Genomic DNA, 542,730 nt, shown 5'->3' with positions numbered 1-542,730 from the left:
TCTTCCTTGGTTCTGTATCGTTGCGCTAACTGTAGTGTAGGGTTGCAGCTACCTAGCCGACAGGGACCTCCATGAGTTTGCCCAAAGTACAGGCTAAGTCCTTGGCTTTCCAAAGGGTCCAGGTGCTCATGGGACGTCCCCCTCATGGTAATTAATCCACGTTCCTCTGTGGAAGGGTTCCTGGCTGTATTACCTGGAATCTTCGGCTTCAGATCTCCTAAACCTCTGTTCCTTGCTGAAGCCAGGGCCTCCAAGGAGCCTACATCCTGGGAGGCCATGAGATGTCTGAGGAATGTCACACTGAAGGCCGTCTTTCGGATGTAGACCAGAAGCTTCTCAGTAATACGATGGCTGTGAAGTCTCTCCAAGAGAGGACAACCGGCTCCTCGGGTAGATGAACAGTGCTATTTATTTTATGTGTCGCACACCCACCCCTAAACACCCAAGTCACTTAGCCATCGCCTCTGAGTTCTCCTGTACAGACAGGTCCCGAGGAGCAAGTGCACATGAGGAGTATGGGGTTAAGGGCAGTTCTGGAATCTATCCATCGGAACCAGCGCCATGTTTCGACCCATCCACAGCCTACACGACCTCTGTGGAAGGGGCCGACCCTTCTCCAGGGTCATTAAGCTGTAGCCTCTGCACCTACCTTTCTGTCCTAATCTGAATTCCCCTGCCCAGGGAGACATTATAATAGAGAAGTTAATAATGCGTGAGATAAGAAAGTGGTTTATTTGGGAGGGGATTCTAGGAAGCACAGTTGGGAAGGGAGTCAGAGAAGAGAGGAAAGATAGTAAAATATGTATTAGTAAACAGGTAACCACCAAGGGCGACGGGGGCTCAAGCTGACTGAGGACCCTCTGAGACACTGTGCCTCAGGACACCTGAGGACTGTTGCACTCAGGCACAAGGAAACTGGGATACCCAGCCACCAACTAGCACCCCTTACTCGTTAAGAGTCAGGGCCTTTCTGGCCAGCCCTGCCTGTGGCACAGCACTCTGCTGCCATGAGAGGACGCCCCACACAGAGAGAGGGGAGGAGCCCTTGGTATGCGAGGAGAAATTTGCAGGTGTATTCCAGAAGGGCTGAGGGGATTTGGGTGGGGCACGGAGAGTGTCCTCTTCTCCTTGCAAGAATACTGCACCCAGTGTCTGCAGCCTTCGCACTGTCCCTGCCTCTTCTCTGGAGTGTCCGGCAAATCGTCTTATCGAGAAGGGCGGAGTGAAACGCACTGGCATCTACTTGATCCCTCCCAGGGAAGCCCCACCACGTTCAGAACAGGAATCTGCAGATAGGAAGTGGGGGCAGACAATACGAAACACCAGAGGGCTGGTCTTGCCTGGAGGTCCCGGGCGGGCCCTTTGTAAACCCTTCCCTTCCAGTCGCTGACTGAGGAGGCGGCCTGGGGCATCAGCGATTCCCGAGAAGGGGGCCACGTGTTGCCCACAGCGGCCGGAAGATGGCGCCCTGGCAGATAAAAGGGGCCAGAGTGGGAAATGACACCGTCCGGGACACTCTTCTTCTCCATCAACGATTCTAGGACTTCATAGCTATTTAAAATTTTTCGTTGATTGTGGTTTAGCGCACTGAAGACACATCTCGTGTAATGTTGGGAGTATCTGACAACGACTAGATGTTATCGGTGTTGCCCATCCTCGCCCTCCCTCTCAACATGATTTCAATTAAGCCGACGACCGTGCAAGTCAGAGAGATGGAACATTTCAGGTAGCTGCGTCACCTGTGGGGGTGCTGACCTGAGGACGTGCAGTGTGGCATTTTGTCTGCCCCCATGTGCTGCAATGGAATCAGTAGTATCTTGTTCACCTCGTCCCGAGAGGGTGTCATGATAGGTTCCCAAGCGGATGGTAGCTGCTTTACACGAAGAATCTGAGCAACCTTCTTGGTATTAAATAGTTGCGGATGTAGAGATAGATCCAGAAGTTGGGATGGAATAGATAACCAGGGGAGTTTATTGTCTCCTTCTGAGCAGAGAAGCAAAGCGTCCACCCAGGAGAATAATCTTCTAATGGCTGGGAAGACGTTCTGGGATGGCTGGGATGGAGACGAAGGTTTTCATAATAGGGGGAGTGGGGTGGCGTGGCAATCTGCCCGAGCCAGAAACAGAATTTACTACGTGCTTGTGCTTGACCTTCAGGCTGACACAAATTGAAATGGCAGAATTGATCTCCTCCCTAATTTATGACATGGCAAAGAGGGACAACAGACGCTTGTTTTCCTGCGTCTCAGAGAATCCTTGCCTCTATTCTCTTCAGAGAAGCATTTTTGTACCCGGAAGAAAACTCCCTTGAACTGTAGCATTAATGCCAGAAATCTTGCTTATCTTTCTAAAAGTATCACTACTTTTGTTAATTTGCAGAAGAAAAAAAAGCAAGGCTCACCGCAAAACAAAAAATCTATAAAAGTTGTCTTACTCCTTGGATTTATAGTGGTTAAGGGAGGGTTTAGGAGCTTCAGGGAGAAAGAATTTTTCCCAGATTGGGCTTTGAGTCACCATTCCTGAAGTTAGAAAGAAAAAATGAGGCAGTTATAAAAGATGCCCACGTGAACTGCTGGTAGCCAGCAAGGTGACTTCGTGCTCAAAAGCCTTTTACTCCTTACCAATGGCACCTCGGTGAATGTCTAAACCCAAGCTTCAGTTCCTTCTGTTATTTTTTACTTTTGGCCTAAAGGGAGTGATATGAGGAGGGGATTGTTTTCCAAATGTACTAATACACCAAGAAAATGTTTATTTTGGAAGTCAGGAATGTGAAGCGCTTGTAAAACAGAAAATCGCTGTACCAGTGAGAAGCATCATTATGGTTATTGGAGACAGACTCTGGAACATGCAGAGGTTGGAATGTGTCATCACAGTGCTGGTCCCTGCAGGGACCTTGCAAGTCCTTGATCATCTGCTCTCACTGGCTCATTTGGAGTCAAGGGTGGACCCCTCGTGCAGGAACTAGCCCTGATTGGACTCCATTCTATAAAGGAGGCTTCCAGATAATCTGCCCACCCAGATTCAGACTTTTTTTTTAAAGTTTATTTATTTGTTTCTGAGAGAGACAGAGAGAGAGAGAGAAAGAGAGAGAGAGAGAGCATGTGAGCACATGCACACACGAGGGAGGGGCAGAGAGAGAGAAAAATCCCAAACAGGCTTCAGCACAGAGCCAGACTCAGGGCTAGAATACACAAACTGTGAGATCCTGACTTGAGCTGAAATCAGGAGTCTGGCGTTTAACCAAATGAGCTGCCCAGGCGCCCCTAGACTCAGACTCCTGATCACAAATTTAGTCAGATCCATCTGATAGAATACCCTTTTAAAAGTACATTTTATATATTAAATATAAATTTATATTTATATAAATTTATTTAATAGTTACATATTTATGTTAAATATAAATATAATTATATTAAAATATAAATATATTTATATAAATTTATTTAATAGTTACATATTTATGTTCTATTTATGTTAAATATTTATGTTAAACATATTTATGTTAAATATGTAAGTATTAAATAAATTTATATAAATACATTTATATTTTAATATATTTAATATATAGCAGAAGAAATACTTGGTAATGGCTGAATATGATAAACTCACACCATGCACATATTTAACTAATATAAAATCAACCGCTCCAGTTAGCAACATGGGAAAATATTTCCATTGTTTGCTCTGAAAGAAAGAATTACCCCCAATCAAATTACATCTCCTTCTTCATATTCCCAGAGGAAGGAAAGCCACAGACAAAAGGCAAAAGGAAACAATATAACTTACTTCTTGGTTTTTGAACACCAGTGGCTCTGTGTCCTGGTGAGTTCAACTCTGTTGAACCCATTTGCAGGCCACAATTTCTAGAGTCCAACCTCTGTGAAATGCACATTATGGGAAAAACTATTTATAGCAACTAGGGTTTATTTAAGTGGAAATGTATGCACATCAGCTACCAACTTTGTAGCTCTCTCATTGGATTTAGTTACATTTGCAGCTCCGCCCTCAAAGTAAACCTCAGGGAATCTGTTTTCACTGCATCCTAAGGGACAAGAGCAAGGAGTTAACCACCAACCTTGCCTCACAGAGCCTTGGGGAGCCTTGGGGAACCCCCCCCCCAAGCAGGTCCTGGTGTGGTCTGATTCCTCCTCCTCTTTGGGTTTCCGGTTGGTTCTGTGTTGGCTGAAGAGATCCATGCCCCCACAGTAAAATTGTAACACTGCTCGCTTCCTCCTGCTTCCACGAATCCTAAGGCATTCTTGATCTTTTTAATCTGCAGCAACTCATGTTCAGCCTTAAAATGCAGCCTCATCTTTCATAAGTCTTTTCTTCTTTTAATTTTTTTTTAATGTGTATTTATTTCTGAGAGAGAGGGAGGGACAGAGAGAAAGAGAGACAGAATCCAAAACAGGCTCCAGGCTGTCAGCACAGAGCCCGACGCGGGGCTCGAACAGATGAACCGCGAGATCGTGGCCTCAGCTGAAGTCAAGACACTCAACTGACTGAGCCATCCAGGTGCCCCTTTCACAGGTCTTTTATGTTGAGTGATTTCTAATTTTGCCATGTGTAAATCCATAAAGTGCTTGAAAGGTGACACTTCTCAGATGGAATCTTCTCTGCAAATGCCTCCCGTGAATGCTGGTGAAGTTTTACAGTGCTGACTCATAGTGGAAAGAGAGTAACTCTTGTGCTGAGTGATACCTGAGGACTTCCAGCCCATACTGGGGAGAAGCCTTCTACTTTCTGGTAGTTTCCCATTTGTTCTGTCATCCCTCAGGCAGCTCAGTGGTGATAAAAAATAAATCTATTTGTATTGCTCTGGGGATAGGAGGGTTCTGTTTAATTGCTGTGGCAGTGAAAATAAATGCTCCCCCCCACCCCCAGCCAAATGTCCACAATTCCTGGAGCCTGTGAATGTGTCAGGTGACAGGACAAAGGGAAATAAAGCTTGTTTTTATTTATTGCTTCCATGAAGATGGAAGTAAGGTTGCCAGTCAGCTGACCTTAAAATAGGGAGATTATCCTGAATTGTTCGGATGAGCCCAAAGCAATCTCAAAGGTTCTGAAAAGTGGAAGAGGGAGGCCAGAGAGGAGGTCAGGGTGATGCCATGAGAGGAATCTCAGCCCTCCGTTGATGGCTTGGAGATGGAGGAAGGGATCTAAGAGCCAAGGAACATGGGCAGCTTCTAGAAACTGGAAAAGGCAAAGAAATGAATTCTTCCCGAGTTTTCAGCAAGAAACACGGCTGACACCTGGATTTCAGCCAGGGAGACCTCGGTTAGATTTCTAAATGCAAAGAATTGTCAGGTAATAAATTTTTATTGGTTCAAGTCACTAAGTTGGTGATCCTTTGTTACAGCAGCCATAGAAAACCGAGACAATTGTGTAATTTCAAATTATATGTGGGGTTCCTTGGATTTGGGCAATTGGTACTATAATTTTGCTGTTGTTACTTGAGAGTGGCTACCGTTTACAGAGTGCTTACTGCAGGCATAGACGGATTTTACAAGCAGGTTAGGTTCAATGCCTCTCTGCTATACCGTCGCCTTGCTTTGCCACGTGGGAAAGCAAGCCGATTTTGTAGGTGGGAAACTCTAAGCCCTGAATTGCCTGATGAGATGTTACCGGAGCCAGAGCAAGCCCCCTCTGGGCATGTGGTCCCCAGGATTGGGCTTTTTAGTCAATAGTGGTGCTTTCTGAGAAGCATGAATGCTCCCCCATCTAGATGGAGACAACTGTTCAGCTTGCATATCATAGAAGGGGCAGCAGGGGGAGGTGGGAGCGGGATGGGAAGAAGGGAAGGCATGGGATGTCAGGACAGAAGTTGTAGGCAGCCAACTGTGAATGGTCTGTGGTCTCCTGTTCTGTGACCTCTTTTAAAGTCTGATATGACACACAGATTTTTTAATTAATTAATTAGTTAATTTTGAGAGGGAGGGAGAGCATGAGCAGGGGAGGGTCAGAGGGGGGTGGAGAGAGGATCCCAAGCAGGCTCTGTGCTCTCAGCAAAGAGCTTGTGCGGACTCATTCTCATGAACCATGCAATCATGACCTGACCTGAAATCAAGAGTTGGACGCTCAACCAGCTGAACCACCCAGACTCCCTCTGTGATCTCTTTTAGTAAGTGTGATGTCTTCATCTTCTGGGGCCAAGAGTACGGCTTGAGAGTCCATCAAAAACTAATGAATGTGGCATGACAGTGGGGTGGCAACCTGAAAGGGTAGGTCTCACGACCACAGTTCTTCTACTTTTGTGGGCCATTCACAGGGTGCAGCCACCCCTTAACCCACCTGCTTCCACTTGGCCAACTAATTAAAAAAAAATCAGATGACCACACTGAAATCAGCACAACAAATCTCACCGCTCTGGATGAGAGAGGGACCAGGTGTCTTCCTGGCTTTTATTTAAGACTACAAAGTGAAAGTATTCAAACATGCACCCCCCAAATATATAACCGTTGTCACAGAAAGATAAAAAAAAAAATAGGATCTTCCAGCCCCGCATCAACCTTTCCATGACACTTTAAGGGCCTTGCTTAGGACATCTGCACACCACTGATTTGTGGCATGAGTGTGGGAGTACAAAAACATATTTTCCATTGTCTCAGGTCACATAACGTTTATTTTTCAGCATGCTGGGCTGATTTTTTTTTTTTTTTTGTCTTTACTCTCTAGTTGTTCCAAGCTTTAGGATTGTCCAACCAAATTAAAATTCATCTCAATAATTTAGATTAATGTAAGTCTTTTCAGTGGAGACTGGTATAAGTTGCATAAAAAAAAAATGAGACCATTAAAAGACTCCTCTGGCAGCGTTACATAGAAACACAAGCACGGACTATAATAGTAATATTAATAATATATTGTTTTATGTGGTTTTCATCCCAAAGGGTTTCAAAGAGCTTTACCAACTTTGCAAATAATGCTTGTGTATACAAGTAATGCATGTATGCATTAACCTTGTGGATATTCCCTAATATTATCAGCACCTACTCCCCCCATTTGAGCCTTAATATCTTTATTAGGATTCTCCATATTTTCATATTATATACTTTATCTTCTTATTTTTTAAACGCAGTGAGCACCCTGACTTTTTTGCTTGAGTACTCCCATCAGTAAAAATGCTCAGGTCTGTACCCCTATTACACATATATGTAATTACATACCAATTGTTCCCCCATACTATGGTATTGATATATACTGTGTATTATAAAACATACCTAGAAAAATATTTTTAAAATAAAACATACCTAGAAATATAGAAATTAAAGATGATGATATAAAGATGAAATATACAAAGTTTTGAAATGTTAACTACCTCTGAAGCCTTCGCACTTTCAGTAGCTTATATCTCGAGACCCAAGAAACACCTAGAGAGAAATTTAGTAATGATACTGGATGTATACCTAAATTTCAAAATAGCATCCTTGATAATTTCTTCCTCCCTTTAGCCAACTTAAAAATTTCTTTAAACATTTAATTGTGAAAAAAAAATTAAGTACATAAATGTAGAAAGAATAGTATAATGAAACTCCACATTTTTATCATTCACCTTCAACAATTATTTTTTTAACCTTTTTGTTTTTAGAGTTTATTACTTATTTTTGAGAGAGACAGACAGAGCATGAGGCAGGGAAGGGCAGAGAGAGAGGGAGACACAGAATCTGAAGCAGGCTCCAGGCTCTGAGCTGTCAGCACAGAGCCCGACAAGGGGCTCGAACTCACGAACCATGAGATCATGACCTGCGCCGAAGTTGGATGCTTAACCAACTGAGCCACCCAGGGGCCCCTCGCCTTCAACAATTATTAACGATGATCATCATGATTAGATCATCAACTGGTGATATGGTTAATAAACACTTTATAATGGAAGCAAGGTCACAACTCTGTTGTTTTATTTTTGTTCATTGTTCTTGCATTGTTTTGGTAAAGATACAGTAAATAAGCAAGCCAGCCTGTGTGTGTGCGTGTACATGTGTGTGCACGTGAGTATGCATGAGTGCATGTGTGGGCCATTAGCTTCACCTTGATCACTGTCACAAGGTAGATGTCACAAGGTTCATCCTCTCTTTAATACTCTTTTGGTATGGGAGGAAGGAAATGCAGGCAGAGAGAGTCCATACACAAAAAGCAGTCAGCAACTGCAGTAAATACTGGAAAGAGCAGAATCTCTGCAAATTGATTCTCAGAGAGCAAAGGACGAAAAAAAAAAAAAAACTTTTCATATGCCAAAGGATAATTTTCAAAAATGTAAAGACATGACTCATTCAAATACAGAATGAACAAGTGTCAAAATGTATTAGCTCATTACTAAGGGAACCAGGAAGTTGATAAAGCTACGGAGGGCATTTAGAGAATTGGAATTTACTAAGTCTGTTAGGGGAGACACACATGGAAATGTGCACGTGTGCATGTGCTTGTGTGTGTCTGTGTGTTTGTGCACATGTGTGTATAAGTTAGGGGAAAATCTGGTTATTATCCTACAGGACAATGTAACCATAACCTTTGGGGCATCTCTTCTACTGAACAGAAGTAATTTGCATTTCTACCAGACACAAATGCACAAGTTAACATTTAACTTCACAGTGTCTGGGCTCTAATCAATAGTAAATAGAAATGTCAACAGAGGTACAGTCTCCAAGAGAATTAAATAACCCCTCCAGGGCCAGGAGCAGTATTTCAGAATGGCATTGTAACTGTGCAGTCATCCTGCCGGCCTGGTTGCCAAATCTGGATCCATTTTCTTAACACAGGCAATTGCTTTAATCCAGTTTCCCCATGTAGGGGAACTACTTCAGCAACCCAATACCTGTCTTGCACAAAGACTGATCAGGAGTTCCAGACTGCATCAGCAAAACATGACCAAGGCTGGGGCGGGCGTTTGTCAGGATGGCCCGCAGTCAATCCTTCCAGAGAAACAGATGCTGGAGGCCCATCCAGTCAAGCCCTTATTTTAAGGGTGAGGATTCTGAGGCCCAGAGAAGCAAAGTGACTTGCCTGGCATGCCCTTTCTTGCTTTGTTTTTTAACACCCAACCCCAAAGCTATCTTTTTTCTAATACCCAAATCCTACTCGCGTTGGTAGAAGCTATGTCTTCCCTGCCACTGTGATCTCATGGTATTTTATTCCCATGTTTACCGTAAGGTGTACCATATTGTTTAATACCCATTGGTTTGCTTGCTTATCTCCCTGGCGGGGCTTTGGGTATTCAAATGTACGAAGAGTGACAAATTCATCTTCCTCCCTTAGTGTTGAACTCTGTGCCTGACATGTAATAAACACCCTGTAAAGGTCTATTGACTTGAACTGCAACTGACATCCAGCCAGGTTGTGGCAGAGCCCAGCTCTCCCAGATCCTAGACAACAACTCAGAACTGCACTCCTATATTATCATAAACGGTAGCCCATTATCATGAATCACGTGTGTAACAAATGGTATACGCAGGAGTTCAAACACATGGAATCTTTTCTTCCTTAGACTTCCTTTTGTTTCAGTCCTTAGGTGAGCAGCATGAATGCTAATCCATGCGACCTCCCGGCTCTGGCTACAGAGCTAACAGTCTTCATAGGTTAGCAGCTTTTCAGTCTCTCCTAAAATTCCCTATTTCTATAACAATTTTACATATTATAGTTATCTGATAACTATATATAGTTATGATCAATAATTATATATATAATGATATATATGATAAATAATTATATACAATTACTTTTTAAGTAACTTTTATGAGATGATATGTAAAAAATAGTAAAGAAGAAAATGAAAAATTTAAATCATCTACAATTTCATCATTCAAAGGCAACTGCTGGTAACAAATTGTGTGTACATCCTTCCAGTCATTTTTCTGCACATATATATCTGAATATGCATAACATATTTAGATGAATTGTGACCATACTGTCTACACTTTTTATAGTCTTCTTTTTTTTTTTTTTTGATCTGTACTTTTAAATTACCTATATGGTATGAATGTCCTGCTCTGTCAATAAGTATATATATTTAAAAAAATTTTTTTAGTGTTTACTTTTATTTTTGAGAGAGAGAGAGAGCGTGAGTCAGTTACGGGAAGACAGAGAGGGAGACACAGAATCTGAAGCAGGCTCCAGGCTCCAAGCTGTCAGCACAGAGCTTGACACAGGGCTTGAACCCATGAGCCACGAGATCATGACCTGAGCTGAAATCAGATGCTTAACCGACTGGGTCACCCAAGTGCCCCACAATAAGTATATTTGTATCTATAATTTCTAATAGCTACATATCTTGCCATTGTTTTGATGACCATAATTTATTTAACTATTTAAAAAGGTTTTTCTTGGCCACTTTGGTTGTTTCTAATTTGTTGCAATTATAAACAATTGCGAGATAAATATCATGGAGACTAAATCTCAGCACATAACCTTTGAAAATCATATTTATTACATGAAGGTTTTGTTTTTCTATTTACAAAATTTAGGTTCTTTATTGGTGGTAATTTTCTAAACCTTCTTTCTTGCTTCAATTCTTTCTACCTCAGTGTTTCATCATTTTTTTCCCCTGGGTGCTTTGAGCTAATGGTGTGCCTGTCTCTGCCTCTTCTCCTCCCCATTTGCTAATTCTTTTTTTTTTTAATGTTTATTTATTTATTTTGAGAGAGAGAGAGAGTGTATGTGTGTGTGTGCATGAGTGGGAGAGGGACAGAGAGAGAGGAGGAGAGAGAATCCTAAGCAGGCTCCATGCTGCCAGTGGAGAGCCCAACGTGGGGCTCAATCTCACGAACCGTGAGAACATGACCTGAGCCGAAATCAAGACTTGGACACTTAACAGGCTGAGCCACCCAGCAGGCCGGTGGCCTGCTAATTCTTTCTTTTTTTTTGAAAAGAGGTAGTGCCAGAATGAATGAACAGAGAGTCTCTGCCACCATTGTTTGTTCTTTCTTATTTTTTTCAAATTCTCTTTACTTCCTTGCCTTTTCTTCAGTACATTTCAGGGATGCTTCTCATGGCCAGCCACTTGGAGAACCAGACAAGCAATATGGTAACCACAGCCAGTGGACAGGTCAAACAACACCTTTGATTACTATTACCAAGATGTTTCATCTCCATTGATGTCATCTATGCTTCTTAAAGAAAAAAAAAAAGCTAACCAATCCAGTTGCCTAAGAAAGAGCCATATGCTTTTAACTATTAACGAATCATCGAAAATTATCATTTCAACAATCTTCGGGGAGTGAAATGTTTTCCACGTGTGAGATGGCCCAGTCATCTTGGTAGCACCTGCCATCTGGAATAGCTGTTTGGTGTCTCCATCTACATGAGTTTTCTAACTCTTTCCTAACATCCCCATAAGATACTCAAGTCTTGAAATGCTTATTTTTTTTCTGAATTTTAATGAACAATGTGGCAGCTGAGGGCACAGTTGGTTGGAGAAATGATTTAATAAAAGCTCTGCCCTGCCTGGATGTGCTGGAGTTGAGCATGATTGCAAGGTTGCCTTCTTGCCCTCTTTTCTCTTCTTTTGGTTCTTTGTCTTGCATGAAGACCCTCTCCCTTCCAGAGAGCATTGATCTTACTTCATCACGTATGGGAATGGCAACATGAAGTTAATGCAGCTGTGAAAGATTATAAGTGAGAGAACGGTGGGGTGGGGGAAGGTGGGGAGACCATCACACATGGTTAATAGTTTCCTCTTAAATATTTCAGTAAACTATGAGATGATTGTCTTCTCTGCTCTCCCTTTCTGCTGACCTTACTCAGAAGATGAAAAAAAGTGTGTGTGTGTGTGTGTGTGTGTGTGTGTGCAGTGATGGGATTCTGTCTGAAAATTGGCTGAAGCCCCACAACAATTATTATCTCACATTCCAAAGTCAGGGGTCCTCTCTGCCTCCTAAGATGACATTTAAGTACTGACTTAGAGACCATAGCTGACCATCCATTCCTGGTTTACGAGGGGTTGAGAGCCTACAGAAGAAGCTGAAGATTAGGTCGAGGATTTCTTCGGAGGGATCTATGCTCTGGGTCCTACTCCTACTCCTCACAGAGGGGGAATGAGGGTGTTTCTCTCTTTTCTCATAAGCTGAGCTTCCAGAGACCTTTGGAGTCCTTTGATATGTGACCCCTCGAGTCTGAAGGATGGTGCAGGGTCCCTACTACAGAAATCTGAAGGATTTCAGGCTGGCTGATGTAGTCTGTATCACAGAACCAAAGGAAGCCTGCAGTTAAGAGCTGGGGCTTTCACAGGGAGAGAGAGGGTGGAGGTCCCAGGCAGGGAAGACATGTCAGGACTGTGCTGGGGACCTGCAGGTTGGAGGGGATGCCCATGAAGGTGTATCGGCCAAGATTCCAGCAAAGCACCCCATGACAGGACATCTCCCACCGCGAGAAAACACCACTGTAAAATCAATGTCAGTGAAGTTAGAGTTTTCCGCTCTACCTCTCTCTTTCTCACCCCTTCCCCCAACATGGGCGGGAGGGTCCGGGAAATTCCAAGTGAGGGAAATAAGCCAATCATGCCTCTCTTCCTCACTGTGACATTCCTGCCTGAAAGGGCCTGGCCTGGCCAACTGTGAAGCTTAACTTTTAAACGAAGTTTCGAGTTTGATTATTACCTTGGACTGGATACACTGATAATACTGAAGTGAGACAAATTGAGAGATTAAAGAGAACAGAGGTGGTTTATTACCTGATGATCTGCAGACAAGCATCCATGCCTGCTGGGAATTGTCTCTAGGGCAAGGGAAGAACTAACCATGGACCAATCACATCATTGGACCAAACAAAATCCCTTGTGATTTGCTTACACGAGTGTTACTGTTTCAACATACAGGTTACCTTACATATTCAAAAGCAAACTTGGACCTTAAATAGACACTAAAATGCTTCTTTTTTAATTATGAGAGAGGTGTAAGCTCTATATCTAGTATGTAACTTCTATAATGACTCAAAGAATTCTACAAACTGTAATAAATGTAATAAATCTTGTCAAAGTATTATATCAGTCATGGCACTATATAAACCAGTAAGAAGATACTGGTTTTGATTACTGGGGACATTCCCCCCAGTTTAAAATTAAAGTCCACCCACGGCTGGGTGGTTGGTCTAGGCCCAACTTGACCTTTTATCATCAAAGTGTTCTTTCTCTCTGTGAGGAAATGACCCAAAACATTCATTGTTGTGTGCGGCAGTGGATCAGGTCATTATCTTTGCCTGACAAACTCAGTGACGTGAGACGATAACCTTTAATTATCACTCTTGCAACCACAGGTCAGCCAGGGGTCAGTGGATCTAGCCTGGGCTTGACTGGGCAGCTCGTTCCTCTGCCCTGGGCTGGCTCACGTATCTATGGGTTGGTCAGCTCTGTTCTAGTGTCCTGTCCTCCTCCTGGGACCAGCAAACTGGCTGGGATGTGTTCTCACAGTGACAGCAAAGGCCGTAGAGGACAAGAGGCAATGTGTGAGGCCTCTTTAAAACTGAGCCCGGCTTGAAACTGGCACATCATCACTTCTGGCACATGCCCTGGGTCACATGTCTAAGTCCAAAGTCAAGATGCAGAGATGAACACTTCATCTGTAAAGGGACCATGGCAAGGGTACGGAGGCAGGAAGTGATAAAGAATTGGAGCCCCAAATAGCATCTACCATAGATGGACCTCTCGGAAATGTTGAAGGTCCAATAAAAACATCACATCCTGGAGGAAGTGGGTACCTACTGTTTCTGCAATGTTTGGGCCTTTAGTCCAGATCCGTCTTGGGTGTAGGAGGTCATACAAGGAGCTGGGGAGGGAGAATCGGTAGTGAGTCCACCCAGGGCTGAAAGTTCAATGTTCTTTCCTTTTGCCAATTCGCAAGGCAATTGGGACCAAGAAGCTGGCGGAAGCTATTATTTACTGAGTACCGACTACATTCCAGGAACTAGGCTAGATGATTTTGTAGAGCGTCTGGTTTCATCTTCACCAAAATGATGCTGTGTGGTGGTCCATAACCTCCCCATTTAATAAATGCGAGAACCGACAGTGAGCAGTGAGTCGCTTGTCCCAAGCCAGCACACTGGTGCCTGGATGAAGTGAGTGGACCAGGTGGTCCGTGTCGCATCTGCCACTGCCGTCACGCCCAAGACGAGGACTTCGCTCCAGAAAGAGTTGCTCACAATCCCCAGAGCTCCAGGCTTACACACTTCTGCCACTTTGCACACTCTCACTGAGACTCAGGCAAGTGCCCGGTGGGAGCAGGGGAGGTGCCTTCTCTAGACGAGGCGCGTGATGGGGGGTGATTGGACTATTTGACTGAGCCCCGTATGTAACACTTCCAGAAATACCGAGCTTCCCCATCATTATGAAATCTTGCCTTGTCTCTGAAACTGAGGCGCCCTGTTTCCCAGAATGGAAAAAGTCGAATCCATATCTGGTTTATCTTTCAGCAAGAGAGGGACTCTACCTTCCTGAGGTCCCGGACAATCTCTGCACGTGCATCCTGCCCGTGGCAGGCCCGGAGGTATGCTCCCCTCGGGCCCCAGCCTTCACTAGTTTCCAAGAAACAAAAACACAGGCTCCGCATCTCACTGTCATCTTTTCCTGGGCCAAATGCAGGAGAGGGTTGTCATGGCAACGGCGGCCGAATTTAGGACACGGAGGATGTTTGGGCCCTGCTGCATCGTTGACCGAAAGTTGTGCCGTGTGACTGTGACAGCATCGCGACTGCCCATTCGGGGCTCTGGGTGCATGCCTCCCTCTCAAAGTTGTGAGCATTTTGGTGCGTTATTTTCTGTTCTCATAGGCTCAACTCTTGCTCTTGGTACCCTGCTTCCCCTCCAACTCGCCAGTCAGGATACATTTTCTGTAATCAGATGGACTCTGGCCGGGCTGGCAGTGGAGGAAAGCATACATGCGTGTTCTGTTGAGCTCCGTTTTCCCATCCTCTTAGCCTTAGTAAAGTCTCGCCCCTTGCTTCCTCTCCAACACACCTTGAAACATCATTCCCAGATGGCCCTCCGATGCCAGTGATTGAGTCGGGGTCATCTTTGAAGGACTTCTTAAAATGACTTTTAAAATTCATATCACGGTTCTCTTTGGGGACAATTGGAGGAAGTTTGAATGTGGATTGGATATTTGACGTGATGAAAATTCACTGACAAAGTGGCAATCGCGAACAGACCTGATAGTTACACTAAGATGTTAGTGAGATTAATCTCTGACTTATGGGAAGATGATGTATTTACTTTCTTTTTTGCTTAATTTTTTAAAAATGTGTTTATTTTTTTGAGGGGGGGGTGGCTAGAGAGAGAGGGAGAAAGAGAATCTCAAGCAGGCTCCACACGCAATGCAGAGCCTGACTCGGGGCTCTGTCTCATGACCACGAGATCATGACCTGAGCCGATATCAAGAGTTGGATGCTCAACCAACTGAGCCATCCAGGTGCCCCATTTTTGCATGATTTTTTGCAATGCACATATACTGCTTTTGTAATAATAAAAATTTGTCTTCACTATTAAAATAAGAAATCAATGTCTTTCTTTAATACATTAAAATTCCCAAACTGGTTAAAGTTTGTGACTAAAACCAAATCAAAGAAGAAGATATAGTTTCTGCTTTCTTTTCATGCTGCACACAGTCTCAGAAATTCTGATTTGTAACCCTCGCAGAATCACTTTTGAGTATATAAAAGTAGAAACTGAATGAGATGATAGAAATGGGTACTTCTTAACCTATTATTATCATTTCCTCCCTCCAAGAGCCCAAGAGCCTAAGATACTCTAAGTCCACGATGAGAAATTCAATGGTGAATCTATTCTTCCTCTAAAGCATCTTACCTTCCACCAGTCTGGCTTATCACATAGCCAGGACCCTTTGCAAAGGGAGATGTCCTACCACCTTGCCCCTTATGGTGTCATCTGGGAGTCACCAGCATCGGCAACATGTGGGAACTTGTTAGGAAAGCAGAGACTCAGCCCCCACCCTAGATCTACAAAATCAAAACTTGCATTTTGGTAAGATCGCCATGAGATTCAAATAACATTAAAATTTGAGAAACACTGCCCTGTATACTACCTCTGGGCCTGAAGAGTATGCTTACCTTTCAGACGATGGGACCTTGGCCTCAGCTCATACCCCTGTCAGACACACGGCACACCCTATGAATGGGCAGCTTTTCGATCAAATCCAGAACAGGAAAAAATAGATGTGGACCAACATTTGGCTCTTTTGGTGCATCTCCCAGAGCTGTTCCTCTTTAACTCTGCCTTGCTCTGTTACTTCCATTACATATGCCCCTTTGTGATAGTTATCTCTGCTGCAGACCAAATTACTCCAAAACATAGTGACTGAAAACAACAGGTACCTGTTATCTCGCAGTTTCTGTCTGTCAGGAAAAACGAATACAGTAGTGATGGTTGATGCCTCCCCATCAAGTTGCCAGATTTAGCAAATAAAAATATAAGGTGTCTAATTAAATTGGAATTTCAGATGAACAATCAGGTATTTTTTAGTACAAGTCCCATTCAATATTTGGGACATACATAAAATAGAAAAGTTATTTTTTGCAACACTGTCCACACCTCTTTGGAGGTTGTGATCAAGCTGTTGACGAGGACTGTTATCATCCCCAAACATGACAAGGATTAGCGGGGTGGTTAGTTTTGTGTGCTCACAATACTTGGTACTTGGTCAATTATGATCTTGGATGTGTCTGTGAAGGCATTTTTAGATGAGATTAACATCTGAATAGGTAAACTGAGTAGTCTAATATGGGTGGGCCTCATCCAATCAGTTGACGGCCCGAATAGAACAAAAAGGATGACCCTCTCATAAGCAAATTGGAACTCCGCCTGCCTGACTGCCTTGAGCTGGTTCAGCTGTGTTTTCCTGTCTTTAGATTTGAATGGAAACATTGGCTCTTCTTGGGTCAGGCTGCCAGATTTTGGACTAGTACTCAGCATCACCAGCTCTCCTGGTTCTCAAGTCTTTGAACTTGGACTAGAACTACACTATAGTCTCTCCTAGGTCTCTGGCTTATTAATTGCAGATCTTGGGATTTCTCAGCCTCCATAATCACATGAGCCAATTCCTTACCATAAATCACATCACACATGTGCGCACACACACATATGTGAACACACACACACACACACACACACACACAAATCCTATTGGTTCTGTGTTTCTGGAGACTAATACAATCTGCTTCTGATCAGTGTCACATGGCTGTTTGGTTGTGAGCAGGCTTTGGGCCCTTACCACGCATGTCTGTCTACAGGGCTGCCTCATGACATGGCTCCCCGGTGAGCCATCCATGAAAGAGCAAGAGAGAGTACAACCAGGGTGAGAGCCAGTCTTCTTATAACCGAATCTTGGAAGTCACATTCCAATACTTCTGCCACGTTGTATTTGCGAATCACTATGTCCAGCCCACATGCAAAAGGGGGATTTACACAACGATGTGAACACCAGGAGGCAGGAATTACTGGGCCATGTTAGGGGAGGTCCACCATACTCTTGCTTCTTTCCGCCAACCTGGAAATAGGGGTTAGAAGGGGACATAGATACTAACTTGCAATTTATATTCTGGAAGACTATAAAAGTCACAGGAAGGTAGTGAAGTCTGAGCCTTACTCGCGAAGACGTCTGGTGGTCATTCCAACGATATGAAGATGGTACAAAGAACTGTGGGAAAACGAATCTGGAAATTAAAGTGGCAGGAGGGCCCTGTAGGGTCTGAAGGTTCCTAGCTGGGGATGCCCTGCGCAGAAGCTCAGTTCCTGGATCCACCACCAGGAGTTTTGTTGGGTTTCACGTGGCGATTCTTATATAGACACCCTGATTTTCTCAGATTTGCCACAATTACATGCTAGGATTGAAAGAGAAATGTCCCAACAACATTTTTTTTAGCATTTTAAACACAAAGTGTCTTTAGAAGACTGAGAAAGTAGGTTCAGGGATAGGAAGGAGAGGATGTATGCTAGAAAAATCATCCAGAGAGGATTCTTGTTTCCAATTGCATTCCCAGAGCTCATTCCCAAAGGCAGAAAAGTGACTCCTCCCCTTCCATTCTGCCTTTCCCCTCCTTGCTTACAGAGAGAGGAGTCGCAGATGTGTCTGCACCGTAGGCCAGCCCAATTCTGAATCCAATCGTGCTCAGAGCATTTTATGGTAGAGGAAAATGGGATCAAATATAAAGGGAAATAAAATGGTAGTAATGAAAGGCTTTGAGCCAAAAGCGCCATTAAAATAAGAACATGAAATAAAATACATTTAACTATCTTAAGGTCTTTTTGTTTTTATTGTTGGTGGGTTTTTTTTTTTTTAACCATGCTATGCAAACATTACAAAAATGATTTTTACAGAACTCAGCTTTGTTTGAGGCAGCCATGTAGAGCCAGTTTCTAGTAACTATAAGGCAATCTCACAAAAATAAAGCTAATTCCATGGCAGCCTATCAGTTCAAATTCTCACAAAACAAAACGTCTTTCCAAAGTTTCCATTAAGCATGGGGTGGGCTTGCAAGCATGTATGTATTTAAAAAGAATAGGGTAGAAACAATTGAAGTAAGTGATTTTTACATTGAGTTCCCAGAGCATTTTGCACACAATATAACATCAACTGTATCCCAAAAGTAGTCTGTACATTTAAGTTTAATAAGATACAATTGAAACCAGGTTCAATATGGAGATATCCCCAGTAACCTGGGAATTTTCCTTTTACTTATGTTACAAAATTTGGATCACATCCTTTGTTTAAATTTATTGCAGAAACAAAGCTTGTTGAAGGCTTCTCTTCTAATCCTTCCAATCCCTGTCAGAAAGAAGGAATTTCTTGGTGGGTCTAAGTGCTGTCACAGAGTTGGTTAGGCTAAACATACTAGCATTGGTATTTTCGAAAGGGGCTTTGGTCTTAAAAGGCAAGAAACAAAACTGGATTCGTTTTTTTTTTTTTTTTTTTTTCACAGAGCTGTGTGCAGCTTATGTTTTCTCAGTATGTCTCTGTTTCAGCCCCCAGCCAGTATGGCAGTTTTTAAAACATTCATTAAGCATTCAAGTCAAAATATACTTATTTTGTTAAAGGCCGTGTCCTAACAGCAGAAGAAAAAGGTGGATATGAAGAAACTTCTGCCCTCTAGAACCTTCCATCTGTTAGTGGGGTCCAGGCAAGTGTGCCAGGCATGGCCATTGTTAACTTTGTTGATGCATACATTTACATTCTAGGCATTGCTCCCGGTGCTTTACGGGAATTAACTCATTTCATTCCTACCACAGCCATATGAAGGAAGTTCCATTATCATCCTCGTATTATGGATGAAGTAACCAAGGCTAACAGAGACGTTAAGAACTTTCTCCAAGGTAAAACAGCTAGGTTGTAGTATAGACCATGTATGAGATGGAGTTGTATCCCTCCAAAATTCATGTTAAAGCTCTGACCCCCTAAGACCTCAGAATGGGAGTGTTTGGAGATGGGGCCTTTTAACAAGTAATTAAGCTAACATGAAGCCACTTGGGGGAGGGGGTGCCTAATCTCGTATGACTGGTGTCCTTATAAGAAGATGAAATGCGAACATAGAGAGGTACAAAAGGAAGACCATGTGAAGCTATAGAGAGAAGACGGCCATCTGTAATCCAAGAATTCAATGCCATAGACACCCTGCTCTTGGATTTGTAGTTTCCAGTACTGTGAGGAAACACATTTCTGTTTTTGAGCCACCCAGTCTGTGGTCCTTTGTTGTGGCAGACCGAGCAAACAAATGCAGACAGGATTCAGACCCAGACTGGCTGATGTAAGTGTCTGTGCTCTTTACCATGCAGAGCTTGGTTATGTCACCTCTTTTAATTTGAAGAGGAACAGAAGAGAGGTGCAAGCATGTGGCAGTGGAGACTCAAAAATGGGGCAATCACCTCTCTGATGGTTGTGGGAGGGGCGTGGAGAGGCTTCTATTTGAAGAGGCACTTGAGATGATCCTTGAAGGTGGGAAGGATTTGGACAAATTCCGACAGTAGGGAGAAGGCATTTCAAGTGGAACAAGCAGATGGGACAAGAGTGCTATAGTCAGAAAGCATGGAGTAAATTTATCAAACCAGGAGCTGTCCCGGCCTGGATGGAGCCCTGGGTATGATAGGTTAAGATGAAGAGGTTCTTAACCCTTTATTACTATTATTTTGGTCCCATATACTTCTTTGATGTTATGGCCAACTCTATGGATGTCTGCAGATTAATGTTTTAATTGCATAAAAAATACCAAAAAAAAGTTTAAATACAGTCCCCAAAATAAATATTAAAAAGTCAAGGTAAGGGGCGCCTGGGTGGCTCAGTCGGTTGAGCGTCCGACTTCAGCTCAGGTCATGATCTCACGGTCTGTGAGTTCGAGCCCCGCGTCGGGCTCTGGGCTGATGGCTCAGAGCCTGGAGCATGCTTCCGATTCTGTGTCTCCCTCTCTCTCTGCCCCTCCCCCGTTCATGCTCTGTCTCTGTCTCAAAAATAAATAAACGTTAAAAAAAAATTAAAAAAAATAAAATAAAATAAAAATAAAAAGTCAAGGTAAGTAATTAAAAAACACATGTGCATCTTTGTTAATGAATTTGATGAGTAGATCTATTGGAAGGTCTAAGAACCACCATAGTTTTGAAATAACGCACATGTGTGGTATTTTGAGATGTCTGCTCTACACGCAGCATAATAGGAAAGGGCTTATAATTTCTGCTGAGAAAAACATATGTGTTGCAGTTACTTACTGTGCTTTGTCGCCTCATCCACAATCAAAATAAATGCTAAATTTCAGTTCGAGATTAGTAAAAATAAAGATCTACTTTTTTTTTTTCCATCCAAATTGATAGACCCCTGGCTTCGAGCAATAATTTTTTTATCTCTCTGGGTTTCTTCACTCCTTCTAGAACCTGATGCAAATTGTAGATCTTCCTGTGTCTCCCACTTCTGACAAATAATAGTAATAAAAAAGTCCATATACATGAAACCCAATTTTGCATGCAATTTGAGAAGATAAGTGGACTGCTAGCCTAGAAGCGTACCAGACTGGAAAGACAGGTTCAGACTATATTATGGAGAATCATGAATAATAATGAGACTTTCTACTGAAATTGATAGCTAATGATAGATAATTGGAAGGTTTTCAGCAGCAAAATAATGCAATTGGAGATGTGCTCTCAGAAGACTTATCATAAACTATTTCTTGAGAAGTCGCATAATCTCATCTTGATTGTCCCTTAATTTCGATTTTACAAATGTATGCATCATTTACTTTTAAATACCTGCAGGCTCCTGATAATGCATTTTTCATGTAATTTCTTAGTAATGCAGTCTTCTTGCTTACCAACTTCGTGGAGAATCAATAGTATAAGGAGCTCCAGCAGAGCCTGCCTCAAAAGCATCGGTGACGACCATATCTCAGGTGTTGTGTTCATGGTCATGGCTGAGTACTGAGCCATTGATCATCTGCCAAGTATTCAATCCAATTTATTTGTTAAAATGGCTGGAACAACTAGGCAAGTACCACTACAAATGCTTAACCACAGAGCTGGCTTAACCACTCATCCATCAATTGATTTTTTTAGCCCATATGACAGCTGAGAAACCCAAGAATAATCTCCCAACAGTCCATTCACTGGCACTGCACAGACGCAGCTGCTCAGGTGAGAGAGTGCCCTTCCCTTTCTCCCTAGTGTCATATGCAACGGTTGTGCAGGATCCATCCCGCCACTCCTGGGGGAGGGAATGAGTCACAGTCTCTGAGGCTGAGCGAGGGTCTGTGAGAACCTTTCCAAACTCCGTGCCCTGGGGCTCAACCTTAGAGAGGACTAAGGGTCAAAGAATACAGTCCTGTGTAAATCAGCCAAATCCTTGACTTGCACTTTGCAAAAGCCACGTGGGGATCCACAGCAACTCCCAGGAGAAGCCTCTGACTTCTGTCTACTTCCATCACTCCCGGAAGGTATTCTTGAATAGTGTCCCCACAATCCTTTGCCAAACCTCTCTCAACTTCTAGGCTGGGCCCTGCTTCATCTCCAGCTTCTCTTTTGCATTTCCTCCACCTCTTTATTATGTAGATTGGCTAAACCTTTCTAGCTGGGAGGAATTCTTCCTGTTTCAAAGGAAGGTGGAAGGAGGGGAGACAGAATCTGTGCTGGCAGGTGAAGGGCTGTCTTTGAAGGGTTGGATCATGAGGGGGCTATGGACAATCCACATTAACCATTTTTTTCAAAAGTTCTTTTTTTTAAAAAAATTATTTATTTATTTTGAGATAGAAAAAGAGAGAGTGAGCGGGGAAGGGGCAGAGAGACAAGGAGAGAGGGAGAATCCCAAGCAGGCTCAGCACTGCCAGTGCGGACCCCAGTTGGGGGCTCGAACCCATGAATCATGAGAACATGACCTGAGCCGAAACCAAGAGTCAGATGCTTAACCAACTGAGCCACCCAGGTGCCCCTCCCCACCACCCCCCCCCCGCCCCCCATTAATCATTTTTGTCTTTGCCTCACAGGCAAAGTCTGAAGACTGCTCAAGGTAAAGGCAGCCTTGGAAACCATGAATTAACAGATGAAAAGAGAGATGGTTTCAGAGAGGTGAAGTCACTTCCCTCACTCTTTTGGTTAAAGTGACAGAAAAACTTAAACTGGCTTGAGTCAGAAAAGGGAATATGTTGACTTCTGTAACTGAAAAGCCCTGGAATAGTCTTCAGGAGCAGCTGGATCCAGGTGTAAACATGAATTTACCAAAATATGTTGTTTCATCTTTTTGTTCTCTGTTGAACTTATTCCTGGGAACTACTTCCTAAGTGATAGCACCGTTGGTCTGCAACAGCTCCAAGTTACAACTCAGTGAAAGAATGTGCTTCCCCGCTCATTGTTCCAGGAAACATTCCAGGAACAGTGGTTCAAAGTCGACCATGTGCCCATCCCTAAAGCAACCTCTCTGAATGTGATTGGCTGTGCCTAATTCTTGTTCTTGTCCATGGAACGAGGATGCACTGAGAATGTGTGTATTGGGCAGAGATAGACATTTGACCAAAGAAAACAAAATGCTATTAGTAAATAAAGGGTTGAAAGGATATTTGGCAGTAAAAAAAAAATGGTCAAAGCCCTGCAGCCTAGTTGCTGGCAGAGGGTTGCTGTCTGAACAAGATGCTGCAGGTACCCTGTGGTATGGTTAATCACTGTTCTATGATGGCTCCTGGCAAGATGGCTGAAGTAGTGAGGACTTCAGTAGAATTGTCAGGACTAATGCTTCCAAATGCTGAACCTCTGTGTGACTCAGTTTGCAGCCTGGCTTCTTCTTTCTGGGTTAGTTGGGAACCTGGGCTCCTCTGTCCTCAAGTGCAAGACATTGCTAGACCATCTATCGGAGACCTATTTCCTGTCTTATTCTTTCCCGGATAGTCTCCCAGGTATTGGGTTTCACTTTGCTGTTTTCTTGGACCTGATGCTTGCTTTGTTTGGCACTCCAGGCTGTGGTTCCAAAAACGATGTCTCCGGTTGTGCGTGAGTTGGTTCTCCTTGCATTTCAGTATCTCCTTGGAATTGGACTAGTTTTGTGGTACCTTTATTTAGACTTAGGTTTGATTTGTCAAGATCTCATTGTGGTTACCATTTATAGGCCCCTATCTGCCTACATAAAACTCTGTGCTCCTTGACCTTGATTCCTATACACCTTAAATGTTCAGTAGAATTCACCAGTGAACCCTTCTGAGCCTGGTGTTTTCTGTCTTGGAAGGTTATTAATTATCAATTCAATTTCTTTCATGGATATCTGCCTATTTAGATTGTCTATTCAAATCATATTTATTTTTTTAATTTATTTTGAGAGAGACAGAGACAGAGACAGTGTGCGTGGGGGAGGGGCAGAGAGAGAGGGAGATAGAGAATGACAGTGCGGAGCCCGATGTGAGGCTCAGACTCATGACCTGTGAGATTATGACCTGAGTTGAAGTCAGATGCTTAACCAACTGAGCCACCCAAGAGCCCCTCAAATCATACTTCTTAGTCAAAGAATCCCATACAATCCAAATCAGGTTAGAAAAACTCATGCTACAAGACAATTGCCTGCATTGGTGGAGTTCCTACTTTGTGCCCAACACTAGTCTAAGCACCATGGATACAGCAGTAAACTAGGAAGATCACAGTACTGGACCCAGGAATTTTAAAGTGTATTGAAAATATGTGTAAGAAAATATTTATATTTAACTAATTAATTATAGTTCTGACAGTATAATAGCACAATAGAAGAGCACAGAGTGCCAAGAGAGAAGATTGAAATTAGACCAAATTAAAGAAGGGCTTTAAGAAGAATTTCCAACCTGCTTGATGGGCCCCGTTGAGTCAGCCAGATTTACACCAGAAACTCTGAGCACCTAGCACCATGGTTTCCCAAAGTACCTGTGAAATCTTCTCTGCTAGCACTTCCTCTCCCTTAATTACATTTGAATTTCCAGAATAAAGTAGTTGGTAAAACAACGTATGTCCAGACTTCTCTAATTCTGCTCTGTAACCTTGAGTTGGGGAGAAAGGGTGGTTCCTTTTCCAAACTTCTCAGTTTTGAACATCCTGTCCCTTTCTTTTGTCCCCTCAATTCTAAGGGTGATAACTGTTTCCTGATGTTTCTAATATCTGGCTACTCCACAAACGTCTTTTTGTTTTTGGTTCTTTCAACGATTTTATAATCTCTTCTTTGCATTAAATTCACTCTAGTTCAAATACCCAACATGGTTTCTGCTTTTCCAATCTGATCCTGACTGATAACAAACGTCAAATATATGTTTCAATCTCAACTGAACTTGATCTCTGTATGTGAAGCAGCTTTTGTATAAAGATATTGTTTGGGGAGGGGGGGGGGAATGGATTCTGGTTAGAGCTCAGCCACTATTTCATAATTTGACCTTAAGCCAACCACTTTGCCTCTGTGGGTCTCTATTTGTTCATCCACAAAATGAGGAGTTGAACTTCATCACCTCTACTTGAACTTCATCCACCTTAACATTCCATGGTTCTGTAGTTTAATCATTTTAGCTTCATCTCAGATTTCATGTGAGCAGTTCACTAGATCTTCCAATTCTCTCTTTAGTGTATATCTTTATATCTTCTAATAATTTTAGAAAATTCTTCACACTTACAGGTGTTGTTCTTCCTTCTGAGAGCAACCTCCCTAGCCTACATGTGGTTAAATCATCTCTTGGCTAGACTGTTTTCTCAAGCAGAATTTAGCCATCCTAGACAAAATTACTCCTTTTTCTCTAAGACAGCTTAAGGATTGAACATCTTGGTTCAATGAACTCTTAAACTCTTCTCCAACCCTCTGAATTTTGTGCTAAACCATTTTCTCTCTTAGTATGAAGCTGCACGTCTCAGCAATTATTGCTGGCATGTCAGTATTCTGTCTACACACTCTTCTTGACATGGAGCAATAATAACAGTCATAAAAAGAGTAGACCAAATGTGTAACAGATGCCAAGTGCAAATTGAGGTGAATGATTGTGGATAGAGAACTGTCATCACCTACATCACAAACATATCCAGCTGGTATCTGAGACATAATTTACATGGAAATGTGGAATACACCCTCAACCTCTAGCACTAAAGTAAAATAAATATTGTATTATAATGTTGATGAAACTAATAATACACTCAGGATATCCCCCACCAGTTTCAAACATGTATGCCTTTTCGAAATTGGTTCACCTCTATGCCAAATTAGCCCAATTCTTATGCTTGGGAGCAATACCAAAATCTGGGGCCAAAATGGCTGAGACAGTTCTGTGGTCCTCATCAATGGACAACATCCTTCCATTGGGCAACATGTGACTTTCACTGGTGCCATAACAACAAAATTAGAGATCGAAGAGGATGGCAAAGAAAAGAAACAGAATTTAGTCTTAGATTACATGGGTATTTTTTTTTTCTATTTCCAGGCACTCTGTAGTCATATTTTTTCTTTGATTAGTAACTCTAATTTCCAGGAAATAACAATGGAAGAATGTCAATTTTTCAGTGTCCAGTTTCGGTCTCTCAAAGTGTTTTGGTTGGACTTTATCCATTGTCCTGAGAGGCAGTAGATGAGGAAATGCACATACCCACTGAGAAGGCTAATCTTTCTCATCTGTGGGTTGAGTACAAACATCACCAATAGTCTTTTAGGGGATTCTTTAAGAGCCACTTAATTCCTTTGACAGCTTACCATTAATTGGGAAAAGTGTCAAAAGGAAGAAGGACTTGAGTTTGGATGCCAAAAACTGAGAGCTCTTTTCCAGCTTTAGATCCATGAGGTAGGACAATGCTTTATGTTATAATATTTACTCTCATTTTGGGGCCAGAGATCTTGATTTCTTCTGTTTAAATTTTCATCTTCCAATTATTTTCCTTTCAAACCTCTCAGGGACTCTTCTGTCTACCCAACAAGTCCTTCCATGAGATACTCTATCGTGAAAGAGTTTAGAGTTTATTGACCTTAAATACTATGAACAGCATTAATGGCATCGGTGTTCTTGGTCTTATTAAATGGTGTTTATATGAGTGTTTGGGGTCACTGGTGATCCACGGGGGGTCATAGCACCCTTCAGGAAGAAAGAGACACAGTATTAAGCATTGGATCCCATTTGCAGGTCCAGACAATATTGTTCAGCAAATAAAGTTTTTCTTCTGTCTATTGGTCTTCTTTTTTTCTTTTCCCTTTAGGGATCTCTGATCTCTTTTCCTTTTCTCTCAGCCTGGTATCCTCATTTTCACTCTCCCTTTAAAAATCTCCTCTCAATAATGGATCTATTAAACTCATTTACACTGAGTTATGTAGGGCAGATGGGACTTAATGTGTCCATTATCATAATCGGTTGGAATAAAAGATAAGAAAGCATGATAGGGCAAGTGCCCAGAGTAGTTCGCATTTAAAAGGAAATATACTCATGAGTGGAAGGAGTAAGTGTCTAATTAGAAAATGGAATACATCAGTGCATTGGTAGAAATGTTTTAAAACCCCAGAATCATTCTACCTCCATGACCATCTACTCATGGTTCATCTTGCTCAGTTCTGAAAATCTCCAACTGCAGACAGCAAAACTGACATCTCCAATTCCAGAAGTTTGGTATTTTGGATGTCCTTCACTCTGAATTGACATTGTGACAATTTGTATCTCTCTGGGTGGAGATGATCCAATTTTACATGGGAAAGTCACTGGTATCATTGTATACGTCACTGATATGCTAAAAAAGCACATAATCAAACACATTTGATTTTTTCTTCCACCTCACCTTTATTTTATTTTTAATTTTCAAAAATGTTTAGTTATTTTTGAGAGAGAGACAGACAGAGTGCGAGCAGGGGAGGGAAAGAGAGACACAGAATTTGAAGCAGGCTCCAGGCTCTGAGCTGTAAGCACAGAACCTGAGCTGTAAGCACAGAGCCTCACATGGGATTCGAACTCACGAACTGTGAGATCATGACCTAAGCTGAAGTCAGATGCTTAACTGACTGAGCCACCCAGGCACCCCTGCCTTTAAAGTATATTGTATGGTGAATCGTTTATAATACCTCTTGATGAAAACTTTTCAGGTCCCTGGACTTTTTTAGTCATTCTTTTGTAATAGACATCCTTAAAATAACTTTAAGTCATGGGGACATTCTCTCCTAATAATCAGAATGTCTAGAAGACATTGATCAAACTTATGGAGCTGATTTAAAGTGAAATTATCTCTGTATTTGCAACTCTTGAGAAAAAGTAGGTTTCTCAAGCTCTCAAAGTGGTCCCATGAAACCCCCTTCCTTGGGCTTTAGGTAAAGAAGGTAATATCCCTTCCCTCACTCCCTTGGGAAATTAGAAACTTGGAATGGCAACAGTTCTTTTTTAAGGAAACAATTACATCTCTTCACAACATGTCCAATTTTTCTAGCCTTGGCATTGCTGAAGAGTCAAGAGTATGCCACTAGTTCTCTACCATTTCTTTGAAACTTATGTATTTGAACATTTGTCCTGCATTCACTTTGATAAGTGGAATTTATCTTAGAGATATTTTAGTTGAAATTAAGACAGGAATAGTTCCGCTCTAACACCTTCTTTTATCAGTTAACTGTTCTTTCTCTTAGTGGTTTCAGTTTGTGAGTTGGAGTTGGGTAGGGTCCCATGGATCAGAAATATTGATTACTTTCTATTCTGTAGCTGCAAGCACAGAATTGGTATTTTATGTCCAAACAATGGCTACACGGATTAAGAAAGGCGGCCATTGATTAGACATCTGTTAGATATCATAGGGACTTGCATTTGCTGCTAATTTAAAATTTTCCTTTCTGCATTTAAGTTCCATGGGACAGTTTGTAGTCTTTATAATCATGGATCATGTTTCTGTAAGTGTTGTTCTTAATCTCTGGAAAAGAAAATATAAGAACTATTTTAGTTATGATTTTACAGCCATGTGAGTGAGTCATCTTGGATACAGATCCTCCGGTTCCAGTCAAGCCTTCAGATTATTGCAGCCCCAGCTAATATCTTGACTACGATGTCACAAGACACTCAGAATCAGAACAATTCAACTAAACCTTCTTTTGAATTCCTGACTCATAGAATCTCTGTGATGATAAAGGGTAAAAGCCTCTAAGATATGAGGGCAATTTGTTATGCAGCAGTAGATAACTAATACACCTCTGAGCCAAGCAATATTTTTTGCATGTCTCTGAAGAGGAGACTCATTGAAGTTGAACTGAGCTGAAGAATCATCAGAGTCTAGTGATGGTTTGATCACATTAGGAGAAGAATTGGTTGGCGTAGGAATAGAGTCTGGGAAAGCCACAAACAGCAGTAAAAAGTATTGGAGAATTTTCCAGTGAAGGTCACTGAAATTATTGAAGGAGGCTACTGGTAACAGGAGGTTTTTTGGGGTTGATAGAAAAGAAGAAAATAGAACATATTTTCATAAGGGCATTTTCATTTACCAAAAATGGAATCTTAGGGGCATTCACATACTAGATTTGGCAGTGAATGTATTCAAAATAGAAAAGCTTAATTCAAACCCAGTTTGAATGTTCTAGCAGATTTGAGGAATCCCTATACTTGCTCTAAGAAGATTATACTTCTCTAGTGCCCCAGGGTCTTGCACGATCCCTTGCACTTCCCTTATACCCTGCTTACATCTAAGTGATAATGAAGGACCTAAATAGGGTCTTTATTAATCTTTCCTTGAGCTTCTTAATTTGAGAATATCATCTCTTTCTTGCCGGTGGAGTCCTTAGAGATTTTCTTAAAACCCACAATATTGTCTCTTTGTCTACAGGCAAGCATCAGGCCTTATCAAAGGCAGGATCACACTACTTTTATTTGAGTGTCAAGCCCACAGTATGGAGTTAATACAAGTTTAATAAATGTGTAAACAAACTCAGAGGAGGTAGAATCAAAACACATAACAAGAAGGAAGGGAGGGAGAGAAAGCATGTTCATCACAGAAGCGTATTCTATATGAATCTAAGAAGTAATACACCCCATCTCCAATATTATGGAACTTGGGAATAATATAGAAAGCTGCATATTTTTCAATTCTTTTCAGATAAAACTTGACCTATAAGGTAAGCTTTGGGTTTAAGAGCCGTGCTTGGAAATCAGGCAGATATCTCTGAGTCCTTTTCTCTTTCCAGTTTTATAAACTTGAGAAAGGCATTTAAACTTTGGACCCTCACTTCCTTCATCTACAAAATGGGGATAACAATACCTACATCTAAGTGTTGTTATAAGGGTTTGATGAGGTTATGTTTGTAAATCATTTAGTGTAGGGTCAGACACTTGGGAGAGTGTAATAAATGAAAATGTTGGGGGTTTGTGGGTTTTTGTCAAGGCCTTATGATTTCCCCAGAGACATAGTAAGTTGAAAATTAACTCAACATAAAAGCTTAAGACAATGTATGCAGTGGATAATCTTTCCTCCTTTATCCCACATTATAAATATTGTACTCAAAACATGTAAGTCATGCCTGAGTCCCATACACTTGTCCTGATCACGCAATCAATTATTATGCATTGGGCATTTCTATCCTGTCCCTTTTCCTGTGTCAGCTACGCTTCTACCTTAGGGCCTTTGTACTTCCTGTTTTCTCTGCCTCAAAAGCTCTTCTCCCAGATATTAACATGTGTCCATGATTCACTTTGCTCAGATTAATATACAGACATAACCTGTTCCCACAGGTCTTCCCCTTACCTGGCATTACTTTTTTAAATAACCCTTATTACTATCTGGTATGTAGGCATACTTACTTCTTGGGGTATTATCTGTCTCTCTAATCCCAATGTTAGACCGAGGAGAGCAGATATTTGCTGTGTTCTCTACTGAGGCCCAGTTTATAGAACAGTGCCTAGTACCTAATGGGTACACAATAAATACTTGAGGAATGAATGACTGAATAAAATTCTAAGAGTTATAAAGATAGCAGTGTGTGACATGACACCCGAATGACAGCTTACAGACTATCTCCCTGCATTTGTCAACTTGTTTCTTCCCACCTGGAATATCCTCACTCCAAATTATTACATCCATATTTTAAAACTCCATATGTTTAAAGTTAATCTTCCACTCCCAGCCCCAACTCTCAACTTTTCCCAGAAAGACTTGTCCATTCCATGCAATTTATATCTCTGACATTCCTTAGGACAGATCTCGATCTTGATCAATGAGAAATAATTAAACAAGAGAAACTTTGTGGCTGATTACCTATATTTAGGAAGGATACTCTGTATTTTGGTGGAAGCAATGTCTATTAAATGTCTTCAACCCAATAGTTTTGTGAATAATTTTGTGAATAGTTTTGCAAAGAGCAATTATCTGTAAACTCACCTGGTGTTTGCAAATTTGTCTTCCTCTGAGACCCTCCTGTGCTGGCCCCATAGGTGAGGGGAGACATATAAACTGGCCGACTCAATTTCCAATACATTCACTTTCTATTTAGATAAGAGAGAGAGTATATGTGCTGTCAAAATTCTATTTCAGACCAAGGAGACCTAGAGTATCACTCAGTCATCATGCAAAGAGAGGTGATGGGAACATGAGGCATTTCCCAAGAGCCATAATTAATGAGTTAATACATCTTTGACACCAGTCAAAATGCACAAATCTGCAACAGAAAGATATGCTCAAGCCACATCCCAATTTTTATAGTGGGTGGTTCATTTCCACTAGGGCTGCTTAATGTTCTGACATTTGCTGGATGAAGACACTGGTATTTCTTCTGTTGACAATATTTCTACCTCTTCTTTCCCTTTCACTCCTGCCCTTGTCAAAACCTCTTTGGGTCAATGCTCAACACTCCTTTACTCAACGTGAGAAAAAGCAACAGAGGAGGGAGAGGGAAAGTTTTGTTTAATACATGCTCCAGAATGTTTAGTAAACTTTTGAGGATGTGAGGGTGATCTGGCTGCTACATCTGTGACCCCTTGATTGTCAGGGTTGATTCGGCTGATCTGGCTGGCTAGGCAGCTGTCCATTTCCTCTCTCACTGTTCCATGTGCGTCTCTCCCAAAGCTGCGTGCTCAGTAGAAGAAAATGACCTTCCCTGATACAGGAGGACTGTTCTTTGGTCAAGGGTATATGAGTAGCTGACTAGCTGCACTCCCCTACTAGAACGTCCAAACAGGCTCTCAAGGCCCATTTTTAGGAGAACATAGGGTAGTCAAACTTCCAAGACTCCGAACACATTCAAATAAGGCATTGCAAGTGGTAGTCTGCCTTTCGAAGAAGAAGAAGAAGAAGAAGAAGAAGAAGAAGAAGAAGAAAAAGAAGAAGAAGAAGAAGAAGAAGAAGAAGAAGAAAAGAAGAAGAAGAAGAAGAAGAAGAGGAGGAGGAGGAGGAAGAGGAAGAGGAAGAGGAAGGAGGAGGAGTTGAAGAAAACTTTTGAGTAGAAAGTACAGGTTTCCCCTGCTATCTGAAAGTACAGTGTCCCTACGAACCCTTTCACTAACTGAAATGGTGTAAAGCTAAGAAGCAATTACCATTAATTTATATGGAAATCTTTTGAGCGTTCCCAGACCCCAAAAATAACCTCTCCTAGGCTTTTCTGATACCCTAGGACACATCTTGCTAACGGATGCACAAAATAAATTAAGATAAAGCACAGATGCTCACAAACGCATTCAAAGCTCTGGCAGCTCAATGCTGAGTGCTGAGTGTGGTTTCCCGGAAGGAATGGGTGGGGCTGCTCTCTGCTTGGGGTGCATTGCTGTCTTTGTAACGGTGCACTGCCAAACAAAAGCTAAATGCTATTTTTGCTTCTGCCCTTTTTTCAAAAAAGCAAAAATCCTCTTGGGATTTCTTTCTGTTAGCGAAAGCCAGTACTGATGTGATCTTTCGTAAAAGTGAAATGGCGTTAACATGAACTTTCAAAAAGCAGGGGGTACCTGTGGAGTGAAATGTCTTCTAATTGTACTGTATACTTGCCACGCAGTGAATGTTAATTTCTGGGCAGTTGGTGCTTTGCATAAAGGCGGGATATGAGCTCTTACTGGTTGAAAACCCAGAAAAGTTACCAACCCGGGCGCTATGTCTTTGGAAATTCATTCCCTCTAGAACTTTTTTCCAGAATCCCTGAACATGCAGCTTTCTGCTTTTTCAAAGACCTAACCAAAGGATTTTGATCATGAAGAGAGAGGGCAGGTTCTCCCTTTCACTGAAATTACAACTTCTTTTTCAAGCTCCCAAATCGGGCATTGCTGTGTGCATTGCCAGGTTTTGGTTATGTAAGGGGATGTTAAAATGGAAGCTTTGGTAGAGACCCATAGGCACTAAATATCAGATATTGAAGTGAGTTGTAACACATCAGATTGTAGGATTTCAAAGAAGAGAATCAAAAGTCAATTGCTCCCCTAACCTCATCAGGACTATAAAAGGGTCTAGATAGGTAGAGATAAAGGGAAGATTTGTGACAAGATGTCTTTGAAGGGAGATGTGCTGACACCCAACACCCCTTCCCCAAGAGAAGGGGCAGGGGAGCCTCCCTCTTTAGAGAGTGGCTGTAACGAAACGACTCTGAGAGCACATCTTACATCCTCTGAACTCAAGAGCACACCGTGGTTCTTAGATATGGAATTTTGGCTTACTATTAAAAAATAGTCCTAGGGTGCCTGGGTGGCTCAGCTGGTTAAGTGTCTCACTCTTGATTTTGGCTCAGGTCATGATCTCTCGGTTGGTGGGTTCGAGACCCATGTCGGGTTCTGCATTGACATCGCAGAGCTTGCTTGGGATTCTCTGTCTCCCTCTCTATCTCTGTGTCTGTCTCTGTCTCTCTCTCTCAAAAATAACTAAGTAAACTCAAAAAATAATCTTTCCATTTCATCTCCATGGCTGGAGTATACCTCACCTGCCCTGCGATTTGTTACTCTACCATGTGATTTGATTTGTAATGGGACATTAACAGATGTGATTTGAGCAGGGTGTGGAATATGCTTGCATGGTTGGGCATGCACTCCTAGCCCCTCTGTTTTTGTCTTGATAGGAGCAACATGCCTGGCTAGCCCCCTGGTCCACAAAGAGTGAAAGACACAGGGAACAGGTCTTCCGCTCCAACCAATCTATAGGTACAAGAACAAATTTTGTACCCCCCAAATCGGGGGTAGTTCACTATGCGGCATCATCGGGGTTATTGCTGGCTAATATGTTTGACTAACTGTTTGATGGTAGAGAGAAGGGGAGCTGCCACCTGCGATGTCGGAATTAACCCCCATGCTAAGCTTATCTGAAGACACGTCCCAGTGTTTCTGTGGATCGGATGTGTGCTGCGTGCCGGAAGGAGACTTAGCATGGGGATGGTGTCAAGCAAGGCTGATGGATTTTGGCTGGTAAAGAAACAATGGTCCCTTATTCGATTCAAACTCTTTGCTACCCACATTGCAAAAGCAGGAGCAGCAAATGCGCTAGTTTTCTGTGTCCCTTGTTCTGTCGGACGACACCAGAGCAAAAGGGGCTGGATGATTACACGAACGATAAAGCATTCTTGGTGCTGACGAGCCCGCACCCTGCTGTAGCTAAGCCGTTTTATGGCCTGCGGCTGTACCCTAAGTGGGAGTGAGACAGAACGCTTCATACCTTGTGGGAATCCAGGAGGCAATGAGGAATTGTCTAGTGACAGCCTCCCGGGAAGATCAGGAGGCAAGTGGAAGATGGTTCTTGCAGCAGCAGCTTCCACACCACGTATTATCATTAGTCTTTCAGCTTAAAAAAAGTGTTTGAATGGACGGATCCCAGAAGTATTTTCAGATTCCAAAATTGCAAGCAAATTTTTGAGTGCCAAAACGAGATCTGCTGTAATAATAAAAAATGAACTAGCTCCTTTTATAATTATAGAGATGATCAGAGATCTTTTTAAAGGCATAGCCATGGATAGACGTAATCACGATGCAAAAAAAAAAAAAAAAAAAAGTTTCCCTCTGCTTGTCCAATGTATGTATTTTTCTCACAAAAAGACTTGCTTATAGGCTCCTGTGAATACAAGTTCTTCTAGATAAAAGTTCAAAAATAATAGCGAATTTTTGCAGAGACTCCATGGTTGAGTTGGACTTTATGAAAAAAAATAGGGGAGATAATGCAAATACGAATTTCAGTAAATATTTGCATAAAAGTGTGAACAGAGTTGAAGCAAAGCATAGACAATTCTATAGGAGATTTGGATGTCCTATCCATATTTTGCAAAATGTTACTCAGACAGCATCTGATATCTTTGCTATTGACATCAAAGTTAGGAAATTTTTCTTGTATTTCAGGCATTTATATTGTGTGAATTGAGCAATTAAAGGATCTTTGTGATCCTGTTGGTATTTAGTATTCTTCAAATACTCTCATGTTCAAAAAGCCTATTGGTTTCTCTTTAACAAATGTAATTGTGAGAATCTCCAGTTTTATTTGAAGCTCCGAAAGCAGATTTTAATTCTGCAGGATAGGTCCTCCAAATTCTTGTTGACTTTTTAAGTAATCTATTGAATGAAGTCGACTTATTTTTTTCTTACAGTCTCCAATATCTCTTTAGCAATAGGATTATGCAAATTGAAAGAAAAGCAAATAGTATTATTGAAGACTCCTGGCTTACAGAAACTCATTGAATGTGTTAAAGAAAGAAATGACAGAAAAATTTATCTCTTTAAGTGTCTAGGCTGTTCTTAAAAAGACAAACTTACTTATGCACAGGAAAAGAAATTCTGACTTGAAATGGATAATTATCACAGCCATGACTTGCCATGACTATCTTTTGAAATGGGTTTTATCCCCTGAAGAATTCAATGGTGTTATATGGATGTTACTAAATACTCTTATAGCATGTGTAGTGTTGAAGAAGAAGGGATTAAAAATTGATGACCGTGCTCTTTTTTTGTTTTTGTTTTTGGTCACTGGACACTTAAAATATTGCTGAAAAGATTCAATGTAATTGTGAAGAATTGAAAAGCAAGTTATGCCAGGAAAGATGGCATTATATGTTGCAGGAAATCACATTTGAGGAGCATTTCTTAGAGTTGTTACCTTTCTATAAGCGCATGGTTAGTATCCTGGCCCATAATGTTAAAGTTGAGCATGGCTTCTCGTTAATGAATGTTCAGTGGACGAAAGAACAAAGCAAATTGGACGTGACCTCCATAGAAGCTAGATCACAGGGACAGAGCCGAAAGCGGCAAGAAATTTTATCAGCAGATTCTGCTGAACAGGTAACTGCTCAGGCAAACCAAATCATCAGAGAAATACAATTCAAGGAAAAAAGTATGCAATTTAGATCCCCGTCAGCTTTATCAGATAAGTGACAAGTAATTTTTAAGTGTAATATATACCAGGCAATACATCTTTTAATTGCAATCTACAATGCATGGGCAGCTCAAAATAATTAAAATGTACTTGGGCATTACATGCTTTTATTTGCTTAATCTGACAACTATAAGGAGGGGTCAGACGGAGGGTGACTCGGGGCTCTCCTAAGCTATCTAATTTACTTAGGAGCCAATCTCTGGCATAAGCAGAACATCAGATGAAGAGGTAACCCCTAGAAACTAGAGGTAGCCTAGTCCCACAACAGGAGGAATCCCATCATTAAAGATGGCCTTACAGCCCTGCCTCACAGCCTGACTCTGGAAAAAGCCAAGTAGACTGTCAATGCACTTGTTGTCAACATTTCTCAACACCTTGCAAGCTTTTCTTAAAGTCACAATTTACATAAAAGTCATTTCTGGCTCTTGCTGACTGAAGACAAAGTTAGCATTGAACTCTGGAAGATGCTTCCCTCAAAGGAGTTTGCTTTGAGCACCAAGGAGGAGTGTGTAATCCATCCGCCCAAGGCTCGCCCATCCCCGGGGGCAGTGGAGGACTCTGGGTTGCATTTTTAGTGTTTCTTAAGAAGCAGCAGTACTTCCATTAACATATTTCCTAGTTAGAAGGTAAACTTCATTCATGGAAATGTTCTGTAGGGTTTCCTTTTTTTCTAAAATGCTTCTCCTACTGGTCTCTCAAAAAAATTACATTTTCTGTTCCTGTTTTAATTGTACACCAAGAAGCCTGTTTCTGTGTCCTGGCATGAGCATGGGGTTTAGCCAAATCCTAAAAGCATTCTTTTGCCTGCATGTTACCATTAGGAAAGGTGATAAGGAACAGCAAGAATGGCAGCAGGTGGGAGTCACAGCAGAAGTAGGACAGCACTTCTGTATCAGATTCTTCAACAAGGGAAGATGCCTGGTGGCACTAACCGGGCGCCTAGAAGGTGCCTTGGAGGCAACTCACCAACCTGAGTTGAGCCTTAAGGAGTGGAAGTGAAATTCATGACACACTGGTATAAGGAAGAAAAGAAAGAAAGAAAGAAAGAAAGAAAGAAAGAAAGAAAGAAAGAAAGAAAAAGAGAGGAAGTCAGGAAGGCAGGGAAGCAGGAGGAAGGAAGGAAGGAAGAGAGAGGGGGAGAGAGTAAGAAAAGAAAGAAGGAAAGAAAGAGAGAAAGAAAGAATGAAAGAAAAGAAGGAAGGAAGGAAAGGAGAGGAGAGGAGAAGAAAGGAAAGGAGAGGAGAGGAAAGGAGAGGAGAGGAGAGAAGAGGAGAGGGGAGGGGAGGGGAGGGGATGGGGAGGGGAGGGAAGGGAAGGGAAGGGAGGGTGGGGAGGGAAGGGAAGGGAAGGGGTGGGGAGGAAAGGGAAGGGAAGGGAAGGGAAGGGAAGGGAAGGGAAGGGAAGGGAAGAGAAGGGAAGGGAAGGGAAGGGAAGGGAGGGAGAGAGAGAGAGAAAGAAAGGCAGACAGGCATGCAGTCTTTGGTGGAAAAAGCAGTGGATTGATGCTCTTACAAATTTTTGTTATGACTGGTCTGAGTTCAAGTGTTTGCCAGAAAAATATCAGCCCCTTCAAATGTGTTTCTTCTTTTGAAAAAGAGGCGTAAGGAAGGGATGCCCTTTTCACAAAATTATGTGAGGATTAAATGCACAAGGCCCTCAGTAAATGTTATGTGTCTTTCCTTCCATTTACTCATGTCTGTATAAAGTCATTCAATCTACAAACACTTATTGAACACCTACTTTACACCAGCCAATGAAAAACAAAACTGCAAGCTTCAAAATAAAATATGTGTGTTTATTTGGGGTCTTTGAGATTGCAATCTGTTAGATACACTTTTGACCTAAATGGAAAGCGAGCTCCCAAGAGACAAAGGAGGTTAGAGTTTTTGCAGAGGAACACAGAATTTACATAAGTTGTTTTGAACAAAATGTGATTGGTGCTGGTGTAGCTCCAGTTACACTAAACTCTATGTGATTGGTTGCTAGGCCTGGCTTTGGATGGAAAGCCTGCTTATGTCCATTTCAACATATAGCCCATGTCCTGGGCAGAGGTCAGCAAAAATGCCAAGAATTTGAGACAGATGAAGATTTGAGACAGATGAGACAGATGATGTGCATGAGCCCCACTTCTTAATGCCCTCCCAGCTCCATTTTAAATAACCCTCTTAGCAATGCTTACCCCATTTTATTTACTCCTTTATCATATGTGATGGCACTCTTATAGGTACTAGACATACAATGAGGACCAAACTCTACCCCCTCCAAGCAGTAACCCCCAAACCCATGATTGTCACTTTCTATGGCATTTACACTGGCAAATGAGACAGGCATGAATTAGATCTTAGACTTCAGAATATAACTGGGATGCTGGACATGAAGGGAGATTATGATGCTGTTAGAATATTAGAGGCCTCAGGTAAGCTTTCCCTGAGGAAGTTAAGACCGAGTGCAGATTCACAGGATAAGTAGGAGATAGCTATGCTAACAGGGGCTAGTGTGTGCAATGTTGGGAGGGAGCCGGGGGGCACCCCAGGAAGGGAAAAAGGCCAGCAAGGATGAAGCAAATTGGAAAGCGTAAAGTGCGGCGGGTGAGCAAATGGGTTGTTCTTATTTGCAAAGCTGAAGTAGCTGATATCGGAACGCTCTGATCAGCCCTCAAATTGAATGTGTACAGCTTCATGCTCAACTACACCGACCCTTTGTGGACTGACTCAGTGCACAGCAATGGATTAGATTTTCTTTAATGGTCACTCAATTCAATTATTCATTGACCAAAGTAACCAGATCATAAACAATTATTTCAGTCTTCTTAATAACACATTAGCTTGATTACAGCAATAATTGGGAAAGATGACCCAGTTAATTTGTTTAGGGGAAAATGGGTTTTCCCATATATGTAGGACTTAATGTAACCTAATACGGTTTGGTTAGAACCTAGTTGGAAATGGAAAGATGTGTTCATGACAAGCTAGTTTAGGTTTTAAAATTATGTCTTTGTTTATGATCTTGCAGTACTGATCTCATATTGACCTGACGTGACCTGATATATTATGCATGGCTTTCAGGGTCCAAGGATATGTCCATATATCTGTCAGAGAACCTTCAGCCGAAGTACTAACCCTGAGTGTTTAACAGAGCAAGATGCTATGTTACAGTGTGAGAAGGCTACGATTGTTTCCAAACTGTGTACCTCCAGAGATAGTTGGATAGATCCAGCCTGAGATTTGGAATCACCCAAAGTGGGGTTTTGAATCTAACCTTGGCCGTGAGCTGTGTGACTTTGGACAGATGACTTAAGCTGTATGGTGCCTTAGGTTCCTCATCTGTACAATGGGGATATAATTCCTATTTCTCAAGATTAGATGAGACCAAATACGCAAGAGCAGATACCTAGTAAGTATTTACTGCTCTATCTCCTTCTTTTGTAAGATGAGCCAAGGATCCTGAACATGCATGGTGAAGAAGGAGATGACCCGAAATGAGAGTTCTCCAGGGGAGAGAATGTCAAGTCAGGGACTCAAGGAGAGAGGACAAACTCTGGGCTCAAAGGACTACGTCACCCAGCGATGGGGACATCCATAGCGATTGCTATTACACCCATTGGACCTGTCTGCAAAGGGGCTGGCATGCCTGAGAATCAAGGAATAAATCAGGAATATGTGTGGCTGAAAAGACCCAATATGCAAACAGCTGTCCTTTGCTCTGGACAAAAAGCAGGGCTCTGAATGTTGCTGTTTCCTCAGCCCCAAAGACACCAGACTCAGAAGGCCCGAGGAGCACTGATTTGCCAGAAATGGTGTGAAGTTATTCTTGTGCTCAAGAAGTCTACCCGGGGGAACTGGCTGTCCCTACTGCCATCAGCTGAGAAAGAAACAGAACTCACATTCTGAGGAGACCAGTGTCAGTTTTCCAAGATCCTACAGACTCCTCGGGCCGCCAGAGAATTCTGTCGGCGCTCGTTCGGAGCTGGCTGCAATCTCTTGTTAAAATCATGATCCCATTAGCCGTGGAACTATTAATCTTCTTATAGACTGTTAGACAGAAAACCACAGGCAGTGAAATAACAGCTGGTTGGGGGTGACGAAACTTTAAAAGGGCACAGTTGAGAGGCCCGGAGCGAAACCACACACCAAAGCCCAGCCTTCAGGCAACAAACCCGATTACTATCCCCCATAGGCTGGCTGAAACTCGTCCAGAACTGGGAAGATCCACAAGGTGGGTGTGAGAAGCCTGAAATGCCCTGTTACTCATGCCACTCACTGCTCAAGCCCTGGAGGAGTCAGCCAAAAACTAAAATCTCTGAGTTCACAAAAATTCTGACCAGCTTACCACACATCTCTCTCCCTTCACTTCCCACACTTATCCTTGTCAGTAACAGCACGGGCACTGGCGAATTGCCTGGCGAAAGGTCTGGGTGCAGGTTGCAGAATTTCTTTTCTATTGGGACTCATATTTGCTCTCAGGGCAATTTTCTCTGTACCTAGCCTGGGCTTTAGCTCTATGCTGGCATAAACAGTTACATTATTTAAGCAGAATTTAGTCCTGTGAGTCCCGGCACTTAAACTGAGGATAACAGTAGCCAATCGGGTCAGCCACAGGGGGATTATAGCTTGAAGGACAGGACCTCTGCCAAATTTCTGAGCTCCCAATGGCTCCCAGTAGTCTCTAGGCCTGGATATGTAAGTTGGATTTGATACAGATGTAAAGTTACTCAGCCTTCTTCCACGAGCCAGGCAGAATATCAACGAGAAAAAGGAAATTCCAATATTCAGCTGCAAACTGTCACACCACAGGGCCGCAGAGTATAGGGGCAAGAGTATTCATTGAGAAACAGCCGGTAGAGCCTAACATCTTTGGTGCCCGGCGGCATTTTCCTAGGTGCCTGTGAGAGCTGTATCATGGTAACGACTCAAGGGTTACCTTATCTATTTCCCAGGGCTTTGCTTTCTCAGATATTTTCCTTTTATGATTTGCCAAAAGAAATCTCCTGCGTGAGGATGTGGAACAAGCCTTCTACATTGCCGATAGGGCATGCACTTTGCAAAAAAAGTCTGGTAGTTCCTCAAAAAGTTAAACACAGGGGCGCGTGGGTGGCTCAGTCGGTTAAGCGGCCGACTTCCACTCAGGTCATGATCTCGCGGTCCGTGAGTTCGAGCCCCGCGTCGGGCTCTGTGCTGACAGCTCAGAGCCTGGAGCCTGTTTCAGATTCTGTGTCTCCCTCTCTCTGACCCTCCCCTGTTCATGCTCTGTCTCTCTCTGTCTCAAAAAAATAAATAAACGTTAAAAAAAAAATTAAAAAAAAAAAGTTAAACACAGAGTTATCATATGACCCAGCAATTTCACTCCTAGGTATATACTCAGGGGAACTGAAAGCATGCCTACAAAAAATGTGTATATGAGTGTCCCTCACAACATGACTCATAATAACAACCCGAGTGTCCATCAATGGATAAATGGGTAAAGGAAATGTGCTATATCCATAAAACGGAATATTGTTCAGCCATAAAGAGGGATGAAGTACTGACACATGCTGTGACATGGGTGAAATGTGAAAACATGCTAAAGGATAGAAACTAGACAAGAAAGGCTACATACTGTATGACTCTATTTAAATGAAATGTTTAGGTGAAGCAAATACATAGAGGGCAGAAAGTAGATTTGTGGTTGCCTAGAATTGGGGTAAGTGGGGTGGGGAGTGACTGCTAATGGATATAGGGTTTCTTTTTGGGTGAGAAAACTGATCTGGAATTGGTGGTGATGACTGCATGTACTAGAACCCACCAGATTGCATGCTTTAGGATGGTGAATTTTATAGTATGTGAATACTATCTCAATTAAAAAAAAGAAATCTTTGCCAAAATGAAATGACACTCTAGTAGGAATTTATAGCTAAGGGACAGATTCTGGATTTGTACTTGAAGATTCACATGCTTATTTTGACTGTGGATGGACATATTTTGAGCATTTTATGATGTCTATAAGAAGTACTGTTTATAAAAGGGTAAAATCATGACTCTCATACAAATGTAAAATAAACCCATATCAGAGGCTTTATTTAATTCATGAATTAATGAAGGAATGAGTAACATTAACAACAGGTTCAAAGGAGAATTCGAAGAATGAAAAATATATGGGCATAAGGGATAATGGAATGAAACTTCAAATAATTATACAACTGGTCTACCCACAAGGCAATAATCAATTGTGTTCCACAGGACATAATTCATTTCCATTTGTATAGAGAAGAATCATTTGCATTCCTGTCGATTTTCTCCAACTTACAAAAATCGTAAAATAGCTCAAATCAATAAAAGGCAGAGGAAAAACCCCAGAAGAATGCGCTAGAGAGGAGACCCAGTAATCAAAGCTGTTTGTCCATTTCCAAGGTCATCATTTTTCTTGCCTAAGATATTGTAGGTGCTTTGTTGGTTGAGTGGTGGAATGAATGAATACTATTGTTTTCATTATGAGTATCGTAGATGACATAATAAATGACAGCCATGTCAATCACCATCCATTTGATAAACATATATTTAATAGTTATGTGTAGTTGAGGAGAGCTGGGTGGGAGGCACAAATTATATTGAATATGAAAGTGATTAGCCTCTTAATGAGAAACACTGGCAGTGTAAGAGAGAGTTCCAGAGGAAGGAGGGATCTCTGTGGGTTGGAGCAATCTTTGCAAGGAGGTGATACTTGGAGCTAAAACTTCAACACGACAAATATTTGATAATCCATCACTAAAGGCAATAGACTAACCTACATGCCTGGATTCAGGAGACACCCAACCTGGGCTGAATCCCAACTTTGCTATTTGTGTAATCTTGGACAAGTTACATAACCTTCCTGCACCGGGGTTTTCTCATTTTCAAAACAAGGCTAATAAATGGAACCTATCTCATGGATTTCTTGTGAGGATTAAGTGAGATAGGAAATGCAAAGTGTTACAAATGGCAACTTGCACACAGTAAACCCTCAGTAAATGATAGATATGTCCACCAAACTTTCCTGAGGTCCATTCCTTGCCCTGTAATAGTTCAAAGTTCAGGGATGATAGCCGTGCATAGGGAAAGGCACTGATTTCTTAACATGTCTATAAAGTGGAGGCCCACCTGACACTTTTATATACAGCATCTCCTCTAATTCTTACAATTAACTTGTGAGTTAAATAGCATCAGACCCTTCTTAGAGGTTAGGAAAAGCAAGCCCACTTTGGGGTGAGAATCAGGGTTTGGTATATGTACGCGCCGTGCTTAGAGCAGGCGTATATGTGCATGGTGCTCAGAGAAGGCAGAAGAGAAATCTTTCCCTCTCAGGAGAAATACCATGGCAGGGGGACAGCCTTCTGTGTTAGGAAATGGCTGAACAGAGGCACAAAAGCAAATGGAAAATAGGAAATGGGTTCTAGAGACAATGACGAAGGATACACATGACAAGGACAAGTGGAAAGACTAAAAATACCTTTACATTTGGATGCAAATGCACAAAAAGGGTGGAAGCCTGAGAATGGCACCATCAGGAGGAGCCAGTAGAAAACCTTTAACTCCTTTCCTCCTGGCCATTATCCCTGGTCCAGCCTTGTCAAGCATTTCATGGTCGCATAAGGGTCCTTTTGTTCAAACATAACCCCAAACAGATCAGTTAAAAATGGGTCCGTGATTGAGGCGGAAGCTGGGTGCAGACCTGCAAATTGTGAATGTCTTTGCATACAGTGGTTTGTATAATATTTGCTAAGGGTTATTTGAATCTGATAAGCTCCTTTGTTGCTTATGAACAAGCCATGCATGCCGAGAGTAACAATCTAGTTATCCAAACTGCTGGTATCCAAGATACTGTCTCTCAAGATAAATGTGTTTGCGTTATGAGTTTGCCTCTGAGTGAGAGACAGTGGTCCTAAATAAATTGCATTGAATCGCTGTAACAAACAATAAAAATAAATCAACTTCTTGTGTCAATTCTAGACTGGGGTGATTTCCACTGTGGATAGAGCAAGGCCAGTCTTGGGCGCTAGAATTAAAACAAAGTAATTTTGTGGATCATGAAGAACCATGACAATCCTTCTTGGCTAACGAACTTCCTTGTTGTCCTTCTGGAAGCACTGTCACCCACAATTGTCCTTTTTTATTATTCTTTCCTGCAGATGTTTATTTCACCCAGTGGCTTTCGACCCTGTCCAGATGTGTTCACCTAGTCCTGGGGGTGTCGTGCCCGAGGCAGAGATGTTTCAAACATTGGGTTGGCTCTAATTTAGTGATTAAAAAGTGACCCTGGAGCCACATTGCTCGGGTTCAAATGCCAACTTCTAGATTTACTGTGCACCTTGGCAAGGGGCTTAACCATCTTGTGCTTCTGTTTCTTTATTTGTAAATGAGGATGATATTACAAAGATACTATTTTATTTTATTTTATTTTATTTTATTTTTTATTTATTTAAAAAAATTTTTTTTAATGTTTATTTTTGACAGAAAGAGAGACAGAGCATGAGCGGGGGAGGAGCAGAGAGAGAGGGAGACACAGAATCCAAAGCAGGCTCCAGGCTCTGAGCTGTCAGCACAGAACCCGATGCGGGGCTCGAACTCAGAAAACTGTGAGATCATGACCTGAGCCGAAGTTGGACGCTCAACCGACTGAGCCACCAGGCGCCCCTATTTTATTTTATTTTATTTTTATGAGGATAAAATGAGTTCTTCACGTAGGTCTTTAATAATGCTGGTTATCATGATCTTCGCTATTACTATGTAGTATGATGGATAGGGTCCTGGATGTGGAATCAAAATAGCTGGGCCCAAATCTTAGTTCCACTGTTTGGAATTCCAGATCTATGAATTTGGGAAATGTTATTTGAACTCTGAAGTCTGTTTTCCGTCCATAAAAGGCAGTAGCATCTACTTTGTGGGGTTTCTGAGAGGCTTAAGCAGGAAAGCATGCGGAAGCAGGGGTAAAATTACATAGTGGTCTAGGGCGGATGTCTATTATGGAGCTGCAATGACCTGGGCCCAAATCTCTGCCAGCTATGTGGCCTCAGGTAAGTTATTTTTTTCCTTTCTGAATCTTAAATTTATTGTTTGTAAAATGGGAACAGCAATGCTACTTATTGCTATGGGGATTAAATGGTTCAGCACAGTCTCTGGTCAGTGTTCCATTGAGCAGCCAATAAGCAGTGGTGAGGGGTATTGTCACTAAAGCACTCAAACAATGTTTGGCTCCCAATGGGCACTCAGAGCACCCATTTTCCACCTCCTCTTTCTCTTCCCCCACCTCCTCTTTGGGAGCAGCCAGCAGCTTCCTCTCCGTGCGTCTAGTTAGGATCTGCTGCTTAGGGTGGTCAGCATTCCAAGATCCTTTCTCCCTAACATAAATCACACCTCCCCCCTCCCAGAAGGAATTGGCTATGAGATCCCAGCAAACAGGATCCCGTCCTGGACCTCTTAGGAGGGAAGGTCCAGAGCAAGGCAGGGAGAGATGTGTGCCATCGTGGGTCTGATCCGAGTTTAGGTTTCTTTCTGTGGCTGCTATTTCTCCTCCTGGCAAGACAGCAGACATTCTTCTGAATGGCTCTCAGCAAAAGCAATTCTCCATGCCTTTGGTGACAGAAAGCTTACCAAATACTGACACGGATTATTATTTCAAAGGCCTCAGCTCATGAAAGTTACTATTTCTTCTCCTACTCATACCAACTCAGGGAACAGCACTTCACGTTTTTTTGTAATGCTCTGTGCTTTCCAAAGGGTTTGTATGACAATAAAATTCTATGGGATAAGGGGGTTTCTTAGCATTAGATCAAGGGAGTATGGGTAATAAGTCTCATTTACTGAGGGTCAAGGATGTGTCAGACATTCATGAAACAGATTTCATAGCCCAGTTTTGTAGTTCCAGAAGCTGGAGCACAGAGCGATTGATGGCCTTGCTCGCCGTAACACAGATCCAGATCCGGAGATGATTGCTATTCACCCAAGGGTCTGTTTGATTTCCAAACCTTGAGGCTTAAATACAGGTCACAAAAAGAATCAGGGCCTTGCCACAGATGTATTATTACTAAAATTTGGCAGAGAGGAGTTATTTGAAGCAACGTTTGTGTTTGGCTTTCTTCATTAAAGAAGAAATAGTGAGACAATGGAGCACCTAGGTGGTTCAGTTGGTTGAGTGTCCAACTTCAGCTTAGGTCATGATCTTGCGGTTTGTGAGTTCAAACCCCACATCACGCTCACTACTGTCAGCCTATCGGCACAGAGCCTGCTTTGGATCCTCTGTCCCCCTCTCTCTGCTCCTACCCTTCTTGTGCTCTCTCAAAAATAAATAAATATGTTTTTTTAAAAAAAGAAAAAAATTATGAGTTAACTGGGGTAGTTCAAGAATCTGCCCCTGAGAAACTCACAGTCGATGAAATTCACTTGTCTCTCAGAGGGAAATGTCCACGTGACTCTAGCATGCAGTAATTCTGAAATAAACTTTTAGTAAAATCTAAACCTGCATTGCACAATATGGTAGCTACTGGCCATATGTGAATATTCACATTTAAGCTTAAATCAACTAAAATTAAATACGGCTAATGCAATTAATGCTATGTTGTCCGGGTCTCCTGCCTCTCCTGTCTAGTCAAGAGCTGGGAAGAGCTGTGCCCTGTAGGCACCTAGCACTGGAGAGCCTGCACTGGTCTAGCAAGTGAAAAAAAAAAAAAAAAAAAAGCAAGCTCTCCAAGAGACTAAAGACAAACTACCCTAGAACCAAGAAGGAAAGCATTTTGTCTTCCAGCATGTTTTCTAGAAAATTCAGAAGGGGCATGAGGTAACTTTTGGGATATAGAAACATTTTCCGTGTTTGTTGTGGCAGTGGTTTTACGATGCACATATCATCGAATGGTGTAATTTAGATGGGTACCTTTTTAATATTAAATTATCCTTCAATGAAATTGTTTTAAGAAGAAACACACGATAAACACTAAACAGACACATACACCTACCTCACCTCAGAACAGCTGAAATGAAAAAGACAGAAAATGCCAAGTTTTGGTGAAGACGTGAAGTAATTGGAACTTCCCTGGTCCTGTTGCTGGTAAGATAAAATGTACAAGATTGAAAATAATTCTTCTTTTCAGGGACTATTAAAACTGAACTTATGAATACCTTGGATCCAAGAATCCCAGGAATTAAGAGAGGTGCAAACATAGGTTCACCAAAAAGATGTTCAGTAGAATATTCAGAGTAGCACCGAAATGTTTCTGGTTTCAAACTGGAAAACATCCAAGTGGTCATAATGGAAGAAGGGGTTAATCAACTGTCATATGTTAATACAGTGGGATATTAAATATCGACGGAAATGAACAAACTATAACCACATAACACTATGGGTGAAGTTCACAAATACTGTGTTGAATGTAAGACAAACAAAAGAGCAGAGCATGATTCCATTTATTTCAAAATTTAAAACAGGATGAGGCACCTAGGTGGCTCAGTCGGTTAAGCATCTGACTCTTGATTTGGGCTCAGGTCACGATCTCGTGGTTCGTGGGTTTGAGCCCTGCCTCGGACTCCGTGCTGACGGTGCAGAGCCTGCTTGGGATTCTCTGCCTCCCTCTTTCTGTCCTTCTCCGCTCATGGTCTCTCTCTTCCTCTCTCTCAAAATAAATAAATAAATGAACATTTAAAACATTTAAAATAGGCAAAAAATTGTGGTCAGAAGTCAGGGCAGTGGTTAGTCTTTTGGGGACAGTGACAAGAAAGGAGAATGTGAAGAGTGTTGGTACCACATTCCTTCTTGGTGTGGGTGACAGTTACGTGGGGCATCCAGTTTGTGAAGGCTCCCTGTACTGTGCCCTTATGGTTGATGCCCTATTTGATATGTAGATCATACTTCAGTTTAAAGTATACAAAACTCTCAGCACTGCTTGGTACAACTCAGAGCCCACAACCCGTTGGGTTTGAATCTGTTTTAGGGGAGCTTGTGCTTCTTCAGAAGGAATGGGCTATTCCCATTTTAGTATCTTGTGAATCTGTTCACCTTGACTCTATATATCCCAGGTACTATTTGCAAGAACATATGGGGCCATCACAGGCTGTGGGGCACTATAAGTGCTCTTCAAGTCTGTTGCCAGGTGGAAGAGGTGCCAGGTTGTGTAGAAAGAACATTCTGGTCCAAGGTGGTGAAGCCCTGGGATGGAAGCAGGTGAGCCTCCTTCGGTTGGTAGAAGTTTCAAGGAAAAGGCCTTGAGCTCTTTGGTTTGTTTTCATTCTACGGGGTTAGCTTGGCTCTTTCCTGTTTGTGCTTCTAGGCAAGAGGAGAATTGAAGATAGGCCAATACCATTGGTGTGCTTCTGGATGTTGAATGATAGAAAGGCATCCTGTGTAACAGAGGGAGCTCGGGGCTTGCAGTTAGGCTGTGGACTTGAGCTCTGAGTTGCCACTTAGTATATTAAGATGAACTTGAGCAAGTTATGAAACCATGTAAAACAGAAGAGATACACCACATTTGGGGTAATATAAGCATTATTGTCATAATTGTATATATTTATTTTGATCACGATCTGCATTAAGATAAACATTCTACACACACACACCCACACACACTACAAAATAATACTCTTATTATGTGGGATAAACTGATATTTTCAATTCCATTTTTTTTTTAAATAAGTGCCGATTGCAACCATCTAAATCGACTTCATCATCTACCAATAAGCCACTGCCCACAGTCTGACAAAAAACTAGCACAAGGCACATAGTTGTCAGGCATGAATGAGACCACCGTAAAGGTTGGATCAAATCACTTCTTTAAAATTCCATCAGACTAAAGTCTGCTGTTCACTAGCAAAACTGGGTCTTCCCAAAGCAAAAATGCCTGAAAAGAGTGGTTCTTGGTGGGACTTCTAACTTTAGTAAATGGTTCTCAACCTTGGCTCTATATTAGAATCACCTCTTGTGCTCTAAAAACTCTCTAGGCCCAGGCCATGCCCCAGGCCAATTAAATCAGAATTCTTGAAGGTGAGACGCACATCCTGAAGCTCCCCCATTGATGTCAATGTGCATCCAAGGCTGTGAACCACTGGTCTAATGGGCCACATGAACAGTCCGTCCCTATTCCAACCCACTCTTCTTCCTCAGGGATCAGAGACAACTGGACATTCAGCCCTCCCTTTTGTGCAGGCCTCAAATGCCCATCAGAAGCATTAGCAATGCCCCAGTGGTAATACCTTGACACCCATTGATGGGAGATGGGCAGAGAAGAACTCACTCTCTCTGGCTCTGAAGCGGTGACTAAATCTGCAGTTATCTGAGAATTCACCTGCAGTGACATGAACGGGAGCCTGCCAACCTCCTCAGGCCGTTGTTGGGATTAGCAGGCTAGTGTTGCTAAAGCAAGTGGAGGTCCCTGGATCAAGTGACCGAGAGATCATACAAGAAAAGCTGTGACTTTTATGTTTCACTATGGAGCAGATATAAAAATAAGGCAGTTATCTCCCTTTGGGATATGCCCAAATCACACACCCTGCAAGTTTACTCCGGCTTGCAGAATGTCTCATCGTGGGATGTGCAGGTATTTGGCTAACTGGGAGACCGGAACTTTCCCTTTTTACCTGCATTCTGAAAGATGGTCTGGACCGTGGGGCACCAGGGTGGCTCTGTCCGTAAAGTGTCCGACTTCGGCTCAGGTCATGATCTCACAGTCTGTGAGTTTGAGCCCCGCGTCATGTTCTGTGCTGACAGCTCAGCTGATTCGGATTCTGTGTCTCAGTTTCTCTGCCCCTCCCCTGCTTGCACTCTGTCTCTCTCAAAAATAAATAAATGCTAAAAAAAAAATTGTTTTTGAAAGATGCTCTGGACCAAAACACGTCATGGCCCAGAAGTTTCCAATCACATCAGAACATAACTGTAAAGATGCCCTACTTTTCTAATCTAATTGTAGGACTTCACCTTACCAGGAATCTCCCCCCATTAAAGAAAATCTGACCGAAAAATGACGCAACAGAAATGCTCACTGAGCTTTCTTCTCTTGATTTTTATAGGCCACCAGAGTCTAACCTCTTGCAAATAAACATTGAAAAACAGAGATTTATTTGCTTGTTTACTTCTTGTATAAAGATATATTTCCATTTAACATTTTCATTAGGGAGGAGGGAAAGAGGATTGAGAAGAGAGAACATCCATCTCTCGTGTGCAATTCCGATCAATCACTACATTTATCACATGATACCAGGCACACGGGTTATTGCATTATGGGGCTTATCGAGCTCAGATCTCTGAGACCCCATTTACTCTTCCAGATGTATGTGCTCTGATTAATAATAGATGGTTAGCCACATAGTTAAGTAGAATGACTGGCACCTTTTATTGGTTGTCTTTAAAACTAATTTAATGAAGCTGGCTGACCAGAGAGGGGAGGTTTGTTGCTGGCCGGCTAACAAATAAATGCCTTCCTGCTTATAAACTAAGAAAGCCCTCTTTCTGAAAATTGAGCTCTCGATACCCTCTGGACATTTGCTACATTGTATGGGGTGCTCAAATCCTTTTGGAGACTATGCCCTGAGTCTTCCCTTCTTTTTAGTATAAGGATATTTCACCATTTTGGTAATCGGCAAAAGTTTGTGCTGATACACGCACCCCTCTGAGCCGGCAACATCATTAGAAATTAACCACTGATTTGCTGAGACTATATCCCATGAGGCTGGTAAACTTCGCAAGGACAGTTTTGCTGAAGTTTAGTTGCTAAAAACACCACTAAAGAACGGGCAGTGCATCAGGGTGCCTCGGTGGCTCAGTCCGTTGAGCGTCCGACTTCGGCTCAGGTCATGATCTCACAGCTCGTGAGTTCGAGCCCTGCATCGGGCTATGTGCTGACATCCCAGAGCCTGGAATCCGCTTCTGCTTCTGTGACTCCCTCTCTCTCTGCCCCTAACCCACTCACATTCTGTCTCTGTCTCTCTCAAAAATAAATAAACATTAAAAAAAAAAAAAAAGAATGGGCAGTGCAGTGAATAAACACTTTAAGCCAAACCCTAAAATTTAAAAACACAAAAATAGTGGGGTGGGGGACAGAGGAAAATGGGTGATGGGCATTGAGGAGGGTACTTGTTGGGATGAGCACTGGGTGTTGTATGTAAGTGATGAACCACAGGAATCTACCCCAAAAACCAAGAGCATACTTTGCACGCTGTATGTTAACCAACCTGACAATGAATTATATTAAAAAAAAAAAAAAACATGAAAATAGAAAGCTTGAGTTAGCTTGAGTTGCAGTGAACATTATGTGCGTGTGTGAGTGTGTATGTTGAGATCTCTACTGAGCATAGGGCAGACACTAGGGCAGAGTCATGGGTTTCTCTGTGAGTGCTGGGGGCTGGGGCGATCCGGGACATGGAGGTTCACTGCTCTCCCTCCATGTGCCGGGCAGTGACACGGACTTTACAGGCTGACTTGTTCCATGCTTAGACTGACGTTTGTTGGGTTTCTTCTGCTTCAGCTCCCACCTCCCAACCCAGACCCGCTCTTACCTAGTTCTGGGCCCCCAGGAAGCTGGTCTGCATTAAATGCATCAACGGGCTCCCTGTTCTGGGACTTCCACTTGAGTGTGACCAATAGTTTAGTACTGGCAGAAAGGAAGCAGGAGAAAAGCAGTTACTCTTCTGGTCCATTCCTGTGAGCTTGCCAAGGGTTGGCTGCAACTCTCAACCAAAGGCCACAGCACTTGTCAGATGTCTCTGGCTGCAAAGTTACCCCTCTGGGTTCTCATAACCATTTCTCTCCCAGCCCTTCGGATCTAAGACTGCTCATGCAGTCTCCGTACCACCCTTGCTGGTTTCCCCAAACCCTACCTGCACCCCATAAATAATCCCTTAATTCAGTTGTACCATCACCCAGCTCGAAAGGCCCACCTGATTCTTGCCTGGGCCGTGGCTGGGACCACATCCCCAGTGCTGTCGGTAGAGATGGGGCATCTGAAGGTCAGATCACATAAGTAACTTGGCTCAGCTCCTACAAAGAAGAACTGGTGAGATTTTGTTGGGTCTTTTATGAACACAAAGCAAAGTATCCTCAGATATGGCAGCAATGGAGACCACAGCTGGAGCTGAGTTTTCTCAAAGGGGACTGATGGCGACTCAGGCAGGCATATGAAACCGGGTGAGGAGGGCAGGTGCACTGGCAGGCTCTTCCGATGCTTCTCAGTGCCAGTCACCCCTTGGGCGGCAACACGATAATAAACAGGGGAACACAGGCATCAGCACATGTCTGCGTTATAGGGTAATGTGGATCCTGGGACCATCTAGAGGCCAAACGGAACTCCTCGGGGACAGGAAACCACCGTCTGATGTTTGCTCTTGTTCTGTCAGCTGACAACTCACCAAGGGCTTCTTACTTTCTTCTAGCACTTTCTTAAACTTTTGCAGTCCAGTGGAAATTAAAGGTTAACAGGAATGCTGTGTAGCAAATACGTTATGCTGGGAGAGTTGCTTAACCCATTAAAAAACAATAATACAATGAATATTTCCCGAGTGGTTATTGGGCATTAAACACTGTGATCATAACTGTATACACAAATGTACTCAATTCTGCCAAAAAATCCACGAGGGAGCTTCTGATAATGTTCCCATCTTATAGATGAGACTGTGGGTTGTAGAGAGACTCAGAAACTTGAGTTATGTCTTACAGCTAGTCAATGGTAGAACCAGCACTTCAATCCATGTTTGTCTGATATGAATATTCTTGCTTTAAACCTTTGCTTTAAATTCTTGCATAAAATATGCTATATGAGTATATTGGTAGTTATATGGGTGTTCTTCTTTTCCTTGTCATTTCTTCTCTAAAACTGGCAAGACGGTGGCAATTATCTACCGAATTTCCTGCCCCTCTCCACCTTCCCGTTAATACATGCTTTCTTGCATTTCTTCCCATGGCCTTTCCATGATCAGAGAGCTCCTTTCTCCTTGTTTAGGCAAGACACTGACTTTGACCTGCCTTAACTTTGAAATTATTGAACCTAGGTATTGTCCAAAGTCTCTCATCCATTCTTGAAATGGAGAGAGCAAGTTTGTACTAAATGTTAAAAGGAATGGACCAATATTGAAAGAGCACTAAGAGGTCTTCCAACTCAATGTTTCCCCAGAACATAGAAGTATTTCCAATTGCACTGCTTTTCTTCAAACCTAGAATCAACAAATGAATAACAGATGTCAACTTCCATGGAAGGAATACTCACTGAATGCTGGCTGTTCTTGCTTAGTAGAAACCCTTTAGCCTGGGTTCTTTGTGTTTCTGTTACCATGACAATATCTGGCCCCTTCCTATGCTTTCTTTTTCCAGATCTGAGGCACACTTCACACGAGTGAACTTATCATTACAAGCATTATTTTGCCCCCTACAATGGCGGTCTTAAGTGGATTTTGTTTATCGTCCTCATCAGGTTTGTGTTGCACATATGATTATGTCGGTTTGTCAAGCTATGGCATTTAGTGCAATTGATATTTATCCCATTTGTGCTTCAGCTTTCAGCTCAAAGGTCATTTACTACGAACTGCTCTCCTGACTCTGCCAGACTGTGCTAGACTGTTAAGTTCCCTGCATAACCTCCTTCGTTGCATTTTCCACAATCAGTGTAGCTTTCCTTTAAAAAAAAAAAAAGTTATTTTTTTAAAGCAATTTCAAGTTCACAGAAAAATTGAACAGAAGACATAGAGAATTTCTGTATACCTGCTGTTCCTACACATGCACAACCTCCCCCACTATCACATCCCACCCTGAAGTGACACGTTTGTTATAATCGATGAACCTATGTTAGCACATCGCTCCCCCCAACCCACCCCCAAGTCCAAGTTTACATGAGGATCCATTCTGAGTGTGGTACATTCTATGGATTTTGACAAATGTAAAATGGCCGTTACAGTATCACACAGAGTAGTTTCACCCCCCTAAAATTCCTCCATGCCCCACCTATTCAGCCCTCCCTCCCCACCAAAAAAAATTGCTGGAAACCACTGATGTTTTTACTGTCTTTATAGTTTTGCCTTTTCCAAAATGTCACAGGATTGAAATAATACACTATGTAGGCTTTTCAAATTGGCTTCTTTGACTTTGTAATATGCATTTAAATTTCCTTCACATCTTTTCATGGCTTAAGAGCTCATTCCTTTTTATTGTTAAATAATAGTCCTTTGGATGGGTGTAACAGTTTATTTATCCGTTTATCTAATGAAGGGCATCTTGGCTGCTTCCGGGTTTGGGCAATTACGAATAAATAATGTTCTAAACATCTTCATGCAGATTTTTGTGTGGATAGAAGTTTTCAATTTATTTGAATAAACACAAAGGAACACGATCATTTGAGCATATGGTAAGAATATGTATATTTTTGTAAGAAACCACCAAATTATCTTCCAAAGCGGCTGTACCATTTTACCTTCCACCAGCTTCAGAGAGTTCCTGTTGCTTCACATTCTTGCCAGAATTTGGTGCTTTCAGTGTTTTGGATTCTAAAAAAAAAAAATTGTTCTTAATGTTTATTTATTTTGAAGACAGACAGAGCACAAGCTGGGGAGGGGAGGGGCAGAGAGAGCTGGAGACAGAATCTGAAGCAGGCTGCAGGCTCTGAGCTGTCAGCACAGAGCCGACATGAGGCTCGAACCCACGAACCATGAGATCAGGACCTGAGCCCTAAGCAGGACGCTTAACCAACTGAGCCACCCAGGCACCCCAGGTCTTGGCAAATCTAATAGGTGTATAGTGGTATCTTATTTTAACTTGCAATTCCCTAATGACATCTCATGTTGACGATCTTTGCCCATTTTGTAAAATAATGTTTATTTTCCAGTGTAATTGTTTAATGCCTGTGTTCCCTGAAGGAAGATGAAGCCCTTGGATGCTGGGCCTGGGACTTTTTGTTACAGCTGTATTCTCAGCCCCTAGTCCAGAGCCTGTAGGAGTACAATAAGTGTTAGTTTAAGTAAAGAGTGAGGGTGTGCATGAATTTGACCTCTGCTCCCGTAATTAACAAAGCAGTCAACCTGGCATCGTGGATTCACCATATTGACCAATGTGCTTACTTAGCAGCCACAGGTAATTTAGTCTGTTTCCTCATCTGTAAAGTAAAGATAATCATAAAACCAAACTTTGTGACAGTTGTGAAAATGATATGGGATAATAAATGTGAAAACACTTTGTGAGCTAATTTTTTATATTTATGAGCTATTACTTATGATAAAGTCAAGCAAACTGGGCCTTAGGTAAACATTTCAGGAGAACTTTTGGCACAGGATAATTGTTAACAACTTCTACCATCTGCAGTCTGGGTACAGAGGAGCACCTGTTAAATGAGCATGTTCTATATGCCAAGTGTTTGCCACAACTGACTTTTAACCATTACAACCACGCTGCCCTGAAAGTTTCATTTTCTCTCTTTCACAGATGATAAATCTGAAGCTCAAAAAATTTCAGCAACTTGTGCAAGGTCGCAGTGACTGAGCACAAACTCAAACCCCGTCGGGTTTGATAGCAAACACGAAGCACTTTCTCCTTGCCCTGAGTGGTCTCTGACAACGAACCTAAATGTCTAGTCTGCATATTTTTAGAATTTTCTGGAAGAATACGCAGTCCATGCAAGAAGAAATTGAGACACTAGAGAATCTCTTTGCTCTCTTTGGGTAGTTGTTGTGAAAGTGTCCTCCCCTCTGCTCCCTTCCTTTGAGCTGCGTGTGTTGGGTCCATGGGAGACTGAGGCTCCGAGCCCTCATGCACAGATGGGAGACAGGGGCCCAAGAAGGGACTGCGCCTTGGCCTTGCTGTGAAAGCAGCTCATTCAGGCCAGAAGGACAGCAGTGCTTTCCCAAATGGAATAGCATGTTTGAGCCTGAGGCCCAGATAGAAAGGCGGGAACATGTTTGTCCCTTACCCGTGGGCCCAGCATAAATCCAAAGATCAGACTGCACTTGATGCAATGCTCTTTATTACCTATGCAGGATTGTCCATTCATATGTTTCCAGTGACTAAGATACTGGATTACTGAGAGTTGCTCTCATGGTGACTATCCCCTCCATCTTGCTACAACCACAAAACGCTGGCACAGAAAGATTAGGAGGTTACCTGGAAACAGAACACCTCAAGAAGAGAGTTTGGAGCTGCACACAGAAATACAGAAATAGACATTCCCGTATACTCAGCCACAACACAACAGATGCAGATCTAAAGGAGTCTGTTAGAACCAGTCCTGGGCACATTTTAGGAGCTTGACAATTGCTAGGGTTTCTATTTCAGTCTAGAGTCTGAAAATGTGTTTAGTGCTAATTCTACTGCCTAGGTACAGTATTCTCTCAAAGAATGCTGGTTCGTGCCCTACTTTTTCTTTTCTGAAAAGCTCTCCAAGGAAGAAATATTTCTCTTCTCTACGCTGCTGCAGATTTCTTCTTCTAGCACTTCGACCATGATCACACCAGTAGACGGTAAGTGCTCTGTCGTTACTGAAGGGCCAGAAACAGAAGTGACCTTTCTTTCCCACTCTCCGCCCCTGGCCCGGCCATCATCCCCATGTGAAGACATTTGACAAGGTCTTTCAGGACCGCCAGTGGGAAAGGGTGTCCCCACCACTGAGTCTGACTTCTGCCCTGCATCAGTGCCTCAGTGCATTTTATTACCCTTATCTGCTTATTGGATTACCATTAGCTACTTATTTGGCAAATGCACAACCATAAATATAATTTACTGGATTTTGAAACTGCAAGCCATGGCTTGTTTATATCATTCTTTGTTTCCAGGCAGGAGTTAGTAGTACATACGTTTTATTAAGGAATCTTTCCTCTGCTCTACTCCAAGCAAGGGACTGTATTACCCAGATCCTTTATTTCCTTGCCAAAGAGGCCCAAATAGAAACTGCTGCTTGGTTTATATCCCTTAAAATTTCTTTTTTTTTCCTGGAATAGAAGAATATGGCGTTTGAGCAAAATATGGCACTTCCTTCACAGAAATTTGTATGTTCGTGATGATCATGAGCCAAAGAAGGATTCAAAACTATTCCTGACACCTATGTCTCATATATGTGCCAGTGAAGTTTTAGACAGGGATTCATGAAATAAAGAATCTTCTCATATTTTACCCTTAATGAGCACATGTCTTTCTTCATCTGAGCAGCATATATTTTATTGAGCCCTCAGAGACAAAGTACCTACAAACTGGGTCCCAGCTGCCAGACATGGGATTGGCAAAAGACTATTCTGCCTCAGCGTCAGCTCTGGAAGTTCTTTGAAATGCCTCTCTTACTTGTTCTAAAACCACTCACAACACCTTACCTTTTGCGTGTGAATGCTGTCCCCCTAGTTAGCTGATATTTCTACCTGAAACACTTTTCTGGAATCTGGCATGGGAAACTCAGGGGCAGGACATGAACACGTGGGTTGAACATTTTTCCTTGGAGTTGAAGGCAAATCCAGAAATAGAATTCAGTGGTGTGGGCGTGGAAAAATTTCAAGAGTCTGCAGACTCTGCTAATGGACTCAGCAGTCACCGCTTTTTAAGCCTCTTATCAAGCTATTCATAAATAAGCAGGGAAGACCTGGCCTTTGTGCACTCAACAGATGCTCTCCTTATGTCAGGTCTCAGAGCCCCCAAAGGGGACCCCAAGGCTGCCTTCTGCCCTCTAAAGCCCCTGGGTTGTCACGATATACCCTTGAGAGCTGGGAGCAAATATAGCTCATTCATTCACACAGGCAGATGCAAATAAAGAACAGTTGTAGGGGCACCTGGGTGGCTCAGTAGGTTGAGCATCTGACTCTTGATTTTGACTCAGGTCATGATTGCAGGGTCATGGGATCCAGCCTCGCGTTGGGCTCTGTGCTGAGTGTGGAGTCTACTTGGGACTCTCTCTGCCCCCCTGCCCCTCTCCCCAACTCGTGCTCTCTCTCTCTCTGTCAAATAATAATAATAATAAAGAGAATTTGTAACTGACTTTTAAAAAATTTTAAGTTTATTTATTTTGAGAAAGAGCACAAGTTGGGGAGGAAGAGAGAGAGAGAAAGAGAGAGAGAGAGAGAGAGAGAGAGAAAGAGAGAAAGAGAGAATCCTAAGCAGGTTCCACATTGTCAGCACAGAGTCTGATGTGGGATTCGAACCCATGAACCATGAGATCATGACCTGAGCTGAAATCAAGAGTTGATGCTTAACTGACTGAACCACTTGCACACCCCTGTAAGTGACTTTTATTATTTTTACTAAGTGCACTTGTGAAAACAAAATACTCTCTTCAAAAGACCCCAGAATTCACCATGCAAATGTCTCAACCTTCTGGGGTTGCCCTTTATCTTGGTATGATCCAAGAAGAGAATGCAAATCCCCATCCTACCCTCCATGGGCTACTTCTCCCAACATCCCAGGAGACTTCAGGGATGCTCTTGGTCTTCTGGTAAGTCCACAGAGCATCCAGTTTGGTATTATGGATTTACGTCTTGTCTTGTTGGTTTTCTTCACCCCACACTGGAAATTACTGCAAAATCTTTCTTCCTTCAAAGCACTACTAAGTCTTTTGTGTACAGTGAACTTTACAGAATGTTTAAAACAACAAAAGGAGATTACTGTAGGCAACTTCATCTTAGATATTAGACATCACTCTCCAAAGATTCTTTCCGCCATTCCTTATCCCAGGCAATTTATCAGTAGCCAGGCTCTCTTGGGTGCCATCTTAGTTTGACCTTTTGGAGCCTCTTTCTCTTTCAATAGCCACTCTTCCTCCATGCTTCCTATCTCCAAAACATAAATGTCGTATGTGCCATTCCAGCTCTTACTTTCTCCCCCACATTAATTTACAAAGCTACCTCTACATAGCCAAGAACTTGCTGAGGTGTTCTTAAAAGCAAAGAATGATCTACTGCAACCAGGTATCCACATTTTATTGGTACAAAACCAGGGAGAATATTAAAATCTTCAACAACTGGTATAGCATGGCCATTGTCAATCAAGGGCCACCCATAAACTTCTACATGGCCATACTATGTGTACCATTAACAAAAAATTCAACTAGAAGTATGAACAGAAACTATGAAATTATGGTTTTTCTCAGCAGGATACCCTCCTTCATCAAATTCTGCAAGCATAAAAGGAGTAGTTGAAAGAGGTACTCTCCCACTGGCCAGGGCAAGTCCCTTGTTTTTTTTTCTCCTTCAAATTGCATTGATACTGTTTATTAGTACATGGAATATCTAGAAATAGGAAGTGAACATTCACCAGCTCCTGTTGTGGGGTTGGTGCCAAACACATATTATTTAAACTTCCTATACTGATGCTTGGAGACAGGTAACATAATCCACACTTAATGAGGGAAGAATGGGAGTTCCAGAGGCTTGAGGATGGTAGGTAACTTACCCAAGGTCAAGGTAAATGGTAGAGATGGGATTTGATCTAAGGTCTGGCTGATTTTTTGGTCTATGCCTTTCCCTACATACACAAGAGTGAGTTCCCTCTGTCTTCTAGTTCCACTTCTTTGCCTTTTCAGTAGACAGGGAACATAATCTAGGCAGTCTAATAACCTAGGAAGCTTAGATCCTGTCTTCTGTCCTCTAAACATACACTGAACTCCTTAGAGAAAAACCTTCAGTTCGCCAAAGCTTCATGTCTGTGTGGAGCATATGCTACCTTCCTCTACAAGTATTGTTACAGAACATTCACTCTGCAGAAAGGCTTGGGCTTCATCTACAGATATTCTTTGTTTTATCTCAAATACCCATCGACACTAGTCATTCATATACCCCCTTGTTGTTAATATTCTAGGAGAGAAATATAATAAATGAAATGAGCTAGAATGTAGAAATGTTCCCCTTGTTCCACTCAAGTGGAAGCTTGAGAATCTTTTTCCTCATGTTCTCCCATTTCCTATACTGATCCTCCCAAGGTCAGTGTCTTGTCCACTCATTTGGGATAATGACAATGTTATGGCAATATTGGGGAGATGGAGGTCAGAGATGGTTAGGAGGGACTCAGGCTTTTCCCTGTTTCTGAGCTCTTCAGATTACAACTGTATCTGCTGATGGATGCAGACCTGCTGGCTCACAACAACAGAGAAATGAGAAATCTTTGTATTTTTTCTTGGCATCTTAGACTAACCAAGTTTCCTAAGACCTTCTTCCCTGGGGGAAGAGCAGAAAGGATTCACTGACAGATCAGACCAGAATTAGCCATTTAATAAAGACAGCCTGGATTATGTCAATTGCCATTGATGAAAGGTATCCTTCTCCTGCCAATGAGCTTCAAAAGTTTCAACAGAAATCCCCAGGGTATTGCTGAGACAAAATCGTGATGGGCAAGCCACTATCACCTTTCACATAGATTAGAGGCTCAACTCACCTGGTCTCAACGGCTTCCACCATGTATTGGGGGCCCCAAGACCACTCTCAGGCTCAGTGATTTGCTAGAAGGACTCACAGGACTTGGAAAAGCTGTTGTTTTCATACTATGGCTTATTACAGCAAGGGCATGCAAATGGAAATCAGCACAGGCAAGAGGCAATGGGACAGAGTCCAGGAGAAACCAGGCACAGGTGTGTCCTCCCAGTGGACTTGCAGAGGACACACTTAATGTGTTGGCAATGATGTGTGACAACACGTGTGAAGGATTTCACACAGGGAAGGCTCGGTGTCCAAGCCTATTGGGGGTCAGTCATGTAGGCATGGAACATCTGCACGACTCACCCCACCGACTCAGACTCCAGCCCTCTTACCTGGTCCAAGGCCTGTGGGCAACAACACTCTTATCACACAGAGTGCTCCAAGGGCTCAGAGACTATCTCCCAGAAGCCTCTCCCCAGCCAGGCTTTGTTGCTGTTGTTGAATGAGAAGGGTTTGAATAATCTAGGCCTGCTGAATTAACCCTTTCCCGCTCACACCCTCACTTGCCTTGAGTCAGTTCTCTGCAGAGCCAGAGAGATGCTGTTGAAAACTCTTCCCTTGGCGATAACCTTCATGACACCACGTGATCCAGATCCTCATCGCGACTTGGTTCACCTCGCTGCACTCCACCCACACTGGCCTCCTCCCTGCTCCTCATGACCCCAGGCACATTCCTACTTTCAGGCCTTTGTTCCCTCTGCCCAGAAAGCTCTTCCTTCAGCTATACACACAGCTTCTTTTCCTGGCCACACCGTCTAACATTTGGCCTCACTCTCAGGACATTATACATCTTATTCTTGCCTATTTTTTCCTCCTTGTCACTCACCACTAATGATCATACTCTATAACTTCTTTATTGTCCGTTGCTCCTAGAATTGCTTCTTTATTGTTCATGTCTCCTAGAATGTAAACTCCTTAAATGTTTTATCTATTTGATCACTGCAGTATCAGTGCCTGGCATCTTCAATAAAATTGTTGAATGAATCCATAAAGGAGGCAAATATGGTTGCACCTGTCCCTATTCTCAGTAGGTAGGAAGCGATCATCAATGCCACCATCATCAAGAAAGCCTTACTCTTTTTTGGCCATTTACAGATTACACGGAGTTCTCACACCTGTTAACCACCTGAGCCTCTCCACCTGTACAAGACCGGTGTAAGTGTGGGCACCTCTTCTGTTCTGCTGTGGGTTGTGACCAAGTGGAAGAAAAGCAGGGACAGGCAGAGGAAAGGTTAGAGTCAATGTCTTCCACACTTTGGGTCCTCACAGATTTTCATTCTGTGGGGCTTGTGTGAGTCAGTTTATCATGTATGGCTTGTTTCACTTTGTCTGTAAACTACAGAAGTTGAACTTGTATCTTATCATTTTAAGTCATTCATCTTGCAGAAGCTGGTTGTAAAATCCCAGTTTTATGAGCTCCAGTGAGGTATTTTTTTCTGTTTTCTCTTTTTTGTTTTTTGTTTTTCCAACTAAAACCATCTACCTCTCCTTCTGAGGAATGACAGCTTGGGCCAACAGTCTTCTTAAGCTCCCATGATTGTAGCTGGGCCCCTGGACCTGTCTAGAGATTCACCTAAAGCTTTCTGTACCAATCCTTGCTATTGCAACCACGATAGGTCATTTTACCCCTTCTAGGGTTACCCCTTTAGTCTAACCAGGAGTCTTTTGTGATCTAAAATATGTAACAAAGTTTTAATATCCTGGAAAAACGCTTATGCCATCTACTAAGTGTAAAGAGCAGCATCTAAAAGTAAATGTGAAGTATGATCTTAATTACAGAAAACCATGTAGAGCAAGACCACTGGGTGGAAATATGCAAAATGTCGACTGTCATTTCCTTTGCGCAGTTAACTTATGGTTTTCCCAGCCTAGCTATTTGTTCATTTCTGTATTTTTTTTCAAATATTCTAAAACAAATATGTATTGTTAAATAACGTTATTTATTTAATTTGAAATTTTAAGACAAAACCCCAAAATAATAAGAACAAAACATAAAATATAGAGAGACATAACTTATAGCAATAATTTTTATTCTCCCAGATAATATCATGAGACTCTGAACATAGCCAACAACAAAACTTTAATGTTTGCCTTTCCTCTCCTTGAGTTTCATGTCAACACTTAAATAATCCCAACTGGTAGCCAAGCTCTCCTTTTGGGGTTATAAATTACAAAACCAGGAACTTATTTGAGGAGGGTAGACATTGGAATTACAAGTATTTTTATTTTTAGTTTATTTTTTATTTATTTTGAGAGAGAGAGCAGGGGGGTGGGTATAGAGAAAGGGAGAGAGAGAATCCCAAGCAGGCTCCACGCTCAGTGCAGAGTCTGATGCGGGACTCAATCCTACCACCATGAGATCATCATGTGAACTGATATCAAGAGTCAGATGTTTAACCAACTGAGCAACCCAGATGCCCCTGGAATCACAAGTCTTCATGCAACTTCAGTTGCTTCCAGAGTTAACTTTTGTTCCAGCCTAACTGAGTTTCTACTCACCACAATTCACTGAGAAGAAACTCAGACTGAGAAGGCTTTGCTCTTTCTCAGTTCTGGGACAGACAGACCCAAGCAGGAGCAAGTTCATGTTCAAATGGACCAATGCAATGATGTTTACAGTGGTTCAAATTAATTTAGGACAATTCCAGAGCAAAAGCGTGTGTGTTTGTGTGCATGTGTACATGTGAGAGAGAGAGAGAGAGAGAGAGAGGTTCTTGCATTCTCTTAAACTGAGTCATGTTTCAGTACTCCCTCATTGCCCATGCATGACTGTCCCTCATTTTCGGGGAGCCACCACATACAATAACAACAAAAACAAAACCCTAAGTGAGCCATTTCTGTGCTTCATTTACACACCATCATTTATGTGCTGAGGTACTTGAATTGACATCTTCTCTCTTTCTAAGTGTGCCAAAACCGATTGCAGATTCTTTTACATGAAAAGTAAACTCTGTTTTCCCAGGCATCAGGTTTTATAGGTGGCAGCTGCATAGATGTATTTGTGTGTGTGGGGGGGTAAACATTTTGACCTCCATTATGGATGAAATTTACCCAGTTTATACCCCTGCCTGCCAGCCTCTGCCTAAATATCCAAAGGATTGGGACCCAATTGAGCTTTTGATAACACTAACTGCCCAATTGTGTTTGTATCCATGTATGTCAGTGCACGCACTTCCTCTCCTTATAAAAAATTACAAGCTTTTAAAGATTAGGGCTGAATCTACTTTTAAAAAATTCCCGTATCCCATCACACAGTGTCTTTGTAACAAGAGGTGACAGGTTGTCACTGAGACTACCTATAACTGGGCACTAAGTGGCCAATGGTTAATGGAACGGGGTGGGGGGGGGCAAGAGCAGGCAAAGAACTAAATGCACTGAGCACCAGGTCTTGACAGTTACTGTATTATGTACATTACAAAAGCTCATTTATTCCCCATAATATATTTAAGGTGTGTGTTATTAGGCTCACTTTACAGATGAGGAACAGGAGACAGGAAAGCCATGCCATTTGTAAGTGGAAACATTAGGGTTCAAAATCAGTTCGGTCTGGGGTGCCAGGGTGGCTCAGTCGATTAAGCATCTGACTCTTGATCTCGGCTCAGGTCATGATCTCACGGTTCATGAGTTCGAGCCCTGCGTCCAGCTCTTTGCTGACAGTGCAGAGCCTGCAAAGAATTCTCTATCTCCCTCTCTGCCCTTCCCCTGTTCACATGTGTGGGCTTTCTCTCTCTCCCTCCCTCTCTCCCCAAAATAAATAAATACACATTTTTTAAAAATCCAAGATCAGTTTAGTCTAAGACTTCAATTCTGTCTTGGATTGTTGTTCCATGACCCCATAATGTCCTTGTCTTTGAAATGTCCTTCTGATTATCTGACAGGCATGAAGACTATATTTAGGACAGCAAGCACTGGACCACCTCTCTCTTGCATTTCTGTAGTGTCCACTTCCCTATTTGTGAGGGGCATCCAGAGCCTGGGGAGAACTTGCATTTACTTTGAAACTTGGCTTTGAAAAGTAGACCCACTTATTGGAAAAGCCCTCGGGGGCTGATAGCTCTAGCATTTGCAGGTTGACTCCTGTCCAAATCGAGATCACCTTTCACAGAGTAACAGCTCAAGGCAATGGTCTGTCTTTATCTCTGCTTTCTTGTATTGCTCTCGGCAGATAACTCAGCCATCAACAGCACGTCAATGGTAAATCTTAATTTCTAATTATTTAAACCTCAGGAGGGACATTTTCAAATGGACACATAGTATGACACGCCCCTGAATGTGTTTGCTGGAAACATATGCATTCAGTCCAATCCTTCACTGACTCCAGAAATGGAACATACCAGAACAGTTTAAAAGAAAGTACATGCTGTGCTTTATTGATCACTCTAATGAGCCAGCCTCTCTCCCTCCTCCCACACCATTATAAGCAGCCCATGATCTTGGGGACACAACTTACATATTTAGGAACAGTGGGACTGAGAAGTTGTTGGAAATTATAGGAATGAGGCACGGTATGAGCTCTATGCAGCCAAATACTGCTCAAGCAGGTAAAGGTGAGGTTGGAAATTTAGAGGGGAAGAGTCAGGAATAAACAAAATGACTACCTCATTAAGGAGCCCTTCACTCTTCAGGGTGTCCGGGGCTCCTTCCTAACCTTTCCTTACCCCCCAGCTTCTACCAAAGTTGTCTGTGTTTGCAGAAGGCTTGGTAAGAACCTCTGCTCATTTGAACATTTACTTACACAAAACCTGTGCATTAAGAGCTCACCCTGAGATTCCACTAAGCCCTTGACATTATCCAAAAAGAGCATTGGGAAACGGGGCAAGTGTGAGTGTGTCTGCCCACGTGCAATGGAGACTTCAGGAAAAGAGCTACTTTGGGCATAAATGGATGGCCAAGTGTCATGAACTCAGCCCAAATATACTCTGTGCTTTTCCCAAACAGGAACTCACCATGGAACTCTGTGCCCATGGTTACTCTCAAGTTCTTCCCTCTGAAGATTTTATTTTCCTTATGCTTTTCTTAGGAGAAAAGCATGGGGGGAGGGGTTGTTAATCAAAAACACAATACAGGTCACTATTTTCTTAAAATTAGAATTTCATCCCTTCATACTGAGAGACCACATGAAACGAGATACCCTTCTGCAGACAAGGCACAGGATGTTGCATAACCTTGTTCACCTGCTTCATTTTCCCCTAATGCAAAGCCTCTGGCTTTATGGGCATGGGTAGAGTCTGGGAAAGACTCATGGCCGTGGTGCCCCCGAAGGAACAGGCTGGTAAAATCCCTCCTCTATGAGCTGTTTCTCTTTCCCTCACTCCCCACCCTCTAAGTTCTTCCTTCATTACTTAACAGAAGAGGAACTATTTGGGGTAAAAAATAAACTTAAAAGGGACTTTGACCTGTCCCTTATGTTAGCACCTTCTCCCAACTTGAGCTTCTATGTACCATACATCTGTGTTTTCCCATATTGTTGTAGACATTTGCCTACTTCCGTGAGCAGACACCCTCAAACGTGTCATGACTATGTTCCTAAGTCACTTACCAGTTTGTGTGAGAATTAAGAATGGGTTGTGGTTAGAGGGTAGATTCCAAGGCCAGCTCACAAGGGCCTGGGGTTCACTGTGGTCATAACTGACCCTGACCACGGAGGCTGAGTATTGTTATGTGAATCAACATTCTGATTCCACCTTGCTAAGGCAAGAATGTGGCTGAAGTTTTGTAGAAAGATGGGGAGGTCAGGGGAAGCTGCCTGTGGGGGATGGAGGAGGGTCTGGACGGAGGAGCTGAGGTGGGGCAGAAGGACATTGGACCCAAGCTCATTCCCTCTCTCTGTCCTTTATCAAGTGCTGAACAGAAGAAACAAACATAAAACAAATCAATTCGTCTATGCTCTTTCAGACAAGTGTACATTTAAGTGACTTTCTCCTTCACCAATTTTATTTTTCTCCCCATGTTTCTCACCCTCTTCGGCTGGCACCTCAAAACACAAGGCATAAGTCTCCTCTGGCCAGAAATTTAGGCAATGTGGCTGTCAAGGGAATATAAGGAAGGGACAGCCCCTCCTAGATCATATCAGTTCTTATCATCAAGGTGCCTGCTGACTGTCCATGTGAAGGCCAGCTTAGCCTGCCCTCACCAACCCCGAGGTGGGCCAGCCATTCCAGAAGACAGTTGCTCCACTGTCCTCTAGGCAGGTATGTCACTGGTCAGAAAAGAAACCGTAAAGAGAAGGGTTTCCTTTGACAGTGGGCATTCATGCCCTGTTTCACCAGTGCTTGCTCCTTGGAAGGGCAGCCCAAGCCCTGGCACTAGCCCATAAAGCCCTGGAGCTACACTTTGGGATGGCTTGGCATCTCATCAATGTGCACATCTGGGATGTGCAGCTGGATTCCGAAGTTTCCAGTGGACTCTGGCGCTCGGCAGAGTGTTAGGCTTGTTAGCATTGACTCAGCTTGGAGGGGTTACAGCACATCTTTCTTGGGAAGGCCCTTCTTGCTCCATCCACACCTGCAGACCAAGGTAGGGAAAGGAGCCTGTGCTCCACTCAGGCCAAGACAGTGAACGCATGATCAAGTTCAATGAATGAGCACGGCAAGTCCAGATGTCTGTCAGCCATGGGATGATGTTTTCCATCCAGAGGAGAGTGGTGAGCCACAGAGTGTGACTAGGGGTTCACAGAACTGACTGGCTGCTTCCCATCCCCCTAGCAGTCCCTGGCCACCTCATGGCACTCACGGGTCACCAAGTTGCCAAAGTAAGGCAAGCTGATGAAACCATTCTTACCCTTTCTCCTGCCAACCTACTTCTACCGTGTCTCTGACTCTTGAAAGGCAGCAACAGCTATTTATTGAATATTTATTGGGTGCCAAGAACTTTACATACATTGGCTCACTTAGCTTTTGCAATAATCCAAAGATGTCTTATTCTTATTCAAATTTGAAGCAAAGGAAACTAAACTCAGAGATATTAATTATTTTGGTCCTAGAGATAGGAAGCGGCCACATGAGATTCTGTGTCGCTTCTTTGTGACTTGAAAATCCATAACCGTCATGGCTATGTCATGCTACGTCCTGAACTCTTGAAACTCTACTTCCTAAAAGTTTCGACAGGAGTTACAGCTGTAGACATAGCATTGGAATGTCTGGCTTATCCAGCCTATGCTGTGACTGCTATGACAAAGACCCATGGTGAGAGTAGCTTCTACAAATTAGAAGTTTCATATCTCTCAGTCCAGACAAAAGCAATCCACCACTGATGTGGCAGCTCCACAGGGTCAGGTAGATACTAGCACTTCGTCCTCATCCATGGTTCTTCTCCATGTCTGCTTCCAACTGGCAGGATGAAGAAGAACAAGGCAAGAGAGGGAACACCCCCAAAATGGCCACACCCGATTGACCAAAACTTAGACACAGAGCCATGCATGGTAATAAGGACAGCTTGAAACTTAGCCTTTATTCTGAACATTTGTGTGGATAACTAAAACTTCCTTCCAAAGAATTATAGAAGAAAGGAAAAATGGATGTTGGGGCACAATTCTTAGCCTTTGCCATATATTCTAAAGGTCAATCTGGATTTCAGAAGGGAAAAAAGTATTATACTTCTAATGTGAAGACACCTGGGATATCTTGGAGGACAATAAGATTCTGAGGTACAATCAGGTCATTTTTTGAAAGAGAGAGAGAGAGAAATAGAAGAGGGGGAGGAGGACAGACATTTATAGTCACTGTGGGTAAAACTTATTTCTGTTCACAGACCACTGAACAAAATTGGTCACATGGCTCTAACCAAACTGCAATGGAGGCAAGAAAGTATAGGGGATCTCAGGGATTTGGGGTAAGCACTGGCTATCTCTACCATGGATATTTCCACATAAAAACAGGGATTTCCAACTTTTCTTGGAAAAATCAGATGTTGTAAACTCAGCTCAACTTTTACTGGGCAAGATCCACTGGAGCTCCTCAGCTGCCCCTTTAATCAGAAAAATTGGTTTCCAGTGTGTCTTACTAACCATTGTCCAGCCCCACTGTAAGGACTGATATTGTCAGAATACGTTTCACAATGATTTCAGGAGCCTTTTCTTAAGTTGGTCTTGATAAGCCAGGGCAATTTGTCTTATAACCAGGGTTAGAATCATTTCTCCCTAAATGTATTACCTTGCATTTTCCTCAATGACTCTCTACACTTCCTCACAGTTTGCCTTGTGAGAATGACCTTAATGTAAACCTGTGGAATTGATATTTTATTACTCAAGTATTACAGAAGCCATCTAGTATGAGCTGTGTTAAGTAAGTATAAGAAATAATATCATTTTGCATACTTTAATCAAAGCTTCGCAGATGGCCATGCTTCCCCTTTTAGTTCTATTCATGGATGTTAGGTGGAATTTTCAATCTAAAGACATAGGTTGGAGATGTGGTCCTAAGACTTGGTGGCTATCTGCCAATGGGTATATCTCTGAATCTCTCGGAGCCCTCATAAACTATTCAGTACAAAGGTGGTCATGAGGGTTGTAAAATGCAATACCAATTCAGTTTCCAATCTAGTTATCTGCCAAGTTTTGTTGTTTTCCATTTCTTTTCCATTTTCAGTGATTCATTCTCCTCTACATTTTACTATTTTATTTCACTTCAGAAAAAGAATGCAGGAACTAAGAAACAGTTCTAACTCTCTAGAAGGGACATTCCGCATTTGTGAATTTGTCTAGTGGCCAAAGTGTATTGGTAATTCCAAAAGCAACACTCCTGGAACTTTGCTGTCATTTGCAGACATGGGCAGAGCAGTGAAAGATTTGAGTCACCCAACATGTATGTTCCTAGCTGAGCTTGACAAAAGGCCTGCTTGCTTTCTTGTTTCAGTCTCAAACTTGTTTCAAGTGGCCTTTTTTGCATGCTTTTAAGTTTTTGTGCTTTTTGATGGTGCTTTCACTGTTTAAAATGGCCCCCAAACACAGTGCTTCAGTGTTGTCTAGTGTTCCTACATGCCAAACTGTGATGTGCCTTATGGAGAAAGTATGTGTGTTAGATAAGCTTCATTCAGGCATGAGTTATATTGCTATTGGCCAAGAATTCAATGTTAATGAATCATAGATATCATATATACACACACATACATGTACGGTATCTTTAAACAGAAACACATAAAACAAGATCATGTACTGATTTGTTGACAAAAATGTTGTAACCAGAGTCTCATAGGAACTTAACTTTACGTTTCCATTAGGAGCAATGGTTCAGTATAGCTAATTCTATGTTTGAGGCAACTTTAGAGAATGTAATTACTATGAATAATGAAAATCAACTGTACATTGTCAAATGTGAACCCTTCATCATAATTAAGAAGCTTTAAAAATATTGCTTTCATTTCAAGCCCTCTTCACGTAAAATGATGGAACCAATGAAAAGCTCTGTGTCTTGGTGGGGCATCCTTGACACGCCATTGACGTTATCGTTAATTTTGGAAATACATGGCCAAACTTTTGTTTCCATATGAGTGGAGGTATGATCCTAAACTCAAGATTTAGTTTCTAAACTCAGAAATGAGTAAACTTCATTCTTTTTGACTCCACACAATCAAAATGAGCTAAAAGTTGAGGAATTTGTAGGTTTGGTTAGTGCAACAGTAAATGAAACGTTCAGATTCGTCTCTCCTCTTGAAATGGTTATGTGATCCAATCTTTTTGCCTTTCTTCTGTCCTTGCCTTTCTTTTCTTTTTTCTCTCTTTTTTCCCCCTATTTTCACCCCGTTTTCCTCTCATACTCCTCCCTCATTTCTCCTTTCTGATGTCATTACATTTTCCTGTAGACTTAATAATTATTCACTTAATTCTAGGAATACAGAGAGCTCACATCAAGTCCACCTTGAGAACTCTCAAAATGCAAAGACCAAAAGGCAAACTGAAAGGAGCTGTGTTGTGAGATAACCTTTAAGATTCCAGTTTGTTCTCCTAGTTCAGGGCAAAGGAATGAAAAATAATGGGAATCCATTTTAAAGAAATTCTTAAAAGTAGCCCTGCCTTCATAGGTAACTTAGATACCAAGAGTGACATTAAAAAACATAATTAGATGTTAACTGCATTGAAGAAAGCCTGGTAATGAAATAAAGAAGTGATTTCACTTGGAGATTTAGATAGGAATTAAGTAAAGCTGGACCCTCCCATTGCCCTTCATGAAATATCCCCACGGTTTGCATTTTGAGACATTAACGTACTAACTGGTCTAGCTTTGTAACGATGTGTGCACATCAGAGGTAATGTGCTTGAGCTGGATTAGACTTGCTTGGTTTCTGTCTCTTTTCCCCCTTAGATGCAGGAGTTTCAGTCCTGATCCTTCATCCCAAGAGAAGAACCAGAGAGCTTTTAGTTGAAGAAGAGCCATTTAGTGCATCTGAAGGAAGTCTCAGGGCTGCTTCTCCGTTTGTCCGGAGTCACTTTAATGATGCAAGGGAGCACATAATGCACTTTATCATGACATTTCATTACTTTAGGCACTAACCCATTGTCAGATCCACCATCAATATCTTATTAAATTCGTCATTATGTCCTTGACATTATTTTAATAGCACTGGCAACTGCATGACAGAAATAAATAAATCACGAGCCTGAATTTTCTTTTATGTGACTTCCTGACTCAATCTACCACTCACTTTTCCTTAGCTCTAAAAACACTTAGGCAACCAGTCGCTCTTATTCATTTGGTGGAGACCGAAGATGGGCACTTCTCATGGTTGCTTTCTGTAGCAACGACTTCAACAGTGCAGATTTATACATGGAACCAAACCCTAGAACATCAAAAAACTAAATGTGTTTGGTCGACCGTGATAAGTAAGAATTTGGCCACAGCATTCTTCAGTTCAGGCACGAATTCCAGCTACCTGGCAAAAATGTGTTCTCGTGGTTCCTTCACGTAGGGAAAGTGTGGACCGAAACGTTTCCTTCAATCTTTGCTACATGGGAGCATCATGACTATTTCAAGCTTAACAAGCAGTCTGGTTTTCTATATTTCACAACTTGAATAAACCAAACATCTCATTCTGAGAAGTTCTCTGCCCTTTTCTTTATTTCTTTCTTGTTTTTTTCCCCCCTAGCAACATATGAGCCTTTACACCATTTACTGATGCTAACTGTGGATTTTTTTTTTAGAACTATGCTGTGGCTAGCTTCTTTATGCTATAAATACTCTAGCTTGACTGTTTTACAGACAGATAAATTATGAATTTTGCGGAAAACCAGGGTAAGATCAGGGTCCCGTTAGATACTATTATGGCCAACAGGGCACAATTCCCCAAATCACACCCTTAGAACACTCACCCTTCCCTGGACTGTGCCTGAGAAGCAGACACAATAACAGGGTGATAGACTGCAAATAGAAGACAAAGTAACATCCCCCATCCTAATGAAAAACTCCAGTGAGGTGGGTTGAGTCACAGGAAAACAACTTCTTCTTCAAGTTAGACACATGGTTCTCAAACTTGAGCACATACCAGAATCAACTGTAATCCTGGTTAAAATACAGATCACCAGGCTCTGCCTCCGTAGTTGCTGAGGCAGTGATTCTGGGAGGGGGAGGGGGCTGAGAATTTGCATTTTCCCAGGTGACATTACTGCTATTGCTCCGGGAACCCCTCACTTTGAGAACCACTAAGTTAGACCTTTATTGCCTCAAAAACAAAACAAAACAAACAAACAAAAAAGCAAAACATATGGTCTACTTACCTATTCCCCTCAAAGTCCACACCTAAATTTTTGATCTTACTGTTGTGGGTGTTGGGAAAGCTCCTTCAGTTTCTGGGCATCTAATGACATTTCAGCAGTTCTAGGATCGCCTAATGGGTGAGAGAAACTTAACTACTGGGGCCCCATGGGTGGAAGAGGACAATGAAGACAGTGCCTCTTGCTCATCCACTGCCCTGATCAACTTTCAGAAGCCCTGCCCTCCACCCTAAGCCCTGCCCCCTACGCTAATCTGTATGCTGGGAACTGACCAATCAGCTCACCCCACCCCTCCCTGTGTGTCCAGAATTATTAAAAGGGGGAATCGAATCTCTGTTTCTTTCTCTAGTAGCAAGCTGCCTTCCGCAAACCACAGCCTGTGGTAATTTACGAATCTCATCGCCCCCCTGTACCAGTGTGTCTTTGTAGGTATGCCTCTATCTGGACTGCTGAGATCTGGACTGCTGAGGTCCGCTGTAAAATTGCACAAGTATGTTTGAAAACAGATTCAAAATGCTAAATGTGTTAGCAGAGAATATCACTGAACACAATCCTCTAATGAGTATTTCTGTAAATTATGTCCTTTCTCCTTAACTCAGCCATTTTATGTCCCGCCCTCCCTCCCCCACTCCTTGTGCACACATACGGTCTGCTCTGAGTGAGGCATGCACATTCACACCTATTTGCCCACTGCTTCGTGTGCACATTTCATTGTGGAAAATTGCAAACATGCTTTTGTTTTTCAATTAAAAAATTCTTCACCTTAAAAAAATGTTTTACCCAACTTTTCTATTGTTCCAGCTTTATCTGGTGCTGAGGGAACATAAATAAAACTCTCTAAGGAATTTACTCTAAAGATAGTATACTTCTTGTCACATAGTATTTCCTTCAGGAAGCCTCAGTGTTAGGACAAACTATGCTTTCCTTAAGGAACAGGTACGTTTGTATTTGACAATGTGACTCGTTTTGATCATGTTTCCCTTAACTTCAGCTTGAAGACACTTAGACTAAATGTGCCATCAACTTCTAGCAGCTGTGCAGAATCTTGGGCACTCATGTAAGAATACTAAGGTTGCCCTTACTTTCTTTTCCTTGTCTCTCTTTTTTTAAATTAAATTATTTAATTTAATTTAATTTAATTTAACAATTTTATTTTACTTTTATTGTTTTTTAATGTTTATTTATTTATTTTGAAAGAGAGAGAGAGAGAGAGAGCTCATGTGCACGGGTGCCAAGCGGGGGAGGGGCAGAGAGAAGGGGAAAAAGAGAATCCCAAGCAGGCTCTGAGCTGTCAAGGAAGAGTCTGATGTCGGGCTCAATCCCACAAAGCATGAGATCATGACCTGAACCAATATCAAGAGTCGGACTCTTAATGGACTGAGGCACCCAGGCGCTCCTTCCTTACTTGTCTCTTTTTGAATTCTATTTTATTTAAAACACTTTTGTAAACTCTTTCTAAGCATCATTGAAAAAAGAGGGTGAAAACAAATGGATGATTTTTTCATAGAAAGGTACTTTCTTTCTATCCTGAATATACACCATGGCATGGAATCTGGGTGTTATGTAGAAAAAGTGTTTGTTCTCAAAAGAAAAGTTGTGCCCAGAAGCCAACTGGCAAACTAATCTCATGAACGTCATACGGCCATCATAAGAATGAATTCTTGTGGCAAGCTCTCATGCCTTTTTCCACTGGGCATGGTGGAAAGCTTCCATTACCATCATGTGGACCTTATTTACTTGACCGAACTCCAGTGAATAAACAGCCTTTCCAATTTGGCCCCTTCCCACCTTCAAGAGGCCGTGATCTCATCACGGCTTTTGGTTGTGGAAATATTTTATATGAAGGTAAAATACATGAACAAGGTAATTTATAATATATAAAGAGCTCTCACAAATATATAAAGAGCCCTTACAAAATGACAAACAACTCATTAGAAAAATGGCATTGGGGCAAACAATTCACATAACTAAAAATGACCACACACGGCTGAGAAAATTCTTGGCAACTTCATTCATAATGGAGGACAGTCAAATTATACAACCAATCAAGTAACGTCTTTGGCCCGCCAGACTGGCAGTATTTTAGAAAAAGTAAGAACAAGTGTGAGAAACAAATACTGTTGATTAGATTATAAATTGTCCTACACTAGAGGGCAAGTTGCAAAGAATTATCAAAGTTGAAATGTAGAGACTGCATCAGGAATTCTTTTAGGAATTTATCCTACAAATAGTGGCACACGTGCACAGAAGCATACATACATGTGTCATTGCCATGTTAATTATAATATTGAAAAAGGAGATAAACCGCTAATAGCATTTATTTATTTATTTACTTACTTACTTATTTATTTAAATAAACTGTGGCGTAGCCGTACAATGGCGTACTACGCAGCATTTTAGAGTGTGATAGCTCTCCATGTGCCAGCATGGGAAAGTCTTCAAAGCATATGGTTAAAAGGATGAAAGCAAGACACAGAACAATATGAAGAGGGTATGAGTCCACATATGTAGTGAACAAACTATGGCAGACAATATGTTTGTGTGTGTGTATATATAAAACACATAGAGAAAACACATAGAGAAAGGACTTGTTTTATAGCTTTCCTTGGTTACGGAGTAGGATGGAAAGGGGGTGGAGAATGAGAGTAAAGGGGGACTTTTATTGTTCTATCCTATATAGTCCTATCCTATATAGTTTGTCATATGGAGCCTATCCTATACAGTTTATCCTGTATAGTATATCTGTATAGTTCTATCCTATATAGTTCTATCCTCCATAGTTTATCCTATATGGCCTACTTTATATACCCTATCCTATATAGTTTATCCTATATAGTTCTACCCTGTATAGTTTTCCCTCTATAGCCTACCCTATACAATTTGAACTTCTGCACCTGTGAATCCCTCTGTTGTGCAATTACAAAAAATTCCTTTAACAGAATGTGAAAACTGGGGGCACTTGGGTGGCTCAGTTGTTTGGGCGTCCGACTCTTGATTTTAGCTCTGGTCACGATCTCACACTTCGGTTGGTGGGATGGAACCCCGTGTGGGGCTCTGCACGGACAGCGTGGAGCTTGCTTGGGATTCTCTCTCTCTCTCTCTCTCTCTCTCTTTCTCTGCCCCCCTCATGCTCTCTCTCTGTAAAAAATAAGATAAAATGTAAGAAATTAAAAATAAAATGATGTGAAAAATGAAAATTAAAGGACTAAATAGCTACATACTAAACTATAATCTAGGTAATGAGATTGTGGATAAATTTTATTTTCTTTGAGCTCTTGCTCCAAATTTTTTATTTTATTTTATTTTACAGAGAGAGTGTGAGAGCACAAGTGAGGGAGAGGGGCAGAGGGAGAGAGAGAGAGAGAGAGAGAGAGAGAATCTTAAGCAGGCCTCACACTGGGATCATGACCTGAACTGAAATCAAGAGTTGGACACTCAACTGACTGAGCCACCCAGGTGGCCCCTCCCCAGTTTTTTACAATGGATATTATGTTAGCAGACTAAAACGTTTTCAGCTGGATAACGTATCCTCCCCCCCCCCCCCCCCGCCCAGTATGGATCCTTTATTTTTTTTATAGAACACTTACTTGGAAATGTACATATATTTAATGACTTGGTTATACTCTAGATGGAATACAATCCTGAATAGCTCTTTTACAGTCCCAAAATGTTGTCCTGCTTCCTCTCACCCCAGATAAATCTGCTAGTACCACTTGTATGCATATTTCTGTATCGAATGTTCACACAGGAGACAAAGGACCCCCCAATGAGCAGAGAGCCCCCATCCCCAGCCATGTGAGCCTGCTGGCCTCCCCACCTGAGTCCTAACTGGGTCTTTCCTTTCCAAACACATAGGGAAAGGATATGACACACTGTATTTTAATCTCTAGGTTTTCCCTTCTCACTCTTTTACCCACTAACATCGTTAGAGGACATCTCCTATTTCTCCCGTTACTGTACTTCCCGTCTCTGTGACAGAGGTGGCTGGGCCAGGCTCTTGGTGACCGCTCCAAACACCCAGAGTAAGGTTCAGCCTGGCTAGCATCATGTGGGTAGAAATGCCTGCCTCCCTCCAGGAGGTTGTTAGGGGAAGATGCTGAACGTTTGACAAATTTGTCTTTTCTGTCGGTACAACATTAGGCAACCCTGAGTCTCCATTTCCTGTGGATTCACCTGGATACCTGGAAATTTCTTTTTTAAAGGAAACATATTTTCTTCCAGCTGTGCCCTCATGGGCAACTCCCATCTCCATTTGGTCTGGAGCTTTCACAAGCTGAATTCCTGCCAGTCTCCCTTGGATGGGCTCACAGTCGTATTTTTCCTGAACATGCCATATGGACTACTTGTGGATGATTTCCCAAGGCCTGCTCACCTTTCATTATATGTGCGACAGGTGTTTTTGAGAGGTAAAGAGTATTTCACAGAAATAGATACTTGAGTGAGCTTCCCTTTTCCAGGGTCACCTTGCTTTAACCCCCGCACCCACCCCCCCCCCCAATGGTACCTCTGAAGCATTCAAAATGTTTCCATGGGGGCAGACTTCTCAATCAGTAACCTACTTGCAAATCACCTGGGGATCTTGTTGAAATGCAGATTCTGATTCAGAAGGTCTGGGGTGGGACTCAAGACTTTGCATTTCCATCAAACCTTGAGGTGAGGCTGATTCTTTTGAACTGCAGGCAACATTTTGAGTGGTAATGTTCTCAGGGACTTGGGAATGAGTGAGTAAGTCCCATCAAAGTCCTGCAAGGGTGAGATGGAGTTTAATTGGAAAAAGGAAGCCATCCATATAATAGTGAAATAAAATGAAATTAACATTAAAAAAGGAGAACCAGAGATGTGGCTGAATGTATGGATGGATGTAGGTTTCATTTAGAGTTCCCTTCTTAAGTACAAACCAAGAGGCCCCCAGTTTTACAGAAAGATCTGGCTGTGAACGGTGCATCCTGGAATCACAGGAACGGAAGGGCAGCCCAGAAGGTGTGTATCGGGACTTTTTGAAGGTGGCTGAGAAGGCTGCTTTTTTTCTGTGGTCTAAGCGAGAGTAGTTTGCAGTGCGCTAGGTTGTGAATTGCAGGAGAGGTGTGCCCAGGCGGTGTGCCCGTTCAAATGTGGCATCAGAAAGACAAACATATAGTCCCAGCTCTGTGGACCTTTGATATGTCATTCTGAAATTTTTTTCCTTTGTTTTTTCCTGCTCAAACAATTTTTTAAAACTTACTTATTCGGATAGTTAAATAATTCACACATTTCAAGCATCAAAAGTACAAAAAAGATACAAGTAGATAAAGGCTTCCTATCTGCTCAGTTTCCAGCCTCCCAGCCAGGTGAACAATTATTAGTTCTTTGTTTACCCTTCTAGAGGATTTTATGCTTATACAATTTAATATAGATAAATATTATTTATCCATGTCCCTTTTTAATGCAAATGGGAGCATACTGTGTGTATTTTAGTCGCTTGCCCTTTTCACTTAAAATATATCTTGGAGGACTTTTTTCTTTTTTCTTTTTTTTTAAATACCAATGCCTTTTTTTTTAAGTTTATTCATTTATTTTGAGAGAGAGAGAGTGCTATGTGTAAGGGAGCTCTTGCTCCTGGGGAAGGGGCAGAGAGAGAGAGGGAGACAAGGCTCCTCATTGGCAGGGCAGAGCCAGACTCAGGTTGGAACCCAGGAACCCTGAGATCATGACCTGAGCTAAAATCCAGAGTGGAACACTTAACCACCCAGATTCCCCTGGCTTGACCTTTCTAAACAAAACAGAAGCCATAATTATTGCATTTAAGTTATGAATGCTTTCAATTTCTAGATTAACTTGGGGAGCTTGACATCTTTATAGTGTTGTGTCTTTCTTCCTAAAAATATGGTAATATCTCAATTTTTTATGGGTTTTTTCGGTCCCTTAAGAGTGTTTAAAATTTCCTTAAACATCTCCTGTATATTTGATCTTTTTTATTTATTTACCCCCACATATTTATCCCCACATATTTGAACTTTTTTATTTCTATTATAAATTGGCTTTTTCTTCAGTTTTAATTTACAACTGATTATTGGGTATATGTATGAAATCCACTAATGTCTGTATAATCCATCTGTGGTCCACTGGTTTACTGAATTATTTGTATTGTTTATTATCATTGTTGATAATCTTGTGTTATCCAGATATACAATCTTTACCTCTGTAAATGTCAATAGTTTCTTTCCTCTTTCCAATTTTTTTCTCTTGTCTAATTACATGGCTAGTACTGCTAATAATACAGTGAAAAATGCCATTGGTAACAGTGGGTGTAACAGCTATTTATCGACATAATAATACCACAGAACAAATTCCTTCAAAATTTACTGGCTTAAAATAGTAATTGTTTATGCATGAGCAGGAGGCTACAAATTGGCTAAGTAGTTACTCGGGTCTCATCTGGGCTTCCTAGGACATCTGTCATTTACTGTGGTTTGACTGGTTGCCAGATGGTCTAAGAGAGCCTCATCTGGGAGACCATGGGTAATTCGGATGTCTTTGTGATCTCTCTTCTTCCAGCAAGGGATGGCAAGGGATGGAAGAGAACAGAGGCATCTCTTGACAACTGTAGGCTTGGAATTGCCATAGGACCACTTAAATCACATTCCGTTGGCCAAAGTAAGCCACAGGTCAGCTTAGAAAAATTACATTGAGAAGGGTGTGTGTAGAAAGAGGGATGAGCCACTTGTAACAGAGGGGATATTCTTGCCTTATTCCTGACTTCAGGAATTCAACAAGAATGCTTCTAATACTGTCCCATTAAGAATGATGTTAGCTGGGGGATGAAGGAGCAATTTTAGTATCATTTTAAAGAAGTATTCATTGAGTATGTCTTATTCGTTATGTTGAATATTGTTAAATGCCTTTTCACTTGGTATGGAAAATTGTATGTGTGTGTGTTTCCCTTAGACCAATTAATGTCCTGAATCTAATTAACTGACCTCTTAATAGTAACCATCTTTTAAATCTTGTAATAATTCTCATGTAGCCATATATATTCTTCTGTTGTGCTACTGACTTCTGTCTGTGAATATTTTCTTTTTATAGTTTTTGTTGTTGTTGAAATTGATTTTTTTCTGTCTTGTCAGTTTTGAAATCAGTATGCTTGCTTCATAAAAAGAATTTAAAAATTTTTATACGCCCTGGAGTATTTTAAATACTACTAAATTATTTGCTCTTACAGATTTGGCTGGTTTGCTGTGAGACTATTTGGATATAGCACTTTTTTTTTTTTAGTTTATGTTATTTTGTGGAAATCAGTCTGTTCAGATTTTTCTGTCTCTTCTGAGGTCAATTTTGTTAAAAGTTTTTCCTGAAAGAGCCCATTTACCCAGGTGTTGTTAATTTTTGCATTGAATTGAACAAAATTTCTCTTAGCATTTTCTTTAATTTCCCAGTTTATCTGCCTATTTCCTCTTTACTTATTTTGTGTGTTTGTATCTTTTTTTTTTCTTATTTTGATTCTCTTGTGACTTCTCTGTTCTAGTCTTTTTTCCAAAGTACTAGCTTTAAAATTCTTTAATTAATTTTAATAGTTTTCTATTTCAATGTACTTTTTATTAATTTTTACTTCTATTTTCTTTTGGCTTATATTTTTTATTTGTTTTTTCAAAAATTTTGAGCCAATCATTTCATTCTTGTCTGTCGATGTCATTCTTGAAGGCACTTTTTTTTTTTTTCTGAGCAGATTTAGCTGTATCTAATTATTCTGATAAATTATATTTGAATTATAAAACATTTTGATTGGCATTCCCATTTTGTAGTTTCTAGGAGAAAAAGAATTTGTCATGTTGCTGTTCATTTTTAGTTTTGTTACATTATAATTAGAGACTTACCAGTGCTATTTCACATTTCGGTATATATTGATGTTTTTTTCTATGGTCTCAATTTTTTTTCAATGTTTATTTATTTTTGAGAGAGAGAGAGACGGAGAGAGAGACAGAGACAGAGCATGAGCAGAGGAGGGGCAGAGAGGGAGACACAGACTCTGAAGGAGGCTCCAGGCTCTGTGGTGACAGCTCAGAACCCACGAACCACAAGATCATGACCTGAGCCGAAGTCAAAGGCTTAACCCACTGAGCCGCCCAGGCTCCCCTGAATTCTTTACAATTTTGACAAGTCTTTTTCTTTTGCTTTTTTTAAAGTTTTATTTATTTATTTTGAGAGACAGAAAGACAGACGGAGAGAGAGAGAGAGAGAGAGAGAGAGAGAGCATGACCAGGGAAGGGGAGGAGAGAGAGGGAGACACAGAATCTGAAGCAGGCTCCAGGCTCTGAGCTGCCAGCACAGAGCCTGACACGGGGCTCAAACCCAAGAACCATGAGAGCATGACCGGAGCTGAAAAGCATGACCTGAGCCAAAGATGGACACTTAACCAACTGATTGAGCCACCCAGGCACGCCTCTATGGTCTCAATTTTTATTGGCAATTGTTACAGCTGTGGTATGGGCACTAGGAAATAAATTTTAGCTCTATTTCCAGAGTACATAATTTGAAATATAAGAATGTAATTGTATTACCCAATTCTTCCACATGTTTGGTTATTTTTTTGTCCTTGATCTTCAACTGGCAAAGGCAAGATAGTCGCAAACTACATGTGCATTACTTTTTGTCTTGTGTCTTTTGACTTTTTTTTTAATTAATAGATGTTGATGTTACGTAGAGAATACATGTTCATAATTGTCATGGCAGCGTTACGAGATGCCCCTTTTAGCATAATAAATTGTTATTCCTAATTTTGTGACCTGAATTCCACCTTGTCTAATTCTCAGTTTTTTTGATATCACCTTAAACTGAGGCACTGGAAGAAAGGACCCACACACCTCACCTTGATCCCTTCTCATTGTCCATTTGTGCCTGCAAACTAGCTCATCCTCATATTCACTAACAAAACCAGGTTGGAAACTAGATGAAAGGAACAAAAAAAACCCAGATGATTCCTAAAAGTAAACTAAATTGAGTTAAAAATTTAGTGAAAGTCTTGAAATATAAAGTCTGGATAAACTTCAAGAAGATAAAACCAAAGCCAATGACAGTAATTTGAGAGGACATTTTAAAAAATGAGATAATCAGGGGCTCTTGGGTGGCTCAGTTGGGTGAATGTCTGACTCTTGATTTGGGCTCAGGTCCTGAACCCAAGGTTGTGCGATCTACTCCCATGTCAGGCTCCACGTTGAGCATGGAGCTGCTTAAGATTCTCTCTTTTTCCCTCCCCTTCTCCCCCACTCATGTAGTCTCTCTCTCTCTCTCTCTCTCAAAATAATTAAAAAAAAATTAGACAACCTGGTCAGAAAATCTAGTATCAGACTATTAGGAATTACAGAAATCAAAAAACAAACAAACAAACAACCCCGCCCCCCCCCCCAAAAAAAAATCCCAAAAAACAAAAAAACAAAACCAGGAACAAAGGGGAAGCATTTAGAAATACTTCCTGTAAATTTCTCTGACCTCAAAGACACACGTCCCAAATGCCCAACAGACACTGGCCCTAATGAATGACAAAAGATTCAAACTCAGCAACGTCATTGTGAAATTTCAACACATCAAGGATAAAATCCTATGGGGGGAAAAAAGGAGAAATAAATTATGGGTGAAGGAATGAGTGTCAGAATGGCATCAAGTTCTGCACAGAGCACTTTAAGCACAGCCCGGGGAAGTTTGCCCCTCCGAGATGCTGTGCCCCGTATTAGCTGCCTGGTTGGACTCATGGTGAATGACAGTATTATATCTGAAAATAAAAATGCCATAACAGTTAATGATGCTTGTTGGCAATGTTACAGACATAGAGCTGAACCAGGTGGTCCCCAATCACCATTGCAGTCAAGAGTCTGAAATACCCACAGCAGGTGGAAGGCGAGCAACCATCCTTAGAATGGGGTGTCCATTCATTTGTTTGGCACATTGTACAATCAATACTACTATATAGACTCTGCGGGATTGGGACCTGCTCTCTCTGTTCACTAAAGCACTTTGGGCATCTGAAAACTTAGGTGGCATAAACAGGTCCTCCATAAAAACATTAAATAAATAAATGAAAGGACATTTTATCTCTGAAGCTCTTCACTTCTCCTATGAGGAAGGCAGATTCTATGTAAACAAATGTCCATAGATCAGCCTCCTGGTGTGGGCAACAGGAGCCTCCTGGTGTGGGCATGAATCAGAGTTGGGAAGGAACCTCCTGGTGTGGAAACAGGAGCCTCGTGGTGTGGGCATGAATCAGAGCTGGGAAGGAACACAGGGGGATCCAACCTTTTCAGGTGCATATTTAGAATTCGGATGTTCCCCTTTGGCCTACTTCATGGTACATACTTAGCTTTCATTGATAACAGAGATGTTAATCAAACATTTGGAAATGCAGAGGTATTTAATAATAACACAAGAATGCTTGTTATTAGAAGCCCTAGTTTCTAACACAGGCCCCCTTATTACTTTAGGTTTGGTTTTCCAACTATATTCCAACTATATAGGTTTTCCAACCTATTACTTTTGGTTTAGGTTTTCCAACAGTTTCAAACACATGTTTCTTCAAGAAGTTGGCACGTCTATTTTCAGAGTTTGAAGAAAACATATTTTTGGCATTGATAGAGTTTTTGTCTTATTTGGTGGTCTAGTTTCTTCTTTTCTGGCATTTGTCTTTTCTTCTTATTTCTCACTCCTGTAATGCATTTAATCTCTTCACTTGTATATGCCCAATACAGTGTTATGAACCCTGGAAGCTCTCGGCTAAATACTTTTCAGTTAATGTGCTGCCATTTCTATCCAGTTTCATTTGGATTAAAAAAAAGTCCTCCCGTCTCTAGCAGATGCCTAAGGTGCCCCACAGCACACTGCTGTGAGATACGTCAGCAAACTTGCCAAGAAGACTGAAGGTTACTCCCTTTTACCTTGAAGAAATGTCCCCAATTTAAAAGCCAGCCCCAGACACATCTCTTCCTCACCCCCAGGAAGAGGGAGCAAGGAAAGCCACATCATATTTCCACTTAAAATCTTGTTAATCTGATTTTCAATTACTTTTTAAAGTTTTCCTCTGCTAAATGTAGCACATAAGTGCATGTGATTCACTGCAGGGGCCAAGGCAGGCCTGCATCAGAAACAGGCCAAACCTGTAAGTGATTAGAAAGTGTCCTACAGGACTATTTCGTGCAAATTGGACTTAGCACAAGATCTGCCTTCAAAGGGCAAAACTGATGGCTAAGTGGAGAAAAAGTATTCCCTTATGATTAAAAAAGAAAATGGTATATTTGGTGCAGACTCGCAGCATCGTTCTGATGTTAAAACTTTCTCCCGTCCTGTCTCTGCCTTCTGTGAGGAAGCAGGGAAAGAGAAAACTAATCACGCCCTTTGCGTTCCTTCTCCCTAGGGAAGTTCTAGACCAGTGCTACTCTCAGTGAGGTCTGCTGACAGGCTGCGGTTCCTCACACTGGTGGTGAACAAGACAAAGAACGTGCCAGGGGATATAAATCCATTCCATTGCGAAGCACACTTTTTGGCTCAGCTGAAATTCATAATGAGACGTTCTTGATGGAGCAATGCCTTGATTCACATCTTGGTGTAAGCTTCTTGTCTCAATGGGACTGTCACCTCAGGTAGAACTGCTCTAGTCCATGGTAGAAGGAAAATGCTGAGCTGACTCTGGAAGAAGCTGCAAAACTACTTTGGGTTTGCAAACGGCAGCAACACATTGGAGGCAGCACAAGAAAAGCATTTATGTTAGGGAGACAGAAGTGGAACCTCGTGGAAACTCCAGAGCTAATATAGAGATGAAAATACCGGAAGCAAGTGCCAGAGACCAGCTCCAGATCCCAAGTGGGCTCACCAAGGCGGCTGCCAAGCTTGTGGACTTACATACCTATACTGTTAAATGGACAGGTTTTGGAAACGGTTCACGCCTTTGCTTTTGCTCACAGTTCCTTCTCCCTCTTGACCAGGTCTCTCGCAATATCCTGCACTTAATAAATGGAATCTAAGACTGCCTTTGAGGTCACTCTTCTCTCAATGAAGGCATTAAAGGTAAAGAAAATCTGGAGTTATTAAGCCTTTGCATGGGGATTTGGGGAAACACAAAGCCTTAAGTAGTGTTTTGGCAAAATCTTTTACCTTCCGTTGGCAGGGATTCAAAAATCGATTTGAGGAAGATGTAGAAGACAGTGCCAGTTACCGTAGGTGAGAGAAGATAAATAACACTGTTTAAACCAGACACGAACTAATTGTCTGAGGGACAGATCTGCCTTGCAGATAGGTTTTATTTGGCCTGCACGTTGCTTTCATATAGATACACACACACGAACACACACACACATGTAGATACACATATATGTGTATGTATATAATTTGAATTAATCCATGTGCATCAATCCATATCCTATTTTCCACCCAGAGGTATTGGTCTCCTGTGGCTGCTGTAACAAATGGCTAGAAACTTGGTGGCGTAAAACAACGCCTTAATGCTCTTACAGTTCTGAAGGCTAGAAGTCCAAAATCAATTTCACTGGGCTAAAAGCAAGATGTCGGCAAGACGGTGCTCTGGTGGGGGGAAGGCTTGTCCCTAGAATGTTCCAGCTGCTGGTGGCTGCCTGTGTTCCTCGACTGGCCACATCACCTTCTCTTCTGTGTGAAATCACCCTTTCCTCACTCAGAAGGACACTGATGATTGCATTTAGGGCCCACTCAGATAATGCAGGACAATACCCCATCTCAATATCCTTAACTCAATCACATTTGCAAAGGCCCTTTTTCCATAGAAGGTAGTATTTACAGGTTCCAGGGGTATCTTGGGGCCTTTACTCAGTACACCACACCACATGAAACTATTGGTTGGCTACTTTTGATCTGTAAAAGTGATTTTCATATGGTGAAGTCTAATAGCTGCCAGCAAGTAAATCAGATTTCACACAAATACAGATCTCTCTCTCTCTCTCTCTGAAAATGGGAAGATCTGGATATGCTGGCCAAATCCTGAATAGGAACATGGCTGGATGTCTGTGGCATCTACCCCTGTTCAGGACTCACCTATGACCCCTGACTCATTGCCACACCCATTGATAGTACTTACTTGGATTCTGAATGGATCTGAGTTTATAACCTATGACTTTAAATCTAGACAGAGTTGCCACATTCACACACACACACACACACACACACACACACCCCATACAAAGCACCAAGGGCTCCCTCATGGAAAAAGGACATTTGAGCTGACTCTCATGGGTAAGTCAGGCAGAGTTTGAAGTAGGGTGGAGATGATGGAATGGTAAGTAGGTGAGCAGAATTTGGAGGTTGGAAAGTATTGGGTGCTAAGTCACTTTAGGGCAGCTGAATGTTTCTTCCCGTATTCCTGAAGGCAAGACGGCTCTTATATGATGTTGCTGAACGTGGACCTGGAATCAGGAAAAGCTAAGAAAATCTCCAAATCCCACCTGTGATCTTCACCCTATTAACCCTGTAACAGAATCAACTGAATAGAACAGCTGGCCCATTCTACAAGGCCCTGGAAGGCACAGAACATGTGTCCTTCCAACAACTTGCACACACAAATGATATACAAAATTAGAATGACACTCACTGAGAATGAAAAAAAATGTAGTTTGACTTGCTTTCATCATGGTTCCTAAAATGCTTTGTGAAGAGGTATTCGTAGCTAGTTTGGGTTTGTTTTTTGGCACTCAATCGTAATAGTGTTAAATTCTATTATTTTCTGAACTTGTAAATTATACCTTTCTCAAAATCTGTGGAGGACGACATGTATTGCATTACAAAAAAGTAATATACTTTTAAAATGTGTATATTGTGTCAATCACTAAAAAATGAATATAGCTGAGGTCAAGTTGACATTTTTGTAGCTTTTTTACCGAATCAGAGAGAGGAGGTGGGAGCAGAGATGTGTGGTTGGTACTCCTCTGTGACTTGGTGTTTTTGAGAAAAGTAAAATTTTGTAAATTCCTTCTTTCTTTCTCCTCTCTCCTCCCTCTCCTTCCTGCTATGCTTTTTTTTCTTCTCGTGTCGGAAACAAATCTATTCCATGATGTTTTTGGGGGGGAAAAAGGCTTGATGTCTTGAATGAAACTATAACGATTGAGTTTGAGTAGTCAAAGCTCTGATGAGACAAGATGAGCTTCTCCTCCAACTCACAATGCCGGGAGTTGGGGGGAACTCAACAGCTAGAGGTCCAGCTATAGTCAACCATTTTCTCTTGATAACAATAATGTGGGTGGTAAGAGTCAGGTTTGTAGGCTCTTCTCCGGAGGAGAATAAGTGAAGAGTAAAAATAGACCGTTCGTCAAAATCGTGACTGTGCAAACATGTGGGTTTTGTCTTCACCTTCTCTTCCATCGCATCCTTAAGTTAGTACCTTTTAATCTTTTGTTCGCTAATTCAGAAATATTTCATGAGTATCTACACATGCTTGGCACTATATAAGTTGATGGGAATATTTTAGTGAAAAGAATAAACAAAATCCCTGAATCCTGAAGATCACATTCTAGTGGGAGAGCAAATAACAATAAACCCAACAAATAAGGGAATGAGCTCATACATTAGAAACTGATAAGATGTCTCCGGGACTCAAAGGAGACTAATAAGGAGCAAGGGGGCTGGGGAATGAGTTGCAATTTTAAATGGGGCAGTAAGATGGGCCTCATTTTGCTCAAAGACTTGGAGGAGGAGAGGGAGGGAGCCACGTGGATAGCTGGAGAAAGAGGAAGAGCATATCATGCAGAGGACAGCCAGGACAAAGGTCCCGAGGTGGGACACACCCGGTGTGTTCTGGGAGCAGTTAGGAGGCCAGTGAAGGAGGAATCAGGAAAGCAGTAATCAGGTTGAACAAGAGGGTCTTGCAGGCTATGAAGGGATTTTGATTTTTACTCTGAGAGGGGATATTACAAGGAGATTTTGAGCACAGGAGTAATATGATCTGATTTGTGTTTACCAGGCTCGCTCTGGCTGTTCTCTGGGGGTTAGATTATAGTTAGTCCAGAGTGGCCACAGAGGGATCGGAGAGGAAGCTTCTGCAAAGAACCACACGAGAGAAGACAGTGGCTACTCTGGTAGGAGAGTGGAGGTAGACATATTTTTTGAAGGTAGAGTCAAAAGAATGTCCTCACAAAGACATTATGCTAATTAGAACCTAGACCATCGAAATGCCATGGTGTCCCAACTTAAGATAACGTAAGAAGGCTTCAGGGGAAGGACTGTGACATAGAACACAGCTAAAACTCCACATCATGCCTAAAGTGTAGTAAAGTGGCCAGAACAGAAATTTAAAAAAAGAATGAGACAATACGGAATGGTGCTGAAACTGCATAGCTCCTATGTGGTGGCCTCATCGTTCACAGTGTCTTCTCATCCTCCCTCAGATAAAGGTTATAGTGCCATCTGCATCTGTAAATTTTACTGAAAATTCCATAGGAAAACAAGAAAAAGTATTTACGTCACGTGCAAAATTCTAGGAAATTTCCTAAGACATTCTTGGTTTTTTGTTTTTTTTTTCCCATTGATTACTCCCCAGATACAATCTTCTTCATCCTCATACTCTGTCCCCCTGACCCTCAAGCTGGGTCTCTTTGCTGCCCAAAGACATTGAACTCTGGCTCTCAGTTCAGAATCCCCTCGACAAAACACAAACCGACTAGTGGGCTATTCCCTCACTCTTCAGCGGCAGCAACCAGCTAAGCTATCGGTACGCAGCATGATTGCAAGTACTAATGCTCCGCTCCAAGCACTTTATTAAAATATTAGCCCAGCAGATACAGATCCTTTCTTGGATTAAGGATGCTTCTGCCAAAAACTGTAATTTCTCTACACATTGTTACAAAAAGAAGTTTGCAGTTCATCTCATAACCATAGAACATCAGGTGCTTTGGAGGGTTTCTTTCAGAAACAGAGAAATACAGGAGCACATAAGGTTGCACACAGCTAGCCGTGTCTTGGAACCAGCTCCTACGGGTTCCTGACAGCCATTCGTCTACACCCTTCCAACTTCTACATTCGGCGACTTCATGTTGTATGGTAGTATGTATACCATAGGAATTACAGCACGGCGAGTCAAGGTTTTAGTTTGTCCCATAGAATTGATTTACCAGATACCCCTGCATACAGGTCTTACTAGAAAAGATGGCAGCCAAAATTATAAAAACCTCACTTTCAGTTGCCAATTTGGAACAAAGCAGATTGAGAAGTCTAAATTAAAAGTTTTCGTAAAGATAGAAGAGAGATCAAATATGAAAAAGCTACCGTTTATTCTCTCTAAATACAGACTGAAAATGGAACAATGTGGGACTTATGGTGCAGTAGTCCCTTCCTTGGTCCTCCCCCTCATAACTAAAAAATGGACACTGTACAACAAACAAGGATACAGAATTTCTGAAACGTGGAGAGAAGAAGGCGGGCTTCCGGGGATCCTTGGGATTTAAGGAACAATGTGGTGGCGCATTCCCTGAGTTTCCTTATTATGTCCCATGTATGCCTGATAGGACACTACAGAAGTCCTCAGCCCAGCACCTCCAACAGACAGACAAAAACATGCTCCTCCCGCCCCGCAGCCAAAGGACTGGGGAAAGGATAATCCATCAACAGAAAACCTTCCTGACAATACCCTCTATGTGCTAGCCAAACACAAATGGAAAACATGCAGCCCTCTCTGAAGTTTCCAGTTCAGTTTATCTTGCACGACCCCACCCCTCACAGAAGCAGGTGGCATCCTCTGATTTCCCCTGCCAGGTGGTGTCTGTGGGGCTGAGTATGAACCTACTCTGTCACCCCTCACCTGGCAGAGGGAATTAATGGCAATCTGGTCGGACCACTGGGTAGCGTTGGGGGAACCAAGCAGGCAGCTGATCTTCCCTCTCTGCTTGAAGGAAGCAGGCCATGCCCTAAATCCCCCATCTGGATGTCGTCCATGGGGTCCAGTGAAGAGCCGAACTTCTACCCCCACCCAGCGGCAAAGGGATATGGGGAGGAGGCGGCAGGCAGGGGCAATCACCACGTAGATTCACCACCTCCCCTCTGATGTCAGCAGGGTCCTGTGGTGAGGCTTTACCCCAAGCTGGCAGAAGTGATATAAACAAGGTAGGCAAAGCAGGGCTAGTCAGAACATCTATTCATCCCTTTGAATGAAAGCCTTTGTCCCACCCAGCATCAACAAGTCAGAACAATGTGGTACAAGGTAGGGGAGTCAAGACACTGTTTCCACACCCTCCCACCTCCCACCCCATGTCAGCATGGCCCAGTGGGGAGCCGCCTCCACCTAGAATCAGCAAAGCTGAAGGAGCTTACCAAAGGCAGGACTAGCTGGCACTGGGCTCCCTGCCCCCCTCCTCTGGTGTCAGTGGGGAGCTGGGATTCAACACTCACTTTTCGGTCACAAAGCAGTGTGAGTCAGCCTTCTGCTTCTGCCCTCCCCTGATGTCAGGGAGACCTGGTGGAGAGCTGATCTTACACCTCCATTCGAAGATAATGAGCTTGTGTAAGGTGGTGCCTACTCCCCCCCCCCACCCAGAAGGTGTTGGGGGTGCTGAATTCTCACTGAATGTCTTCACTGAGGCAATGTGAGCCAGTGTCCCACTTTTGCTGGGATGGTGTGAGCACTGCCCTGCAGGAACCTGAACATATTTACCTACACCTCAACAGCAGGGGTGCCTGCTAAGTTAGATTATGTAGAATCCTGAGTCTAAAATGTAATATTCAAAACATCCAGAATACAATGAAAAAAAGTTACTAGTTAATCCAAGAACCAAGAAAAATGACAAAACCCAATGAGGAAATACAGATGTCAGTAATGGGATGAATCCAATGTTGGGATTGTCTGGAAAGGATTTTAAAGGACTTATGATAAACGCGCTTCAAAAAGCAATGACAAAGTATCTTGAATTAATGAACCAATAGGAAGTATCAGCAAAGAAATAGAAGTTAGAAAAACAAAAAAAGAACCCAAGGCAGGTGTAAAGACGAGCAATAAAATAACTGAACAAGCCCAGTGCATGAGTGTGTTCTAGAGCGGAGATGACAGAGGACAGAATTAGTGACCTTGAGGACAGATCAATAGAACTGTTCAATCTGAACATACAGAAAAGTAAGACGGATAAAAAAAGGACAAAACCTCAGGTACCTGTGGGACAATAACAAGAGTTAGTATTTGTCTCGTTGGAGTTACCAGAAGAGAGAGAGAGAGAGAGAGAGAGAAAGAGACAGCAGGATTGAACAAGCATTCAAAGAAATACGGTTGGAAACACCTCAAATTTGGCGACACAATCTACAGGTTCAAGAATCTCTGAGGATCACAAACATGATAAACCCAAAGAAGTCCACATCAAGACGCATCAAAATTAAAGTGAAAACTAAAGATAAAGAAAAAAATTTGAAGGACATATTACTTTTAGAGGAACACGGATTTGAATGATAACAGATTTCTCTTCTGAAAAAAAGAGACCAAAATCTTATGGTAAACATCATGGTTAAGTGTATCACAATAAAGATTTTAGAAAAATGTCCTCATGAATATGGGCAAGGATTTCTTAAACGTGGTACAAAAAATACTAGTAATGAAGGGCAAAAAAATTGATAGATTGCATCCCATTAATATGACAAATTTCTGTGTAGTGTTAAGGGAGTGAAGAGGCAAGCTGTGGAATGGAGTTATATTATTTGCAATACATATATCCAATTCATGTCCATAATAGAATATACATATTTTATTTATTTGATGTGTGTTAATATGTTATAAATTGTATATAATATATACACAAATATATAATGTAATAATATTATGTATAAATATGTAAATTCTATTAAGCAATAAAAAAGCAAGAAAACCAAAAGAAAGAAGAACAAAAGACTTGAACAGACTCTTGCAAGAAGAAGGCATCACTATGGTGAATAATGAAAAGATCAAGGCCATCAGTCATCAGGGAAATGCAAAAATAAAATAAAACCACAATGAATCACTTCCACACACCTAATGATTGCAATGAAAAGGCAAAAAAGATCTAGTGTTTGTGGGACAACCGTGATCTCTTGCACGCTGCGGGCGGGAGCGTAAATGAGTAAACCACAGTGGAAAACAGTGTGGCAGTATCTGCTAAATCGGGACATAAGCAGACCCTAGTTTCACTTTTAGGTATACGCGCGACAGAAGGGCAAACATATGTTCACCACGAGCACATATGAGGCGGTTCCTAGAAGTGCTTCTTGTAATAGCTCAATATTGGAAGCGATCAGATTGTCCATCAAAAGCTGGCTGACCTGAAGGAGAGTCATGGTCACAAGCAGGAGCCCTACAGCAGAAACCGGCAGAGACCCTGTAGCACGGGACCTTCAGGGATCTGAGAGTCTGGAGGGGTGGGATCATTGGATGCCTGCAGAGATGCCCCAAACTAATAGTTTAGCACAGACCAGGTCCTGCTTCGCCGCTTCCCCATCTCCCCATGATGTCAAATGAGACCAATGACGAGAGACAAAAAGCTCTCTGTTGCCTGAACTTAAATCTAAAAAGCCCAAGAGTAACATTTAAGTGACTGAATTTCTTTTTTCTAATTTTTTTAGCTTTTTAAAATGCTTATTTATTTTTGAGAGAGTGAGCGAGCGAGCGAGTTAGCGCACGCGCGTGTGCACAAGCAGGGGAGGGGCAGAGAGAGAGAGAGAGAGAGAGAGACAGAGACAGAGACAGAGACAGAGGGAAAGGGAAAGAGAGGGAGAGAGAAAATCCCAAGCAGGCTCCACACTGGAGCCCCTCTGGGGTAGAGGGGGTAGAGGAGGGAGGAAGGGACGGAGAGAGGGTGGTGCTTGATCTCACAAACCGTGAGATCATGACTTGAGCCCAGCTGAAATCAAGAGCCCAGGGCTCAACCGACTGAGCCACCCAGGAACTCCAAGTGACTGAATTTCTTTAGAATATTTTAGATTAACCTTCCTTTTTTAAAAAAAAAAAAAAAAATTACTTTCTTGCTTCTTGCTACTTTTTAAAAAAAAGTGTGGTAAAATACACATAATATTTACCATCTTAAACATTTAAAAAATATTTTTTTAGACAGAGAGAGAGAGAGCATGAAAAGGGGAGAGGGGCAGAGGAAGAGAGAATCTCAAGCAGGCTCCATGCTCGCATGGATCCCAGTGCAGGTCTTGATTCTGGGCTTGATCCCACAACCCTGGGATCATGACCTGAGCTGAAATCCAGTCAGAAGTTCAACCAACCGAGTCGCCCGGGTGCCCTGTATCATCTTAACCATTCAAAAGTGTACAGCTTATGGGGCACCTGGGTGGCTCAGTCAGTTAAGCATCCAACTTCTGCTCAGGTCATGATCTCACTGTTAGTGAATTTGAGCTCGGCATCGGCCTCTGTGCTGACAGCTCAGAGCCTGCAGCCTGCTTCAGATTCTGTGTCTCCCTCTCTCTCTACCCCTCCTCTGCTCTCTCTCTCTCTCTCAAATATAAATAAAAATTAAAAAAAATAAAAAATGTATAGCTCAGTAGTATTAAATCCATGCGTGTTGTGCTACCATCACCGTAAGGACTCTTTTCATCTTATAAAATGGAAACTGTACTCATTAAATGCGAACTCCCAATCCCTCTTCCCTCCAGCCCCTCGTAAACGCCATTCTACTTTCTGTCTCCATGAATTTCACTACTCTTGGAATCTCATATGAAGCATACAGTAGTAATCCTTTTGCATCTGGCTCATTTCACTAGGCATAATGTCATCAGGCTTCATCCATGTTGTAGCATGTGTCAGGATTTTCTTCCTTTTTAAGGCAGAATAATTTTCTTCCGTATGGATGTACCATATTTTGTTCATTCACTCATCCGTTGACGGACAGTTGGGTTTCTTCCGCCTTGTGGTTATCGTGAATAATGCTGCTTTACGTATGGGGTGCAACTGTGTCTTTGAGCTTTTGCTTTCAATTCTTTGGGCTATCTACCTGGAAGTGAAATTGCTGGGTCCCATGATGACTTTATGTTTAAATTTTTAAATTAATTATGATAAAGACCACCATATTGTTTTCCATAGCAGCTGCACCATTTTACATGGAATGTTTTGGATAAGTTTTTAAATAAAAAGGAAACTCAAGACTGAAGCAAAATTCAATTGTAGGAAAATAAAGAAAATTACATTTATTTTCCACACCAGTGTTTGTCGACTACAGAAATGGATACCTGCTGTACTAGTTTGAATTAAGAATTCTGTTTTCTGCCTCCTGAAGTTTGAATTCATTAACTTGCTCTTTATTTTTTTTTCTAGTTTGCAGATTGCCTACAAAGATGATTTGCATGAATTTTTGCCTTGGCCTTCTGTGTCTCAGTATCATGGAAACAGCCTTTTCCCTAACTTTTCATAGTGTCGAGAAGTAAGCAGCAGCTTTAACGAATGGTCTTTCCTCCAGACATCCTCCTCCTTGACATCTCTATTGGACTGGAGATTGTGGACCAGCCTCTTTTAAACGTTGGCAGTCCCTGGTTTCTGTTCCTATTTTCTTTTGCACTCCTCTGACCGCTCTCTACCTCCTCCTGTTCCCAAAACGTCCATGAGGATATGCCCTTTGCCTTCCTTGCCTCTTGACACTAGCAGTGACCTCTGTGGCCTGTGATCTGGGGGAACCCTGGGAAAGCAGAGCAGAGGCTGAGAATAAGAAGCCTCTTGACATTGATACAGCTATCTATGGCCAAGTGCACGGAGTAGCTGAGTGAATGGGAAAGCCAGGGTTGGGATGACTCAGAGGTTCCCGCCTGGGCAATTGAGTTGTTTCACCATTTGTGGAGGAAGACAGAAGGAACGACAGGCTCTGGGGGAGATAATAACTTCAGTTCTAGACATGTTGAGTTTGAGCTGCCTGTAAGACATTCAGGTGGCATCTGCTGAGGTCCTATCATCTCTCATATCTACCTCTGTACGTTCCCCTCCTGCCAGTGCCCTTGTCACCCTTCACCCGCCCCCCCCAAACAGCCTCTGACAGGCCTCTCTGTCTCCTGGTGTCTCCTTTCCATTCCAAACTGCCCTGTGCTGCGAGATTCATCTTCCCAGAGCACGACCCATGCTATCACGTTTGCATGTCACGCAGCACACGCTGCTACATGGTCACATTCCGTGGTAGCCTAGACCACGTGTCACACAATACACACCGCTGCAGCCCAGATCGCATACTCCCCGACACCGCATGTCATACAATACACGTCGCACACGGTCACATCATATATTCTGATCACGTAGCCCATGCCACATAGTACACACTGTCATATCACATGCACACATCACATGATGCATCACATCCCATACTTTCATACGTCACACCACTCCACAGAGTACACACTATCACATAATCGTATTGCATGTGAAAACTCACCCCTCAACAACCTTGAAGACACCGCCCATCCTCCTATACTAAGGGTAAATTTCTTACCCTGGAATTCCATACAAGTTGGGAGGTTTTTGGCTGAAAGACACAAACCTTGACTTCAAATGTCTTAAGCCACAAGGACGCTTAATATTTTTATGTATGCCCAGTTAGGTGGATAGCATTGACTCCAGCTTAGAGAAGAAACTGAGACCCCAGATTCTTCACTGACTTACCCAGCACAAAACAGCTAATGCCTGTTAGAGTCAAGAATTAACCCCACCTTCACCATCTCCAAAGCTCTACTCTATACCCTCCTTATAGGGCCTGATTTGAGTTTGCCTTTGCTTATCCATTGCTTCTTCTAAGACGTTAGGGACAAGGAGATGTCACTGGATGTCAGGACCAACATTTTTTCAATTTGAGCCAGTGAATTGAAAAGTCCTTTTGGGGTATCAGCTGTGTCCCAGAACATTGGGACACATTAAACATTGCTTGGCCCAGGGTTGCCTGGGTGGCTCAGTAGGTTAAATGTCTGACTCTTGATTTCGTCTCAGTCACGATCTCATGATTTGTGAGTTTGATCCCCTGGTCAGGCTCTGCACTGACGGTGTGGAGCCTGCTTGGTACTCTCTCTCTGTCTCTCTCTGCCTCTCTCTGTCTTTCTATCTCTGTCTCTGTCTCTGTCTCTCTCTCTCAGAATTAAAAAAACCAAACAATTGCTTGGCCTAGTTCTTGCCCTCAAGGAGCATCCAACCTGGTAGGACAAAGAAGGCATAAAAGCATCAGTAACCTCTAGACATCAATAAAAAGGGTCAAGTCTGAACTTGTTTAGAGCAGAAGAGAAGCTGATCGCTTCCTGCCTGGACCTTGTAAGTGGGTAGGATTTTCCTAAAGTGAGTGGGAGGAGTATTCCAGGTGAAATCAACAGTGTGAGTAAGGACACAGCAGAAGGAATTCATTAGTGGTCATAAAGCCAAGAAATCCTCTGCCTGCTACCTTTTCTGCCACCTGTCCCCCTCTCTGCTCTGTTATAAGGGAAGAGGAAGGCATGGCTTGGCTGCGTTCCTCCCTATCCTAAACCCCCCCTTCTTCTTGGGACTTCCCTCTGACCTGTCTACCATCCATTTTCTCTACAGTCACAATCTCTCCCTCTCTATGGCCTCCTCTGTAACTGCATCTACACATCATTAAGAAAGAAGTACTTCAGCAAACACATCTGCTTCCATCTCTCTTCTTTTCACGGTCTGCTTTCTATTCTTTTTTTTTTTTTTTTTTTTAAAGTTTTTACTTATTTTTGAGACAGAGAGAGACAGAGAGTGAGTGGGGGGAGGTAGAGAGAGAGAGAGAGAGAGAGAGAGAGGAAGACACAGAATCTGAAGCAGGTTCTGGGCTTTGAGTTGTCAGCAGGCTCCAGGCTCTGAGCTGTCAGCATAGGGCCCGATGCAGGGCTTGAACTCATGACCTGAGCCAAAGTCAGACACTTAACCAACTGAGCCACCCAGGCGGCCCTTCACAGTCTGCTTTCTTAGGAGAAATATATGCCCTCACTCTCCTTCTTGGCCATCATGATCTGCATTTCATTCACCATTATGCCTCTTCATGTTTGCACCAAGATCCCCAAAGGCATCCTTGCTGCTAAAGGCAATGGCCATTTCCAGTCATTTATGTCCTTGATCAAGCAGCAGTATTTGGCACTGGTCATGCTCCCCCTGGAGGGCTTTTCTCCCCCACCCATCCCTCATTTCCCTCCTGGTCACTCACACTGATGTCATTTGGAAGGTTCTCTTTCTCTGCCCTGACCCCATCCCCTTAAATGCTGGTGTTCCACATGGGGTCACCTAGACCTGCGTATACTGTCACTACACACTCTGACCCAGTATCGCCGGCTCCTGCCTTGACCTCTACTAACATGAGTTCCATTTTATGCCTATGGGCCAGAGCTTTCTCCTGAGCTGCAGACTCAAATGGACATATCACAGTGATGTCCCCAAGAACTTCAAAGTCAACATGTTCAAAACCAAACTCATCATCGCCTCCTCCCTAGCCCTGTGTCTACCCCTCTACCTATTAGTCTTACCTCCATAAACTGCCACCCACCCAGAACCAGAAACTTGGGCCTCACCCTCAATACCTCCTACCTCACACCCCACCATGGCCAATCTATGACCACCTCTTATGGATTCTAAGTTTCAAACATACGTCTCTCCAGCTTTTCTCCCCATCCCTCCTGCAACACCCTGCTAAGCTCATCGTATCTCCCTTATGTGAGTAACTGGTGCAGCATACCCAACATAACTCCCCACTTCCAACCTTCTTTCCTTACAGGTTGATCTTAGCATGGCAGCCCAGACTAACTTCCTAAAATTCAATTCCTCAAAACATTTCAATAGGCTATTGCTTGTCATTCTGGATGATCCAGGTCACCTCTCCTACCTCACCTGGGACCATATTCCCCTCACCCTGGAACTTCTTTTGTTTTCTAGAATGTGCCATTCTCTCCTCTGCCTCTGGGTCTTTGTAGGTGCTTCTCCCCTTTGCCTGACACATCCCCAGCTCTGCTTCCCAAAGGCTTTCCTTGGTATAGGAGACTCCCAGCTTCTCCACGGCATCCTCTACCTCCCTTTCATGGTATGGATCTTATGATTGTTTGCCTGTCTGATTCAGGCTAGACTGTGGGCAACATGAGGAAAAGGTCTGTGACTAATTCATCGGTTGCTGAGTCCCTTGGGTCTAGCACTAGGCTTGGCACACAGCAGACCTTCAACTTTGTGTTAAATAAATAAAACGATTGTATAAAATGACTCTGGCAGATTCACTTTCTTTCCACGTGAGCTGCCAGAAAAAGACAACCAAAGATGGTGAGTTGACAGAATAAGAAGAAGATGCAACCAAGACCTAGGCCTGGAGTTGGAAAGTCTCCATCAGTGTCAGAGACTCGCAGAAAATTTGAGCTGAAGAAGCCATCCGGACGTCAGCGCTGCTCAACCCCCTCACTTGACAGATGAGGAAATGCGCGTGTCACTTGCCTAAACCTGCAGTGGAGCTCACCGAGAACCAAACTCTTCGGTGCTTGGTGATGGTTGCAGGCCACGAAGCCACACAGCTCCTAAGGATTTCATGGCTCTTCCTACAGCTGTGGCTAGCACCGGCCCCAGTCCCAGACAGGGAGCTGGCCCAGACACAGAGCCACATGTGCGTCGTGGTTCCTACAGCCTCCGCCACCAACCGCATCTCATTTCCCTCGGCAGACCTGCCAGGAACCAAGAGTACCTAGGAGGCCGCTCTACTCTGAAGCAGCCCTCATGCAACCCAGGTAAAATAAGTGAACCCCCCTCTCTATTTCCTGTCATCTTTTGCCACAATGACAACATGCTCATCTATCAGACTTCGAAGTCTCCCGTCTTTTTGTGCCAGAGGCTGACACTAAAACCCTTCCTCCCCTGATCCAGTGCTGCTGCCAGATTTTTTAAAAATGTTCTTTCCTGGTATCTGTCTGTCATCATCAGACAATTCTTCCATAAAGTGTCCATGTGCACTCATTTGTCTTTCAAAGCAAATAGGACATACGTAGTCAGTGCTGCTTTAAGAACAGTACTTCTAGAACTCACATGAAAACTCGCCTACTGGAAGCCAGATGCACACAAGGAAGGTCTGCTCAGGCTGGAGCCAGGACTGGGAGATTTTGGTTGACCTTCCCAGCAGACGGAAAGTTCTGGAGGGTCCATAAGGAAAGGAAGAGAGAGCCTGAAGCTACTTCTCAGAGTGAGGAATGAAGTCAGTTCTGTCTCCCTCTTATAAGAGACAGAGAGGGGAGACCTTCCCCGGAAGGCAGACAGAGCCTGTCTGTGGGAGTGGGCTGGGTGAAGTGAGAGATGGGAGACAGAGGGGCTGGGAGGCACTTTCACAAGAAGATTGAGAACTCAGACCCTGACTTAAGATTCCACTTCTGGGGAACCTGAATGGCTCAGTCGGTTGAGTGTCCGTCTCTTGATTTTGGCTCAGGTCGTGATCTCATGGTTCGTGACTTCAAGCCCCACATTGGGCTCCACGCTGCCTACACAGTGCCTGCTTGGGATTCTCTCTCTCTCTCTCTCTCTCTCTCTCTCGTTTTCTCTTTGGCCCTCCCCCACTTGCTCTCTTTGTCTCTCTCTCTCTCTCTCTCTCTCTCTCTCTCAAAATAAATAAATAAACTTAAAAAAAAAAGATTCCACTTCCTGTACCGGGAATGTAGCAGGTGGGAGGAGCAGAGGCATCAGTCGTGGGGGGCGGGACAGACTGCTCATCTGCGGATGGGAGGGGAGTCACAAACCCGCTGCCTTGCTGTGGGGTGGCTGGCACATTGCTGTCTGCTGGTGGACAGCAGAGGCCAGTGAGCAACAGTCAGCCTAAAACATTTACTTTCTGGCCCTTTACGGAAGAAGTTTGCTGACCCTGGCATAGAGAGTCTTCTGGCCATCTGGATGACTCAGAGGAGTATTGCATTGAGGGTATTTCCACTTACAGAATGGACTTCATGGCCCTGGGTGCAGGTTCTGTAAAAGCCCAGGAGAGACCAGACCCCCCCCCCCCCTGAGGTTGAGGTGGGACCCTCTATGGGAATCTATGTCCTAGCCTCACCCTCATGGGAACTCAGAAGTCATTCTAGTGTTCACAATTAGCCTTGTAAGTACTCGACATTCTCAGGGTGAGTTTTTTTTTAAATTTTATTTTTAATGTTTATTTATTTTGAGAGGGAAAGAAAGAGCACACAAGCAGGAGAGGGGCACAGAGAGAGGGAGAATGAGAATCCCAAGTAGGATCTGCACTACTAGCATAGAGCCCGACATGGGGCTTGAACTCATGAACCGTCTGATCACGACCTGAGCTGAAACAAAGAGTCGAAACCTTAACCGATTGAGCCACCCAGGTGCCCCATCAGGGGGTGTTTTTTAATGAACCATATTTTCCAACTGAAAGACTAATATGCACATGTGAGTTTTTTGAAAGAAGTTCAAAAGAATGAATGAGAAGAGTCTTCCTTCTACCCTAGACTCCCAATTCAAAATGACTGCTATTGAGAGTTTCTTGTGTATCCTTGTGTGTGTGTGTGTGTGTGTGTGTGTGACCTTTTACTTTATACAAGTGGAAACAAGTTGACACCATTATTCAGGCTCTTGCTATCTAGCCCCACCCCCCCTTTTTTTTTTCACTTAGTAATATAATGAGAAGTTCCTTCCACATCAACAAATACAAATCTGGCTCCTTTTTAATCACAGCATTGTATTCCTTTGATGGAATCTAACCCATCTGAACGAACTGATCGCTTATTAAAAAAAGAAAAAAGAGTTGTCTCTAGTGTTTGTCTATTGTAAACAATTCTAAATTTAAAATCCTTTTACAACTCCTTTGTACAAAGAGTGAATGTAATTGGAGCATGACTTCCTGGCTGTGGAATTGCCAAGGTAAAGGGCAAGTGAATTTGAGATTTTTATACGTTCTGACAAACAGCCCCCCCAGAAAAGTTGCACTGATGCATGTTCTCACCAACAATGAATAGGAGACCTTTCTCCCTAACATCTTCCTTAACATTAAGCCTATCATTACCAATTTGGTGGGTGAAAATGACATTCCATTGTACATCATTGAATACCATTGTATAAACTGTCATCTTTTATATTTATTTTTATAGGATCTGCCAGTTCATGCTTTTGTTCATTGAGATGTTAGAGTTTCCCTTTTTAACACCTCCCACACCTCATTACACACACCCCCAGAATACAGGGACTTTATCTGTCTCATTTGCCCACTGTTTATCCCCAGAAGAAAGCCTTGAGCTGTACCTGATATGTAGTAGACAGATAATAAGTATTTGTTAAATGAATGAACAATTAAAAAAAATCACTAATACAATTAAGTCCTTTGACTGTCACTATGTGTTGCAAATCACTTTTTTCACTGTGTTGTATTTCCTTGGTTTTGTCATTTAATATTTTGCAATGTAAAAAGTTCATGCAACATTTCCATGATTAAGGACATCATTCTTCAATTTGTTTAAAATATATTTTGCCATAAGTTATGTGGAAGGGCTCCAACTTAAACTTTTCTGCCTTAATGTGTTTTTAAAGACACTTACATGGGCCTCTTCCTAGAATGCCTTCTGCACATTGGTCAATCCACTAAACTTCATCGTAAGCACACCGTGCCTTTATCTCAAGGCTCTGGTTCACATTCCTGAGAAGTAGTCTTAACATTGCAGGCTTTTATACTTGGACACAAACAAATTCATAAGCTATTCCCACAGTAGGCTTCACTATGATGGAATGACGGGAATGGGACATTGTGATCAATCTGGGATGCTGGTTGGGGTAGAGAGAGAAGGTTGGTGTAGAGAGCCAAATGTACAGGAAGAGAACATTAGAAAACCCAAGGATTCCTTTGTTTATTTCACAATAGTTCTGGCACTGGCTTAATTAGGATATCTTCTAAGGTATGTGCAATTTTATTTTGGATTTCTCTATCTATGCAACGCAGAGATATCAATTCTGAGCCTCTTTGCCCTTGAGATCTAGGGGGGATTGGGCAGTGAGAACCCTAACATTTTTGAGAATTCCTGGAAGTCTTTAGTTCTCCTGCTTTCTCAGCCTCTTCCACTCCAACTTATTCACCATTTTCTGTGGGATGCCTCGTATGAACCCCAGTGGAAACACAGATCCTCCTCCACTGTCATTACCCACAATCACAACAGAAATCCCCAAGCCAAATCTTTGTGCATCTAATGGAGTTTACTGAAGACATTTTTGGGTAAAAGTTTCTGTCATGATGGCGTCACCATCCTTCTCTTCACCCTAACCCTCTATCTCTGCTTCTCATCCCCCCCACCGGATTGGCTTGCAAGTTTTCTCCCTCTGTTAAGACAAGTAGCACACCTCCACCTGCTGAAGTTTCGTCTAGCGGGAAAAGGAGCGTGGGTCACCTTCAACACAAAATGTAACACAGGACACCATTAGTACAGAATTTTTCCAACAAAGACAGGTTTGTCCCCAAATGGAAGCCTGGCACCACAGATCATAAAATGTTCTCCACTTGTTGCACGTATGTTACGTTTTTACCGGCCCACTACTGCTTTCTCCCATCATGCTCCACCTACCACCGCAGACAAGCATCTGTGGGCACACACTTCTCTCTTTGCTTCTCCTTATCCACTAAAAAGCAACTTATCAACCCATATGAAAACCAAGTGAATCAAAGTGATTGATAGGCTTTGGGGAAATGGCTGAGTTTTTTCTGGTTTCTTGCAGTGCAGTAAGATTGGACAGATGAGGTCTAGGCCTGATCCAGAAATTAGAACTTCTCACCTAGTGGAGCAGACACTTAGTGGGCTAAGTGGTCACTTGATGATTGAGGTCTCAGGAGAAAGTCCGGACTGGCAGACAAAAGGCAACAGATAGAAAGGGATGGTCTAATACTTCCTCTGACACTGGGGGGATCTACATAGACTCGGACACACAAAGTCCAGACAGGTGGACAGGAGTCAATGACAGTGAACCCAGCAGCTAATCACACATGAGTGGATTCACCTGGTGCCTTCCATTGTGGGTAATTGTATATCTACACTGCCAGCAGGGGGCGGGGGGCACCAATGAACTCTGACCCCAGGGAGCAGAGCCCTGCTATATTCTATATTCTAATAGGCAGAACTGTTGGCTTGGAAAACAGGATGAAGGAGTCTGAAAAAGTGAATCGGGTGTGTCGTAGTCTCCTAAAACTGAAAATGGAAAAGAGAAACCCAATGGGAAGCTAAACTTCATCATGAATCTCTGGAAGAGGGGTCAGCAGACTATGGCCCATGGACCAATCCGAGCCACTGCCTATCTTTGTAAATAAAGTTATATTGAAACGCAGCCACACCCAATCACTTACTTGCATATTGTCTACGTCTGCTTCTTTACTCTGACATCAGTAGTTGAAACAGAGATCACAAGGCCTGTGAAGCCTACAATATGCACTATCTGGCTCTTCACAGAAGAAAGTTTGCCTACGCCTGCTTTTGAATATGAGCTCCCAAGAGCAGCAAGATTTTATTTTATTTTTTAACGTGTATTTATTTTTGAGAGACAGAGAGAGACAGAGCATGAGCACAAGCAGAGGAGGGGCAGAAAGGGAGGGAGACAAAGATTCTGGAGCAGGCTCCAGGCTCTGAGCTGTCAGCACAGAGCCTGGCATGGGGCTTAAACCCACGAACCACAAGATCACGACCTGAGCCGAAGTCGGACGCTTAACGAACTGAGCCACCCAGGCACCCCCTGAGAGCAGCAAGTTTTGTTCATCTTGTCTACATCTCTGCTTCCAGCATCTACAAAAGTGCCTGGCACATATTAGGTACTCAGTCAGTATTTGCTAAATGCACAAATAGGCAAATAAACACACGAAGTCCTGAATGTCAGCAATCTCCTACTTTCCAAGCTCCTTTCTCCAGACGGCAGGACTAGTCTTGGAGACTACAATCAGGTCACTCCCAACGGTGGAGAGAGCAAGGTCTGTGGAGAACATACCAGAACCTAAAGACCCGTAGGCAAAGGGAGGTTTTCAGACGTCCGTAACTGCTTTACCAGCAGAAACTTCCCCTGTGTGTCTATTTCTAGAAATTCAGCCTAATTTTAAATCTGCAGAAGTAGCTAAACACCCTGATAGTCACTAATGAATTCTAATGGTTAATTATGCTTAGTCTCTTAATGGTTTTCTCCCTCCATCAGGGCCCTCTGCGCTGGCTCTGCTCAGAGGGCACAAAATGATACCTACTGATTGCATTTCTTAAAAAAAAAAAAAAAAGGTTTGAGTTCACCGCACTGTGGAGGTTTCTTTTCTTTTTCTTATTGATCTTCTTCGTTTTTGCTGATAACTAAGAGCTGATAGGAAGAAAAATAAAAGAATGGCAACCAGCTAGTCAGGGTCAACTTTCAGCTTTTAAGTGACTGCAGCTGACATTTTTTAGACCTTGGGCTTGGGTGAAGGTTGGCGTTAAGTGACCACCCCTCTTCCTCAACCACCAAAGTTTCCAAAGAAGTGAAATAAAGTCCTCATGTTTAGAAGCAGAACGTGACGAAGATATGAAATCCTGCTTAAGGCACCAAACTGCTAAACAAGAGGTACCCCACTTTCTTTTTTAAAAAAAAATTTATTTATTTATTTATTTTTGAGAGAGAGACAGAGAGCGAGCAGGGCGCAGGCAGAGGGAGAGAGGGAGACACAGAATCCGAAACAGGCTCCAGGCTCTGAGCTGTCAGCACAGAGCCCGACGTGGGGCTTGAACCCATGAACCATGAGATCATGACCTGAGCCAAAGTCGGATGCTTAACCAACTGAGCCAACTAGGCACCCCAAGAGGTACCCCACTTTCTTAAGCCTCTTGCATAGCATGTATCAAAGGACCCTATAATCCTTTTATTGGTAATTTCCTTCAAGTTCTTCTTTCCTAAGGACCAAGGGAGATTATGCTATGGTTGACAAGTCTTTAAGCCCTGTAGGCGTGATCAGCCCTTGCCTGAGTCCGTTTTGGCTGTTACAACAAAACCACAGATGGGGTAGCTTAAACAATAGCAATTTATTTTTCACAGTTCTCGAGGCTGGGAATTTCAAGATCAAGGTGCCAGCAGATTCAGTGACTGGTGAGGACTCACTTCCTGGTTTGCAGATGGCCATTTTCTTGCCGAGTCCTCATGTGGCAAAGAAAGAGATCATTTCTCTCGTGTCTCCTATAAAGGCACTGATCCCATTCACGAAAGATCTTCCCTCAGGCCTAATCACCTCCCAAAGACCCCACCTCCAGATGCAATCAGACTTCAACATATGAATTTTGAGAGGATACAAACATTCGGTCCATAGCACCATTAAAGCACTAACATTAGTAAATGAAATCCCCACTTTCCCAGCTTTTCTGTCACTGTGATTGCTTTACATCCTCTGAGGTTTTCAGTGAGGAGGTAGGATGTTGGTTCCAATTATCACATACCCACTCTCCTTACTTCTGCACTCGATGTGCACTGTTTATAGTGAAAACTTAGTCGCCAGAACCCAATTGTAAACCTGGGGGGAAAGAAAAAAAGGAAGATCATAGGAGTGGGCAAGAGGCGTGCAACCAGACCCTCTACATCTGTGAATCTGCACATCCATTTGACAATTAGGTTTCAGCAAGTTCAGATCTGGAGCCATGTGAACTTGGAGCGACTTCGGTCAGTGGCTTTCCCCGAGGCATGCTGGAAAGCATCCAAAGAGTTAGCAGAGAAAGTGTTAACATAATTAAAACAAGACCAGATAACATCCTCGAGGAGTTTCTGTATCTGCCCCCTCCCTCAGTTTGCCTCCCTGTGATGATATATATTCAGACCATGACTTGTAGGTATTCAGTAACTGTCCACCTAAGCCCCTTTGTACACATGTTACACATGTGTGATGAATAACCTCACTGTAGGGCTATCATTGCCCTGCTGAAAAGTAGAGTTTGAAGAGTAAAGCACCCTTTTGTGGTTAAGGTGTGTTTGAGATATGTGTTGGTATATGCCAAATGAATTTTAGCTTTTAAGACATATAAGAATGCCCCCCTCCCCACTACAAAAAAAATACAAAAAAAAAAAAAAAACCCCAAAAAACAAAACCCAAAAAACTCACAAATAATATACACCATTTAGTCAGCTTCAAACCCTGGACCCTGGAGTAGCAATGGTGGCACAGAGAGATGGCCTCCCTTGACTTTGGGACTGATCCAGAGACAAGAGGGGTTTGGAAGTTGCTGAGGGCCTTGATAGGTATAGGAAGGAGGAGAAGATGCACAAGGACCGGATGTTTGAGGCCACAGAGGCACCCCGTTACTTCTGAAGATGCTGGAGTGCTGAACTGGGATCCGGGACATGTGGGGGGCGGGGTCAGTGAGCACCAGACACAGTCCCCCGTCTGGATGCTACAAACTTCTAGCAGAAGCTTCTGTGCTAAATAAGGAGTCTGGACAGGCAGATGTCACCCTGGGAGAAAAGAGAGAGGGGGAGGATTCTGAACTGACTGGGGATTCACCTGAAGGGGACTCGGTAGACCTAAAAGTTACCGCATCTAATCCAGAAGTGAATGTCAAGGTTATGTTTCTTTTTTTGCCATTAGCAGAAATAGGGATTTGGAGCTACTTATAGTTTTATCGCAGACAAATAGAGCGTGTTCTGTTTTTGCACTCTGAGTTATCCAGTTCCTGGCTGACAGCAGTAACATCCAGCCAGGGAATGGTTAGGAGCAAGGGCTCTGGGTGAGGACTGGGCTTCATTTTATGAGCACCTCCACCCTACCCTTTACTAACCAGAAGCGCTGGAGTAAGTCATGCACCCATTCTGTGCTTTGGTTTCTTGGTTGGGAAAACCTGGGTAAAAAAAGCACCTCCCTCGTCACTGTGACAGTTCAGTGAGCTCCTCCGTGGACAGCACACGGAAGGCGGCTGCCTCACCTAACTCGGGCTGCACATTTACGTGGCGCTCTGCGTGAGCCCGCCTGTGCTGGTGGTCCTGATGCAGTGGCTGGTGGACAGCCTTAATAATGACAGCCATTATTATTCTGAATATTACTACTGGATTCATATTTCATCACCTTTTCTGGACAGTTCTCCCTGCCAGTCTCCTTCCTTCCCTCTCACCCTGGGTGAAGGACTTAGAAGCACCTGTGGGATCCCCTACAGTCCTGCCCTTTGCTTACCTGTCTTACCACCTAAACTGAGCCCCTTGTAGGGGATCGTGGCTCTTGTTTGTTTCTCTGTCCTCAGGCCAGATACAATTTAGGAACCTTATACAAGTGGCTGAGTGAACACAGCTCTTGCATGAGGCATGGACAGATGAGTCCAGGGCTTCTGATAGTAGATCTAGTGACCTTCTTACCATGCTTTTGGGGGCTTCCAAAATGATAGAGAAATAGGTTACAGAGATGCAGCAGCCAGCTGGGAGAAGGGCCAAAATAGGTTAGTAGGTTCATTTCCTGTTGCTGCTATAACAAATTACCACAAACTTGGTGTCTTAAAACCAAGGAAATTTACTTCCTCACAGTTCTAGAAGCCACAGTCCAAAATTAGTAGCATTGGGTTGAAATCAAGGTGTGGGCAGACCACGCTCCTTCTGGAGAGAAGGAGGGAATCCATCCTTCGTGTCTTCTGGGTCTGGTGATGGAAAGGCTGGTGGTGGTAATCCTTGGCCCAAGCACCCATCATCCCAATTTTCCAGGCCAACATCTCCAAACTTCTCCATCGTCACATGGCCTTCTCCTCCATGTGTGTCAAAGTCCCCTCTGCTTTTCTAAGGAAAGTTATGATGGTATTTGGGGCCCACCAGATAATCCAGGATAATCTCCTCATCTCAAAGCCTTTAATTTAATGATACCTGCAAAGACCCTTCTCCCCCAAAAAGATAACAGTTACTGGTTTCAGGGATTAGGACCTGGCTACCTTTGGCGTTTATTATTCAGCCTACTACAGGCAGTAATAGGCATTTTCTATAGAATCACCTGCACTTATTTTTCCTGATTTTTTGTGTGGGGGGGAAAGCAGTGACAGCCCAATTTCCCAGGACATTGACTGGCCTCATGACATCCTGGGGTCCTTGGGCAGAAAGCACGTGACAGTGACCTTCTTCCCCGAGAAGCAGTGCCGCTTAACTGGAGTCTGTTCAGTAATAAGCATTTCTTGTGTGTCTTGCATGGATATGCCATTCACAGGGATGTGTGCTGGAGATACGAAGAATGATAAGACAAAAGGAGGGTGCGTTTTGAGGAAGAGTGAAGGGGAAGCGAAAACGCAGAGGCACACGTGTAGTTACGATTCAACAAGTACTTCATTAAAATCCCGGGATTATCTTAAAGAGCAACCAAGTAGGAATTTAATTGAAACACGGAACCTGGTCTAATTGCAAATACCACCCGAGTGTTCCAGCTCTCCCAGGTGGGGCTGCCGAGTCCTTTTGACAAGGCAGTTAAGGTCGCCTTCAGTGACCCTCTGCAGAAAATGTATGTAACAGATCTCATTTCTTCTAGACCCTGTCTTTTTGTTTGTTTTGGCTTTTTGTGTGTGTGTGTGGCTAAACTACAGCTCAAAATAATATCTATAATATCTGCACAGGACTGTGGAGACGCATCAGTTTATGAATCCTCTGGAAAGCTGTCAGGATCGATGCTGAATTAGAAAAGACCACTGACATCTTGGGGCACCTGAGTGGCTCAGTCGGTTAAGTGTCCAACTTCAGCTCAGGTCATGATCTCATGGTTCATGAGTTCAAGTCCTGCACTGGGCTCTGAGCTGACTGCTCAGCAGAGCTTGGAGCCTGCTTCAGACTCCCCCTCTCTCTGCCCCTCCTCCACTCTCACTCTGTCTCTCTTTCTCTCTCTCTCTCTCTGAAAAATAAATAAACATTAAAAAAAAATTTTTTTAAAGAAAAGACCAGTCACTGATTTGAGGGTGAGTATTTATATATTTTCAACATCTCATTTGTAACTTTCCCTGTAGTTTTCCCGAAATGTATTTTCAAAGTGAATTTAGAATGGGTTTCAAAAGTTATGAAAACCGTGCTAGCATAAGTTTTGCGGATTTAATGGAACTCCTTAAAATGATTATTACATGGAAGTTTCAAACATGAAAGTAAACTCCCGAATGAGCCCCTGATAGTATACTAGAATACCATTATATATATAGTATATATAATAGAATGCTAATTCACGGTGGAGACTTTATATATATATAATATATAAAGATATAATATATCTATAGATATATTATATAATAGAATACTAATATATATATATTAGAATACTAATATACATATATATATATTAGAATACTAATTCACGGTGTGGAGACTTTAGTACTAGATGGGTGTGTTTGGGTCATAATCATAGAATTTTAGCTTCCAAAAATAATACTATGGGACAATCTCTTCTCTTATGTAAAGATCTCTATCTGTCCCTGCTTCTCCTTACTGAATTTCATGACTCAAGCACTGAGCCAACAGAAGCTACCCTTCACTCTGTGATGCCCCTTCTCACCTCCTCAATAGCTTTCTCGGATCGATCCTTGTGTCTAAGCGGGAGGCCACAGCGGTGCCTTTCAATGTGAAAAATCTGCCTTCTGAGTCTTAGGTTTGCTAGGAAACAACTATCCATCGTGCAAGAATAGTTTCCGATTTGGAGTTTGATCCAACTGACTGCTCTTGGTGGAGGTGAATGTCAGACCTTGGGATGCTGCCGGCGGGGAGAGGGGCAGGTGGGTTATTTGCCCTGGCCTCCCAGGCACAAAGGACAACCTGTCACGGAAGCAGAGTGATAGGACTGAAAGCAGATGTCCATCACACAGCTTCCAACTTGTATCCTGCTCGAAAAAATGATCCATGTCTCAGAAACAAGGCAAAAGAATGGCTTGGCCCTCTTCAGTGTCATCTCCTTCATCTCTGGGGCGGGGGTGGGGGGGGTAACGTGGTTTGCACAGGTGATTAAGGTCCAGACATTTGCAGTTCTGTGAAACTGAGGTGTAATGAATTTCTTTTCTGACTTTCAAGCAAGATAGCCAAAGGTTACAATTTCATTGCGGTGGGAATACATTCACCAGTTAGTGATGAGGGAGCATAAAGCAAGTTGACACCCCATAACTCTGCCGCACCCCCCCCCACTCCCCCAGGTGGGATGTGTGTGACTTTCCTCAGGCACTCCTGGCTGCCCAAGAACAAAGGAAAGGGAAGAACAAATGGTTAACAGATAGAGGTCACAGTCATCCAGGACAGGAGTCTCTATCAGTTTACAAATGTCTTAGTAAATGATAAGAAAAAGGCAATCTTATCAATAGCCTAACCTCCAGAAACCCATAGACTCAGTTTCCTGGAGCCCCAACAGCACCCTCCCCTCCATAGTGATGTGGGGAACAAAGGCAAGAAGGAAATGGCAGGTAAAATTAAATTTCCTTATAACTGCAGCCCACTGACAAATACTTGAGGCAAATAAGGAATGTAAAGTTTCTGGAGGAACCCCTTCCTGTCTCAATGTTAATGCCTTACCAGAGGGAAAACAACCTTAGCTTGACAATAGCTACACCTCAGGTATCTTAGGAGTCTTCTTTAGCATATGAAAGTCCTTCTGAAGACCTCACTTTGCCTTTACCTCCATCAACTCCATGGTATATTATCAGTCACTTTTCACAAACCCCAGCGCAGCTCTTTCTGACCCTGGGTCCTGTCCCTGTGCTTCAATAAAACCACCTTTTTGCACCAAAGATATCCCTCTTCTTTCTTGGCTATCAGTTCCAGACCCCTACCACTCCAAAACCCCATCAGATAGTATTTAATTTAGTAATCTTATTTTAACATTCCTGTATCTCCCATTGACCACAAAAATCCCACGTTTTCATATTTTCCTTATGAACTGGTAATGTCATCCTTCTCTTTTCCCATTAATAAGTCAAATAAAACTCTGGCACGTGTTCACTATATATTGTGCAAAAGTGTTTTTAAGGGTTTTTTAAAATTAGATTTTTATACTTGTTACCAGACCACCCACACTACCTATACAGAACTATGACACAGTACTGCTTATAAGTCTCTGGATACCCTTCTGAATGGCTCATTCATATGGCATTATGTGTTTGTTAAGGGCATTAGATTCTTCAGTGTAAACATTTAAAACATAATACAACTTTTGTATCTCTGATTTGGCATTGTCTTATTTTTAGTACAGCAAGTGTCTCAAAAAATAAGTGTCTCTTGACTTCTGAGAAGCCTTGGTTGATCACCACCTTCTGAAATGTGCCAAGAGATGTGAGAAAGTCTCTCCTTGTTACCAAATTGTCGATAGAATTTTAAAGATCTATTGAGCATTGAGAAACATTAACACATATCCCCTCCGACCCTTTTCTTTCTTGAAATAAGAACTTAAGGATGTCCCAAGGGGACAGAAACCTTTCCCTTTGATTTTGTTTTTTATGTCTCCCTCACAGTCTGGGTACCATTAACACCTGACATCAAAGTCACAAGCTAAAAGCATGACCTTCCTCAAAGGAATTCTAGAGAAAATTACTTTTCAAAAATGGCCAGTTAGGATCATGGAATTTTGGGAACCCGGAGGTAGAGACCAGAGATTAAGGACCATCTTCTAGGGCTGCCCTTGACAATACTGAACTGTGTGCTGTTAGCAGCAGCCCCTAGATCCATGCAGTGCCTCACTATCTATATGGCAACTCTGGATGGGGTCCCGCAAGAATCGCAAACTAAGCATGTCCAAAGCTGAACTCATGATGCCCACTTTCTTATCTTCCCCATCTCAGTCAATAGTACTTATTTTTTCTCATGACTAACCTTGGAATCAATCTTAAAATGCCATTCTCTTCTCTCCTCTCCTCTCCTCTCCTCTCCTCTCCTCTCCTCTCCTCTTCTCTTCTCTTCTTCTCTTCTCTTCTCTCCCTTCCCTTGCCTTCCCTTCCCTTCCCTTCCCTTCCCTTCCCTTCCCTTCCCTTCCCTTCCCTTCCCTTCCTTTCCCTTCCCTTCCCTTCCCTTCTTCTCTTCCCTCCTCTTCTCTTCTCTTCTCTTCTCTTCTCTTCTCTTCCCTTCCCTTCCCTTCCCTTCCCTTCCCTTCCCTTCCCTTCTCTTCTCTTCTCTTCTCTTCTCTTCTCTTCTCTTCTCTCCTCTCTCTTCTGATTCAAGCCAATCCAGCCCCAGTGAGGCTACCATCTAAATCTCTTGGATTCATTCACAACTCCCCATGTCCTTTGCCAACAGCTAATGTGAGACGCCATTATTTCTCCCCTGAATGGCTTGATAGTTTCCTAACTCACCTACCCACATCAGTCTTTACCTTTCTCTAATTTTGATAAATACAAATTCATACCTGTTCATCAGCCTACTGCTCCCTTAGAATGAAGCCAGTCTCGACATGGCTTACAAGGCCCTGAACGACTTATGTGACCACTCACCTCTCCAAGCTCATTCTAGTTCTTCTCTCCTTCCTTCTCTTGTGTCTCTTATCCACCTGCAATGGCTTTCCTTCAGTTCCTTGACTCTGCCAGGTCCTATCTGCCCCAGGGCCTTTTTACATGCCATTTCCTCTGCTGAGAACACTCTTTTTTCCTCCTTGCCCTCTTAGGGATGACATCCTCACACCACTGGGCTGGGTCAGGATGTCCTGTTACAAGTTTCACCTCACTTCGTATTTCTCTATCAAACCAGTTACCAGAATAGAAATTGTAGCAGTATCTTAAGTGCTTAAATATCCAATGTAATGCTGATATGTTGAAATATTTTTTTCTTTTCTTCCTTTTTGTGTGTGTTTGTTGTAAAAAGTGTCTTTTTGCCCATCCTTGATGCAAAGGTGACTCTTTCCAGGTCACGATGAAAATGTACCTCCTTCCCTCTACTTTCTCTCCACTGCATGCAGGCCAGGCAAATCTTTCCAAAGACTAAGAACATCCTACCCTTGACACAGAGGAACCATGTTTTCTGTTGGAAACGGTTTGGGAGCAGGTCTAATAGGGACCCAACCTTTTCCTTATGGGCCAAGTTCTATTGGAAGAGACACAGGGGCTTTGAGCTAAAACATTGAGGCTGAGGCGGGGAATTTAGGACAGCCGGGGCGGGGGCAGATTTGTGATACGAAGGAGAGGATTCTGGGCCTGAGGACTCCATGTGCCCTCCATGTGTGGGATGTGATCCTGACCAGCTCTCTGTGAGTGGATCTGCTGCTAGGAGGCATCTGGCAAATGGACAGACTGGAAAGACCACTGGGAGAGCAGCAAGCCTACCTAGCAGCCTTCATACGAGTGGCAATTCCAAGACACCTGCATTTGAGCTACTCCCCAGCCCCCATCTGAGGACAGCTCCAGGGCATCTGTACATCTAAGGGGATCTCTGGAACCCTAATGGAGACTAATGAAGAGTTAACGTTCTAAAAAGTCTATCCAAGCATTCTGGAGCATTTTAAGCTTTTCTAGAGCTCAACCTATTGTATAATTTAGTAATGCTGCCTTTAATGGCTGCATGTCTTTCAATTCCACCCCAGTGGATTGTAACTTCCAAGAAAGCTAGACTGTCTGCATCCTGATTTCTACTGTATACCCACACTGGACACAGTAACTGCACGCAACCTTGTTGAATGCTTCCACAATGAAAATGGGGAAACTGGATCACATATGGTTTTTTTTTTTTGGTGATGTTAGCCCTCAGAAGTGACCCTGATTGTAAAAGAATCAGACTTAGGACCCCATATGAACAACAGTTAAAATGAGAGTTCTCTGGCTGAGTCAGGAACAGGCACGTGGTCCTCAGCGTCTCAGAAGACCTTTACTTTCCCTGCTCCTTCCCTGATGCATCCCCCACCTGGAATCCCTGGGACATCATCCAACACCCCCAGGACTGGATCATCTATTAACAAGCCTGCTTTGCAGTTGCATAAAGCTTTCCAGTTACAACATGCTTTCTAATATATTATTCTTACTAAATTGTTGACCTCAAAATACATCCTGTTCTAAGACTCTGGAATTAGTGTGGCAGTGAGCTAAGAAACTTGTAAGCTCTAAGAATCTTCAGGATGAGCCAATTTTCTTGATGCCTGAGGCTAGAATTCCTGGCCCCCAAAACAGCTTCCTTAGTACACTGCCATGAGCTGATTCTGGTATTTCAATGAAGCAAGGAAAAGTTGCCCAGGGCTGTGGCCTGTCTCACACCAGGTGGTCAGAAAAGGTTGACTTAGCCAATTCCTGCTTTGGACAGGGAAGTTCGCCTGGCTTCCTTGATTAGTGATTGCATTTGACAGCCTAGCCTTATCTTAATTCCCCAGCCCTCTCTTACTTAAATCTTAGGAATAGGAGCAGGAACCCCATTCTGCCAAGTCTGGGCTCTGTCTGCACTTTTCTCCACTGCCTTAATCATACTACTGTCTGTCACATTTTCCAGACCCCAAGCAAATCTCCCTGACGCCAGCAAGACCAAAATCTTCTGCTTTCCCTGCTCCTGCATTTATTCTTCATCACTGGCCTTCAGACTCAGGGGACTGTCCCCACTGTGTGAAGACGGCATGGTTTAGATTGCATTTCCTAACATGCTGGGACCAGATCTTCAGCATCATGCCAGCCCCTTATGACAGACGTGTGAATTAGCTTCTATCCAAGGGGCCGTGATCTGTAAGAAATTAAGGGGGATAAGAGCTAATCATGTGACGTAGGAGAACACATTTTATGTTGCAAATAGGACTCCTGGCTCTAAGAGTGGACCAACCTCTTCTCCCCCCTCTCCGCTGACTGAGAGCAGCACCCAGAGCCTCGGTTCTAAAATACGTAGATGCTTAGAAAGGGACCTAAAGTCCCCACACTGTAAGAAAAACCGACATCCACATCATTGTAAGCAAAGATGGTTATGATTTGAGACCTCAGTTTAGCTTCTGATGGACCTGAAAAGTATCACCTGTGCTTTCTTAATGAAAACCATTTATGTTGCCCTCTGTGCTCTGAAAATATGTCTGTCTGACAACAGATATAATGTGATTGATGTCCATGAGAACATTCTATAGGCCCTAATTGCTCTGATTGAAAACAATGACTTTCAAAGTCTTTGAGTGAGGGAAATATTGTCTCCATCAACCACAAGAGCCTTTCCCGACAAATTGCCTGCCCTTTTCCTCCCCACTCACACCTTTTCTCCAGATGAATTACCCCATTACACCGACAGGAAATTCAAGCTTATGGCTGGCAAGTTGTGAAACCAGCAACTTAACTCACATCTGCTGGCTTCCAAAGGATATGGCTTTTTGCAATCTCCTGGAAAGGATTGTCTATATAATCCTTTTTCCACCAAGCTTCCACCAAGTTTTATTTTTTTCTTCTCCATTTGTTTCAGCCTCCCCACTTACTTCCCAAACACCTTCCCCCTATCACCTCAACAGTAGGCCACCTTTCCCCCTCCGTCGTTCCTATTTTGCAATGGCAGAAATAGCCATAGAAAAAGGAAAATTGATTAGAGAGGGTTGGAATGTGCACATGATGGTCTTTATTCTCTATCAACTGCACTAAATATTCAACGATACCAGGGGTTTTTCAGACAAGTACCCTCATCTAAATTTGTTCATCATAAAACAATTTCCTAATTTCCTGGGGGAACGTTACTCTTTGGGGGACTAATACTCCACGTTAGGTTTCTTTTACAATAAAATCTCATTAAATTTGGCTCAAGCCACTGGGAAAGTGTCGTAATGTTCCTGCATTGGGAGAAATGGAGAAATGACTTTTTAAAAAGCATCTATGAAGAGCTAATATGCTAAGCCAGTAATAGTGTAAACAAGGGACCTGTTTGACCTACTTTAAGGAACAAATATTTAAAGAACCATGGTATAATGCATCGTTTAGGTGTTAAACACAGTGCTTCTCAGGCAGGTATCATTCAAATTAAGATACTCAAAGTTTTGCCAGATCTTGAACCACATATACTGTTTTATTAATATTTTTCTTTATATCTACTCTCTCCTTTTCACATACATGAATATATCTCTAAAAGAAACTTTGTATCCCCAGATAAATAGAAAACAAGACTCAGCCCATAAGTAAAAGCTACCAGTCAACATTAACTCAAAGGAGACAGTACAAGCTACCAAGTTCTGGCTAATACTGGCTGCAGAGGCTCTCTGCCTGAGACTGGCTAGGGCTGCACAGTGTTGATCAAATAATAATCTTGCGTTGGGTCTTCCTCCTTTAGGGAATCAGAATGTTATCTATTATATTCTGATATTCATATTCTGATACTATCATTCTCTCCTTTAGGGAGTTGCAAATGGAATTTGCTATGTGATTTTGCTATGTGATTTTGTATCATTTAGCACACTCCGCCCTTCTAACCTTAAATAATCTTTCCACCACGAGGGGTATGCTTCTATCACCCTGAGAAATCCAGCGAGTCTCCCTCCCTCATTTATTCCTCACACTCTCTCTATAAGCAGGATCATCAAATCTTCACGTAAATAGTTTCTATCTAGTAAATTTGTAGATTTGAGTGTCACAAAATTCCATTCCTTTAATGACCTCCCTAATCCAGATTCTTACTACTTTGCGGTGACCTTCTGAGACTTCCCCCTTCTGGTCAGCCCATTAGTTCTGTGCTTCACTATAAACAACCTGAAGCCAAAAAGTTTTGGGGGATTCCCAGACTCAATTCTGAATTGGGCTGCTCCTCTCAGAAACAAAGCAGGTCAGCTCACCATGCAACTGCTCCGTGCCGTCACTCAATACATAAATCTCTAACCACTGGGGTCCTTGCAATAAGAACTGAAATCTTGAGTGATTTCCTCATTCTGGAAACCTCTTACTCATTAAAAAAAAAATTTTTTTTTACATTTATTCATTTTTTGAGAGACAGAGACAGAGCATAAGCAGGGGAGGTGCAGAGAAAGAGAGAGGGAGACACAGAATCCGAAGCAGGCTCCAGGCCCTGAGCTGTCAGCACAGAGCCCGACAAGGGGCTCGAACACATAAACGGTGAGATCATGACCTGAGCCACCTAGGCACCCCGCCTCTTACTCATTTTAAAGGAGCCTAGGACCCCTTCTGCCAGTGAGGCTGGATTTCTTTCTTACCCACTTACACCTGCAAATGATGTAAACTCCTGTAGTGATGTAACAGGAACTGGTTGCTGGGCAGAATTTCCAGGGTGGCATGGAGAACAAGGAATGACAAGGCAGGGAGGGAAGTGCATGGATAGGATCTCATTTTCACAAAGCAACACCCAAAATCAGTCTTCACCTATGTGTGAAATAATGGCGAACTTGTAAGTAGTTACTTAGATATGCTTATTTCTGTATTTAACTGAATCATCCTTTTGAATCTCTAAATGTGGAGGGTAGAAAACTGAAAACTTTCCAGTCAATGGACTATTTTGATATCCAGTCTCTCCGGTGTATAAACACCCCCACCCTAATTTAGCATGGTCTCTTTGGGAGTAACTAGACTGTGAATTCAGTCTGTCCTCCTCCCCATCTCCTTCCAAGATGGTGTCCGGTGAGGCTGCCCCTGGAGGCTCTGGCTCACAAGGGACACTGAGCACAGGTAGCCCATCCGGGTCCTTCTCCACGGGGCTCTGGCTGAGAAGTTTTGCCCCACTTGTTACTGGACACAAGCTTGTTCTCTGCTGAAGTCCCTGCTTGAAGGGAAGCTCCATGATGGCAGGGATTTGGGTCTATTTGTCTCATGGTTCCCTCTCCAAGACCCAGAGCTGCGTCAGGCACACAACTGGTGCATGAGAATCCCTTCTTGAATGAACTAATGACTATGATTGGTTCCTCCTGTCCTTCTGGCCCTGAGCCACACTGTTGCCATTGAGGCCCCAGCCATGGTGCCCTACCTGCCCAGTCCCAGGCCTGTGCTAGCCCACAGGCCTTTCGGTATGTCACATCTCCTTGGGGGCCCACACAGAAATTTTCCTCTTCCAGAAGACCTAGACCCAGAACCATATACAGAAAGGATCTGTGAAGAATGTTATTTCCCGGCTCTCTTTCTATAAAGCAAAGAAGAGCTTCCAAGCGCTGAGTGGTATCGTTGAGTCAGTAAGTGAAAAGCCGCAAACCCTGCTTAACTGTTTAGGAAGATGTGTCTCTCTTGCCAAAGACTATTGTCTTTCTGCAGGTTCAGAGATCCTTTTTTTGTATGTCATAACAGAACATTCGTCTGGCTCTTCCAGTTCTTTCTGTAGGGAACATAATTCTTTCCCTGTTAGAAGGGATGTTAGCAAAGGGATGCTTCTGACGGAAAAGGAGATTGGTTGTGCTCAAGGCAATGCAAGAAAGAAAGACATTATTTTCCCAAATGAATTAGCCAACAGCTTGTGTATCTGTGGACGTATCGTTTTCATGAATATACAGCAAGGTCTGAGAGAATAAGCACCACATTATTAACATTTTTCCTGTGTCGGGGGCCGAGTAGGGTGGGCTTAGCATACAGAACAGTAATTGTTCTGCACATCTTTGTTGTGTGAACGGCTAAAATGAACATTGCTACTTTCTTTAATTTTTTAAAAAATATTTATTTATTTTTGAGTGAGAGAGAGAGAGAGCAAGACAGAGGATCTGAAGCAGGCTCCGCGCTGAGAGCAGAGAGCCTGACACAGGGCTTGAACCTCACAAACCGAGAGAGCATGACCTGAGCTGAGGTCGGACCCTTAACCAACTGAGCCACCCAGGCTCCCTAAACACTGTTACCTTCAAACTCGAGATCTTGATACGTTGGAAAAGTGTGACAAGAATGACAATGATAAAATAAGCTGCTTGAATCTTCAGAGTTTTACATGTCTGTGTGTTTATGTGTTTGCTCTGCAGCAGTACTTAGAGCTCTGAGGTGCAGGAAGATCACTGGGGGACTGAAAAAACCCCAGAGAACTGACACCAATTGTCCTGGGTGGGGACCGGGTGGTCCTCACGCACCGTGGACACTGAGAACCACATCCAGCATGGATGGCAGTCACAGTGACGTCTTGACAAGAAGTCCTCCTGTGGAGGCAAGCTTGAGGGAGAGACTCTGAGATTGAGGCTTATGACCTTATCTGTCCCACCCCGCACCCCCAAAGAGAGGCTGCAAACACCCGCTTTGCGCCAACAATAAGCAACACATTGCCAGGGCTGCCTGCTTTCAGTGAAAGTGACTGATTGTTCCTTGCACAAACCTTTCTTAGATACCTACATGCTGTGTGGGGCACCCCCATAGCGTGGATCCTGTGGGAATGTGCATAGCAGGGTGCAGGTGGGGGTGGTGGGGGTGGGGGGGTGAGGGCGTGTGTGCTGATGTCTTCGAAGAAGCTGGAGTAATTTGCAATACGCCCCAAGGAGCCTTCTGGGATGAGTTTTCAGGCATACAGATTTGGAGCATGAGCTAGAGAGTTGGGGTGATTACAGCACAGTTCTGTCACTTGATGTCCACCTGGAGGGGTATGCAAGGAAGAGGGAGCCCAGAACTGAGCAGCCGTTTGATCAGAATCTCAGCGCGATCTTAATATTGCAAGGTCTTGGCAACGCCAACAACACCAGCATGGTCAGTGATAAAAGGAAATAGGGACAGTGACTTTGAAACCATAAACACACAGATTTGGGAGAGGTTATGTGACAGGGGCCACCTAGAACAGCCCCTTGGAGGAAATCAGGGACCGTGCTGTTGAGGATTCAGCGGCGTGTGCCCTCACTGTTGGCTTCCTCGTCTGTGCATCGGCAGCTTGGTACATCCCAGGGACAGGGAGCGGGGGCACGCCCACCTGCATCGGGCAGAGCTGGTCTGTGGAACTCATGTGAGACGCTACCAGGGAAACTTCTAGAAGTCATTGTTGGGAATATGAGGTGAGAACAGAGCTAGAAAAACGGTGCTTGTTTCATCATTAGTCTGATTTAGTCTTGGGCACCCCCATCCAAAAAAAAAAAATTGCACAAAATGCCAGTCACCCCGGATTAGCATAGCGCTCTGAGCGTTAACGTGGCCACAACTTGAGGGCCTAGGAGAGCAGGCCAGGCAGGCTGAGAGTGGCTTCACAGAGGAAGTGTCAGGAAGTTTGCCCCCTCCCCCAGGGGGTGGGGCACAACACAATGCAGGGTTTTGGTGGAAATTGGCTTGTCTTTGTCACAACCCAGCATTCCCCAAGGATGTCAAGGACCCTCAGACAGGGCCTGATCTCTTGGAATTCACCAGCTAGTCTGCATGTCTGCATGCGCCTTCGGGAGGTGGGGAATCTCTGGTTAGTGTGTTGTCTGAGAATGTATCTGTGGTTTCATCGGAGTAGAATTTCCAGTTACCAACTTGCATCAACAAGAAAGGAATTTGTCACCAGCTATTCTCCAAACATGAAGTTCAAACCCCCAAATACTCGTGAAAAAAAAATCTGAGATTTCTCCTATCTTGCTTTTTGTTTCGTTTTGTTTTGTTTTTTCTCTTCTCTCTCTCTCTCTGTTTTTCCCAATGTCACTGTTTGAGTCCTTGGTGTTTTCTTACTTGTGATGGACGGTTTCCCTTCAGCTCTGTGTTCTCTGTCAGCGAGGCCCAGGCCAACTTATGGGGTTTATGGCGTAGCTCCTTTCTTTGTTGGAAAACAAAAGAAGTAAATGTGATGATGTTCAGAAGACCAAGGAATCGCTCTGCTGCCCTCCTTTTTGTGAGTTTTGCAATTTTACGTTTCAAACCCCTTTGAAAGAAAATTCAGAGCTAAAAGTAAAAACCAAAGATATCAACTTACCTTTCATCTCGGCTTCTGCACATTTGGTGATCCTTACAGCTAAGAAACCAGGGCACCATTTTGCCAAAACATGTTTTTGAATTATAAACGTATTTCAATAAAACTTAAGTATATTTAAAACACATAAACTATGTATTTTTGAGGTGTATTTAAAAGTGAGTAAATATTAAACAAGGTTGTAAAAACTGAAGTCTATTTTACACATGCCATTCAATAAATAAATGTTTTACTGTGACAATGATGGAATCATTACACTATTCACAAAAACTTTACAGAATTTACCAAAATATTAATTTATCGTGATAACAGAAAAGAGGTCTGGGAATGAGACCTAAAATTGGAATTGTATGATGGGTATCTCCTTTTATTTCTTTCTTTGCTTTTTTGAGACTCTTAGTATAATTTCGTTTGCTGTGCCTTGGGGTCATGAAACATCATCCAAATAGCCCTCTGGTCCCCCCATCTAAGACTTGCACCTGGGTAGCTTCGTCTTGCTTTGCCAGTGGGGCCAGTTTTGTGCACATGGCAATGGCCAAGAGAAAAGACTTCTGCCTTCTACTCAGCTTGCTTTTCCTTCGTGAAATGGCTTTGACATGGCTGGACCACAAATCATGCCCATGACACAAGAGAACCTGCCCCATTCTGGCCTCCTGCTGTGGAGCCCATGGGCCTCACTCAAGCTCTCTGCAGGTTCTACTCATTTTCTTTTAGACTACACATGCTCTTCTCCTCAAGACTCTATACAAAATGGCAAAGGGAAGCAAGACACATAGACTCACCCTGGCATGGAAAGATCGTACAATTGGCTTGGGGCCCTAGCCTGAAAAAAATAAAAAAATAAATAAAACCCAAAAAACAAAATGGGGAGGTATAAATATTACCTAAGGTTGAAAAACAACCTCTAGCACTCCCCCATCTACGACTTTATCAGATACAGGTCTGGGGTCATCCTTGAAGAAAGACATGGTAACATTTTGGTGGGTTGATAGGAATGTTTGTAGATTAACAAATAGACCCAATAACTGTACCCTACCCATGAAATTTTCTTGAGCAAAATTCTAATAGAAATGAATCTTTTCTAGTGAAGTTTTCTGATGAAATTCCAATATGGACATCCATTCACTTGGGAATATTTATTAAAGGGGAAAATGGAACAGAGATAAGGAGGAAGATCATGTCAAAACAATGTAGGGATTTTTCAACAAAAGAGCATGAGAGGGATGCCTGGGTGGCTCAGTCCATTGAGTGTCCGGCTTGGGCTCAGGTCATGATCTCACGGTTCGTGGGTTTGAGCTTGACATCAGGTTCTGTGTTGACAGTGAGGAGTCTGCTTGAGATCCTCTCTTTCTCCCTCTCTCTCTGCCCTTCCCTCACTCACACTTTCTCTTTCTCTCAAAATAAATGAATAAACTTGAAAAAAAAAGTACGAGGACAGGTAAGGGAAGACGAACTCAGTTGTTCCTTGGCCGTGGGTTGAATGTTCACTATAGTTGGGGAAATGAAGACGGGTATGGAGCTGGTAGGAGATGGTGCCCTGTTCTGAGGTGTGGTGACAGGCCATTGCCATATGCCAGAGCCACAGCTACATACATCATGGATTAGGGAAGGAGAGGCAAGGAAATCCCTAAGATAGATGAGGGATTGGTACCCCAACTTTTTCCATCCAGGAGCCAAGTTACTTTGTGTCTCTAGGGTACACATGGGACAGAAAGATAAGCATCAAAAACTTTGGGTTAAGAGGGGCGCCTGGGTGGCTCAGTTGGTTAAGTGTCCGACTTCAGCTCAGGTCATGATCTCACAGTCCGTGAGTTCGAGCCCCGGATCAGGCTCTGTGCTGACAGCTCAGAGCCTGGAGCCTGCTTCGGATTCTGTGTCTCCCTCTCTCTCTGCCCCTCCCCTGCTTATGCTCTGTCTCTCTCTGTCTCAAAAAAAAACTAAAAACAAAAAACTTTGGGTTAAGAGACCAGAAAGTCACCAGAACATAAAAAAGAAGAGGCATTAATACTTCTATGAATTATCATCAGTAAAAAAGCAAACTGAACTTTCCAGATCCACTTTGAAACTTAATGGGAGGGAGAACAAAAAGCTTAGGGTAGAAATTCACTGTACAGTATGCATGAGTATTGATGTGATATATGTAGAATGGTGTCGAAAATGCCTTTTTTCGGGTACCGTTTTTGTCTTGTTTTGTGTACCTGAAATAATACACATGGAGGTTTATTTGTGTGTTCATAAACTTGTTGCCATAATCCTGCCAGTTCCATGGAATCCCACAATCTGCAATCTTTTCTTTTTTTAATGTTTATTTATTTATTTTGAGAGAGAGAGAGAGAGAGAGAGAATCCTAAGAGGGCTCCATACTCAGTGCAGAGCTCGGCACAGGGCTCGATCCCATGACCATGAGATCATGACCCGAGTCAAAAATCAGGAGTCGAACGTGTAACTAAGCCCCCCAGGCATCCCTGAATCCTGTGATCTTTAACTGTGTTCTCCTACTTTGAAAATCTCAAGGACTTGAAACTTTAAAATTCCTTACAAGTCTGGATGTCTTGATAGCCAAACCCAGGCTTGCCAAGGCTGGTCCGACTTTTCTGGGGACTGGGAGTAAACATGTGGGCAAGTTCGGATGACCTTGCGTATGAATGCCTCACAATCTCTCTAGGGCAGGAAAACAAAAGCCTTAGAAATACTGCTTACGCTGGCCGGCCCGTGCTTCAAGAGCATCCTGTCTGCCTGGACTCGATCAGAAGCCTTTTCTCCATACATTCTCTGCGGGGCTCAACTGTGGTGCATCTAATGACGGTGCTGCTCACGTGTATGTTCAGTTTCCTCCCTGCAAGAGGGAAAAAGGAACCAGACCAAACGCAATTAAAAAGAGCACTGTAAAACTTTTGGCGTGGGACCTGAAAATCTGGAATCTAATCACAGCTTTGCTGCCACCTGACTGTGCACCCTGAGGCAAATTACTTCACTTCTCTGGGCCTGAGGTTGCTTACGTTTAGAATGGAGAGGTGGGGTTAGTGCTAGAGGATTCCTCCAGCTCTCACATGTTAAGATCCTTTTTAAATAACATACGTTTTCATTTTTAGCTGGTGGACACCTTTCTAAAACATCAAAAATCACTGATATGCCTCTGTATCAAATTTCTCTGCATCGTCTTTCCTGATTTAAACCCTCCTCTCCCTTCTCAGAGGGACTGGCTCTTCTAAATATAGTGTTTATTATTCTTTGCATTTCTTTTTATACTTTAATGATATATGTTTGTACCGGTAAGCAATATATGTTGCTGTTATGCATCTTTTAAACTAGATGTATATAACCATAATCTAGTCTATTTTTTTGCAGATGGAATTATTTGTTTGAAATTCTGTATTTGAGGGTCATATATGCTGGCAGAATTTTACTAATTTTCTTTGTTGTAAAATAGCATATTAAGAATATATTGAGGGGTGCCTGGGTGGCTCAGTCGGTTAAGCTCAGGTCATGATCTCACAGTTTGCGGGTTTGAGCCCCATGTCGGGCCCTGTGCTGACAGCTCAGAGCCTGGAGCCTGCTTCAGATTCTGTATCTCCCTCTCTGTGCCACTCCTCTGCTCATTCTCTCTCTCTCTCTCAAAAATAAGTAAACATAAAATTTTTTTTAAAAGAATATATTGAATACACGTATTGATCACTCAGCTGCTCAGCATTTAAATTGCTTTCCCTTGTTTGTATTACAAACATTAATGTTTTGGTATGTGTGGTCTTGTATGAAAAGCTATATTCTTAGAGGTATATACCTAGGGATGGAACTCTGGTCAAGGTGCATGCATGTTCAGCTTCAGTAGTCCACTTTCCCGAATTCTTCTCTCAAGTGGTTGTGTCCAGTTACACCCCCACTAGGAAGATATCAGAGTGCATGTGTATAACATCAGGTCCTGCTGGGTTCTCCTGATAAGGCAATGTAGTCCTCCCTGCATACAGGTGAACATCTTGTCTAGTGTATAGGGCGACAGTGATAAGAAATGGAAAAGAATGAATATGATTCATTCGTTCAACAAATCTTGAGTACCTACTGTGCACCAGGCATGAGGAGGTGCTGGGGCTCCAGAGAGACCTGCCCTCGTGGAACTAACCGGGCACATGTTTAGTGACGGTCTCCTCTGTACAGGGAATCCATCGCCTATTATGCTCACGTCATTACTGCAAAAGCCATTTGAAGGAGCTGTTGGCAACTGTGTTTTACAAATGAGTAAACTGAGCCATGGAAAGGGCACATAACTAGGAGTCCAGGATGGATCAGAACCCAAGTGCGACTGCAAACGCCCCGTCTATTCTTCTATTTGGTCCTTCCCCACTGTTTGTCTGAAAGCCAGTGTGCAGGCTAGACTCACCCTGGAATCCAGTGTGAACAGGAAATATAAAGCTTTGTGCCTGCCTTTCAGATTGAGAAGGCTGGAAATCCCCGAAGAGGAAATTGTTCTTCAAAGCTCTCATATCTGGAAATATTTTGAAACTCTGGGGAAGAGTTCTTATGTCTACTCCCTTCTTCTTTTTTGTATCTTTTGAGAGGACTCATGTTTGATTATGGATGGCTGGGTTATGGTCTCTGAGAAACACTAGATACCCCTAGCCCACAGAGATATGAAGCTATACAGGTGCTGAATAATATTGACTTCTAAAGAGCTGGAGCCTTGCCCCCGCACCCCCCCCCCCCGACATCTTGAAAGTATTTTCTCTGTGTCAACTACATTTCTAATCCTAAAAGAAAGATCTTGGTATTTGGAATATACAATGTGCCTTTTTCTCACAGCAAGGTGTACAATTAATTCCTTATGTTCTTGAATAAAATAGTGGAACAGAAAGTATCTCCAGGATCCCCAGAGCTTTCAGGCACACAATAACCATGTTTATCTTTCCATTTTCAAAAGTGACCACTGCACACCCCTGCCTGCAGGAGAATGAGTAGCTAGAATTTTTTCAATTGTTTTCCCAAAGAAAAAGAGTAAATGAAGTCATCAAGCCATCTGGTCGACCTTCAGCAATCATTCACTATATTCATTTATTATATCTATGGGTAAACTGTAATAACAAAGAGCTAGCCACAGAAATACGAACCCTGGGAAAAGTTTAAGTGTGAAATGTTAAAATTTATAAAAGGAGGACACGGGAAAAGGGAATATAGCCTCCTCGTACCTCTTGCTGTCCTCGTTCTTCCTGTGTTTCTCCATCTGTCCTTTAGTCTTGGCTGTTCTGACTTTTCATGGTGACAAGTATTTTCCTACTTCCCCACTCTGGGGGAAGGAGTACAGGGGAATAAAATTTGGGGGGACCGCCTTCTCTCTAAAATCAGGCTTCTGCCTCTCAGAGGCCGAGCAACTGCCCCAAATAATAGAATTTCAGACAGACAACTGGAATTCAAACCATCAGGCTGCCACACTCCTAAATCTCCATCCCTCTACATCCACTTCCCATCATGGGGACCTAACTGGTTAATTGAAAACACAAATCTTTATCAGATTAAAGCAGAGCACACAAAACCTACAAACTGACTTGTGGGAACTAGGGCGAATTTTTATAAAGTGACCCAACATGTCCTCATCTCCTCTGAAGCTACACAGTGTCCGCATCTTCAAAGGAAACCTTATTTGGAAGCTATTAGGTAAGAAATGACCTGTGATTAGCTGGTGTCACAGTAATTCTGGATGTGGACTTCTGGTCTTTTACAAAGCGATTCTCACGTCCTCAGGGGAAGGACAGAAAGATCTGAGACCCAGGTCCAGGAATTATTCTCCAGAGTAGCCCAGCTCCAAGCCAGGTCAACTCCCAACCCATACACTGGATAGTTATGGATATGGTGAATGGAACACAGCATGTTCATGGGATAAAACAGATGGGTGGCTAACAAGGATATTCTCAATTTGTAATATTAAGAATGTCAAGGATGGATGATCAGAAGTGACATCCCATCACATTTGCCATCATCTATTGGTTAAAAGCAAGTCACAGGTCTTGCCTACACTCGAGGAAAAGAGATTGCATACAGAGCATGAACATGGGGCACCTTAGGGTCTATTTCCCACACTGGGTGATATGAAAGGTTGCCAGCTTTCAGTATCCATAACAGGAAAGGGCTTTGCAGCCAGTCTGTGGTCAGTGAAAACAGCACTGCTGTTTGGACCATAGAGTCTGGGACCCCCTGAGGTAATAGGATATTAGAGGTAAAGTGCTGAGAAGAAAGGCCATGTGGATTTAACTTATTAATTAATTAATTAATTAATTAATATTTTAGGTATCAGAATCATAATTTTATATAATACAGTAAATAATAATGCTTTATGAATGTGCTATCTTGATTGGTCATATGATTTTTCTGGCCCACTTTCCTACAAATTCATCAAAATGTGGCAAGTTCATTTTCAATGAGTTGAAAGCAATGTCAGTAGCTCTTGGCAAATGTAAGAACCACAGTAATTTTTAATTTTGAGAAGTCTCTTTCAGCCGATGCAACCGTAATTGGAGTTGAGTGTTTTACAGGTTGCAACAACATGAGGACAAATTTCTGATAAATTACTTCAAAGTAAGTTTTTAGTACATCTAGAGTATGATTCTAAATCTTTTTTTCTGAAAAGACTTAACCCTTTATATAAATCATTTTTGTTTAAGTCTGAGTTTAATTTTAAACATAAATTTATACAGTGGCATTTTAATGCTTCCTCTGACATTTCCTGTAACTTGTGGAGTTTGTACAAGAAACCAAGAGGGACTTTGTGATTTTTATATAATTTAAAACGCCCATTATGTAGTCTGTTGCTATATATTCAATGACAAGAAAACATTAATTTAAAAATTGCCTTTGTTGTTAGTAGGAATTTGTTCATTGAAAAATTCATAGGAAACTACTGTTTCTTTTGAATGGATGCAACAATTTTTAACTACAATTTCTATTTCTAAATTTGCTTTCCAATCTTGCAGCAAGTTTCAAAGCCAGAGATTCTAAATTCTTTGAAGAATTCTAGTAACTCCCTGATATGTTTTATTGCAATGTCTATTGTGTATGCTTTCTGAGTTCTGATCCCAATTTCAATGTGTGTGTAGTAATGGCGGGGGGTGGGGTGGGGGGGAGTAGTTTCCCCACACATTCAAGCAGTTCGGGGACACCAGCTGGGGGTCCCACAATTCAACTCAGTTCTGACACTATCTCCAGGTAGATAGTGTCTTCAGATGCTACTTGCAAGTCTTGGTCATTACTCATGCTTCTGGTGACTAGCTATAGGCTGGAGGGTCCAATGACCCCCTCTTTGGTAGCCATTAATTTGCTAGAGTGGCTCACAGATGCTGAGAAACATTTTATTTACTAGGTAACCGATTTATTATAAAAGGATACATCTCAGGAACAGCCAGATGGAAGGATGCATAAGATAAGGTGTGAGGGGAAAGGGTGCAGAACGTCCATACCCCCTCCAAGTGTGCCATTCTCCCCAAACTTCCATATTTGTGTCAATGGTAAACTCTCTGAACCATTCCGCCCACACTGTTTTTGGGTATTTATGGAGGCTTCATTACATAGACCTGATTGATCAAGTCACTGGCCATTGGTGTTGATTCAACCTACCTAGAGGTCAGGTAGGTAGTAGGGAAATTTCAACCCTTGGATCACAGGGTTGGTTCTTCTGGCAACCAGCCCTCACCCTTAGGTACTTTCCAAAGTTGGTTGATGTTTCTTGCTGTCATTGATATTTATTGATGTTTATTGCTCTCCTCAGGAAATTCCAAGGGACTTTGGAGCTCTGTGCCTGAAATAAGGATGAAGACCAAATACACACACACACACACACACACACACATATGTGTATATATATATATATATATATACATATTTTTATACATACATATGTATGTATACAATATATACATACACATATCTATATCTATCTATCTATATATACACACATATTTCATATTATAAATCACAATATTACAGCTTCATTTTGCAATAACTTACTGAAACATCTACTGGCTGCACAGGTAGTTCCCACCCTGGTGCTCAGGATGGAGAGTTCGTGTTGGTGAGGCGGCCACAGGGACAGGCTCCAGGGACAGATGGGAGAGCTGGCCTTTCCCCACAGGTCCCAGCATTGAACTCAGGAGGTGTCTCTTGTTTCTTTCAGGGCTGTGGCAGCAACTGCTGTTGCTGCTGCTCTGTCGTCCCAGCCAGGCTACCTTTTGGGGTCTTCAGGGCCCTGACCTGCCCACCCCATATGCTGTGTGCACCAGGTAGCCAGGCCAGCTGCTCACGCTCACGCTCATGTGCATCCTGAGCACTGCCTGCTGTGCCTGTGGACCTGACCCCATGTGCGTGGACACTGTCACCTCGTTATCTCCCCTGCACACGTGCATGCTCTTTTGTCCCACTGGACTTCCCCGTAAGTTCAAAGACAAAATCGTTAAGAATTTCAAGATCGTATCAACAGAGCATTAAACCAAATGTGTAGCTCCTTATGAGAGGGGGGGTCCTGAGAGACTACACTGGTTATACTTCCATGAAGCGAGTCCTGCTGGCAGAACTTGCTGGAAAAGTGAGTGTCATGGAGGTCCTGCCTGCTTCTGGCCGCTCCTCTGTCATAGGAGCAAACAGGGAAGAGCACACAGAACCAGGAAGAGAAGCCCTTTCCTCTTTTCATGTTCCTCCAGTGTCCCTCTGATAACAAAGATTAATTATGCCAGTTGACAAAGAGAAAATGTATATAGGGTTCACCTTCACTATCAATGGAGGATAAACAATGGATTTAGAAAAATAAAGCATTGGCCTAAGTCACTCTGGAAATGGGTGGGGTCTGTAAGACTAAAGACAAAAGGAACTGTACCTAAGCACTGTACTCGAGTTGATAGGCTTTTTTCCATGAAGGTATGGGTTAGCAATTCTGAAACCACTATATATGTAAACTTGGATTGATTTCCTTGAATTAAGTAGATGGGTAATCTACTTTGGAGTAAGAGATTGCAGCTAAGCAAGGGGAGGAGACTGGAATGTTCTATGCGGTAACAGATCACAATTGGAGACATCGGTATAAACCCATTTGTGGCCCAATATAGACATACATGGTTACATAAAGAAATACTTATAGATATGCATATAGACACTGGTTAATATCCACACATATATCCCCTTTATCCGTCAGCTGAGAGGGAAAGCCTGGAAGCAATGATATCCTAAGGCAACAAGTGCACCTAGAAAACAGATCTTGGTTTCTGATACTATTCACTAATAAAAGGAATGAGGGTCCCTTGGAGAGGTGGCTAATTCCAAGACTGTGGCAGAAAATATATGAGATGAGGTCAGTGTATCTATAGTGCCTGAAAGAGAGAAAGTGCTCAAAAACAAAAACATACCACAATAATGGGATTATGTCAACAGAAGGCAGATGGCAACTAAAAGACTCCCAAATGGCCAGAGCTGGAAAGATATCAGCCACAAAATAAATAAGGTAGTTTTGGATTGTTATTGAATACCTATGAGTCCGTACTGAGATAGATAAACGATTGAACAAATGAGTAAGTGGGGTAGAATAGACAAATCCCCCACACCAAAGAACTGTAAATGATTTATGTAGCTGTTCTTCCACCCCCATGGTGATAGAACATAGGAAATGAAGGGGAAGAAAAGGGTAACATCATCTCAAGCCAGGTGATCAGGGTTAGCAACAACCAGTGACATCAGTGATGTCACACTGATAGCACGCACTCTTTAAATGGTGTGATAAGGATGGTCCATGGCTCTGGGGTCTTCCTTCCAAAAGCACGTTCCTACACAATAAAAACCTCAAGACAAGTCCCAGCTGGGGAATATTCTATATAATGAATGACCTCAAAACTGTCAAAAATCAGAAAAACAAGGGAAGTCTAAGAAATTGTCACAGCCAAGAGGAGCCCAAGGAGACAGGACTATTAAATAGAATGCGGGGTCTTGGATGGGATCCTGGGATAGACGAGGCACTCAGAGAAAACGGAGACAATCTGATGTTCGTGATCAATCAACATTGGTTCATTAATTGTGACAAATGTACTCTACAAACATAGAATGTTAATAATTGGGGAAATTGGGCGTCTTCACAGTCTTTCTGTAAATCTGAAACTGCTCTAAAAATCAGCGATTTAAAAAAAAGAATGGATTTCAAGCAGAGAGGCTGAAACTAAGTAAGTGGCACAACATTTTAATGTCCCTCAGAGTATTCACCCCTGAAAGAGGCACAAACCAAATAGACAAAATGCTTGGGTCCACTCACCTCAGCTTCTGTAAAGGCTCTGTAAATGATCAGCCGTTCCAGTAAAGGCACAAAGGGCACATGAGTGAGGGTCATGGTGCTAAGGACGAAGGTTATGCACGGGCCATCAGCACGTACTTGAATTCACCAAAGCTGATTCAGCTATCACCACTGCTAAATGTCTAATCTGCCCATTATGGGGGTCAATGAGTCCTTGACATGGCACCACGTCTCAAGGAGGCCAAGTGGTCATTTGCTGTCAAGTTGTCAAATGGACTACATCAGAGCTTTTTCATGTTCCCAGTCCTGCTTCCTTTCCGTCTCTTCCACAACTGCTCACCCCAGTGGCGCTCCTTACATGCTGACCTCCATCCCAGTGTTTGCTTCCCAGGGAACACAACCTGGGACAATGTCTGTTTAGTGTCAGGATCTGTGCCAGGTGACTTAACGTTTGTCACCTCTGTTATTCTTCTCAACACACTGACATGTTCTCAGTGGTGGCTACCTTTAAGAGTCGGGGCGGGGAGCCCCAGAGGTTCATTAACTTTCCCAGGATTCTGTCACTTTTAGGTCCAACCGGCTCCAAAGGCTGTGTCTAGAAAGTCTACTGTGCTAGCTACAGCCACTGTAGTGACTGTAGTGACTGAACAAGACGCTAAGAATCATTTCCTACCATAGACCAGACATTGTGCTGGGAACTTGTACCTACGCATCATTCAATTTTCACAGCAACCCACATAAAGCACAGAGTGTTAGCCCCACTTTTACACATCTGTAAAAGTGAGGCTAAGACTTTCTCAAGGTAAGAAACAACATTGGTTCTGGAACTCAGGCCTGTCTGGTTCCAAAGGCAGTGCATTTTTCTTCTCTGTCAGGTTGCTTACTCTAAGATGGGGAGTCATCCACGGAAAGCACAAGATATTGGAGCCCTTCAGACATGCATTTACCTACAAACAGCTCAAATGATGCAATATTCATTGAAATATCTACCATAAAGATGGGTATCTTTTTTCTCACAGTCTTAGAAATTTTTTCAAAGGGTCTGTCCCCAGCCTCCTAAACCCTGTGGTTACCTATAATAAGGGTGCTTTTATAAGTTTCCATCTGAAGCACGACACTTGAGAGAGTCATGGGACATTAGCAACAAACCAGGGTAGCCATGGGAAAACAGAGAGGAATGCTCACCCCACCACTGAAAAAGCATATTATGCTTTCTTAGGTGATGCTCTTAGTTCATACTTAGCTGGTGCCTCCAACCAACCACATTATAGGTTCAGTGTGAGACAGAGTGCTTCAGAATGATTCTCTGAAAGGCTCTAGCTTTAATGCATTAAGTTTTCCCTAGCAAATTCAACTGTTATCCTAGCCTCTTAATCACACGGCCACTCAGTTCCGTTCTGATATAAACACTGTGCATTTCCGATTTGTGGAATTGTTTTCCTTTAATTAAATGAAGGGGGAGGTGTAGTTATTTTCAACTCTCTGTAATTACTACCCTTAGAAACGAATAATGTATTGTAAGGAGTACTTATTCTATTTATTGTACCGTCTATTGATATGTGTTGGACTTGTTCTATTTTGGAGGCACTGCCATGGTAACTGGGCTCCTGACAAAGGCCTGTGTCAGAACAGAACTTGAACATGCAGAACTTCACATAAGTGATGAAATAACCTCAGCAGGCTCAGAACTAACAATTTGGAGGATTGTGCTTTGCTCCTGGCTATATTTGTCCATAAAGTTGGGAAGTCCTGAAAGACAGCCCAGATTTACTGGACAGTGAACTGGTCCTGAGCAAAACGGTGGAAGAAAGTCTATTTTCACAGTCTCTTAGCTTCCCTGTCCGTATCTGTTTTGACCTCTGGGTCGAGCCCCCAGTGTTAGGAAAGTACCAGCTGGTGTCGAGCCTTCAGAGAGTCAGGGTGGTTTTAGAGGATTGGCCTTGAGTCTACAGGTCTGAGATGCACTAACTAGTTGAGGGGCTTCCCCATACTGGAATTCTGTTTCCCACCTATGCACTTGGATGCTCTTGAAGGCCCGAGAGTTCCACCCTCATGTTCCTCTTGACGCTGATGTGAAGTGGAGACAGGGAAGAGTCCTGATCGATTCACCCTTCTCTGTAGACATAGCAGATTGCAATGTTCCTGTAGGTAGTGGGCGCCTAAACTACGCTCACTTTTTATAGTCCAGCTCTACACCAGAGGACACCAGAAGGAAGCCACTAGAACAAAATTCCTCTCCATGAAAGATTTTCCTTCGGATTTCACTTAGACACAAAAGTCTCATCATGTGTACCCCATTTCTCACATCTAGGGAATAACTGATAAACCCAAACAGTGACCAGGTCTACTCTGCCTTCTTCATCTCTCCCTGAACCCTCCACCACCTTCTCAGAATCTCTTGGCCTATCTGCCCAGTCTTGGTTTAGCACCTAGGCAGGGCCCAAGAGTGGAAAGGATCTCATGTGCCCATGAGTAGCTGCGGACCCCTCCATGGGACTTGTCTCAGGATTCAGAGCCAGTGTGAGACTTCCTTTTCTACTAAAATTTTAGCCATTGCTCATGGTTCCATGAGCCAAATTGTTCAGGTTTGAATTCCATCTAGAAGCAAGATAGTTGCAATCTCTCAGGAGTTGGTTTAGAAGGACTAAAAATGGACAGCCTGACAAGGCTCTCTATGGTAAGCCATGGGCCCCAGAGGGGAGGCCGATGGAAATGGTATCATCTGTGCAAATTTCCTGACTCCAGGAGGAACAAACTGGGGCACAGGCAGGCAGAGAAGGGAAGGCATTTCCCTATTTATTAGAGAAACAACCTCTTGCTTGGCTGAAATAAAATTTGTAAGATTATCTAGAAACCACAGCTTCTCATCTTATCCATCATTTCCTCAGCCAATATCTGAGAGGTCATTGCAAACTTAGCATGGAAGGGCAGGCTTTAGTGCCACCTCCTGTTCTTTCAATCAATGCTCCTGCAACAAAGCACTCTGTGTCTCACCTCCTGATCCTTGGTGCCCGCCCCCCCTCCTGGCCCCCAAAAGCATTCCAATCCTTGGCGTTCCCATTGGCCCTCACTTATCCCCAAGCCTTAGCCAGAAGGCTTGACCTTTTCTGAGGTTTGCAAAGTTGAGGGGCCCCTGGGTCAGAAATAACAGATGCAGGGTCTGAATTTAGAGCAGACCCAGCTTTCCTCAACTCTTTCACCCTTTCAGTTTTCTTTGATTGATAATGGAAATCTCTCTTCTCTCTCTGATCCTACCTCTATGTCTCTTTCCCCAGATATCCCTCTCCCGTAAACAACAGAAACAATTGCCTTTCCACTCAACAGCCTTCTCTCTTGGGATCCTGAGTATTTCCAGTCAGGGGAGTCAGCTATCATGCTAGCTCATGCTTTCCTCCCTCATTTAATCAATTCTTACTCCAGTTTGTCAAATATTTACCTTGTCAAGGACACATTTGTGGTAGGGGAGGGTGGAGAAGACCTGGAGATCATGGAGGCACTGGGACAACAGAGGGGGAAATCTGCTTTGGTTTGTCGTTTTAGGTGAAAAAGCAAACTAAGATGTCCAGTGACTGTAATCTTGATTTTTCTAGAGGGCAGAGTTCACAATTCAGAAAGAAAAAAAAAAAAGACAAAGAAAGAAAAAAAAAAAGAACGGAGTGCTTGAATGTCCACATCTGGGGCGAATATGTGTAAAGGCGAGCGATAGCGTGAGGAAGTAGGAGACTGGCCAAAATCCTACTAAGCCACAGGAGGAAGACCAAGGTGGGGCTCTGTATTTTTAGGGGTGACGGAACACTTCCGGCCTGCGAAGGCTTGAGATGTTAATTATAGGACCTGAGGATGTCAGCAGAGATCTTTTAAAAGAATAACTTAAGTGCCTAAAATCCCCCCAAGAATACAGAGCCCGTTTTAGAAATGGCCATCAAAGACAACAAAAGCGAAATGCGCAAATGCCTTCTACGCAGGGTGGTGCTGGGCAACCAGCTCACTTTCCAGCCTCCCCCCTCCCCCACGCCGTTGCTAGGAGACGGAAGGGCTATACTTCCATCATCTCCATACTTGCTGGGAGATTGAGTAATTGGTCTCTGGATGTGCGTGTGCTGCTTCCCAAAATATCTCTTTAAAAAGATGTGAGAGGGATGCACAGCCAGTAGGTAGGATGATGTAGGGCGGACTCTGTCCCAAGAGGGCGGTGGGTTCCAGGAGCTAAGGCTGAAACTGGTGGGGAGAGGAAGCCCCCCATGGGGGATAGAAATGGGGAGCTGTTTACAGCTTTCCCGGATTCTTCTCATCCTCAGCCATTTTATTTGGGACTGATCTCCTGGGTGGAATCTGGACATTGATGGGGACAACTAAAATTTAGGGAGTAGTGTTGTTTGCTTTTTGTTCTTTTTATTGAGATTTAGTAAGACTGGAGGAAATATTTTAAATTTATTTTGTAGACACTTAAACTGTAAATACAGACCCTTTATTGTGCAACCATAGGTGTCGAACCCTGTTTTGGGGGGAAGGGAGTGAAGAAAGAAAGAGTCCTGCTGTGGACACACACCCATGCACACAGAGACACATGCACACAGGTCGCAGTGATGAAGATGATGATGCAAATGCTTCAGCTGCAGCCAAAGAAATAGGATATTAAGGCCCATAGCTGTAGGGTGTTCGGAAGTTAGGAAACCTGAGGATGAGACTCAGCACTGCCTCTAATGGCTACGTGACTCTTCGTGACCCTTCTGTGCCTTAGTGTCCTCATCTGTAACCTGACAGAGATAAGCTGGTATATCCCCAAAATATGCTCCAAATCTCCAACTTTACTGAGTCGACATCTCGTGTCCCCTTCTCCCCATAGCCACGGGATGATGTCCTATCATTTCTCTGTGAGGGTCTTCAATTCTCCCCTCTAATGAATGGGGAAAATCTGACGCATTTTGCATTTTTTCAAACGTCTATTCAACCACCTATTGCTGGAAGTCTTGAATGGTAGATATATAGGTGAAGTAGCTGACTTTTAAATTTATTATTTTTCCTTTGGGTTATGCTTTCATATAATACTTTGCATGTTCAACAATTGAATTTTTACTGGCATCACTTTTTATTTTTTGAACCAAGGGAGGAGGGTAGAAGGAAGCCAGGGAGTTTAGGATATTCTGTTGCCATATCCTGATCTAAGACTCTGGGAAACCTTCCTTAAAGTCACTGCCCAGATGACTGGGTGTTCTAAAATCCTATGAAGAATTAGGAAACTCGCCCTCTAGTTCTGATTCTGTCCCAACTCTCGAGACCATGACCAGACCCTTATCTGCAAAACGGGGGGCCGGGGAGGGAAAGCCTGTGCTCCAGCCTCACAGGAATGTTAGGAAGCAAAATGCCATAATATATGTAAATGTACTTTGGAATGTAGAAAGAGTGTACAGAATGTTCTGCATTCTTTTCACTGCGTGCCTAAGAAATGTATTCATTTATTCAGCAAGCATTTTCTGAGATGCTGCTGCCACCAGGCCCTCGTTAGGTATTCATTCACATGGCACGTACACATGGTCAAAGTCATCCATTGTCCACCCTGTCCCACAGTTCCAGGGAGAGTGACTCCCAATTACTACAGATAACTGAATTCTCAACAGCCCGTGCCCCCTGAATACTAGACATTCTCTTAGGCTGAACCTTTGCGCAGTGTGAAAAATGCTCTCAAATCACTCCCACGAGTGTCTGTCTTATTTTGTTTTCGAACACTCCCAGTGACACAAACCTCAGACACTTCACTTCCTGTGTTAATGAATGCCAGTGTCTAATCATTGTGCAAGCAGATGTTCCTTAGGAAAAACAAATAAAATTAAGGCTATCTTTAGGTTAGCAAACACCCCCACCCTTGGCTGAGCAGGCAAATAAGCAATGCCTTTCACCCTTTTTTCTCTCTCATTAGAGATGGCGAATCTCACTGTCCCGTGGAATATCCAGAATCCCTTACTCTCCTTGTTCTTTTTTTTTTTTTTTAAGAGAGACAGCACGAGCAGGGGAGAGGGGCAGAAGGAGGGAGACAGAGAGAATCTTCAGCAGCCTCCATGCTCAGTGCAGAGCCTGACACAGGGCTAGATTCCACGACTGTGAGATCATGACCTGAGCTGAAATCAAGAGCTGGATGCTCAACTGACTGAGCCACCCAGGCGCCCCTCACTCTCCTTGTTCTTAACAGCATCCAGGGAAATTTCAGATGGCCCTCGGATATAAGGGCTGTGGATCTCTATGAGTTGTCTTGACACCACTGATAAATTATTTTATCAGAGGAGAAGAAGAGACACATCTCACTTTTAATCTCTCTGATCCCTTAAAAAGTTACTTTCTGCTTGTGTCAAGAAGAGTTGAAGCCTGAAGAACAGGTAGGCGAAAGTGAGCTGATACAAAGAAAGAGTAACCAGGGAATTGTGGACTGGGCATAAGTCTTACCAGGCAGAGCTGGGTTCGTTGCCCTTTCTCCTGGGTATTTGGCAAGCATTCTAGAGTTTTCTGTAGGGGGATGGATGTGGGAGGAAGAGCACAAGGGAGTCATAAAGGGATGCCAAGTAATAATGAATAAGAGTTATTCTGTGCACTCCCAGGAGATCTGAGCCCATGGGAGGCAGATGTTGGTTCAGCACCAGGAAGTGCTTGCTAAGGAAGCTTTGTAAAATGCAAATGGACTTTGGTGGGGGGATTGGCAAAGGGGGGGCAGGAGGATATGTTCAAATAAATTCCCTCTCACTAGGGCTGGACCCCCTGGCAAAGATGTCCAAAGAATTGCCCTCTGCAACCCCTCCAACCCTTTGAATCCATGATGCTATAAGAGATCCGGGACAACGATTCTGATCCATATTTATCCCTCTGTCCTAAAGCCGGAAAGGCCATGATTTGTCTCCAAAAAGTTCTCTCTCCAAACTAAAAAAAGTATTACATAACTTTGCAAATGCTTTTTGAAAGTCTACTATAGAAAAGTCCTGTGGTCAGGCTGAATCGAACAAAAATGCTCATCATCCTAAAGCTGCCACAGAATTATTCTAGTTCATTCTAGTTGTAGGAAATGGCCAACAACAACAACAACAAAGATAAATAGAAATTACAATATTTTCATAAATGGCTAGATAGTGCATATAGTAGAACTATTAGAATATTATGATTTGGGAGAGGAATCATGGAGACAAAATCAGTAGCTAATATGTGTGTTCCCAATTCAGTTGCCCATTATTCTCTGGGATTGAACACAGCAATCTGGTAGGACTGAATTTAGACTCTTGAAGGTGATCTTGACCTTGGGGTTGTGAAAGCTTTAAGCTGTATGATTAAGGAAGTGTTGGTCCCTCCCCTGCAGTGATCCGGGGCCAGTGTATGATACCAATATGGCAAAACTTCAGCTCCATCGTACCCTGCCAGCTCAGCTCTCTTGGTCACCGGCTGGGTCCAAGTCTTGTGGTTGCTCTGCATATTATAGCAAGCTGGTAGTAGGATGATCCTCATCAGAATCTATGGTTGGAGAGCCATCAGCTGTTCTTCTGGCATAATGGGGAGCTGGAGTCCCAGTCTTTTTGCTTATCAGGACTGGTTGATTGATTGCCTTAAGTACTGGGCCATAATTTGTTTCCATGGAGCTTTGCAGGAAACTTGTTTTCTGAAAGAACATATAACTCACTATTCAACTTCTTGGATGCTGATGATCTGCTTCAAATCTATCTAGTGCTCCATCCAGCATCCTTGAACTCAAGTTCTAGACACTTCTCTGTCTGGCCCATTCTCTGCTGAGTTAAAGCCTAGGTCTGTCACCAGGTGTTTTTTGTTTGGATGGTTAAAATTTGGGGGATGAACATTGCCATCCCCTACAATATTTCTCAACCCAGCTGCACATTAGAAGCACCTAGAGAATTTGGGGGAAAATGCCTACTTCTTGACCCCAAATCGGACTAATAGAAACTAATTTTTTCAGGGTGAGGCTTTGGTTTCTACATTTTTCACAGTTATCCAAGTGATTCTGGCCCACAACAAAAGCTGAGTGTTCTAATATTCATCTTGCCAGAACAATAAGACTATGTGAGGAGAACTCTCATCTCAAATTAAGAAAGAAAACTTTGAGATTTCCCAGGAAGATGGAAGATGGAACAGGTGCACAAAGCCTCCCATCTTGTTCTGCACATGCGCATATGCTTGATAAACTATAACAGCATGGGAAAAAAAGAAAAAAAATCACCCAAGTCAAAATACACTGAGAACTCAAGTCTTGGAGGTAAAGCCTTCTGATCCATCTTGAGAGTAAGTGGTCACAGTACCTGGTGGATAGGGCATCAGGGAAGCATTGGGGGATGGCTCTGGTGTGTCTGATGCATCTGTCCTAGATGCAGAGCCCTCTGCTCTGGCACCAACACCACTGGGTTGTAACAAGCAGTAAATTTGGATATTTCCTGGATATCAATGAGTCTTGAGATCCCTGGGTTACCCTAGGAAAGGCGGCGTACCCTTCTTTGTTGAGTAATTGTTGAGATTGATTTTTCCTTTGTGGGATGTGAACTTGAGTCAAATATAACTTGATTTAAAGGAAAAGATGAAAGTAGCATTTCCTACACTTTGGTTGGAATCTACAGATCCCCGTATCTACCATAAGATAAAAGGTTGTGATTCTCCATAAGGATGTGTTTACACTGTCTGTGTGGCAATTAACTTTAAAGTCTGTGTATAGATATCATGTGTGTGTACAGGTTAAGTCCAGCCTCTATAATAGAAGTGATTAGATATTGTGACATATCTAATATGTCTATCTAGTATATGACATATAGATATCCTATGGATGACATATGGATGCAGTGCCTATGTGAGAAATGACTTGAGTAGTTAATTGGGATTTAAAATATTGTTATATAAGCAAGAGGGTTTGTTAATTGACACACGGGACATTAGAGGGTTTTGTATATATAGGAAATGACTGGTTCTGAAGATTGAGAATTTATTACAGGCATTGTACAAGTGCCATCCTTCCTGCATGAAAGAGGCAAAAGAATCTGACAAGGCCAGCTTTCTTGTGCCAGGAAGGCAGCTTACAGTGACCAGAGTTCCCTGGGTCTTGTGTTGTCCTTCCCTGTCACCTGATCTAGACATGGGCCAGGCTGGTCCTGGCATTAGTATATCATTGCATCTGCCTTTGAGTATGATTTCCATGCAAGGACAGGGAGGGTAAGTTTCCTGGCCTACATAGCAGGCTTGTAGTCTTGATAATATATCATTGCTTGTTTAGATGAGTTGGGTTTGAACCCTACATTCATTGTAAAACACCACCTGTTGATGGCAGGGTGGGTAGGGTCATTAGCTCTTATACGGCCCTCATCGTGGGAGACTACCACAGAACCTGATGTTAGGGAAGTGGCTAAATATGCAGGGAACTAAATGCCAAAGAGGTTCTAACATCACCCCAAGCCTCAGAACCTCATTGTGTGGTGGCTCCCTCCACCTGCAGGCTCACCCTTCTCCAGACTGATGAGTGGTTGAGAGTGAGGATTAGGATCACTAGGAAAGCACTCCAGAGACCTTGCGGGGGTTCTCACTTGACTCTGGGCTTTGGCTTAGTGACAAAATGCTCACCTTGTGCCTAGTGACCAAAGACTTCACCCTCCAGGTTTAACTTCTTAGAAACTCTCTAGTCTCCTTGAACCTTGAATCTTGGCATTAGCTCCCACTGATAACCTCATTCCTGCAAGGCTGCCTTCTTGGCGTCAGAAGGAAATGCTGAGTTGCTTTCTATTAGACCCTAAACACCAAGTCAAGTGGCCAGCCCAAGTCCCACCTGTAGGGCTTCCCCATGCCTCCAGGTGCCTGCATTTCTGACAGTTGCCTGCAGCAGGAGTCCTTGAGCATGAAATGACTATCTCCATGGCAAATAGCACTATATTTACCGATCAATTTATTTTGGTCAAACTTCTTGGCAAGTTGCTTAATTTTTAGTACCTCAGTTTCTCATCTGTAAACTGGGGATAATAACAGTACCTGCCTCCCAGGGTTGATTTAAGTGTTGGATAAAACACTGTAGTTGAATGGTGGTATCCAAAAACATATGCCCACTGTGTAATCCCCGGAATCTTGGCAATGACCTTGTAAAGGAGAAGATGTAAGGCTCTTGAGAGAAGGAACTTATCCTGATTATGCAGGTGGGCCTTAAATGCATCTTTAAGGGTGAACTGCAGGATTGTGTTTGAAGAAGCAGCAGACAAGGGCACTGGAAGCCTTGACCTTGGGTTTGGAATTTAAACTGATACCATTGTAATGGTCTCAACAGTAGGACTATCAGAATATGTTCTGGTAGAAGTGTGGATCGTTAATAGTCCAAATTGGCTTCTGGCTGGCCAAGTGCCTGTAGTTTAACCTTTCTCCTTCAATTCAGTTTCCTGGAGTGGGATATACTCTCTATCCCACAGGGACACATGATCCTATTTGGATTTTTGGACAAGCTGTTTCCTTCCTTACACAGCTTTGAATTCCCCAAGTCTCTGCTGAGCGTGAAGCTGGTCATTTTTTTTTTCACTCAAGGAAAACTATCTGCACCAGTAAGAGGGGCTTTCATGAGGTTCCCGAGGAGTTGGATTTGGGGACGATCCACTGCCAAACTTTAGGTTTCTGAAGCCTCCACTAGGAATGTTACCCAGATGTCTCCTTTCTTCTCAGAGGAGATGGAGGGGAAGAGGTCAGACACTGGAAAATACTGAGCAGTAGAAGTGGAGGCAGGCTACTTGCCGGCCAGGCAGAGACAGGCTGCGAGACCCCTGACAAATACCCCCTATATTGTTCTCCTTCACCTTTTCCATTTAGGAATTACTGGTTAACCATGAAAGCAAGAGAGTGTGACATTTTGGCTATTTCTCCTGGGTCATTGTGATTCTCAAAGAGGGCCCATCCCAGGGATGCCATGGCACACAACTTGTGTCTTGGCAGGTTGCTTAGGTCTGACCTGCTAGAAATCACAGTGATTCGATCTCCTTACTCCGTGCTGTATAACATGGTAGCCACGAGCCACATGTGGCTCTTTACGTGTGGACTAATTGAAACTAAGTCAAATTTAATGTTCAGTCCTTTAGTCACACTGGCCACATTTGAAGTGCCAATTAGGCACATCAGACAGTGCAGATAGAACATTTATGTCATTGCGGAAAATTTTGGTGGACGGTGATGTTGTAGTTATCCAGGACAGAAGGTGAAAGTGTCAGGTTATATAGGGGTCAGCCAGGGAACCTGTTCCTAAGGCCACACACTCTTCTTGCTTTCAATGAATGAATACTGCAGGCATCTGCAGTGACCACATCTAAAATACAGACAGAAAAAAGACAGACAGACAGAAAAAAAGAGCACACGTGCCTTGTGAAAATTCTATACATTTTTAAAGTAATCATCATGTAACTTTTAGTGTCTCTTTTGGAGGATGTTATTTATTGTAAGACATCATTTTTATTAAATACACTGTAGTACAAGAGACTTTCCGTGTCAGGTTGAGAGAAGCTGGTCACATGATTTACAAACAAAACTTTTTTTTGTTTTTTAAACACTGATATTCTGGTGTCACTTTGAAATCAGCCAAGATGCAGTGGGTCTTATTAAAGCAACGGACCTCAAAACAGATTGCAAAACAAGAACCAGTAAGTGTCAGCACAGAGACGTCACATTAAAAGGAAAATAAAGCAAAGAAAAAGAGAGTTTCAAATACCAGGTCACAATTTAAGGGGCAATATATCTTCAGAGAGATATTGAAATGTGTGTGTGTATATGGCCTGGATATATACAAACATCTCCCCATGTACAGAAGCAAATGCAGACAGTGTCCACATCTCTAGGCAGATTTGTAAGTGATAGGTAATGATCAAGGGATTCAGGGAGCAATATTTCACCATAATTTGGTCATTTGTCAAGGGATTACATATTTAAAATCCACATTTAATTCAAAGACCTTGTATTTAAAACATTTCCAGTTGTTTTATACATTATTAAAGCAATAGTAAGATATACAAGCTGCAAGAGGTAGGCCTTTATACATTTCATTTCATTTCATTTTCTCCAATTTTTTTCCAGTCCACGCATGTGGCTATTAGCAGCTTTTATTATGCTTGCTCCATATGTTGAACGTTCAGCCAACCTTCACTCAGGATCATTTTCATGAATGCACAGACCAAAGGAAAACAAACAAACAAGCAAACAAACACACACAGACCTGGCCTAGAATGCATAGACTAAAAAAAATGACATCCCCATGTGTTCCCATTTCGTCTCCTGAGACGTATGTTAAGATGGCAAAAGAGTTGCTTGTTTGCTGTTGTGAAGTTCACAGTGTTTTGCCTGCGACACACACACACACACACACGCACACACGCACGCACACACATACATATATATATATATATATATACACATATATACATATATATATATAATTTTTTGCTTTGCTTTGTGTTTGTGACGAATGGAGTCAAAATATATAAATAAATAGATAAATACATACATACATACATACATACATACATACATACATAAATAAAGGTAAAAGGAAAGGAAGGACAATACAAAACTAAGGATATTCAAGAACCTTTGACTTGATCAGCAGTGATTCACTCCAGCCTTGACAACAAGAAAATACCCTTTCGTGTGCTGTTATATTTAACTACAAATCCCTCCCACCCCTTAATTCTTTAGAATACCATTTGCTTTCACAACCTCGGAGTCTCTGCATTCCACAATTATGCACTGTGAAGGAAGTGCTTTAACTTCCGTTTAGCCATCTGAGGAGTTGGGTCAGGGGCCGTTCCCCTCATGAGATTTTCTGTAATGGGTCAAACCAAACTCAACATTGGAAATAAAAATTCTCAACTAGTAGAAGAGAGAGAGAGAGAGAGAGAGGACAAGAACAAGAGAATTGAGGGTGTGTGTGTATGGAGTCATTTATTTAATCAGACATACAATTTAATACTATTGGCATTATAGAAGATGTAATTTGCAAAAAAAGAAAGGTTCAAAAGAAAAGTCTGTTCCTGACCAGGGGATCCCTTTGTCGTGGCTCTTTGCAAAGGACAGCATTTTATAAGGTTGTTGCTTCCATTCCCACTCAGATATGGGAATTCCTAAGAGTCACTCGTCTTGCTACGGGGTCTTAGACTTCTCACCACTGGCCTTTGAGACACTGGGCTCCCAACATTCCGGCTCTCTTTTGGAATGCTTGTACTCTGAACACGAGTGTACAGGGGTCACAGTGGGACAAGGTGAGCATTATACAAATGTACAAAAGGATGAAAAAAAAAATCAGTTTCCTTTCCCGGATCTTTACATAAGGAGATCTATTTCAGTCTGCGTTTTCCTTTGCAAGGAGCCAGAGAAAGGACTCAGTGTAGTGGGATGGCTTTGATTCAGTTGTTTGGGGAAGCACATTAGCTTAAATATGTCTTCCACCCATGCAGTACTGCAGAGTTGAAAAGTGCGATGGAGTCCTACCCACATGGAGAATGGAAGCATTAACCGCAATAGGACATTACAAAGTTTTGGTTATTTAGCAGACTTTAAGCAAATTATTCATACTGCACCCTACCCATAATTATCTCTATTACTGTGTGCCTATACATTTATACATAAGCACACAAACACACTATGTATGTGTGTTTGTATATGTATAAATCAAGTATTTATAACACACATATAAATACATGAAAATACCACAGGTAGCGCTGATGGGGACGCATATGTATAATATGAATTCTGATATAATCTTTTCTAGCATAGTTCAAAGTGTTTTCTAAATAAGCCTGATTACAATGTTGGTTCAGTGTACGAGGATGTAGCCGAAGCTATAAGCATGATTATATATCACGATATTTCAGCTGCTTGTCATCTCATGTTTTCCATTTTGCTTTTCCAACTTCATGTCCTGCTTCACGAATTGATCGGTGCACTTGCTTTCTTGGATTGTTTGTATCCTGGAGTCTCCAGTGGACAGAACCACGGACTTCAGAGTTAGAACACTCAGATTACGTCCCAGTGGTGCCAGAAGCTAACCTGGAGGTTTCTAGTACGCCACTTAACTTCTCCGAGTCCCAATTCCCGCGCTCATAAAGAATGGGGATAATTGGCTACCAGATGTGAAAAGTGTCTGGAAAACTATTGAACAATTTGCAAATGGAAACGACTGTCGGACTGAGTTTGGGCTAGACAATTAGGTTTGCCCCTACTACTGTTGGGATTTTTCACAAATTTGATAGCAGGCCATATTCTGTGATCATTACACAGGACGAGGATGTTCCTTTTCTCAAAATTAAAAGAGCATGAGAAGAGGGGATGGTGGAAGAACGGTGATGAATGAGTTAAGCTATTCGGTGGTTCATTCGATCTGGTATTCTTTCAATGAGAGATGTCTCTGAAATCAGTACATACTCTTGAGACAACAGAGAAAAAAATAAGAATAATGATCAGCAATATAAATAACTATAAAACTTTGCACTTGCATAGAACCTTTCATTTCAAGACCTTGAGGGACTTGTCAGAAGGTAAGAATTTTTTTTTTTTTTTGCTTTTTACTTTCGGAGGAAAACACAACTTCGGAATGGAATAGAATGCTGCCATCTTCTCATTTGCCTTGAACAAATCCTTGCTTTAAAACTGCACAGCCCTTCTTGAATTTGACCCCTTAGCATATTTGTCTCCTTTGCTCTCTGTTAAAATAAAACAAATAACTTGCAGCTTCTCCCCCACCCCACCCCGTGCCCCTCCCTGCCCCACGCAGCTGGCCAGTCACGCAGAATGACAAGCGTGTGCAGGTTTTCAGGTCATCACTGATGGAATCTAGAGAGGTTTTGTACAAATCTGCCCCTTCTTTACTGCTTCCCAGAGTGCCACAGTGTTTTAACAGTACCATGGGTCCTTAACAGGATATATACGTGCAGGTATATATCATGGAGATATGGCTTTCGTTATATTATTATGTGTATTCTGGAGGGTATTTTTTTTTCACCGACAAAGAGAACAATCAACTCAACTCCCGTGTCTCATAGGCCAGCGCAGAACTTGAAGGGACTGTAGGGTTCATCTCGTCCAACCCCCTTCACTTGACCGGAGATGCTACTGCAATTCTTTTTGTTCTCTGTTAATCGACACTTTTGATTTTTTGAAAACTGGCTTTCGAAGCCTATCGTGGAAAACAAGGTGCTCCAGGATTTAAGGGCGCAAGCAAAATCTAAACAGAGCAATTGCACCTTCAGAAACAAATATGAAATAAAATGTCCTAAGATGAATTAGAATCACTCACTTTCAATCTGGCTTGTGTTATAAAGATGTCAAGTTAGCAAAAATTCCCCTCACAGAGGGTAGCAGGTTTTCTTGAGGAACAGAAATAGTTTTCTTCCTTGGTAAAACTGATCATCCAAACAACTGTAAATTTCTATTTAAATTTACAACCTTTTTTTGCAAACACCATGACTATACCCAAAAGCACACCTCCGAAGCTCGGTCTGGGCACAGCTTCCCAATGGCATGCTGTGCCTGAATTTTTACTTCTTTTAATGGAATGAAAAAAAAAAAAAAAAAAAACCCAAACAGCATACTGACAATGGAGTACTCTTGGAATGAAACCACTCTCCCAACCAGAACCCAGAGCAAGGTCTTGGCCTGTGCACACTGAACATCAATGCATGTGATGCCCCCAGGGTGAGGTTTCTTTTCCCTTAGGAACTGAGTGTTCCCTTCCCACAGTCCCACAGTTGGTTCGACGTGGCTTCGGGGTCCGTATTCGTTAAAACCCATCACCACCATACAACCCAGAGACATTTATACTTAGCTAATGAACTCCATTAGCTTCCCCTAAGTATACAAGTTATACCTTTTATGGATCTGCTCTACATATCAGGGGCACGACGTCTGGAGCGGTAGTTTCTGCACACAAGGTATTAATCGACGAAGACCATGCACAATTTTGCTTGCACAGTTGAAAGGACGGGTGGGGTGGAGGGTAGGAGTCGGAGGAAGTGCTATCTGAAAAGTTCAATATAATGCCTCCGAACTTATAGCTTGTCCTATCTTTTCCAAGTCTTTGGCTTTCCCACCTGACCCTGAAATGATCTCTGGACAAGAATGCACCCATTTTCAGCTAAACTTGACGAAGGTTCAGTGGACAACACTTGGAAAAACAAACCAGTGCTATCACCGTGACCTGCAAAGACAAGACTGTCGGAGCGTGTGATGCGCCATCTTGCGTCCCATGGAAGCCATCTTTTCTCTCAACTACACCCTAGTGTTTCCGGTGATGGGAAAAGAATAGTCCATGGCACAGAGTTCAACAGTCTTTTTACTCCTCAGAAAGCTCCTCAGGGGAAGGTGCCGAATACATTCCTCCCAGCTAACAGTGGCTGGGTTTTTCCTAAGTAGGGACTGACGCCAGCTGATCCAAATGGTTGTCTTTGTTCCTCCCATACTGTGGTTTATAATAAATCTTCTTTCTCTCTGGTTTTAATCTCCCATAGATAAAGGCTTCCCAGATTAAACACAAGTTTTCCTGTTTCATACACAGGCTTAAGCCATCCAAAAACAATAAGAACAGTAATAATAATAAATAAATAGAAGTGAATCCATAGAAACTCTCGATGTCTGTACAGCAGAAGTGACAAAGTTTAAGTCAAATATTTGTTTTCCCTTTTTTTCATCCACATCAAAGGCAGGAATACAACAAGGCATTGTTAGTTGTGGTGGGCAAACTGGAGTGTCAGCTGATATAACAAATTAGGTTTGTTAAGGCCTTTGTCTATGCAGAGTTAATAGTAATGCAGAAGCCAGATTGATTCAAAACAAAGAGTAAGGACTGTAAAGCAAGGAAGACAAAAAAAAAAAAAAAACCCAAAAAACAAAAAAGGGAGAGACAAAAGAAAAAGGAAAAAAGAAAAGAAAAACTAGGGAAGAAACCAAGGGAGATGGAAAGAGAGAAAGAGATAATGCCAAAAAGAAGTCCATACTGTGTCTGCGGATGGAGAAGTGCACATGGCTTCCCTCTGAAAGCCTCTCGGTGTCTTTGTTGTTAATACTGTCGGAGTGCAGAACAGCAGATTGATGGCATCCAGCGGCAGTTAAAAGACGTTCATCCTCTCGGCCCATCTGAGGAGGTGCTTTGGGAAGGATCGGTCTGGGGGAAAGGGCCCTAGCCCAGAATATCCAGGTAGACCGGAGATGCCTTGGCCAAGTTCTGAAGGAGGGTGTGGATGCCCTTGATGTTCTTCCTCATGTGGGGCTCTCGCTGCCAGCACCCCAGCATCAACTCATACACCTCCTGGGGGCATGTTCTAGGTCGCTGCAAGACTCGGCCCTGAGTGATGCATTCTATCACCTGGACGGGACAGAGACCGAAGACAGAATCAGACAAGAGGAAAAACAGTGCAATGAAACAGATGTCAGTGCCAGGAGAGGGCTGCTTTAAAGAAACCCACTCGGCGTTCACTTGTTTTGGAAGTAAGAGAGCAATTACCATGGGCTGGTAAATCGTGGTTAATTTGATTGGTTTCTGTCCCTTTTTCGTGCCACACTGACGTCACCACACTGGCAGAGAAATGCTTTATCTCTGTGGGGTGCTTCTAGACCTCACCCTGGAATTGCAACGTGTTTTAGTCTTACTGGCCTGAGATGGAACCTGGAACTTTCGTGTCAGGGCGCCGACTGATAAGGGAACTTCAAGCCGTAGAAATGAGTGGTTATTCTGGATTTCAGAGCTGGGATAAGAGACAGATGTGGGGGCTTGAAGAAGACGCAAGGTGCCTGACCAAGAAGCTATGCCTCACATGCAGACATATCTACAAAATAATTAAAATAGGGAAACAAAACACTACAATGTTCTAGTGAAATGTTAAAAAAAAAAAAAAAAAAAAAAGAGAGCCCTGAATCTTTAGTGGAATACTACCAAAAATCTAGCTGTGTTAGCAAACACTGCTTTGCTTTCTCTAGAACTCTTAAATTCAGAGAGCGACGATACTTTGGCCGTGACATTTAGGTACAGAGCAGGCCATGTGGGAGGTGACACTCCCAACAAGGCCACACAACATCATCTCCTGGCCTCCAGCCGAGGGATGCCTCTCAACATCGGCCCTCGGGGGTCTCGCCCAGCCCACTGCGCACCTCGTTGTTCGACAGCTGGTACCAGGGCTGTTTGCCGTACGTGAAGATCTCCCACAACACGACTCCCAGGCTCCAGACATCACTTTCTGTGGTGAACTTCCTGTACATGATGCTCTCTGGAGGCATCCAGCGAATGGGTAACATCGTGTGGCCACCGACCTGGTGGAACATGGGGTGAACAGGAGGCGTCAGTCACCCGAAAACCAAGTCCCCATCATTAGCGGAAAAAGTGTAGAATAGAAACGGGAGGGGGGCACTTTGTCCCTTTCCTTTATTTGTATTTATTAACTTTAATTATTTATAAAATACATGAGGGAAATACAATTTCTTGATAATCTCAAGCAACAGAGACAAGAAGGCAAAGAATAGTCAAAGTATTTTTTTTTTCATATTGTTTCCTATTCTCTCTTGAAACTAGATAGGGCAGAGATGATGACTGGACGGGTGTTCATCGTGGATAAAACATACACTCACACACACACACACACACGCACACACACACACACACACACACACACGTGCTTTCTGGTATGAAGAGGACCCAGTCTTCTAATTAACAAGATCACTTTGACCAGGAAACAAGTAGGGAGCTCTGTACAAAATGACCCATCAAGTGACTCTACTTTCTTAGCAAGGCCAGAGCCTCCTTCCACTGGGTCTTAGGATGAGCGCACAGTGTTGCCTCAAATACCCTGGCCACCACGATCCAGCCACGGGCACAGCAGAAATTATTATTCCCATTTTACAGGTGAGGCAGCTGAGGTTCAGACTGCTATGGACACAAAGAAGTCAGGTCTTTGGACTCCGAGCTTAGGACGTTCCTCTACTACAATTGAGCTTCTGTACAAAAACAAATAAGTAAATCCAGTTTTGAAAAAGTCCATTTTAGTAAAAAACGCCGAGGCTGAGGTGTTAGATGGCAAGGGCTTTAGCACAGACACAGAGTACTTTGTTTGACAAGGACACCTGTTTATGATTTCCTACTTCCCAGAGAAAAGTTAAGAATTTCACTTTTGGATTTGTAGCACATCAGGGCTGTCTGATTTTAAACCATGATCAAATTTCTGCACAGCAGCCCTAGGTGTAGCAGGTCCCACTTTTCAGGCCGAAAACCCCAGCACTGCCAGCTCAAATACGCTGCCTGATGCCGGGGTAGCAGGTGGTCACGTAGACAGCAGGAGTCAGACCTCATGACAACCGTCAGCCCCTGAGCTCTTAGACTGATGCCACATTGAGTTTCTGCCCAATTACAATTGTCGGTGTCCGTTTCTGCCTCATTAAAGGGAAGAAATGGACTAAGAGTACGTGAAAAAGGCTGTTCAACTCCTGAGCCCGAGTTGCTGAGAGTGTCAGAGATGTCTAATATGCTTGGTGATTTCCAATGATGCTCTTGGCATCAAAGGAACCTTGAGTGTCAAAGGAGGAGGGCATGTTGTGTTTTTTTCCCTCCATTCTTCTATGTACAAGGACCCCAAATCTGACAAGTAGGGACATAAATTCCTGGGTCAGGGGTAAGGTGGTCCCAAATCTTTGATGTATATATGTATATGTATGTGAATATACATATATATGTATATACAAATATATATACACATACATACACATATAGAGGTAGGTTGCCTTCCATCACCTTTCAATGTCCTCCCTTGCTTTTCACCATGCGGTGACAGGAAGTCACTGTTCCATGAGCACAGATTTCTCTCATGGAGCTGCCTGGGGACGCCTGAAGGTGATGTCAATACTTAACCATCAGGCTTGATATTCAAAACACAACTCGTGTGACACAGGCATTGGCAGACCAGAAAGGATGCCAGTGGCCATATCAGTGAGGCCATGTTGGTGCCGTTGGCCTGCTGAGTAACTGCCCAGCTCACAGCCCTGTAACCCCATGCGCCCAAGACTTTGGGAAAAGGAAATCTGCCCATGCACAAGGGGTTCCCAGTGTTTCCAGATACTCACGAGGACTCAAAGAACCAAGGTGGAATGGTCCCCTCAGGTGCTGGCAGCCATATACCAGCACCAAGGAGAAGCTTTGTGGCGGTGCAGGAGCAACTTAGTGCAGACTCCGTGGACTGTGAGGTCTCTGGGCAGATTTTTTTTTTTAAGTTTATGTATTTATTTTGAAAGAGAGAGAGAGAGAATATCCCAAGCAGGCTCTGCACTGTCAGCGCAGAGGCTGACACGGGGCTCGATCTCAAGAACCACGAGTTCATAGCCTGAGCCGCCGAAACCAAAGGTTGGATGATCAACCGACTGAGCCACCCAGGCACCCTTCTTTGCAGGTTTTTAGCGAAGAACACATATTTATTTATTTTTTGGGAATATTGAAAATAGAACCCAGATTTATGATCAGTATATAGTTGGTCTGTAGGGGATAAAAAGATATGTAGGACATTATGGACAAACACGTGGTATTCTTTTGGATACCACAGGCCTCAAAAATATTAAGAGCTAGCTCACTGCAAAGGTTATGTCAAATATGCTATAAGCTGTAACTTGCTTCACTTCTTGGAGAGTCATCATGCACACAGCCTTCTTGAAGTGTCTCAGGAGTTTGGCCGAAAAAAAAACAACCAGATTTAATTTTGTTTAACATAGCAAATTCAACTAAGTTGAATGAGTGTTTGTGCAGGGGCAGGGGGAGTGGAGACAGAGAGAGAGACACAGAGAGTGAATCGCTTACATACATGTAGAATCAGACAACTAAAGATACACCGTGGGATGCGTTAACCTAGCAAGATACTATGCTTTCTATATTCTTATGCATTCACACCGGTAATGCCATGGACAACGCTCAGCTCGTGATCGTAGAAACGATCCAGGGCACACTCCAGTGCACTGTTTCCTAGTTGGGTATCCCTGACTAGTTGCCAAACCTCTCTGTGCCCAAGCTGCTCCAACTATAAAATATAGGTAGCAATATATACCTCCCACGGTTATCGTGAGGTAAACACTCAGACAGTACTTGTGAAAGTGCCTTATAAATCTCAGTGCACTAATGCAATCACGCTGTGTCTTCCTTCTCTGTAACCTTGAATACATCTTATCTCCTCCATTCTGGAGGCATTAAAAGGGCCAACACATAAGACTCTCCTAGATGGCTCACTCTCCATTGGCGAGTGCTCTGGGACCCCTCTGGTTGTGGCACCTCCCAGTTTCTCTACCCCATGTTGTTAGTGGCCAAAGGAAAAAAGCTCCTGCTTCCTTTAAAGGAGTGAAAAGATTCAAATTTTGATTTACATGTTTTCCCATCTGATCATTTGTTTTATGCCTGCAGTCTCTTCGGGACACATTTTTCACGTTAATTCTTTCAAGCGTCCCTTCTGGGATTTCACACACGCTGTTATAAATAATGCTTTCCTTGTTCTGATGTCAAACGGGTGAGTGGTGGGAGACTCTAATAAAAGTTCAGGCAGGGTTCACAAGTTTTCTAAACCCATTTAGAACATTTCTGAACATTTCTTTTGCAGGCCTTTCTCAGGATTTTGGAGCATGTCACAAAAAGTAGACCAAGGGGGGCGGGAATAGAGTCACTGTTGTTACAAATTACTGTCATATTCCAGTCACAGTGACTGGGTGGCTTTTGGATTTCACAAAACCACATACTGTGTGGCAACAAACACAACGAGGCATTTGTTTTGTATTGTGCCACCTGGCAACTTGCCCTCGTATCCTGGCTTAAATATTTGTGAGATGGAATGCGACCCCAAGCAGGACACGGGGAGTCAGAATCGTCGCTTCGAGTTCTGGACACTCCGTGGTGCCAGGCAAGGCTCTGCAGTGATCAAGGCAGGTCAGGAGCTTGCTCTTCACCAAACTCACCAGATTGGATTGATGCCAGATGGGAAATCCAGGTAGCTGGGGAGTTGACTTGGACGTGAGATTTTTATTTTCTGCAACCCAGCACTGTGGGGTTCTAGACCCTGCTATGCTCTTAACTAGCTCAGCTAAGTCACGTTAGGTCTGGCTTATTGGTAAAATGTGACAGGTTAGACCAGCTTTTGATTACTTTTAGCACAAAAAACTGTGGTTCTGTAATCACCCACCACCACTTGGCCACTGTGGTCATCCATCAGCACAGAGGAGTTCACCTTTACAAACAATTTCCACTCAAAGAATTTCCGCTTGAACCCAGTAGTTACCCTCGGGGTAAGACATTGGTTTACCTTCATATTGCAAATTAATGCACCCAGATTTCAGAGAGTTTAAGTAGCTTACCTAACGGCACACAATAATGTCTGCCAGTGGACATCGTGTACTTATTCCAATGGGTCACTCTGCATGTCTGGCTTCTGCAATCTCTAAGACATGCCCTATGTCCAGCCCACAGGTCCCATTGTGTGGCCTCTTACCCAGGCTGAACCTACTCATGCCTCTTGGAAGTTTGATCTCCTTTCCTTTCAAACTACTCTCCAAAGATCTCCTGAAGGTGAGCTCAAATTCCACCATTTCAAGAAACTCTCTGTCCTGCTACAGCTCACTGAGTTCTCCACAGGTAGTCGGGCGCCCCTCAACATGGCGCACAGTCCCTTCTTTTGTTAACAGATTACATACCTGAAGAAGGATGGGTGCCTCTCAGTTATGTCTGGACAGGCAGGAGGGGGCTGGTTGGTAAGCATATCATGTCTTTGAATGAGTTTCTTATGAGTGCTTATATTAGGAGAGGAATTCTCAACATGTTCTTTTAAAGAGATCACTGTTCACTACTTTCCGATCTAACCTCAGATCACTTCTCTGAACTCCTGACAGAACCAACCTTAAATTAAATGGATGGAAACTGGCTCAGTCATTTGATGCTACAAATAAGATCCATTTAGTGAAATTCATAACTTCTTAAAATTCAACCCCAAATACTGGAGTTCACAAGGAGTATGAGAGCTGTCTGAGTTGTGTGGGGAACCCCATCCATTCCTTGGTTTGCCATCTGTGCAGTAGATGGGGGAGTCTCTGGTGCAGACATGAAACTATTTGATTTAGGAATGAAGTCTAGAAGAAAGATGTCATGATGCATAATATGGAGGAGTATCATTCTACATATAATGATTAGCATCTCATATCCTTTGAGGATGGAGAAAGAGGGCAGACTAAAGAAGAAAGTTAGTGAAAGAGCAAAGGGCTGATGATCATCTTGGCTGCTGAATCATTGCAACTTGCTTCAGTCAGTAACTAATCAGAAGAATGTCTGAGTCCTGTGGTCAAAGAGAAATTCCATAGTGCCTAAAATAAATCAAGTTATGGAAAATAATTGATCCTGTTTTTTTCTTTTCTTTTCTTTTCTTTTCTTTTCTTTTCTTTTCTTTTCCTTTCTTTTCTTCTCTTTTCTTTTTTAGAGCAGGCGAGAAAGAGAGAGAGAGAGAGAGAGAGAGAGAGAGAATAAGCAGGGGAGGGGCAGAAGGAGAGAGAGACAGAAAATCCTAAGCAGGATCCACATCCAGCATACCCAGTATGGAGCTGGATGCAGGGCTCAATCTCACAACCATTAGATTATGACCTTAGCCCAAATTAAGAGTCAGATACTTAACCAACTGAGCCACCCAGGTGCCCCTGGATCCTGTTGAGACATATCAAGAAAAGAACTGTTCAGTTATATCTTAATGTTTATTTCCCTGACACTTCATAATTTTGATGGTGACATATATAGGATGATCTGGTTAAAACCAAAACAACTTGTGCTCTAGTTAAAATACCTAAGCCTGAGCATCCTTTAAACATACTTGTTTGAAAGGTGTGTAAGACAATAAATCCTAAAGAAAATACTGAAAGTCCATTGGTAAAATTGGCTTTATGCTTGAAAACAATGACTTCATTATTTTTAAGTCAAATTGGATACATCTAATCAGTTCAACTGCAGTATTTCTTATCTAAGGGGTACTCTTTGGGTACATGCTCTTTGGTCACTTGGTTGTAAATTGTGAAAATTCCCTATGGCTTAACAAACAGTATGATTTATTTTTCTACATTGGAAAACTAGGATTTGGGGAAGTCATGGAATTTCCTGGGCAAGTGTAGATGTGAACTGGTGACCAACAATACTGAAGACAACTCTTCCTCCCACCGCTCTTCACTACAAGATCCTAGGTTCTTTCTCACTGTTATAAATATATAAAGCATCTTTATTGCTGGAACAAGTTAACAAAGGAACACACATCCTATTTTCCTGGTGGGCTAGGAGATGAGAGAGGAGGTAACAAGCTTAGCTCTCCTTTTTCCATTGAGCTTCATATAAAATGCATCTACCATCCTCCTTATTCCCTCATCCTCTTCTCAACTCTTTCCTCCCCTTCTCCCTTCCCATTCCCTTCTCTCCCTTCCTCTTCTCTTTTCCTATTACATCTGTTCTTCTCAGTGTGGCCCCTTCCAGTTCCATTCCTGCTCCATTTCCTTGAATTCCCCTCAAATCTCACCTGTCCAGTTCCATTCCAAAAGACAATGTTATATTTCATCTTGCCTGATTCTTTCATCTCCCCCAAATGATCATGTGTGTCCCCACCACAATTCATTCTCCAGCCACCATGAGGTCTAGTCTCCTCTCTGTGTTTGTATGAGGCACAGTGGGAGGCTGGAGCTTGTCCACAGATCCAAAGCAAATGCTTAGCTGGCTTTGAAACTACTGGTGATTTAAAGGTGAGTAATGCTAATCTGGGACCTTCTAAACTCAACTGGCAAAGACCAATGATGCCTGGGAGGCCACTTTCAGCTTACGGTGTTTAGTCAATGAATGAGTGATAACTTGTTTGGAAGCCAAACATTTTACTCCCTTAGAAATATGCAGGCCAAAGGGCAAGCCCCATTAAGAGATGATTAGCTGTCAGAGGCTTTTGACCACATTAAATATAGAAGAGGCTCCTAGACCTCCTTGTCACACCCTATACCCAGCTGTGTCGCTTCAGTAGTTTCTTCTGACCTGTTCCTTAAAAATTCATGAAAGCTGTAAACTTTAAGAAATAGCTGGACCTTATTTACTTATTTATTATGTGTTGCATCTGTACTATGAAGTTTAAAAAAGGAGAGAGAAACAATTGATGCAAAATATTCTCCTTGGAGAAGCTGGAACCATTGCGGTCAGACTGTGGGCATTTTCTGACCGCATCCAGGAAGCTCAGAATTCTCCTATTATCAAGAGTGATGCGGTGCTTCCATGGCATGTGGCTACTGAACCAGGGGATACTTTGTGGGAAGAAATTCAGCCTTTCCTGCCCTGATAATAGTCCTGAATGAACGCAGCTCAGGTGGAGTCCAGAGGAGCACTAGGGACGGCCTGGTCATCCTCTCCTTGACAGTAGGAACCGATTATTGCTACACTGGAAATTGCTGTTATTTACAGCCCAGAAATCTTTCATTATCTTTTACCGTTACCAATGTGGTCATAGACATAAGGGTTATGAATTAGTAACTTCAAGCCGAGTGTTTTTGAATTAGTCATAGAGAGGATGTGCTGGACCTTACTGCTAACCATATTTTTGCAAATACTTTTTTCCATAATTAAATCTCTGCTGCCAGAATAAGGCAAATGATCATGATTTGAAGGGAAAGGTCCATAGAACTTTCATTGCTATCTCCTGACACTCGGATTCTAGGTGATCAGATAAGGCAAATTCAATACCAAATTTCCACTGAAAATTGATTTTGTCTTTATTCTACCATGAAATGATGATAATACAAGTGATGAAAATAGCAGTAATAACACCTCATGTTTGTATAATACTTTTTCATTCATTGTATCATTATTGTACCTACCCCGAAATTTGTTTGTGAAGATTAGCTGATTAATTGAATTAATTAATTGAATCAACTGATTAATTAAAGATTAAAGTTTCACGTTGGAAAAGCTCTGTGATGCCATTGTGTGATGCCATTTATATGACTTTCTTGAAAAGGCAAAATGATAGGTCTATAGAACCCAAGGTTGTCAGGGAATTGGTGGGAGGGGGGGCTTGCTTTACAGGGACGCAAGAGAATTTTGGGGGGGGATGGCAATGTCCCACGACTTGATTATGGTGGCAGTTAACTGACTGTTTGCCCCAAATCAGAACTGCACACTAAAAGATGTGAATTTTACTATTATGTATATTATACCCGAGTGAAACTTGACTTTAAAATCAATCAATCAATCTCTTGGAATAATGCCCACTATATAGTAAATGTGCAAAAAATACTAGCTGTTGTTGTCATGCTAAGTAGTTGATTCTTGATCCTTTGATTCTTGATTAATCCTGTGTGGCTAGTCAGACATGATCTTTTATCCCAACGTAAGAGATAAGGAATCTCTGGGCCCAGAGGTAAAGTAAGCTACCCGAGGCAACACAGCTAAGGCATGGTACTGTCTGCAGCAGGGCCCAGCTCTCCAAATGGATGGCACCCTTTCCATTCTGCCTCAAGTCTGACATGGAGCCAGATTTGGAGCTGGGAAGGGCCCTCTGCATTAGTCTGCGTGGGCTGCCATAATAAAATATCATACGCTAGGTGGCTAAAGCAACAGATATTTATTTTCTCACATTTCTAGAGGCCAGAAGTCCAAGAGCAAGGTTCCAGCCAGTTCAGTTTTTCTGGTGGGAGATCTCTTCCTGGTTTAACAGACAGCTGCACAGAGCCTGTGTGTGAGCAGAAAGGAAGTAAGCTTCCGGTGTCTTTTTATAAGGATTCTAATCCTATTGGATCAGGGCCTCACCCCATGATGTTATTTAACCTGATTACTTCTTTATGGGCTCCATCTCCAAACATACTCACGCTGGGGGCTAGGACCTCAACATGTGAATGGGTAGGGGGGTACAAACATTTAGTCCCTAATACTCTCCTTGCCAACGCGCCCCCTTCTGACTCCAGTCCATTCTGGGGAAGCAAGAACATGTCTGCCTACTAGGACCTGTGTAATTCTGATCCAGAATGCAACTCTGTGGTTCTCTGTCAGCATCTTCATGTCCCAACTGAAGGCTTGACCCCAGTGTTCCCTTTCCTCCTGGGTAACTCTTGATCATTATCGACTAATTCTAGAGCTTAGCAAATGACTTGACCTACTGCTGTTCCACAGAAGATTCGGTTCACTTGCAGTGCAAACCTTAGGACAATCTCAGTCCTCACACTATTGCCCTATCCCCTAGTCCACCTGGGGTTCCCTGGGGTGACTAAGGGAGAGCAAGCAGACCCTAGACTCCCTAGTGATGTGTAGATACAGGCAAAGGGCTTCCAGGACTCCATGTTGCCTCAAGTGACATCTCTCGTGGGTCTCATTGTCTCCTGCTTGTGCTCTATATACGATTTAAAGAACATTGAAGTGATTGCAGCTTTATCTTATTTTTACATCTGGCTCTAATCAGAAGCGAATAAGTCATCTCTCAGTAAAGCATAAAACTCCAATTGCACCGATGTTTAAGAATCACATTTGGTCTAGATGGGGCGCCTGGGTGGCTCAGTCGGTTGAGAGTCTGACATCGGCTCGGGTCATGATCTCGCAGTTCATGAGTTCGAGCCCCGCATCGGGCTCTGTGCTGACAGCTCCAGGTGCCTGGAGCCTGCTTCGGAGTCTGTGTCAGCCTCTCTCTCTGCCCCTTCTCCGCTCATGCTCTGTCTCCCTCTGTTTCTCAAAAATAAATAAACGTTAAAAAAAAAAAAAAAGAATCACATTTGGATCTAGAAACAAAGATTGTTCACCTTAATAATAAAGTCAAATTAGAAGTAACAACATGTGCCCCCTTCCTGATTGCCTCCCCCATCCTCATCGCACTAACTCTTATCAACCTTGATGGGGAGTTTCCTGAGTGGATCAAGGCGGGGGATGATGGCTTTAGAAAGCACTAATACAGCATGCTGCCTGGAGTGTGATTATTGTACTCCTACATCACTCAGCAATGGGGAGTTGGACATTCCAACCGTATACATTTCATCAAGCTGCCATTTTTTTTTTTTATGTTCAGTGTTACTGAGCTTTTGATGGCCTCCTAAGCATTATGGTTTTAACCCCGAGAGACCATCTGACTCTAACATTTGAGACTGAAGCGCTGCCTCCTTTCATGGTGAAAAGCCAACAGGGACCGGCATGCTCTGAGCAAAGGCAATCAGAAAAGCAGGAGCAATGTATATTCATGCCATTGTGTATGTTACGGTGATTTCAGTGTGTTGGTTCAGGACCAAAATTCCGATATGAAATTGTTTCTACGGAAATAATTCCGAAGGGCTGGTGTTCCAGCTAGTTTTTACAAAGGAAGAAATCAGTGATTTGTCCACAGAGGAGGAAAACAAAAAGAAAGCTTTTCTGTAATAGAATCAGCCCTCTCCATATCAGCTGTGATTACGGTAGTTACTGATGCCTGGGTGCATCAGGTCCAGTAAGTGGAGAGATCAGGTTTCTGGGTGGACACCATACATCTGTCCCCCATTAACCCCAGCTTGTTAGTTAACACGGAAGGCTCTGCCAGAATGTACATTCCACCATTAGCCTGAGATGAAGACTTAATACACCAGAGCCAGTCTCAAATGAATAAAGTTTTCTTTCCTCTAAGCTGCAGAAGTTCATTCTGAAAGAGGAACTGATGCCTTGTGTCCAAAGGAATGTAACAATGAGAAAGTTGCTTCCTCTAGGGAGCTCTGAATGCCTACCTCGGCATCCTTATGGTCCTTTTCTACAATGTCTGTGATATGTGTAATGTATAGAGATTGTGACCTTGGTTATAAAAGACTTAAGATTTCTTTTTTTAAATATTTTTTTAACATTTGTTCATTTTTGAGAGACAGAGAGAGACACAGCATGAGCAGGGAAGGGGCAGAGAGAGACACACACACAGAATCTGAAGCAGGCTCCAGGCTCGGGGCTGTCAGCACAGAGCCCGATACGGGGCTCGAACTCACGAACTGCGAGATCATGGCCTGAGCCGAAGTCGGACGCTCAGCTGACTGAGCCACCCAGGCGCCCCAAGACTTAAGATTTCTTATGATGATCATGAAAGGTAAGAAATAATATAATAAAATTAACTCTCAGTTATCTATTCTGTGAAATAGAATAGAAATAGAAATATCTATCTGTGCTAAAGACATCACCTTTAATTTAAATTACCTTTAATTACCTTACATTTAAAACTCATCTTTCTCATATCTCTCCAGACATACTTACAGACAAAATATACCCATAGAAAGTTCACATATTACAAGAATTGGAGTGCAGTTTCTTGCCTGATGGTAGTGGCAGCTCAGTGTTATGGAAACCCAGTATGGCGTCACTGGGGGCTTCTCAAAAATTTCCACCAAAGCACCCCAAACTGCAGAAAGAAGTAAAAGGCCAAGGATGTGGGGAATAATTGGGACCATGTCTGTGGGTATAGCCCAAGGTGCTTATGGCAAATGTGGAATTTCTTCAAAGTTTTATAGTTCGTCTGTAACATCTGATATAAGTGTTGCATTCGACTTCACGGTGCATTATCAACGGTAATGATCTGTCAACAAATAATTTATGAAAACTGATGCCTTAGAAACATGGGCCATGTGCATTTTGTGGCTTCATGGGTCTCTGGTCTGGACCCACCATTGTGTGTTCAAAGGCTACTCAGACTCCTGTTGGAGAGGCATTGGTGCAGAAACACAAGACGGTGTGTCCAGACCAGAGACCCATGAAGCCACAAAATGAACATGGGTTTTGGAGTCAGCAGACCTGCTTTCTTATTCTAGCTTAGCCACTCACTAACTAGGTGAACATAAATAAATTACTTTATGTCTTAGAGTCTCTCTTTTGCATCGAGATAGGAATACAACCTATAAGTCTAAATGAAGCCTGTGAGGTTCCCTGATAGGCTAAGCTCTTGAGAACACTGTGGTTTCCCTGGAAATCAGCCTGATGGCCAGAACTAACCAAGAAGAAACATTCAGGCAATAGCGATGGAATAACAGAAATAAGTCTGCATGAGGATTCCCTATGGCCCCGCCTACTTCTGCACATTCCCAACCCACAAGCAATATCTCATTAATCTGCTTCTTTTCATGTACACTTATCAGAGTACATTTCAACAAATTTGCATTTAGTTAGTGCCATGTCCACTGTGGGGAAACAACATTGGACGAGAGTAGGTCCTTGCCCTCTGGAGTTTGTTCTAGAACTATAATGCAAGGCAGAGGGTTGAGGCCATGGTGGAAATGCGAACAAATGGCCGTGAATTGTGATACTCGTGCGGTTCGGCCGACAACTTAATCTCCTAATGCTTTCAGCTCCCTTCCATGAAGAGGTATATATTTGGATACCCGAACATTTGCCACTATGTCCACAGGGTCACGGGAAGGAGACTGCTGGGAAATAGCAGGACAGAGAGTTTTCAAAGAAGATTGAGGAACAGATTCTTCACTGATGTCCCTGAGAAATAGGAGTTGGCTGCAGTGTCCCAAAGAGGCTGTGATGGCTGAGTTGTGTTCAGCTTTGTGGATGACGTTGACCATCTAGCTACCGTCTGTTGCAGGCCTGCCACGTGCAAGGCATGACCATGAGCTTTACACATATTCTTTCGATGAGCTGCACTGAACTACAAACCAGGCCAATACAGCAACAAAGAGGGCACATCAGTTAGGGATCCCCATCAGCCGCGTGCCATGGACGCAGTGGCCTACCCAGGGAGAGAATTCACTTCACTCACAGGAAGTCTTGAAGTATGCAGAGTCAAGGGCCAGTGGAATTCCCTAAGAAGTCCTTCCAAGGTCTTTCCACCTCCTGTTTGACCTCATGGGCCACTGCAACTGCCTGCTAACTAACCCCCCCTCCACTTCCCTTCTGACCTTCCCCCAATCCGTTGTCCATACAATAGCCGGAGCAATAGTCTTAGAGTTCGAATTGTATCAAATCATTTCATTTTCTGCTATCAATTCTTTCATGACTTCCCATTGCCCTCAGGATAGAGTGAAAAGCCATTAAAATAGCTGCTAGAACTCTTGTTGATATCAGTAGCTCTTTCTCCAGTCTCCTCTCATTGTTTGACACCTTACCTTGCCATGACCCATTGACTTTGGTCTTCCTTCTGTTTCTTATGTGTCCTCAGGGCTATTTCACCTCAGGCCCTTCACACATACAGCTCCTTGAGTTTTACCCGACTTCTACTTGTCCCTTGGGACTTAAATACCATAATTTGTACATCAGATGCAAATTAGACTATCAGGCAGCACGATTTTCCTTCCCCTCAGCACCAATCTGTTTTAATGACACGCTTATTTGTGTTTACGATTTCCCTCTGCTGCTAGACTACAAGCTTCATGAAGGGTGCCCTATCCGGTGCTTGGATGCTCAACAGGTATTTGTCAAATAAAATGATGGCATCTGGCTGCCTCAGGCAATGGCCCTGGTAGACAGACACTACAGTATGAAATAAATAGGAAAGGAACACATGGGGCTAAAGCCAAAAAGGCAGTTTTCTGTCAGCCCCATTCAGAGTTGTCAGCACAGACCCCTTGGAGCTGAGAGGGGTATCCAGAGGGCAAAAAGGAAAAACAGCAGCCAATTTGCTTTAGACAGTGATACCCGTTTCTAATTTAAAGTGTAAATAAGGAATGGGACAGACATATGTTGTACACAGAGAAAGAAACATATGGGACAAGTTACCAAGAAAAGCTATGGAAGCTGAAGATTAACGGGGCTGAGGCGACCCATCATACAAGAGAGGGCATGGTTGTTGTGGACAGTGAGAGAGAATGGAAGGGGTGGATGTCCCGTCCCACGGGTTCCCTTCCCTTTGCTCATCCTGTGGGATGTCTGTTGGCCACCCCAACTGCACTCCACGAAGCCATCCCACTTACACAGGCCCCCCCTGCGGCCCCATTGGAATTTCCCATGGGAGGGGTGTTTCCCACTGGGGTGGCTGTTGCTTGAAGGCGGGGGATGCTTGTCCTCCAGTGGCTTTGGCATGGCACCACACCTGCTTAGTCTTGATGGCTGGAGAGGCCCACAAGGCAGATGGAAGTTAAGGACAGGACACCTACACTTCCCTCGCCATTATCATAATCGCCATTATCCCTTGCAACCTACCCTCTGCCTCTCACCTAACTGCGCAACCTTCACAACCTCCAATCATCACCAGAGTGCTGTGGACTAACATCTTAAGTTCAACTAAAAGCCAAGCCCCACTCCTTAAAGGACTATCCATTTCCATCACAGCAGAGAATGTTAAGAAACGCTACTGTAACACTTTTTGGATTCTCAAACCCTCACTGCACGGAGTATAGACTGATCTTTTTAACTGTTGAATTGATAATCATTTGCTTGTCTTGGTATCATTTACTCATTCAGTAAAAATTTATTGAGCTATTACGGGCTCCCAGGCATCGTCCTAGACACGGGCTATTGATGTGAACCAGCTCCATGTGTTCATGAGGTTCTCATTTTAGTGGAAGACACAGACAGACAATACATAAATAAACGGATATCCATGCATGAGGATGTCAGGTGGTGATCAATACCGTGGAGAAAAGGAAGTAAATCGGCGGAAAGGATAGAAAGGCATACTAATTTAGATAAGAATGTAAGCAAAGGCTCTTCTGAGCAGGTGATAGGTAAGCAGAGATCTGAATAAAGTGACAGAATAAGCCATGCAAATGTCAGGAAGAAATGCATTCCAGGCCTTGGTGTTAGCAATTGCAAAGGCCCTGAGGTAGGAGCAAGCTTGATGGGTTTGAACAGTAAAGGGGCCAGTGTGGTTGCAGTGATTGTGGCAAGAAGGTGAATGTAGGAAAAGAGGTGGAGCGTTTACCCAGGCATCTTAGGTGGGGTTTTATATAATGGTGCACCTGAATTGCTGTGTGTGTCTACCCATATCTGTATTTATATTTATATCTTTACTTTTATATCTAAAACTCTGCTATATTCAGATAGTACTTTAAGGCAATCGGCTTGATATTGTTTTACAACGAACACATGGTCTATAACCTAGCTACTACTACTGTTTACTAAGCAGGAAAACCAATACCATAGTCAGAATCAGGACCTGAGGTGGCAATGGAAGACAGATGTTTCAAATCCACTAATCTTGCCTCTTTCTCTTTGATTTTTTTCCTCTTGCTTCACACTGCTTGCCCTAATCTGTCTGGTAGCATGACCAGCACTGTGTGCAATCATCAGCCACTTCCTCTGAGCCCTGTTCACAAGGAAATCCCTTCTTCCCTGATCCAGAGAAGTCGACAAGGACCTGACTGCACCACAGCAATAACCAGTGCTTTCTTTTTGCAGGACGTGGTGGATTTAGGAACTGAAGTAGGTCTGACTGTGTGGGTCCCCCAGCCCTTTCTTTCAGTGCAAGGAGAAAGAGGCAGTGGAGGGATCTTATTATTTCTGGGTTCCTCAGTAGCACAGATACATTCCTGAGTTTCTCAGTGGAATCTCTGGGGTGCTTAGTTATAGCCCCTTGGTATTTAGCCTTAAGATTTATGCTAATGGGCCCTGCAAGTTTCTCTCTGTCAGTCCATGATCAGGAGACTCCTCTCTACATTAGTATGTTTTCCCTGATCATTTCCCCAATATTCCACCCGTTATATGGTCACACCACTGCTGAGGCACCCTTTGACTCCTGAAACAATCTGAATTTCCTTTGAGGAAGAGAGCTGCCCTGTGGTATCTCAGGGGAGAAGAAGAAAGACTTCATAATCCTGAAGTCCTTAATGACTTTGTCTTCGCATTCTTTCTTTGTGCATCTCCCTTCCTGCCTCTATTCCTTCATCAACACCCATGGCCATTTTTCTGTAAATTCCCTCCCAAGGTCTCTCTCCCCAGATATTACATTTTGTTGATGCCAAAACATCTGTTTAGGTACAGATTGTTGGCATTTAGGATCCTATATTTACTGGTTCATATCTACTTGAATCCATTTACAGAAATGGCTTTATGAAACATATAAAGGTCTTTAAGCATTACTATCCACTCTATGAACACAGACTCAGGGACAACAATTCCCTTCAGCCCTGATTCGTCTTTAGAGATGAAGACAAGAACACTCCAGAGAAGGGCAAGGTTTACACAGCACAAACAAGCCACTGCAAATTAACTCAAAACTGCAGGGAAAGACAGAGGTGACTCCAGACTCAAGACACTTTTAAGCAATCTGCCCCTTTCCCAGGTGTTGTGTCCTCTGCTTATCCAAGGATTAAAGGTCCTCAAATCCCCACCTTTTGGACCCCTGTTCCTCCCCCCATCTTCTGAATCCCCCTGAATAGCACCACCATCCCCACCAATCACCATTATGTTTGTTCAAAGCCAAAAACCTGAGTCATTATGGATTCCTTATTTCCCCTTGTCCCCCTTGTCCCCCTTGTCCCCCGTATCCAAATCACCACCAGGTTCTTTCAGCTCTGCCTACAAAACACACCTTGAATGCACGCCCCTGCCCATTTCCACTGCAGCCAATCACATGTTTTCACAGGAGCCTCTGCTGAGCGCTCAGCTCCGCCCCCAAGAGCTGCCCCACTCAGCATGGAACCTACCTGAGCTCTCCTCCTAACCTGGCCCGCCTGATGTTTGAGGGCCTCGCTTGAAGACAACCTAACCTTGTCCCTGAAAGCTCCTTCATGGTCTCAGTGGCCCGTCCCTGCTGCCTCTGCCCCACAGGAGTGCCTCACCACACGACTTCCCTCTTTGCCCCAGGGGCAAGATGTTACCTTTGCCCATCGCTGTAACTAGATTTGAATGAAACTTAATCCTGGAGCACTCAAATAACAAAAAGTATATGCTCAGGTGGTTAGTTCTCTACGGTCTGTACTTGGTAAAACTTTGCAAAGACAGGAATGTAGATTTTTTGAGAAACCTGTGAAAGGCTTTTTATCCATTTGCTAAACACTTTAATGGTCACTTCATTGCCTCTCTAGATTAAATCACTAAAGTTGCACCATTATTGTAAAGTGGGAAAAGTGGTTACCCCTGGAGGGAAAAATTAGGCTCAGTGGAAGAGGAACCCAAAGTGATCTTTATAAAGTAAAACACTGCAGAGAGACGATGGCAACTAATAGCATCTGGGAAACCCGGCACATCCACACATCTGAGGCTCACACCACACGTGAACCGTGAGCCTCACGGGTCAGACGCTTAACGATCTCCACTAATGAAAACCCAGCCAATCAGAACTGGCCTCATTTTGATAGTTATCCTCCTGGGGTCTTCAGAAATTACAATCAGGCTTGCTTTGCATTTATATCACCCAAGTCCTGGTCAGGGAAACTGGGAGCTGGGCAGTGGGGAGGGGGTAGGAGTTTATTTACCTGAGGGAAACAGGCTAAGGTGTGGCCTGACACCATGTTCAAGTGAGGAGGCATTATCACCAGGGGAGTGAATAGTGCCTGGTCACCAAGGGCAGGTCAAGAAAAGGTGAAGGTAAATTGTGGCATGAGGATCTTGTGTTTGATAGAATTGCTTTTTGACGTTAATGGCCAATAGGTCATTAACCTTTGAATGCTCAGATGAGTGCCTCTGTGAAGTACCCTTCTCTCCACACCTCTGATGCCCTATCTTAAGATACCCAAGGGGGCTTTTCCGGGTAACCCCCTGATTTAGAAACTTCAGCTGCAGGAAAAGGTGCTCGGCGTACCCCAGCACTGTCTCTGACAGCTGGGTCGGAATCCTGCTCCAATGATAGAACGTGTCCCATAGTAAAGCACCAGCACAACGCCCTAGGCCCCTCTCCTCCTCTGTCTGAAAGGGGAGAGAACCGGAAGGGGAGTGAACAAGAGAAGTGGGACTATTGGCCTGGGGGCCCTTGATGGAATGTTCTTGAAAGGGGGGTCACCTCCTTCCCTTCTCTTCTCTCTCCTCCGCCCATCCTCAACCTGAAATCAAGTAAAGGACTTTGAGAGAATTCCTCATAAAGACCAGGGACGCCTTAAGAAGGGCAGCCTGGGCCCTTGTTCTGCATTCGAGCCTCTGTTTCGGCAGCAGACTGTGTGCACTGCGAAGGAAGAGGGGAAGGATGGTGGAGCAAAAGGGGGCCACAGGAGAGCCTGCTCCCCCAGCACTGGGAAGGGAAATGGTGTGCGGGCTTCACAGGAGTAAGTGAACACCTGTGGGTGGTGTCCACGTTCGAGCCTTTTGATGTGTGCCGCGGCTGCTCCCAGGTGACCCCTGACCCCTGGCAGTGTTAGGAGAGAAGCTGTGGTGGCAAAGCAGAGGACGACGATGGCGATGTAAGAGATGTTTGCCCTTTATCCTCAATCCCTCCTCCCAGACCCTAACCTTACAAGACAGAAGGCAAGAAGGGGGAAGTCCAGCCTGTGATGCAGTATGGAGAAGCTTTGATTCTGATAATGGAAGGACACTGCAAACTAGATGCAACTGCTTTTATGGCTGAAGGTGAACAGAAAAGCTTGGAATCTATCTGAGATGCTCTTACGTGCTGGGAAATACTGGCCTCAGGAGGGTTGCAATGCGTACCACTCCACACCTATTAGGATGGTGAAAATCCATGAGGCCGACGACACCAAACGCTGGTACGGATGTGAAGCAACAGGAACTCTCATCTGTTGCTGGAGGGGATGCAGAATGGGGCAACCACTTAGGAATGCAGTTCGGCAGCTTCTGACAAAACCAAACATACCCTTACCATATGATCTGGCCATTGCGCTTCTTGGTATTTACCAGATGAGTTGACAACTTATGTCCACAAAAATCTGCACATGGATGTTAATAGAGGATGTATTCATAGTCACCAAAACTTGGAAGCAACTTGAAGATGTCCTTCAGTAGGTGAATGGATATATCAACTGTGGTACATGCAGACAACAGAACATTATTCAGCACTAAAAAGAAACTATCAAGCGGTAAAAAGACGTGGAGGAATGTTAAATGCATATTAGTTGGAAAGAAACCAGTCTGTAAAGGTTACATACTGTAGGACTCCACCTCTATGACAGTTGGAAAAGGCAAAACTATGGAGACAATAAAAGATCCAGAGGCTAGGTTGGATGGGGCTCAGGGAGAAGGAAGAATGAACAAGCAGAGCTGAGATCTCTAGGACAGTGAAACTACTCTGTATTGTAGACAGTATGACATGGTGGCTACATGTCATTATACATTTCTCAAAACCCATGGAATATGCACCACCAAGAGCGAACTCTTATGTAAGTTATGGACTTTGGGCGACAATGTGTCCATGTAGGTTCATGACGGTGACAAATGTACCAGTCTGGTAGGAAATGGTAGCTGGGGAGACTGCATGGGTGCAGGGCAGGAGGTATGTGGGAATTCTCTGCTTTCTTCTCAGTTTTGCAGTGAATCTAAAGCTACTCTAAAGCATGAAGTCTACTTTTAATTAATTTTTTAATGTTTATTTTTATTTTTGAGAGAGAGAGCATGAGCGGAGAAGGGCAGAGAGAGAGAGAGGGCATGGAGGACTGGAAGCAGGCTCTCATGCAGGGCTCGAACTCACAAACCGTGAGATCATGACCTGAGTGGAAGTCGGATGCTCAGCCAACTGAGCCAATCAGGTGTCCCATAAGGTCTAATTTTTTTTAAAAAGTGTGACAATGAGCTACAACAGGGACCGAAGCTCCATCGCTCGGTTTGCCGGTCCTTCCCTGCCCTCGCTGTAACCTGCCGTCATTCATGGGACGGAGAAGCTGAGCAGCGGGCACAGAAGTGTGCCTCAGAGGAAAGCAACAGTGGAGAGAGCTGGCTGGCATGGGGTAACCTGTCTGCCACGCCTAGGGGCGGAATTTCGTGTGGCCGGAAGTCCACCCTCCACAGGAAACAGAAAACTGTGTTCCTCAGGAGTCTCAGAAATGGGGACATAGTGAAAGCTGAGGAAGGAGGCCAAGAGAATGTGGGGCAGAACCATTCTCACCAAAAGGAAATTAAGTTTACCATGGAATGTACACACTGTTCCCTCCACGTAGGAATTTAAAAATAAAAACTTTTTTTTTGTAGTAATTTTGAGAAGTTGATAGCTAAACTTGCCAAGAGGATGTTAGGCACGTCAGTATGGCAATGGTGCTGAGCTGGAATAAATTAAGATGAGGAAGAAGTAGCAGATATTAATGAGAAGCATCTTTAATTATTACGATTTGTGTCTTAATGGGCCCGTAATGTTGGCTGTATCATTGCCAAAGGTATTAGAATGACTTTAGTCATAACAGTTGTCTCTTAAAGATATTAGACTCCTAACGGACGATACAGAAAGAGCTTTTACAGCTTACTGATGGTGAGGGTTCACAACTGAGAACAAAGAGTGTCTATTGTCCTTTCCCACAGGCTTCTATAGGCTTGGGCAGTCATAGAAGAGCAAACTTCAATGTTGGGTTAACAAAAGGGTGTTCAATGGAGGAGAGATAAAACAAAAGGCTGAAATGGACTTTGTGCCTGGCTAGCTGGTCAGCCTTGTCCTCGTACACATATAAGTGACTGGGTTTTCTTATGTGAACCAAGAAGAGGAGGCACCCAAGAAAGAGTGTGTGGAAGACAGGCTGAAAATGTCAGAAGACAAGACATTGGGTCGAGAGAAGGCTGTTTGGGGTTTCAGTAAAAGGGACTGACAACCTCCTCTACTGATGAGGGTTGATTTGGGGCAAACTTCCACCCACTGGGGCTTCACTAAAATGACATCATCTGAGTCTGGATTGCAGAACCATGTTGGGTGATGCTGCATCGTGTATAAATGAGGTCCTTCCAGTAGCAAATTCCTTTTCTCCCCAGAATGGATTCACCTTGTATCAAATTCTAAGAAATAAGAATGGTGGCATGTAGGAGAGTTTCTCCATGAAGTGGAGCCTGAGGCCAAGGCTTCTGTTTTCTCAGGGAGTACAGTGCCAGGGACATAAGAAAAACTACTGAAAGAGCCACTATTTGGTGTCCATGAGACTGACGGCTTGCTCACAGGCTCCTCCTGGGAGCCTACCGGAAGTACTGGGTCTTGGGAGAGTCTGAATGAAAGGAAGAATGTGGAATAACTTATCTACAGTTTCTTTTCCCCTATTGCTCAAAGATTTTGACACTGGGTGTTGGCTTCCCTGCGAATACCAGAAGAGCACACATGGGTATCAGAGTGAGTCTAGCGGAGTTTCACATTACAGCACCAACAGGCAGGCAAGAGGCCATGATGTGACAGGTACACAGTGTGGGAAAGATGAAGGTGCTATTATGCAGTCAGCTGGGAACACGCACAAGGAGCTGGAGTGGAATGAATGGCCAATGGTCCCAAAGAGGCAAAGCCCAGAGGATCTGAATCAGTGCACGAGAGGTATCTGCTACAGGAAGAGGATTAGGCTTCAAGACCCTGCTATCTTTCCTTTCTTCTACCATTCCACTAGGGCTGGACCCAAATTTCCCCACCCACATTTTCAGACCCATCGTTACTTGAGCAGCCTCAGCTTTCCCCAGCCCCTTCCCCAAATTGCTTTGCTGAATATAGAATCAACCTCCATGTCAGGCTGACTTGGTGTCCCTTTGTTGACCACCCAGCCCCCACCTTATGCCTAGAGTACCTCTTCTTGTTCTTCTGCCCCAAGGGTGGCAAGTCTGTGCTGGCCACCACATACCCCCAGCTCACAGTTCAAAACTCAGCACTGGAGTGTCTCTAGACAGTCCTTTTTCTGGCACAGAGAGGGATTTTGCTTGATCTCCATTCTAGTTATCACTCTAACCAGAGTCTTGTTAGACTTACTTGTCTTCCAGAGATATATGGATCTCTGCCTCTAAACACAAGCTCAGTACTTGGGTCCCTGTCCCCCAGGGCAGATTTTTTTTTACAGCCAATTCCTGCTCGATAGGATTTGGGGTATCTGTGCATAAAACTCCTCATTTCTGGGTCCATCCACTTTGAGAGGCATTTAGCTTCCTCTTGACCCCTAGCCTGGACTGGAGATTTCTTTCAATCTCAGACACTAATTTTGCCCCTGGGCTAATTTCCTACCACTAGCTGGACTTGCCTACCATAGCGTCTGAGTCTAAAACCCAGCACCTGTGTTCCCTATACCTAACCTGTCTGGCTACTACATATTCTCTCTGAATGTTATACTATGAAGACAATTACAAATGAAGAGTTGATAGACTTCGTACTTAGTTTGCTTCCTGCATAGTTGTTCATGCCTCTCACTGGGTAAAATGTGCACATGCTCACCTTCGTGGCCGGATGGAGACCGAGAATCAGACATATGCTACTAATCACTGGACTGAATGTGGACAAAGCCCCAGTTGAGTCTACGGATGGGCAAAACTGGGCTCACCAGCCTGGAAAGAGCCACAGAGAGGAAGGGGGTTAAACAGTGAGGGCACTAGAAAATCAGCCAGATCACAGAGCACCTATCGTGATGTGCACACCCCTGGTAGGGGACAGGCTATTATCTGGCACTCTCTCTTTCTTTCCATTTTATCTTCCATATAATACCATGATTCAGAGGATGATTTTGGTATTTAAAGACCCGCCAATGGTAACAGCTTCCTGGTTGCTGACCTAGAATAGAGTCCTAGCTCTCTCTGAATTCAGGGCTTGCTACCCTCCACCGCATGGTGTCCTGGCGGCAGCCTGTGTCCTCTTCTGGGACTCACCCAGTGAGAGCAGAGTCTGAGGCCCCAGTTCAGGGTGTCTCTCCTTCAGTCAGGTGTGGTCAGGCAATAGGTCAAGGGGGAAATAGCTATTCTTCCCATCTGCAAAGCTGAGCTTTAAATGACTTGCCTCTGGGCATCTGTGCTCTGCCCACTAGCCACAGCCCCCCAGGGGCAGAACTGCTACCTTGCTCCTGCTGTTCCTCTGGCAAGATGCCTTAAAGATTTCTTTTGCAAGCTTGGCGGAGTGAGGAACCACGATGGCGGTCATTGCTGAGTCTTATCACGTCTTTCACGCCGCGTTAGTAAATTTTGAGTGCTTAATAACTGACATGAATGGGAAGGGGTTTACATCTTTAGAAATGCCTTTCCCAAGGTTAATATTTCATGCTAAATGTATTCACTCTTTTGACATTTTTATGACCTGTGCAGAGCAGTCTCATATGTCCGCAATCATGCCCAAATTGAAAGAGTATGATGATCACTTCACAGTATAAAAACTGCTCTCTGGTAAGTCAATGTTAAGCATCTTGTTCCATTTGGGATTTGTGTCCAATCAGATATTTTCCTTTTAAAACTCTGACTCCTTCGTTTTCCCAGGATTGTAATATTTGGAAAGACAAGAAAGAGACTGTTGCCTTTTCTGGGGATCTCAAGTGTTGCATGTATTTGTTGTCCACTATTAAAGGCTAATTACCTTTGGACAAGTGAATGTGATCTATTGAATTAAAAGTCTGGAATGGTTGCCCTAAAGTTGGACCTGCTCTTGAGTTTTTGTTTAGTTGGCTAGATAAAGGTGGCATGTTCCAGGGTTGGAAACATAACCAACATATGCTCCAGACCATATGCTGGTTCTTTACATACATTAATTGACTTAGTTTCTTGCAACAACCCAACAAGCTAGGCTTTACGGTGTCTAAATATCAGATCAAGAACCTGGGGGCTCACAGAGGACGAATGACATGCCCAAGTGTGTGGCCAAACCAGCCCCACAGTGCCTAGATGCCCAGGCCAGAATCAGCTCTAATTTGTTGGGATTATCATCATGCCTTGGATTCAGATCAACACCTACAGAGGTCAAACATGCTCCTCTCTTGGGCACCTGGGATTCCCTGGGGGCATGGTGAGACTCATAAGCCACCCCATGCAAAAAAAAAAATGAAACAAAACAATAACAAAACAAAACCAAAAAACTTCCCCCCAAAAAGGGGATAAAGAGGGGTCTTTTCCTCAAAGTCCACCAATATTGTAATTATTCTGGGGGGAAAAAAAGCCCAACAACAGCCGTGTGTAGTCATTCTTCTTAGAAATACATCCTGTACAGTGTGATTCTTTCTGAAGCCCAGTAGGCTTTTCTACGGGACATGCTGGCCAGAGACCTGGATGATCTGCGTCCCAGCAGGAATCCAATTTTCCCACGACCTGTCTGTTTCTAAGGACTCACATGGAGTTTATAATTCACTTTGCTATTTATAAAATGGTCTAAGGATTACCTTTAAGCCCTGACCACAGTATGGCCTTTTTGGGGGTGGGGGATCCTACCCCTCCGGTGAGAGCATGTCTTGTGCCTTGCAGTTGGGCTCTGTGTAGATCCATCCCCGCTGCCCATTAGTGACTTGTCTGGGTCTAATTTAGGCCACAACACACATCAAGCAGGAACTCTGCAATTCCACGTTCTCTTCAATGTTCAGCAGATTTTGTTCACTCAACAAATGTTAAATGCCAGTAATAACTAACACCTTCTCTCTCCAAATAAAGCACTATTTTGAGACAGCATATACATGACCATTCTGATTTCATCTTTTATTTAGAGAGCAGGAAAGAAAAAAAAAAAAAGCCACACACAGATTCCGTCAGCAGTGCCTGAATTTCAAAGTCTAAAACTGGGTCATGGAGACAGGCTGGAGGCTATGGGATGCGGAAGAGCTCGGAAGCATTGAAGGGATCTGGGGACGATAATAATAAAAAGTGTCTTCTGCAAGCCTCGGCGGAGGAGGCAAGGCTGGAGGGAGGGTGGAAAGAGCACTGGGTAGGCGACCTGCTGCCAAGGGGTGGTCCATTACTGTTGATGCCAACACGTGTTGCTCTCAGGGGTCAAAGTGGATGATGCGCGAGAAAGGTCTGTGGATACACTTACGTTATTCATTTGCTGAGCACGTATTTATTGGGCGCCTCTCTGTACCCCGCATGGGGAAAATAATGGAGAACATGGCCCTTGCCCTCATGGAATTTAGGTTGGGGAAGATATTAAATAAACTCAAAATAAACATGAAGTCTAAGTGCAATGCACGCTCTCCTCCGCGATGCAAAGAAAGAGGAGAGAAACTCAAAACCCCCAGCAGGCACTGACCAACCACACCTGTTTAGGTCTTGGTGCGAGAAGGCTCCCTGCTGTGCCTGGAGGCCACTCTTTAGTGGCTGAAGGAAGCAGACTCCGGGTAGTAGCTGTCTCCCAAGTTGTGTGGAAGTCTTCCAAGTTTTCCAACCCAGTGTTCTGGCTGCGCATTGGCATTGCATAAGAGCTTATAATAGAGGGATTTGCTCTGGGCTGGAAGACTGGTAAAAGGCTTCATGTAGGGGTAACATGTGAGCTAAGACCTGAAGAGTAAGTGAGAATTAACTAAGTGAAGAGAGAAATTATTTTTAGGCATGGTGAGTGGAGAGTGTTCAAAGGCCGTATGGCAGGAGGGAAGAAAATGTGTTTGAGGAGCTTAAGGAAGTCCAACACGGCTAGAGAGCATCCAGCAATGGCCGCATAATAGGGGATGAGGCGGGGGTGCTGCACAGGAAGCAGAACATGCAGGATCCTGCAGGTCGGTGAAGGGATTACATTTATTTCCCTATGAACAATGGGAAGCCATTAAAGATTTTCAGCTGAGAAAGGCATGGCCGGATCTGCATTTTACAAAGCACGCTCGGGCTGCAGGGGGGAGCTTCCGGAAGGCTGTTGTGTTCATTCAGGGGAGAGACTGGTGGCTCAGACTAGGACTGGTGATGAGGGTGGAGACAGTATAACGCTTCTTGCTTGCTAAATTGGTAGATGATGGTCACTCACTGACAGAGGACACACTTGAAAAGGTTTGGGACATGTTGGTGATGGGAGCCAAGAGGGATTCTTGGAAGAGAGAGAGAGAGGTTGGCCATGTTGCCACGGGGGAGCTTCTGTAGTATCCCGGAGGAAAACAGGGTACAGGGGGGTGCTCTGGACTGGAGGTGCGCATGTGTGGGTTACTTCTTCAGCAGTGGCCACTGGCCTCCAGACTGTGAGGAGACAGCCTAGGGAAGAACAGTGGCCTGGAGCGGGGGGGGGGGGGGGGGGGGGGGGGCTTGAGAAATTCCAGCAGTTGATAGCTGGCCCTGTACCTGTGAAGGGGGCTAAGAAAGCATGACTGGAAAGAAGAGGGAAGACCGGGTGGCCTGGTATCAAAGAAGCCAAGGAAAGAGAATATTTTGAGAAAGGGGGAGTGGACAACAGTTGTCAAATGAAATGAGGGCTGAAAATGCCCATTGGCTTGATCGCCCTAGAGATTTCCGTGACGCCTTAATAAGAGCAGCTCTATTTTTTATTTAGCTTTTCACTTTGAACTAATCACAGACTCACAAGCCTCACAAGTGGCTGTGTGGTACAGAGAGGTCCTCCACACCCTCACCCAGCTTCCCCAGTGGTAACACCTTGCACAGCTATGATATCAAAACCAGGACACCGACATTGGCATGATACAGGAAACTCCACTGCAGACCTTAATCAGATTACAGTAAGAGCTGCTTTCATGAGGTAATGGGGTCAGAAGTCAGATCAAAGAGGGTGGGACAGAAGAAATAGATGCAGTGTAGACAGTAAATATTGACTGTGCTTTGCTCTGTGCTAGGCGCGATGTCAGGTACTGGGTACAGGGTGGGGCCCTGTGGAAACCTTCACATCCATAGGATCTGGACAGGAAATAAGAGGGAAAGGGAGCTGAGGGTAAAAATATATCACTGGCGGTGGGCCAGAGGCGACACTGGGCCTGGGAGCAGGGTCTCTAGTGGGGAGTGAACAACCCCTAGGCAGTGGCAGAATCACGAAGACACATACTGTGACATAAGTATTAAGGATCTTCCTTCAGGAAAAATTTTCTGGCGGCGGGGGGGGGGGGGGGTTGTCACCCTAATGCCTCTCAGATTTTACAAACCATTAAGAGCAGAGAATCTTTCCACCATGGAGTCCCAGACATGTTACAGCTCTTCCATTTTCTAATTGAACATTGGAAGGAACTTCAGCTGGTAAGTTGGAGTCACATATTCCTAACAAGCCCGTTTTCCAGAGGAACACACTGAACCCCAAGCTCCAAGGGAACTCACGTCACCCAGCCACATATAGCAAGGTCCTCCCTGGATCTCAGAATTTTGTTTTTGAAGTTTCCATCCCATTGCCTCTGAGAGTACCTGACTTTGTGTGTTGCTCTGGGTCTCCAGAAACAGATTCGATTGAGTTGTGTTTAATTGATTAGCCACTGCTTCCTGTGAAAGTTTGACCATTCTCTCCTTCCCCATATCACCCAAGTTGGCTATCCCCAGATAGCCAAAAATATCATAGGAGGACCTGTTTTATCTTTGTCTATCATTCTAGTTGATGGATGGCCAAGAACCAGAAAAAATAGTTAAGTATACGAAACCTTGAGGGCAGATTTGACTACCACCACGCGTTCCCCATTTGGGTCATTCCTGTAGCTCTGTTTTCAAAAGGGAGGCAGAGGAGAGCGGGTCAAAGGGGGAGGTGCAGGTGGGAGTGGGCAGAAGGACCTGGGTGCCCACAGGGCTGGGTCCGCAGGTTGGTTCCCTGCGCCCGCCTTATTCCATCTCTGCGGGAAGACAGAGAGCACAGCACTGGCTGCTGCAGTAGGAGAAGCTGTAAAAAGCCCTGGTCCTGCATACTAATTGGCCTACTTTAATGACTCTTCATCCCCTGCCTCCGACTGCAACAATCCCCTCTTCCGAAATCGCCAGCTCCTAGTGGAGGAGGCTCGCTGCCATGGCAACCAAGCCTTCCAATGCTGGGAAAACTCACCATAGAGATGTGGGGAGAAAAATTCCACTGGTGCATTTCCAAAGAAGAAGGGCTTCAAGGGGAGGGAGAGGGAGAGCAAATGGGGAATGATGTGGTTGGAGATGGGGAGCTTCCCTGGCTGAGGGCAGGGGGAAAGGATGCTACACAAATGTGCATCCAGACACATAACCCGGCAGAGATAGGACCAGCGGAGCCTGGTACTGGGAGATCCATCGACACACGCTGATGTTCACATCACCTCATCCACGGGGTACGCAGCACAGAGGGGGAGGGCAGGAGGGTAAGAACACGTCTGCAACGGCCTGTCTTGTTAATAAAATACTCCCTACCTGCTCACTAAAATACAATACAGAGGTTGAATGTGCTCTGATCCCAATGTGGACTTTGTCACTGAGAGCTCTTGTTAGGGCTTCGATTCTGCTAGAAAATCATATTTGGAACACAATTATATTTCCTTTGAAAAGAGAGGAAGCCTATTCCCTACAACATGCCTACCGCGCTCCCAAGTTGCTTCAGGATAGGGGGCATCCACCCAGGTACGTTTGCTTGGAGGCAGCCTGTTCCCACCCAATGTGACCCAGCACTTTTGCTGTGGCTGTGGGGAAAGACACGAGGCCAACAACGCCTGCTGCCTCCACATACAGGACAGGATGAGAAAGCAGCACATGGAGTATTTGGGGATCCCCTCTAATTCTGGGGTGCCCCGTAGCGTTGTCCGAAGCTCTGTCCTTTCTGAAGTACTTTAATTCATTCCCCTCTGTTCTTTCAAGCTCCCCTTCAGATCCTTTTCTTCCTGTTTTTAAAGCAAGGCAGTGCCTTTTGCGTCATGAGCCCAGGGCATCATTTCTGAAACACCCCAGTGTTGAGTAGCTGGCACACGTTAACGTCGAAAGGGCTGTTTAGTTCCCAAAACCAAAGCAAACACACACACAAATGTTCTCTTTGGGACCAATGTGGGAGAGAGTTTCTAAAGGCCGGCCACAAGCTGATTGTGTTTCTGACAGTCCCCTTCTCTCAAAGGAATGAGCAAATTCTGCCATGCCTTTATCTGCGCCTAACAACTCCCAGAAACAAGCCAAGGCTGGGAGCTCGCCTCAGATCCAAGTCAGGAAACCCCGACAGCAGCAGGCGGCCCACATTTGGAGAATGAGGCGCTGGAAACCACACAGAAATGGGAGGTACTTGGTTTTTGGTCAGAGCGGACAATGCAGAGAAAAGCCTTACTTGGTCAAATGAAATAAGATACACCCTGTCACACTCACCTCTGTCCCTCTGATGGCATTTCTGACTCAAAGACTTTGTAACATGCTTGACTCCCGAGCCCTGGCTTTCGATGTGACACGTGACGAATCTTTCATTCATTTCTTTCCGACAAATATTTATTGAACAAACTCCGCTAGATGCCGGGGGTACAAAGGGGACTACCCACCTGTCCATCTTTAGGAGGGGATCTGGAGAGAACAGCAGTCTCTTACATTTGCAGACTACTTCCAGTGTCCAAAACACTTCACTCGCACCATCTACATCTGGCGGCGTGTAGATAAACCTCGGGCTGCTGAGCAAGGAATGAGGGCCAGAAGGCCCCGACAAAGGATGCCAACAATGTTTGGGGGCGCTCTCCTTGATATCACCAACTCAGTTTGCACCTAGGAGATTTCGGGGCTAAAACTGCATGCTCCCTGGGCACAAGGCAGTCTGGGTATGAAGAGTCTCTTGGGAGATTTAAAGAAGTTAGCCTTCAAAGAAATCTTTGAAAGTGAGGACACTTTATTCAGAAAGAAAATTGGCTTTACTTTCAAAGAAGACATTTCAAAGAGATAGCTTAATAAGGCAGAAGAAAACACTGGCCCAGGAGTTAGGAGGTTGATAGCTGGGTTCTACCCTGTGGCTTTTAGAAAATGAGGAAATTGGGCCAGATTATTTCTAAACTGCAGGTCAAAAATTCAGCAGGATCTGCTAGGCAGGTTTGCAATCATATATGTTATCCAGAAGTTTCTGAAAAAGATTTGATCAGATGCAGTTTTAGATGTTATGCGATTGGTTATTACATATAAGTGTATTTATCTAATCGCCAAGATTGGTTGTATGTCAAGAGCTGAATAGCATGTTCAAGGTCTTCTCATTTTGAGGTCTCCTCTCACATGTACTATAATCTAGACAATAGATGATAAGGGTGGAAAGCGTAACGTCTGGAACAAAATAGACATTCTGTAAATATTCGCTTCATAAATGCATGAAGATGTGGATGGGTGGATGGATGTGGAACAGATGACTTTATGGAGCAGAGAACAGGATTTTGTAGTGGTGGCAGAGAGGAGAATGCAAAAGAAGATCCTTCTGAGAAGCATATCGAAGCATCTCGTGCCAAAGACAAAAGCCATGTAACCAAGAAACAAAATACTGCCTCAGAGGGAGGGGAGTTGGGAGGGGGGGGTACCTCTGTAGCAGAAGGTTTAATTTTACCACTTTACCCCTACTACTTTTTTTCCTTAACGTTAGTCTGGTGATTTACTACTGCTAAGCAGCCCAGTTGCCTTTGTTTTCTGATCTTAGATATTTGCATTTGGAAAATGTGGTTACTCCTGTACCAGCTCTGAGATAGCACAATTCTGTGTGGATCCATGCATTGGGGTTTTTTGTGTTTTTTTTTTTTTTCTTTTGAGAGAGAGAGGGGCGGGCGGTGCAAGTGAGCGAGGGGCAGAGAGAGAGAGAGAGAGAGAGAGAATCCCAGGAGGGGCAGAAGGAGAGGGTGGGTGAGAGAGAAAGACAGAGACAGAGACAGAGACAGAACTGGGGCTTGAGCTCACTCGATGTGGGACTCGAACTCACCAACTACGAGATCATGACCTGAGCCGAAGTTAGATGCTTAACAACCGAGCCACCCACGCACCCCTGAGCATCAGAATTAAATCCACACCTAAGAGATCTGTCATTTTAGGTCATTTTATGTGGTCAAATAAGCCACTTGGGGTACCCTCAGCCCTTCAGCATCTTAGCCTATGGGCCACTCACAGATGGTGCCTCGAAGGTTCTGCCAACCCTGTGTGTTGTGCAGCTGCCCATTGACGGGCTCCATGCATTCTAGACATCTCCCACCAGTGAAGCCCTGGGCTCCAGCCACGGAGGGCTGCCTATGGTACCTCTGGTGTCTCTGTTTGCTGTGGCTGTGTCCCCTGGGGAAATGTGCTCGTGTTTCTTCTGGATCTTGGCAACTCCTGACCATCCTTCACCATGTAGCTCAAGCCCCTCGGTAGCACTCGATGAAACCCCCAACCCAGGGGAGCTTCTAACACTTACTCTTTCTGATAAAACTACTTATCAGATTAAACCCTTGTGCTGTTACCACCTTACGCATATTCCTTTTTTTTTTTTCTAACTAGATTAAAAACCCTTCTATGTAATAATCCTATTACAATATGTAAATTTATCCCAGCAACATGACGTACACCTTAAACTAATGTTAGGTGCCAAATGTATGAAATAAAAAAATTTAAAACTACATTTCTTCTTGTAGAGTGGGAACCGTATTTGATGCACATCTATATCCCCACAGTGACCAGTAGGGGTTTAGTAAGCATTTGTTGATTGATGGATAATAAATATACCATGGTGATTATGTTAAAGAAGTCACTGCAGTATTTAAGGAGTCCACTTAAAAATTCACAACTTTGAAGTACAAACATACGAGCATTACATGCAGACCAGAATAATTTAAAAAATAAAATGGAAATTCAGAACTCCACCATTAAAATTCTTGTTGTAAAAACAAATTAAAAATTGTGTTTTCTGCATCGTAAGTGTCATTTAGAAGCAGTAAGCATAGCTATCAAGAAGAATTTATCTAGGGGCACCTGTGTGGCTCAGTCAGTTAAGTGTCCCACTCGGTTTCTGCTCAGGTCATGATCTTATGGTTTCATGGGTTCGAGCCCTGCATCAGGCTCTGTGCTGACAGTGCAGAGCCTGCCTGAGATTCTCTGTCTGTCTCTCTCTCTGCCCCTCCCCAACTTGTGCTGTCTCTGTCTCTCTCAAAATAAATAAATAAACTTTAAAAAAAAAGGAAGAAGAATTTATCTAAAGAGAAAAGTGGGAGCAGAATTATTTGCTCACATGGGCCATTGCTCAGTTAATGCTTCTGCTTGGAAAAATAACTTTTACACTGCTCGACTTGGTGTTACTGATTTTTCATTCTTAATGCTTCACTGCCCTTTGATTCCTCAAAAGTGATTCATGAGCTTTGAATGTGAGGCTGAGAGGGTGGGAAGTAAAGAAAAGAAAAAGGAGGGAGTTTAAGTGCTAGAAGAAAGAAAATATTTATTCTCTGCTTTCTCCAAGGACTGAGCATCAGATTTAAATCTCTGCACTGAGTGAACAATACTACTTGTATTGTCCTGACTTAAAAAAAAGAAAAGGGGTGGGGTTTCTTCTCCATTTATTTCACAAAACTGTACCACAGTCCATGCATTGAGTCATCTAAAGGGAGTCCCCAGATCATTTCTTCTTTTATGCAAACCAGTTATTGACCAGATATTGATGAAAGCCCACGCTTTTTTTTTTAAAGCCTGGTGCTCAATTAACATAAAACCGTAACAATGCCCTTCCAGTGGTGTACTGGACTAGAAGGCTGACCTTCCTAATCATTTCTTTCACCCTGAAATGCAAAATTGGACAGATTGGGGGTCTTGAATCCTCACTCTTCAAATCATCTCAGATACAGGAGAAAGTGTGATTTTTCTCCATTATCCTCACTAGAAACAGCACCAGCTCATTGACTTCACGTTTCCTTAGTGAAGTTGCCAGTGTTACAAAGTCTGATGGAAGATGTTCTCTTCTAATCTCAAGGATACTCCTATAGGGTTTTTGGATGTATCTTAGAATGTCCTGAGTGGAACAGTTCAGTTACAATCACCTCTCTGGACTTAAGCATGTGGAATGCAAATAGTGGGGTCCCCAATTATGGGCACAAATTTTCTCTCTCTCTCTCTCTGTCTGTCTGTCCCTATTTCTGTCTCTTGCTTGCTCTCTCCAATAACTTCTCAAATAGTTCCAGTAGATCTAAAGGAGTTAAGCCAACAAATGAGATGCATAAATGACCATGGGACTCTTTGATATTGTTAAATGGAAGACATTTTGAGGGTGGCCAAAACAGTTTCAGTGGTGACTGGAACAATCTCTCAAAAGAATTACCATCAGATGGTCAGAGATGGGGACGGCTTGGGAACTTTATAATTTGGCTGGAAGGCTGTTTGTCAAAGGGCAGTCATCTCTGGCCTTCAAATAGCAGTCAGATAATAACTGTAATTTAACCTGCTCATGCCTTGCAGACAGCAGCTACCTTTTCAACTCTGGGCAGGGGGGTGGTTCTGCACAGAACACAGCGCGCATCTCTGTGTAATTAAAGCTCCAGCTGCACGGATCGGCTCATGGAAATTCAAAGGGTCCTGGAGACCAGTCTCTTTCAGTCTTCCTCACCCCTCCCACATCTTCTTGTATCCACTTTTTTCCCCGCCCTTTCTGGCTTTATAATTCATCTCTGAAACTGCAGCAGAAAAGCTGCAAAAACACCTGATGGTCCCACTTCCTAACTAAACTCGGTGCTCCTTGAAGGCATGCCCTATTTGCCTTAACAGAGGGCCTTAAGAAATGTTGGCGGAATTAATGCAAGTGCTCTTTGCCCCCAGTGATGCTAGCAAAGATATCACTTGGATGCAAATGAATTGTGCACTTTAAAATATTTAACCTTATCTCAAATTATGCTCAACCAATTCAAGGAGGGTAGATTTTACTCTTCAGGAAGATCCCACCATAACACGTATCCACATTTGTACCATGCAATTAGCCTAAAAATTAATCAGTGGGTAAATATCACTTTTCAGAGGTCAATTGCTTCGTGAAAAAGGCAGTCTACTCACAGTTAGATTTTTGGCAGAGGGATGCAGTGAATACTCTGCAGGTTCAAATCCCAGCTTACAACATGTATTGATTGTGTGAATACAGTTAGAGTTTCTTTACCTTTCTAGGAGGGGCCTGTGTACTTCAGTGAGTACTGTAAGGAAGATTTTATGAGTAGCACTTATAACATGCTCAGAGGGGTTTGTCCTTAGTAAGACTCAATAAACATTGGTCACTTCAACTAATTGATCATGGCTCTTTCAAATACAGATACAAATTACAGTTTCCAAAAGGGCAACTTCACTTTGTTTGCCTTATGGAACAAGGACGCTAAAATAGCATCAAATATTTGGTTTATACCTGATGTGTAATTCTCTATGTGCCTGGTTTATCTAAAAATAATATATTAACAAAGGACTTGGCTGTTTCTGCAAAGACCCTTGCAAGGACAGATAGGTGATTGTTTTAACCTCCTTTTCTTAAGGACACACAGTTTTGTACTGACAGCTTCGTCTAAGGCATGTCTATGACAGACGGGCAAAGCCATGCTCGTTGTCTATAATCATGGCAGCAACTCTAGTGTCTTACTGTTTAATGCACTCATATCACCAAAAGCACTCATCTCCACAACAACCTGTTGAAAATATAGTCAGGAGACAACGAAAAATGACACAGAGAGGCTTGGTGGCTTTCCTGTGTCACTGCAATGAAGTAGTGGCAAAATAAGACTGGAGCTTAGGTGCCTTGTCTTTCTACAAGCCCTTTCTAGTTTATGTATCAACTACCTCTCTGTGAACCACAGTTGATATTTAAAACCCTGAGTATGTGCTGTAAACAGTTTTTGTCATACCACGACATGGTGGCTCTCAGCGAGAGGTCAACTGACCAGCAACATGGTCTTTACATGAGAACTTGTGAGAGACGTACATTCTGGGACCCCACTGTAGACCTGCTGACTCAGAAACAAGAGGTGGGGGGTAGGACGGGTGCAGCAGGCCATCTGTTTTACCAAGACCTCCATGTGACTCCCACAGAGTCACTCCCACTGCCCCAGAACAAGGAGGCTAATATTCATTAAATTATCTCATTTAGAACTCATGACAACTTCAAGATATGTAATACTGTCATCACAGTCTTAGATAAAGGGAACTGAGGGTCTAAAGGAATAGTCAACCTTTCTAACATCATGTGGTTGGTAAGAAAAAAGCTTATGTCTGTCCAACTCCAGAAAGCCCAGCTCCTAAAACCTCTGTCCCACTGACTCTCAACAAGTGTAACTGGCAGAGTTTTACCAGAAAGTGTTTATTCAATTTTAAATAGCTATAATTCCTATCCAAATAAGGCTATTCCTTTATTTCACAACAGACTTTTACATTTAATTTTTTTACATTATTTTTGAGAGACAGAGAGCACATGTGAGTAAAGGAGAGGGACAGAGGGAGAGAGAGAGGGAGAGAGAGAGAGACTTAATAGGCTCCACACTGAATGTGGAACCCAACTTGGGGCTTGATCCCACGACTCTGGGATCATGACCTGAGCTGAAATCAAGAGTCCAACACTCAACTGACTGAGCCACTCAGGTGTCCCTAGACTTTTACATTTAAAATGATGGATAGTGTTCCCCCCCCCACCCATTCTCAACATACAATTTGAGGGATGGGGTGCCTGGGTGGCTCAGTCAGTTAAGTATCTGACTATTGATTTTGGCTTGGGTCATGATCTCATGGTTAATGAGTTCAAGCCTCGCATGAGGCTCCATGATGACAGTGTTGGAGCCTGCTTGAGATTCTCTCTCTCTTTCTCTCTCTCTCTCTCTCTCTGTACCTCTTCTCACACTCATGCTCTCTCTCTCTCTTACTCAAAATAAATAAACAAACTCTCAAAAAAATTGGCAGGATGGACCACTAAAATAATTAGTCCTATATAGTGGGAATCTGAACTTTTCTAGGGAATAATCATCCAGATAGATACCCAATTCTAGTGGGATCCAGGCTCGTACAGCTCAGGTCACTTTGTACACAGTACTCTAAGTTTGAAATTGAAGAACACTTTGATCACCGAGTTCTCCAAATGGTTGGTAATTATTTTCTAAGGGAAGAAAAAATGTAATTGACCTCAATTTCCATAACTAGAATTGGCTCAACAGTTCAAAGAGAGTTCTTTGTAGTCAAACAGTTAAAACAATGACGAAGGCCTGCATTAGAAGAGGAAACCCCTTGATGGAAGTCTTGACAGCTGTCCGTAAAGATATTTTTCAAAAAACAACAGGTGCACTGTGGTTTCATCCTGGAATCTGTGGATGCAGATCCCAGCACAAGGCCTGCGTGTAAGTGGCTGCATACCTCATTTTACGTGGCCTCTCTCGATCAACCTTATTTTGGGGCCATTGTGTTTTAAGGGAATCATGGCAACAGAACTGATTATAAACTTAAGGGGCAGCAATTTGGTATAAGATGCTGGAAAAGGGCAAGTAGGTAGCAATTTTTAAGACTAGAATTGGGGGCACTTCAGAGGCCTTTTTGCCTCAGCCCGTACATCTGCAAAAGACCTAATTCAGAAGGGTCAGGAGAGTAAGTATGCTTTCCACATCCCTCTCTGTACTGCACTCCACCAAAGTGGGGTGGGAGTGGGGGGAGGAATGAGACCAGAGAAATAAAGAATGTACCAGGGCTCTGAGAAAGAAAATCCATATAATCTATAGAAAACTCATGTTGTCTATCCCCTTTGATAAAGAATTAGATATGCTTATATTTTGTCTATATATCTTTGTGAAATGGAAGTCAATATAGGATACCTTCTAGTTTTGAAATGATTTTTAAGTCAAAGCATATAAATTCCTTTACGCTAAAAGGTCTCATATGAATGTTAAACAGTAGCTATCCTGTGTACCAGAGAGGTGTTAGTTACCCAACCTCTTTATACCCTGGCGGATGTGCACAAAAGTGTGATAAGTGTAGGTAAGTGTAGGTAAAATTTGTAGATAAGAGGGGCCAAAGTGAACTCAAGTGGAGAGGTTGGGATAAAGAAGATAAGATAGCTTTAAAACAGTCTCAAAATTTTTGTGATGATAACCTCAGCATGCAGAAGAGAGGGGCATTTGGCTACCATGTGGATTTAGATTAGATGCCTCCTTTAATATAACGCCTCCTGGTAATTTAAGGTCAAGGTCCTGTTGAGAAAGAATCCTGCTTCATTGTACTTTGTTAGTCCTCAGTCAATAAGAGGCATCCAGGGAACCTCACGTGTATCCTCTCTGTGGGAGTAGATGGGGTTTTCTAAAAGTGATCTTAGCTAAAGGCCACCCCCCCGCCCCCTTTCTTAAACTTCCAGTACTGACATCAAATACTAAAACTTTGTTCCATGTGGGTGTAGGGTTTATAATTCAACCCAATCAAAAGAAAAAATGCTACTACCTGCAAGCGCTAAGAAAATGCACAACATCGTTAAGTAGTTTACATGTTCATTAATCAGAATGTCTACACAACGACAAAGACACTAGATAAAAATTCAGAAATTAAATCCCTTGGTTAGTTGCTCCATGTGATACCAATCAATCAGCTGGATTGATATCCCCTTCCCCCACCGAATTAGCTAATTTCTTGGCTAAGCCAATTTAATTATTTTGGCTGCATAGACTTCTTTTCAGACTAATCAATAAAAACCCAGAAACTATCATTTTAAAGGTTAAACTGCTCAATGATTCAAAATACAGGCATTTCAAAATAATTTCTCTCTCCAAAACCCCTTCCTTTTTATCCTACGGATTTAATGGCTGAAGTGAAATGCTATTTAAAAAATACAGTTCTTTCACTTATGGAGAAAAAGGATGTCAGGGTATCATGCTTTCGCAAATGATTTGAGAAGTCAATGAAGAAAATCAGCAAGTTCCATTTTTTTATACAATTTGAACTATAGGCTACATAAACTATATTTTCTTTAAAAAATAAAATGAGGGGCGCCTGGGTGGCGCAGTCGGTTAAGCGTCCGACTTCAGCCAGGTCACGATCTCGCGGTCCCGCGTCAGGCTCTGGGCTGATGGCTCGGAGCCTGGAGCCTGTTTCCGATTCTGTGTCTCCCTCTCTCTCTGCCCCTCCCCCGTTCATGCTCTGTCTCTCTCTGTCCCAAAAATAAATAAAAAACGTTGAAAAAAAAAATTTAAAAAATAAAATGGGAAAACAATAGATTAGAAAAAATATTTGCTTAATTACATATATATGAGTAATTACACACACACACACACACACACACACACCCATATATTTTAAAGCATTATTCACTTAGAATAAAAAAAAATCAAGACCTCAAAACAAACATTGAAAGCACAAAGGCAGAGAATCTACATAAGTAAAATAAGAATGGGTTCTAAAAATTGGAGAATGGTTGATTTTGCCATTTGGCTTTTCTAGCCCTGCCAACGGGGGCAACACCTAAATGCATCATAAAAACCTGGCACGCAAATCTGAAGACCTTGTTTTGGATTACCATCTCTCTCACATTTTGATTGACTAACCTTGCCTGCATCCTCCCAGGTTCTGCATCTACATCCACTTGGAGATACATTTTCAGCACCACGTGCTTGAAGGCTCATTTTGGACACACTACCCAAGCTCAACCTGGCACATGGCCTCAGGAGTTGCCACCCACATTCAGCCTCTGCCCTTGGTGCTGGCATAGTGGGTGAAGGACCTCACCAGTTATTGACTTTCTGCTTTGCCCCAAAGGAAGTAATCAACAGTCAGAGGGACAGAGATGCTGCACCAGTAACCGAAGGAAAGAAGATTCACACCCGGGGGGGGGGGGGGCAGTGTTTTATTTAGGAATTTGTAAAACTTTCCAGGTAATCACTAATCTTCCCAGGCTTGGATGCAACCAAGATACAGGGATGGGTGGTTAGCAATATTCATACACTGGTGGATCCTGTGCAAATGTTTCAAAAGCAGTTGACAACATAGATCAGGAGTCATAGTAATGTATAGATCCTTTGAGTCTGTGAGTCTACTACTGGGAGCTTGTCCTAAGTAAATAATTCAAAAGAAGAGAAAAGTCCTACATACAGTCATGCTATCTGAGCAGTTATATAAAATGGTAAGGAAAGGAAGAATTTAGGCATTCAACAGTAAGGAACAATCAGGCTTACTATGGTAACTCAACCTGATGGAATATTACTTAACCATCAAAAATGATCATTATACAATGATCATTCATTGCAACAAGATAAATGTTTATAGTAAAAGGCCAGGCACAAAACCTAAATAGACATGGTAAGCTCAAGGTGATTACAATTATATAATGTTTGCGCACACGTACATGAACATGCACATCGTGTGTATGCCATAAGACACTCATTTGCCAACACTGTGTTTGCAAGCTCTCCTACGTTCTGAAATGTATTTGTAACCCCTCAATCAATACTCATAGTGCTTTCTTGTAATTCACAGACCTGTGCAGAGCAGGGAAAATTTTGAGTCATCTGATGCATACGTTCCCAGTTAAGGTCAGATAAGGTGACCTTCTTGTTTTAGGTCTTGTACAACAATGAGCATCCTCTTCACCGTCTATTTATGGCCACATTTTTTGCATCTGTTATGGGTTTTCTTGGTGATTTCATTTTTTAAAATGGCCTGCAAGCATGATGCCCAGTGCCGTCTAGTGTTCGTAAGGGCACGAAGGCATGATGTATCATACAGAGAAAATAAGTGTGTTAGATGATCTGCCTTCAGGCAGGAGATATAGCATCGTTGGCCACCAGCTCAATGTTAATGAATCCATGATGTATATTAAATAAGGTGTCTTTAAACAAAAACACATAAAACAAGATTATTTATTGATCAGTTAATGAAAATGTTGTAACCAGATTCACAAGAACCTAACCCTGTATTTCTCTGAGGAGCAATGGTTCAGTATGTACTAATTCAGTGTTTGCTGTGACTTTATAGAGCACAGTTGCCACCAATAACAAGAATCAACTATATATACGTATGTGTACATATATACGCATGCATATGTATACATACACACATACATACATACATACAAACACTACAAGAAAACTGTACGTACAAATACACCGAGATGCAATTATCTGGATTTAGGGATGATTTAGTTTTTCTCGTAAAATGTCAAGATTGTTTTTCTAACATTGCTCTGACCGTGAAAACACTGAAAATGAACAAAAGTCAAAGAAACCCTGCCGACTGATAACAGAGTTCTCTAGTTATAAGTACAGTTTTTTGGGAATACAGTGGCCTTACTACCCTCGTCAAACAAAACAAGCTCGCTAACGTGTATCCTTTATGCTCATTCTCTGAACAGGTCACCTGATCTTGCCATGTTTTAGTTGGCTCTACTAAGAAGTGAGGATGATATCAGGCCTTGCAAAAATGTGTGCATGAAAATCTTGCAGTCAGCCTCCCAGGGAGATATTCTGATTCTCTTGGGGCTCCAGCATTGTGGTTTTCGGAAGGTCTACTTTAAACTGTTACTGGGTGCTGTAGACTGAGTTTTGTCCCCTAAACTGCATATGTTGAAACTCTAACCCCCAGTGGGATTGCATTAGGAGGCGGGCCTTTATGAAGGGATTAGTGGCCTTACAGAAAGAGACAAGGGATCTCTCTCTCTGCATGCACATAGCAAATAAGGTCACACAAAGACATAACCAAGAAGGAACGCTCCCCCAAAACCTGACTATGCTGGCACTGTGATTTCCAGACTGTGGGAAATACATTTCTATTATTTAGGCCAGCCCATCCATGTTACTCTGTTACAGCAGCCAGAAGAGATGATGACAAAGCCGTAACCGCTCACGTGACTGTATGGAAGACAGGTCCTTCCAGGAGCCGATTAAAGTAAATTAGTTTCATAAGGGCGGAGCCATGATTTGGTAGAATGATGCCTTTATAAGAAGAGGAAGAGACACCAGAGAGCTTGCTTTCTCTCTTTCCGCCCTGTGAGGACACAGTGAGAAGGCAGCCATCTGGCCAGAGAGTCCCCACCAGAAATGAAACATGCTGGCGCCCAGATCTTGGACTTTCAGCCTGCAGAACTGTGAGAAAATACATTTCTGTTGTTTAAACCACCCAGTCTGTGGTATGGCAGCCCCAGCAGACTAGGACACTTGGGTTCAGTCCTCTTGCTCTCTAGCTTCGCACTGGGTTCAAAGGACAGGACGTTGGCTATGGAGCCATCTCGCAGGCTGGCCACATCCTTGCCCCACATCACAGTGCTGGTCAGGTGACTCTCCAGGTAACCACCCCTCTTGGATTCAGCTAACCACTCCCTCCCCTTGTCACTTAGACCAAAGGGTGGTGGGGTCCTACACTATCCCTTGTGGTTTCCCTAAAACCTACCTACACCTTTGTAAATAGTCCTTTTATTCAAATATATTTCTATTACTCAATTTCAGAGTGCCACCCATTTCCTGTCAAAACCCTGACAGGGACTAATACAACATGGAAGTGCTACAAAGATTATTTTTAAAAAAATGTAATTCCAAATACTGTCTCATTGATAGACAGACTGAGGCCCGAGAACCCATAATTAGCTGTTAATGATGTCAGACACTCAGGGTCACCCGAGTCACTACAAACGGGATCACCACGAGACAGTGGCTGCTCATTGCCTGTACCAGTTGGCTGGTGATAACAAGGCCGTGATGGTAAGAAATGAAACCCCCTTGTTCTGCCTAGAGCAAAACTTATTAATATTACATTTTCCTTCCCCTACTCTACAAGCCAGACCTTCCATAATCTCTGGTTCCATTTTTATTTTTGCCATGTCTTTTCCTCCATCTTGGTTCCATTCGCTGAAAAGTCTCCATTGTTCTAGGGGTCAAGAAAAAGGGGCAGGGGGAGCGCTTGTTTAGAAGTGATTGCCTAGCAACCCATCTTCCTTATTCCAAGGACAGAGGCTATTTGCATTTTGGGAAAGAAGAAAAAAGCTCCCCTTCTCATGAGTCCCAGGGTAAGAATGTCTCGCTGACCACTCCTCAAAGGAACCTTCCTTCCTCTGAGAACTCCCCCTGGGTGGCCTTTCTTTGCCTGCAGCTGCTTGTGTGTGCACTCCCTTGGGACCGGTGCTGCCTTCCAAGGTGCACCCAGAGCTGCTTAGGGCAATGAGTGCCCTCGCACTGCCAAGCTGCAGCCCCGGGCAGGCGGCACCAGGACAGGGCTCAGAACATCCTGATCTCATTCAAGTGGACATTTCTTTCCCACACTGTTCTTTCCTTTTGGAGTTTTCTTTCCTGGAAACATGCCACACCCAGGGGATGTCTAAGCTTGCTGCTCTTAACCCTCAAACTGCCGGTGAGTTCCTTGAGGTTGCTCAGGGAAAGCTGAAGCAAGCAGGAACATGGAGAGAAGAGAACACATAACCTCCACTCGAAAGTGCTCAGCTAACCTACAGGAGGCAGGAGCCAAGGGAAGAGAGATTGTTTTTCAGGTCACTTGAGAAACTGAACTGAGTTGGTATATGGAAAAAGAATCTCTGTTGTAAACTAGAGACCTCCTACCAAAAACATCTCACCCTCCATCCTGCTCAGTCTCCTTGATGAAGGAAAAAGGAAGGTTCTCTATAAATGAAGTGTGGGGAGTGATACGATTGGAGTCCTCCCTGTTTTATGCTTTAAAGATGTAAAGAAAACTCTTGGGATATCTGGCTCCAAGTTGGGCAAGACCTTTAATCTTCTGAAGCTCTAAACTGCCATCTATAAAAGAGATCTTTAGGAATTACATTGACAACAGTTGACAACGTTTAACTTATTTGAACTGCACCAAGTAACACAAGGCATGTGCCTTTGGTGTATTATTGAATAAAGACCATCTCATGATTGTGTTCATACTGGCTCCTTTGTCTCCTTATCCTGTTAGGATATTTGTCACGAGGAGAGGCCCTGGCTATCCACAGGTAATACTGATCTATAACTTTGTAGTAGATATGTCTGGTAGAAGATGCTATGATGTTTTATATAACTTTGCGTTCCATTGTCGATTTATATATTTCCATATGTACACACACCCAACACAAAGAAACCATGAAGGTATGCATAAGGCTAATAAATAAATAACTTCTTTGACTAATACAGAGATAGTCCTCTAAGAGACAAAAGATAGAAGATAATACAACCTAATCCTTCTATCTGTGAGGCCAGGGGATGAACACACCCAGAAAAAAATTCCAAATGATTCATGGGAGTTGGTCAATGAGCAGGGAACACAGAAACAAATTTTTAAAAATACCACTAAGCAAAAAACTTTACCTCATGCAGAAGAACATAAAGGTGTCTTTGTTTTTAGTTTTTGTTTTTGCCAGATTGGTACATTCTCTAAGAATTGGCCTCGAGTCTTCCCTGTGCAGAGAATATTTTTATTTGATTCAGTGGAAGTAGAAATTGAGCTTAGGATTTTAAAGCCGAAAGGACTTTAGACGTCATCTGACATGAACACCGTCTTCATTTCACAATTTGAGATCCACATTCAGAGTCCCAAGGACGTTCAGGTTTGCCCAGAGGACATGTGGATCACACGGGTGGTACTTAATGCACAGAAATCATCACTTGGGACTCTTCAGGTTCAAGTAACTACAAGTAGTTGACTTCATTAAATAATGGCAGTATTATATTTGTTAGCAGACCAACTTTGTTTCTCATTTGAAAGGGTTTTGAGGCATATGCTTTTGAGGAATGAGGCATCTAGAATGTCGAGCAAGGGGCTGAAATGGATCACCATGCTCCTCTACATTCTAGCATGAGTCTTTGAGGACACACTGTGTGTTCTAGACTGAATGTGAAACCAGGCAAGGCGGTCACAGCCAACTGTGTCCTTGGGTGAATGTTCTCTCTACTGCAAAGTTGGTGAGTTTTGCTGAGACTCTGGGGAACAGTGAAGCAGTCATCTGGTAAAAAGTTTAATCAAACATTCTCTGTGCTCCCCTGATCTGCTTACCATTTCCCTTTTTTCTCTTAACTACTGCCACTTCATTATTTACAGTCAGTTGTGTTTCAAAGCCGTGAACATTTGGGCATTCTCCTCTCTGTGACATGGAGAAATCATTGAGCATGGTCCTTATGCTATTTAAATAATTATGTCATAAGCATAATGAGATACTAAGCTTTAGACTTTTTAGAATAGCCCATGCACATATAATCAAAGCCTCTGAAAGCCTCGATGAAGTTTAGCAAGTTTGAAAGAAGCAAGGAGAGTGTAGAATGAGGGCCTATTGGAGGGCATAGGGTGAGTCTGAACCATAGTTGATTCTGGAAGCAGAGTGTCTCATAAATTTCTCCCTGTGCAACACTTCGGTTCTTATTCTTTTTGTTTGGGCTAAAATAATTTACAGAAATAAGAATGTGGTAGCTGATTTTAATTGTTGGAAAAAAAACTTTGGAATCTTTGAGTTATAAAGGTTTTCACAAGTTATTCATGGCACACTCGTTCTTAAAACCAAATCTCCGAAACTAAATCAAATAAAAATCCATTATATCAGTATGAATTTATTTCTAGAACTTCAAATTGGTAACATTTATGTATTGTAAATCAAACAACAAAAGCACATTAAAGTTTTGCTGTTGCCCGATGTGTTAAAATTGTATATACAACCTATCTGAGTATGTTGGTTTCCATTAGTTTTTATTAACAGTTATAAGGCACTTAGTATTAATAGTAATATTAATGGTTATAATACACATAAGCAGATGGCATCTAAATCAGAAATCGGCTATTTACATAACCAATCACTGAAGCTCCCCCCCCTAAAAAAAAAACCACTGAGTTCCACAGAACTCAATTTACAAAACACTGACTCCTTTCTACAGTGTCTTGGAAGGCAAAAAGCCTATGCTTGGACACTTTCTCCAGTGACAAGAAGCTCATCTCTTGGAAAGGAAGTCTCTGTCACATCTCTCATTCTCTGGCAGTTCTTCATCACATTGTGCCCAATGTACTGCACGAAACTCCTCCCCAGCGGTCCCAGTTCTGGCCTCTGGAACCACTGCCCTCATCTGCTTGGCAGAAGACAGCTCATGTGTTCATACCTAGGTCTTTCTCCTTCTCACCCCAGTGCCCCCAAGTTCTCTCATTCATTCCTTCTACGGCATGGTCCCAGACTTCTTGGTCACCCACTTCTTAGGGTTCTCTTGCTCGTTAGAGACACCTTTGAAATACAGATGGCTTAAAATCACCTCAAGCTCAACATGGACCAAACTGAATCCTTGCTGTCTCCTCAGCCCATTCCAAAACCAGGACAGCAAATGATACCACTGTCTACCCAAGGCTGTAGGTCAGAAATTTATTTCACATCCTTGATTTCATCTGCTCTGCACTTTCCACACCCAATCCACCACTGAGTCCTGCAATTTTTTTCACCTCGCTCTGTCTCCACAGCCACCACCCTTGACTGCCACACCATTGTCTTTCCTGAACTTCTCCAAAAGCCCCTTGGCCCATCTGCTTATAGCTGCCCTGGCTCTCCAGAATTGCTCCGTCCCACAACTTGCTTCAAACTCTTGCAGCAGCGTCCCACTGTTTCAGGATAACGAAAAGTCCTTCACATTGCTGACGAGGTCCTACGTGACTTAATCCCTTTCTGCTTCTCCAGGTGGGTTTTGCGTCTTATGCTCTGTGCCCGGCACACTGGCCCACCTTCACCATGCTCTGCTTCTCCTGCCACGTGGCCTTCCTACTTGTGGTTACCTCTGCCTGAAGTGTACATTTCTCCTTTTTTTTTTTGCCCGTTAAACCAAGTTGTAGGGCTCAGCTCAAAGATTCCGTACCTCTGTCTTCCTGGAACTCTTATACCAGGTCAGATTCCTTTATTCGTAGATTCTTACAGACCTCAGGACATCTCCCTTATGACACTTATCACAGTTCTTATTTATAGATATTGAGATTATCTGATCAATGCCTGGCTCTCCAAATGGATCTTTAGTTCCACTAGGCTAAGATGTGTCTACCTTGGTGTACCTTTCCCCTCCTAGTGCACATAATAAGTCACTCAAAAACATTTGTTCAGTGAAATGACTATGCAATTCCTATTTTGATTCTCTCTATTCCATCAAGGGAATTGATCTTAAATCTAGAATAGGTGGAACAAATATGGTCAAGAGAAATCTGAAACTCAAAGGAAACGAGATAAATGGAAAGCTCAAGGTTGTATTTAAAAGAACATGTGTCTCCAGACATTGCTAAGCAGCGTCCCAGCCTACTTCCCTTGGCAGTATTAAGTTTGGCATCCACACAGACAGTGGGAACTAGGGAAACAAAGGAGCGAAGATGATAAAGCACATGGACAAATGTTGACATGATTTTCAAAAAAGGGTGAAGAAGTAGGATTCCAGAAACCTCTGATAACTAAACATGACCTTTGTCCCAGGCTGAATTTTAACGGCAACTAGTTAAAGGTGGTTGGAAAGCACTTGGAAAAGGGAGAGGTGATAACTGGGAGCAAGGACAGGTCCATTAAGATGAAGTCATAGCAAAAGATCATCCAGCGTCTGTTGGGCTGAAGACGAGGGATTGCCACGGGCATGAAGTACACTGATCTCAACAAGACTCTTGGCAAAGTCTCCGGCAGTCTCCTTGAGAGGTAGAGACACGTGGGCTGAACCCATAGCTCCTCAAACACCAGTGTGTGCACGCCCAGCTTAACACTGCCCTGCCCAAGGCTGATTCACTGTCATGCCATTTATTTCTGAGATATTCTCTTTAAATGCTCATGTATAACTATAATGATGATAGCTGACATGTAAAATGCCCGCTGTGAGGTAGGCATTGTTTAAAGTGATTTAATCCTTACACAAGCAATCTGAGAAGGCGTTATCATGATTGCTATTTAACAGTAGAAGAAATTGAGGATTGTGATCTGAAGTGACTTATACAAGGTCACATAGTTAGTAAGTGGGTTCTGGAACTGTAATTTGAACTGAGGTGGTCTGGCTCTAGATACAAGTTCTTTACACTACCTCCCAACCCCTACTTCCATGCTTCACATGCTGTAGAATGATCCTAGCCAGCAGGACTTTATCGTGACCGATGAATGAGCATCCGCTCATGGTTATGCAATGGTCTAAGGTAGAACTTGACCTATAATGCATCCACCCTTAAGGGATTCGAGGGTAGAATTCACAGGGTTCTATAAACTTGAATTGCTTCTAGTATTTACTCACAAAATCCCTCTCAAAAAGGTAACATTTCCTTCAGTTACAAACATGGACAACAAACCACAGTAGTATCAGCAGCGTATGTGAAGTTGCCACCGGTAGAAATTGGATATTTTTATATCACCTTGTTGTTGTAGATATCTCAAAACATCATTTATGTTCATCATTTACGTTCAAATTATAGTGATTATGAGACCTGCCACCAGATCGCATCATTTACTTAGTTTTAACAAAAACACATGCATTATAATATCACACTATTTACATGTTATAACTGTACTGCAGTGTAACTGTGTTCCTTTGTAACTCTTCACATTTTGTGTTATGAATTTAAAGCCTTATTTGGAGAGGGCGTCTCTGGGCTTCATCAGACTGCTGGAAGGCAGAGCCTGGTCCTGTGGCGTCCAAATTGACTTATGCCACAATGTGTGTGGTTTATGCCATGACGGCTCCCATTTATGACATGTGTTTCATGCCCAGGCAAATAGTTATGATTCATAATGGCTGACAAGAGGTAAACAAGTGATAGTTCTGGACCAACCACAAGGAGACAAAGGAAACATAGAAATGAAAATCTGCTTTCTGTGGTAGCAGCTAACATTGCCTTTAAGGGCATAGTAGTAGGAGTACAGAGTTCAGATCAGCAGGAAGTAGGGATCAAGGGAAATCCTTGGACATTCTCAAAGACCTCATAAACATCACTCTAGCCTGGGAGGGTTGGCCAACAGTGTATGAAGAGTGGCTGTAAAAATACTCATAGAAGGTAGGTCATAAATTCAGGAGACATAAAGGGAGGGAAAGTGGTGGTCAATGTATGTGTCCAAAGGCAGCGCCCTGGGACTCTTCCATAAAGATCTGAGACAGCGCTCACATTTCTAGGAACTCGTCCCAGATTCAAGGATGTTTATCTAAGACAGCATTCCCCCACACATGGAAGGTAGAGCCCAGCATATGCCACAGATTCAGCTTCATATATTTCCTACTTTCCACAGTGGCTTCTTGACAGCACTAAGTAGCAGACAGCCTTCTATACCATTTTACGAAGATGGGAAGTAAGGTTCAGAGAAATATAATGAGTTGTTCAAAGTCACACACTGCAGACATATTGCAGGTGAGAATGGATCAAGGCCTGCTGTCTGTTGGTTCCATGTTCCTTTGCATATTAGCCAGATTTGGAATCGGGAAAGATTCCAGAATCCCTCCTTAAGATCCTTAAGAAGGTCAGATTGGTTTTTTTTCTGAAGCCCCTTCCCAATCTACAAGGTTATGGTTCAGAAATTTAAAGTATCCCTTTTCCTCCTCCAGCCAATAAAGCTTTCAGACTTTGTCCTACACAGTGAGCCACTGTCCCAGATGAATCCATAATGGCCACTCTCAGCAGAGCTCTGAGAATCTACCAGATGACACTTCACCAATTGTAGGGAGAAGACAGAGGAGCCTGAGGGCATCAGGAGGTTCAGAGTGAGAAGAGTATGGTATTTTCCTTTGAGAACAGGGCTTCAGATGCCAGCTTTGCACCTGGATAAGCTGTGGCATCTCAGGAAAGTGACTTCACCTCTCCAAATATTACTCTCCTCATCTGTATTGTTAAAGAGGGGTGAGAAGGTTACATGTCAAGCTGAGAGATAAAAGGAGGCCAATAAACGTTAGTCTTCCTTACAAGACCCAACATCAACCCTCTAAGACGTTAACAAGAGTCTTTTAAGGTCACAATCCTTTCCTACAGTGAAGCCTAAAAAGTTTTCCAGAAGAAATTCACCTCTGCCCTTAAAGACGTGGGAACAATTCAGGTCTCTGGTTGCCAAAAGAAAACATGCAAATACTGGACTTAACTCACTCTGCGATTTCACTGTTGGGTAAATGTTCCCTCTCTACCCTTAAGATTGTACACCAATCCCTCTACACCCTTGCAAAACCCAGGAAGCTTTCTGTGCCATATGCACAGGCGAGGCATGAGCCCCGAGTCCTCCTCAGCCTCCGCTGCTGCTTCCCCGTCATCAGCAACATGTGAATGAACCAAATTATCTCCAGAGCTGAGGGCGTGGGCCACATAGCCAGGCTCCGCCGTCAAAGGAGCCCAGCGTCATGTTCTCCACCCCCTTAGGAGATGGCTGATGCTGTCATAGGGCTGTGAGGGAGGAAGCCAGCCTGGAAATGCCATGTAGGGAAGAAACTGTTCCATTTCAGTGTTAGGATTCTAAAATAGCTGCTAATAAAAAGCCTTCATACTGTGACACTTCAATACAGACACCCACAAGGATACCTTAACAAGCTGTTTGACTCCTTACAAGCCTTTTCTTGCTGCAGGGCCCCCACCAGTCACCCACACAGATATACAACCATGCAGTGACAGCGAAGGCCAGCAGGGGTCTGCCTAGACTGCAGACCAGCCTGGGAGACCTTGCTCCTTGCAGGAGGAAGGCATTGCTGCTCTGATGTTGGCTTGTCCAGGAGCACGTCACATCACTTCAAACCTCCTGTTTATTCTGTCTTTTTTTTTCTTTCCTCGTGTTGTCTTCGACAAAACATACCTAGAGAATGAGCCAAGCTCACCTCCTAGGATGATGGCGAGGGTTGGGGGCGGGGGGGGGAGAGGAATCCTCAAATAATATTTCATTTACCAATTTGGAGATTCCATGGTTCAAAGAATCTAGACTCTGAGGGTGAGAATAGTAGGGTATGATTGTATGGTAGTAATTAACATTTAGAGTCTTTCCCACTGCAAGTCCTAAAAATCCATTAATTATTGTAATACCATCTCCATCAGGAAAATAATGGGTCAAGTTTGAGAAAATTTTTAATAGCACCTAGCTTATTTTTAAAGCTTGATAATTAAGATCTGTTATAATGTTACCACTTGAATCTTTGCATAGATGAGCCCATGTTATGCCCTCAGCTACTTTCTGAAAATGCTGCTGATTAGGACCAGTGCCAATTCTTAAACTTAGCTACACATCAGACTTACCCAAAAAGCTTGCTAAAACTTAAAAAAAAAAAAAAAAGCAAACCAGTTTTCATCCCCTTCCTCCAAGATGCTGAATTAGTTTGTCTAAGGTGAGGTTCAATAATCAAGATTTTGACAAAAGCACTGTGAGATATTGAGGTGTGCGGTCAAGCTCAGGAGCCCAGAAGTGGGGAGCTCTTTAGTCCCAGGTAAGATAATACTGCTAGGCCTCCATTAGCATGAAAAGAATTTGTCTTACAGTCAGACATCACAAATAACTGTGTGTTTAAAAATTCTCTTAGTGGAGCACAAATTAGGATGTGATTTGTCTGCAAAGTAGAATTTCTCAGCTCCTATGTCTGTACTAAGTTCTTATGACCAATAAAATGATCAGCAAGAGAGAGACGCTGCCACAACTCTGCAGAGGGATCCATGCTATTATTTTTAAGGACTTCATGTGTGTCCAAGAATAGGTTAGGTGGCTGCAACAATCTCTGAGGGTTTATAGTTTTTCATATCTGGACAAATAGACCAAGCAGATATGGGAACTAATTACTGGAAGGCAGAATTTGTTTGTAATGTTTCTTTGTTTGTTTAGTGAGAGAGAGAGAAACAGCATTAATGGGGGAGGGGCACAGAGAGACGGGAAGAGAGAGAGAGAGAGAGAGAGAGAGAGAGAGAGAATCTCAAGCAGGCTCCACACTGTCAGCACAGAGCCCGACTCAAGGCTCCATCCTACGATTGTGAGATCATGACCTAAGCTGAAATCAAGAATTGGACACTCAACTGACTGAGCCATCCAGGTGCCCCTGGAGGACAGAATTCTAAGAAAGCTTTACAGAGTGTTGAGAGAGGAAGTCAAGTCATACTTGGATTTAGGAGTGATTTCTATCCTAAAGACCCATCATGATGGATAGCAGTGTTACTTCCACACTTCCAAGAAGAATACCATACCATCTTTCTTGGAACCTCCTTTTAGGCAGTTATAAACAGTAAGACCCTAGTGAGTGCCTCATACCGTGTGAAACATTACGGAGGTCAAAATTAGAAGATAAGCATCCTGCCCAAGAATCATGTGTAATTGGATCACCTAGTCTTGGTTGTAACTGTGGTCACATGCAATAGTCTTTAAATTCCCACCCTACCCCGCCTGCTATTCTTTCCTTAAGATCCAGGTCAAATCTTGCTTCCTCCAGAGAACTTTCTAGATTTCATTCCCACATTCCAATAAAAAACAATTTATCTCTACTCATAACATGTATCACACTATGTAGCATCAGAGTGATTCATTTATGTGTTTTCTCCTCAGGAGGCTTGTCATCTTCTTTAGGGAGCAGAACATGTCTCACTCAGTATCTACAAATTGGAAAGGCATTGCTAAGAGCAATGTATACAGTACCAGCTTGGACTAATTCATTTCTCCATCCAAGGTGTTCTGTCCCTGACCATAGGACAAAGACCGTGGGAAAATGTAAACAGTGTGGACATTATTAATATTTCAACCCACATATTTTTTCCCAAAGCCTCCTTGAACCAATTCACAATTTGATCCTAGGGAATCTCTCAGAGGTAACAGGAAAGCTAAGATAATTTCCTCTTGCTCAATACTCACTGGAGATGGAGAAAATCTACTCTCTTACTTAAGTAATAATCTTGTGTAGGCAGGAAAACTTTAACTGTAGAAGAAGTATTATGTAAATGCAAGTTATTTAATTAGAAAGGAAAACAAAAAACCTTTACAGGAAGTAGCTGTTCTAAAGAGGTGGGAGAACTTGTTTTCTTTGCTGCAGCTTATAAGTGGTTCACTAATAGATTTTTGGAATGACATATTCATCATCAAGAGAGATGGCAACTGTCTTCAACTGCTAGGCAAGATGGAGTAACAGAGAACAGATTTACCTTCTCATGCGAAATAAGTAAAAAATGGCTTAAATTCAGATGAAACAATTATTTTCAAGACACTAGATAACAGACAGTGGAGGACAATGATCTGTGAGAGATGAGAAACAGATACGATGAATCTTATGATTGTTAAGCCTAATTTGTTGAAAGAGACAGAGGTGGGGAAAACCAGATGGAGATCGGCCAGCTCCCTAAGTTCAGGAGTTGGGAGCTGGGAGTCTGGGGAGATCAAGGCAGCTAGAGTGGAAAGGACAGAATTCTGGAAAAGGGAGAGCTGTACACAGAAAGAACGCTGAAGATCTGCAGAAGGTGCCACTTGAGTATTCAGCTGAGCACTCAACAGTGCATGCACGTGCATACACTATCAATGGCTGGGAAAGAATTCTTAGCCCAGGGGATCAGTGGAAGCCCAGTGCTCACAGAAGGTCAGAAACAGTGCTGATTCCCATGAAGAGGGTGAAAACCTCATGATTCATGGGGACTTGGGTAGAGTGCCAGTAGATCTTGTCTCAGTAACAAGGAATTATTAGCTCTAAAGTAAGCACTGGTCAGTCCTGCCTAATCTTAATAGCAACACACAAAGAAATCAAACTGTTTCAAGGCAATATAACCACATTCCAGAACAAAGCACAAAAGTATTTATAGGAATGAAAAAATACCCAGTACCAAACAAGATAAAATTCACAATGTCTGGCATCCAACCTGAGATTACCAGGCATACAAAGGGAGTAGAAAAATATGACCCATCGTTAGGAGAGAAATCAACCAGTGGAAATTGATCCAAGACTGGCACACATGTTAACACTAGAAAAAGCATACTGAAACATTATTATAAATGTACTACATATGTTTAAAAAATTAACTAGAGGCATGGACAATATAAGAAAAGCCATACTGAGCTTCTAGAAATGAAAACTATAATGCATGATATTAAAAATACACTGTTTGGGAAGAATGGAAAAATAGACGTCGAAGAAGAAAAGATTATGGAACTTGAAGATACAGTAATAGAAAATATTGAAGATGAAACACACAAATAAAAGAGAATCCAAAAACACAAAAGATTTCAGTGAATCATGAGAGAGTTTTAAATGGCTTAATATGAGTCAAATTGGAGTCCCTAGGTGGTGAATAAGAGAAAGAGAAGAAATATTTGAACAAGTAATGGTCAAAAACTTTCCAAATTGATGGCAATTGTAAGGCCGCAAGTCCAAGTAATCCAAAGCATCCAAGCATAAGAAACATGAATGAAACTATAAGAAGGCACGTTCTAATCAGATTTCTCAAGACCAGGAATAAAGAAATTATTTTAAAAGCAGCCAGAAAAAAAAGAAACATTGTACACAGAGGAAAAAAGATCTCCCACTGAGAAATTCCAGTAGTTTAATTTTTTAACGATTATGTGCCACTTCCATTTATTGTTCTCAACAACTTTTAAAGGCAGGAACTCATTGCAAATAAATACATAGAGGCCACAAGGGTGCATAGGGTGAGTATGACATGATTTTCTTTACTCTTCCCAAAGTCATTCACTTTTGCTTCCTTTCATTCTATAGCAGAATCCCAGTTTTGTTTAGGTCTTTTACTGAAATGTCACACATCTTTTGGTTCCTTCTTCCCTAGAGTAGACTCCCAGTTTTGTATAGGTTTTCAGTAACAAGCCATTGATTTCTGCAAGCCTGTTCAGCACTTAGTCTTTTTTAAAAGTTTATTTATTTTGAGAGGGAGAGAGAGGGAGAGAGAGCAGGAGGGGCAGAGAGAGATGGAGAGAGAACACCAAGCAGGCCCAGCACTATCAGCACAGAGCCAGATGTGGGGCTCGAACTCATGAACTGTGAGATCATTGACCTGAGCCAAAACCAAGAATTGGACGCTTAACTGACTGAGCTACCCAGGTGCCCCATTTTTTGTTCAGCCCTTAGTCTTGCCCCACCTGTGACCAATGAGGTCACCATGAGGAGGCATCTGTCGAGGGGATGTTCTGGGAAAGACTTACTTTCTGATGAGAAGAATGTACACAAGAAGAAATTATCTGCTCCCTGAAGCCGCTCCACCCCCATTCTCCCCTAATTGAAGTTTTGATGTGCTTGGAGTAGCTGCCACCACCTTGCAGCCATGAGGAAAAGACCAAGGAAACAGCAAGTGCCAACCCCCAGCCCTGGCACTGGGTGGCCTGTGAATCAATCAGAAGCTGCCCACATATGAACTTCTTGTCATGCTAACGAAGACAACTCCCTATCTGCTTCGGCCACTGCTAGCAGCATATTGCTACCTTCCGCTAAATTCATTCTTCACTGATAGAAACATAAGATTAGAAAAGAGAAATCAGATTTGACTCCCTGCCTTGAGGACCTCAGTCCAATTTTCTTTCCTTTATACCCCAACTAACTCTTCGTCACCAGCTTTTTAAGGGGTTCTGGTGTGAGTAATGAAAAAACGTGGAATGTCACAGGCGTTAACAGCTGAAGACTGACTGCTTCAAAAAAGGGGGAGAAAGTACCTGCTGAAGATGCCTCTTAGCACTTTGAGGAATAAGAATCCAGCTGGCGCTTCCGGGCCAATGAGCTATGGCCTCCCTTCATTCCCACAGCACCTGACAGCGTATTTAATTTCTGCAGGTAGCACTTCCATGCAAAAGTGGACAGGCTAGTGACCCCAGGGATAAAGGACTCAGGAGACTAAAAAAAAAACGCAAGGGAGATTTATTCCACGTCCTGCTAACAGTCTTCATCAGTCTTCACTGGGAAATGAATGGGACCAGGGACCCGGACAAAAAATTTGCAGGCCAGTTCTTCTATGCTGGCCTTGGCCACTTTCCATACCCCTTCTTCAAAGGTCACATGGCATAGTGACATATTAAAGGCTCTAAGGAGACCTGCAGCACGGAAAATGATTACTTATCTTAGTGATTACGGATCTCTTTTCCTTGCGAACACCACCGACAGCTCACGGGCCCAGTTTGAGAGATGCTGCTCTACTCTAGGAGTGGGGATTTGGGGATCTGTTGGGCAGATCTATTTTCATAAGCTGACAAAATGCAATCTGACATGTTTCTTTCTGGCATAAAAACTCTCAGTGGCTCCCTGCTGCCAAAAGGACCAAGTCCAAAGTCTTTGGCATGGCAAACAGGTACCCGCGAAATCTGATAATAGTCTCAATAGCCTACTTTGTTAGCCTGCCTGCAAAGATTGCATGCAAAAGAGCCCCCATTCCCTGGCCACACACCATGGTGTTTACACTGCCATCTCCTTCCATTGCTCCCTCCCATGCCAACAATGTCTCCCTCCCCACCTGGCGTGGGTCCTCTTGCCAGAAGAACAATTTGGGGTTCATATTTTATATGCTAGCTCAAACGTCACACCTCTGTGAGCCCTACTCTGATTCCCAAAGTAGGTAGGTGGCTTCCTCTTTAGTGTACATGTCTCTTTTACAGCATTTATCACAATATCACGGGTCTGAGATCTCCTCCGAGTCACAACCCATGTGTCTTTTTTATCTGGATGCCTTTAGTATCTAGTAAAGTATCTAGCACATAGTAGCTGCTTCATACATGTGTGTCGAACAAATGAATGAATGAATGAATGAATGAAATGACACCCACCCTCTTGCAACACCAAAGCATATGTAACAGGCTCTTAGGAAGGCTTGAATACAAATTAAGCCAATTTAGAATCTTGAGATAATTTATGCAAATCTAGTTTAATATAGAATTAGTCTGAACTCAATGTTCTGATTTCTCCCCGGCAGACAGGTTCCTCTGAACTGTGCTCTCTCTGAGTGTGGTGCAAAGCATAAATTGAAGATGATTTCATAAAGTAAACAAGCTCTTAAGTTTCTGGGGCCACTTTAATCAAAAGACGTTAAATGGCAAGGTCTACAAGTGGTCCTGTGGAAGTTGAGTGATTGTGTATCATGTATTAAGGGGGAAATTAAGGAAATGATGTATGCAAGAAAGAGTTAATGACATTCCTCTATTGGGAAGGGACTGTGTTGCCTCTTAAAATGAACAATGTGCCTGGTTTCAAACATTCTAGGAGGAGTATACCACAGGAGATTTTTTTTTTCTTTCTTTTCTTTTCTTTTCTTTTCTTTTCTTTTCTTTTCCTTTTTCTTTTCTTTTCTCTTTTCTTTCTTTCTTTCTTTCTTTCTTTCTTTCTTTCTTTCTTTCTTTCTTTCTTTCTTTCTTTTTGTCTTTCTTTCTTTCTTTCTTTCTTTTACTATAGTGTAAGTGCAAATAAGTTTTAGCTCTGGGATCTCTACTGAAAAGATAAGGACATGCCTCTCTCCCTACTTTTACTTCCTGAAGCCAGGGCTCCCAGCCTCAGGGCCAGGCCCATCTGCAAATCTGAGTATCTTCTTTATTCTACAGGGCTAAAAAGTCACACTCATAAAGGCATTTCCTGATTCATGTCCTGTTCAACAATCATGCATTGGCCACCTAGTATGTGCCCTACCCAGTGGCGGTCTCTATGGTTACAAAGATGTGTAAGACTTGTCCTCTTCCTGCTCCCATGTTAGTGAGAAGACACATATATGCACAAATTTCCATGATGCAATGTGCTTATGCTGTGATATTTATTTATATATTGGTGAGAATGCATTTATTAATGAGATACATTTTTTAAAAACTTGAGTATAGTTGACACATGTTTTGGGTGTATGTAGCATAATGTATAAACTTGTCACATCACTATGCTGTAATGCTTATTTATATGAAGTGTGGAGGTACTATGGATTTGTGAGTGATTATTCTGCTTGGAGGAAATCAGGGAGGAGGGGAAACAGGAATTGTGTCTTAAGAATTAGCAGGTGGGGGTAGCTCAGTCGGTTAAGCGTCTGACTTTGGCTCAGGTCATGAGCTCACGGTTGGTGAGTTCAAGCCCCGCGTTGGGCTCTGTGCTGACAGTTTGGAGCTTGGAGCCTGTTTCGGATTCTGCGTCTCCCTCTCTCTCCTTCTGCCACTCCCCAGCTTGCACTCTGTCTTTGTCTCTCTCAAAAATAAAAAATAAATAAATAAATAAAATAAAATAAAATAAAATAAAATAAAATAAAATAAAATAAAAGAATTAGCAGATGGGGCGCCCAGGTGGCTCAGTTGATTAAGCGTCTGACTCTTGATTTCATCTCAGGTCATGATCTCATGGTTCCTAAGATCAAGCCCTGCATGGAGCTCTGCCCTGACAGCACCCACCCTGCTTGGAATTCTCTCTCTCCTCTCCTTTCTGCCCCTCCCCTGCTCACGTGTTCTCTCTCTCTCTTGAAATAAATAAACATTAAAAAGATAAAAAGAATTAGCCCGCATTCACCAGGGAGATTCAGTGCTGTTCTCCATAAAGGGAATGACGTTGGTATTTTACACAATAAACCACTAAGCACATTTGTGGAATGAATCAAGATTGATCAATCAATCTATCAATCAATCTATCAATTGATCTTTCTAGAAACACTCATATTGCACAACAAAATTCCTTAAAAACTAAACACATTCTTCTCAATACCAAGGTATGAAAGTTAACGCTTGATTATTTCTTATGTGTTTCTCTGGTTCTTAAGTTATGTAAACCTTCCCCTAGCCTCTGTGATTCAGGACTTTATTTTCCAGTTGATACTGACATTCAGATCAGTTCTTCTAGCTACTTGTTACATTTTCTGATTTTGGTACAATCCATCTTCTTTTCTTTCTGCAGTTAATAAATTGGTATTGAGCACCTAAAGATGATTTCTTAGACGTTGTTGCTGGTATCACTTTAATACTTTAGGATTCTGACCATGGCCTTGCTTAGCCCATATATACTCACTTGCCTTTTTAAACGTCCACCATAAATTAACTTGCCTATTCTGCTTCCTTCTTTTTTCTCCTTAAGTGGAAGGTGAATTAAAGGATGGTCTCTCTTACCTCCTCAACATAAAACTAAACCCCAAAGGGGAACAGGATTTCAAAGTTAGGATTTCAGATCTTCAGGGCTCTCTCCTCACCAATAGATCACATTCATTTTAAGCACACATTGGACCCAAAGAGTGAAAATCACCAAGGTGCACTTCAGGAAAATTTCAGTGGATCCACTGTGGCTCAGCAATGACCAAGAAGAGTGAGCTCCTCGGTTTCCAAAAGGCAGAATGTGGCAGAAATCTGGTTCAGATGTTTCCTAAATGCTAGGTTTTGCCAGTGAAGGGAAGGAATAAAAACCAAATAAAAGACTGGTACTGCAGAGCTGCTAATGAAAACAATTCAGAGGACATAAATGCTAGAGTAATTTTGAACTCGCCATATCAGGCTGGTTTCAATGCAAATGTACTGTTCCGATTTCTCCCTTCCTCGGGAGGATATAATTAGCTCAGCTGCAACAGGGTGGAAGCCTTGAGGCAGCCGTTTCCTGGGGCAGCCAGCTCCCCCATGATGGAGGAACAGCTGCCACATGCCTCTCCTGCCACGGATTGCACGGAGCTGTGGCCACCCCACCAGGTTGCTCATAAGCCACCACGAGCAGAAGGCTCAGGTTGCCAGGGGGATTGGCTCTTGCTTAAAGATAAGGGACATGTTGCTCCTCAACCTAGTTGACTCCAGGACTAATCACCATTCTTCCAGAGAAGATAGCTGTGGCAGACACAAAAATCCTTCCCTGCTGTTGTGGCGGAAGAGATTCTTAACATAGGTGATGACGGCCCCCACCAGCTACGGCAGTTCCTCCCCTTGGGGTCTGATGCAGGCTCTTGGAGAGGATAGGAAGTAAATAATGAAGGGAAACACACTTCAAGTGCTGGCCCAGGAGAAACCCAAACTCTAAAGAAAGCACATTCCCCAGCTACAATGACAAGGAGGATGAAAACACACCATGTTGGGAAGGGGATAAATGGCAGGGCCTAGAGAGGATCCGACTGGTGGAAAGCAAGAGTGCTCTGGGAAACAGCCATTGCAAGATGGCACTGGAGTTCACCTGCAGAAACAGCAACAGCTTCTTCTTGTCCATTTGGCAGACTCAACAGAATGGAACCCACTGATTTGCTTTTGATATTTTAATAAGCAAAAACATTCTACAAATGAGTTCTAGGATGATAAATACTTTCATGGAACCAAAAGGTAAACAAGAATTTGTTTTCTTACTATCAAAATTGTCAGGTCTTACATCCATCATCCACTTTCTTACCCCCTTCTGCCCACCCCCACCTATAGCAAAGACCAATGTAAGGCTGGTTCTTCTTCCTCATCTGAAGGATGAACAGGCAAATGGACATACACATCCTGCAGCCACCACTGAGTACTGATCATGATGGGAACAGGGTGGGGGGTGGGGTTAAAGAAATGTGACATCTGAAGCACATTTGCTAATGACTAGGATAGTTCCAAGAACATTCAACAAATAACGAGACTGGGAATCGTAATCTCTTCTAATGAATTCAGAAAAAAGTACTTCGGGAAAATGTCTCCTAAGCGGTGAATTTTCTTCTAAACAAATGTTAACAAAATAAGATAGATGACAAACAACAATACTTTTATAATGCGTACATAATCCAGACTAACTTCTTACGTTCATAATAATGGTCACTATTTTACTAGTATTTTCCTTTTTGGGTGGTTTTTTTTGAAGAGATGAGATATAATTTATGTACCATAATCTTTACCTTTCTAAAGTACACAATTCAGTATGTTTATAAATATACTAGATAACCACCACCACTATGCACTTCTAGAACATTTTCGTCACTGCAAAAAGAAACTCCACATCCAGAAGAAGTCACTCCTCATTCTCTATTCTCCCAGCTATTGGCAACCACCGATCTACTTTCTGTCTCTTTGGATGGGCCTCTTTTGGACATTTCATATAATGGAGTCACATATGTGACCTTTTGAGTCTGGCTTCCTAATTTACCATAATGGTTGCATTAAGGTTCATCTGTGTTATAGCATGAATCAGTACTTCATTCCTTCTTCTTGGTCAATAATATCCCATTGTATGGATCACCACATCTCGCTTAGCCATTTATCAGTTGATGGGCACTTAGGTTGTTCCCACTTTTTACCTATTATGGACAATGCTGTTATGAACATTTATGTACACGTTTTTGTGTGAACGTATGACTTCAGCTCTCTTAGGGACATACCTAGGGGTGGAATTGCTGAGTTACACCATGAGTCTGTGTCGAACGTTTTGAGAAGCTGCCAAACCATTTGCCCAGGCAGCTGCACCACCTTGCATCCCTACCAGCAGCACGAGGTCTCTGATTTCTCCACATTCCTGTTAACACTTGTTATTGTCTGCCTTTATTACAGCCATCCTGGGGAGTGTGAAATGGTATCTCACTGGGGCTCTGATTTACATTTCCCCAATGACTAATGATGTTGAGCATCTTTTCATGTGCTTATCGGCCATTTGTGTATCTCCTTTGGAGATGCCTCTCTTAAAAAGTTTGCCAATTTTTTAAATTGGGGGCTTTATATTCTTACTACTGAGCATTTCTATATTCTTCCTCTGATTTCTTTTTTCTAGAGGTTGTAGAAGGGGACAATGGACTCCACCTGGCCCCGTCCTGGCTTTGGGAATGAAGCATGATTTTATCCATTTGGATCAGGATAAAGTTGAAAAACATTTATTGAGTACTTATTTTGTGCCAAGCATTCTAAGACCTTTATTGACTTACTGCTAAAGAGAAAGCTGTTGCTTGGGCCACATGCTTTTCCCTTCGATGTTCAATCAGATCATTAAAGCTTTTCTTTAGGGAAGCACTCATGTGGTTCTTCATCTCTTGAGACCAAGAGATGTCCCCTACCCCTCCTCTCACCAAAGGAGCAGAGCTAGCAGTGGAGATGCATCCACTGGCAGGTAATATCTCCTGCCAAAGTTTAGATATCTAGAACAGACTAGTCATCCCTAGACTCAGAACAGGTGCTTTGAAGCTCCATTTTAAACATCTGAAGTTAAGACCATGCTCACGTTTCCTACAAATTCACCCAAGAGACTCCTTTTCAATTTGGTTCCCACTCTTCCTTTGCCCCACAAAGGAATGTGTGGCAATGCTGTGGGCAATGCTTCCCAAGGTGACCAAAGGAGGAAACCCCACAAAACAATCTACAGAGGAATATGCAGGAGAGCAATGGATTCATTTTCTTAGACTACTTGTAGTGATGTTGGCTTAGCTAAAATGCAGAGGCATGAGAAGTGAGTAACGCTGCAAAGAGGGGCACAGGAAACAAACAGACAAGGCTCCTCAAAAGTAAATCATGAAGGGATGAACAAAGGTAAGGAGAGGCATTCTCTCTACCAGTCCTACCTTATTATGAAAGCTAGCTGAGTTCTGTGTTTTACCTTCTTAGGCTCTGTACACACACCACATTTATTCCTCTTCCTTCCTATTCTCTTTCTCTGCCCTTGAAAATCAGGTAAAACCACAAGGGAAGCAAATTGAGGGTTTGACGTGGTAGAACACCACTTCAAACCTTCACTTTAATTATCATGACTTCAAGGTTTCCAGAAATGTCCTTTTCCTCTCCTACCAAGATCCAAATCCACCTTGCCAAGGGGACCAATTCCAGGTGATCAGGGGATTTGAGTTGTTGTCTATAACTCTAGCCCCCAGTGCTTCAAGTGCCGGAACCCCAGCCAGGGGTGGCACTATTCAGTAGGAGGCAGAACAGAACCTCTTCCATCTCACTGAGAAGGCCACCAGCTACCCCACTTTCCACCAAGATGGCTCTGGGTGGTAACTTCCAAGGTCTACCATGCTATTATTTATGTGAACAAGTTCATCTTCAGCCACACCTCAAACAGAGACTCCAGGAGTAATTTCACGGAATCAAACCCAAACCTCAAAACCCTTTAACCTCATGCCAACCAGGAATTCTCCCAAGCCCTGGGGCTCCCCTGGAGGAACCATTCATGGTGAGGGCTTTTCTCTTGGAGATATCACACACCACTCTGGAGAGCCATGGAAGCCACAGGATGGGTTTTATTGGCTGAGTTGTGTTCCCTCCAAATGTGAACCCCCAGTGCCTCAGCATATAACTGTATTTGAGACAGGGTCTTCGAAGAGGTGATTAAGTGAAAATGAGGCTGTGGGTGGGGCCTTCATCTAATCTGATGGTGTCCTTATAAGATGAGGAACTTTAGACACAGAGAGAGACACCAGGGATGAGCACGCAGCAAAAAGACCATACGAGAAAGGCACTGTCTGTAAGCCAAGGGTCAAAGCAACCCTGTCTTCACCTTGATCTTGGACTTTTAGGCTTTAGAGAAAATAAACGTCTGTTGTTTAAGCCCCTTGTCTCTGGCATTGCGTTACAGCAGCCCCAGCAAAGGAATACAAGGGCCTCCCAGGGAAAGAGGGCCCTGGGGGCTCCCGGTGGGCACAGCCACTCACCCTGTAGTAGTCAGTGCTGTACACGTCCCGGGACATCCCGAAGTCCCCGATTTTCACCAGGAGGTTCTCACCGACCAGGCAGTTCCGGGTGGCCAGATCTCGGTGCACAAAGTGTTGGGACGCCAGGTAGACCATGCCCGCCGCGATCTGCTGGGCGATGTGCAGCATCTGGGACTGCGTCAGCTCTGTCGGCGGGTTGCCTTCGGCCATCAGCACAGCGTCAGGCCCGTGGGCCCTGTGGAGGACATGGAAGGCGTTGCTGGATCCCCAGCTTTTTCCTCCAGGGGCCCTTTGTTCCCATCAGCTGCTGGGGCTCAAGGGCTGCGTGACTTAGCTAAAGAGGGGGGAAGGATGCTTCACCCACAGGTGCACCCCTAAAGCCTTGAGAGCACCCAGGCTTCATTTCCCAGGGCATCTAGAATTCCCAGGACCATGTGGACCTGAATGGTACCCTCCTCAACACACACACAGAGGTGTACATTTTAGGGGCTCCAGAGCTGGGCTAGGGCCAGGCACTGGCCAGAGCCCCTGACCCTGAGAAGCAATGGAGAAAGAACATAAGGGGAGAGTTTGGCTCTCTTGAAGCAATGGGTCATCGTGCCTTAGTGGGAACCCCAGCCCTCCCCTTTCAGCTATATGCTTCGGCCAAGTGCCCCCGACCTGGGCCAATGCCTCTAAAGTGACCCCACCAGGGCCAGAGCTCTTTCAAGCTGCCCTCTCTCTTTCAAGCCCAACTGAGCAGAATGTCAGGGCACCCTCAGACATCATTCCCTGTGACAAATCCCATCTCCTCCTGCCCACCCCTCCCCCCACCTCCAGCTCGGCATGTGCACTGGCCACCACATGGAGAGCTTTTTGAACCACAATACATTGATCCTTTTACTGGGCTGAGTTTTATCATTTCCACTATGGAGGGGGGGGAGGGTGTAGAGGGAGTATGGTATTTTATATCTTCTTTTTCTTACTTTTTTTTAAAGATTATTTACTTAGAGAGAGAGAGAGAGAGAGAGAGAGAAAGAGAGTACAAGCAGGGAAGGGGCAGAGAGAGAGGGAGACAGAGAGAATCCCAAGAAGGCTCCACACTGTCAGCGCAGAGCCTGATGCAGGGCTCAATCCCACAAACTGTGAGGTCATGACCTGAACGGAAATTAAGAATCGGATGCTTAATGGACTGAGCCACCCAGGCGCCCATATCTTCTTTTTCTTCTGTCTTATGCACTTGGCCTTTTCCCAGTTGTGTGATGACTTAAGGTATCTAAACACTGGCATGTGCTTTTTTTGGGGGGGTGGTCCCACAGTGAGGATGTGCCCTCAGCCCCGGCAGTCCCCACTCTGGAATCCTGCCAAGACCAGTGTTGCTGCCCCTGATGGCTCTGTAGAGCAAAGAGTAAAGGGTCCCTTTCTTCTAGAAGCTTCTGTGGAGGGGTCAAAGGGGTTCTCCCTCCCAGAGGCAAATAAGGGAGATTTCCTTCAAGACAGTTGGAAGCACTCAAAATAAATATAGAAGATTTTAAATGGATTTTAAAGTGGACGACCCCACCTGCAGTGTTCCAGAACCGTATGAGAATTTGCAAATAAAAGAGGCTGAATGATCCCAGAACTCTCTGCTCCTTCTGTCTCTTCGTACCACCCAGACCTACCTCAGTCAGATGGTCTCAAACTGCGGGTGGAAGTGCCTCCTTCCTGGCTCCAGCCCACAGCGATTCCCCTTTTCTGGATTTCCAAATCTCTTACTCTCGTATTCCCTTAGAACAAGCACTGGAGGGGCACCTGGGTGGCTCAGTCGGTTAAGCGTCTGACTTCGGCTCAGGTCACGATCTCACGGTTGGTGAGTTCGAGCCCTGCATCAGGCCCTGTGCTGATGTGTGTGCCCAGCTCGGAACCTGGAACTTGCTTCGGATTCTGTGTCTCCCTGTCTCTCTGTTCCTCCCCTGCTCACTCTCTGTCTCTGTCTCTGTCTCTCTCTCTCTCCTCTCAAAAATAAACATTAAAAAAAAAAAAAAAAAAAAAAAGAACAAGCACTGGACAAGGAGGAGAGGAGTTTTCCAGCACCAGGATCTAGGGAAGCTTTGAACTTGTCCGGTCTGTAATTTCCCATCAGTCAAACATACAGATATTAGGCTGGGTGATCCTGTAGGTCCCTCATGTCTCTAAATATCTGCGTTGAAACATTCCCAGGGAGGGGCTTCCTGTTTTTGTGCAAGGAGGTTCTGGTGCCTGTCACCTCCACTCAGACCCAGCCCCTAGTGCCTCCCCGTTGTAGCACTGAGGAGCAGTGTGGGGAAATGCCCTGGGGCTCTGTTCAGCTCAAAACCTCTGGGCAAGGCTCAGGGTATCCAAACGGAATTTGAATCCCATCCTAGCACACTAGCTGTGACCTCAGGTGACCTGCAGAACCACTCTGGACTGTCTCCTCATTCTGTAAAGAGGGGGTACCCACCACACCCTCCTAAGCTTACCAATACGAGCAATAACTGAGAGCTTGCTTGGGCTTTTGTGCAAAGCCAGCACTAAAGATTGCTCCAATGTTGTTCTTCCCAGCACCCAAGGGGGCCAGGGAAAGAGGGGAAAGTGGGAATGTTGTCTCTTATTACAGGACTCAAAGCCCTGACTGTGACTTCAATACCAGCAGAGAGACCTAGAAGAACACACAAACTATGAGAAATCCTGAAATATCCCGAGAATCTAGGCCAGGATGGAATCTCCTTCATGGATCTAAATCAAAGAGTGAAATAACATTGCCGATTTGCCAGGAATCTAGACCCTTCTAAGAATCTATCAGTTGCAAAGTCTCCAGAGAAGACAGAGGCCAGTGCCATAGGCCACCTGTGCACAAAGCCCCATGCTCCAGCCTTACCCTCCGAAGGCCCCAGAAAGCTGTGACTCCCCAGTGCCTTCTGCACTCTCTGATACCACGTGCAGGTTGGGGCAGGCTCTGGCATGCTAAATACTCACATGCTTGCTTGTGAGTATTTAGCAGGACTCCTTGTAATGGGAGACGCCTCTGCATGCTTTCTTGGAGCAGAAAGTCCTGCTGTAAGAGGGCAGGTGAGTCTTCTAACCAAGTTCTCAAGAGGAGTATAAATGAACTTAACACAGCAGCTCTCTGCTTCACTCCTCAGGTGACCCTGCAGCTCTTAGAAATCCAACCATGTTTACCTCTTCCAGGAGAACATGCCTTAAGAGGGGAAAAACACCAGTAGCACCCTGCTTGAGGAGCGGGAAGGCTCAGTGGGCTTCTAACGGGGGAAGCTGTTCACCGTTCCTCCGCTTATTCTCTCCAAGTGTGGGTTACAGCGGGCACTTAGCCACACTGTCTGGCTCCAGAATGCCACGGCACACTACCTTCCTTCTGAGTTTTATCAACAGCTACCCCAAGAGGAAGTATTGCAGTGCTCTATGGGTTTTGCAGCCAGGGTCTGTGGGTTTGGATCTCAGCTGTGTCACTCACCAGCATCGTGACCCAGTTTTTTGGACCATAAAATGGGAATAATGGTAATCATAGTTTATTAAGTTTATGCAAGTTAAACCACTTAAATTGCTTAGAAGGCTCAATAATATTAGCTGTTATTGCTTGGAAAAGCCTTATCTCTCTTCCTCTTGTTGGAAAGGAATTCTGGAGAGATTCCAATAGGCAAAACTGTCATCTCCTTGCCAGCAAGAACTATGTTTTACTCCTCATTTCCTGGCCAACCTAGCAGAGGACTTGGCCATGTTGGTACTCAATGTATGGCTTCGGGGTGAATAAAAAGAGTGAGAGGAAATTGTAGACATCTGTCTTTATAGGCCAGTGCCAATGATGCTTGGGGACATGTTCATGGTGGTTTAGGGGCTAGACTCCCTTCCAGAAAGGGAGGACAGACTATAGTTCAGAGCACATTATTGTGCCTAAGAACCTGATTCTTGGCATTGAATACCTCTTGAAACCAGAGTTCATCAGATTCTGAGATCAAGCAGAAGAGATTCCTAAAAATCAGGTGCCTGCTTCTTCTGGAAGCAGGAAGGAGAGCTAAGGAGAGGTTGGTTGAGCCAAAAGCGAAAGGATCAACACATGCGTGTGCACGCGCACACACACACACACTTGGTTACATACGCATGCATACACGTATGTGCACACGCAGTGTGAGCTCACAGAAGCATTTCATTGCATATGGGTGAATACGTTTGGTTGTATTATGCTACAGTTTTTGGAAAGCACCATCTTTAAATAGACAAGTAGCTGAGATCATGGGAACAAGGGAAAAATACTTCTAGGAGCAGCTAATTTTCCTCCTTTCACATCAGAGCTGAAAGACAAAAGCTACCATCATCATCTCTTATCACCTACAAGAAAAACCTTGCAGGCACAGAGTAGTGCATCAGGATGATGGTCTCTGAACACCAAGTGTCGGCTACACATCCCTAATTTCACTGGCTTTCCTCCCCCCCACCCCCAACAATTGTAAGCAAGGCAGAGCATGGGGACCCATCCCAGCAAGAGGACTAAATTGCACACATATTCATGAGGCTAGAGACGGCAAAAGTGATCCAGAAGGTGCAAACCACATGATGGCATTTTCTAAGCACAGAGGTACACTGCCCCCTCCACTGTTCTCACCGTGGTGGACTTATTATGTAAACAGCACAGTTTCTGAATCTTCCAGGGGCTGCACGAAGTGACTACCTGGTGCCCTTTTCTGGGGAAAGCCCTTTCCAGCACCCCCAGAAACTGGAGAAGGATAGAGAGGTGTAGGTCACCGTAACACAAGAGGTATAATATCTCCAGCATTGTGGATCCCTCAGCGTGGCAGAGAGGGAGGACAGCGGGGACAGCATCTACCGATTATCTGCCACCACAATAGTCTAGACACTAGTCCTCTATGTGGGCATTATTATACCCCTTTTACTGAGGCTGACATCTTTCTCATTTGTCCTAAATTCTACTACCTACTGAGATATCACAGGCAGCACACTTGCTAATCTTTCAAAGTTGAGGGGCAGCTACATTGGAAAGACAACTGCATGTTAGAGCCAGAGGTGACACAGAGAGAATCTAACTCAGGTCCACGTGGGCTGAGGATCCAACCAAGCGACACAGCTGCTGATGCAGACTGGGGAGGAGAATCCAGTCTCCCCAGCCCACGCTACTGGGAATCTCACTCTTTCCACTCATGATCTTAAACGGGTGGGTTCCATTCGTTCCCCTGCTCAATGCAAATAAAAGCATTCCTTGGTTTCCTTCAGCAAGGAGTGTGTGGATCAGCTCATTTCTTCTGTCCCTTGGGAGGTGCAGGAGGAGAACACTGAGCGGGAACCCTAGCTGGGTGACCACGGACTTCTCTGTCTTACCCAGTGTAGCTCTCCCAGTGATTCCCTTCGCGGAGGCAGTTGGTTTACCAGTAGATATCATCACCAGTGGAATTCGAGCTTCTCCTTGTTGAAAACTTCCTATTTGCTTCTATGCTAAGAGTTTTCTGTACTTATCCCAACTTAGTCCTCATACCTGCCCTGCTAGCTCCGTATCACTACCTGAACAGCTGAGACACTTGCCCAAGGTCCCTTGGCTAATAAACGCCAGAGCTGAGATTCAACTCCTCAGTATTTCAGAGTATCTTCACCTTGACCCCTGGATTATGGGCACTCAGCATTGTCTCTCACTTATTCTGTCTTGAGACCCCTCCTTGTCATAAGGTGGGGGAATTTCTAGAAAGCCACTGGTAAACTAAAATCTAATTAGGTTAATGCTAGAAATCCAAGTGACATGGACCCTATTTTATAACCCAGTGGCTCCCTTATATAATCAACATTTGCCCCTTCCTTGCCTTGCCTTGCCTTCTTCTAACGACCCTGTTTGCCACAAAACACCTCAAGTGAAGGCTGTCCATCTTTGCAGGGCTTCAGGGTCTCAGCAAGAACTATAGCCTGTGTTTCCAATGGTCCCATCCAATGTTTTTTGACCTCCTTCCTTCCAGAGCTTTTGCTCTATGGATTCTGTTCTTTTCACCACATCCCTGACCTCTTCCTGACCTCCTGAGTCTCCATTTTGTTGTCAGGTTAAAATCCAACTGCTCATCCCTCCACCCTTGACTCCTCCTCACTCCTTTTACACATCCTGTGCCTACTCTGGGCTCTCCACTCCTGGATGACCAAACCTCTCACCATGACACCTTAGTCCCTTAACTCACTGATTCCTTAGCCCTGAAGGACACTCCTCTCTAATCCACCTGGCAAACTCCTACAGATACTCTACGGTCCACTTCAAATGCCATGTCACATGCCACTTCATTAACAAATGCTCAATGAACACAGGTGCAACTGAGTGGAATCGCTCACATCACATGCTGTAGAGTTAGTTCGTTAAGACAAGAACATTGCCGTGGCCTCAGTTTCTTTCTCTGCGGTACATGGTGGTGGTGTCACCAGGAGAGGCCATTCTAGAGAAAGTTCCAAGTGACCCTTGGACCTTCCCAGCAACTGCTGGTCCTCACCCTCCATCTGTCTTAATCATGAAGGCCTGCGCCGTCCTCAAGCCCCCTTCCATCCCATCCCCCGCACCGCACCTGAGGAACTTGTTGAGATCCCCGTGCTTCATGTACTCAAAGACCATGATGAGCGGATCGCCCTCCACACAGACACCGTAGAACTTGACAATGTGCTCGTGCTGGAGGTTGGTCAGCAGCTCTGCCTCACGGTGGAAGTCCTTGCGGGCGTTGTCACTGGCGTCCTTCAGCGTCTGAGGATGAGGGGCAGACAGAGGAAAAACATCAACACACCTTAAACTGACATCAAAGGGAAAGGTTGTGTTGAGAAGGAAGTACTTCAGTGAGCCCCAAGGTTCGTAGATGGGAAGGAAATCCATCTCATTTACTATACAAAAGATTGGAAAATTGCCTAATTCCTGAAGAAATACCATTTGTATTAATAACTGAGGAAAAGTCCCTTATGGGTATGGAACGCTTTACGGTTTACGAAGCGCTCGTACAGATGTTTTCTCATTAAGTAACAGACATGAGCTTTTTATAGTCTTAACCCATTTTTTTTCTCTATCATTACCCAGTTATCACCACAGACTTCTCTTCCCTTTTGGTACCTGTTACGTTTTCAAGGATGCTATGTGCTGCTCACTTCCACTCACATAACTTTAAGAAAAACTTGATATTATGGAAATATCCAGTAGATAGGAGAGCATACTGAACCCTCGTGCACCCATCTTCCAGCCTTGACTGTGATCATTGGGCCAGCATTACTATGTAACCCTTCAGAAAGTCTTCACTCGTGCTCACCCACGCTGCCGGCCCAGGAAAAGCCCCGATCTGGGGAGGTCCAAGCAGGCCGGTCACGTGGCCAAGATGAAGGTGCCCAGGATAGTTCTCTTCTCACACCACTCTGCCCCCACGGTGTCATAGCAGGGCAAAGCTGTCATGGGCTGATGACACACACCTGCACCGAACTCCTGTCCTGTGCCGGTCTCTGAGCCAGAGCTGTGGTGACATCGGGAAGACACTGACCCATATCCTGGCCTCAGGTGCTTATGGACAAACAGGGAGATGAGCCACATTTATGATTAACTATAACTCAAGTTTAAGACATGTATCCAATGTGAGCTCCCCTGCATCTCTGTCCAGTTTGATCACTCGACATGCTTCTCTTGAAACCTATGCTCCCACCTTAAGAAAGATCCACAGCTGCCCAAATGACATCAGGCCTTGCCTTCCTGTCTCTGCGTGTGTTCATTCTTCTGCCTGGAGTCCTGACTCGGGCATGGGAACTGGTGTCCAAGGTTGAATGATACCTGTACAAAGGCGTCCATGTCCCAACCCCCAGAATCTATGAGTATGTTACTTTACATGGCAAAAGGGACTTTGTAAATGCGATTACGTCAGGATCTTTTTTTTTTCTCCATGTTTATTTATTTATTTTGAGAGTGGAAGAGGTGCAGAGAGAGGAGCAGAGAGAGTAGAATCGCAAGCAGGCTCCGTGCTGCCAACGCAGAGCCCGACCTGGGGCTCAATCTCATGACCGCGAGGTCACATAAGGTGGAAACGCTTAACCGACTGAGCCACACAGGGGCCTCTAAGTGAAGGATCTTGATGTGGAGGCATTATCCAAGTAGGCTCAATGTCATTCCAAACAAGGGTTCCTGGGAGGGTCAGGAGAGAGAAGGTGTAAGGTAGGAGCAGAGGTCAGCCAGTACAGAAGGTGCTACACTGTTGGCTTTGAGGGTAGAAGAAGGGGCCACAAGCTAAGGAATGAAGGTGGCCTCTAAAACCTGGAAAAAGCCAGGAAATGTTTTCTACCCTGGAGCCTCCAGAAGAAGCCAGCGCTGCCGACATCTTCCCTTTAGCTTTAACAAAACTGATTTTGGATGTCTGACCATCAAAACAACGAGAGAAATTATTTGGGTTGCCTTAGCCACTCCGTTTGTAGTAATTTGTGACAGCAGCCACAGTTAAGGGACAAGGAGAAGGGATGGCCAGAGGACTCCTCCTGGTAGAGGTGGCATGTGGGTATGTGAATCCTTTTTCCAGAGACTTCCATCTGTCTTTATTGGTGTTAGAGGGCAAATGTGAACATCCATAGTCACTCGGGAACAGAATGAAAGCATGTCGCCTGCCAGATGTGTACCTGCCAGATGTGTACCGAACAGAATGAAAGCATGTCACCTGCCAGATGTGTACCACACACTGCGTCAGGGTCAACGAGCACTGCCAGGCTTCTGGTGGTCATGTCGTGTGTTACAGCTCATTGTTGCCTTGACTCTGCTCTCCTGGGTGGGAGATACTTCTGACCTGGGCAACTTCTAGACCTTGGAATGTGCCACAAGTCAAGTTCCTGAGGGAAAGACTCTGGGATAGAAGTTAGCAGCCAAGACATTCATTGGGGCATGCTCTTGGGATTAGCACCTGCTGGGAGGGATTGGGCATCGGGGGAGTGGAGCTGTGTCTCAACACTCCCCCACAAGGCCTATGGGATGACCCTTCAGAGCTGTCCTGAGTTTCAGCCAAAAGGGCTGGGCCTTTGTAGCTTTGTATCAGTCAGCCATCAGATGGAGGCCACTGGGAAGGGAGTGTGATCTTGAGTGGCCTTTCTGAGCCCCCACAGGCTGCTGGTAGCTGAGGACTGACTGAGGCTTCCTAGCAAGTGAGGGAGCAAATCCTTCATTCCCAAGGGGTGTCAGGAGGCTCGTCATCGAGTCTGCCACACGATGACTTCGCAATATGTAATTTACCATGCCCAGGGCTGCTCTCCCAAGCAGGGAAAGCACAGGAGGGCACCGATGAATATGCAGGGTCTGCTTCATATCAGCGACAAGAGAACATTAAGATGACAGAGGCAACAGCAAGATCACAAAGTCTTTTCTGCTACAATCCATATAGAATCTAGTGTTTTCACGAACTGCCTTTAGCAGGATTTGAAGCTTTCTTCCCATTGCTGACCTGACCCAAGGAGACAGAAATTCTACCTACAGTTTTCATTAGGCTACAGGCAATTACCTCTTATGCCAAAGCCTGGAGGTACCGACTGAAAAAAGGGTCTGGTGGTGGGGTTCCCCCATTCTCACATTAGAATGTGGTTTTCCAAAAAGCATCCCTTAAGAGCACCTGCTTTGAAAAGTGAGCTGATTTGGGCCAGCAAGTAGTCAGAGAAGCCATAAAATTTTGGTAGGGCTGTTGCCATGGAAACCGCACATTTCTTCATTTAATAACAAAATGAACAGAGGCTGAAAGCCTGCGTTTTGGGGCTCTGCTTCCTCGAAGCTCCAGAAACTGGGCTTGTCCCCATCCAAACTAAGCTCCTCTTGCTTGTCCCCATCCAAACTAAGCCTCCTCATGGGAGGCATGAAGTGCTTATCTTCACAACCTGTTTAGGTTCGTTTTATCTGTGGGCCTGCTTTTTAGGTGTTTTTTAATCCAACCAGTGTTTTGGTCTGCCTAACTTCTAGGTAGAAAAATAAATCACAGTTAGGGCAAGAAGATGGACACAGAGGACGTGGACGTTGCCATTGCCTGGGAGCAAAATACACACATCGGAACGTCTCCTGCACTTGGACTTGCATTATGGTTTTGGGTACGTGTCTGTCTCCACTACTTCTGCTGACAACAGAATCCAACGTTGGGCAAATAAAAGAACCCTGGACCCACGAGATCTGTGCAAGCTAGAGATGAGAGAGCACTGGAAAGGGCTGAAAAGTGGACGTTCATGTGGAAAGGTGGCGAGTGGGCCCGAGTACATGTAGAGAAAGCAGGGACGAGAATGTAAGGATGAGGAGGAGACTTCCCAATGCCTTCTCTCCTGGAGGGCTGGCCCCAAGCGGTTGTATTCTCCTTCCGGTCAAAAGACAGATCCTCACAGGGCACCTGGGTGGTTCAGCCCGTTGGGCATCCAACTCTTGATTTTGGCTCAGGCCATGATCTCATGGTTTGTGGGGTCAGGCCTCACATCTGGCTCTGCACTGGCAGTGCAGAGCCTGCTTGGGATTCTCTCTATCGCTCTCTGCCCCTCCCCTGCTGGCTCCCACTCACTCTCGCTCTCTCTCAAAATAAAGAAACAACAACAACAGAAAACCCCCACAAATGACAGATCCCCACAATAGTGGGACTCAAAAAGAAGGCATTCTAGCTCAGAATTAAAAAAAATCTGGGTTCAAATTCTGACTGCTCTGGATCTCTCTGAGCTCTGGTTTTATCCTTTGTGGAGTGAGGGGAACAATGTCATCTATTTCTCACAGTCACTGGGAGGACTGAGTGAGGTAGTGTAAGCTAAGAAGCCTCCGAGGGTCCCCGGTAGACAGTGATATTTGAAATCAAAACCACAACTAGGCCTGCATCTGATTTGCTCACATGAGGATGCAGGGAGGCCCAAAGATGCATGGATAAGGTACAGAGATGGCCCAATATGAGAATAGCGGTACCCCGGGCTGCCACCATTTCCCTCCAAAAGCCCTTTGAAGCCTGCGATGTCTTCTCAGAGATAAAGTCTCCTTACTCAGAGGCTGCCCTGTGTGATTGAGATTATTTCTAGGGCCTCAGCCCATCGTTAACAGTGAACTAGAGAAGACTACTGACCCCTTTAGGGCATTATCACAAGGCATGAAAAGATTCTTCATGTAATCTCTCTTCATAAGTTTTAGCTATGTACTGTTGATTCCAGAATGCTAGATTGTGTGTGTGTGTGTGTGTGTGTGTGTGTGTGTGTGTTTAAGAGAGAGAGAGAGAGAGACAGGGAGGGAGAGACAGGGAGAGAGTTAGGCAGTGGGGTAGAGGGTGGGATGGGAGAGAAAACAGAATTTTTGTTGGGGGGGGGGCCCAGACTAAAAGAGCTAATGAGCATCTCACATCTCCATTTCCCCAAGGTAATACACTATGGGAAGAGACTGTGCTCTTAGTGTAATGTCAGAAGCTGTGCTTCAGTAAAATTTTTGGATTTGAGAAAGATTTCACTATTCATGGGGTGAGTGCATCCTACAAACCTAGCTGCATCCTATGTGCCCATCCATTTTTGCATGTTGGGTCCCTTTTCTAAATTATGATTCAATCCTATTTTAAGAGATTCAGAAAATATGGCAGTAACAAGTTGGGCAAAATCATCTTCTGAATTTGGCACTCAGAGGGCAGAATTTTTCTCAGGGTGGAACCATAGCCAGACAGCAATCAGAAGCTGGAAAAATCCTGCTATCAACCCTATTTATAAAAATCATCTCTGTTTTAGTACCACGGCTGATTGTCATTTTACTCAATTAAAGGAGGCTTGGCTGGTTCCCCGAGTCCTTGGCAATGGACATGAGGTGGCAGCTTCCCTCACTGACAATTCCCTCCACTTAAGTTTCATTTTGACAGGCATATTTGCCCCATCAGTAAGCATTGCTATTTTCTTACTCCTGGTGTCTGCTTTGTAGCTTCATTCCTTCTTATTCCTGGTGAATTTCCTGACACTTCAAAAGCTACCATCTTTTCTGAAGACATTCTCAAGGGACAGGTCTCATCCAGAGCTACAGAGAGTTACTGCCTTGAGCACACACTGATTCAGAGTTGGAAGAACTGAGCAGCATGCAATAAACTTCAGCACAGAACTGAGAAACTAGCGAAGGCAAAATGGAGGTAAGGGGAAAAAAAACAAAAGGAAAATTAGCATTCATCACAAATGCTTCCATGAAATATTAACGCTAACTGGAAGCTCGGAGGAGAGGAGAGAAAGCTTATTTGAAATCATTGGTGTGATTGGATGTGGTAGGATGTGACAAACGATCATTGCATTTCAAAGTACAGGTGGCTTAGGAAACACAAGCTTGTGTCCTTGTTTTCAACACTAATCTCATATTCTTCTCCTATAATATGTAACATCATAGAAACAAAGTTAAGGTGAAGTATAAAAACAAAGAGATTATTATGGTAGGACTTCATTATGCCCAATGCCTATTACCATGCTTAAAATATGGAGGGCAGGGAGTTAACTCCCATATGAAACAACTAAGATGCATGAGAATGTCTGTCAACATGCCTAAGTTCTTCCGGGTCAGGATAATTGATTGCATCGAGCTCTGCTGATAATGGAGACTGTTGACCTTTCCGATACCTCTTAGACCTGTACTATTCAATATGGTAGCCAACAACTGCATGTGGCTGGTGGTCTTTTGAACTCTGGCTGATCCAAATTGAGATGTACTGTAAGTATAAAATACACACCAGGTTTTGAAAACTGGCAGTGTATAAAATATCTCATTAATATTTTTATATTAATAGTATGTTAAAATGATATTTTAGATATGTTGAGTTAAATAAAACATATGAATACAGTTACTTTCATCTGTTTCATTTTACTTTTTAATGTGCATACTAGGAAATTTAAAAATGCAAATGTGACTTGCATTTGTGGCTCACATTATACTTCTGTTAGATAGCACTGTTCCATAAAAGCCATCTCAAAAGACTATCAACGGGTCAACCTGCCTCTTGCAACTGTTGGAAAACAACAGTAAACTGAAATAGAATTAAGGCAGACACCCTTCTTATAAGGTTCTTACAGGCAACAATTAGCCAAGGATTTAGAGTAAGCTGTAGTCACGATACTGTGTGATTCTTCTAACTTACAGGGTCTTCTCTAAAGAAAGGCAGAGGAAATTTTTATCAAATTCTTACAAAAGTGAATTTTGGAAGACTATGTTTTAATAAATTCAGAGATAGGAAGAGCTTTATAGAAATAAGATCTTAAAAATTAAGGAGAGTGCAGTGTGCCTGGGTGGCTTTGTCAGTTAAGTGTCCAACTCTTGGTTTTGGCTCAGGTCATGATCTCCCAGTTTGTGAGCTCAAGCCCCATGTTGGGCCCTGTCCTGACAGTGTGTGGAGCCTGCTTGAAATTCTCTCTCTCCCTCTCTCTCTTTGTCCCTTCTCCACTCATGCTCTCTTTCTTTCTAAATAAATAAAGACATAAATAAATAAATAGGTAAACTGAAAAAAAAAAAACTAAGCAGAGTCCAATAGGTGGCTTGCCTACATTAAGGCAATGAAAACTAATTAAATGATTATATGAAAATGAAATTGATCACACTCAGTGCTTACTATGTACTAGAAACCAACACCTGTGTATATCAACTCAATCATATGTAACTGGCCTTTGCAAGGACTTTAATTATGTACCAAGTGACAGCTTCAAATACAAGATTCATAGCCAGGGTGTTGATTGCTGCTATCTTTATTTTCACAGCCATGCTGACTCTTATGGTTCAGAATCTAACAAGTTGACCATCCAATGGGAACCACAAGGCCAAGTCCTAATTCACACACTTTAAAATGTTTACAATCATTTGTACTGAAATTGATGGTTTATGCGTGCATATCACATCAAGTTGCATATTACAAATGCTAAGTCTTTGGAAGACATCAAACTAATTCATAGCAACAGTCATATTAGAAAAATATTGACTCAAAGGAATGAATCAGAAGTTGTCCTCCAGCATGGGCAGCTGCAATATATTTACCAGCTTTAAATACAATTAAAAATTGGAGCCAATTGCACTAAACTTGCTGATGGATCATGGTAGACCAAGACTCAATTGACAGTTGGCTTATCATGTTAAAGTCAATTAAAAAGCGGGGCAGTCAATTAAAAAGTGAGGCACAGATTCCAGAGATACAGAAGTGTGAAATGAAGCCTCCAGCTATGTTGAATACCAGATGAGTCCTCATTCCAGTGAAATGCACTGTTTTGGGCTTAGCATGTCTGAGAAGATGGGGATAAATTGTAGACAAGCCAGAAAATAGGGTTAACAAGACAACTTAACAAGACAAAAAACAGATCTCTTGTCAAAGGTTAAAAGTTGAAGTTACTGGAAAGGGGACACTGGTGGAGCAACTTAATCACCGGGGCCCTGACTCAATACAAGAGGGACCCTCACCAGGCAAATGTTGCTCTCAATCCTATGCTGTATGGGAGTGCACACATTTCTCACACAGCCCTCACCCCCCCCCCACACACACACACACATCACAGACACACACGTGCACACACCCACCCACACGTGCCAGGAAAGAATGGCCTTACACTAAAGTACAGTAGAAATCTATTAAACAATGTCTGGACCATAAAGACGATGGAGCCTTTTAATAAGCCACCATTAAAAGTTCTACAACTTCTATTACTAGAGACTTGTCAAGATGGAATTGATAGCACTTTCTGCAACATTCTGTCCTGTTAAGGCATACAAACTCTTTTTATAGGGCAGCGCTGACAGATGTTCTCTTAAATATACTAATCTTGTCATCTTCCATTTCCATGATGTGGGAACAAGGATTCCGTGTGCAGTGGGGAGAAAGTGCAGGAAGAGGGAGGAATGGGAGGCAAACCTCATGATTTATCGCATGTGAGGACTGATATGGTGACTGCCACAAAAACAAAACAACGCAAAGCAAAACAAAACAAAAAAAACAAAACTAAAATGAAAGAAAGCAAGAAAATAGCCACATGCCTTAGAGATAAACGTGCCTGGGTAGAGCGCTTGAACTGATGAACTCTCGATGTCCTTTCTTGTCTATGAATTGTTTCACTCTTCTAGAATGGGAGGGAATGAGCTTTCCTTTTTGAGCCCTTATTCTGCCCTATACATATTCTGAGATAATTGGCTCTAGTTGCTTCTTCCCCACAGATGGCCTCATCTGTGCCATGTGACCACCTTGGATAGTTGGTCCACAGGTAGGTGGCCTGGCATGAAGACAGAACAGAGCAACTGAACACACAGTATTTTCCTTCTTGAGCAATCTGCACTGGGTGGGCGTGGGGGGGGGAGCACAGAGACTACGTGAGCAGCAGTTGGCCCTGAAGCAGAAGTCAAATGTTAGGAAGCAGCAGAGGCAAGAGACAGCTATACTCCATCAGCAGGGAAGCCTGGAGGACAGTCCCTGGCGTCTCCTGCTGAGAGGATAAAGAGGGCACAGTCACAAGGGCCACCTCAGATCCAGAGTGAGGTTTTAGATCCCAACCGTTCTAGCAGTGAGGCCTAGCTGTCCTGTAGTTCCTATTTGAGTTGGTCATATTCCTTTTTTTTTTTTCCTTCTCAGACTTTTACCCCTTTCTTCAGGGATAGAATCTCTCATATTCTTTCAGGGAAGCATGGTTCCCCACGTACAGTCCATGTGTGTTGTGCAGAGTTGACCCACCATCCATTTGCAAGAATATGTACGTGACCCAGTCCTGGATATTCAGACTATCATCCAGAGAGTCAGAGGACTTGGTGACCCAACTCAAGACAACTAGCCAGTAGGAAGTTGGCCCTTGGACTTTTGTGTAATTGTTGGGGAAGAGGAGCTCTCTTTTGGGTTGCTGGATGGCAGGATCCAAGCCCAGAGCTGTTGCTTAGATAGCTCACCACAGTGTGGGGAGAACTTGCCTGGTCAATACAGAGGAAATACAGTCAATACAGAGGAAAGCAGAGGGTCAATACAGAGGAAAGCAGACCCGAGAGACAGAGACGGGGAGAACTGATTTCCTGGATCCACCAGTCCCTGAAGCAAGGATACCAGTAGCCTGAACAAATAAATTTCCTTTTCTTCTTAAACCAGCTTGAGTTAGGTTTCCAATGAGCAGTCTACTGCTCTTCTCCTCAAAGCCGATTGTGATGTTTTGTTAACATTCATTCCAGAATCCAGTTTTCTTTATTTCTGCCTATTTCCTTGAATTACGTTTCTACTGGGAAAACAAGAAAAGTATCTGTCAACCTTACACACAAATGAGCACAACTAGCACATACCTTTGTGTTACTTGATAAGTGGCACTGTGTTGAATTTCTTCAACTTGGTCTACCAGGGCATGTGCAAAATTCAGTCAATAAGAGTGTGGTACATGGTAAGCATCATACTGACGGGGAGGCCTGAGTTTTAGTCCTACGTCTGACGTTAAGTGACCTTGGTCAAGCTATGTGATGTTGGATGAGTCATTCATCTTCTCTGGGTTCCTGTTTCTTCTCTCACAAAAGGTGGGAGTTAAGCTAAAGAACATCAGCTAATAGTTCTATATATCTGCATAGTGGTTCAATCATTTCTAAAATGACTTCTCATTAGATTACACTATCCTCTATATATCATCTTTACAGTGCCTCTCAGCTATAAAGTTCTATGATTATCAGTAGCTCATCAGATCATTTCCTTACCTAGAAACGTCAACTGCAGACTCTTCACTTTTTCAAAGGCTATTTTTTCTATAGTTTATCTGTCCACCCGTCTATCCTTTTGTTCACTCAACAAGCACTGATTCCATGTTACTAGATATTAGACAATGTGCTAAAAAGCATGATTCTCGCCCTCAAAAATACCGCTCTAACGGAGGAGACCCACAATCTTGCCATTGATTAACTAAGCCCGTGGATACATATAGAATGCACAACCTTGACAAATGCTGTGAAGGACAAGGGCAGATGCCTTACTAGCATGTAATAGGGAGGTCTGACTTAGCTGGGGGAGCAGGCAAGGGAATGTATCTCCAAAGAGGAGCAACCTGAGCGGAGAGCTGATGGATTAATGGGAGCTGTGTGCATCGAGGGGGCGAGGTAGGGCTCTCCAGACACAGGAATGGAAAAACATGCTGGATGTGACTTTGGGGCTGCCGAACGGTAGTGTGCCAGAGGGCTTATCAGTCAACTCTTCCAAAACCCTTGGTGAAGAAAATCATCCTTATTTCCTCTGTTAACAAGAAGATATTCAGAAACATGAAATGCAAAAATCCCAAAGGAAGTGCCTGCTGAAGTCAGATTTCGTCCTTTCTAGTCTCAAATGTTCCTGTGCTGGTGCCTCTCACTCACTTTAACTTACCCCTCAAGGAAGTCACTCCACTTCCCTAGGTCTTGGCTTTCTCATCTATAAAACATGAGGCTTGGGTTCTGTAGGATTTCTAAAGTCTCTCTCGTGTGCAGCATTTTATGTTTCTGGAAATACACCTGAGTTAGTGGAGAGGGGGAGGAGAGGCCATGAATCCTACAAAGCGCACTTGTGGCTATGTTTAAAAAACAAAAATCTGCATGCATTCATAGTACAAGAAAATGTTGTAGGCATTGTAGCTATTGAAATGCAGGTTGGAGAGAGCCAAAAATAGCTAACGCACCCACAGCTAATGCAGGGAAACTGCCATGAAGCGTTTCCTTGGCAATTGAGTTACTTAAAGGTAAAGTAACTCATTCTGATCAAAGACTGGTTTCTCTGCTTCTCATTCTCTTTATGGGCTCTTCAATTGTAATACAGTGTAAAGAGGAAAAAAAAATAATTGTCAAATCTATTTCACTAAAAAACAAAGGTCATCCAAAAATATCAAGAAAAGGTCAATCTGGTTGGCTCCAAACAAGCAGATACTCTAAAGGGAGAGGCACGCTCAGCCCTCCTGCACCCTCGAATGCCCTACACATGCCTTAGGATCACTTCTGTCTCAAATCGGTTCCGTGGATCCCTCCAGTTCTGAAATCACTTGGGGCAGGCGACGCCAGAATTTACAGGAAACTGACATCTGTCAGTCTGAATGCAAAGTCTTGGATTTCAAACCAGTCAGCTCCTTCTAGAGAAAGAAAAAGGACAATAGCTGCAATTTCTTAGCATACATAATCAATGCTGCCGGGGTTGCTAGGCAACGGGCAGAAAGCCTGTCAAACATCCCTGGGTGCCTCCAATGGGAGAGAAGCAGCTCCCGCAGCCACTCCTCAGAGATGACAGTCTGTGCAGGCCCCGGAAGCTGCATTCAGCTTGTCTCATTCCTTAAAAATTCGCTTTCCTGTGGTTAGGGCCGGAACCATAGACGTTTTCCTCCCAGGCTCCTGGGATAGTCTTTGAACACACTTTCAATTGGCCAGCTCGCAGCCCTAAAATTGAGCAGGTTGGGCTGGAGACAGCAGCTTTGTAAAAGGCCCATGTGCTATTCTGATCCATTCATCCGGAGCCTGTAGAAGGTACGACTCCTTCCTTGTGAGGTTGCAGCCTGCGGATCCCGGAAAATTAACCTGGGCATCCTCTCTGAAGCTTGAAGTCATTCCAGCGAACATAAACAAAGCCTTTGATTTCAACAAAGCTGCACATGCAAGATCACTGAGATGAGACTTCTTAGGTGTGCGACCTTGAAGTTGGAACTGCATTTTTGAGCTGCAGGCATTTTGTCCTCTCTGCTTGAAACAACAGTTGCATTTGAATTTCAACAAGAAGGACCTGGCAGAGGAGGAGTCAGGATTTGATAAAAGGGAAAAATCCAAGTTTTTGTTCCTTGGCTTGTCTCTTGTTTGTTTGTTTGCTTGTTTTTAGCGGTGTTAATTAACAAGCACTCTTCATAGGTCATTCATTTGCGAACTTATTTGGCAAAGCCAGGGTGTCTATGAGGACTAGGTCCTGGGTCTAGGTCAGAGGTGGGATTAGGGCTGTGACTGTGATTCAAACCGGAGAAGCCTCACTGACAGAGCCAAGGGAGATGTGACCACGTGGAAGCATGCCCCACTGGCTACACACGGCTGATGCCGGCTGATCTTTCATCATTACCAGCCCAAGCCCTGAAACCTTATTTTGGCATGTGTTGGGAAGGAAACGTAACCCAAGAGCTGAGGGTGCCCTGGATTTAGCCATCCAACACCCTCTCTTCAAGGGCATTCAAAGAAATACAGCGAAGTAGGCAGAGAATAAGAAATGATACCAAAAAGAAAAGCTATACCCACTGAGAAATTTCTCTCTATCTGGCCGAGGTCCCTCAGCTACTCCTACACGATCATCTAGGATTCTCTAATCTCCCAGAATGTTCGTACATTCAAAGAGTCTCACCTTGTGACCTCAAGAATCTGAATTCAGAATCTGATGGGCTGACTTAGTTCCCTGGGCGGTCTCCAAATATCAGTGGGAGGAAACATGAGCCCAGAACACAAATCCATGGTCTTCAGTGTCCTTGTGTATAACTCACGACTAGATTAGGATCAGCTCTTCCCTAAGCTTTTTCCAGCTCTCGTGTTTTATCAGTCTACGAATCTACAAAAATAGAGGCACCTCTTGGTCCCATTTATCCTAAGGGGGAAAAAAGAGCGACAGAAGAGAGCAGAGCCTGCAGATATAACCCTGCCAAATGTTCTGAACATTCTGTGCTTTAAAAAATAACAAACTTTTGGGGTAAAGGAAAGAAAAGAGGAAGCAATCACAACAGCAGGAATTAAACCCCTGCCCCCCCACCCCCGCCCCCAGAATCAGAGCAGGATTCTTATTTTACACCTTCTACCCTACTTGACCTCACATCTTTCTAGCATCGCCTTCCTGTTTCCTCTCCTCTGGCTCCCTTTCCCCCCTTCCATTTGCTTAACTTAGTATGATGTTTATTGACACTACATTTACCCTCCCTAGAAAATTCTGTTCTTTATTCGCTTTATTTTTATTTTATTATTATGTGTATTTATTTTGAGAGAGAGAGAGAGACAGAGTGCGAGCGGGTGGGAGGGGGCAGAGAGAGAGGGAGACACAGAATCTGAAGCAGGCTCCAGGCACAGAGCTGTCAGCACAGAGCCCCATGCAGGGCTCGAACCCACAAGCCGTGAGATCATGACCTGAGACAAGTTCCGATGCTCAACCAAATGGGCCACCATGTCCTTTATTCACTTTAAAATGCAGCTTTTAAATGTGAGCGTCTAAGAGCATCCATTCATGTTGGTTACTTTGGAAGATAAAGAAAGCAAATGCACTGTTTTTTCCTTTGGATGAGTTTTAACAGAAACTGTGTTTAATCTGCAGGATGAGAAAGTTCAAGAAGAATTTTACCTTTCTCCTCAGTGACCTATTCTGTATATACCAGAGTATTTTAATGCTAAGTACAACAGTAATGGAATATACATCTGATTTTTTTAAACATGAAAGGTTGTCCTGATTATAACCAGTAAACAAACGCCACTCATGTAAACATTCTGTGTTTGGCAGAAACAAACAAAACCCAGTCATCTTCTGTTAAGCCAAGAAGTTGCATTTTATTATGCGAGCCAAGTCTACATTCCTTTGCCACCTAATTCATTTAATAAATATATGCCTCTTTTAAGTGGTTTGCATATATTATTCAATACCGTGGTGAGTTGTTTTTTAAAATGTTGACAATGCATATGTAAAAGATACGCTCAAGTCTTTTGTGCTATTTTTGTTAATTCTTGTGTTTTAGAGAACTCAGTGGAACTTTTGTTCCCCTCCAGTAATATTTATCTTATTGAAGGCCAGGTCTCCTTTTTGAGTTTTGGGGGAAATGGCTAGAAGTAAGGACTTTCAGACTCTTTTATTTCAGTAAGACCTTGCATCTCCTAGGGTAGTGGAATTTACAAGAGACTCCATCCACCCCAGGATAGAGTCTTGCCCGCACTGTTTACAGTCCTGGGGCTCTGGGAACATTTGGGAGGGACAGGGTAAGGTATAACAGAAGACGTCAGCAGAGCAGAGGCTGAGAGGGCAAAGTGAACTCTGGTCTCCCTTCTAGAACCTTCACCAGAGACAAGCTCCAGCTGAGCTTGGCATCAGCATCAAGCAATCTGAGGAGACAGATTGAGTCTCCAAGACTTAGCTGGTTGAATTCTGTTTGACCCTACCGACCTCCACCCAGAATTGAGTTAGCATTGACTTGTCAGAGTAGCCCAAAGCTATTCACAGCCTGGAGATGGACAGGTTGCCCCTGAGAAGAAACTCAGACAGCTAGATGAGCCCCAAACACCCTTCCCGCTGTCCATTTAGGTACAGGAAATTCGAACACATCCACCATAGCAGACATAATTGGTTCCTGAATTGGCCAAATACAAAATGACACAATGCGCTTCCACACGTTAGTGCGACAACAGATAATGAGACATTCTGGAGTGTTCTCTTACCTTCACTGCCACCAAGATCTTGTCCTGCTCAGGACAGAGGTTATAGCATTCAGCTAGGAAAACTTTTCCAAAGGCTCCTTCGCCTAGCTCCCTTTTCAGAACAATGTTATGTCGCTTGATGTGTTGAACAACTGGAAAACAAAGACAGAATGGAAATTGGAATCGAGGCACGTGGAGGTAAAGGCTGAGGGTGGGAGTCAGGGGCCTGCCTCCTGAGCGTGCAGGCCTGAGACTCTGCCCCTCTGCACTGGCAAACCAGAGGAGAAACTCAGTATCCATCCTCACAGTCCACCCAAATGGCTGGAGGGAGGTTGCACTGGCTTGCTTTCCAGGACTCAATGGTCATTTTTGATAGAAATCAAGTAGCAACCTCCTCGTTGGCTGCGGAATGTCATTAATGAACTTCCCAGATTAGGAAAGGGGAGAGATGAGAAGGGATTGGACATTAATAGCAGGCCTCTCATAAGCCAGACACCTTGCATATACTTGTTAGTCATGTGTCTAGTGGGGAAAGGCAGAGAGAGAGCTAGGACTCCCTAATTCTTTGTTAAGACGCCTCAGACTCCTGAGGGAAAGAGGCTCAAAGGACACAAGGGGAAAAGGCAAGGTCTGGGCATTTCTAATTAAAGATTTATCCCCGTCCCAGCTTTAGCCTCCTGCTGAGGTGGGCTAGACCATGGTTGAGACTCATTTCTCCTTCCAGAAATGTCTAGGCTGTGCTATGGCTGGCTTCCCCAGCCCATTCTAAGATCATGTCCCCAGTCTTGGTTATCCAATGCCAAGAAGAGATAAGAATAGATGCACGGTGGGAAGAGAGAATATTTCCCCCTCTAGTCTAGAGTGGAGCTGGCCCACATCAATTCATCCATACACTTTCCCAAGAAACAAGGCAGGAGGCAGCCAAGGCTTTCTGGAAGCCCATCAGCTGCAAGGAGGGGAGCAGAGCAAAGCATTTCTCAGAAGAACAGAGCCAGTGGGAAGCCCCAAAGGAGACTCTGTGGAGGACAGAGCCGTAGTGGGAGTATGTGCCTCTTCACCCTGTCCATCAAATGTTGAACTTCTCAGCTCAAGGGTTCCACCAGCCCATTGGCCACCATTCTTTTCTGGAAGGCTCGTCCCTGAATGGCAGTATTAAAAAGAGATCGGGACGCCCTCTGGAGCTTGGAATGTCCAGCCAACAGTATTCTCTCATTTTTCTCGCACAGCCCTGGGAAGCAACCTTCTCTGCATTTTGTACACAGGGAAACTGAGCCTGCAGAAATTTCAGTGATTCACAGCATGGGAACAGAGAAGTTGAAGTTTGAATTCAGGTCTGAATCCAGAGTAAATGTTTTTTGTTTTTTTTTTTTCTTCCATACCACAGTTTCTTTTCCATTATAAATTGTGCTACACATGGCAAGAAAAATAGAATATATAAACAATAGAATAAAAAGTAAACATAATCTCCCAGCTTCCTTTCTGTTTAGTTCACCCTTCAAAGGTGAGTTCAAATTCTCACTTCCTGAGAGTTTCCAAGACCACTTTGACCACCGACGACCTCCTTCTCTGAATTCATATTATATCATGACTTGTGCTTAGTTGAATTCTGGCTTATGTCTTCCATTCATTTCATAACTGGAAACTCCCTGAGTTTAAAAGCAACCCTATCTATCTCCTATAGTCTTGTGCAATGTCTCAGGTGCTGAGCACACAGAAGATTTATTACTGTGGTTTAATTTGATGAACTTTCTTTAAAAGTCTTTTTTGGGGGGGCGGGCACCTGGGTGGCTCAGTCAGTTGAGCGTCCGACTTTGGCTCAGGTCATGATCTCACGGTTTGTGGGTTCGAGCCTCACGTCAGGCTCTGTGCTGACAGCTCAGGGCCTGGAGCCTTCTTTGGATTCTGTGTGTCCTTCTCTCTCTGCTCCTTCCCTGCTCACACTCTGTCTCTCACTCAAAAATAAATGAAGATTAAAAAAAATTTTTTTTGTCTTTTTTTTTAACTTGAATGTGAACTGCATTGTGAAAACACAAGAAAATATAAATCAAAATTCTGTAGTTGAAATAATAGTATTAAAATGAATGCCCATAAGCCCACCATCCCATTTAAGAAACAGACTATCACTAGTATGTTGAAAGCACCGCTCTACCACTGGGACTTTCTTGATTGTATCCACTTCCCCACTCTCTTCTGGGGCCCAGTTACTACCCTGAATTTTGTGTTAATCATTTCCTCTACAGGTTTGCTACTAACGCTATATCCCTAATGAGATATGATGCGAGAATGTGTATTCTTTGCATCTTGCGTTTTTTACTCAACAACGCCCTGGAGATTGAGTTACATTGAGCTCCAGTATGTGTGCAGTAGTCATCCTTTTGCTTTTACTGCTTTATAATATTCTGTGAAAGGACTATACCGCCATTTATTTATTCATTCTCTGTTGATGGATATGCTCTACAGTTTCTTTTTAGACACAATTTGATATAAAATGCAAGCGGTGATTAAGGTTTTGCCTTAATAGGATTTTTCCCCCGATAATTCATGTGGTTTGGAGCAATGATGGCTTCCGTGGGCCTCTGGGAACTCAGGGTGATAAAAATCAAAAGGTCTTTTATGAGCAACAATATTAATGAATATAAGAATGTATATTAATTTCTCATGCTCCAGTAGCAACGGCTGAATTTAAGAGAAGAGAAATGTGTTCATTAGGTAGAGTGCCCATATAAAGAGACAAATGTTAATTCTTGCAGAGAATTAGCTGCCATATTTAAATCTAATATTTAACTCCGCGGTGGTCACATGTTCAGTGGGAATTAAATTGCCACTTGATTTATTTTCATCATGTCAAGGCAAGTATTTAACTTCTTTTCGTTTTTGATTTACACTTAAAACAAATTTCAGATAGGAGAAGAAATCGGTGGGAAATAAGTTTAAGTTTTTAAAGCTATGGGTAAAGCCACATTTCCATCATCTTCAAAACTAAAATTGATGAGACCAGTTTTCCTATACTGACCTTGAAAGCAGTAAGTGCATCTTTTCGTTCAGAAATGGGCTATTTTGCATTAATTTGCTCTGTTGGTTTGGGGCACAATAGATTATATGAAGGGTGGCCTTTTGCCAATGTATTCCCTCTCAACCAAATTTCTCTCTTAGAAGACTAGAAGCCACTCAGAAGCACAGGTAACACTTTTGTGTTTGTATTTACATTCCTGACGGGGCCTTACAGCGTTTTGCATACAGTTGGTACAATAAAAATATTTATTGAAAAAATGTATCAAACGGTAATAACAGCCACAGATAAATGCTATTTAATCATATCATTTCAGTTAACTGACAACAATCCTATAGGCCATAAAGCAGCCAAATTCTCAGAGGTCAGGGGTGGAGAGAATAACTAACCTGCAGCTCTCCTTTCACTGACCTAAGAATTTCTTCCTAATCTCTTCCAAGAGAGTATGGGGCCCTCCTTGACTCAAATAAAATCTTGGCTATGCCCCGAGGACCTCCATGGCCTCAAATGGAGGCCATCCTCCAACCTCAACCCCAGGTACTTCAGCGCCTGTGTGCCTGATTTCTGGCCATTGCCCCCTCTCTTCAGCTAGAGCTCCAGCTATCTCAAAGTATCTACTTTAAGGAGCCATCAGTCTATGCACCATTTCTGTCCCCTCATTGCTGGTTATTCCTCTCATCCACTGAGCTCCCCTGCCTACACTCTCCCCCTCCACCCTACCAGTGTCTCCATTCTCAGGGCCTGCGGCACAGACAAGTTCAGTAACTTGCCTAAGCTGCAGAAACACTGGACTTCCATTTATCCTGAGTCTTTCAGTGCTGTAGCTAAGAGCCCAGCATCGGGAGGTTTGGTCTGGCGGTCTGAATGGCATTAAGGTGACTTTTTCTGGGAGCAAGACTGTCTTCATGAAGGAAGAAATGCACTGATTCACATTCTGGACAAGCTCTTTACGTCACGGTGGACTAGCACTTTGAATAACACTGTCTTTAAGGGCCCTACGAACATTTGGATTCATTTTATACAAAATATTCTGAGTGAAGTGAGTCTAAAGATCCCATGATAAATAAGCTATCAGGTAAGCATATAAATTTTTTACATTTGGAGGAAAACTCAAAAAGATAGTTGCTTTTTAAAAAAAGCCTTCATAGGAAAGTTTTTCTTTAAAATTCACCTTGCCTGAAGACAAGGAGGTATCAGTAAGAGATGTAGGTGGTGTAACAAATACACCGTCAAACTCAGGTGGTCTGCAGACCGATCCATGTACCCTGATACAGTCAAAACAAAGCACGTGATTAGATATTCTGTGAATAAATCTACTTTATAGAATCAGAGAGAAATTGATGACCAGCAATAATAATCAGTGGCTAAAACTATCCGGACATCTTTGTCATTAATGGAATTTTCCAGAGTGGAAATTTGGGGCCCTTGGTCATTTGCATCAGGAGTACCAGAACTGAGTAGATTTCCAGTTTTCTGTTAGTATCATGTAATTACGACCACTGACAAATGCGTTTTCTCACAAGTACCTGCAGTAGTTTATGGATACACTTGCAATTTCAGATGGTTTAAATCACGTTCCTGGTATTGATATCTCCCAGAAGCAGATATTCTAAATATGCACACGCAGGCTACAGGTGAAGTATTCATCCACGTCTGTATCTATTACTACTAACTCTAAAACTAACTAAGTAAATAAATAAATCAATAAAACCCTACCCACTTAAGGGTGAAATTGGAACTATGCCCTTCCAATTTCCTCAGTAATGGGGCTTTATAGAAAGCCCCCTTGGCCCAGTGCACATGTCCTGCTCAGCATATGAACCTTAAATTGAGTCATTAATTGAAATCTCTAATATATGCCAGGTACTAAGTGATCTTCAGTTAAAAGGAAGCATATTTTAAAATTCTGAGAAGAAAAGTAAAAAGGATTAAATTCTAGAAGATAATATTCTGGAGTAGATGTGGTCTCTCTGTTTCCTTACAGACCCAAATGGAGGGATCACCTTCAGCGGTTCCATTGCAAAGGACCTGACACTGTAATGGCAAAAGAACTTAAAGATTATTGAGGCTGACTGCCTCATGTTTGACAGTCAACAAGTGACACGTCTTCCCCAGGGCCACACAGCTAGACGGTGACCAAGAAGGGACACTGGATTCTGTAACACAAGCCCCCCTTTGAGACTGAAGGCAGTGAGGGCCTCCTGATGTTAAATGGCAATAGGGATTTCATCTAGCTAACATGTCTTCTATAAAATACTTGAAACATTCGTGTTTATCTTCTGAAATGGACCAAATGTCTCATAATGAAGAACTTCATCAGAAAATTGTCAACAAAATAAGAGTGAGAAAAGTAAGAATTAAAACTTAAATACCTTGAAAAATACCTGAGCTCGATTTTAAGTAGGATGAACAAACACTATTTACTAAACATCTTTATGTCTGTTTCGTGGGCAGCATACTGAAAAGGTAAAATCATCCACCTTGTAAAAATAAAGTTGCATGAAAGACTGGAACTATGTTTTTCAATTTCATCTATATTTTTATTAAAATACAAGTTGGTACTAAATTGGAAATAAATGCAATTAAGACCGCAGACATAAAACATACCAGGAGAAGACAAGGCCAAATATTCATAAATAATATTAATGATGAAATAGAACTTATCATAATACTGAGCCATTCTTAAGTACTTTTCAGCAAAAAATCCCAATGTGCATTACCATCAATTAATTTTCATATCTCTCTGAATGAGGTCAACAGTCACATTTATTTTACAGATGACACCACAATTAATTGACTTACTTGTGGTCATAGAGCAATCCACTTATCCTTTACCAAGTGTTATTTCCAATGAAATGGGGAAGTGGGGAAGGGCCTAACATGTGCACATTGCTATTATGGGCCAGAAAATGCGCTAAGAGGTTTACAAGAATTATCAATCTTAACAGCAGTCCAGTAGGGTATCCTTATCTCCATTTTCAGATTAAAGTAAAAAGAGGCTCAGTCGAGCTAAGTAACTCACCCAAGGTTGTCCAACCAGTGACGGGCAGAGCTAAAATTCTTTCTACTACAATATTCTGCCTTGACTTTCTTACAGAAAACAAAATGAAAGAAAAACTGTGTGAGCTCAACTTTGTCCACCTAACGAGCTGTGGGTTGACTTTCATCAATTTAGCTCAGTAAGTGTTTACAAAGCACCAACTGTAGCCTGGACATTTTTTTAGGGCCTAGCAAAAGAATAGGCAGAGTAACCCCTGTCATCAAGCAACCTACAACCTAAAGAAGCAGAAAAACACACATACTTGAATCTATCGTATCTTTTACTAACACCTTTGCTTCATTCACAAAAGATTTTTGAGTACTTGCTGTGACTATGCGAAGAAAAACAAAAAAAACTCAAATCAAAACTCGAGTCAGGGAAAGTGGAATAGAAGGCTAAGAGACATATTAGTAGAAATGCAAGTGTGCAGATTCGAGGGGCCCACGTGGTCATTCACATTAAGTCATAATTTGACTCCAAGCGTCCTTGCAGCAGAAGCCAAAAGAGAAACACAGTAATTTACAAAATCTTGACTGCCCATACGTAAAAGCAGAGAAACTCCTTACGGTAAGTAAGATTCTTCACGGCATTTAGTTTTTGAAGGAATATATCAAATGGATTTTACACAGGGGATCAATGCCCTCAGTGATGTCTAGAGAGTAAATGGTGATCTTCCTCAGAGTCGTTCTTGTGGCCAAACTCCATATGGAATAAACACATGACACAAAAGCTACCCTCGGTGAAAGTGCTGCAAGATATGACGATATCTCATCATAATGGCTTAAAAATCAGGGTCTAAGGGCATATGCAAGAATGCTTTGGGGATACGATTTCCCCACACTCACTGCTGGGCCTAGAACATGTCAGGTAATCAAAACAGAGAATAAGGAACCATGTGACCAAAATGTACACCTGAGAAAGGGCCATGAATGAGCCTGAGGAGCAGAAGGTGGCTTGATGGAGGCACAGGAGTAAGTGGGAAGAAGTGGAGGCAGTGAGTAGAGACTGCACATGTGGGAGATGGGGGCAAAAGGGAGTGGGGGATGGGTCAGGGCACAAAGGTCAGTCTAGAGATAGCATGGCGGCAAATCTAGAGGATGGGGCTGGGGGAGTTTGAGGGAGAGATTTAAGGGTGCTGGTAAGTTAAGGAGAATAGTAGAGAGTAAGGAATTAAATAGGCACAGGAAGGAAGGAAGGAAGGAAGGAAGGAAGGAAGGAAGGAAGGAAGGAAGGGAGGAAGGGAGGAAGGGAGGGAGGAAGGGAGGGAGAGAAGGAAACTGGCAGAAGAGATTCTTGTGGAAGCCAGTTAGGGCACAGTGGTTAAGAGATACAGAAACATTCTGGAAGAGTGAGGAAAGATGTTGAGTGAGCCACCTTCTGAGGGCCTCAACTCTGATGCTCATCACAGCACTGAGCCACCAAGGGACGGAGTAGACTTCCAGGGATTCCCAAGGGGTCCATGAAGCTCAGACCGTCATAAGCCTTTGGGCTAAGCCTGGCATTGGGTCCAGTGATGGGCAAGATACTTCGCAAGTGACTTTACATTCCTGAGAGGGTATCAGTTTCCTACGTGGATGCCTCATACAACATCCAGTGGCAGCAAAGGACCCTTTCATCCAAAACGGAATTTCAAGGCTCCTGTGCTGAACAAGAGCAGGGCAGCTGTGGGGGTAAGGGAGCAGGAATGGAGCTTAATGGAAATCCAATGTCACCATAGATAAGGGCGATGGAGTTATTTGAAGTTAAAATCCAAAAACTTCTTGTAGAAAACATCCAGGGAGGGGGAAAGCCCCAGAAATCTTTCAAGCTGTGAGACTGAAGGGAACACCACACTTCAAAATACACATACGGCACATCCTTCGCTTTGACAGCCCCTAACAGCCAAAATTATATCTGTTTTACACACTGGCATGTGGTGGAATTGGATTGATTTGCCCTGACAGCCCTCCCTGCTGGAACAATACTTGTCAGTCAGCCCTGGCAATGTTTATATTTTCAAGAATAATTATGCAGAGTGATGGTACAAAATCCTGGCAGGTGGGCCAGAGAGTCTTATCTGTCTACCCCTCTGACCCTGCGTCCCTGAGCTCCAAAGCTCCTCCCGCTCCTAAGGATGGAGAACATCCCTTTCACACCCTGCTTCCCCCTCCGAAGCTGTATGCACAAGCCTCCATCCAAGGCTTCTACACTGGAGCCTGTCTTATCATTTGCAACCCTCCACTCCTGTGCCCTCTCCATGGAAACTTTCCTTCCTTCAATACCTTAAACTGGTAGCCATCACATTTTCCTAATTGACTTCTTCAAGATAGTTGGGCTTTACTGATGTCCGTCTACATGGGTGCTCCCATTGTGAAAGACACCTTTAGGTTTCGGTGGGGGTAATTCAGAAACCAGACCAGTGGGCATTCAGGGCTTCCCTGACCTGTGTCTAATGTAAACATATTGACTATCTTCTCTGTGCGCACACTCTGGCATACATGTTCTAGATCAGAATGGGATCGATGGTGATGGGAAGGATGAGCAAAGTGTTAGGCAAGTGGGCCTCTCAGGAAAGGCTCATGGAACCATTGAGCCAATCTCAGAAAAGCAGGCTGGAGTCTTTATGAGCAAAGCTCTAAACTCAAGAGAAAGGGCCAAGTGCTTAGCTTAATGCACAATGGGAGAACAGTGGGCATTTTATAAGGTCTAGAATTCCATGGCAGCTTCCCAGGCTGCTTTCCATGGCTATAGACTCTGCTCCAATTCTAGCGGAGCTCATAACCAATGATACATGGCCAATATGCGAAAGAGGGAGGGTGACAGACAAGATGTTTTCAATCTCAACTGTTTTCCATCTCTAGAGGGCTTTCTGTCCAATTAATAGGCAAAGCAGAGACCAATGGTATTTCCTCTTTAATATTCTTAATTAAGAACTCATAGTTTAAAAGGTAATGTTACTGTTTACTTTCTTCAAAGGGTTTTGCAATACTCGTAGCATCTTTCAATTCTTTTTTACCCCTCATTTCCCCGGGCAAGCATCTGTGTGAAAAGAATTGTGTTTGGCACTGTGGAAGACTCAAGGATGAAGAAGGAGAAGAGGGTGTCAGCGGTTACTAATTACATATCTGCTGTGTGCTATGCATTGTGTTAAGCATTGTACAAACGTTCTCCTATTGAGACATTCTGCTGGACCTGGGGACAGACATCACTGTTTCCATTTAGGCAATGTGGTAACTGAGTGCTGGAGATGTGAAGTAATTTGCCCAAAGCCACACAGCTAGAAAGTGGCTAAGGCAAGCTCAGATTGGTTTCAAAACCATGCAGTCTCCCCCAGTAGAACATGAATCTTTCCCCCAAAGGATGGGCATTCTAACAGGGAGATGAGACAAATACACTAATGGTTGTCAAAGGCAGAATATAAAAACTTCTATGACAGATGTGAAAAATACAGGGTTAAGGGTGTCTAGAAGAAAAAGAATTAAATCTTTTGAATAAAGGATTTGGGCTTGGAGGATGTGTCTTGTGAGTTCTCCCTTGTAAGTTGAGCAGGGCTTGAAATGTTGGTTGGAAAGAAGGGCTGTGTTGACCATAATTAATTATGACATTTCCAAAATGCCACGATGTCACAGACTTGACCACACGCTGGACCTTCATATAAAAAGACATGTCCACATTAAAGTCCCAAGTCTGACAACTACTTAGGTTGAACCAAATGAGGTTTCCATTTGTGCAGGCCCAAATGAGACAAATATCAGCTATTTCATGTGGCTTAACCTAATTTATCTCTAGGCTGTTGTCTTTGCAAACAGAACCTCTCAATGTTAGAAAAGAAGCCATGTCTTTTAATTTTCAAGAAAATATTAAGGAAAACAATACACAGACATGGTAACAAATCAAATAGTGCTGAAGAGCTCACAATGGTAAGAAATTTTACCCTTCCACGTGCTTCCCTGTCCTCGATCCCATTCTCCTGGGTGATCAATTCAATCCAGTTTGAATTTTTGTTTTCTAGGGACTTCCTCCATAACTCTAATCAATATATGTACTTTCTGTTCCTGTTTCCCCAATTTAAGACACTTATCAATTCTCTGCTCTTCAAGAGAAAGATTTTACTCACACTGTCTCCCACCTCTTCCCAGTAACTGGGAGCTATGTTATTTTTAGTCCTTCTATTGATAAACTATCACACTATATCTTTTTAAGCCATTATGCAATATTCTTCTGTATATCATGAGCATATGAGTCCCTCTACCTTCCATCTACCCCAATCACTTCACATATTCTTTGAGCTTGACTTTTATAGCAACTGCGTCACAACCGTTCTTATGTACATTCAACTTACAATATGCTACAATTAAGTGTCTTATGCGACTAAAAATTGAAAAGCAATAAACATAATTTATATCAATATGGCCAACCGTATGCTACAAACCTCAGTAGATGCCAGGGTTGCATTTTCTTTTCCACATCTAGTGTCATACAGAGAACTTCTGGGCCACTCGAAGGAGGATGTTCTAAGCATCAAAATCGAATGACTTTTCTTCCCTACCATCAAGATTGTCCTAGGGTAGATCTATTTTTAATTTTTTGAGGAACCTCCACACTGTTTTCCAGAGCGGCTGCACCAGTTTGCATTCCCACCAACAGTGCAAGAGGGTTCACATTTCTCCACATCCTCGCCAGCATCTGTAGTCTCCTGATTTGTTCATTTTAGCCACTTTGACCGGTGTGAGGTGGTATCTGAGTGTGGTTTTGATTTGTATTTCCCTGATGAGGAGCGATGTTGAGCATCTTCTCATGTGCTTGTTGGCCATCTGGATGTCTTCTTTAGAGAAGTGTCTATTCATGTCTTCTGCCCATTTCTTCACTGGATTGTTTTTCAGGTGTGGGGTTTGGTGAGTTCTGTATAGATTTTGGATAGTAGCCCTTTGTCCGATATGTCATTTGCAAATATCTTTTCCCATTCTGTTGGGTGACTTTTAGTTTTGCTGATTGCTTCCTTTGCAGTGCAGGAGCTTTGTATCTTCATGAGGTCCCGATAGTTCATTTTTGCTTTTCATTCCCTTGCCTTTGGAGATGTGTCAAGTAAGAAATTGCTGTGGCTGAGGTAAGAGAGGTTTTTTCCTGCTTCCTCCTCCAGGGTTTTGATGGTTTCCTGTCTCACATTCAGGTCCTTTATCCATTTTGAGTTTATCTTTGCGACTGGTGTAAGTAAGTGGTCCAGTTTCATCCTTCTGCATGTTGCTGTCCAGTTCTCCCAGCACCATTTGATAAAGAGACTGTCTTTTTTCCATTGGATATTCTTTCCTGCTTTTGTCAAAGATTAGTTGGCCATACTTTTGTGGGTGCAATTCTGGAGTCTCTATTCTATTCCATTGGTCTATGTGTCTGTTTTTGTGCCAATACCATGCTGTCTTGATTACAGCTTTGTAGTAGAGGCTAAAATCTGGGATTGTGATGCCTCCCACTTTGGTCTTCTTCAATATTAGTTTGGTTATTCGGGGTCTTTTATGGTTCCATACAAATTTTAGGATTGCTTGTTCTAGCTTCGAGAAAAATTCTGGTGCATATGACCCAGCAATAGCACTGATAGGAGTTTACCCAAGGGATACAGGAGTGCTGATGCATAGGGGCACTTGTACCCTAATGTTTATAGCGGCACTTTCAACAATAGCCAAATTGTGGAAAGATCCTAAATGTCCATCAACTGATGAATGGATAAAGAAATTGTGGTTTATATACACAATGGAATACTACGTGGCAATGAGAAAGAATGAAATATGGCCTTTCATAGCAACGTGGATGGAACTGGAGAGTGTGATGCTAAGTGAAATAAGTTATACAGAGAAAGACAGGTACCATATGTTTTCTCTCTTATGTGGATCCTGAGAAACTTAACAGAAGACCATGGGGGAGGGGAAGGAAAAAAAAAGTTAGAGAGGGAGGGAGCCAAACCATAAGAGACTCTTAAAAACTGAGAATAAACTGAGGGTTGATGGGGGGGTGGGAGGGAGGGGAGGGTGGGTGTTGGGTATTGAGGAGGACACCTGTTGGGATGAGCACTAGGTGTTGTATGGAAACCAATTTGACAATAAATTTCATATAAAAAATAAAAATTTAAAAATTAAAAAAAAACATTGTCCTTAGTGTCTAATTCAGATAGGTAGATTTTTCATTTATCCTGTTGAAATTTGGTGGACCTCTCAATTTGAGGTCTGGGGCTTCTTCAACACTGGGAAATTGTCCTCTGGTTTTTTCTTTGTTAATTTTCTCTCTACCATTTTTTTTTCTGTGTTCTCATTATTAGTTGGAAATCTTAGTAGCCATATTGTCACCTTTCCTGATACAGTTGAACTGTATGAATTCTCTCTCATGAATTCCTTTTCTACTTCTCCTTTCTTCCCCAACCTTGTCTATCTCTGTCTTTTTGCTCTTTATTCTGGAAAATTTTCTACACTATCTTTCAGACCTGTGATTGAAACTTTTAGTTCTGCCATCATATATTTAATTTTTATGAGTAAATTTGTGTTATCTTATGATTCATTTTTCATAGCTACCTAACTTTGATTTATGTATATAAAATCTCAAGTCAGGGAGTATTTTTTTGTTTGTTTGTTTTTAATTCTCTCCTGATTCCTAAAATACTTCTGTTTCTTCCAATGTCAGTTTTCCTCTTTGGATCTTTTCTTTCAGTGCTTATTGTCCTCATGTGTATGGTGGATCTTAAATTTTATTGATGTTTAAGGATGAAAGACCGGGTAGCTAGTAAGGGTATCTTGTGCTCTTATGGCAGTAATTCTGTTTTCAGATAGTAAGTTTGCTTAGGAATTGGGTCATTGGTAGAACACATAGATAGACAGGCCTTGCTTTAGGGCAAATAGGCAGAAAGTGGACCATGAAGCTAGAGCATAAACATGCTAGACTAAAAAGGACGTTACCCTGGACTTCACTATCTATACTATTAGCAATCATCCTCTAGGGCAATCTGGCAATTTCTGCATAGAAGTGCTTTCAATTTGTTTCTTCATTTTGGTCTGAGGATAAATAATGGGCAATCTGCTTCTCTGATACATTGGAGGGGAGGTGCATACCACTAATGCCATTATCCCCCCACTATGTTTAAGCCCTTTCCCACCGATACTCTCTAGTGCACCTGATGCACCTGCTGGCCCCAAGCCATCCCAGGTTCCACCAAACAGGGCTGTCCTGCCTCCACTGAAGAACCCCATATCATATTCTGAGATGAAGACTCCTTCACTGTGTTTCACACATGCACATGGCAACCCCACACTATCTCTCTTCCGGAAATCTATTGAAAAATCTTACCCACGAAGGATTTCCACCTCTCCTTCCCTTCACTGAATTAATAAGAGGCAAACAGACATGCTCAGCTCAACAGTCTAGGTGGAATGTCTTCACTACCTTTCTAAGGAAGTGCTTGAGGTCTCCACAGCAGATGGATGTTCTCCAAGAGCTCAAACAAGACCTTACATAACCTATCCATTTTATAAATGAAGACAGCAAGGCATAGTAAAAGTGTTAATTTCCCAGAGCTGAGCCAGGACCCAAAACCCATTTGTTTGCCCTTAAACCCAATGCCATTTTCATTATACTCTGATCCTTATCATAATAGACATTTATCGTCCAAATACAATAAATAGCTCAACAGATTAAGAACAGGGGGAAGCAGGGAAGATAAAGGCGATATGAAGTCAGTGCACTATTGCTATGGTCTGTACCAGAAGTCAAATCACCCTTTCTCTGTAGCTACCAGATTTACCTCTTTTGTCCTCTGCCTATTTACACTCTCCATCTTTGATGAGCTGCAAAACCTTGGGTCTGAATCCATGTCAAGAAGCATGGTGATGAGGGCAGTTTATGAGCTGTGAGCAAATTTATAATGTGAGAGTCATGGGGCTCGGGTCCCTTTCGTCTGTGTCTTAGGATAAAGACTCATTTTGTGTGCTTCTGTCTGCTGGAATGCTTCCAAATCTTGCAGTCAATGATACAAACTCCGTTTTTGGAGACCAGTTATGAGGAGTGCAGAACTAAGTAATACTTACCTAATGGCACTGCTTTAGAGAGGAGAGAATGGTTTCCACCCATTGGGCTTTGGGATCCTGTTGGGATCCCAACAGTATCCTGTTGGGATACTACGGGGAGGTCAGACAAAGCCGGCCCCTGTTATGCTTCCCCAGGTTTTGTAACGAAGTCTTGTATAGGAATTGTCTTCTCCTAAGAGAGTTTCGATGCTGCTATTATACAGGGAACTACTTATACTTGGTGTGATTAAAACTTCTGTTCTTATAGGTTAATATGGACCATTTATAATAGGAATTGGCAAGGTCCAAAGTACTGAAATGATCAAATATTTGGAGTAGATGATATTAAACAAATGCATTCAAGAAAAAAAAAAAAACCACCAATGTCAAATTCTATGGTATGTTGAAGTTGAGGAAGAAATCAGCTGGTGACAGTTTGCCTCCAGGGGGTATGGCTAAAAAGTGCCCACCCCTGCCTGATAGGCCTGATAGCCTGACCTGGGACCTGGTTAGACAAGCCTCCAGAAAGAACCTGATTTCTCAGGAGGACTGAAATCTGCAGTGGGGCTTCAAGTTAATGTGGATGTGAATGAATAGTGAGGGCCGAACACCGGACTCCGGTCACTTATTTGGTCCAGGCCCCTCCACCTAAAAACACTTGAATGAACCACTGATGTTTGTAAGGCACAGTAAAATATTCTTATATTTCGTCCCTCCACCTTATGAATGTGCACAGTGACGACAAGCCCAGACAAAACCACTCTAAGCATACAAGAACCCTTGAAGGCCAAGGAGGAAAATGCCCATGGAGGAAGAGAAGGGACAAATGAAGTGGAGAGTGTCCTCTGTGCAAGGCCCGGGGTGGTAACAAGGGAAGCAATGAGGGAAAATGACCACAATTTGCAGGCAGGGAGGAACAGGCAGGAAGGAAGCCCTAGGCCAATCATCGCTAATAACTATGTGGCTTAGAGCAATTTACTTAAAATTATCTGTCCAACTTCGATTTCTTTCCTTAAGCTGGAAAATGGGAATAAAAATACTTGACCCCTGTATCCTAGCGAGAACAAAATGGAATTCTAAATAAAAAGTACCCTGACAAATAAAATGTTCTATAAATGTTACATGTTGTGACCACTGCTATTCAGGCAATTTAGCACTCAAGATCTCTCAGTGCCTTACAGACGCAGTTTACTGGTTTGATGTAACACTAAATATTGCACACAACTGCAATAATAATGGGGCCTTCTGTTCTTCGAGCACTTTCAGGCTCATAAAGTACTCTCCCATGTTCTTTAATTTGAACATTAAAACAACTCTGTGAAATAGACTGTTTCCCGAGTTCTATTTTACAGCTGAGAAGGAGGGGCTCAGAGAGGCCAAGGGGTTTGTCCAAGGCTGCACAGCTGCTCGGTTCTATAGCCAAACACCCAGCTTGGTCTTTTGCTTCCAAGTTCAATGTTCTTTATGTCAGAGTGGCAGAGTAGGCATTCTGGAGACCGAGAAGGTAAGAAACTTCCTTCCAGATGCCAAGATCAAAGCAAGATGCTAATGCAAAATACACTGCCAAGCATTTGCCTACTGGAGGGATATGAAGTTAAGAAGGTGAAGTTAATGTGGATGGTAATTGTAGGAAAGGCTTCATAGAATTAAAACAAAAACAAAAGGTCTAGGTTGAACTGTGAAGAGTGGATCTCCTTGAATAGTTAGAGGTAAAGTGGAGGAAGACTCTTAAGAAACGAGGAGAAGCAAAGACATAAAGTCAGGGTAGTAGGAACATGATTGCTTTGGTTAATCAGGGGTGTGAAGAGAGTGGGTGGGATAGAGGTTTCAGTGGAGCTTCCATTGGTCAAATACGACAGATCATAGAGCACCTGTGGGTTAGCTGAGGAGTCTAGATTTGGTCCGATAAGTAGATGGGGGCTATCATAGGTTCCTGAATGGGGGGCGTGGCATTATATAAGTAGCATATTTTCTAGTAGGAATATGCCCCCTACAGCAAAGAGAGCAATGAGCATAGTCATGAAGTCCTAGGTTACAGGAAGACGATGAAAATAAAAGGAAAGCTATAAACCCTAAGAGCCAACTTACCTGATAATCTGAGCAAAAGAGTGATTCACTCAGTCGCCAAACTCCATATGACCCTCGGAAACATGACTAGCTTTCTCAGTCACATTTCCCCTTAACCATGGTGCCCAGTGATCCAGATTTGTCACAGCAAAGAGTTCACTAAAAAGTCACATGAAGCGTCAGATTCTTTATTTCATCCCTTGGTCTTCTATCCAAGAAGGCTTCTTGGAAGTAAAATGGTTATACACATGTGCAAATACCACTGGCCTCCCCTTCAGACTTTCCCAATGCCATCAGCTATGGATTGGTGTCCGATGAATCCCTGCAGCAAAGTGTCAGAAGATGTCGTCAAGTGTCACCTTTCACTGGACCCATATCCCCTCCCTGCTGGGGAACAGCAGCAGATACAAAGAAGCCCCAAGTGCGGAGCAGAAAAAGAAGTATGTAGCACTGGTGGCTGGAGAGCTCGATCCTAATAACTTGATTGTTTGATCCAGCCCGAGTCTCAGAGCTTGGGTCTGTCTTTCCAGCACCTAGGATCTGAAGCCTTGCTCAGAAGCAACGGGTGGAAATCAGTTCCCTCTTTTTTCGCTTGGCAGCTGGGTTTGTAGACACGCTCAGATTTTAATATAGCCGCAGCCTCTACCGTCATATGTGAATTTTAATAAAGGCATACTTCCCCTTTAAATTTCAGTGGCTGTGTCACGCTTTCTATTCCCTCTTCATTTCAGTGTGTGGGCATTACACACACACACACACCCAGACACCTCACATGCTGTACCAACAGCTGCTTGCCAGTCAATGAAGTCACATTACTCTGTCATGGGGATGTGTGAAATAAGCTGCCTCACAGGAGGTGGGCAGAGGCATGCACGATGCAATCAGTGTAAACGGGATTTTTCTCTCTCTGCGCCTGTTTTGTTGGCTCATTGAACAGAGGAGTGAACAAGCTTCATTAGGTGCAGAACTGTATTTAGGAAAACCCTTTCCTTTTTATTGTCACTATATGTGATAATAACTTCATGAGACTGTCACCGTTAGATTCACGCTGGTTGGAGATACATGCTAGTTGGACAAAGCAGGCTCCCTGCTCTCAGAAAAATCCAACAGAATTGACCTTCTTTTCCCATGGAAATGCCAACAGCAATTATACCACCAGCACTCCCTGCACAAATATGCCAGAGCCCCTCCAAGGGCTGCAAGGCTGCAGACAGGCTCAATCACCGTCAGGATACCTTCAGCGCCTCAAAGCATCTCTCTTAAAGCTGATACTTAACGCACCACACCAGGCGGCTGCCACCGTGGCCAAAGGGCTGCCCAGACCAGGTGCTCTCATTGCTGCACACATCTATGAGCCATCATTCCAGCAGAATGACCTCCGTCCCAGATTCCTGCAACCCAGAAGGTGATGACCTAAACCAAGTACCTGAGAGTTCAAGTGATTTCATTAGAAGTCAGCCCTCAGTAAAAAAGGAGCGTTTGAAAGGCAGATGTTCATGTTGGGTCAAATGCACTTGCATAATGCCTGCTGGTGTGCAAAAAACTATTTGTCTCACCTGACATCGTTAGACTGCCCACAGGGATTTCTACGCCCTCAAAGTTGAACCTCTATCTAAAACCAACCAAAGCCAACAAGCAGGCTTGATTGTTTAAATAAGAAATATACAGGGAAGAGAAAGCTACAGGACACAAGGATAGGATGAGGCTCAGAAGGCTAATTAGCAGGACCAGGAGAAGGGAGTGTGACAGCCTCTCACACACAAGTGAGCTGGCAGCCCTAACTAATTAGCAACAATCAATTTTACGGTAGGAGCAAGAACACATGTATTATGTTCTATAAAAGCTTAATAGCTGTCACCATAAATCACGCCCATCTCTCCCCTGAAATTCAACTTGCAAGCAGGCTGCTTTGAAATCTTTGGGAATTAACAATATGGAGCTGCTAGGTATTGGATCTTAATAGGAAAAGTAAGATGGTTTCTTCTCTGCCACTTGGCCCTTGACTAATCTCAGCTGTTGTAACCGACGTTGGCATAAATGGTCTCAGCCATAACAGACCCTGTACCAATTCTGATTGAAGGAGGAGGCAAGAAGTGAGCAGCCCCAGGCCTGCTTCTGGTGGGATCTGGGATCCATTGTGCTGTTGCTCTAGATTGGACATCCTGTGTGGTGACAGTGGGCTCCTTGCCTAAGATGGAAACAGGTTTTTTTCATCCATGCCTTCTTCTGTTGATTGGAAGTGACTGCATAAGGCATTATGCTGAGAGAATTAGGGGCTTAGTGCAAGAGTTCCATGATCAATTAGTAATGTCTATTGGGCACAGGGATGAGAAATACTACTGGGTTTGTTGTTTCTTGAAGATTTTTAGTTTTTTTTTTTTTTAATTTTCAACTATTTAAATTGTGGTATAAAATACATATAACACAAAATGTATCATTTTAGAGTGTACAGTTCAATGGCATTAAGTACATTCACAATTTTGCACAACTATCACCCCAAATGGAAACCCTGTACCTATTAGGCAGTCACTTGCCATTTCCCCCTCCCCTCAGCCCATGGCGACCACTCATCGGTTTTCCATCTCTGTGCATGTGCCTCGTCTGAATATTTCATATAAATAGGATCACACAATATGTGTCCTTTTGTGTCTGGCATCTTTCCACTTAACATAATGCTTTCAAGGTTCACTGTGCTGTAGCAGGTATCAGCACCCATCATTTTGATCACCCTGACTAGCCCCATCTGTCAACAAGTGTCTCCTAAACAGCATCTCAGTTGTCTTCTCAATTAAGAACCCCCTATGGAACCTAGCCAAGTCTTTATAGGCCCCTTCTTCTAATGGGTGCACTGTATTGTTCACCTTCAAGCTTCCTGAACTGGATATAAAGCATCTATTAAAAAAATCCTACATTATACTTAATGGTGGAAGACTGAAAGCATTCCCTTCAAGATCACAAATGAGGCAAGGCTCTCACCTTTCTCACTCAACACGATAGTGGATGCTAGCCAATATAATAAGGCAATCAAAGGAAGTAACAAGCACAGGATGGGAAAGGAAAAAAAATAAAATATCTCTATTGGAAGAGGCAATGACAGCCTACATAGAAAATTTTTTAAAATCTACCAAAAAAACAAAACAAAACCAAAAAGTCTTAGAATAAGTGAGTTCAGCAAGGTTGCTGGATTCAAGTAAACACGAAATCAATTGTGTTTCTAAGCCTAAAAATGAATTTGTGAATGCCAAAATTTAAAATGAAATACCATTTTAGGGACATCTGGGTGACTCAGTCGGTTAAGCATCCAACTTCAGCTCAGGTCGTGATCTCACAGTTTGTGAGTTCGAGCCCCACTTCAGGCTCTGTGCTGAGAACTCAGAGCCCGGAGACTGCTTCGGATTTTCTCTCTCTCTCTCTCTGCCCCTCCCCCAACTCATGTTCTGTCTCTATCAAAAATAAATAAACATTAAATTTTTTAATGCAATACCATTTTAAATTGCTCCCCCCAAATTAAATATTTAGGTGTAAATCTAACATAATATGTGTAAGACTTGTATACTGAAAACAATATTGATGAAAGAAATCAAAGATCTAAATAAATAGATAAATACTATGTTCATGGACTGGAAAATTCAACATAGTAAAAATTTCAATTCTCTCCAAATTGATATATGGGTTTAACACAATTCCTATTAAAGTCCCAGTGAAATATTTTGTATATATTGACAATATTGTTCTAAAATGTATATGAATATGCAATATATAGGATAGCTGAAAATAATTTTGAAAAGGAAGAATAAAATGGGAAGAATCAGTCTATCAGATTTCAAAACTTACATAGCTACAGGCATAATGTTTATGTGCTACTGGTGGAGGGATAGACATGTAAGTCAATGGGATAGAACAGAGAACCCAGGGGTGCCTGGGTGGCTCAGTCAGTTAAGCAGCTCTTGATCTCAGCTCAGGTCTTGGTCTCAGGCTGGGCTCCACACTGGATGTGGAACCTACTTAAAAAAAGAGAGAGAGAACCCAGAAATATACCCATATAGCTCTGCCCAACTGATCTTTGAAAAACAAGAAAACACAGTTCAACATAAGGAAAGATAGCTGTAGTGGGTTGAATATGAATATGCCTGTTGCGACCTCAGAATGTGATCCTATTTGGAATAAGAATCTTTGTAGATATAATTAAAGGTAAAGATTTTAAGATGAGATCATCCCCGGATTAGGGTGGGCCTTAAATCCAATGATAAGTGTCCCTATACAAGACAGAAATGGAGAAGGCACAGAGAGAGACACACAGGGAAGACAGCATGTGAAGATGGAGACAGAGATCGGGGTGATGGGTCTATAAGCCAAGGGACACCAAGCATTGCCAGCAGCCACTAGAAGCTGCAAGGGGCAAGGAGAGAGGCTCCGCTAGAGCCATTAGAGGGAGCACAGCCCTGTCAACATTGATTTCAGACTTCTGACCTCCAGAAATGTGAGAAAATGAATTTCTGCTGTTTTCTACAACCAAGTTTGTGTTAATTTTTTATGGCAGCCCTTGGAAACTAATATAGTAGCCTTTCATCAAACGGTGCTTCAGGGACTGGACACCCATGGGCAAAAAACCCTGAACCATGACCTAAGTCTTGCACCTCATACAAATACCCACTAAAATCTGAATTATGGACTTAAATGTAAAGCATGAAACTATACAACTTTTTAGGGAAGAAATCTAGAAGGAAGACAATCTTTAGGACTTAAGACAAGGCAAAGCTTTCCCAGACTTGATGCCAAAAGCATCATATGAAAAAGGGAAAATTAATAAACTGGACTTCATCAAAATCGAACTTTTACTGCAGACCCTACTTTAGGAGGATGAAAGATATAAAAATTTGCAAGCCACTTATCTAATAAAGAATTAGTATCTAGAAAACATAAAGAGCTCTCAAAATTCAACTTAAAAAAACAATCCTTGGGGCGTCTGTGTGGCTCAGTCGGTAAGCGTCAGACTTCGGCTCTGGTCATGATCTCACGGTCTGTTGCTCGAGCCCTGCATGGGGCTCTGTGCTGACAGCTCAGAGCCTGGAGCCTGCTTCCAATTCTGTGTCTCCCTCTCTCTGCCCCTCCCCCGCTCACACTCTGTCTCTCTCTCTCTCTCTCCTTCAAAAATAAACATTATAGAAAATTTTAAAAACGATTAAAAAGAAAAACAACTAACAATCCAATTAGAAGATGGACAAAAGGTATGAAGAAACGTTTCACTGAAGTAGCCATTGTTTGCCACTGAAGTAGCTGAATGTTTTGGCAGTTTCTTTTAAAAAACTAAAAGTGCAACTAGCATTTCATTCAGCAATCACACTCCTGGGCCTTTATTCTAGAGGAATGGAAACTTATATTCACACAATGTACATAAATATTTATAGCAGCTTCAGCTTTATCCATAATATCCTAAAACCGGAAATAGCCTAGATGCCCTTCCACAAGTGACTGGTAGGCAAACAGGTACATCTGTACCCTGGGACGCCAGTCAGAAATGAAAAGAAGCTATCTATTGATACACCAAACTGGGTGGGTTTCTGGAGAATTATGCTGAATGAAAAAAACCCAAAAGGTTATATCCTGTATGACTCCATATATATATATTTTATATATATATATATATATATATATATATATATAATATTATGGATTATATACAATAATTATGTATATTATATATATTATATTATAGAACATATATATAGAATATATATAACATTATGTATATAATATATAAAAAACATTCTATATATAATATATATAACATTATGTATATAATATATATAACATTCTATATATAATATATATAACATTATATATATAATGTTATATATATAACATATATTTTATATATATATATATATAGAACTGACAAATTTATAGAAATAGAGAACAGACTAGTGGTTGCCAAGGGGTTAGGGATGGAAGAGAAGAGCCTGGGGGGGAATTGGGCGTAGCCATAAAAGGGCAACATGAAGGATCCATGTCGTGATGGAAATGTTCTGTAGCTTGACTGTATCAATGTCAATATCCTAGTGCTGATATTATACTATAATTTTTCAAGATGTTACCATTGGGGAAACTGTGTAAAGGGTACATGAGATTGCTCTGTATTGTTTCTTACACTTGCCTGTGTATCTACAATGATCTCAAAGTAAAAATTTTAATTAAAAAAATGTCTGAGAAGTGCCTTGTGCCATTGGATATGTTTTTAATATGGACAAAGCAGGTTACTTGCTTGTAAAGAACAGTTTACCACTAAAAGCTACCATTCATTATGAACAATTATGGCTTTGGTCCCACCTGCATCATCAGTGCACTCCTTGAAGGCCTGACTCATGTATTATTTATCCATAAATGCCCCACAGTGCCTAGCAAGCACCCTGCTATGTAATAAGTGCTCAATAAATGTTTGTTGACTTAATGTTTTTATCAGTAACTCACTGAGTATGCGAGTATGTATATTGTGCGCTGTTAAAACATTGCTTGCTGCAAATGAGAAAAGCATTAAGGAAATGTGTCATGAAGTAAATTAGTGCCATCCTTAAAAAAGCAATTAGATCTCTTTTTATTTTTTTTTACTAGAGTTCAGTTTATTTATTTTTTCTTCCTTTGTTTTTGTCTGATTCCAAAAGTAATCGATGTTCATTGTAGAAAAGTTTTCAAGGCTAGAAAGGTGTAAAGGCCTTTCACTGCACCTATTTGAATGACTAGACGAGTGACTTCTGATATGACATGGTATGCTTCCAAAGTGCTTGACCTCAGTTTCTTGTTCGTTGAGTCATCTGTTCATCAGATGTATGGTGAGGACCTGACGAAGGTGGTCATGCAAACCCAGACGTAAACATGACTCCCTACATTTTACAAATGAAACGGACTCGCTTATCTGAAGGGTCCGGCCATCGGGAGCCTGTATCTCTTTCCTGGTATCCAATATCAGAAGAACCTCAGCTTCCTGTACTTTGGCATTTTAAAGGAACAGTGCTTCCGGGTTAGTGATAAACACAGTGGAGTACTTCCTTAGCAGCAAAGGTTTCCAAAGAACGTCTCCAGGAGAACATCCCTTGTTCTGGCACCACAACCAGCAGAGAAGGTAAGAAATAGCTAAATGGTTGGCCTTTATATGAGAGGTTGGGATTTCAGAAACTATACACTTGGACAAGATTTTGAATGTATTCAAATGTACTCAAAATAGAGCAGAGCAAAATACAACACAGGACCAGATGATGGGGTCCATAACCACCTTATATTTACATCATTACTATAATCTTGGAAAAGGTAGGATAAACAAGGCAAGCATTATTCTTTAAGTTTTTTTGTTAATGTTTATTCATTTCTGAGAGAGACGGAGACAGAGACAGAGGCAGAGTGCAAGTGGGGAAGGGGCAGAGAGAGAGGGGGACACAGAATCTGAAGCAGGCTCCAGACTCTGAGCTGTTAGCACAGAGCCTGACTCGGGGCTTGAACTCACAGACTTGAGATCATGACCTGAACCGAAGTCAGATGCTCAACTGACTGAGCCACCTAGGCACCCCTAAAATTTTTTTTGAAAATGTTTGTTTATTTTTGAGTGGTGGGGGGAGGGAGACAGAGAGACAGAGACACATAATCTGAGGCAGGCTCCAGGCTGTGAGCTGTCCAGCATAGAGCCCCATGCAGGGTTCAAACCCACAAACTGTGAGATCATGACTTGAGCCAAAGTCGGACACTTAACTGACTGAGCCACTAAGGCGTCCCAACAAACATTATTTTTTAAAAGAAAAAAAAAAAGTAATACCTCCAAGACAACCAGGAAAAATCTATTACTTCATCAACAGAAATGCATTATTTTCATTCCCTGTTATTTGTTGATGGTGTAAATTTTATCCACCAGCATTAGACAAAGCTTTTGGAGTTTTGCCAGACAGGTACAAAAATATGTGTGCTATGCTTTGTTCTACGTGTCAAAAGAGAAGTTAACTAACTCCGAGAGTTTCTTTAATTGTTCCTGTTGATAATGATGGGGACCCAAGAAACCCAGACTTTTACCAAAATACTAAGTGGGATTCCAAACTCAACATGCCTTCAGCTCATTTTCTGAAAATGTTCTGCTGTTACAGAAATGACTATGCCAGGGGAACCTAGGTGGCTCAGTAGGTTCAGTGTCTGTCTTACTCTTGATTTAAGCTCAGGTCAGGATCTCCCAGTTTGTGAGTTCCAGTCCTGCATCAGGCTCTGTGTTGACAGTGTGGAGCCTGCTTGGGATTCTCTGCCTCCCTGTCTCTCTGCCCTTCCCCTGCTCATGCTCTCACTCTCTCTCTCAAAATAAATTAATAAACTTAAAAAAAAAAAAAAGGAAATGACTATGCAATTAGCCAATGAAACCCATTCTTCACAGGTGAAGACCTTCTAACTGGGACTGACATAATTTTTTTGCCTTTCCTATATTACCCCTTAGTTGCAACTTGCCTTAGAAGCAGCACTGCCCACTAAAACTAGAGTTGTAGGCATCAAATTCACATTCAGCATCACTTATTATTAACAGTAGGTGAGGCTAAATACATTTTTTGTGGTTCAAAGGAGATTCACGTGTTTCAATTCACAAAATATTGCTTCTGTACTTAGTCCAGAATTTCTAGAAGTATCCTACCCTGCCCCCTGTACTTTGTAGAAATGATTTGAATTTCCCCCAAAGCATACTGGATATTTTTGAGCCACATAATTCGTGAAGTTTTTCCTTTTTTTTTTTTTTTTTTTAAGAAAATGCCCATTTAAAAATTACTTTTGCAAAAGGAAAAAGTGAAGACTAATTCCAGGTTGGAAGTGGAGTTACTGATAAGCATAATTTACAAATGAATAAATAGTTAACATTGAAGACAAAGCAGTCTGTCCACAGGCAGAGCAAATAGCTGCCCCCATGTGATCTTAAGGGCACCAGAAGGCACATGTGACTGACAGCTTCTCTCATCTATTGCCTTCCCTCTTCATGGACCTGGTTGTTATGTGACTGGGCAGGGCTCATTACCATCCACTAACCCAAGAGCTCTGAGAGAGGGACAGGGGATGGGTCTACTTGGTGGAAAATATACAAAGTCCAGCAAGAGTCACTGATGTGGGGGTTAGACAGAGATGGGAAGAGGCAGCCAACTGGAAGGGCCAAGACAAATCTCAGCCACTCTCCCTTTTGTCCCTGTCACAATGGCTGGGGTTCCCACCACCAGACTACAGAGCCTCGCATTCTCTTCTCCTGGAGGTCTGTCTGCCCACGGTGGTCTGGGGAGGCTCTCCTCCACCTCACAACTCCATCACCTGTCTTCCTCTTAACCGCCATCTTCTTTGTCGTCTCCTGTCTTGTCATTCCCATAATGCTGTTTCTCTCATTTCCTCATACTTTTCCTCTTCTTGCTCCTCCTGAGTTCTAGACATTCCCAAGCCTGGAGTTCTGGAATTGGTGTCTTCTTTTTCTTTCTCTTAACACCTTCTCTCCAACTCCAACTACACACTTCTTCCAGGCCTCAAAGCTTTCCTTCATACAGATCTTTCTCCATCAACGTCTCTAGCCCCACGGCTCTTCTGAACTTGTTAACTTCCGGCCTCTTTGGGCCACTTGCCCTAGGGTGTCGTTTCTGTCTCTCATCCCCACATTATCCTCCACCATGTCCTTATATCTCTTCTTACACAGCCAGATGGAAACAAAAAGTTTTGATTTTCCCTTCTCTTCACAATCAGTGGCCAAATCTCACCCATCCCACCTCAGTCATTTCCCCCACATCTGCCTTCCTTCATTCCCTTCACCACTCGCAACCTGACAACACCTTTCCTCCTCTTCTCTGTATTCATTTGGCAGAATCCCATGTAGACTCCATCTACCTGAGACTTCCCAGTTAAGCATCCTAAGGTACCACACAAACAACATCATTCCCTGATTTTGATTGTGACCCAAATGAAGAAATATTTTTTATGTTGCACCCTGGCTACCCATAAGCCAGTGTTCACCTGAAATTTCATACAGATATTTACTCTTGACGGGGTGACACACTTGTTAAAACTCAACTTAATTCAGGGCGTCTGGGTGGCTCAGTCGGATAAGCGTCCGACTTCGGCTCAGGTCAGGATCTCACAGTTCGTGGGTTCGAGCCCTGCGTCAGGCTCTGTGCTGACAGCTCTGAGCCTGGAGCCTGCTTCAGATTCTGTCTCCCTCTCTGCCCCTCCCTGGCTTGCACTCTGTATCTCTCTGTCTCAAAAATAAATAAACATTTTAAAAAATTAAAAAAAAACCACCTCAACTTAATTCCATTTTACTTTATTTTAATTTCTCAGAAAATGACAATGATGCCCCCCCCCCCCAACTAATAAGCTGAAACATGCAGTTTAAAAAGCACTGGCTTACAAGACAATTTGGCAAAAACTTATTTTCCTCTTGTTCTCTCTTACATCTTACTGTCTATCACTCAGGTGAAGCAGAGAAATGAATCATTCTTTAATTATGCCCACTACATCTTTATTTTTTTAACCGTGATAGAGTATACATAAAATGTAGCATCTTAGCCACTTTTAAGTATACAGTTCAGTGGCGTGAAATCCATTCACACTTGTACATAATCACCCCACCATCCATCCTGAAGAGCTCCTTTCATCTTGAAGAACTGAAACCCTATACCCATTAAACAGTGCCCCCTACCTCTCTCTCCCCCAGGCCCTGGCAACCATCTTTCTACCTCTTGTCTCTGAATTTGACTAGTATAGGTACCTCATATAAGTGGAATCATAGAGTATTTGTCCTTTAGTGGCTGGCTTATTTCTCTGAGCATAATGTCCTCAAGGTTAATAGATGTGGTAACTTGTCAAACATCCTTCCTGTTTAAGGCTGACTAACAGTCCATTGTATGTATATGCCACATTTTTTTTTATCCATTTATCCATCGATGGACACTTTGCCCACACTTTTTAAAGTTGTTTTTGATGTTTATTTTTGAGAGAGAGAAAGAGACAGAGTGCAAGCAGGGAACCGGCAGAGAGAGACAGAGACACAGAATCTGAAGCAGGCTCCAGGCTCGGAGCTGTTAGCTCTGTTAGCATGGAGCTCAGCGCAGGGCTCGAACCCACAAACTGCAAGATCATGACCTGAGATGAAGTCAGGTACTTAACTGACTGAGCCACCCAAGCACCCCGCCCCACACTTTTAAAGCCCTGCTTCTGTGCCCATGTCATTTCCTTTTACATACCTAGTTTGTGCCCCATCCCCCCCTTCTCTCTCTCTCTCTCTCTCCCACACACACATTCTAAAACCCCACCATGGTAGGTATGGGGATAATCGTGTCTCCTAGTGTGTCCCTTCCCTTTCTTCAACACCTCTACCACCTTGTTCCTCTTCCTTTACCCACTCTCCTTCTCCTTTTCCCATTGTATTGTACCTTCCAGAAAAAAGAGCTCTACCCCAGCGAATTCTTGCTCATGAATATGTACCTTGTCTCAGTGTGTGCCTTCTGCTCTCATCTAATGCTTACATGGTTACATGAGCATCATCCCACTATCTGCCCATCTTTTCTTCTCTTTATTACAGTAAAAAACAAAATTTTAATGCACTTTAAAATTGACACACAGTGTAAGGGTTGCAAAAAAAAAAAAATGGTAGAAAAAAGAAGAAAAGCCCAAGATTTCTGGACTAAAAAGCAGATGTTTTCTATTGTATTTAAATACTTGGATTATAACAGCATTTCTTTCCACTATTTTTCATTGCAAACTAGAGATCTGGCTTTGTGTGAAATAGACTTATGTGAGCTAGCCTCATACTCTAACCATCATTTCTAAAATTGTTCCCATACAAGTAATGATCTAAGTTTCAAAAAACCAGCTTAATCGTCAAGAAGCATTTGAAACCTGAGAGAAATATCTCCTCTCCTTTCTTATAATGTCTTGTTATTTGAAATGATATCACTACATTTTTATCTCTGATATCAGAAGAGAAACAAAATTTCAATGAAAACATTCACAGAAAACTCAGATGACTTCTAGCAATTAACTTCCGCTTTCTGAGCTACGTTTTCTTAAACGACAGTTGTTCTAAGAAGATAAAAATATCATGGCCATGGAGGATGGTAAGAAACCATCCATAGTGAGGGTAGGAAGAGGACATAGAACAAAGCAAGTGGGAAACCATAAATTAGAGGCCATGCTGGAAGAATGAATGGTTGCCTTGCTGAGAACTTACCTTATTAAAATTCAAAGATATTTATAAAGATTAAAAATTAAGGTTGGCTAGAGTTATGCAGCTAGGCAAGTTCTCTGCAAATTCCATTAATAATTAAACCTTTTACAGCATTCTATGTGATTCCTGGAGGAATGCATTAAAGACACTGTGTGTCCTCTGCCCAAGGTTAGGCAAGAAGCCAACTCAATGATGAGGATTAGAATTCATGAATTCTCAGTTCAGAACACCATGTGCCCGGCATACAGGGTAGGAAAAAAAAAATCCTCTATAATAACTTCTGATCAAGAAACGGAGGCCAGAGAAGAAGGTGCTTAGACGTAAGGGCATTTCCACACTTAAGCGGGTTTGTGGCACCAATCAGGTTTTTTCTCACATCTCTTTGGCATTGCAGGTGATGTTCATTTAGATTCACTAATTTTGAGCAGCCTGAAGCAGCTGTTCAGTAATAGTTGCAGCATCTGCTTAGCAATACTCCAGGTGGGGAGTTCTCCAAGTTCACTGATAGAGCAACCCCCTGATTCAGTAAAAAGACCACTGCTCCCAGGCCAGGTAAATGTTCTTAGTGTGTATTTGGAAGGGAGGAGGGAAGGGAAGGGAAAGGAAGGGGAGGGGAGGGGAGGGGAGGGGAGGGGAGGGAAGGGGAGGGAGAGGGAAGGGAAATAGGAGTCAGGGGAAAGAAAGGGAGATTTTCCTGCCCATTAAGAATACAATGCTTCTTCAATATGGCCTCTTCTCCCATTTGAAAAAAAAAAAAAAAAAAATGATTACAGGCACCTGGATGGCTCAGTTGGTTAAGTGTCTGACTCTTGGTCTTGGCTCAGGTCATGATTTGTGAGTTTGAGTCCCTGTCGGGCTCGGTGCTGACAGTACGGACCCTGCTTGGGATTCTCTCTCTCCTTCTCTCTCTGCTTGTCTCTCTCTCTCTCTCTCTCTCTCTCTCTCTCTCTCTGTCTGTCTCTTGCTCTCTCGGAATAAATAAATAAACTAAAAAAATGATTCATTGAGATCAAAGACTTTGTCCAAATTAAGATAGAGTTAATATCTTAGTTCCGGGATGATCATTACATGGGAACTGGGAAAGACAGAACAGGAGGAAATTGTGCAAATATAATTAGCTGTAGAACATCGCCAACGATCAGCTCTAAATTATTGCCCCACTGCAACCCATGGCTTCCAACCTCAGAGTCACCCTGTGGTCACAACATTGAGCCCACAGCTCCAGCTGTCTTCCGGGAAAGTTTTACCCAGGACTTTTGTTTAATTCGTTGGCCAGAACTGTGTCACACCGATAGCTGCAAAAGCATCAAAAGGCCAGTAGATCTTTCTGCAATGATGGAAGCATTCTACGGTGCCGTTCTATTTCGTAGCTATTTGAAATAAGGAACTGAAATCTTGATTAAGAAACTGAAATCTTAATTTTACTTAATTCAAAGAGCCCTATGTATAGATTTTCAGTTGGGCAGCCAAATAGAATCAGAAAAATCCCCTTATCTCTTAGTTACAAGCTGACTGTAACAAGGTGGGATGGGATGAGGAAAGGGATAAGGGATAAGGGATGAGGAAAGGGAAATCATTGAGATAATTTGTAAACATGGGAAACCAAGCTAATGACGTGTCAATTATTGTGGCGCTTAGACCTCACAGGAGCTACAGCAGGCTTTATGGTACCCATTTTACAGATGAAATAACTAAGGCTCAGTTCAAGTAACGTGGCTAAAACCGTAAAGCAGCGGAGTTGAGTTTTGAACCTAGGGCTGACACCAGAGCCCATGCTGTCTCTGCCATCACAGAGAAAGCCTCAGAGACAGAGTGAAGAGGAACCGGGAGTCCTAGATAAAGCCTAAAAGTTCAGGAGAGAGAGTTAGCAGATGGTTTTGAAGTGGAGTGACCTTCTGTCATCTCTACCTTTCCACTACTAGCCCTGAGGCTTTGTGTGCCAGGCACCTCCTTACGATAATCTGAAGAATATTAAATGTTTCTTAAACCAATGTATATTGTTAAAAAAAAATTCAGACTTCTTCTACAAGTACCAAAAACACAGAACAAAAGAGCGCCCCAAATCCTACCGCCAGTTCTGAAGCTTTTCGCTTCACTTCTCTTTCTCCTGACCTGCTGTGAAGTAGGATGTAGATTCACAGATTCGCCCTAATCTCCATGTCCCTAAAGCATACTTGTGGATCCTTCGAACCATTCGAAGAAGCACACACAAGAAGTTTTTAAAGTTCCTTGCCCTCCCACCGGTGGGAAAAAGACAAAGATCCTTAAAGTCAAAAATGCTGATGGTATTGATGGTAGTAAATAATGTTACTAAAGTAATGTGCCTCTGTACTTCCAAGGATGGTGAGTTCCTGGGCATTTGGAGCAGTGGGGGTTACGGTGTAGATGTGGGCAGAGCTGGGGCTTTGGAGAAGAAGGCAGTGGAATGAAGGGCAGACAAGACCCAAAAATCAAACACCTTCTCCAGCTCGCTCCCCCCCACCAGGGCTGCATGTTAGACATATCCAGCATATTTGGGAAAAGCAGAGTTGTAGATGAAGAGACAGACAAAAATAAACATGCTCTTCACAGTAACTCGGAGTTTGTTAAATAATCAGTAATTATGGTGCATTTTTGCTTATTTTATAGGACTTAGAGCGTTGTTTACATCTTTAAATTTTTAACAGTGCTCACAGTACTTTATATCTGTCTCTCATTTTGGGAGTTCTATCTGTGAGCTATTCCTTGGGAAAAACCTTAAGTATGCAACATAATCATACGTTGTCTTTAGAAACTGCCATCCTATTTACAATGTTGCACTTAGTGATTTTATTTCTATGTTAAAATGTGAAGCGACTGTGTAGTGTATGTGGTCCATTAGCACAGCGGGCTTCCTCCCTCCCATGACCCACTCATTCATCTAGATCAATATGCTTCTTCCTGTGATGCACGCACAAGAAAACGTTTGTGTGCTCAAACTGATAGACGTTTTTAGGTGTTGAAAACTTTTTAATTGAAGACTTGGGCAAAGACATTTTAAATGATTCAATAAAATGAGGCCTTTGCATTTGTATTTTATCCAGGCTGTCCCCTGTCATCTCAGAAGAGCCAAAGAGGCTCTTGGATGTCACTGAAGACACGTTATCCCAGTGAAGCGAGTCTTCATTTGGAAATAAACAGAAAACACTAAAATCACACTTTCCGCAGTAGCTTTTAAGCCATTGTGTGGTTCTGCACGTCTGAGCATGTACATAGTAAGGGCAAGGTCCGTTTGTCCAGACAGAAAGATCTACGTCCCCTAAGCGCCTGGCATCCAGCCACAGGGCAGACACAATTTTATATATCACAACATCCCCTGGGACACCACAAACAGCTGGTGAAGTGGAGACAGTCTTCCGAGAAGGACCACGGAATGCCCGCGCTGAGGGAGAAGTCCACTTCCCCAAGCCCAGGCGTCAGACATTTATCTGCGAGCCACCCCGATGCGGCTTCAGCGGATCTCACCAGCTGGGGTCATTTCCCACTAAGGCAACAGAGACTGTAACACTTCCATAGAGATGACTCTGTCTTACGAAGCTGGCTTTCAAGGCCAACTATTGGCATCAGTGACAGAATCAACAGTAGCAGATTGGACCTTTTGTCTTTGTCTTGTCCTACGGGCTTCTCCGCCTCTGGGTTTCCCTGCAGGTCAGAGGGAGCACTGAGCACAAGACAGTGGGTCCCGCCATCCCCCCACCCCAGGGCTAAGTTGTGGTTGCCACGGCTGCAAAGATGCCAACATCCCTGGGTCTTTCCCTCGCAGGACTTGCCAGCTAACAGTTCTTTCATCCTCTTCAGATCCCCGTGTGGCAGGAATGAGATGGAATTTGCCACCCTGGCTAACGTGAGTGACCAGCACACGAGCAGCCAAACGCAAGCGCCCTGAAGAAGTGGTTTGTGAGGATGTGGAGGGAGTGATCGCTTACTCTTGTGCCCTATCCTTCTGGGTCCTAAGGCACCCATCCCACATGGGTTCAGGCATCATTCTCAGCCTCACACTGTTTTTGACCAGGAGCGGGATGAGAGGTGCCGGCACCCCAGGGAGTTCTGTCCTGGAGCAGGCAACTGACCGTGGTGACCAGCGTTAACAGGCCCTGTAGCAGAAGTCAGAACAGTGGCATAAGTAATGTCACAGCAATACCCACGGCACAGGGTTCTGGGAGAAGGAGGACATGGTGGTAAAGAACTTGGGCTCAGAAGGGGACCTCTTCTACTGGCAAGCTGTCTAGCCATGAGAAGTCACAACACCACCTGGACCTTGGTGGCCTCCTGGGTCAAATGGGCACAATGGTATTAACAATAATGGCATCTCTTTCTGGGAGCTGTGACAGTGACTTCCAGGAACAGATAATATGAACAATTTTAGGAAAGGAAGGCTCCCCCCTCCATCATGCCCACTCCCGCGGCTCCTACTTTCCAGCTCCTGCCATGGAAAATCCAAGGGCCACCTTGACTCTTCGCTGACCCATTTATTCTCACCTATCCTAGTGGTCGTCCTCGCCATCCTTCTTACAAGGAGCCACTCTCTCTAGACAGCCAGAAGAACAAGAGGTTTTTGGTTTTGTTTTTGTTTTACCTGAGATGTCCTCGTGCTGGGGCTTTGAAACACTTCACTGCTAAATTTTAACCCCTCATTTTAGAATGTATGGTAGGAGATCATCTTTGCATAAGTACAGTCAAAAGTAACAGGGGGATAAGTGACATTTTGTTGAAATGACTATTTCTTTAACCCAACCAGACCCTTTAAATGTACCTCTTCGCTGCCAGTTTCATTTCCGAGTTGTGTCAAAGAAGTAGATAGGCCAGAGTACTTCAGGACACCATAGACAACTAACATGAAATCACTTCTTTCCTTCCAAATATCGCAGGATTTCACAATACATGAGAACTGGATTAGTTCTGGAGGGAAAACTATGTGCTTTCCACTTCCTATTACTGTGTGCCCTATCACTGTGTGCCCTATCTGTCCAGCATGTTTCTGAGCCCTCTCTGGAGCAGGCGGTGTTTTGGGCACTGAAGGTATAGTGGTGGGTAAGGAAACCAAAATCCCTACCCCCACAGAGCTTGCATATTCTTGCTCAGTGCCTGGTACCCAAGAGTGTTCAACAAATAGTTGTTGAATAAATGCATGCATGCCCTTTCACCTTGATGACCAAATCATCTACTAAATCTAAATTAACTGTATAATTTCTTCCAGAAGCGTAGCCAGGTGCATTACCAAAGTTGCCTTGTTCAGAAAAAAGATTAAAAACAAATCAACCGTCTTTGATTTGTTTCCCAGAGAACCTATCCCAACAGAACAACAACAGCAGAGAGAGAGAGAGAGAGAGAGAGGCTTACTCAAATGGGGCAGCAGAAGAATTCTAAGAAAATATTATTTAGAAATTAACACAGTCTTATGGTCGCTTGAGTGGTCTAGTCGGTTAAGCATCAGACTCTTGATTTTGGCTCAGCTCATGATCTCACAGTTTGTGAGTTAGAGCCCCTCGTCGGGCTCTGCACAGACAGTGCTCAACTCTCTTTTCCTCTCTTTCTGCCCCTCCCCAGCTTGTGCTCGCTCTTGTGAGCGAGCTCTCTGTCTCTCTCAAAATAAATAAATAAACACTAAAAAAAAAAAAAAAAAGAAATTAACACAATCTTCTGCAAGAGAACACAGAAGTGCCCTAACACACCCTTTGAGAATCTCATGAAATGAGTTAAAGGTCTCAAGGCACCCTTTGTCCTGTAGTGTTAGGGAGTAATTTTCCACATGCCCTCCACCCAGCAAGCAAGCCCCTTACACTACAGGCTTCTCCCACTAAGGCTGCGGGGGTGAGTGGGAGAAGGGAGCGAAACCTGGCAAAGGCAAGCCTTAAGAGCTTTATGTGCCCTGCAACACTCTATTGATTTGCTCACACTCCCCAAAGATCTGAGACATTTTATAATCATGACCATAATTGAATGCCATCAGGGGTTCGGAGGGACTTCCTTCTTTAACATTTAAAGAGACAATAAGCATCAGTTTAAAAGCCATAAAACCTTACCAAGAAGCCAAGGCAACCCCACAGACGGACCCTGCCTTTCTGAAAATCCTCTGCTTTCTTAATTGTGGCTCTGGGTGCCTGGCCACCGGCTCCAGAGACACATGAAGAAAATTCCCCATCCTTCTCCTAGGATTCGATTATCTGGCTGCCAGGACAGGACGAAGTGCAGAAGAGGAGAACCGCTTGGGGAGAATCATTTCCAGGGACAAGCAATTAAAAAAGCCTTTCATCAAAGACTGCTGCTGTGAACAGGATCGGTAATGGGTCAAAAGTGCCAGGAACTTCCAAACCTATTCACCTCTAAAATTGCATCCAGGCAGCATCCCAGGTTCAAAGAAAGTAGAAATCTCTGCATCAAAATCACTGCTTAAAAGTTGGGACTGGAAAGTTGCAAAGTATGTCTTTAAGATTCAAAACACGTTAAGAAAGAAAGAAAGAAAGAAAGAAAGAAAGAAAGAAAGAAGAAAGAAAGAAAGAAAGAAAGAAAGAAAGAATACAAAGTCCAATGATCCTCCTGCCCTTATTGTTTGTCTTATTGTCAATATCCTGCTGTCTCTCCACCCCTCACTTCCTTCTGTTTGTCCTGGGTTTGGTAGATCTTGAAGATTATTGTCCCAGCTTGCCCTGTTGCCTAAGGGTTATACTTTCCCCACTATTGCTTAGATAGGCTTGAATCATAAATCTATATATCTTCCTGCAATTGTATTCCAGCCAAGCCAAGTTGCAAATGCCTTATCTTCTCTGATGCCTGTACAATTTCCCTCTATCTGTTAGGTTTTGTTGTAACTAATTAAAGGAAAAGACTTATGAATTGTGTCCCCAGTCCTGTATGGTTTTTTTGAAGTCATCATAGACAATATTAAAGATGATTGGTAGAACCTGGTGTTTTGAGGTCTGTATGGAAATGTACCCATTTGATGTCTGTCATCACTCATGTTTCTATACATTTGTAGATGAGGCTTCACAGTTAAGATTTTTGTAGATGAACTATTGATTAGAGGATCATCTTACATGACCACAATATTTCCAGCCTATAAAGCTCAAAGAAACCTCTTGCTCTTGGCCAGCCTTTAAGCCAGGTCCTGAAGTACAGATAGGATATATAAGCGGAGGGAGGCTGGAGGTGGGGGGCGGTGGGTAGCAGGGAGAATCTTTCTGTTACTTGCTGATTAGACCCTGACTGGCCCGTGTAATGAGACAGAACAGAAAGTTGAGATCGCTAAACCGCGGTAAGCCCCCCAAATTGCTCAACTTTGCCTTGGCTCAGCAGCCAATGACCCATTAACGTACAAAGCTAAATAAAATCATCTGTTAGGGAAGATAAGCGTGATTGCGGCTGGTCTGGTTATACAAACTGTGTCCCATTAAATTACGCATGTGAGATGCAAGACAAAGAGAACCGGCTCACAGTTGGAAGGCATTCAAGGCGTTGGGGCAGCAGCTTCCTTCAATTAACGCGGCCGTGCAACACAGACCATTCAAACCCCTCCGAGCGTGGGGTTTGGCCAGTGCACGCAATATCTGGGCACCGGTCAGGTTTTTCATTTATCCAAATGACACCGAGTGGCTCAGCCTGGGGAACATACTCACGGCAGTCTGGTCTTCTGGATTTATAATAGCCTAATGAGATCTCTGTGCAACACTTAGTTGGTGGGGCCTCCCGGGGTGCATTTCATCTGCACTGCCCTCTCTTTGTTACTGAATGTACCACATCTATCTCGGAAAGTAGGGTGACTTTTTCCCTTTTTTTTTTTTTTTAGTTTTTTTTTTTTTTATCTTTATTTATTTTTGAGAGACAGAGCATGAGCAAGGGAGGAGCAGAGAGAGGGAGACACAGAATCGGAAGCAGGCTCCAGGCTCTGAGCTGTCAGCACAGAGCCCGACGCGGGGCTCGAACCCACAAACTGCGAGATCGTGACCTGAGCCGAAGCTGGATGCTTAACCGACTGAGCCACCCAGGCGCCCCGACCTGTTTCTTGTTGTCAGATTTGCTCTGTGGGTTTGGAAAAGCCTCAAAGCTAGTGTCAGCTCTGGCGTGCTGCTTCTTTTTCTACACGGGAGGTAGAGTGGGCCAGCGTCTGTCTACTTGATCAAGAATCCTCCCCCTGCTACCGAGACACACGCCATCCTCCCCATGGATCACGCTGCGTGCTTTGAGGCAAACGATTTCCTTCTTTGTCTCGTGGAACAATCAGAACAAAATCGATAACGCAGAATCCGACTGGCAGACACAAAGGCTGACCCGCTAATAAACACAGCCGTGTGCTGGGATTCGCGGTGTCTGTCTGGGCATGCCATGCCTTGTCTCCACCACAGCCAACCCACACACCCACATCCACCTTGTCAATGAGAGTCTGCTGCAGGCAGTAGGGACTGATATCAGGACACTGGAGCCGCTGCTCCAAAATTGCTGAGCCATCGGGGATGACTCCTGGCTTCTATTGGGCAGCAAAAGGAGCAATACGCTTCCAAGGCTTAAGATTTTTAAAATATTAGATAAAGAAGCTCAGTTCATACACAAGATACACACTATGTTTCCATTCACTCAAAGCTCTAGAACAGGCAAAATGAATCTGTGGTTTAAAAAAATTAGAACTATAATGATGCCTGATGGAGGTTGAGGGAGGCCACAAGAGGAAACTTGATGGGGTCATAGTTTGTTCTGGATTTCCATGGGGCTTTGGGTTACACAAGAGCATGCAGGTGTCAAAGGTCATGGAATAGTACATTTAGGATGAGTGTGTTTCGTCGTCCGTATCTTTCATCTCAAAAAAAGAGAGGGAAAGAAGGAAAGAAAGGAGGGAGGAAGAGAAGGAGGAAGGGAAGGAGGGAAAGAGAGAGGGAGAAAGAGAGAAACCATAAATAAACATTGAACCCTAGCTTGCGATTGTTGAAGTATTTAGGGTTGAAACGTCCTCTTGTCTGCAGCTTACTCCGAAATGATTCTGAAAACCTATGGGCTGCTCAGGATACAGAGATTTTCACTGCAGAATCTAGGCGTCTATATGGTGTTCACTGGACAATTGACTTCAACTTTCCGGTATGTTTGAAACTTTTGTTCATAAAGTATAAGGAACAGGGAGAAAGAAATTCAATTCTAGTTTTTAGAAGTCAGGTTTCCGAGTTGGCAACGTTAGTCTGGGGGACGTGCCAGGTGGAGTCACCCAGAAAGTTTGAGATGGGAGAGGCAGAGCAAATGCTAACCTGGGCAGGGCACACAGCAATCCCCGCCCTCTGTGTGGCTTCCTCTTGGGCCACTCCCTCCCCCTCTGGGCTCTACCCAACTGTAACATACAGTGCTGCTCAGGCAGCAGAGCTCAGATAACTTAAGCAAGAAAAATGTCCTTTGGATAATTTTCAGACTTTGACCCGAAACAAGGACAGATGCATTTAGATATATGATTTATTTTCTGGCTGCTACGCTATTTCAAAGCATCCTTGTTACTGCTTGTGGTGAAAAACTCCTCCACCATCAGAGAAATGAATCAGGCTGGGTTGCTAAAACCATACTCCACAGCTCCCTTGGTCTACATCCATCTTACTATCATATGGGCCTAAGTTCACCTCTTAAAAAAATACTTCCAGTGTGACACATGCAGGCAAAGAATTCTTTGTTTTTTTTTTAACAGAACATATTGGCTGAGCCAAACAAGTTACGTTACATCCCCGGACATCTTAACAAAACAGGGTCCTTTCTATATTTTTGTAGGTTCTAATTTATAGCTCTCCGTTCTAGGGGCTAAAAGGTGAAAGCATAGACAGGAATAGCATTAACGAGTGCTGCTATTGGCTTTGGAATTCAGCCATAGATGTGTACTAAGTAAGATAAATAAATGAACCAATCATCTGCGCTGTGTCCCACTTTTCCTCCCAAGACTCTGATGAGAAAAGAGGAAAAACCTGGAACTCCCTTTCCCAAGCATCATGACCACAGTAGTGTGCCAAGGTTAAGCAAAACCATGGAATGAATATTGCCATAATTTCCGTAAGAGTGCACTTTATTTGACTATGTGGGGGATATATTTTTATACTACAATATAACAGTTATGTTCTGGAATAGCATGCAAAATTCCTATGTTGTGGTAGATTGATACTTCGGTGACATCCAGGGAACTACGTCTCCCTGTCTTCATGTTCTTGCATAAGTTCCTCCCTGTGAGTCCAAAAAGGGCCTGTGATCTGCTTTAACCCATAGGGTGCAAGGAAAGTGAGACAGTGCTGGTTCTAGACCCCGAGCCTTAAGAAGGCCTGGCAACTTCACTGCTGTGCTTTTTATGGTAAGTTTGACTATGGTGACTCTTCCATGATGTGAGGAAGCATAAATGTCTATGTGGAGAAGTTCATATGGAGGAGAGTGAAGGCCCTGGGCAGATGATCCCAGCAAAATTCCTAGCCAGCAATCACCAACTACCTGCCATGTACAAGGGACCACCCTGGACCTTCCTAATGTCCAAGCCACCACCACATAAAGTAGAAAACCACCATCGACCCACAGAATTGTGACAGATAATAAACAGTTCTTAGTTTAACTGCCAAATTTGGGGGTAGTTTGTTACACAGACCTAGATAACCCAAGTGTATGTTTAAAATAAAATTTGAGGGGCGCCTGGCTGGCTCAGTTGGTTGAGCGTCCGACTTCTACTCAGGTCATGATCTCACGGTTGGTGAGTTGGAGACCCCCATCGGGCTCTGTGCTGACAGCTCAGAGCCTGGAGCCTGCTTCCGATTCTGTGTCTCCCTCTCTCTCTGCCCCTCCCCCACTCATGCTCTGTCTGTCTGTCTCTCTCTCTCAAAAAGAAACAAACATTAATCTAAAAAAAATTGTTAAAAAATAAAATAAAATTTGTGACTTCAAAGAAATATTACAAGTGAAGAAAGCACCTTAGAGTGACACCCTGAGACTTTCACCAGAGTACTTTACTGAAGATGGTCAAGAAGCATTTCCTTAGAATATAACTTGCAAGAAGATAATCCCCCAGGTTCAGATATATTTGGTAATTGTTATCTGATCAAGAAGAACCTCAAGTCCTGAACTCTTCTTGTGAGATAAGCATTTTTAAGCCAAGTGGGTTTTTTTTTTTTTAATGTTTACTTATTTCTTTATTTGAGAGAGAGAGACAGAGAACGAGCAGGGGAGGGGCAGAGAGAGAGAGGGAGAGACAGAATCTGAAGCAGGTTCCAGGCTCTGAGCTGTCAGCACAGAGCCCGACACAGGGCTCGAACCCACAAACTGCGAGATCATGACCTGAGCCGAAGTCGGATGCTTAACGGACTGAGCCACCCAGGTGCTCCAAGATAAGCATTCTTTAAATCATGCCTCTTCACATTGAGGTGATTGCTTATGGGATCATTTCAAGACATTATGGAAGTAGGAAGCCGATTTATATTTGGCACTCTCTTCTAGACCTCTGAAGTATTTTTCTCCTAAATTCCTGCTCTGGTAACTATGAGCCTCCCTCCATGAGGCTCATATGAGCAGTTACTGGTCCCAGAGGGTGAGGAAAGATCAGTGAAACTTGAGCTACATCTGTTCTACTCAGGACAAACCACCAAAAGCGAAGACGAAGACACGGACCCTCACTTCAGCAGTTCATCAAACGGCCCCCTCATATAAGACCCTCAGAACCTCCCTGCCGGGTTAAATGTCTGAATCAACAGAATGAATAAGCCCTGGCCTGGCTCAGGACCTGTCACATGAGGACGATGAGGGTCCTAGTCATTAGCAATGATCAGTCACATCCATGGACCTGCTAGTTTCCAGCATCAGAGCCCGAGCGACTGGGAACTCGTAAGAGCTGAGCCGAGGAGGAAAAGGAAAGGGAGACACAGGAGAACGGTAATGACCCTTATTGACCGCAAGGAGCCGGGCATTATGCTAGATGCATTATATGCATTCAAAATCACTGAAGATGCAGAAAAACCAGAGCAGGTGGGCATTATTACCCTCATTTTATGCATACCGTAATGACGGCAGCAAAGTGTTTAGAACAGCAGCTGGGTCTTAATACGTGCCCCCAAATAGCAGCCATTAGTATTTTTACAGAGGTTGATTGAGGTTATGTGATGTACCAAGGTCACACCAGAGCAACAATGTGGCACCAGGATTAAAGGCCAGGTTTAATGTCTGATGCCACTGTCTCCATGCAGGTAATAATGATGGTGTCAAAGGACAACTGTTTCCCCCTGGTGACGGCTGAAAATGTTATACCCTTAGAATATGCCACCAATGATATGCTAAAGTTGTATCTAATCTAAAATACGAAAGTATTTTTGGGTCCTGCTTAATGCATCAAGGGTATTTTAGAATTACAGGAAGGGAAAAAATGTTTTCAAAGAGCCATTTACAAAAGGCATTGCTGTCAGTAATAACAAATGGAGATAGTCTATCCATGGGGCAATTAGCCAATAGATAAAGGCTGAGTTTTTCAGGGATTTAAACCAAAGTAGAATTTGTAACCTGTGATTTGTCTCGATTATGGACCCACCCATCCACTGTTATGCGTTGAAGGGGGTCTAGGATCAGGTCAACCTCATTGTGTATGGAACATTGCAAAGACCAGGTCCAATCCCTTAAGGATCTCCATGGGGTTGGTGGCCAGGTACTTGGTGACAAGTGGTGGGGCAGAACCCAAGTTTGCATCTTGTCTCTGCCACTTTCTGCTGAAACTGTGAGTGTTACCTAAATTCTCCCTGGCTCACTTTCCTCATCCACAAGTAATTGCCTAAATGTAAACTTTAGCTGAGATCCTGTACTAGAAACACTTCAGACGTGGTACATCTCAAAACAAGTTCCCTTTCCTTTCACTTCCCAGACTGGTTAATTTCTGTCAATGTCCATCTCTAGCATCTGAACCCAAGAATAACATTTTCTTCTGCTTTCTTTGTCCTGGCTGACTTTCGTTTGCATTATTAACTACTTGGAAAATAGTAAGGCTGGATTTGTTTTGTTTTCTACTCTACTCTGCGGTTTGTCAGCAAGCCATGTACCTTAAAAAAAATGGATTTTGTCACTTCTTATAAAATGTATTTGACTCTTAAGCAAATAGAGCACAAAACAAAACTCAGTGTCCCGTTTGTCCCCCATTAACATCAAGAAAATAATGTGTGACCTCAAATAACACTAACAAATAATCTTTCCCTTAAGGAAAACAATGTGGACCCAGCCCTTCTGTAGTTTCCCAACTTAGGTTTTTCTTTTTTTTAATTTTTTTTTAACGTTTATTTATTTTTGAGACAGAGAGAGACAGAGCATGAACGGGGGAGGGGCAGAGAGAGAGGGAGACAGAATCGGAAGCAGGCTCCAGGCTCTGAGCCATCAGCCCAGAGCCGGACTCGGGGCTCGAACTCATGGACCGCGAGATCGTGACCCGGGCTGAAGTCGGACGCTTAACCAACTGAGCCACCCAGGCGCCCCCCAACTTAGGTTTTTCGACTGGCATCCAAGCCAGAAAGCTGGAATCTATATAACAAAGCAAATCTGAGAATGGATGCTGCCATCTTATTGTAGATGGTCACCCAGGATCCCTAGAGGCAGTGATTGGCGACAGCCATGAAGAGAAACATCATCTTGGACCACACTTAGGATGGGAGCTTGTATGTTATTGATATATTTGGTCTTCTGTGTGAAGAACACTTAGTACAGTTTATGGTCAAGTTCCAGAGAGGCTGCCATTTTTGTTTTTGGATATCAAATTGCTTGAGCCTCACATCATTTGACTCCAAGGCCTTTACTAGCTGTCATAAATGATGCCAGAGTATTATTTTTTAATCCCTTTGACAGCAAAAAAACATCCCCTTGAAGGGATGCTTAATTTCTTGCTAGTCACTTGGAGATGAATGTCTCCAGGCCCTCAGCAGCTCTTGGCCAGATTCACACAACCAAGAGAAGATGCAGGCTAATGGGAAATAACCTTAAGTCAATCCTTAAAAATCCATTGGGTGTTGAGTCACCTGGTGGCTCAGCTGGTTGAGCATCTCTTGATTTCAGCTCCGGTCATGATCCCAGGCTTGTGGGATCTAGCCCCGTGTCAGGCTCCATGCTAAGCGTGGAGCCTACTTGAGACACTCTCTCTCTCCCTCTGCCCCTCTACTCTGCTCATGCGTGCTTTTTCTCTCTCTAAAATTAAAAAAAAAAAAAATTCATTGGGTTTTGAAAGCTGACCTAGGGAAAGTGCCTGACTTAATGAAGAAAACGAGCAATACACTCACACTTGGTTTCAGAATACCTGTTTGGACCTTTGTAAGAACCTATTCCATTTCTTGAAATAAAATCAATTCTCCTAAAATAAAATGCATGAAGAAGTGCCACAAGTCATTTCTTCCTTCCTTCCTCCCTCCCTTCCTTCCCTCCTTTTCTTTTCTTTCCTTTCCTTTCCTTTTCTTTTCTCTTTTCTTTTCTTTCCTTTCCCTTTCTTTCTTTCTTTCTTTCTTTCTTTCTTTCTTTTCTCTTTCTTTCTTTCTTTCTCTTTCTTTCTTTCTCTTTCTTTCTTTCTTTCTTTTCCTTCTTTCTTTTCCTTCCTTCCTTCCTTCCTTCCTTCCTTCCTTCCTTCCTTTCTCTCTCTCCCTCTCTCTCTCTCTTTTTTTTGGACGAGCCACATACCTTCCGCCCAAGCAAAATTTATTCTCAGGAACAGAGCCCAAGCCCACGCAGAATCTTTATCTTTTGTTCCAACCCCACACTTGTTTTACCCTCAGCTAGTTTAGGCAGAAACTGATAGCTAATGCTTTTCATTAAGCCAGTCAAGAAAAATTGCTTACCAGGTTTTACTCCTTCATCAGCCTGACTAATTACACCCATTCACTGTTCCTTTCATACGGAGACTTCAAATTCCAACTCTCAAAGACACACACCACCCAAGAGACATCTGCTTCCTGGCTCACTCTGTCTCCGTTTTATATTACCCAGTGAAAACGATTCAGTGGCCCAGAAAACACCAACTAAGCAAAATCTGGAAGTAAGAACTGGTTTCAAGTTGATGAAGGGTCAGGTCAAGGAGAAGGTGTTGAGATAAAGGTAATGGGAGATAGTGGGTAAAAAGACAGGAAAGAATCTTGTCATTCACCACATTCAGTGAAAAGCATTTGGCATATAGACTCCAGTGACAAGTCTCAGATACCTCTGCACAGTGAAAGAAATGGAATGTGCACATGTTACTAAGGCAAAGCTTCTCTGAAACAGTTTGAGGCACCAAACAGGAGTGGAAGCTCTAGGTTTGAGTGATAAGAACCAAGGCTGGACTTGACCACCAATGTTTGGGTTGCAATCACATTCCTCCAAATCATCAAATGTCAGGCTTTAAGCAGGTTAGGGACCAACAGCTCCGTAAGTTTGGGAAGCAACTTCTCATGAACCCACGGTTCAAACTGAAATTTCTCCTTTGAAAGAAAATATGGGAACACATGCCAACCTCACAAAGTCTTAAAATCTTAGCCTTCCCACTGTGGGAATTTCTTTGCATGGACATACTTTAGCCGAGTCCCATTTCCCATCTTCAATGTGTTCTGAGTTCTTTGAAGATCTCATCTTTCTGGCTAATGAAACCGTTGGTAGAAATTTGATGATTAAAAAAAAGCATCTTCAAGATTGCTGTTGGAAAAGGGCGCCTGGGTGGCTCAGTCGGTTAAGTGTCCAACTTCAGCTCAGGTCATGATCTCACGGTTCGTGAGTTCGAGTCCCACATCGGACTCTGTGCTGACCGCTCAGAGCCTGGAACGTGCTTCAGATTCTGCTTCTCCCTCTCTCTGTCCCTCCCTCACTTGCACTCTATCTCTCAAAAATAAATAAACATTAAAAAAAATATGATTGCTGTTGGAAAACCATTCTGAATGCTTGATTTAAATCTCATAAGAAATAGGTCCAACACCTTTTTCTTCTGAAGTTGCCCAACTTCAGAAGAATAAACTCGTTTAGGGCTTTCACATGTGCTTGACATAATGCTTCTCAGGATTATTAAAAGCAAAAAAAAAAAGATAAAAAAGAGGGTAACACATTCTACTGTAAGTTCATTTCACAAACTCAATTTACTGCAGCACAAAGAACACCATATGGGGCTCACATCTAAATTGTGTCTTTAACATAAAGATCTAGGGCCTCTGAAATTGTAAATGTGCAATCTCTGTTCTTCAAAAACTGTTTAATAACTGGAGGTCATGTTTCGGGGTCTTGACCCCACTATTTAGAGCTCGATTCCCTTTCAGTGATTTGTCACTTGAACCTCATTTTCAAGGGATCATCAGGAAATAGGCTTCTGGTCTCTTAGGTTTCCAGTTAGTAAAGCCATATATAAAATGCTAAATATTTTTTTGATAAATGAGGCTATATTAGGTCACAGATTTCAAAGTTGAGTAGCCGGCAGGGACTTCAGTAATCATCTCTACCCCAGAGAGTTACAAAGTACTAGTTCATCCAGGAGATTCATCTCAGGCCACTCAAGACATTGCTCCTTTCTCCGGCCCTAGGCTAAGTAAGTAGAAAGCAAGAAGACAGGTTTCTCTCATCCATTTCTTGGACCACATATAGTCCATAATTTATACATTGTATGTTTAGCTCAGTGGCCTGATTTTTTATGTGTAATATTTTGAGGAAACACCTCAGTTCTGCAAAATACAAATAATCCTGTAGTCACAGAAGATCCTATTTGCCCTGAAATACATCAAATAAAGGAAATACCTTAAATCGCCCTTACTGGCACTATACACAGTATAATCAGGGTTAAGCATCTGTGATAAATTGTGCCTCACAAGTTGTTCCAGCATCATAAGCATTACGAGAAGACCACGGTTGCATTAAACACTGAAAATTGTCTTTTTCCTGGTGGCTGTTCTGCAAGATAATAATGAACTCCCCACTAGTGGTGGTAGACAGACTCACAAATACTATGCTACGTTATGCCAATGGAGACACAGCCTCTGTGTAGACAAAATGAAAAACTTTCCTCATGTTCAGAAAATGTGCTTAATTAAGAAAATATAAAGAGCGGCTAATCATCAATATTGTACCCACGTCTGTATCTGCAGTCTTATGGTTTAAAAAAAAAAGTCTAGTTGAAGGTAGAACCTTGTTCTTTCCGGCTTCAAATTTCAGTTTCCAAAGGGACTATTGATATTGGAGTAATTAGAAAGCACCCTAATCTGGCCCCAGAATTTATTAACTCTTCCTTAAATTTTTGCTTTCAAGTGAGTGGCATGCCAGGGTTTTAATTTGTAAGAGCAGCTTTTATTATACAAATAAGCAGACACTGTCTGGGGGACAAAATTGAAGCAGCTCCAATAGTTTTATTAATTTATTTGATTTACTTCGGGTTTCTCTTACCCAATCTTATTTATGTCAAAGTAAGTTGGAGCGGAATTCATTATGTAGTGAAATGCAATTTGACCACTTTTTATTGGGACACAGTGATTCAATCATTTCTCTCCTTAAATCCCATTATCTCTTCTTACATTATTGTGCACAGATCAAATCACGTAAGATGAAATTCCAAACGAAAACTAAGAATTTGTGGGAGGGATGAAATCATCTCCCAATCATTCCTTATACTACGAATGCTGAGTTATGTAGCAATTATCATTCTTACCATTTTGCATTATGATAGTATATTTTCTCTGAAGAAAATTAACTGAGTTCGTGAACTTGACTCCCTAAAGTAAACCTTAAGTTTCTTATCATTTAGAAACAAATTATCAGAAGTGCTGAGCCTAATCCGACCCAGTTTGGGCATTTCTGCATTTTGTTGATTATGCAGATTACAAAATTTGCCAAGTTACTCCTAGATCCTTTCTTCTTCAACTGGTAGAGCCTGGGAGTTTTTGCATGTTAGTAATTTTATGCTGTGTTTGTGAAATAATAAAGAAAGTAGAAATTCCTCTCTTCTGCTATTCATTTACCTGTTTCATTGCGTCCAGTACATTGTTAATACATCAGGAACCCCCCCCACCCCACCCCCCGCCAACTCATAAATGGATCTAGTTACCGAAGTCCATTTCTATGTCGATTGTTTAGAAATAGGAGTCATTTTTCCATGGAGACATTGCACTTGTACTTAGAATAACGAGGACGATTCCTTAAATGCCTTGTGAGCCCCTGTGTTACTGTGCCCTCCAAATCTCATCTCCTATGTCCTAGCCAATCATGAGTGAAATATCTGCATGTTCAGAGAGACCTATAAGAGCTTCATGCAGACCAGAGAGGGTAGCCAAATGTCATCAAAGGAGGGAGGGCCAAGCAAAACTGATCAGCAACAGAAGTACCAACATGTACCCAGAGTGGTTGCCTCTACATCTCACCAAGTTTCACGGTCCTTCCGGAAGAGAACTTTCTACATTGAGTCTAGCCTGAAGCAACTGTCCTAAACTCCAACACACATCAGAATCATCTGGGGGCTTCTGAACAATGCAGATTCTCTGGCCTCACTTCTAGTGGCTCCATTTTGATAGATATTGGTTGTAAGGATTTGATTCTTAAAATTTCTAGGTGCCATGTCTCTCTCTCTCTCTCTCTCTCTCTCTCTCTCTCTCTCTTTCAACACACACACACCACAGCGAGGATCACAGGTCCAAAAGTTTCTGCTTGCTGATGGCGGCCAATAGCTGACTGACTAGCTGGATGGTGTAGGGTCAAGGGTAAATAGGTACAGATCTCCTCCAACAGTGGTGTGCCCCAGCTTTGCTGGGTATTTGAGAAGAAAGAGGCTGGGCAAAGCTCCACAGAAGGTTACCAGGTGGCTCTACCATCACCACCCAAAGCCTTGTCACTATCATTGAGTAGCTCTCCAGAGACGAAGCCTTGAGACCCTGGTCTTCACCATTTGAGATCATTCCCTACTGTGTTGTCACAGGCTGTTGAGAATGCAAAAAGTACTTTTGATAGCGTAGGCGGGAACTTCAGGATTTAAACTATGGGCAAAAGGAGAAAGTTGTAAATACATCTCATTAGTTAAATTAGCTAAATTCCCAACGCAAACTGCCTCAAATCCTTTGTGGGCCAATGTGTGTGTGTTGGGGGAACATGAGAAAGGACTAGCTTGGCTGGCGAGACAGAGGCAGAGAGATGGACATTAGGTCATGTGTGCTTAAGAAAACAGACGCCGGACTCAGACTGCCTCGGTTCAAAACCTAGCCCTTCTGCCTGGTAACTACATGTCCTTGGGCCAGTTGCTTAATTTTTCTGGGCCTTATTCTTTTTCACTATGTTATGAGAGTAATAATAATACCTATTGCATAGGTAGCTGTATAGATCAAATGAGATAAATGTTTGTAAAGCACATTGTACAGTGGCTGGCATCTATTAACTGTGTGATAAATATTCACTCGAAACTTACAGATTAGTTCCAGGAAGGAGTCATCTGACACGCCTAAAGCATTGACCCTGAAAACTCCCTCCTCCTTCCCTACAAACTTCTGAGTTTCTTTTTGACAACAGGCACCCCAATCGTCTTTCTAAGCAGCCCCTTCTTGGTCCATGAACTTCAAATCTTCCCAGTGGCCACTGCTTTTAGTCCCTGAGGGTACAGTTTATTCTTATTTTTCCAGAATTTCTCTTCTTTCAGTCTTTATATTACCTCTAGTTGTGGCCTGCTTCTGGAAGCCTCTACATATCTCTCTTGTGGCCAGTTCTCTTCCATAAAGTCACCCTTGGAACTTGAGAAATTCCTGAGAGATTATTGTCTTGGAATACAAATTATAAAGCATCACCATGCCTGCAACCCGTTTTACAAAACCATACAGGAGAAGTCTCAAAATGTGAGCCACTTGGGAGGAGGAAAGGAAAAACAGGAAAAAAGCTTTACACCCAAAAGTGAACCGACATAGCCACAGGGTGGATAACATGTGATTCAAATGGGAAGACTGCCTAACTTCTGCTCCTACCGAAATGAGAGGAACCTTTCGCATATTAGCCAGGCCTGACACTCGGTGAGGTAGAGATGTATTTTTTCCCTCACAGCTACAGTCAGATTGCAAATACAGTAGATACATTACCTTTTATTTGTTCACTCTGTTATTCGCCACATTTATCATGCACCTACAACGTCCTGGGCAAGGTTCTAGAAGCCAGAGATGCCAACGCACTTGTTTATCCATTGAACAGCGCACGATTAGAAACTTAGAAAATTGTTGATAAGTATTTCCATCTGCAATTTTCAATATCATTCAATGACTTACTACTGCCACTGGGAAGACGTGACTTCCTGATGACACACATTCAGCATCCGCCAGACACATGTGATTATATATACTGAGCCTGATCTGAACTTTTATCCCCATCTCCTCTACCCCCGCCCCATCCTGGAGTTTCATTGTTAAATGTTCCAGATAGGCTTATTCGTCAGACATTTGTTTTCTTTCATTTCATTTGGGCAAGACTTTCCATACTGGCAAATGTGCCTAGGTACCTGCAGAAACGGACACAACCCCCATTCTAGGGGAAGCAAAAGACCCATCGCACTCTCTCTTTGGTAATATTTCAACCGCTTTCCTCTGAAATCTCATTCCAGTTAGTCTCTCCAAAACGCGCTTGGGCTATATCTCCACAAATCCCAAAGGGCTGTCCAAGCTCGGCGGCTTGTGCTGATAGAGGCAAAGGGGGGGTTGCCGGGGGGAGAGGCTGGAGATCTCCAACAAATAATATTTTGATTGTACCATTATTTGACACTATGGACTTCAAACTGTAGTCGAACAATTCATACTCTGGTCTTCTCTAAGTTACCACGTTAGTTAAGAGAGTAAACACTTGTTCAGAAAAGAATTGATGCATTTTGGCTAACCTCGCCATTCTAATTCATCTGCACTCACCAAGCCCAGTGAAGACCTGTAACATTTTGGGGGAACACATGTTACTCTACTTATTAAAGACTAATAGGAGGTACTGGTCACATATATGAATGTGCATAAGTATATGTATCTGTGGCAAAGTAGGTGTTTAAAACTATTAGCTCCTTGATGTCCTGTGACCTTATGAAGCTCCCGATCATGTTCTTCCCATGGCAGAAATGCCATTTATTAGTGCTGACTTGTATTTTTCAAAGAGACCCCCCGCCAAAGGCTAAATATCTATAAGAATTTTGACCTTATTTTTAAAGGTTTTATTTTTATTTTTGAGAGATAGAGTGCAAGCAGGGGAGGGGCAGAGAGAGTGGGGGGTGGGGGCAGAGGATCCCAAGTGGGCTCCGTGCTACAGCAGAGAGCCTGATGCGGGGCTCGAACTCATTAACCATGAGATCATGACCTGAGTCAAAGCAGACACTCAACAAACTGAGCCACCCAGGCACCCCTGAATTTTGACCCTTTTTAATGCAAAGTTTGGAAACAGGAAACTTTGCATGGAAAATGAAAGAGTGAGTTATAGAGTATGAGCCAGAAAAGTGATCTGTCTGTCCTACGAGATGCTCACACGTGGCTGGCATCGAAACTGGTTGCCTGTAGAATGTTTTGGGAGAGGTGTTATTAGCCTCTGTGTCCCCTTGGGCTCCCTAGAACAGGGTGACCAGGCGGGTACTGGGGGTGCCCCAACCCTCACAGCACTGCCTACAGACGCTCAGTAAATGTGTGCACCTCCATTTGCTCCTAAACCAGTTGGCACTCTTTGAACTCTGCCCTTTGAAAGATGGACATCAAGTTCACCTAGGAAACACATGTGCTAATCTCAGAAGAGTGAAGGCATTCGAGAAAGAGGGGTCTGTAGTATCAAAAGCTTCTCCTAGGAATTTCTGAAATAAAACAAAAAAGCAAACTTTTTAGAATGGGCTTGGGGAGGGGAGAAAGTGGGATGTTTACATTTTAATTAGAGAATAAGGGCTGATTACTCATGATTATTCAGTATTTCTGGTAAATACTCTACGGAGAAAAACTCACTACTGCCCCAGCAGGCCATGAGTCAACCCTTACATTACGGACTGGGCCTGGGGTCAGTGACTACTGGCTCCTTTTTCCACCAACGGTAAGTTCACAACCCGCCATATGGCATTTCCTCAGCCTTTATGTCTGAAGGTTAATACACTCCGCACAACTTGATAAACCCACATGAAAGGTGCAATGCCAACACTACAATTCCTCTTGCAGAATTAGAAAACTGCCAGACTTTATTTTTGGAAAAGGTCAGCAGCAGCACTAGACTAGACAAAAGAGCCCCAGTCTTCAGAGAGGCCGACTGAGGCCGGAATATAAACTCTTCCATGTGTTGGGGGTGTAATTCGGGTCCGTTTACTCTCCTCCTAACCTCTCTGGGCCTTGCTTTGGTCACCTGTAAGACAGAGTAATAATGTCTGTCCTGTAGCATTGACAAGGATTCATGGTCCTTTTGTTTTGTTTTGTTTTTTAATGTGCCAAAGCCAACTCATAGGACCTGGGACGTTAAAGGCATTAGATATTGCTTGTTTAATAATAAAAATGCAGACTTTACCAAAGGAAACTCATGACATTAAAGAACAAACTAGGTGAAAATGAAGTGTTTTAAACCTCAAATATTATACCCTTAATACAGCAAATGTAATACTCAAACTCCAAATATGAGAAAATAAAAGCAGTATCTAATACATTTTTAAAAGGAATTTCACTTACTTATTAGACCTTTATCTAATTTTTTCCCCTAGATTATTTCTCAAATGTACCAAGAAGTTCCCCTGAACTTCTTGATCTTTTTTTACCTTTTTAAAGGAATCTCTCTCTCTCTCTCTTTTTTTTTTTTTTTTTTTTTTTAATTTTCAACTTTTTGGCAGCCTTGTTCAGTTTCCTCACTCTGGAGAGTCACATACAAGACAAAAAAATGCAGTGAGAAGATGAGAGGGTATGTCTCTGCAGTAGCACAGGATGGTTAATGCTGGCAGTGCTGAGTGTCAGAGAAATGTTTCTCCAGGGTCAGACGAGGCGAGGGTGAGGAAGGACAATCGGGCCAGGAATACAGGAAGAGAAGACTGAACGCTAATCAGCCCAGCCGTTCACATATACAAAACTGACCTTTGCAACAGTGAGGTTTACGCCAGATCCAGGCCAGAAAGGAGCCTGTGGCCGGGGACAGGCCTAGCACCGACGGAAGAGAGATTCTCTGTGCGTAAAATTTGCGGGAACACCTGAAATTCAGTGCTTGAGGTGCATTACATTTTAATGCAATCGTTTTAAAAATAAAAATTAATACAAACGTCTATAATGAAAAAAATATCAAAATTTTAAAGAAAGATGGGATGTGACCCTAAACGTCCAGGACTGACCTCACTTAATCCCAGCCCTCTTAGATCCATCCTTCTTTAAAGTTGTTATACTTTCTTGCAGATTTTTTTGGCATTACTTTTTGTCCTTTAAAAGAGTTCATTAAAATATTATTTATCTTGATTTCTCAGACTGTTGGTGCCCCTTTCAATTTGGCGCCCTAAATGAGGCCCTCACCTGCCTTACCCTGGGGCGCCTGGGTGGCTCAGTTGGTTGAGCGTCCGACTTCAGCTCAGGTCGTGATCTCACGGCTCGTAAGTTCAAGCCCCAGTTCGTGGGTTTGAGCCTCACATGGGGCTCTCTGCTGTCAGCGCAGAGCCCACTTTGGATCCTCCGTCCCCTTCTCTGCACCTTCCCTGCTTGTGTTCTCTCTCTCTCAAAAATAAATAAACATTTAAAAATTAAAAAAAAAAAAATTAGGCCCTCACCCATCTTACCCTCATCCTGGCCCTGCCTGGGTGCAGAGGGAGCTTCATGAAAGCCTAGAGACTCTGCTTGGGAGCTAAATGGGGACAAGTGGGGACAACTTCTAGGACGTTGTTTGTGGTGCTTTTCAGAATCCCAACACTCAGCTATATTCTCAAGTCCATGTAAGAATGATTATCAGTAGGTAACAAAAGCAGGCAACAGACCCATGGATCTCACACTTGTCTTTATTGGTATACGTGTTTGGCTCTGAATTATCAACTACATCACAAATTCCAAAATAACAGATCTCATTTCCGTGTGTACATGTCTATATAATGACGAGTTCCCAGCTCCACTGCTCACTCATACATAGGTGTAGACAAGCCATGGAGTCTCTGAACATAGTAAAAGAACACAAGTCATGTTTCGGTCTGCTCTCTTGCATCAAAGGAGAGAGGGAAAGAAAGTGAAGCAACATGTAGCAGTCAACAAAGACCCCTCCCAAGCCCACCCCCGCAGACCATGGTGCAGCATCAGAGGGCCGAAGTGCTGTGAACCAGCACTATAAGTCAGCAGGCAGGCGCCCCGCCACCAGAGGCTCACTGCCCCGTGGTGGGGAAGCAGGAAGACCTCACAGAGGGGATGGTTGCAACACCCAGACTTGGTTTGGTATGGAACCGGCATCCATATCCACCCGCCCAAGTCCCTTCCTTCAGAAGTGTGCAGAGGGTGGAGGGCCCACATGAATTCACTGCCCCCCACACCCAATAATCCCTCCCAGAGCCCAGCCCACACACAGAAGCTCAGCCCTCAATGACACAGATCTCTTCAGGAGAACAAAAGATGGCACTGAGTTGTCAACACCAAGGACCGTACCCTTAGATCAGCTGTCAGACCCAAAGCTGACTAGGATCTACTTCTGTTGAAACTTGGGGTGAAATTTGTAGGAAACAAAAGATAGTATACGAAGCCCAGAGAAGAAGAATGATTCAGGCAGTGAGTGACAATCTTACTCCCTTTGCTACTTTACCATCATCTCCCTCCCCAAAGCTCGGGTGTTCAGGAATCCAAGGCAGAGCAACCCATCCCCCGTATCTTACTAATGAAATGAGTGTTTTCCTCTTCCCAAACCAATGTTGATAAAAGTCTGGGTACAGCTCAAGGAAAACTAAGATGTTATATGTAAATAGAGGAATTTTACTGTCAAGTCAAAACAAAATCTCTCAGGAGGGAGAGAAACATCCTAAAAGTCACAGCCCTTGGAAAGAAACAAACAGCCTTATCTAAATAAGGCTCAAGCAGTGATTATGGACGCAGATCTGCTTCTGTGGGTATCAGCAAATGGCAATATGGAAGTAGGAGCTAGGAAGAAATGTCATCATTAGCATCATGGTTCCTGAACCCCAATACACAGAGAAAAGGAGGGAGAGGGGTGGCATGAGAAGGGCAGAGGAATTAACATTTATGGTTCAAAAGGAGTAGACCAGGATGAAGACAGGGTGAGACTAGTTAGTGCTCAACTGATAGAAGATAAGAGTATGAGTCCTGTCTCTGGATAACAAGTTAAGTTTCTCTCTGTTCTTTAGCAATGGACTGAAAGCCAACTTTTGTTACTCCAGTAGAGAACTGTGTTCAAGAGCAGGGGTGGGGATGAGTACTGGGCATGAAATAGACCAGGACCCCCACCATTCTTGCCAGAAAACAAGTTAGATGGTTGCTCAGTTGTTCCTCTGCTCTTTTACAAGCAGATATATCATGTAATCTCCTCTAATAAAGACATTCTCTAATGTGAAGACTAACTCTTTCAATATAATTAGCATAGGATTGTATCCTGTCCCCTGTACATCAACCACCTTGTTGTTGGAACATTAGGAATATGGCACTCAGTCTACATTTCATCATTACCTAATAATGAGTTTGGTTTCTACTTTATTGCACCCAGAAGGTCAATGGCACAGTTAAATAGCTGCTAAATAATAGCAACAGGATAAAGAGAATGTTGACGTCTACCCATATTCATAGCATGTGTGGTAAGTGATAAGAATAATTTAGACACTAGGTGTTAGATCGTTGTTTTCTTTCTAGAATTCTCCCCTCCCTCCCACCCCTGCTTGGGTTCAAACTCACACAAGTCTTGTCTCTTACAGATCATAGGAATCTATATATTCTGAACTCATTTTTAGAATCTGTCAACCTTAATACCAACACTGACATACTTCATATGTTGTACAATCGATAAAGGTCCCCTTGCCAGAATCCCGGTCTTGGCCTAGATGCCTAAGTCATCAGAAGTAGAAAGAAGCCCTTCAGTATAAAAAATCTGGAGATCAGTGGGCAGCTAACTCGATCAAGTTTAGGGATGGCTGAATGACTAAAGAGACATTCCAACTCATCAAAGATTCATGCACAACCCGGGGGGATCCTGGGTGGAAGAAAGGCAGTCCCTAAATAGTGAGAAACATACTAGATGTATCCAGCCGGGCCCTTAAGATTCAGCACACTCAGGTCCCCAAGAGGAGCTACGTGGCTAGGGCGAACAAGTAGGGGACAAAAGGTGATCATCTGCTTCAGTTGAGCAATAAACTACGTCTGGAGTCATCAAAAGTGTTGACCTTAAACCAATCCTGTCAGCCTGCCTTGGCAGAACGAGGGGCCTCTTCTTTCCTGAATCTTTCCAGCACACGACACAGTCTTCATTTCCTCTGTGACACTCCCCATGTGAGCTGAACACCTCTGGATTTAGGGTCCCTCTAGGCCAGACCTGAAGTGGCCAGCCACATTCAGCCTGTCAACCTGTCTCAACTCCTGAGTACCACCGAGCAGGTAAGACATCTGAAACTGGCAGTAACATACCCAACATGCTTTCTACAGACTTTCCAGCACAATGCACCCAAGGTGAGCCATTACTACAGAAATGTGAACAGGGGCACCTGGGTGGCTCAGTCGGGTAAGCGTCCAATTTCAGCTCAGGTCATGATCTCATGGTTCATGGTTTGAGCCCCACATCGGGCTCTGTGCTGATAGCTCGGAGCCTGGAGCCTGCTTCAGATTCTGTGTCTCTCTCCCTGCCCCTCCCCTGCTTGCACTCTGTCTCTCTCTCTCTCTCTCTCTCAAAAAAAAAAAAAAAAATAGATAAACACTTAAAGAAAGAAAGAAATATGAACAAAGCCCAGTACAAATAAAGGCAAAGGCAAAAACAGACTTTATATCACAGGCATTAAAAGGATATTCTTAAGTCTGGAAAGCCATATACATATTTAACTGATATCAGTTGGTATCTCTAATGGTTGGAATTACAGGTGATTTTTTATTTCATCTTTGTTTCTTACATTTTCCAAATTTCCTAGTATAACTTGTATTATTTATTTCTATTTTAAAATATCTCATTCTAGGGTACCTGAAGGCTTTGGGGGGCATTAAGACTTAATTCTGTCTTACCAGCAGAAATCACCAAGCCTATGCCACCTAGGGCGACCAATCCATTGTGCTTTGTCTGGGACTGTCCTCGTTTTAAAATGGAATGTTTGGCATCCTAGGAACCTCCTCAGTCCTGGTAGTCACTATAGTACCGACATTCCCTTTTCCTTTGGGCACAAGTACTGCCTTCTAATTTTCTCCTCTTTGAGGAGGCCAAGCATTCAGAAAGACACGGACTTCTCTCAGCAAAAGGGAGGAGGCTCAGACAGAGGGCAGCATGGATCCAGGAACCCTTTGGGGCTCCCACTTAGGGGCTGAGTCTTAGCAGCAAGACTGCCTTTGTGCTCGGCTATCAGGATGAATGAAGAAGTAGCCTGAGCCTGTGTGGCTCAGTCGGATAAGCGTCTGACTCTTGGTGTCAGCTCAGGTCATGATCTCATGGGTTGTGAGTTCAAACCCCACCTTGGGCTCCATGCTGACAGTGTGGAGCATGCCTGGGATCCTCTCTCTCCCTCTCTCTCTGCCCTTCCTTTGCCCTCTCTCTCTCAAAATAAATAAATAAACTTAAAATAAACGTAGTTCTTTCTTCAGTTCTGTCCATGGTATAGAGCAAATTCATCTTACCTGCTTTTCAAGGGAAATGAGGACTCCCAAGGAAAAGGATATTCAGTCAAACAACCACAACATGAGTGAACATAAAGAGAACATGGAGAGCTGGCATGATGGGTAATCTGAGAAGAAGCTCTGCCACGGTGGGTTACCCTCCCGAGCTGGCAGAATTAACAAAAACGGAGGAAATGTGCACTTCACAAGGAGAAGAACCTGAACTCTGCTATAATGGCGGCCATACAGGACTGAGTGCCACGTCCCAGAAAAACTCCCATCGTGCCATCTCTGCTTGACCACAGGGAGCACTCAACTGTTCCCAGCATCTGGGTAGCAGGAGCTTCTTAGCAGCATAACAGACTCCTCTGCATTTGTGTTTGCTGAGCTGGCCCTGGTCCACAATCTGCCGGCACTTGCAAGCGTGACCAACCAGAAACCAAAATGGAGGTGCCACCGGACTAGATTCATCCTGCTGGCACCCATGCTCCAGTCAGACTGGGCCTGGGGAAGTGCTCAGAAGAAATGCATTAGGATTCTGCGTCCACCGGCGTGCTTCCAGGACATCACTGATGATTAGGTGACATCAGACTGAAATGTCTGACGTCGGGGCATGCATAGTTCCATCTTGGCTGGCCAAAGGTGTGGAAGTAAAAACAAGTCTGAGAACATCACTAGGAGTGTCTCTCCCCCTAAATCCATAGTCATTTTCCCCTTTCGGCCATTAAATGTGGGATTGGCGTGGTTTCTCTAGGAGGTCCCGGTGTCCTCTGAGTAGCATTTCTTTTTTGAGAACAAATGGTATCACCCAGCGGTCAAATGCTAATAAAATGGCATCTCTTATCTGACTTAGATGTAAACGTGCTTGAAACTGGTTTGCTAACCGAGCTTCATCTCTGCGGAATTTGTAACATGGCTTACATTTTAAATGTAATTATGCAGCATGTATTCATTTCCTTTCTTCTAGGGAACTCAAGTTGCTTTTTAAAGCATTATTTGATAGCTTCTTGCCATCTCCTCTGGAGTTGAAAAGAGAATATGATATCAAGCTGTTATAGCTAGCGATGGGGAGCTACGGCACCAAGAGGGAGACAGAATTAGTCTGGGACCTCAGATTCGAGCCACGAAGACCCCCAAGGGATGAGTTGTCAAGCCAGTGTGCTGTAAACGAAGCAGTTTCTAAGGATCCTAAAATAACTGCATTCTCCCCTCCGTCCGAACACTCACGCTGGGCGGAATGGGCTTAGCTTATTTTTAAAGTGCAGGTCACAGCCTTCGAAAGGGATATAAACAGTCCCCAATGCAGCTATTACTTGGCCGATTAAATGCTTAGAAGAAAATATACTTTTGAAAGACAAAAATGAATAGGCAAAAGATACAGAAAAGCGCTAAAGCAATTGTTTCCACCTGGTTGTAAATCCTGTCCCCACCATCAAAATGAACCACACCCACTGGGCGTTCTGAGGTTTGATAACCCCGGGTCACCCTTAGGACTCTCATCCTTTGATCTAAAGCACTCATTCAGCCCTGGATTCAAGACAAATTCAGGATTTGGGCTCGTGTGTACTCAAAGTGACGCTGCAAATACGTTCAAAACCCCTGCAGTTCTGTGAAAAATATCACCTCCCTTCCTCCCCTTATTGTTAACACAATGACGGTTGGGGTATGGCAGTTAAGGGGAGCAGGAGGAGTGCCCTGTGTGATCTTTTCAACCGCAGTTAAAAGGCTCCGTCTCTTTATTGTGTCTCATTTCCCTACTCCTAGCTGGTCTATGAATCTGTGCTTATCTACATAATCGCCTAATAAGCATGAAACCAACGAGAACACACACACACACATACACACGTAGGCATGAACTATAATACCTGGGGAAGCATGGCACACTCTGCAGGAAATCAATAAATATCCACTTTTCACTGGAAGCAGAATCAAAGGGAAAGAGTCAGAATTCTGTATATGCATCTGCCCTAGGGAGTTATAGCCCTAGGTACTCACAGGGGGCATGCGCTACATGGACAAACACATACAGTTCATATTTAGAGACAATTCTAATTTAATTCTGGCCTCAGGCCTAGGACCCTAGCTAATTTACAAGGCTGCTCTAGGAAAGACACACATTTAGGGATGACAGTAAGTCTATAGCATTCAGTTTTCTTGCAGGGGAAGCTATAATGCATTCCCACCCTTCGAAAGAACCCAAGATTGATGATTTCAGGGCCGGGGGAGGAGGGAGTTGCTGGTTAGTGTTTCTCTCTTTCTTTTATTTTATTTTTTCAGCCCAGAAGGTGTGTTTCCATTGTACCCTGTCAAAACTTTTCTCAGCAGTCAAGGAGAGGATAGCGCACCGCTGCCCTTGAGCCGAGTTGGCAAATCCTACTGGGAAACCACCCCGTGCTGTCAGACGACGTGGTTTTCGGACACGTCTACACAGACTAGTTGAATTAAAGACCAACTCCGGACTTGGATGTTGCTGAGCTCCTCAGCTCCATCTTGCCGTCCTGATTGATCGAGGAGATGGGTCTATAGTTAAAGTGGCATAGTACTTTGAGGGCTTAGTCATTAGAGCACACTGCTTTCTCTTTGGAAGGCAACTTCTTGCTTGGCTAGGTAATGGAAGCTAAGGAGTGACGTCAAGATGTTGTCTGGCCAGAATTTGCAGATAACCATAGAACTCTTCTCCTCCATCAGCCATGGATTTAGCCTCCATTATTCCTGCAGTGACATAGGAGCCTCCAAATACCAAATTATTATCAGGCGGTCTTGGGGGAACCTCTGGGCCCTGAAATAAAGTAGACAGACTTGCTATTGGAAAGTGCTCAGGAGCAGTTCAGTCCTGTTCAGATTGCTCTAAAATCCTGCAAACCATCTCTGGACTTTTTTTTTTTTTTTTTTTTTTTTTTTTTTTAATGAGTCCACTCACATAGCTCCTGAGAGTGAAAAAGTGCTTTGGGGGAAATAATTTATCATCATCCTTCACTTAAATGATTTTACACATCATTTAAGGAAATCTGGTTTGATCCTGATTTTTTGCTTGTGTTTTCATTGTTTTGTTTTTAAAGCAAAGCTATGCAAGCATGGAGTCTGTGTCATTTTGGACAAGCCACTTCTGAGCATCTTTTGTAAAATAAGGTTTGTATTAATTGACCTTTAAGGTCTAACTCAGGGGCCGCAAACAGATGGTGGACTATGGACCAAATATGACTCATATGGAAATAATTTATTGATCCCACCCAGTGTTTTAAACCTTAGGGAATTCACATAAAAATAATAAATGCTGTTCTTGCTGGAAAAATGAGAGGATCTGGTAATAGAAGGCCCACGTTCTAGTATGGCCTTCACTACGCCACATCATCTTTCTGACCCAGCCTGTTTCTCCTTTGACCTGCCTGATCCTATAAGTAATTGGGGGTCAGGACCCTTGCTCTTAGCTATCCTATCAAGGTGTTCTGTGATTATATGACAGTGTCTGTAACCACTCGGTTCCCAATGAGACTCCTTGAGGGCAAAGGACACGCTACCACCCTCACCAAATCTCAGGTTCTTTGGCGTTGTAAGAGTGTTGTGGGTAGTCAATAAATATTTAATGAATTGAACTTCACCTTCTGTATTAGATTCTTACAATTCAGTGGAATGAGACCGGAACTACTCCTTGTAAGATCACACATCTATTCTAAAGCCAACATCTTTGAATAGCACGTATACTTAGGAAAAAGAAGTAATATGCTGGTTTGTGGCCCAAGATCCAAATGAGGTCAAGTTAGTGGTGTCTTATACATAAGGTAGTTTGCTTTAACTATATGGTGAAATTCCTAAACTTTTTCTGCGATCTTCTTAACTTTGTTTTTCAAATGTAACATATCCAACTCCTTGGAAGACCCCTTCTTTTGAGGTTCTTTGGAGGTTAATTCATTGGGTATATTTAATGGGAATCACTTCACTGAAAGCTAAGCTCCCAAAATTTGATGGGCCTATAGCAACGAATCTCTCTGTATGTCTCTGGTCTATGCATTTTCGAATACTTTAATTCCTGGATGACTATGGTTAGAAGGTTCAAAGAAAGGTTTTGTTTTGTTTTGTTTTTTGGTCAAAAGCTTATTTCAGCTAAATTGTTATTTAAATTTGACTAAATTGGCTAATATATTGTTAAAAATTTGTCTAACAAATAAACTATTATATAGGCAATTTTAGTAGGGGTAGTGCCAATGAAAAAGGCTATGGGCTCATCTTTACTTGTTATAAGTCTGTTGGTAATTACTATTTTAGTAATACATAGCCACATCTGGTCAACATCCGGCCAATATCAAAGGTACATCATGTCCTTTGCTATGAAAGAATAGTTCAATAGACACAGTTCCTGCTCTTTTGGAGCTTACAATCTAACCTAAACAAGACTATATAAACACATACTGAAGAGTGGTCAGACTCAGGACCTAACAAGAAGCAACATACATTGAAGATAAAGGAAAAAACTATGGGGTAAAGAATGACATTTAGGAAAGAACGAAGAGAAGGAAAGAAGTAAACTGCTTCTTCATTCCCATTTCTTTGAAAAAGACTCATGGAAGATGTATGATGGTAAGTATTCTTAAAATCATTAAAGAGTGGGGCGCCTGGGTGGCTCAGTCAGTTGAGCGTCCGACTTCAGCTCAGGTCATGATCTCACAGTTTTTGGGTTCGAGCCCCGCGTTGGGCTCTGTGCTGACAGCTCGGAGCCTGGAGCCTGCTTCGGATTCTGTGTCTCCCTCTCTCTGCCCCTTCCCCGCTCATGCTTTGTCTCTCTCTGTCTCTCAAAGATGAATAAATGTTAAAAAAATTTTTTTTAAAAAATCATGAAAGAGCATATAAGTTGATGCCTGGAAGAAAAAAAAATTCTTCTGATGTAAGATGTTGTGAGTGACTGAGAACCCTGAGCAGGGTAAGGACCACTGGGTGAAGGGCCCAGCAAGACTTTATAAGGAAGGAACTACTAAATGAAGAATCAATGTTCTGGAGGGCAGAAACTGAGGGGAGGATACGAGTCTCCTAAACTTGCTTCCCATGCCTTCTAAGTGGGGGTGACATAGAGTGGCTGAGCCACAAATCCAAGACTCCTCCAAAATAACCAAAATGTATACTTAAAAAACTTTGAAAAACTCTCCATGGACTCTAAATTAAGGAAACCACCTTTAGAAACTTTCTGTAAGACTTCAAAAGGTAGAAAGCACATCCAGATAGAACTATAGACTCAACAGCCACCTAGTCTATATTCTTTTTGGTTCTCATTTGTTTATTTGCTTTCTTGCTCATTGGTTCATCTTCTCTTATTGCATGTATTGCACTGATGCTATCTACTTGATTATTCAGCTTTATATTTCCCCATTGACAAAGAAGAACAAACTTTTGAGGACAGGTTGATTTTTGTCAACCTCAATTATAATACAGCCTCAGGTTAACTGAAGTATATCATATAACCTGGTACTGGTGGTGACAGGGGTGTCAAAAGACTCTGTTTCTGGGGAGCACCATCAAAATGATGACAGAATTCTCCCATCGTAGTACCCTGATTTGCCTTATACAACATTTGACTGTTATGCATGCAGAGTATTTCATGGACCTTTGGAGGACACTTATCTCAACAAAGAATATACGTTTTAAGCAGTGCCTCCATGCATCTTGTTCACACCATAATGACAATATTAGGATTAATAATACCTTGATTTCAAACAATTTTTATTTCAAGGAACTCAATATTCCTCATATATGCTATTCTATTTATCTTGTCATATTGCATATTCAACTGAAATCTATGGTGGGTCTAGTTTCATACTTTACAAGCTCATAATACTGTTTTTTTTTCTAATGATTACATTAAAATGCAATATTCACCATACCTTGGGGGTAAGTTTGAATGAATAGGAGGAAATTATAGGTATTTCCTTATATGCGAAAAGATGCTTATTGCTAAGTTCCTTTATCCCGTGAGAGTTCTTAGGAAAGTCAGTCTCCAAAATCTAACTTTGCACTTGTTACACCTTACCTCTGAGGCAAGGCAGGAGAACAGTATTTAAGACAGAGTAAGAACATGCCAAATAGACAGAAGGTGTCCATCGGTGTCAGGTGAACCCCTAAGGCCTAGGCCACCTGATGTTCTGGCTCCTTATTCACGTATGAAGAAAGGCCTGCAGTTCCAATGGCATAAGCCTGTTTGTTCACTGTGGTTTTATTTTTTGTTTTCCATAAAGCCATGCTCCATTTTTTATATTTGAGCAGTGGCTTTGAAGATAGGATAAGAGTCTCTGAGGAAAACCCCAAGCTTCTCAACAGAGGCTAATGGGTTCATTTGGTCCTGTGAAGAACAGGTCAGTGTACTTAATATGCACATGATCTGTTGTGATGTGTCTTTCCTATTGTGGCATGACCACAAATCTCATGCTGGGAACAAGAACTGAACCAATAATACAGAACTACCCGAGTCAATACCACCTGTGTGCAACACAGCACCTTCCTGACTACCAATGGTGTATATTTTAATGACTTTCAATAAATCCAGTTTAAAAGCCACCAATTGCCTGTCTTTTGTAACTGATGTATGTGCAGTCTACTGATACCTCTGGTTTCTGTCTCTATCTTTTTCAAGACAAGCATGCCTTGATTCCAACTTCATGGTGACAAATGGTTTTGGGAAATGGATCCCAAGAGAAGTCGATATCTGCCCACAGTCCCAGGCCCTGCAGGACACACGCCCTGAGAATTCCATAAGCAGCAAACTAAAGGATCTATTCCATCGGCCCAAAGCCCCACCAATCCTCAGCCATTTCACTGCCCCCTCCCCTCAGTCATCCTTGTCAGGCGCTCTGATAAACACGCTGATTGATATAGCTATGCAGCAAACAGGCCAATAAGTATAAAAGTAAGTATAAACAGCTGTACTTACATGTGTCTGGCTTGAGCTGACTGTTGGTGATGCCAAAGTACTGGGGATTTTCAATGACAGGAATCTTGGTCATTCCAATAATGACGGCATCGGGGCCGCCCTCTGAAGATGATGGGGTGTTACTCCCATTGGAGATGTGGTGGAGTGGGCTGGCAGAGTCATCATCATTGCTGATAACTGAAGCTGGGCCTGGAGTTGGAAAAAAAACAACAACATATTCTCCTGTAATGCTTTGAATGCTCTTGTTGAGCTATAATTCACACATACATGAAGTTCACCCATGGAAAGCATACAATTAAGTGGTTTTCAGTCTATTCAGAGAGTTGTGCAGCCATCACTTCAACGTAATTTGAGAACGTTTTCAGTCATTCCCCACGTCCCCCACTCCCAGCCCCAGGCATCCATGAATTTGCATTTATTTTCTGTCTCCGTGGACTTATTCTGGACATTTCATATAAATGCAATCATTTAATATGAGATCTTTTGAAACAGACGGCTTTCATTTAGCACGCTTTTAAGCTTCACTCATGTTGTAGCATGTGTCATTACTTTAGTCCTTTCTATTGCCAAATAATATTCCATTGTATGGATATGCTTCATTCTGTTGATCCGTTCATCCCTTTGATGGACATTTGGGGCATCTCCACAGGTTGACATTTGGGGTATTTCCACATCACAAATAAATAATGCTGCTATGAACATCTGCGTACAAGTTTTTGTGTAGACATACGTTTTCATTTCTCCTGGGTAGAATTGCCAGGGCATATGCTATCTCTATGTTTAACATTTTGAGGAAATGCCCAACTGTTTTCCAAAGTGGCTGCACCATTTTCTGTTCCCACCACCGATGGGCAAAGTTTCCACTGTCTTGACTTCCTTCTCCGGTAAGTTAATATGCAGTTTTGCTCTCTGTTCTCTGAACATCTTTAGGACAAACACTCTCTCATTAAAACTCCCAGCATGAATGCAGGATTCCTGTGTCACCATATCCCAAAAGATGCATTAGCAGTTTAAAGATCTGAGTGCCTTCCTCCACTCTTTGGACAAGTCACTTGCCTTTTTTGTACCTCTACATCCACTTACATTTGTGAAATGTGCAAAAGAATATCTGCTTGTTATTTTATGAGACTAGTGATAGCAAAGTGTATTATAAACTTAAATGGGCTTCATGAGTATGAATTACTACTAGGTATTATTAATAAACTTCCAACCGGTGGACTAAAGTTACATTGGATGGTCCTATTACTATGTTTCTCTTTCTGCACACACCTTGTTAGCATTTTGCCTACAAAATACTTTCATAACAATAATGGATCAATCCCACAGCCAAGTTGCCCACTTTGCTTTTAACCCTAATATTATGTGTAGATTACTCTATGGATGTCTTTATACTAAAGCCACAGCCATGACATATTTCACACAAGACTTAAACTTTCTGGTCCCAAGTCTAAGAACGTATATGCCCATAAATATGGTCTACTGTGTCTTGTTTAAACAATTTATCTACTGACCACTAAGCCCATGTGTCTGCAAACAAAACTAGATGCACAGATTTAAAGGTCTATAGATAATTAAGACAATTGTCTTCAGGACAATTAAGTTCTCACTGGTTCACGATTCTGTACGTGAGAAGTCAACACCCACTCCCAGACATATATTACACATGTTTCTGCAGGGCACTGCGTGGCTGGAGGGTCCCACTGAAGCGGACCACTGGCCACAGCTACTGGCATAAGCCAAGAGAAACACAGGAAGGAACGGTAAGGAGGAAAGATGAAAAAGCATCAGTCAAGCAACTGCGTACCAGGGGAAGAAAAGCCTGAATTGCTACTTGCTGAGCGAGCACAGGATTGTGCGGCCATCCAACCACCCAGGACACATGCTTCCACACCTCCACCCTTCTCTGTCTTTTCCCTCTCAATTAATCAACTATTTCAGTGAGAAGCACGGCAATTCTAAAGACGAAAGTAACTGTGTCACACATTTTCGAATCCCCTATGAAAGATAATGGTAATCCGTCCCCCGACCTCCAAGATTCATTTTCCCCCTCAGACGGGGATTATCACAGTTTGTAGTGATAACAATTGGACATTCCGCAGCTAGCTGAATCTTAAACAAACTATGCAGGAGGCAGCCAACTGCTATTATAGGTAATTTTTTAAAGCATCCTCTCAAGGGGATGTGCATTTAAGTTGCCTTTAATGATACACTCTGGCTTAATTCTGCAAACAAGTCCTCACACAGCCAATTTAGAATCTTCAGATTACTCAAAGCAAAAGCAAGCTCACTGGTTGTGCTCATCTTGAGTCTAGCACACCGGTATTACTAAAGGGCAGAAACTCTGCCAAGAAAAGCTATAAAGACAAGTTCTTTCCAATATCCTTAACCATCCCCGTTTTATGATTGGCTTCCTGACAGGCCTAGATCACCCAGAGCTTAAACCCAGAGATGGAAAAACATAAATGTGTTATGCTAAGCGTTCTCTGCACCTTGCCAGTAAAACCTCCCCACCACTGGCCCCCTTGCCGTGTTCCTGGTGCAGGAACCAAAAGCATGCTACTGCCTGAACTCCCCGAGGTGGGTGCAGTCAAGGTCGTACATTTCTCAACATTTACCCCCAGAAATGCAAGAGCTGTCATGTTCAGACCTTCCACATGTTGTCAGAAGGCCAGCGATATTTGCTTCTGGAGCCCCTGCAATGATTAAAACACACTGATCCCAGTTGCTTTCTTCTGTGACTCTCCCCTGGGCCAGGCCAGGCCATCAACATTCCTGTAGCATTCAATCATCTTGGAGGAAGCTGATACCTAGAAGACAATGCTGAGACTCCTCCAGGAATTCGGGCTCTGGATCATCTGCCATGTACATAGTGGAACCCTGACTTAAAGAATTACAGCAAAATACTTGCTCTTTGCTTTTCTTCCTCCATCAGAGGAGACCCTTTCTTTGCCTTGGTTTCTCTGAGTAGAACCCCCGACTCTGCAGTAACAGAGCCCCAGGGAATGGGCTCTCTGTTTGGAGGGGGGAATGTTAAGCATAAAAGTGGTATAAAGCATCAGAGGTCATTTTTCAAAAGCCTTTCTGCTTTGCCAGAAGGCCGCTGTTGACAAATCTCAGCAACACATAAACCTCAACAATTTATCAAGTGAAATATTAATTCAAGTGCTGTTTCCTTCATCATTGATGTTCTAAATCCTGGAAGATTGATATGGCTGGCAAGGTTGTAGCGATCCAGCCCATTTTTCTATGAACATTTTGATCTAACGGAGCACAGCAAAGTTGGGAAGGGGAAAAAGCTCTCAGCAGGGACAATGAATGTCTATATAATTTGACAGCAGGCTGTCTGTGCCTATCACGGGATGTGTCATTGTGTGTCTGTGCACGAGCTTGAGGAGACACCACAAAAAGACAGACAGAAGAAGAGTCAGGGGCACATCACAGCGTGTTATAAGGAATTCACATGAGGGTTTGAAAAAAAGTCTTATAATATTAATAAGAAGTTTCAAATTGTGGGATATGTGCAACCTGCCAGGTTGTTGGGGGGGGGAGGATAGTTCTAATTACTGAGCTGAGAAATATGGGCTATGCCTGGAAACATTTTTTAGCCCATTTTTATTTTACTATGTCTCAGGTGCAAAGAGAGATTTTTCTGTCAACGGAGCTGCTTGGTAAGGCATATTGCATGTCTGACTCACAGATATTTCCAAGCCTTAGACTTGTGTTCCTATGATAAGAATGGCTGAAAGTCACCTGGGAAAGGAGTTTCCTTCTCTCAAGACCAACAATGTCTTCGAGGCGAGGGGAGAGGCCATTGTTCTTGGGCAGCTGTATTAACCATATCTTTTACTGTCTGTATTCTGATGCTTCATCACTGGGGCCTCACTGATCCTGAAGGAACTGCCCCTCCCAGGATAGCCAGTCCCTAGCGATGGTAAAGAACTTTTCTGAGAGCATTCTTTCCATCTCCAGTCCAACCAGTCCATAGCCTGCACCACCTTATCAGGCTGTCATACTCTGGGCCACTATCCGCCTGCCCTGTCACCCCAGAGCCAAGCACCAGCCAACTGGGGACAGCCTGTCTGCCCCAGAGTCTGCTAAGGTCACTCAGACCAGCTGATCCTAAACCTGCTTACCCTGCCTCACTAGTTCCTTCCTATGGTAACCACCATAAAGGCTCTTGCCCCCATGTTCTGCCCTCTGACCGACCCCAGTGTTCCTCTTGGGGTCCCCCCACCATGGTGTGGCTGCCCTCTCCTCTCAGGAACGGCGAGTAACAGACTATCTTTTCAATGGCTGTCCTCCTCTGGCCTCTTGGCCTCACCAGACCCGAATAATAATAAAACGTACATTTTAAAGCTGCAGCATCTCTGACGGACTGTGGCTCAAAGAACAATTCTGAAGGAAAATTCTCTCTGCTGTGGCCTAAAAGGGTGAAGCCCTGTTTTTGAAGTTTTCTAAGAACAAGCACCTCTCAGCAGGGCAAACTGGCCTGGAAAATGCTTACATGGTTACAGTGATCTTCTGTTTAGTGGAGAAAAGACCCCCATCTCACAGCGCTATGGTATGAAACCTTATCACCCTCTGCCTCCTCCCCGCCAACACATACACAGAACACAAAGCCTAAACACAGAGCACCTTTAAGATCGCCCAGCAGGGCAGTCTCTGGTATCCTGGCAAAGTGACTGAGATTAGCTGAATCTGAAATGTGCCCCTCGGGGAGTCACCAACAAATCCTGAGATGTCTGAGTTTAATTTTCCAATTTTGCCACGTCCCTATCTTAGCTTTGCTGATTACGAGCTTTGACCTTGGAATTCATGGGGCTACCTAAGGGTCAGGGTTACTAATATCAGGCTCATAAAAAGAAAGGAAACAGAGTTCCTTGCATGGAACGGATGACTCAGAACCAGAACGCTCCATGACACTGGTACATTTCCCCTAATTTGCAGTTTTACCTATAGCCAGCCTTGCTACCAGAATATATACTAATACACAGATGCCCAAGATGGCCAGATCTTGGAAACACACGAGCAAGATGTAAGACAGTATGTCTTTTTGTGCTTTCTAGTGAATTCCTGTTCATAGTCGCTGTACCCATAGAAAGTACTGAACAAATTGGAGGTCCCGGGAGATCACACCTGATTTCAATCCCAGTGATGAGATACATTATGTGCACTCATTTGGTAAGCTACAAACTCTGCTTTTCAATTGTCAGCACACAGTCTGAATGCAAGGAATAGAATGCAATCAAGTACAAATCAGAGCGTCTGGACGTTAGAGTCTTGTTTTGAAAGAGAAATGGTCATAAACGAACAGCTGATTTACCAATTCAGAAGTGTACTACATCTTGGCCAATGGAGGAAGTTAAGATCCCAGCTTGTCCAGACGTGACTTTTAGCCAACTTTCCTGTACATGGAGTTTTGGTGCTGTTGCATTTTCTTTCCTGAACCTTCTTAAAAGCCCAGCAACTACCTCGACCTGGTACAACAGTTGGCATTCTTCCTGGGATGAAAACAAGTCGACTTCAAAAATATAAAACCATTTGCTGAACTCAGTGAGTGAAAGCCATGCCTTTTCTGGAAAAATTCTAGCCCTCTCTCTTCAGCAAATCAGAAACAAGGAACACAGAAAATTAATCATGGGGCCAACAAGTGGGAAGAAGGTCCAAGCAATTTCATCCGAATCAAGCAACATAAACTCGTTACTTATCCAAAGAAGGAGTAACTACTTACCAACACCTTGTCTTGATTTTACTTTCCCAAATCCAAACCATGAGAAATCTGAAAACCACAACAAAACATAAAATAAACTTCGAAAGAGAAGCGTAAACCAGGGGTATTCAGCACTGTCCTTAGTGAAATAACAGACTTCCTCAAAAAGCTCCTGTGAAGAACAAAGCTTCCTCTCAAACACCTGGAAACAGATGCTTGAATTTTGGTGTAAAGATTTATGTCTCATCCTGAGAACATGGGCATTTGAACCAGGTAAGAGACAGTAGCCTGTCTTTGAGAAAAATGGCCCAAATCGAGAGTTAATGGCTCTGAGCGGTTTTCTTGATTTCTCACTCTCTTCTTCCTAAGTATCGAATCATCTAACTAAGCTCTAGGGATGAAAATACACAACGCGTTTGACAAATGCACCATGGTTCTCGACTGCAGCAATGTGGGAAAATAACAAGACAAAACAGATCTTTTGTGGAGCTGAGGCAGGCAGTGACAAAAGGAACACGTAGTCCCGTGGGAGAACTGATACTTGGGCTGGAGGGGGATTCAAGGAGAAAAAAAAGGGGGGGGGATCTTAATTCTACACGGATTCTGCCACTGACTTGCTGTGTGACAGTGGGGAGTTCACAGCAGCTCTGTGCCTGTTGTCACACAAAGCTCCATGAAGCGCATGTAAGTAAAGATCTGACAAATGTTTGGAGGTCCTCCAGGGAATAAAGCCACAGTGAAATGCCTATTTGTTTCCTGGGCCTGACTGTGCCCCTCTGTGTAATTTCCGCGGGGTTCAAAGTGAACTCTACACAGTGGGGGGATCCCTGGATAAGAGGCAGATAAAGGGTATGGGGCCCAAATAAGTAACTGTGCTTCTCAGATCTTCAGGTCTACAGTGGTTTTTGTAGGCAGTGAAGATGTAAAGCTGCGTAGAAGAGCCAATTTAAGTGAAACAATGTATATGAAAACTCTTGGCACGATAAAAAATGCCTTACACAGTTGTCATCATGATTACTCTTTTTTCTAGTTAACCTTCCTCCCTTGGTAGCCTACAACGTGGGCTCCCCAACCTCGAAGGCGATTTTTTACTTCTGATTGATATTCCTCTGAATGCTTTCTTCCAGGTTTTAGAAGACAGGATGAAGGTCTGGCCTCTATCCAATGCCAAATAAAGATCCCTTTGCACAGAAGACAGTGAGCCTCATTCACTGGGTCCTCAGTCTAGCGAGGCAGCGCTGTGTCTGTGGCTTTCTTAGTTACCACTAAACCCTTTGAAAACAGAGGGTATTTCCTACTGGTCAATTTTTGGTTTCCTCCATTTGTTTGATTTACATAGTTTTAATTAAACAGTAGATCAAACTTTTTAAGACTGCCTCTTTCACTTGAGCATTTTTTTTTTCGAAATCGTTTCCATCTTACGGAGAACCCGCAGAAGGACAATGCCATAGCAGCCCCTCACTGATTTACACATTACAGATTATCGTCAATTGTAATAATAAATACGACTGTAAAGAACACCTGTCCACATCTCAGGTGCATCCGTCCCCATTTTCAAAAATCATTCCTTCCAGATAAATCCTGAAATGGAATTAGTGAGTCCAAAGGGATGAGTAATGTTAAGGTGCCCAACACGCGAATTCAGCTGCTTTTCCACCATACCTGGTCTACTTTTCTTAATAGTGTGTGAGAAGGCAGGAGTGTATTTTCACAGTTCACCCAATGGGAAATCAAAGGGTGAACCATTTTCTACCTCCATCCTGCCATTGATATGTCTCCACCTAACTGAACAGAGATGGCGTGTCTCCACCTAACTCTCACCTTTGCCACATGAGAACAAAGATATGAAGAGGGTCAGAGCCCCTCTGATTTATTCAGATATTGTAATTCACCAGGTGTGTCCCCCACGCAAGACATTTCTCCCTTAGTCCTCCGCCAGACCCTATAACATATGACCCTCTGTTCATTGATAAGGAATTAAGACTCAGAGGCTGATAAACCTAGCAAAGGTCACACCAAGTAGTAACTGAGCAGACTCACCCTTCCGATGCCAAATCTGTTTTTTTTTTTCATTCTTTCATAGTTGTCTTTCCAATCTTCCAAAATGCTTAGCCATAATTAGCCAAAGTGGACAACATTACAATCGAGATTAAATTTTATATATAGGAAAGCACTGTATGTAGCCATTCGTTCTTGCTCATTTGTTCAACAAGAGTGAGCCTGGGTCAGACCTCTGAACATGAGACACTCTGCTTGGAGACTAAAACTTCATCTTGTTTTTTTGAAACAGGAGCTACCTTGAACCGCTGAACCAAGCAAAGGCATGTGACTGAACCCAGAGCTGCTGAATCCACATTCTGGATAAAAACTGGACGCTCTGCAAAAGGTGTTTTCCTAGTAATTGACATAGTATACTCAAAAAACCAATGACGTAAAATGTAATTACATTTTCCAAACATGATTTTTGGAAAACCAGCTTGTGCATGTTTCCTAATACTTCTGCAATTTGCTAATAAAGACCACTGGCTTTCACTCCTCAATGGGACACAGTTGGGGTTTCTACCTGAATCGGTGCTCCCCACATTGCAATTCTAAGACACCCCCCCCCAATGCTTTTGTTTTATTTTAGATCTTCCTTTTTTTTTTTTTTTCTTGATCAACACAGGTACAATAGAGGATTCAAAGATAAATGAGTTTCCCTCATTTGGGTCTGCCCTCAGGGAGCTGACAGTTGAGGATTAGTTATTGGAGAAGTATATCCAGGATGCATGGGGACTCACAGGAGGAACATATATCCCAGTCTAAGGGAGATGGTCAAGGGAGAGTTCTCTGGCTTCTGGGTAACAGATCGGAATATGACAAGAATGGTGTGGGGTGGGGGTTGGGGGGGCTGCTGGGTGGGTTGGTTGGTTAAGCATCTGCCTCTTGATTTTGGCTCAGGTCATGATCTCCCAGTTCATGAGATCAAGCCCTGCATCGGGGTTCTCTCTCTCTGCCCCTCCCTTGCTCAGTGTGGTCTCTCTCGCTCTCTTTTCTCTCTCAAAATAAATAAATACACATGTTTTTTAAAATAAGAATTAGTCGGGGTGCCTGGGTGGCTCCATTGGTTAAGTGTCCAACTTCGGCTTAGGTCGTGATCTCATGGTTCCTGGGTTTGAGCCCCGCGTCGGACTCTGTGCTGACAGCTCAGAGCCTGAAGCCTGCTTCAGATTCTGTGTCTCCCTCTCTCTGTCCCTTCCCCACTCACACTCTGCCTCTCTCGCCCTCTCTCTCTCTCTGTCTCTCTCAAAAATAAATAAACATTAAAATAAAAATAAAATAAAATACAACAAAACAAAACAAAACAACAACAAAAAAGGAATTAGTCAAGAATGGGGAAAAGCAGAGAGAGGCACTGTCACTATCCACTCACAGCTAGGGTGGGGGGCTCTGTATGTGTCGGGGGGTGATGCACCAGGAAAGGGTAGGAAACTGAGAAACAGAAGCAAGGGTCAGGCCAAGAGTTTGGGTTTTACAATGAAAATTGCTGGTAGGCTCTAAACAAAACAAAATAAAACAAAACACCCTTGGGCCAAGCAGTAATATGATCAAGCTGAATTTTTGAAAAATCACTTTGGCTGCAGGATGGAAACAGGATTGTGAGAGGGAAAGATGAGGGCAGGAGACCCATTAAGGAGGCTTCTAGAGACATCAAGGCATGAGAGAGCTGTGGCCTGAATCGGGCACAGTGGAGGGGCACGGGGACAGGAGACGGCTGTCAGGCCTGTTTAGGGGAGTGAGTAGGACTTGCCACATTGGGGGCACTATGGGGAGTGAAGAAGGAAGGTTTTGGTTTTGGATAATAGGACATATGGTGCTGCTGCCCGGAGTGTCTGTGGGGAATTCAGAGCTCAGCTGAGTGGCTAACCTTAGAGCATGAGCGTGGGGCACAAATCCTAGGTCAGGGGTCTCTGTGGAGAAGATAAGAGGGAAGTATCCAGTGTCTGGACCACAGGTCTAGAGCCCAGGCACAGGTCTAAGGCCCAAGTTCCAGAGCCCACAGTCTAACTGGGAATGCACGCTAGATGCCGTACTTAGGACACATTTCTTATTTGGCCAAATGAGACACCCTCATCTGCAGGTACCAATGAAAGGGCTTCCGCCAACTGCAGCTACCTTTTGACAAACTCAATCTGAAGTTGCTAAAGTAGGTAGGTCTAAGCTCTAACACAGCGACACAATTATTTCGTAAGAGAGGACAATCTTCTTGGCCATTCCCCAGATTTCTTGGACAATTCGAAACCTGAGATAGCAAGGTCACATCGGTCCTCTCTTCCTCCTCAAAAGCTGTCCCTTGTTCAATGGGTCTTTCTTGATGGATTTAAGCAGTAGTCTTAAGACCTTAATACGAAATCTCACCAGGAAAATTCTCTCACAAGGCAAAAAGAAACAATTTCTCAATTTCCTGTGATGTTTCACCCATTGGGAGTAGAGTCCTGCCAGACATTCTTTTATTTTCTGTTTAATAAGGACACTTTATTTGCTGCAAAATAAAGGACTCCTTCAAAAGCAAATGTAGTTGCAGTGAGTTCAAAGGAACTTGTCTTTCTGCAATCTGACTAACAAAGACTCTAAATTATGAAATCAACCAATTAAATCCTTCTCATATTGAAGAAAGTTTAATCTTCCCTGACCAGAGAAGGAGAATATAGGAAAAAGAATGCATTAACACATTAATAACTCTAAGAGGAGATCCAAAATAAATGGTAATAAAGATCGCTTTTCAAATGTCTCTCAAAGGAAAACAGCTAAAATTTAGGGGGCTGAAAAGGAATATTTATGATACAGGCGAGAGAATCAGGGGAAGAAATGAGAAACAGGCAAGGTGGAAGAAACCTAATCTTCCCCGTGGGTGCTGAATCACACAAACTCTAAATGCAATTGTGAGAAGCATTCTGATCTCCAAAGAACACAGTTTTTGGATTTTTTTTTTTTTCTCTAAGTTTCAGAAAAATTGTTTCAGTCTGTTAGGAGACAAATCAGCTCTCCTCCCTTTTAATTCGGGAGGAATTAAAATTTGTTGTGTTCTCGAAGGTAATCTCTTTATATTTTAAAGCAAGACTCACCATCCTCCACCCCCAAGAACATTGTAATGGGAGCAAATGGGAAAATATGATTCACTGACAGGATGTACTTTACCTCCAGCTTCCTATGGCCACACCCACTCCCTAAAGGGCACCGGATAGAGGAGCCTCCGGGCTGCTTTTCTCTTATAGGGAAAGTGAGGACAAGACAGCGTTGAGCTCAGAGTAGAAACTCAGTAAGTGCTTGACCGAGTGGCTGATTGCCTATTACCTCAAAGACCAGGAGGACTGATCATCAGAGTGGAGGGGAAATGAACGCAAAGAATCACTTTGTTGACAATACAGCCATCTCCCTTTCCAACTGACACATAACCAGAGTGAGTAAGAGTTTATTTCAGATGAATTCCAGCTCTTCAGGGCGCAGAAAAGTGTAGTCTGAGGCCAAGTTTCTACTTTAATTTAATCTTAATCTTTCAGTTAAGGACACAACCTTTATATAAGTACCATCTGCACAGGCGAGGAAGAGGCTTTGCTGTTAGTTAACTGGTTCTGGAAATCATGGAAAGGGTCCTTCTGACCAACCCTCATTGGCTTCATCCCTTACCTTCCCTCAAATCTCTGAAGTGACTCATTATGCTGTTCTTTAGGAAAAGTAACATTGAACACCTCCAGTGTGACAAATACCAAAGAAACCACATGAATGTGTATTATGGCTGAAAGTGCTGTGTGCCCTCTGAAAACTATATTTCCCTCTTCTTTCTGGGCCCACAGCTAGACTACCCTTTCTAGCCCTCCTTGAGGTTGGCTGTGGTCATACCATTAAATTGCAGCCAACGGAAGGTGACCAGAGTGACGGTACCACTTCCAGGCCAGCCTGTCAAGACGTCTCCTATGTGTCGCTCCATGCTCTTTCCCCCTCTATGTGTCCAGAGTGGAAACAACCTTCACAGCAAACTTGAAAGTTATGACATGAAGACATGATGCTAATTCTCCCAGTATTATTTTACAAGTATAGGCTGTGTAGAAACCAAATTATTCTCCCTGAAAGCCAATGAAGTCATTTATCCTCTGTCATCCATACGCAAGAAATAAACTCTTGTGTTTGAACAATTACCCACTTGGGGACTCATTTACTATGGTAGGGAGCCTTTGCCAACTAATACATGTAGACAAATAATATCTATATATCTATATCTATATCTATATCTGTCTATATCTATCTAGATACATAGATAGATACAGAGATAGATACAGAGATAGATACAGAGATAGATAGATATCTGAGGTGTAATTAACTGACTCCATGACTTCCCAATCATACAAATCACGCAAATTCAAAATTGTGTATCCCTGCGCACTTGCATCTTTCTGGAGCAAAAACTCCACAGATGTCACTAGATTTTCAAAGGGTTCTTCACCACAAAATGCGGAGAAACACTAAAATACATTTAAACGGTGTTAGAGACAAAGATGTGAATGCACAGTAGTCTGCCTTTCAGCTCTATTTAATTATGCTCCCTGCCAACACTTGAAGCCGGGTGCTGAGAACCGTCCACCATCTCTCAGCTGAACCTCCAACTGGTGTCCTGCTCCACCCTCGGCACCCTCCCCCCAATCTCTTCTCCTTGGAGCTGCCAGAGAAATCATTTTCTTTTTTATTAATTTATTTTTGAGGGAGAGAGAGAGAGAGAGAGCACATGGAAGGGGCAGAGAGAGAGGAAGAGAGAAAGAATCCCAAGCAGGCTCCACACCATCAGCCCAGGGCCCAATGTGGGGGCTCGAACTCACGACCTGTGAGATCACGACCTGAGCTGAAGTCGGACGATTAACCGACTGAGCCACCAGGTGCCCCCAGAGTAATCATTTTCAAGTAGGAATCAGATGACTGCACACCCTTCCCCTACTTAACCTGCTCTAGCGGCTTCTTGTTGCGTTTAGCATAAACTCCTGTTCCTCGTTGTGCAGTCCTGTGTGATGTAGCCTCAGCCGTCTCCTGCGAAGCCACTATCCTGGCCTCCTTCCTGCCCCTGCTCACTTTGCACATCTTCTTGCCTCCTCCTAGAATCTTCTTCTGGGCTCTCTAATCCCTGCTCCAGGCTTCGGGTCAGCCAGCACATCCTCGGCAGGGCCCCAACCTCGCCGCTTTAGCCAATGTCTCTCCACTACCATCTCATCCTTCTCGGCACACACCAATAAATGGCCCTACTTCCTTGATCTATTGTTTATTGTCTGTATCCTTTCCTAGAACTTGAGCTCCCAGAAGTCACTGGCTGTCTTAGACAAGGCTTCCTCCGAAGCAGACTCTGACCCAAGGACTCAGGAGCAGGCAGGGAAAGAAGCTGGCAGTGGATGCCCTTGTCCAATGGGACACACTGTGTACAACTAGAGTTCAAATCCCTGGGGGGTCTCGGGAGGCAGTAGTGAATGCACCTTGGAGTCATCCCGCCCAGAAGGTGAGGAAGCAGGGTCGTTCCCTCTCCGCTGTCACTTGCCACTGGCCGAGGGCTTCTGGCTAGGATAAAGCACCGAGACAGAGTCATGGGCGCCTGCAACAGGACTCTGTGGGCAAGCGCACACAGTGGACACTGAGCAGGTATGGGTGCGACATCGACGGCATTTGCAACAGGGATCTTGTCTACGTAGTACCTCCAGTACCTGGCACAGACCCTCAAGAAATCCTTGCCGGGGTCGCCTGGGTGGCTCCGTTGGTTAAACGTCTGACTCTTGGTTTCAACTCAGGTCATGATCTCACAGTTCGTGAGTTCGAGCCTCCCTTCGGGCTCTGTGCTGACAGCAGAGCCTCCTTGGGATTCTCTCTCTCCCCTCTCCCTCTGTCCCTGCTTGTGCTCTCTCTCAAAGTAAATGAACTTATAACAAAGAAATACTTGTCCAATAAATGAAAACAACTTTCTTAAAAAAGCGCAGTAAGTTCAGCAAGTCTAATGAAACTGCCAATATGCAAATGATACACTCAACATAAAAACCACTATGTTTTTGCAGATATGTTTGCTACCGCTCTGATTCATTTTTGGCACTCCAATGAAACCTCCCTGAGGACAATATTTAAAGGCGAGCGACACTTAGAACCCAGCACTCCAGGCAAGAGTGTGGAATAAAGATGCATAAAGAATAAAGATGGAGACCAGATGTCAGAGGGGGCTGGCCCTAAACAAGGCAAGAGACAAACCGCATGACCTTAGGTGAGTCACTTCCCCCTTATAGGCTCTGCTTCCTGCTCCATGAAGACAGGGGTTGCGAAAAGGCATTGAAGGCCTATTCAAAATCCAGTAATCTATAGTACTAATCATTAGGCACATATGACTGAGAACAGATTGCCACATGGCCTTATATAGCTTCCCTGTGCGTGGGTATTTTGGGAATGTGAGATCATGTGCAATTTAAAGAAAAGCTCTCAGTCAACTGGCCTAGATTTTCTCCTGCTAAATAATGCTCAGATGCTTTTGGGTCACTATATCCTCATCTTGAGAGAAGGGCCTGGCTGTGCAAATGCAATTTTAGAAAACAGTACTTACTGAATATTTGCTATGTGCCAGGAAACTTATGGGGGATTAGATATTACTTTAATTAGGGAAAATTGGTCAGCTTCTATTGCTGCGTTAAAAAAATAAAAGCAGACTAAAGCTTTAAATCCTACAGACTTAAAGTTCAGAAGTCTCAAGTGGCAATAGATGAAACCAGACTTGCTTGGAATGTGGCAAAATGTCCTGATCCCATGTTTCAAACATTTAACTTTGAGAGGGGGAAATGCTGACTACTTCCCTCTTTTATTTTGAACATATGGAATATTTCCAAGGAAATTCAGTTGGTCCACATCTTAGTCATTCACAATTAAACTGTACAAATCACTGTTTTGTTTTGTTTTGTTTTTAAATCTATTGCAAAAGGCTTTTTCTTTAACAACGGCAGTCACAGTCTTCCCTGGGCGGGTAAAAAAAAAATGGAACCTGAAACTTCTAATAATTCGTTTCCAAGCTGGGAACTTTGAGCAAGGCAGGGGCAACCTCTGTTTACCAACAAGAGTTGATAGACACAAGAGAGCCCTATCAAAGCTTTACCTTTCTAGAGTATCACCGTAGCGAGAGCAAAAAAATGCTCTATAAACATTTTTTTTTCAGTGTTCACAAGCTTCCTGCAGGGAAGGCAGGTGATGTCTGGATGCATGCACCCAAAATCTCCATGTTCACACTGTCTAAATGTGCAGCGAATGACTGCCTGAGATTCACCCCAAATTTCCCTCTCTCTGCAAAGCAATGTTGGTAAGCACTCAGAGCAAGTGTTTGGAAAGGATATTGGCTGAATCTCAGCGAATCATCTTAGAAGTGATATTAGTGGCCCTCAAAGAGAATGACAAACCCATAGAGTCTGGCAAACACTTTATGTCGATTCCCATGAGCTTTCGTTTCCATGGAAAACCTAAACAATGACTCAGACCTTGGCTGACTTGCTCGGACCTGTCAATTCTGTTCAGTTGCCAAGTGAGGCCAAAGTGAAGGCAGGCTACGCTCCCCACTCCTCCCTCCTCAAGGTTTGCTGCCACGTCAGATGCATTTGGAAATGCCTTTGCAATGTCTGCTATATATTTATATTTATAGTTATAGTTAGATTTACTTTACATTATTTATATTTACATGTACCTAACATGCAATTTTTTTTAGTTCCCCTAGGCCAACACTTGCTATAGCTAACGCAAAGCACCATGCAGGCATTTTCGTGTGTGCGGCTGTTCTGTGGAATTTTGGAGGGAGAAAGAGATGATCGCTTTTCTAAGCAGGATTCCGCTAAAGGATAGTCTCCATTTTTAACTATACTCAACTTCTTCCCTTTGATCTGGGAACGTGATTACTTGCTCCAGATCATCCTTTGTCTTGCTTTTCAGTGACCCACCATCGCCCTTCCCGTCCCACCACCTACCTCCACACTCTTGAATCCCGCCAAGGTCAGGAAATATGTGAGGCCGATACAAGAGCCCGGATGTGTATTTAATTTCATTACTGCGTGCTCTTCTATTAGGAAGCATCCATAATGGAAGAGAACATAATAGGATTATATACACTTATTGTGTACATAATATCTGTTGTGTATCAATATCTGTTAAGCTGGGTGCTGAATAAAAAAATAATTGAATAAAATGGCCATAAATAGAATGAAATGAAAACCCATTATTTAGAATGGAATGCCGGTCACATGAATTAGCTATCGGCCCCGCTACTTGGTGTCACTGTCAGTGGAAGAAACCCAAACCCATCAGATGAAACTGTTATTTACTTGTTTAGTGTTTCCCCACCGAATGCCCAGTGGCTCTTGAAGATCCACTGCTTTTCTGGAAATGGATCAAAATTGACTGGCCAGGTCAGTTCTCATACGGGGACAGTTTTACCTCCCAGGGCAAGGTCAGCAGCGTCTAGAGACATTTAAGTTTGTCACAATGGGAGGAGTAAAGTGGAGGGTATGTGCTACTGGCATGTAATGGGTAGTGGCCGGGATTTTGCTAAATAGCCAACAGGGCACAAGACAGTCCCTCACGATAACGGGTTTAAGGCCTAAAATATCAATGGTGCTTGAGACTGAGAAACCCTGGCCTAGGTCATGGGCCAGCAAAGGAGGAATTTATCCTTAAACTTTTATCTCTGTTGAAAAGAAACCTTAGCTGTCTACACTCACTGTCACTAAGGGAGTTCAATCTTTTCTATGTTATTCCAATATTCTTGTCACCATCACTGGGGTCTTTGCTGCCAGCCCCCTTCTTTCTGTTTATCTTATACCTTGCAAAAAACAGCTCCGATATTATCATTTCTGCTGCCCCAAACACCACAATATTGTGTTCTGGCCCCACAATAGAGGGACAGTGCAGTATGGACAGGAGCTGGATTTGGACTCCAAGTCTTGGGTTTCTGTCTTGGACCCACCATTTCCTGACAGAAACCCCACAGTGACTGGGTCTTTCTAAAAGTCCCTCCTCAGAGCAAAAATTACTGCTCTGCTCACCTCACACAACTGCTTTAGGAGGTGTTTTGGAGACCTCCATGAACACTCTGGCATATAAACAGAGAGGTAAGGAAATAATAATGTCCCAAGTCTTCAATGGCATTCTCAACCTTGTCTTGGCCCCATGACGTGGCCCAAGCTTTATCACTTATGACACCCCTTAAAATCCCCCAGATCCTAGTTAAACTGTTAGTTTACAATCCATAAATGAATATGCTTCGAGTTTTCCTATTTATCCATCAATTCATTTGAAAACTATTCTTTGACCACCTGATAGATGCAAGGCAGTGTGATAAACGCTGGGTTTGTAATGCAGAATGGAATAAAATAATCACGGTTGCTTCCCAATTTTGTGCCACCTGTTTCTTTCTACCCGAAATGGAACCTTCAAGCTCCATTCTTGATCATCAAACTCCATTCGCCAAACAAAATCCACCTGAAGAGTCACTCCATTGGGAACCATTTCTTCATTCCTCAAATCAAAAATATCCCCCATTGACATTTAGGTTGTGTGTCTCCCGATAAATACCACATTCTCCGGTGTATTGATGATTTATGTACTCTTATTTTTCCTATTAGCTTGTGAGCACTCTAAGTTGAAAACATGAAATTTAGTTCTTCACCCTCTTCCATTAGAGCTTTATAACAGTTACAACACTGTCAAGGAGGCCACTTTACACATGGTAGGTGCAACAACATATAGCTCCGTTGCTGATCGGGTCAATCTAGAAGGATTTGAAAATAGGGAATGAGATGTCCTCCAAGTATAGTGGAGATCATGTTATACAGCAAGAGCTAGACAACAGTAGGGACACTCATCACTGTTGACCACTGTCCTCTGTATTTCCAAAACACCTTGTTCTTTCTCTACATAGCTCATCCCACTGTGAATTTTAATCATCCGCTTACTTGTTGTAACCTCTCCCCAAACTGTAAGTTCTTTTTTATAATTTTTTTAACATTTGCTTATTACTGAGAGACAGAGAGAGACAGAGCATGAGCATTGGAGGGTCAGAGAAAGGAGGAGACACAGAATCGGAAGCAGGCTCCAGGCTCCGAGTTGTCAGCACGGAGCCCAACGCGGGGCTCGAACTCACAGACCTCGAGATCATGACCTGAGCAGAAGTCAGACGCTTCACTGACTGAGCCAGCCAGGTGCCCCCCAGACTATAAGTTCTCTGTGAGTGACAAATATGTGTTTCTTGTCTCTCCATCTGTAGCATTGAGTGCAGTGTCCTGGTATATTTTAGGGTCTCCATAAAGAATTATTGAATGAATACATGAATGAATTCCAACCTCCCACCTTTGCATTCTTTGATCAAGAGCCAAATTTGGGGGGTGCCTGGGTGGCTCAGTCAGTTGAGTGTGACTCTTGATTTCAGCTCAGGTCATGATCCCAGGATTGTGGGACTGAGCCCCATGTTGGACTCTGCACTGAGCATGGAGCCTGCTTAAGATTCCCTCTCTCTCTCTCTCTCTCTCTCTCTCTCTCTGTCTCTCTCTCTCTCTAATAAAAAAAACCCTATAAAACAATAAAATAAAATAAACCAGTTTCAAAAAAAAGAGCCAAATTTGGTATAACATGGGTTCGTGGTTGTGTCACCCACTACACTGCTTGCCTCTCCTTTCTGGCCCAGCAGAGGATTGAACCCTCCTCCCCACCCCCACCAATCCATTGTTTTTGCCAATGAAAGCAGTAGAAATGACCCATATCCCTTCTAGGCAGAAGATTTCATAGTGCTGGGTTTTCCACTTCTTCATTCTGCCACAGCGAACCATGAAGCCTCATGTTTAGGTGGTAGCATCATAAAGTTCTGGGTTTCTAAAAGCTAAGATAAATAAAGCTGTCCTGCCAACCTGTGTTGTATATGCAGCATAAGCAGACATTATCTTCTTTTCTGTTTTAAGGGTTATTTATTTCTGCAACATAACCTAGCCTATTCTGACTGATGTAAAAGGGAAGTTCCAAATGAACCTTATTAAAAGACAGTCCTATCTATAAAACTATGGGGCTTTTATTTTATAAAAGGACTCCAGTACATGTAAGAGAGTACCTGCCCACAGAAGTACTCCCTAAAGCATACACAAGTGTGTACATAAATACATAATGCATAAATGTTAATGATGAAGTAATGCAAAAAAAAATTTTTAATGTTTATTTATTTTTGAGAGAGACAGAAACAGAATGCGAGTGGGTTAGGGGCAGAGAGAGAGGGAGACACAGAATCTGAAGCAGGCTCCAGGCTCCAAGCTGTCAGCACAGAGCCTGATGCGGGGCTCGAACTCACGAGTTGTGAGATCATGACCTGACCCGAAGTCAGACGTTGAACAGACTGAGCCACCCAGGTGCCCCTTTTAAAACTCATTGTAACTCATATCACGAAAAAAGTTGTGACCCTGTAAACAATCCCCTTAGAAGGCCAGGTCTTTGTTCCAAAGGCATTGCCTGTTTGTCACATTTTCAGAGCTTGTCCTGGGGAATTATTTTTAATTAATATAGTAGAGTCTACTAACTATGGAAATCTTCATTATTTGAGGGGAAATTTTCATTTTTTTAAGAGGCAAAGATCATTTGGAACCAAGTCTGATGGACTATGTGGGTGAGTAAGCTAGGTCACATTACCATCATTAAAAATATCAAGGGGTCTGATTCTATGGGCTTAGGCCTCTCTTTTATTTTTGTGGAGCTCATAATTTTTCACCAAAAGCCATTCTAAAAGATGAGTTCTAAAAAAGAAGGTCTCTTGTCTGGTGATTCTCAAATTTTTTCATAGTTCTAGAATCATAACTAAATATTAATCTCCAGAACTTTCTTGGTCTCTACATTCGTGGTCATTAAACAGATGCAACATGATTGGATACATGGCTGCGTGTTCTTCACTGTATGCATTAGAAGCTAAGCACGTTTACTCTCAGACTATAAAACCACAAAAACAGTTGACTCCTGATGGATAAGAGCCCATTGAAGCCCTCATCTCCAATGTGGTTGTATTTGGGCCTTTAAGGAGGTAACTAAGGTTAAATGAAGTCCTAAAACCGGGGTTCTAATCTTACAGGGCTTGTGTCCTTATGAGAAAAGGCACCAGAGCTTGCTTTCTCTGCAAACCACAGAGGAAAGGCCATGTGAGGACACAGTGAGCAGGTGGCCGTCTGCAAGCCAGGAAGAGGGCCTCACCAGGAACTCTATTGGCTGCACCTTGATCTTGGACTTCTAGGCTCCAGAACTGTGAGAAAATAAATGCCTGTTGTTTAAGCCAACAAATCTGTGATATTTTGTTATGGTGATCTGAGCGGAGTATTCTAGTTTGTTCTGTTTGTTTATCCTTGTTGCTATTTGGATTGCCACCCTGTATGCATGTCTTCTTCCTTAACCGATGATTTTCATTTGGTTGCCCACCCTCCCCTGGGCAACCAACGTGATTCAAGAAGGAACCGAGGGCTCAGGCATAAAAAATCAGCAACTCCACTCCCTGCCCACAGAGGTTGGTTCAAGAATTGGCCTGTAGTCTGATCAAAACCAAGCCTAGGATGTATGCACGGAGGTTGATGTAAGCAATGTTCTCTTTCCTGCTGGATGGGCATCTGGAAGGATCTGGCAACAGGAGTGGATTGAAGTCATCTTTGCTACAACCATGAGGGAAAAGTGTGGTTTCCAAGTCGAGCCAATCCAAGGGAAGACAGCCAAAAGATGCATCCGGGTCACAGAGTTTGGGCCTTGAATCAAACCATATCCAGAGCTTGGGACATTTATTGTTCAAGACATTTGCAACCATACACACCAAATTAACACAGAGATTGGGGTTGCAGCAATCTAACTCTCAGTAAGTTGGTCCTGCATCCCCAGAGGCCGGAGTGAATGGATGCCCTATTCTGGAGTTCTCTCGTGCACCCAAGTTTTACTACCCTAAGCTACTGTTGGACAGGCCCGTTATGGAGATGTAAATGTCCTGCTCTTCAATGGCTTGTTTGACAGGATGAAAGGCTTTGGGATTTCAATGACTTTGACTCCACTGGAGATGGGGGGACAGCCTATTTTAGCAATTTGCATGGGCATTAATAGACATATACTTTAGCTATTCAAATATTTAACTAGCTCTTTTGTTGGTGTTTTGAATCCCAAAAGACTGCAGCTGCCTGTTTGTGTCTGTTGTGCCTTTAAGGGGCTTGCTGATTCAGTAGGATCCCTTGAATGCATTAATTAGCCTTCCCTCATTTTCCCAGCCCATGCCTATGAAGAAATGAGCATTTGCAGCTCCAAATGCAGAACGATGTTGAGTCTTGAGGGTACCAGATAAATGGAGGCTCACAATTGCCTGCTTTGTGATGGGCAGTTTTATGCTGCCAGCCGCCTGCGTGGTACAGCTTGCGCGGCTGCATGATTAATTTATTGGCTATCACTATCGGCAGGCGAATGAAACACAGGCCCCGGATTAAAGCGTCACAGGGGAGAGGGGGCATTAATCAGCCCAGGTACGTGAGTCAGAAAGACATAAGGATCCAGAGAAAATAAAATGTTATGGAAGGCTGGAAAGTGATTTATCATTTTTAATATATATCATCTAAACCCACTCTTTATAACTGCTTGTAGGCCTCCACGTTATAAAGACTTGGACAGGAAAACACTCCTTCCTTAAAACGCTTGAAGTGAAAGATGCTGGTGGGGCAAATAAAGAAGCATGAAGAATGAACTGACTGTAAGAGGGAAAAAAAACCCAAAATTTTGGCTTAAAATTAAATTTCCACTCATTTCTTTTTAAACGATTTAGAAATAACGGCTTTGCCTCGGAGAAACTGCCTTCTGTCGATCAGATGGAAGAGAAGATGAAAGTCCTGCCCGAGAGGGCCAGTGTCTCAAGTCATTTTTGAAATTATTATATTAGAAAACGTACTTTCAGAGCGTAAGCTGTGCCGGGCAGGCTAACTTGTTAAGCCAACCGAATGAATCGCTCGCTGTTGTCTGAGAAGCTGGGAGCCGGAAGGGTGTTCTGCACAATCACGTGTTCTCAGATTTGGACGTTAGCAAGAGTAAAGTCTAGATGGAGTTGAAAATTGAGTGGAAAGAGACATCCATTCACAGCTACTATTCCTCCTTGAGTTTTTTCAACCCAAGAAATTAGAAGAGCCGTCATCAGGAAGGCTCCCCTTTCTGTCATGGGCAGAAACAAACAGCAAATGTCCCTTTGTATCTGCAACAGTTTACAGCTTCTAACAGCAACTGTTTTTCTCAGTTCCCCTTTGGAAACGCCAGGCGTTTCTAGCAAACAGGCAGAGAAAGACCGAGGACTTATCAGGAACTTAGGGGGTCTGTTGTCTACTCCTTTATTTTACCCCCTTTACAACAATTCTCTGACTTGGTCGGAACACAGGAGGACTCTGTGCTGTGTCCATAAACGTAGAGCCCATTGCTTTTTTCACAAAGAGTGAACCATCTGTGGCTGGACTAATGCTACATAGAAAGGGCTGGTCCCTCCACCCCTGGTCCAGGCCCCTCCACCTCTGAGGACAGCTACTGCCTTGGTCTATTGGAGCCTCTCCTTCCTCTTGCCTCCTCCAGTCCATCCCCCATGCTGTGGCTGGAAAGCACTTTCCAAAATGCCACCTGTCTTCTTCCCCCATCACTACTTAAAACCAACTGAGGGTTCCATCTCACCGCCTTACAGCCCAAACTTCTAATCTATGCCTTGGCCTCAACTTACTTTGCGATTCTTCTCTTCTAGTCTCTTTCTCTAGTCTTGTGCCCCAACAATGGAGACAGAAATTGGTAGCCCCAGGCTCACCCTGGGCTGTCTTGTCTGCGTCTTGACTCCGTGTCTCTGCCCATGTCAACCTTTTCCTCAGTTTTTCCTATCCTTCGCTACTCACGAGTCACCTCCTCCAGGATGCCACCCCCAGCACTTCAGCTTGGACTACATGTTTCTCCTCTCTGCTCACAAAAAACTCTTTGCAGGTCTTAATTATTGCCGTGTATTCTAATGATCTTTTCACTGATCTTTGTCCTCAACTAGATTATAAACTCTTTGAGCAGAAGCTTCTAGTCCTTCAAGAGTTTATTACTATTCAGAGCCTGGCATAAAGCCTGCATCCTCTGCAATAGGCCCAGGCAGGGCTGAGGCATTGCACTGCACCCTGACTGGTGCCCCTGGAATTATGCAGCTCAGAGCAGGGCCAGGCTACATACGGCCCACAGTGAAGATCCACACCTTTGAGCTCTAGCTCTTTTCTTCTAAAATCTACCAGTTAGTCCATAGGGCCCTAGGCAGTGAGGGACAATGGATAGACGCCTCTATGTTAGGAGTTGTCCAGGGGGCTGGTAGAATGCTGCACTGGAAGGGGAAGCTATGAGAATGAGGCATGGTACAGGAGTCATGACTTACGTCCTTCCCAAGCCTTCCTGATCACCTCCAGGTGTCGTCACTGCTTGGCTATTGTAGATCCAGAGATTTGATCCATCCACTAAAAATGTTTATATTGGGAACCTACCGTGTGCAATACTATGGGAAACGCTAGCATTTATGGAGTTCTTCCTATGCACCAGGCATCTTATTTCACCCTCACCATTACACCATCAAGTAAGTATCATAATCCCCACTCCTAAGGTGCAGAGGAATTCAGTGATCACAGGTCATACAGACAGGAAATGTAGTAGCATCAACACGTAGTTAAAAATTAGTCAGGAAGGCCAGATCACAGGGATAATCAGAGGGTCCTCCAAGCACATACCCTCTCCCATGCCTCCCCCCATCCAGACGTTCATGATCTTTCACACACTTCTGGAGAAAATGGGCGTCGGTGGTCTAAGGCCTCATAACACCTTTGTATTGCCCTTAGAAGTGGGTCTAGAACTCAGTTATCCAGCTGTTCTCCCAGACGTTCAACAAGGTCTAGTCCTCCCCCCAGCTTAACCTAAAGGAACCGGAAGTTCTAATCAGTGCTGCCAGGTGGTGATGCCAGACCATGGACAAAGTGCAATTCCAATTCTCACATGGCAGAAAACCCAATCTTCACTGGAATCAGGGGCCCAGGGAGAGAGAAGGCTCCCATGGGCCTGCAGGTCACCTCCTGATAACCTGATAACAACAAAGCAGCTTATGGGTGGATGACATGGAGAGGAGGAGCCAGAACCAGAACCCCCCCCTCCCAGTCACTTAGTCAGACTCTAGTGGTCCTGAACTGGAGGTGAAGTTTTGAGGTAGATCAACAACTTGAGCCAAGGGTGTCCCTTTGCTCTCAGACCTAATTTTATTGGGTCATCCAGAACACGGATGGAATTCACACATGGTGCCTTAAAGACAGAGCTTACCATCTGATCTTGTAAACATTTGTTTTAAGAAGATGACCCTGGCAGTCATGGAGAGAATGATTTGCAGAAGGGCAAGACTTGAGTCAAGAAGGTGAATCAGAAAGAGGCTACCACCATTGACTGGGGAAGTCAAGGGACTCTTCACACGGAACGTGTTGCCTCCCCAAGTATGCTCAACACCCAGACTAAGATTGTTGAGTTTTATTCCTGTGTGTAAGAGCTGTAGTGGAATGCAAGAGTGGCTGGAAATGAAAACAGGGTTGAAGAGGGATGCCAGATTCCATTGTGTCATCAAATTCCTGGGGAAAAGGATAAATAGTTCTGCCTGTTGCTTCAGTGTTTTGTCTCTAGGATGTAACACACCTGCATATTTAGAAACATCTGGGCCACTAAGAACTTCACTTTCAGTGCAACACTTCCCATCACTCAGCCCTGGACCTTGTTGGCCCCCAGATTCAACCTGGGATAGTCATTCTTTCACTCATTTATTCACCAAATATTTATTATGATAAATTATCTTAAGATGAGTGAACAAAATGGACTGCCATCGATGAAGCTTACGCTTTGTGGAAGAGACAGGTGACCAACAGCAACAACAAGGAAATATGTAGCATGTGTGGTAGTGATTAGGGCTTTGAAAAGAAGAAAGTCAGCAAAGAGGAGGGACAGCCAAGTGGGAGTAAGGACTGCAAGTTGATAAATGGTCAGGGAAAGTCTCCCAGAGGTGATGTTTTAGCAAGGATCTGAAGGAGATGAGAAGAACACTCTGGAAAGAGAATCACAAGTACAAAGGCTGTGGGAAGAGAGTGTATCTAGGGGAGTAATCTAGGAGAGAGATCAGGGAAACTGGGGCCAGCTAGAGCAGCAGTGGAAGGGGAAGAAAGCAGTGGGATTCTAGATATATTTTGAAGACAGAGTTGCCAAGTAGTTGGAAAAGGGATGTCAGTGAAGAGAGAAGTCACAGGACCCACAGATTTATTGAGATGGATTTGACCGTGGAAGGATCTAACAGTTCAGTGCTCTGTTCTGGACTTCTGGACATGCTAAGTGTAAGATGGCAAACAGATATCCGAGTGGAGCTCCTTAGAAGATGGCTGGCCATATAAGTCTGGAGTTCAGGAAAGAGGTCTCTACCAGAAATCAGATTTAGGAAAAGCTACCATTTAGACGGATTCCATGCCTTAAGACTGGATGAGTCCCCAAAAGAGTGTATGCCTCCAGAGAGGGGAAAGGCTCAGATACTGAGCTCTGGGGCTTAACGATGGGAAGAAGGAAAAATCCACCTCTGAGGTGGGAAGAAAAGAGGAAGTCAAGTGCACAAAGTGTCTGAATAAGACAGGAGAGGCTTGCCAGGTGCTGCTAATGGCCAAGGAGGGTAACAAGGGACAATGAGCAGCGCATTTATAGCAGTGATCTTGAAGGAGATGCAAGAGAAAGAGGGACAGCGGGATTGGAGAGAGGGAGGGCAGCTCTTTCCAACAGATCCCTGCGGAGACATCATGCAAGGCCATGATGAGGCAAACAGACGGGGGTGGGGGCTCCCCACGGGCTCACTTCTGCCACGTGTCTTTGGTTTTCTCAGGGCAATGAGAAGCAAGGCAGTGAACTAAGGGTGAGTTAAGGGGAGGAGGAGGTGGAGGCATGTGGAGAAAGGAAGGGAGGGAGAGAGGGAGAGTGAGGCTTGGGGGCAGCACCACAGAGGGGGTGCCCTGAGGTGCCTGGGCTGTGGAGCACTGGAGTGAGCTCACGTGGTTGTTTTGCCAAGAAAGGGGCAAAGACACTCTGAGTGTCTTTGGGCCAAGGGAGAGATGACTGTCAGTGATCATGGAATCAAAGTTAGACAACATGAGGGGAAAACAGAAAAGAAGAAAAAGGTGGGGTCCATGTTTTTGGTCTAAGAAGGTCAAAGGACTGTTGGCTGGCATCGGGGTAGCAGGGGGAGCAGAGAATGAGCTGGAAACAGGATCTGAGAGGGAGGTTCTTAAGATTAGGGAGAGCTTGGTCATGACAAGGCTAAGGAAATGTCCATGAGAGCAGGACTGCAGCAGGACGGAGGATGTGTTTCTCACAAAGGACCAAGCTTAGTAAGGATGGGCTGAGTATTTTTCCTAATCGGTGAGAACAGTCAATAAAGAGATCTTATTTTATTTCCAAGGTCTTTAAGAAGGAGGAGAGGGAAGGAGCCAGGGAGGGAGGGAGGGAAAGACAGAGACATTGGCAGCAAAACGCACCACTTAATCACATCATATTTCTGAAAGTAGAGCTTGAGAAAAAGTAACCAAGAAACCCGGCACCCTGTAGTTTCAGGGCTTCCCAAAGTCCTTCATCCATACCTCTAATAAAGAGCAGCAATTTGTCTGCATTTTGCAGACACACGCCATGTGCTGGCAGCCTCCCGCACCAGCCTGTGTGCAGGGATTAGGAGGAAGGCGGCATAACTCCTGCGCAGCTAAGCGGAGAAAACCCGCAGGCACGCTTGCTCTGTGTCTGCTGGAGGCTCTGGAATCAGCTCCACCTCGTAAAGGCTAAGCCTTGGCCAAATGAGGCCCAGACCTGGGTGTGGAGCAGGCACTCCATAAATAACTGGTGTTGACCAAAGGAAGGAAGCTGCCACTGCTCTGAATCTCAGTGGAGTGGGACTGAGCCCCAGGGTGTGCATGCCTTCAGGCCAAGGTCAGACCACGCCAGACCCCACCTGGGTAAGGGAGGTCACAGGGCCAGGAGTCTGAAGCCCCAAGGTTTTGTTCGTATTTCCACCCAGTCCACAAACATTTAGCCAACAACTATTAGGTGCTCGGCTTTGGGCCAAGAACTGCGGGGTCTCGTGGAAATCAGTCGGTGGTACATGTCTACCAAAATGAGTAAGACACAACTGAATCCAGTGGAAAGGCAGGATTACAATTTGTGCTCACCTGTGGTCTATATTATTTTAGGTTTTTAAAAAGTATATTTTGGCTCTTCTGGTGAAAAGTCATTAGGAGAGCAGATGAGCGCTGAGTGTTTCCCCCACCAAAATCGTCTGACAAAATACCCATTACGTGGCCCACCAAACCACAAATGGAAGGTAATAAATAATATATAGCGTTGGTCAGAATCAGTATGAATGTGGGTTAATTACTACAGTGATAAAGGAAGTGAGGTCATTTATTTTTCGAAGAGTTAATGAAATGGATGTTTCACCTTCCAGTGCCTTCTTGTACATCTTGGCATTGCCTCTGTTCCAGAAACTGAATCCGAGTCTTAGAGCATTGTGAAAAAAAATCATTAAGGCTTCTGTACAAAATTTCAATGATTTTTAACCAATGAAGAAAAGGTAAATAGTGCTGTTTTATATTTTAAAGACTGGGGCTGTTTATTTTGAGTAAGTAAGCCATTATTTATTTTCCTTCACATAGCCTCAATAAAAGTTCACAAAATAGCATATATTGGGAAGAAAAGTAATACTGTAGGTAAATTCATTCCTCTGATATTATGTGTTTTTCCTCAAAAGCTTTTGCAGAACGTTTTTCATGATAAAACAAGTGTTTGTTCTTTTTTTAGAACATTTGAAAAACGCAGAAAGTATAAAAAAGAAAATAAAATCCTCTCTAATCCCACATCCCTTAATTATTAACATTCTGGTGCTTTTATTTTTTTATGTAAAAAATAAGTATTGGGACCACAATGCCTATAGAATACTTAATATTCTAAACTTTTTAATTAACATTGCATTGTGAGCACAAAACTTTATTTCATTCATCCTTGAATTTTTTTCCATCATTCAATGAATCATTCTGATATCATTGAGCATTTAGGTTTTTCTTTATTTTACTCTTTCATATTGCATAGATGGGGCCAACTTTGTATGCATAGCTTCCTCCCCATCTCTGTCATCATGCTAGAGTTCCTGCTATTGCCATTTTCCTATTCTGAACGACTTTTTTAACTACTATATTGTCTGACATGATTGCTAGCATATGGGTGAGCTACTAAATAGCCTGTTTGGTATCCAGCCAGGTGAGAGAAACTCCAGGTTCATTCATAGGTTTGTAAATTGGTTCTCCACCATTTTCTAGGCGTTCGCAGTATCTGTAAGTATTCGTATCTTTCACTTGTTAAAGGTAAACCTCTTATGTCCAGTTCACGTCTTATTCCATTAGCTAGAACTTCCAGAATGTGATCAAATCATAGCAAGAATGTAGGCATTCTTATGGTGTTTCAGAGATTAACGGGAAAACTTCTGAAATTTCACCATTAAGTCTGATGGTAACAGTTGGTGTAAGAGGTAGCATCTTTTTTCTTCATACCCATGTTCACAGCAGTATTGTTCATAACAACCAAGACATGGAAATGTCTAAGTGTCCATCGATGGATCAATAAATAAAGAAGTTGTGACATATATATCTATACATCCACACATCCACCTACACAGTGGAATATTATTCGTTAAAAAAGAGGAAATCCTACCATTTGCAGCAGCACGGATGGACCTTGAAAGCATTATGCAAAGTGAAATAAGTCAGAAAGAGAAATTCAAACACTGTGGGATCTCACTTACATATGACTCTTTTTTCAAATTTTTTTTTGATGTTTTTATTTATTTTTGAGACAGAGACAGAGCATGAGCAGGGGAGGGGCAGAGAGAGAGGGAGACACAGAATCTGAAGCAGGTTCCAGGCTCTGAGCTGTCAGCACAGAGCCTGATGTGGGATTTGAACTCACGAATCGTGAGATCATGACCTGAGCTGAAGCCAGACGCCCAACCGACTGAGCCACCCAGGTACCCCTACATATGAACCTTAAAATAAAACAAAACAAAACAAAACAAAACAAAACAAAACATCAAACTCCTAGAAAAAGATCAGATTTATGGTGACCAGAGGTGAGGGGAGGGGTGATTGGAGGAAGGTGGTCACCAGGTACAAACTTCCAATTGTAAGACTATTAAGTACCAGGGACATAAGGTACAGTGTGATGACTATACCAGATCCTAAGAGTTGTCCTCAAATGGAGAAATCATTCATTTTCTTTTCTTTTTATTGTATCTATATGACGAGATGGATGTGAGCTGAACCTCGTGTGGGAATCATTTCACCACGTATGTAAATCAAACCATCATGTGCATGCCTTAAATTTATACAGGGAGGTATGTCAATTATTTCTCAATAAAACTTGGGGGAAATGAGCATAAATATATAGTATCTTTGTCACACAAAGGAGGTATTCTTTTTTTTCTTAGTCTACCAGTTTTTAGCAGAGAGTGTACTTAATTTTGTCAACACTCAGACCAAATGGAGATAACCAAACAAATTTTATTTTGTGACTTAGGCCTAGTCCCTCATTCTGAGCTTATCACAGTAGCATGGGGGGTATTCTTTTATGATTAGGTTGCAAAAAAGGTTATCTGAAGTTTTATCTTTCTGTCTAAAAGCCCTCTCCACTCCCCTGGACAAAATTCCTTGCTGCAAAGTCTCCTTCCGACACCTCGGATTTTGCTGACATTATTCAAGTCCTGTACGATTCCAAGCACAGTTTCTAAACACTTTCCGTGCGTCTCGAAACAACCCTATGATGGAGACCTTATTGTTATTTCCATCTTACACATGAGGAAACGTAAGCGCCGAGAAGCGAAACCACTGTTCGAGTTCGGCGAGTGGCAGAATTAGGACCCGGACCCCAGACGGCCTGACCCCACAGTGTGCTCATGGCCACCACAGCCAGATCCCTGGCTGCAATCACAGTTTAATCACCCGCCACCCAGGTGACCTTGGGCAAGTCGCTGAACTTCTCTCAGAGACGGTTTCCTCCTCTGTGAAGTGAGAGTAACAGTAGAAACAACAATCCGGACCTAGCAGCGTTGATGCGAAACACTGTGTCTGGCGTGAGGTAGACATACAATGAAATGACAGCTTACGTTTCTTATTATGACTTTTATTTACTTAACGAATATATATTAGAGAATGCCTCTCTGCCAGACACGATTCTGGGTATTTGGGAAACAGCACCGCCCTCACAGAACTTCAGTTACAGTATATCCAAAGTGATTTAAGATTAGATTATGCTACATTACACTCTGCGACGGCCTCCCAATCCGTTGTCTGCACTTCTGAAGTTTGAAACGTTCTGAAAACCCAAAGGTAAGCTCATTTGGTACTAAGACCTGACCCGAACTGCTGGGAGATCCTTTGGAGACTTTACTGATTCCAGTTAGCATAACCACTTCTTCATATTCACTGAAGAAATATCATTGAATGCGACTACGAAGAGCTCGCCCAGGGCCCACTGGAGGGGGTATTTAGCACTCACTACAGCTACCATGCTGCATTTTGAAAATCCAAAGTGTCTCCAAATCCAAAGCATCAGCTCCAGGGGCTTTGGATAAAAGGTGTGGTTCTGTGTAATCTATAATGATATTAGTTTATGCCAGAAACGAATCACATAACACTCTAGTGTGATCTAACAGTGCGATCAATTTGTTCTCTCAATTGGAATGCAAGTCACTTGAAGGCCCTGACTTTTCGTGCTCATCACACTGTCTCCTACAGCAACTGACATGCTCCCAAGTCCCTAGTGGCTTCTTGGTGATCATTTTACTCAAATTAATTATCTCCAAGAGCGTCCTCCTTGATCCAAGATATTTCAGTCCCCTGCAGGGCTACTTTCCTCAGATGAAAACATCAACATAACCATCATTTTCCAGCCATCGTGGGGTGAACGGGCTGGGCAGACCATTGGAAGGGCTGCCCTTGACTTGCATTTCCCTATACCTAGAGATGATTTCCTACCTCAAATCAAGTGTTTGACCTTAAATATCTGAAAAGAAGTTGCTTTACCAGTAAAAACACGTCAGCACATCTTAACGATTTTTCTTTCACCATAAGGCTAACTCAAAGCGTTTTTGGCGAAGAGCACAACTATGGCATTTGCTCAAACGGTACGGAACTGTGTTTCTTTGAGGTTTTTGCTCAAAGATGGCCCCAAGATGTGATGGGATCTTTGGCACAAGGCACAAGACACTAATTCCTGTCTCACACTTCAACCATGAGGGCTTCCTTATGTTTCTGGAGCTGTTTCATCTTGTCAATTGTTTTGAGTTCTATGTTAGATTACAATGTGCTGGCATTGCAGGAGGAGACCGCAAAACTGCCACAAGCAGCTTCCAGAAACCAGAAATAAGAACAACGACTTACGTCACCTTGCCATATATTTCAAAGCACTTTCACATATATGATTTCTGAAAAACTTCCCCTCAGCTGACTTCCCCAGGTCAGCCTTAGGTTGCCATTACCCACACAGGTATCTTCATCAGTGGCGTGGAGGACAATGACCTTGCACAATTTTATGATTTGATTATTATAAAGGAAGAGAGGGGACAGCCAGGATTTTCAGCCAAGCCAGCGTGTCACCTTTTGATTTCTGTAGGTTTCTTGTTATCGCTCCCTGAACCCACAGGGCAGACGCCAGAAAAATAATTCAGTAGTTCTGGCTCTTGATGGACACACCCTTCTTTGATGGGAAAAAGCTCCCTGTTCCAAAGGCAGCTTTGGCTGTCTTTCAGAGTTAGGCTAGTGTCACCGACAGAATGTAGCTTTAGCACACTACATCTCGCAGTGCAGGGCCATGAACACAGGAACACTGAATACACTTATTGCGATGATTGACAATGACGATGGGGCAGGTACTCAATAGTTGCTGATGGACAAATGATGGCAGCTACTGAACACCACCCTAAAAGCTCCTCTTGAAAAGGTACGTAGATCCATGCAAACTCCCAGATAAAACGTCTGGAGCAGGAAATTATGTGTCTTTGAGTTACGTGTAAGTCTTTCGGAAGGCAAGCGTGCCTGGAACGGTGGGGAGGAACGTGTAAGTAGTTGTTCTGGGTCTTCCCTGCCAAAGGAATACCACTGACCCAAGGAGAGAAGGCCAAGGCCATACCCACTATGGGGAATAGGAGTTATTGTCTGTGTAAGGAAGCCACTGCCATTAGTCTAACCACCAGTGTTCTGGTGGGAGCTAGACCAGTTACATAATTTGCAGAGCCCAGGGCTAAATGAAACGCAGGCCCTTTGTCCATAAATCAAGTATTTCAAAATGTTGACAGCAGAGCACCAAACCAATCATGGAACCCTTGTATGGAGAGTCTGTGTGAAGGTCCAGTCCACTTCCTGGAAGCTGACCCTGAGTACGTGCAATGGTGTATGTAAGTAATCTTACAGTTGTCCTTCCTGCTCCCTGTACTTGGTGGGCTCCTGGAGTCCTAGAAAGCTCTGAAGGTAGGCAGAACTAATCACAAGAGGAGGAAGGATGAAGCCAAGTGTTACATTGGCTCCACGTGAAACACACCCCTCAATTAGAAACGGATAGTGAGCAAGAGAACGCGAGGGATTCCTAGGTGCTTGAGGCTAAATGTTGGCCTTGCTAATCAAGGGAAAAGGTGACATTGGGGTTAACTTCATGTGATGGGACACAAAGTTGTTACCTCCATGTAAGCAGAGGCTCGGTGAAGAACTAGGAACAGTTTGGGGCTCAGGAATAATGATCCTGGGAGGCAAACCCCAGGGCCCCCAGGACCTGCAAGCACGGACACGTGCTGTCAGTGGCAGAGTCACATATCTGCCACTTTAAATTTATTTGGACTTGATTTAGTTCCCTTTATAGGTAGGATGAATACAGGACGCCCAGTTAAATGTGAATTTCAGACAAACACGAAATAATATTTTGTGTAAGCATTTCCCAAATACTGCATGGGATGTAATTATACAAAAAACAAAAATCACTTGTTGTTTATCTGAAATTCAAACTTAACTGGGCATCTTGTATTTATTTACCAAATCTGGCAACATTACTGTGGATGGGTTCTTGATAGGTTCCCCCTCCATATTTTACCAAGTTCTGTATGGAAATGTCAGCTTCTCCCAGCTGAGCTCAAATTTGGGAGAGGTGACAGTATAACACCACGGACAGAAGAGGCCATGGTGATGCCACAAGCTGCCCACGTGGAAGAGAAATCCAAACGAACTAAGAGACGTCTGTGTGCATATCCTCACCTGGGCTTCTCCTTCAATTTCAACTCCCCCTGTACCCTAGAATCACCGGGGGTGGGGGTGGGGGTGGGGGTTAAAAACATCAATGCCTGGGGCACCTGGGTGGCTCAGTCAGTTAAGCTTCCAACTCTTGATTTCTGCTCAGGTCATTATCTTATGATTTGTAAATTCAAGCCCCACGTCAGGCTCTGTGCTGACAGCAGGGAGCCTGCTTGGGATTCTCTCTCTCTCCCCCTCTCTTTCTGCCCCTCCCCTGTTCACATGCTCGCTCTCTCTCTCTCTCTCCATCTCTCTCTCTCTCAAAATAAATAAACATTTAAAAAACATCAACACCAAAGTCTTGTCCCCTAGACAGCCTAACTTAATTGGTCTGGGAGGCCTGCTAGGCAGGGCGAGTTTTAAAGCTCCCCAGATGAGAACCATTGCATTAAAACCTCAGTGGGCCACCTAATTTGGTTTATCAAGGGAAGTCACTGTTAGACCCCAAATATACACGTATCCTCCAAATCCAAGGGTAAGAAATGGGTTGGATGTTCACTTTAATATCTACAGGCATGACTGGGCTTTCTTTCTTTCTTTCTTTCTTTCTTTCTTTCTTTCTTTCTTTCTTTTTTCACGTAAAGCACTAAAAGCATGAAGTTAGGTATCCCATCCCAGTTGTTCTCAGACCTGGGTGCACATCACATTCCCTGTGAGATGATAAACCCTTGGAAGTTGTGTCTCCTGTCTCCGTATCCCTTCAAAATGCCCAGCAGCGCTGGGTGGATGTCAAACACTTACATACTGAATTGAATTGGGATCATCAATACAGCATCTCAAAGCCTATACCCAGGGATCAGTGAAACCCACCATTTGAAGTTAAAGGAACACAAGAGAGGTAATGAGAATACAGGACATCAAGGTCACTGAATCCATGGTCAGAAGCTCAGCGTGACAGGAAGATGTTAACTTTGTATTTCCAAAACAATGGTGTTTTCTGGACACAGCAACAAATGCAGTTTCTGAATCCTTTGGCATTGATTTTGGCCTTACTATGAAGAATACGGCACAAATTCTGATTTCTGAGATGGCAAAAGATGCTCGTGTTTGAGCTAAAATATCTTGCTTTCTCAGAAGCTTATGTTACTTTGAGTTCGGGACCTGCACCTACTCTCCCATTCACAGGAAAAGAGAACCATGAGATCGTGTGAAGTGGCTTCTGTCCTGGGAGCACCTATGCTGACCACACATTCTGTTTCACACCCATTGCCTGGCCTGGGCCCTGGGGTCATTTCTTCCCTTTAACAGTAGCAGGAAGTTCTGCAGGAATGGTTAACAGTGTAGACAGAAGGCCCAGATTGAATTCTGGTCGCGACAATTATTAGTTCTATGACTTCAGGAAAGTCACAAAGCCTCCTTGGCCCTCAGCTTCCATATTCAAAAAAGGAACATCATATAAATACTAAAGCTAAGAGACTTCTTTCTTATTGGCGGTGAACACACGCACACACGCACGTACACACTCAATCACCGGTGGACAGGTGGACAGACTATCATATAAATACTAAAGCCAAGATTAGGGAGAAAAAGTGAACAGAACTCAATGTTAACAAGGATACTAAGAGGCATTCTTAAACGTTTCTTTTTTTTCTCCTTAAAACGTATCTGTTGTGAGTGCAAATTAGCCAATAGGGTATTTCAGAAAGTAAACTGTTAATGGATTATAAGGGTCTTAAAAATATTAAAAACCTCATGAGAAATGTTACGTCTGACATCAGTGCTAAGGGGAACAAAAACCGAGATGGACAAAGATACCCATTATGCTGCTCTTTTTAATAATGAAATTGGAATTTTTAAAATGTCCAATACTAGGAAATGATTAAATAAATTATGGTTTATTCACAGGAGGAAATATTACAGAGCCATGAACACATTAATTTATAGGAAATGTTAATTCCATAAAGAAACTCTCATAGTATACTGTGCTGTACCTCTAATAGGAAATAAAAATATTTATATGCAATATTATTTCAACTAGGTAACAATTACATACATAGAAAGGTACTTGGGAGAAAAAGGTAAAATATTTCTGGGTTGGCAGCATTACAGGAAATTTTTCCTTCTTTCTTTGTACTTTATATATTTGTTGAAAACACATTACCAGTGTAATTTTTTAAATCTCTTAGGAAAAGAAGCAAACACATAATAAGGGCACCAGAATTAGCTCATTACCACTGGATGGTTCTTTAAAAACTTTATCTTCTAGTGCTGGAAAAAGCTTTGGAGATTCAATTGCTCCTACCTGAAACAGGGTACGTGCATATTTGCAGGAGACTCTACCTTAATTCTAGCACCTTCTTTCTCTCTTGATCACTAAGAACGGCTCAAAGAAGGATGAAAATAAAACAACCCAAAAAAACCCTTGGGCTGCTCAGTAAAGCAAGACAGGGAGGAAGGAGTGGAACAGAAAGCCCCTATCTGGCTCCAGCTTCTCAGATCTACTCATTTGGGGATTGTGTCTGTGGCACTTCCGACCAACATTTCTAAAGTTTAAACACTCCTAAGGACCCCATAAAGCCCTGCCTGATGGCATGGTGTATAACCTTCCAGGTACAGGACACTACACAAGAGCATGAAGGTAACTGGGGATGGGCAGGGACTCAGTGAGGCTTGAGCCCAGGGGGGCATGAAGGCTGCACAGGGCCGAGTTGGAAAAGGGGAGGAAGGCCAGATGACAATGGGCCCTGAATGGCACACAGTCTCCTAGCCAGCAGCTGTTGCCAGTCACTCTTGAGTTTCCGTGTTCACCATAATTTTACACGAAACCCCTAAGGTCTTAAATCTAACTGCGTGCGGGCTTGGTGATGAGTGTCCACCGTAGGGTGAGTGTTCCCTAAACCACTCCTATTCTGGAGCAGTGACAGCCATAGCGCAGCTTTGCCCCCAGATGTCGTTGATGGCATGTTCCAAAAACTTGCTTGTGTTTTCCCCTCTGGTAGATGAGAAACAAAACACTCAGATTCCGTGAGAAAAAAACATTCTTGCTATCTGTTGTGGGTAGGCAGGTGGCCATCCAGGAGTTCCTGAGGCAAAAGAAAAATGCAGGTCCTAGTGGAGAGGATTAAACTACCCCATCCGTCAAAGGCAAAGAGAGATTCACAAATCCATGAACAATCCCAGAAGGTGTCTGATGGCTCCCACCATCTGTCTTGGAATGTCAGAGAGATGCGTGTGCAGGTCTTTGAGACACGCTTACGATCACAGCTTCTTCTTACACCCAATGTGCAAATGGGAGGACACCTCCAGTAGGGCCAACAGAATGAATATGTAACAAGTCAGACCCCGAGAAGAACATGGGAACAAAACTGGTTCACAAAATTGCTCAATTTATAGGAAACAAAGCCATTCTAAGCTGTTGGGTGGCACGTTCTGGGGCAGAAATCCCATTCGGGAGGGGGGATCCATGGAGTGAACTTGCCCTCAGATGTACTTTGACCATTACATTGTTTACAAAGAAAAAAACTATACATGATCTGCCAAGCACTTTAAAAATTGAGACATTTTATATTAAAATACTGATCTTGGGCTTCTCTTTAAAAAAATGAAATGGACAATCCCACAGAATGCTCCACGCTTTATCAGCAGAAAGAAAGAAGGACCCTCCTTTGGACTGGCCATGCAATATCCCCAGGGGCCCAATGCACTGATTTATATATTTTCCTCGCTCTCAGTTTGCAGTCCTCAAATCACAGATCACACAAGTAAATATAATAACTAAATATCTCACTCTTCTCCAGCATGTAGAAGAGACAGACATTTTCTTTCTTCCCTCTCTTTGAACTTTGCTAGCCAAAAAAAAAAAAAAAAAAAAAAAAAAAAAAAATCACCCAATTAAAAAAAATTGTTTTATTCTTTTTAAAGAAACAAAAATCATATTGAGCTAGAAATACACCGGGGACAATTCTACTTTGGGGGAGGGGTTACTAATGAGTCCATCTGAGCTCTCTTTGGGATGGATAAGAGAATTCATCTGTTTGGAAGGGTAGGGTGGTAAGAGATCCGTCTCACTAGAAAATCATCCCCTGAAGCCTGAATCTCCATAACTGCAAGCAGAATTAGGGGGAAGAAGCAGATCTATGGAAATAAAAAATTTCCCTGTCATAAAAATAAATCCTCAAAGATAAATTTTTAGCTTCAACATAGAATGAAGTTATAGCTTTTTGACAAATGATGTTCTGGGTTGTCATGACAACCGGGCCCCGGTAGAGGTGTGTGTAAAGAGGCCTGCCCATAAATCAGAACATTTGAGGAAGGGGTTAAAACAAACATTTCTAGACTATTCCCAAGATTTAGTGCCAAAAATGTAATTATAGACATTTGTATCAGTCTGCCATAAAGCATGACAGCTCCAATTTTACAAAATGTTAATTAAAAAAAATCTATTAAACCCACGTCCCTCTGAGAGAAATTAATATCACACCTAAGGTTGGGAGTCAGGCAACTCAGAGGCTGTGAAAATTGGACGGCCAAGGAGAAAGGGAGGCTTAAAAGCAGACTAATCCATGAGCAGTTTAGTTAAGAGTTTGAGCTAGATTCTGACCCTCGAGAGAAGTACCAAGGGCCAGATGTCGTCCTCGGAGGCTTTCCAGAAGCCTGAGACAGCACAAAAAGTAATCAAAGATTTGGAGATGGAATTAGAAAGGAAAAGCTGATAGATGGAGGTTAGCTCACCTGAAAATACAAGGATGAAGCACCAAAGAATCATTCAATGCGGGAGGATGTAAACAGCAAGCGGTAACCATTAGCAACTTCCAGCGAAGGGAGAAACGATGAGAATTGTGAAAATCAGACATCAGAAAAATGCTTCCTAAGGTAAAGGTCATGCTATTCTATGACAGGGGTCACAAATCAGAGGCCTGCAGGCTACACTGAGTCAAGGGACAAAGGCTGTCTGGCCCGTACGATGTTCTTTTAAAAATGTACAGTCTTTGCCAACTTTTAAAATTCATGAGACTGCACATGAAACTCTGGCTTCTTCTCTTTAAAATGATGACCCAGTGATTAGGCCTGGGGCACCTGGGTAGCTCAGTTGGTTGCGAAACTGACTTTGGCTCAGGTCATGATCTCACGGTTTGTGAGTTTGAGCCCCGCATCAGGCACTCGGCTGTCAGCACAGAACACACTTTGGATCCTCTGTCCCCTTCTCTCTCTCCCTCTGCCCCTCCTCCACTTGTGTTCTCTCTCTCTCTCTCTCTCTCTCTCTCTCTCTCTCTTAAAAATAAATAAATAATTTAAAAAAAATTTAAAGACCTGAGTTTGAATTTTAAAATAAAATAAAATAAAATAAATAAAATAAAATAAAATAAAATAAAATAAAATAATGACTCAGTGATAGGCCTGGATTCCCACATGGACAACTGGAGCCGGGTTCACAGAACAGAAGCTCTTGAGGACGAGGGGTTTGCCTAGTTCGACCCTGTGTCCTCAGCACCACAGCACAGGGCATAGAGTACCCAACACCTTCCGAGTTGAACGAATGATGACTTCATTAAATACCTGGCTGAATGAATGAATGAGCAGCTGCTGCCCTCTTTAAATAAGGACACACTTCCAGGAGGCTCCCCTACCCAGAGCGTTGCCTGCCTGGACGCTAAAGACAGTTGAGTTTTCCACTCTGCTCTGTGCAGTAAGTTTTCTTTAGTTGAGACACCATGTTGCCTCTTGACGTGAATTCCCCATAGAACCCACTCTAATGGCCATATATGCGGGCCACTGAAGCAAAATGACAGTGCAGTCATATTCTTTAAGGATATTAAAGAATAGTTTAACAAAAAAAAAAAAAAAGAAGGTCTTCCTTTAAAGGTTTGGCATCCTCGTTCATCCTACAGGTAGAAAGCTGTACCAAAGGACTTGCCGAAGTCTCTTCCCTTGCTTGAACAAAGCAGGTACTTCTTACAGGCCTGAGCAAACACTGAACCTTTTCTAAGTGATAGTATGACTAAAGGCCATGTGATTGGTCTCTTTTACCTTCATGGCCAGAGATTTAAACTTTTTTGTTTTTATTAAAAAAAATTTTTTTTAGGTTTATTTATTTCGAGAGAGACAGCAAGCAGGGTAGGGGCAGAGAGAGAGGGGACAGAGAATCCCAAGTAGGCTCTGTGCTAACAGCACAACGTGGGGCTCGAGCTCACGAACCGATGAGATCGTGACCTGAGCCGAAATCAAGAGTCAGACACTTAACTGACTGAGCCACCCAGGTGTCCCGAAAATTAATCTTACAAGAGGAAATGAGGACATAGCGACATAGGAAGAAGGCTGTGCGAAGACAGGCAGAGACTGGAGTGGAATGTCTACAAGCCCAGCAGCCACCAGAAGCTAGGAGAGGCCTGGAACGGATTTTCCCTCAGACTCTCCAGAAGGAACCAATCCTGCCACCACTTCTGGCCTCCACACTCTGAAAGGATACATTTCTGTTGTTTTCAGCCACCAAGTTTGTGGTCCATTTGTTAACAGCAGCTCGGGGAAGCTAACGCGTCACAATCCTCCAGGTTGACGTGCTCAAGAAGTCCCCAGAAAACTTAGCCTGGTCTGTTCACGGGGCGGGGGTGGCGGAGGGAGGACTGGGCTGCATTCAGGACCCTAACACTTTGCTGACCTTCCTCACCTCAGAGGCTCCCTTTTTCTGATCAAGCCTGAGGCCTCAGCTTTGTCCAGGAACATTCTCACGTTGCAATAGAAGTGAACTCAACTAAGAATTATAGATATTTCATTCTTTCCTCAAAAGCACATGAGTCCTCAAACAGGAATGGTGTGTGGCCCAGTGCCTTGGATAGATGATCAAATACAGCCCAACGCTATTACGGGACTATAGGTAAAAAGGTGTCGCTGCCATGTGGGCAGCTCTGGGGAAGCTTCTAGACGGGAGGCAGGAGCACAGCTGGACTTTGGAAAGGTACTCCAGTAATGATAATCCTCACAATGTTATTATTTACGGAGCACCTACAACATGTCCCAGGCTGTCCTGCCCACTTGCTATACTTTTCCCATTAAATTCTCCCAGTCACCCCACAAGGTAGATAACTGCTGCCCTTGTTTCCCTGAGGAATCAGGGACTTGGAGAGTGAAGTGCAAAGTCCAAGGTCACACGTGGGAGGACTCAGAGGGTCAAACTAGGTGCGGTGAGCAAGTTGGGGAAGCACGGAGGTGGTGGGGAGGCATGGTAGAAAAGACGGGCTGGAGGAAGAATGTTCTGGGAGCTTGAAACCCCATTTGGGGAGTGGGGACTGGATCTACTTAGCTACGTGAGCTGCCAGAGCAGAACGAGTCCAGGACCGACTAGCTCAAGTCTGTATTTTGGGAGGGAAATGTCGGACTCACAAAATTGGCAAGCGTGGTGAGAAAGGTGAAGCCGGTCTGCCCCTCTCAAATACAGGCGGCCTGAAGGAAGGCAGCGGGGTGGGAGTGCGGAACCCCAGGCAGGCTTGAGAGATTTCAGGGAGAAAGACGTGGTGGCTTGATCTCAGGACGGCACACAAGAAGCAAAGGCAAGGAAGGTGTCCTGGTTCGGCTGGAGGTTTGGAAGGACCGGCGAGGTGTGAGCCACAGCACAGGACACAGGGCAAGGGCTGTGTGGGCAGACATGGCGGATTCAGTTAAAAAAAAAACTGATCTTGGGGCGTCTGGGTGGCTCAGTTGGTTAAGTGTCCACCTTCGGCTCAGGTCATGGTATCACGGTTTGTGAGTTCAAGCCCCATGTCGGGCTCTGCACTGACAGGTCAGAGCTTGGAGCCTGCTTAAGATTCTCTCTCTCTCACTCTCTCTCTCTCTCTCAAAAGTAAATAAATAAACATAAAAGTAAAACTGATCTTTTTTGTCTTTGGGACCCTCAAACTCCAGGGATGTCCCTCAGCAGATGATGCGGTAGCTTCTGCCTTTTCTCCCCACTTGCTGGATTTCTCTCAAGGGGAACAAGTTGAAGCTCAGAGGGTGTATTTTTCAATTTTTTCTCAACGTTTATTTTCAAGAGAGACAGAGACAGAGAGAGAGACACAGTGTGAGCAGGGGAGGGGTAGAGAGAGTGGGAGACACAGAATCTGAAGCAGGCTCCAGGCTCTGAGCTGTCGGCACAGAGCCTGACATGGGGCTCGAACTCACAAATAGTGAAATCATGACCTGAGCCGAAGTTGGTCGCCTAACCGACTGAGCTACTCAGGCGCGCCTAGAAGGTGTATCTTTAAATGAAATACACGAACAGTTTTAAACTCTCCAAAGGAAACTGTGCACTCTAGGTGTGAATCATGCAAGATGTATAAACCACTGACCTATTTCCCAGAGAGATCCACCTCACCAGCAGCAGGGCGGCCATGTCTTGTAGGCCCAGAACTCAGCATTGCAGCACAGGGCATCCCCAAGCTCCACCCACATCTCAGATGTGAAATCCGCAAATTCAGTAAAGAGCAAGAACTTAGAGCAGGGAGCTGCCTCCAGCTTTTGGTTGCCCAGGCTGAGCTGTCTAGAACATTGCTGGTTCCAGAGCTCCTTCTTAGCTCCTAACCACCTGCCCTTCCTCGTCCAGAGAGCCAAGCCATCCTAGAGAAAAGCTGAGCTGGGAGTGGGGTCCAACACACAACTAGTCAGGGTCTGAGATAATCTGAATTCTGCACATCGATCTCATGAAATAACATCTGAGAAGAGTCAGTAGGCACTGGACTTGACTGGAATCAGAAGATCAGGGTTCGAATTCTGACTTGATATGTGGTTCTCATTACCACTTGGCTTGGGTAAACCCACCACTCTGGAGGTAGGCTGTACTAGGCTCTGTTGGGTCCACCGCCATCCCTGCCAGGGTCTCCTTCCTGGAGGACTGCCCTTAAACTACTGGAGCCTATTTTTGCCTCTTTTGACCCTCATCCAATGGCTGGTGGGTGCAAGAATATGAAAGCCCAGCTCTCAGATTTCTGGGGTGCAACTTACACTCCAGAGTTCTCCTTCCAAGAAACTAGGCCTGAAATCATCTTCCTGCTTAGCCAACCATTCCCAGTCCTGCCTTGTCCACTCCTTCCCCAGGGTGCCCTGGAGCGCACCCTTAATAAATGCTTCCTCTGTGAATCTTCATCTGTGTCTGCTTCCAGGAAGCCTGGCCGCAGACCAGCATCTGCTCAACGATGCTGTGGAGGAACCGTATCTTGAGAGCGATGAGCAGAACATCCAGCAGAAGGGTCACAAAAGGCAAAATTTGGCAAAAGACATGTTTAGTTTGGCTCACAGAGGCTGTAAAAAATGTGAGGGGTCTTGCCAGCATGTAAAAACTGGGAAATGTCACAGAAAAACCCAGATCTCCCCTGGTTTTGGAAAATCGGATTTGGTGGCTCTGAGCCTGTGGTCTGACACAGCAAAGAGGTGGGGCGACCGGGGCGGGGGGGGGGGTGCTCTACCAGCGCACGAGCCAGTCCCCACCAGGCCACCTACCCGCCTACTCCTACATGACCTATCTAGGTCTCTGTAGCCACTGGAGTGGCCAAACCGTGGTCGAACACCCCGAAAGTACTCAGCAAAGCCTGTTCAACCTGAACATCATTTTTCTTGAAAGCAACTGAACCGTGGGAGAGCAGGGGTGGTGAAGAACCGATAAGCAGATGCATGGCTCCCATCCACTGTGAGCGCTTTCCTCTGACCTGGCGAGGTGTGGACGTACGCTGCCACGAACGCTCTCCTGAAAGAAGGCGAACCGGGAAGGAGAGCTGCCATGACAGGAAATTCGAGGGCGGACACAAAAGGAAAGGAAATGAAACCACTTGTGGTTTGAGCATGCAGGCGAGAAAAACAAAAACAGATCTTGGTTTCAGATGCCGTTTCGAGTTTTGCCATAAATAAAGGGACGGGTACAGCTCAAAAGTGGCATTTTAAACAGTTCAAAATGTTGACCTGCCTGGTCTGTGTACTTCTTTTTTTGTTTGTTTTGCTTTGTTTTACAGGATGATCATAGTCGAAGCCTTTTAAACCAAGATAACTGCTAGTAAGTGGCTTTAGGGAAGCAGGGGTTCCCTTGAGCACTGGAACTCAACCATCCAGGTGAGCGTCTAGGTCACTGTCATTTATAGGGAGATGGGGAGTCGTGCCTAGCAAGTGCATCGGTTAAGTGGAGGTCAGATGAGGCAGCACCTCTTGTCCAAGAGCATAGTTGACCAACGGCCGCACTATACCCTGAGGCCCACAGGTGCTCTGAAACCCATTCCCTCACTTGCACACGGTCCACGCTCCCCATGGACTGATCCAGTACCGATGACTGGGTGTCGGACCGCATACTGAGGACGACCCAACCTGGGAGCCGAGGAGCTCCTCTGATGACTGACTTGGCTCCACGACTCCCTGGCAGCCCCGCCCACACTTCCGCAGGGCGAACGGAGCCTAGGGCGCTGGTCCTAACCTCCTTCCCTCACACGAGGTGTGCTCGCCCTGCGGCCCGCTGCCCCCACAGCCTTCCCCAGCTCCTTCCCCATCTTCTCTCACACAAGAGTTTCTCCTGATTAGAATCCTGGCAGCTTCAATCCCATCTTGGCATCTGCCTCTCAGAGGACACGTTCTGCATTTGAAAATTCCTCCTGCCTATATTCGGCAAAATCTGTCAACTCTACCCAATGATCGAGGCTCTCAACTTCTGTGTGGTTACATGAATCTGAAGAGGCAAGTACTTACAATGAGAACTGAAAATGAGCAGGCTTTAAGGAACTGGATTAGGAGTTAAGAGAAAGAGGAAAAGAAAAAGCAGGAAGAGGAAGGGCGGGGAGGAGAAGAAGGAGGAGACAAGTTTTTTTCACTTATTCCATTTTGACAACTTTCCACAAAGGAAATGGGCAGGGAGGTCCCCTGAACCACCACCTGCCCCACCTCCAGGAAAAACTCTCAGAGACGTTCTGTGTTACCTGTCCTGCTCCAGAATGCCATCTGTTAAACTATTTGGGGATCAGATGTACAGTCCCTTAGAACACTGCTGGCCAGGAAGCCCTTTGTGGCCATAGTGGAGACCACAAGACTCTCATTCTCAATACCTCAAACCCCAACATCTCCAATTGTCATTTGGTGGAAAAGCAGGGAAAGGGAGGTACACTGCCTGTATGAGATACGTAAAACGTGCCTTACAACCAAGAAAAGAAAGAACACAGCCACACACACACACACACACACACACACACCGGCACTCTTACTCTGCTAAGAGGGTTAATGTTAAAAGGAAACCTTCAGGCTGGGTATTTCATAATTCACAGCAAAATAGAAAAGAGAGACAAAATCAGCAGCATCGTTTATAAGCCCTGGAAAATGGAAGTTTCCAAGCTGTCATAAATAAGGATGGAAGCATTTGCCAAGTCAGAAATTTTGCCAAGTTTGAAATCCACTCAATCCTTACATCTTGGAGCTCAGAACGGAACACCAACCTTTTGGGATTTGTAATCATTTCTTCTCCGCGAAACTTCTTGCTATTTATAAAGAAGTAAAAACAAAAAGCAAAAAATACAATATGGAAAGTTTTTAAAAGGAGCTGGTTGGGAACATTACAGCACGGTGCGCATTGGGAAGGCAATAATGGTATAATGGTACAGATGGTGTATGTACTGGGATTAAATTCCTATTTAATCAAACAGGGCTTAAATATGCAATATTCTGTGTGTGTGTGTGTGTGTGTGTGTGAGAAAGACAGAGAATTATTGTGTCTTTCCTTGCTGGTACCTCTCTCTCTCTCTCTCTCTCTCTCTCACACACACACACACACACACATACGCACACACACACAAACACACAATGTCTTTACTATGCAAATACTTCACCCAACTGATTCTACATTTTTAATGTGTGAAAAACAAAGAGAGGTCAAAGCATGTTTCTGCATGTATTTGGCTTGTGTGGAAAGGGCACTACAGAAAAAGTAGAGTAATTATTTTTAACACAAAAGGGAAAGGGGGCACCTGAGTGGCTTAGTCAGTTGAGCATTCGACTCCCGATTTCAGCTCAGGTCATGATCGCACATTTCACGAGTGGGACCCCCACATCCGGCTCTAGGCTAACAGTGAGGAGCCTGCTTGGGACTCTCTCTCCCTCTCTCTGCCCCTCCCCTACTCATGCAATCACAGCATCAGTATTATAGATGTTACCATCACACCACAGCCCATGAGGCCAAAGATGGCATCTGTTCTGCTTATTGTGGTAGATCCTCCCGTGCTAGGCTCATGGTCTGACCTACAACTGATGCAATAAATATATACCAGATTTGGAATAGACCCGATGTAAGATGAAGCAAGATAATGAAGAATTTAGTCTACGTTTCAGTTGGGGTCATGTCAAGGAAAAAGAACTCAGTGCAAGTGGTTTAAATGAAGAGATGTGGGCACAATGTAGAGAGGTGTGGGCAAGTTAAAGGGACAGACAAGAGACAGTAAAACCCTGGAGACGGACCACAGTGGGAAGGCTTTCCCCTCCACAAGGATAGAGGGGAGCAGATGGAGAAAAGATGGAGCCTGTCCAGCAGGACTGCAGATGCACAGGGATGAGCCCTGGTAGGGACGGACCTCGCCGTGTGGAACAGGGAAGATACACCCCTGCCCCTCCCCTCCACCCGACACCTGCTAGTCACCCTGCTGGTCAAACGCTTAGGGGAGCCGGCACACCACCACCCCAGGGAGTAGAACATGGCATGCAATTTCAGTGTTTACCGAAGGAGGGTGAGGGACAGGCCACTCCCCCCCCCTCCCCTAATCCAGGAGCCTAAGTAAACAGAAAATCCTTCAAGGGAGTAATCTTTGTAAAGACTGAAGCATCCCAGTAGTCCACGCCTTAGTTCATGTAAAAACTCAGGGCTCCTGTATGGCTCAAGTCAGTTAAGCATCTGACTCTTGACTTCAGTTCAGGTCATGCTCTCTTGGTTCTCGAGATCGAGCCCAGAGTCGGGCTCTGCACTGACAGCACAGAGCCTGCTTGAGATCCTCCCTCCCTCTCTCTCTGCCCCTCCCTGTTTGTGTTCTTTCTCTCCAAATAAATAAATAAATATTTTAAAATTTAAAAAAAAAGAAAAAAACCTGAGAGCACCCCCCAAAGGCAAAGCAGTGCTGGTGACTCTACTTCTCACCCCGGCTCAAATGTCTTTAGTGAAATGGCATGAACTTACCTGAAGCCTGATGCTAATCTTTAAACCAAGCAGCCACGGCCTACATTTTTATTTAGCAATTCAGTGCGACTAAACACCGTACGATGAGAATTATTAAAAAGAAATGAAAAGGTGTCAAGCACACAAGAGGTCTTTCCTTTCCTCCTGGGAAACACAATCAATATTTTAAAAGAAGTGGCTAGGGAGGGGGGAGGACTTACTGTTCATCAGTTTATGATTGCACAGTACACACAGGCCCCCGGGGGTCTTGTGCCGTGTGACAGGGAGCTTGACCAAATGACCGGGAAATTAGCGCATGCCCTTAGCAGTGTCTTTCAGTCACTGGCTGCCAGGTGAGATATTTGGGGACCGGAACATCCACAAGACTGAGCTACTCAGACGCTGTTCTGCCTCGCTGTGTTTCAGAGGCTAGAAGCCGCTCGGGCCTCTTCTGCCACTTGTTCCAATGTCTGGATGCTCTACCTGAAGGTGGCAGGATGCTGCGTCCTCAGACAAGCTCCCCTGCCTCACCCCCACCTCCACCCCCACTGAGGTGGATTCCCTTGCTGTAACTCATCGCAGAGTCAGGACTGCTCCAAATGAGCCGTGAACACTCCGGTGCGAGAGCCACGAGAAAATGCATCTCGGAACAGTCAAAACCAATAAATCCGTCCTCGGTTACAATGGATGAAACAAACATGCGCTGGGCTTGCACTGGCTGATCAGCAAGGAACCCCTGCTTGATGCAACTTCTCTGTTTCATAAAGTAATATTTAGAAAACGTGTGCAACTCCCTATTGTGCCACACAGTTCTAAGTCGAGATTTGCACAGGCTTTGTTAGTCGCACATTTAAATAGCAGGAGGCTTACTGGCATGGCAGGTGCCTTCACGATGTCATGGGTTAATCTTACAATTCTGCTTTTCCATGATAATAATCTCTACTCAACCTCTAGCTCCGGTAGGAGTGACCGCTGGGCACTTGCAGGGCCCCGAGGGTGCCACTTCATTTCCAAAGATTTTCATATGGATAATTGAAAGTTAACGTTGGGGCGCCTGGGTGGCGTAGTCGGTTAAGCATCCGACTTCAGCCAGGTCACGATCTCGCGGTCCGTGAGTTCGAGCCCCGCATCAGGCTCTGGGCTGATGGCTCGGAGCCTGGAGCCTGTTTCCGATTCTGTGTCTCCCTCTCTCTCTGCCCCTCCCCTGTTCATGCTCTGTCTCTCTCTGTCCCAAAAATAAATAAAAAACGTTGAAAAAAAAATTAAAAAAAAGAAAGTTAACGTTAACGTAGACCCCGTTCAAATGATCCAAAATTCTGAATTAACAAAGTAAGAGGCAGACCATATTGGGGTATGATCTTCAACGTTTTTTCTTCCAGAATCCTCAAACAATAGAGTGTCACTCCAACTCACCGAACTATCATAATATAGGTCCAAACAAATTGTACTCTCTTATTTTATCAAAATAAAATCTGGAAAAAATACATGTGCAAGAACTGCCTGGGCAGAGTGAAGGCTCTAGGAGAAGAATCACTGTGACTCTGGAGACAGATTCACAGCCCAGACCACATCCAGAATGACCCAGTGAGTGAAGTTCCCTTCCACTGGACTCCATTATTTGCGCCCACACAATCGCCATATGGCCAACACATACAGATGAGTTGGGATTCGGGGCACGTATGAGGGATACTGAGCATAACTGAACACCCAAGTCCATCAAAATATTTTTATTAGTGACACCAAGTGCCGCCCACATCAGAGCCCAGTGGGTGGGGGCTATTAACATTATCATCTCCAGGCGCCTGGGTGGCGCATTCGGTTAAGTGTCCGACTCTTGATTTCAGCTCAGGTCAAGATCTCACAGCTCATGAATTCGAGCCCCACCTAGGGCTCTGGGCTGACAGCATGGAGTCTGCTTGGAATTCTCTCTCTCCCTCTCTCTCTGCCCCTCTTCCCCACTCATACTCTCTCTGACTCTCTCAAAATAAAAAAATAAACTTAAAAAAAGTTTTATCAGCCCGTGAAGAACAGAGCCATGAAATATCTTTCCCAAGGTCAGGTAGCTTGTGAGTGTAACTGGGATTCAAATCTGCACAGCCTGGGTTCATTGCCTACTGCCTCAAATTATTACACAACCTCCAAATCCCCAATGAGACCTGTTTAGAAGGGTGTTTAGAAAAAGTACACGTCACCAGCACTAACCAGGCTCTCAGAAGAGGTCAGTGTACTTGGGTTGATGAGACATCAAGTCACACTGGATCGGTTTTTCCAGTCCCGAAGTCTTCAGTGCAGAGCAAAACCCTTTAAAGGTCACCAGAAGGTGAAAGCAGACTCAAATGAATCCGAGCTGGGGTCCTACAGACCTTCCTTTTTGGTCCTATCCTAAAAGGGAAACGTGAACAAGAGACAATCCGGGGGATAGAGGCAAGAGGACTGTGAGCTGTGGCCACCACCGTGCTCACAGCTGTGGTTGGATGGCGTTGTACCTCTCTGTGCACTTGGCTTCCTCTCTGTTGCCTCCATGAAGGCACAAGCCATCGTATTCATCTGGCTACAAAGTCACCGAGAATGGAGGGACAGAGCACTGAGTGTGTCCCCTTGCTGGGACCTGGGCCATTCCAAGTTCTTAAAATACCAAAGGTCTTTCCCACAGAAGGTAGGTTGTTTTTTTCCTTCTTTCATTCCCTTGAACTTTGTTTGTTTGTTTTCGAGGATTGCCTCTTAGCCAATGAAAACACATCCAATGCAAGAATCAGTACACAGTAAATGTATAATTCACATTGATGGGAATTTTAAAAGTCCCTTTTGAGGGACAGGAGATGTATTCCAGGATCTATATAGTGGGTCTGGGACTCCCCCAAAACTCTGAGTGACGTTTCTCACACTCTTTCTTCGGACACCTTTAGCCTTGAGCGTTGCCAATGCCACACGGGGTGACGGTATGTGTTTGAGGAAGAGAGAGGTATGTAAGGCCCTACACAGAATGCAAGACACATGGAGATGAATTATAAAACTTTATTGGCTTGTTAAAAAAAAAAAATGAATGAATTCAGCAAGTACATTTATGGTCTATCCACATTGTTAAAACAGCACTTAAAAATAAAATAAAAATGATTATCCATTATTTACAGGAAACGTGAAAAAAATGACTTTAAAACCTGGAACATTATGGGGAAAAACGGGGCATGCTGATGATTCACAGACTGCCTATGGATTACAGCAATACAGCAAGTGGATGTGAACAGGAAGTGAATGAAACCTGAGGATTTTTCTCTCTCTGGAATGTTTTGTTATTTTTCCCTTTTATTTTCTTTTTAACGGTATTGGGGTATAATTAACAAGTGAAATTGTAAGGTATTTAAAGGATACAACGTGACGCTTTGATATACCTATACATCCTGAACGGAATCTTGCTCTTTTATATTTGATTATGCTCCATTCATAAATAGACTGTCTTAAAATAAAGGGGGCAAAAATCTCCGTTCTTTTCCTTTTCCTGCATTTTTTTTTTCCGTGAAAACTAAGGATTCAGACACAGCCAGTAGCAACCCATCTTGGGTGTCCGCTAATGACCATCCCAAGGCCCCACTGCAGCATTAGCCTGAATTAAACCCAGAGTGATCTCCCTGTCAGAATCAGATGGCCGGGAGGGTCCCTTGTCCCTGACGACCGAAACGAGGAAATGGGCCAACTGGAGTGGAAAGCCGCCTTCTGTGACAACTGTTTTCGTGTCACTCTCTGGGTTGGGAGTTCTGTTCACTTAATTCCGTCTGGCAGCACCCCACAGAAAGTGATATTCTTGCCCTGTCCGGGAGAGTCCTTAGCCCTCCCAGGGGCCCTTGAATAGATCTGACATGGCTGGTGGGCACCGTAGGTGTGTGAGCACAGCAGATACACTTAATGAAACGGTGGCCTCCGTTCCAGTTTCTTTCCTTGGAGTCCAGTCTGCAGGGGCCCAGGGGGCCTCACTGACCCTGGCCTGACAGGAAGGGCACAGCCCACGTGGCCTGACGCAGTGAAGGCCTTGCATGACACAGAGTCCCATCTTTCCAGTGCCCCCGCCCCCCGCCCCGCCTCTGCACCTGGTCTGGACAATGCAAGACAAAATGAACATCTACTGCCGGGTGAGGGGACTGGGCAAAAACCAGGGAGAAGTTCTAGGCAGAAAGCCTAACAGTGCAAGAGTGCCTCATCCCGCTCCGCAGTGGCACGAGAGAAGTTACTTCAGGCCCCGTTCGTGTTTGTTCCCATTTTGCAATGAACATAAAAAGCGTGTGCGAAGCAACCAAGAAAGCAAATAAAACCAAGCCCTCCTGTCATGGAGTCAGTTTGGATTGCTAGAGGGACAGAGAAGTCAGGGGTTTTAAGCAGATCACGAGACCAGACAAAGGAGAGACAAAGCAGGTGCGCCTCCCTCACGCTCACCCTCGCACGGGGCCCTGAGCTGACTTCCTGCCTGTTGGCCTTGAGTCCTTTGCTCCTCAGACTGGTAACCATGGCCTCTGCTCTGCGGGAGGCAGAACCTGGAGCCCTAACCACTCTGTGTGACCTTCAGGCCAACCCCCAAGGTTCTCTGAGATTCGGGGTGGAGCTGGGACTGTGTCCTTCTCGTCTGTGCCCCCTACTTTTGGAAAGACACTCAATGGGTCAAAAATGAAATGGGTCTGGGCTGGAAGACCAGGAGTGAAAACCCCGGAATCGATGGTCTCCGAAGTATGTGGGGATTCATTTTTTCCTGTGAGGAAATTCACCTTCCTTGGCCTCAAACCAGGGTCATCGGGGATGCCAGTGGGAGTAGTTTCTTAGTCTGTCCCAGCTGCCTTACAGGCTCCCAGGGGGACCCCATTCAAAGTACGGGCCCTGAGCCATACCTCTTGAGGTGGCACACCTATTTTCCGTTTACCAATGGCCACACGGTACGTTAAGGGCCCATGAACGGGGCTGTGTACTTTCCCACCTGAACCAGTTACTCCCAAGTGGGCCAGGCGACATGGACACTGGTGACAGTAGGCGATGTCAGATAAAACAGGAGGAAGGGCTTGCTAGGTTGTCTCTGGCCACGCAGAGGCAGGGCCAATCGGGATGGAGGGAAAACAGTGCCGGAAGAGAGTCCCAGGCAGGGTGACAGAGCCAAGGCCCTAGATGGTGGAGGTGGCAGGAGAGCCCCAGAGGTAAGTGACATGCCAGGGATCACTGGGGTGCTAACCTCAATGATGGGAAAGCTCTCAGTGGCGATGCCAGGAAATGCGTTTGCAAAGGAAAGGTAGTAGGAAACAGTGAGAGAACAATGATGTCGCTTTAAGACAAAAGTAACAAACGGGCAGCCCACAGTTGTTTTGTTGGCCTACATAATGTTTTAAAAATAACTGAGCCAACTTTTTAAAAATAGGGACATTTCACATAAAAAAAAAAATACAGACTTCAAGTTTCTCTTAAAGAATCAGAAGACTGGGGAGCCTGGGGCCACATTCCCCGGTCAGCAGGAGTCGGCTGAGGCTGGGTGACCGCCACCTCTCTGCAGGGATGGGTGTCTGCTCACCCAGCACGTGTCCTTTACGAAGGGTACCTGCCTGGCGCTGAAACGCCAGGTCCTTGTGGGGGCGGGAGGCAACAGACTCAATTTCAACAAAAATGCCTCTTGTCCTTTTCTAATGCTGAAAAAATACATGATACGTGTCATTAGGAAGCTGTAAAAAGATTTCTTGTAGGAGACATAAAAAAGCAAAGGATGAAAGAGGGTTGGTCTAGAGTATAGAAATGAGAAGATATGTCACTGGCTGTGGTCTTCGGGGATTAAAGAAAAATGAAAACCAGGAACACAAGAACCATATGAAACAATTTTCTAATAGCCTGCTGTTTTCATCGTTCCCTAGGAGATGTCAACTGCTCTTTGATATATTAAATTGCCTTATCTGTCCACTTCTCTACATTTTAAAACAAAAATCTACCCTGGAAATCTTCTAGCTTTTGAGGACAAATATTCTTTTCTTTTTTCCCTTTCAGTCTGGGCAATGCACAAAATAGTCCTTAAACAATTCATTGCCTTTTTCTGGTTCCACAGAATCAAATAGAAAAGGTTTTGTGAAAAAATAAATAAATAAAACTTGCACCGAATGGCCGATATTTAAGAATGCTTGGCGTACTGCTCGACTCTCAGTGTGAATTTCCTTTTTCTTGCAGGGTTCGTGATTTCTGCAATTAGCTGGCCTTTTTGCAAATCAACAACTTTGGGAAAGATCAAAATCTAAGTAGTGACAGGAACTGTCATTCAGCAGCGAGCAAGAAAATGGGAATTCAGAGACTATTCAGGTCCCCCTACCCCCACCAAGGGCCAGCTGCTCTCCCGCTCAGATGTGTCTTTGGAAAGAAAACTTTTGAGCACAAGCAGCCTGTGTATGTTTTGAAGAAACTGCCCCTCTTTCAGGCATGGTTAAATGCTGTAATCCATAGGACTCTGTGAAATGTCTGTATCAAGCAATAACATATTTAGTGGCTAATGTAAAAGATAACAGTATAAAATATTCATCATGGATCATCTTTTTATATCAGTTGGTGCCTAAATGGATCCTGGTTTATTAAGATTAATGCCTTGGTTACACAGGATGCAAAACAGTGTTTCCAAACATGTTGGACTAGTTAAAAATCTATAAATCCTTAAAGCTGAACTGCAAAACTTGAGTAACTATTTCCAAAAAAAGATTTTGTTTTGTCAAACGCCAATAAGTTTCCAATCCAGCCATGGCATCTATGAGCATGCCTTAACAGTCAGAGCTGATTGTATTTTTAAGCAAAATGGTCCAGGCCTGGCTCCCGAGTCCCCCTAAGAAGAAAAGTGTGAGGTGAGATGGGGCAAGGGCAGCCAAAGTTGGCCGCAGGACAGGGATGCTACCTGGCAGATACGGACCAAAGGTCACTGCAATGGCCAGATGAGTGACACAGGTGTCCATGCTAGGACTAAGGCTGGGGCGCAGGATTCTGTATCTCCAAGGCTACCCTCTCAGCAACGAGGCTGGACATGATAAACCACATTCTCATTACCTCTGTGCTGCTGGGGTCAGGAAGAGCCTTCCTGCCCATGAAAACCAGCAGTAGTGTAGGATGTAGTAGGGGACTATCCTTCTTAGAGTATGGTCTCCTGCTCCCAGCAGGCCAGCCATTCTGCCCGCAGACCTTTTCAGAGTAGAAAAGCTGTAGTTCTGTCATGGGAACAGCATGAGATACTGCGGCCTTCTCACTAGGAAACTTCTAAAAAGCAGGTGGATCGCAGGGGGCGAATAAAAGGACATACGCACCATATGTGTCTATTTCACTCTTTCAGTTATCCTGAAACTGACTATGCCTAACCTAAATCTATAGCCCCCTACCAGAGAGCTGCTTTTTATTTTTTTTTCTGCCTGCTAATAAACTTTACAAAAATCATTAGCGTTGATTGCATGACTCTGGAGTTTTATCGCCAGTGAAGGGAAGAACCTCTCAGTGGGGTCACCAGGTCCCCACAGCGATGCCCTCAACTCTTTTAGTCACTGCGCTGTAGACGGAAAAGTGAAACTTTCTGAATTCAGTTCTCATTAAACGTCAACAGAAAACGATGCTAACCTACGTGTTAGATGGAGATTAGGCTGTTTAGTGTGTTCTTATACCTGTCCCTAAATTTAGATTTTTTTGTTTTTAACTTTGCAGTTCACCTTTAATCAACAGAAACAATAAAAATCAATACATTTCTGGTATGGTCAAACCAGCACACCTTTCAGAAGAGATGCATGATCCAATGGAATTCCATTTCAGTTTTGTATTTGAACAATTGTAAGAACAAAAGAGGAGCATGAGTTTAAGATGTTTTCTTGAGTGTTTGCTTAGCTGCCTGTGAGCTGCCTCTGCAATGGTGCTCCCCAAACACAGCTCACAACATCTGCAGGCTTCGTGTGGTACCTCCTGCAAACACCACGCATGTCTACCAGAAAACCCCAGCTACGCGGCACCTCCCAGGAGAAGCCAATGCCCGTCCCAAGAGTCCAGCTTACAAGGCAGCATCAACCAACAAGCACCAACCGCCCCCTTCTCTGTCTTTTCCTTTATTTCAGCTACCCATCCAGTGGGATCTTATGAAACAAAACAAAACCTAAAAGAAACACAAAATAAAACATAAGTCATGCTCAAAACAAAAGTCAATGAAAATTAACATACGAGTATAATCACTTTTAAAAGAACATAATAAATAATCAAAATCAAGACACAACATGGAATATGCTTTAAAACATAAAGTAACATATGATAACAGAACAGAAATTGGGAGAAAGTGTGCATCTCATTATCAAGCCACTTAGTTTTAAACTTACAGAAAACACAGGAAAGATATGCAAAAGGTTTCTGCACACAGTTCCCACCCACAACGGTGTAAGATGTTAACATCTTAATTTAAGGAGGAGAAATCTGTGTACAATATAGATGACCCCTGGAGAATTTTAATGTATAGGGGGAAAAAATAAAACTCAACAACAAATATCTACCCAAATCCTGATCTTCTTTCCCCACTTAATTTCTCCAAATTATTTCCAAAATATCTGTTTAATTACTCAGCCACCAGATCAAAGAACTGGCTAGTTTTAGTGTGAAATACTGGGCCACACAAAGGTTTATATTCTTCCTCAGGAATCTTAATATAAATAATTAATTAATTGCCTAAATTCAATAGATCATACCATATACATGACACGCAGACATAGATAGATGGAATATCTATTATATAGCATATGATATACAGCATACAACATGTGGTATATTACATGTGTATATATATGTTGCATATATAAGACATATAGTATATATATTATATATTATATATAAAATATATAATATATCATAATTAATCTTGCAAACATTTATTGAGCACTGACCAAACAGTAGACACCACAGAAGATGATACAAAAATAAAGAAAATGGAGTTGCTTGACCTCAAATACTTAATTGCCCCACAGATGAAAAAAGAATGAGTAAATAGCTTGCATAATAAATAACAGCTAATCCGCTTGGTGTCAGGTGTTCTTCTAAGCTGTTTGTCCACATTAGCCCTTTTAAGTTCATAATAACCCTATGAGGTAGGTTCTATTAACACCTTCACTTTACTGATGAGAAGACTGAGGCCCTGGGAGCAAAGCAGCTTGCTTGAGGCCCAACAAGTGTGTGATGGAAAACAGACTCCAACCCAGAAGCTCTGATTCTGCAGCCACTGTATTGTGTCACTGCAGAGAGGACAAGATCCCTCCTACTTGACCAGGAACACCCAGCAAGAACAGGGGAGATTCATTACATACAATTCTGTGTGTAGTCTGCACGAATCTTCATCAGATCCCTAAGTGGCAAAATAGATGATGGTATTGTAGAAACCCCCAAGACATTTTCAAGTTCAGCTTTGGAAGGCACTTCTAAACCCAACCCTCCAGACTCTGGATCTTCCTCACCCTGGTGTCTGATCTGCCAAATGCTGGTGTCATCTGCCTCCAGAGCTGTAATTACCGCCACCAATCTGCATCATCATTTACAACAACCCTAAAAGAGTCTACAGAGCTTAATTTCCATGGCACTTCTCTCTCCTGCCCTTCCAAGTCTCAGGAAAAGCTCTCAGTGCAGACGCCAAACATCGTTTATGGTTTTAATCACTCACAAAGCACTGAGCATTTAGGAAGCCCATGGTAGTGCTGATTAAGATGCCTTCATTTCGGACTCTAGTCTCCTTCCATAAGTTCAGCCTCCAGGCAAACACGAGCCACACTAGTTTAAGAGTGCACCGTAATGCACACAGGACAAGTGCACCAAATTAACCAAACACCTTCCCCTTCGAAGAGGGTGGGTCTCAAATTCCTTCCCGCTAAAACAATAGGATTAATATTAGGATATCAAGTTTGCCAATAAAAACAGAAGGAACTTGGTGATACAAATAGAAGACATAATCCCCAAACCAAAAGGTTTGTTGATTCAACATACTACTTTCTCTGTACATTCGGTTTTGAAAAGCTTTTGACTTTCAAATACTAATAATAATAATAATAACAGAATAGATTAAACTGTTATTATTATTATTATTATTTCCAATGGGTTCATGGAATAGGAACTCTTAAGAGTTTACCCATGTCCAAGAGTTTACAGCAGGACCCACACCACTCTTCCTTTGCTTCTGTTTTTTTTTTTATATATATATTTATTTTTGGGGGGGAGAGCACAAGCGGGGGAGGGGCAGAGAGAGGGGGACAGAGGATCTGAAGTGGCTCTGTGCTAACAGCAACAAGCCTGATGGGGGACTAAAACTCATGAACCATGAACCGCGAGATCATGACCTGAGCCCAAACTGGACACTCAACCCACTGAGCCACCGAGGGGCCCGTTCCTTTGCTTCTGTTTGCCATGTTCCTTCCCCCAGACACAGCCAAGCTCTTTATTACAGCTGGGAAACAATGTGCTTTGCTAGATGCAAGCTCTTTTGGACTGTCATTCATTCAGGCTGCAAGTGCATTTGCCCCTATTTAAACTGATGTCATGTGTCCCTCCTCAATGTCCTACTGCTTTGCCTTTCATGATGTGTCCTTCTCACAGAACCATACCTCAGCTCCACACTTACCCATGCAATGAAGGGAATAAAGCCACCAGAATAACACAGGCAGTGTCTTCTGTGTAAGGAAAAGCCAGTCTGTCGCAATGATAAGCCATGTGCAGGTCTATATTCAAACTGTTACTACCTCTCCCCACCCCCACCTCAAGGAAGGCAAGTCCGCCTCCTCTCGGATACACTTGATCTTCACACACTGTTGATACACTAAAGATACGCCACCATATATTGAAAAACCAGTTTGATTTAAAGACTTGACTCTTTTATAAGGAAATGTATCCAGTGCTTCCTATTTCTAAGGGCTTGATAGTAAAATTCAATCAGCTCCCCAATTTACCCACCAGGATCTCAAGACTTCTGCCCACTCATGTTCCAAGAAACCTAAGAAAGGGGCCACAAAATGATATAAAACAATAGATAATTATTTTCTCTTAGTGAGGGGGAAAGTTTTTAGACCACAACAAATGGCTGAACATCTTGCGGGTTTAGCAGCCAAACGAGCTGTCTAGCTTCTGAGCCTGAAATATAGATATTTTGACAATGTGACATTCTGAAGGATTTGCAGCATTCCGATGGTGCATGGTAGTTATCGTGAGAACAGCTCCTTTATCAAAAAAACTTCAGAGAAACTTTGCTGCCGCTGCTTGCACTGGCTGATCTAAATAAGAACAAGGATAAAGCAGGTGCTGTCAGTAATGTGGTGTAAAGTTGAAAGCAGAGAAAAAACCCCGGATGTGCCCTAAAAGTCAGTCTCTGCTATTTGCTGATTTCTTTGACCTCTTCAAAGGGATGGACTGGGGTGGGGAGCTGAAGGTCAGCGAAGCACTGTGCTTTCTTTACCACTGGCTTCCGATCCATTTAGATTTATTTACATTCAAACGCGCACACATTTCCCTCCTATAACTCAGAAGCAATCAGCCATAAAATGGCAAGGATCTGCAGCCCATTTAAATTAGCAGCAATTTATCTGGAGCAAAAAGGAAAACTGCTGAGTGGAAAGGAAGCAGAGGGAATGAAAGAAAGATGCAGCTGTTTGTCTAAAAAAGCAAATCTTATCTCATTTGGAAAATTCAAGTAGGGAACTGCCAACTTGGGCATCCGCGTGGCATGGTGCCACTTTGGAGACCGTATGGTGGCCAGGGTGCCAGGGTAGCGACCCCCCTTCATCGGAGAGCAAAGCAAATGCCTCCTGAGCCTTCTGGAAAATGTCTACTGGGTAAAATCAAAGAATAAACTCCTATGTTCTCATAACACTGGGTGCCTTGAAAACAGTGGGTGCAAACAGCTTTTCGTCATAAAGGTAGACTTGGGCTGGGTAAAATCAAAGAATAAACTCCTATGTTCTCATAACACTGGGTGCCTTGAAAACAGTGGGTGCAAACAGCTTTTCGTCATAAAGGTAGACTTGGGCTGGGTGCAATCCTGCTTCATTTCAGCACTGGGGCTTAAATGTCGATCATCCTAATTTGACATTTGTGGAGCATTTAATATCTGTTTGTGGTTGCACCAACTGTCCCTTGCCATTTGCCTTTTTTTATTTTCTAGGTGACTCACTCAACTCTCATGGCCAATGTGATGTGTCCAAGGTCACCCAAAAATAGAATCAAACAGTCAAAATCTAAACTCAGAATCTCTGGGCCATTGGTCTCTCTTTTAAAATGGCATCCTCTGCACCTGTAGTGGAAATTTCCCAACATGTCAGCCAGGTCTTGGTGCTTTCTTCTCCATGCTCATTCCGGAAGTTGCTTCATCATCCTTCGGACACCCCTTTCCCTTCCCAAGGATGTATTTTGTCCACATGCCACCTCTCGCCCTAAGATCCTGTTCCACCAAGCATGCTCTTCTTGTTGAAGCCTTGACCAGGCTTAAAGGTCCATGCAAGGTCCAAGCCACTTCTGCGAGTGTTTAGTTGACCAGCTTCTTAACCTCTAGGATATTCTATTCCATTCATTCACATGGCCTTCTTTTGTATCTTTTTAAACTTGTACCCCTTTTCTGTCTACTTTCCTGTATCCCAGAGTGCAGGCCACACGAGGGCAAAGAGAGAATGTCTATCCACCTTCTGTGCCAACAACGCCTTGCGCAATACCAAGGGCTGAATACAATTTTGGGATTCAGAATAGTGATGTCTAAACTTCGAGTTCTACTGAAGACATTTGATGTACTCGGTAACAGAACCAAAATGGAGAAGAGGAGAGTGTACAAAACAAGGTAAGAACTACTGTTTCTCACTGGTAACTGGGTTAAGCAAATCACTTCAAAGCTTCCTGCATAAAATCACATATTTGCTCACAAGCATATTGAAGGTTACAGTGAGAAACGCGGTCACCCAGTGAGTACCTCCTGAAGCATTTTAAGCTCCTGGGGAAAAGGTGCCAGACTTAGTTTATTCAAATTCTTGTGATGATCAAAACCATTGTGGGCGTTGGACAAAGACAACTGTTGTCATTTGTTAGCTAAAGAAGAACAACTAAAATTAAATGGCTGAGGATGGTCAGCAAAGCTTTTTAAAGTTCTGGTTTGACTTTACATAATTTAGCTGAAAACCGAAGCAGGAAACACAAAGTTCTTGGCAAAGCTCGAACGTGTAAGGAAAGCCAAAGCTATTGCACAATTAAAATTTAATGATTCTAAGGAGGACGTGGTCTGATCGGCAGGGCCGGATGACAAGTGTCCCAGGGTTCAACTACTACCACGTCAGGGACTTCACACAGGATGGGGAGCACATCCACACACTGATGCCATGCTCCATCTGTGGCGTCTCTTAAAAATTCTACAAGTGGAGTAGAAAAAAAAAAAAAAAAAAAGATGGGAGTTTGTGGTTTCGGGGCACTGAGATGAAGGCTTTCACTACAACCACACCGAGACACCCAAATCAATCTATTGTTCTCCTGCGGGGCGTGTCTAGCCTTCTGGCTTACTTCAATATGTATACAATGCAAAATCCATAGGGTAGCTCTTTGTTACATGAAGTGGCATCTTCTTAAAGACACTGTTCCACGATTCTGAGACCAGAGAGCCTTGCCAGTGACTCAAACATTCAGGACACATAGGGATGGCATTATAAATTTCATTCCAGAAGGCCATGCACTCACAGCTGCCACTCGAGGCTTGTGTCTAGATTTGTTTTTGCCAAAATACTGTAGCCAGTGATTCTTCCTAGTGCACAAAAAGCCAGAGCACTAGAACCTGCCACACCCAAATAAAAGACAAACGGCATAAAAACTATTACTCAGTTAACCTATAACAACGTCAAACCTGCAACATCACACATACACAGTGGGAGTTGCCTGGCTCAACTGAAGTGTGGCTTTAAACCACGGCACACCGACCAGGTATACACTTCTAGAAAAGTAAATTAGGCATAAAACAAGCAAGAGGAAACAAAGCGCTGTGGGTCGGCCATCGCCTGCCTGACAATGATGATGACGGTGGTGCCGAAGAAGAAAGCCGGGGATGCAGGGGAGAAGGGCAGAAAGAGGAGAAGGAGTTCAAGAAACAGTAGTTGTCGTCAACGCATGTGGGAGACCTCAAGCGTGTAAGGGGGTGACTGTAATTACTGGAGAGAGGCAAGAGATATCCTAAAGCCACAGAAGAGGATTCGGAGTCCAGGTCCAAGTTTGAGCTGATCCACAAAGGAAGAGAGTCAGTAAACATTAAATCTGTCCTGGAGCACCATTTTTTTCATTGGGCCCTCCAAGCACTACTTCAGAAACAAACTTTGAAGATGGCTCACGGTCAGGATGCTTGAAGAAAGCAGCAGTGGGGGACGGGGGCTTTTGTGTGCATCGTCTCTGCCTATGGTTGCAAAGTCTGGAGGTCAGATCCACTAATGGTTCCAATTAAGCAGAGAGAGGATCAAACAAATTGTCTTCTCTTGAACAGAGGTAGCTTGTAAATCTCATCTCCATTTAAATGAGCTAAGGGCCCATGATAATGAAACCTCCCCTAACCACCAAGTATTCCAGAATGCAAAGCAAAGATAGGTGGGACTGATCATCTCTGTGAACTGACTACAATAAATATGAGTTACCCAGAGATGCCCCAGAGCAGGAAAACGAGCAAGACTTTGTTCTGTCTGGTGATGGACTTCTCTGAAGGTAGGTTGCCATCCTAGGATCTGGCACAGACGAGGTGAAGCCACCAGGTCCACGTTCTGAGAACACAGCTCTTGCTTTTCAAGGAGTCTGGCTCATGGGGTCACTCCCCAGCCCCGCGATGGTTTCCTCTCCCCTGTGTTGCTGCTACATCACTTCCTCCTCGCTGTCCCCTGCCCCCACGCAATGACATTACCTCCCACTGCCCAGGGTCCTGCTCCCAGGTCATGGATCTGCTTCCCATACACAGGAAGCTTGACAGATATCTATCTGGCCTCAGCCCTTTATCCAGAGAAGTGGATGTGCCCAAACTCAGACAAACACATCATGGGGCAGGAAGGAGGTCCCTCACCCAGACATGCCCTTTTTCTCTGGTGCCTTTTCCCCAAAGCAACATTAGCAGAATGACTTCCATCATCTCAAAGTCACCTTGCTAGAACAAGACCTAACGCATGCCTCTTTTCCAAGAGGGGGAGTTTTGGGTTGGAAAGAAGAGTCATCCTGCCCTTGGCCAGACTACCTGGGACATTACTTGACACTTCTTTGTGAAACTCAACTTAAAATCCCAGATTGGACCCTGCAAAAGCGTATCCAACTCTAACCCCAAAGGTTAGCCCTCACCCTAGCAAGGGTTATAAGGGAATATCCCGGAACCGTTCATCAGTCTGAAAGAGTACCAGCCAGGGGGCTCCTGAGTGGCTCAGTCGGTTAAGCATCAGACTTCGGCTCAGTTCATGACCTCACGGTTCGGGGGTTTGAGCCCCGCGTCAGGCTCTTCTGTGCTGACAGCTCAGAGCCTGGAGCCTGTTTCAGATTCTGTGTCTCCCTCTCTCTCTGCCCCTTCCCTGCTCACACTCAGTCTCTCTCTGTCTCCAAAATAAATAAACACTAAAAAACAAATATTCAAAGAGTACCAGACCATTTACACCACCAAGAACAGGATTCACAGTCCAAAAATGCTTCCTCATCAGGCGGACCCCTCAGGATCTGGTGCCACGGTCAGTGGCTCTGCACGCCTCTTGTAAGCCGCAGGTAACCCATCTCGAAAGCCCTCGGTAAAATGGAAAGTGTATTCTCAATAAGAAGCCGGAGAAGTGCAAAGTCAATCCTTAAGACACAGCCTTGGATGCATTCAGACTGAGGCAGCCAGCAGAGCTCCTGACTTGACGTAAGTTAACCCCATGTTCCAGAAGCCTCTGCTGCTAGTGACACTTTTTCTTTACTCAAAGAGCTCATTTTGGAACAAGTCCATGCTGTCATGCCACCCAAGCTCACCATCCTTAGAAACACCTCGGCAGCATCTTACGGCAGCTGGCCATGAGCCAACCTCAGTGGTTCTACCTGGCAACACCCCTTCCTGGAAGACGAGCAAGATTCTTTCTCCTCCAAGTCCCTTCCGCATCCTTTGGTTCGGGTACAATCTCCACACGGAGAGAACTCTGGGTTTTAAAGAGAGTGCATTTTTACACACACCAGATTTCACAGTTTATTTTCTTTTTTAAATAAAGCATGCAAGGCATATATGGCATACTAAATATAACAGCTTGGTTAAGAATTATAGCAACCATGCCAAGAATCAACCAGAACTAAGACACTGGGAAAACAATGTATTCTGGTGGTTGTTTTTCTTTTTAATGAAAATTTACTGTACCCAAACATCTGACATTATTTTCAGAAATGCTTTCCAAAACTTCCAGGAAGTTCTCCGCTAAGTCAAAATGATTAAAAGGAAAGGCTATTTACCCCGTAACCCTGCACACATTCTTAGTTTAAAACAGAAATCGCCATCTACGTAAACGCGAGAGGTGTTCAAACACGTGATGGACAGATGCACCACCTTACGGGAAAGCAGGAAAAAAATTTTAAATGTCACATGGATGAAAGGACACAGTACAATGACCCGTGCACAGCAGGTATGCCTGGATTATAAAATGGTGCTTTTTCTTTATTCGTATTTACGGCCATTTATCATCCACCGTTTACATAGACAAGATCCTAGACCTTTACTTCCCGCTACCCCTGGAGCTAGAATTTTTATAAGTACGGTGACCCCCACATGTTTATCTTCTTTGGCAATTGTGTGCTAATAGATCCATTTCCACGGCGGAGCCTGAAAGAGAACTGGCTGGCTCATCATCAAGAGGCAGCCTGAAGCCAGACAGACCTGGGTGTGGATCCCGCTCCTGCCCCTCCCAAGCTGTGCGACCCTTGCCATGTCAGTGGACCTCTCTGAATTGCAGTTACCCAACGCTAAGACACAGATGAAATAAATCCAACATATTGTGCTGAATAGAATAGGAGAACCTAATACTGTCCATGCCCATATACCAGATCCTCAGCTCAGGGCACTTGCTCAAATTATGACTCTTAACATTTCGACTAAGTGCCAAGCCTTAGCACTTCCAAACCAGCCTACTGACTTAAAAAAATACAGCTGGAATGACCCCTCTCGTTACAGGTGATTCTATGTTTTATCAAACATGTTTTATTTACCAAAAATATGTTCAGGAGTCTGTTAAGACTTCTAATCCAAAATGTTCTGGATTTGAACATGATGGTTTCCCTGTACAAACGCAACCGAAGTTGTACTTTATTGATTGCAAGTAATCCCCCCGCCCCCACCATCTGTGTTGCTGTGGTTTGCTTTTTGTTTCTTTTTGGTTTGGGGGGCAAAGAACATTAAATCTAAGTCCCAACCATAAATGAAGATACACCATTTCTTAAAATATTATTAAATAATGTAAGGAAGATGGGGTGCCTGGCTGGCTCAGTCAGCTAACGTCCGACTCTCGGTTTTGGCTCAGGTCGTGATCTCATGGCATCGTGGGTTCGAGTCCCACATCAGGCTCTATGCTGGCAGTGCAGAGCCTGCTTGAGATTCTCTCTTTCCCTCGCTAGCTGCCCTTCCCCCATTCGTGCTGTCTCTGTCTTTCTCAAAATAAATAAACTTAAAAAAATTTTTTAAATAATGTTAAGGAAGAGAAATATGACTATTTGTAAAAATCTAGTCTCCATATACCTTTCCAAGTATATATAAGTCATATTTCACATACTTCTTTTGGGAAGGGGGCTATCATTTGCTTATTGTGAAGTGAAAAGGAGGTTAGTGCTTCTATTTTACAGATGAAAACATTTAGGTAGAAGGGGGTAAAGTAGTCATGTGTTTTTGACTTAAGTAAATGTTTCATTTATTAATCAATCACAAAGAAATAAACCATGTCCCATCATGATGACATGACACCAAATGTCTTTTAAAAATTGTCTCGTGTGAGGTGACCAGGTGACTCAGTCGGTTGAGTGTCGGACTCTTAATTTCGGCTCAGGTCAAGATCCCAGGCTCGTAGGATCGAGTCCCATGTCACAGGCTCTGCACTGAGCACAGAGCCTGCTTAAGCTCCTCTCTCTCTTTCCCTCTGCCCCTCCCCACCCATGTGTTCACACTTGCTGGCTCTCTCTCCCTCAAAACACAAATAAATAAAAGTTTTTAAAAATTCAGCTTAGCTGAATGCAGCTTAGTGTCATCCAGCTTGGCACTTTAGAACAGAAACTTCTTCAGCTTCCATTCCAAAGCAAGGACTTCTGTTATCCACCAAGAAATAAATGCTTCAAACACCAAGGGGACTTTCAAATAGATGAACCCTTGTTACCACAACCACTGGGGTGTTGCTGGGATGCTCTCCTACTACCCACTAGAATAACTCTGCCTTCATGCTTTCCACATTTCTATTCACAGGCCTGAGCAGTGAGCTCTAATCCTGCACACAAGCTCCAGTGACCACTGCAAATTATTACCTTCAACTGTATTTTCAATGATAGGCCTAAATAAGACTCTTTGTTAGGAGCTGGGATGTAAAATCTCACAGAAGGCAACTTTTCTCAAAAATTCCATCTTCGCATGCCTGGAATAGTGGCCACCTCTCAGTGAGAAGCCCTGGGGATGCTGGACCACGAATGTCAGAGCCACAGGAAGTCATGTGCCGGATCACTCCCTTCCCAGCAGGCAGGATGTCTTTCGAGGCCAAAATGGCGGCCGTGCCTGGTGATACCACTCTGAGTCAGAATGCTGGCCAGCGCCAGGGATTTCACAACCATGGCAGAAAATGTCTGAGAACCATTCCATGGCGTCCGTTCCAATTCCAGAGCCCCAAAGAAATGTTTTACCTCCATCCATAGCTATAGAAATCCACAGTTCCACAACTGAGGAATGTACAGGGATGATAATTAGGAAACCACATCTTGATTGTCCTAGACACCCACACTAGCTGCCCAGAGCCCAGGGGCGAGCCTACTGTCACACATCCTCTGGACCCAGAGCTGCTTCCGAGACATTGCCCATTTCCTCCTATCTAGCATCTTTCGGCAGCAGGCGAATGAACCAAACCCTAACTAAATTTAACTGGCTAATTGCACCTAAATTACAGTCACAAAGCCCCTTCAGAAGATTCAGTTTCTTGAGGGAGAAAGTAAATGTTTTACTATATAATTATAAACTTAATTAACATAAAATAAATTAATTAGGGACTTGTGCTGGTAATGAACACCATGGTTTAGCTGTTTATTGCTGTATTTTCCAGGGGAAGACAAACCTGGAGAAGAGGGCTAACTTCTGCTTCAAACTTAATTCCATCTCACCTCTCCCACACCAATGAACTGCTAGAGTTCTCTTTTATCCTCAGTGTCATGGCAGCGAAAATTCAACAGGATTCCAATGGAGAATGTGTATGTACTAATCTCTAGGGAAAAAAAAGAAAAAAAAAACCCACCCCAAGCCATCTCAGCTACCATAGTTCCTCGCTGGCAGTTCACTGAAATAACAGATGATTTTCCAAAGCAATAGTTTTCTGTCCCAGAGTATAATGACAAAACTCACCTAGAGCCGAAACAACCATCTGCCACAGATTGTTCCACATGGTTTGTTTGCTTGTTTGTTTTTTAATTCTGAGAAAGAATTCAAAATTGGTACTGGCAGAGAGGGATGATTTCACAAAAATGACCCAGTTTCCAACCTGTATTTTCTCAACTGTTGTCCTACATTTTTTTTTTTTTTATCTGACTTAGGAGAAGAGGCTGAGCAAAAGAGCCTCTGGGGATGATCTTGATGGCACAGAGTAGGTTTGGGGTAATGAAAAAAGTCTTGTATTAATTTTCAAAGGTCTCCATAATTTCTAGGAACCACAATGTATCTCTCTAGTACCTTTCTTCCCCTTAAATTGCAGTGTAGCTGGAGAATGGTCATACCCACCGGGAGGTGGAACAGAAGAGCTGTCGACACTGTGGGCTCTGATGCTAGAACGTGCCGTGACTGTGTGATACTGGGCAAGCTGCCTCAGTGTCCTCATCTGTGAAATGGAGCTTATGACAGTACTTAATTCGAGGCTTCTGTTCAGAGTAAATATCCTATTCCATCTAAAGTGTTTGGAAGAGGGTCCAGCACATGACACATGTTCAATAAACATCAGCTATTTCCATTATCTGCAGATGCCAGCTCTTAGCTCTCATGAGCTCTGAAATAGCTCCTGCTTTATGTTCAAAAAGAGCTGTAAATGTTTAATGTACAGGTCTAATTTGTTGGGACACACCGGTCCACGCATGCACCAAATGGAAAAGACAATTCAGAGCTGAGACTGTGAATAGATTCCTCTTGTTCTGATAAGAGGTGATCTTTCTCATCATTGAATCTGACAACTTTGGTGAAGAAAGGAAACTCGAAGACCCTAACTCTGGCCCATGCCCCAGTTAGTCTCCCCCTCTCACTGAGAAACAAGGAAGAGAAGTTTCTGAGAGCCTGAGTAGCTCGCTCAATGGCACAGAGACAGCAAAGGGGAAACTCAAGGCCCCCGTTAATGTGTGGGCTACAGACTCAGAGCTGGAACGAACATCAACATGGTGAGAACCTCTCCCATGACAGGTGGAAGCCAAAGACAGAAATGGAACCAGTTGTTTTTGATAGGAAAATAGACATCCTAATGGCTCTGATCTGGAAATTGTGAGTTCACATCTGCTAAATTATCCACATATTTTACTTCATTTTATTTTAGTTTTACCTGAACACTAACTTGATTTCCACAAGGGAGAGGGGGTGGGGGGGGGGGTGGAAGCCGGTCCCTGAGTTCAGCTAGCATGGAATAACCTATGACGGATTCTACAGGGGCTGGCAAATGTTTCCTGTGAAGAGCTAAACTTTAAATATTTTCAACTTTTCAGACCATACGGTCTCTATCACAACTACTCATTCTGCCACTATAACACAAAAGCAGTCATACAATATGTAAAGAATGAACTGGATGTGTTCCAACAAAACTTTATTTATAAGAACAGAAAGCAGGTTACACTGGGGCTGTAGTTTGCTGACCTCTGATTAATGCATCCACCTGCCTGATGCAGTTTTTACCTATCTTCTTTACATTTTCACACCTTAAGCTACTTCCTTAAAATGAATATTCGTATCTGTTTGAGTATTCTTACGAGGATATGATCGACATGCAATAGAAGATAGGTTATTGTATACTACAAAGAAAAGCCAGAATGAATTTATGAAAACTCTAAATTATGAAATATGTTTACAGAAATACACTTTTATTACTTTCATATACATCTAGGAGTCAAAATTAAGCCAGTAAAACATTTCCAGCACGTTTGGGCAAGTAGGGGCTAATTCAGCCTTACCCAAAAGAAAAGAAGAAATTTAAATTATATAATTCATCAACTGTTTTCATGAGCTTTCTTCTAAAGGACTTAGAAAGTTTGTTCTCTAAGATGATGAAATATGATTGTTACACAGCCCCCCACCCGCCATCTTGTTTCCCCTAGTAATTGATTTGGGAATTCCTTTGTTCAGAGAAGATTCCCAAATACTCCACCAAACCAATTCCCCAGTAAATTAATTATCTGAATCAACAAGAGTTTTTAACTTCCAGAAAAGCTGGATAAATTGTAATCCTATGACATCATATATTCATACCATCTTTGAAACACCTAACTCTATTAGTAGACTTTGTGGGTTGTGTATTCAAAATCCATTCACAAACCCCTTTTCCCTTTCTTTCCACTATATTTGAGGGAGGAAAGTCAGTATACATGATTTCCCAGTATCCCTTGAACTTAAGGGTGGGCATAATTCTTGCCACTGAGTCACAGCTAGAAGTCCAGGGCAAGTGGGGTCCTTTCTTCTTGAATTAAAACTCAGAACCTCGTTGGAAGAAAACTTCATTGCCCTCTTCCTTCTACTTACTGGGAGTATAGATGTGACATCTGGAGGAAATGCAGCCATCTTGAGACCACAGAGTCACGAACATGAGGAGGAGGCCTACTTGCTAAAGACAGGAGCAAGGCAAGGTGGAAAGAGCCAGAGTAGCCCTGCGGGCATCACAAAGCCACCATAAGCCTTGGACCCAGAATTCCTGCTGTGTGAAACAAACTTCTGTTGAAGTGATTATTTTGGTTGGTTAAGTATTGTAGTCGATGCAATCCTAAATGACTCACAACTGACAGAAGGAGGCTTCGGGCTTATTCCTGTTATTCTGAGGGCAGCAGAGAGGAAGAAGGAGAGGGAGAGGTTGAAGGCTCTAAACTAAAGAGTCTTAACTACTACCAAAGAAAAGGAACCAGCTTTCAAGTGCCACTGTGGCATTTGGGTGGCACCTGATGCTCTGCAATGGCCAGTGCAGAAATGCCCCCAGGACGGCCACACCTGTGGACCCAGAGAGCTGTGGACAAGCAGCCAAGCCTTTCCCGTGCCTTTATAAAAGGGTCACGGAAGTGACCTCAAGGGAGGGAAGGGGCATTCAGTTGCATGAGCAAGGAGCTAAAGAGACTCTGGGGTTCCAGAAGAGAACCAAGAAGAGAAGAGATGCCATGTGAGTATATAACTCAGGGAGTCAGACATGAAGAGGAGGCACCGTGGCTGAGCAACCTTGAGGCCAAGCTCCAGGGTTAGGGAGAACCAAGAGAATCCCCTAGACATCTGAGGACTTGAGAATTGGGGCGGCCTCCAGGAAGAAGCTGCATCACATATGTCCCCTCTTCTCAGAGAGCTGTGGGATGGCACCTGGCTTGACCTATGCCCACATGCAAAATGGCCTTACAGGGCCCTCTGGGTTTCCCAAGAGTCCAGGGCACTGAGCAAGAACACCCGCAAGTTCCTGTGAGCCCAAAAAGGGCACAGAAATGACCAAGGTTATCACTGGGCATGAAGACAAACTGTTGAAAAAAGGGAGACAGAGAACAACCTGTGTGGACTTGATGCTGAGGGCCACAGCAGGCCCGAGAATGTCAGCAGTGGAGACACACAAGTGGAGGTCAAAACCCAAGACCAAAAGCCAGGCAGATGCCAACAGAAGTTTGCTAAGAGGCAGGCAACCCCCAATCCCGGTGACCCCGTCCCATAGATCCTGCTGGGGGAGGGCAGATCCCTGCACTTGCTCAGTTGACTTGAAATGACAATGCTAAGAGGAAAACAAAGGCCACACATGTGAGACTAGGGAGGAGTTTTAATGTTTTTCTGGAACACAGACATCGCGAGAATGTCCTTCTGTCTACCCACATCCCGAGACTCTGCCTGTCACCAAACACAGTGAGGTGGAGACATGCCCAATAAAGGGGAGATGTCTGTTTCAGACCCAGACATGGAGAAAAGGAATCCAGCCCACTTACCACTAGATTCAACCTTCCTCCAAGACCTCCCAAGTCTCTTGATATCCCAGAACTTCTCCCCTCCTTGGGTGATATTTGCCATTGCCAGAATTGCAATGTGTGAAAGAGGGAAGACAGGAGAGTAACTCACATCTTCTCATGTCCGGTTGTGTAAGGCACTTTGTATACATTAGCAAATTTAAAGCGTGTCTTATCCTTATATCAGAAGTGAGAAAATGAGGAAGATAAATAGCTTGTCCAATCTCCAAGGGCCAGTAAAACACAGCTATATCCAGCCTCAAAGAGTACTGCATTGTTTTGTTGGGGTTTCTTGGGGGGGGGTGTTGTTATTTATTTTTGCTGTGTAATTTTGTTCACCAATCCGAATCGCCTTTTTGACCTGTTTACTCTCTCTCCAAGAGGAAGTTAAAGAGCCATCATTGGCCTTTGCCCCTTCCCATAAACAAAGGCACCAACGGCAATGTTTGAGGATGCCCCCATTTTCAGGTGATGCCTCATTCTCATTTCTAGACAACTTCTCTGCAATCTCTTTTCCTGTAATTTGGTATTTTCACAGATACAATGTCCTCTCTTACTCTTTCTCTCGAAACATGTGGCTCATCTACTGCCAAAAGACTAAAGCATTCCTACGCATAGACATTGTCTGACCTCTGACAGAGAACACATGTCAACACCTAGGACTCCCAAGCCTCCCTACTGCATTGGCATCACTGGACACAAAAAGAAGGTAGTGTGCATTTGCGTGGAGCCAACAGGTTTGTCTGGAACCTCCTCATGTTCCACAGCAGGGGCCAGCATAGTCTTTCAGTAAAGGACCAGGTGGTCAAGATTCCCAACTACATGCCATCTACCTGGTCTCCCTCCAGAACAACCACTCTCAACTCCGATGTTTTATCAGGAGAGCAGCCATGGACAATGCCAAACAAATGAACATGACTGTGTTCCAGTAAAACTTTATTAACAAAACCAGATTTGGCCCACAGCTTCGCTGACCCCTATTCTCATGTTCGTGTCTGGAGGGCTAGTGGTTCTTCCCTCCCTCTGAAATAGAACAAGACAGAAATTCCTTCCCATTAAAGTATCTCAAAATACAGAATGAACTTATATATGCTGTCCATCAAATGCCTTCTGGGAAAGAAATTCTAAACCCTATTTCATAAAATTATCACCCGTGTTTGTGAGGAAACTAATGCCCAGGGCAGGCAAACATGCCTGAGGCAGCACAGCGTCTGTGGGACGCAGTTGGGAGAGGGTTTCTCGTGGCCACACTCACAGTCCCCAACTTCACCATAGGAGAAATGCTGCCGCTCAATTAGTACCGCAGAAATAGTAGTATTTTCATTCTGACTCACACTCTGCAATTTAGGTCATGCCTACGGCAATCAATAAAATCCTCCACTTAGATTCTCCATGGCTAATTTGATCCCCCCCTGCCCCTAAACTGGGGATTTTTTTTTTTTTAGTTGTTTTCAATTAAGCTAATTTGTCACAGACACCTCTGTTCTCGATAGGGTATCTTCACCCAGTTTCTCCTTCGTTTTGAAAATAGCAAAGTGGGTGAAACGCATACGTAAGTATCAGGCTCAAACCACTATTGTTTGTGCAAAGAGTGACTGTCAATAGAGAAGAGACCTCTCGGCAATCACACCCACACCCCCCCACACACACACCAGCTGCCTGACTTCATTGTCTCACTGTGCACATTCTGTTCACACACTTGAGTGACCAAAGTGTTAGACACTGATGGTGGTGTGCACATGGTGACAATTGTTACACACTATTAAATGTGCATGACATGATGGCTACCATGGGAAGCTTCCCCATGATGTTTCTGCTCTCCCTGTTTCCAGAAGAGGAAATGGAGGCTCAGGGAAGTTATATAATATACATCTATTTTACAGGGAGGCTACGGAACACTGAGGTCAAAGGCAGCACAGACTTTAAATCTCCACCTTAGTCATTTGTGACCTTGAGCAACTTTCTTAACCCTGGGTAAGGCCAGATGTTCTCATCTGTAAACGGTTATAATTATGTCTTCTTTAAAGCTATGCTGAAAGAATCAAATGAGACAACATCTACAAATCTCCTAATGTGATGCCTTAGCACGTGGATTAGTCTGAACCATAGGAATATGCCTGTATTTAACCACTGTCTGAGAATGACACTTTCACATGGCTCAAACTAGCAACTGCTCAGCACAATGGGATTATCAGTACCATTGTGGTTAGCATTGCCCAAGGACAGCAGTAAGTGGCAAGGAGATTAACATCTAAATTTCATAGCTGATGGTGAAAGCCAGTGTGCTTTTTTGTTTTGTTTTGTTTTGTTTTTCGTTTTTTTTTTTTTTTTACTAACTTAGCAACCTTCAAAGAAATCCAATGACATTTTTTACTGAGAGTTTCTGTAATAAACTGAAACTGACATCAGGGAGCTAGTAAATGACAAGAACAACGTTGTTGTTGTTTATTTTACTAGCAGCATTTTATGAACGGGACAAAATCCATTTCAGAATCAGTGCAGTGTTTCCAAAACTTGTTGGAAGTGTATTCACCAAACGTCAGTTGAATAAAAATGTGAACTGTCTCTCTTCTTTAATGTATGAAGGGTCATGATCTACTGAAAATTGGGACCTGCCTCATTAAACAGTTATAATTAACTCTGCTCATCATATTCCACCATGGAATTACTGCTGTGGTTCATACTTAAAACTAGTTGGATAATTCAGCAGCATTTGAGGAAAGAACAATCAGATTTTCTCTTCCACATTCCATGAAGGGAACTGGGAGTAAAAATAACTTTCTCTTCCCAGGCTGGGGAATCATAGGGTAAAGAGACTTCCCTTCAAATGTCTGTCTGCTCATTGACAAGCTTTAAAAGAAAGAAATTCCCATCTGAACCTAAACCATTTCTTGTTTTTTTGCCATGTTCCCAATGGCTACGTATGTTGAAAGAGTCTAGACATCTTTCAAGCTTGAGTTGCATTTCAGACAATGTCTTTCAAACTCTAATATAATTCTAAAAAAGCCTTTCTCTCTAAAATATGAGATACTAATCTCCAGGGTGTTGCCTCATAGGGTTGTAAAATCCTCATAGGGGATGTAAAATGCAATTAGACAAAGGAATTTCTCCACTTGCTTTTACTCTGAATAAATAACAAAACATCATTCTACAGACAATATATAGAGAGGAAATACCATGGTCAAGAAAACTTTTGAAAATATGTCCATGGCATTTTGACTGGAAACCACATGTATCCTCTGGAACTTTTCAGGGTATCTACCCCTGACGTGTCCACCTCCTAGGGAACTCTCTGGAGATAAACTTGTTAAGGTGACTGTTTTCACCATGAGCTCTCTCAGATTTTGAGTTTGCCCTGGAATGCTACAGATAGAATAGTCAGTGCTTTGGCTCTTTTTATTTTTAATTTTTTTTTTCTTTTTGACTGATGGAGACATAAGCAACTGTAAGTAAATATTAGGGCAGAGGCAGTTAAGTCCAAGATTTAATCTAGGTATTCTGGTCAAAATCTGCAAATAATGAGATGACCAAAGGGAACACATCTTTTGGAGGGATCGGGGTCATGGAACAGGAGCCCTTTCATCTCTCAATCACCGTTTTGAATGTTGGGCGGTACAATCATCAACGCTCTTTTCATAAGTTGCCAACAGAATATTATACTCATTCTGGTCAGCAGAAGAGGTAAGCAGCTCACATTTCTCGAACACAAGTAAGTTAGTCTTTATTCTAAAAAGCTCAACTTAACAAGTAAATAAACAGAATGTGACATGACGTGACCAGCCAAATCCCAAGGGGGCAGTGTTACTTTTGAAACGAAAGGGCCAACTGAAATATGGCAGAAATAACTGAAGATGAGAGACACTGATAAAACCACATTACAGCCAGGGTTCATTTTAGTAATAATAATTGACTCATCTATCAATGCCGATTGGCATTCATAGGGGGGTTTCCTGTCTTGATACCCTAGAGTCTATCTTGAACTAAATTAGTCTTTCAATTCTTCAAAACTCTATCATAGATTTCCCTTCAGATCCCCACCACATACACCCACACTCCATCCTTCAACATCTCACTGGCTCTCCATGGAAAACCCTGTCTCCCTGCACTAACTCTATGCAATTCTGTCAGGGTGAATGCATGGGATGGTTTTCAAAACTCTAAAAAAAGACTAGCTGACATAGCAGGTATCAACAGTGACCTTGAGGGTATTGATCAAGCTCTGTTTCTCTGTTAAAGAAGTAGGAAATTAAGCAGTCTTCTAAATCATTCATGGATTCCTTTTATGTTCTTCTATTCAGGAACATAAAACATCCCTCACCCAAGCCAGGAATCTGCGTCCTTACAACTTTGGGAGGAAATGGTAAATTTTCTTCTATCAAAATGTTCACACAGAAGACTCAATTTTCTTTCACCTACTGCTTAGAAGAGCCAGGGGAAATTTTATCCACAATCAACTAAATAGCTGCCTTGGAAAGGTACATGAGTTTTGCTTCTGTTGTGGGGCTGATGGTTTTGAGTCTCCCTTCAAAATGTATTTAAAAGAGAATGAGAAAAAGAAGACTTTAAGCACTTAATTTGTAACTACAAGTTTAACTTAACTTCATTTTTCCAGCTAAAAATTTTCTCTGACAGAGAATTTGAGATCAGCATGGAGACCACTTCGATTGATAGACTGAGAGTCTGTCTGTGCACTGGGCAGAGACCTATACTAAAAATGCAACAGTAAAAGATGCATGGAAGAAATAGAATGCCATATCCACTACATCTCTTGCCTAACACCCTAACATTTAAGCTATTTGTGTACCAACCACCTAATGAGGCCTTGGGAAGAGGAGCAAGGGCCGTTATGGGTAAGAAGAAAGAAAGGGGGTAAGAAAGCTTAAAGTTATGATGAACTTCACTGATAATCTCTGGGGCCAGAAGACAAGAAAGGGCACAGGGCAGGACAAGAGGGGAGAAGACTGCAGGAATGTGTGAAGTGGACTATGTGCATGGACAAGAAAGTCCTCCCGGATTTAAGTCTGCCACTAACTCCAGGCTGACCTGCATAAGCCCAAGGGTCACTCTGGGTCTCAGTCTCCCCAGGGAAGCTGCACTGGCTGTCTCTCCCCACTCTCTTTCCAGGTCTAACACCCAGAAGTTCTGTGACCAAAACCTGTCTTTCCTTGCTAACTCTATGCCAAACTCTGCATCTCCGTGTTTCCAGTGGATGGGTACGCAGATAGATGCCTCTGCAGCCCAGGTGAACAAAGCAGTCTGTGTCCTTCCGGTGTGAGGCAAAGGCTCTGGACACAGCTCTGGGCTATCAAGATCTGGCACTGATACAACGAATTCAGTTCACCTCACTCACCGAGACTTCTGGCTGCTCCCCAACAGCTCAGCAATTTCACAGTCTGCTCTGTCCGAAACGGTCCGCCTAGTGGCCATTTCTTCAAGCCACACCTAGGACAGGCAGCAGTCATTCTCTGTGTCCCTTAGCCTCCCCGATTCTTCTCTCCCCTTCATGTCGCAAATGAGAGGCGTATACCTTAGTTCCTGCCACATCAGAAAGTAAGCTTCTCAATAGCCCTTTCTCCAGCCTCTTCCATCAGACCAAGCTGAGGCCTTTGGCATTGGGGAGCACACTCCTAAATCTCTCCACTCTCTTGATTTCCCTAACTGTATCCAGGCCTCTCTCTATCCTCAATCTGGCCATGTCTCCACCTCCTCCTCCAGTTGTGGTTGTCCCCAAGGCTTTCCACTCCGCATTCTCTGGCAGCTCATCCACACTCCGGGCTCTCACCTGGAGTTAGGCTTCCCAATCAATGTCTCTGACCTTGTATTCTCATTCCCTATTTCTCACCGCTAGGAAATAGACACCTGTTCCAGGGAGGACCAGGGCCCTGTATTCAACTCACCGTGGCTCACAAACCTGATGCAGCCCCTTGCCTACCTAATGTCTTCTCCAGGCTCCCTACAGGAACACGGCCATCCCAGGCCACCCTGATCTCCCGCTCCCTCTCTGTCTTCTGCCCTCTGTCAGTCCATCTGGACATTATTTGACACTTCTCTATTCTCATGCATCTTGTGTCTCAGGCACATAAGACCCTCTTCCCGCAGAACACCCCATCTTGCCCTCCTCCCACAAACCCAGACCTCTGCACAGAATTTCCTTTGCTACTTCCCTGCCTAGAGGACTCTTGGAAGACCCAAGCTCAAGTGTCTTGTACATGAAGTCAGCTCTGGGTCTCTGAGGCTGGGGCCCCATCTGAGCCCCAATCTGGGCCCCAATCAGAGACATTCATGGCAGAGCATACCACTTTGCTCTTTGGGACTGGTTTTTCAGCAAACACTTCTCAAGGGTGAACCTCCCCTCTCTATAGCCACAGCCTCTAAAATATTCAATCACACAACTGAAAAATGGCAGATGGACTCAATGAATCCGATCAGCGTCTGCCTGATCTACATTTTTGATAATTTTCATTTTCTTCCCATTTCCCCAACTTTTAAAAATTTAATTTTCACTTCCTACTAAACAGCGGACTCTTGAACAACAGGGTGGGTAGGGGAGCTGCCCCCCCCCCACGCAGTTGAAAATACATGTGTCATTTTTGACTTCCTAAAAACTTAATGACTAATAGTCTGTTGACTATTAGTTTAACTACTGTTGACCAGAAGCCTTACCAATAATTTAAGCAGTTGATTAATACTTGTTTTGTATATGATTATATACTGTATTCTCACAATAAAGTAAGCTAAAGAAAAGAAAACGTCTCTAACAAAACTATAAGGAAGAGGAAATGCATTCACAGTGCCGTATCTATCAGAAAGAATCCACGTATGAGCGGACCTTTGCAGTTCAAACCCGTGTTGTTCAGGGATTAACTGTACATTACTACTGGTCTCTATAAAATATTTTAATTCCCAAAGATTACATTATATTCTGATATAATAATTATTATGAGTTAAAATTAATAATAATTTTAAAATAATACTTGATCCTATGTACAATAAAAGTAGCTACTCCATGACATTAACTATATGCCAAGCTTTCTTCTAATTGCCTTCACATGTATTAATTTATTCAATCTTCGTAACAGCCCTATACGTAGTACTCTGATTATCTCCTTTTAGAGCTGAGGAAACCGAGGCACAGAAAGGTGGAGTAACACAGCCAAAGTCACCGAGCCGGTAAGTGCTGGATAACTGGTCCAAACAAAACCAAGAAATCTGGCGCTGTAGTCCACGAGGGAGCTAGACCGACCGCCTCCCTATACACCCTTCTGCCCACCACCACTCTTATTTAATCTCCACAGTGACTCTATCAAGTAGGGTAATTATTATCACTACTTTTTGCAACTAAGAAAACAGAGGCTCTGGTGGGGGTTAAGAAACTCACCAAAGGTTGCACAGCTAATAAAGGGTGGACGCTGGAATTGAAAGTCCAGTGTTTTGCCTATATTTTCACATGAGAGAAAATGAGGTGAGGGAAGAACATACACAGATTATTAAGACACACCCACCCATATAGTCAATATTGTTCATGCAGCAGCATTTTACCATGACCTAGTGCCCTCTGTAACGGAGGGATCTGCTCATATCATCCCAATTCTGCAGATGGGTAGAGAGCCAATGACTAGCTCAATCTAAGAGCCATGTCCGCTAGGTCCCGAGACTCCTAAGCTTGTCTTGTTCCATTGTCTCTGTCTTTGTACCTGAGATCATTTTGAGCCGGCTCATTCTGAATATGGCTTAGCTCTGGTACCATCATTTCAAGCTTCTGACCAGCACAAAATAGAATTGCTTCTCCCTTGGTTCAAGGACAATGAAAGATCAATAAAAGGGATTAAAATTGAGACTAGGTTCTGGCGGCTTTTTCCAGAAGCTTCATGATTCCGTCTCCACCCTGGCATGTCCAGAGTTTCTTAAAGTAAACAGGCTGTCTGCAATCACAAACATGGGATCACCTCTGGGAGCTTCATCTCTGAGAATGCAAATGTTGTGCAATGTAAAATCTCTCTCAAAAGCAAGCTTTTCTCCCCCTTTTTAGTTCTGAGATCACACCTTTCTTTCCAGGGTGTTTTCAATTTTTCTGGTCAGATATTATTAAGCCAAGATGATTAAAAGATTAGCTTATAAAGAAAAACACATATCTAATTTTGGAGAAAAACAGAAAAAGAAACCAGAAGTAGAAACAGATGGATCAAAATAACAGAAGGAAAAAAAAGAGAGAGAGGAAAGAATAAGTAAAAGAAATAATAATAATGATGAACATCATTGAAAATTTGCCCAGATGACTGGTATCTGCCCAGATTTGGATCCTGGTATTGCCACACACCACGTATATATATGGGACCCCAGGCAAGTGACTTCATCGCCTTGTATCTCGGTTTCTCCATCTCTACTTCATCTAATGCATGAGGTTGTTGAGAGTTAAATGAAATCATGTATGCATACAAAGTACAGAAACATGCTTGGAACAAAGCAAATGCTCAATAAATGATTGAGCTATCGTTGTGGTGGTGGTTATTTTAAGGAGGACATAAATTTTACCAGCTTGACGGTTCCCAGGGGACTCTGGGAATGTGAGCCCCTAAGAGGAGGCAGAGCTGACAAGGAACAGTGTAAGAACAAAGTTGACAAGGAACAGTGTAACCCCCACCACAGTGTAAGTCACTGTGACTCAACATGTTCCGGTTTCCCTGGTTTTGTACAAAGGCATGTGCGACTTTCAGAATTCCCAGGTCACGTTTCTAAAAGATTTCTCAATTCCTTTCACACCAAAGTTGTAATAAATTCTGTGCATACTGCCAGAGGAGAGGCTCCAATAGCACGGGGCTTGTGTGTCAGTCACCAATTTGACTGGAAATAAAAGAAGCCTCCGTTCATCCTTCATCTGCAAAGATTAGCTGTCCCTGACTCTTGAAATCGATGTTTTAACAGTTAGTCCAACAAACTAATGCCTTCCAAGGACTTTTCTCTAGTGTAGGTTGTCACTAAAGAAATAATAAAAATCTTCACAGCAAAAAATAAGGCACAATACACAACTAAAACGTGTGTGCGATAAACCCTGTGCAATTAGGGATTTCTCAAACTGGAAGGTTCTATAGGCCAGTCCTTCAGAGGCCCAATTGGAAACCAATTCTCCAATTTTTCCATGAAAGCATCTTGATAGCATGAGCCAGCAGTCATCTTTCTCTCTGAACCCTCACAGCAATATCTGTGCCCCTCTTCTAGAAAATACAGAAGCCACTTGATTGCAAAGGCTACTACTCATTTAGCCTCATAACTACACTCCTTCTTCCAGGTATACACACACCGGGCCCTCCACAAACATTCAATGAATTGGTGAAAACACTCATTTGATTCAGATCCCAGATCCACATTTTTCTAAGCAGTATGGATGATAAAGAGGTTTGGCCAGGGGCAGCCAACCTATTCCAGGAAATGATTGGTTTTGACCCGTGCAGCATGATTTCGGGTTTGGATCTTCCATTCTTATTGATTAAATGGGGGGAAAGAAGCGGGAACAGTCCTTTCTAAAACTTCAGCGATGTGATTTGCATTTTCAAATTGCCGCTAACGTCATCTGTTTAGAGGGCTCCAGAGAAATACAAAGAGAGGATTAAAAAGGGGGCCTTCTTTCATGAAATGCATGAACTTGAATTAAATAGGATTTATGACTCTCTAGTTCCTCCCTCTACTTCTCCAGCCTCCCAGAGAAAACGGATTCTACTGCATAAATGGGTTTGCCAAAAACATTTTATAAATGTCCAGTCTTCAAAGTAACTAAATAGTGAGAAGGAAAAAGTACTCAAAAAGATATGGAAAAACCCTCAAAGGGCTTATTTTTCCCAATCAATCTGAATTAAAATGTTAATAACTCAGAGGGATGGTTTTCTCGTATTTTGATTTATGCTGGCTATTGGACACTTTTGTCATTGTATTCGAACATCAATTAGTTGATGAACATTAATTATTGAACACTCTCTGTCCCCACCCCTCTGGGGATATCGCTCAGAAGAACACAGTCCTTGGTCTAGAACCCTGCACATGGTAACCACTAAAGAGAAGTATCTGTTGAGTATGTAACATGTAAATTAACCATTTTTAAAAAGCACATAGAAGGGCGCCTGGGTGGTTCAGTCAGTTAAGCGTCCAACTCTTGATTTCAGTGTAAGTCATGGGCTCACACTTTGTGAGTTTGAGCCCCAAGTCGAGCTCTGCGCTGACAGTGCAGCGCCTACTTGGGATTCTCTCTCTCATCTCTCTGCCCCTTACCCTCTCTCCCGCTCTAAGACTAGATATAAATAAACTTAAAAAAAAACATTATAAATAAGCATACAGAAAATACATATCTAAATGAAGGTCTGCTCTCTGTCTCCATACATACACCCAAATGAACTCACACACTCACACGCCTTCAAGGGTAACCATCAAATTCATCACACTAGCACGAGTAATGCATTCCACTCCCACGCACACCATGAAGAACATCCCACGTCTCATTGTCCAGAAGAGGAAAAGCTGGATAAGAGAGGTAAGGAATCTACCCAAGGCCGCACAGCCAGTAGCCCACCACACTGGGACTGGAACCCAGATCTGCTGGACTCTGCCTGTGTCTTCCATCATACCACACTGCTTCCTTCAACCATGGAACATTTGTAGAATTCATTTTTAAATCTTACCTTTAACGCCCAATAATATTAGTTTGAAATACTCGAACTCATCATCCTCATTGGCAGTTCGACCCCCACCCACTCTCCTCATGGCCCCCAAATGTTCTTTGTGCACATCCACATAATTAAGATGGTGCCCCTGCACAAAGTCCTTCAGGATAAATCCTATCCAAGGGGTGTCCGAGGGCCTCCAAGGTGGTCCCCCCAACTCCCTCCAGGCTCTCATCCCAATTCTCTGCATCCGCTCGCTGCTCACCCAAACCAAAGTCCTTGCAAAAGAATGGCTGCCAGAGGTTTCTCATTCGCTCACGTCTTGGAACAGGAAATCCCTACCTGGAATGCTCCTGTCCTCCTTCTTCCTACGCTTCCCCCAACTCCAAAGCCCCTCCAATGTTCATCATTAGGACCAATTTTTAAGCTACTGTAGACACTCCTCTTTGGGGCTCCCACAGCACCCTGCACTTGCCCTCTCTCAGAGCATCTTTCAAATTCCATTTTAAGCATCCCCGGACTCTGCTTCCCGAACGAAGTGTATGCTCCTGGGCGATAGGGCCATCTACCCCAGTGCTTAGTGGAGATGCATGTTTGTAAATGAATAAATGTAAGTAGGAAGGGATGGCAGTAAACACTCAACCTTTGAGGGTGAACCTGACTCAGAGAAATAGCTGAGAATTATTCAGAGCCAAGTTGAGCAAATAATATGAGTGATCTAGCTGGGTCACACTGTTTAGGGTCCCAAACCATCGCAAGAAAAATCCACCAAATAAAGACCATTGTCAAGATGTGCAAGTCAATCCCTACAGGTACCAAATGTCCCTTCATAGGCTGATCAACAGTCCTGAAGAAGCACCCATGAGAGGAAATGTCATCAAGAGCATTTATGACACTATACGTTAGTGGCCTCTCCTGGTGGGGATGTGGAGGAGGGGCAATGAGAGGATGTTCACAGGAAGACAACAGCTGTGTACTTGTCGTCTAAGAAACAAGCTCTAGAAGATCTTCAGCAAGCCTCAGTGGTTTCTTTTGGTCTGTCATGTATAATCGAACTTCCCACACATGGGGAAGCCAAGCCCCACACTCTCACCCACTTCTAGACACAGGCCAATGGAGAACACAAGATGAGGCATCATGGCTTGATCAAAGGCACTGGTTTAAGAAAAAGAATTCCTGAGGAAATCAATTGTCACCAAGCTGTTCATGCATCTCCTAGTACTGGCAAGTTAACAGACAACGTCAGGCCGGACTGCTACACTCCAGAGTGCAGTCCCTTACAAATGCTGAGGCAAAGAGACATCACTGCCTCAGAAAATGTGGCACTTGGTGATATGACAAGTACAATGGTATTTATCATCCACATCCACAGCCTAATGGACACAAGCCATATCTGAAAAGGGAAAGGGTGATTCAGCCCATTAAGTATGCAGAACATCATCTTTCAACACAAGATGGTCCTTGATGATTTTTTTTCTATCTCCGAAGGCTCCATCCAAGTGGGGAAAATGCAGAAGCAAAACAAGCCACAGCTTCTCCGCTACAGTTCCAGTCACAGCAAAACCGGGTATCACGGAGCGGGGAGCAGCATCCCCCCGCCCCGGGATATGCAGACAATCTTTCTTGTCCTAATTCTGTTCCCCGGAGAGGTGCCACAAGCTCATACTTCAACTCCTGCTTTTCCTTTCCTCTACTTCTCCTAGAAACGCTTTGCAAAGTTATCTGCCAGGTGGATTTCAAGTGGGTGCAGATGAGAGATTTCCAAAATAAAGCTTTCTGTAAAGACTTGAGTCCCTGGCAAGCCCACATCCCTGGCTTGGTAAGCCCTCCCTGCTGAACTGACGATGAATTGTCTGGCAGTTAATGAGACAATGGCATAAAGTTGTCATTTGGGGAGACTCTGATCCCAGATCCTGTTCCTCCCTCCCACCAACGTTTTTGTGTGTTTGTTTTGTGTTTTTTTTTTCCAGGTGTCCATCTTATAATCCTTTCAACAATTCTCTCTTTATGCAACTGTTTAGTTTTAAAACACCCTCTGAAGTAGTATCTAAAAGTTCTCCATTAAAAAATCATTACAAATGGCCCTGCTGTAAAGGACTCTACCAGCCAAGAGATTCCCAAGTTAAAGTAAAAAACACTAAAGGAATTACCATAATAAGGGGTTGGTTAGCTCCTGGTTAAGTCTTTCAGTCAATATCAAAGAGACCCTCCCAACTTGATGTTATTTTCTACTTAACTGCATTTAAATGGAGTGCACACTGAAAAAACGCAAGAACTCTCTAAGCTGGCTCAATCATACCCTACAATGTCCCATGAGGATACTTGATATAATTGTACCAGTTGCCCATGGGCCCCCCAAATCAGTGCAAATATTTGCTACTGTTTCCACCAGGGGGCATCCGTCTCACTGAAAAGAAATATTTTTCAACTGTTTGGCTAAATTCAGGGTACGAGAGAAAACAGGGTTAGTCACACTGAAATGGCCAAAATACACATTTTGTTGATTAATCTGGGAATTCACACTTTCTATGGGAATGCAAAAAGGCTGCCTTTAGTGGGTACATTTTGCACTAAATGCTTTTGTGTATATGCAAAGATATCATGAGTACGGAAAAATTATTTTGTTCTAAAAGGTAAGATATACTTGAGAATGTTATGAGCTCTTCAGAGATGTCAACAAAAAAATACATGTAAAGAGCATCCAGCTATAATTAGAGGTTAACTTTAGGGGCTATAATTAATTTTAGATTAACTGGGGGAGCTATAACTGGTTGTATCTTCAGATTCCTCTCCATCCGAAAAGTATTAAAAGACTCCCATCAAAGCATTTTTTTTTTTAATGCCTGCTTCTAAAGGATCTATCACCTCTTCTGATTAGACCACAAAGTTTCTTTGAACACAATAGATCTGGACACTAAAATATAAAAACAGGGCTGGCCTTCTTTGGAAAAGTTATGAAACGAGGAAGCGAAGACAATGGAGTACACAGAGACTGCACATTTACCATTGACACTGGGAATCTGGACAGTCTTATAAAAAAGAAAATCCATGTGAAGTTACAACAAACATCGTCAAAAAGGACTCAAGTGCAGAACCCCTGAGAGAATCTGCATCAGAACCAAACCTCTTTTTGTTTACCTACCAAGAGTCTATCACACACAGTTTGCCATATCCCTGAAATTACCACAACCCATATAAACCAGAAAACTCCTCATTTTTTTCTTTGCCAAAAAGACAGAAGAGAACTACTCTGAGTATGATAGTTCATATTTCTACGTATAACCATCTACCTATAGCTATAACCTTGCTCTTACCCAAGAATCCATAGATCAATAAGGACAGTTGATCAGTGAGGTCTAACACCACCCCCAACTCTGATGGCAACCTTGACCACATCTCTCTTTATATATACAGTTTCTCCATTTTCGTATATAAAATGGAAGTTTCCATAGCAGGAGCTACAGACACTGAAGGCAAAATTGCAACAGAGAGTATTCGCTTGAACAAGAACTTCTTTCTGCTCCCATCTCACTGCTTATTCACCTGCCTAAGAAAAGCCAAACCAGCAACCTGCTGTCAAATAGGTGGGGTGCTGAATGATGCGTTGTTATTTTGTTAGATATTTTGCCTATTTGTTCTTAAAAGAACAAGGGTCAGAAAATTTTTTCTATAAGGGGTCAGATACTAAATATTTTAGGCTTTTCAGACCATATGGTCTTGGTCACAACTACTCAACTCTGCTGTTGTAGTGTGAAAGCAGCCATAGACAATCCATAAACAAATGGTAGGGCCGTGTTCCAATAAAACTTTATTTACAAAAAACAGTGCACCAGATTTGGTCTGTGGGCCTTTAGCCTGACAACTTCTGTTTTAAGGGGGTAACTCAAGTCTTTGTATTCTCTTACACTGGGAAACTCTGATGTGTACCACATTCCAGAGGTTCCCTAATGGCAAGCATATTAATCATAACTAGATTCTTAAGTGGAAAAAATAATGTAGAATCCCATCTATAATAACTTATTATATATTCACAAGAGCCAGCTTCCAGGGCGCTCCTCTGGCCCACTAATGGTGCAGGTTGTTACTGTCAGACATGGTCTGAAGGGTCTTGGTTTCTTCCTGGCACCTCTGGTGTTTGCTTTAATCAGCAGTGGGTAGAAATAGAGAAGGAGGCTTCTCCAGAGAGGAAGTCCAATGTAGGGTCTCAGACCCAATATATGTGAGAAAAGTTCTTCAAATTTACACACTCTTTTCCTATCTAACTAAATGCCTCACCTTCCTGTTCCTGTACATCTGGGGAGCAAGTAAAGTCATCCACACCTCGCTGAGCCTGTAAACAACCCATCACCACTGTGCTATTCATCCGAGTAAGTGAGATGGGAGTAAGCGGGTGGGTGGAAACCGACCTCTCAAACATGGCAGATGAGCTGTCTTTTCAATTTGGCCTTAGCCTAAAGAGCGTATCTGTGTCTTCTATCTCTTTTGCTTGTTAAAGCATTTTCCTTCTGTGGAGAACAAGCCCCCTTGGAAATGAGTGCATTTTATAAATACAGAAAAAATCAACTTATAAAGGAAGTTCCAAATCAATGCTATCAGGCTTCCAATGGAGTTGATGTACAACCTTCAAGATGTGTATCTATGTTTGATGGACTTTTTTTTATCATTGTTATTCATTAATATTTTTACTCTTGCCCGTGTGCCCAGAGCCCTTGGTGAGATGAGCATTTTATAAATCTGATAAATAAACAATTAAAGCCTCCCAATCAATAGCCCCTAAGGGAGAGGGAAGGAGGTACTCAACTCTGCATTAAAGTCAAGGTTCCCCCCCCCCCTTCTGGTAAATGCTGGGGGAAGGAGACAGAGGCCAGGAAAAGCTCATCTTACCGGGTTGGGCTCAATATAGCAAGATGGCTCCTTCCACGTATCCCTCAGTGGAGGGTAAATGCCCACTATGTCAGGTTCCACAGGGGCACATATAGACCAGAAGGTGGAAACATGACATGGGTGCCCGCAGAGCAAAGTCCACCAGAGTAAGCTGGGCCATCTATGCAGGAGGGCCGCTTCCTCCCCAGGAGCTTCCCTGGAACTGCAGTGTCTGGGAGCACACTTAAATTCTCTGAGAAAATGCTTCTTCTGTCAACACGGCAATAAAGCACGGCTGAGAGGGAGTTCACAGAACTCTGCAGCCAAACTGAGCCCAAAGGGAATTCCAGGGCAAGGCTCTTGAAGAGGTATAAAGCCTCATTAGTGCAGAGAGGATTTGCCATGAGCCCGGTCCAACCACGGATGCAGGTGCCTTGTTCCTGAATTTGCGAGTCATTATGATTCTACAGATCACCCAATTACAAGGAATCATCACTGGCTGGCGCCTGCAGAGCCTCCCTCTCTTCTAAAAATATCGGTAACAATCAGAGGGTACCTACAGGCCTTTCCAGAGAAGAGAAATATGCTGAGCTGGCAGATGGTTTATTTAAAGGAAGCAAACAGCCAGGCTGGGTATACCTACCCACAATATAAAGAAAGACTAAGGAAGGAAGGAAGGAAGGAAGGAAGGAAGGAAGGAAGGAAGGAAGGGAATCACACTGTTCAAATGAAGTTCAAAAAAACCAACCAACCAAACAAACAATTGAGACTATCATCCTGCCTTAAGGTAAGTCTGTCTGAGAATCACCAGGAGCAAACAGAACATACATTATTGTAAAAGACCTTGCAAAAAGAGGCTTCTACTAGCAAACCTTTCGCATGATCAAAAAGGTCATGCCAAAAAAATGGCTAATCAGGACGGTTTCTCAATGGGTTGTTGCAGGTTTGGTAAATTTTGAGGAATTTGGGGAGCCGACTGACTTTACATCGGTAGCTTGGAATCAACCATGGTGGAATACCTTACATCATGGAAATCGGCAAACGGTACAAATTAGGGCCCCGACCCCACTCCACCCCCACGAGCTGGTTGTGAAACATTTATCAGTGTACAGTTGTCACATGCTTTGCAAAACTGCTCCAGACTTCTCTTCTCCAGACTCTTACGTCCGCTGAGAGTGGAGAAAAACTCTAGGAGGCAAAGCAGGAATCACGTGTACAATTTTCTACAAGATTTAGCCTCTAAGTAGAGCAAAAGAAAATCAACTGCACTGCAAGACCACCCATTTACAGACTACAAAACTGCTCTCTTGGAAGGTTACCACTAGTCCCAGTTTACCTGTGCTAGTCTTCCCAGTGTTCGCCATTCCTTCAAATACCTCTTAGTGTCTCTGGAGCTCTCTGGATTATGTCCTAGCTCTCAAACTCCAGGATAAGAACAGATTCAGTACTTGAATGGCGCAAGTGACACCGTGAAGAGCCACAGGTGACCTCATTATTTCTGATGCATAACCATACCTGCTTTGTGCATACAGCTGCTCTCTTCTGGTGATGAGTGAAGCTGAATGACCAGTCTGGAAGGTATTTGCCTGCTGGAGTCTTTCTGATACAAACAACCCTTAGTACAACCTGGGGATTGGGAAATATATCTTCCATGGCTTCCAAAATGTATTTACTGGCCCTAAAGCCCAATAATAAAGATGTTCTAATACCTATGGTTGGAAGATTGATTCTCCATGGGTCCCTTGCATTTCTGTCTTTCTCACAAAGACAGGCACTGAATTCCTTTTGTTCTAGATTATCATTTTAAGCAAGTCCGGATGGCAAACAGCCTTAGAAGATAGAGATAGTAGCTCAGGAGCAACGAGAAAGCATATTGACTGCCCATTAAAAGAATCCGGATTCTCTAGACTCAGTTCCTTTTCTCTAACAATCCAGAACATGTGCAGGCATTTATCTGGGTTCATCTGCATCACCCCCACGGGACTGGGGGCAGAGAGACCTGATGCGCATACACTGCACATACAGCTTCCTTTGTCTCTGACCCAGGAGTCTCCTGTCTTCTGCCACTATCTATGACATTGTGGCAGGCTAACTGCTTAGCTGTTAAGGACAGTAAAATTTCAGAGCCTTCATAGTTGTTGCCACATATTACTTATACAGCTTTTAAAAAGTAATCTAGGAGCTCATGGTTGGCTCAGTCAGTGGAGCATCCAACTCTTGATTTCGACTCAGGTCATGATCTCACAATTTGTGAGATCAAGCTCCAAGTTGGGCTCTGTGCTTATCGCATGGAGCCTGCTTGAGATTCTCTCTCTCTCCTCCTCTCTCTCTGTCCCTGCCCCCATTCATGCACACACACTCTCTCTCACACGCAAAATAAACTTTAAAAAGTAATCTATATCTACAGTTATATCTCTATCTATCCATCCATCCACCTACCTGTGTGTCTAATGAGGACTAAGTGCGTCCCTCAGAGATTCTTGGCAGCAATCTTGGATGATAATGTATAAGGCAGCTCACAATGAAGTTTTATTAGGATGAAAACTGTAGAGCTGTCACACTTATTAAAGGTACCCATGTGACGGGCACCTGGGTGGCTCAGTCAGTTAAGTGTCCAACTTCGGCTCAGGTCATGATCTCATGCTTCATGAATCTGAGCCCCACATTGAGCTCTGTCCTGACAGCTCAGAGCCTGGATTCTGCTTTGGATCCTGTGTCTCTCTCTCTGCCCTTCCACACTCGTGCTCTGCCTCTATCTCTCAAAAATAAACATTAAAAAAAAAAAAAAAAAGGTACCCACATGAAAGTAGGCAACATGGACAAAACAATGACCGGCCTTGACCTCTTTTGTGCGCTCTAAGGCAGGGCTTCTCAAACTCTGAGGAACCCCTAAATCACCAGGGAATCTCATTAAAATGCGGATTTAGATTCAGCAGATCTGGGATGAGGCCCAAGATTCTGCATTTTTCACAGGCTCCCACGTGATGTTGATGATGATGATCCAAGGACCATACTTTGATAGTGAGGTTCTGACAGCAACTAAATATAAATTGTAGGCACATTAACACCCTGATATCTGCATAAACTCTAACATTTCTTAATAAAACTATCTATGACAACTCAGGAAGTCCCTATAACTCAGAGAATTCCTATACTGGTTTAGTAAAGGATACTAAAAAAAAATTCCTGAGTACATGATTATGACTGCTTATATACTTCTATCAAGAAAATATCTATACATGTTGTGAATTACTCCTTATTGCAAATGGTAAACACATTCCAAAGAACCACAAGCAAAGGAAAAACACTGAAGGCCTTCCTAGGTTACACAGATCCACGGACTGTAGCAAGCTTATAATACACAAGGCAAATTACGATCCTTACGGTTTATATCGTTTATTATACTTCTGGCTAAGCTAATGCCAATGGGCTAAGCATAGCAGGGAAAGACAAAATAGTATGTGGAGAGAAGACTGACTCTAAAAAGTAAATGTGCTTGAGGGAAAACCCAGTGAGCAGGGAGGCAGAGCCTGAGTTGCGGCCCCCATGCTTTCACCCCCTTGCTGGGGGAGCTGAGGGAAACAGTCAGGCCTCACTGGGAAGTGGGCAGGGCGAGTGGAGTGGACGCTCCAGGCCCAGGCCCCTCGCCACGTCTATCGCCCATCTTGGCTGTGCGTCTCAGTCGCCTGCACCGAAGTGACCCCTTGGCCTCCAGGACTGTTTTTTAAAACTGTTGCCAGCCCAAAGAAATCAATCTTTGTCTCATTTCATTCACTTGAGAAAAATCTTGTGTGCCAATTTGAAAAGCATGGGGGAGAGAGAGCCCAGAAAGAAAAGAAAGATGGAAACTGTATTTTATAGTTTTATTGAGAAATCCTGAGTGGCACTTTCCCTTTATTCCTTTTCTTTATTCCTTTCTCCTCTTTCTTCTGACGTCTTCTCTCCTTTCCTATCCTCTCTCTCCACCACTCAGGCAGCCAGGTGCATTCTCTTATTCCACCCATAGCTTCTCAGGAGGTTGGTGATGACTACTTTTAAAAAGATTTCTCTAGTCCCAGCGCCTGGGTAGCTCGGTCGGGTAGCCGGTGGCTTCTGGCTCTTGGTTTGATCATGACTCAGGTCATGATCCCACGGTTCGTGAGTTCAACCCCCATATTAGGCTCTGAGCTGACAGTGTGGAGTCTGCTTGGGATTCTCTCTCTTCTCTCGCTGCCCCTCCCCCACTTGTGTGCTTTCTCTCTCTCTCTCTCTCACTCAAAATAAATAAAAATTAAAAAAAAAAAGATTTCTGTGGTCAAATATGCTCAGAAAACCATGAGTCACAGAGAGCTCAACGGTTTCTTCACCAAGGCCCATAGACACCATGCCTTGCCAAGAGGTGGGTAGGGGGCAACATTTTCCATATCTGACTGTAGAAACCAGCCTCTCCCCTCCCTTGCTAATGTTCTGAGGAACCTTCTCTGAGAAAGAGAGCTCTGGCCCCAAGATTTTAGATACCAGAGCCAAGCTGTTCTACCTTAAATAGGCTTGGTGGCCTTGGGCAAGTCACATAACCTCTCTGAACCTCCAGTTTCTTCATGTGTAGAAGGAGTCAAATGACATCTGCCAATGGTGCCATTGATTTTGTCACAAAATGAGAGTGTGACAAGTGTCAGGCACAGAGCTCCCTCTGCAACCTGGCTTTTCAGATTCAGAGGTGATATTAATCCATGTCACCCAAGGGCTGGCCAGAAAAGTGTCCACTTTGGGGTACCTGGGTGGCCCAGTCAGTTAAGCATCTGACTTTGGCTCAGGTCATGATCTCATGGCTTGTGTGTTCGAACCCTGCATCGGGCTCTGTGCTGACTGCTCAGAGCTTGGAGCCTGCTTTGCATTCTGTGTCTCCTTCTCTCTCTGCCTCTCTCTCTCTCTCTCTCTCTCAAAAATAAATAAACATTAAAAAAAATTTTTTTTAAAGAAAGAAAAGTGTCCATCTTACTGAAAACTACTCTTGGAGATGAGGCACTGGCCTCTTTTCCGACCTCAGCCACTGTTTCTGAACTTGGCACGTGTCTTGTCCCGTCGCTCAAACCCGAAGATTCCCTTCCAAGGGCTGCCTAACCGGGCTGTGTCTGTCTGTGTCAGTCCCAACAAATGGCACTCACCAAATGAATGAGGGAGAGAAAAGAAACAGGGAGACAGAAAAGGTCACAGAAAACAAACAGGCATGAATGAGGCCTGGCCAGAGACAGGAAACATGACTGTCCTGAGTCAGACCAGGCTTCACCTCATAGGAGGAACATGGCCTTGGGCAAGCGAAATAACCTCGCCGAGTCTCACTGTCCCCATTTGAAAAATAAAGATGACCATGGCCATCTCACGGAGCCCTGTTAAAGAATGAAGAGAGATTTTATATGTAAAGCACTTCACACAAAACCTAGCCCAGAGTAGGAACTCAGCAGGAAAAGTAAAAAGTGAGCTAAGTGTTCTTGTTGGAGCTAAGAGGGAAAAACAGAATGTTATGATTCTCAAATCCAATTCTCTGATTTCTAGATTAGAAATTGGATATCATAATTCTTCTGAGGAAATCCTCAAAAAAGGACTATACACAGGGTAGAAAGTTTCATTGCCTACAACTGACTTCAGATATGCCCAATGGGGGGTGGTTGTTGTGGCTTTCCTGCTGCCTGACAGAGAGAGAGGTTGAGAGAGAGAGAGAGAGAGAGAGAGAGAGAGCCTTCTACCTGCTGGACTCCAAGAACAATAAAGTCAGCAATGGGAAAACAACGAGATTCCAGATTTGCTGAATGAGGACCTCCACCCCGACCATCCTCACAGACAGGTAGAGAGGCCACTTCCTTCAGGCAGGACACCCCTAGCTTCCTCCACCTACTACTGCATTCTTCCCTTACATATTTATTCATCTACTGTCTGTCTCCCTCACTGCAAGGGACGCTCCAGCAGGCAGGGACTCTAGCTGTCCCCAGGATCTATTACAGGCTGGCCCAGAGCAGGCTCTCAGTAAGTATCTGTTGAAAGAATGAACGGATCCCACATTAGTTATTTAATAAACATGACCACTCAAGGATTCAGAGTCCATTAAAACCATATGAAGGCCATGAGACCAGAAATTTTCAAAAATTAGCAAGGTTATTTATAACTCAAATGAACAGCTTTAATAGCGAATCAAGAAGTAAAGCGGCTTGGCAGTAACCAACTCAGCATCAGCGTGATCCCTCTTCACATTTAGATGTTCTAACCCTGCCTCTTAATGATTTCCTTATCAAGCCCAACTTAGGGGTTGCCTCCGGCCGTCCCTCCATCAGCGTCACCTGCCACCGTCCTCTCCTATCTCACACTCCGGCAAGATCCAAACTACCCCAACGCGAACCTCCAGACTTTGACAGGCACCTCCTTCTCCACCTTGTCCATGTGGTGAACTCCTACTCGTCTGTCCAGACCCCACTTGAAGGCCACCTCTCCTGTCAAGTACTCCCTGATTTCTCTAGAGAGAATAAGCCAGTCCTCTCCTGTGTCAGCCTGTTTAGATTAGCTACCGCCACATCATTGGGCTAGACGTCAGTCCTTCTCTGGATCACAAACTTCTTGAAGGCACATGGTACACACCCTCAGTAAAATGTGTATCAGAAAAACAAATAAATGGATTCGTGACCACTGTTACACCTTCTATTCCCCCATCACTATCCCTCCCAGCTAATGACCTGACACCCAATGACAAAAGACTGCCGGGAAGGTTCTGAGGTAAACTTGTCCCACTTTATGGGGCACTTAACACTGCTAGACACTCTCTTATTCTGTGAAGTTGGTGCTGGTATGCCCATTTTACAGATAAAGAAAATGATATTCAGGGAGCGCCTGGGTGGTTCAGTCGGTTATGTGTCCAACTTTGGCTCAGGTCATGATCTCACAGTTTGTGAGCTGGAACCCTGCATCAGGCTCTGTGCTGACAGCTCAGAGCCTGGAGCCTGCTTCAGATTCTGTGTCTCCCTCTCTCTCTGCCCCTCACCTGCTTGCTCTCTCTCTCTCTCTCTCTCTCAAAAATAAAGAAAACATTTAAAAAATTTTTAAGAAAATGATATTCAGGGTTGCCTAGGTGGCTCAGTCGGTTAAGCATCCCACTCTCCATTTCAGCTCAGGTCATGAACTCACAGTTCATGAGTTTGAACCCTGTATCGGGCTCTGTGCTGGCAGTGGGGAGCCTGCTTGGGATTCTCTCTCTCCCTCTCTCTCTGCCCCTCCCCTGTTTGCTGTCTTTTTCTCTCAAGATAAATAAATAAACTTTAAAAAAAATTTACAAAAGAGATAGTCTCCTCCAATTTTACTAAGCTATGAACTTTGATGTTGGAATGCTTCTTTGAGCATCTAGAAATAGACATTTTTAATACTCTTAAAAAGGAAAGAGTCAGCAGGACAGCAGCTGAAAAAACTAAAGCGTTAAAACCAGAAAGATCTGGATATGAATTGTAGTTCTGCCAATTACTAGCTCTGTGTCCTGGGCACATTGATAAATGTCGTTGGACGTCAACGAACTCATTCTGAAAATGCAGGATTATTAGAAAAATCAGACAAAATGTGTCAAGGATGTGGCACACAGTGCCCCCTCCCTCAATAACTGGTAACTATAACCTATACCTCACTTAATTTTTTAATTACATTTTAAGATCACCACTTGCACATATGTAGCCCAAATTAGCAAACGAGATAGAAACATTTTTAAGCATACTGATAAAGGGGCACCTGGGTGGCTCAGTCTGTTAAGTGTCCGACTTCGGCTCAGGTCATGATCTCGCGGCTTATGAGTTCTTGCCCCGCATGGGGCTCTCACTCTCACTGCAGAGCGTGCTTTGGATCCTTTTCTCCCTCTCTCTCTGGCCCTCCCTCACCCACACTCTGTCTCCCTCAAAAATAAATAAATATTTAAAAAAATGAAACGTACTAATAAAAAGCATTGCGTAACATTTAATTTCTCAGAGCTCCAACAGAAAATATTGCCTTAGGTCAGTTGCTCAGAATTAGACCCCAGAAAGGAGTGTCCATGGAATTGAGTTAAAGAAGGGCCCCCAGCAGAGGGGGGAGGCAGGAAAGGGAAGAAGAAGCAGCCAAGCAAGGCTGCAATTTCAGGTGAGGACGCAGCCTCGGTCTGATCATACTAGGAGCTCTGCAGTGTAAATGACACCACGGAACCTGCAGGGAATTTGTAAGTTACCCCACAGAAGCTGGCCCTGGGCACCAATCAGTCATCAGCCAAGAAGAGGCTGAGGGAATGGGTTGGAGGGTACTTAGCTCCAGGCCAATCCCAGCTGTGTGTATGCATGTGTGCTCCTGTGCACATGGGTGTGTGCATGCATGCGCGTATGCATGTGTGTGTGTGCGTGTGTGTGTGAGTGTTGGGTTGGGGAAGAGCTCTGCTAGCTCAAGGCTCGCTCTCTGAAGAATGTTCCAGGTGTCAGGTCTCAGGAGCAAACATACACAGAAGCCAGGCTGAGCACCCAGGACCAGTGAAGGGAATCTGAGGGTGGCTGGTGGGGCACCGACAATATCTGCAACATTCATCAAGAGAAGTTCATGGAAACATATCTGCATTGACTCCACCTTCCAATCACCACTGTTGGTTCACCACCAAGTGACGTACACTTAACTGTAAATACATTCATTTTTCTTCGGTAATTTATAAAGAACTAAGTTTGAAGTAGATATTTCCTGGGAGGGTAAAATTTCATTTTGAAGGTTTGCCCTCGGGCATCAAAAAAAAAGAATGAGCTCTTTGACCTATTAGAGTCATGATTTTCTGCTGAAGGAAGTTGCTGTCGGTCACGAGTAGGGGGCATGGACCCTGCCCAGGCAGAACTGACTGGGACGGAGAGGTGGCCAACTCCTCAAAACACCAGGAGAAAAACTGGCAGCAACACTCCTCAGCTCTTTCACACGAGCATATTCATGTAACCATCCACACTGCACGGAGAGTCTGGGATGCTATTGAAATTGCATTGTGCAATCCATGCATTTGGTTAACACAGGTCTGGAGTACAGAAATTAAAGACTCTGCTTTATCCAAGTAAATTCTCATAATTAAAAAATATAATTTCTTATACCTCTATGCCTTCTCTGTAGAAGGAAGATGCTGACCTAAAGATTTCAGATAACAGGGGCTTGATGGAAACAGCCAATTGGGTAGGTAGACTGAGTCACAAGATCACCTGAGAATTAACTAACATATTATTATAAATTATTACAAAAACATGAAATATCAAAATAATTTTTAAGTAACACACGCAATTAATTTTTAGGGTTGTGCATGGTTCAATATATACACCCCTTTTTTATGTTTATTTATTTTGTGTGTGTGTGAGAGAGAGAGAGAGAAAGAGAGAGAGAATTCCAAGCAGCCTACAAGCTGTCAGCATGGAGCTTGACACAGAGCTGGATCTAATAAACCCTGAGATCATGATGAGCAGAAATCAAGAGTTGGATGCTTAACTGACTGAGCCACCCAGGCGCCCTCATACATGCCCTTTCAAAAATTTCCAATAATATATATAATTTGGCCATTTGTAACTTAAAGCAATTATGTCAGCACATCTGGAGGACCCAAACTAGAGTAGGAGAGTACCCCCTACAAATGCCATATAAGCAGATACACTAAAATAAACGTCATGCAGAATTTCTGAGGGGCCCAAGAGAAAGATAACACTGATAATTAATGGGCACCTCAAGTTTTCACACCTAGATAGGAGTCCCAACTTTAAAGAAATAAATAGCGAGTGACCATGGCTGCCACCAAGGGACAGGGGCTGTTTACCATTTCAGGGACTCTCAGAACACCACATGAACTTAGGAGAGGAATGGAAAACACCTGTGGGTGCAGGGAAGAGGCGGGGGAGGTGACACAATGTACCCTAAGAATGACTGATTGTCTTCCTCAAACAACATTCTCAACCATTACCACAGTTACAAATACCTGCGATGATCATTCAAGGTGAAACATTTACAAAAATCGGCGCTAAAATAAGGAACAGAGCTACTCAGACTTGGCGTCTCCCACTCTTGGCATATTTTGAATTCTGAGAATTCAGAGTCTGATTATAATTCTCCGCTTTCCCTTCCATTGTTTTATAATTGAAAAGAATCCGATATGTAGTGTAAGATGCCAAACAGAAGAAAAACAGAGAAGTCAAACCAAAATTAATACCGCCCAAGAATCCATGCCAACAAATGGGATTATCCAACACTGTGGCCATTGTTTTCCATTTGTAGCTTTTCATTGTGCAGGTCTGCACAGGGCAAATATGCTTTTTTTTTTTTTTTTGCTGGTAATATCTGGGTTAGTTTCTTTGAATTTGCTATCCCAAAGCTCATTAGGTGATGGGTAAGAAAATCGACTAGAATAAATATGTATTACTGGGCAGTTCATAAAGAGGATGATCTACCTGACAATAATGAGGACTTCCCAGGTCTTATGGGATCTGATGCAAAAAATTCTGCTCCACACCACCCAGGGCCAGAGAAGAGGGAGAAGTGGTTGGAGGAAGAAGGAGAAAGAGGACAGAGCTCCCCAAGTGGTAGGCAATCAACTACTTCCTAAACAGAGAATAAGTTATGAAGCATTAAGAAAGAAATATCTATTTAAGGAGATCTGGATAATTCTGTCCACAGAATAATCCAAACCACCCCAATACCCTACCTCTTGGTGATCCAAGAAGGAAGACTGATCCAGACCACAGGATGGCAAAGTGCTATTAGTAATTTGTTGGGAGGATAATAAGCAGGAAAATCAAGTGCTCTCTTCCTCTCTGGAAATGCACAAACTCGAAACTTCCTGCCTGACTTCAAGTTCTAGCCTTGTCTCTCAAAGCAAAAGGCACATATGCAGAGAATGAGTCCTCCGTAATGTTTTATTCACCATGATGAAGAGAAACAATATCTCTGCTCACTCTGAAAATGCATCATTTGAATTTTCAAACACTGATGCTTTTCTCCCAATAGCAACTGGGATTTCAAAATAAAAGGGATTTGACTCAAAGTGTAACAGCCATGAAACTAATTATAATGACCCTGCTCTTAGATGGACTTGAGCTGCATAAAAGGAATCGGTGAAGCTAGAAGAACCAGAAGGAAAACTTAAGACACAACTCAAAGCCTGGGTCCTACCCACTTCTGGTCGCAAGTGGCCACAGTCATGTGATCACCAACAACCATGTTCTTTTCCATGACAGCGTAATGCAGGGGCGAATGCAGACAATGAACAAACTTGCAAACCCTCAATTTGGGGTGAGTGTGCGTGTGTGCATTTGTGTATGAAAGTTGAAGAATGGAAAGGGGTGGGGAGGTCATACTCCTGAAGCTGTTTGTGAATCTGAAGCGAAATTTTCTGCACACCTTGTAACATGAACGTTTCTCCCCTGCTCCCCAGCAATACCTTCCCCCAAGTCATCTTTCTTTTTTTTTTTAATTTTTTTTTATTAACATTTATTTATTTTTGAGACAGAGGGAGACAGAGCATGAATGGGGGAGGGTCAGAGAGAGAGGGAGACACAGAATCCGAAACAGGCTCCAGGCTCTGAGCTGTCAGCACGGAACCCGATGCGGGGCTCGAACTCACAGACTATGAGATGATGACCTGAGCCGAAGTCGGACGCTCAACTGACTGAGCCACCCAGGCGCCCTCCAAGTCATCTTTCTTTACCAGAAACCAATTCATTATATTAATACATCACTGCTGCCCCCACTGGAGTGTTTTACATACACTTACACAATGTACACCTTGTTCTCATACCTTCCGCACCGTGAACCCTCATCAGACAAAAGGCCTGTAAGTCCTTACATGAGCTGCATTTCTGCCACCCTTTTGGTTTCTCCTACTACTCTCCTCACCTTCACTCTGCTCTAGCCACACAGGCCTCTGCTGCTCCTTCAACATGCAGAGCTCACCCCAGGCTCCATGCCTTTATGTTTGCTGTTCCCTCTGCCTGGAATGCTATTCCCTCAGATATCAGTGTGCTCACTCCCTCACTGCCCTGGACTCTTGGCTCAAATGTCATCTTATCAGACAGGCCTGTCTTAACTATTTATAAACGGCGAGCCTGTCACAATCCTCCTCTTACCTCGTTCCCTTTATTCATGGCGTCTGTCATTACTTGTAGATTACATCTGTGTTTCTTCCTCTGTCTTTCTTGTCTTCCCTCCATTAGAGTTTAAGCTCCATGAGGCAGAAACGTTGCTCTGCTTAGTATTAAATTTCCAGTGCCTTAGGGTAGCCCTACTCAAACACTCTTTTCAAATTTAAATTTAAATTATTTAATATTTTTCCTTTATTTCATGGTTTTAATTTAAGCCTTATCTTAAACAATATCATGAAACCAAGAGTATGATGTGCCAGGTATATTTTTTCTAATAAATACTAAAATAAATAGAGAACTACCCAAATTGAAGAGGTTAGCCCCTGAGTATCTGCTAAAACCATCTCATTATCACTGCTAATATATGTGCCCAGCTTTGAGAAACACAGTATCACCCAAAGGCAATGGAGACCAGTGGCAAAACATGTTAGGCACATCCCATGGCAACACACACTAGTGCTAAAGTAGTGAATCTGGCAAGGAAACAAGTGTTATTTATTCCTAATATTTCTGAGTTTCACAGCACAAAACATTAAAGTTGGAGTCCTAAGGCCTGGGTCTGGCACAAACCAACTATGTACCCTTAAGGCCAAGTGGCTTAAGCTCCCTGGGCCCAACGTCCTCACCTCTGTAACAAAGGCTTCGGATGATTCGTAAGCCCGCTGCCAGTTCTCTGTCTTTATTCTAACAATCACCACAAAGATGCAAGAGGGAATCCTAAAGCAATTAATGTTATTAATATTTAATATTTAATCATTGTGATAAAGAAAAATAGAACAATTCCCATAATATCTTTGCTCAATGTCTTTGTGAAACAGAAAATAATATTTTATGAAATAAAATAATATTTTTGACACAGTTATACTGTGACTATCTTTTCCATAATCCTATGACCCATACCAATGTAGGCGGCCAGATACAAAACATCCAGTGCCTCAGGGAAGGGTTATCCAGGTAGAACTAAAATGAAAAAGTTGAAATCCTGGTCAAGGCCAGACTGCTCTTTTTTTTTTTTTTTTTTTTTTTTTTTTGTCCTCCAATGGAAGGCAGTATGTATAAGGAAAGATTGACTTTAAAAAAACACCATTCTGCAACCCTTAGAAATTAAGTAAAAATTTCAGGAAAGGATCAGAGCTAGATACTGAGCTAGTAGGTTAAAGTTTTGGGGGAAGAGGATATTTGCTAGATGCCGAACTATCACTCCACAAATTCCTTACATGTTGCAAAGAAAAACTTAAATTTACAAGGAAAAGATGTGGTGGTCACCTCCTTTGAAAATTATTCCAACTTACACTAATAGCGTGACAACCTGACATTATGTGCTTCCAAATGAGATGCAACGTAAAGTGCACAGCATCTCTGCGATGGCCATCTTCCCAAAAACGTTTCACTTAAACCTAATCGAGCCCTTAGAAATAAGTTCCAATTCAAGGAAATACAGGGAATAAATGACAGAGTTAAGAATCCCCCCAGAAAAAAATCATCAGCTATGTTGCCAGAATGCAGGACACCTGGCTGGTCCCCTCAAAATGTCAATGTCAGGAGGGAAAAAAGCATGGAGGGAGCCTTCTAGACTGAAGGCACCACAACAGCACAATCACCAAATGCAGCGCGTGAGCTCTCGGTTGATTTCCGTTTGAAATAGAAGCTGTAAAAGGCACTGTTGAATAACGGGGGGAATCCGAAGATGGACGAGGGATTATCTGTTATTACAAAGCTGTTCTAACTTTCTTGGGTGCAGTGATACTGGTATCAGGGTTGTGCTTTTAGGAGCTACTGTGTCCTTAGCTTTCAGAGACATGTGCTGGAGAGTTTAGGTGTGAAGTGACCTGATATGGGCGCCTTATTTTCAAACAGCAGAACATTAAACGGAGGTTGAACCTTGGTGTTGAGTATACAGATGTTCGCTGTAATATTCTTTCCAATTTTCTTCTTGTTGAAAATTTCATCATAAAAAGTTGGAGAGATCTACATAAATGGCAAAAATTATTTGGAAGAAGATGAATCAGGAAGAACACTGTTCTTATTCTTTCTGTCCCCATAGGAAGAACAGTGTCAGAGAGGAGGCCAGCAAGTTAGCTGCAGCTAAGAGGAGCCTAGTAAAGTATTGGCAGTTGGGGATCCATAGCACCTCTAATCGGGGTTGCAGATTCAAACCGCAAGGAAGCCGGGCGCCTGGGTGGCTCAGTCGGTTAAGCGTCCGACCAACTCGGTCATGATCTCGCAGTCTGTGCGTTCAAGCCCCGCATCGGGGCTCTGTGCTATTGGCTCAGAGCCTGGAGCCTGCTTTAGATTCTGTGTCTCCCTCTCTCTCTGCCCCTCCCCTGCTCACGCTCTGTCTCTCTCTCTCTCTCTCTCTCTCTCTCTCAAAAATAAAGACTTAAAAATAATAAAAAACACATGAAGAAGCCTGTGAGCGCCTGGGTGGCTCAGTCAGTTAGCATCCAGTTCTTGGTTTCAGTTCAGATCATGATCTCACGGTTCATGGGTTCACATGAACTTGCATCTGTGCTGACAGTGCAGGGCCTGCTTGGGATTCCCTTTCTCCCTCTCTCTCTCTCTTCCCCTCCCCCACTCTCGTGCACGTACACTCTCTCACTCTCAAACTAAACAAATAAACGTAAAAAAAAAAAAAAAATTGAAGAAGCCTGAGTCCACCTTTCTGGGAAGACCTACAAAGGTGGCTAGGAAGCCAGAGCAATCCCAAGCCCATAATGGCATGAGAGTAATAAATTAGGGAGACCATCGTGTGTCCAGGCACAGATCCCACATAATCCGCACCATTGTCCAGAAACTGAAATGCAACCTGAGGAAATGGAGAGGAGAGACCAGTGTGAGAGACCCTGACTTGGCGGAACAAACAGAATTTTCTGTGCTTGCCCATAATTGTCTGGGATTGCCATGCAGACATCATATTTCTTACGTTCATAAGAAGGAGACCGTGGTTGCACAGTGGAGGGAAAAAAAAAGACTATCTCAATAGCTCACTGTGCACCAAAATAATAAAAGATATCACCAGAAGTACATGGCAGACTCTTGTAGTGAGTGTGTGATTGTTTTCGCTGGTTTTGTAACAGGATGGTAGACATTGAACCTGGAGGGGACCCTCAGATGCCTTTCATTCCTGTACTGTTATTTCTGGTCTTCACCCAATTTCCTGTCAGGGATGATCTAGGAAGGAAGTGTGGGAAAGGCTCAGTTGGGTGACTGACTCCCCTCAGGTCTCTCCAGGACTACTAACGTGGACAACTATGACTGTAAATAGGAACACCACCTCATTCCCAACATTCTCCGCTCCCACACCACCTCCGCTCCTGAACTCACGCTCCCTTCTTGCCTTCCACTGTCACTACTCAGGCTGGAGAAGACACGTCTGCTTTCAATTCTGGGTATTAGCTTCTTAGTACTAACAACTTAGTACTAATGACTCAGTACTAACAGAATGAAGATCTCTGTCTCCCTCCCTCTCTCTCTCTCTCCTCCTTTGTCCCTTCTTCCCTCCCTCTCATTCTCTCTATCCTCGGACCTCTAAAGCTTCCGGACAATCACAGAAGAAGCCAGTGACTTCTACTTTTGCTGATGCCTTGACGAAAACCACGATCTCCCACTGCCATCTGCCTGCTCAAGCCTTGGCTTCTCTCGCAGGAAATGCAGCGTCTTGGTCTATGGATATAATAACATGGATGAAAATCGACAGTGTAAAGAAGAATTTATATTCTCCAATAGCCCTCTTTTCATCTCTAGCAGGCTGTAAATATATCAAAAGTCAAAGGCTACTTTGGGGGCACCTGGCTGGCTCAGTTGGAAGAACACGTGATTCTTCATCTCAGACTTGTGAGTTTGAGCCCCACATTGGGTGTAGAGCTTGCTTAAAAATAAAGTCTTAAAAAATATATTAGAGCCTGGTTTTGTTAAAAGAAATCGCTTTCCCAGCTGTAATCTCCATGCAAGAGGGAAGCAGGGAAGCACATTTGAACAGGAGGCTCCATGAGCTCTGAGGAGAGGGGGTTTCTACCCCACCCCACCCCTAACTTCCCTTCCTGCCCCTTCCCTATGGTAAGTGCCTCTCCCCCGCCCTCCCCCCAAAAACCCAGTAAAGCGTACATATCCAATCTATCAATGAATAAAAGAGACTTCTTATAAACTCAAAACAATTTTAACAGGTGAATCATTCAACGGACAATAAAATTAAGAATTTTCAATAATTCAAACCTAGTGCCTTTAAAGAATGAAGGGTTTAACACAAACATGTTTCAGCAGCTTTACATTCATAATGCATGTCCATAAACTACAGACACATTATAATTACAATTTTTTTCTATAAACTCAACTAATAAATAAGCCTGAAAACACTAATATACACTGTATACACATGGCACATTTTTCTGCAATTCAGACTCAATATAAACTCAGATGGGACTCTCCCCATGATCTTTTCCTTAATGATGTATTATTACTATAACATAAGTCTGAAAAATAACTACCTTTTATGGAATTAGTTCAGTGAGCCAATCACTAAACTAAGCACTAATTTAATTCTTATAATCACCTGAGAGATGGTATTATTTCCTCATTTTACCAAAGAGGAATCTAAGATTTAGAGTTTAAAAAATTCCTCCCAAGTTATGGATAGCAGGTAGGAGATCTGGGATTTGAACCCAAGCCTGTCTGATTCATGAGTCTCTAATAGTATATTCCTCTATGCTCCTAGGTTTGAAGACTGAAGAGTTAGCAAGTTACAAACATGAAGGATGTGCAGAATTCGAACAGACTGTTTTCCAAAGTGCCACGGGACAATTCTGCTGATTTAGAGCTAAATTTATTCCCAGAGTCATTCAGTCTCTTTGCCCAAAAGAAAGGAAGATAAAATCGAAGCATATGTTAGAATTTAAGCCAAGCTATTATCTGTCCTCTTCGTACATTCTGAAAAGCTTGTCCACCAAAAGCAGATGCTAGGAATGAAGAGGAAGAAAACCAAAAGAGAGGGGAAGAATGTGAAATTAGGGAGCACAGAGACGGGGAAGAACAAAATGAAAGGCGGGGAAAAAAAAGAAAGGTTAAAAGGAGAGAAATGGGAATGGAGTGGAGAAGAACACCCCAGATGTACTGATCTGGGAAGTCCTTTGGAAAGTATGCCATGACCTCTGTGAGGAGGTCAAAGTGGGCTCGCCACAGGGTTTGCCAAAACCAAAGAAAGGGGAATGATTTTTCCTGACTTTTAACTGCAAAACCTAATTTCTTAAGGGATTCTTCATCTTTTAGCGAAACACTAGGAGTGTGGAAGGTCCCTAAATGATACTTGTGCACTTTAAACACTTCAGGAAGGCACGGGCCCTCCCCTGAACCACACTGGGCTGGGGCGGGGTGGAGGGGGGGTGCATTGCCCAAGTAAGGCAGGTCATTTAAAAAGTCCGAGGTCAGGGCACTTGCAAGGCTAAGGGGAGAAAAGCTGGTGCTTCCTGTTTCCCAGTGGAGCCATTTCCTGAAAGTTCTACACCCATGATCAGTCTGCTGCAAAGAATAAGCATGTTCTGTCCTCACAGAGACATAACCCAAATGTCGGCCTTAAAAGATGGAAGAGAGATTGGAGAACAGATTTTCACCTCACAAATGTATGGGGAAACGTTTTGTATAACACGCTCCAAATGACAGAAAAGGAACACTTGAGCTAATCCCCTTTTTCCAATAAATTTGCAATCTGTCAAATTACCCACAACTCTTTCCACTGAATGTCTTTTTGTGGATATCTGAAAATTGTTTTACAATTCTCCATTAAGAGACCATGACAATATACTTTGAGTTCAATCTGAAGCAGGGAGGAGGGCAGTAAAAAAAAAAAAGTTCCTGTGAAAACCTACATTCTCTGATACTACCTGGTGAGGCTTACACTCCCATAAATGAGAATCAACAAAGCTCATTACTTACTTTCCAAAAGAGTTAAGTGCTACGTTTTCCAAAGTCTCTTTTTTGTTTTATTAGGGGTTTTCTGATTCCAGAAAGTTAAAATAATATTTTTGGTCTCTCTGAAAATGTCACACGAAAATTTGTGCAAATATCTTTATCTATCTCTGGAGGGGGAAAAACAAAGTACTTAACACCAAGTTGAAAAAAAAATTCAAAAAGATTAAAATGCTAAGTTAACACACACACACACACAGAGTAAAACTAATGAAAGAAATATCAAGAAGTATGTTTACAACCTTAGAGAGGAGAAGCCTTCCTAAGTAAGAAGTAAAGCTTAGATGAAAAAGATGGGCACGTTTGCTTCTATAAAAAGGTAAATAAATCTTTTGTTTACCAATAGATGCTATTTTTTTTAATGTTTATGTATTATTCTTTGAGGGAGAGAGAGAATGAGCAGGGGAGGGGCAGAGAGAGAAAGAGAGGATCCCAAGCAGGTTCTGCGCTGTGAGCACAGAGCCTGATGCAAGGCTCAAACTCATGAAAAGTGAGATCGTGACCTGAGCCAAAATCAGATGCTTAACTGACTGAGACACCCAGGTGCCCCTACCAAAAGACACTCTTTAAAAAAGGTAAAGCCTACAAAAGCATTAGAGCAACCTATATAATCCATAAAAGATGAATGTATATAATGTATAAAGTAAGTCAGCAAATCAACCAGCAAAATGAACATTCCTTCTCATTGGTCACTGATGAAGATGTTTTACCTTGTTATTCATCACACTATCACTTTAACTGAATTGGCAAAAATATAAAAGATGGATAATATCTGATACAGATGAAAGTATAAACAAAGGATACCCTCACCTACTACTGGTGAGAGTAAGACTGACAAAGCATTTATGCAAGATAATCTATCAACATACAAAGTATGCACAACTTTTCGCTCAGCAATCCACTCCAAGTATCAATCTTTATATGTAAGGCATTATTTGAAATACTTTGCTGAAAACGTGGTATAAATATAAACTTGAAAACATAACAACATAAACATTAAAAGGAGACAATAGGGGCACCTGGATGGCTCAGTGGGTTAAGCATCTGGTCTTGATTTCGGCTCCAGTCATGATCTCATGGTTCGTGAGATAGTGCCGTGCGTCAGGCTCTGTGCTGACAGCGCGGAGCCTGCTTGGGATTCTCACTCTCTCCCTCTCTCTCTGTCCCTCCCGCTCTCTCCCTCACTCTCTCTCAAAATAAATAAACTTAAAAAAAAAAAAAAAGGAGGGGCGCCTGGGTGGCTCGGTCAGTTAAGCGTCCGACTTCGGCTCAGGTCATGATCTCGCAGTCCATGAGTTCGAGCCCTGCATCAGGCTCTGTGCTGACTGCTCAGAGCCTGGAGCCTGTTTCAGATTCTGTGTCTCCCTCTCTCTCTTCCCCTCCCCTGTTCACGCTCTGTCTCTCTCTGTCTCAAAAATAAATAAACGTTTAAAAAAAAATTTAAAAAAAGGAGACAATAAATCACAATTGGTCAGTAATAATAATCGTAACAATTACTACATGCCAGGAATTTTCCTGAGTGCAAATATACATACACTCAGTGTATCTCACAACAGCCCTATGAGGTGGGAGAGTGCCCCACAATTACTGCCCCATTCCAGATGGAGATACTGAGGCCAGGGAGGATGAGAAAGTTGTTTAAAGTCACACAGCTTACACCTGGCAGAGGCAGGTTTCAGACCCAAGGAACCTGGCAGCAGACTACTCGGAAAGACTATGAAACAGAACGCATGAGATACCCAGGAACTGATACAGAAAGATCCACAAGGCAAAGTGCTACCTTAAAACAGTTGCAGCCTTGGTTTGGGATTAAAGTTTCTTTATTGCAACCAAAAATGAGTCTGTTTGATTATCTATCTACTAAGTGAAGCCACGGATTTCATTATTTACATAACATATGCATTCTGGATGGTTAAAGAAAGTTCTCCCTCGCAGTAGAAAGGGGAGTAAGAGAGGAGGGTCAAGTGCAATCCCACTTTTGGCTGCACGTATTGCCAAACTGCTGGAAACTGTGAAAAACAAGAATGCATTCATGTGTTACTGTTATAATTTTTTAAAGCTATTTGTGTTTAAAAAAAAAAAACAGTGGGGGTGCATATGGAAAACAGTTTGTCCTTCCAGATGTTTCTACAACTGCGCTTCTGGCTTGCGAACACATTTTTCCTTCTTTTAAAAAGTTGATCCAAATATCTGTTAGTCAACCTCCTCAACTTTACAGAATTGCTTTCAGTTCATAGAAAAGGCTTTAACCTTCACCTTCTCTAGCTTCAGTCCCACTATATGTTTATGGCTATTTTTAAACAACCCAATTTGGGGCTGCTGTTGAAAGACCTTTAGAAGATCACGTATAAGAGGAAAGCCGGGGCGCCTGGGTGGCTCAGTCAGTTGAGCGCCCGACCTGGGCTCAGGTCATGATCTCACAGTTTGTGAGTTCGAGCCCCGCATTGGGCTCTGTGCTGACCGCTTGCTCAGAGCCTGGCGCCTGCTTCAGATTCTGTGTCTCCTTCTCTCCCTGCCCCTCCCCCACTCACGCTTTGTCTCACTCTGTTTCTCAAAAATAAGTAAATGCAAAAAAAAAAAAAAAAAAAGAGGAAAGCCAAGCCATGGACCTCGAAGCTGAAGTGAAGAGAGGCCGGCACTGCACTCTCACGGAGTGCAGCGTTTTGGTCAACTGCGAACTGGAAAAGATCTGCAGCTCACATGGTGGGAATGAGGGCACATCAGCGGTTTACGTGCAAGGACAGGAGGCTGCAGACGAAATCTGCAGGCTGTCCACATGGAAGGAGAGAAAGGGCTTCCTCTTCCATTTCCTCCTGTGGGATCTCTTCGGGTCACTTGGATATATTTACTCTAGAAGGAGGAAGGACGCACTGGTACTCAGGAAATAAATAGCTGTGTGGATTCCCTTCAGAAAATGCGAGGAACACAAAGTTGATGGTCACGACTCCCCCGCCAGGGTGGCAAATGCCACGGCCCCTCCACCCTTCTGGCTCTCTCTCCTATTTTTTCCAGGCCTGCACACCATCCATGCCACCAGGCCGGGCATCCAAAGTGGATGCTCTTGGAAAGCCTGGCAGCCCTTGTGCCCCCTGATGCTTGCATTTCCCCGTCCTGCACACTTCCCACATCTTCAGTGAAGAAAGGGAGCCAGGAAGCAATGTGACAACTGAGCACGAGACTTGGTTACAACACGCTCCAGGTAAGAGCACCCGGAGGCCTGGTTGCCTGTTCCTTGGGCAACACGGGGGCTCTGGAAAAGTCCTGGAGCCCTGTTTCAGTGGAAACTGAAATTAAAATAAGTCAGAGGATCCTCAAGAAAAAAGGGATAAAATCATGCATCTATGTATAAGGGTATGGATACAGACATAGACATAGATCCATGTTAAGCGCATGTATAAATAATCCCTATGCAGATGACCAAGCACTAACAGAGACCTTTATTCAGGGCTTCTGTGAATATGGGAACCAGTTATTCAACCGAAAAGCAATCGGATGGTGTAAAGACATAAAAATGAGCACAGAAAAACACACTGGGGTAAATTCTACTTCCTGACATTTTTATCGACAAAGGGCCAGTAGTCTATTGAACGCTGGCAATAAGAAGCTTCAAATATATTCAGCATTAACGAAAGATAAATCCTAGGTTAGCGCCAAGACAGGAGCCACTCGCTGTGAGGCCCTTCTGCCAGCTTCAAAGCTAGACAAAGACACATATTCTAAGGCCATACATTCAAAAGCAGAGAGGCAGAAATTGAAGAAGCTCGTGTGCAAAATGGAAAGCCATAGTGAACCCTCCACACTTAAACAACAATAATTGTTTAAAACAGAGTGTGAAGGGGCACCTGGGTGGCTCAGTCGATTAAGCGTCTGACTCTTGATTTCGGCTCAGGTCATGATCTCACAGTTCGTGAGTTTGAGCCCCACATAGGGCTCTGTGCTGACAGCAGGTAACCTGCTTGGGATTGTCTCTGCCTCTCTCTCTGCTCCTCCCCTGCTCACTCTCTTGCTCTCTCTCTCAAAATAAATAAACTTAAATAAAACTGTGTGAAAACCCACAAATCCTAAGAGAAAACCTAGCAAAGTAACCTCCTGTTTGGGGCCATTACTTATCTGGAACCATCAAGTAAAGGAGGGGGTGGGGAGGGAGGGACTTTGACCCCTTAAAAACTCAGAAAAGCTCTGAAATTTCTCTTTAACCATTCACATATGAGCGATCCTCCAAATATTAACTGTTTTCCATTTACTAAAGTGAATGGAGTTAACAATTCTCTGTGATCATTCATTCAGTCAGTTAATACTTATTGAGTGCCAATTTGGATGATGGACAAGACCACTACAAGCCGGGTAGAGCTCACAGTTAGGACTCCATGGGCAAGACAGCCCCCATCAGCCTTTGGTTGCAGTGAATGGACAGAACAAAGAATTAACCCTAGGAAGCTTCCAGTCACATAAACCCACCTCCGGAGAACATGCCACCACTCACTGGTTATATTCTAAAATCTAGATTGAACTCCCAGGTTTGTTATTTAGAGATCACCTTCCCGTGGAAGCAATGCCATCAATAACGCTTGGGTCCTCAGGTCAGTCCAGAGCTTGAGTTTCCCTGTATTCTGCTGCAATGTGATTTAAAGAGGTTTCTGGTTACCCCAGGCCCTTCCAATCAACAGGCGTAAAGTATGGTTTATGATCCTGAGGCTGCTACTGTGATTGGAACGGTCGACACTGGAGCCTGAAGTCTGTGATGCTGGGATGGGCAAGAGGCCGTAAATGCCTGGTGGGTGGGCGGGCTGCCACCTTGCTCTCTCAATCTGTCTCCAGGACGAGGGAATGGGAACGGAGGTAGAATCCCCCGAAGGTGCTTATGAGGGCAAAAATTACATTTGGAATAGCTCATTTGTACATCACACAGAACGAAGGCATTGGTTCTGGCCAAGGCTATGCACATTTCATATCATCGTTACTGAGGAATCACCACTCACACGTTTCCTGGTTATTTCAGGAGGTATGATTGTGGTTTTCCATTCTTCCCTTTTTAAGGCACACGATTTTTCAGCAGTGATCCCAGCACTCATAGCATTTAAAGTACATTAACTTCTATTAATGTTTAAATACCACTTTTCATGCAGCTTCATTGGCCCTCATCTTCCCTTCTAGACCCCCCAAAATTATCAACTCAGAATCTGACTAGTAAAACAATAACTTCAGCTCAGGCCCTTTGTGTTCAAACCATGGCACGGATAGATGTGAGGTTAAAAATAGAAAAAGAAGCTATTCTAAATAAGACCATGAGTCTCCAAGACACTTTTCTTTAAAACAATTTTATTTATGTTGGGAAATAAGGGAGTGAAACATACGACATCGCAGCTACTGCCTGAAGGAAGTCATTTACTGGCTCTGGGACAAGGTTCAGCAAGATCTTTCTTACAATTCATTAAGGATACCCTTAGGTTATACATGTTCGGGAAATGTAGGTGCTTTCGCAGTAATCATCCCGAATTATCCAAATAAAAATGCTGTTTCAGTCTTTGTTCTGGAGTCTCTATATGAAATATAATCTTTTCTGAAATAAATGTCTACCCTTTACTCTCCTCCATCACTGCACCTCAGAGTATGTGAACGTTTACAGATCATTGTGTCGGTTGTTTTCCTTAACACAGAGCTGGGATGGGGTGCCTCCTGAATACTGTCCCTAGGGTTTCCAAAGCTTTTGTGTGGCTCCCTGTAGAACCTAGACAAATTTTCTCTCTGAAGAGCCCATGAGATGAAAGATCTCAAACTAAACCCTCAATATGTGGGAAGTATGGTGCTCGTATCTGACTCTCTCCAGTAAAATCCCTGCTTGGAGACATCCACTCCAAATGCCTCTAAGGAAACAGAGCACCTGATCAGAATGAGGAAAACAAAATGCCACAGTGGCTGGCTGAAATGCAGAGAACAGCAGCCTAGCCTGGACCTAGGTGCCAAGTGAACACAGGGACCCAGAAAGGTCTGCAAAGCAATGCCCCTCCCCCATCTTGTCCCACAGAAGGTGCTAGCCCACGTTGATCCCATAGAACGCTGATTCCCCAGGAATGCTTGTGCTATAGCAGTACCGGCGTCCCATGGAAACTGTTAGAAATGCCAGGTTTCAGGCCCACCTCAGACCTATTAAATCAGAAACTCTCGGGGTGGCCCAGAAATCTGTGTTTTCACAAGCCCTCTAGGACTTGTGGATACAAAGTCAAGTGTGTAGGAGCGCCTGGGTGGCTCAGTTGGTTAAGCACCTGACTCTTGATCTCAGCTCAGGTCATGATCTCCGGGTTCCTGAGTTCAGGATTCTCTCTCTCTCCCTACACCCACCGGTGCTCGTGCCTGTGAGTGCACGTCCTCTCTCTCTCTCTCTCTTTCTCTCTCTCTCTTAAAATAAATAATTTGTTTTAAACCACAAATATTTAAAAAAAAAAAAGTCAAGTTTGTAAACCACCATTACAGGACTAATTAAAATCACCATAGTACGGTCTCTCTTCCAGGCCTTATTTATAATTGGAGAATGAGAGATCTCTTCCTCCTCCAAAAGAAATGTCAAGAAATCAGCAGGTCAAGGAATGTCACGAAGAGATTTGGGGGCTTTTCAAGGCCCAATTTACCACCACTCCTCCCTGTTCATTTCAGCTTTAGGGATTTTGATCATGGACACCAATAGAGGGAGAGGATGGAACGTCAGAAATGGATCCACTCCACCCCAGAGCCAGGTATATGCTGGATGGCCTGCTGCTACATAAACATCACTTCCAAATAAGTAAGGAACACGAATAGTAATTGTAATGAACCATACAGATCAAGAAAACCCGCCACATTGTCTGCAACAAAACTAAGCCACCACTAAACCTTCACAGCTTTCCCAAGCTAGTGGCCATTTATGAGAGACCACACAAAATTCAACAATAACATGTTAGTCAATACATAAGTTTAAACTTCGGAGCAAATGCTTTTCAATCACTAAAACTCTTGGCTACTTCTAGAAAAAGAACATTTTAACAAATTTTTCCCCTAAAATGAATTTTCAATCCTCTGATAGAGACCCATGGTCTATTCTTCGGCAACACAGCCACGGATTTTTTAATCGAGCGCTAGGAATCTTTCCATTAAAAAAAAAAAACAAACCTCATTCACAAAGCTTCAGAGTACAGCCACAGGTTGTTCGGATTTTGCTTCCCAACACGGTTCAAATCTCAGAAGATGAGACTTTATAAAAGCAGCAGCGACAACGAAAAGCATTCCACAGAAGGTCTAGAAGTCAACTGTAGAGCAGGAAGGACCTTTCTGCACAAAATACATGTCCGTAACTGGCCTACGGCCACGAAGCCTCGCCTGCCTTTCTGAAGCCAAAGGAAAACTCAGGCACTATTTGCCTATATCATTATTAGTCACTTGATACTCAGGAAACCAGTTCTGTGTCTTGGGACAACTGTCCTCATTGGAAAGTGGGTACTGCTGGGTAATCAACATTGTTTTGCTCTGCCTTGATTTGTAGTATCATATCCTCGTTGCTATTTTTTCAGCCTTAAAACCTAGTCATCGTAAATCTAGCTGCTTCTCTCTTTAGTGGTAATTAGCATTAGTCATAAGCCAAAAAATGATTCCACATAAGAAATAAAATAAACACAACCCTTCTTACCTTTCATGCCAAACTTGGAGTGTCTTGCCAACTTCAGCAGAAACAGCATCACCAGCAGACAAAATCCCACCACAGACGCAATGACCACCACAGCATAGACCTAGAGGAAAGGAAGGGAGGGCCGTTATGACCTTGCTCATTGGTTCCTTACATCCAGATGATGGTGATAATGACGATGACACGTTCATATTTGCTACTTGTCCTGCCAGGAACCTTGTGTCTATCAACTCCCTTATTCCTCAACAACCCTACAATGGAATATGTAGGTCTTATTACTATCCTTACTTTACAAATGAGAAAATATAAGTTAAAGCTTATAAAAATATCAGTGTAATTGATATTATGGAGACACAGAGATACATTACTCTCTCCCCATCTGCCTATCCTCCTAGCTGCCTTACCTGAAGAGAGAAGAGAAAGCATATGAAATTTGAATGACAAACTACTGTTATTTCTGAAGCGACGAAAGATACAGTGGGGTTCATTTTGCTATGCTCTCTACCATTGTGCATGTCAGAAAGTTGTCCATAACAAACAGATTTTTTTTTTCTAAGTTGGCTGTTGTGGCTCTTAGAAACCAGAGTCCCCTGGAGCTGTGACTAGGCCCAGAAGGGAGCGGGAGGGGCCCCTGCCGGTGAGTTTATTTGTGAAAGCTCATTAAGTTGCAGACTTAGGATTTGCACACATTTGTGCATGTACGATAGAGGTCAATACAAAGTTTTTTTAAGCCTAAAAACGTAATTGCAACATGCAGATTATACAAGTAGAGAGAGTAGTTGCAGATCTGCGTGAATCCTGCCACCACCCTAAGCGAGATCACAGAGGCACAAGTGTGTAATGTTAATGAAGTACATATTAACATTTGAGAAGCCAAGATAGAAGCAGGACCAGGCATCTCCTTCCATTCCTGCTGCTCATCCCAAGGTCCTGCTCCCAAGAAAAGTGTGACTTTCTAAACCAGCAAGTGGCCAATTTTGGCTGTAAAGGGTCAGACAGTAAATGCTTTAGGCTTTGGGGGCCATAGAGTCTCTTTTGCAACCTTTCAACTGTGCTGGTATCCAGTGAAAGCACCCATAGACAACATGTAAGCAAATGGGCATGCCTGGGTGCCAATAAAACTTTATTTACAAAAACATATGACTGTAGTTTACAGACTCCTTTTCTAACCTGTCTTGGGGGTCCACACTTACCTAAACGCTTAAGCTTCTTTGTTGCATTTAATCTGCATAATAATCCTTAAGAAAGATACTATTATCTCCATCAGTGGTAATCACTGATGCTGTTTACCAAGCATTTCTGTTTCTCCCTGTGTTTCTCTTTGTAGGATTCACTGCCTGGCTTCCCTGTGGTAAGGTGGGTACACGTGACCAGTTCTGGCCAATGAGGTAAGACTTGCATCCCTGACAGTGGAGGATTCCACTGCTACTGTGAGATCTTAGACTGAGGCAGTGCTTCTCAACCAGGGATAATGCTGCGCCCAGGGGACATCTGTCGATTTGGGATCGTCACAAGTGGGGGAGGGTACTGCTAGCATCTAGTGGGTCAAGACCAGGGATGCTGCTAAACATCCCATAATGCCTGACAGCCCCCACAACAAAGAGCCATAATAATAACGGCATAATGCCAAGGCCGACAACCCTGCTCTCACTGCTTCTTTCTCTGGGCCTTCATAAATGCTAACTTTCCAAAAGTAGCTTCCTGTCCACCTAGTCTTAGAATGAGGACAAGGCTGACAGAACTCCCAGTGAATACACACAATGCAGCAAGAAAAGAACGTTTGCTGTCTGAAGCCACCAAGATTTGGGGATTTTTGTTACTGCAGAGCTTATGCTGACTGATGTACCCACCTCAGAGTGAAAGGCAGTACAGAGTAGAGATTAGGAATAGGAGTTCCTCGTGAGTTTGAAATTTAGATTCACCACTTATTAGGTGCTTGGCCTCAAGATTACTTAATCTCTAAGCATCTCACGCTCTTCTTGTGTGAAACAGGGAATATAATCACTCTACCTAGCAGGTTCTTTAAATCCGTAGTGAGTTAATGCAGATAACGGGTTTGGAACAGAGTCCACCACAATAGATAGGAAACTGATTTGGCTATGATGATGATAAAACAGGTTTATAAAAAATTAAATACGCCACCCAAGATCACATCTTCCAAGCTTGGGATTCAAATTGAAGTCTGTCCAAGTATAAAACCTGTGATTTATCCATGATTTACTCTTTATACTGTTTCTCCAAAACACATGGCTGAGAGGGAAGGCAGGATAATCAAAACACATGGCTAATCCTCCCATGACACCTCCTCTGATGTCAGATGGGGACAGCGTTAAAGAAGGCACAGGAAAGGGCACGTGCCAAGGCCTTGGCCAGAATGGAACAAAGGTGTGAGCAATTCTCTCCTCTGGCACTGCGGTTGTGAGTGGCTCTCCCACAGAACACCTCTGCGAGTGTCTGCGTGCAGACTTAACTCTGTCTCTGCAGCCTACATACAAACAGAACGGCTGTGATTCCTAAAAGCTTAATTATGGATCAACGTGCTCTAACTAAGACTATTTCCCTCAAACGTACCTAATGATTTGGGGTGTTTTTTACATGTTCATTTTATTTTTGAGAGAGCACGAGCTGGGGAGGGGCAGAGAGAGAGGGAACAGGGGATCCAAAGTGGGCTCCCGCTGCTGACGGCAGCGAGCCCATCAAGGGGCTCAAACTCAGGAACTGTGAGATCACGGCCTGAGCCAAAGTCAGATGCTCAACCAACTGAGCCACCTGGCGCCCCCGGGGTGGGTTTTTCATCTTTATTTCTAACTATCATTTTCGTGGGAAAGAGCTCATAGTATTATAGCTCTAAGTTTCTCTATCTTATTATTAAATTTCAAACTTCTACAGCTAGAAGGGGAATAACTGCAAAAACAAGTTCAAATCCTATTTTAAAGATAAGGAAATGGGGATGGACAGATGTTAGGGGACTTGCCCTAAGCCCCCCCAACCTCTCTGGGGGACCACAGACAGTCTCTGACCCACTTTGGAAAGTACTTGACTGGCATGCAGAAGACTTGGCCCCTATGTTCATAGGGCACTTTGCCTTTACCAGCTATGAGAGGTAACAGATGCTTCGCTTCTGCAAGCCCCCATTTCATTTGTACGTGGGGATAATGGTACCTGCCCTGACTTCTCTATTTTGTTACAGAGTGTTTAAGTCAACCTGGAAAATGGGAATGGGTCCTACTGCTGGGAATCAGTTAGTGATCTACTAGCAACTATTTAAACCTATTGAAGCAACACTAAATGCAAAGACTCCTTTAATAAACAAAGGATCCCATGACAATGAGAAGAATTGTTTTCCCAACAATGAATTGTTTGATAAAGTTTCATGTACCATGCATGTGTTGGGACGCACGGGTGGTCTTTATGTGGGAGACAAGTAGGGGTAAATGTATTTGTTTGTTTAGTTGGCTGGTTAGTTGTTTGGTTGGTTGGCTGGTTTGCGGGCTGGTTGGTCGGTTGGTTGGTTGGTTGGTTAGTTGATTGGTTGGTTGATTGGTTGGTTAGTTGCTTTTTATCTGAGGATATCTCTCAGCATAGAACAAGGGGTCATTCTACTCAAAAAATCCAGCAAGGTGCATGAGGAGCACTTGTTGCACCAGAAAGGAGAGTGTTTGAGGCTGTCTTCCAAATGCTCTAACACCTTTAACTTTTCTATCAGTTCCCTGACTCTGAAACTCTCCTAACAATCCTCCCTGTGATCAGGGACTGTTCATGTATCAAATACCTGATCAACATTTAATTTTTACATTTTCTTTAAAGTCTATAAAGCATTTTCTTGCACCTCTCATACAGATTTCCAGGGACCTCAGATGGACCTGTAATGTACCAACTTTCAACAAAGATGACTTTCACTGATTTTGCCTTCCAGCGGCCCTACTGTGGACAGTTCAGCCATCACTGAGATATGCCAAATAGGGGCTTAAATTTCTCATTTTTGTCTCAAAAGAGAAAACTGAAGTTGACACATAATTTTTAGTAACTGGGAGACATACATACCTGTGGGGCTAACACACACTCCTTGGATTCCTTATGTACACAAACAACTTTCTCAAACCACGAAACATTAAGTGGCTTGGTATGAGAATAAACTGAAGTGATTGCACAAGGCAGGAAGCAGAAAACATTCTGCAGCTGATTTATTTTTCCTTGCTATTTCAATGCATTGCATATCATCATCTCTGGAAATATGTGTGTGTGTGTGTGTGTGTGTGTCTCCATGTACTTACTAGATATGCATATTTTGAGTCACAGCTGAGATACATCTGTTACGAGCCTCCAGCTCCCACCACCAGGGCCCTGGTCTAAACATACATCACATCTCTTTATTACCACTCCAGACCCTCACTAATCACACTGCCTCCAATCTCACTGTTCTGCAACCCATTCCACAGCGTTTGCCATTACTCTGATCAGTCTACAATTTTTATTATCTCCTAGGTGCCAGATACTATTCGAGGGATGAGGGACACAGCTGTGAAAAACACTGACCAGGTTGCCTGGACTTAGAAACTCACTAGAGAATCTAGGGAAGGGAAAAAAGACATTAAACAAGTAAACAATAAATAAACAAGGGAATTAAAGACAATGACAACTGCTCAGAAGAAAATGGAACATGGCAACGGTTGCCTGGTAGCTAAAGCCATGGGATGACTGTGGGGAAGTGTGTGCCTTAGAGAGGGAACAGCGAATGTAAAGGGTGTGAGGCAAGAGTAAGCCTGGATGGAGCATGTGGAAGATCATTAAGAAAGACAGGTGGTAAAAACAAGGGCAGGATGGGAGGTGAAGACAGAGACACAGACACGGACAAGATATGCAGCCTGTTTTCTTCCACTTGCATTAGGAAGGCTCTGAGAATGACAATAAAAGTGATCTGATGTGTGCTCTTCACAGGTCACTCAGGCTGCTGTATGGAGAAAGGGCGGGAGATCACAAGATGGGAGAGGAGGGACGGGTAAAGGCCACGAAGGTCATCCAGGAACAAGCAACCGTGGTAAACTTCCTCCTTGAAGGGCCAGATACTAAATATGTCCCACTTTGCAGACCACACAGTCTTTGCTGCGGCTGCTCTAGCCGTCACTCTAGCACAAAAGTAGCCACGGACAATACGTAAATGGGCATGACTGCGTTCCAATAAAACTTTATTTATGGACACTGACATCTGAGTTTCAGACAATGTTCATGTGTCACGAAATATCATTCATTTGTTTTCAAACCACTTAAAAACGTAATAGCTCTTCTTAGCCTGCGGATGGTATAAAAGCAGGTCGGGAGCTGGACTTGGCCCACGGGCCATAATTTGCCAAGCCCAACGGGGTTGGCCTGGGCCTGTGGCAGTGGAGGTGGGAGATACAAATGGTTCTGGAGTTTATAAGGAGGCGGAGCTCACGGCACAAGGGACTGGGTTCTTGTGACAAGTGAGGAGAAAAATGAAGGAAGCTGTTGTCGTTGGGTCTCAGCAGCTGACAGATCAACCCCACAGGAGCCCCAGGGCTCACGCGCGCCCCCTTCAGGCTCCTCCCTGCATAGTCAATCTAATCCCCTGGCTCTGTGTTTTAAAACCACATGACCTGGCACAGCCTCCACTCCAACCTTGCCCCTGACAGCCACCTTTATGCTTCACACACCTTACCTTCCAGTCAAAGCCATTTTCCGGGCTGTGAGCTCTTGTTCACACACCCAAAATGCCCTTTCCCTTTGTTTCCTGTCAGTCTACATGCCCGCCATCCTGCACAGCTGGAAAATGCCACCTACCCCACAAAGACACCTCTGGCTCTCCCAGCGGGAAGGAGCCCAGTGCCCGCCCCTCTATTTCCATTGCTCGCATCCCATTGCTGCTCTACCTGAATTGTAGGTGCCGGTATTTCATTCACATCTCAGGGCTCCGACTGAAGTATAAACTCCAGAAGCACAGACCTGATATTCACTCACATTTTTATATCTGCTCACTGCCAGTCGCTTCCGGAACCTACTAGAGTCCTTAAATTTAGTGGGCAATGAGACTTTTATTAAAATACTGGACAAGACAGGCGACGGTGTGGGAGACAGGAATAATTACACATGTCCCTAAATGAGACACTGCCCAGTTCACTAGAAAGTGATAATCTTTTAAAGGACAGACATTTAAAATAAGAACCACGAGTAACCATAGTGGCACATGAAAGGGGAAGCAAGGAAGTCAGAGGCTATCTAGCACGTTTATCACTTCTCTTAATTCTTTCAAACGTCAACACCCAATCCACACTGTGCAGTGAAAATGTCGTGCGCTGAAGGAGTTCCATCCCTCCAACATTTAAGCATCTCAAGTGCTCAGAGCCAATCTAAGAAACAGTGACTGATTGCCACTCACCGAAAGATGTTCCCGACCGCTTTTGTCCGCCACATCTGTGGAAGGGATTTCGTTACTTCTGTTCGTGGTGTCCCCAATGTCATTTGCTGCAGTCCCATAATCTTAAATTAGAGAAATGGGAAAGAGAAGGAACCATGAAGTTGTCCCTAGGCTACCAACAAACATGAGGTCACAGTATGACCCAGAAAAATGAAGCAAGACAAATCATAAACATAAGATTCCAAGCCACTGTCAGCCGGCTGGGGGGATAGGGTCGGCGGGGGGGTGTGCACGGAACATGACCCAGCTCTTGGGTTAAAGCCACCGTAGTGCTGGGATTGCATGATGCTCACATTTTACACAACCCAGATCTTTCCATCACTGGTTTGACAGTCAAATTCTAAACCAGGTTTAGGGTTTTATTTTGTAGGTAAGAATATACCCTTTTTTTTATGAAGCATAGAATATAGATATGAAAAGGAATCGATCATCAAAGAGTCATACATTTATTGATCTGGAAGGGTCTTCAAATATGGAATCTAACTGTCAGCTTTATGGCCAAAGAAAGTCATCTGAGCAGTTAAATGACCAGTCTAAGGTCAACTGGCAAGAAGGTGGCAGAACCTCAACAGGAACCAGCCTTGACATCAGCAAACACTGATTCCAGGGAACATGCACCTTATTTGGGTAATAGGCAACCACTCAAGTCGGGCTATGGACTGACTGAGCGTTGACGTGAACTTGGGTACATGTAAGAACTTTTGTGAAAAGGTCTCACTGGGGACGCCTGGGTGGCTGAGTCGTTTACGTGTCTGACTTCAGCTCAGGTCATGATCTTGTGGTCCGTGAGTTTGAGCCCTGCACCAGGCTCTGTGCTGACAGCTCAGAGCCTGGAGCCTGCTTCCCATTCTGTGTCTCCCTCTGTCTCTGCCCCTCCCCCACTTACACTCTGTCTCTGTCTCTATCTCTCAAAAATGAATAAATGTTAAAAAAATTTTTTAAATAAAAAAAAAGGTGTGAACTGTCCACATCATTTCAGTTTCAGAATTAATAGATAGGGAACTGCACCAACAGTGTTTAGCATTGTGAGAATATGTCCTCACATCACCATGTCTCAAATGTCATTGCCATCTTCTGAATCAATTTTAGTCTACACAGATCAGGATGGAAATAAACAATTGGTTGTGTTGTGTTTGTGTGTGTGTATGTTTGTGTGTGGGGGGGGGTAGTGAAAGTTTTTATTAGTAATATTACATGTAAAGAGTCATAGAACATTTTTGATAAACTTACTGCAAATAATGTTGCTTATCAACGTTTGGTATTTTTATTCTAAACAGATCTGGTGACTGCAATTTCCATCTTACACAAACAACCTCATTAAGTCAGCCCCAGCCACACTTTCCTAGGGAGAACTATCATGCTGGCCTTGGGGCAATAAATTTAAATTATATTTTGATTAGCCGAGTGTTCCTTTGAATGTGAATAAAAAAGTAACAGAAAAAGCATTTATTTTCTGCTTGCTGTTCCAGTCTTACTCCAAAACTACTATTACCATTTTCATTTTAAATAGACTAGAACATTAATTTCTACCAAACACTAAGAGATATCATCTATTTGCTAATTTTTGACCTCTTTATATTCTAATGAGCCACTCATACAAAATCAAATCATTAAAGTCTCTATAGTTTGATATCACGATATTTTTTGGCCCAAAGATCCAAAGTGGGACCTGAAGCCAATGGGAAGATAGCATTTTTAAAAGTCTTGAACTTACTGGAAAGGAGTCCAAAACATTATTTTAAAATGTAAAATCACAATTCAAATATACCTTTCTGTGATACAATTTGAGATACTCTTTCTTTAAACTGAATGGGGACAAATAAAAACAAAAATATGCAAATCATATGCACAAAATCATCTGAACAACAACTTGAAGGAAATACAGTTTAACATGCATAAAACAGGTAAAGATAATATGATTCCCTAATTAAAATTAGCTCAAGTTAAATACACACACGTAACAAACATACAAATATAGAATCACTTTATAGAATAAAATGTCAATGTGTACATAAAACTAAAGAATGGAATATTGAATATTTAATGACATTTTAACCAAGGTAACTTTTAATCAGTCTTAAATTTTGAGACAAGTCTTGAAATTGAGCTTGCCACTTCCCCCAAACAGAGGCAAGGCCTCCTGGTCATGAGGGAGGTCTGGAAATCTGTTAAAGATGGATTTTTCACCCCTAGTCAAACATCCTTGGCATCCCATTAAATAGCAAAGTACAGAGGAGATATCCAGCTAAAAGCTAATGCAGTCCACCTTCTGGATTCTCCCTTTCCACATTCCTAAGAGAACCCCATTTTATTCAAGGCTTCACTGACATTCTCTGAGGAAGCTGGTCTAAACTTCAGGGATGGCTCCAGTTAGCCAAGGGTTAACCATTCCCTCTTAGCAGCAATGGAGGCAAGAATGGACCATGACCCACTGGGTCGTGAATCAGATTCAAGGAGGACTGACGGAGATTTCTGGGAAAGGTCCCTTTCTTCTGGAATGCTTTCAGAAGCTCTTCCATTGCTCCCAACAATGCGAGCAACAGCGGCCCCTCTGCCGGCATCATCTTAAAACCATGAGGGAAACCAGCCTTCTGTGACGTGGGCACACTGTGCAGGGGGGGTGTAAAGATGAAAAAACTTGGGTACCTGATGACATGGTTGAGCTGCTGATTTAACCAAACCTAAAAACATGCCCTACTTTTGAGGTTCCTGTTTGTGAGCCAAACTTCCTTATTATACAAGAAACATAATTCTGAATTGGGTTTACTGTCAGAGCCAGAAACTGATACACCTTCCTTTTCTTGGTAGTCATGGCTTTTAAACAGGTAATTAGTTCCCAATTATAGAAACAAAATGTCTGTTACAGTGGAATGGATTCACTACTTCCAAGAACAGAGCATGAGAGAGAAAATGCTATTTACAAGCACTGTAAATATCAAGGGAAAACAGCCATCAATATTGAATGATTTTTGAAATATTGTGGCCTATGTAATGCTTGAAGTGTATATTTAACTGAGCTTAAAGGTCCTCTTTTAGTTGATTCATTTCATCTCAGACAAACATTTTGAAAAAAATACAAAATAAAGACAACAGGATAGCTACCTTCATAAATTACATCAGGATAATTTGGGTTGGCACCTAAAAGGCAAAACAAAGCAAAGATTCATAAGTATGCATTCAGAGTTAATATTAAGTATACCCACTAAAATGGGTTAAATATATATCGAGGATTTTACAGTTGAATAGGTTGTTTTATAGGATGGGTACACAAAACCTGAAACTCTTGGTTGGCTCCTTGTTAGTTGTTTCCCTCCCCAGTCCCCAAAGCCCCCATCCCTTCAAAACAAGAAAAGAAAAGAAATCACTATAGCTGGACAAACTTCAGCGATCAATGCGTGATGACCGTTTCTATTATACCATTGGCCATTTTAACTGCATTTCTGGTACTTTTTTTCATTCCAGGACAGACCATCTCCACACCATGTTCCACAACAAAAGATAAAGCCTCTGGTGGTTTGGGTGTTATTTGCAAAGTGTATTTTGGAAGGTCTATTTGCTTTCACAAACATGTTATTAACCAGCCTGAAATAATGATACTAATGCACGGTTTTGCTCTCTACTTGGTGTTGGGGGGGGGGGGGGAGGCGGTTGCCAAGGCTTAATAAATAAACCTTTTCTTTGCCTTTAATATAACACAGAAAAATATATAAACTTTCTCTATTGAAATGATTTATGTGTAAGAGATCACAAATAAACGTTATGTTTGTTATGTCAGGGACAAATGCAAAAGCATAGCCACTGAATTTGGGGGTGGGGGGGAGATTCTTTAGACACCAAGACGATAGGAGTACTCAGTTTTAAAATATTCCCGTGAAAATTTGCAAAAACGTGTTCATTTTTTTTAAAATCTACATCAACAGGAACTGGTGACAAAACCAGCTGTTCCTTACTCTCCAATCGGAACGGACTGGGTGTCTACATGAAAGCCTACTTGGAAATAAAATTAAAACTTGATACAACTTTTACGTGATTAGGAAATAAATTTCCAATTCTACTTCCTCTCCTTTTAGTCTTCACGTACTTACTTGTAAACTATAAAGCTTATTCAGGTCTCATTTCATTTCTAAACCCTTAGCAGAAAAAAATCATTTCAGATAAAGGGAAACTTGAGCCAATTTTCTGTTCGTGTATTCCCTAGGAAATAATCATAAGTTTGTCTAAATGAAGAAGCAAATAAACATGGCCCTAACATTCAAATCAGAATTTCAACACAGTTCAACTCACAGAATCTGTAGTTTAGCAGGGGAAACACCAAGTAGATGGTTGTGCACGTCAAGTCAGGGATGCTACATACTGCTGAGCATTCCATGCTTGGCATAACTCTAGGGGGCGCCATTTAGACTGTACTCTATGTGAACCGAAATTGTGCAGCGCACAACCAGTGCCACATATGAGTTGGCCCTGCGTCAATACGTGCAAAGTCATCGATTCCAGTATATTTCAATAGTATTTTGAGTTTCGGTATCTCCAACACCACTTCAAAGTAGTCTTGAGTTACAATTTGTTAATATGCATTGTCAGAATTGTTTGTAGTGGATATGCTCTTCCTGAGAAGGGCCTTGAAGGCTGCCTTGCAATTTGAGGGATAATTCAGTGGATAAAGCAGCATAAAATCCCAGTGGTGGCCCTGGTGATGTCATATGCAGGGCACCCACCCACCTGCAGAAATCCTTTCCCTTTGCAAAGTCCTGGGAACAAAGGGTGTCCTATCGCTGTGACTATTGCATACCCCTACTGAAGGAAAGGTTATGTAATCCCAAGTGAGCAAGTCATTCTTTGAACTGCTCGTTAATCCGTTGCTTAAGAAGATCCCACTCTGTGCCCTCAATATACAGGTCTGCACCCGCAAGGGTACCTGTCCACCAGAGTCCACACTCGCCTTCTAGACCTCACTTCAGGACCCAGGACCCAGATTTCCTTCCCCGCACACCACACACACACACACTTCCTAGGACTAGCTAGCTTTTTCCCCGCATCTGTCAGCCCACAGGTGGCCACACCATCAGTCTGAGCACCTTCTGACCCAAGACCCAGGAGAGGGGTGAGGGCCGAGCAAGGGCAGGTGAGCTGAGGTGTCCATGTGCACCCTCTTTGCCTCTCATCTACCTCTCACCATACAATCGGAGGCACAGGGCAGGGGCTATGACCAGGAACCAGCTCTACCAAAACCACTACGTTCCAGCATGGAAGCCCAAGAATCAGGGAGAATTTGATCCTCAAACCTACCCTTCCAGGTCATTATAAACATGTATTTTCCAAGGTAGATAGATAGAACCTATTTGATTTAGCAATTCATTAACTTGACTCATATTTTTAAAGTTATTGAATGCAAGTATACAGACTTTCATTTGTACTACATTGACCCACCATCTCAGACTCTCTGAGACTGAGGACATAGTTTCTCCAAGAATGGGGGCTTTCCCCAGACAAAGGACTTTTGGTGTAAAAACTAGGAGTAGTCAGTCACCCCGATTTGTCCTCAGGTTCTCAGGGACCCCACAGAGACCACCTTCCTTTACACATCCAATCCCGTAAGAAAGTAAAAAGACTGAGGATTCAGAGTCAGATTTATCTAGACCACACATTGGAAGGGCTGCAGGGACTGTGACTGATACACAGGTGTAATCAGCCTTGTCAGAGAAAGGGAACCCCCCTATTACTCACACAAGGCCCCCAGGAACATCCAGAACATCAGATCAAGTCAAGGCAGCAGATATCAGGTATAGAAAAAGGATCTGGGATGGGCTCAAAAGTAAACAAGTTAGCCCATAACCTGGAAAACTGATCTTTTTCCAGACTTAGAATTCATATTGGTGGATGCCTTTCCTACCAAGTTCACCAGCAAAACCGTTAGGTCACATGTACACTGTCAGAAGACTACTATATTTTCCTAACTTCATTTTTTCGAGATGTGTGAGAAGTACTGTCACTTTCCTTTCATTGTCAAGAATACTCAAATTTAGCGCAAGATTACAAAACTCACAGGAAGACAATGTGGGAGGAACAATAAGGTGTTCCCCCTCCCCCCCGCCGCCCCGCCAACCATACCATACTGTGTCTGATGAAGGTCCACTCGCTACAATAAAGAAATGTCTCTGTGCACAAAGGTTTAAGAAGCCGGTGCCTGGGAAGATACACAGACCTAAAGTTTATGAAAAACGAGGGTCACGGCACTCCAGCTAATCCCAGCTCATCAAACACAGAATTTTGCTTCTAGCAACTTCTCAGTCAAGTTAACCTCCCGTCGTGTTTATACTCCAATTGTAGGGCAGTTGTTAACATGATGTTAAATGCAGACACGGGACAAAGTCACCGCTTCCTTCTTAGACTTCTGGCAATGGTCATATTGGGAAAATACCCTGCCATGTTTAAGTCTAATTTCTAAGTGGCTTAAATATGTTCATTATATATCATTATGTATAAGGGTAAAAATGCCTGTTTGAGATATTCAGGACTAAAAGGTGGATGAGGAAAGGCAAACAAAAGCTGGCCCAGAGAGAGTGAATGACTGGTGAATGAGTAATGTGCTTGCTTACACGGGGCATCTGAGCAGAGTTCTGCTTCCTTGAATGCCATCCCCGTAGCTCGTCAAGCAAGAAATCTCAGATTTAGGCAGCAGGAGGCGGCATTAAACCCTAAAGCTTCATGTTGAAAACCACCGGAATAAAATATGGGAATTTCCAGAAAAAAAAAATAAATAAATAAATAAGGAAACTCAGGGACTCCATCAACCCCACTCCATTCCAGACAAGCAGCGGGCCACTTTCTACCCCCGCCCCCGCCCCCACCCCCCCCCCCCCCCCGGCTGGCTCCAGTGTGGAAACAGCAGCTACTCCCCAGCCCAAAGAAGGTGCACGCCAGGCACAAATGGTTGCTTGTCTCACGTTCCAAGTCCATTTGCTGAAGAGTTTGTGGAGTGTCGGCAGGCGCTACACTCATTTGTGCTTGGCCCTTGACCTAAGGCGTGTTGTCAGGATTTGGGGACCACTACTAACAGGTGCAGCCCGAAGCACTCCCAGTGAAAACCCTGGGGACTGTCCTGTGGCCACACGCACTCCAGACAGAGCTCCAGATGGCGCGTGTGATGTCTGCACCTCCACAAGACAGACCTCAGGGACGTTAAAGGTTTCTAAGCATGGATGATACTGTCACTTTCTCCCCAACAATATCAAACCAAAGCCCCTCACCATCCTCCATGCTAAACTGCTTTTAAAGAGAGGGCTTTGGAGCTTCTATCTTCTAATCTGTTACAGCTCATGAGTAAATCTTCTGACTCCATGTAAGTCTTTATGAGTGAAACTCCACGGCTTTTTAACTGTTAAGACTCCACTATTAAAGGAAAACCACACATGTAGGATAAAGAAAAATTGTGGAAGGGCAGGTAGGCTTCCCTCTCCATCCCACTGCAAAGATGAAAGTAATGATGGAGGCCAGGAGACACATCTGTTTCCTTCCTTTCAGCGTTCAGTTTCTCTCTAATGTCTTAGAAAAAAAGAGAGACTTCTCTCTCAAATCTATTTTCAGACTCTGCTTAGTGTGATCGTGAAAAATATTTCAAAGAATTCCATACGATAAAGAAATAGCAAATGATTCGTTCTTTTCAAATCAACTGTCCCGTCCTTGGTTTGTCAACAGTGTTGTCTAACTCGTGGAAGTCCCTCCTTCTGACTTCCAGATACCTCTCCTCTTCCTTTTCTGAACGGCAGGGCCCCAACACACTAGGGGTTCGGATGTCCGGGTTTCATTTTTGGCTGAACCACTAACGTGCTATGCAGCATCAGGGGGTCTCTTCACTTTTCCTGTGACAAAGGAATGTTCCATACCTCAGGAGAGGATAACAGCATTGGCTCTGGCAACCCGTCAGGAGCTTTGGGAAGCATAATTAATTAACGTTAGTACTCTTGAGACCTAAAGAACTATTTAAGTATAAATCTTAATTATCACGATTAAGAGCCTATAGCCAAACCATAGTCTTCTCGGTTATTTAAGACAGAAAAGCAGGTCAAACTTTCCTTCCCTTCCGCTCCCAGGACAAGAAACGGGTCCCGACAAAGGGCCAGAGAGCGAGTCGTGGGGGGGCTTTATATTTTCTTAAAGTGTAACATTTAGAGAAATTTCCTCTCCCTACATTCTTTGGCCCAAGTACACCAAATCTAAATCTGCCAGTTTGGGGGCAACTCTAAGTACTGCAGAGAGCTCCAGTTCATCCAGACGTCATGAATCTCTTGATAAAACAGCACGAATGAGAAGCTGTGGGGAAAAATCTTCCAATATTTATAGTTTGCTCCCGACGCACACTGTGCATAGGAGGCAAGTGCTCCCGAATTAGGAAGCATAAGTCACTCACTCCCACTGCTTGTGTGAATGAGCATTCTTGAGCTGTGACATTCTTCCTGAATGAGTGGGCCACAGAGACACTCTTTATGTACTGCCTGAAGAATGGGAAGCTTTAGAGCACGGGTATTTTATCACCCAGTGCTCGGGCTAGGCTTGTGCCAAGCCTAAAGTATTAATCACTCGGGGGAGATTTCGATAAAAGAATCTACCCTTGAACAATCAACGTGTTCACGATGATGGAAATAGCCGACCTTGAAAATTCTTGAAACTCATGCCGGCTGATCCCAAGACGCTGGCGAAGGCCCCACATTTCTTCCTGGTGACACTCACAAGCGATCTCTCTGCCATTAATTTCTGGTCACGGTTCTACTTGAAAAGACACACTCACCACTTCTAACCTTCACCCAGTCTCCACGCACACCTTCGTGTTCCCGAGAAGGCTTTTCCAAGGACAGCCATGTAGTGGATCAATTTCATCTCAGGTAAGTCTTATTTCTGTCCTATCGGCTAACTAGGATACAGCAGAATTTTGGGAGACTCCCCAGAGAGTCCCGCGTTCCCTCTGTGAGTGCCGCACCAGGTTTCTCCTTTATCCAGTCTCCCTAAGCCTCCTGAAGCCAACACATTGAATTCATCCTACCTTTTGCCAAACCCAATTAGAGTGCATCTCCGTGCACAAACTCTTCTGTATTTTTATCATTATTACTCGTCGATATCCACAAGGAGTCAGTGCAGCCATCTTGGCAGATGCCTATGCGGTCCTTCCAGTGGTTTCCCCCAGGTTCCGCAGGGCAGAAGGGAACCCCCCTCACTAGGCAAAGTGTGGTCCGGGACCTGCAGCATCAGCTGGGAGGTGGTCAGAAATACAAAATCTGAGACCCTTCCCCAAATTCATGAGATCATAATCTGTGTTTTAGCAGGATCTCCAGGAGAGCTGTATGCTCACTGAAGTTTGAGAAGCCCTGATTTATAACTCCGTGAGAAGTTTGACTGAAGTCAAAAGACCTCAGTGGGCATAGAGGATGGCCATTTTACAATGAAACATAAAGCAAACCTAAAAAATAGCTAGATACCCAAACACCGAGGGGGGTGGGTACTCTCTGGCAGTGACCGCAATAAACATTAGGGGTGAGGGCAGGAGACGTCTTGTCCCCATGGCATACCTCTGAGGGGGAAGGAACTTGGACACCAGAAGGAGCTTACATTTTCCTACCCTCTCCAGGAACCAAACTGTGACTTAGTTTTCTCCTTAGTTCTCCTAGAACGCCAAGTCTAGAAAGTTCGTGTAGTCAAGTGGCAAAGTCTTGAGGTCTTCTCTGGGCAAGCCTGAGCCTCTGGGTAAGGGAGGACAAAGCAGTGCTGAGAGAAAAGAGGTTCTGGGTAGAAAGTTTCTCCCTAATGCCGCAGAGGACAAACACAAAGCGAAGTGAGGAATGGGTACGTTGTTAGTTATCTGCTCAGTGCCCACTAAAGAGAGAATAACACTGCAGAACTCACAAAGGAGATGAATGAAAGCTGGACCCACGTCCTTTGAAACCTCTGCTTCACACTGAGACTTTTGAGGTCCCAAAGAAGACAGAGGTGCTCATTCAGGACTTACACAGAAGTTTCCACATAGCCATGGGGCCTCCACCACAGCACTCTGAGAACCCAAACCGGGTTCCCTGCAGCCAGAAGGCTCTGAGGCCAAGTACCTACCTCCTACCAGAGAAGGTGAAAGCAACCAATGGAGGCAGGGTGCAGGTGGCATTTGCGTTCAACCTCTACTGCCGGAGGTGTCAAGACGAGGGACCACGAGGGCTCCCCGCGGACCAGACAGAGGTGGCGTGAGAGAATGTCTGTCCTGACAACAGCCCCCTGGAGGAGCAGAGGGATCTCAGCAGCACGAAGCTGCATTCCTGGGTTCTGAGGAAGGAGACGCTTCCACCAGCTGGAATAGAGACATGTTTGCTTCCTGTCACGGACTCCCTGGAGAGAGGCCCGCAGAGACAGGAATCACCAAGATCCCACAAAAAGATCCAGGAAGGTCTGTGAATCGGCGCTGAACACACGCCCTGAGCACACCTGCCTGCCACCTGTCTCCCGTGCCCACTCCCTTCCACTCAGGTAACAGAGGGCCTGAATTCTGCTTAGCCAGCTCTGCAATCTCCCTCCCGCACCCCATCCCCGCCTCCCCACCGCCTCACCCCCCACCCCACCCCCACCCCTGGCCACACACACATCGTGCTGGCCTGGACTGGACTTAACTCAAGTCCACAGTTTTGACTTCTAACTCAGATAGGACATGCTATTTCTCAATTGAGATTTTTGCCTGCAATCTAAAGTGACCAAAGGATTGTCTGTTACTCAACAACGAGCAGAAAAATCCCACTTGGGTCAGGGCTCTCATCCAGACCATTTTCACCTTTGGTTGCACACTGGAGTCACTGAGGATCTTAAAAACAGAAAATGTGAAAGCCTGAGCCTCATCCGGGAGCCACTGAATCAGAATTACTGGAGGTGGACCCTAGAAATGTGTTAAATAATGAAATCACAATTAAAACTCCCCAGCTGATTCTAATGCACAACAGGGAGCCGGGCCCTAGTGTTCAGGAGCCAGAAAAGATTATTCTTAGTGAATAAATAAATGTTCCAGGGACAATGGAAAATAAAAACGAAATAAAATTAGTTTGATTGTTATAAGCCGCGTTCCTCGCGTGCTGGAAAAGATAAACGCTATCGTTCCCTAAATTTCATTTGGAAACTACAAGTTGAATTTTGTGCTTTAAACGTAACCCAAAACTGACCTGAGTGGAGTTCACTTCTAACCGTGGGATCCAAAATGATCAATCTGGTGTCTGGAGTTTGGGAAAGTCTTTCCTCCCTTTCTCAGTCACTGGCCAGGTTGCCAGTGATGAACAGATGGGAAGGCACCGGCTTTGTGTCTGGGGCCCTGCTGATACCCGAAGGTCTGAGAACACCTGTCCTTCCTCGTTAGCACCCTGGCTGGGTCTGGTATCGGAGTCTGCAAGGTCCCGTCACTCTGGAGAGACACTGTAGGGCGATCTTTACCGACGGCCTCACACCCTGCGGGTGGCACCCTCTTGACCTGGCTGATGCTGGCTCCAGGTCTCTCTGCCCATCCTTTCTCCAAGCAGAAAGCAGGAGAGTGTCTCCCACCGCATCCACGGTTTCCATTGCAGGCGGTAATAAAGGCAATCGGGGCTGTAACTACATTCTTCACCAAAAAGCTCACCAACTTTTTGCTTTAGGGACTTTTTTTCTTTGTCTTTCTCTCTCTCTCTCTCTCTTTTTTTTTTTTTTTTTGAGTTTATTTATTTATTTTGAGGGAGAGAGAGTGGGAGAGGGGCAGAGAGGGAGGAAGAGAATTCCAAGCAGCCACCGTGCTGTCAGCGCAGAGCCCGACATGGCTCTAACTCATGACCGTGAGATCATGACCCGAGCCGGTATTGAGAGTTGGATGCTCAACCGACTGAGCCATCCAGGTGCCCCTCTTTGTTTTTATTTCTGTTTTAATTTCTTTCAACTCTCTTCACTTTCTATCTGTAAATAGACAGTGAATTCCTTTGCAAGGTGACTACTCCACAAAAGTCCCAGTTCTGAGCTGAGCTGCCATTTTAATTCTCCTGGCTGCATATGGAAGAGTAACCCTACTTCACTGATCCCAGGCTGCCAGCTTCCTCATAAGCCAGTTAACTTGCAATGCAAAAAACAAAATGGAAAAAGAAAAGAAAGAGAAAAGCATCTCATCCAAAAAAGAAAGAAAGAAAGAAAGAAAAACTGTAGCCGAAGCATCTTTTCAAAAAGATTTGTAAAAAAGTAAACTTCTTACCAATTACTATGTGACAACAACAGAAATACTGAAATACTGAAGGAATATAGACCTACACTTGACTTATCATCCTAAACTTGTAGACTTTAGGCCGGCAGGGAAATATATATAGATTTGTTATTTGTTTATTTTTCTTTAGTTTTAAAGGAGGGTAAGAGGGAAAGGAAGCAATTCTTTAAAAGGCCATTATCTGTATGCTATGGTTCCAAATCTCATAAATACCAAAGATTCTATCGCACAAGCCAAGTGAGGTCAATCTCTAATTGGTCACACTGGTTTATGACCCACTAGGGCCATTTATATCCACTATCACCCTGGACCAAGGCTCTTTTATTTCCATTTCATTTATTACTCCCTGATAGCTGGTCCTTGAGTAAATACTTAAAGAGGAAAAAAATCATTTCTAAAAGCAGATATCTCTATTTTAAAGACTTGACCAAAACAAGTAAACAAACAAGGAGGAGAGAACAAACATCTTTATAAAATTAACCTCAACTTTTATTTTTGATCAGTGATTATTTCCTTTAAAGGGAGTATTTGAGACACTAAGTTATTCTTGTACCAGAAATCACTTCTTTCCTATCATTAGTGAAGTTAAAACTAACAAAAGCGATCCATAAAAAGGAGGCCACATGGATGAGAAGAGTTAAGCTCTACCAAAGACTGGCACCATACAGAAATGTTCCAAAGAAAAATACATCAAACCTCTATGTTAAATACAAGTTACTGGCTTCCCCCTGGAAGAACTGAGCATATATATCAAAGCACACAAACCACTTCTAAAACTTTCCAATGCCAGACCCTCACCCTGAATCAAGTTCACCTCCCAACGGTTTCAAAAGGCAGCTGCTGGCAAAATTCAAATCAAGTCTGAAGGTTAGTGAATAGTAATGTGCCAACGTCGGTTTCTTACTTTTGACAAACATACCACGGTAATGAGAGATGTTCACGACAGTAACAACTGGGTGAGAGGTGTCCAAAGACTCTGTATTGTCTTTGCAACTTTTCTGTACATCGAAAATGACTCATCAATAAAATGTTTATTGAAAAACAAACATAAAGCAAGGGTCCCCAAGCAGAATCCCTGGATTTAACGATAAGGCTATATTCCCCGAAACACACAGGAAGAAAGAGAGTAATCTAGAGATTTACTACAGCAAATGTAGCCAAGCAGCTCAACTCTCAATTAAGAGGAAGATTTAATGGAAAAGACAACTGCCAGGGGTGTCTGGGTAAGGCATCCAAACACAGCTTGTTTTATGTGTTCCTGAAAGGCTGTTTGTAAATCAAACTCACATAATTCAAATAACATTTTGAACATGCTAAGGAAGTTTGTGCACTTAAAAAGCTATTTAATACACACCAGTGTAATGACAGACTTATTATGTAATGGGCACTAACTACATTCTCACTACTTGCTGAAGGGGGCTCCGTATGCATCATCTCTGTCCGTGGGACTGCCCTCTGGGTCTCACAAGCACATGCTGCCCACGCAGCCCCTGCCCCACGGGCCGCCACACTGCCGTCTTCCCTTCCCACTGCCAAGCCATCTTTGTGTGGCCCTCACGAACTGAGAATTATTACAGCGAATTCTACTCATGTACAGGTCCCAATGTCCAAACAGGCCTCTGCCTCCACAGTGTCATCCAGTATCTGGGCAACAAGACCCAACAAGTAAGAATACTCCACCGGACAACAGCATCAGAAGCAGATGAATGCACGGCAATTGTCCCTGCTGTTGCTGGGGCTCACATTGCAATTTTCCTGCCGGCATCCCAAACCATTGGTCAGATGGGAACTATTACCTCCTAGAAAAACAATTCAGGATCTGATAAATGAATGACACCACTCAGCCCAGGTAGGCAAAACATTCTAAGAAACTGGTTTCTCGTCCACGGTGAGAGGGCAGGATTCTGAATTCCAAGCGGGTAAGGGGCTAGAAAATACATCTTCAGTAGTTCATGAGCCAACCAAACACGGTTCACCTACGTACATCTTACACGAGTTTTGCCATGATGGGTACAAAATGTCACTGAACACTTGAGATAAAAATAATGTGCATAACAGACTACTGTCCAAAATGATTCATTCCCCCCGCCCCATCACTTCCCTGGGAGTATGAGTCCCTGCCCCTGGACTTGGCTGTGGCCCTATGGCTTCCTTTGGCCAGTGGCATATAGCCTGAAGAGACCACGTGCCACTGCGGAAGCTGGGCCTTGAGAAGCTTTGCCTATTTCTAGTTGCCCTCCTGCCATCGGCACTTGCCACTCGGAAGCAGACCTCCTGTGTGGCTGCCATTTCTTCACCTGCACCCCAGAAAAAAGGCATATGGAACAAAACCCCAGCTGACCCATAAGCAAGACTAAATAATGGTGTTTTCAGCCCCTGGGTTTGCAGGTGGTTTGTTGAAGGCATGATTTTGTCAATAGTTGAGTGATATACCCTATCCTCTCCCCGGATGCAAAAGCATCAGGTACTCACCATCTACGATTCCAGGCCAGCCCATGAAGTGAGCAGAAATCTGTTTCTCATCCTTCCCATACTCGTTCTTGGCTACTAACTTGTAGTCCCCATTGTTCATGTGAGTAGGATTATCCAGCTGGAGGCAGCCATGGTACTCCGTGTGATTGGTAACATGGATTTTAGTACAGATGTACTTGGACTCATTCAGTATCGCCCCGTTATAGAACCACTGAAGAGCTGGTTTGGGGTTGCCTTTCACAGTGAATGGAATGCACCAGTGGTGGTCTGAGGTTGGAGATTCGAGAAATGTGATAGTTGGAGCAACTAAATTGAAAAAGAGAAAGTTAATAGCATCAGAAAGCTCAGAACTCTCCCCATCTCCAGATATCTGCGTCATCAGCGGGGGGATCTTATTCAACGAACTGTTTGGTTTAAGAAAATACAGGACCAGCGACTCTGGAATCCATCAATATTTCGAATCACCATCAAGGCTGATCGAACTCCCTACAGACAGCTTCAAAGAGACTCTTTTCCTCATACTTAAGACCCACGAACCATAGTCGTTTTTCAAATTTCGCAGTGTGAGAACCAGCTCCAAACAGATCGCAGAGATTTCTGACAGCAGAAAGGGTTCACTGGAAGTCAACTTTGGTTTCTAATACATACGCTTTGATATTACGTAGATTCATCACCAGAAAGCTGAGGGCCACTGTTTCTGCAATACTTCACTCAACAACACAAATAATGAAACGACTTTGGAAATCTTGCCTGCAGCACGGATCTCACACAGCTTATCTAAAACGGAGCAAATTGACCAAGGCGGGGACTGCTGCTGCCAATGCTGATTGATTATTATGAAGTATGATCCGCTGGTACTTTTCACTGATTGCCAATAGCAAACGCTCTTTAAAAGTATCACATTTCATGACAGTACGCTGCACTTTTGCTAGGATTTCAGAAGTCGATGTTTTGATCCTTTTAAAATGTCTGGGGTTCTGTCCAAACCTAGACAAACAACCTAGAGACCACTTTAACTTGAAAAATAAAGCACTTCACGCTTTGGGGAAACAACCATTCAAGTAGCATTTTTAAACGGAGTACTTATCCTGAGTGAGGGTATTTAAAATCCCCCATAATTGTTTATTTTATTGTGGTCTGACTTTGATAATGATACAATTAAGGACTAGAAAATACCTCCAGAGCCCTAAGAGCATCATTTTTCAGGTGAGGAAACCCAAGCCCAGCGAGGGTAAATGACTTGGTCAGTTTTAGGGAGTGAGACGGATCTGGAACAAGGATCTGGGTCTCCTGACACCTAACCCAGCCGCCCTTCCGTCCTTGCTTTGCTTCCCAGTTGTACGTGTTCATCACACAAAGAGGGAGAAAAGTCACCACTTGCTAACAAATACACTCTGACCAGGCTCACTACCAAGCCTATCTCAGTTATTAAAATTATTCACCATTTATTCCTTCTATTCTTTACCTAGATTGTGATAGATAAGGTCAATTCTTCAGACCATGGTGAACACCACAGATATTAACTGAGAGGACTTTGAATTTGAGCATCCTTATTTGTAGTTATGTGTTACAAATACAAGGACCCCAGTGGAGTAGGGGCAACACTTACCTTCCTCCCACCAGCCCAGGCCCCCAAGCCCAGGGCCCACATATTCCTTCCACCATGCTCAAATGAGCTTTTGGTGAGGTGTCGATTTAAGGACATAAAGTTGGAAGCTGGTTGCGTATGTTTGGGGATAGCATTGATTTCAGGCTTCTGGGTGGGTCGAAATGATGAGAAATTATGAGTCCAATACCTACTAGGCACAGAGGTAGTACTGACAGTGACAAAGGACTTACAGTTGGTGACCATAATCATGCACTGCAACAATCACACACTGAACGTGCCCCACGGGACCTTAGCCAGTGTATTGATACCATGTGTCTACGCGTGTATAATGTGTATTCATACACACACACGTGCACACTTGTGTTTCTCTCATCCAAACCCTGACCCAAATACAGTAACGCCTCATTAATTTATACCACGCCAGCTCAGAATTTGGAACAATGTGCAAAGTATATGTGATTTGTACCAAATACATGTTCGCCTTAAACGCCACAATCTGGAATGTGAAGCTATGTGTTGTGTTGTTTACAACACTGGGAAATAACACACGTATGCTGAAGAAGGATTAGTGTCCTGTATCTTAGTTTCAATGTATACAGAAATTTAAAACAATAATAAAAATGTTCTGTGGGTAATAACAATTTTCAATAACTTAAGCAGGACACCACCAACCTTCCCACAGAAACCTGATGTCAAACTAATAAGGTTTTATTGCATCGACGGCACAATTGGGTGTTTGTGAACAGCCAGCCTGATACTTTAGGTGGTATAACTTTAAATCTTCATATGGCTTTTATGGAGAAAACAATTTTAGGAACTGGTTTGGCAGAAATTAAGCTAAAACTTATTAACAAGAGAACGATAACCAGTTCAAAATATGTTCTATCCAAAAAAAAGGTTGGGGGGGGAAGGGGGGAAGGCACAAGAGGACAAGTTTAAGATCAAAAAAGGAGCTTAAAAGAAAGACATGCACGAGTAAGAGGGATGAGAAGAAACAGAACATGTGACAGAGGCTGATATCTCTTTAAAAACTGCACACAGAACACAGCACACACTTTTTTTTCACACACTTCAGCAGCACCCAGAGTGCCCAACGACAAATGCAGGTGTGTCCGCGATTGTTTGCGATTAAAAACATAGGCCGGTCTGATTACGTACAATGTACAGTGAGGTTGACAGAATCTTGGTCTTCTCCTACAAGATTTTCTGCCACACAGGAGATCTGCTTTCCACTGTCATCAGATGAAATGTTAGTTATCCTTAAGGAGCCCTGTGTGTGGCTCGTTTCATTCTACAAATGAATTAACAGACAAAAATAATCTTTATCACAACTGATGCCAAAGTGAAAAGATTTGGAGTGTCTCCCCCTAACGAAAGAAAGAAATCTATACCATTAGAAAAGGTTTGGGGCCAGGCAAAGGAACCAATCAGGAGCTATTCTACTTCTCTAGATTACAATGGTTTAATGCGCAATGCTGATTTAATCTTTGAATTCTTACCTACCTTTCTCCAAGGGAAAAGAGCCCAAGGAGCGCCCCTCACCTTGCTCACAGGGTCGCAAGAAGCTCACCAGAGACACAGAGACTCTAATCTAGTAGGTATACACAACGAAAATGCAAGCCTGCACTAGTCTTTGTTAACTAAAAGAATAAATAGCAAGTAAATGTACATCAAAAACAGTGTAAATTTCTCTTTCTGGCCCTATAAAATATTAAACGATCATCGCTAGATTAATACAATCTCAAGTTTTGAGACACTCTCATCTCTCTCTGAACACAGAGCCAAACAAAAGCCTTACCATATGCTTGGAAACCAGATTACCGACATCCCAGTACAAGTTCGGAACTGGATCGCCTGAAACACTGCAAGACAACGTGATAGACCTTCCCTCCTCCACAGTGAGGTTAGGTGCGGCCAAATTTGCTGATGGCAAACCTGCGGAACAAGAAAAAGTAAATGGAGATACATATAAATAGTCAAAATAGCAACAAATTGAAAACTCTTCATGCTTTAGAACTGGTAATTATTTACTTTCTGAGACTGATTTATGGTGATCTGAAAAAGTGCCAGGTTGGTAAGCTTTACAAATTTAATGTGAACCAAACAATATGAGGTAATAAGATGAGGTAAACAAATTTTGCACATTTCTTAAAAATACTATTGCAGGAGCACCTGGGTGGCTTGGTCAGTTGGCGTCTGACTCTTGGTTTCAGCTCAGGTCATGATCCCACAGTTTGTGGGTTCGAGCCCCACATTGGGCTCCATGCTGACAATATGGAGCCTGTTTGGGATTCTCTCTCTCTCTCTCTCTCTCTCTCTCTCTCTCTCTCTCATTCTCTGCCCCTCCCCTGCTCACACTCACATGCATGCACGCATTCACTCTCTCTCTCTCAAATCAATAAAAACTTAAAAAAATGTTATTATTGCAAAGTAACTTTTTACTTTAAAAAAAACTACTTTATAAAACTATGTCTTCTCCTCTTTCACTGTTCTACAGTTGCCAATCTAGTTTTTTTTTAATGTTTATTTTTTGAGAGAGAGAGAGAAAAGAGAGAGAGCAAGCACAAGGTGGGGGGAAGGGGCAGAGAGAGAGAATTCCAAGTAGGCTCCACACTGTCAGTCCAGAGCCCGATGAGGGACTCGATCCCAGGAACCGTGAGATCATGACCTGAGCCGAAATCAAGAGCTGGACACTTTGACTGAGCCACCAGGCACCCCAATAACCCAGTTTTTTATAGTCAAAAACAAAAGGGTGCAAGACATCTATGTTTTTTGGATAAACCAATTTTTTACATTAAGTAACTCATAAACATAACCTCACTACCAGACCTCAATTTTGAAACAGATTATGGGGGAAAAAAAAGATAGTTTTAAAGCATTCTTCAGACACGAAGCCTGACCATCACAGTATTAGAATGTTCCGAAGCCATAGAAGTCATAGCCGAATATCATAAGAAAAACTGGTTATTGTAAACTTCACGATATAATAAAAAAAACAAGTCATGTGGATCTATACTTTCACATTTCAAAAGCTAGCTTTTCTTTATTGGTGCCATTATCACTTCATTAAACTATCGCACCTAGTGGGTGTTTACACTGCTTTCAACCACATGGGACTCATAGTATTTTCTGCATGAAGGCGCGTCCCAGCGAGTGTAACGATATGTCACGTCCTGCCTGTCAAGCTAGTCCCGCACTTGGTATCAGAAACTCTGCTTGGGACTGCGTTCAGCCAGACAGCTGTGTCCCAAGGACCTATGACACATCATTAACTCAGGAGTAACCCAGAGGTCAGAAAAGGCAATTCATCTTCAAGAGCCATTGAATTGCCCTATTTGACCCATTATCTTCACAAAACTGCCATACACCCCTCGCCTACGATGCCATCCCCACTGACAAAGCCATTATTCTTTATTACTGAAACCGGACTGGAGCAAGGTTTATATAGGGTAGGTCTCAGGGTGTTCCCACCCCTGGCAAGGGACTTCCCAACAAGATCCGGCTGTCAGTGGCCTGCGTGACCTCTTCAGGACCTTTCCTATCAGCAACCAATAGACAGCGATGTTGTATCTTTCACAGGGTTTCAAAAAGGCCCCTAATACTCTGAGTTTCATACTCCGAGGTTTTCAATCTCTGTCGTACTCTTAACTTCTGAGGCTCTTCTTTTTGTTCCTGAATGGTCTTCTATTTTTATGGCACCCTGTCTTTGTTTCATGGGTGCGGTATCTCCTGATCTCTTTGAGACGTCAATAATCTTTTGAATTTTTCTTCTCTCCGCATCAACACTGTTTCTCGCAACTTTTTTTTTTTTTTTTTTTTTTGTATCTGTTTGTTTGGTATTTGTCTCTCTGATTATAAGCTTTTCTCAAACAGCGGGTATTGTTGGCCATTCACACATCTTTAAGAACAAGGTACGAGACACATTGTGCATTTAACTGCCAGCTTCATTGTAGAGTAGTATTAGTGGCCTTCTTAAACTGGATACCACCTGACCTTAGTATCATTAGATCACTTTGGGACAAGGTCTGGTCACATTATTCAGATAATGCTCTACCAGTGTCCTGCCCAGAAGAGGAAGAAGGATGGAAATATCAATATTCAGTATGTAAATCCATCATTTTCTCTATGGCTCTCACAGCCTCAACCCTTTCTGGAGTTCCTGATAATCTTTGTTTGATCCTCTTTAGTGAATAAACTTCCCAGGGCACCTGGGTGGCTCAGTTGGTTAAGCTTTCAACTTCAGCTCAAGTTATGACCTTGCAGTTCATGAGTTCAAGCCCCGCATCATGCTCTGTGCTGACAGCTCAGAGCCTGCAGCCTGCTTCAGATTCTGTGTCTCCCTCTCTCTCTCTCTCTCAAAAATAAACACTAAAAAGAGGGAGAATAAACCTCCAGTTTTCTGCTGTGGAGGGAGGGGTGCAGCCAGTTGGAACGTATGGAATGACAATGGCTTTAACTGCTCTACAAGGAACTTGAAGCACTCTCCTGTGTTTGGTTCTCCCTGCATTCCTGCTTCTTTCTGAGCCTTGTACCAGCTCTGCATCCCAAACCAAGTGTCCCCAAGCCTTTGCTGCTGCCAACCTGGTAATCAGCATTCTCAGCATTTACTTCAGTTTCTATTCATCCATCTGCTTTCCAGCTTGCACCCTTCCGGGCCTTGTTGATTCCTCTCCCATGTTCTTGGACTTTGAGATTTATCTATTGATTCTGGAGGGATCACAGAGCCAGGGCCTGCCCTGCTGCCTGTCCTCAAGGTATGACCTCTTCCACCAGCCAGACTCCACCAAGAGAGCCTGGAGGCATCCCTTTTGGCACCTTGAATACAAACCTATGACATGAATTTCCTACCTTTTACAAATGCATGTAATAGTTTGGAAATCCTGAGCAGAAAAAAAAAAAAAAAAAAAAGTTAAAATAGAGATTCTCAGTAGAGAATGCTGTGCCATAATCTTAATTTCTCCTAAAAAATTTAATTTAGTTTTTTTTTTTGGTTAAGCCTAAATTTATATGATTAACAATTCTAAAAATGTTTGTTTAATTACAATAATAGTAGTAGTATTTATTGGGCATTCACTGAACCAGAAACTCTTTTCTAGTACTGTATTTTTTAATATTAATTTATTTATTTTGAGGGGGGGAGGGGCAGAGAAAGAGGGAGAGAATCTCAAGCAGGCTCTGTGCTGTCAGCATAGAGCCCAACGCAGGGCTTGATCTGATGACAGTGAGATCATGACCTGAACTGAAATCAAGAGTCTGATGCTCAACCGACTGGGCCACCCAGGCGCCCCTCTAGTACTTTAAATGATTGTTTTATTTAATCGTTACAAGGAATCATGGAGTTAAGGATTTGTCCTCATCTGCTTAATGAAGAATATGAGTTCTGGAAAAGTCAAATACATCTTCCAAAATTGCCCAAGTACCTGTAGACCTGGGATATGAACCCAAAGTTCAAGATCTTCACCACTACACTGTACTTCCTTCACAGACTGAGTACATCCATTTTAACACAGAACATAAATACCAATATGTATCCATAACCTGAGAATTTAGTTCATTTAAAAAATAATTACGTGTCTATTTGTGAAGGAAGAATGAGTCTCCTTTATTTATAGAGAAATTGTATCACCCTGTCATAGCAGTCTCCAAAGGAATCTGTGCAAAATTGGCCAAGTCTAGATCTTTTAAATGTAAAGTCTTCCACAAATGAGTAAGCATCTGACTCACGTTAATTCTAAAGCATTAATATGCTGGCCAAAGATTCAATAATGGAAAAAACAATCTGTACTTGAAATATCACTTGAGGCTTAATTAGCACAATAAAAATGAATTGGGATGCATGAACAGCCAAGGCAGGATAAACCATTTGCCAGGCACTACTTCCTGGCTTAATAAGATTTGAAATCGGCACAAGCACAGAGCAAAGCTCAGCGAAGCTTCCAACAGCTTCTAGCACTACTGTCATGGGATCCTGATTGAAGCTGCAGACGTGTCTTCCTCTTGCACTCGGAGAAACCTGACTGGAGATCAGAAATGACCATCTGCCCAGCCCGACAGCCACCTCCGTGTCCACGTCTCTTGATGCGGATGTGTTCAGAAAGGACACACCGGCCTGCAGACCTCGGCAGAAAGTCACCAACCGCACGGTGGAAAGGCTGACTTTCTTGAGACTGGGGCCTCCCAAACTGTAATGCGTATGTGAAATGACCAGCAGATCTCATTGAAATCATTGCTTCTTTCGGGGCGCCTGGGTGGCTCAGTTGGTTAAGTATCTGACTTCGGCTTGCGTCACGATCTCACGGTTCTTGAGTTTGAGCCCCGCGCTGGGCTCTGTGCTGACAGCTCAGAGCCTGGAGCCTGGCTTCAGATTCTGTGTCTCCTTCTCTCTCTGCCCCTCCCCTGCTCACGTTCTGTCTCTTTCTGTCTCAAAAATAAATAAAAACGTTAAAAAAAAAAATCACTGCTTCTTTCTGGTAGGTCTAGGTTGGGGCCTTGAAAGTCTACATTTCTAGCAAACTCTCTGTTCCACAGACTACACTTGGAGTAGCAAGGGTTTGTTTAGATGATAGATGTTGGCTGGACAATTGCTCACTAGGTTTTTGTGTCTACAACTATTATTCTTAAATTTGGCAGGGGCCCGAGCAATCATCTCATCCATGGAACTTTCCCCAGAATGTGTTCTGTGGAATTCAGACTCCTTGAGATGTTCTGTGGGGGGCTAAAGAGGGAGGTGTGGAATATCTAAGATTTAAAAAAAAATAAGAGCCTACTGTAACTCTGTATTGTTTTGTAACTCTGAACGTTCACTATGCCCATCACACATTAAAATCTCTCAGAAGTCCTGCTCTAAAGGAATCATTTCACTTCCACTGATCTTATATTCCCCAGCTTTTTTGAGTTAACCACTTCTCTGTGGGATCTCGTTGTGGCTTTCTTACTTTTATTTGCAGCAATTTCACAAAATATAAGAGATACGCATATTTAAATATTAGATGTAAAATATATTGAAGGCTAAATGTTCATATTGATGATCGTAATAACTTTAACAGCTAATGTTTACTGAGTACTTAATGTGTGCTAGACCTCGTCTGTAATATTTTCCACATTACCTTATTTGGCATCCTAAAAACTCTTGAAAGCAGGAGTCGTTAGTATCCCCATTTCCAAATGAAGTTAAAGCTTATCAAGTATCATAACTAAATAGCTAATGAGTGGGAGCTGGCCTTGACCCTCATCTGTCTCCATGGCCTTAACCAACACACACAGCCTCCTTCAATGGGCTCTCCCATGCCTCTGTGTCCTTCCATTAGCACACACTTCCAGAGTGTTGACTACAGCTCCTAGGATCACTAATTGAAAGTATGCAGATTCTCAGGGCACCTGGGTGGCTCAGTTGGTAGAGCGTCAGACTTCAGCTCAGGTCATGATCTCATGGCTCATGAGTTCGAGCCCCACATAGCATTCACTGCTGTGCGAAGCTGTCAGCGCAGAGCCTGCTTCAGATCCTCCGTCCCCCTCTCTCTCTGCCCCTCTCCCACTCATGCTTGCTCTCAACAATAAATAAACATTAAAATAAATAAATAAATAAAAATAAAGTATGCAAATTCCCTCCAGTCCTCTGTCACCATTCCTAATGGATAAGAAAATGCTCACTATTAATAAAATATTAGGTAAGAATAAATGCAGGTGACCTCTCACTAAAAAAAATAAGAAACAAATAAGTAGGGTCTCACTTCCTAATAAGTGAGGCAAACTGACCTCTAATCATTTTGAATCATTAACTCAACTTTGCAGTAAGTGACATAGGTCAGATTTGGGTTTCATTTTTCAACAGCCACCTAAAGTTAGGGATTACATTCTTTCTCATCTTGTTTTAGTCCTCCTGAGCTCTGTTCATTCTGTGTTGGGTCATCATTCCATGCATGAAATATTCAAGGAAATTATGATTTTGTCTAGTGTCTCCTCTCCTCTCACTTTCTCTCCTGTTGGCATATCTTCCAATCTCTCTCTTAAGCATATAGATTTCACTACCAGGAATGAAGCCAGAATGAGCCTGACCTATTTAGAAGTGGCTGCTTTACACCCAGACAAAAATGACAGAAAATTAGCAAAGTGACTTTCCAGGCCCAAAATGGAAATGGTGCTTCTATGCTTGTGAGCTGTGTCATTACAGAGTCAGCAACCAGGAAACTTCTAAACACAAAAACTGTGTCAGCAGCTGACAGAAAAAAAAAAAAAACAAACCAGCTTTATTTTCCATCCTAAAAAGATAAAGGAAAACAACAATCCACTGTGTGGTTGCCTTTATTTTAGTAGACAGAACCTGATCCCAAGTAAAAGTAAAGCAAAGTAATAAACTAGACTTTTTATATGCTTTTCAGAAAAAAAAATCTATCCAGCTAAGATGGTAAGAAAATAATGTGTTATACCAATATAACTTCCAGAGTATTGACATCGCATTTCCTTTTCATCTCCCATCATCTAACAAAGCAGAATTGCTATCAGTCTATTTTCCTGGTTTAAAACAATGAAGGACTCTGTAGGAAGGAATATGCTTAACAGACGTATGCTACAAACCACAGGGCAATAACCAAAAGTAAATCTTATCGGTTAAGTAAAACCAATTTACCTCAAGGAACCAGCCTTCTTCTCCAGGTACCTATGAATTGACTTTTACCATCATAAATAGTATTCTGTTGATGTGTCTTAAGGAATCTCTACATTGAAAGCTTCAAGGTCGAAAAAGTTGGGAAAATTGAAATCGTCGTTATACGTAACAAGGAAACCAAAGGCAGGACTGATTTCAATCCAAGGGACCATTAAGGGGGTTTAATACAGTCAACTGCAGTCCAACCATCAAGTGAATTACCACCTTATAGTCACTGTGGGACTAGCATGTTCTGTGGTAACTAGCTCCTAGTAAAATGGATGGAGGGATTGTTTTGATATGACCCAGAGGACTATTGCCCTTCTTAAATATATTTGCCATCTACTTAGAGCATCCCATCCACTGCTAACACTTCCTGAAGAAACTCTCTTCCAGAGATTTAAATCATAATCAAAGCATAAAGTATACTGTTCTTTAATAATCCCACTTACTGAGGGGAAATGATTGAAAAGACTGCATTGCAAAACTAACCGTTGAAGATCAACTGACAAAGTAGCAGGGATGGTCTTCTATTAAGTCAGCACAGTGACTGGACAAAATAATATTCCTTCTACAAAATTTGTGTGATTCTATCTCTGTCTCCAGAACCGGTGTGCGTGGTGACCCTTTTTTTTTTTTTCTTATTAATGTGGAGACTTGAGATGCATGTGTTTTGTTGCCTTTAATAAAGTTAAATTGTTGCTGCAATTAATAAAGTTTTTCTAAGGTTAAAAAGGACCTAGTGGAGGAACAGACCACAACATGTTTCCCAGCATGAGTAAATTTACAGTAGTTCACGGCAGGAGGGGCTGTTAGAGCAATACTGTGAGACATTTTGACCATGCTGCTAATGGTAACAGGGCCATTAAACTTCCCAGCCCCGCCTACTAAGCTCAGTTAATCACTAAGAAGAAGGAAAGGGAGATACTTTCACAATGAGATGATGACAGAAATTTCAAAGGGAACTACAAAATACTAAAATATGGAATAATTCAGCTAGAATAACACAAATGCTTAAGTTCTCTTAACTGAAATATCCATACCATTATATAAAAATTTGGTCCAGCCCGATCATTAATAGAACATGTGTGGCTCATGCATTTATTAATTGATGAATTCAGCAAACATTTATCAAATGCCTATTATGTTCAATGGATACATTAGACACCACAGAGGGTGTATTTTTTGCTTTAAAAATGTAGAGCGTTTGTTAATACAATACTTAGATGGTGAAATAGTAAAAGGGAAAGTTTTTAAAGAAAGCCCACCTTATGAATGAATAAAATCTCGGTAGGTCTTTCTTATTGAAATTAAAATGTTACCAGTTGCAAATTAATGGAATAGTCATAGTTATTGGGAATCATTGGTTTAGAATGATGAAACAAACACAGAAGACCATACAATACTCTTATGAATTACTCTTGGACTTAGTTAACAGTTTCATACAAAAAAAAGTGAAGCTGAACTCTATGAAACTGTGATGTAATTAAACACAATAGATATATTTTAAAAGTCTGCAAAGGGCAAGACCTGAAAGAAAAGCCAACTGACCACAAATCCAAGCTTTAAATAAGACATCTATATAACTTAAAGATAGTAGCTTATTTTCTGATTCCTGTAGTATGGACTTTCAGAAACAATTTAAATCCAACAGCCTAGTGTCAATCTACTGCTCAATCTAACTTCTCTTTAAAGAGCCCAAACTAGGAAACCATGATGAAGAAAAGCAACATATGACTAAGCCCCCAACCGGAGCTTCCCATTCTGATCTCAAATCTCTAGATATTTTGCAAAACTTTTTAAAATTCCATGGGGCGCCTGGGTGGCTTGGTCGGTTAAGCGTCCGACTTCGGCTCAGGTCATGATCTCATAGTCCGTGGGTTCAAGCCCCGCGTCGAGCTCTGTGCTGACGGCTCAGAGCCTGGAGCCTGTTTCAGATTCTGTGTCTCCCTCTCTCTCTGCCCCTCCCCTGTTCATGCTCTGTCTGTCTCTCTCTGTCTCAAAAATAAATAAACATTAAAAAAAAATTAAAAAAAAATAACTTATAAAATTCCAGTGTTAGTGAATAAGAAACCAGAACACGATGAAAAACTCCTGAACAAGAGAAAGTGAGAAAGTGGGGTTAAAGAAAATCAACACAGCCTCAAAGGGACACGTAAGTATTTGCTTCACAAAAGCCAATAGGGAAGCTCTAGGCTGACCCAAGACTCAAGGGGCAGATGGCAGGACAGAGTGGAGCCCCACTTCAGCTGAGCCACGGGGGCCACTGGTTAAGAAAACTGAGTAGATGCGACATATCCTGTCGCTACGCTCTCACTGTGGACACAGCATCCAGTAAGAGTTGGAGCCACTCCCAAATGGAAGCAATGAGCGCAGGAAGGTCACCAGAGAAAATCAGCAGTGCTTGGTACTGGTGACACCCTGGGGATACAGTGAACCCCAACACGGAAAAGGGTGTTTCAGTCATAGAAAAACTCAATCACTAGAGACTGTGGAAATTCAAAATTAATTGTTGGAAGGGAGAAACTCAGTATCCGGAGAAACAGCTGAAGGACAAAGCATGAGTAAACCAATTTTCCCATCATGTCACGCAAAAGGACAAACAGATGGGAAACACTACTGAAGGCCGAGAGGTATGGAGGGTGGAGCCGGAAGTGTAAACGTCCATCTACATAAATTAGAAAATCCTTCCAGAACTTCAGACATAAACCCTCACACTGAAAGAGTATGCTGCGTATCAAACAGCACTTTACAAAATCTTTTTTAGAATAAAAACACACACCTAGTTACATGATGGTGAAAATTTCAGAATAACATGGAAAAGGAGAAAATCCTCAAAGCTTCTGGAAGGAAAAGAAAAGCATAGGTGACCTGTCGAGAAGTAAGCATAAGACTGGCCTCAAGCTTCTTACCTGCAACATTGAATACAAAGAGAACATGGTACCACATCTGCAAAGTTCTAAAAGGAATTTGTTTGAATCTAGAATTTTATACTTAGCCGATTCCATTGAGAAGAAAATATACAGTCTTGAGTTTCCACCAGGCAAGGACTTCAAGATTTTTTTTTTAATTTCTCTGAATGAAATATTAGAGGCTACACGCCAGCAAAAAGAAAAGCTGCTCTAAAAGGTAGTAGGGTACAAGAGTTTAATGGCATGCAAAGAAACAGTAAATCTTCATAAAAGTCAAGTAACAATCTAAAAATAAAATCGTATTTGACAACAATCTGAGAGATGGGACAAGAAAGTAAAGAGAAATAAAGGTATCTTTTCCTGTCTTGTTGGGTGTTATCTCTAGATGCTTACAAGAAAAAATACGTTTTGATAGGGGCGGTGAATATTGGGGCATTATATATTTACAAAAAAACAAAAACATAAGGTATAGCTTTCAAACAAATTAAGAAAAAATAAAATAAAAAACACTATCAATGGAAGAAAAGGAAAACACTGTAGAAAAATAAGCAAAGGATGTAAGTAGATGATTCATCAAGGAATAGACACAATGTCCCATAAACACAGAAGAAACTCAATAGTCATCAGGAAAATGCAAACCAGAAAGCAATGACCTACCAGTTTTTAGACAAGCAAAAAAGTAAAAAGTTTGCTAATATCAAGGCATGCCTTGCTGGAGTGGCTATAATTTGGTACAACTGCTTTTTAATGCGCAAACCATAGAAGCCAAAACTTCTGCTTCCTGTTCTGGATCCCAGAAAAACCTTTTCATCTGTACACAGTACAAAGAGCAAAGAGTAAAGATACTCGTTGAAACATTTCTGGAGTGACGAAAAATGAGAAATAAGCTAAATGCCCAACAATATGGAAATTTTAATGTAATTGAGGTATATGCCACCATGAATACTGTGCAATGATTCAAAAGAGTATTACAGATCTCTAACCACTAACCTGAAAACAAGAAAAACACAAGCTTTATGTGTAATGCAGGTTATTTTTACAACAAAATGTATCGACCTTATTTGTGCAATTATTAATAAGTAAAAAAAAAAGTTTGGACAGAAAGAAAAATTAACAAACAACAAACCAATTTAAGAATACAAAAGTGGTAGAGAACTGATTTTACAAGGTAGCTTTAGCATCGTTGACACTGAAATTAATTGTGAATGTTACCATGAACGCAATGGTCCTAATGGAGCCATCAAACATATGCCTCCCAAATCATGACAGTGAATTCAAAAGCTCCTAAGACACACAGTTGACTAATTTGTAGGAAACAAATAAAACTTACTGAAAACTGACAAACTGACCAGGAAAAATGAGGACCAGTTCCCTCTTACCCTTACCCTCCCCCAATCGTAATAGTCTATCAATAACCCTATAGATTCAGCGCATTACCAAAAGCTGTCAAGACAAGTTGGCCAAAAATTAAAATTATTAAAAAAAAAAAAACCCGAAGAACTGGCTTCAGGCAAGGGCAAAGCAGACGTCTATTAAGAGGCCATTTGTGAACTAAGAGCATGACTTAGATGCGCTTTCTTTCTTCCTCTCAGTGGTTGCTGAACCAATGTGGTCACAACAGCCATGTGGACTTGGGAGCCAGCCAAGAGGCCAGGTGACTCAACACTGAATTTCTTGTCCCTCCAGGCGACTTCTCTCAGCGGTGCAAATTTATACCAGAACAGAGCACAGCTGCCCTCTTCTCAATCGGGAGGAGATATATATTAAAAGTTGGGTTTGTTTAAGTGTTGGCTAGCAAAGAAAGCTCAGGGAAGCTGTCAAGAGAACAAAGCCTGGTTCCCCTATGATAAAGCCCAAGGGCTCTGGGAGAGAAGAATCTATGGGAAGAGTAACTGCTGTCTTGTAAGCCCCTTCAGGGTAAGAAACAAATACTTCTCTTTCCTTTTATTACATTCTCTTTAAAAATGAACAACAGCTATATTTTCCTTCAAGAAAAATTGACCCCAAACAGCACGGTCTTCTGAAAACAAAGAATCGAATGTTCGTGGTTCATATACAGATTCCTGACAGACAGGAATCAGGTGCTACATGGCTTTCTGCTCTGTCACCAGCCACTCGGCCAGAAGATCAAATATAACTGTGAGCTAACTAACTGGCTGGACTACGCATATGTGAGTATTCGAGGAGGTACATCACAGAAGTCCTTAGCAGGAAAATCCTAACCAGAACGTTTGGGTTTTCCTTCCTTGCAAACACACTGGCACTCACAGAGAGATGGGACTTTGTCATAAGGTGCCCCCTTAAATTCTGGAGTTGTAAATGCTGAGGAGGAGTGGGGGCAAGATGAAGGAGGAGCCTGGAAACCCAAACATGGGAAAAGCAGGTATAAGGGCAGATTCGTGGTGCCCCATCAAGAGACACAGACATCTGGCAGCAAGACAAGTGTAAGGGAATGTGCTGGATTGATCTGCATTTTCTTGTACTGGGAGGACACTTTATCACCACGAGATCTTTCCCTCTCCACAGCCTGGGTAAGTAAATACGTAGCCAATCAAGTATTACACTCTTAGCAGATAGTTTTTGGATGGATGGATGGATGGATGGATGGATGGATGCGTGAACAGACAAACGAACAAAGAAACAAAGGAATCAACAGTGTACTTTTTCTCCATGCACTTTAAAGCCATCCACTCCGAATTAATATTCTACTTGCAAAGAATATTCAGCAAAGTTGTTCCCAGCTGATTTCTCCACACTGCATACAAATGTTGCCCAGCTCACCAGAGACCTCAACAGCATACTATATAAAATCTGGGTAGTGATAATCCTCCCAGACTCTCTACCACACCAAGGCAATTAGAATAATTAATAGCAAGTAGAATTCATTGATTCGAAAGTAAATTACCACAATTGGGTATCTGCAGGTTTGCCAGGGGAATATTCTTGCTGCTTTCATTTAGGCAGTACAAATCCTGAGTTTCTGGGCTGGATTTAGTCTCCTGAAGAGTCTTGATCCACATAATGTCACAGGAGCATGTAAATGGATTGCCCACCAGGATCCTACACAGAACAAAAATGAAACCAGATCAGGCTTCTCTTTTCTCGTTTTAACTACCCTAGTGTTTATGAAGCACTACAACATTATGAATTCTTTATGACCCACAATCTTTGGAAGTCATACCCACCTGCGCAGTTTCACAACACTTATTCATTCATTTAGCTAATACTTACTGGTCTTCTGCTAGGTGCAAACACCCCGTGGACTCTAAAGGATGCAAAGTAACGCAAAACCTTTCAGAGTAATAGGGAAACAAGACAGGGACAGAAAGAGCTATAATGTAGGATAGGAATGGATGTCTCATAGGATGGGGAAAAATAAGATGCCATAACAAATTTATCACAGCTATTATATAGTAAGCGAGATCTTAAGTCAAGATGCCAATAGTTAACAGTTGTCAGGAATGCTAACACACTTATTTCTGACCTGGCTACAGATTCGAGTGTTATTATTTAATGAGCTCAAACTACAGTGGGGAGCACAGCAATTTCATCTTACTTTAAAATGAGACTGTAAATACAAAGCTAAGATTAAAATGTTAGAGCCGGGAGGGTGGCGCCCCCAGCTTTCTGCACGATGCAACCACAGGTCAGCCGAACGGATGCCAAGAAGTTGGAGTAAATGTGACCAAGAGCCTGGAAGGGACTCTTAAACCTCCTACACATACACACACACACACACACACACACGCACACACATTCACGCATGCACACTCACGCATGCGCACACACACCAAGTTCAGGGTTTCTGAGAGCAAGGGCAAGTGAGCTCCAGACTGAGCCACTCAGCCCGCTGTGGGACGGTCTGCATAGAGAAAACCACCACTCAGCCGAGCTGCCTGGACTCCCATGGCCTACGAAGGGTAAGAGAGGAAGTAGTCAAGAGGAAAATAAAAACCACAAGAAAAAAATCTTTAAATGTTTATTTATAATACTCAGTGGCCTATTTAAGATGAATTCCATTTATGGTAATGAGCCTTTAAATGAGGCCATTTACAATCGTTACATAGGCTCTGCCTGGCATTAGCCACAATACTTAAGATTTCCTTGAGGACAGGACCTAGGCTTTGCAACATCATTTACTCCTGTGGTTTTCTGGTTGGGTTCTAAGAATCTCTGGGATCCCTAGAGACTCTTCCAGGAGTTTCTTTGGGGAAAATGTGGTCATGGCAGACTCAATTAATTTGTGTCCGCTTGATCGCCTCCAAGTATCCTTCCATCACCACAATACGATTTGATGCTACTGGAGACAGACTACAATGGGAAGACATCCACAATGCTTAAACTTCAACTAATCCAAGAGGCTTCCTGGCGCTCGAAGTACGTGAAAAACTAAAGAATCTTTCAAAAAAAGAAGGTACAACTAAATCCACAGAAGGGCTAAAGAAGTGAAGGATCTTCAGTTGTAACTATCGCAACGATCAATGACCACACAACGCTGGCAGACAGCTGGGGTTCAATTCTTCAGTCCCCATGCAAACCCCTCTTCCAGAGACTGTCAGAGCACATTACACTCATTCGCTTACGCTTCCATGTCTCCCACTAGAGAGCAGAATCCTGGAACACAGAAACTTCTCCCTACATCCCAGTCCAATATGCAACCAGGCCCACAATTAACATGTGTTTCGAGAACCGATTAAATATGCTGCAGGGAGAAAACAGAAATGTGTGAATTTGAAATCAGTGCTCTGATTTTTGACCCGTTGAGGAAATTTCCTGCAGTGATGCTCAAAATGTTCACACTGAGCATCTCATTCCATTTCACATCTTCCTTAAATTGTATGTGCCTATTCCTATGTGAGAAAGCTTACCACTTCAACTCCGCAAACTCAGTGTATTCCAATGACTGCCCATCGTTGACACGGGGCACCAGGCAACCCTCCTTATAACCCACTGATTTGTCTCTGCACTAATGGCATCTTCTCTCTGCACGTTTTCCTTGTGAATAGGGGCGGATCCTACAACCCAGGCAATATATACAGTTTGAACCAAAGCGACTGCCTGGGATTCAAAGGCCTCGTCCATCCGGCAACCCCACCTCTGACACACAGAGCCTCTGCTTTGGGGTGTTCTAGGCAACCTCCCCATAGGAATGTCAACAGTTTATATGTGTTTCATGGTGATAACACGAGAATTGATCACACCTGGAAATGCCGGCCAGTAGACATCAACACATTACAATCTTTTTCCTATCATTTTACAGCCAAGGAAATTAGAGAATAAGGGTATATACTGAGTGCAGTAGCAGACCTAGAAGGCAATGTCACAAGGATGGGCAGGGAGGGCAAAGGACGACCTCTCCACCAACGTTCACTAAACACCAGCGGGCACTGTGGTTGCGGATAAAAGCTGGAGAATGTTGTGCCCATGGCTATTTCCCCCTTGAATGGGTTTGCTTTCCATTAGGTCCTGGACATAACAAGGACCAAACATGTCGCCATTATGACACAAAGCATCCCCCGCCCGCCCACTCTCATCTTTTTCTGTTTTCCCTCCTTTAGGAAACAAATCTTTATGTAAAAACATTTAAACTCATCATAAATGATACCTTACTATTGAGATTGCTGGGTTAATTTGTTACTGAATCATGTTTTTTATGAGGGAATAAAAACACAAGTGGCCAAAACCTGAGAAATCGTTTTCTCAAGAATTTTGATATAAAAATGCATCCGCAGCATCACTCATTAAAAAAAAAAAATACTTAATTACTCTCTCCCCTGAAACTGTTACCGAATGACACACAATAATCATTACTTACAGTTCAGACAAATCAAGGTGACGAAAATGTTTCCTAGACAAGCTGGTCAGTTTATTTCGGGTAAAATTGCTGAAAGAAACCAAAAACATTAAATGTGAATTTGAAACGTTACCTCTCAAGAATAAAATATGCAAGTAGAAAACTGTTTTTCAAGATATAATTTCATTTAACCATGGTTCATTTGACCATGGTTCAACTATAATCTCTTTCTTCCATCTGGAATGACAATTTAAATTTTCCTGCCTCTCCTATAATTCTTGTTCATAAGAGGAGGAGAAGGATGGGAATACTTTCCAATGTGTCTTTTTAATCTCTTTCTTAACAAAAAGTTTATTTTTCATATGCTGATTCAGAGCCAAGTTATACACTTCCTAGAGATCTCTGACCTCTTAAACAATTAATAGGAGGAATAAACTTAATTTGATTTAAAACCATGAAACTCACTATGGGAAAAGATACTTTAAAATTAAACAGCATCATGAGTATTTTGAAATTACAAGACACATAAATATTTAACTGAATCTAACACATCCTTATAGGAAAGAATACACACTGATAAACTCTGATCGATTGATTAACTCTGCTGATTGTTTATACGTGATTTCTAAAAAACCTGATAATTCCAAGATAAGGACAGTAACAAAAAAAATCACATAACAAGGAATATGTTAGATTTCATCTGACACTATTCTAGCGACACATCATTTTAAGATTTGGACCAACCAGACAATGAAAAGTCCATGAAACCAAGTCATAAATACTAATGAATTTACTGACGTATTCCAAATATGTAATTTCACTCAATGGCAGGAGTTTCCGTTTCCAGCGATCAGTGCCATGAGGCCCTGAGTTGGGAAATTCAGAGCCATAATCCCAGCAACTGACTCGCTCTGTGGATTTGTTTACTGGTTGAATTTATTTAAAAAGTGTCTAATGCTTGGGTCTCCAGACATGTGCCTAATAACTAACAGGAATGTAAAATAAACATCAACTTTTGCAAAAACAGCCAAGCCCCCAACAAATTACAACGAGACTTTCAGTATCTGTTTCCTGCTCAGGAAAGGAATCGCTGGGCTGAGAGGTAAGAACAAGGGACCTGAAGGTGACAGTTGTCCCGACCCTTTACCTGAGGCTAGACTATTGTGTCAGCCCAACAAAATCATCAGTTGACCAGACATCCTGCTATGTCTGACCAGCCACCTTCACAGAGGGGTTCTAACCCAGGAGCTAATGTATGAGCCAACTCTGGTCAATTGAAGGAATACAGAAAACACCGCTTCAGGGTCTCCTGTTTCAAGAATGCGTGCGTCCTCTCCCGACTTTGTTCTATATTGAGATTTCCACTCATCCAAACCCCTACCTACACAGGGTTCCCTCTTCTTCCTATGCTTACTTCTTCTGTCTTTATACTGCGTGTAAAGTGCTCACCCACATGAAAAAAATAATTCACCGGGAAGTTGTAAAATGTGCCCACATACATCTTTTTCTCTTTTCTTTTGGAACGTGAATTAAGAATGAGTTTCCCTGGAGTATCATACACTGAGAAGTCAGTCTGTCTGTGTTCTCTCCAGTCTTTGAGACACAAACGTTTCCATCTTCAGAAATCCCTACCCTCTGAAGGAAAAACAAACAAAACAGCAAGAACAAAAGCAAACAAAAAACAAGCAAGCAAACAAACACATCCACGACTCTTCTTCCCAAGAAGAACCAGGAGAGGGGCGCCTGGGTGGCTCAGTCAGTTAAGCATCCGACTTCGGCTCAGGTCATGATCTTGTGGTCCGTTGAGTTCAAGCCCCGCGTCGGGCTCTGTGCTGACAGCTCAGAGCCTGGAGCCTGTTTCAGATTCTGTGTCTCCCTCTCTCTCTGACCCTCCCCCGTTCATGCTCTGTCTCTCTGTCTCAAAAATAAATAAACATTAACAAAATTAAAAAAAAAAAAAAAAGAAGAAGAACCAGGAAAGGGGGGAGCAGAGAAAGAGGACACTATGGTCAAGGTCTCGGTCAGCTACAAAGACAGCACCGGGAGCAGCTGGCCCTGTCGGGCTGCCAGCAGCACAGCCCAGAGTGGGGTCATACGCCAAAGAACAAGATGAGTTTTATGAACCATACTTATTATTGAGGCAAAAGCCAAAAAAGAGGAGGAGGGGAGGGAAAAAAATCAACAATCCTCTTACTGTTTGATGACAGAACATGGCGAAGGAGCTAATTAGCACCTCGGCAAAGTCCCTGGAAAATACACAGGCTGTCTTTTCTCACAACCCCTGGGTTCTCAGAGGCTGGGGAGGAATTAAAGGCACCAAGAAATAGACTCAGTGACCGGTCATAGAGGCTGCAGACAGTCACCACATGATGCTGCATATGCCCAGGGCAGAGGGAGGGGTGGTGAGACAGAATCCAATCTGAACTCCCCTAAAACCCAAAGTCAAATAGATTGCTCTTGTGCACATTTTTATGTTGTTGGGGAGACTCAGAGATAATCAGTATATCCCTGGAGTAAAGAGAAATGCGTTTCGTTCTCAGCTCCCTGGTACCCAAGGTGATATTCAGAGAAATCGCAGAAAATCAGATAAAACAAGGCAGTGCCTGAGTTCTAAGTCATAAGGACAGGTTGGGACTAAGGTCTGCAAAGGCAGACACCTCATTTGCTTCCTCCTCCCTCCCTGCCATTCTCAAAGCCAACCAGTGAATTTAATATTTGGGTGAGGAGGAGCCTCTCTCATCCATGAACACTGTATACGAAGCTTCCCGGCATCACCGAATGTCTGAATGTTGTCTAACTTCATTCTCTCTTAATACCTGACCGTGCCGACAAATGGCAAGGGAGTTTTTGCAGCTTCACCAGTGACTTGGCTTCCTGGCTACTGCCTTTTAAAGATACTATATAAGATATGTCCATCTCTGTGGTTTTCTGCTCTCAAAGGACACGTCTTTGGGAAACAGGGATAGATAGCTGGTTTTAGAGAAGCGGTCTGCAGCACATAGAATGCCATTCAAATTATTCTACCGTATAATCACCCTGAAAACATACATCAAGTGGCTTTGGTTTTCGTAAAAATGGCATGCAACAGGCAAGCAGAGAAAGTAGAAGAGATAGAGTAAGCCCTCTTGCGATTAAATCCCCTCATCGATAAATAAGTTTATTACTGAAACCACAATTAACCGTAGCCCAATGCCCAAATCACATCGTTAGGGGAAGTGATGGGGTGAAAATAAAATGTGGCTGAGAGAGTAATCCAGGTGTAGTGTCAGCTGTAAATACCAGAACTTAAGCCCCTGAAGTCATTAATTACATTTAAGTGATGGCTTTAGAGCATTTTGACTTTTGTTTCTGTCCAAGTTCTCTCGTTTTTGCTCTCAAGACCCATGCAGACATCAGATTTGTGCAGGCAACCCAACCACAGAGATGATGCCAAAAAGGCATTTAAGTGAAATGTGTTAATCAAGTTCCTTGGAGTTGTACCACATTTTTGCTGAATGTTGTATATCTTAGTTCTACAGACTTTATTTTCAAATCGACTTCATCATTAACGCCACCTATAAAATATGAAGTCATGATACTGGCTTTACGAAATTCATGTTTTTCATAAAACCCACAAATCTCCGGGGAGTGTCCAGGCAATCTGCTGCTAAAGAATGATTTCTTTTGTAACTGGTATGGAAATCAGTTGGGGAACTGTTCTCTTCAAGGAAAGAAAAAGGAAAAATATCCTAAGAAGGCTGATTCTCTAATTACACGGATGGTAGAAATTTTATTTCCTGTGCTCTTGTTGTAGGAGCACGGTCAGGGTGAGCCCTGGAGTCACAATTCTGTCACTTTCCATCCTGTGGGCTGGAGAAAATCCTAGAACTTCCTCAGTGTGATTTTATGTCCATGAACAGGAACCAAAGAGATCTTCCCTACCGATTGTCAGAAAAACCAAGCGCGATATCATGGGAGAGAGTTCCATAGGTAAGCTGTAGATGATGAGACACAAAAGCACGGTCGCAGAGAATTTGCAAAGCACAAAAAGACCAAAGAATGCCGGCCAACGAATTCCTCCAGCAGACACACCCCTTAACACTCGGGGCACAGGGAACACCAACCTGAGCTGAGGGGGAGGTAATCCTCTGTTGAATGAAGAAACCTCTCCAGGCGCCTGCGTGGCTTAGTCAGTTAAGCGTCTGGCTCTTACTTCAGCTCAGATCATGATCTCGTGGTTTGTGAGATCGAGCCCCACGTCCCTGCTTGGGATTCTCTCTCCCCCCCCCCCTTCTCCGCTCATTCACTCTCGCTCTCTCTCTCTCTTTCTCAAAATAAATAAATAAACTTAAAAAAAAGAAAAATAGTGAAGAAACCTCTCAGGAAGGCCATCCCTTATGGACCGCATGCCACCCTCTAACAGGACTTAGCAGCAGACAACCTGAGAGCTTCCATTGTCCCTATTTCCATCTGACCTCGGTTGACAAAGCATCAACGTGACTTCAGTGAGGCATGTGCTGTTTTGCAATTATCTGAACCTTTGGCATGTCCCATGATTGATTTTTCTCCGCTTTTACCAATCACAACAGATAGCTTTGAGAAAATGAACTTTCAAAAGAGGATCTCCGGGGGGTGGGGGTGGGAGTGGGGGCACTGGCAATTTTTAGTTCCCTAAAAAGGCCGAGGCCGTCAGTTTCTTTCAATTCCATTAGTTTGATGTCTTCCAGGGAACACGTAATGATTCCCAGGAAAAGAATCAAGGACCCTGTACCAGGACATAGTTTTCACATCAGACTCTGCTGTTGGCCTACTGCTCCATCTAAGATGGAAATGGCCCAGAAATCCATGAAAGGGAATACACAGGCTGTTCTAAGTACCCTTCTAAAGCTATTCAAAAATCAAAGCTAACATTTCTAAGCTACTGTCACACCTATACTAACTTTTAAGAAAGGAAGTTTATAGTTGCAAAAGAAGAAAACAGAGGGGGAAAATATTGAATACATTGGGTCCTGGGAAGCAAAAGCATCAACCTTTACTTACATGTGCTGTAAGTTGCTGTTTTTCAGAAACGCTTTATGAGCCACAAATTTTAATCCAGAATCCACAATTGTCCTAAGAAAACACACAGTTGCACGTATGTTAGAACGAATGGGTGAAGGCGCGCCTGACTGTAACACAGCATAAGAAAAGGTATAGGTATGCAAGCATAAGGTATGCAAGTCCTGAGTACTCACAGATTTTTCAGTCCTACGTAAGCTTCAACATCATCTTCGTTGATGATTTCCAACCTTTTCTGATTGGCAATGTAACTGCAAAAAGAGCAGAGAGTGAAAACCAGTCACCCAGAAGACAGTACACGAAAGAATGGGTAACCTCATCCCGCCTCACCAAGGTGGCGACCCCTCTCCACCCACCGCAGCCCCACCCTTTTTCTTAAAATACAACAAAGGGAGAAAAACTGAATGTGGCTAAGAAACCATGATTGATCAGGTTTCAAGGTCAATGACAGATTCACCAAGTTTCATTTTTTTCTTAATCTTGTATCACTCTTTCAACTCACAAGTCCAATCTGCCTCCCCTCTCAAGGTACCCCCTGTGTCGAGAGATGAAAATAATTTGGACATGTATCTGCTGCCTCTGAAAAGTGTTTCGTCCTTATGGTGACAGCCACAGGGATGCTGGCATCATCACACGCAAGACAAATCACATCTTTCCCCACATGCCAAGAGAACCAGTCACTCCTTTTTACTTCCTAAAACACTGAAGCAGATTCTCCTCCCCGTTCTCCTTCCTCCTCTGCTCCCTTCCTTTCTCCCCACTCTCTCTTTTCCTGGCCTAGGATCCCCTTTGTCTATCTGTCAGTAGCAATACCAATTTCTCCTTTTGGGAACCACATTTCATAAAGCCCCACCACATGGCCCTAGGGCACTCTCTGTAGGAACCCTCCTCTTCCTCACCCGCCAGACCCTCAAATGCAAGAGTGAACTGGTGACTGGCAGGACAGAGAATTCTATCCCCTTGGCCATGATGATTGCTTCGACATGTGCGTGTGACCTCAAGCAGACCAATGAGAATTTTCCTTAGAACTGAATAAATGAATGCTGGGACAGAGAGAGACTCTTTCTCTGGGATCATAGTTGAAAGATTATACTGGCCCAGGGCCTCCATGAGAAATTTTTCTGCCACAAGGAAAGAGACTGTCTAACAATGAAGTCAGCATACAGAAGGACAAAAGAGCTATGAGGGGCATCTGAGTGGCTCAGTAGGTTAAGCAACCAAGTCTTGATTTCGGCTCAGGTCATGATCTCAGGATCATGATGAGATCAAGCCCTTGCATCGGGCTCCATGCTGAGCGTGGAGCCTCTTGGGACTCTCTCTCTCTCTCCCCCTCTCTCTCTCTGTCCCTCCCTGACTCACTCGCTTGTACTCTCCCTCAAAATAAATAAATAAACATTTTTTTAAAAAAGAGCTCTGAGATATAATAAGAGAGAGGACCCTGAAAAATGCCACGTGAGCCTTTGGATCCAGACATCTGTGAAGTTAGATGTCACTAACATTAGTTTGATCTGAATTTCTGTCACTTGCAACCAATAAAATCCCTTATAATACAAACACAAAGCTATTAAAACTACCACCATAGAATTTCCTTGCTCTACCATAGAATTTCCTTGTGCTACAATTATCTGAATATTTTCTTAGGTCACAACCTTTTTGAAGACAGCTGGATCCTGTTCAATAATTCTTAATATGCACCACAGCATATAACAAAGTACCTTGCACACGGTAGGTGTTCAAAGGGTCAAGGGTAGATAGATGGGTGAATGGATATATGGATGGATGGACAGAAGGATAGATGGGCAACACTATTTGGAGCTGGAGTTCCAAAGGCACTATAGGAAGCAGTATCAGGATAGATCTCCCCCCTTTCTTTTTCAAAAAAAGTTAAGACATGTCACATATTCCAATTAAGACACTGAAAACAAATATGCAGCCCTGCTCTTACTAACACGAGGTAAAATGAAAAACATAGTAACCGATGCAGGAGAAGATACAGCATCTATCAGTTGCTTCTACACAGTCCAAAGAATGAAAAGTGGACATCAAGATATATGGTAAGAGTTGGGGTGCCCATTTTTGGAAAATAAATTTCAGAAATAAAGTAAAATAAGGAAATGCTCTGAGAGAACAGAAAAGGACCAAAGAAAAAATAATTTTCAAAGGACCCACATTAACATTGTCCCCTGTTTCATAAAAAAGCAACCTCCAAGATAGAAAGCCATCTTCTGCTCAAGGATCTTGGCTTTCCCTGATATCCAGGGCCTGGCACTTAATAGGTGTGCAGGAAAGATTCATTCCCTTTTCTTGTTCTACTACACTAGGAGGAAACACTTCTCAGACTCCAACCTAACGCTCAAAGAATTTTCAACATCAAGATTTTTTATGAAATGTTTCAAAATCATCACAATTTTGATTATTTAAGTTATTCAACTAACATTTTCAATAGAGACCACAGTGACCCCCCCCTTCTTCTAAATTATCTCCCAGCAGGAACTTTATTCCAGAGACCCCTAAATATTAATGCTTCCTTCATGCAACTGGCAGCAAAAAGGGCAGATAACATGGGCCAGGTTTCCTTTGCAGTCACAGCCAGGACTTCCAGAGAAGCTTATTCCTGTCTTACAGCTGAGCTAGCATGGTGCTGTCACTGTTCTGAAATCATCTACGAGTTTTTCATCCCTTGGAGGGATCACCATCACTGTATCCTTCATGCTGATGACAGGGGCCTAACATGCAATAGGTATTTAGTCAACATCTGTGGCACAAAGCATTTATCTTTAACTTTTCTTTAAGTTATTGATGGCCTTTGTGGTTTTCAATTTCATTTTTCATCAGATTTTTAATGGATAAACTCCCTGGTTGTATTCAGTAAAATACAACGGGCTAGTATAAATTAGAATGGAAGGCATAGAAGGAAAAAAAAAAACCCAAGGGCGGAGATATCAACAGAGGTAGGGATTAGGTTCAAAATGCATATGCTTGTTAGAAAAGGGCTTGTTAGAAAAGTGAGTCTAAGCTTTCCAGTCACTGACACTCAAGAAAAGAAAGAAAAGGAAATAAATTTCATCAGTGGTAAATTCAGTGTTTGTGAGATAAAAATATGCCAGACATTAAGCAAAGCATAACTGTTCTTAGATCTAAGACCAGACAGGAGATTTTGCGGAAAATCATCAAAAGTACCATGTGAAATTGTTAAAAAAAAAAAAAAATGGTCATTAGAGAACATTAGAGAATACTCTTCCACTGTAGGAGGCAGGAATGCCTTGGATAAATCTGGAATATTTCTCCCGGTCAGAATGGAAAAACCAACAGATGAGCTGTATTAAAAGGTGGTTAAGTGCCCACCAGATGCCAACAGCTACCCTTTGTAAGACATCATCTGCCGAGATGCCCGCACCACAGCTGCTGGCTATACACTGCTCATCGACTCTAGCCCTCAAGAAACTCTCCTCAGCTTCCTCCCCGTGAGGAATCTCAGGGTTAGAATGGGAACCAGCCCAGGTAGTATCAGACAATTCACAGAGGGGAAGCCTCAGTGGCCAAGAAACAGATGACAAACTGCTCACCCCACAAGGAACTCAAATCAAAACAAGGACATAGCACTCCTCTCCCACTAAATGGACGTGTTTCAAGGGTGACGACATAAAGCATTTCTAAGGATGTGGGGGATTTTTCTTACACTGTCGGAGGGAGTGTGAATTGGTACAACCGCCCTGAAGAGCAATTTATTCTGGAAGATGATACATCAGCCCACTTTACAACCCAGTAATCCTATTTCCAGGTATATACCTGGAAGAAATTTGCACACAGCCACACACAGAAACATCTGCAAGAATATGCGCTGTAATACAGTCAGAACTCAAAATCAGAAACAAGCCAAGTGTCCATCAATTAAGAAACAGAAAACAACCAGAGGGGAAGTGGGTGGGGCATGGGGAAAACAGGTGATGGGGATTAAGGAGTGCACTTGCTGCGATGTGCACCGGGTGATGTATGAAGTTTTGAATCACTATATTGTACACCCGAAATTAATATTACACGGTATGTGAACTACACTGGAATTAATTTTTTTTTAATTTAAGTTTATTTATTTATTTATTTTGAGAGAGTGTGTATGTGCACAAGCAGGGGAAGGGCAGAGAAGGAGGGAGAGAGAAAGAATCCCAAGCAGGCTCTGCACTGTCAGCACAGAGCCCAATTCAGGGCCCAAACTTACCTGAGCCAAAATCAAGTGCCAGATGCTTAACTACCGAGCCACCCAGACACCCCAAAACTTTTTTAAATTTTTTAAAAAGAAACAAACAAAAAAATAAGGTTTAAAGTTGGATTGGACCAGATCTTCGTGAGTAGAAAGAGATATTCACACTAAGTGAGAAGGCAAAATTAGTAAAATTGCACACGGATATGTGCATATAATATATAACAATTTATGTAAACTTTAAAAAATACACAGAAAACAACACCACCTAATGCTCACAGTCAAGGATATCTGTTACAAAGTATTTTTATGTCATTATACATTTTTGAAATATATTTCTATATATATTGATGAAGAAAACTGAAAGAAGGAAGGGAGGGAGGAAGGAAGGAAAGGAAAAACAGACAGAGAAAGCCATACAAGTGAAGTGACTACAGGGAAGCTGGACCTGGGGACTTCGGGGTTATCAGGTGGTCAAATACACCCGGGCTCAAGTTCCTGGTTCCCTGGACCACGGAAAAGGCCAGCAGCCTGAAAGCCTTCTGTTCCCTGCCCCAGAGCCCTGGACAGCAGCCAGCAGATTAAGGAGGACATTGGGCTGCCCCCTACTGGTGATCTCCATGTGCCTCCCATAGGATACTGGCCACACCAGGCCTTTTGAGTTCTCCCAACTCACTGGACCCGTCAGAAAAGCAGCAGCTGCTCAGACCAACCCAGGTTAGGAAGGAGAGAGAAAGAGCCGGCCAGAGCACACAACCAGAGGATATGCCTACAGGCCAGGCTTTCCCATCTTTCCAGTCAAAGTGCTGTGAAACACTAGGGGCCCTTGACGGAGTCCAACTTTGCTTAATAAAGCACATCTCCATGAAGGATTCTGTTCCCCATGAAGCAGTGAAGCAGGCTCCCCATTTTGGCACAAGCCTTTCTCAGGAGCTTTCTCTCCCGAAAAACTGCTAACTCCTCTGATCTCTGACCTCCTCTGACCTCTGTTCTGGAAAGGTTAGGCCCCAGGGGTTTTAAGGCATAAGACCTCGCCCCTGAGCCCATGTCCCAGCATCTATGGAATCTCTTGTGAGTTTAGCAGAGCTTTGTTTCTTCGTGGAAAACTAAGCTTCTGTGGCCCTAACCTTCAGACCCTGCCTTCATTCTCTTTTATTTAGGCAAGTCCCCAGCCTTTGGATGGTAACAAAGGGACTTGATGGGTTTGGATTTCTTAAATTCGGTACTCCTTAAGAATTTCTCCATTTACCAACTCGGCCTCCCAGCCCCTGTGGCCCACCCCTCCATCAGCAATCTGTCTAGAAACCACCGTTGGCCTTCAACCCTCCTGTTTTGCCCAAATATGCCTTCCTTCTTTCTTGCATCTACATATTATGTACTTTCTTACATCTACATATTATGTACATATTAATGTACATCTACTTCATATTACGAAGGTTGTTTTAATTGTTGCTCTTCACTTTTGGTACATCCCAGAATCACTATCTATTGCCCTAAAAGCTGAATCACATATTCAAGGGGCTTCTCAATGAATTCACCCAAATAGATTCTGGGACCTTCCATTATCTGGAATACTGCTTGATTCCTGGGCAACACCAAAAGGGTTTTTTCTTCTCAATCAGAACATTTTTATTCAAACAGTTGGCAAGTATTTCTTTTTCTTTTCTTTCTTTTTTTTTTAAGCATTTATTGTATTTCTTAACTTTGTAATTAAGAATTAGAATGAAGGTTCTCTTTGCACCCACACATAGATTTTTCTCTTAGACTATCTGACTCCCCCACTGGCTGTTAAACTCCTCGGAGGGAAGGGTCTTTTTCGTGTCACTTCCTGTCCACTTCCTAGCACAGAGCTGATGCTCCAGGATGTCACAGGCTTAAAGCAATCAAACATATCCCCGGGTCCTCCGCTTGGAGTTATTATCCCATTGGAAAGACCAGACACAGATACATGTGTGATAACAGGAAATGACCGTGTAGAAAATAAACAAAGTAAAGACAACAACAGAAGAGGGCAGAGAGTCAATTTGGAAAGCAAAAATTGTCCGACCCACAAGCAAATTTAGATTGCAAACATACAACATATTCAAACCAACTAATTTTTTTAGTGACAAAAACCAATTTCCCTCAGAAGATGAGCATTTATTTGCCACTGACCCCCTGAGGCTCAAGAATGTTAAGACTAGAAATGACCTCCAAGAATCTTCAGATCCAATGGTCCTTGACCCTGAAGGAGGGTCCTTAACCCTGAAGGAGGAGATGCTCCCTGGGGGACAGTGCCCGCTGCCACTGTATTTGGAGAGCAGGGGAAAGAAGGGTCCACACAGAAGCACAGGCACCCATACTGAGAGGGCACAGTGGAAGGAGCTACAAGATGTGATTGGGCAGGTCAGCAGAGGCTTCAGTGGAGTTCAGGGCTTGAAGAATGACCAGAAAGTCAAAAGATAAAGAACGTGAACATAAGCGAAGTCCGTGGTGTTTGCCATTTTACTCTGTATTGCCACCAAAGCTGCTCCAGTCTCAACTTGACATCCAGGACCTTCACTGAGACATTTTCTGGAGGGTAAAGAATTTCCTCTCCTAAGGCTTAACAAGAAGCTTATGGGAGGTTTTTTGAAATAGAAGAGAGGAGAGATAACTTTAGGGAAAATTCACAGAAACATTTCTGAATTACAGGTTCCTAGAAAAGGTACTCATCCCATCTTTTAAAAGATTTCACGTTGGCTTGAACAGCCTATCAAATAATTTCTACAGGTAATCTTCCAAAGTAACAAAGAGTGCTTTTAACACGTCTTGCCTTCATGTGCATTAGCTTAACAGCAGTATTGCTCAAAAGTGAAATTTCCCTATAGCCAGGACTTTATTGCCCGAACCGTACTCTGGCAATAAATACATCAGAAAGAAATAGCAACAGCAGTGAATATTTCTAATGGCCACTCTTCCAAATACAACCTCTTCCTGCTATGCTGGCCACCCTCCACCACTACCAAATAAGTAAGTAAATAAGCTAATAAAAGTAGAACTGAAACTGCCCCCATGAGATTGCCATACGCACCCAGGCTTACAGCTGGTGGGGCACTTCAACTCTGATGGGATCCTCTCTGCTGTAAGATTTTTTTCATAAGGAACATAATTTGTAAAAAATACTGCCCCTGGCTCCCCGGGTTCACAGCTAGGCAGCTTCCATTTCTCAGCAAAAATGCTGAGAGTTTTGAAAGTCAATCCCTGAGCAGGTGCAAATGATACTCTGATGCACCAGAGCAAGACTCCAGATAGGACTGTCCTAATCTATTCTTACGAGAACGGACCCACAGATTGGTCCATTTTTATGAGAGGGTGCATCACCCCAACTGCGAAGACATGAATGCAGAGAACACCAAATGAGCACGCTCCAAACCCGAATTCGAATGGCCTACTAGTGCACACTGTTTGGCATTAGCACTTCCAGCTTCTTTTGGGCCATGGTCATAGAAGGAGCATCAGTAATTCCCTCGGGTGGAGTGCCATGTGCCAGGCACTGGGGTACCCAAGGATTAAGGGTACCCCTTAACACAGCAACACTACCAGGAAAGCACCATGATTGCATCCACTTTTCAGAAGAGGAAACTGAGGCAAAACCATTCCAGGTCCCTTCGCCAAGGTCACACTGCTGCCAAAACAGGATGGGAACCCGGATCTACCCACCTCTGGACTCCGAGCTCACGGCCACTAAACCACACCATTAGGACTTGGACGTGTAAATCCAGCACCCTCGGTACAGAATAGTTTCTACAGAAACCATTTCTACAAAATGTACCTTCCCAGATAATCCTGACCTAAAAACAATAGTCAAAGGAAAGGAATGAGGACATTTTACAGGATGCTCTCCTGCCCTGTATGCACACAGAGCTGTAACAGGAGATACATGAAAAATCTTCAGATTCTTCCACAATGCCAAGCTCTGAGAACTGCAGTTTCCTAGAATAGCCCAACTGCCCTGGGAATTTAATAATTCAAGTGCCTGGAAAATAATAAGTGATGTGGTATGAGGGATAAACACACCCCGCTAGCTTCATCTCTTACGAGCTCTACGACCTGGGGCAAGTCCCTACTCTTCAGCCTCCTTGTCTGTCAGGATGTTGGGGAAATTAGGACGCCCCATCCCGTGAGGGCATCTGAGGTCCCATATGGGGACTTCAATTAATGCTAGTTACGAGTAACAATGAGCAGAAGACTGAGGTTCAAGGCGTGGCCAGGTCACTAACCAGCTCCTGAGCTTAAGCTCACCCTGCCTCCAGTGCCCACGCCTGTGGAAGAAGACATTTGGACTTGGCAAGGTCTCAGCTCCGTTCAGCACACACATTATAAGAAAACTGCAGCAAAACATGATGAAGAAAAAAATTACAGTCTGAGTTTCTCTCAGAGTATCTCTACAGCATTTTCCTCATCTATTCCTCTGTCAACAAGGTGGTTACCGACAAGGAACACCACAATTTATGACCAGAAAAGTTGATTATGAAAAAAAAAAACCTTAAAGTGGGCTTTCTCTATAAAATATATTGATCTTTGGGGCGCCTGGGTGGCTCAGTCGGTTAACCGGCCGACTTCGGCCCAGGTCACGATCGCGCGGTCCGTGAGTTCGAGCCCCGCGTCGGGCTCTGTGCTGACAGCTCAGAGCCTGGAGCCTGTTTCAGATTCTGTGTCTCCCTCTCTCTGACCCTCCCCCGTTCATGCTTTGTCTCTCTCTGTCTCAAAAATAAATAAACGTTAAAAAAAAAATTAAAAAAAATAAAATATATTGATCTTCTCCCCAGAAAACACTGGACTTATTAGCATAGCCTTCAACATAGTCTCAGGACTGGACCCCCGCCTACAAATTACGTGACACGTAAGCCTTATAAGCTGACCAGAAGTCACAACAATTGCATGTGGCCTACATCTACATCCAGTCAACACAGGGTCCTTAGTTTTTTTACTTTTCTTATCAGCCACCAACTTTGCAAAAAGGGAAGATTTCCCATTTTACAATTCTGAATTTCCACATTCTCTTAAAAAAAAAAAAAAAAAAAAAAAACAGAAACAAAGCTGATTTTCTGCCAAACTGGACTAGCATTTCTTCCTGGCAACAGTCAAGACGAGCTGAGGAACACTGTCCCTGGAGGTTTGGGGCACATGTCCAGTCGGTCACATTCCCGACTGATCTTGGCAATTTCACTGGCCTGTGGAAAGATCATATGACACCTGACTTAATTCTTGCTTGTAGTCTCCACTGAGATGTCAGGGCTCCAACTGCTCTCCTGCGTTGACAGGGCATCTCCACGCACAGACATCCCTACAAGGAGTCTCATCAAATAACATGACACAGAGGCCACAATAGAAGTACCTCACTTTTTAAAAAGAGTTACTTCTACCTATTCTGGAAGCTTTAGAAACTTCCTCTGTTGTTAAAAACTAAAATGGATACAAACATAGCCACGTATGATTTTATACTTGGTAGAGTGGTAAATACAATCCCCAGGAGAAGCAAGGGATGTGTTTTTTCCATATATATATATTTTTTTTTCCTTCCAACTAATTTAATTTCTAATGTATATCTCCCATTGGGTCTCAGACCTCTGGAATAGTCACATCAACGTACCACAATAAATGGAAAGACAAGTAACTAAACAGGTACAGTGACACAGTTTCACCATATTAAATGAAGAGCCCCAGGATGGATATGGTCCAATAGCCAGAAAGAGGCTTAAGTGATAGTTAAGCTAAAATTTTTTAGGGGGTGGGTAACGTCTAACGTCGGCCAATATGAAACCACCAGACCCGCGAGTCAGCTCACCGGGGGTCCTGGGCTGCACTCTGCAGCTAATTCATCCTGGCAGGCCCTCGAGGAGCCATCCCCCTTGGGGATGGGGGCACCCTAGGACCCTGAGCAGACTTGTCCTCTGGCTGGGAAGCCTTCTGGTCACACCTGCTCCTAACAGCTTCTCGACTAAAACCATCTCTGCTGTGCTCTGCAGGAGGAATTCTGAGGTCTCAGTGGAGCATCTAACCACGTTCTGGGGACTTCAAAGGGCTAGTTCCCTGGCAGGCCTGGATGTGCCTGCTGGTACCTCCCCAGCTCATCTTCATCCACGGACAGGGTGGCTTCCACCTGGATGAGCACGTAGGCCAGGCTGCTCCGTCTGTAAAAGGATGTCAGCCCCACCATCTGTTTGTCTGGTTTCCAAAGAGAATGGATCTGGCCTTAACCAGTACCAGAGATTAAAATTTTCCAGGCTCTGGTCAGAGGGGACAACTTCAAATCATCTGCAATCCAGCTTCTACCAAAGCCTGGTTCAGCAAAGGGTACTGGGGATGGAGACTGAGCTCCTGCATTGTATCAGTTTTATAATTACAGCACTGGCATATTAAATTGGCGGGCCACGTTAGCTTCCTTGCAGAATTATGCCCTTGTCACCTCCAGCCCCCCCCCCCCCCAACCGCCACTGGCTTCCTCAGTAAGGAGAAAATGAAATCTACTGATGCATTTTTCATAATAGCTGCAAATCACATCATTCATTGTCCTTGCAAAAGAAATTCCTTTCAGGACATAGTGCCAGACAAAGCTATGTTCCTGTGGAATTAGTAGGCATTCTCTTTACCAATAATGAGCTTCTCCTTTCACAGCCAGGAAGCTGAGAACAAACGTTGCACTCGGCTTCGGCGACCATGTCAACCATTTGAGTTAGTTGGGAGTCCCAGCCCCTATTTTCACTCTTTATCCCCTCCCTCTCATTTTTACCTTATTGTCCTTACGGTGTAAAATAATTATCGCCGGTTATTCAACTACTGATGATAAAGTGAATAATTGTGACATTTGTAACATTTCGTTTACTGCAAATCAGGTGGCCGCTAGGACCAATAGGACAAGACTTAGACAATTACCATGGAGTCATTTCAAGAGATAAATTAGTAAATAATTGCCTCCCCGGGTGGTTTTTAGGTTTCAGAATGACTGTTCACAAAATCTTCCTACAACTCCAATCCAACACATAAATTATCTTGTATTAAAAAAAAAAAAAAAAAGTCTTTTCCTCTTTCCCAGTTATTCCGGGCCAACCAATGTTTCATTTTTGACTCGTGAAGAAGAACTTCCAATGATTAGCCCAGGCCTTAAGAATTTTAAGAAGTGTTCAAGTCAGCACTAATCACAACAGAACACAGTTCTGAAAGCTCTTGGCCTCGGGTCAGGTCAAATCATGCCATACGAAGAGCATTTTTGGAACTAATATTACTGCTCCAGCTTTAGGACAGATCAAGCACAGCACCGAGAAAAATGAGCATCAGGCATAACATCAAGAGAAGAGAATGTTTCAAGTGGTAAGATTTTAGGATCTCTGTGTGAAGGTCTGTTTTGATTTTGGCACAATTTTTCATCCAACATTTATAGGCTGTGGGAGTAAGGAGAGCAACACTTTCAATTTTATCTTCGCTGGTTTCACTTCGCATGTTAACCTTTAGTCCATTTTTACAGAAGGTTAGAGATTACTTTCTTTGGAGTGAAACTACAAAGATGCTGCTTTTCTGAAAAGGGATCCCAGTCATAAGTGGCTGTGGAAGGCGGCAATAAAGAGAAGCTATTTTGCAGAAAGGAAGTGTGAGTGCATCCAAAAATCCCAAACAAATCTCTCATAAAAACTTTAATCCAAGGATGGTATCACCATTCAAAAGGATGGATATTTCTGAGGTACTTACGGTAGTCAAATTCACAAGAGACCAAAAGCACAAGGGAGGTTGCCTGGAGCTGCAGGGGAAGGGGGGGGGGGGGTCGACGGGGTGGGAGTTTGTTTAATGGGTACAGAGTTACAATTTTGCAAAAGAAAAGGGTCCGGAGATGGACAGGGTAATGTTTGTGCAACCTTGCGAATGAACTTATGCCACTGAAATATACCTGTCAAAAAATGGTTACCATAGTAAATTTCATGTTAGGTGAATTTCACCACAAGTTTTCAAAAGACATTTTGTAAAGGCTTTACAATTAAAGAATAAGAGAGACAGTTAAAAGAGAAAACGAATTACAAACTAACTGATAACCTCCAGACTCCAGGGGGCCTGTTACAAACAGCCTAATACACAAAATGGACCAAGACTCTGGAACAAAACAAAATTGCAGAACAAAGACCATGACCTGAATGACCTGTGGCTAAATCTGACCAGGGATTGCTCTGCACACAAATAGTCAATGTCCCAATCAGCTGAGTGCGCCAGGTCCCACACAGGAGAGTAACAGCAAACAAGCAAAAGGGAACCAACACCCTTTCACCTCTGCCCTCTTAACCCCAGCACCTGCCCAGTCCCCCCCCACCCCCACCCCGCCAGGGCAGATTTTCCTACGGCCCCCAGCCCTACAGAGTTTACTCTCCTTCAGAACACAATCCAGCATAGCCGCGCCAAATAAAAACTAATAGCCAAGCTCTTACGATGTGTTAGGCACTGGTATGAACCTTTTACATGCGTCTGCTCATTTTAACTTCACAGAAATCTGATGAGAAATATTCTATTATTGTCCCCTTTTACAGATGGGAAAACTGAGACAAAGCTTTAGTAAATTATCCAAAGTAGCAGGGGCAGATCAGCTTCACGGGGCAGGGGTCTCAACCCACCAAGCTATCCTGCCTCCCAACCAGCATCCCTCCCCTACACCAACACCCAAAGAAAATGAAAAATTAATTTGTCTTTCCTCCTATACACACGGCAATAGACATATTCAGTGATTTTTCAATTCACGAAAAGAAATAATGAGGAAAGGAACATTTTAGACATAGTTTTCAGAATCCCAGGATCTTCCTAGGGTGCCACTAAAAAAAAAAAAAATAATAATAATAATAATAATAATAATAATTCAGCCATAATGAGCTGATTCTTCGAATACTACATTCAGATTTAGACCTTTCAGGGGAAATTAAAAAAACTCTGTATGGGAAAGAGAGAAAGGTGGAAACTGATAGCTACTGGCATTTAGCAATCCCCATTAACTGCCAGGGACAGATCTGTGCACTCCTGGTCGGTCTGGGTCTGTGATAGCACAATGCTTATAATACGGTCAGGGGGCGGGGGATCTCTATGTTCTGTGCTTACTGGAAACATGGAGCTCGGTGCTGGAGAACTTCCCTGAAGAGAGGGAGCACAGCAGTGAGAGGAGCTGTCTGGATAGCCTGCCTACCCCGCTACACAGCCCCAAGGCATAAGCACTGCGCCTCTATTCCAGACCATCACCACAGCCCAAACCTACGCTGATGCAGAGCTCAGACACCCAAGGCAGAGGCCTAGCCGGCACTTTCCCTTAGCTCTGGGCAGTGTCCAGGCACATTAGTGGTCCTCTCTCTGGTGGTCCCTCCAGTCCAACTTCCTCCATATGAGGCAGTGAGTCTACAGGATGCTCCTACGCCTTTCCTTGCTGACTCAGTAGGATTCTGGAATTCCCTACCCAAAGACCCTGAATCTACTCCCAAAGCCTGTGCAGGCCTTTTCCACAGGCCTGTCCTCCTGATGGTGTACACAACCCTAGGCACAGCAGTGTGTGGCTAGGGGGAGGTCCGAGGCTGCTGTCTGTGCTGGTGTAGATGGAGTTCTGACATGGAGGCTAGACTGTCTATAGGGCTTCAAGAGAGAAGGAAGGGGGTGACCAGACTGGGGACCCCCACTAATGCCTTTCAATGGGCCGTATAAATAGAAGCAGCTGGCTTAAGTATTGTTACCCAAGACCCAGAAAAATGCCTGGTGGGGAGGACATGTTCAAAATGTATTTGTTGACTAATTAACTAAATAAATGAATGAGTTGATCAGTCAATCAACACATGTACGTACAAAGAGTTCAATGTTGACCTCCAGTCCAGCCATCCTTGGCAAAAGATGACTCTGTCAACAGGATATCTATTGTCCCCTGAGCTGTACACAGATATAAGATACAATGAAAGGAAAGGAAAGATAGATTCCAAGGTAGACTGAGGGAAATCCAAGCCCAGGAGTGCCCTCAATGCACCAGAAGACATTCTTGATGGGTGAGAGAGCAATTTCAGGAAAGAATAAATGAAATGGCTAGGAAGTTAAATCCTAGAGGGTCACCCAGGCTTAGCAGCAGAGCCAGTGACTCAACCAAAACTAAGACATTTCTCATGAGAGTTAAACATTATGTGTGGGTTCCATAATGCTCACTCCTTTTTAAAAATTTAACTTTCAAAATACACACGGAGTCTGAACTATTTTCATTTGTATGTATATTATGAACATACTGCATCGTGTAAACATAAATAAATGGATGTTATTTATCTCAAGGGGGAATTATCTTTTTGGATTATTCAACACAATCTGTTCACCTATATACTTCCCCAGTCTATTTTTAAAAGCCTCCCAATCTCATATGTCTATCAGTTGTTTTATGATCAGTTTTGCAAACAACTATCAAAATTTCAAGATGCCTGATAGTGTTAATTATCATAAATATAAAGGAAGCCCCACGAAACATTCACAGGATTAGCCCAATGCACCTTGATTGCGATGGCACAAAAATGCATGTATCAGATGGTACATTAAACTGGGCCTGACACACTTCTCTTTTTACACTCCTGATGTCTGCAGTTCTTTAAGAAAAACGAACAGCTCTGGGCATCTGGGTAGCTCAGTCAGTTAAGCATCCAACTTCAGCTCAGGTCACAATCTCACAGTCTGTGGGTTTGACCCCCACATCAAGCTCTGTGCTGACAGCTCAGAGCCTGGAGTCTGCTTCAGATTCTGTGTCTCTCTCTGACCCTCCCTCTCTCTCTCTCTCTCTTTTTCTCTGTGCCCCTCCCCTGCCTGCGCTCTCTCTCAAAAATAAACGTTAAAAATTTTTCTTTTAAAAAGAAAGAAAAATGAACAGCCTTTACCATCCACGCTACAAGAAGGATAAATCACATCTGCAATCTCACACCAGAATCGCTTTGTAAGAGAACCCCCGCCATAAATGCAGTCACAGGGATAAGTGCAATTGAACCACAGGGATGGCCATTATTAGCCATTACACAACAGAAAAAGCACAAATCCTTCTCATTAGATCTATTTGTTTGCTGGAGATCAGATGTCCCTCGAACGATTCCTTTTCCCTGAATTTGCCTCTGGTGTTGAGCCGGCCTGTCGTGCCTCTCTGCTCATCCGCTTGCCCTCATCCTCCCATCTCTTCGCTGTCCTTCCTTCCTGTTGGACACTCCCTCATCAAACCTCTGCCTTTCTTCCTTTCCAGCTAGCTATGCTATGTCTCTACAGTGAATTGATTTTTTTTTTTTTTTTTTTTTTTTTACTGTGCATGAACCAACGATGTGCTATTTAATTCCAGAAAGGTTCCTTATTTCAACAAACATCTTAACCTGAGGACTTTAAAAAGTCATGTCTAGAAACTTCCCTGTTGATGGCCCAAAGAATAGCTAGTACATCTTCTTGTTTGGAATTCTCAGTGATAGATACGCAGAGGAGAGCACGCATGTGTGTATCCACGTGTGCGTGTGTGATGTGGAGGTCTGGGGCATCGTACTGGGTGCTGGGGAAGAGCGTGACCAAGCTCCACGTGGCCCTCGCCTTCAAGTAGCTAAGATTCTACCGGTGTGTACGGAAGGGTAGCCAGGCAAGCATTTATGTTGCTAAGTGACCTGTTCTGGGTTGGGAACCCAGGAGGTTTTAAAAGCACACGGTGGGGACACAGCCCAGAGGCAGGGAGGCAGAGGAATTTAGCCAGAGACAGAAGGCAGGGGAAAGGTGTCCTAGGCAGAGAGTCTGGCCCGTGTGAAACCTGGGAGTCAAGTAAAAGTATAGCTCCATTAGGGGTACTGAAAGCCCTGAGAGGCTGGAGTGTCTCACTAAAGAAAGGGAAAAGCAAGAAATGAGGCTAGAGGATGCAGGGCTTTTAAGACTCATTAAGATTGTTTAAACATATCAATGTAACGCTATCTTAATTTAAAACACCAATATAGGGGCGCCTGTGCGGCCCAGGCAGTTAAGCGTCCAACTCTTGATTTTGGTTCAGGTCACGATCTCACAATTGGTGAGTTCGAGCCCTTTGTCAAGCTCTGCGTTGACAGTGTGAAGCCTGCTTGGGATATTCTCTCTCTCTCTCTCTCTCTCTCTCTCTCTCTCTCTCCTCTCTCTCTGCCACCCCCACTCACACTCTCATGCTCTCTCTCAAAATAAATAAACTTAAACATATATATATATATATATATATATATATATATATCACCAATATAATGTGGGGAGAGCTAGGCAAGCAATTCCTACGGAAAAATCATCATACAAAAATAACTGAAAAGTCTGAAAGAAAAGACTAGCGAGTGAGACTAATACTTCAAATAGAAAAAAATAATAATATAAAGCTTCAGGAGACAAAAAGTTCAGTAATAAAAAATAGCCAGGCTGATTAACAGAATAAGATATATCCCCAAATGGCCTAAATCTTTAGTTGAAATTACTGACAGAACAGTAGAATTATATATCTACAGTGTCAAGAGAACTGATTGGCTGATCAGCTATCTTGAAAAAATAATAAAACACTTTTTGCTACCTCTCTCCTTACACTTTGAAAATCCAGATGGAGCCAAGCTTTAAATATAAAAGTATGAAGCAGCGAAAGACAATATGGAGTTATTTTATACTCTCAGAGAGGGGAAAACGTGCAGCCACATTTACAACATAGAAGCCATAAAGGAAATAATAAATTTTACTACAAAAAGAATTTAATTGTTTTACCAAAGGAAGAAGAAGAAATACCAGAACCAACATCAGAAGACAAGCAAAACATCAGGCAACATACACATTTTCTTTTTGTTAAATAGGTCTTATGAATCCATTTTTTGAGAAGGCCACCCACCTAACAGAAAAAGAAAATAGCTAAGGATATGACAAACAGGGTTCACTGAAAAAGAAATCCAAATGACTTACTCCATGTAAAAAGACTTCCAACCTGGAACATAATTACAGAATTGTGAAATAAAACAGTGGTGAATACTATTGCCCAGGCAAAGGTCAAAAGGTTTGGTAACAAATAGTATTGGCTGAGTTGTAGAAAAACAGGTGCTTCCAGTTTGAATGGCAGAATGAAAGAGTGTCATCTCTTTGCAAGACGCCTCGGTCACTATCAAAGTCACAAACATCTTTGCAAATGTCCCTGCAGTTCAAATTCTAGGAATTTTCCTATCAATAAAATCATGCATGTGTATAAGAAGTTTGTAGACAAGGTTATTCAAAAGGAGGCTGGTTCAGTAAAGAGCAGCCTATTCATTCAATGGATTACTGTGTTGCTGTGAAAAAAACAAGATTGGTGTACATGTGCTGATACAGAAACATTTTCAAGATACAGCGTTAAGTAAATAAACACCAACATGCAGCACAGTGGGTATAGCATGCCTTCATCTGTGTATAAACAAAAAAAAAACAACAAAAAAAAGACATATATATGCACTCATGTATGTGAGTAGACTCTTTCTGGAAGCTGAGAGATTAGAGAGTTGGAGTCCGCAACAGAAGACTAACTTTTCATGACCCACTTCTCTGTACTGACTGCATTTCTTTTTTTGTAAATTTTTTTTTAACATTTTTATTTATTTTTGAGACAGAGAGAGACAGAGCATGAACGGAGGGAGGGCCAGAGAGAGAGGGAGACACAGAATCGGAAGCAGGCTCCAGGCTCTGAGCTGTCAGCACAGAGCCTGATGCGGGGCTCGAACCCACGGACCGTGAGATCGTGACCCGAGCGAAGTCGGACGCTCAACCGACTGAGCCACCCAGGCGCCCCACTGACTGCATTTCTTATCATGTTCATGTATTGCTTTAAAAAAAGCTAATTCCTGGGGCGCCTGGTCGGCTCAGTCGCTTAAGTGTCCGACTTCAGGACATGATCTCACAGTTTGTGAGTTCGAGCTCGGCGTCAGGCTCTGTGCTGACAGCTTGGAGCCTGGATCCTGCTTCCGATTCTATGTCTCCTTCTCTCTCTGCCCCTCCCCCCACTTGTGCTCTGTCTCTCTCTGTCTATCAAAAATAAATAAATGTAAAAAAATGTTTTAAAGCTAATTCCTGGGGTTCCTGGTGGCTCAGTCAGTTAAGATTCTGACTCTTGATCTCAGCACAGGTCTCAAGGTTCCTGAGATCGAGCCCCACCTGGGGCTATGTGCCGACAGTGCAAGCCTGCTTGGGATTCTCTCTCTTTCTCTCTGACCCTCCCCCTCTCGTGCTCTCTTTCTCTCTCTGAAAATAAATAAATAAACTTAAAACAAAAAAAAAAGCTAATTGTTAATAAAATTTCATACAATAAAGTTAATGCATTTCAGCGAAAAGAGGTGTAAAAATCACTGTAAAGAATCTGAACGGTTCCCAGGCTTGAGCAAGCTTGGCTGAAAGCACTAACCTTTCCAAAGAAAAAATGTGTCACTCAGCATTGGTGCTGGGCAGTAAATGAAGGAGAGAAAAAGGAGTGTCCATCCAGGGGACACAGGTCCGGGCCAAAGTACTTCAAGTTCTGCATTCCCTTTGTGAAGGCGATCCCATTATGGAGATAGATGCCTTGGGCAAGCTTAGCTTAATGCCATTTAACATTTTAAATGCAGAATGAAGTGCCCTTGCTCTAATTCCAAGATCACCAAACAAGCTTCCAGTTATAATTTGTACTCCTTTACAGATCTACTGGTGTAGAAAACAACCTAATGCTGATCTGCGTATTTGGGTCCACATGATTGCTCTATGCCTTATTATATAGCAACGTAATGATGATCTGGATTGGTGTTTGGCTTTTTTTGTTTTTTTTTCTTTTGTTTTGTTTTGTTACTAAATAACAAAAACCAAACAACAACAACCAACTTTGGTCTTTAAGAGACATGAGGAGCCACAGGGCAGTTATAAGGCGTGACACCCTGGCACCTGGGTGGCTCAGTCGGTCAAGCATCTGACTTTAGATTTCAGCTCAGGTCATGATCTCGTGGTTCGTGAGTTTGAGCCCCATGTCAGGCTCTGTGCTGACAGCCTGGAGCCTGCTTGGGATTCTTGTCTCTCCCTCTCTCTCTGCCCCTCCCCTGCTTGTGTTCTCTCTCTCTCTCACTGTTCTTCTTGAAATAAATAAAGAAATAAACTTTAAAAATTTAAAGAAAAAAAAAAAAGCTGTGACATAATGAGATCAGCATTTTACAAACACCACACCAGCACACATGGCACATGGGTAGAGAGTAAGCACGGCAGGGAGGAAGGTTCTGCAGCACTATAGGCAGAAAATGATGATTTTTCCCCCCACCAGGAACAGCTTACTCAACATGTACTGGTCCACCTGTACTTTTTAGTAATCACATCAACGAATCCACATGTTCGCGTCTGATCAGAACACCTGCCCTTTATATGCATGTTCTGATTTTTTCAGCTCCCCCGGTGGACAGGAGAGTGTGGATATGAAACCCACACCCCATCTCGCCGCCCAGGGCTCCTTCCAGTTATCCCAGGTACCTGCACGCTGCCACCTGTCCGGCTGTGTTAAGCTTGTCGCGCCAGGTTCAGTGGGAATGGTGATGGTCCACCCACAGGTCCTGCAACCCAAGATTTCTTGACAGTCCATTAAAAGGGCTTTGCGGCCAGGTGCCTGCCTGAGGGGGCGTGTGCGTGTACGTGTGCGTGAGCGTGAGCGTGCATGCGTGGTTGTTGGCCGCCGCGGGGGAAGGAAATGAGAACCACCATGGGAAACAGAAGGAGAAAGAAGAGTGACAAGGGGAAAGCCCAAGCAAGAAGGCAAGGCAAGCAGTCCAGGCGCAGAATCTTCCCCAACGCTGAGCCTGGGGTGGCAGCTGAGGTGCTCTGGAGTGAACCCGGGAGCAGACTAGAAATGTGTCGAGCCTTGCCCGAGAACACAGAGGCCACCCCAGTAGGCTCCCTCTGGCCCAGCATGGCCCGCCGCTGCATACACGCTCACACATCAATCAACCGAGGCCTGCGATGGGAAGCGAGCAGGCAACGGTCAGAGAACTCGGCCACCGGTCCCTCTGCCACCCCGCAGGAAGGGACTCTGTGGCACATGCAGCGGACACAACTTTGGTGACCAAAACTGAAGTTCAGAAGAGCCTACCTACCTTTTTTAGACTGCATTCTGTTTCAGAGGCTAAAAACCAAAAGTCCACTGTCTTTTGATTTAAAATCACACTCCTGTAGCAACTGTCCCCAAATGCCTCACTGATTATTTTGTTTATGTTGAGAACTGATCACAGAGGACGGACACAACGGGTCTCTGGCCAAGGGAACCAAAGAACTAACCTCTTACTACTTCACTCAGGTCCTCATCCAGAGAAACCCAGAATGATTAAAACAAAATTAAAACTCTGGGTGGGGATGTAATGTAGGGCCCGGTGAGTACAGTTAATAATACCATAGCGTCTATTTGAAAGTTACTAAGAGAATAGATCCTAAAAGTTCTCAAGAAAAATACGCATAATGATGTGTGGTGAGGGATGCTAACCAGACTTAGGGTGGTGATCTCTCCACGACACATGCAAATACCAAATCATTACATTGAACACCTGAAACCTGAAGTGTCAGTTCTATCTCAGCAGAAAAAGGGGGGGGGGGGAAGTCCAGGTGGTCTAAAGAAGTAAATCCTCAATTATTAGGAAACTTTTACAATTCAAGATAATTAAGTCTGAAAGGACCACACCTGGTGGAGTTTTATACATGCACTTGTATGTGTGTCTGTGCGTCTAGAGGATTGTTTGGATGTGAACATTCTAGGCAAGCATGGGGTATGGAACAGCAATAGGTCTTTATCTGCAATAGAAAAGAGACTCTGGGGGCGCCTGGGTGGCTCAGTCGGTTGAGCGTCCAACTTCGGCTCAGGTCCTGGTCTCCCAGTTTGTGGGTTTGAGCCCCCCCCCCCCCCCCGCATCGGGCTCTGTGCTGACAGCTCAGAGCCCGGAGCCTGCTTCCGATTCTGTGTCTCCCCAGCTCTCTGCCCCTCCGCCGCTCACACTTTGTCTCGCTCTGTTTCTCAAAAATAGATACATGTAAAAAGAAAAAAAATTTTTTTAAAAGAAAAGAGACTCTGGGTGGTGTGTGATTATTACCATCTTTATCTTATACTAGAAGATGCTGTATTCCCAAGGAATACACAAATCATTGATGTCTTGATAGTCTAACACATGGTGCAGGTAGAAATGGTGATGGACAGCAGGACAAAGACAGGGGGTGAAGCCCCACTCCACCTCCTTCCCACTGCCATGCCCTTTAACTTGTGACCTTTTATATGAATCTCTACACTTGCCTCAAAATTGCTTGTGCTCTCGAGGCCAAATCTGGGCAAGTGGGGCTGAGCAGACAGAGGCCTAAACGAGACACTGGCTAAGATTCTATCCCGAATTGTATCCTGCTCCACCAGAGAGGGCTGGACAAGCCAATCAACCTGGCAGTCCCTCCGAGGCTCTCAAGACCTTCTCACCTACTTCAGACCTAAATAAGCAGATGTCTGGAGGGAGCCTTCCAGGTCCCTGGAGACAAACCTTGCCTGAATCCAGAGTTATGTCTCAGTGCAGGCCATGGACAACAGACAGAATGGTAGCAGAATGGATTCTAGATGGGAGTCGGCAATCCTTAAGCTTGCTCAATGGCTCAGTCATTGAGCTCAGCCATCAATCTTGGGTCAAAGAGAAGTCAGGGGCAAAAAAAAAAAGGGCAGGAAAGAATAAGCATGCTCTGGCCACAGGTCTTTCATAGGCGCTAAGACAGACTTTGTATAAAGGGCTGTGGGGTCCTCCACTTATAACCACCCTTGACTGTGGCCAAGACTCCCAGGGCAGCAACTTTCATTCTGCAGCGTGTGCTCTGCCCTCCTTCCACACCCAACCTGCCAAGATGGGTTAGCATCCCTCACTGCTGCCAATTCATGAAGGCTCTTCTCCGCAGCTGGACTTTCGTGTATGAATTGCTTACAGATGAGGAAGGCTTGAAATTTAAAAAACAAAAACAAAACACAGTCATCTAAACAGAAAATGCATTTCTTCCCATGTGAAGATGAGGCCATTGCTTTGGGATCGACAGCTCACACACTTTTTAATTGCTCTGACTCTAGTAGAGACAGCTTTGCACAGACTTGGCTAGACTATGCTTCTCTTCACATCTCTGACACTTTCTCAAATGGTGGGCTTGGGTTAGGTTCAATCAAGGGTGCAGAAGAGAAGGGAGGTCCACCAAAGTAAAGGCCACGGCACTTCCTTTGGACGCTGGGGGAAGGATCTTCCGGACCCACGATGTCTTTAACATATCATGGCCTTAGACTATTCACTGGCTTGGTTTGTGCTGAGAGCGCCAGAGCAGAGCATTCCTGGGACCCTTCTCCTTCTGTGGTACCAATTCTGAGTGACCCTGTGTGTGACCTTGGACTCAGCAGCCCAGCACTAACGTGCGACCAGTCTTATTAGCGGCTCACATTTGAAGAGACATGCTTTGGGGAATTGAGAGCAGACACCAACACATGCACGTGTGACAGTGTCACCAAAGGCCATCAGATTCTCACATGACCCTTCACTTCATAACCGATGTATAAACCACATTATCTCTGCCACTGGAGCTTCATGAACTTCAGGGCCAGGAGACACTTGTCTGAGCACTGAATCCAAAACCCTCAGTTTACATCTGACAGGCTCAAGCCCAGATAGTAAGGGGCTGCTTCAAGATCAGGTCACTGCTGACTCCAACTCTCTGTGATATTCGGGTCTTTAAATAAACAAACAAACAAACAAACACTCAGTACCTACTGAGTTAACCACTCAGTACCTATGCATGACTTTTCTTCCCAGGTTTATAACCCTCACAAGCACTCACTCCTATATCTTCCAGATCAATATTTACTGACTCCCCAGTCCCTTTGACAGCCCAGAGACCAAAGTGGTAAGAAGGCACCCTGATTATGTGAGATCTTTGCCTTCTTTAATGGAGATCGATCAGCAATCAAATGTAGGGTGGAAATTATCAGGCTACTGCAGGGCTCAGACCCCTGCCACCTGGGGGTGGGATTTGTGTTTTAAACCAGTTAGACCAAGTAGATTATGAAAATGGTCAATCGGCTATTAACCCAAGGTTCAGTTTTTTCCTCTGCCTTTCTCTCTCTCACACATACCAAATGAGGAAAACATGTGCCCTTCTAAATGATCTCTCCCAAAAAATCATCCAGTGGATTTATAAACATCAAGAGGAACCAGAATTTGGCATCGCACCAAGGGGCAGCAGGTTCAATGCCGCATTCCACCCTATGGTGTTTGAAGCCACAAGGAGCTCTCTAGAGAAGTGGTAAGTTAGTCTGGAGGGTTGAATGTCAGCGTGTGGCACTCAATAGTGGTTTAATAGTGTTTCTTTCCCTAACAACCAAGATGAGCAATGAGTTAAAACATGGCACTTGCTTCGTACCAAAGGCAAAAAAAAAAAAAAAAAAAAAAAAATCAAAAACAAAAACAGAAACAGAAACATACAGAAAGGAAAAGAACAAAAAAAGAAAGGAATTCCCCTTCCCCAACTGAACAAAAACTCTAGGTTTTATACTCTGACGACCCAGATATAGTCAAAGAGATCATACAGAATGTTCCTAGGGAGAAAGAGACCTCAATTCTTAGCTGTCCGGCCAACTTTTCAGCTTAGAAAAACGTCTTTACAAGGGAATATTGAAGCAGACACAAACAGAGGTTTATGGGATAGAAACAGTGAAAGATTTTAAACAGAACTAAACTCAGCTCTGGGGAACTGTGACCACATTATCTCAACTTCCCATTACTTGCTTGTAATAACACATAACCCAGGCCCTTCCCTTCACTCGAGTACTCTGGATTCCCATAAGGAAATATCACTTTTCGGAGAAGAAAAAAAAAATCAAACACATTTTCCTGTATAGTCAATGAGAGGTGATGGGGGGGGCGGAGGGAGAGAAAGTAGGGTCAGGAGGGTCAAGGCACTTTTCAATTGTTTTACCCAATGTAAGAAAAACCTCCTTAACGCAGAGATTGAAGATATGAAACTAAGAAGGCTCCACATTGTCTTGCTGGGGTGAATTCTGTAAGTACCTTCACTGGGAAGACAGTGCGTTTTCAACTGCTGCTTGCAAGTTGTGTTAAATAATGAATGATGTAAATTAGAATGCCTTATTTATTAACAAGTCCAGTGTGGCTTATGTAACCACACTCAAAACTTACTCTGTGGCCCTTAAATGCGCAGAAAGCACAATCCAAAGTTCTAGAACCCCCCGTGGAGGGGCTGAGAGGTAAACATCAGACTAATAAAAACTGATGCCTGTCACTGAATGCTTGCGAATGCCAGGATTCTTGTTCTTAGTGCAATTAATTGCGGTGGAAAAGCTTACTAAGGTGAGGGGGCCAAAATCAATGTATTAATGACATAACATTACAGTCACTTAACCAAGCCAACAATTTATTGCACATAGAGGCTCTGGCAGCAGAAGCTGCAAATTCTATTTATGTTGCACTAAGAGGAAAAATGTTAGACTTGTCTCCAAATATGACCCCCAAATCAGAAACTAACACCCAAGAAATTCAGGAAAAAAGGCCATCCATCACTGATGTCTATAAAATATAAGCAATATAAGAATGCATGCCCCCCTTTCACGACCATGTAAATGTACTTAGCACTCAACACCAGTGAATGTTACATTTAAAATGATTAAGGTGGCAAATTTTGTTTTAGGTGTTTTTGACCACAATAAAAATAGAAAAGTATGATCTGTTTTAACCGTGCCTTTTATCACTTGGGTGAGACACAACTTGTCCTTTAGAGAGCATTTTCGCACTCGATACTACAGAGACCTCAATGGCCAGTTACATAATTCCAACAGTAGGCTTTACTCTTGAATTCCACTTCTGTGCGGCAATGGTACTGTTTTTAAGTTTAATCTAGCACTGGATAACCATCTCAGAGTAAGAGAAGCTGGCACCTAGCAGCTGTGTGATCCTGGGCAGGTGTGATGCATCTCTACAGACAGGGAGAGGGATCCAGATATCGTGTCGATGGGTAAAGAGTACGAGACAGACACTATGCTAGGAGAATTTTTGATAAAACAGGCTCAAACAATGACTCTAAAACGAAATGTCAGGTAGGCCTAAAATATGCACGTAGAAACAAAAAATAAAATCCCATGCATATTGTTTTAGAATGTTCTACCAATGGGCTCTCTCTGAACCCTAAAAAAGCACAGTGGGGTAATTTCCCCAAAATATATAGACATTGAGTGATATACCGTTTTTAAGTGATACAGTAAACCGTGGCTTCAGCAAGTTCTAATTAGTTTACTTACATTTTCCCTATTTAAAAAACTAGAAACATAAAATTTCAGCTAAGCACCATTAAACTGGAACTTTAAAACAGGTTATTTCAGGAATACCATTGGATCTAATAACAAAGTAAAAAAAAAAAGTGTAATTTGGTTCCAACTGGAGCTGGTATCCACTGGCCAAGAATTTAAAAGCTGTTCAAGCAAATATTACTATGTAAGAAAAAGAGCCAGATGGAGTCATATATGGATGACAGTGAAGCAAGTCCATTTCGATATCAAAACAGCAGAACTCAAAATAATTATACAAAGTGCTTCCCAAACAAGGGTTTCGATACATTTTACAGGACATCAGGGAACAAACCGGCTGGGCTCAAACAAAGCTGAGGGACAGAGCTGAGATACGGACTTTTTCTCAGAACGCACATCTACCAGCCCCATTACTGTCACTAAGGAGCGTAAATTCTCCATCCCAAACACTCACCCTACACACCTCCCAACTCTCACTCTCGATGGATCTTCACATCAAAAGAAAAAAAAATAACAGTAGAAATGAGGAGCGCCACTGAACGAATAACTGACAAACACTTTAGTAAATAAAAAAAAAAAAGAATCAATTTTTTTAAAGCCGGAAAATAGGAACCTGCCATCAGCTATAAAAGAAACAACAGCAATTAGCAATTATGAGAACTGATATAAGAAAACTCAACTCAAGTCCACTGATTGCATAAATACCAGGCAGCCAAGACCATGAAGGTTTAAATGGTATTTTTTTTTAATTTAAAGAGTTTTATTTTCCTTTTCTCCGATGATGGCTTTAAAAATATTAAAGTGGAAAAAAATGTTACAGTGAAAATGATGGGCCCTATCTCCTATCCTTCTTCATTATACATGCATCCTCTAATACAGAATTTAAAAACAACAAAACAAGACGTCTGACTGTATCAAGGCACACTCCCCCTGGTCTCAAAATAGTCCGAAGGGCTCTGAATTCCATATGGCTTCCTCCATCTGACTGCTGACATCTCATCTCGTGAAAGAGACACAGATCCTGATAAAAGGCCACAGACACTTTGACCAGGCGAACGAGGGCCAGCACAGTTGGGGCCCTACACACCCTCTCCAGCACTGCCTGCTCCAATCCTTGCCAAAAAAAAAAAAAAAAAAAAATCCCAGCATCCTGGATGCAGCCTGACAGTTGGTCGCTCCCAGCACATCTCAGCTCTGCTAGGCCTGCACAGTCCCCTCTGTGCTGTTGTCATTTCCTTCTGCCCCAGCCTTATAACGTGAGCATCACCAGCAGAACGAACAACAGAGGCCAGGAAGGTCTCTTACTTACATTAAAAAACAGGTTATCTCAGTCAACTACGTTGGCAGAAACCAGGCGTGCGTTTTCTGGGGAGGAAAAAAAGCATGCGCACTCGCCAACCGGAAGGCCACAGCCCAAGCCCTACTTTTTGGGCTGCCTATCTTAACATCAAACACACCATAAGGAAAACTGGGAGAAACTTTGCCTTACAACCCTCCGCATGAATGAATAAAATCCCATGCCAGTGAAATACCGGTAATGGCATCCCCCTTGTGGGGGAAGGTACACCTCTAGGAGAGGTGACAGGGAAATGCTGGAGAAAGCACTGGTGAATCCCCACTTGGTAATGTACTTGTCACAGGGAGGACCGAAATATACAGTTCTGCTTCCGCATCAGCCAAGGGGCAAGCTCAAACATGCCCAGGGGCATAGGGGTCCCTCCCAAAGTACTACACCCTGCTTTATCATCCAACCTGGTCCCGGGATACTATTCAATGGGCAATTAAGATTTATAATCCAAATGGTCTCAAAATTTTATCTCTGGGAAGTCAGGTCCAAATTAAATCAGACCAGGCTTTTAGGCTTCCCACGAGCACATTTTCCCTTTCAAGAGAGCACATTTCAACACTCAGAACTTCTTCTCTTACAGACCATTTTCAAGGCCAGCTCTGGCTGCCATCTCCTAAGCCATATCTGATACACAAAATGAAAAAGGAACTTGGTGAACTCCAAACCTCAGAGAAAGATGTTAAGGGGGAGACTCTGAGATCCTTCAACAGATTTCAAAAAGTTCATTATTTTTAACCCTCCCCCCTCCAGTAAATATTAGTGGAACTTCTCTTAATACAACATACACATAGCACCTTATGAAACAAAAATATCCAAAACTAAGTTATTGCATACGGAAAGCCTATAAAGCACACCCAGCAGGGCTTTGAAATACAGTGTATAAGGAATCCCTTCCCGCAAAGAATATATATATTTATGTTATTGACACATACAGTATACTTAAAACTTATTTTCAACTGTCCACTTCTCCCCGCGTCAGCAGCCCCAAGCCCGAGATACAGGTAACCGACAGATGGCCCAGCCCTGCATCTCCGATGTCTGACTTCTCCCCAGACTTGAGACAACATCCATGCCCCGACAGACACGTCTGGCCAGCCCCAGCCCGAGGTACCAGGAGAGAAGGAAGGAGAAAGAGCACCGGTAACTCACATTTCGGTGATGTTCTCAGGGTCTGCACTATTAGGCTCCAACCTCGGAAACGCCACGATGCCCGGAGAAGGGTCGCTGCACCAGATCCGAGAGGCGGTGCACTTGCAGGACGTGGGACAGGCGAGAGCGGCCCTCCAGAAGCCCACAACCAGCCAGCAGAAGCCCCAGAGCCGCGCCATGGCGGGTCCATGCCACCTCGTCCAGGACGACATCCCTAGCCTCCAGTGCCAGCCCGAGTCAGACTGAGTACGTGTCCCCGCGCTGCACCGGCCGGCTTCCCCTGCCCCTGCTGGTCGGCCTGTGCCGCGCTCGCCGCTCCCTCGCCCCGGTGTTTGTAGCGGGCGCGCAGAGCCTACAGTGGCCGGGGCTGAGCGTGTCCTGGCGGGCGGCACCGTTCACAGTGGCCGGGGCATCTCTGGCCGCCTCACAGGGGGCGCTACCGCCGCTCGGAGCTCCGCGGCGGCCGCCGCTGCATGGCCCGGAGCGCCGAGCACCGGCCGGCGGCGCTGCCGGCACTCCCCGGGACGCAGGCTTCTTCCTAGACGCGCACTGGAATCCGGGACGCACCTCGGGGCTGAGAACAAACAGACACGCGTTAAGACTGAGGGCAGGACCCCTTACGAAAGCGCGCTCGCGGCACCCCCACCCTGACCCCAGCCAGGGGATTGTGGATGGATGAATGCCCAGCTCCGGCCCCAGAAATCAACTTGCCCCTCGATGGCACTGACGCCGCCGGGGCCACCGATGTGCCTCCGCCTCTCTCCAAGCCCGAGGTCGAGGGAGGGGAGATAGGGCAAGGGTTCCCGAGACAGGATTCCATGGCCCAGGCCGGGCGAAGGACCCTTGAATGGGGGACGCGGAGATTGCCGGCGGCGATGGCTCCGCGACGGGGCCCCCAATGATGCTGCAGAATCCGCCACGGCCGCTGGGCGCAGGGGGCGCGGGCAGGTGGCGCGGCGCGTCCCACCTGGGGAGCCTCCGCGGCAGCCCCGGGGGGGACAGCGAGGGCCGAGACGCCGGAGGGCACCGTCCGCGCTGCTCACCCGGGCTCCGGCGCCTACCGCCCGCCGGCGGCGCCTGGGTGCAGGCTCCTCCTGCCGCCGGGCACTGAGCGCGGAGAGCGCGAGCGAAGGAGCGAACGAGGCTCCTGCTCCAACCCAATTCCGGGAGCCGCCGCCGCCGCCGCCGCCGCCTCTGCTACTGCTGGCGAAGTGACGTGAGGGCTGACGCAGAGCAGGGGCAGAAACTCCAGAAAATTAGTCTGAAATCCAAAAACACACACGCTCATACACACACAAACCCATAACACCCTCCAGACAAAAGCAACAGGGAGGGGAGGGGAATCTGGGGGCGAGCGGGGAGGAGGGAAGCATCGGTGCCACTGGCCGGGAGCAGACAGCAGCAGCATGTGGGAGTTCATACACGCGCACACACGCACACATCCTGGCCGGGTAGACGCGCGCCTGTGTGTGTGTGTGTGTGTGTGTGTGTGTGTGCGCGCGCTGTATGTTTGTGCATTGAGATCAGGTACCTCCGAGATGGACCGTTCCACCGCTCGACGCCTCTCTTCCCTAATTCACACCGCGGTCTCTTCTACAATCGCAGTAGAGGCTGTCTCCTTTTTTGAAATGGAAACCGGGCTCGGTTCAGCTCTGAAAAATGCGCTGATTCTTATTATAGGAATCCACCCTCCCCTCTCCCTCCCCGCTGCGTTCTCCTTTCCCATCCTGCCTAAAAGGGAGGGCGAGCTAGCCTAAAAATAAATAAATATTGTAAACACCAAAACGTGTTCAGCATTGGTAACCAAGGATAACCGCCCCCATTCCGGGCCATCTATTTGGGAATCCGTGGTTTTGGAGGGTCTTCCTGTTGGTGCTTTTGCAGAGGGAGGGGAGTCTCCAAATGCAACTCTAGCTCTCTAAGTGGGTCTTTTTCCCGCTGTGTTCCGGCATCACACGCCCGGGAAACAGAGACATGTGAGGGGAAGGGAGCGCGCCTGACGCGTATTGGGTTCCCTAAATGCGCGGCAGCAACCCTGGCCTGTCCGATGTGTGGCGCCGCGTCATTTTCTCTCATCCTTCAGCCTGGCGGTATGCAGCCGTTCCCAGATCGTCGCTTCACTCCCCGCGATGCCCACCCCTCCCCCCGCGGGGCACCCCGAGCCCTCGCTCCCCTGCCGTACCTTGCGCGTTTTCGTGTGTGCGCGGGTGTGCGCGAACGCGTGCACTGCGCCCGGGCTGCCCAGAGCACGACAGGCATCCAGCTACCGGCAACCCCGGCGCGGGCAGAGCCTCGGGGTCTCACTAGGGACAAACGAGGCGATCCGGGAGGGTCGGGTGACAAACCGTAACTGCTCTGCGGGTGCAGTTAAATGATGGCTGCGGGGCATTCGCAAGCCTTGTCTGAGAATCCGTCTTCCCATTTGCGGCTCCGAGTCTATTTTTCCGCAGTCATTTAAAAGGGAACTGGGAAAATGCACCGCAGTGCCTGACACTTCCGAGGGCTCTGGTGCCCCCGCGCGGGGAGAGAGCGCCCCGCACGTTCGGGAGCACCAACCCACTCCCGCGGCCCCGGCGGGCACTGCGCTGGGGGCGCGCTCTGGCGCCAGATGCGCAACCAGCGGCGCCCCACGCGTGCGCGCCTCTGCCCGGCCGGCGCACTGCTCTCCCGGCCTCGCCGAGCTCCTGCCCGGTAAAAAAAAAAGGCGGGTAGCTCTTAGCGCCAGAAAGGGCGTCCGGATGGGATCTTGTTCAAAAGATAAGAACGGTCACGGATCTGCTGGCAGAGGCTGGGGGTGGGAAGGATCCAGAAACCCGAACGTCAAGGTTAATGCTTACATCTTGGTGATGCCTTAAATATTACAAGGGAACGGAAAACATCTAGTGGGGCTTCTGTACAAACCCAGGGCTCTGAGTGTAATCGCGGGAATCCTCCTTCAGCTCCCGGAAAATCTCGCTGCAGGGCCAGAAGACAAGGCCGGCGGGTCTACCTCTCTCCACCATCAGTCAGCTGTGACATGCGTCCTGTGGCGAAGCGCCAGGCTGAAGTTCATTTCTCAGCTCGCCCACCGCCCCCCACCCCCCCAACTCCCGCCCCTTGCGGGGTAAGGACGTGTCAAGGAAGGAAAACCAAGGGCAAAATTGTCTTGGCCCAGGACACACAGTAACACTCTCCCGCCTACCTTGCCAGTGCCTTTAACGGAGCTGGCCTTGCGGAACACCTGCGGGAGGCTGTATATCTAATTATCCGAGTCTCTCTGACACCCCCACCCTCATCCCATTTTTTTCAGAAATGGCCCATTTGCGCCCTAGTGGCTGCAAAGTGTAATGCAGCAGCCAAAGGACGGGCGGTTTCGGAGTGGTTTGCAGACCAGATTCTAATTACGTTGCAATATTTTTAGAATGTGTGTTGTAATATATATACTATTATATTTAGATCCCAAATATACCCCACTGACTATCTTCCACTTGAAATTAGAACTGGCTGCCCCACTTCTAACGACACTTCTGCTCTGTTTCTTCCATGTTACTTACCATTTTTTAACAGATCATTTACCTATGTGTTATATTTATTGTTTATTGTGATTCTCCCAGTGGGATGTAAACTACGTGAAGGCAGGGATCTTTATTTTTTTCATTGATATATCTGAAGGACATAGCATTAAAATATATGTGTGTGTCTGTCAAAATGGCTAAAATTAACAGCTCAGGCAACAACAGATGTTGGCAAGAACCCTGGAAAGGGGAACACTTTTGCACTGCTTGTGGGAATGCAAACTGGTGCAGTCACTCTGGAAAACAGTATGGAGGTTCCTCAAAAAATTAAAATTAGAACTACCCTATGACCCAGCAATTGCACTACTAGGTATTTATCCAAAGGATACAAGTATGCTGATTTGTAGGGGCACATGGTCCCCAATGTTTACAGCAGCATTATTGCCAATAGCCAAAGTATAGAAAGAGCCCAAATGTCCATCAACCGATGAATGGATAAAGAAGATGTGGTATATTATATATATATATATGGTATATATATACCATATACCATATATATATAATATACCACATATATATATACACACACACATATATATATACCACATATATATATACACACACACACATATATATATACCATATATATACATATATATATAATGGAGTATTACCTGGCAATCAAAAAGAATGAAATCTTGCCATTTGCAACAACGTGGATGGAACCAGAGTGAATTATGCTAAGCAAAATAAGTCAGAAAAAGACAAATATCATATGATTTCACTCGTGTGTGGAATTTAAGATACACAACAGGTGAACATAAGGGAAGAAAAGTAAAAATAATATACAAACAGAGAGGGAGACAAACCATAAGAGACTCTCAAATACAGAGAAACAACAGGGTTGCTGGTAGGGTGGTGGATGGGGGGGATGGGCTAAAGGGGTGAGGGGCATGAAGGAGGACATTTGTTGGGTGTTACATGTAAATGATGAATCACTAAATTCTGTTCCTGAAATCATTATTACACTATATGTTAACTAACTTGGATTTCAGTTAAAAAAAAGTAAAAACTTAAAAAATAAATGGACAAAGTAAAATAAATAAAAAAAATAAAATAAAAAATAAAATAAAATAAGATAAAATAAAATAAAATGGTGGTCTACAGACCAACTTCATCAACATGATTCAAGAGCTTGTTAGAAGTGGAGAATTTCAGGACCCACTCTAGAACCCGGGATTTAGAATATGTATTTTAACAGGATCAAGTTGATAAGTACTCATCCACTTGATCTCTATGATCTTTCCAATTTCTGAAATGTTATGAATTTTGAACATTTAACTGTAACATGTTCTTTTTATAATTCTATAATCAAGTGAGTGAATACAGTTTTGGAAGCTGACTAAAAAAATAAAAAATAAAATAAAATATATGTATGTGTTTAATGAATAAACGAAATATGCTAAAGTTGAGATTCCTCAAACTAGCGCTCTACACTCTCCCTTTCTTCACCTACAACCCTGCAAGTCAGTCTGAATGAGTCCTCCTGGAGGGTCTCCCCGCCATTATCAGAATCTCTGAATTGTCTCTGTGTTATTCCCACTCTTAGCACTTCTGGAAGTCTGACTTTTGACCTCTTCTATTAGCCAGAAAGGTTCCAGCACTGGGCCAGGGAGGGACTCCCTCTCATCCATGCTGGTAACTCGACATTATCAGGCACAGTATCTGGAACACACTGGCCAATCAAAAACTACCTCTCGATTGATAGAATTATGGATATATCTCAATTTTAAGACCTGCCAGAGCTTTCACAGACATTTCAGGGATTCTCAGACCATGGCTTTGTCAGAGCTGGATATTTTCACAGATGGACAACCACTTTGGAAACAAAGAAGAGTTTCTCAAAAAGTGAAGCATATATCTACCATGTGACCCAGCCATTTCACTTCTATGTATTTACAAGAGAGAAATCAAAGCCTCTGTCCGTATAAAGACTCCTATGTCAGTGCTCATAGCAGCTTTATTTGTACAGGTGAAACCCTGGAAACTATCCAAGTATTTATCAACAGGAGAATCAGTGAACAAATTGTGGCATACCTACACCACGGAAGGCTACTCAGCAATGAAAAAAATATATATATATTGATACCTTCAGCCATATGGATGGATCCCAAAATAATTATGCTGAGTGGAAGAAGCCAGACAAAAAGGAATACATACTGTATGATCCAATTTTTATAAAAACTATAGAAAATGTAAACTACCGTGACAGAAAGGAAATTGGTAACTGCTGATAAGAGGGACAAAAAGAGCAGGGAGGGGACATGGGGAGCAGTGACTCCGGAACAAGGAAGTTTTGAGGATGATGGATATATTTATTATCTTGATTATGGTGGTGGTTTCCATATTACCAAGTTGCATGTTTAAATATGTCTATTATATGTTATTCGATAATGCCATTTTAAAAAGCAAGAAAGAAAGGGGCACCTAGGTGGCTCAATCAGTTAAGCATCCGACTCTTGATTTCAGCTCAGGTCACAATCTCATAGTTTGTGAGTTCAAACCCCGCGTAGGGCTCTGAGCTGGCGGCGTGGAGCCTGCTGGGGACTCTCTCTCTTCCTCTTTCTCTGCTCCTCTCCCACTTGCTCACTCTCTTTCGAAATAAATTTTTAAAACTTTATAAAAAAGTAAGAAACAAACCCTGCCCTACATCCTCCTATCATCAGCTTCTTGTTCCCATTGGAATGCTGTTAGAACTTCCCATTTTAGGGATCTATTATAATGTTTGGAGGTTTTTTTAAATAAAATCAGAATCTGTAATGTTCTAATATTAGAAGGACCTACTACGTAATACCTTTTACATCCTGGAAAAAGATTGGGGAAACCATTATTTGAAAGATGGGAGAGATAGTAGCCTGCATCTAAAAATAGCTTGGATGTTCATCAGTAGGAGAACAACTCAATAAATTATACTTCCATTCTTAGGCATGATCTACCTAATTAAAAATGAATTAAACTCAGGGAGTCTGGGTGGCTCAGTCTATTAAACGACCGATTTCAGCTCAGGTCATGATCTCGCGGTTCGTGAGTTCGAGCCCCGCATCGGGCTCTGTGCTGACAGCTCAGAGCCTGGATCCTGCTTCAGATTCTGTGTCTCCCTCTCTCTCTGCCCATCCCACACTCGTGCTTTGTCTCTCTGTCGAAAATAAGTAAACATTAAAAAAACATTTGTAAAAAAAAAAGCTAAACTCTATACCTTAACCTGGAGGCATGTCCACAGTATATTAAGTGAATAATGCAAGTTGCAGGGCAATATGGAGTCTGAGCCTATAGAGAAAGACAATGTTTGTGAATATGTATGGAGGAACAAAGTCGGAGAAGCATTTACACCAACCACATCAGTAACCTAGAGGGACTGGAGAGGTTGTTTGGAGGAAAAGCACAGACCAGAAAACTTGTGAAACGGTTCTTTGGCACTAATAACCTCCTTACACACAACGTGACTTCTTTCATCACCTCTTCCTCTTTTTATTGAGGCTTTGCCCCTCCAATCCAGAGTTATCCTGCTTCCAAGTTCCCTCCCTTTGGTGGCACACAATTGAATGTAAGTGTTTACGATCTAAATAATGTTCACCACTGGATGTTTTGCCTCCCCGAGGGTATCTGTATGTTAGAGGACACTGAGGAGAAGACATAATCCCAAAGGTACCATGCCATCCACAAATGGGGGAGTCTTTGGGGACCGAGGACCCTCAGCGCAGGCCACAATGGAACAAGAGATGTCTACTCATGATCAGCCCCACACATGCTCCCTCTCACTTGCCTCTTCTGTTGTTCAGAAAGTTTCCAACTGTTTCCCATCCCAAATTCTCCATCTCGGAATTAGGGTCTCACTTTTCCCCCTGCCTGCCCAAATAGTCTAAGAATCACAAACTGCCCTGTCACTCTGAACCCTCATCCTGTCCTCCAATTTTAGGAAGGCACTTCCTGTCCTCCCTTTGTCCCAACCTTCCACTTTTAACTCTTAGTCATACCTTTAGCACACACTAAATCTGCACAGACTTATAGGGCTCTTACGAACAGCTAAAAAGAAGAGGGCATAAGGAGAAAATTCTACAGAGCCTCAGGAAATTGCAGTCACATACACCTGGGTGACCCTGAAATCTAAGTTTTAATTATTGATCTAAGTCTCGTGGTAAGCTCCTATTTCCCAGTATATGTCAAGAGTCTTATATCAATAGTCATACAAGGGAGTTCACTTATTCCTCAATAAAAAGTCATGGTATGCCTTTTCTATGCCACCCAGCCGAGATTTACTGAGGTAGGCAAATGTTCCCATTTCCAACTCAGCTGACAATTACAATCCATGAACAGATCAGTGTTTATGGCCACATCACCCTTAGAGTTAAGCTACAAGCATTCAATCATATCAGACTTCTACAGTTTATTAGCTAAATGTTCTTACAAATGGAGTAGCCACTCAGTATGTTTTTGACCAATATCTTTTGAGACCCATGCTGTCCAACATGGTAGCCGACAGCCTGCACAGCTCGTGAGTGTACTTGAAATATGGCCAGTCTAAAATGAAATGTGCTACATGTAAAATCCACACACAGTGTAAATGTGCTACGAGTAAAATCCACACTTTCTTAATAAGAAAAATGCAAAATAGCTCATTAATAATTTTGTATTTTTTTGTGTTGAAATGGTAATATTTTGGACTTATTAGGATTTATTGTGTATTTGGATTTAATATATCAATAAAATTAATTTCATCTATTTCTTTTTACTCTTTATAATGTGGAGTACTTTTTACTTTTGTTTTTAAAAATTATCAACTCAAAAAAAAGGTATCAATTAAACACTTATCTTTCCTAAAAGCCCCATTGTTATTTTTGACTCAGTGATCTAGATCATTGGGTCTCTTTGAGTCTTCTTTTTTTTTTTAACGTTTATTTATTTTTGAGAGAGAGACAGAGCATGAACGGGGGAGGGTCAGAGAGAGGGAGACACAGAATCCGAAACAGGCTCCAGGCTCTGAGCCGTCAGCACAGAGCCTGACGCGGGGCTCAAACTCACGGACCGCGAGATCATGACCTGAGCCGAAGTCGGCCGCTTAACCGACTGAGCCACCCAGGCGCCCCTCTCTTTGAGTCTTCTGTGTAATCTTTTAAAACCCTGAGTCTGCCATCCAACATTTCAGCTGTTCCTCCTATATTTTTTTCACCTGCAGATCTAATATGTGTGCTTCATGCATTCCTTTAAGTCATTGATAAAAAATATTTAACATGACATGTTGAGACATTCAACTGGAGACATTATCTAGGCTGACATTCATTCCTTAACTAATTAATTCATCTTTACATTGAGTGTGGCTGTTTAACCAGCCAAGAATCCATCAAAATGGATTCCATAATGATGTCTTCCTTGACCTTTTGTCTGAGCCACCTGTGAATCATGAACCCAATTACATGAAGACCAAGCTGGTATTGCCCATTTGTGGTTTTTGTTTGGGGGCTTTTGGGAGAGGGGAAACTGTTTTAGTTTAGTTTGGTTTGATTTTTTGCAATCACCCTGGAACTCATTTCTCATGCCAACTCCGTATCTATCTTCATTCTAACCTGATGTCAACCTAGCTCTCATATTAAGGTTTTTTGACCTATAACTCCATTCCTTCCCTTGGTCCCTTTTGATCCTTATAGGCTGTTTTTCCAATATTTAAATCAACTTCTCCAAGTGAATTTGTCTTGACTGCCCTTTCAACGCTTGGTGCACTGGTTTGTCTTGGATAGGAATTCCTCTTGTACAGCTTAGGCTTATGAAGCCTAGCCACAAATCACTTGGCTAATTTTTCACTCACTCCCCTTTTCCCTGATGGGGAAAAATTGGGCAAGATGGTTCAGAAAGAGAAAGAGTAGAGGAGGCCAGCGAGAGGTGGTCTGAGAAACCAAATGAACAATAATTTAGGTGCATTTGGAATCCATCTTTGTTCCTTTTTGGGCAATCAAGACATTTTCTATTCTCTTCTTCCATATGCCATTATTACCAACAGTTGTTCTTTGGTCACATGAGCAAGCCCAGTTATGATTTTTATCATCTCTGCAACCATTTAAATATGCTATGATAGCTCTTACATGGTCTCATCGACTAAAAGTCCAAATTTTTGTTAACCACGTTACTTCTGCTATTTCCAATGTAAAGATCCTTTTTCTCACCACAGAAGGCAGAGATTAAGAGGTAAATAAAATTGTGTTGTCTCTATGATCTGCTAATGTCTCTCCATCTGCCCCAGCTCTGGACTTCGCTCTTCATTCTTCTTACTCTGGGTCTGGTTCAAATAACCTTTTTGTGTGTGTTGCTCTCTGTATTATTTTTTTTTACAACTTTAATGAATTCTGAACTTCAATACTTCTGCCATTGTTCATAGAATTGTGCTGCCCTATCGCACTCAAAACTTGGCCATATAGCCCACCTCCCATCTTGTTCCACACCAACATCCGCAGCCTAGTGACACAGAGTCTCCTTTATTCCTCTTGGGGATCATTCATGCCTTTGTGGTGAGAATTTTATCTTTTAGAACTTCCCTTCTCTCTCAAATAATATTCTCTTTTACAGTCGGTTAGTCAAGGGATTTTATCTATTTTTCCTCAAAAAAACAAAAACAAAAAAACCCAAGAAAACCACCAATCTGTTTCCTGAAGTGTAGGCTATGTTACAGACTTCTCAGCATCCCACAGTTAGCCAATATGGCCTCCAGTGCTGCAGCCAAGTCAGTCGTGTGGGTTTGCATGGCCCTGTCATGAGTGTCCCTCTCCCCACCCACCAAGTCATAGGAACCCACCCCTATAATATCCAAGCAGCATTTCCTTGGAACCAAGACAATGGTATCAACAGTGGCTGAAGTGAAAGTATCCCAAGAGAAAAAAAAGAGGATCAAGGGGGCAGAACTAGGTTAAACCAGAGATGCCTAACACCCCTTTCCAATTAGAGATACCCTTTCTGTTGCTCAAACTTTGTCCTGTGCTCTGTTTTTTTAATGTTTATTTGTTTTTTGAGAGAGAGAGAGACAGAGTGCTAGTGGGGGAGGGGCAGAGAGAGAGGGAGACACAGAATCGGAAGCAGGCTCCAGGCTCCCAGCTGTCAGCACAGAGCCCGACGTGGGGCTTGAACCCACAAACTGCGAGATCATGACCTGAGCCGAAGTCAGACACTTAACTGACTGAGCCACCCAGGTGCCTCCTGTGCTCTGTTTTAATAAGGAAAGTTGCCCATTCCTGTGACCATGTCTTCTCTTCCAAAGTTGTGATTTCAACTGAAAGATGGGCATCACCTATGTTGGGAGCCTACCTCCCTAAGTTCTTTCATTAACGTAACAGGTAAGGTGAAAAATTAAGCTGCTTCAATAAAGAGTCCCCCTCACCAAATACAGTAGCTCAAACAAGTAGGAAATCTATTCCTGTGTCATGTCACAGTTCAGAGCCTATGTGTGTTCTAGGAATACACGGCTCTGCTCTGTGGGGTTATCCACAGATCGGACTCCTTCTGTCTTATCCTCTATCATTTCCCCAGGGTTTCCTCCCCTACACGGTCAAAGCTGACTCACTAGCCCACAGGAAGGAATGAAGATAGGAAATCGAGAGCAACCAATTTCCTTCTAAGGAAATGATGTGGAAGCTGTATACATTACTTCCACGTATGTTTCTCTGGTAAAAAACTTAGTGACCGTGACTTTATTGCAAAGCAGGGTAGGAAATAGAGTTATTTAAGGGGATGTGACCAAATGTTCTGAGAAATTCGAGGTGGGGGGTTCTATTACTCAAGCAAAGAAAAGGAGAATGGACACTCGGGGCCAATTAACGCATTTTTCATAGTTTCCTAAATAAAGTCTCAGCAAAATATAGTCTGGAATTTTCCTAATCTTCATGTTGAAACAGAATTTAGTGGACAATCAGAACTCAAGGTAATACCCTGACACCTTCCCTTTCTGTCCCTAGGGAAAAGCACAGGGTCTTTCTGCCATATTGGCCACTCCAGCCAACTCTGAAGTCAGCCTTTTATACAAAACTTTATTAATAAACATAGGCATAATACTGTGCATGGCAAGCTTTACTGTTTTAATTTTCATCTCTAAGGATAGCTCTGAATTTTGATCATTATTCTAAAAAATATCTATAGGGAATATAACTTGTTTGTATTTGTTCTTTCCAGTACCTTTAACTAAAGAGGTTTGTTGTTGTTGTTGTTGTTGTTGTTGTTGTTGTTTTTTGCCTTAATCAAAAAAGGAGGAGGAGGAGGAGGAGGAAGGGGAAGTGGAAGGGGAAGGGGAAGGGGAAGGAAAGGAAAGGAAGGAAAGGGGAGGGGAGGGGAGGAGAAGAGAGGAGAGGAAAGGAAAGGAAAAGAAAGGAAAGAAAGGAAAAAAATAGAATAAGCAGACATAGCAAATACTCTATCATGTCACAGAGACCATCCTGCAATATAAGCTTTGTTATAGAAATCATTGGGCTTGAGTTTCCATCACAACTATGCCACTTTGTAATAACTTACTTTTCCTAAGCCTCAATTTGCCTATCTGTAAAATAGGAATGGCAATTTGAAAACATGGTCGCAGATCTTTTGACATTACTCCCAATGAAAAGTGGACTCTGTGTCCCCTTCCCTTGAATCTAGGCAAGCTTGTGACTTCCTTGACCAATATAAAGTAGCAAAGGTGACTTCTGAGTCTAGGTCATTAAAAAAAACAAAAAGATGCAACTTTTGCTTCATACCCTATAAGACTTGTTCTTGAACCCCATGAACCACCACGTAAGAAACCCAACTACCCTGAGACTGCCATGCTGGAAAGATCTCAGGCAAGGGTCCCAGCTAAGCCCAGCTTTCCCTCCTAGACACCACTCATGGGAGGAAGCCTCTTGAGTCCTCCAGCCAATTTATCCACCAGCTGAATCCCACTGAGTGACTTATGTTGATGCTATCTGGAACCAAAGAATTAACCAGCCCTGCCTGAATTCCTGACCCACAGAATTGTGAGGTAGAGTAAGACGGCTGCTGTTTTAAGCCACGAAGGTTTAGGTTATTATTCCTACACAGCAATAAATAACCAAAACCATGAGGAATTGGATACCCTCCATGGTGTCCTTTGACGGTGATATTCTAGGACTTCATAAGAGAGAAATGAGTTCTAGCTGCCTCATTTGCACTGGCCACAAAACCCTCTCCACATCTCTTACATTTCTCTGGGCAGATCCTTACCTGTATTTACATAATTAATTAATTAACTCTCCATCAGTAAAGTAATTGCTCTCCAGAAAAAGGATAATGTTTATAATGGTATAAACAACGATACACTGCTATTGCTTGTGAAGGCAATATTTTATACAGCCTTAGAGACTTTGAACACACTCTGTGACTGCCTTACAACCAGCAGCAGCCACAAGCCAGTGAGAGCTACCAACCTAAGTGCTCATACCCTACTTCTAGAGAGGTAGTTGGGGGTGGTAGCCATCAGACCTCCAATTCTCTTCAAGTCAACCGACCGACGTTGCTAAACACTGAAAATATAGAGAGGAATAAGACAGGTTCCCTATCTCCTAAGAGCTTGGAGTCCTGTGGAAAGACACATGCAAAGTGGATCATGTCCATTTATGTGGCGTAAGACTGGAGGCAGGTACTGGGAATCATAGAAGACAAAGTGAGATGCAGGTAAGGTTTCAGGGAGGCAATGACCTTTGAGATGAGTCTTAAAGAATGCACTTGAATTATCCAGAGTAGAGAACTGGGGGTGGGGAGGTGGCATGATAAGGGCAAAGAGGCCAGAGAGCACAGGGCATGTGGGTGGAAATACACGGCGCTTGTGTGGTGGCCACACCCACATCTTGCCTCTACTCTCCCAAGAAAATTAGCACCAACTGTGTATGCTGGCCTCTTGGCCCCTGACTAGACTCTAAGAGGACACGGTGACTGCTTTCTCACTACTTCCTTCTGCTCTGATCAGAATCTGCCCTATGGCCGGTCCACCCCCAGCAACGCAGCAGCCTGTCTAAAGGGTATTTGGTGATTCCTGCCAAGACTTGGCAATTGACAGGCCCTGAAGCATTTCCAAGTATTTTCATGTGTGTGCGTCTTCTTCTGGGCTTTCTCCTTCTCTCGACTGGAGGATCGACCCTAGCCCTTGGCTTTGTATGACCTTAGAACTATTCTATCCCAAGTTCTACAGAAAAAAAAAATTATTCTGTACAACAAAATCCACCTCTTCTTGAGATTCTGTGGTCTTTCACTTATGTGGTTTCTCTTTCTTAAAAGACCCTCCAGGGTCGGTTGACTGACCTTATGCCTTATTATATAAATACCTCTTTTCTGTCCAGATGCCTTAGAGATTCTGCAAGGCCCTTTGCAAACACAGAAACTGCAGCTTTTGCCTCCCCCTATTGCCCTTTAAAAGTTTTAATAAACCTTCTCTACCACTGGAGGACATCTTCTGTGTGCATGATAAAATTTCTTGTGGATTAAGAGAGAAGGTCCTGGAGTTGGGAGAAGCCCTCCTGCCTTCCCATTTCCTCTTACCCTCACAAGTGAGCCAAGTAGGAGAGACGAATCTGTCTCCAAAGGATAACTCAACTTCTGAGGGTAGATAATGCTAATTCTGGGTTTTCTGTACTCCTGGATATCTCTAATGCTCTTCAAAGAGTGTTATCAGATACTCAAAACACAACTCAAAACATCAATTCTTTTTAGTGTTCACTTGAAAAAAAATTGCCACTTGGCACTTTTAGATTGAGGGCGGACACTGTGAGAGTCATCTCCAGTGGTTCCACAACCCCTAAGACATGATCGGCCACTGTCTTTGGTACTATTTCTCAAGAGTCCTTTGAACTCTTTGTTCCCTGAATAACCGAATAAATAATATTCACAGAGGGATCACAAGATTGTCCATGGAGCAAAAATCATAGTGTGGTTTCAGGTTCTCCCCTCACCTTTCTGTGCCTGCAGCTCTGCATTTAACAAATGGGGATAATGTTATCACATGACCTCTATCTCACGAAGCTCTTGGATGAGAAATTAGATACTGTTTTTGACCGTGAACCTTTACGTCTGCAACTTCCTCCGTGTGAAGAATGTCATCTTCAGAAGCAGCGTCGCTTTTATTAATTTAATTTTGTAAGTGAAGAAAATCATATACTAGAGGATCAACAAGGATCTACAGTGTCGAGGTAACCCACACTCTCCAGGATGGACTAAAAAACAATCAGTTGAGAAGCCCCCTCTCTGCCTATTGAAAGGACTGCCTTGCAGCTGGCCATCATAAGAAATGTCAAGGCACTGAATGACCTCACCTCGTCTCGGAAGCACAGCCAGCCAGCTTCCTTTGCTTTGGAGATTGTGACACAGTTATGGGGCTGGCTGTGAGGACCGGGTTACCTCTGTACTGCCAAGGCTATGTTGGGTGTCTCATTAGAGGATTCCAGAGAGCTTCTTGTTAAGTTAGACTTTCCTCTTCATTCATCTTTTCATTCTGGAATATGATATATTTTGGCAGAAAAGAGGGTGTTCCGGAGTAGGTAGTTTTCTCCCTCATTCTGGATTTCAGTGGCTACTGGAGACAGACAGACAGAGAGACAGGGAGAGAAAGAGGAGAAACAGGGTTTTTAAATTTCCTGTTAAATATAGGCTGTGAGTGAAACCCTATCTCAACACTTGTTAGCATTTAGCATAGGTCTTTGTATAAAGAAGGAAATGCCCCATTCTCCTATTTTCATAAGAACACTGAAAAGAGGTCATTATAGTCTAGCCCAAGACCCCTTCCATCCAAGAACCAAGGCCCTTTCCTGCCTTCTCCCAGCACATATGGTTTCTGCTTCCTTCTATATCCCCTGTACTTTCCTAAGGTCTTTTCTCTAGAACAGAGCCAAAACACACACGTGGAACCTAAGCCCACACATATTTAGCAGACTCAAGACTTTAATGGGAGCCAGTTTCTAAAACAAAGCAAAACACAGCACACACACAAAAAAAAACCCTTTCACTTATTTTTAATCTTTTTCCTTCCCTCATCATCCTTCTTGATTACTATTTATTTTTCAGTACTTCTCAGCAACACAAGACTTTTGTTTCTGCTCTGTTTCCTATCACCTTTTCCAGACAGCCTTGGGGAGTGAAGCAGACGTAAGACTGCCATCTTGTGCTCAAGTCTGTTATCATTGTTTCTTTTGAAATCAAATGTGATTTGTGGGATTTGAGAGAAGGCTTTGGAGTCCAGGTCTGATGCTCCTTGACCTGGGTTTTCCCAGAAGCTTTTGAAATTTCCCCTCCTTTGGCACTGCTCTTTCTTGGCCTTCCCTCACCAGGATGCCATGAGTCATCTATTAGTTGAAAGGCTCTTCCCCCCCCCCCAAATGACTCCTAGTGTGACTTAGGATAATTATAGTTCAGATGCAGCTACCTATGATTTTATGACTGGACTCAGTGGGCCAACTCGGGAGAGTGGGCACTTAATAGCTAAGTCACAACAGGTGGTTTAAAAACAAAGACCTAGTGAGTATTCCCCACACCCTACCACCATCTCTACATTGGAAACTGACAAACAGTGCATGGCATGCCAAGATCTTGGCTGGATGTCCTTGAGGTCAAGATCCCATAGGACCTAGGACTACCCAGATGGGCCACTTTTGGGTAGTATGTTAATGCTTACCAAAGTTGACGGTGGGCTTACATCAATAACCTGGGAGAGACAAAGCAAAGGAGAGAGGTAGGGGAAATGGAAGGAAAGTAAAGAAAGAACCACAGGCGAGGAAGAGAAATCTAAGGAGGTCACCAATGTAAAGATCTAAAGTGAATAAAGAGAGCTCCATACGGGAACAAGCACGAGGCAACTGCAACAATAATGCCGGGAAAACTATAATGAGGGCAAGGGACACTGACAAGAACCCACAGTGTCAGGGAATTGACAGGGATTTGTGGAGACTCTAGTGAACAAGAGAGATCATGTCTCATCCAAAGGGACATCTCAACTCAAGGATGCAATTGTCAAGGAGGAATGTGGCTCTCCCGTTACTGAAGCTTCTGGTTTTGAAAGAGAATTCATAAAATATACCTTTGCATATGAAATTTTCAAATGTTTAAAGTTGGCTCAAAATGTTTTAAAAGACACTGTGTGGGACAAATACATAGTGTTGGATTTCATCTGTGGCTGCTGGTTTAAAACCCTCCCCTATGCCTGACACAAAATTTTACTTATATATGGGGCATAAATAGGTATGATAGCCATACCTTCCCCTGTGTCCCCCCCTTATTCAAGAAAGTTTATGAAAACACAAGTAATGTTGTGGATGGTATGATGGTTCCTCATTTCTTTTCAAAACGCATTCACACAAGTGGACGTCCGTAAGTAAAAACCTTGACCTAAACTTCATATCTTATAAAGAATTTATTCAAAATAGATCAAGAACTTAAATGTAAAACAGAAAATTGCAAAATCTTCACAGGAAAAAAAAAAGCATAGGAGAACATCTTTGGGACATGCGGCTAGATGAAGAGTTCTTAGCGAGATTTGGTGTGAAAAGTATAATCTTTAAGAAAAAAATTGATAAAATAGACCTGATTAAAATTAAAAATGTTTGTTCTATGAAAGATCCTGTCAAGAGAATGAAAAGACAAACTAAAGAGTGGAAGAGTATATTTATAGACCACATAGCCAACCAAGTGATTATATCTAGACTTCACAAAGTACTCTCAAAACTCAACATGAAAAAAAAATACAATTCAATCAGAAAATGGGCCAAGACATAAAGAGATATTTCACCAGAGAAAATATGAACACATGAAAAAGTTTTCAAAATCATTAACTATTAGAAAAATGCAAATTAAAACCACAATGGAGATATCACTACACACCTACCTGAATGGCTAAAATGCAAAATAGTAATAACATCAAATCCTGGCACGAATGCAGAGAAACTGGGTCACGCATACATTGCTGGTGGGAATGTAAAATGGCACAGACACTCTGGAATATAGTTTGGTAGTTTCCTCTGAAACTAAAAATGCACATATCATAAGACCCAGCAATTGCATTTTGGGGCATCTATCCCAGAGAAATTAAAACCTATGCTCACACAAAAACTTACACATGAACGTTCATGGAAGCTTTATTCCTAATAGCCAAACATTGGAAACAGCCCTAATTTCTTTAATGGATGAATGGTTAAACTAACTGTGGTATATCCATGCCATGGAATACTACTCAACAATAAAAAAGAATGAACTACTGGTATACACTGCTTGGATGGATCTCAAAATAATTATGTCATAGAGCGTATGCTTATAGTATATAATACTTATGATGTAAATTGTACAATTCCATTTATATAATATTCTCAAAATGACAAAATTATAGAAATGGAGAACAGATTAATGGTTGCCAGGGTTAAGTTTTGGCAGAGAGGATGAATGTGGATATAGCTATAAAGGGTAAGCATGAAGGAGTTCCGTGGAGGTGGTACAGTTCTGCATCTTGATTGTGAATAGCAGTTACACAAAACTATATGTCTGATATAACTGCAGCAACTGCACACACACACACACACACACACACACACACACACACAAATGAGTGCAGGTATAACTGGTGAAATCTGAGTCAACTCTCAATTGTACAATGTCAATGTCCTAGTTTTGATATAGTTCTATAATTATACACAATATCAACACTGGGGAAGGCAAGGCAGGTAAAGGGGTTCACGGAAGCTCCCTGCACATTTCCTTGCAATTTCCTGAGTCTGTAATCATTTCAAATTAAAAAATTTTTTAATTCCTATATTTCAGCACATTATCCGTAATTAAGAATAAGCCATTTATGCTATACCTTGCAACAGGGTATATGCAACAAGTATGACATTGTGTGTCATTGTACCTGAATTGAAAACCCACGCCTTTCTCCTTCTCTCCAAAATGGATTGCACTTAACCTCACATGATGCCTTTCACAATAACTGACTAATCCTATGGCCTCAGAAGTAACTAAATAAAATATCTCAGGAACAAAAGGGCCTTTGTCATTCCATCAGTTCAGGACTTTTCCTCACGTTAAGTGAACTGTGAGTCACCTGCCGTAAAGATGAGTTGATGGATAAGGATTGTTCACAAAGACAGTGGAGTGAGGCCCTGAATGTATCAGCCAGGACAGGCTACCTGCTCTAAGAAACAACTTTAAATTCCAAGTGGCCTAATACAATGAAAGTTTATTTCTCACTATACAAAGGACAAAGCGGATATTAGTGATTGGATGAGCCTCTTCCCATGATGACTCAGGTACCCAAGCCCCTTTCATGCTATGACTACCCCGTCATCAATAGAAGTCTGGGATCACCCAAATGCCAAGAGTGGGGAAGAGAGGGAATACATTAAATGGAACAAGATGCTTTTTGGGTCAGCTCTGGAGGAGCACGTATCACTTACTCCAGCACTACTCACACAGCTCCTTCTAAAAGCAGGCGGGCTGGGCAATACAGTTTAGCTGAGGGCCCAGGAAAAGGAAATGGTTTGGTGAGTATATATAGCCAGTCTCTGCCACATTAACCATTCTAGAGGATCCCTCCTGAGAGTGGAAGTTGGCTGTTAAAGCACTGAAGAGATGGTTAGGCAACATGCAATTGAAGTTACTGAAGTGTGAGACACAGAAGGTTCTATGTGGAAGCCCTATTTTCAGGATCCAACAGAAATAATAATTTGTTGGCATTCAGAAAGATCCTGAAATTTCTAGATGATTGAAAATTGCTCTTACAGCTGCTGTGGTGTGATGCCATATGTTTTGGCAGTTATTTTTCTTGTTACTTGCACTGATATTGTCCTGATGATTATTCACTGCATGTAATAGTTATACACTATAAATTATTCAGACTTCAATTCTCCTCTCTCATTTCTTAAAGGTGAAATAACTCGCCAAATGGAGCCACAAAAAGAGGAAACTTCTCCCACCAAATTCTCCCCTCATCAGAAGCTAGACCTACGTTAGAACATAGGATGTTCATAGCTTTCAAAAAATGCAATTTTCTAGTCATCTTTTCAACAGGATTGGACGTGGCCAGGCCTTGCAAACAAGAAATCTGGTTGCATCATGGGGAGAATAGACCCAGTAACACATCTGTTCCTTGGTCACACTCCCAACTGAGCTAAATTTAGCTTTTCAATGGCATAGGTGGGTTATAAATAGATTTAGTCATCATAAAAATGCTCTGAATGTGAAGCAAGCCCTCTAAACACTTCTAATACATCCTTTTCTAACCCAAGATGGGAAACACGGTTTATTTCCACCCAAAATCCCTGTAGATGCCCCACTGAAAGGCCCTTCTTTCCCTAACCTCCCTGCAAAATCCTTGCCTACAACACAGTGCCCCTCCTAAACAAGCCCTGCTCCCACTTGCTCCTGTATTGGGCTTTCTAGAGCGGTCTCTTCTGTTAGGTATGTCACCACGAACCTGTTGTCTTTGGTGTAAATCTGAGTCATTATTATACCTTCTTTCTCTCTCACTAGTGTATGACAACATCAACAAGCGACTTGGAAGTTGATGTGACCACTTCTCTTCAAACCAAGCAGCCGAAACTTCATTAGAGGTGCTTTATCAGAGCCAAAATAACTCCCACTTGCTATATTCCTTTTCTGGGTGAAAGAAAAAATAACAAAAACTAAGCTCCTCCCGGAGATTTATTCACAAAATCAGCTGCCAACTTGCGTTGTTGAGTCACTTAGCCCTATCTTCATTAACTATAGTTTTCAACAGGGAAAGCCAACATTCACATGCAAAGAATGTTCATGAACATTCCATTGGCTTTAAACCCTAAACCAGAAGGTTTTAGTAACAGTAAATGAAACAACCAAGGTTCCAGTTAACTGAAGTAGTTCCCCAGATGTTACTGTTAATGGAGAATTTTGTTGTATATTGGAGAAGTTGGTGATTCAGAGATTGGGAGCACATTGGAAGACATTTACTGAAGTGCCATGGTCCTAGAAGTTCCAGTATAATGAGCAGTTAGGAGCTGAAGGATATATGCATGGAAGATGCTCAAAAGTAACACTGGGTGAAACTAATAAAATAATGGAAATAATTTAACTCGTGTTAGTGGAGCACCTACTCCGTGACATACATTTAGTCTTCACCTGAAGCCTACCATATAGATAGATAGATACATAGATAGATAGATAGATAGATGATAGATAGATAGATAGATAGATAGATATACATATACATGTATAGATATATATTTGTGTTTCTTTGACAGATAATGAAATTGAGGCTTTGAAGTAACTTGACCAAAGTCCTACTTGCAATCCAAGAGGAATCAAACTTCAATCCTTAGATTCCTTTTCACTGCTCCAGTCCCCAACCCTATCTCTCATTCTTTTTCCAGCTTTTTTTGAGGAAAATGAATTTTCCACACCATGGATCCTCCATTAATCTCAGACAAACCTCACCAAATTTACCTTTCATCTCTGCGATTTCTGTTAAGCCAAACTCTCTCCCCAGACTTCTTTCTGTGTTAACCCCACAACTACATGGTTTGACACCATTATGGAAACTGCTCCTGAAATTTCATTCCTTGAAAAAGTCGAGATCATTTGAGCACAGAGTGCCTTCTCTACTCTCCCAGAACATTCTCCCAAATCTCCATCTCAATGATAAAAACCAAGCTTTAGATATAAGTCTTTCTCTTAAAATACCACTTTGTGTAGATGAAATGAATAAATATCACACCCAGCAGGGTGGACAGAGAAAATAAACTTAAAAAAAAAAAAGCATAAAAGCTTCCAAGTGCAGCATTGAAAAGTACCCACCTAGATGTAGCCACCTGGAAACAAGAGCAGGCAGACAGACAGAAGGTCAAAAATGACCTGGAATAAATAGGATGGTTTTTTGCCAGGGCATCATGGATAATGTGACCCTCAGAGGTAGAAGTTAAAAGAGTGCCAGCGACTGCACACGGCAGCCAAAGCCACAAATCAGGACACTGGAGAACCTGAGTGTGTTGAGAGTGGGGGTTCGAAGAGGGGGGTCACTAAATCCCCCCACTGGCTGTACCTGTGCAGAATGACCACAGTGCAAGCATGCATTTGTGGGGGGAGAATGGAAGAGTTAGTGGGCAGAGAGGCCCTTTGAGAACCAGACTGGGATAGGAAGTGAGTTCAACCAGGAGTAGTAATAAAAAGAAGACTAATAATCTAGCACCAACAGCAAAGGAAATAAGCTCTCATCCTTCAGAAATGGAGAAGCTGTTTTAAATATGTGGCATGGGGTGTAGGCCAGCCAGGCAACAGCGAGTATTTACTCCCACAGGCAGCCAGGGTTCCATGCTTGTAGCACGGTCTCCAGAAATTTGGGAAGTGACTATACTCCTCGATTCTCCAATGTCCTCCTAAGGAAGGAAACAAACATCCCTGGTTGTGGAAGAGAAGAAAAGATTTTATAAGCAGTAGATGCTCAGGAAATTTGCTTATCATTTTAACTGTGTGTTCCATACTCTTTCCCGTTCACTAAATTTTTAACCGTGGTAAGAATGCTTTTGATAGGAGTAAGATGCCACCTTATGAAATTGGAGGAGCTTGTGAAAAATTATCTGATGCAGGTACCAAATCCTCACACACCTAATGTGACCAGATATGGTCCTACCTATTCCAAAAACACAGGGAAAGAATGTCGTTTGTAATAATTTGGCAGAAGCAAATGGAGGTTAGCACTGTAGCTGAAAATTGCTTAGAAACTTAGTGCTCAAGAAAGCCATAAAAAATTAGATGATCACGCAAGTCATGTTCTGTCAATAGGAGACAATCTCCTTGTCCTCTGTGGGTGCGTTCACAACATTCACCCGATCCATTCTGTCATCTCTAACATCTTATTGTGAGAGAGGCTGTCAGAATCCCTGTGCACTGGCCACAAGATCCAAGGAACAAATTGGAGACATCTGGCTGGGAAAATCATACAGAAATCTGTTAAAAAGACATTCCCAATTATCTATAAAATCAAATCTGGGGAATTCTTGGATAGAAACATAAGAGAACTCTACACATTTCTCACCTTGATGATCAATAGTTGTGAGAATGTGGGGGTTTTTTTGTTTTATTTTGATTTTATTTTAGTGTGCATACATGTGTGTGTTCATATTCTTGCCACACTGACCTCACCGGCGTACTGTTTATTAAAAAATCAGAATTCATCAACGCTGTTTTGCATGATCACTAATTGAAATACTAATTCCAATGAGTTCTCCAAACACGTGTAGTGGGGCTGGATCAGGGATCTACAAACTTTTCTGCCAAGGGCCAAATAGTAAATACTGGAGACTTTGCAGACCATATGGTTTCTGTCACACTTTGTAACTCAGCCATTGTCACGTGAAAGCAGCCATAGACAATACATAAATGAGTGACGGGGGCTGTGTTCTAATAAAACTTTATTTGCTAAAACAGCTGGTGGGCAGGATTGGCCCCACAGGTCCTACTATGCTGACCTCTGTGACAGATTAATCTCCCATTAAAAAGATGCAGATCTCTACAGATGCTCAGGGTTTCTCTTGGATAAAAATGTCTTTTCATGATCAAGAAACTAATGTTAACGGCAAATCACTATGACAATTTCCTTGTGTGACACAGATCCACAAAACGAGACCTTTAGCTACCTCTGTAAAGTATCTACCACATTTCATGCATTGCCGGGGGGGGGGGGGGGGGGCTGATATTAACGTCAGTTCTCCCAGCCTCCATTCCGATGCTCTTTGGCACACCAGTTGGTTGTGTATGAATTACATTGGACTCCCTTGCAGCCAGGGAACCAGTGGTGATTCTGGCTCCCTGACTGTGGCGAAGGCGGCAGCTTCCTTGGGAAGTCTAGGTCTGTGTGTGATTTGGGAGTGGTTCCTGTAAGTTCAGGCTATAACCTGTTCTCTGGAACTAATAACTGTAACCAATACAAGGGATGGTCATTTTAGGAAGTTAATAGAAAGCATCTCCCAAAATTTTATTTATAAATAGATATATAATGCTATTTATATATTTACATAAATATTATTTTACCACATGTAACATAACAGGGACTTTAGTGACAACAAATCTCCAAGATCTAAAGAAACCAGACAATGCACTTTGATAATGTAGCTAAATTAAAATAATTTATGAATTCCCGAGATCATTTTTTCAATTGTATACAAGTCAACAAGTGCTTCCTGAAAAAGAATTCCTTAGAAACAAAAATATCAGAAACAACAAAATATCAGCAACAAAATATCAGAAAAATAGTAAGTCTGTCATTGTGATCTCATGTCCCCCCACCCCTATATATATAGTCACCATACAACACTGTTACAATAATTTATGCCTTTTTTATGCTAAGTTTCCCATCACAGACAATAAAATGATTGGTGAAGGATCTGATTGCAAGTTAAAAAATCTCTAAACAACTGGATGTTGATGGGAGTAAGGCTGAATTTCTCAGTCTACTTGGTCCAGGGATCCAATATGCTATGAATTAAGAAGTCTCCTATTAGGAAGATGTTAAAAACTGAAGGAATAGAGACTATACCATTCTGTGTAATAGCTTTTGACTTCCCAATCTAACGAAAGTGGTTTCAGAGATATATACAAGGCAATTTTGATCACCAATCTGACATAACATTTACCAAAAGTAGGAAATTCTACCTGTCTATTGATCAGGATGTTTAATTTAGCCTCTTATTAATATGGTTGTATGATTGTGATGCTATACCTGGTTCTACCCATTATGACTTTGTGCAGAATATACTAGAACATTCCAGAACCTTCTGTCTGCCTCTATCAGCTCTTTCCTTTGCTCTTGGGCATATCCAGGCAAGGGAACACGATTCTATGGCATGGGTGGTCTTTGCTTTTCTTTCTTTCATTAACCCTAAGCTGCACAGTCCAAAATATCTATTCCCAATGTGCCAGCCTCATCATCTCCTTTTAACTCTTTCTAACAGCCAGTTTCCTGTTTTCAATAACTTCTAACGAAATGGCAGGAAAATTATTCCAGTGGATAAGATGCTTGCATTTTAATTTCCTGGATTATAAAATATTAAACATTGTAAGGGAATAAACTCAAGGAAACATGAGAAATGATGAGATGGGGATCCTCTCTGAAGCCAAGATATATATAATAACCAATGCTTATTGAGCCCTTGCAAGGAGTCATTCAGCATCTCATTTAATCTTGACCCCAATTTAAAACATAGATGCTGTCATTATCCCCACTTTACAAATGAGGAAACTGAATCTCAGAGATATTAAGTGTCTTGGCCAAACCACACACCTGGGAGCAGCAGGGCTGGGATTCAACCCCATATCTGTCTGACCTTAGTCATTGCTCTTAATTATTATGACAGGTGCTCCTAAACACCAGTCCACAGTTAAGGCCGGCTGGTGACCATGTTTTTGGCAGTCAGCAGTGCCAGAACAAAATTTATTTAATTTCTTAAAATTATGAGCTAATACCTTTCCTACATCTTTTTGTTTTAAAGCACTCTTCTTTTTATGGAAGGGTGGCATATTGGGTCATTAATGTTACTTATTGCCTGTCACATTGTAGTCCGTTGTGAGTCAGGTCGCTCTAATGGCACATCTCCTCCAAGCAGAGACTCGGGAATCCTGGTAACTTCCATTGTGTGAACCCACCATCTTGGAGTTCTTCACTTTACCCATGGGCATGCGGAATGGAAGAAAGAGGGGGAAGGCACTTTGGCTCTTCATTGCCTTGGTCTGGTGCCGAACCAAGTCACTTCTGCTTACCTTCCACTGGCTAGATCACAAATCAAACAGCTCCGCTTAACTAGAGGGGAAACCGGGAAATAGTCTTCCTATGTGCCCAGGAAGAGGCTTGAACACTGGAAAATGCTTGCAAATTCTGCAAGGGTTGAGGATAATAGGGAACACGTGTTTGTATCAGTGTCCCTATTTAGCAAAACCAACTGTTGGCAACTTTCGGTTGAAATCCAAAAATATTGTTATTATTCTTCTTTTTCACTAGTACATAAACCCCAAACTCTCTATTGAACCCCAATTTATATGGCAAATGGTAGGAAAACACAATCACTTTTACAATAACTAGACTATAGCAAATTAGGGGCAACAATCTGATGGAAGCTTAGAAAAAAAAGTTCATTTCTTACTCACAAATGAGTTTTTATAGCAATATTATTAAAAGAGACAGACTGCCACTAATTTCTACTAATATTTGTTTCTCATCACACTTTTTGTACATCAGATTCTCCAATCACAGACCCCATGGAAAGAGTTGTATTGTGATACTGAAAACAGTAGTTCAATTATGGATAGATTATTACCATCAATAAGCAAATTTATAAATATCCTCTGTTTATAATAAAAAGCATCCATTAGTGTCTTCAGTCCAATACTCAAAAATCTGTATTTTTAAAACCTATTTATTCAACTTACAGAAGTACAAGAATTGGTGTAAGAAACATAAAAATGAAAGAATGAGTGTAGTCATTTTCCTAGCAGAGATAAGTCTGTGTTCCTTTTTTAAACCTATCTTCTAGAAATTGCTTAGTTGCCACATTAATTCAGTGTGGGGGGAGAACAATGAAATGTCCATAATCTGAAAGCCAAATAAAACAAACAAAAATTCAAATGCCTGAAATTGCAATGACATTTCAAAAGCATTGTTTTGGAGAACAATCTCTGCTTTTGGACCGGTCACCAATTTCTTGACTTTAACAATGATTTCTGGAGTGAACTTTAAAATGTTTGATATGTTGAGGAACAAAAAAAGGGAAAAGTATCAGGGTGCTTTGCTGCCTGCATGTAAACACTAACTGATGCTTTTCAGCTCTGATGTCTGTGGAATTGCCCTCTGATCATCTACCACTTAAGTTCAGAACAAAAGTAGGTCAAGATTATTATTGAATACTTCAAATAATCTCTCAGAGAGAGTGTTGGTTAAAGTCGGAAACTCTGAGGGCTGAACATTTTGACAGTAATCTGCAAATCCACTAAACTCATCTGGTTTTGATTCTCTCATTGGAATCAACACAACAGTTTGAGATGATGTCATTTGTGCCCAAAGTGATTTTTTTAAACAATTGTCTTTAAAGCTTGATTCGTTAAAATTCAGCTACCTTTACACGGTGATGAAATAAAATCACTACTGAAAGGTTCATGTAAACTTCTAATGCAATGAGTTTTAAACACACCTGCTCTTGGGGAAAAAAAATCTCTGATTCCTAGTTTACATACACAGATTTCTAAATAGCAGATCAAAAGCTCAATAAATAAAGACCCCATCTGAAACTCTTTTAACTACTCAGCTCCTTATCCTTCCCACTTTGACGTTCCATAAATTAAATATACTAGGACCATTTTTAATATATTTTTGAATTGTATTTATTTACTCAGAGAGAGAGAGAGGAAAAAAAAAAAAGAACAAACAGAGGAGGGGCAGAGAGAGAGAGAGAATCCCAAGCAGGCTCTGAGCTGACGGCACAGAGCCAGACAAGGGGCTCAAACTCACAAACCTTGAGATCATGACCTGAGCTAATATCAAGAGCCGGACGCTTAACTGACTGAGCCACCCAGGTGTCCCCACCATAGGACCATTTTTGATAAAGTACAAGTAAGAGCCTCTAAAAACCAGATTTTAATTTCCCAAATGCACATACAATACAAATACATATAGTATGGCCAAAATTATGTCAAACAAACATAAAAGCTCTTCCCAAGGGAAAAAAATTAAATAGCTCAAAATATAAATAATTGTGTATAAGTAGCCCAAAGTGGTTTTCTCCTCCTTCTACATGGGTGTTTCTTTTTTCACCTATTCTATAAAAACCTAATTTAATCTGTGTGAGTCTATTCTTAAAGCTATTATAAACTTTATCATTTCTACCTCGGTTTTTAGTTTAAGTTTTGGTACTTCAGATTTTGATTCAGATTCGATTTTCATATTTTATTTTGGGTATAAAAGTTTCCCCTGTTTTATGCTCTCCATCTTTCTCCTCAGGTTAATGGTGAAGTTATCTGAACTTCATGTCTGCATGCTGAGTCAGCCTTATTCAAAATGAAATGACAGTGGCTTTGTCAGCGAAATGATGTTTGTTACAGGGTGGGAAATGGAAGCAGCAAATCCTCCTGTTAGTATCCATCCACCTCCATGGGACTAGCCCAAGATTTATGAGCAACGTAGAAATTATCACTTTTCACGTAAAGCAACATTCTTTGTGGTTAACGTCTTTTAGACACACACACACGCAAATATGTTTCTTCCCCTTTCTCTTTCCCTGTTATTCTGTCCCACTTTCTTTTTTCCCTTACTCTCTTTTCAAAAGTAAACAGCAGAGCACTTAGAAATTTTTTTCAGAATTAGGCAGAAGGTGTAAATGACCACTCTTTGATTTTCCAAAGTAAGATGCAAGTCTTCACTGCCTGAGTTCCAATTTGTGGGGGAAAGAGGTACATTTTCCTAGTTGGAATGCCTGTGGAAGAGCATATCAAACCAGCCCACAGAGCATTAGCTACGCCAGGGTTCATATCATAGTAATCGAATTCTGTGAGTAGAAAATGATTTTTCTTAGGAAAATGAATATCTTTGTTTCTTCCTTTCCATGTTTGCTTCTTACTATTACTATTGCCATATACAAAATTCACGGTCATCAAGAAGATGACACAGACTCACTGCTGAAATGATTTTTCTGATACGGTCAGTCTCTCAGACTTGTAATTATGACATGCCTTCTTCCCTGTCATCTCTTTCCTATTAAAAATGAGACTTCAAACACGAATTTACAACTCCCTAATGATTCGACCAGAGAACCAACAGATAGTGTTGATCCACAGATCGACACTAAATCAACGAAATCCACAATTTAATTTTTAGTGATGGGCTAGGTCACGAGTTGACAGGTTAAACTGTGAGAAGAGGGGCACCTGGGTGGCTCAGTCAGTTAAGCATCCGACTTCCGCTCAGGTCATGGTCTCACGGTTCCTGAGTTTAAGTCCCACTTTGGGCTCTGTCAGCACAGAGTCTGCTCAGATTAGATTCTGTGTCTGCCTCTCTCCCTGCCCCTCCCCTACTCACACTCTGTCTTTCTCTCTCAAAAATAAATATTCCAAATTTTTAAAAAATAAAAAATAAACTGTGAGAAGCACCAGTTTATTGCACGGTGCCTGGTCAGACGCTGCCAGTAAGCATTGCTGCGAAGACACTACCACTCTTCAAATCTTTTGGAAAAAGTAGTCAGGAGAATATTTTCTACTCCAGCAAAGACATGCTTCGCTGCCTCAGGAAAGACTGATTAGCATAACATAAGGATGCAGGGGAAAATTCCAATCACCGGTGGAGAATGATCAACATGTTTTTCTGCAAAGTTTGTTGAAATTATTAAAGAAGATTGCCGTTCAACACAGGTGTTTATCTCCTGGAAAATGGGAAGCAAGGGATCAGTGAGGATGAGGAGATGCTGTCATGGAAACAGCCGTTGCCTAACATTTGCCTTTCAAGGACTTTTGAGACTTTCACGTACAATGAATTTTTAATAATTTTCTAGATAAGTGACCCCGTTTATGAGCACTGTTCACAACTGGAGCAACAAAGAATGCTGTGTTGACTGCGAATTTCAACATCTGTAATTGAGATTCTCCATACCTTTTTTTGAAATAGAATTTTTGCCTCAAGACTACTTACAAATAGAAACGAAAGGCAAGTGCCTGATAAAATTGTTTATCAGCCCATACCTCCATTTACCCGGAGAACAAGAGGAAAGAGAGATGGGGAACATTGTGGAAACAATATAGAACCTCGTAGGTTTTATGGCAGGTCCAAGGGACTCCTCGGGACAAGAAAGAGGGGCTTCTCACTAACTTCCAAGGTGAAAATAATTGTTTTATATTCAAAGGTTAAGCTGTTCCATTTGGAGACAGCTAATTCAAGTGTCTCTCCATTCAATGGCAAGAGCCTGACATATGCAGGGTGAATGGAGGCTAATGCATTGATCCCCATGGCAAACCTTGCCTAGGTGCGGTCTGCCCCATCTGGATCTGCAGCCAGGCCCCCAAATCCATTCCTCGAGTATCTCCCAGGACCCCCGTCTTGATAGGTAGTTTTTATTTAACACCACAGATACTTCTTTTCCTTTGGATTCGCTAAATCCACAACTTGTGGTCAACACACTGAGCTGAAGGAGCAGTTCCTTGTGGTGTTTACAAATAGAGGCTCTGAAGTCAGACTCCTTGGGTTCAAATCCTCACTCTTCTGAGTGACATGGGGAAGGCTACACAACCACGCTCTGAGCTTTAGTTTTTTCATCTACAGAGAAAGGATAAAGTAGTAACTTCCTCAGAGGCTGTTGTGAGATGCCATGTTAATGAATATAAAGTGTTTATATATTTAAGTACTTGCCATTGATAATTTCCAAGACCTTCTCTGAAACCATGCAGAGAAGTTCATAAAAGTAAACATATATTGTTAAAAACAGAGGCATATATTATTAAAAAACAGTAGAATGGGCCCAAGTTGGAGTCACTTATGTCAAGCCCCACAACACCAAACTGAGACTTAATTTAATTCTAGTCGTGGATCTCCCAGAAATGGAATCTTAACCCAGTCAATCAGGAATCATGTGACACGCATTAACTGGTAAGTAACCTGCCTGATAAATGCTGTAGAAAAAGTAACTTTGCAATAGCAGATCCATTATTTTGCCTAGTACAACCAATTTGTTTCTGCTCCTCTGCCTATAAATTCTCATGCCTTGCACAGCTCTTCAGATCTCCTTTCTATCTGCTAGGTTGGATGTTGCCCAATTCACGAGTCCTTGAATAAAGTCAGTAAGATCTTAAAAATTTACTCATTTGAATTTTTCTTTTCAACAATTGTCTATATATTCTGACTAATATAAATTGGTTTATCCTTTGTAACATCCACATGCAATAAGCTGCTCTTTAAACTGTATTTTCAAACTGTAGCTGAACCAGAGTTGAGATGGTTAGAAAGCACTGTGGATAGAAAAGTACTGTGGCCCAGAGAAAGTGGAAGATTTCACCCCAAACCATCTTTATTGTAAACACGCAAGCCTGCCCAAGGAGAAGAGAGAAAGGCACGGGAGCATAAATGCCTAGCTCAGACCACCTTTCAAGAAAGGACTGGCCCTGTGGCCATCAGGTGCCTGGTTGGCACACAGCCTCCAGGTGTTAGCTCTCGTAGGGTTTGGCCCAGCTTTCAGGGCCAGGTCACTGCCCCCTCAGACAATGACTGTGCAAGGCAGTGGTCCAAAGGTTCATATGAGGTCCCAGCATGGGAACCCAGTGCTTCCCAGTAGACTGGCTGAGATTTTGTCAACTCAGCATCGGGGTCTGATGGCTTCCTCCACCTAACCCTGCTTCCTCTCTTTTCCTTCCCCGGATGTTATACTTCCCTAAACTTTCCACATTCCCAACTGTGCCAGCACCTCCTTCCCCGAACCAAACTAGCATGGCATCTTTCATCCAAACTTCATTAGACCAGCATTGTAAGAACCTCAGCCAGTCTAGCCCATGCAGAAAAATTCCCCCAAAGGAATTTTTCAGTGTTTCATTTTTTAAATGTTTAAAATTTGCTGTATCTATTATGAACATAATTGCGTTCTTTATAAGAAATTCAAACGTGAGAGAAATTCATACTGTAAAAAGTAAATATCTGCAGAAGTCCCAAACCTCTTAGCCATCAGGTGCTTATTCCTCAAAGTTTTCTTCACATGCATATGCTAATACGTCTGGTGGCCAATATTTTTACAAACAGAATCAGAACACATTCTTTTATACTTTGCTTAAAAAATACATTCTAGACAGCACTATCAACAATAGCCAAAGTATGGAAAGGGCCCAAATGTCCATTGATGGATGAATGGATAAAGAAGATGTGGTATATATATATATACAATGGAGTATTACTTGGCAATCAAAAAGAATGAAATCTTGCCATTTGCAACTACGTGGATGGAACTAGAGGGTATTATGCTAAGCGAAATTAGTCAGAGAAAGACAAATATCATATGACTTCACTCACATGAGGACTTGAAGATACAAAACAAATGAACATAAGGGAAGGGAAGCCAAAATAATATAAAAACAGGGAGGGGGACAAAACATAAGAGACTCTTAAACATGGAGAACAGAGGGTTGCTGGAGGGGTTTGGGGGGGGACAGGTTAAATGGATAAGGGGCATTAAGGAATCTACTCCTGAAATCAATGTTGCACTATATGCTAACTAACTTGGATGTAAATTAAAAAAATAAAATAAAATTTAAAAATACATGTTAGATATTACCTATGCCCACATATACAGAAATACCTCATTTGATTACCAGCTACAAGAAATTTCATTGGGTGAGTATTTCATAATTTATTTAAATGTTTCCACACCAAATGGGCATTTGTGTTGTGTCCAGTTTTTCCCGATTACAACAGAGCTCTCACACGGTTTCATTTGTGTTTACATATTGAAATGTCTGTGAAAGACGTATGACTTTCATCTGTATTTTCATCATCTCTTTTGGTATGCTGGAGGGGGGGAGCATAACATGCAGTTTCAGGGACGGAACCCACACTTACCATTTTGGCTCTTTACAAAGTAAGGGTTTGTGAATCATTTTCTTCTAATGGGGTTTTGCCCGCAGTGGTGAGAAGCTCTCACACTCCACCCATCTCTCTCCCTCACCTGCCTTGGGACCTGGAAGGCAGGTTAACTGAGGGCTGGGGGTTGGGTAGGGGTGGGACACTTGGAGGTGCTCACTTGGAGGGCAGACCCAGTCGCTCGCCACCTACACATCTTCTCCCTTTTAAATCTTCATGGCTTTGTGCTTCCAAAGGCCTCCTCAGGAACACTGACAGCGTGTGCAGTAACCTTCTAGATTCTATTTATTGTTCAAACATAGCTTAATCTCTATCTCTAGAAAAGTAAGCTTTTCTCGCTTTTAATAATTTGTTATACAGACCTCCTCTGGTCAAACTTTTAAAACAGGAAACAATGACCAAAGGTAAGGACGTGAAAGCTAAAGCCCAATCAATGTCGGTCTCGCTGTTAGCTGAGTTTGGCCAGTGAATCGGATGATTCTGCCAAGGCGGATTCAGCCTGTCAGACATTCCCCTGGTCTTAGCTCAAGAGCCACCGGACAGTTTCTGCTAGTGGTACTGCAGCAGAAACATCCTTGGTTTACAAATGTCACGTGCATTTGCTTGGTTCAAGCACCCAGATAACCTCTGGGAGGCAGCGGGGAGCTCTCTCAGATGAGCTCAAAAGTCAAAACAGAATATACAAACACCAGTAAATGAAGGTAGTTGATAGAATATACCCACCAGCAACTCATAGACAGCTTCGTGTTCTTCAAACAGCTCTTTGGAAACCATGAGAAGCATTTATAAGTCTGCTTTAAAAAAAACAAAGTAGGGGGCACCTGGGTGGCTCAGTCTGTTAAGCGTCCAACTTTGGCTCAGGTCGTGATCTCGCAGTTCTTGGGCTCAAGCCCCACGTCAGGCTCGCTGCTGTCTGCGCAGAGCCCGCTTCGGATCCTGTCTCCCTCTCTTTCTGCCCCTCCCTGCCTTGCGCTCCCTCAAAAATAAATAAAACTTTTTTAAATGTTAAAAAAAAAGAAAGTAAACCAGTATTTTTGTCTTTCAGTCTTTCTTTCCTATTTGAACCAGTTACTGAGTTCCTGAATTTTTCAGTGTACATTCCCATGAAGCCAAACAGTAAAGGTATAGATGGTGAAAAACCGCACCTAATGAGTCATTCTCAGACTTTAAAGCGCTGAGACCCACCTAAGGAGCTCACCACGTGGCAAACTCCTTGATCCACTTCCCAGAACTCTGCTTCAGCGCATCTAGGGCAGGGTCCAGGGAATCTGCATTTTCATGACCCCAGGGGATTTCCATGAAGAGGACAGGGAGACCACAACTTGAATTGGCTGAGCAATGGCCCCATGCCTGCAAGTCTTTTTTTTATTTTTTTAAACTATTCCTAGTCCATTGGTGAGTTTTGATACAGCTTTGGGCCAAGTCACATCCATCCTGCCCCAATTTTAGTCTGCAAAGTAGGGTTGGTCATATTTGCCACCTACCTCATTATCATCACATGTAGATTCATGAGATAATGCCTGTGAAGTAGTTTAAATTCCTCAGTAGAGAGGTGCTACCTTTCAAGTATTATCAAGTATTTATTTCTAGTATTACAGTGACACTTTGTTTTATGGGGACCCACAAAATGTGGTATCATTGGTGTGAAAGTGTGGTAATAAAATGACCGCACTACAGGTTCAATCAAATTACATAGCTTGTCCACTGAAGGGACTGGCTTCTGCCTCAACTTTGACTTAAAAGTGACTGACATCACGGCCAAGTCTATTTTTCAACTACAGACTGTCTTGAGATTCTGTGGTGTATCACTCAGAGTTCAACCAGAGAAACACAACCAGTAGAAACTGTATTATCTCTCTATATAAACACAAATATACATATTTGTATATACATATATATTCATACCTCTCTCCTTATATATATAAATATGTATAGTAAATACATGCATGTATGTGTATATATATATAGAGAGAGAGAGAGAGAGAGAGAGCAATAGAGAGAGACAGAGACAGAGAGACACAGAGAGAGACCGAGAGAAGAACAAAGGAAGAAAGGGATGACAACAAACTTTTATTAAGCTCCAACTATGTGGCGGGCACTGTACTTTTCACATAACTTATCTCACTGAATCTTCGCCATGTTCTAAGAAATTCTATTAAATAGCTCTATGAAGTACTCATAGACATAAACGTTTGAATATAAATAGATGCTATAGTCTAGCTAAGTTGACACATAAAACTAAGCCTCACACACAGCTTCATGGTATTTTTCAGTGATTGGCAGTTAAGTAATTTATTGGGGGTGGAAACAAAGAATCCAAGGAACTTATCAATGGCACTGGTGAAGTAAAAACTTACCTTTGATTCATTCTTTTTGTTACTGGGTAGCTTACTAGGGAAAATAGGCTAATAATTCAATTTTTAATGGTCTTGGAAAAGGTCTTGTACCTTTTTTCTATGTTGTAATATAGACTTTCTTTGTAAGGTCTTTATATTATATAAGAAAAGGCTTAGAGTAAATTTCTACTGTTTTTGCCTACTTTGACTCCTTCTGGTGCCAGCCCCTAGACTCACCTTTGGAATCATGTCTTCCCCATTCTTGGTCTACCTCCCCTTCCAGAAGGAGGCCTGGCTGCTCAGACAATTGCACCCTATTTCCCACAGTGAAGGGTTCAGGGATGGGCAGATGCCCCAAACCAGACTGATGAGACTCAGGGTTGGAAGTCTTGCTGGAACCAATAGGGTCTCAAAAAGAGAGAGAGAGAGAGAGAGAGAGAGAGACAGTGCACAGAGAGAGAGAGAGAAAGAGAGAGAGAGAGAGAGAAAGAGAGAGAGAGAGAATCACAAGCAGGCTCCACCTCCATACCAAGCACGCAGCCTGACGTGGAGCTTGATCTCAGGACCATGAGAACATGACCTGACCTCAACGGGACTAAGCCACCCAGGAGACCCACAGAAGCTGTCTTTTTGCTGTGATTATAAAGTTGGGAGGAAACAGTCTGGGAATTGTTAGTGACCATCTTGTCACAACAACAGAAGGACTTGCCTCACCAGGGCACCTGGGTGGCTCAGTCAGTTGAGCATCTGACTTCGGCTCAGATCAATATCTCCCAGTTTATGGGTCTGAGCCCCACGTAGGACTCTGTGCTGACAGCTGGGAGCCTGGAGCCTGCTTCAGATTCCATGTCTCCCTCTCTCTCTGCCCCTTTCCCGCTTGCATTCTGTCTCTGTGTCTCTCTGTTTCTCTTAAAAATAAACATGAAAAAGAAGAAGGAGAAGTCAGAGAAGAAGAAGAAGAAGAAGAAGAAGAAGAAAGAAGAAGAAGAAAGAAGAAGAAGAAGAAGGAGAAGGAGAAGGAGAAGGAGAAGGAGAAGGAGAAGGAGAAGGAGAAGGAGGAGGAGGAAGAGGAGGAGGAGGACTTGCCTCAGAATGTAGAGGTAGATTAAGAGGTACAGATTCTGAAGCCATTGCTGGAGTAACTGAATACAGCATTCCGGAAGCCACTCAGATTCAGGGTGGCTTAACCAATAATTCCCTCTCTATGCTTAAAAGAAATTTGACCTGTAACTTGCCACTAAACATTTCTGACTACACTATATCTCATGGTATTCACAAGGAGTTTGCTCTGAAGAGAACTAAACAGAGAAGCATTTCTTCCACTCCTCCCTCGGGCTCACTGTTGGAGCCAGCACTCTGATGTTCCCAGGAGCGCAGCATCTCAGATGGCAGCCAGGGCCATCCCAGGTTACAGTGCTGAGCAAAGTGAGGGCACTCCTCTTAAAGGTTGCTGTCACTCCCTCCTGGCATCTTCTTCTTCTTCTTTTTTTAATGTTTATTTATTTATTGGGAGAGAGAGTGTGAGTGGGGAGGGGCAGCGAGAATGGCAGACAGAGAATCTGAAGTAGGTCAGTGCAGAGCCCGATGCTGGGCTCGAACTCACGGACCGTGTGATCAAGACCTGAGCCGAAGTCAGACGTTTAACCCACTGAGCCACCCAGGCGCCCCGACTGCTGGCGTCTTCTGATGGGCGCTCACTGCTGCTTGGGGCTCAAAAGCAGGTAGAGCAACAGCAATGTAGAAGGGGAAGCAAGTCCTATATCTCGGATCAACTTCTGTTTACACCTAGGCCGCTTCCAGCTGCTTGCCGATGGGGTCAGAAGGGAGGGAGGCAGGAAGGAAGGGGAGAAGGGGATGAGAATGAACTTTTATTAAGCTCCTACTACGTGTCAGGCACTGTATCAAATACTTTTCATATAACTTATCTCAATGAATCCTCACTGTGTTCTACGAAGTTCGATGAAATAGTTCTATGAAGTACTTATTACCATATTCATTTTAATTGATGAGAAAATCAATCCACAGAGATTACCTGACCTGCCCAAGGTCACATGCTTAGATAGCCAGAGGCAGAAATGGAGTTCAGACCTGTCTGATTCCAGCATCTGTGTGTGTGTGTGTGTGTGTGTGTGTGTGTGTGTGTATTCCTTTCTTTGAAAACATTCTTGTAAGGAACTCCAAGATATGAAAGGATGGCCCACCTATTTATCCTCTCCTCAGCACCATGAAAGACTCGGCATCTTCCCCTTGGAAATGTGGGACTCCAGGAGCACATTTTTTTTAATGTTTTATTTATTTTTGAGAGAGACAGAGACAGAGTACAAGCAGGGGAGGAGCAGAGAGAGAGGGAGACACAGAATCGGAACCAGGCTGCAGGCTCTGAGCTGTCAGTACAGAGCCCGACGGCGTGGAGCTCGAACCCACGAACTCCGAGATCATGACCTGAGCTGAAGTCAGAGGCTTAACCGACTGAGCCACCGAGGCGCCCCTCCAGAAGCACATTTTGAAAAGCACAGACAGGTATGGTGGAAGAACCTCTAGACTGGTTAGGACTCAGCTCAGACACCAGCTTTTTCCATAATGGGAGAGAGTAAAGAAGATGGAATAAATAAGCTAAAAAAAATTTTTTTTTCTAATTAAAACAAAAAAGGAGCTCCCAAGTCTCTTACACCTCCAGCACCCTCAGTACTGGTCAAATCACTAAGTTGTACACCTAAAACTAATGTTGCATTGTGGGTCAGCCATAGAACTGGACACAGGAGAGGTACTTACTAAATGAATGACTAAATTGATGGTTAACACTGAATCACTAACTTGCCTAATTACAGTAAAGATAAGTGGGAAAGTTTGGACTCCTGCTTTTCTTTTCCTTGCAATAACAAGTTCCCTTCACGCTCCGCACTGAATCGTGTTCTCCGATGCTGGGGACTTAGTGAGGGCTTGCTGGCAGACTGCCTGATAAGATATGGTAGGCACATTATCACCACTTGATCTCTGGTCCTCCTATCAGAAGAAAGGATGTGCAAGGCTTTTAGGATTGCTGGGGAAACAGGATGAGTGGGAGTGGAAGGAAATATTGAGTAAAAGCGAGGTAAGGATGTACTTTCTTGCAATTCTAATGATGACATCTATTACCCTGTGAAAACAAGGTTCTCCAAAAAGGCACAGCCTGAAGGAATGCAGTCCCTGATATTAGAAGAGGGACGTGACGGGATAGATGGTAGGTATATTAAGGGGAACATAGCATAACATATAAACTTGTCAAATCACTAAGTTGCACACCTGAAACTAAGTTGCATTGTGGGTCATTCATATTCAAATTTAGAAACAAACAAACAAAAAAAACCCAGCAACAACAAGTTCTCCAATGCCATTCCAATTGACACAACCCTGAGAAAGATGCTTTGGAGGGGCATCTTGGGAGTCCCAACACAAGAATAGGTCTGGAACCAGCATTTGTCGAGTTCCTCGCAAGGGCCAGGCCCTGTGTACACAGGAGGCTGGTTTCTGGTGCTCTGCATTCACTTAGGCTTATCTCCAGAAGGGCAAGCATCCTGATTGGCAGGGAGATCCCATCCCTGCTCTTAGCCTCTGTGCCTGAGGACTCCACCAGACTGAAGCAAGTGACTTATGTCTGGCCAACAGGAGCAAGCAATTTCCCCAGCCACAGTGATTGGCTGGAAGAAAGCCATGTGACTCAGGCTGAGCCAGTCAGAACTCATCAGAGCTAACTCCCAGGAATCCCAGCTAGTGCTTTCCAGCTAGTATTTGAAGGTGTGGTTGGAGATGTCTTTCCTTCCTGTGAAACCTGAGAACAAAATCAGTAAAAAGAAGAAAAAAGGAGGAGCACCTGGATGGCTCAGTCAGTTAAGTGTCCGACTTTGGCTCAGGTCATGATCTTGTGTTCATGGGTCCAAGCCCCACATTGGGCTCCACGCTGACAGCTCAGAGCTGTCTTTTTGGATTCTGTGTCTCCCTCTATCTCTCTGCCCTTCCTCTGCTCGCTCGCTCTCTCTCTCTCTCAAAACTAAATAAACATTAAAAAAAAAAAAGAAGGAAAGAGGAAACTGGAACTGAGGAGTAGAGTAACAGCAACACAAATAAACAAAGAGGATCACTCCGTTTGGCTGTGGATCCAATCTAAAGATCACCCTGTGACTTCTCAGTTACAGGAGCAAAGAATTCCCACTAGTTTGCTTAAAAAATTGACTTAAGCTGCGTTTTCAGTCAATGACAAATGAAAGAGTTGCATATGACACAGGCATTTTATACACTGCCTTTACTTGATGTCCCTATCCCAATTATTCCAATTCTACAATAAGCAAACCAAGGCCTAGGAAGGTTAATTTACTTGTCCGAAATTGAAGAGGGTGTCAATTCTAATTTTAGAGAATAGGGATAATTCTTACTATCTGTGACTGTTTAAAATCATGTACAAGTTGCTGTCACAAGTACTGAAAAGAAGGATTTGCTGGAAATCTGAGAATGGATAACTTTGACACTTTGAGGTTCCTTCAATATCGTGCGTGTGTGTGTGTGTGTGTGTGTGTGTTCATTAAACATCAAAAAAAGATGGTCTGTGTAATGGTTAAGAGCTTGGACTCTGGCATATGTCCCCTGGTTCAAATCTCAGCTCCACCTATATCAACCATATGACCTTGGACAAATGAATCTTTCTGTGCCTCCGTGTCCTCATTTGAACTTTGGAATGAGGATAACGATAGCATTTGCCTTTGGGGATTATCAGATTAGGTGAGGTAGTATATGAGAAGTACTTAGAAAGTACCCAGCATATAGTCAGTGCTGCTATTGCTATAAACATAATTACATGTGATGTTCCCCGTATGTCCCAAATTATAAAAACATGTATTGCTTGTATGCCGTTTATGCTGCCCTAAAAGACATAATGGAGCACATATTTACCAATCTCTTCTCCCAAGCACAGTCCTTCAGTAAAGTCTTCATACATCGACAACTGCAAAGCCAGAGTAGTAAAAAAGTTGCCCGAGCTAGGAAACCATTTCAACGGGCACCTGGATGTCTCAGTCGGTTAAGCGTCAGAGTCTTGATTTTGGTTCAGGCCATGGTATCACGGTTCGTGGGTTCGAGCCCCGTCTTGGGCTCTGCACTGACAGTGCAGAGCCTGCTTGGGATTCTCTCTCTCCCTCTCTCTGCCCCTCCCCAACCCGAGTGCTCTTTCTCTCTCTCAAAATAAATAAATAAACTTTAAAAATAAAAAAGAAACCATTTCAAGACTCTCATGGTGTACTGTCATTATTTCAAAGATTAGAAACATTTTTTTGCAAGTGCGGTGTCAGCTTCTAAGCAGGAGTTGTTTCAGAGCCAAGTCACAAGAGATACCATCACACTCACGAGGAGGAGGAAGCGACTACATCCTGGCCCAGAGGAGTAGCGATAAGATCCCTCACCATCAGCGGGGATAATTGCAGATCCTTCGGTGTAAATGCCATCCCACAGCATTTTGCAATTTCTCGTTCCCAATATGCTTATGGACTTCAATTACATCCGCCTTAAGTTTCTACCCTGGATACACTTCGAGCTGGCGAGTCTAATGGGAAGACCTGCTTGCCTGAAAAGCAAAGTGAACTTTGTACCAGAGCATTCGTGTTGTCCCTACTATCCTTATTATCTTCACCCACTACACACTCTTCCTCTGGAGAAAAAGAAATGGAATCAGGCTTCCCAGCATCACCTGGGCCCTTCTAGTTCTCTGCTGTAATTAATGCAAGGGATAAGCCCCACCAAATTCTTATCTCCCACAATATGGAACGGAACAATCAGGAACCCAGCTTTCTCTGATCGAAACAGCAAAGGCACCTGGCAAAAGTCAGATGGTGAGAAGTGGAAGCACTTAAAAGGTGGCAGAGCTTTCCACCTCCCCTTTATCACAGTGGGAAGGAGTCAGCTAAGCACAAACTCGGGGGAGAGTATCTAAGCAGAGCAAGCACCACCATTATTGTTTTGACAGGGTTCTGTGGTCTGGTCTGCTGGCTGCAAAACGGTTGAATCAGTAAGTAGGCTTTGCTTCTCTCCAACTCACACTGCGTAATGTCCGCTGGGAATCACTTGGCACGGGGCTGATCAACTACAATTAGGTTTAGGTGTAAGTGGGATAAAATCCAAATTAACAATAACTTGAATTCGTTAAAAGGACATTTTTTTTCATATCTAAACCAAAGCAGTCCAGGACTGATAGTGCTCTCCAGGAGGACAAGGGTCCAGGCTCACCCTTTTTACTCCATCATGGTATACCTCATGGTCCAAGATGGCTGCTGCATCCGCAACCATTATTTAAATTTCAGTCAACAGGAAGGAAATGATTGACTGACGAATAGGTAAAGATGGTAGAGAAGGTGTAGTATAAAATATACAATGAAATATTACTAAGCCATCAAAAAGAATCAGATCTTGCTCTTTGTAATGAGCCAGGATGTATTGTGCTAAGTGAAATAAGTCAATCAGAGAAAGACAAATACCACATGACTTCACTCATATGTGGAATTTAAGAAACAAAACAGATGAACATATGGGAATGGGGCGGGGGGAGAAAAGAGAGGGGGAAAAACCCACAAGAGACTCTTAGTGATAGAAAACAAGCTATTGGTGGAGGCAGGTGGGTGGGAGATGGGCTACATGGGTGATGGGTACTAAGGAGGGCACTTGTGACGAATCACTGACACTACTCCTGAAACCAACATTGCACTGTATGTTAAATAACTAAAATTTAAATTTTTTAAAAAAGGGAGTAAATGAGCCAGAAGGGACAAAGAACATATGTAAGCATTTTTACAAGATTTCCTGGAACTTGCCCATGACCTCCACCTAATCCTTGTTAACATAGAGTTACCAGATAGCCTAATGAATAGATATTTGGTCTAATGGACCCCACACACAAACTCATGTAATTACAGTCTAGATCTTGGTCCCCAGAGCAGGCAGAGTGGGTAAGCATCATCTCTCATGGAAAGTATTGCCTTAGCCAAACTTCTTGTCTGTGGTGCTAGACGTCTCACACAGAGAGACTGCCAGCTTCTCTAGAGCCTGTATTAAGGTTAGCATTTTCTCTTTCTCTGTCTCTGTCCCCCTCTTTTTTTAAACTATAAAACAGATTTGCTTGCATCTCAACATTTATTTCAGATCATTAAAGAAATTTAATTTGAATGTTTGAATATTTGATTTGAATATTTAAATTGAATTTAATTTGGCTAATTTTTGATTATTATTTCTCTAATATTAATATTTAAATACTATTACCATTAAGTTCTTAAAATATAATCCTATCATCTAGAAACCAGATGAAGGGTCCACGATACTGAGATCACAAATCCTTGGTACTGACCTAAGCTTTCAGACTCAGCCTTGCCACAGAAAACCTAACTGCTTTGGTTCCCTGTCTCCTTGAATCTGACAACCTGGAAGGGGATGAGGGGCCCAGCACTTTCTATCCTTTTATATTGCTCTTGACTGAAAAATAAAGATCCCAACTGTGTGGTTGGGCCTGGTGGGCACTGCAACGTGGAGTGTTTCTTCAGCAGATGAGTAATGCTTGAACTGTGGTACAACCATTATAACCAGGTAGCCTGGACTCAGAGCTCTCGGTTCTACTATTTACAGGATGTGTGATCTGGGATGAATTACTCTCTGCCTCAGGTGAGCAGGATTCAACATATGTGTCATATACGTCAGGTGGTTTCCGAGATGAAATGATTCCATAGGTGTCATTGGTATCTCCATCCAGATACCTGATGGAAAATGATGTGCTTAGTAAGTGTTAACCATTATCATTAGTTTATACATTAGAGGCGCCTCTGTATGAAAAAGTAAGCTGGACAATATTTTTGCCTTTTTAAGGCTAATTAAAAGAATTCATTCAACAAATATTACTGATAAATCACTATGGTTTATCTCAGTTAAGCACCTTCACCTATAGAGGTAGAAAGGAGAGAGAAGGAGGGAGGAAAGGAGGTAAGTGGGCAAACAGAGCATGTGGCAGATGGCCTGTGAGCGTGTATTTGGGGACCCAAGGCCATCACTGAGAACAGGAAGATAAGTCCCTCCTTGAGTTTTTATGTATTTCCAATCCCTGGGGTGAGGCTGTTCTCTGCGACTAATGGCTGTGTGTGCATCTAGGCAGGGAGCAGGTGTTGATCTACACAGACTAGTTAATAGCCACTAACAGCACTTAAAAATCCGATAAACTGAGAAGGATGTTCTAACCATTCACACCAGAACCAGAATTCTGTGGGGCCCTTCTTATGCAGTAGCACACAACATCATCCCCATCCCCATCATCATCACCATCACCATCACCATCCTCAGTGGCAAGTCTTCCTGCCTAAGAATCAATAACACAAACATTTTCCCAACCAACCCTGTGTGCTAGACACTTTTCCAGCACTGAAGATAAAAAGGTTAGTGAGATCTGCTCACTGGCCCTAGAAGCCTATGGTATGGAAAGCAAAGCTGTCTGGAACTGACCATAACATAGTGTGATAAGAGCTATGGGAGGAAATTGAATCAAATTCCACAGGAGACTCTGATTAATGGTCTGTTTTCTGCTTGAAGGGGGCCCTTTTTTAACATCAAATATTGTCCAAGAGCAAAGGGATTCACCAAACAAAACATCACCGATGGCACAAAGCAAATGAACACAACTGACTGCAAAGGAACATGCTTCCAAAAAACCTTGTGAAGCTTCAGGTAAAATGGCAGACTGAAGCACTATGCCCTTCCCTGGCCAGGCTCCAAACATATAGTGGATAAAATATCACCATTTAAAAAAATTCTAAGCTGAATTCAAAATAAAGATTTGAATACCCTTAGGCACCAGGAAATAAAAAAAAAAGAAAGAAATTAAAAGCTACATAGTTATCTTACAGATGATACCATGGCTGCCCAAAGAAAGGAGTGAATGGTATCAGAGACAATGTAGGAATTTTGAAGGGATAGGATATATGGCTTTGAAACAGACCCTGGAAGCGTTATTTGCTTTGAGAAGGAAGGGTCTAGAAAAACAACAACACTATAATAGGGTCTACTGAATGGCAAGGAAGTACACCTCTCCCATGCCATTGGATGGATAGAACTAAAAACCACATGCCTGTGCCATGTGTGATTTGGAGATCTCAAGTACATCCTTCCCTGCAAGGTGCCATGATGCCAACCACGGGGAAACGGTCCAAAGCAAGTAAAACCTGTTGGACACCTGATGGAACAAAGCAAAAACCACTTTATGAGGATACTTCCACATTCCAGGGATCAGGGACACCCTTAGAGGAAAAAATAGCTCCATCTGAAAATGAGCTCCCACCTGCAGATGAACTTTTCAAAAATGAAAATCTATGATAGGAAACTATTCCTTGTCAAGAAGACCCAACAGATGCAACACAAGAATACAGTAGAATACCTGAAAGAGACATTTTTAAAACAACAAAACAATACAAAACGAATTGTCCACGCCGACTTAACATAGCTGAATAAGCAAACTCGTATGACTGAATGGAGGAAAGCCTTTGCCCAAAGGTCACTCCCCCAACCAGTGTTTGACTATCAACTTTTAGTAGATCATTCTTTTGTATGAGGCATTTTCTTCTTTCAGCTATCCTTTTAAAATATGCATATACTCCTGGGAGAATTAATACAAGTTAGCCTTTCTCAAATTTCAGTGTTTATTGGAATCATCTGTGGAGCTCTTTCAACATGAGCCCTACCCAACAAAATTCTGGTTTAAGTGCATTCAGCATGAGACCCACGAATCTATATCTTTAACTAGTGTCCCAGGTGATTTTCAGAAAGGCTCAGGAGGGCAGTACAGGGAGGATGGACTTGAACGGCTGACCAAACAGTCTACTGTAGAAACTATTTAAGGGGCAGAGGACAGCATGCTGGGGAACCTTTAGTTAAGAACTTGTATTTCACAGTAGAATAACTTTATTCCTATAGAACTATACATAGTCCATAGATATTCTTCTACACACACACCTTTTAAACCATATTGACTTTCTACCTGTCATTTAAGATTGATTTTTAGCATACTATTATGGTTATTGGTGGTAGAAATGAAAAGAAAGGAGAAAAAGAAGGAAAGGGATAGTTGCTAGTCAAAGCTAACAATTAAGCAAAACAAGGAGGAATTATTATCGTTATTATGTCTCTCAAATCCAGCTTGGGGTATCCGAGACATTTACTGCTTGCCAAACACCCATTGGACTCTTTCACATTCCCAAACCTTCTTGCAGTGGCTATGGCCACGTGGCTAGAGCCTAAGGGCTGTGTGCAACTCTCTGGTCCAGTTCCCCACGCATGGAGGTCAATTGTCTAGGAGGGTCATCTGACCCCCATCAAGCTTGCACAAGCCATGAACAAACCTCTGTGGGGTTGTTGCTGAAATTGAGGGAAGGGGGTGTTTGCTACCACAGCATAGCCTAAACTGATACGCTAGTCTGTAAGAAATGGAAATAGATATAATCTTGTTAAAGAAAATGGTCTCCCATGCCTTAGTAGTTATAGATAACAGTTCCTGTCTTGCACCCTCTTTAACTATTTATGTTCCACCACTGCTTCCAACATCTTTAAATTGCTAAAATTGAATAGAGATCCCAATAACCTCCAGGGAACTACTCACTTCAAGAGTTCCATGTTATGTGTGTGTGTGTGTGTGTGTGTGTGTGTGTGTGTGTTTGTGTGAGATGTTATTTTTAGGAAACAAAAGATCCAGATATTTCTGATCCATACAAGCACTTACTGTCAATATACACATCTCACTGACCTCTTTACAGTTAGTTTTCTTTTGCTGTAAAGAGAATAGCAGAACCAAGCAGATGTTCTGGCCACTCTGCAGCTGCTTGATTTACAATGTGACACCAAATTTATGAAATCAGCTGGGGGACCCCATGGCATCCTAAGGTTTCAGGAAAGGAAATTCACAGGTTTGAGTCGACCCAGTTTCCATGTTGTCAAGTACTCTGCAATGGGAAGTTTCTGTGAGGTCCCCAAAGGACAGCCATGAAAGCTGGGGGAGAGCAAAGAATGAACATAAAGCAACATGCTTCCTTCCTTGACAAGACCAATGGGAGGGCCAAGAGGAGGAGGAAGGAGGGAGAAAAATCCCAAGAAGGAAGGAAAGAGACCCCATTTTTCAAACTGATAGTTTCCCCTAGGTTTGCCTCCCAACCCCACCCAGCATGGGAAGGATTCAGGAACGTTTTCCACCACCGCGAGAGAACACCTGCCCTGGGTTTGTGCAGAAAGTTGCACCATCTTTCTGCGTGCTTCCCACTCCTATTGTGCTCACAATAAAAAATGGGGTCTCTGTGGGCTGAAAAGAGGTCTGGTTTGGACATTAGTGAGCTAAAGAGAGCCAAATAAAGTTTGACAACATCAGAGTTGAGAAGTCTGTCCTGAGGCAACACATTTAGTAATTTGCAATGAAGTTTCAGTGCAGGAACTTGCAAAGACACAATCCTCACCACCTATTGTTTTCTGCTTCTAAGTGGAGTGCATGATAATTGCATTTTAAAAGATCTCTTTGAACTCTCTTGCTTTTAAAAAAATTACAAAATCATTGCCCCGAAGTTTGCCAGCCACCCTCCTGGTAAAAACAAAAACAAAACAAAAACTCAAGTGTCCCATAGGCCTTGCCGCATTTGTTAAATAAATGAATGGGTACAAGGTCAAGAGGAGAAAGTAACCTGGGGATCAGTGGGAAATGTGGTTTTAGACACTTTGGGTCTGAGATGCTAATTGCAGCATCTTACACTAGACTGACAGATTTGACTACTTAAAAATTGTAAATTCTGTAAGACAAAGGACACCACAAATAAACCCAAGAAACAAGCAATACATTGTAGAAAAATATATACAATGTCCTAAAGAAAAGATTATTATCCCAAGTATACAGATTTCCTAAAAAACCTATGAGGCCCATATCTCAATAGTTAACTGAGCAAATGCTATAAACAGGCAATTTGCAGAGGAAGAATTACAAATGTCAATAAACAGAGTGAAATGTCAATAAAAAGATGGTGATGCTTATTAATAATAAAAATGCATATGAACAACCCATAAGTTTTATCCATAAAAGATATCATAAGTTTTACCCATTAGCTTGGCAAAAAAAAAAAAAAAAAAAAAAAAAAAAAATATATATATATATAGATATATATATATATATATATATATATGAGGCACCTGGGTGACTCAGTCAGTTAAGCATCCGACTCTTGATTTCGACTCAAGTCAGGATCTCACGGTTCAAGGGATCAAGCCCCATGTGAGGCTCCGGGCTGACAGCACAAAGCTTTCTTGGGGTTCTCTCTCTCCTTCTCTCTGCCCCTCTCTCTCACACTGTTTTTCAAAATAAATAAATAAACACTTTTTTAAAAAATGGGATGATTTCAAATGTTGAAGATGCTCTAAAAGAAAGAAGCATTTTCATTCAATGTGGAAGAAATATAAATTTTAAAGCCTGTTGGGCGTAGGGAGAAACAATTTGGCAAGAGCCATCACAATTTGTAATGTGCCTGACACATACAGCACTTTCATTGCTACCAACCTATCCTGGACAAAAATACACACTTGCCCAAAGAGCAGGACTAAGCCATTCCTGGCTGTTGCGTCTGTAATAGTGCACACTGGAACCAATTCAAACATCCATCAATAAGGGAGTGATTATGTAGATTATAGAACAGCCTTATAAAGAAAATGTTTTACTGCTATTTAAAAAGGAATGTAGTAGATTTTTATATGCTGATATGGGAAGATCTCCAAATCGAAAAGCAAGTCAATTGGTAAAATACAGAACATGTGAGCTCATTAAATTCCATGGAAAAGGGATTGGAAAGATATCTGCCAAAGTGTTAACATTAGTTTCCTTTGGGATGGGCGATGGTTATGGGAAAGGTACAGGGGTTACTCTTACATTTTACTTCAACCATTTCCATGTATGCTTTACTACAAGGAATTTTAGGAGACAGGAAATTGATGGAGTATGAGGCAAGAGAATCCATTTGCTTTTATTGCTTCGAAAGGCAAGAATAGTGCAGTGGTTAAGATCATGGGCTCTTGAATCATATTTCCCAGTTTCAAATCCTGTCCACCCTGTTCTACTAAATACTGTGTGACCTTGGGACAAGTTTCTTAGTACCCTGGACCTCTACATGCTCATTTTTAAAGTAGGATTGGTAGACTTCACCTGTAAGTGATAGCATATAGCATTTACCTTTCTCTATCTGATTTATCTCAAAAATACTGTATGCTGTCACTTACAGGTGGAATCTAAAAAAGCCAAACTCATAAAAACAGAGTAGAATGGTGGTTACCAGGGGCAGGGGGGGGGGGTGGGAATTGGGGATATGTTGTTCAAGATTACAAACTTGCAACTGGTAAATAAATGAGTCCTAGAGATCTAAGGCAAAGCATAGTGATTACAGACAACAGCATTGTATTATAAACTTCAAAGTTGCTAAGAGACTAGATCTTAATTATTCCCAACACACACAAAACAATGATAACTGTATGATATGATGGAGGTGTTAGCTAACACTACGGTGGGCATCACGCTGCAATGTCTAAGTGCAGGAAATCAACACATGTGCACCGTAAACTTACACAATGTTATGTATCAATTCTATCACACGTGCGCACACACACACACACACACACACACACACACATTTTAAAAATAAATAAGTGGGCTGGTGGTATTCCATACATATTAGTGTTATGATTAATATTGCTTTGGGTGTTAGCAATTTAGGTTATATTTCCCTCTCTCAGAGTCCAATCACAATAATTTGTTTGGAAATAAATAATATTTACATAATAAAATAGTGCTGATTTTGGTCACTGTTAATACTCAGAAGAACATATGGTCGATGCATGGAATAATTAATCCTATCTATAGAACAGAAAACAAATGTTATTAATACTGACACTAGAAAAGTAACAGTTGTCAAAGTTATAAAAATAACTAAAGGAAGAATGAAAAGAATAACTAATATAAAAATGTTAAAGATGACTTACACTCATTAATGGACACGGATTTAGCTGAAGCATTTCATAGTGGAGAATACTAGACCCTATCTGAAGTCAGTAAGTCAATAAAAGTGAGTAAGTCAGATATATGCAGCTTATCTGAAATATGGAGCTAGACATCAAAAGCACTAAAAAATAAATACTTCAAATAATTTTCCTCAAGGAGAAGCATAAGGAGACTTTTATTCAGCAATTGATGTCTTCTCATACAATTTGAGTTTTGTAATATAATGCACGTTTTCATGATACTCAAAAAATAGGACACTCTTGCCATGGCAGAGGCATGGTACTGTGTGGTGTGTGTGTGTGTGTGTGTGTGTGTGTGTTGATTGCATAAAATTCACTAGATGGAGAGTTATGCCCCAAAACGTGATAGCAGTTACTATCACTGGGGAAGGGATGTGGGTAGCTGAGGGACAGCATTAAGGTGAGTACCTTTCAGTAAATCCGTTTTGGGTCTTTTAACTTTTATGCCATGTTCATGCCTACTCCCAAAAATAATACTTTTGCAAAGCCTCTGCCTTTCACAACATGGCTCTGTCCATAAAGGTAGAGCCCTAAACTTCCAGATGAAAGTGTTACCCAGGCTGGTCCCACTCTCCAGTTCCTATGTCCATACTCCCTGTTACTCCTCTGTCAACCCCACCAGAATTCTCACCCACAATCACCTCCAGAATTACAGGTGCACCCCTTTATAGAGGGCTACAAATTCACATTTTGACTGTCCATTTTTGCAAAATGTTACCAAGCAATAAAAATGACTCCCCTCCTCCCATGTTTTGGCCATTCCACAACTGTGCATTAGAGAAGAATGCAAAGCAATGTAGGTGCCTGGTGACAGGGTGAGAAGGAAGGATGCCCCGGGCTGGTGGCTGAACCACAACAGGGAGCGGAGTCATCTGGATAATTGCCCAGCTTTGTTGGACATGTGTCTGTAGAAAGGAAGATTGGTCATGTGCAACCTAACGTGTTCAAGAACTATCATAATTTCAAAGTAATGATGAACATAAACAGTACTTCAAGAGAACTGAAACAACTGTAATAATACATGAAAGTATCATTGATTTCTTTTGCTGGCAAAGCCCCGGGGTCATAGGTACAGCTAATATTAGTAGGGTTCATTGCCAACATTCATAACTAAACGAAATGTTGTATTTCAGTTCGAGGTTAGTGAAAATAAATATGTAAGTGTTCCTATCCAAGATCATGGATGCCTTGAATTTCATCTGTGGACCTGAGACAAAGACCCTGTTCTAGATCCAAGTATACCCAGAATTATAAATCCTATTTAAGGAGGACTAGTTGATCTGCAGCCAGGCTTGAAGCCTTAGACACATTTTGAGAACTGTTTCAGACAGAAGCCACATGTCAGACTAGGGAGGATTCCATACCGACTCAAAGTCAAATATATTAAAATTCAAAGGAAGAAACTAGGCTTTTAAATAGATTACCTGGGATGTATAGCATATGTCATGGTTTTGAGCAATTAGAATTGTTCTCATTCACTTTATCTCCCCAGGCTAATGAGAGATGATTACAGAAACCACAGGTTAGAGATATTTTGAGCTTTTGAGAAACTTGACTCCTTTAGCTGTGAATGGCCTGCTTTATGCTACATGCACAAAGATGTCAGTTAAGGTGCCGATCTGTATCAGTTTTAAAATATGGCCTCCAGTTTTGTGTGTGTGTCTTTCTTTTTACCTTCTTCGCATCAAGAGGTGGCAATCTATCTCCCCTCCCTTTGAATTAAGATTGACTTATGACTGTTTGGCCCATAGCATACTATAGAAGTGAAGCTACATGACCTCCAAAGTTAAGTTATAAAATATTATGGAGCTCAGGCCTTGCTTGCCAAAAATACTTGCTTTTGAAGGTCCAAGCCACCATGTAAGAAACCTGCCCTGAGGCTGCCATGCTGCAAGGAAGCCCAAAAAACATGAGGAAGCCAGGTGTAGCTCCCCCTTGACTGTCCCAAATAGCCCAAATACTCACTTCCTGTGAGTGAAGGAAACTTCAGATGATTCCACCCTCCAGCTATTTAAGTAAGACCCCAGATGTTCAAGCCCTCCCAGTTGAGTCTCCAGTCACTGAGGAGCAGAGCCAAGTCATTTTTGCCTTGCTTGCCCAAATTCCTGATCCACAGAATCAATGAGCGAAACAAAAGGATTGGGCGTTGTCATACCATGAAACCCTGAAGTAGTCTGTTACATGACAAAAATTAACAAATTAAAAAAAAAAAAAAAAAGGTCCAGTATTTAACTAGGAGGAAGCCGATGGAGTCAATATGCAGACATAGTGAGCAAATACCAGTACAAATTCATCAGAGCTTCCCAACCAGACCCTTTATATACATTAAATTGTTGTTCTAAACCAATGTATTGGCTATAAGGTCAGAGGTCAAAAATCCAATTGCCATAAGGGCTTCTGATCAATGTGAAATCTGACCCTTCTCTACCTTCTTTTCCCTATCCACCACTTGCATACAGAAGACTCCAAGGCTCAGATGGCTATGCCCATGAGATAGGAGGAACCTGAGTCCCTGAATGATTCATTGTGTGAAGGAGAGCTATCCACTCCCTGAGACACCCGCACTGGATTGTTACATGGGTAACATGATATACTTCTATAGATTATCGAGTCACTGGAATGTCAGAGTTTACTTGTTACAGCGTCTCATGTAACCCTAACTGATACAGGAACTCACTCTTGACCTCAGTGTCGAAAGAGTAATAAGCAGGGGTAAAGACTACGGAGAATATAAAAACATCAGTCCCAACTCAACTCCAGCCAATTTTTGTCATGTGGAAATGTGGAACCAGTTGCCAGATGTTCCAATTTATTTGAGAGATGCCAGACACCCTTATTTTTATATGGAGTCTTAAGTTTAGTGGTTTACTCCCTTAAAAAAAAAAAAATCAGTGAAGCCAAACAAAACTCACCTTCAAGCCCATTCTGCCACATTGCACCTCTCTGGGCTGTATAGCAAGATTGGTGGGATCCCTTTATAATGACGGTGTTAGCTGAAGGGGCTAACCGCTATCAAAAATCAGCTGTATCGTACCAGACGTTTATTCCATCTGTTACTTCTTCGTCAGAGCTGTCATCTCAGAACTGCTCATATCCTCCTCAAAAGACTTCCACTTCAAAAGCCTAAAGTTCTTCTTTTCTAGTTCAGCATTCAAAGCCCCCACAGTCTGGCCCTCACCTAACCTCCTGCAGTATCTTTTTCCAGCTTCATCAGACTCAGCCCTCCTGTGTATCTTCTAAACCCTGTGCTCCACTCATGCTGCCCCTACAGAACACGTTCATCTCATGGTTCAAGGTTCAGCTGATGGACAGCACAGGGTGAGAAACCAAACAGATCTGTGCTCGGATTCTGTGACACTTGCCGAGTGACCTTAGTTAACTGACCTAAACTTCTCCAAGCTGCACACCATAGGGACTGGAAATGCCAGAAACCCCAGCCATCTACTCAGCTAGTTCAGGGGTCAGCAAACTCTTTCTGTAAAGGACAAGAGAGTAAATATTTCAGCTTTGCAGAACATTTGGTCTCTGTACAGTGACCTCTGCCTCTGTAGCGTGAAATAGCCCTGGTCAATACATAAACAATTGGACGTGGCTGTATTCTAACAACACTTTTATTTATGGACATTGAAATTGGAATTGTGTTTAATTTTCATGTCATAAAATGTTATTTTGCTTTTGATTTTTTCTTTTCTTTTTTTTTAACTTATTCTTGGGAGAGAGCAAGCAGGGGAGGGGCAGAGAGAGGCGGACAGAAGGTCTCGAGTGGGCTCTACGCTGACAGGCTGACAGCAGTGAGCCCAATGTGGGGTTCGAACTCACGAACCGCTACCTGATGACCTGAGCTGAAGTCAGATGCTCAACTGACTGGGTCACCCAGGTGCCCCACTTTTGATGTTTTGTTTCAACGATTCAAAAATATAAAAACCATTCAATATAAAAATATAAAAATAAATAAATATAAATAAATAAAATAAATAAATAAATACAAATAAATAAAAACCAATAAATATAAAAATATAAAAACCATTCTTAGCTTGTGGGCTGAACATGAGTAGGTGCTGGCCAGATTTGCCAATCCCTGAACTAGTTCACGGCCATGTGACTAATCCTGGCCAATGCAATCTGTGGCAAAGTTTTCCAGAGTGGTTTCCGGGAAACGTGTCCTCTTCATTTGTCCTCCCATATCAGAGGAAACAAGAGGAAACACTCCTCTTCTTGGGCTGGACATTGCCTTATCTCCACCCAATGCCATCCTGGGCCATTTGAAGCAAGGCGGGTGTCTTATAAGGATACTGAAAGAGGAGTGACAAATAGAAAGACCCTAGATGATACCATTAAGCTGCCAAAGCAACCCTGAAACCAGCTGACTCCAGAATTTATTTCGTTAGAAACAGAATTTTTCTCATTGTTTCGCTAGGTGTTTTGCAGCAGTATTACCAAGTCGGGTAGGCAGCATGCCGAGTAGGGGGTACCAAGTGGAGGGGCAATCTACGTGGGTGTGGGCAGTAAGGGGGTGTGTGGTCTGCAGGGAATTTAAAAACAGTAATAAAACCAACTAGAAGTGCATCTGCTGGTGATAAAAAGCACCAGCAATTCTAAACCATGCCAGTGATAAAATACTCACCCCCATCCGGTCCTCTGCTCCCAGCACTCCCCAGTCTTATTCCCCAACTAATATTTTGTGCCTTGCCCTCAAGAGGCTCCTAATGGATATGCATGTCCCAGCACCCAGTATAAATGTTTACTGATGTGCTGAAGAGCCCATGATCCACACACATGCACACGAGGACATATATGAACCCGTGAAATAGTGAGTCATGTTATAATTGCATTCTCCCGGCTCTGGAAAATGAAGAGTATTTAGGTTTCTGCCACTTGACATTTCTTAAACCCACAGTGGAATCATGAGGCCTCTACCCTATTGTGACCTCATATAGCTTTACAATGGTTTCTCAAGGCCTGGTTGTGTTTACCAGGACGGCCCTGGAAAAGGGTGCATTTGAATCAAATGCAAAAGAATCGAAATCAACTTAAAGCGATGTATTTGAATTTACTCAGGAAATGCAGTGTCCCCAAATAAGAAAATTAGCCCAACCGAGGAAAACGTAGCCGAAGTACCCAGGAGTTAGAACCCTGTGAAGTGGCGTATGGGCGGCAGAAAGCAGGCACAGGTCCGATGCAGCACGCCTCACTCCCCCTGGCCCTGCTCTGGGATCCCCAGTCATGTAATCGGGACTACAAGGTAGCAGGTTCTATAAAAAATGTGTGCCCGTGATTTAAACATCAAGCTTTAATTGCTACCAAGATCCTTTCCCAGCTGTATTTTCCCTGCACTGTCAAATCACACACGCATTCATGCGTACCCATTCATACACACACGTACATAAGCACAAAAACACATGTGCTGGCAAAAAAAAAAAACAAAAAACACCCATGTGTGTACAGACAGGCACACGAATGCATAGGAGCAGGGCAGGGCTATGGATCTCCTCTTCTCCTTCCACCAGAAAGTAGGCTGTCTTTCCCTGTGAGCTGGGGGCCTGCTGGGCCTTCAGCACACACGAGGCCACCAGTTAGCTGATGGTCTGGCAGAAGTGGCACTTCCTGGGTTGGGGTGACAGCTTTGCATCCCCTGCACGGCAGTCTCCGACCTCCAGGGTTGTAGCACCTGTTTCCCTTTGCTCTGCTCTTCCCTGCGCGCCTCTCATTCCCCAGGCAGAACGCCCCACCAAGGTTGGGGACTGGGATAGATTCCAGGCCCTTAGCCGACTTCTTAAAGCCTCTTTCAGGCTCCAGAAGCCCCCCATGTGCAGCTCGCTCTGGTGCACAGAAACATCCACTGGGGGGGTCAAGCACGACCCTGGCAGTGGCGGTCACAGACAGGAAGTCGATCCCCGCGCGCACGCTGAACCGCTGTAGATGGCGGCACCGAGCATCTGTAAGCAGCTGTGGCCCCTCTGCCACCTGGCGGCCACCTCTCGTGCCGCTACCACCTGCAAACTGTTGGTTTGACGCAGAGCCCACGGTAGTCGGCTGAGCCCGCGGCCCTGGGCCTCTAGTTGGGCAGCTGCGGGCCCCAGAGAAGGCCAGAGGCAAAAGGGCCAACATTCTCAGTCACGGTTGGCACCACATATAATAACCAGGAGCCAGACTTGAGACCGTGCATGTGGTTACCTGGTTCTGTAAGATTAAAAGAACCAAAAAGAGTTTTGTGTGTCCCCACCTGTCAGAAGTAGGTGAGGGCCCGTTAGCCCATTGGTAGCAACCTGCCACTACCCCGAAAGCCCTGCCCTGGGCTGCCTTGCGTCCTGCCTGCTCCAGACACGGGCTCCAGCAGAGGCCCTGTGGGTTGGGAGGGTGTCTGGGTTGATTGGCTCCCTTCCACAGCCCCTTCTCCCTGCACATGGAGTCTATTCGTGAGCATTTCCAGGAATCGGAGCAAACAGTTCTCACTTTGGAGAGAGGTTGGGTTAATGCTAAGCTCGAAATCTCTGGGGCTCCATCAGGGATAGCCAGGCAGGCAGAGATGTGTGGCACCCCTCACCCTAAGGCCTGACATTGGAGAGAAAGATGTAGATGTCAGCCAACAAAGCATGTCCCAGACTGGAGCAGCGTCCACACCAGGGAAAGGGATCAAGGAGCTGAAAGAGTGGCTGGTCAGTTAAGCCTGGGTGGCTCAGTCAGTTAAGCGTCTCACGTCGGCTCAGGTCATGACCTCATGGTTCGTGGGTTCAAGCCCCGGGTCCAGCTCTGTGCTGACAGCTCAGAGCCTGGAGCCTGCTGTGTCTCCCTCTGTCTCTGCCCCTCCACTTGTGCTCTCTGTCTCTCTCTCTCTCTCGAAATAAATAAACATTAAAAAAAAAAAAAAAGATGATGAGGGATTAAATGGGGAAAGTCAAGACAGAGGTGATGATGGGAAAGGAGAACAGGACGTTTTCATGGCAATATCTTAAAGCCAGCCTAGGACTGAACTAGAACCATCTACCTCTAATTAGCTTTCCCTCTCTCACTCGCTCTTCTCTGCTCTCCCTAGGAGCACATTCAAAAAGTTGCTATATTTTCCCGTTACTTCATGAACTAAAATTAAAAATAGGTTCAAGAATGGTTTATTATTAACTGAGCCAAAACATCTGCACCTCAAGCCAAGGTCTACAACAAACAGTCTGATGCTATCCTGCCTTGCAGGAGTGCTGTTCCGCCTAAAAGTGTAGAGAGACATACACCAAAAATAATAAAGAAAGAAAATAAACAAAATAAAATTCAGTGACACAAACTCCAGTTCAAATCTGTTCCCTTTCGCTTCCAGAAGAGCAATAAGGATTGTTGTCATCTGAAATTGGCTTAATGTTTTCTATTTGTCTAAGCCTCTCGGCTTTCCTGAAATGTATAAGCCTTTCATGTTTAACAAGTATGGATAAAACATGGTTGAAACCCAAGAGCAAAGTAGTTTTAAATGGAGATAATGGATGTTAAGTTCCTGATAATGGATGTAGCTTTCCTGGACCCTCTCAGGAAAAGAGACTGGGAAGCTTGAGTGAGGTCAAGCCAGTGAGACAGGCTGGCTTTTGTGCTCAGGGCACAGTGGATGCTTCCAAACAAATTCAAGATCATCTTTACCAAAAGTTTTATATTTAGAAAAAAAAAAAAGAAAACAAGCAAAACATGGAATTTGGCATCCATCTATGAAAAACATGGTTGTAAACACATATTTGTATTTTCTTCTATGCTTTGCCCTTATAAACTCAATTTCATCTATCCCATCAACATGATTAGTGCTTTTCTTGGGTGACAGCAGCACCATTAAGAACTAAAATGCTTCCATTTACCTATCAGCAGTCACGAAAAAAGTGCTCTACATCTCAACCAGGAGAAACTCACCTGACTAGTAAACCAAGATTGTCTCATCCAGGCTAGGCAAAACCGGGCCAGCAGAATTCCCCGAAAAATGCTTTGCTATTAAGACTTAGCTAGGACCTAGTAAGCCTGCAGGAAAGCTTACTGTCTCCAATAGAATCAGCAAGGCCACCAGAAAAACAGGAAAGGGAAGAATGTAGAGCTACAGGCATCAAAAGTAGAAGAATTAAAGATTTCGCTTTAAAAATTTAGTGCTCGTCTTGATAGCATGTAATGATAACGGTACTTCATCTCTGTGGTCTTCCTCCCGAAACTCACAACCCCACGCTATGAGAAAAACATCGGACAAATCCAAATTCAGGAACATTCTACAAGACACCTGACCAGTACTCCTCAGTGTTGTCAAGATCATGAATGACAAAGGAAGTCCAAGAAACTGATACAAGCCAGAGGGGCCCAAGGAGATATGACAGGTAAATATAATGTGGTGTCTTGGATGGGATCCTGGAATGGAAAAAGAACATTGGGGGGAAACTCATGAAATCTGAGTAGAGTGTGGAGTCTAGTTCATATTAAAGTACCTATCGATGTTGTTTCCTTAGTTATGCCGATGTACCACAGCAGTGTGAGCTGTCGACAGCAGAGGAGTCTGGCTGAGGGCTGTGTGGAAACTCTCTGTACTATCTTTGCAGATTTTCTATAAATCTAACACTTTTCTAAAAAATAAAAGTCGATTTTTTAAAAATATTAGTGGTCATAACAGATAAGGAAGTGAGTTTAGTTAAAAACAAGGACTACCAAAACACCCCGACGTTATTTGTGATTTTCCTCTTAACGGAATTATTACTATTAAAGCCTGCTACGTACCTAGTGTAGCACTAGGACACGGGAGAGAAGATTCATTTCTCTAGACAAAGCCCAGTTGACTGAGAAGTGTGGTATTCAACAGTTGACCCCATTTCCACATCTGTGGGGTGCCCGGCTGTCTGGACCACGCAGTCATGGCCAAGTCAAACCATCCATTCTCTTGGGAGAGGCTCACCAATGTCCTAGCTCAGTGTCCAGGAGAAAATCAAGAACTAAGGCTTGGTGTCATACACATGAGTCATTCATTCTTTATTCCACCCTCTCATTTGTTTGCTTAATTTCACTCATAAAACATTCAAAAACATTCACCTGGGGCGCCTGGGTGGCTCAGTCGGTTAAGCGTCTGACCTCAGCTCAGGTCACGATCTCGCGGTCCGTGAGTTCGAGCCCCGCGTCGGGCTCTGGGCTGATGGCTCAGAGCCTGGAGCCTGCTTCAGATTCTGTGTCTCCCTCTCTCTCTGCCCCTCCCCCGTTCATGTCTCTCTCTGTCTCAAAAATAAATAAACGTTAAAAAAATTAATAAACAAAACAAAACAAAAACATTCACCTAAGTGGCCACTAGCTGCTTGTGCCAGACCCTAATCCCTGCACCACAGGGCTGATAATTGGTTAAAACCATGTGCTTGGAGTCTGGTTTTGCCGCCCGGTCACTTTGCAACCGTGGGCAAACTGCATGGACTTTCCTTACGTCACTTCTGTGAGTTAATGCATGTGATGTGTTGAGCACACCCATTGTCAGCTCTCGTTCTTTGTCAACACTAAAAGCTCTGGGTGCTCGGGTAGGAGAATGAATGGAAGGCAATGGAAACAGATCGTTTTTCTGCCGCCTGGAAGCTGGGTAGCCTTAGGACGTACGGAAACACGCTGGGACTCAGTTTCTTTGTCTGAAAAGTAGGAGAAATATGTCCCACCTTAGGCTTTCAAGGGAATTAAAAGAAATAAGACATGTGACACACTCACCAAGGTGCCTGGCAGGTGACAGACTCTCAGCCACTGCGGGCTGTTACTCCTTAAATACAATAGCAAACCTGACAGTCACAGAACTAGATGCAAAGGCTCCGAGAAGAGCCTGGCCAAATACAATTAGAAGATAGTTACAACAAAGCAGTACCTGAGGGGGCAGTTTTGGTTCCTCACAAGATGGAGATGACAGGTTTTGCTCAGGAACACAAATCCACACAGCTCAGCATGAGTCCCCTTTCCCAGGCTGCCTGAAGTTACCCAAACTCCTTTCCTGGCGTTCACGTGGTCTCAACTCCTTCACCTGACAACCGAGGCCCAGCCCCATCTGCCCCAAATGCCCTCCCCAACCAATTGTGTCTCTCCTCGCCAGTCAGACCAGACTGTCTGCTCCCACTTTCCGACTCCTGTGTGTCCTCTGTGCCCACGTCCAGCCCACAATCCACCTCGTGTGTGGGGCTGGTTTAACCACCACCTTTTAAAGGGCTTTTTTCCTGGTACTTCCCATTAAAGTCAATTCTTCCTTGCTCTCCATTAATATCCCACAATCTTTTCTCTGCTCTTCTCTCCTTTTTTTAATGTTTATTAATTTTTGAGAGAGAGAGGGCACAAGTGGGAGAGGAGAGGGGCAGAAAGAGAGGGGGACAGACTATCCAAAGAGGGCTCCGTGCTGACAGCAGTAGGCCCGATGTGGGGCTTGAACTCCTGAATGTGAGACCATGATCTGAGCCAAAGTCAGACACTGAGCCACTTGGGTGCCCTTCTGCTCCTCTCTTGAAAATTTTTTTAACATTTATTTATGAGACACAGAGAGAGAGCACAAGCAGAAGAGGGGCAGAGAGAGAGGGAGACACAGAATCCAAAGCAGGCTCCAGGCTCTGAGCTGTCAACACAGAGCCCAATGCGGGGCTCAAACTTACAAACTGATAGATTATGACCTGAACTGAAGCCAGACGCTCAACCGACTGAGCCACCCATGCGACCCTACCTCTGCTCTTCTCTTGAGGCACATACCACTCTCCGTCATCTTGGAGAGATATTTATTTCACCCTGCACCAAGTTAGAAGCTGCTTGTGGGCAGGCTCCATTTCCTACCTCACCTCTTTACTATCCAAAGCTCCAGCATGGCCTTTCCACACAGACAGTCTGTAAGGATTTGCTGAACGTTCTGGACTAGAAGGACTACCCAGGACAGCTAGCTGGCACACACCGAAACTGTAAAATCTGCTGTGATCACTCAGTAAATTCTAAATAGCAGCCCTATAAGGAAAGCAGTAATAAAGATGAATTTTGTGGCAATCATTTGGTTCCATTGCCCCACCTTCCCGGCCCCACAGCCTCTCTACGGGAAGCAAGGCTGAGCTGTGAAGTCAGAAGCACTTCACCCAGCTCTGAACCCAGTCTGGTGGCTCCTGGGCCTGGTGGGAGCCACCTGCTCTAGTGCCCACTCCACGACCTGAATAAATCAAGCCTGGGATTAACTCATACTTTGAGGACAACCGGCACTCATTTCTGTTGCCCTGCTTCGACTGTGCTCGCGACAAAGAGAATTGCAGAATAAAGTTTAGCCCTCGGCGTCACTGTGACATAATAAGAAATAGAAATATTGGTCTCTTCCCCCAGATCAAATACGTATACTGATCCTGACACCGAGCTCCCCAAACCCTTGTAATGTCCTGAGTGAGAGGGGTGCTAGGAGCATCTTTTGTCCTAATATTTGGTCTTTGACCCCCGTTTCTGACTCAGAGTTCCTAAAACCCTTGTAATAGCCTGGGTGATAGGACCGTCTTTTGTTCCAACGAGGAGACTCTGGGGGCTCCTGGACGGGGTTGGAGGAGGGCCGGTCACCAGAAAGACCAAATATGATTGGTAGCTTGGAACTTCAAGCCCTGCCCCATCCTTCTGGGAGCTGAGAGGGGCTGGAGAATGAGGTAATAGTCAATCATGGCTACATGAGGAAACCTCCATCAGAAAACCCTCAAACTCTGGGTTTCAGAGAAAACCCAGAGGCACCACAGGGAGGTGCTGGGAGGGTGACACGTCTAGAGAGAAAGTGGAAGCTCCCCACCCCTCCCCTACTCCTTGCCCTGTGCACTGCTCCATCCAACTTGTCACCCACATCCTTTGTAATATGCTTTATGATAAGCATAAATCAGTGTTCCCCTGAGTTTTGTAAGCAGTCCTAGCAAATTAGCAGACCCAAGGAGGGATTCCCTTATTCAGAACAAGTTGGTCCGAAGTAGACGTGACCACCTGGGGTTGGCATCTGAAGGCAGGGCAGTCTTGGGCTGAGCCCTTCACCCGTGCAGGCAGTTAGTGACAGTGTTCAGTTAAACCCGAAGACTCCCAACTGGTGGCCACCCACAATTGGCTTGGTGTGGCAGAACCCACACGTGCGGTGTCAGAAGTGTTCTGGGAGTACACAAGAGTGGCTTTTCTTCGCTTTTTGTTTTCTCGAAATATAATCGACATCTAAGGTGTTTTTTCTTTTACTCCCCAGATCTATTAGAAAGTCTCCCAACCCCTCCCATCCAGAGAAAGACTTCCAACGTGCAAAGGAAGGAAGGAGGGAATAGGGGAAGCAAGGAAAGGAGGGAGGGGGGAAGGACGGAGAGAGGACAGAATCTAGCCAGCCACGTGTACTTACAACCAACACCTCTTCAATTCTGGTCAGTTTGTCCATCATTTGCTGGTATACAGCTAACTACCACAAATTTTCACCCCGACGGTGAGGATATGCTTAATATATCCGCTGAAACTGGCATCTTTAAAGAAGGAAACAGATACTGCCCAGTTATGAAGTTAAACACTCAACTCTAATGTTCCTAGAAGGCCTGCCAGAGACGTGTAGGACCCTGATTTGAGGCCCGGCTTGCCTTTATGAACATACTTCTCTCTTAGACCTAACTCAGGTGAAGGGGTAGCGAACCACTTTTAGATGAAGGCCACAGAGTTGAGCAAATTGGCCATGGGGAAGAGAATTCCAGAAAGGTTTTAGATTTTTTTTTTTTTTTGAAAAACCGAGTTTTCAGTCTCTCCAAACTTTGTCTAGTTTGACATAATGTTTTCTTCTTCCTTTAAACCCTTCTTTTTTTCCAAAGGAAACTTAATTTAAACAATGTGTTATTGTAATTAAATAAAGGACTTAACAGATACAAACACCAAAATTCTTGTTTGAGAGTAAAACTTTCCTGGCTTCCAGGACTGCCAGGGAATTTTTAAAAGAATAGTGGCAGCTTTCAAGCTAAGAGTTTTCACAGAGCCAGGGTGAGACAGTGAACCAGAAATTTATTATCTGAACACGTTGTATGGAGCCTCAGGTGGATGAAACTCATCCTCCTTGTCCTCATAATCCTAACTTCATGTGTAGATTAGTGACATTTCTGAGAGAGCTCACAGGTCTCAATAATCTTTTATCCGTGGTGTGTCCCCACCACACAATGACAAATTATCTGGGAACTTCAGCTGTGTTAGTTTATCGCCAGCCACTGGCAACCAAAATGATCAGTTGAGGGTTATTCTCGTGGAAAAATGTGAATTTTTAAATGGAACTACAAGACAGAAAGAAGATGCTTGGAAATAACTGAAAAAGAACAAAGACCATCTCAACAGCAAAGGACAGAATAACTGCCTGGGAGAAAACCAGAGACGTTACAATCCGGGGCCTCAGGACATGCCTGATTATCTTCTGGATTCACGTAGCACTGCATGAATAGGGAGTCATTTGCTGTGTGCTGGACCAAGGGCAAAAAGTCTATATTTTCATCTGCTTCCAATTGTGTATAAGAATCTACTGGGTCAGCCTCAGGCAAGGCCACCCTCCCAAACACCATCAACAGTGAGGCAGACGGAGACTTGGAGAAAGAAATGTGCTAAGACTGTAAGGGGCTATGCTGAAAAATAAACCTCGTCCCCTTTCCTCCTCTTGATAACCACCTGGATGTCTGGGCGTCCTCTTCGAGATAAGGCCACGTCATTGCTCACCCCAACGTATGGTGCTGCTAGCATTTTATTTCAGCTCAATGCTAAAGATCTAGGAATTGATGAAAGCTCACTTGTAGGCAGAGGACAAGGGTCCTCCGTCACCACTCCTCACTAATTGGGGCCAGAGAGGGTGCAGAAGTGCAGTGTCTCTTGCCTGTGATATAAAAAGAAATATCCCTTTGGTACCTGGGTAGCTTAACTGGTTAAGTGTCTGACTCTTGATTTTGGCTCAGGTCATGATCTCACACCTGCTTAGGATTCTCTTTCTTCCTCTCGGGCCCTCCCCCACTCGCACGCACACGCTCGCTCGCTCGCTCTCAAAACAAATAAATAAACATTAAAAAGGAAAGTAATGTTCCAGAAAGACCATTCAAGGTCATAGGCAAGAAAGCCGGTCAAGCAAAATTGTCAGCTGAGGGCAGGGTATGGAAGCCCCGTGACGGTAGGCCAAACAACACTTCTGAGGAGAGGAAAAGAAGTGGACAGATCACAGGAACTGGGTGAAATCTGAATGCTAATTGTCAAAACGTGGGTTTTAATGGGTGAAACAGGCTCTGTTAAAAGGGTTGCAGAGGAACAAAGATCCCCATACCCTCAGTATACAATAATTGATAACATTTATTAAGCATTTACTATGTGCCAGACATTTCTTTAAAAATCTTAATTACAGTGTGGCTAACATACAGTGTTAAGTTAGCTTCAAGTGTACAATATAGTGATCTAGAGGGTACGATGCTAAGCGAAATAAGTCAGAGAAAGACAAACACCATATGATCTCACTCATATGTGGAATTTAAGAAACAAAACAAATGAACATAGAAAAAAAAACAGATACTTTTCTTAGGGCTTTATGCATATTAACTCATATTAACTCATTGCTTCCTCACAACACAGTTCCCTGAAGTAGGTAGACTAATCTGCATCCCCCTGTGTCAGGTGAAGAAATCAAGGCACAGAGAGGTTGAGTAATTTGCTAAGTCATCCAATTAGCAAACAGAAGAGCTGAGATCGAAACCCAGGCAGTCTGGCTCCACAGTCCGTAGGCTTAATCAACAAGCTCGTGGGGTCTCCGGTGTCTACTTCTCAGCAAGAGTTTGTGTCTTTGCAGCACTTACAAGATATTCTGAGGCTCAGGCAACCCCTCGACCCTGTGGCAGGATCACTTCAGAGGTGGAGTAGCATCTGATCTTGAAAGTAGAACTCCCTCTTTCTCTCCAGTATGGAGGGCCCCAGAGCCCAAGAGATGCCCCTGGAGCAGGGTCACCAGGAAATTTCCATCCTAAAAGAACAGGAAGCTGCAATCCTAGACGGAAGCAGCCCTGTGTTTCCTCCTGGACCCTGCAGACCAGGATGTAATCTCCTCATATTTACAGTGCTCAGTAAAATCCAATTTTAGACTCAGTATTAACTAGCAATGCTTTCTTCAGAAAGTCAACCGGAAGAGTTATTTAAGACATGAACTAAAAGATAAGCGGAAAAAGTTGAGCATGAAAGTAAAGACATTCTCATAAAATGGTTAATTAGAAGAGTATTTTAAACATTGTAAATATTCACACTTGGAACATCCCAAATATTTGCAGAACTTTATTCCAAGAGGAGTCTCAATGAGGAGGTTTCAAACTTTTAAAGGCTATAAAAAGACTAGTGTGTTGTTTTCCATGTGCTTGTTTTTGAGCAGAGCTCAGGAATTGTCTGGCAAACCCAAAGTGGGCCCCATTTTCCTTCATTGAATGTGTCAGTATCTACCTTCATTTTGGATCTAAACTCTTGCACTCCTGCCCACACAATACCCACTTTGCAAGAAGTCAACTGGGCACCACACTAAGGGTCAAGGTTATAGAGGGACAGCATACAAACCATCACACGTGGAGCTTGTGTCCTATTGGGTAAGACAGACGGTTAAACAAGTGAATATTTGCAGGTGTTGATTAACAGTGGGAGGTAAATACACAGGAGCATCTGATACATCATAATAAAATAATAGAAGGAAAGGCAATTCCGGGACTGATGGCCACAGATGGCTTCTCTGAGGATGTGGCATTTCAAACAAAATTAAGAAAGGGTTTTTTAAAAAAGATAAGCAAGGGGCGCCTGGGTGGCTTGGTCGGTTGGGTGTCCGACTTCGGCTCAGGTCATGATCTCACGGTCCGTGAGTTCGAGCCCCGAGTCGGGCTCTGTGCTGACAGCTCAGAGCCTGGAGCCTGTTTCGGATTCTGTGTCTCCCTCTCTCCCTGCCCCTCCCCTGTTCATGCTCTGTCTCTCTCTGTCTCAAAAATAAAACAAACGTTAAAAAAAAAAAAATTTAAAAAAAAAGATAAGCAAAACTAACAAACCTTTAGCTAGACTAAGAAAAAAAGAAAGAGGATGTAAATAAATATAATCAGAAATGACAAGCAGACATTATAACTGATCCCACAGAAATACAAAGGACCATGAGACTATTGTGAACAATCGTACACCTACAAATTGGACAACCTAGAAGAAATGGGTGAATTACTGGAAATATACAACCTACCAAGACTGAATCAGGATGAAATCTTTAAAAATCTGAATGAACCAATAATGAATAAAGAGATTCAATCATCAATAATCAAAAACCTCCCAATAAAGAAAACCCAGGACCAGATGGTTTCACTGGTGAATTCTATCAAACTTTTAAGAAAGAATTAAAACCAATTCATCTCAAAATCTTCCAAAAAATTGAAGAGGAGGGAACACTCCCAAACTCATTTTATAGTAAAACCAAAGCCAGACAAGAACACCACAAGGAAAAAGAAACTTAAGGCCAATATCCCTGATGAATAGATACAAAAATTCTCGACAAAATATAAGCAAACTGAATTCAACAACACATCTATAGTAATCAAAACAGTATAATAGTGGCATAAAAATAAACACATAGATGGATTGAACAAAATCAAGAGCCCAGAAATAAATCCTTGCATGTACAGTCAAG

General features: G+C 43.2%; 1 protein-coding gene and 2 long non-coding RNA genes across 5 annotated transcripts; 1 reads left to right on the top strand and 2 right to left on the bottom strand.

The window, feature by feature from the left end:
• Nucleotides 1–146,443: 146,443 nt before the first annotated feature.
• Nucleotides 146,444–478,149, bottom strand: NTRK2 (neurotrophic receptor tyrosine kinase 2). Of its 3 annotated transcripts, XM_042963894.1 has the most exons (17): nucleotides 477,583–478,149; nucleotides 449,769–449,843; nucleotides 449,575–449,646; nucleotides 444,577–444,645; nucleotides 441,667–441,821; nucleotides 429,004–429,140; nucleotides 428,364–428,496; nucleotides 425,597–425,902; nucleotides 413,989–414,024; nucleotides 410,848–410,948; nucleotides 404,457–404,556; nucleotides 293,628–293,816; nucleotides 230,722–230,852; nucleotides 215,951–216,123; nucleotides 209,412–209,646; nucleotides 147,656–147,814; nucleotides 146,444–146,873 (listed from the first exon to the last, which is right to left on the bottom strand). In XM_042963894.1, the coding sequence occupies exons 1-17, from the start codon at nucleotides 477,792–477,794 to the stop codon at nucleotides 146,688–146,690; spliced, it is 2,469 nt and encodes an 822-aa protein (XP_042819828.1). In that variant the 5' UTR covers nucleotides 477,795–478,149; the 3' UTR covers nucleotides 146,444–146,687. The 3 variants fall into 3 exon arrangements, with proteins under 3 accessions (XP_042819828.1, XP_042819827.1, XP_007091178.2); XM_042963893.1 differs by lacking the exons at nucleotides 146,444–146,873; nucleotides 147,656–147,814; nucleotides 209,412–209,646; nucleotides 215,951–216,123; nucleotides 230,722–230,852 and adding an exon at nucleotides 288,852–289,493 and having other exon boundaries at nucleotides 477,583–477,906; XM_007091116.2 differs by lacking the exons at nucleotides 146,444–146,873; nucleotides 147,656–147,814; nucleotides 209,412–209,646; ... (1 more) ...; nucleotides 230,722–230,852; nucleotides 293,628–293,816 and adding an exon at nucleotides 347,621–347,965 and having other exon boundaries at nucleotides 477,583–477,906.
• LOC122233014 lies at nucleotides 194,787–196,039 on the top strand. The gene is made up of 2 exons (XR_006210426.1): nucleotides 194,787–194,975; nucleotides 195,518–196,039. It is a non-coding gene; the product is annotated as an uncharacterized LOC122233014 (long non-coding RNA).
• A 14,134-nt stretch (nucleotides 478,150–492,283) lies between the features above and the next one.
• Nucleotides 492,284–530,945, bottom strand: LOC122233013. The gene is made up of 3 exons (XR_006210425.1): nucleotides 530,734–530,945; nucleotides 529,494–529,584; nucleotides 492,284–492,666 (listed from the first exon to the last, which is right to left on the bottom strand). It is a non-coding gene; the product is annotated as an uncharacterized LOC122233013 (long non-coding RNA).
• Between the last annotated feature and the right edge of the window lie 11,785 nt (nucleotides 530,946–542,730).

The sequence above is a fragment of the Panthera tigris genome, chromosome D4, assembly GCF_018350195.1.
Source record: "Panthera tigris isolate Pti1 chromosome D4, P.tigris_Pti1_mat1.1, whole genome shotgun sequence".
Taxonomy (NCBI): Eukaryota; Metazoa; Chordata; class Mammalia; order Carnivora; family Felidae; genus Panthera; species Panthera tigris.
This window is presented reverse-complemented; position numbering and strand designations above follow the sequence as displayed.

Bases quoted from the DNA above. Each gene is read 5' to 3' on its own strand.
- NTRK2 (XM_042963894.1), bottom strand. From the start codon at position 477,794: ATGTCGTCCTGGACGAGGTGGCATGGACCCGCCATGGCGCGGCTCTGG. The intron at 429,141-441,666 runs GTAATTTACTTT...CTTGTTCCGCAG, and splicing joins CCTGCAGATACCCAATTGTG to GTTTGCCATCAGCAAATTTG. The intron at 230,853-293,627 runs GTAAGTACAGCT...TTTGTTTTCCAG, and splicing joins TCAGCTCAAGCCAGACACAT to TTGTTCAACACATCAAGCGA.